At 38.4% G+C, this 576716-nt stretch overlaps 2 protein-coding genes across 3 annotated transcripts; one reads left to right on the top strand and one right to left on the bottom strand.

The window, feature by feature from the left end:
• The first annotated feature begins 98213 nt into the window (after window positions 1–98213).
• On the top strand, window positions 98214–451758 carry SORCS2 (sortilin related VPS10 domain containing receptor 2). The gene is made up of 27 exons (XM_041459356.1): window positions 98214–98249; window positions 223645–223744; window positions 346281–346445; window positions 351306–351379; window positions 361059–361123; window positions 363525–363643; window positions 366812–366901; window positions 376700–376879; window positions 382114–382260; window positions 383612–383714; window positions 392834–392910; window positions 399748–399839; window positions 401344–401451; window positions 414634–414754; window positions 416015–416148; window positions 416731–416859; window positions 418613–418784; window positions 422380–422566; window positions 426448–426581; window positions 427744–427867; window positions 429570–429682; window positions 431311–431436; window positions 435981–436080; window positions 437605–437707; window positions 446262–446419; window positions 448543–448622; window positions 448961–451758. The coding sequence occupies exons 1-27, from the start codon at window positions 98218–98220 to the stop codon at window positions 448982–448984; spliced, it is 3057 nt and encodes a 1018-aa protein (XP_041315290.1). The 5' UTR covers window positions 98214–98217; the 3' UTR covers window positions 448985–451758.
• Window positions 451759–463597: 11839 nt separating this feature from the next.
• Window positions 463598–574657, bottom strand: AFAP1 (actin filament associated protein 1). 2 transcript variants are annotated; one of them, XM_041458432.1, is made up of 17 exons: window positions 574542–574657; window positions 525097–525225; window positions 520030–520127; window positions 507072–507180; window positions 504256–504467; window positions 501106–501285; window positions 491638–491730; window positions 490083–490167; window positions 486690–486839; window positions 483250–483461; window positions 481637–481782; window positions 478111–478228; window positions 474545–474659; window positions 473127–473291; window positions 472362–472552; window positions 471461–471622; window positions 463598–467016 (listed from the first exon to the last, which is right to left on the bottom strand). In XM_041458432.1, exons 2-17 carry the CDS (start codon window positions 525221–525223, stop codon window positions 466990–466992), a joined length of 2190 nt encoding a protein of 729 aa, XP_041314366.1. In that variant the 5' UTR covers window positions 525224–525225; window positions 574542–574657; the 3' UTR covers window positions 463598–466989. The 2 variants fall into 2 exon arrangements, with proteins under 2 accessions (XP_041314366.1, XP_041314357.1); XM_041458423.1 differs by lacking the exon at window positions 574542–574657 and adding an exon at window positions 526027–526092.
• Between the last annotated feature and the right edge of the window lie 2059 nt (window positions 574658–576716).

Raw genomic sequence — 576716 nt, 5'->3', positions numbered from 1 at the left:
TGGATTTAACACAGTAAAGAAGGATTCTGTCTGTTGAGGGGTTTTTTTGATTGTGGGTTTGGGTTTTTTCCCAAAAGAGATGTTTATTTCAGCTGTGGATTTAATCCTTCCTTCAAAGAGAACTGGAGGATAAAGTGAGTGCCAGAGCAGCACTGTGGGTTCCTACTGTACTTTTGTTCTTTGCTACTGAGTGTTAAACAAGTTTCTGTTAATGTGGTGGTGCAGGTGAAAATGCTGGAACTTCATTAATGGTCCTTATGACGAAGTGTGAGCCAGAACAAAATCCAGTTCCTCCTCTGTTCACTGAGTTAGATTTGCAGGATGAGCAGGGGCAGAAAGCAGCATACCCTGCTCGTGTTATTCCACTGAACAGATGAGACTCTACAGGGGCAGTAGAGTAAAAGAAAAATACTAATAAAAATGTGAAATCTTTATGCAGTCACATTTCTGAGTAAAACCAAACATCTGAGACCTTCCGAGTGAGACTTCACAGGCAAATTACAATGGGTCATCTGTGCTGTAGCCAAAATATACTGAGGAAAACGACTGGAGAATGACACATTAACAAGGAAAAGGTAAGGAAATGAACACATCGTTTTACCTTGCAGTCTGTGTAATTCAGCAAAGTGTCAGAGAAGGAGCTCAGGTGCTGACACAGGCATCTGTGCCTGATTTGGTACCTCCTTAACTCTAGCATGCATAAAATGGATGGTCTTGTGGCCAACAACCTCTCTAGGTCTTAGGAGTAAATCTGAATGAATAATAATGATTCTTCTAATTTCCTAGTTAGAATGAATTAAAAACATTGGAAACCAAATAAAATGTTTTAAACCAGTTTAAAGCCATTGATTTTTTTCTTCCTGCCAATTTACTCTCACGTGAGAGTAAATTTAGTGCTACGTATGTACTGTTGGAATGCATGGTTTTAAGAGACAGGCAGGGACAAAGAAAGTCTTGTCCAATTAAAGAAGTAACCAGCTCACTGATGAATTACAGTAGATACTAAAGGAAAACTTGATTTTGTTCTGCTTTTCATAATCTCTCTGTAGAGCTATTTTCTAAACAATATTTTGCATAAACAAATTTAACATGTTAAAGAGTGCCTCAACCTGTTTTTTAAGTGACACGAGGAAATAAAACCTTTTTCAACAATGGGATTGCATCTAACAATTCACTGTTCCTAAGTATCACAATATAGAGGAAAATGAAAAATAGAAAATCATAGTCAGGTGAAGATAGTAACAACAGAAATTCTTTAAAAACCAGTGCTTCTGGTCTCTTGGTAATGCAATCAGTATATTCTCTAAAAGATTTAAGGCAGTAAGAGTTTCTTTAAATAGTAGAGTAGCTTTGAAATTCCCTTTTATACCTGGGTAGAGCAACATTAAATCACAAGGCAGCATCATCAAACTGGCTTTGACTGATGAAAGAAAAGGGGTGTTGGTTTTTTTTTTTTTTTCCTCCAAGAGATCTTGCTAGCTGAAAGTCATTTGTGACAAAAATCAGATTTTGTATCCCTATTACCTTCCTAGGGAGATCTTGGCAGTTTTAACCAGTGCTTTGCCTTTCTCCCTTCAAATCACCAAAATCTTTACTGTTTTTCACTCAGTCATGTATAATGGAGACTTTGCTTATTTCCCAGGGCACACTTCAGATGATGCATAAAACTGAGGTCATGAACACTGGTGGTAATTAAAGATCCGTGGTATGTATGTTCTGGGTTGTTAACTTGGGTATCTGGGCAAAATTCCAGCCTGGGTAATTATGTGCTGTCTCTCTGACTTCTGTCATCAGCTGCCACTGGGCAAGGTATTGCATTCAAGTCCTGTCCTACATGAGTGTGTAATGTTATTGTGTGTTGGTGTATGAGATCCTCAACATGAGCTGTGCACTCACAGCCCAGAAAGCCGAAGCTGTCCTGGGCTGCATCCAAGGCAGTGTGGGCAGCAGGGCCAGGGAGGGGATTCTGCCCCTCTGCTCTGCCCTCCTGAGATCCCACCTGCAGTCAGTGCTGCATCAGCTCTGGGGCCTCCAGCACAGGAGGACATGGACCTGCTGGAGCAAGTCCAGAGGAGGCCACAGGAAGGCTGGAGCATCTCTGCTGTGAAGACAGGCTGAGAGTGTTGGGGTTGTTCTGCCTGGAGAAGAGAAGGAAGTCTCCAGGAAGTCTTCCAGTACCTAAAGGGGGCTACAAGAGAGGTATAGAATGACTTTTGACATGGGCATGTAGTGACAGGACAAGGGCAAATGGCTTTTAGCTGAAAAAGGGCAGGTTTAGGTTAGATATTAGGAAGAAGTTCTTTACAGTGAGGGTGATGAGACACTGGAGCAGGTTGCTTAGAAAAATTGATGGTGCTAAGAGTGTTCAGGGCCAGGCTGGATGGGGCTTTGGGCAACCTGCTGTGCACTGGAAGGTGTCCCTGCCCATGACAGGGGAGCTGGAACTAGATGATCTTAAAGGTCCCTTCCAGCCCAAACTATTCTAGGATTTTGTGATTCTATTCGTTGCTCAGTCTCCTAGGCATGTGTTCTAGGAACAAATTTACTCTTTGAAAAATCACTATTGACTTTGTATGTCTGTCTTGTTGCCTCATAAAAACATCCTCATCACTTACTGAAAGACAAGTCCTTTCAGTATTCCTTGTGAATTTAATCATGTGAAATCACCAGTTATTCTGGAAAAAAATAAGCTTTCATCAGAAATTCACCAGTTTCTGAGCAGGTTTTGTTTCCTCCTTTTTTCCCCCATATATTACCTCCTCTCCCCCCAGTAACATTGAATTTATGAGACTACATGTATCTTAGTGTCAGAGAAGAGTCATGGAGAACTGCAGTTCATGCTGTCTTTATGGAAAAGAAGTCAATTAGTAGAAGAGAATTCTTGTTGCTATTGTCTTAATATATTTGTATATTCATAAATATTGACATTATGTTCCACTGTCTTATCTGAATGTTAGTTGAAAGCTTTTGAATATCTAAATCATTAATGCTGTAATAGATTCTAGTTCAAGGAAAATAATGCCACTTTTTATTTCATCAGATGCTTTGTGAGAACAGTATTTTGTCTTGTTCATGCTCTGCTGGCAATTACTGCTAAGTAGCAAATTCCTGAAGATATTGGAGGTGCAGTTCTAACAGCATCTTACACTGCTTAGAACACAGGGCTAAATATAGCTCTGGTCCTTTTTATTTTTAAATTTGAATTTTATCATAAGAATACACTTCCGTAAAGTATCCCAAGGGACTACTCTGATGAAGTTAATATAGCAGAGATTTTATGTTGTAACATCACCTGCAGCAAACTGTGCTGTCACCAAAAACATTCTGCCATTATGGAAATAACCTCCTTAGGCATAATTTTTTAAATTTTTTTGAATAACAGGAATGGAACTCCAGAATAAAAATTTCCGAAAAAAAAAATCAGAGACTAGGTATTAGTGGGATTTTATATATATAAACACACAGACACAGAGACACACACACACACACACACACACACACACACATATATATATATATATATAATGCCTCAGAGAATAGGATATCTACAGACAGCCTCACCATCTGTAAGTCTGATGCTGGGACTGTTGACTGTTTACAGACTTTCCTTTCTGGTGTTGGAGACAATCACAGCAGTTAGTGTCATGGATTCTGAAATGTCAAAAAAAGCAGATTTTTTTTCCTTTTGTTTTTTTCCTTTTTTTCTGCTGCATTTTTTCCTGTTAAAGAGGAGATAAAAAATGGAGAGGATACAGTATGTCATCGGATGTGATCAGAATCTCTCCTGTTGAGGTGGGACTAGCAGCAGTTCAGGAAAATTCTTGATCCTTTCCTTATGTTCTATAAAGAACAGAAAACTATCATTAGATATTAATATAAACTTTTTCACCATGAAAGCCATTGGTACAGCAGTACAAGAGTTGTCCAGACATGTTGTGGGATCCTCACTGTTTCACTTGGTATAATCCACAACAGCCTGCTCTGACTTGGAAGTTGACCCTGCTTCCTTCAGGGCATTGGATCTTATGACCTCCAGAAATCCTTTCCCTTATATTTTAGGATTCTAAATATGCATCCAGATATTTGGATATGAATTTAGTACTTGTTTTTCTACTAGCTTCACTAAATTATAACTAAAAGATCTGTCCATGTGCCATTACAGCAGGTGGAGATGTTAATTTTAACTTCAGTTGGAATTAGTACATGTTCCAAGTCTCAATAGTCCTGTTCTATTGCCCATTAAATCAGACCTTATGACTCTTACTCATTTCTCTAATTTCTCTAATCCATTTATATATGTGACATCTATAATAGTGTGTGGGAGGCAGTTCCACAGTATTACTGTATGAAAGAAACATTATTTTGTAGCCTAAAAGTTTAGCTACATTTTATTTGCATTCTTTCCCATTGGCTTACCTCTGAGGCTTGATACGAGTTTGTCAGGCCATTTTTATGAAGCAGAAACAGTAAGAAAAACATCTTGAATAAAAAAGCTTAGTACATAACACTGGATTGGGAATTGTCAACCATGACAGAAGATAAAAGTGTTGAAATTTAAATAAGCATCTTGGGCAGTGTATTTCTACCTCATCCTCAACACTAATATGCTGTGGCTGTGATGGTAAGACATTCTGCATGCAGGAGTTTCAGCCTCTGCTCTGAGCAGGACTGGTGTGCAATGGATTATTTCTCAAAATTCGCTGACTAGCAGTGAGGGCTTGGCTGGTTGAAGAGCATCCTTCCACCCAGCTGAGGAGCAGCCTGCTAGTCTTGCTGCTTCTGAGAGGAGCCAGATTTGAGCTTGTGACCTAGAGGTGAAAAGCTCTGTATCCCATTAGCTTTTCTCTGGGGTATGTTCAGTCTTTCCATTTTTAAGTGTTTAAGGTTTGCTGGATTTTCTCTGATGGCTGCATTTGGCAGCAGTGAACTGTTGATAAGAAATGAGATCAGACCTGTTCCCCTGAGGTTTCCTCCCTCACCCTCTGCACTTGTAGCTCAACAGTTTGGATAGTGAAGAAATCAGTTATTTACCTACAATGTATAGTAGTTGAGCAGGAAATTGTCCTCACATCTAAGAGTCTTTAGCTCCAAATCATGCAAGACACTGCTTGAAGTGGCTGGAAATAAGCATGACTGCAGCAAGACAAAAATGGTAATGGCTTTGTAATCAAGTCAAGCTGGGTGTTGGAGCCTTCTTAAACTTGCCTGTAAGGCAATTTGCTGGTGGGAATGGGATCCATCATGTGTGTACCTACTTCCCAGACTGCTCTTTACAGCACCTAGCCAATGGCAGGACCTCCGTGGGAGATGGAAGAGTGTGGTATCTCTGTGTCTATACAAGAAACAATTGAAACAAATAAAAATGTTGGCCATAATAAGAAAATATAGACCATCCCATGATCCTAATTTTTTCTTCCTGGAGGGTTTATAGTACAGGAAATTATTTCAGGCATTTCTGTCTTGAGTGATGTGTGAAAATGAGTGGTCCTACTCGAAAGAACATAAGAAATGAACACTGATATTGATACTTTTTTAACAAACCAGCTGGGTTAAATTTTTCTCAGGTGCTTCTGAGTACAGCCATATTCAGCAGTCTTTTATAAAGAAACCAAGGAAGACATCTCGTGCTATGTATGGAGAATCGATTTGAGCAGATAACTGGAATGTGGGAATCTGCCACTACAGCTGATATGCCACCAGTGAAGCTGGGTGACATTCCTTGTGGAGCCTGACAGAAGGCCTCAGTGCAATGCAGCTCTGCCAGCTGTCTCTCTTCCATGCAGTGTAGCACAGCCCATTTAGATTCAATTTTGTTTTTATTCTTTGATGAGTGTTTAACAACCATTTCCAAATCTCTGCACAGTTGGGAAGTGACGTTGTCAACAACAGGTGCAGTCAGCTGAAACTATGTGGTAATGCTTGTTGTAACAGCCCTGGGAAGATGTAAAGTGGAAAAGTTTTATTTCCATCAGGGCAGAGTTAGCTAAATGGAACTGAGTTATCCCAGGGTAAAATAATTACCCTCTTGCTTTGTCTCACTTTCCATCGTGAGAAGAATGGGATGTGATTTTTGGTTAGGGGTAAAAATTCATACATTCTCATCCCAGCTTTGAGATCAGCTTGCTGGATGACATTTGAAAAATCACATGGATTTTGAATTTATTTTTTTACAACCAGGTGCTTATATAAGCCACCTAGTTTCTTAATGTAAACCACAATTCTGCTTTTCATTCTGGACACCCAACATTCCCAGCACTTGCTATTTCTGTAATTAATTAAGCACTTGTAATTTCTATATATTCTTACAGGCATTCGTGACTGAATGTTTCAGATTTATGTTTGCTGTAGGAACTCTCTGGGTTTCCAGGAAAATTAGTGGATCTTAGTGGAATACAGAAACATGCAGTATCTTCTCAAATATTTTATTTCTTAGTTTTTTCATGGTTAAATTTGAGACAGTAATTCATACATGATTGCATTGTTTTGAGGCTTTTAATCAATTAGAGTTGGGTCCTGCAAGATCCTGAACATCGTTGATGGATATTAATAGCTGATCATGAAGAGCACCTGGTGCAAGAAGGAACCTTAATATTTGCAATTGCTCTGAGATCTTTGCTTTGAGATTTTTTCAAGTGCTCAGGCTTATTTTATTAAGATCTAATCTAATGGTAGGAGCACACTTCTCTGTCAGTGGGGATGAGCTGTTTGTGGCAATGTTCTTTTACTCACTATATGTTTTACTGCTTTTTCTTTGATCTTTTCCATTGACTGTTTCACATAAATGTTTTGGTGAACTCTGTGAGTGCTCAAAAGCCTTCCTTCTTGCAATACTCCACTCTCCTCTTCTGTTTTCTTTTTCAGATACTCCACCTTTTTGCTTTGCTTCTTCAGTGCAGCAAAACAGCAGGCACAGAAATCTCTGTCCTTAAGAGCAAAAGGATTACAGGGGTTAGATGTTGCAGAAGTATACATGGAATGAATAATTCCCATTATAAAATCAGTTTGTTGACTAGGGGAAAGTAGCTGGGGAGGAAGGGAAGAGAAGAAAAAGATTTACTTGAAATTATTGTTCCCTATTAAGTCTTTGTTAGTGTGAACAGCTGAGGTCTGTGGGAACTCTCTAAGCTTCTTGCCTTAACCATGAATCCCCTGTTCATTGCATTAACTCCCTGTTTGCCAATGGAGGGGTTGCCTCAGTAGATGGCAGTCTCTTTCCTCAGTCAGTGCACAGGCCGTGAGCCGGAGCTGCAGGGCGCTCCTGCGGAACCCTCTTTGGGAGAAGACACAAAGACCACTCCCCAGTGACTGGGCTCAGTCAGGACTGTGCACAGATTCCATGGAAATATGTGTGTTCCACCCCAGTGGCCTATAGCTCTCATTAATTACATCTCATCTTTCCAAGTTAACAGCTGCTCTTTTTTTATTGTACCATGAAGTTTGGAAGCAACAGGGACATGAGATCCAAGCTCTGTCTCACTCACAGTAGCTTTGCATGGCTGTTGAGCTTCGGAGCTGCTATTCATTCACACAGTGGAAATGGAAGATGTGTCAATCCCAAACACATTTAGCAATGTGTTTGTCCAAAATTATGAGAAAAAACCCAGGGAGGTAAGTCATATGGGTAAAACCATAAGGACAAATGATGTATGAGGAGGTGTATTGCTCCCAAGCAAAGCTTCTCACACAGAGACAGATTGGAAGAGAAGGTAATTTTTATTTCACTCACATTATGATAGTTGCAGCAAGAACTGCACAGTTTTTAGTATAACACAAAAAATAATTTACTTTGTAATTGTTAGTAATACTTAATTAAATGTTAATATTTTATTACAATATTTTAGGAAGAAATGAAATCTGCTATGCATTCCTTGTTAAAATATTAAAAGCTTTCATTACTAAATTAATGAATTATTTTTAAAAAGTCATTCATGAGACTTAAAAAGAATACAAAATATAACTTAAAGTTGAGAATTTTTGGCTTTTGAGAGATATTCGGCATGATTTTACTTAAATCCAAGAGAAATTGGTGTGATTTTAAACTGTGCTTTTGATTTTCTTTATGTTAGCTTTACAAGGCAAGTCAGCTTCCAGTCCCAGACACCATCATACAATGGCAGAAATCCAATCCTGGAGTTTCCAGCTGAGAATGAACTAATAGGATAGATTTGAAGATAAAAACTCTGGTGGTTTTTTGGTGGTTTTTGTTTTTGTTTTTTTTCATTTTACTCTCATCAGCTAGTGTCCAGAGCACCAACAGCAAATCCATTACTAATTGGGCAGCTGCCTGTTACATCAGCTGGAGTCTGTTAGACCTCTGCAGCTTTCAGTCCCATGCCCTGTGGGCTGCAGCAGTCAGGCTTGGAGGGCACAAATATATAAATGATCCTTGTCTCTCTTCCATTAGTACAGAAGGACATACAGGCCTGAATGGATTAGTTACAGAATTCACTCCAAAGTGTCCTAGCTTATTATAATTTTTGCTCTTTGAGCTTGAAAAATAATTAAAAAACTTTAACTACTAAATAATACTTCTAATTTTGGATCCTCTGAATACATTTTAGTTAAGTATTTTGCACCCTGCATGTTGACATACTGTATGCTGTCATAGTGTTACTACAACACCTGCTTCAAATTCTTCTCCTACCTGTCAGTGCATCATTTCATGCTCCACTAAGTGGTGCAAATAGCAAACCCATCTGTTCATTACTCATGTTGCCATTGTGTGATATATGAATGAAACATCTCATGTCTGAAAGAGTCATTGTCAACTGAGTCCAGCTGGTTTGGCTGTATTCTGCTCAGTCTACAGTCCAGTTGCTTCCTGCAGTTGTGCTTAGTCTCATCTCAGTACTATGCAAGCAGATGTCTAATCTGTTACTCAAAATTCTCAGTTTATTCACCTTCTCCCCTTGAAGTGTACTTTGGGGTTGAGATCCTTGCTAGGACATTAACTGTGGCATGAGGTCATTCTTTGATTTTATCCTTGTAGGCACAGAAAAGTTAATAATGTATGTGTGTATGCTTACAAATGAGGGAAAGAGATGAACTTGTTATGTACTACAGGAAGTTAATGAATGTTTTGAAGAGCCTGTTTTTCCTCCCACACTGTCTTTACTGAAATCAATTCCATTTGCATCAAAAGTTTTCTCGACCAGCTCTAGAGTTCCATTTCCATCAAAGCTATTCGTACTGTTCAGTGGTTTGGCAGAAGGAATTGTTCCTTGGGAAGCCATCATTGTCAGTACTACAGATCAGATGGCAGTGACTTCTAAAATAGCAGGTTAATATCCCTGTCTGACAGGATTAAATGCCTAACAGTGATTCTTGCTTTTACAGCTATCAGGGTAAGTGATGCCATATGCAATGATAAAGATGTGACATTGTTCAGCTTGTCTTTTGGAGAATGATTAAATGACATGCTTAAATCCTTTGTGGCCTCACAGTCTACAGTGCAACAGCTAAACTGTATGTGAGGAACAATGGCTGTTACCTACCTAAAACTTCTTTTAACTTGCAAGTTGCAGGCAGAAGGAACAGCACACACTACTGTCATTTGTGATTTAACAAAGTGAAAATTGTAAAATCTGTCTGGTGCAAAGTTCCCCACACTCCTCATGAAGGCACTCCTCTCTTTGGGGTGGAAAAATTTGGATGACAACACATTCAGTAAAACCTGAGTCTCCATCATCCCTCTAGACCCTAGGGTAAGATTCTGCTTTTGAATTTAAATATCTGAGTTGTCAAGATGTGAAGGAAGCAGGAGGCAAAAATTCTTCTGGCAAGTCAGTAAAGGTCTCATTGTAGTAGTCTAAAGTTATCCAGCCTGTGAAGTAACACAGTCTAGGGCTGTTCAGCATTGTGTGCTGGTTGCTGACATCAGATTTAAAAGCAGTGCTTGGAGTGGTAGTTTGGTCTGCTTCCATATTTTTTTTTGTTTGTTTCTAGCATAGAATTAATCATTCATAGTAAGATATTGCAGAAGATAGTGTTGGGAAAGAGAGAGCTCAAGTGCTAAAATGGTCATCAAAACCCCAAAGTCAGGATTAGCTATGCCAGTATATTTGGAGAAAGCCTTGGAAGGGTAGACCACTGCTGGTAGGTGCTTGGGAGCCTCACCCACCACTGACATGCTGATAGTCCCATTGATGTGGATTCTGTTACAGGTGTTTGAGAAGCTTCTCTTCAAGCTTAAGTTTTTTTCCAGTATGGAGTTAGGAAGAAAGTACTTTAACTTTGGTTTCTTTTGGCTGTTAGTCTGTGGTTCCTTAGTGTTATTCTTTTCAGAATCACATATTATTTCACATATAGAAATTACATAATTAACCAAAAACATTAGGAATTTGAGAATTCTTTGATTAAATTTTAATATAAATTATGTGTTTCTTTTAAAATGGAAGTAACTGTCTGCCATAAACCTTCTTTATCAAGAGCAAAACCTGTGATTCTTCAGTCTCTCTGTTGTCTGGTTTTAAGAAATCCTCCTAATGGTAAATTAACCCTTATATAATCAGGCAGCTAACAATTTACAGTAGGATAAAATATAACCTGCAGGATTGCATCATGTATAGTTTCTAGGCTTGTAGGACATGAGCAGGTTTGGGTCAGCCCTAATGTTAAAAAATGACTCAAAATTCAGAAAGCTGGAAAGCTGATGGTGTTTGCTTTGCTTAATAAAGCAAACTGTAAGTCAAACATTTAATCACAGCACTCTGGTAACAGAGGCCCTGTTTTAATGTAGCTTTTTTATTGGCCTCTTTGTACTTCAGAAATAATAAAGGCGATCCTGACGGATAAGGTGTTTTCAGTGCAAGTCTCATGTGGAACTTTTATTTCCAGACACAGGCCTTGTATAACAATATGAATCACTGATGTGAGAGCTGTTCTGATCTATGGTGGTTTTTCCAGTAGGGAAATAACCTGCTGAGTTTATTAATGTTTGTCTAATTTACATCATTAGAGTAATTTTTTAAATAGCTCTGACTGTTTGCTTTATTGCCGGCACGTGTGTAGGGAGGAAGGATGCCAGAGTGAGAGGCTGCTCATTTCTGAGCAGGGTGGGAAGCTCAGCCTCACATCCTCCTGGGTGCTGCCTGAGCAGGGAAAATCTTTGAGGCTTCAAGCTCTGAAGGCCTGCACACCCCCACAGATGTTCATGTTTCAGTGGGGTTTTCCTGGTTCAACAGACCTTTGAGGCATCAGGAGAAGAGCAGGGGCAGGGGAGGCAGGAGAATGGGGCTTGTGTGCTCAGCAGGGAGACACCCATTTGAGTTTCAAGATTTTAAAGGGGTGTTGGTGACATTCCTCTTACAGATGTTGTACATATCAGCTGGCAAAGGGGGATTTTGGCAGCTCTTTGTGCTGGTGGTTGGCAGTGCCTGCAGACCTCAGCAGGATTGTTCTTGCACTGCTGTGCTGGAATGGGCTCAGCAGTGGCCCTGGGGAATGCTGTGCTGTATCTGAAAGGCTTGCCCAGCTCCCACCCTCTCCTCTCAGAGGTGGATTGCAGGAGACAGTACCATGTCTGTTACTAACACTGCTAGCAGTAATACAGGTGAGACTCTTTAGCTGAAAAGACTTGATTTGCAGCTCAGACTGAAATTCTGCTGGTTTTTTTTCCCCTCCTTGTTCATTCTCATAGGGAAAGAAAAGAAGGAAAAGGAAATAGTACAGTTGGAATCCAGCAGACTGAGTTGTCATTGGCTATTCTTACTAAAAATCTGGAATCTTTGGTTTGATAGTTACTCTGATTTACTACAATGAGATAAGAATTTGATAAAGCTGCTGTAATTTTTGTGAACTGTTTTTAATTGGTATCTGTCTATCTACATATACATAGGCAATATGTGGACAGTTGTCTGTACTTCACTAAAATTGTACTTCATGGTTTAGTGGCAGAACTAATTCAATTCATCATTTCTGTGACTAAATCCTTTTTACCTGAGTGGGAAAACTTCAATGAATTCTCCAGTCTGAGCTGTAATGCCTGTGGAGTTTGCCCCCAAGAAGCAGTGAGGTGCTCTGTCCCATAGTGCATCTAGCCAGGCAGGTAAAGCAGAGGCTGAGAGTTGGAAAACCCCTGATTGTTTCTGTTTCTGAGTTCATATTAAGTTTCTGAGTTAAATTTAACTCTCTCATTCATACAGTGTTATACAGGTTGCTTGAAGATTGTATTTGAATGACTGACTCTCTTTGTGTAAATGCATTGTAGAATTTAAGGTTTTAAGGTTGTTTAGATTTTGGATAAAAAGGAACTCTGAAGGAGCTGTTTAATCAGGTACACTGCCTTTACTTAATTCTGTATTTGTAGACTGTAAGGAAGAAGTTGCAGGCAACATATTTTCTTCTTTTTCCTGGGTAGGAAATCTTTTTCTTCACTTTGTGTGGACAGCTGCTCAGCTGCAGGTAAAAAATGTTATAGTTTATGGGACTGCCAGCTGGAGCCAATTAAAATCTAATGGACCAGAGTTGACACTAAAATATCTTATTCTGCCCTAGCAATGTAGAGGTTTGTTCTGCTGCTTACATGTGATTTAAAAGGTTTACAGTGCTGTTAAGGAACAAATTTGCTTACCATTTTGCAAACCAAAAAATGTTTGAATTTAAAATCTGACACAGAAATATTATCATTTGGGTCCTTTAATGAGGTCATGGTTCTACTGAACATGAAGAGTTGTGATGGAGGGACTGTCCTTCCCTGACGTCCTCTCCTAAATATATGAGATGGAAGCAGAGAGCTGAAAGACTTGCTTTGGTCACACCAAGGGTCTGCCACATACCTAGGAAAAAATGTGGGTCTTAAAATAATCTTAGTTCTGACTGCCTCAAGCAAAAGAAACTTAGGGAAAGATGAGGAGATTGAATTACAGTATTGGAGAGTGAAAATCATTATTATTGAGAGTAACATGGGCAAAGGGAGACACAGATCAGGTGTGCCAGAGGAGCAGAATAGAGAGTTAGAGCTCAGCAAAAAGAATGGAGATTTTAAAATAGAAGTCAGTTCATTTGAACTGGAAAGAGCTGTCTGTTCTTGAGAGGTATGATTTAGACTAGGTTCTTTGTGCAAACATAAACATAAAAAGCATTTTTTGCCTCTTCAAAATCAAATATTTACAAAGATTGAATTGAAACTTTTTCACTTATTTTAGAAGGTGGGGAGAATTTTTTTTTTTCAAAACATACAAAATTCACCAACAGTGTGTGAAAAATGGCTCATATAGGCAATCTTTCCATCTCAGAAACCTTTCCATTTCTTTACTTAGTGGTAGTTAACATTAATTTAATTTTGTGTTTTCAGTGAGAACATTTCATCCAAGGTTTGTGTGATGAGCAGGAACTCAATTGCATGGGATTGTTCCTCCATGTTCTAAAAGATTGCTCAGGGCACAAAAGATACCCTGACAACAAGAACATTGGCAATCCTGCAGATGCATGAAAAAGGAAAGAGATTATTCTTGAGGCCTAATCCTGGAGCATATTGTCCCATGGTTTCTACAAATAAACAGTCTGTGCATTTGAAAGAATGAGAAGTGTGAATAGTGGGCATTTGAAAGTGCCCAATTTCTCTGTTTTGCTATTCATGGGACAGATCTAAGCTACTTTTAAGCATTTAGTCACTCATTGAAAGATTCATGTATGCAAAGACTGGTCAACCATTGCCACTTTTAATCCTGAACTAACCATTTTTAACCCAGAAATGGGTTATTCCATGCCTGTGCTCTTATGTGCTGCAGGGGGACAAGCTGCTGTAGGATTGGGAGGAAAATATAAGAGAAAAGAGGATTGGGGGGAAAATAAAAGAGCATGAGAAAAAATTTAGTTTAGAGATAATTGTGTGGAACAGATTATAAAATGCTTGAAAAACTTCTCTTTAGATGAAGTGCTTCAAAATGTCCAAAGAGAGTCCCAAAACCTAGAGTGCATGGAGTGTAATGGTATCTACAAACAGCGCTGCTTGTCTTGCTTTAACTTGTCACAGTGTTTCACTGCTTTCTGGGTGGCCACTCTGCTTATGGATGAAATACTTTCTGCTCCTGTTGAGATACAGGCAGTTTCTTGATGTCTTGCTGGAATGCCAGCCTTGGATGGGTTTGCATTGAGGAGCATTAATTGTTAGACCACTGTGAGGTAAAGATGTGGAGCTCAGAGAAGACTGTCCTCAGAGGAATGAGACTGGGGCCAGGCCTAATTCAGTCTTAATTTTCATTTTTTTTTCCATAGTTTTCCCTTTTTTTTTCTTTGGGGATTATTTCTATGTATTTTTGAGACAATAAGTTAATTAAAATACAAATAATTTCTTAAGAGCTTTACACAGTTAAAACTAGGTCATTTTCCTCCTTATGATATATTCAGTTCCCCTCAATACTGAAACCAAGGATTCCAGGAGAAGTAGAGATCACACAGCTACACAGTTCTCAGGCACAGGATTGAGACACTGTCACAAAACCATTGAATGGTTTTACTCCACAGATGGCATTACTGTGCCTCTGTCAAAGCCAGAGCACTTCCTTCTCTCACCTTGTCAATGTGTCACTTAAAACAGACATTAGTATTTGAAGAGACACAAAACTTCATAACATTAATAACAGCTTCATAATATTAAAGAGAAATATATAACCTAATTGGAGAATGAATGTAGACTTTTTTGGCTGCTCTTCAGACAGGGATTTATTAGAAATACTGTAGTGTTTTAATTCCTAACTTATCTCTTTTCCCTCAGTTCACAGTAAGGTTAGGTACCATTTTTGTTGTGAACGTTGTTCAAAGGAAAAGGAAGAAGAAACCAATCCAAACCAGAATATGGATGATTCATAGTAAGAACTACTGAGGCTGTAAAATCCTTGGTAGGCATTCTGACGAGTTGGCATATCTCCTTCCACATCGATAAATTTGTCACTGGTGAAGCTGTTTATTCCTTTGCAGTTGTGTGATTTATGCTGGACCTTTTGTACTGCTTATGTAGACCTATAGCTCATCCTCAAACAGTAGAAGATGAACTCTGACTAATAGATCCCAGTGACTGTCCTACAATTTATGCAGGATCAGTGTTTTAAAAGGGTAGTGTGCATGATTTAAGTAGGATTTGAGTATATAGCCATGGTTTGTCCTTTGCTGTCAGCAAAGCCATCCTAAGTTCATTTCTTTAAAGAAGCTCCAGGCCAAATGTCAGAAAAAATTAAATCAAGCAGTGTTGTAGTCCCATAGGGAAAATGTATTTCAATTGTGAGGTATTCATGGGTATAATATGTCATCCTGTAGTCTGTGACTGTTGGGTGCACTTAGAGGCAATGTGGCTTGGTAATTGCTACTTGTTAAGAAATTTGGGTATGACAAAAAATGACCTGCCAGGGAGAGAGACAGTTTTGTTAATTTTATTTATGAGACTTTCGTCAAAATTGGAATGATGTGTGTATGTAGCAGAAAATCCTCTTTGTAACAGCATCTTTTATTAAAGAACATAGTTTTTGTCTTCCAGCAAGGAGATACCATAATCTTTTAGAGCTTTGGTTTCTGCAGTCTGAGAAACAGTTCGGTCACAAGCTCCTTATTTTGCTCAACCAACATTCCGATACACAATTTGCCCTTCCTGAGGGCAAGTGTAAGCAAATTTTCCATCCTCCCAACAGATGTGGGATAAAGCTAGGCTTGTTGGATTAGCTTGAATCCAAACCTGGAAAGATTTAATTCTGTCTTCTGTAGTTTTGTTTTTGTAGAAAGTCTCTTCTTTTTCCTGGCATATTCTAAATAAACCAAGCCAGAGCCTACAGTTCAGGTTATTTTTTATGTGGATACCTGACCTAGGAGCAAGATCACAGTTGGAGGCCTGGTGAGCTGAGATGGAGCCACAAGCTGCCTGTCCATGAGACAGTTCCCTGCCCGTGCAGCTGTATTAGCTCATTCCCAGCTTTTCTGGGGGCATAGGCACTTGCAGTGCTTTGCTAGATCATCTTTAATTGCAGATAGGTAACTCTGTGGTATCAGTAACCATAAGCACTCCTGTGTAGCACAGAAGCATCTATGTCATTCTTAGCCCTGTTATTTGATTACTGTGAAGCATTGCATGTGGAGCACACATATAATTTAGAATCTTTTCAGATGCAAATGGATGTTTAAATCAGAAGAAGCTGATGCACATTTGACAGCAGCATCCTTACAGAATGGAAAGTTTTATCACCTTTTAGATCCTTACAGAACAATAGACCTGATCTCTCCACTGGACAAAATCAGTGTATTGCTTTGGGCTTTGGCAACTCTCTGACATTAATGATCTAACCCAGTATTGCTCCTATATGTGAGGAAAAGGGTGATGAAGCCATATTTCAAGGATTATTTTAAGGATGTGAGAAGTGGAAGAGGCCAAATTCTGCTTCAGCTTGTGTCACCCTAAGTCCAGAAGAGGTGAATTAAAGACCCAAAGTCATTTTAATCAGAGCACTTGTGTCATTCCACAGTAACACTTTCCTAGCCAGCAGCCTAAAACCAATGGCAGAAAATGAATGAATCACATGGATTTCTGAATACTTTCATTGTGCTCTAACACAATGCATGAGATGTTCTGGGTGAGGAAATAAGTTGCACAGTTTTGAATAGGAAAAAACCCTCATGTACTTAACCCTTTAGAGTCTGCTGCAGGCAGGAAAATTAAGGATGGGCTGTCATCAGACAGTTTCATCTGGCCCTTGCATGTCTGGCAAGCCAGTCCTTTTAGGGAACATTTTATTAGTCATGGCCTATTTGAAAGATAGGTCTTTTCATATCCGATTCAGCTTTTTTGAGGTTTTTTTGGTTTGTTTTGTTTTTTTGGGGTTTTTTTGGGGGGTTTTTTTTTTTTTTTTGGTTGTTGTTTTTTGGATTTTGGTTTTTTATTTTTTTGTGTGTGGATTTGTTGAATTAAAATACCCATCTAAAGGAAGACAAAGTTTTTGCTGCATTTTTTAGTATTCATGTGTCTTAGAAGAATCGTGAATTACTCGAGTTCTCTTAGAACTAAAGTATTTCAGGATACAGTTAACCAATGCCCCTTCACTGGAAAGGAACTTGGTTCACAGATCAAAGTGCATCTTTTCCATAATAGTGAGCAAAATATTTTAATCAAGCTGCCCATATGACCATAAGGAGATGATGTCTTTCCCTGAGGAGCCAAGGCTGATTGTGAATTCATTGAATCTTTCCAAAGTGCATTTCATTACAGCGGCTTTCCTTTGTTGTATTGCTGGAATTTGTTGTATTGCTTGGATGTAGGACTTTTTCTCAGGTCGTTTCAGTGTCCAGCCTCAGTGATGCTATGCCACCCACAGACATCTGTTTTAACTGTTTAGGTTTCTAATAAAGATGTTACATAAACCATCGATTATAGGATGGAAACATGTTTGTTGATTAATTTCTTATATAAACACTTTTCTAAACGTTGGTACTGTCTGTTTAGACCAATACCTAATGTTCACAGCTCTTGGGCTGAGTAAGCATTCATTACCATCCTTTCTTCCCCAGGGTCTCCTTTGTTCTGTTTCATAGCAGTTTTCCTGCCTGTGATATTGCTGCTTGCAGTATTTTTCTCCTTTGTTTTGTCTCCTTTCCAGTTATTTCCCCCTTCCTTCACTGGAACCAATATTACTAATTTTTTTCTAGATAATTTATTTTCTCAATTTTTTTTCCTAGTTCCTTCTTTTTATTTTTTTAATATGTTCTCTCTTGTTTTGTTTATGGAGATGTTCTTGCCTCCATCTTAATTATCTTTTATATAGGTAGTTAAAATATATTTCCCCCTTCTGCCTTGATTATATTGGACATGGGATTGTGCTCATAGTAGCTGTTGCCTCTTGTACAGTTGATCAGCAACACCTGCAGGTATTTCCTTCCTTTTTAGATACTCATTCAGTGCCTACTGACCCTGGCTGAGGCTCCTGAGAGATGGAAACTCTCACTGAAGCGATGAGAAAAGGTTTGTTAAGAGGCAGAGAAAGAGTATTCTCTAATTGGTAAATGAAGCAATCTTTGCTGGAGAAGATGGAAGGCAATACAGTTGTTAGTAATTGTGATTCCTAACTGTTCTCCTTTGACAAAGCAATTCATGTAGGTGATTCAAACGATGTTCTAGTGAGGAGAGCACAGCCCAGAGCCCGCCTGTGCTGCAGGTGGCAGTGTGACTGAACCAGCTCCTCTCCCATCAGGGAGACTGAACTATCCAGGCCTGCAGCTTTCTATTTCTTTGCACTTAGCCTTTGGAAAGTGTGGTTAAATTCTTCAGACTCATTTATGTAGTTTAGTGCATAATGATAGATGTGCTTTTTTACAGAAGCCATTTGTAGCACAATGGTTATGTTACACTGTTATTTCTAAAGACTTCAGGGATTCTTTTCGGGCCATATGACTCACAACTTTGAAGTCACTGAGCAAAGGGTCAAGCCCTTCCTCACTCAATAGATGCTTTCAGCTCCAAGTGCTACTAGTACATTCAGGGCTAAAACTCTTGTTATTGAAACAGCTGTAGCTTCAAAATGTCGTGAAGCTGCACAAACGCTTAATTTCCTGCAGTGAATCATTTTACTTACGAAAGTATAAAAGCCAGGGACATTTAGGGGGAAAAGAAAGACAGAAATAGAAAGAAATAAACCTTCTGTGCTCTGAAATGGATCTTTTTTTTCCCCCCATTGGATAAGTTTGTCCTATCACAGCAGTAAAATGCAATGATATGGAATAATTATATGCTCCTAAGCCTTTCCAATTGATCTACTGTTGTGAAAATATATTCAGTAAATTCACCTAAGTGACTTTGGACAGCAAAACACAGGGACATTATGAATAAAAGAAACACTAATTTGTCTGATACAATGGAGTATTGTGACCACAGGAACATCATTGTCAATCTCTATTCTAGATTAGAGTAGGTTTGTTGTCAGAAAAATCAGTGTGTGGTTTAGAAGGTGACCTCTGATTACTTGTGGGCTTCTATATTTATTCCCTCCGTCTACTTTCTGTTCTTAAAATTTCATTTTGATTGGAAAACCAAGCTCACTTATTCCTGTTACTGATAGCAGGAAGGTGATTTTATTAATTAAGTAATGAATTAAATCAATTATTTATTTATGCTTTTGGCAATTTTTGTGGGTGAGGAAACAGGGAAAATAAAGCCTAGATTTTTTCTCCTGACTGGCTTTCTGATACTGCTCATATTTGAAGTATAATTTAGTTTTAAAAATATTCAGATTTAAGGGAGCAGATGAAAAGAAGAACGTGCCATTTTTAGTGATTTGCATCTATCAGTAACTGCATTTTGAAGCAGCACTGTATTAGCACTGTGAACAATGAAAACAGAAAAATGCAATGTCATAGATAAGAAGTATACTCATTACTATTCCCCTGTTTTCCTGGAAGTATTCATCTTCTGCATTTGTCAGCCATACTTTAAAATATGAGGTAAAAATTGTTTAAATGTTTGTCAAATGGGGATGTAGTAGTTAGGAAATGCTGTAATGAGAAGTTATTTCAATACATGAGATAATATATATGCTTTGTAATATACACAGTTTGATATTATTAAGACATTACTGCAGAATTAACAGATTTCAAAGGACACAATGTAACAGCCAATGAATATGATATATTGCAAATAAGGTCATCTTGTTATACAGCTAGAGGTAATAAATTTATAGTGCTTATGATTGTTTTTCTGTATACATTTATCCTTCAGTGGCATTTGAATGTTTTTCTTTGTGTCTTAAAACAGCAGAAGAACTTAGAGTCAAACATCAGAAGCAATGAAAATAGAAGGAAAATTAAGAAAAGAAAGGAGGCAAAGTGCATTTCAGAGGCTAAGTAGTAGAGGAGAATATGTCTTCAAGAATATATGTTTATGTATTTTAATTTCAAGAGTGTAATTTTAATGAGAGACTGTAACTTGCCCAGATACAGAGCTGTTTTAACAAAGAGAAAAGCAACCCTTTCATGCTTTGAGTTATTGTACTATTAAAAGTTTGAAAATTGCAAGAGAAAGTTTTGCATTTTGTGGGTTTATAATTAAGTATTTGAATTTTAAATGCCATTTTCATCTGTCTGCCTCCTACTTTTTGATTTGACTACAAGAAATGAAAGTATCTGGGAAAAGAAGGAAAAATCCCAACCACAGAAAAAAAGAAAATCATAAGTTTTGTCAAAGCAAATAACAAAATCTCCCAACCTCTCTTCCAAAATGTTGGGATTTTGCCCCCTGTTTTTAATATGGAAAAGTCAGTTTTTGTCTACAAACACATACTTTGAGAAGGTAAAACCTGACTAGTTTTATTTGTTAAATTATTATGGTAGAAGTGAGCGTTTAGAAGGTTTTTGAATGGTGTGACAACTATAATTACCCACAGAGGGAATAATTTTTGAGAGTAGAGGGATCTTCAATCCTGTTGTCAAAGATGTGGCAAGAACATTTGGCTGGAAACCAGAGCATGACAAATTCAAGCAGAAGGTAAAAGCACAGGTTTTTAACTTTTGTGTGCATGTGTGTGTTATCTGTATGAACTGCAGAGATAATATTTGGAGTAGCCAAAGAAGTGGGGAGATGGCAGAAGAATTTTGATTACTTTTTCTTGGCTCTGTATCACTTTGAATGCTGTGACAAGAACTAGGGTAATGTTACAGATTTGTAGACTAGGATATGTAGTTCCCATTCACTACATAACACAGATTGTGGCTGTCCAGAGGATGAAGCAAAATAATTTTAGGTTTGCAGCGTAAAGCAGGGAGATGGAGACAACAATATTTGACCAAGACAGGGGCCTGTTTTATGCTATGGTCAGCTGCAGTTGGCTCCAGCTCCTGGTTTGCCCAAATTTGTGCCTGGGTGGTGGAGCAGACAGGGCAACATGCTGTCTGCTGCGTTCCAAGTCCTTCCAAGCACAGGGGAAGGGCTGTTGGGTAGGGCTGAGGCTGTGACTGTGCCTGCTCAGGACTTGCTCTTGGGAGGAGACAGGAGACTGTTTAGTGAATTTTTTGCAATCGTAGTGGATGAGCAGAAAGTAGTATCAGGTTAATTTGCGGGCTCCAAAAGAATTCATGAGTTGAATCGTGATAGATCAGAGAGTTTGTGCAGGATTAGTCAGCATTAGTACTGGGCCATTAGGAGTTAAATTGTTTTCCCAGAGTCTCAGAAAGTAGTGGAATTGGAGCCAGCACTTGAAGCCAGGATTTGAAGCCAGGTCCTGTGGATGGACAATGAAGCTCAGCACTTTTTTCATGGAGTACAGAGCAGCTGGGTAGAAACCTTTGTAATATATGAATTCAGAATATCTCCACAATTAAACTGTAGCATTGATCTTTCAGCAGTTGCATTTGAGACCTCTGTGGACTAAGGAAGTAAGACTTCAGTAGACTTTATATTTTTTAAATTGATATTGTAATCATGTTTTCACTATTTAAATTTTTTCCCCTGAAATATCAACCTTTGAACAACTTCCTCCATCTGTCTCTGTCCAGATTTGAATGGTTTGTGAGGTAAATTTAATCTCTCTGTTGCATCATTAGATTCAACAGCTTCTCAGAATTTCCATCCTGAGCTGTGTTATGGAGGTCTTTGTAACTCATCCGTGTACGAGTGAAATTTGGACTTAAATGACTAAGATGTGAGTGGTTTTCCCCCCTGTTGCTTATGGGTAATTAAAATAAATTGGTATGGAATGTATCTTTAAGTTTGAGGAAGACCTAATATTTAGACAGAGAATTGCTTAGGAGGTTGTTTTCTTGCTGCTTACACTTAGGTAACACCTGCCTCATTAGTGCAGATTGCAATTATTGTTAATTAGTCCATGCAAAACAAACCAAGGAGATTGCCTAATTCTTTTCTAAATCTCACCTTTTTTAAACTGGTTATTCCAGCTTCTATTATAGAATTACTGTAGATTACACCTAATGAGTGCCATGACATCCTGTATAATGCTCTCCAAGTCAAATGTGTTTCTTGTTTGGTAAAACCTGAGCTCTCTGATCTTCAGTTGCACTGAGTAGTATCTCAGGTCAAACAAAGGTAGAGCTCATTCTCCTGTGTACTTGGGACACCTCTGTTTTACTCCAGGCATTTACTGCTGTAAGCACTCTATGCCCAGAGGGTGCAGATTTACACAGCTGTGTGCCCTCTTAGATGCAATTCATTTAAGCTATTTGCTGCACTGACACATCAGGTAAAGTGTTGACCCAGGGCTTGTGGCAGCATGATGCCTGAACTCTGGCTGGCACCTTACTCAAGGTATCCTCACTTGGAATTACTTCCAACTTTTGCTATGATCGACCTTATTTGTCCATCTCATTAGTCTTTTGAAATCTAGGTATGCACAGTGTGTACCTTAAGGACATTAAATGAGCTTTTGAAGTCACAGCTTAGCAATCCTGCCTTGTGTGTTCCATGTTCCTTGGCATTATTAGTCCCTTGCTCTAGCCAACTGAGCTAGTTCACCAGGAATGAGTAGAACAGAGGTAAAGGATACGGAGACAAACAAACAAGTATGGTAGTTTAAAATGTTTTGAAATCAATTGCTCCCTGCATTAGGTATAGCTGGGAGAGATCTGTGGTGTGCTGAGATGGGCAGAACCTGGACACATTGATGCAGACTGCACAGTAACTTGCACTATGCCTCACATCCAGGAGGCAATGAAGGACCATTAGAAATTAAAATCAGAAATTAAAAGTATAAAACTCTTTATATGCTTCCATTCACGATACAGAAGAAAGACACCTAAAGGGAAATCTATTGCTTTTTTACCAGAAGGATTTTAAATGAGAGTAGCAGTAATGAGGACTAAACCCCATCAAACACTTGTGTTGAAGCAGGGGCCAGCCTGTAGCATTTGTGCCATTCTGCTGCAGCCAGTGTCTGCTTCACCACTCTGGAGAGTGCTGCAGGCTCAGGAGGTCGATTGTCAGCAGTCCCATCCTGAAACTGCATTTCTTCAGTTGCTTTGTGCTGCTTGATGTTTGCTTACAAAATAAATCGACATTCAATGTTGGGTGAAATGTTGACTCATCTGAAATCAACGGAGCCAGCACTTGGAGCCAGGTCTTTCCAGTGCCTATGCTTTCTTTTGCTCTGGGAAGGATTAGGGATACTTCCAAGCCTCTGAACAAGAGCTGAAGATGAGCCCTCCCTTTCCACTCCAATTCCATGGGATGGTTATTCAGTAATAGTTCTGATATTGTCAGAAATATTTACTGTATATGCTTTTGAGCTTATGAAAGCATAAATAATATTTTTTTTTTTCACTTGTCAGTCGGTTGCGTGCACACACTGTAATCCAGTACTCAGAGAAGCAGGAAGTCTCCAAAGTGCTTTTGGCTTTTCAAGAATTTTAAGCTTTGCAAATAAAGTAACTTTTGGCAGATGTCTAGTATGAAGGGCATGAGTAGAAAATAACAATCATTATGTATCTACTGTCATTGTTTCTGTGTTTGTTCAGGGCTTGGCAGTAATGTTCTGGTTTGCGGTTTTGGGTGTATATTTTGTTTATGGTACAGGCAAGAGTTGCAAAAGCACTCTTGTTTGTTTCAAATTTCGGAGGAGAAGTAGGAAAGGATACTTATAGCAAATGAGATAAAAAAGGTGTATAGGGTGGGACACAAACCCATTCCTCTTCTTGCTTAGACTGGTCCAGCCACTGCCATGTGGGATTCGTAAGCACATGCACATCTACTGGATCCATGACATTGCACTTGTGTACAAAACTGGGAAAGGGCTGCTACCTTTGGTGGTGGTCTTCCAGATTTGCTGAAGTATTGATAAGTTTGCTTGCCAGAGTCCTTTTATTGAGCTCACTGAATTAATGTGAGAATACAATGGGCTACATAGTTGCTTTGTGCTTGAATTGGCCTGTTTTATGAGGGAATAAAAACTAGGGGCTGAATTAAAGCAACCAAACCTCTGAAGAGCTAATCAGTATCGTCAATTACATTCAGTGGTTTTGTAGTGCAGGCCTGCCTTATGCTGCATATTTTCTCACTCAAATGAGTGGCATCCTTGCACAATATTTAACAGGTAGAGCTGTGTGAAAGAACATGCTTCCTTAAAGCATGAAGCAGAGAAGCAGAAAACTATTGGTGGTGAGGTACCAGTTCAGCTGTGTTCTCTCCCTACAGGCTGAGAAAGTTATTACGTGACCTCCTGGTGAGAGAAGTTATCATTAAAATAGTTAAATTCAATATGGCTCAAATCAAAATAGAGATTTTATGCAGTAGTCACAGAGGATCTTTGCTGCTGCTGCTGCTGTGTTTATGACTAAATAGCTTTAAATTTTAGATAACAACAAATCCAACAGTTTGGGGGGAAAAAAAAAAACCAAAACCAAAACAAAATGGAAATACAAAGCCTATGGATATGATGTATTAAAAGTGACCAATATCTTATATTTAAGTAACTCAACTACAGCTTGTATGTGTATCAGCAGACTGGTGCCAAAAAACCCAAAGCTGCACAAGCTTATCTTGGTTTCTTACTTGTTTTCCTTGTTTAACTTGAAAGCGGATATATTTCTGTCACTGATATCTCTGTATTACCAAAATATTTTAGATAACAAGTTCTAACTCAGTTTGTGGAACTTGACTGTATTTCTTGGTTTTCTTGGTTTTGCCACTTTGTGTGAAGCTTAAACTGCAGATAGGCCAAAAATGAATTAAAGGGTATTAACTGTCCTTTAATATTAACTCTGCATAAGTATATTACTGGCGAGTCCAGTGACAGCTGTGGCTCTAGGGACTTTTAGTGGAATAGAAAATTGAAACCAAGACATTCTGTAATTTGGTTTAGCCTGAGGCAGTAAGCACTAATATTTCTGAGGTCTGCTGGAATGCCGCGGGAAATTGGAACTGGGCTCAGTGCAGCATTGAAGGGAACGGGTTTCAGTGTCCAAATCTTTCTTGTGCTCTTAGGAGAGGTTTGAAAGAACTCAGAGACTTGGTAAAGGACATGCCAATGGGGCAGTGATGGGAAGATGTTGGTTTCTTTCTATGCACTTTTAATTTGTTCGATGTCATTTGTTGGTATCACTATTTTGATATAGTGGATCAACTCTTTGAGCTTTATTCAGCTTTTTCCAGGTATTTTATTTCCAAATGTGTGCTTTCTGTCTGTGACAAATGCCACAAGTTAGGAGCCTAATGGAAGAGGTAGCAGGAAGTGGAGGAGTTAGGTAAAGAAAATACAAGAATTTGTCTTCAGTGCAGAAAGAAAAAGCAATAATTTCTTGATCATTGCATTTTTGGAACTGATTTGACACAGGTCATTGGTGACTGGAGCCTACTAAAGCAATGTGGTCACTTCACATCAATATATAAATGCAAGACATAAGACAGACATGGTTTTCTTGACTACTTCTCTGTTTCTTGACAAGTGCAATGTGTAGTGGTCTGTGAGTGCCCTCTCTGCTATTTTTTCAGTATGCCTGTATGGGTGAGTGATATTGAGGGGTTTCATTCCCCTCCTTACACACTTTTTCTTTCTCATCTATTTTTCTTTTATTAATTCTCCTTTCACTGTTATATGACATCAAGGAATGGCATTCACATTGGAGGTTTCTGGGAATTTGGTTAAATGGTAGGGAGTTTGACATGGGGAATATGCAGACAGAAGATGTGTGTGTGGCAGATGTTTCTTCTGCCAGTGAGTTTGTCTCCTAAACTTTTGTATATATCAGAAATATAAACTCAGATCTGACTTGGCAAAGAGCCCTTAGCTCTTGAGCAGCTGACTTAAAACCTCAGGTCAGAAGTCTTCTTGGTTTCCTATCAGCTATAGCTTTGAAATGTAAATTAGTTCTTATTGATTTTGTGTATTTGTGTGAATGTGTCCATACCTACATACTTCCTTCAATCTCCCTGCTCTCCCCCAGGTATTTTAGAATTCTCTTTTCTGTAATTTTCCTTTCTTTCTGTTTTGTCCAAGGCCACACTACCACTTCAATACAGAGAGGATGCTGTGGAATAAAAATCTCTGTAAAGGTTACACCTTAAACTGGCAGTCAGCCCTTTACCAGCTGTGTTGCAGATGCACAGACCATTTGAAGGCAGTCTAGTTTGAAGAGAAAGCCAGTTTCAGAGGAAAGATAGCGTTTGAGAAATAAAACTCAACTTTCAAGGACTGGGGCACAGGCTGGATACCACTTGGATTTTTCTTCATCTTATCCTTTCTAAAATTTTCCAGTTTTAGGTCAAAACCATGCTTCTTGCAGAAATCCAGCAACTTCAAAGTTATTCTGCTGACAAAAGTTTCACAGCTTGGGCTGAAGTTACTGATATGATGGAAACTGCTGTGGGCTTTGAGACCTCATGGGGTGTTCCAGGCAAAATCTCTTGTTCATTAAAAATTGAAGAGCTAAAAGCAAACCATAGGGAAGAATATGTAATGTTTTTAAAAGACTACAGTTTTAAAATTAATGTATTTCATTCTGTTTTCTCAACGTTAAAAAATGTCATGCAGCATTCAGGACTACCCATTTTACTATTTCTGTAATTAGATTTTTTTATACTGGTGGCATCTACCTGTTCACCATCAGCTAGTACCTTGTCTGTTCCAAATGAACCAAGAAATGTACCAAGAAACCATTTTGGTTGAAAAGATTCACAGTCTAAACATACAAGTATTAGCAGTAGACAAAGGAAACATTAGGATCTTCTTGTGTAAATGGGGTAAATGCATGGGGAAACTCAGTAATTTGGTTTTACAAAATCTGCATCTGCTCAGGACCTGGATCCCTCGAACAGAGCCCACATTTTGCAAAATCTCCGAAGATATGAATCTCTTTTGTATGACTGGGTGTGCCATTGAACAGGCCAGAATTATTAAAGAATCACATAGAAAGTGGCATCAGCAGTGGAAGTCTCCCCACAATGTAATTGAACTGTTGGTTTTCTAAGCCCCATTTCACTGAAAGAGAACTGACAGAGAAGTGAAGCAGGTTTTCTATGGCATTCCCAAAGGCAGATATCCCAAAGAGGAGTTATAAGGCTAATGTAGGATTTTCCTTACTTTCACAGTATTTCACTTGCTTGAGTGATAAGCTGAATCAGTCTTCATTGCTGAATGCCACTGACTAGGTGAAAGGCAGGTATGTGAAAGAGTGCTAATATATGATCAACTAACTATAAAATTCAACCACTACGCTGTATTTAAAAAAAATTTAAAAAAAGAAGTTGTCTCTGTTAGTACTGAGTTCAGACTTTAATGAATTTGAAGTTTGGGTCCTATCTAGCATTTTAATTCTATGTAGAGCTAAACCATATAATATTGTAATATGACAAATGCAACATTATTTTACCTTGTGATTTTCTTTTAATTTACTCTTCTTATCTGCTTTCAAAAATCAATCCTTTTTTTACTGTGAGCTCTGTTAATTGATCATAGATTTTTATATAGTATCTTCTGCTTCCTAATATTTCACTGAGTGCGTTTTGAGCCAAATTAAATTTACCTTTTTGAGAGCAGTTTTCTGTTTTAGTTAATTATCTTTGACTATATAGCAGGAATTGTCTGAATGCTGCTTTTTGCACTAAATGTTTAGTTCATTTAATTTCTTATTATAAAAGCACTTTCTGTAAGAGGATTGGCATTTATTTCAACAGTACAAAAATGTTCTGTATCATTGTCAAAGTAACCACCTGGAGTGCTGTAAGTAATGCACATACATGGAACAAAACTGTGCTTTGTTACAGATTTTCAGATGCAAAGTAGCTGCATGCCCATTTAAAATAACTTTTAATTCAGTAGAGTTTCTCAAGATTTATACATGTGTAATTGAGAACAAAATGCAGCTTCGTGTATACATCTAATAATGGAGCAGCATTGCAGGAGAAGTAAATCTAAACTTTATTGCTGTCTAATAAATTATCTGGTAAGCACTGTAATTAAACTACAAACCAGTTCATTAGTTGCAGGCGACATCACTAAATTGGGTCTAATAGAAGCTATGTAGTTGCAGAATGTGAGTGTCTGATTGTGAATATTATTGCTGTGACAGCAACAGTTAATTCAAATAATGACGGAACTTTAATGAATGAGGTTATGTGACAGAATTAGCAAGAGCAGATTTGCTGAATAATTGGTTCTTTCTTGGTACAGTAAGTCATTGATTTCTAGTCTCTCTCTTTTCCTCCTTCCTCTTACAGTTGTTATCATCAGTCTGGTCATATGTGCACAATGTCCTGAGACCTCAGCTACAGCTGCAGCAACAGTCTGGCACCTATCAGAACAGGGCAGGCCTGGCAGAAGAAATGCCAGAGCAAATCCAGCACCAAGCCTGCAGGCGTGTGGTGCCAGGGGGGCAGGTTGTGAAAGAAAGGGAGGGAAAGCTCTTGGTGGTGAGGAACAACCCCTCTGCTCTGCTCAGCCTGAGCTGGGACAACAGTGGGGATTCTGCTGCAGAGCTCTTCTACCTGTTCCTCATTGTTTTAAGAAATTAAGTTGCAGCCTAATGTAGTGCTTTCCAAGTGTTACGTGATGTGTCTGCACTGCAGAACTGATGTATTTGTTTTCTTTGTTCACTTTTCCTTGATTTGATCTGTTGCTATTTTGCTTACAGATCAAACACATTCTCCTTTTCTCTTACAGTGTGGGTACTCATTCATTTATATATACATGAGCCATGGCAGAGTGTGTGCTTGCATAGGAGCTCAAGAATGTATACATCTATACATAGCACATGCTACAGTGTTTGCAAAGCTATAATGTCAGTAAGTTTCCCAGCAAATGCTTTCTGGGTGTGTAGAATCATCTAATATGTAATCCTGTCTAATATATTTCTTAATAGCACCAGACTGTGACTTGTACTGCCAGATTTAAATTGAAAGTAGTTACTGTAATAGTCATATTAAGGAGAAATGAAAAATGTGAACTAAACCACTGGAGGCAGTTGGTTAAGATGTGGCTTGATAGGCAGATGTCCAAAGATCAGCTGTAGCTCTAGACCTGTATTAGAATAAGTCAATTTTCTTGTACATTTCATCTTTTCTTAACATTTCTCAGAAAGTTTAGATTTGGAGCTATATTTAGTCCCTCAAGGACCCTGCTATGATTTTGTTTTTGCATGCTGCAGGCTTTGATTGGACCTGCGTGTTAACTTGCCATCACTTGAAGGAAGTGTTACCCAGACTCATCAGCACTCATCTTGCCGTGCCCTGACTCCCTGACGTGTTTGCAGCAGGCAGGAGGAATGACAGCTCCCTGCTGCTGATGCCACTGCAGCCTGTGCGCTTCTCTCACACACAGATCCTGGGTTTTAATGCCATATAACTGTGTTTAAGTGTTCAGAAATGTGGGACATCTACTTTGCAAACTCTGACAGTGCTGAAACAAGGCTCCTAAATAATTTGTGAAAATAACATTCTCCATAGGTCTCCACACATTGGAGTGACAGGTACAGGCTGTGCAAACACAGAGAAAGCTGTTCCTTTTCTATGTGCTCTGTGTCATACCTTCACCTCTGTTATATGTTCTGGATTCACAGATGATTCCACATAGATTCTAGAATTCCTCTAATTTGGGTTAGCATTTTGGGTTCTAATTTCATAGCATAATGAAATATTAACCCAACAAGGGGTCACAGAGCTGGAGGAGAGGTAGAAATGATGTAGGTAATACACACATTTTGGTTCCTCTTTTACTAGCACGCAAAATGTTTATTAGATTCTGGAGAGTTGGGAAAGTTGGGCTTTTTAATCTGCTGTCTGTAGGATTCTTGCAGATGCTTTCCAAATACTTTTGTACTCCAAGAACTCTGGACTGATCTTCTGCCAAAATCCAGGAGGTGTTCTCCTGCTTTTTCTGATAGGCAGTCTTGTTTTGGTATCCTGTCAACCGGGATCTAGAGTAGCATAATGAAATATGTGCTGCTGTATTATAATCTTTAGTGATTACATTTTAAATAATTTTCAAATGGCAAACTCAGTTGCCGTTCATCATTATGGCCCCTAAAGATACAGGATTAGGTACAACAGAGTAAAAGCTCAAAACCTTATTTAAATATTATAAAATCTGAAGGCTCTCTACATCTGTAACTTTATGCCTTGATTCTGCAAAGAACTGGGCATATATTATTTATATTGAGTGCAGACTTCTGTCATTTTTCCTTTCCACCTGAGTAAGATTGTTAAATGACAATGATTTTTGTTTTGTAATAATTTGTAATGTACCAAAGACAATCTGACATTTACCCTTTGGCAGCATTAGAATGCTACTAGAGTGCTTCAGCTTTGACTCTGGCCATTTGTGTTGATAAAGCATCAGTTGCTGTTTAAACAGGTGCTCAATAAAAACAGTTTTCATCTACTTCCTTATGGACCTTTTTTTACTAGTGCTCACTGCAGCATCCTGTTGAGGAGCGCTGCCAGGAACCACTGCCACTGTATTTTGATAGTCTGCATACAAGCATTAGACAGTTCTTCCTACCAAATTCTCATGATGTTCCTAGTTTTGCAGCTAATAAAATAAACGAGCAGGTGTTTCCATTTCTTTTGAAGGTCATGGATTTGCCTACATTTTCTCTAAGTTTAGTCTTTTCCTTCTGGAACAATAATATATGTAAATTCACTAACAAGAAGATACCTGAAGAAAGTTGTGGCCAGGTGGGGATTGATCCCTTCTCCCAGCAGCGAGAGGACAAGAGGAAATGGCCTCAAATTGCACAAAGGAGGTTTAGGTTAGATACTAGGAAAAGCTTTTTTACAAAAGGGTTGTCAAGCATTGGGACAGAGAGTTCAAAGAAGTGGTGAAATCAGGGATTTAAAAAATGTGCACAATTGGTGCTTTGGGACATAGTTTAGTGGGGTTTCAGCATCTGGATCAATTGTTGGACTTGATAATATTAAAGGTCTTTTCCAACCTAAATGATTCACTGATTCTATGGAATTGTGGAATGGCATGTTACACACAAACTTTACAGCAATTCATTAATAGGCAGTTTCTGCAGGATATTTAAATTTAATTCAACATTCCCTTGCTAGATTAGCTTTCATCTCCTATATCAATATAATGAAGTTTACCTATAAGTTGTATATAAAATAATATCATATAAAGAATATTGTGTATAGTTGCTGTCTGAATCTTTGATAATTACTATCATTGGTAATCCTTAAAGATCTAAAAAGCTATATGAAACAAGTATTTTAGAGCTCTAAATATAGTCTAAAATTTACTTTATTTAAGAATGAGGAAAAAGACACAGATGTGTTTAAATGGATTCATAGTCTTCCATGCACAACTGTTTATTTCTTAAAAAGCAGTTACATCAGTTTAATTTGCATTTGAATGTTTACTTATGGAAATTAAACCTATCTGAGTCAGATATATTTTTTAAGGGCAACTGCATGGTGTTCAATGATGCAGTTTGAAATTACATTGTATAGGGTACAGGCACAACTGAGCGTGGAATGACTAATTAGAAGTCAAATTGATTCAAACCACCCCTAGGGATGCTTCATATAAGTATCCACACAGAATGGTTGTAAGTGGTAACTTCTTAAGTGGTTGTAACTCCATGACTCTCAGCAACTGCTGATATCTTCAGGAGAAACTTAGGGCTTAGACTTGTAATCAGTTTATTAAAGCTTAATAAATGACCTTGCATCAGCTGAGGTGCAAGAGTGAAAGCCCAACAACATAATCTACCGTAAATCTCAGTGTAAGAGGTTTGAGCTCCATGGGATTACCTGGCTGTGGGCTGAGAGTTGTGGTATATCAGATAAGGACATAAGGATATCAGAGTTGTGGTAATGTGAATTTGAGATGATAATGAAGTGTGCTGGGATAAGTGTTTGTGTTTTTCCTGGTGCATTAAAATACCTCAGTGGATTCCAGCCACCAGTATGTAAATGAAGCATCTTTAGTAAGATTCTTCCAGTGGTACTGCTCAAGGCCTGTAAATTAATTACATAGATATTTATTAGAATTTTCTTTGAAAAATCTAGTAAGCTTGATGTTTAGATGTTTAAATTATATACCTTACTGTTTTTCAAAAATCTTGAGCTTTAAAATCATTGCAAGTTGCTAAAGGTTTTTAAAGCACTTTTAAAAAACCAGCCATGTGTTTAGGCTTTTAATAGAATAGTAGGGCCTGGTTCGAGCACCTTCAGGATATGATCCATAGTCTATTACATTAATAAGAAACCTTCAGTTTATCTTAAAGATACTAACTCAATCTGTAATTGATTCAGATTACTGCATATTTCAAAAATAATTAATTTTAAAGACTGTCTCATTCTGCAAGGATGGATTTGTGGAGTGGTATTCATATACAGTGATCACATCTGTGTAGCTGTATAAAACAAACCAGTGACTTGACAGAAAGAATAGTTCAGGGACTGAAGTCTGTACAATACAGGTCAACAGGTGAAAATGCAGACTCTGTGTAATTGGTAGTGGTTTTGTTATTCACAGGTGTAATGTTTCCTCTGAATTTTTCTAAAAGATAAAATATATTGAAAGCCAATATTTTGTCTTGGATTCCTCTCTGCAAGGTGAAACAATGCTCCAAGCTCACCTGCTTCCCAGCAGTGTCAAAAAGGAGCCTGAAGTATGTTCCTTCAGTGGTGCTTGATATAAAAAAGGAAAAAAAAATTAGGATGTCAGGACTGTGGGCATTGTCCCATTGACTTGAATCCAGTCATTTCAGTAAATACAACCCAAGTTCTTTAGAGTACTGGTATTTTCCCTGTTGGATGAGTGGTGGGAAGTAGCTACTAAGACCTGAGTTTAGTTCTTCTTGCACAAGCTTTTATCTTGCCTTACAAAGATGTGGCCATGATGCTGCACCAACTGCAGGAGCCAAACCCAACCTTGTTCTTTGAACACCCTCCAGGTGAGCTCAGAGGGCTGTGGTTGGGCATGCTGGCATCTGCTTTTTTGATAGCCCAAGGATGGCAGGCTGTCACTCTACCATACTGTCCATCTGCATCTCTGGTGCCCTGACTGTCTGAGTGACTGGGGAAGCAAGTAAGTAGAAATCTAAAGCACTCTTTGAGGCTTCATTAATTTAGGACAACACTCAGGTTTTCTGTTTCTTTGATTAAACTTCTTTCCAAGTTTAAGTACTATGTGTTTTTAAAATTAAGATGTATAAAATCAAGATGAAGTAGTAAGCTGGAATGATATTTTTTAGAAAATTATCCAAGTTAGAATCTTACTGTCAACTAGTACAATATTTTTTATTAATGCATTTAAATTGTCAAGTTGGATATGATCAATTAATGAAATTGTATTTAATGCAAATTTCAATTAATTGTTACTGTAATCACATTCATGTACATTGTAATAACATCTGTGTACTGAGCTAGTTCAAAAGGAACTCTTCCATGGAATGCACTGATGAGCACAGTTGAGAAGAGTCTTGGAATGAGTCAGAATTGTGTATTTAATACTGAAAGATTTCTGTGGTACTGTAGTGATCTGTAAACACTGAGCTTGAAACAGTAGCTCATTACTGAAAACCATGCTGTCTTGTGAACAACAGTATAGATAACAACCCCACACTGGATAAAGGATAGGCTTTGATTTCATTATTTGTTACTTTTCAGATTTCACTTTCTTCCATTAATTATTGAGCAGAAATATTAGACTGAGAAAACTTCATTATTTTCTTCACCTTTTCCAGAGCTGAATACAATCTCAGCAAAAGAAATCCACATAAACAGTATAACATATTTCTTATTCTGAGGTTAACAATTAAGGAAGAGATAACTGAATATTAAAGAACTAGTAGTTTCTTATCAATCCCTTACTCAGTTTTTGTTCTCTTTTCAGTTATAGAAATAATTTTTGCTTGAGGAGCCTCCATATGTATTTCACTTCTAGCTCACATCTTCTCTGGCTTTACTTTAGAAAACAAAAATACGCTTACATTTTCTTTCTGTTGTAACCAGATTTTCTCCTCTTTCAAGGGATATGTTTTATATCAGCATTACAATCTGTAGGAGAAAGGGTCCAAGACACTACATGAAAACACAGGTTTAAGAGTATGTGCTGTAAATGTCATTACGTGACTCTGTTGATAGACAGTGTCTTTGTCATCCTTCCAAAAGACTGATGGGCTTATTTGGATATTATTTGAAACTAAGTTGAGGTAGGAGGAAAAACCCATGTAAGTGTTTGTACTGCAGGAGTAAAGGAACTCTTTCAGGACCCCACCTATGAATAACAGTGTCAGCAATGGAAAGAGAAATAGGACTGCTCCTGATGTGTTTACTTTCACCATTTATTGTCCTAGATTGTCAGCAGCAAACTAAAGGCTTCAGTGGCACTGTACAATGCTGTGGCTCTCCTGATGAGCCTTTCCCAATGTTATCCAGGTATAAGAAAGCCTTTGAACCCTTTCATAGATGTGGCTGAGTGTGACCTTTTCTGGTAATTCTTTTCTGTGTTTTCTTACTCAGAAAGAGGGGCAACTGCCTCTTTTCTAGAAGCCAAGATCTGAAAGTGGGTAGTTTTAGTAGCTGTCTTTCATCATTCTGCTTGGAGGAAGAGGTCAGGCCACTTCACAATGATGGAGACTGATGTATCATGGACAGGGTCAGAAGCAGAATTTGCTTTATTCTCCTAGAATTACATTAACTCTTAAAGAGCTGGATTTTGCTCCAACTTATGTTCTGTAGGCAATAACTTCACTGATTTTTGTGAAACAGTGTACAGATAAAACATCTACTGTTAAGCTGAACAGATCATCTTAGTCACTGCTTATGTAAATCTGGTTTTTCCCACCTATCATCACTTTGTGAACAACTGTCTTGCATTTTCCTGCTTCAGAGCTTTAGTTTTCTCTTCAGTCTGCTTTAGTCACTGAGTTGCATAAAATGTCCTTCTTGTAGCCAAGGTAGGAATTATCATAAAATTCCACTGCATAAAGTTTCCGACATGGCATAATGTGTCCATTTACATTGGCAAATTCAGTTGAGAAAATACTGGCATGGAGTCTGTTCTAAATCTGTCACTGATGGGAGCTTTGTGAACAGGCCCTTCCTGAATCCTCAGCAGAGAGAAGTTGGCAAGGTCAGGATCACATACTGACCATGGTAGACCAAATGCTTGGCTGAACCTGGATTTTTCTAGGAATTATCAAGGTTTCAGAAGATTACTGCCATATGATAGCTAAGCAGTCACCTATCTTACTGCTTCGTTTTTTCAAGTCCTTTGAAGCCAGTGCCTTGAAGAGATGTGTCCTGTAATGCTCATATGCAAGAGCGGGTTGAAACATTGCTGCTCCAAATACAGAAAGGCTGATGTTGCTACAGCTTTCTCTAACAGTGCCATGGCTATTGAGTCATTGTTGGTCTTTAATGTTGTAAATGCATCATGTTTAATAAAAGTAACTACTTCTGCTCTGGTTTAATATCTTGACCCAGATCTGACAATCTTGGAATCATCTATCACATAGGAGTTTCCCTGTTCCTTCTCTTGACAGGTTATGCACTTTTGTTTCAGACAGAGTTGATCTCTCCTCTGATACAAATGCACAGCCACTTTCCAGACAGTATTATCTTGTGAAAAGGATTTATTAATTCCAAAAGTCCCTTTCCTTAGTACTCTCTTAACCAATCTGTACTAGCACGATCTTTCTTATCCATTTCCCTCTGGAAAGGTGCATAAACTAACAGTCCAGTTAAGGGTGAATTGACAATGGATGCATAGAAAGGTGAGTCCATGCAGGCCCAGAAGGTCCTAATAGTAGCACAGTATTCTTGTTGCAAAGATTTTGTTCTTGTTGAAATCCAGTAAATGAAACTTTCAAACTGAATGTGGCTCCTACTTAGAACAGTTTAATCTTTTGTTTCCTCTAATAGGATAATGAGAGTACCGAAAGCTTGCTTGTTATGATCATACTCAGTTCATAATGAACCACAGTCCAGCAAATTTTGGGGGTCCATCTGAGGTAGGAATTTTCATGACTTCCGATCATGTTTTTATTGGAGATGCTCTCCCAGGGATTCAGAAATTGTTCTTAATCCTTATATATGTAGGATTACATTTTCAAATCTGTCAGTATAGTCTGCTCCCATTGGTTGCAGTCAAGAGCAGTTTTATTCTGACTTCAGTGATAGAATTATGTGCCTACTCTACATGCTTTTAACAGTCAAATTCCCTAGTTGTTTTAAATTTGGATGTACTTATCCCTGACAATTGTACTTCGCTTCATAAAATTCCTTCTGGACTTGGCTCTTGACCATATCCCGTGACCAGTATAACCTTGCTAATAAGGAATTATAAACTTGTAGGTGGTTTCATCTGACCCAACTTTCCATGGCAGTGCCTTTATACTCTCACTGTTACTATTTGATAACCATTTTGTCTTCCTTGAGCAAAGACTCTTTGAAACATTTCAAGCCTTACAGGAAATTCAATGGCAAGGGATTTGAAAAAGGTTTCTTCTTGAACATTCCATTATCCAGAGAATACATGAAGGGAATAGTTCTGGTACCATGAGGCTTCATATAAGATTGGAAGGTAGTATTTTAATTTTAGAGATTAGTGCTCTATAAGAGACTTTACTTAAAATCGCCTTGCATTGAATAGACCAGTAGGTGAGATCATCATTTAGGTGGTCACAGAAATGACAGGGAATATCTGTCTGTTTCCTTGTTATTCTCTCCTTCATCCTCTGCCTCTCTTTTCCTCTTGGTCTTCCCATTCAAGTTCACCATGCAGAACAGCTGCCCTGGGCCAGCTCCTGCTGAGACAGGCTGATGGCAGAGCACAGATTTTTGTTGCTTTTCTGTGCTAAGTTGTGGGTGGGTGTTGCACATAATAAACCCAGACAAAAAAGAAAAAAAAGGAAAAAGTACTAAAACTGAAACAGAGCCTGAGTGCTTTTGGAGAGGGTGAGATGGTGTTCTGGGAGAATGCAATTGCTGTGTATTGCATCTGTGCCGGCATCTGAGAGGAACGGTTATTAGAGCAGGACCCAGAGCATCACACCTGCAGTCCAGTCTCTGTGGGATCAGTAATTACATGTTAATTAACAAGTCTGGAGTGAGTGAGAGTTTGCATGTCAGCAGATAATCTGTATAGTGACTAATAAACTGCAGAATGTTTTCAATTAGCAGGCTTGAAAAGGAAATCCCAGTGAGTGTTTTGCTTGGTTGGGAAAGGACTGAATGAATGCACTCTGTTGTTAGTTACCCTCCAAACAGGAAAGTGGCAGATTTAAAAACTACGTCGTAAAGATTAAGATCTGAGAACAGAAATGCTTAAATTACTTGCTACTACTGTGCATTGATGAAATCATACAGAGTAAACTTTAGTGAAATGAAATTTTTCACTTGATTAAATAAGAGCAAACATGGGAAAAGTCCATTCTTGCATAGATTCTTTCAAGATTTAAGGTAAAAATGTATTTTATTGCAAGCTTTTTAATGGACTGAAGTAGGGACAACTCCAGAACTTGTTTGCCAGAGAAACAAATGTTGCATTCTTTCTTTGGCCCGAATTCTGGGCATCATTGACTATACTCCACCTCTCTGGGCTTTTCACTGTGATCTCCAGGTGTTAGATTCCCTCCATTATATGTTTACATAGTAATATAAGGAGAACTTATTTCTTGGTGACCTGGCTTGTCTGTTTTCACATGACTTTATTTCTGTTCTGTCCATGTTTGCACTTAGAGGCAGCATTTGAAAAGGTAATTTCCAAAAGTGTTGGAGCAATTATATAATTTTAAATATTTTTCCCCCCCTAGGATGACAAGAGTAGGCAATTTGGGACCCTCTTTTTAATTAGCTACAAATAAGGAGAGGTTATACAATGGAAGAATGATGAAAAATTTGTTTGAGATTTACAATGTACAGAAGTGAAGTATAAAATTTTTTCATTAAGCACTTCAAGATATATAGTACATAATTTTGAACAACTTTCTAGCACTGCAGATGGATCAGGACCATTCAAATCAACCTGAAGTAATTGTTTTAAAGTTAATTCTTGATAAGTGAGTCAGAAAATGTATATTGTTATGGCCATGATGTGTTTAGAATTACTGTTATGGATATATACTCAAAATATGGATGCTTTTTGGCCTTGTGAATATCCAGAGCTACCTGTCTCTGGCTCTATGTTATGCAGGTGCTTTTAATGTTCTGTCCCAGAGAGGATGCTTTTGGGAAAGAAAAACTCCTACAGATCTGCTTTGTATGCTCTTCAACTGCATGGCTCATCTTCAGCTCCTCCCAAGCAGGGCTGGAGCTGTGTGGAGCCCTGGCTGGGCTGAGCTACAGAAGCAGGATTATAAACTCCACTCCTGTGCTATTGCCACATCATATATCTCTGATAATGAACATTTTGCAGCAAGAGATTTTTTTTTGAAATCTTGGAACAAATGCAGCTTGGATATGAATAATGTCAACAGGTTTTCTTAATAATCATTAGTCTTCAGGTTGACAGTGAACTGTTGGTCTGTCTGAAGTACAGAGCATAGAATCCCCCTTTACATCCTGTGTGGTACATCTTACCCCATTTAACCACTCAGTTGTATTCAAGGCATGAGTTGCTCTTTTTGGACCTTCTGTCAACATCAATTTCCTTCCTTCACCCCTATCCCTCAGATTGTTGCTTCCACTCGAAGTGAAGCAAGGCAAAGGCACATGGAAAGGTGCTAGATCTTTTCCACATGGTGAGATGTAGCAGAGTTGCATCAGTCACTTGAAAAGTCCAGATGCCATGAGAAGTTTTCCCCAGTTTCTCCTTTATGTTTTTCTGCAGATCCCTTCCTGGCTGCTACACTGAACTGATATTGGATGCAAGAGATCTTGACACAATCTAAGGCATCATTTCCTTCATTACCTTTTAATTAATTTGTATGGTTCTCTGTAGCACGTGTTAGAAAATCAAATTGGATTTGGCCAAGCCCCTTCTAAGGCAGGCAGGCAGGTTTTCTGCAATTTCAGATAAACTATGATCCCTGACTTCAAGACTTTTCAGTTCTTACGGGGGCTTATCAGTGCTCACCTCCATCAAGTGCATGGTGGTAGGTTATTCATAATTAAATTAATCTAGTTCATGTTCTTCCCCTCCTCCCTTCCTCCTTCCCTCTCCTTCCCTTCCTGTGTTTCTGAAGGATGCCTGACCTTGCATCTCACTCACATCAGCTTGCAGATTTTTTTGGTTTTTTTTTTTGCTTTCTCGTAGTGTTAAATCCAGGGTTTGTTGGAGCACAAGACATGGGTTATGTTTTTCACTCTGAAGACAGTGTGCATCTAGAATTATGTCCTCACAGGTAATTGAAGTTGCAGCTGTTGTTGTACCAGCAACCTCTTTTCACACTATCAGGGAAAAGAGGTACTGTGGAAGATTACTAGCACTTCAAATCAGCAGTTGGTGCCTCTAACACATGCAGACCTTCACATGTATTAATGTGACATTTGTATTTACAAACACTGAGGTTGAAATTAGAGGTTCCTTTGGATACAAAATGTTATTGTGGTCATCTTGTGTTGATCCCTTGGGTTTTCCACCAGTCTGACAGCTGTCCATAACTTACATGTTTGTAAAGGGATAGCAAGTTATATTTTTCCTCCCTTACATGATTTGTTCCAGACTGAATTGATCTAATTTAATTATTTTTAAATTTAAATTTCTCTCCTAATTTTGGGTACATGTAGAAATTATATACTTACTTGGGACTCCTCTTAGAAGTTAGCACTTTGACAGGTTATACTATACAAAATGCTTAAATAAAAATATCAGTGAAGCAATAACAGCAGGACAGGACTTTTCAATTCCTATGAAATAAAACGACATGGAAGTGGAGTGTAAAGGACTTAGGTTTTCAGATGTTCAGCCAACCTCATGGAAGTCATTTAACCCTCTGTACCTGTTTGTCTCTTGTTTGCCATCACCCATATGATTTACAGTTTCTAGAAATTCCTCTCACAAGTGTCTCTAAAATGCTCTGAGACACCTGGATGCCAAAAACTATAAATATTAGCAACTAGTCATCCATTCATATTGCTGTCTGAGCTAGGGTCACCACCATAGCTTTAAAACCAGGCTTTCAAACCATGCAATCTCAAATTAGAAGTAGTTTTAAAAAGCTGATGCTTTTCCCAAGGTCTATAAAATCAGCTAATCCCAAAGAAAAGCTGATGTCCTTAATTCATCTTGCTTTAATTTCTGCAATGTTAATGCCTCTTGTCCAGGCTGTCAGCGTGGCTCCACGGTGAATCCGTCTGTATCCTGTTTGCAGCGGCTGCTTGAAATGCCGTGGGATTCCTGAGCTGAGGTGCCTGGCCAAAATCCCGTCCTGCTGTCTGCTGTGGGAGAGTGCATTACCCCACCAGGCAGGGGGCCATGCTGAACCTGCTGGGTTTTTAACTAGGCATCATGAGTCAGGCACTTTACTGTTAAAAGTGCAGGGTTTGGGCTATTTAATTATTTGTTAGCTGTAAGAATCTGAGGACTCACGAACTGTCTCTTTTGAGGAATGCAGTGATTTCATCAGATAAATGTTTAAAGCAGGGCTAAGATAGCAGACAACCACAGCAGAAAAATATTTTTTCCTTTGAGATAACCTCTTAAATATATACATATTTAAAACCATTTTATCTTTTCTGTCTGATTCTAAGCACCCCTTCTGTTAGCAGCATACAGAATTAAAAAGGGAAAACCCTCAGTGGATGCCTTTTTTTTTTTTTTTTTTTTTTTGTGAAATGTGTCAGATGATAAGCAAAATGTAACTGGGTATTTATTCTACTTTTCATGTGCCCTGCAAACTGTGGAAGGCAGCAAGAGATAGAGCAGCAACAGCCTGATAAGCCTGGCTTTTCCCTTTTTGCTGGCTTGCTATTTACTTTACTTCCTATGAGGGAACACTGGGCTAGAGACCAAATGTCTTTACTCATCTGGGAGATTTTAAAGCTGCTGGGAATAGACTGGTGCAAAAAGCAACTCCTTGATTACAAGATTTGTAGGTAAATGTTACCCTTGCTATAATCATCATTTCCCCTTCATCTCCTCCACAGCACATTCTGTTCTAGCAGTCCTTAACAAACAATAATAGCAAAAATAAGCCACATTTTTTTTACACTGGTTATTTTCTCACTCCTTACTGAAAAGGACACATAATGGAATGAATCTGGTTTCCCATCTGTTGCTAGGTGCAATTCAAAGTGGCAGTTTTGACCTATAAAGATTTGGCTGTTTTGCGTCATGCGTACCCTAGAGACAGCCTCTCCCCTTTAATTTCTCTGTGTCTCCATTTTCCATCTGTGAAAAATCAGGATAACACTACTTTTCTACTTCACAGGGATTTTACAAGGACACATTTATTAGCAGGCACAAAGCATAGGCTTTGTATTAGACACCATGCAAATATCTATGTCTTGCTGCTACCCGCAGTCCCACAGAACCCGAGTTGATTGACCTTCATTATGTGACAGAAGGTGATTTGTTGGCCTAGACTGCATTATGGATGTCCATCTCTGAATCTTGTAATTTTTAAACACATTCATAATAAGATACTTGCAAGTTATCCAGCTGAGTTTGGTCTTTCCCATTAAATAGTTTGGGGTATCCCAGGGGTAGGAAATTAACCTATCATTAGCCGATCATTAAGTGTGTTTATATGTTGCACTTGTGGGTCCCAAATAAAGAAAGGGCTGGTGGGAACCACAAACTATTGGACTGGAGGAGGTGTGTGTGAGATATTTACCTATTTGGGAATGTTTCCTCAGAGCATGTATCTCCAGAGCTGTGGCTGCCTGTTGTATTAGAAGGGAAGTAGTTCTTCAGTCAGCTCCATAAATCAGTAGTTCTCAGGTGCATTTTTGCAGTCACATGCAGGTCAGGTTTAAGCAGTTCAACATGACTGTTTGAGAGAAGACATCTCCAGGGCATGTTGGTTGATCAAAGTGGTATTTTAGACTTGTACTAAATTATGGACTTTGTACTGCAAGAGTTCAGGGGATGGGTAGGGGCGTTTTGAGGAGCAGTGGCTTTATAGCAGCAATCCTTCAGTGCAGACTCAGGGTATTTCGTACATCTCCTATTTCCAATGAGACTGTTGGGATGACAAAATTCAAGCTCAGCAGTGACAGTAGTTCTGTGACTGAACAGCAGACAGGGCAGCAGCTTTCCTTGTGGATGATTACGAGACATGGCACATCAGCTAGAGGGACTGTCTCGCTCATTTATGAGGGCTCTGTGCCTACCAGCTCTTTATAACCCTTAGTAAAATCTTTGGAGTCTTATTTCCAGGCTGTACTAAGCATGGCTGGTGCATATGATGTTAGCCCCCAGTGGGGATACTGGTAACTATTCCCAGTCTCACAGTGACAGAAAAGATGCAGGCTGTGCCAAAGTAACACATGGGAAACTGTTACAGGGTCTATTAAAGATCATTGCAGTGTTTTAAGTTTTTCACCGTATTACATCCAATATTACTCTATTTTTTCATAATATTATCTTTGTAACAGTAATGAAACTTGACCTTGTTTAATAAGAAACTCTTCTATTAAAACTCCATTGCATTATGTGTGTATGCATACACAGGCTTTGCAGAAGATCCAAAGTCTTCTGCAGAGAGCTGTACCAGCTTCAAAACAAGAAAATTGGAACTGCTACTTTACCTTTCTAACTTCCCTTAATTCTATTATTTGTGGTAGAATTTTGCCTTTTTTAGGTTTAGCTACCTTTTAAGAATCTGGTTGAGAGAATTTAGAATAAATAGATAAAAGGAAACTGCAGCAGAGCTTTCTTCAACCTGTGTTAAGGAACATGTTACCGTAACTGCAAGTAAGTGGTTAATTAAAATTTAGCTTAAAATGTATTCACTTTAGTTCACTAAACAAAACAGAAGCCCCTTCATGTGAACATCAATGATGTGGAAGCTGCAGTTTTGAGGTTTGGCAGTGACACAGCTTTGAGAACTGGAAAGGCATATCAGGGAAAGATAGAGAGAGGGCCTCATCCTGCAAGCCTTTACTGATTTGATAGCTCTTCTTATTTCCTTAGGGCATGTTTGCCTGTAGCACTGCATTCCAGTGGAAAGGCTCTTAATTTTGCTGAAAGGATGGGGTCAGGAGGAGGTGACATCTCCCTGCGTATGAGGGAGCAGGCAGGTCGAGCCGCGCTGAGCCTCCTCCTGCTGAGGCGAGGAGCAGCGCCTGGGCAGGACCATGTGAGCTATCTCACAGCACCTCGTTAGCATGGGATGATGGCTTTATTGGAGGAGCAAGTCATAAAAAAGTTTCCTTTGGTTAAAAATGAGCAGTTTTATTTTCGTGTGATGACAGCCTCATACTGAGGACTGAATTTTTGCGTTGCAGCTAGTTTTGTGTGTGTGCGCGTGCAGGGAAGGGAGCTGTGGACATACATAGCTAAAAAGCAGGGGGTGAAATCCAAAGAAAAAGAATTTGCAGTGATTTTTGTATTTTTATTTTTTAAACTTCTGAGGTTTTCATGGTCCTGTCAACTGAATGAATTTCTTTCTGAGTAGCAAACTGCTTATGTGGAAGTTCTGGCTCTGAATCTCACTTAAAAGAGATCATTTGTAGCTATGGGTGAGATAACTACCAAGGATAAAGGTTTCAGATGTAGGTTTTTTACTGCTAGTTGTAAAGCAAACATTTAATTGAGGCATTGTGCAGTTCTGGATCTTGTCATCATGGAAACACATTCTACAGAAAGATATTCAGTGTTACCTGTTCCAGGGAAAAAAGCTACTGCAGGAAAATGTGTCAAAAAACCTCCCACATAATGTAATACCAGTGTTTAAAAATCCACGCTCACCTTTCATGTGAACATCTCAAAGTGCTTTTCAGATGGAGAAACTGGAACCCAAATTAATGACACGGTACTTCTGGCGCCTTATTAAATATATTGATTTCATTTTTCTTTTGCATGTTGCTACCCTGGAAGGCCAAGCCTGGTTTTTGTTAAGGGTTCACACCAGAGAAGTGCCCTGCCCCTGCCCTGCTCTGGAGTCCCCAGGTGCCACTGCAATGTGAAGAAAGCATGCCAGCAGTCACGGGCTGGGCAGGGGCACAGCCAACACAACCCAGCCTCCAGGGCAAGTTTACATGGACCCTGGACGAGATTGCCTCCCTAGTGCTGGTTTTCATCACTCATATGAAGTCCAAGGAAAAGACCACAGAGAAGAAGCCAAGTATTTGCTGGAAACAGGGTCAGCACGATTGTTACATTCAGAAGGACAGTACATGCATAGCTCACCCCAAAATACACGTGAATATCTGCTGTCTGTCAAGAGCTTATATGACTTTCACTGCATCATCTCAGACATGCACCATGAAGATGACAGAACTGCTTCCACACGAGGAGGACAGGCCTCTCCACCTGCCAGGGCGGCGCGGGCCGCAGGGGCTGGGCAGGGACCCGGCCCAGCCGCCGGCAGCGGCCCGTGCTGCGCGCGCTGGCCGCCAGCAGAGGGCGCCGGCAGACGCCGGTCCCGTTCGGCGCCTTCCCGGAGCCCGAAGGAGCCCGGCCGATCCCAAAGAAGCACCCCCGATCCTAAAGAAGCACCCCCGATCCTATAGAAACACCCCCGATCCCAAAGAAACACCCCCGATCCCAAAGAATCCCGCCCCGATCGTGGGACTCGACGCCAGCCTTGTGCTGCTGTTGCTGGCGCGCTGCTTCACCCAGCGAGCGCTTCGGGCTGCCGGAGCTGCCCGCAGGCAGATTCAGCTCTCAGCACGCTCTGTAGACCTCGTGCTTCAGGTCAGGAGTCCGCATCTCACTCCCCTGGCAAGCACAGCGATGGTGCTTGTGATAGAGGATTTTCTGCTGGAATAGCAAATAATAAATGCAGATAATGAGTTGGGATATGCATGCATCTGTCATTTGGGTATCCATATGTAATATCCATATTTAGAGAGTAGGTGGGGACGGGGAGAAAGTGTTACAGATCTTGTATAGTTCAACCACCTTGACTGGAGATGAACCTAACTGGAAATACTCTATTTCTGCCCTCATTGATTAAGGTTTTAGGTGCAGCTATTCTCTGTGACGCCCCTACTTGCCTGGATGGTGTGATGTACAACTAGCATACAGATACACTACCTGCAAGGGAGGAACTAATTTAAAAAGGAGCTAATTTAAGAGGTGTTTAGTGTTGTGGGCAGATGAGTAAATAAATTGTTCAATTGTATGGACTCAAATTCTCAGGTGAGATGCTGTGACCCCAGGGCTCTTGCCCATTCTCCATTATATATATATTTTTCTCTCTCTTATATATTTAAATATATTTTTTCATGTGATGGTTCTATTTACCTCCCATTCTTTGTAAAATAACCCAGGTTATTATCATGTCATATCATACCCAGAGGCCCTGGGTATTATCATGTCATGAATAACAGTAATGTCCTTTCCACCTTTAAAGCCTGCCCTTACCTCATAATGTTCTTTTATAAATATCGATCTTTTAAATGGTGTTCATTGTTACTCTTCATAAAAACTGAAAGAGGACAATCAGCTTGCCTCAGAGAATACCAAATCCTAGAGCAAACAGATCAGTTTTGACCATTTTGAGATGTTTTGGTGCGTTTGTATTCTTCAGGGTAAAGTGCTATATATTCCTAGTGCTGCTGACCTGATTTTAATCCTAGTTAATGTCTTGCAGCCACTGAATGGAATATATTGAGTAGAATAATGAATTCAGTCTTACAGAATGATGCTATAAGAGCAGTTAAAAAAAGGTCAAAGATGGAATTTATTTTCTCTGTGTTGTTGGAACTCCTGTGTTTGAGTGTTTAGAAACTTGATATGCCTTTCTAGCAAGTGAATAAATCAGAGAGAAGCTAGAGCCTTACATTGGCAGTTCCTGAGTAGCTTCTCCTTGGAGGCAAATCAGTGAGAGGTAAAAGGTGTTGAATGTCTTCAGCTATTTGTGGATATAGAACAGATCAGAGCAGGATAGAATAGAAGCTATCCATGAATTAAGGCACCACAAATGATTTTCAGTCAACACACAGTTTCTGCACATACTATAATAATAAAGAACAGGGGTGGCCGCATCAGAGGTCATAAGGAAAAGCTGAAGTGTGTTAAATGTTCACATCTGTCAATCCTGTTCTTCTTAGTAGCGATGGAAAATAGCTGAAGAAATCATGATGCCTGTCCCAAATTACTCTATGCATGCTATGGGAAGTCTCTAGGGATGGTATTTGATTCTGAACACACTATCTTTTCTCATCAGTCATCAAATTGGCATTGCATGCTGTTATCAATCTATTACTCAGTTTTCTTCTGAAACACACAGAATCTTCTCAACAAGATGACCTCCGGGCACAAATCTCTATAGCTCACAACAAACACTTCTTGAACAAAGCAAAATTCATACTCTGGTTTTCTTCTGATGATGTTCTGAGCCCTGTACATCTAATATACAAATATAGCAGCAGTTGTAATCAAAATGAGAGTAACAGAGAGTCTAAAGACATGAAAATATTTCATGAAACGTACTCATGAAAGTGAGGATTTTGTAGATTGCTCCCTGGAACTGTAAGATCCACTTATATGTGAACACTTGCAATGTGATTCCTGTAAGTTGACATGTGAAGTTTGGGCATGAGAAGCTGTTCTTACAGGAGAAGGGAAAAGTCTTCCTAGAGGATACAGTGCAATTTCTTAAAATGATTATTGGTGATTATAATTAATTTCTGAGAAATGTTTTTGACTGTACAAAAGTACTTAATGATTTGTGGATTTAAACAAAACATGCTGATGACTGAAGATAAGTATTTTTTATTATCTTGGAGAATGGAAAGACTATAGGCTTAATACTGTCTCCCAGATTTCCTTTGACTATGGTGGTATAGGACAAGAAAAGGTTTCTCCGTTTAAGGGGGAAACCACTTTGGCTTTTTCTCTAGTACTTAAGATATTTAACTTACTAGACATACATTTGCTTTTAGGTTTGTAGATGTATATTGTTTATCTTGTACTGTTTTTTGATCCTGTAGTTTTATCTGCTCTTCTCTTGAAGTGAAAGAGGAAGCTTATTTTAAAGATGATATTTTTAATGGAATCTTAAAAAAAGTATCAAAAAAGAAGTATCAGAAATACTTAACTTACACAAATTTTTAGAAAACATTTGTTCTTTATTTTTTAGATGTTATGTCTTCATTCTAAAATTATGGCACTCATCCCTTTTGAATATAGACATAGCCAATATAGGCACAGGGAAACACAGACAAGGAAAATAGAGAAATGATTCCATGTATTCATTAAGTTTTTACACTGAAACATATGATTCTTCTGGTGTTCAGTTTTCTACAGATGGTTTAGAGCATATATTGATGTACAGTGGAGGCACATGTATGTAAGCCCTCAAAATTTGGAAAAAAAATAAACTTGCTTATAATCTGTACAGAGTTATTAGAAAAGGACCAAATTATTTTCCTTGCTGTTCAGTAGAAGTGGCTGTTTGCAACAGGAAAACAGCTTTTCTAGCAGAACTTTGCCAGATATATAGTAAGGACTTTGTTTCAATTTAAGAAGGCTTTAAAAATGGTGTTTCTAATTCTGGATATTTTTATATTCAGTAAATAATGTAAAAGATTCTGGATTAGAATTAATGCCTTTAATAAATGTATTTTAAATTAAATAGGATCAAATTTTTTTTTTTTTTTTTCTGCCTAGCTCCAAGTTGCCCATCAAGGCATATTTTTGGTTAGCTCCAGATTCTTCCCCATGTAAAGTCACAGGGGTCAGCAGAGTTAATATATGCAAATGTTTTTGCCCAATGTAATTTTTGGTAATTTATGCTTAATTGCTCCACATAATTACAAAGAGTACTTTAATGGTAGTTTATGAGAAATAATCTCAATGAACCATTGCTAACACCATGGCTCCACAAATGAAATATTGCATCACAGTCTGCTAGTTCTGGTACCAATTTCTGTGTTCAGTAAATGAAAGGTGACATGAGTGGTTCAGCCTGCAAAAAAGAGTAACTTCCCCCACACCATATGAAGATTTCTTGCTCCTTTTATAATTTCCCTGCCCTGAGTGTAAGGGGATTCTGTATAAGCTGTCTCTACAGTCTGAGAGTACCTGCTCAGTTAGGCTGGTGTATTCCTGCTTGGTATCTCTGGGCTATGGATGGGTTGTAATAATGGCACTGGTGTTACAATTGTACTGGAGAGTCTGCTGCTTACAGGCTGCATTTGTCCAGTGCCTGCTTTGCAGGGGGCTGTGTGTTTTAACTTGGGAAATAGCATCTATTATTCTAATATATTATTTTGGCTTAAGCTGATACTGCAACTCAGAACAATAAGGAGAATGACACCACTAGCAGCTGTGGGGAAACTCATATCTATTTTGTAAGTTATCTAGAAATACATCTGTCTATTAGTACATAAACTTGCAGTAGATATGTATTATCTTTTCTTCAGCTAGTCACAATATTTTCCTTTATTTCTTTGTATGGCATGAAGTTTTCCGAGGTATCCTTCAAGCTATTTCTTTAAATATTTGATTTTATTAGTGTTGTGGAAATACTAGGAATCTGGGGCAACATTCTGGTCTGCTTTCATTTGCCAAGGTGTGGAGGAACTGCTCAGCTGAACTATTTTAGACTTGCGTGGCAATGGGAGGTCACGGTCTGGTCCCTACCAGAAAACGTGAATTGCAGTCTCCCACTTGATTCGTGTACTTTGTTCTCGTTATCCTTAATGGATGTTTTGGACATTTATTAGGGGAATGGGCCCTATTAGGAACTGTCTAAGGAGTGAAATGAAAATGATAATCACTTTATCTTGGATGAAGTATTGTATTTATTCTATGGGATTTTAAAGGCTATTTTAGTGTTTAAATTATCTTGTGCATTATAGAATGGTTTAGATAGGTTTTGGTTAATTGACAGTGGTGGGTATGTTTTAGAAAATTGTTATACACATTGGGACTTCAATTTTCCCGTGAATTATATTATTTTTGGACATGTAAATTGCAGTCTCTCCCAGGAGACAGAAATAATGTGCTGCTTATTTGATTTTTAGCAATAATTAAAATGATGTGTTAAATTAGGTGCAGGTATTGTCATGAAACAGGACAAATCTAGTTGTGTGGGGGAGTTCAGAATCCTTGACAAAGCCATGATTCTTCTGTAGTAAAATAAACAGTGTACCTTGTGGTTTGTATCCTAGAAATCATCCTTCTACATGTATATCATAATGTAAGAAGGCCAAGTAGTCTGGCAGAGAGACAAGGCAACAGAGCTGTTTGCTGAGATGGAGGGTGGATGCACTCCAAATGGGAATTAAACTAATTGAAGTGGACTGGAGCTATTGCCTTGCCTGACACTTAGCTGACACAGAAGACTGTAATTTTGAATGCTGTTGATCCTTTAATTTTCATCCCTTGCTATTCAGATCAGACAAGGCTGTGACTGAAGCATTAAGTACCTTGGTTAAGGGCTTTGAGGGAGGATTCACTGCCAGCTGCACAGTGCAGAGATCTGCAGGTTACATCTCCCTTCTCAGATCACCAGGCTTTGTGGTAGGGCTGTAGGAGGGAGCAAGGTTAAAAGAAAAATCATTTTGTCTCCTTCTTATTTGGACTACATGGCTCCCTACCAGCAGCCCCAATTTAGTTAAGGTTGTTTTTCTCCCCCCAAGAGTAGAGAAATAAGTAACATTTGTTACAGCTGATGGGAAGCAAATTGAGTGCAGTGGAGTGGGTGATCTTTATTGAGAACTAGGTGGCAATGTCACATATCACCCTGTGTGCAGAACCTGCGAGCATAAAGATCCTCTTTCCTTCCTAACCAGAGCAAGGGGCATCACGCTAGATGCATGGAGTGAGTGAGTGTGTGAGGACTTGGAGAGTTCCTTTATGCTGTAATTGAGAAGAATCTTAGATAAACTGGTAATCTCCAAGGGACAGCAAAGAAAGTTTTATCAGGCAGTTGACAGCTTTGTTAAGAGAAAGAAAAAGACTTAAGTGTGAGTACTATCAGTGCAGAGTAAGTTGTTTCTAAATAGGGCTATGTGTGCCTGTGCACATCCTGAAATGCTCTAAGCACAAGGTGTTCTTCTGAAGCACAGAATAGCACTCACATCATTTCCTAAATTTCAGCAAAGCCAAACGTACCATATCAGGGATCTATGGAATTAAGACTTAAATTAGTTTCTGTTGTATAGAATTGTCTGCAGATGCTCTATTTATAGTGAAATGCTTTGCAATTTATCCATGCCATTTCTTAATGAGGTCATCCGGTGCTTTGAGACCACTTAGTATTCAGATACTGGAAGGAGCACCAAGAATGATTCTGAATTTTTTCCCATTTTTGTCGTGGGCCTTAGCACAGAAGGCTTTTATTTAACTTTTATTACAAATCACTTATGTATTCTTTAAGCCTGTAAATGACAATGTGTACTCACAAGTTAGGATGTCACCATTCAGCTGTGCTAGGAACCTACAGTCTCAGGGGTCTCACATTATATTTCTGTGTTTGTGAAGAATGTGGTATTCAAATTTTGTGGAATTAAGGACTATCAACCTAGGCATCTCTCTAAGCAAACTCTGAATGCAACTGTCCACCAAACATGGGAGAATGCAAAACTTGCAGTGTTGCATCAAAAGAACTGTGTGACTCCTGTAGTCTCTACTGCTAGGAAGTACTTGATTTTTCCAAAGACAGGGATAGAAAGTAGCCAGTAATATGTAACTGCCAAATAAATATAAATTTCAGCATTACTGAGCCTTATCATATGCAGACTGAAAAAAGTGAGTAGTATTACATTCCAAACATTATTTATAACGTTTGTGTATTGATTGGATATTCTCTCAACCATTGTTTTTATTGACTTTATGTTCATAGCTGTTCATCATAGTACTTATTCCTTTTCTTGTTCTTCTTCTTTTTCATACTTAAAGGAAAAAGTGTCATTTCATCTCAATAACAATAGGACTTGATGATTTTCACATTCAAAAAAAATAAAAAAGCTGGAGAGGTTCCACAAATCTTCCACATTCTCAATTCGTATTTTTCTCTGTCACTTTTCCCAGCTTCCTGTGCTTTCATCTTGATGACCACTTCCTTGGCAAATCAAAAAGTCTTCTTGCTGTCAGAGAAACTCCTTATTTCTTCTATCCTTTGGAACATTTTTTTCACATCTCTCCAGCTCATCAGTTCACATTATTGACAGTCCTCTGTGCTTCACATTTTATCTAAGAGTGTATCTTTCTGCCTTTTCTCTGTACCTTCATTTCTGTGTCATTCTGCTCTGTCTTGGTATTGCAGTCATTAAGTATATATTTTCAAGGTTAAAAAAAAAAAGAAAAACAAGGGTAAATTTTGTTTGAAATACTCAAAGTAAGAAGAAATTTTATAATATTTCCTCTGTTCTGTCATTTCCTGAGGCTGCTCCCTGCAAAGATGTTCTGTAAATGTTCCCTATCAGTTCCCAGCTCTGTCATGCAAAGTTGCATCTTGATGTTGGTTTATCTTTGTTGTTTATGGCTGTGTAGAAAAAGAGGGTGAGCAGCATTATTTTCCTACTGTTTCTGTTAGACCAAATGAGAATCATTCCTTCTCAAAACCTCAGGCAAATATTATGCAGCCGTTTGCTGTGTAGCACATGTAAAGAAAAGCCATCAAACGAAAATTATCTTGACCATGAAATATTTATACCATTTTTCTAGAGCTGAAACTGTAGGACAGAATCACAGAATAATTTCGTTTGGAAAAGATATCTGAGATCATAGAATCCAACCTTTGACTGATCTCCACCTTGTCAGCTGCGTGCCTCGTCCAGTTGTTTCTTGGACACCCCCAGGGACAGTGGCTCCACCATCTCCCTGGACAGTCCATTCCAATGTTTAGTAATCCTTTCCATGAACAATTTCCTCCCGATGCCCAGTCTGAACATCTCCTGGCATAGCTTGAGGCTATAGCCTCATGTCCTGTCAATAGTTGCCTGGGAGAAGAGACCAGTTCTCACCTGGCTACAGTCTCAGGCAGTTGTAAAGAGCAATGAGGTCTCCCCTGAGCCTCCCTTTCTCCAGACTAAACGACCCCTGCTCCCTCAGCAGAACTTGTGCTCCAGACTCTTCACGAGCTCCACTGCCATTCTCTGGGCTTTGTCCAGCACCTCAGTGTCTTTCTTGCAGTGAGAGGCCCAGAACTGGACACACCACTCGAGGTGTGGCCTCACCACTGCTTAGCACAAGGGTAGAATGTCTTCCCTGGTCCTACTGGGCATATGGTTCCGGATCCAAGCCAGGTGCCATGGGCCTTCTTGGCCACCTGGGCACACACTGGCTCATGTTCAGTCACTGTCAACCAGCACCCCCAGGTCCTTTTCCGCCAGACTGCTTCCCAGCCCCTCTTCCCCATCCTGTAGCACTGCCTGGGGTTGTTGTGACCCAAGCACAGCACCCAGCACTTGGCCTTGTTGAGCTTCCTGCCACTGACCTCAGCCCATGAATCCAGCCTGTCCAGATCCCTCTGCAGAGCCTTCCTGCCCTCCAGCAGATCAACACTCCTGCCCAAGTTGGTGTAGTCCACAAATTTGGTGAGGGTACACTCAAATCCCCTCATCCAGTTCATCAGAACAGAACTGGGCCCAACACTGATCCCTGGGGAGCATGACCTTTAGGATGCTCACTGGGTGTTTTGCCAAAACAGCAGATTTAGAGCTGAAGGGAAATTTGAGCTGGAATAAATCCTGTTGATGATTTTACCATAGTGAGAAGTGTAACAGTAAATGGCCAAAGTGCCAAAGAGACCAGGGTCTGCCCCAGCCACATCTGAGCTTGCTGTGTCTGTTAGCACCCTCATCTGTCCTAACTGCTCTGTAAATAAGGGCATTATCTGTCTGTCATCCTAAATGGCTTTGTGCTAAGGAGCTGTGCTGTCCTGTGGGCAGGCTGCATTTCAGACAGTCCTGGCACAGAGAAGCTGTCTGGTCTTGGGGAGTGATGTTTTCCTCTGCTTTTGAGTGTATCATATGTTTTTCACAACAGAATTTCTCTGTCTGAATGTGATGCCATGGCACGTGGATCAATAGTGTTCCTCTGTGGCAAGGTGTACTGAATGCCAAGTGTCTTTTTCTGGCTGTTATTGTAAGACAAGTTAGCAAAGCCAAGAAGCTTGCACCACCACTTTCATTAGGAGTAATTAACCCTGAGCAGCTGGGATAGGAGCTGGAGCCTGAATGGTAATTAGCTGCCATTGCTAGGAGATGCATTTGCAGGTTTCTGTACCATTTTATTCTCTGTTTAAAGAACAGACAGGGAATTGTGATAAATCTTCAGCCCTTGCTGTTGGAGAAGAACTGCCTGCCTACAGATCAGCTTAAATTAGGATGTTCTTTGCATGCCCATTCATGTGGTCTTGCTGCAGTGAGAAATCATCCTGCACTTGGATGGTTTGGGTCTTTGCAGCAGCATGAACATTTTCCTCTATGTTTTCTCAACAGATGTGCTGCTTTATCAGGTTTTTTAGTGTTGTAGTAAAGTAAACTACTGCAGATCTGTTTCAGTTTTGTCATAGAGGCAGAGATATGTATGCATATCACCTGTGAACAGAATCAACAGACTGGTAGAACCAAACACAAACTTCAGTCCAATATAACAGTGATGTGTCTAAATGTACATTTTCAGTAGAAGTTTTGTGCTAGACTTAAATAGAAGAATAGCTTTTAAAACATTTTCTTCTCCACAACCGTATTTAGTATTATGTTTCGGTATCAGTAAATAGCATTGGAAGAGCTTAACAAGTAGTATGTCCTTCCTGCAATGTCTTTTCATGATATGGAAGAATTTTTAGAGAGATGGGAAAGAATTTGTAAAGCTTTTTTGATGCAGAACAAATCTGCTCAACACTTGATGACCTCTGCTTTGTTCTTTGATAATAACAATAGTCATCCCAATCTACTAATGTTCATCTTCAAAACTTTTTACAAGTGTTAGTTTATGAACTTTTGGAGCACTATTTAACAAATAAAAAGAGGAGGTGCATGATGGAAAGCTGAAGTAAAGATGTTGCATACTTGTAAAGATGATACATACTTGTCCTGTATTGTATTGTATTTCTGTGTGGGCGCCACTTCTTGTTAGACTGGAAAGAAATAAAGCAATTGAAGGATTGTTTCTGTGCTTCACTAAGGACCCCTGAAGAATTGTGTCAGTGAGAGCAAGGATATTCAGCATGACATTGCTAGATGCTGGGTATGGTAGGGTTTCTCCTAAATGTACATTTGTGTTTTCTGGTTGCCAAATTAAATTTTCCAAGACTGTCATTTTTAGTGTACTATGTAGTTATTGATTTCTGTTAACATTGCGTATGAGAGTAGACAATAACAATCTCTGTTTATTACAGATTTTTCCATATACCCTTAGAAATACCTTTTATCCTGCAACTTCAAACGTTTGGGTTAAGGTTTTTCTGCTTTCTGTGGGAAATCTAAGGCCAGGTCTCCTCCAGTTGTTGAATTCCAGTGTACAGTATTTATGACAGTGTTGAGAATCAGTGATGCATTGCATCAGTGGGCGTGGAGAGGACTTCAGCAGAGACTGAAGTGTTTGAGGGGATAGACGCAGGTTTGATTTTTGCTGTATGCCTTGAGGTGTGTTTTTCAACTTTCTGAAAACCTTTGTGGAAGTCTGCTGATCTCTGGAGGGGAGGCTGCGCTTGTCTATCTGTTAATCAGTAGCAGCAGTATTCATTGCCAGGGACATTTCTTCCTTTGATATTTTTGCTCTGCAAACCACAAAGTCCAGCAGTTCATGTTCTGCTGTAAATGTGCTTTGTTAGTGCTGGTATTACTTTGGCTGCTGCCTTTTTATATAGAAAAGAATGTGGTACGAAGGCTTGGTTATAGTGAAGGCTAAAAGAGGAGAGCTCAGAGGATGGAGTAGAGACTCCTGACTTTAAAATAATGATACATTTATGAATAACAAAAGCTCTTCACATACCTTCCCTTGCAGCAAATCTTCTCCCTGTCTTCTTACCTTTTTTTGGCTGGTCTTCGTGTCCAGAAGCTTATTGCTTGTGGGTTCTGTGAAGTTACAAGTTAATAATCGAAATTTCCCTATTGTCGGCTACATATAGCCCCCCTGGTGCCTTGTTAAGTGCTCTGTTACCACTGAATGTTCTTAATTATGTCAGGGAAGATGTGATTCAAGTCACAAGCCATTTACTCAAGGTTTTGGCCCAGCAGGTTAAACATTTTCAAATTAATTTCAGTTACTAAACAGATACAACTTAGATCTCCTGAATGTTGATAACTTGCATTTTCTACTGAATTCTGTGGGAGATTATTTTCTGTACTTTAAAATCAGGCTAATTGCTAGTTAAATGACAGGATAGGCTGGTTGTAGTCTCCCACTTTAGAATATGCTGAGGATGATTTTGCTAGAGGGAGGTGTCTATAAAGTCTCTGATTTGCATATTTAGAAGGGACATTAATTATGTGCTACTGAAAACAGTCACTTATAAAGTTCTAGGAACAACTTCTGATCATAGATGACTAAGAACATAAAGATCTGTTGTTCTTTATCTTTTTTTTTACAGTTTTACATGAAGTAAAACAGTAAAGCTGTCTAAGAATTTGCATCATTCCTTTGTGCATGCAGATATGTACTATAGCAAATGCTCTAAGCATTGTAGATACTAAAGGTATTTGTAGGTGATTTTGTTTTAGAACATTTTGCCTAAGGATGTATCTGTTTTTATGAATCTTCATTTATATGTAATTGTTTTTTCCTTTTGTTGGAAGTCACAGAATCTTTCTAATTTCCTTTATGTCATTATCATCAGCAGCTTTGTCCTCTGTCCTTTTTAATTAATGAATGGCAGCCACTAGAAACTCAGACAAATTGGTACAAGACTGTATGTAGCATGTAGGGCAGGGCTGCACTGATGGTAGACATGGAGCTTTGCAACAGCAGGTTTATATCTGGCCAAAACTAGATGCTGACAAATAATAGAGGAAAGTGTTCCCCTGCCTCCCATACTCAGCTGTAAAATAAATCAATAAATAATGCTAGCAAACAAGTAAACTAAAAGCCTCTGAACAGATATAGATCTTTAGCCAAGCTTAAATAATTTAATGAATTTTTAGTAGAGAAGAGCATCACATGTCCTGCTGACCAAGAAGGGAATGTAGGGATGGAAGTTTATCATGAACACGGCCTCAGTTTATGATGGAAAAATGCAACAATTACGATTATACCTGAATTTCCATAAGCGTAATTTCAACACATTTTCTTAGCAGAAGCATAGCTTATATTAAATGTTGTCATAGGTTTATGTAGCAAACTTCAGCCTGGGCATATTATTATTTTTGTCCCTGGGATTGCGGATTCCTGTACTGTATCTTGAAGTACATGCAGTTTTTCATGTACAGTACATTCACTCTTGTGAATAAAAAGAGTTTTGTTTTTATTCACTCTTGCTGTTGATAACCTGTCCACTTTTGGGAGAACAAACCTGTTCACCTTTGGGAAAGCATGTTAGCTTTTTTAATCTGAGCTAGTAGTGGTGAATATCAATACTTTTTAGTGCTATACTTCAGTTTCCATCTGTGACTTTTTAAGTATAGAACTTCTGACTTCCAGCAAAGTGATCTTAATCATAGGAAGCATTGAGCTCCCAGAAAAATTGTCAGCCATAGAATTTAATTTTATAAATTGCTGTAATGCTATACTTGTTAAGATTACTTTGGGAAAATACCACTTCAACACACATCCGCATCCACCCACAGTAAAAAAGAATATGTTTTTTCTTTTTAGCTAGGTTAAGCCAAAAAATTACTGTCAAATACTATTCAGGTTGTTCTAACTGGGTTTATGAAGTAAAATCTCTCTATATGTAGGTGAATTTATAATAAAAATTTGGATTTTCATTAGTGAATCTTGCTTAAAATATTGTACATGGAGGGCAGGGACGGGAGACATCAGACCCTGTGAAGTGTACAAGAAATAGAGCCCCTGACTGACCTCTCCTGCAAGCAAGTGGGAGAAGTTGAGAGGCATCTGACAGGAAAGCTGTATGTGGATGGAGTGCTTAGTCACTGGGAGGTGGGTGGCTCTAAAAATGGGTTTGTGAGACACACTGCAGTGATCTCAATACACACTGCTTGTGTGCATTGAGATCATACAGGTTGTATGGGTATTTGACAACGGGGTGTTGGTGGAAACTCAGGGGCTGCTATTGGAAGAACACATAAATAGTGGGCATTTGGGCTACTTTGGACAGAAAAACATGTAAGTGCTTAGAAAAAAGGTACTGGGTGCTTAAGGTGTGTAAGGTACAGCTGGATTGGAAGAACATGAGACTGCTAAGTCAGCAGCAGACCCCTGAGCTGGTGGTTGTGCTGCCACAGCCCTGTGGTCTCTGCTGGTAAGTACAAGGCAGCTGGAGGGGAGGTCTCTGGTTGCCCGTTCTCCAGAGGTCGCTGTGGCTTGAAGCTCTGGCTGTGCACTTGCTGTGTTCAGCAGGACTTGAGCTATGGGTCAGAAGTGGTCTCAGGTGTGGTGAGGACTTCTCTTCTGGGAGTAGGCAGTGCATCAGATTTCCCCAAGTGAGTGGGCCAGAAGGACAGGGGTCCTGCTTCAGTACCTGTAGGCACTTGGATATGTGGTTAAAATGAAAAAATAACTCAGTAGAACTGACAGGAAAGGCAAAAGCTGCAGACATTGTGAATGTAGTGGTTAAAACAATTATCAAAGTGGAAACTGATTGGTTGATCCTTATAATAGGGACTTCAGCCTCTTAATTTTTAACATATGGGACACTCTCCTTATTTCCCTTTCCTTTGAGAACAGAGAGATATTGTGTCTCAATCAGGTTCTTCTGCCCTGCCTTCCTCCCAGGTCAATATAGATAAGAACTTCTTTCTTCTTCCCCAGCCACTGCTGAAATCTGTTTTATAAATAATCCCCAATATTTTTTTTCTTCCATCTGAAGTTCTGTTTGCTTTTGAGCAGCCTGTCATAATGGAGTTATTCCTGTGTGCCAGATGCCTTCCTCAGTTTTTTTGTCCCCAAACAATTCCCACTCTTCCCTTTTGCTGGGGATGTGAGGTTGTGCTTCTGCCTTTCTTAAGTGACCTACATCAAAAGGGACAGAGTTGACGAGAGTTATGGTAGTTTTCTCTGCAGCATATTTGTCCAACTTGCCTGCTGATCTACACATGGTTTCCTCTTTTGCCAGTCTTTTTTTAGTCACTTCAATGGGACAATGTCTCCTATAATATTCATACATTGATATCAAAGGGTTTATTGGAATTCAAGAAGCAGCAGTTGCTGCTGTGTATCAGCAGTAATTAACATTCTTTAACTCCTCATCCATAACAATACAACATCAAAGACCTTGAAGATAAAGGAGCAGTAGCATCAAATGGTGCAGAGACTCTTTTCACCAGTTCATATATCTGCATTTTAAAGTAAGCATTTGAAAGCAAAACTACAAGTTCTATTATTTTTATTACTTAACAGGAATCCAAATACTTTAGCCCATCACACATGCAGAAGGTGTGTATATCTGTCCACTTGCATGAGGAAGAGCAAAGAGATCGTGGGTAGATTGCAAAAAGCTTCTTGAAGTCTTCCATGAGTTGAGGCTCTGGGTTCATTCTGCCAGTTCCTCATATCAGACACCCCACTGCTGTGAATGAAACATGCTGGAGAGTTACCATACCTTCCTCCCTGTGTCATGGTTCATCTCCTTTCTTTCAGAGCAACCTAAGGTAGTTTTTGTTGTGGGAACCTCCATGTTTTTAATCACTAATAACAATCTAATTACTTTCCACAGAGCAACACACACGTGGTAGCCATTACCTGAATAATTGGAGATATGAGATCTGCACTGTATCTGCATGGTGCTCTCCCCCAGGAAACCCTCTACTGTTCTTTGGAAACTCCCCTGGACTGGGGTGACCTTCCTGAGAACACAATCCGGCAAAACTGTTAGCTAGATCAGTAGGCTGAGCTGCTATTGAACTATTCCAGGCTCAGCAGCATTGCTTTCCTTGGGTAGATATATTGATGAGCCAACACTAATTCCTCAGGCTGTTTATACTTTATGTTGTCAGAAGACCATCTAATGCTTTTTCACTCTCTTCTGGAGGCTGAGAGAATACTAAACTGCGCTTTTCTTTCCAAGTTAGTATTACACTGAAAGAAATTTATTCAGCTAGTTTCAGCTGCTCTCCTTGTGTTTCAGTCTCCACAGCTGTCCTTACTGATCACTTGCACTAGTTTCCCTTGCTCAGCCTTTATCTTTATCCACCTGGCATCAAAAACTGGTGGAAACAGCAGTCCCAGCTGGAGCTTTTTAGCTTAAAAATGTGCTTCCGGGTTTACTGCAACAATATCCTGGGGGACATGGCTTGATGAGGCTACATGGAAGCACCAAAGGAAGCATTTAATTGCTTAGTAAGCAAGCTAACAAGTCTGAGAATGAAAGGTGACTGCTTTGGAGGGATATCGGATGGGAACACCTTCAACACCACCCAAAAGTAAGTTTGCTCTGTCAGTATGCTGTGAAGTCTTATGATGTGGTCATCAAGGGTGAGCATTATTTTTAGTAGAGCAGTATTAGAAATAGTGTTTTCAAAGTATGTGTGTATATACAGTGAGCAGAGACTTCTCATTCCATTGCAAGTAAGCTTTTCCTTGTTGCAAAGGCTGATGATGAATTATGACTATTCCTTAATTTTTGCATAAGTAAAGGAAAAAAGTCACCATTCATAGTTCAGGAGTTTTATCTCAGGCATAGAATTGTTTCAGGGCCTTGTATCAGACCACAGTGGGCTTCTGCAGCATCTCAGAATGCTCAGCACCTCCATGTGTGTGTACCAGGTACCAGCAGGTATCAGGGCAGCCTCTTGTGTAGGCTGCTGTGCTAATTGCTGCTGGTTGCTCTTCTGCATCAGGCACTTCTCAGTTCCCTGGCACTGCTTGACTCTGCAGTTCAATCTCTGGTGTTTGTTGACTTTATGTTATTGTTACATGTCAGCTGGCTGGGGACTTGCCTTGTAAATGCTCTTTCTCATCTGATCCTTGTGATACCAGTAACTAACTTGCATATGGACCTTTTCAATTTTTTTTATCCACTTCCCTAGCAGTTGTTCCTTGAATTGTTACATCTGGTGTGAAGTAGTTGCCCTGAGGCTAAGAATTAGAGCTGATATCTTTAGGAAAAACCCATATTTGAAATCTACTTTTTAGGTCTGCACATAACATGGTCTGCAGGTTTGTGCAGTGTGTTTGCATTGCTCACCAGTGCATTAGGAAGCTCCCTTAGGAATTGTTTGCAAACTGGCTTTCCACAGATGATGTCTAATGTTTTACATCTGGGCACAGAACTCTGTCTGGGATGCCCTTGCCAGGCCTGGCACAGCTGGCTTCACTTCACTTGAGCTGTCTCTAAAGACAACTGGCACAAGGAAAACTGCATGAATGTATTTGCAGTGCATACAAATAGGCATTCTGAATTACTCCTCCTGTCTGCCTTCTGGCTTGTCCTTCCTTTCAGTGTTTCAGAAAGCCAGTCTTAAATGCCTTCCCTCCTCCCTGGAAGAGCTGTAAGCTTGCACAGCTATCTCTAAGACTCACTGAGAAACCACAAGCAACAGGTTTTGGTATTGCTATTGAAAATTCTAATAGATGCAATGCAGCTTTTTCTTTAACATTTTCATATGAGCAGAAACAACAACTCCAAAATCTAAGTCTAGAGATGCTTGCTTTGATCAATATGATCAGTAAGTTTACTCTCATGAAAATGCTTTTACCATCTGAATCTGTTGGCAACACATGTGATATTATGAAAGATCAGAATTTTTGAATGCAAAAATCTACAATTTCAGACATAGTTAGGATTCAACTACTTGTCATCTACTGTAATAGATAAACACTGTCTTGTTATCCAGCTTTAATGCTAAGAAGCAAATCTGAAAGGTTTTTTTGGCTGGGTAGGTATGGTTTTACCTGACAAATGCAGCTGGCTTGCTGTTCTAGTTCACCCAGAAATGATGCAGCAGATGATACTGGTTATCACAGCCAATACGGCAGGAACAAGGTAAAGAATTTCAGAATGTAAAAGAAATAAGAGGGAAGAATAATAATTTTTATAAAGTATTTTATTAAAAATGTGATCTGTCTGTACTGCAGAGGTGAAAAGGCAAAGGACCAAATCATCCTGGTGCTCGTGGTAGTACAGTTCTGTGGCAGAATAACAGTATTTCCTCATTATACAAAGAGGTCACAGCCCAGTTGCATCCTTATTATACTATGTATAACCATATAGAATTGGAAATGCTGCACTTGAGGTTCAGGAATGAGGAAAATAAATAAGCCAGGAAAGGCAAGGACAGAAATACGTGTGTTGGTGGTAACTGCATCATTAGCAGTAATCCCAGTTGCCCAGGGCACTTCTCATGTCAGGCAGATGAGATGCATAAAGCAGTTTTGTAACAAGAGACACATCACCTTTTACACTCCTAAAAACAAACTAGCCATGGATGGAGTGTTATAGGCTAAAATTGCACCATATGCTTGCGGGTTGTACTGAACCCCAGAGCAGAAAATGGGAAAATCAGAAGGGTTTCTGCACCTCAGCAAAGGCAAAGTAGATGTTGGGAGAGAAGGCTGATGGAGGTAACAAAATCACTGTAATATTCTGTCAGGTACCATCATAATGTGGCTTGGTGCCAAGCCTGAATGAGCTTTCTGGCCCCACATAGCTGTGGCTCCTGCTGCTTCAGGACCCAGCTTGTCTGCACAGCCTGCCAGCATCTCACTGCAGCAGTGGGCAGAGGCTGGCAGGCAGAGGCTTTCCACAGAACAATTTAGCCTTGAAAAGCTTCATCCTGCCTACAGTAGTTCAGCTTTGGAGGGCAGAAGGTCTCTGGTTCAGGATGCATTGCCAGAGCACATGGCCTTGCACTTAGCTGAGCTTCCTGTTTGTGAGGAAAGCATCCTGCAAACCTCATATATTCAGAGAAAATAAAAACCCAAATGTGGGCATGGTTTCAGCAGTGCACATCTTGATGCAATCCCTCTTCTCCTAAGCTCAGAAGCTGGTCCCACTTTGTGGGGTTAGCACTGGGGGAAATGTGGGCAGTAGGAATTAGCAGAGGCCCATACCACACCAATTGCATAGAAACTCTTGATGTAGTTTGCCAACATCTTCCCAAGGGGACCTGGCTGATGTGTTGAGAAAAACACGTTGTTGTCCATACCAAGTGATTTACAGTCTCCTGAAATGTTCTCTTTAAACAGATCATTCATGCAAGCAGAGGCCAGTGACTTGAAGCTGTCACAAGCTATGGGAGCACGGGACAGGGGTCCAAAGAGCCTTTTTCTTTTGTTGGTTGGTTTTGTTTTTTTTTTAACTCATCACATGCTGCAGGTCCTAAATATATTTTTATTCCTTAGAACAATAGACTTAAACCACATTTCTTAGTATTGCAGGGTCTGGAGTTCTTAGATACTTTTACAGAGTAATTAGGCAGTTAAGGCACTTTTAAAGCATGTGTAGAATTGAAAAGATTTTTGTTTTTTATTTTTACTTGTAAGGCTTTATATATGTATACGTGTGTATATATATATGTATATACACACAGAGAAAGAATCACTTAAAATTTCTGATTGCGTTTTATTGATGTGGAACTATAATATTTGCAAGAATTTAGGTGAAATGGGAAGCTTTGGGAGGTTTTTTGGAACTGCTATTCTTTTTCCCTGGTTGGCTGAACACTGTGTTTCCTGCACATGCAAGGAGACCTCCTCGTCCTGTTGGTTTTATTTTGGACACTCAGTGCGCTCAGCCTCTACACGGGGGATGGAGATCTTGACTCCTTTGAATGAGAAATATTGAAACCATACAAACAGCTCGTGCACATTGATAGCTCCTATCATCCCAACTGGCCCAGGAGAGACAGCTTTTCCTGCTGGCCTTCAGTGCTTCTCATTTCAGCTGTGAAGTAAGATGCTCTGATGGGAATATCTTTAATGCAAGTTCCTCTCAGGTTCTTATCAACAGGGATCAAGGTTATTGGCATCCACTTCTTTTGAGATAGAAAACAAATCTCATGATCTGGAACTCAAAGAAAAGGTTTCTTGGTTTTTGCTTGAGAGCACTAATCCCTCTTTTTAATTGGGAGGCAAAACTTTAACAGGAGGATTTTATTAGGCTTCATGTTCCATGAAGTAAAAGAGCAATTTGTACAGCAGCAGCTTTGTATTCTGCTGGTAGTGAAAGAAATATTTGAAATGTGCATAAAGGTTGAATAGAGATCCAGTTCAAATGCGTTAAACATCTTTTATGAAAATGTTTCTGACATGCTGTGTTGTTGGTTTTGTGGGTTTTTTTAGTTTTTTTTTTTTTGGGGTGTGTGTGGTTTTGTTTTTGTTATTGTTTTTTGTTTTGTTTTGAATGTACCTTTTCTGGGGGGGGAAAAAAAAAGACGTATACCAGATATAAGTGTAAGGGCTATTTATTCCCTCTTGCTGGCTTCTTCACGTGTTCACTTAAAGCCATAGAGGTTTCATGTTCTGAGTGTATCTGGAGAAATTGCTGTGCAGATTTTTTTCTTATACAGAGAACCCACACCTCTTGGGGATTTTCATGGGCAAAGTTCAGTTGCTGGAAATGAAAGATAGTCATTACAAGAACAAACCAGAGTAGCTTTGTCATCTTACTGCTGAGGAGAACACTCTGTTTTGGTTTGGGTTAGTCTCAGTCTGCAGGTTGGAAGGGTTGGCATGATCTTTTCAGAGTCCATGCTGTCAGTAAGTATCCTGCTAAGGCTGGCCTTGTTTTTCCTCAATTTCCCTTCTTAATGCAGGTGTAGTGGGTTCTTAACTTTAGAGTTTGCAATCTTTCTGCCTAGCTTGTTGCAAAAGTGGTGAACTTTAGCTGTGAAATTCTGAATGAGGGGTACTGCAGAGTCACAAAACCCTGAGCTAATTTCGCCTCATTTTTCTTCTTCCCCTGAAAAAAAGGGATGAAAGTCTTATCTCCTATTTCTAATGACTTGTCCAGATTCTGCATCTCCCACTACACCTTGCAATACAGAGTAAGCAGCTGGGACTAATTTTACTATTGTAGTACATCTCTGTGTTTCCAGGGGAAAGGAGAATCTTTAATTTACTTAAATTCCTTAGCAGCTCTATGCAAGTAATTCAAGACCTAGCACATCTCCTGTAGATCTGATAGCTGAACCATGTGTCAGAGAAACACAATTAAATGTAATAAAATGTAGATTTTAATCACAGTTTGGCCTGAATGTAACCCTGGAGTATGTACCTTATAGTAATATTTACAATAGATATAAATCATTGCAATTAGTAATAAAACTAATGAGACAGAAGCAAAATAGTAACCTTATTAAAATTCTCATTTCAGTAATGGAATGTGACTCACAGTTGAAGTAAAAATGGATGCACGCTGATTAAATTTGAAAAATATTCTTTGAGTCTTTCTTAAAAAAAAATCTTATTGCTTGATTGGTCACTAAGCTTTGCATTTACTTATAGTGAAAATGCAGAGTTCTGTTAAAGTAAATGGAAGTCATCCCTGGAAATGTTCAAGGTCAGTTTGGATGGGGCTCTGGGCAACCTGTTGTTGTGGAAGGGGAGTTGGAATGAGATGACCTTTGAGGTCCCTTTCAGCCCAAACCAGTCTGTGATTTTGTGATCAGGAGAAAGAATAGCTGGAAGGTCTAATCTTGTAGCAGGCTCCTACTGGAACAGCTTTGATTATCATTTATCTCTCGGGTTAGGTGTCTTGCAAGTTATATACCATTTCCATAACCTAAAGTTCTTAGGGATTAGGAATATTTATGGGAATCCTAAAACATGTGATCATGCTATCAGATTTATTCAGGCATCAGGTGTGGTAAATATGTAGTGATCAAAATGCTGGGTTTTCCGTTACTTATCCTATTTTTATAATCAAACCAGCACATTAAAATTGAAGCACTTAATTTCTTTTTGCTCTTATGAATTTTCTGACAACTCAGACAGTAAAAGGGCAAATCCTTCTCACCACATCTTAGCCAAGAAATGCCTATTTTAAAGTGGATTCTGAATACTTCCTGCAGCTTTGTGTTCTCCTGCCTGGAATCCTGGGTTCTGGATAATGATTATTATCAAGTTGCAGTCATGCTAGTCATAATGATAATAAAAGATACTTGGTGCTCTAAGAAAATACCATAAGCAAGAGTATAGGAAATTATTTCAGTACTGTCTTGGGTTTTGCAAGCTTAACAATGTGACGTGTCTCATGGCTGCAGGTTTTGCAAAAACACCTTTTCTTACAGATTCTTTGCCAGCTTTTGATCTTAGCGTCTTTCTTCTTTTTTTCCCTCTTCATTTCAGACTTTTTAATTGCTACAAAACCTAACTCACAAAAGTCTCATCTGAATGCATCATTCAAAATCTTCTTGGCAGTGGCAGAAATGTCCGCCCTGGTTTTGGGGGTTCTGTTTGTTTGTTTATTTTTAAAGCCTTACTATATTAATTAAAGGCTTCCTTCTGTTAATATTATGAGGGCTGCATACAAAGAAATGAATCAGCTTCTGTCTGTCAGTTGTAAACCTGTCTTTTCTGTTATTAAAAACATTTTCTGTAGCAGGAAATGCTGCTGTTGCTTGACCCTGTCAGCTTTCTACATTTGGTAAGCATGGAGAAGTACAGTTGGCAAAATTCTAGGCAAACTGGGATTTTTTTGAACCACTTCCTTTTGCTCTTTACTATGAAGAATCTCCATTATTGCTTGATTTTGGTGAGATTATCCCCTTAGCTCCCTATTCTGGTGTTTAGAGTCTTAGAGAATTTTTTCTTTTTTTGTTCAGGTTTGCACTTTCTTTGGCTGGTCAAAATTCTAAGAAGGCCTGGTGAATGCTGCTTTTTCATGTCACAGCTGGACTCAATATTTGATTTTGAGATTAGTCTTCTAGAAGGGTGCTTTGTTTTTTTCAGACCATTAGCATGCTGGAGTAATTGCTTATAGAATGAGGAAGAAGCCTGTCATCACACTTTGGGTGCTCCTGTCTCCTTTTGCCAATTGGATCCATAGATGTTTCTTATTTTCCATGTGGATATACAGGTGGTGGCTTCCCTGGGCCTGTGAATGCAGTGAACAAGAGCTGCTGTGCCTTTGGTGCCTTTTTTCTTAGCCAGTATGGAAAGGTTGCCTTGGCATTTCCACAGAAGTTACTGTGTCTGAAAAAGGGCATTTTTTTGACCAAGCAAAGACTGAGTGATTCTAAGTTATTTCTGCATATGTGAAATAAATTTCTTTTCTATGCCACCTCAGTTCATGGGTTAGGCACTCTGGCTCTAGAGTCCTCTAGTATTGGTAAATCTGCTGTATATACACTTTATATGGGCTTATCTAGACTTAGCTTTGGGGTGGGGATCTCTTGGGCTTGGTGTTTGTGCACATCTGGCACTGTGGGTTTTATAAGAGACCTGTTGCAGTATCATCATGAAAGCTAATGGTCTGGTAAAGCTCAGGGGACAGCTTAAACCAGGCTTGTACCAAACTTTAGTAGGTTCACTATCTTCTGAAGAAATATTTGCTTTTGAATAATTCCACTTAAATCAAGACCAGAATATACACAATAACTACAGAGGAGATGCAGGTCTCCATTCTACTTGCCAGACTAACCATGCTGTCTTGCCTGGCATTCCTATTTATTTTTACCTGCTTTCAGAATGCTTTCATCCTGTCTCCCAATTTGAAAATCAGTTATTTCCCCCTTTTTAATTTTTTTTTCTTTTGTCACAACACTTCTGAACTCCCAGTATGTTGTTAGAATCTTGTCATTGTTTTCTTGGATAGGACTTCCATTGCTAACTGGGAATTGACTGACAGGAGAAATTGTATCTTGCCTCTCTTGCCGGTGGTTTGGAAGAGCAATTTCCAACACATTGTGCACAGGGCATACCTGTATATACCTCTGTCACATGAGAAGGGGTGTTTTCCTTGATCCTTAGCGTGGGGAGATTTCTTCAGTCCTTAGTGTTTGGTTTGTCAGTGTCCCAGGAAAGCAGAGTCCCTTGTGCCCAGTCATTCAGGTTGGTGTCCTGTTATTGAGCCCTTTCTACAAGGGCTGAGCGTGCTGCTGGAGCAGAGGGGGTTTTGACCAACTTAGGGGCACTCCAACAGCAAAAGGGAGACCCCTCAGTGGGTCCTCCACCTTATTTGACTGTTGCCCACTGCTGGCAATTACTGATGCCCATGAAGGACTCATACCAACAGCTTATGGAATAACACTTAATAAATATAAAATTGTGGCAGGTTAAGTTTCAAGGATTGCTGGTGATAGTGTCTGAATGTAAAAGCATATTCAAAGTAATACACAGGCAAACTCTAATCCCCATTAAGAGTATTCTGCATCCACACAGTAGGGTTCTTAACCAATAGATGTCTCTATGAGGGAGAGGAGAATTAAGCCCATTGACTGATCCCAGCAGTTATGATGGAGTCTTCCCTGACTTTTCCCCATTCTCAACTTTTGTACTATTTGTTTGTTTAGGTGGAGCTCGAGTGACTCTAGTCACACACACCTTTGTTACTGATTGGTGCAAAGTTCTCTCACTTTGCTCCTATAGTCAATAAATTCAGAGTGCATACTCCATGAGAGGTGGTTTGTACCTTGGAGATGGGTAACTTTGTGATGGACATGTGTGTTAGTATTACAATTAGATTTTAATGAACCAAGTTCATCTGAGGAGAGCAATTTCAACCCTGACTTGCTGGCTCAGCAGCAGGACATCTTTCCCCATCTCCCCTGGCTGAGAGGCACTGTGTGGTTATCAGCTACCGTCGGGTTCCCCTCCCGGCAAGGATTTCAAAAGAGCCTGGCAGTGGTGCTTCTGCTCTGCTCCACCCTGCATTCATCCCCCTTAGCAGGTGCTGTGTTTGCAGGTTCTGCATATGGGGAAGCATCATGGCAGAGGTTTTGAGCTGCCAAATGCATTCCATTCAGGGAGCAGCAGCTGCATTTTATCCTATAATTTCCATAGTGTTGTAACTTTTGTTAGGATGTGAATACAACTTCTCAGTTTCTTCTAATTTTACCCCAAGCCATCTTTCCATACTCTCCCACTGGAGTTCCGTATAAATTTGGTCCTATTACTGCAAGCTTTTGTTGCTTGATAGCTCCTGCCAGTCATTCCCTCATGGGAAATATTTCGGCACTTTAAATTTTATTTACATCTGGATATTGTGCCTGCAAACTTACCAAAGTAAGATGCGGACTGATTAAAAGTAGTCTTTTTGTATTCCTGTTAAAGACTTCACCATCTGTGAACTGTAATCAGACTTCTTACTAATTAGATGTAACAAAACTGCATAATACCAAGTTTGAGGAAAAAATTATTAGAAATACAATGCCATATGACTGATTTGTTTCTTTAAATGCTTAACTGTAAATAAAATGTTCCTTTAATGTCCCAAACATCCAGTTTCCCACCCCTGTAGGCTTTAAAAATTCCTTTCAGCCATTCGTGATACTATGCTGGTTGCTATAGTGATACCAATTTCCTGTCTCAAATTATTGTACTTCAGAGGTACATGAGGCCTTTTAATCTTCTTTACCCATTTCCCCTATTTCACTCTTTGATTTTACAGATGCTCTTGCTCAAGGACTGGAATTCCTATATTGTTGGTCTTTTTTTTCCACTGTGTGATGGAAACCAGAATAAATATATGCCTTTCCCCCATAGGACTAATGAAGATTCCTGCTGCCTTATTGGTACCCTCACTGAACATTGCTCTATCAAAGCCTTACAAAATTTATATTAATTTTTTTTATGGATCACTAAGCTAGAGAAGCACAGGCTCTTCACCTTGATGAAATCAAGAACAGCTGCACTTAACCAAGTGAAATTTAAACACTTAGGAAAAACAGCTTGTCAGCCACGATACTACTGAAAACCAGTGTGCGAAGTCCAGTTGGGCCAGGTCTCCATAAGGTGACTTAATGGGGACTGAACCCTGACTGAGACAGTTTGCTGTTGCTGTGATACATGTAATAGAAAGAAATCCTAAAACAGTGATAGCTGATCAATATTCCCTTTATCTACCTATGACAAAGTTTGTGTGATGGTTGAATTTTCTGTAAGGTTTAGGATCTTTTTGGGGGGTTGTCAGTGTGCTGCTCTATATTGCTTCCCCTTCTCAGTGTACATCCCTGTGAGGGCTGCTCTGATCAGAGATGGGTGTCCATTTGATCTATTACTCTTTTGATGCAGCATTCTTGTTGATTATGATACCTCAGTCCCTCTGAATTTTGTTCTTCCCACAATATACCATGGCCACTGTAACCTTGATCATAAGTTTATGCAGAATTTGGTACATTTTGTGAGATGTGCAGGCCCAAGTAGCCTCAGTTCAAATGTCTCTATTGCTAAATGCCTTTCTGGTCAGGAGTCACTCGTACAGATGAATCATGCTGTTTCTGATATACATCACATCCTGAAAAATCTGTGGGACCGTGTAGACTGCTGGAATTTCTAAGCAGCAGGAAAAAAAGTCATTACTGCATAGATTCCAGATGAGCTTATTGGATATCCAAATGGACAAAAACTGTGTGAGGAAGGTGTGCATAGACAACATTCAGGAAAGTCAGGAAGAGATCCATGTGGGTGGAAAGCAAGTGATGTATTTTTATTTTGGGTGGTAATACATGCTAAAACTGAAGGAGAAACAGGAAATGAAGAAGATGGATGTGTGTGGATCCTAGGATGAATTATGATTTCACAGAATTAAACAGGTTGGCAATAGTGATTGTATAACTGAGAAGGAATGTATAATTAGCTCTTTATGAATGTCTTTCTCATTTGTATATGTGCTATTCTACCCCCTTTTCTTTCTAATTTAGGCTCTCTTCTGATTTTTGTCCCTTGAGTGGCTCTCTAGTGTGGTGGATTTATGCTGTTTGTTCAGCAGCATTCCTACTCTTCTGAATTCTGTCCCATGTGCATTTAAGATAATCTTGGTTTGCATTTCCACTTGCCTGCTTGTTTAGCTTTTTCTCCCAGGCCATTAGTTCTGTTCTGTTTTCTTGCGGGGAAAAAAATTTCTTTCTGTGGTAAAAGTAATTAAGTCTCCTATGCTAAAACCCTCTTCTCCAGGATACTCCAGATTTATTCTATTATGATTCCCTTGAAGTCCATATATAATGTTTTGGATTGGTGATAGAAAAAACTTGGCTTCTCCTGCTCCTTTTCCTTAGGAAGAAAGTTTCTGTGGTTGAGCTTGTTGGCAGCAGGTGGGTCCCAAAGCAGTACCTGCACCACACCATTAACAGTTATTTGCTGTGGCTCCAGAAGCTTAGCCTGTGGTGTTGTCTTCTTTTTATTTGTTCTACAGTTCTCGGTTAGCAGCTGCTTACATTGCTGTCTTTTTCAGCTGCCTGCGTGTGGGCATAAAATCCATACAAGGATCACTGTCCTGTGGTTGTAATAGCAGAAAATAGATGTATTTTAATCTCTCAAAAGATCTTTAGATCTTTTCAAAGAGAAGTGAACTGTGATTGTGCAGGGTGAAAAGGGTCTTGTGCTTTTTAACTTCTATATGATGACACAAGGGACAATTGCATTTCTTTCTTCTTTTTCTGCTCTTTTTATTGATGCTGGGAATTCAAGGCTTGTTTGGCTCAGGGGAACCCGCAGGATTTATCTTTTCTCTCTCTTTTGTACTTATTTGACTTTTTGCCAGTGATTGGTTTAAAAGTATTTCTATTAGCTTTTTAACATTAATTGCATGAGGGTGCTGTTTCTCCACCTCAGCTGCAAGTGTGTACTGTAACCACCTCTCCAAAACTGGAAGAATATTGTAAAACAAAGTAGAAAAAGCAGGTCAACCAGGGTCTGAAAATTTGGAAGCTTTTAATTTTTTCTTGCTTTTAAAGTTTCATCTGGATTAAAAATTATGTAGAATGAGTATTTCCCTAGTTGCAGGAAAGATATTGAGTCAGGTGCAAAGCCAAGGCAGGAGATCCAAGTATGGTCTGGGACCATCAGGGACTGGGATGGGGACCAGGCACAGCCATGACACAGCTCAGGGCAGGACTCTGGCAGGGCTGAAATAAAGATGGGAGGCTCTGCACTAGGAGGTGCATGGGTTGGGCTCCAAGGTGACACTGACCATGGCACATGAAGCCTGGTGGTGCTTCTCACGACTCTGACAAATACAACTTGCTGAAAGCATTTACTGGGAGAATCTTATGGCCAAAGTCACTGTGACAAACTAGAAGTGCCCAGCAGAGCTGAAAGGTGAATGATGCTGGCTGTGTGAGACTGAGACTCGTGTAGAGTGAATGCTGGCTTTCAAGTGGAGCAATTATCAGGAAACATGTAGAGGAGATAATATCCTTGCAACATCAGGCTGGATGCAGCCCCCAGGAACCTGTGATTCCAGTCCATGCTCTTTTGTAACAAGACTTCTTGTACAGTAGAGGAAGAGGGAAGAGGACAACTACAATTCTTAGAACAGATGAAAAAGATTATAATTGTAACTGATTTACTCTGAAAATAATCAGTGGACTTAGATGACACTTGCTACAAAAGCCTATCCTTCAAAAATATTTTTATGCTTTTGATCTGTGGAAAGATCTGCAGGGGATACTCAGGTCATGTTCATATCAAAATACCTGGTTTCAGACAAAAAATCGAGCACTTATAAAATAATTCAGAGTGTGGTAGTATCATTTCTGTAAAAGATATGGATGTAAAAAGAGATGACAGTGGAGAACCAAGGTCAAAAATCAGACTCTTAATATTATCTGACTAATATTTGGTTTCCCAAGGCATTTGTCTTTTAAGTAGAACACTCTTGTGGTAGGGGTATTTTCTACACAATGCACTTGGCCTTCTGCCAACAAATGAGTGCTCCAGATGGATACTAATGAAGGAAATATTAATGCACTGTAGCATGTCAATTATCTTGAAAAGGTCTTCAGCAACCATTTATCACTTAAATTTCACATCTTATAGCTTGGTACCAAATTGTGTTACATGTTAGAATAGTTCTGCCAAATTTGATCCATCATTAACTTTCATTTGTTGATAATTTGAACATGAATTTTTATTTAAGTAATGCATCTTTGTCACCTTGATGGAAACATCCAGAGTCATCATGCTGTCATAGATAAGTGATGCTGTTTCCCAGCATCAGAGAATGCACTGGGATTTGACTGTATTCTGAAAGGACTTTAAGAGTATAACCCCTGGCAAAAATCCTGAGGCCAGGGACTTCTTGTTGTATTTGAGAGGAATGGGGTAGAGAGGGAAGGAAAGAGAAAAACAAGAGACAAGGAGAAAAATAGTTTTATGATTTAAATTGTATTCACAGTTGCTGAATCATGCCCTGAAACTTATGGTTTTGGTTTTGTTTTTTTTTTTTTTTTTTAACCTTATCAGAATGGTTGCTTTCATTTCTAGGGTTACCAGGCTACCAAGCAAGACAGAATAGTTATAAATCACAAGGGTAACAGCACAGTAAACATCATTTATCTAGGTGGGTTTCCTGGATTATGTGACGTATCTCAGGTGCTAGAAAGCCCATGAACCCATTGCAGAGGGTGTAATGCAGTTACAAGTTTAAGCAATAGGGAATATTAACATCAATGGTCTCTGACTTAAGATGAAGGGAAAAACCCAGAAGGTCAACACAGAAGCATTTCTCCCCATTATATTGGGGGCAATCCTTTGGCTGAAGGAGAATGTCTCATATAGCAGTATGAAATGGCTACCCCTACCTTCTAGTGTGAGACAGCACGTGGTAGGCCGTGGCCATTTCTAGCTTTCTGTGCAATATTTCTGTGCAATATGGAGTACTGCAAAGCTCATCAACTTATTTTGCCTATAGCAGGCATGCTTCATCTGCTTACCTTTTGAAAAGCAAACGCTGGGCAGGTTAGATTTGTGCTGTTTTATTAAAGCTCTTAAAATTCTTGGTGGCATGCAGAATTCTGGCCAAGAGAAATCTTGGGAAAGGTTACATGGTAGTTTGTAATCATTGCTTAGTATACTTCTCAGATGTGCTCAGATACTGTTTTTGGGAGTGTTTTTACTGTTTTCAAGCCTCTGTTGAATAAACAGAATGGAAACCAAAGAAAAAGTGCCTAAGCAGCCAATAAATAATTTAACAAGCTTTTAATTTAGATCAGATGATATAAATTAAAATCATCAAGAAAGGGATGACAGAGGGTTAAACAAAGACTGTAGCTGTATGCAGCACCTTGGAAACAGAAGCAAAGCCTTGGCATTGGGAATACACATGTGGTTTTTTTTCTTCCTTCCTGGAACTGCTGTGTCTGATCAGTATTGTTGCCTGTGTCTAAATGGATAATGGAAGTGAATTCTTCATGCAAAGCTCAGGATTGCTACATGCATTGTATTTGTGCCTGTGTTTGATCTAATTTTCTCTTCTGAGAAACTGTAGCACTTTAAAGGCCTCAGGTGGCCTTTCTCATTACTTGGTGTAGTGATCAGATCCTTGCATTGTAAGTCAAAGAGATCATGCTTCTAGTCATTTCTCTATTATCCAGGGTATTGGGAGGTTGGTGTAGGCTTTGGATAATATGTGTTGTCCAGAATAAGCTTGGAGTGCAGTTTACAGACCCTTGAACCACTGTTCTAAGCCCCCAGGATTTTGGAAAGGCTAATTAGCTCAAGTTGTGAACATGAAATACCTCTGCTCTGCTTCTAGACAAAACCTAGGTGAGAAACTGCAAAAATGAATTGTTGCTGCATCTGAGCTAGTAAACTTCAGTTTAGTGTGCTCTGGAGCTGCAACCATAACCCAGGACAGTTAATTGGCAGCTTAAATAGTCTGACCATGGCTGGGCAGAAGTGACAGAGTTGTCAGCAGTTTGCACCTTTGTCATATTGACCTGACTTTACAGTGACCAGCAGCTGGTTGTCACTGTGTGAGTTGTTCTGACCCCTCTGCAGCAGCCCTTGTGGGTAGGGTTGGGTTTTGCTTGAGTGTGTGAAGTCTTGCTGTCTGACAAAAACCATTGTGCAGGGTAGAGAGTGGAGAAGTTACATTTCTCAGGCACTAGAGTGAATGAAAACCTGCCTGTTTTTGGGGGGGGGGGCTTATGGTGGTGTCTCTTTAGGGAATTGTGGTACTCCATGAAGGAGTTCTTTTCTGCTTCCCTCAGCTTCTAAAGCTGAAGGCAGTGTTGTTAGGGCAGGCTGGGTTCAGAGGAGCACTGCTGAGACACGGGGTCAGTTATGGGGCTGTCTCAAATGGACAAATGTCAGGTCCCCTACATTACCTCATGTTAACATCCCCTGAACACTTAATACATCCGATTTTGATTTTATGAAATTCACTCAAGTTTGCTTGTTTTGCAGCGAGTTGAATAGTGCTCTGACAATGAGAATGCTTCTTTATCTAATAGTAGGTCAAAGATATCTGATACATTCTTTCTTAGTGTAAGAAAACTTTCAAATTTTCTTAATAGTTTATTTTCTGGCTTGTATCTACATTTTTCTAGAGCTTATCTTACAATTTTTTAATGTATTTTGTATATATTTGGTACATCTTTCTTGGTCTCTTGATTTTTATAGTTTATTGCTTCTTGGTGTTAGTATCTCATCTGCTTAATCACTTAATCTCATTTACATAATAGTATTTAGAGTTGTGCTTTTTGTTTAGGTTTACTTGGGAAAAAAGCAAACGTGGGCCATAAGAAGAATAATAACACACCAATTCTGGTAAAAACGTTTCTCCCCCTCACTGAAAAAATTAAAAAGAAGAAAAATAAGCATCAACTGTATATTACAGGTCTCAGCAATAGTGTATATTTATAAAGAAGGGAGATGCTCCTTTAGTTCATGTATGTCTCTGAAACAGGGAAGATTTCAGTCTGGCAGTCACAAGAACAATTTTGAGAATTTTTTTTTCTAGTGATGATGCATATATTTCATTTAAAGTAAATAAGTTGGTGAAGTTTATTTCCTTGCTAGCAAAAAACTGTGTAGTCCTAATGTGAAAAACTTCATAGTAGGAGTAAGTCTTTATATTAACAAGCTACTTAGCTCATCAGTGCATTACCTAATGTGGCTTGGTCACCCTCCTCCTTGCTGTACCATGGGAAGCAGGTGGATGCAGAAACTTCTTGTTGGGGGACAAGTCATGGGCAGTCACCTTAGCAGTGAGTTGTAGGGGAATGGTTGTGGAATTGATTTTACTCAAAATATTCTGTAAACAGGAATAACTAAAATTTCAGTTGCTATAAACTTTCTGCTTGTTGCCAATGTTAATAGATTTTTCAATGAAATTGGTCCTCAGGGAAAGCAAGAGTGACAACAATCACAGTTACACCAAACTTTTGCTTCCTATATCCCCTATGGAGGTTCTGCTTTCTCCCATTACACACATTCATGATTCATATAAGTTTGTTATTGATTCAGTGTTGCTTTCCCTGCCTAGGTGACTTTTAGAAAAAAAGAAATTTAAATGTTAGGGATCTTTTTTATCAGCCTATAATACCATTAAGTTGGATTCAGGAATGAGATCCCAGACTGACGGTGTCTCAGTGTTTTCCACGGAATGGGAAATAACCCGGATGGCTTCTGAAATATGCCTGCATTTTGCAGCACTGTGTGACCCAGACTGGTCAGGTCAGAATGACACCTGTACACCTCTGCTCAGCCAAGGATGGCTGGGGAGCAATTCACCCTCATCTGGGGCTGTGCAGCGTGGATCAGTTGCTCTGAGGCTGTTTCTTTGTCCTCATGTCCACTTTAGGTAAGAGAAATCTGACTGCTGGAGTTGCAGAGCAGTGAATGAGCTCTGACAGCCTTCAGATCCCTGTGACTGAGGTTGTCTTGGTGCACAGCTGTGGGGGAAGGTTTTCCTGCGGGCTCTGGGCATGGCTGTGTGTACCCTCTTCCCTCTGGTCCTGGGCTGTGCGATCCCACAGGCAGGAAGGTGCTGGTTCTCATGCTGTTCTTTGGTCCTCCCCAGGAGACTGTTGCTTCTCCCAGGCTGGGGTGAATCAGAAATGAGAGTCCAGCTCCATGATTGCTAATCCCAGGCCAGGTGCTCCTTTATCATCCAGCAGACCAAGTGTGATCTGGAGCACTGCTGTCAAATTAGCCAGGCAGCACAGCGTGAAATCCGTGCTGGCTCAGTGCCTGATGCTGGAAGACAGATGTTACCTGATCCATGGGGGTGATTGGAGTGGTGCAGGCGGATAATACCTCAGCCAACATAAAGCTTGACAATAGCAAATTAACTTTTCAGCATTTGCTTGTCAGATTTGAACTGTCAGGCTGAGTTAATACTGAAGCAGTGCTTTGGTGTTTTTTTTAGGAGCCCGAGGGGTAGCTCTGCAGTAGAGTCAAACAACAGCCTAACTACGATTCAACAGCTATTTATGTAAAGCTGCTGGTGAAATGTTGAAAGAAACTGAGTGGTTGTGTTTCCTCAACTGCTTTGGAAACCTTACTGTGAGAGAGATTTGAACGCAGTGAGCGCTGCAGCTCTTCCTAACCCGCAATCAGATTCTGCTCATCTTAGTTTTAGATGTAAAATGAGCAGTCTGAGCCTGGCTACCCATGTGTTGCCTGGGTGCAATGGCACTAAATGAAACCAAATGCAGATGAAGCACAATCAGGCATAGTGCTGAATGCTTTTTATTTCTTTGCTCTAAGATTTTAAGGATATTTTACTATTATTTTGGGTTCTTCCTGTTTTGTTTTGTTTTTTGTTTTTTTTTTTTTTTTTTTTTTTTTTCCACAGCAGGAGAAGGGGATTAGAGTAAAATGAGTTTTTCCTTCACATTATTAGCAATGTGATTTGCTGTTTTAATGGCCATGTTTGTAGTCTAGCAGTGTGTTATATATATAGGTTTCTATACGTTTCTGTGAAAGAAAGGAATGCTTTGAAATAAGTCTTTCTACCAAAAAAAAACCCCAAAACATAATATACCAATTTATGAGGAAAATCTGATTGTAAATTCATGCAAGTTATTTGTGCAATTTTAAGAGCTGTTTAATAGTTTACAGCTAGTTAGTACTCTCACTTTGAAATCCTGATCAGCTGCCATGAAGCATCGTTCCAGCAGATGATAATTTTGCAGTCGGAGGAAGAAGTTGCTGGAAAGTCTTCTCTGTGAGATTGTTGTTAGCAAGATCTTACTGGTGCAGATAATTTGTGTAAATTTGAAGACTTATTCTTTGCAAAATTAGTTCATTTTCCAGAATAAAACTACACTGACTGTCTTAAGGAAATAAATGGGTTTTAAAGGATTAATAGAGGAGGGCTTCCTTTTCATGGTGCTATTTACTATTGCACCATGACTAAAGTTATGCTAAGGGGAGAATTCTTGCTTTAACATATCTGGCATTGTCCTGTTGGAAACAGGCTATTGTTAATTTTTTCTAATGTGACCTACAGTGCTTTGCAGTTACCAGATGTTACAACAGTAAAATAAATCATATTATTTAAGATTATTTTAAAATGTAATATATAGGTGTCCTGAATGTTGTATTAAATGTTTTGTTTTCAAGTCATCAACATTTTCTGTTTGAAGTGAAATTATTTGATTCAGAAAAAGAAATGCATCTTTAGCAAGGTATAGGGTTTTTTATATATTCATGTATGCTCTAGAGGGACTTTGATGCATCACACTGGACTGTATAAGTGATCACATTCATGTGACAGGAGATATTCATATAACACTGACTGAATATGTTGAGAATGAAAACAATAAGAATCAGGCCAGACAATTCTGATTTTGTGGGAAGAATTTTATCTGAACTGCAAGTTCTTTCACACTGGTACATTCTTGAAAGCAGAATTTCATTGGTCATGAACAGTCATCCTTGTGGCATGAGAGTTAGGTGCTGAAATGAAGTGTTTCGTTTTGTTGTTTTTTATTTAATTATTTTAAAATACAAGCCCACAACACCTCTGATACTTACAGAAACAATATCACAGCTTATCCAATTATATGTTAGTACTATAAATAGATTTGAGATATTGGGGGCTTCCAAGGTGCTACAGGTACACAGAAGATCATCAAAGAAATTCTTGTGTTGTACAAAACAAATCTTACTCCAGCATCAATAGAATGGCACTATTTTTTATCATAATAGAATTCAGTCGCATTCAAAGAATTGACTCTTACAGGAGAAATATCAGAATTTAAAAATAAACTAATAAAATCTCCACTTTTTGCAGTGCATTTTTTTTTTCTTTAATTTTAAATTGCAGCTGATCAATGACATTCTCTATCCCATTGTATGAAAGGAATAAAAATTGGGTTGGAAAAAAATTGCTGCTTTCTAGGTCAGCACCACAGTTGTCCTTTAGAAAATGAGTGTTAGTAAGTTGAGGCCTTATTTGATGAATACATGGTATGTGCCTGGGTGCATTGCTGAATCATGGTTTCTGTGCTGGAATTACAAGCTTCCTCCTAATTGAGTCCCCTTTGGGCTGTCTCAGAGTGTTGGCTGGCAGGGATTTAGATCCTGGGAATCCTGCACGCTTAGAGCTTTTTTAGTTGAGGGAACGTCTTGTGCAGTTGGGGGCTGTGTGAACTTGTCCCTTCTGTGGGACAACTGATATATTAAACTTCCCTTGTTAAATACAAGTCTGTGTTTCCATGTTTCCTAAGGTCAAAATTTCTGTCCCTTTTGAGCACCCGGCACAGGGTGGTGGGGAAGGGTCATTTTAAGTTTATGATGAGTATTTGAGAAAGTCACCATTCAGGCTTGGAAAATATTGCTCACACAACTGAACAAGTCCACGCTTGTTGCAATGAGCTGTGGCCACTTGCTGCAGCTGCACTGCTCTTATGTTTTCTCTTAAGCTATGCATCTTTTTGCTCTGAAAGGTTCTGAGTACTTTTCTGTGTGTTTGTACGCAGTTTAACAATAAAAAGTACTTTTGCAGTGGCCTTTTAATTTTTTTTTAAATTAGCAGCACTGATTAAGACAGCAGTTGACAATTTGGCCATTAGCCTCCATTGTGGTTTTCACAATACACCATTATTTTCTTTCTTCTTCATAGTGGGCTACTAGCCTGGAACCCTTCCAGTTCTGCTGCAGTGACAGGATGGGCTTCACAGAAATCTCTGGGCTAAAAAAAAAGTGACTCGTCTCCCCTTGCTCATCTGCTCATGTACATCTTATTAGAAAGAAGTTTGTGTGATCATTTTGTTACAAATGTCAGGTAGAGATTTAGTCTTCTCTTCGCAGTCTGTTAAATTTTTCACTGAAACAAATGTGTTCAAGGGAGTTAATGCTATCTTAGAGGCAAGTGAGTGCTCAGGGCAGATCCTGCTCACCCACAGCAGCCCTGCTGCCCGGTCCGGCTGCTGCACCTCATTGCAGGAGGAGATGTGAAAGAAATGCTTTGCAGCTACAGCCCTGGTCGCTCTGGGAAACCAGGCACCCTGGCTAAAAATAGGCTCCTCTAAGTTAGCAGCTTTGCTTGTGAATGCACAGCCAAGAGAAGCTGATTTGTGTAATAAGTGATTTCCATGGACTGGGAACCAGGGCTAGTTGGGAAGAGACAGGCAGGAGAAAGAGTTGACAAAATGTAGTAGTTTTAATCCTAGCTTTAGCTATTTATGGAGTGCTTGATATTTCATCCTTTAATTTTGCTAACCACTGTGTATTTCCCTAAGATCTCAGTCAGCGTCAGAGTTTGATCCCACCGAATGCTTTACTTAGAGGAGAAAAAGCATTTGTCTTGGAGACTGCAAAGTTTTAGCAAATTGAGGACTGTGTGAGGAAAACAAAGAATTATTGTCTCTATTCTCTGGTCATGGGGAGTTACGTGAAGGAGGCTTCCTTGTGGCTGAAAATTCACCATCAGAGGAGCTTGATCTGAATTGTCTGTGTTCAGGATGTGTGCCTCCTGAGTAGTTTCCTTCTTCTCCTTATTCCTGTTTGCCTTGGCCTCACCCCTCCCTCTACAAAGCTCTCTGCAACCCCTCTCCCTTTCAGTTGTGCAGGTGAAATGAGCTCGCCCCGCTGCCGGGGGTGATTCCTCTGCTGTGGGGTGAAGCTGTAGGCATCAGTGTTTCATTTGGTACTGTGAATGACTCGTTTTATCCGCTAGGGAAGATTTTCAGCTAGCTAGTTTGTGGTACAAGGAGGAAAACAAAAATGGGGGTTGGGAAATGCAATAGATAAAGTCTTAAGCGGTCACAATTTAAATCTTAAATTGCATGACTGGCTGGAAAAAGGAAATGTGAGCAGAAAAAGAAGGCAGTAAACATGATGATTAAATGGATCTTACTCAGAGTAAATTATAGCATTCCCAAATGAAAGTCTTCTCCTTTACAGAGAAATCATTAAATGTTAAACTCACACTATTATTTGCGTTTCATTGGGTAGACTTGCATGTGCAGAAATATCCATTTTAATTAGTGTTGAAAAGAAGTCTCGTGTACAGAGCACTGCCTGGTAGGTATTTTTATATTCTCTCTCCATGAACTCATTTTATATGATGATGATTTCTTCTAATTTTTAATTAACATGTCTAAGTTAGAGTTGGGGAAAATGATCAGTGTTTCATTAACTGCCTCACACTTGGAGATCTATGCAAACCTAATTGATGTGGTTGCTACAGGGTACTTTGTCAAATGAGCCATCCTGCCACTACTTTTCTCCCCTTGCCTTTCAGTTCTATGGATTTGAGTGAAAGGCATACTGCAACAGCATATAGTTTTACCTCCAAAATGACAACCTATGATGTGACATTATACTTCAGTGCAGTGTTTCACCAAGACTATTTTAAAACATTTTATAGACTGTTTATTGGAAGATCTTTTGTGTATCATTGGTATATAGTGCCCCCCCTTTGCAAAGAGTGTATATAACAGTGTTTTGGAAAAGCAATGAGAGGTTTTCTTGTTCCTTCTCTGGGGAAAATTGTTAGCTGAACTCTGAGCATCACAATTTAAAATATACTTGCTCATGTATAACAAATACCCCTGAATTCATAATGTTTAATATCACAAAATATTAAAGCTTGTTGTTATTTGTTGATTTATTTAGCCATATATATAAATGAGCTATAGTATCTGGAACAGAACATTGAAATGTGTGAAGTCTGCATGGTCTAGTGGTAAAGGAGGTGTCCTTGGCTCTGATGCCAGCTCTGCCACCAACCTGTAAAATGACTGGCACCAAATCAGAGACTCTCAGAAGGAGTAGGTTGGAAGGGGCCCCAGTGGGATCATCTGATCCAACCTCAACTGAGTACAACTATTGGCATATTAGACAAAATAATTTTTGTGGAGGAAGAGATTGTTATGAATAGTACTTGTTAGCGAGTATATTCCTATTTAGTATTTTTCAGTGGGTTTAGGTTATTGTAGCTGTGGTGTTACTGTTGCCATAATGTGATAATGAAAAATGATAGGAAAACAGCAAAGGCAAAGAAGAGCTGAAACCCAGTGATGTACTCGGTACTCTGACCACAAATTATGCCTAGAAACTGAGTTAGACATTGTTAACTGAGTAGCAATCCTATGTCTGAACTTGCTTTATCTAAGAAAATCAATACTTTTTACTGTGTGTTTATCATAGTGATAACAGCTAACTGCAACAGCAGGGAGAAAGTTGGTAAGTTATAAGTTATTCAAAAATTTTTTTATGAAGTCATTATTAAAAGGATAGAAAAAATTGTTTTCTTTACAAAGTGAGGAAAGTGGTTATGATATTAAAATATACTTGGCATCCTGTAAAGTTTTGGACTTAGAAATTTGATCAACAGAACTCTTAAAATATTATATTCACATAATATATTAAGACACAAGAGACTAATTTAAGCCATCAATGCGGCATGGAATTGCAGAGTAATTGAGGTTGGGAGGAACGTCTGGAGGTCATCTGGCCCAGCTCCCTGCTCAAGGTAGGGCTCATATCAAAAGTGAGGTGAAGCTGTTAAGGGTCTGTCTGGTTCAGGTATGATTTGAGAACACCAAGGTTAGAGATTTGTCAGCCTCACTGGGTGACCTACTACCTAACTACTCTCAGGGTGCAATTATTTTTCTTTTTATGTCCCCCTGGAATTTGCCCTCCAGCTTGTGATTTTATTTCTCTTGTTCTCAGACCCTGGGAAGAGTCTGTCTCTCTCTTCTCTTTAGGAAGTGGAAGGTGCTGCCTTAGTGTTCTCTTCACTGGACAAATGGTGCCACCTTACTTTTCCTTTTCTGACATGTGTTTCAGCTCTCTCATCATGGTCCTCTACTGGAGTCACTCCAGGCTCTCAGTCTTTGTTGCAGCAGGGTCCCAAAGATGGACACAGTAATCTGGATTGTGTATGTTGCTGTTGTAGGGAATTACTGAAAGATAAATACCAATGAGAGGATCCCCACACCTACCTGGATGTGAGGGGACGTCATTTATATGCCAGATTTGTTATGAGAAGCTGAGTGGAACCAGGAAGGATGAGTTACTTAGATCTTAGATTGTATTCCATTTCTGAGGGCAAAGACCAACCAAAGCAGATAGGGAAGAAACCCAGTTTGAAAGAAGAGAGTGCTCACTTATAGTGCTAATATTAAGTACAAATTCTAAAGCTTTATTTTCCTGGAGAGGTGACGAAGAAGCGAGTTGCAGAGAGAGGAGTGAGAGTGTCTTTTGGCACATTGCTCACTGAAACACTAGAGCCACTTTAGTGCTAAGCATGATGTAATGCAGGGAACAGTTTCCATTTTTAACTGTTTCCAGTTCTGCAATTAGGAATGTAATGCATTGCGTTATGAGAATGAAATTTATTTTTCCTGGTAGGTTTTTTTAGTGTTGGGTAAATATGACAGTTGAAACACATGGTGTTTCCTTAAAAGCTGTGAATTCAAATGATGGCTTAGTGTTGAAAAAAGGATATTGGGTGTTTACGATCCTCAGCAGGTCTGTTAGTTGCAGAAGTCAGAGCATGTTTTCCACAAGCTGGAATAGTCCATTTGGGGCAAGTGCCAGGAAAGAGGGAAAATCTCCCTTGAGGAAGCAGTGGGGACATAATTCACAATTTTGTTAAAGCGCATTAACTTAGTTTCTAAGCATTCGTTCTGAATCTAGTGCCAGTCAGTATTTCCGTATTTTCAATCACCAATATGGATAGTGACATGAATAGCCTGATAAATTGTATATAGCACAAAAATTGCTAAAATAACGAGATTGTTGCGAACATAATCTGAAATGGTTAATTAGATGAAAATTCAAAAATTCACTTTTATGGAGACAGATGGGGAGCTCTACATGCAAAGATATAAGGCTTTCAGGATGGAAGGCTGCTTTGGGAATTAGCAACCCTGAAGCCAGTGTAAGGTTTTTGGGGATAGCTTCCTCAATGAGTAAATCAACTGAATGGATGGGAAAGAGACCTCAGGAGGTTTGTTATTGATGCTGGTATTCTCCTGTATATGTATTTGTGAACTGAACCTGGAAGATGTTCTTGCTTTCATTTTTTTTTCTCTTTGTCTCCAGCTGCAGACTTTTTCTTGACAAACTTGCTTGCTCTTCTACAGAAAATCAGTTGAATTCTGCTTGCAATTAACCCAGGGAAGCACAGACTAGTTAGAATAATTATTGCTGGAGGTGTAGGTGTAGGTCTACAAAGCCTTAGGCTAAGCAAGAGGAGACAGATTAAAACCAGCTCTTTGGAGTCTGAGAGATGAATTATGTCTGGGCTTAGAATGTTCTTGAAATCTCAGGGAGAACCTGGTGGGCTGGTTGAAAAAATGCTGATTATTTTTGTATGTATATACATTCGTTTAGTCCCTTCTCTGCATGGCCTGATTTTATTAGGCATACTTGCCATGTGAGCTTTCGCTTTTAGGGAAAGAAGAACAACGTGTTTTAAGTTAGTTTTCCAATAGCAGCACTATCCCAGAATCTCTGTTCCTGGAAACCTGTGGTGAGGTTCTTGTAAAGCTGTTTATGGGCTGGCCATAAAGGGTATATCAAGAACAAGTACGAAAATCAACTTGGCTTTGGCTTGGGTAGCTGCTTCTGATCCGATCTGGTATTGTCACCTCAGAAATGTCCTCAATTCTGGAGAATATATTCTGAAGAAAAGGGGTGAGGGGTAGGGATAGGGAGATGACCCAAAAAAATCATCCAGATGTTGAAAAATAAGCTTTATGAGGTGAATTGTAGGGAGGCCAGTCATTAATCTTATCAAAGAGAAAAGGTCAAAAAGCAATGTGATTACTGTGAGTAAGTACTTATTTATGGAAAATATATTTGTCAGAAGAGGTCTTTTAATCTTCTATAAAAGCACATGACAAGATCCTGTAGATAAATATCGAAGGTAGATAAATTTACTCAAGAAATAAGTCATCATTACTTGCTTGGCTGCATAAATAAATGTGGAACTCATTGCTAGAGGAAGAGGTAGGAGCAGTTACATTTTTTTAAAGTGTAGATAGCTGCATTTTGTGCGATGTGCTTTAAGTATGTTTCTGATTTATATGGATTTGGGTCTAGAAGTGTAGGAGAAGAGGAGAATGGACAGAGAGGACCAGGTGATCATTTCTGGCTTTGGATTTAGCATCTGAGATGCCTTCAGTTTTCTTCTTTCACTGGAGGGTTATTTGTATTTATAATGGCTGCAAATCTAAAGCAACAAAATTACCTGACACCACAGAATATCAGTCTACAGGTGGTCACAAAAGATCCCTTTTTCTCCTGAACATGTTCTTGGCTCCAGTTGCAGTCGCACCTGCCCACGTGCACCCCTCAACAAACTGATATTCCTTCAGGGAGCTGAGGACAGCCACAGCCTGGGAGGAGGCAGTGCCTGAGGTAATGCACACAAAGATCTGGATCTCTGGCTTACCACCTCTTTATAAAGGGAGTCTTTTTAGGAAATATAATTCTGTTTTGTGCTTTTTGAGGGCCATTTCCACTGTTCAGAATTGTTCCAGCCTCATTGCTTTGAGAGACCATCTTCACCTTATGCCTGAGTCATGGCAATCTTGACTATGGTCATTTTGTCCCTGTCTTCCCATCCCAGTGTAAGAGCAAAATATGAAATTAATCAGTTGGAATAAATCAGAATGTTTCTGACACATAAACCTTCATTCACCGTATGTAGATTCACCGTATCTTACACAAAATACAGTTTCAGGGTAAGCTGAACTACAGGTACATCTTAGGAGCTAGAAACTGCAGTTTAGAGAATCTAGAAGCTAACCTACAGCATGCCTTACAGCCTCTCTGAGATGCCTGAGTACAGAAGTCCTTCACTTTGTAGTATAAAGGAACCTCTGCCAGGAAGTAAAAATACTGTTTTAGTTCAGGAAAGCATTACTTTCCCTGCCACCCTAGAAACACTTACTTTGTAGCCTTTATCTTCTTGGATTCATTATGAATTTAGCCAGAAAACGTTTGACTTTGTGATGATTATCTGCCATTACCTGCTATGAAGACTGTTACATTTCACTGTATTGAACACTATTGGAATTAAGGTTATAGTTGCAGAAATATCTATTTCTTTTTCTACAGATTTGCAGCTCAATTCTAAGCAGGAAACATTTAACTCCAGGCAGTCATTTAATTTTTTACTTCTGTCTTTTTCCTTTGCTGTTGAAAATAAAATTTTCATAATCTTTGAAACTAAAATAAACAAACTGTCGTGGAAGCTTGCCAGTTCCCACCTTCCCCCTCCTTTTTGCTTTTGTCCATGCTCCTATCTCTCTTCTAGCTGCAGTGGGATGGACCCTTTTCTCTGGTCTATCAGTGTGAAATAACCATGAGAGTCACTGCAGAGTTGAAAGGTAATTAATAATTAAAGACAGATCCAGAGAAATGTATCTATAATGCATTGATTTGTGGGGGGAGGAGTATGTAAGTTGCTTTTTTCTTTTTAAGTAAAAGAAAGAATTAGCAACTAGTCTTCATTTTGGACACAAATCCATTTTGCAAATTCAGATTACACTTACTATCTATCCATAATGCTGTTTCTGGGCCTGGGGAGTTGGGACTGAAGTTTGCAGATCTTTGTATTAGCCAGTCATGCACAGCCACAGACTGTTAGTATTCTTTGCACTGAGAAAATAAAAAAATAAAAAGAAGGGAAGGAGGGACAACCCTAGGTACCAGGATGCTAAAACCAAAACAAAAACTTGCCTGAGCTGTCATCAGAGACCCTGCACGTTTCTCTAAGCTATTTTTTTTAAGGCACTGAGGAGTAAAAATTCTGAGGGACTGACAGATCTCCAAATAGCTTAATTCACTGATAAAATAGGCACCACTTTAGTTAAGATAGAAACCAAGAAACTGAACTGGTGTGTTTGAGTATCTGTTTCCCCCTTCCTGGCTGATGCATTTCTCTGATAGCACATTTACTGCCTGTTTATTTTATTAATGGAGGACTTGCATTATTTCCAGATATTGGATAATTTCTACTTCTTCACTGTAGTCCCCTGACCTTTATGTCCATAAACTGCATCTCTTCTTTCTGTTGGTAATTTTATTTTTGGATCATCATCTATTGGTAACTTAGTTAATAAGCACAGCTGGTTAAAAGGTGTACATATTACGTCTCCTTCCTGAGAAATGCACTTCAGGCTGTTTGTGTTGTGATTTGGGGAAGGGATACATAAGCTGCAAGAAAAAAAAAAAAAAAACAAAAACCCAGGTAAATTGCTGTTAGTTTGTTGTCACAGATTAAAGATTCTTTCACCTTTTCTGGACCGGGGAATATTGAGGGGACTTGATTTCTTTCCCTGCTGATATGGAATCAATGCCCCTGAAATTGCTTCGGTGTCTGTGGGTAGTGCTCTGAGCTGGGCAGTTTGTGAACATGGGTAAAAAATCCCTGGACTGAGCTAAAATCTCCCAGCACTGAACTTTAACATTTGTAATTTCTCTCTTCACATAGCAGTAATAAGGCTGCTGTATTAATTGATGTGATGTGTGATTCTTGCTCATTTTAAGTCACAGAAAGAAAGCCTGAGCCACTTTGCTCTGTATTTTTCATGTATCATGCACAAACATTTTTGTTACCATTCATACAACTGCCTATAAAAAGTCAAATTTTAGCTTAAATGAACTTTTGTTTCCTTATTTTTAACACTGTGTATCCTGAAAAAATGACACTGGTCTTCTATTTGGAAAAAAGACAATTCATTGAAGAATTGGCAGGGAAGAAAAGTTTTTTTGGATTATTTTTTTTTCTCCCTAAAACTTGGTCAGTTCTGACATGCGTCTGTCTTCAGGGGGTGGCTGAGTAGTCTTGAACAGATGTTTTATTCATTTTACTGTGTCTGCAAAATAATCTTCTGCAGCTATTTCTTGGGCTGCATTGAAAGGTACTTTTTTCTTCTATTTGCTTTTGAAAAATACAGGCCTACTGCCTTATCTAAGACAATGATGGGATTGGGAGAGGTTGGAAAATAATTTCTACTGATGAAAAGCTATTTCTTCTTCCAAAGTGGGGAAATGAAAGTAATTGAATATTGTTTTAGACATGTGGGTGATGCATTTTTCCTGTGGCCTCTAATCTTACAAAAATATTGCAAAATACAGTATTAAAAAATAACAACAAATGTAGTTGATCAGGGATTGACAATAGGTCTGAGGTAATTTCCAGTAGTTACTTCTGCTTGCTTTCTCTTGTACATTGTGAGTGAACTTTACTTCAAGAAGTGTTCTTTTCATACATACCTCTGGCAGTGTAAGTTCACACTGTATGATGAAAAAGCTTGCATCTTATAAGTTTAGCTCTAGCTATTCTCTTGCAGTGGTCTCATGTCCATTATAACTTGACATTTAAAATCAGACATTTCTACAATTACGTGCATTTAGTGGAAAATACAATGTGGTTGTTTTTTCCTGTGCACAGAATGTATGAGACTTGCAAATGCAGGTTTCATCAAAACTGGCTCCTTCTCTTCTTGTAAGAAATTTCAAGATCTGATTTATTTTTCCTGTGTTTAGAATGGGCTTAATCCAGATTCTAATTGGTTCAGACTTTGGGTCAGACACTGAGTAAATGCATGGGTATGGAAGGGGGAGGAGGGTGCAAATACGTCCATTTGCTAAACAGCATTGAGCTGAAAAGCTGCCATTGGTTTTGGACTGTAGCTTCCGAGCTCTTGCTATTACTGTCTTTCTGTCATGGCATCAGTGAAACTCCTAACTTGAGGAAAAACGATTTGCAAGAATTTAAAGGTTCAGATTTTCTTCTTTGTTTTGGGATAAGTTAATTTCCATAAGAAAAAGTCTGTTGAGTGGTAAACAGAGAACACTATTTTCTAAGTTTCAGAAATAAAATATAGATAGAGACAGGCATTTGTAATTCAAATATAGAACAAACTCATTAGGAAAAATGATTGGAAAATAAATAGCAGTTCCAGAGAGATTCTCAATATAATAGAGGACAACAGTAAATGTCATGTACACTGTACAGAAGTTTTAGCTGTCTGATAGTATAAAGTTCTGTGTAAAGATCCCTGGAATTAAGAATATCGTGGTCATACCTACCATTTTGAAGAAATGAAATATGGGGTTTTTTAGTAGTTAAAAAATTTAGTCTGCTGCACTTTCTGAGATGATAGATATCATTTTACAAATTTCTTCAACTCTTTCCTTAGTTTTTCTTTTATTCCTTGGTGGAAAAGGAGGTAAGGGGAAAAAAAGAATTACTCCCATATTGAAGACGTTGCCTCTGGCACAGTTTCTGTTGCATGTCAGGACATTGGTGGTACAGAAGCACACAACTGCTGCAGACCTCCTGGCTCCATGTGTGGGTGTGTTGCCGTGTGTTGTGGGTAGGAGTGAAAAGGGAAAGGGCCTTGGGACCCTGAAAGCTTTTGGGAGATGTGGGAGTTGGGTCTGGCAACATCATGGATCAGAAAAGAAGATCCTTAGGGTTAGCATATGGAATTTAGATGTATCTATTGATCCTGCTTCTCAGCTCTGACTTTATATGATGTTTTCTGCTCTGCCTAGACTACTGCAGCTTATTTAGACAGGGATTCACCCAGTCTTTGTGAGAGAGTCAAGCTGGAAGTGTAGGTTCTCCGTATGATAAATCACTAGGAAACAAAGTACTTCCAAAGAACTGTTCACTTCTAGATGGGCAAAATTGATCTCTAGAGGCATCTCTCTCTTTTCCTGTCCTAAAGTTGGGATAAACTAGGGTGACACATCTATCTCCATTCTCAACTGTAAAATAAATATTATGTTAAGAGGACACAAGAAGACTGAAATTACCACATTTCTACAGAAAAGAGCCATGAGAAGGTTGTAAGTGTAGAGGTAACTCTTCTGAAGAGTTCTAGGCATAAATTTAAAATATTTTCCTTCCACTTCTTGTGTTGCTTAACTATTGGATCTATCCTTAAATCCATGAAAACAAAAAAGAGTAGTGCTCATAACATGAAGAAAGAAGTCCTTAGAATATTTCTAAAACAATCTGTGATCACAGGGAGAGACCAACCATGAAAAACATCAGTATTTAAGGGGAAGAATTTCACATTAAGAGTTTGTGACTGAAACTGCTTTGCAGCTCTAGCTACAGACAATTAAATGCTGACATGCAAAAACTGTCTCTAAAGAATCTGTTGAATACCCAAGTCTTCACTGGAGTAAAATAAAGAAATATAGATCTCATTTATCAGGGCCTACAATCATTCCATGCTTGTATCTACTTGATCTGAGGGTCATTTAAAATGTATTAGAGGTTTAAGAGTGGAATGCGAGGCTAATTTGAAACCTGGCTCTAAGATGAGTTATTATGTTATTATACTTCATAGTGGTTAAACTAAAGCACAGTGTCTGTATGACAAGAGGGATCCAAAATGATGTGGTGAAAGAACTGTTCCTTTTCACAGACAATGCTATGTAATTCCACTTAGCTTTTTTATGTCCCCATGGCTCTTAAAGTAATGGACACCTAGGGCAGAGGCTGGGTGAGGAAACACAAAAAGCTGGCAAAAACTCACTGCTCACAGATTGGAAATCTCCTGGTTTGGCTTCAGACTGAATGTGGAGAACTTTCCAGCACTCCCTCAGTCGCTTCCAATGTTTTCTTTGACGTATTTGGCCCCTGACCAATTTTCCCAACTGCTCCCAAGCCCTCTCTAATAGTCTCCTAACCCACTTGGATGTTCCCTCTGCTCCTTTACGCCCTTTCCATTGGCACGGATATGAAGTTCTGCTGCTTCAGGAATAATGCTGAAGATAAATGTGCTTTCATCCTTCTTCTCAAAGGGGTTCATTCCCAGTATTTTACAGTAGCTGAATTCTGTTAATGCCATTTGAGGTGTTCCAAATTTATTGTGAATGGGGCCATGGGGAGCAGGCAGGCTTGGCATTTGAGTGGGAATGGTTCCCTCTCACATTACGCTAGGGGCAGTGTGTTGGTACTTCTGAAATTAATTATTTTAGCAAGGTAAGTAAGATGAAACAGTTAAAATGAAAGGCAGTCCTAGAGAGACCAACTTCCACACAGGAAAAGTGGGTGGTGTTGGGCCCTATGTGAAACTGCAGAGAGTATGGTCCTTGTTTGGAGAGGCACCCAGGCACTCCTCACTGGAAAGGTGATCAAGCTGAGGGACTAGAGGACTTTTGTTAGACAGTATCTGAAGTATCAGCCCCAGATCTGTTTTGGGTTATTCTGCTTTACTAGGCAACCTGATTTTTTATTTTTTTTTCTTCAATCCTCTTCATTCTCTTTTGTGTCATTTTCCAGCCTGATTTTGACTTTGGAATAAGCAGAGTTCAAGTATCCCTGACCATGTCAACGCTGTTTAGCACAACATACATGCTCCACATCACTAAAGGTGTGAAACAAGTTTTCCATCTGCCTCTGGTTTGTTTCTGGTCTTCTGACTGAAATATTAATCAGCATCACTCTGTCACTGTAATAGAACTGCCTTGGTCTTTAGCATGTTTGTCCTGGCAGAACTCCTTTCAGGTAGGAGTGTGCCCATGTTCCACTCTGTAGACCACGTTCCCATGTTTATCTTTCTCATTCATACAGAACAAACTCAGACACCTACAATATTCTGTTAATATAAATTTCAGCCTTTATTCATGATGAAGAAGGATATTAAACAGTGTGGTTCTTTGACTTCTCTTCATGAAGCATCAAAGTCCTTGCTTCCATGTGCAGTGTTTATAAAGCCTTTTTATGATAGACAATTAGGTCTCATTTGAACACCATTAGCCATTTCAGAGATAATTAAATGTTATTTTGAGGTCATTGTAGGTTGATGAAACCTCTGGTAAATATGCTGTTATTTGGTACAATGATACTTAATCCTGTGGTTTTGGTGAAGACAGAGCAGCTGTGAGGGAGAGTAACCAATATGGGCATGTCTGCCAACAACCCTGCGTCAAAGGAATGCTCTGCCCAGCTTGTGGTATCCTCCTCTATAGCTATTTCCATATGTCTTGCATAATAATTGCATTTTTAAAATAAGAGGCATAGTTATTTTTGTATGTAAATGTTTTTCTTTTTTTTTTTTTTTAAAAAGCTCTGGCCTTGAGAAAGCATTTAGTGATGCAGATTACAAGCTCAGTTTCAATTTTTATATTTTACTATTAGGCTGCAACACAACATGAGAGACTGGGAATATTTCACAAACTGCATTTATAATCTGATTTTACTTTTCTGTATAATATCGAGGTAAACAGCTTATTTATAATATTGAATTCCTGAAATATTTGGAAGAGACTAAAGATGCTTTACATATGCCATCTTTCGATGTTAGCGCCGCTTCCTCTTGAATTTTCATGGGAATGAATAAGAATATTCACATAATAAGTTTGGTTCTGCAGGAAGGATTGCTAATTTAATTTAGAATGCATTAATGGGGGAGATAAGTAAAGCTAGTCCATATTTAAAAAAGAATCACAATTAGGGGACTAGAGAGACAGGAAAAAATATTCTTGCTTCATGCTTTAGAAATTTATTCTCTTGGCATGTTTGCAAATGTGGTTTTAAGAACTTATCAAATGCTATGTTAAATATTTAAACCTAAAAATTCCTCTGGTTGTGTAGTAAAAGGCAGTGGCAGAAAACAGGAGATTTTTGTGTCAGAGGTGACATTGTTTGGGGCTGTTTGAAAAAGAACAGGAAGTTTAATTAAACAACTAGTTAAAATGTTAGACAGTTTCCAAAGCTGCAGATTTGATTCTAATAATTCAGACTGACTTCCCTCCCATTTCCTTGAGCAAGCTCTGCATCTACAGCCTGCCCAGAAATCTTGGACCTGCAGTTGATGGTTCTAGAAAGGAGCAGCAATGTGAATATGTGGAAGTAGCAGCAGTCCACATTGGCTGACCGGTTCTGCATAAGCTTCGATTTTTGGGGATCATTAACAGTTACACAACAAGAGTCTCTGTTCTCGTGTGGGTGATTCAGGCAGTACCACTTAGAACCCTGCGCTCATCCAGCAGCCAGCTGCTAACAACTGCAGTAGCAACCCAGCTGCCTGAGTTACAAATTACTGAAGAAAGGAAAACATATTTGGGAAGCATCTTTATTTATATGCCTTCCCCATTCTTATATTTTTTGTACTTTTTTGTTTATTGCTGTTCTAGATGCATCTGTGCTATGGACTTGTGGTATAAACTGGTATGGCTACTTCAGCCATATGGCTATCTACTTCTTTGTTAAACATGATTGAAATCAGTCACTGGATTTAGAATTAAAAAGTAGGGATGAGGAGCCAAACCCATACATACAGTGTCATACATATAAAGTGGCATCACAGAAATGTAATTTTCTTGCATTGAAAATCTGGCATGAGCTGGTAATGGTTGATGGTGATGGTTGAAGACTTCTTGTGTTCTGTGCTTGAGCTGTAGGCTCCTGAGCAGTAAATTGTCTGTGTTCTGTGTTTGTACAGAGCTAACAGAGAATAATCCTGTTCTGTGCTAGACAGTGGATTAAATCTATTTGATATCTTAAAGTTACTTTTCTGTATGAATATTTTCAGGGTCAATGTGTGAAGTACTATGTTTAAAATGATCTTGAATCTGGAAGCAATCACAACCACTGCTTTTAAGACTATGCACTTATTCAGCTCTTGTGGATGGAAATACCTCTTGGAGAACAGGAATTGAGTCATTATTGTGTCTTACTTTGAATTATGAATTAATTCACTGTATGGAATTATTACTAATGTTTAATGCAAGTGCACTGGTATAGTCAGTGACTTCATACACTGTAAGGCCTCTTGTCTCCCAATACAATTTAGTTGGAAGAAATAGAAATCTAATTCTTTAAGTATTTCATATTAAATCATGTATTGCTTTAATGAACTTTATTACCAGAGAGGAGTAGAAGCTTATACAGTGAATTCTTAATAGCTTAAGTAATGGTTTAAATGTTTGCTTTTTTACCTTTTATCATAGTGCTGCAACAGTCAACCTAAGTGCCCTTTTTCTGTTTAGTTTTCCTAGCATAATCAAATTATGATGTAGTTATTAATAGTAGTATGTTAGTCCATATAATAGCCTTGCAGTAATGTACCTTCATATTAATAATTTCCTGAATTTTATTTTTCTCTTAAGAATCTTTTTTTTAAATAAGAGATGTGAAAATTAACATTGCTCTTAGCATGATGATTGAAGAGCCTGCTGCTGCAAAAGTGGAAATGGCTTGAGGGATTGGAGCAGTAGGTGGTTGCCTATAATTTGTTAGGGAGCTTTTGATTATTAGGTGTCAAAAAAGTTTTGGAATTACAGGGAGTGTTAGTGAAAAATTAATAGGATGTGCCTAGAACCTCTTGATCTCCCCAAAATAGTTGTGGTGTACAGTGGAATAGTTAAATAGCTGAAAAGGTGAGTGAGGCTCTGTTCCTGAGCAATACAGCAGCTTATGTTGCAGTCATACAGTGAATTAAGTGGCTCTCATAAACACTTCTTTGGATTTCAGTGGTTTCATTCACATGAATTAAATTAAGCAGATGCTAAAAAGTTTGCAGAAACTTGAATCTGTCTGAGGAGTTTATTTTCCTGGTAGCTCTGGCTGCCCAGAAGTACTTACAGCATGCTCTCACTGTCTAAAAACTTGAGAAAAGACAAAAACTCACAATCATTCTTGTAATTGTGCATTTGCAAGTATGAGATTTTTTTGCTGTTAAACTTCTGAATAGATTAAAAAAACCCCAAAACCTAAAATCACAAATTATCTGTAAGAATCTGCATGTAGATAGAAAAAAAGAGAGATCTTTGTTAAGAATGGTCCATGAAAAAAAACATCATGGAGGGAGCATGGGGAAAAAATAAAATAGTTTTCTGAAAGTTGGTGTTTCTCAAAAAGAGCAGGATCTTAGGAAATCCTCCACAGAAAGCTAAAATATAAACACCAGGAAAGGTGATTGATCTAGAATTCATTCCTTTTTCCCTTCTCAGCCCTCTTAGCTGACATGGTGATGAAAAGAGAGGATTAAAATGGGCTTCTTAAAGCCAAAATTTTATTAGGAAATTATTAAAAGCACATTGTATCTTGTAAAGTGAAGTTGTGCTGTCTTCAGCCCAGCCTTGCTGCAAAGCATTTTCAGAGGAGAGCAACAGGAAAGGAGAGGGGATAAACATAGATCATTCTAACTTTGATTATTCATGGGGATTAATATCTGTGGAATTTTCCATTTGCTGTCCTGGTCTGTCATTCACTGAAAACCCAGTGCTCCCCTGAAGACAGGTCTATATCCAGAAAGGATTTTGGATCGAAACTGCTTCAACTCCTTTGTTTGCAGACCAGTTTTGAGCTGTGACTACTGAGAATTCATACAGACAGGAATGAAGTTATGAGAGCAGGGGAATGATGTGGGGGAATCAAAATTCCAGTGCACCCCACTGTCCCTCTCCCCACCAAAAAAGGAGGGGAAGGATGAGGTAGAGAAATTTCTGAAGGCCTAACACAGAGAAATTGACTGGAGCTAGTTATTTCTTCCATGGAAACTAACTTCTAATGCATATTGCATTTGATTCTTAGAATCCTAAGGGATTTATCTTCCATACCATAGTGCATAGAGAGAAATACTGGCTTTATGGAGAGGCCTTTACCAAAGGCTTTGGTGAAGAAGCAGGTAACAGAGTATCAATTTTGTGATAAAAGCTGAAAGTTTTCACTTTCTTTTTTTCCCTTTCAGTAGTTTTGTTCAGAAGCACCATCAGGTATTCACTGGTCCCTAGCACACAAGAGTAATCACTGTTGTCAGCTCCATCATCATACTCTGGGAGGGAACTCAAAAAATTGTGTGTGAATTTAAGTTTAAATCCTTTAAAATGGATTCACAAGTCTCTGGAAGTCTGGATAGAATGTTTTCTAGATAGTCCTATAAATCCAACTTAAAGTAAAAAATATGATAAATCTAATTCTCCTTCATTGCCTACATTTATTTTACCTGTAAAATAATAACAGCAAAAAGTTAAATTTATTGCAGCTGTCCATGACTGATGGTGGTATGAGCTGGTTAAGAATCATATCTGCCCAGTTGCTGCTGTGCCTCTCCCCAGCCACAGGCCACCCAAGCACTTTCACTAGGAGAGCCATGTGTATGAACCACTGGCTTCAATCCAGCCTGTAAAATGCTCGTAATTATGGAGTCTCATTAAAATGAAATCAGTGAAACAGACTTCTGCTCTTAAAAATGATGGGTAGAATCCAGAGATCCTGAAGACCTTTATGCTTTCATTGTGAAATAATTCCTTCTGTTCTTTGCATCTATCTATTAATTTAGAAAAACTGCCATTATGGTCAGCCTGGATTCTGTTTTCAGGATCACCTGAAAAGATATCCACAGTCTAAAGGACTGTGCTGTAAAATCTCTTAAATAGCTGGCCTCCATTATTCAGATACTGGGATGAAATCCACTGGCAAAGTTGGCATAATGGTCAGCCCCTCAGCAGCTTCATTCTTCTTAAGTTGTGACAGAAATCTGCTAATGTTGTTTGAGAGTTCAAAGATGGCTTCTTATGGCTTTGTTTTTTCCTACAAAGTCATTCTCTCCACTTCCAAAGTGCAAAATAAGCTATTAAAATTTTTACACGAATTTACCAGTCAGATTGGGAAGTACTGACATCTATTTTTCAGAGCTCTGGCTCAGTTTCAGCACCAGTCCTGCAGCATCAAGAAGATGTTTTACTGCCTACGGCTGCTCCCACTGCAGTTTGCAGTTACCTGAAAGCCAGTCAGTTGAAGTGTGCTGAACAGCAGTGGCTTTCTGGCTGGGTGTGTGCATGCCCAGATGAACTGCAGCTAGCCAGCAGTACCACGAGCCTGGCAGTCTTTAACATTCCTGACAGGTGCTGAGTTACAGAAATGGCCTTTCTGGAAGGTTCTTTGTTGGGGCATCCATACAGTTTATGCTCAAAGCAGGTAGACTGAGGGTGACCCAACAGGATTTTCTGTGTGTGGTTTTAAACTGTTTAATTCAGGAATGGAACATTGGGCTTAGCCTGTGGCAGGATAGCTCCAACACATGTTGCTGAAAATTATCTGAATTTTAAAATTTCTAATTCTAGGATGTACAGGGATAAAGAAAGTTGGTTCACCAAGTTCAGGATTCAGCCTCCATTTCTGCATAAATGGAAGGAAAGAAAGTATAATCTCTTGTATTTTTAGGTATTTTCTTTTTTTTTTTTTTTTTTTTCATGTACCAAGTATGCATTCTTGTATCTCTTAAAATAATAAATTCCAGATGAGTTTTTTGTGACTTAAGAGGGATTATACTTGTTTGGAAAGGCATAGTCTGAGACTTTTTTCCTTAATAGTTGGAGCCAATAGATGCTCCCAATAGTGAAGTTACTTTCTTTTTTTTCTTAACTGCAAGCACCAGAAAAAGCTGCAGGTAGGACACTGACGATACAATAAATAGTTGACCTGGTAGAACGTGCTTGGGCTGTAGCCAGGAATCTCATCCACAGATACACTTTCCTTTGGGAAATGGTTCTTTCTCTTAGCTTTGTAAGTCTTGTAGTAACCTATTTTTCTTTTTTTTAAGCCAAACTTTTATTTTTATAAATAATCAAATTCCAAAAAAGTGATCTGGTAGATTGTGACTCTTTTGAGAATAGGAGTGAATAATACTTGTGAATTATGGATTGTTTCTACTTTTGCTTACATCAATATACATTCAGGAATATGTGTTGTGAGTTTATTAGGTTCGGCTAACCCTGAGTGAGACTGGTATTATATCTCAGTTCTGTAAAACACTGCATTATTTCCATATAATAACATCAGTCTGCAATTCTGTTTACTCACAATCTCCAGCATACAAAGAGTGAGGTATAAATGTATCATTGGCATATTTAATTATCTGAATAATCAAAGTGAACACCTACAGTTGCTGTTTGCTGTAGATTTCACTGCAGAGCAGTGCCAGTTAAATAACAGCTTGCCCCAAACTGTTGGAGTCTGGAGTTGACCCCACATTAAAGAAAGCCTCCAGCTGTGCAGGGGACCAGCCTGTTCTGCCTCTCTGGGGTTGCCATGGGCATTGGCTCTAAGAGCCACTGATATGGACTGGCAGCAAGAGGAAGAAACCTGTAAAAGATCCAAACATAAACCATAGCATTGAGCTTGATACGCTGGTTGTGGACTAGTGCTTTACATTATTTGACCAGTGCATTTGCCACATTTTGAGCAGATGGAAAATAGTTCTCACTGACTCTTTTCATAGGATGAAGATGTTTTATGGATAAAATTTGCTTGTGTGTTTTGTTGGCTGTTGCTAATGTAGATGAGTGACTTACTGAGCACAGAGCTGGTTCATGAAGTGGAAAAAGTGATTCTTCAAGAAATGAAAAGTGATAGCTATGAAAGTTGCATTGCTGATTTTGTAAGGAAGGCCAGAGCTCTTTTTTCCCCTGGTTTTTTTTTTCATCTGGGTAATCAAAGTTAATCACCATTGTTTAACACTTTGGATTAAAAAAATTGTGTCTGTAGAGTTGCCTCCTAAATTTAAACTAGCAACCAGGTTGGTTTTCCTAATCAGAAAGTCATAAAGATTGCTTGAAGAATGTCATGTTGTGGTAGTATTTATGTGACAATTCCAACTCCACTGCTTATGTGAAATGGGCAATCTTTCACAGTCACCAGGTTTACAGAAAACTTCAAGTGCTGAAATCACTCTTCCCAGAAAGAGAAATGAAAAAGCCAGGCTAACAAGCAAAACTCTTAAGAGTTAAAAATGAGGTGAAATGCTGTTCAGATTTTTAGAAGCCTCACTTTTATTTTTCCCAAAATCATGCTGCCCATTTCTATTTCTTACATCAGTTTACATATTTAAATCTATTTCTTCTCATTTTCTTTTAGGTGATCCTGATCCTTACGAAGTATTATCATACTGACATGGGGAAAGTTCTGGAGAGCTCTTTGTGGAGGTAAGTCCTCTGCTTTTTCTATAGCCTTCCCTCCTGCTGTTCTTGGAATAGATCCATCCCTTCCTTTTCCATACTGCTGCTGGGTTGTGTTGGTAGCTGACTGATGCTACTGTAGTAAGATTATCCAGATTATCAGCTCCTACTCCTTCTCTTCCTTGAATGCATTTCCTGTTGTTGAATTAGAGTTTGTAATGAATTTTAACAGTAGAAACAAAGAATCATGGAGAATATAAGGTAAATTCTTGATGCTACTTTGCAAGTTGCCGTGTTTTTCGTTTTCCTAGAAATTCTGTATCAAACTTACTAAAAAAGTTTGAAATGCCTACTGTGTTGGGATGTGTCCTTTGGGAATTCTTGCTGCTGGAGTAGTGTACTGAGGTTAGTAAATAATCCTGCTTTGAAAGTAGTTAGGATTGTCTGGATGAAGTATACCAGCAATGTAGGTTATATTGTGTTTTATGACAACTGGGAATAAATAGTAATCCAAATAAATTTCTAAACTGATTCTTATTCCCATAATACTTGTGAATTAAGATACCAATATGCTTGTTGCCTGTGTGTGCACAGATTGCATGAAATTTTCCACAACAAATTTTTGCTAGACCATCATGTACATTTGAAAAGTACAAGTATTTCACTATTATCAACAACTGTGATACTGCACCAGTATTTGCTCTGCTTGTTTTGCTGGTTATCTCTAGCAGTAGAAATAAATGACAGCAGAGTTAAATTCAAATGTAGCTCATAAGATTTGGGTCTAGAAACAAATATTTTTTCTAAAATCTCGTGGCTTAGGTACTTACAAACTTCATGCTGTCCCAAGAGCTTTTATGGGGCTTTCAGCTGAGTGTAAGAACCTTTACAGAGACAATCCAAGAAAAGGACTGGGTAAGGGAATAGGGAGTGGGAAAAGTCTGTTTCCACGATATGCTGCAAAACAGGCTTGTTACTTATTTTGAAAGAGGTGGCGGTTTTTGAACTGTGTGGGTTTTTTCAGTGACAGTGCTTCTGCAATAACTTGTCATACCAGTGTCTGAATAGTGCTCAGTCTGGCCAGGGCCAGTGGTCCACGCAGAATAAGGGTATTTCTAGAAATTTCTATTCATAAGAAGGAGGTATTCAGGAAAGAGAGTAAGATAAATGGAGACTGCTTAGCATTGCCTCGAGATTGTCCTTTTTAGGGTTATGACAGTTTATTTGTAACTATCCTTTAAACTTACAAGACACAAAATTTATTGCACATTTGTTTCTGTTTTAATTTTTGTCCAACATCTTGTGCAAATAAGACAACCAAATGACAGTTTGGATACTCCCAACTGCGTAAGCACACACTGCTTTTCTGTAATTTGTCAGTGGCCCATACAACATATGCAATATATTTAAAGTTTTCCAATTCATACTTCAGAGTATCTATCATAGTCTTTCAAGCATTTTCAGTTGGATTCTTCAAAATAAACTCTTTGGTCTTTTAAAATAAACATAAACCAGGCTTCAGATAATGTTTCTTTCTTTGGAGAGCATAAACACTTAGAACAAGGTCATCCAGACCTTGCTGACAGCTGGTGTAAAGAACTGGTGTGAACTGCATTCAAATAAAATCGATACTAGCGTGCATCATCTGGAAATTGTGCCTTTTTACTTACAAGGAACAGATGTACCAGCTGCTTTGGTACTGGCACAGGTCAGGTCCTGCCCCAATGGTTGGGCATAGATGTCCCCAGGGCTCTCAGTGGTGTCCAGGCTTTGGGGATGTGCTTGGTGCCCATGACTCCACTTTAGTGCAGCAGGGATGGGGCCTTGGGGGACTCTGCTTGGGTATGTCTTGTAATTTCACAGGGCACAGCCCCAGGGTCTGGGCATCAGGGTGCCTTGGGCTGTCCACTTTGTCAAGAGAGTCTCTGGGAGCTCAGTCCTTGATGTGATGATGCCAGAACCTGCTGAGCCAGGGATGGGTGTGGAGGCTGGGGCTTGTTGACCAGACAGGCTGGATGGGTTCTGAGTCACCTGGTCTAGTGGAAGGTTCCCTGCCCATGGCAGTAGTGTTGGAACTAGATGGTCTTTCAGGTCCCTTCCAACCCAAACCAAACCATTCCGTGATTGATTTTCTAAAACCAGGGTGGAAAAGTTGAAAGGAAGTGAGTGCTTAAGATGAGCGCTTGGGCCAGGGGTTACTACCTAGATGATCCATGCCTGGATATGTTCTGGGCTCACCTCCTTCCTCCACCTCTGCCCTCTGTGATGTAGAAGAGACACAGTAGTCAAACTGGAAGAGTTACAAAGTGCTTGGATCTAGACAAGTGCAAATCAGACCAGCTATTGCAGAAGTATCAAATAGTGCCCCTCTCTTTTGAGATGTAACTCACTATTTGTACTAAATAACTAAGGAAGCTGAAGTCCCTTTACAGTCAAGGGACTTCTGTGTTTCTCCCTGTGTAAAATGGTTGGAGCTTCACCAGTTTTCACCCACGTTTGCTGGTGGGGCTGGGGTGTATTCACGTTGGCAGCCTGCCCAGAATGAATAGTGTATATATTTTTCACCTTTTTTGTTTAATTCTCTCTTGCATTCTTCTTACTGTTATCAAACAAATATGATGTAAAACAGGTGTGAAAAATAATACAGGGTTTTTTTTTTTTTGTTAGCAAAGAAATGCCATTAATCTATTTCTGTGCCCTAGTGGTAATAGACCCTCTCCAGTTATTTCCTGAATTGGCCCAATGTTTTCGTTTCTATCTTGCCTGGCTAGATAATACCAGAAATCATATTGTCTAAGTCATTATGTGGCTTGGTCACTGAGTGAAAATAAACTAGTTTTATAAACTGATTAATTCTGACTAGGGTAATTTTTTAATGTTAATATCCCAATTTCTCTTTCTGGTCAGTCAATATTAACCTACCTTGGTGTTTATCAGTTATTTTGTTCCTTGAAACTGCGTCTTTCATCTTCTAAAACATATTTCCACTTCATCTCTTTCCTTTTCTCCCATCACTCAAAATAATTTTTTCCCCTTGTTTAGTGGAACAAAGAATGAGAAAAGATGGTCTAGTGATCCTTGTTTGTTCCTAGTGACCTTGGAGCTGCAGTCAGACTTTTAAGAGTGATGCAAATGGTGGTGAAAAGCACCAGTCAGAGGTACACGTCTAGGTGGGGAAACTCTATATGAAGATGTGTGGGTGGATCTTGATGATGCATTTTTTGTACCTCTGCACAACATTGTCAGTTTGTGTAGGTAACTTATGTCTGCACATGTAAGTCAGGTTATAGGCTTGGGAAACCTAAATTTGAATTACCTTAGAATTATTTTGTTGTTGAATAAATAGGGAAAATAGTGCTGTGTAATGAAATTCTTAACAAGGTTTTTACTTGTAACAGCCATGTCTTGTTGCACTGAAGAGGTGACGAAGACATCCTGATGGTAGTATGCTGTTAAAAGATACCAGACTGTGCTTCTTTAGTCAGCTATTTCTGATGCTTTCCTAATTTGCTTATTAAGTAATTGTCAAGGTGTAAATTGTATAATTATTTTACTCAAAATAAGGTAGGGAAATAAATAGAGATAACATTTGTTGCCTCTTGGATATAAACTAAAATAACTTTTTGAGAAGGAACAGAGGTTTGTTTTCAGGTCTACTTTTAGAGTTTCTAAACTGTGGTACATATTGGGAACACAGGTTGGTTGTCATGTTAGAGCTCATTAGCATAAAGAAAAAACTGAGAATTCAAATACTAAAATTATTGCAACAAGTTGTACATACATAGAAGATACTTTACATACTAGAGCTGTTAATGTTAGAGTTCACACACATTTATCTAGCATATTTACAGTATGAAGGAGTTGAAACCAACTGACCATTTAGGTTGAGTGTGTGTTTTCATATGCTTTGTGGACCCATTTGTGCACAAATATGTAGGTGCACATATTTTACAACCTCAGGTAACTGCTTGCATCTGTTGAATGCCTGCAACTTTAGATATAAATATTAAATTTTACAATCAAATAATTTAACTTTGAATTAGTAACCACTATGAAATTAATGATAATACTTATCTGAGTTAATTATTCCTAATAATATTGGAAATATAGATGATTATTATTATTTAATTTTATACATGGAACAACTGAGATGGTAATATTGCTGAAGGTTATGCAATGGTGACTCAGCACTATATGACCATGGAATTACCTTCCAACCCTGTGCTTAGACTGGCTCAGAGTCCTGTTACTGGTAGAAAGCCTTCACTTTCTTAGCTTGATCTAAGCAATGAATAATAGATGCTGCTGATGATTGCTAATAACGTTTTGATTGCATATTATCAAGCTGTAATGATAGAGTAATGCTAAAGTGGCTTGCTGTGTAATTGCCATTGTTCCCAATGGCATCACCATGTTGTTACTGCTTCACCACAGCAAAACAAACGGCATCACTTGATGTTAACTGCACTGTTGGATCCTCTTAGCTTTGCCTGCTGAATGCTAGGTAGCCCTAGATGTTGGTAGCCCTAGATGAATGCTAGGTAGCCCTGTTTTCTGAGATGTTGGGTTGTTTTGCCCCATGTTATCACTAAAGAAATACTAAATGAACAAACAGACTTCCCCACGTCCTTAAATATTTTTGGATATCCCAGCTGAGCTTTCTGGGACTTTTTACTCCAAAAGCAGACTGAGAGGGAAGAAAAGTCGAAGTGCTGTGGGAGGTTGAAAGTCTGGATCAATGGCTGGGCAGGTAGAGGTGAGAACAGTCTGGAGAGCCTCACAGACAGCATCGTGCTTGCCAAATCCCAAGGAGCCAGGAATATCCTGGCTGTGGTGGCACTGCTCTTCCTGTCTGTACCCGCAACAAGCTACCTATTCAAGGACAAGGCTCACTTGTGCAAGCTTGCTGGCCATCAGGAGCGATTGGGGCACAGTGACTGCAGGGGGCTTTGGGCATTTACAGAGTGCAGACCTATACTAAAGCAAAAATCCAGACTACAAAGAGCTGGAGATTCTTTTAAGGTGATTACAGTGAACAGCATATGGCTCAGGAAAGTAAAATTTCCAGATGGCTCACAGAATGTGTGAAAATGAATATGGACATTTGTTTCCAAAATCTTTGGACTTGTAGGTGAAACTCATTTCAGCTGTTTCCTGAAATTAATTTAAAAAGGAAAACAAAAACCCCCAATATACAGTTCAGTGCCCCAGTGAAATTTTTGGTATGAAGTACTGCTTAATAAATGAGCAACTGTATTCTGCAATAACTTGTTCTTCCAGATGGCCTTATATTGTGGCTCTGCTTTGAAAAGTGACTTTGTAAAAACGGCCCCGAGGGATGGAGTTATTGAGTCTGTGATTTTCATATCAAATTTTCTCCTTCCAAATTAAAAAATAAAAAGAAATGGCTTTCTAATTATTAGCCCAATGAACTCAGCTTGGGGTCTAATGTCTAGCTGTGCTTTCTCTAGCTAATGCATCGTCATGAGTAATGCAAGTTCTGCAATCAAAATAGAGTGTCCTCAATTATACCTGTGCAGCTCTTCTGCGCTCATATCCTTATTTACACCTGTTCCACTGAGCAAAGGTTTTGGGCAGCATTGAAGAGGCTTACAAATAGAATTTTCTTTCTCTTACTGAACAACAGATTTTTTATGCTCTCTTTGATCATATTTCCATATTGATGTAATAGTACTACAAAGACTTTCATTGTCTTTGCTGCAACTTTCATTGTCTTGCTAATACTCAACAGTGTATTATGAGTTGAATTGTGCAGGAAAATCTTTATTTTAAATTTATTTTGGAAATTTAAAATGTGCTGTAAAACCATAGTTAAAAAGTGGATGTAGTGGGTTTCAGCAATTCAGCAATGGTTTATTATGGGTATCAGGAGGAAAAATATGTAGAAGGTAAAGGAAATTAAATAAACATACTTTGACAAACCTTGGAATGTGCAAGATATTGAAGAGGCGATTATTGATGTTTTTAATGGGTAGTGGAATTGATTCAGGAGCACAGAGGGTGCTGCTGGTGCCGTGTGTGCTCTAAGGGACACGTGCCCTACCATTGACTTTCTGAGCCCAAGGTGCACAATGGGTTGGCAGTAACCTCCTTGGTACCTTGGTATTCCACTCATCCTGCCATGTTTTGGCTGGAGCTTTTGGCCATTCAACAGAGGAATGAAATTTGACTGTGGATATTTGGGACTGTTCTCTGAGTTGTCACCTGTAGACTCCTCTGAAGGAGATATCTTTTAAAGGCTTTCCAGTGCATGGGATTTAGCTGAAGCAGGTACTTTTTGGTTTGTGTTGCCATATTAGCATTTAAAGATTGTTTTGATGTCTTAGTATGTATGAAGGTCTGAACAGAAAAAAATATATCCTACAAGCAAGTAAAAGCTACCAAATAAGTCTATCCAAATTCCTTTACTGAATATCTCTTGGTCACAGATGAGAGTGCTGGTCACAACTACTTTTCCATGTCTTCAAGAACGTGGAATAATGATGATGATGATTATTTTGAATGTTAACATGTTTCTGCACTAGCTTGTGATCACATTGAGAATATATCTGATATGCAAATTAAGATCCAGCTAGAAAGCTTTGATTTATCTAGTTAGGAAAGGGCTCTTGCAGTACACTTGTGCTTATTGAAGCTGATTGCAGCATGGCTGCTGAACATGTTAAATACATCTTGGAGCATGAGAATTTTGCTGCTTTACAGGTGGATTTCTTTTCCCCCTTAATCCTCCTTCTGGAAAATGAATTAAGTCATTGCAAGATATAACTCATAATGAGTGAGTCAATTTATTGGGAAAGAATAACCATTTATTTTAAATGGCTTAAGAATCCTTTTCTCTTGTTTGAGTAACTTGAGCCTAAGTAATAGAATTTCTGATTCCTTTAACTAGTGCAGCAGACTTTGTGGGAATTATAGCACAGATTCTTGTTTTAAGTAGACTCTGTTTGGCCAAGACTGATGTAACAGAATTGCTCTTTCCTTCCCCAGACCCATGCAGGCTGGTAGCAGTAGGATGCTTAGGAAAGTTGCTTTGCTGGTGTTTCCTCAGTTTTGTCACAGTATTTTATTGAATAAGCCTCCCTACAATAAACGATCCTCTTTCTTGCCAGCCTCAGCAGACAGGTTTAAGGTGAGAAACAGGAAATGCTGTCTTTCTATGCATTAGTCATCCATAGGGCTTGTGATTTTCTTTTGCCCTCCCTTCCTGCATAAAAGAGGGAAGTTTTGCCCATGATGCATGCTTCTATGTGAGCAATCTGAGAACAACAATCTTGGAGTTTTTATTATGGCATTCTTCCTCTAAGTTCATATGAAAACAGTTGAGCTGTCAAGTTTTTTGGTAATTGGAAGGGCTTTGCTGCATTGTCATTCATTAACTCCCATTGTCAGCAGGCTGGCACAGCAGGGAGGTGCAGGGCCCATAACCTGCGGCAGAGGGAAGGACACCATCTCTTCCTCTCTCTCTGTGTCTTTCTCTATATCTATATATATGTATCAATCTTTCCTTTACCACTCTGCAAAATGAAATAAATGAGAAACCACAATCAAAGCTAGTTTCATTGCTCATTGCATTTTCATGATGATAAATGAGGTATAAAACCTGGGATAGGACATTTTGTAAAATCTGAAAAGGGTGAAGTCATGGTGTCAGGGAATTTGTGATAAGGTACATGTGACATTCCACTCAGCAGCTAGGGATGCTGCTGGTTCCACCAGCCTATTCTGTGGCCTTTTTTGAGAATCTGCCATTACTCTCCTTTCCTCACTTCCTCTTTTGTTTCTTGGAAATATAGGTAATTTGGAGAACTGACTGTGGGATGCCCATCAGTGCTGGGGCTGCATTAATACAAATAATAGGAAGGAGCTGTAATGTTTATGGATGTTTAATGTTTGTGTTCTTAAAGTTTTTGGCTTGAGCTTGAGAAGGACAGGAGTCCATCAGAGAGCACGTACACACCATGGGACTCACCTGAAAATACCCATATTTTCCCTATGAGGCAGCTGAATACACAGTGCCTTTTCATAGCTGATCTTTGAAAATACTGTTTTGCAACCCACTGTTGTATCTCTTAGAGTTGAGCACCTTGTGCACTGATGTGGTGTGTGGAATGTGAGTGGCTTCACTTGCTTCTGCAGTACATGCAGTCTGCTCCAGAGCATCCACTGTGAACTGATTTCAAATTAATTTGGTTATTGGGACTGAATGAATGAACAGCTGCATGGTTAATTATGCAGAATGGTATAGAAAAATGTAGTGTTAATGCTTTATACCCTCATTATCTCTGCAGTGTGGAATATATTTTTCAGTGTGAAAAAAACAAAGGCAATATTTCCCACATAACTTATTTATTAAGATCCTGGTATTGCTAGGCAGCTTTCTCTGCTTTAATTTGGTAAGAATCGGGACAATTAAAAACTCAATACAGGCCAATTTCTAAAATGTAATTATAATCTTACATGCTGAAGAATTTGAGGGTATGGGTAGATGACAAAAATGAAATACATTTTACAGTAAGATTTAAGTGTCTTGATTTTTTTTTTTTTGGCTTTCTGTAATACAGAATGTTAGCTGAGGGCTTTTCCTCCTTGTACCTGCAGCCTCTCATTGGAAAGATGACTGATAATATGTCAATTAGTCAATTGAATCTCTATTCCAGCTAATTTTTAAAAAATTATTTGGAGGAGGTTTATGTGTAATTTGAGTTTGTCCCCTCCTACTTCTGCTCCCCCTATTTATCTGTTGGTATATTTATCTTCTATTGCATGTAGAACAGGGATAGAAAGTTACTATGTTTCAACAAATACCTATTCTTGAGCTAACCTTCAAAAAGGATATTTCACTTTCTCACTGATTTTCTCTCCTAGTGGCCTTTTTTGGCTAGCTGTTACCCTCTCTCTCTCTCACAGAACTGGTTTGTTGCTTCTGGGCCTGATTGCTTCAGTCCAGACCAGAGAAGCTGATTTTTAGGCGAGGTGTGAAGTAAGTTTTGGTATTGGCCTAACACATCAGCTCCAAACCTGGCTTTTTGAGGCTGTTCCAGAGTTGATAACCTTCTGATGGCAGGGCTTTCTCCTCACACTTGCTTTGACAGACTGTAGATATTTCAGTGACCTGTGAATACATTTTATCCCAACTTTCTATCATAGGATCTGTAATTGTCATTTGGGGCAATACTTCTTATCACCTGTTTGTTGAAAAGCATCTGTGTGAGTAAAAAATGGTTTGGTTTTTTTTTGTTTTTTTTTTTTTTTCCCCAAATCTGGTATGTACTTTCTTTACCAAATAGATATAATTTTTCTTGAAGTGTGTGCATGCAGCTCAAATTACACTCCTTGATAAAAAGACATCACAGTATCTGTGAAATACAACCACCCCTGGGCAAAAGCTAGGGAAACAAGTAAAGAGACGTGGTAAAACATGCTTGTTTAATATCAAAAAACCCTTAACAATTGGGTTCAAAAACATCTATGTCATTCAGCCTTTTGGTAGTCTGACTTCCAAGCTTTCCTTTCTGGCAGGAAGGGGATATATGCTTCTGCTTTCTGTATGATTTAGAATACTTTTCTGTAATGTTGATCTTTCCTTAGGATTGTTGGCTGTTCTGAAGACTTCAAAGTAAAATTATTTTAAATTTTAGTCTCCTCCAAGAATTTGGAAACTTATCATTGTTTTATCTTAATTCTTACCATATGCTGTCCAGTTCCTAATTTTGCAATGTCTCTTTGGGATAGAATGGAAAAATCAAGTTGTGCTGTTCTGAAATATGCTGACTACAGTTTGAGATTTCTCTCCTTTCACCCTACTCCTATGCAGCTTCTATGCTAAATACTGGTCTCTCAGGTTTCATTCATTTTTAATTTTCTTCAGCCTGACAGGTAGAATTAGGAAAATAATAGTATTTTACTTTTTATCCCCATTTAAAAATACTTGGAAGCAAAATATACACGTGGTGGAGTTTTGTTATATATGATGATTTCAGGTGCATAATACTTAAACTCTTGGTGCTGTTTTGGTGCAGCTTTCAGTACAATTCAGAATTCTCTGTGCTAGTGGGGGGGATGCACCAGTAAAGATTAAACCTCTGTACTGTGGAAGAGCAGCACATTCTGTCACTGTGTGTAAGCCTAGAGTGAAAACTCCCATGCCTCAGCTTTCCATGTGGCCTCAGAGGAATGTATGAATCTGTTGGTATTCCAGAGTGGAAAGCATCCAAGAATCATCTTTAAATAAAATTGAAGAAGGAAGTAAAGTTAATTATGTAAAGACCAGAAAAGTGTGTTACAAATATGCTTCATAAAACACCATGCCCTATCATAGCATTATCTTAACAGGTGCAGTTAGAGGAGATCTCTTAATGTGCCCAGGTATGTGAAAAGCAGGATTGGAGTTCCAAGGTTTTCAAAATGATAATAGGACTTAGCTTCTCAAAAGGCTTGTAAACATTTGTAAGGTACATCAATAAATGAATATGAGTGAATATTGAAATATAAAATTATATTTGATTTCCATGCTAACTGGAAGTCTTGGTACATCCAAATGCTTGAGTTCTTATGATTTTTTTTTAAATTCCTCTTTGGAATAGATACACAGTGCTGTTATTATAATGAAAATCATTATTTAGTTTTTCTTTAGCATGTTTGTTATGGCTGGGAATAGGACATAAGTTTTCTGATACCCAGTTGGTCACTTATATTGCTGCTTTACTGGCAAATTTCTACTGTATTGCATCCGTGCAGAGAATGGTTTAGTTGTAAGGGAGCACAATGGACATCAAGTACAACCCCTGCTCAAAGCAGAAGTTGCTGCAGAAGTTAATCAGGTCACTCATGGACTCATCCTGCCTAGTTAAGAAAAATGTCCAGGTCAGAAATCTCACAGCTTTGCTGGGCAACGCTTTGCTGCTGTCATTGCAAGGGTTTATGTCAGCTGGCACTTTGCATCTTGCAGTTTGTGCTTGCCATCTATTGCCTTTTCACTGTCTACTCTGACCCGGTCTTATTTAAAACGTCTCTTTAGATGCTGAGTGAAATGAGATTCTCCATTAGCCTCATTTCCTAGAATGACCTAACCCAGCTCCCTCAACCATTCCTTGTGCTTAGTGTGCTCCAATTCCCAGCATCTTAATGACCCTCCATTGGACTGGCTTCACAATGATGAAGTGAATCAATCTCTTTCCTCTGTGAAGCGACACAGATTTTTTTATTATTATTTTTATTTCATTCCATTTGCAGAACTGGGATTATCTGTTTTCTGGAAGTTCCTTTCTGCTGCTCTCACAATATAAAATAGACTGTTCTATGGTGAATTGTTTAGAATAGTTACCTTATTTATCTGAATGCAAAAATCAGTGTGAAATGCTGAAATCATTAGCAGGGTAAATTCAATTCTTTAGAAATTGCTTAGACACCTAAGTCACTTCATTACCTGTACAGAAAGATAACATTGGTCTTGTTTGCACTGAACCGCTCAGTGTAAGAGCAGTGGGGATGCCAGCATTAACTTTTTGTCCTCACTTTTGTTATGCGCTGTGAATTCTTGATAGGTTTTGATTTAGTTGCTGGTACATTATTTATGACATCTCTTGGCTGCAGCTGCTGTAATCCACAAACCAAAGCCAAGCCCATTATTTCTAGTAATAGAATTGTATTTTGTTGTAGAGCAACTCCCAGGTAATTAGGCAGGATGTGCTGTAATTGGTTGTAACATAGGCTCTTCTAAATAAAGCTTTAGTCAGACTGAATGGCAGATTAAAGTGGTTTTTTCCTTTTGATGATTTGTCTACCACAGGTAAACATTAATGTGACCAGAAACGTTAGGTTTTGCCAGGAAAGGAAAGAGAATTTTAGTTTTAATAATCCTTCCCTTGGAAAAGTGTCTTTCAAGTGAGAATTTTGAAAAGTGCAAAGCAGATTTTTTTGAGGGCTTTTGGGATGTAGATAAATCCAAAGTCTTATTCAAAGAGAGGACTTCATACAGCAGTTTTTATTGCTATTGGATTTGGGTTTTGGACAATTTTGAATCATCTTTAGCTTGACCTATACTTTTGTGTATGTATATTTTTAATTGACAGTGCTTCAAGGGTCAGTGTAGACACCTGAAATCTCTGGGGTAAAATCTGCTTTAAAAGGTGATGATAGGCTGAGAAGTAATTGTAAGAGGTGCAGTTTGGTGGATTTCTTGTGTCTTGGCATCTTCCCACCAAAGCTGGATTCTTTTGTGGACTATGTGATGAATTCAAGTTAACTGGAAATAATTCAAAGAAATGGAATGAAATTCAACATTAACTTTGAAAGTCTAAATATATGGTAGCCACCCCAGAACCTTTGAGAAGCTGATGGATTTGCTTCAATTTATGTAGCAAAATAGTGAAACAGTCTTTGTCGTGAGGCCATTCAGAACAGGGGATGGAAAACAAAAGGGAGTCAGGTTGTGCTTGTTCTGTTGAAAGTTGTTCCCTTGAACATGTTGTTTTGCTATAGTGTTTTGTTAGGAGAGAAATGAAAGAACAAAGGGTCAAAACTTCTATGTGTTGTGATTCTGCCTTTTTTTGAATCTATATGTTCCATTTGGCTGCCTAATGGGGAATGGTTTTTATGAAAAGGCTCTAGTCTGTTCTCTTGTGGGTAGTGAAGCAAAGTGAATGACTGTGTTACACATTACAAAGAAAATGTTGGGATGACACTGAGGCAGAGCCTAGACCACACAGGGTTTGTTCCAGTTTTCCTTTCGGAACTCCACATTATGTTATAAATGCACAGTTTAATTTTCCTTTGCACTCTGTCTGTAAAATTCCCATGAGAAGTAGCAGCTGTTGGTGCTGCTGTGCTCACAGTGAGCAGGATTTCCCCTTCAGCAAGTCACAGGCTGATTACTGGAAAACAGCCACTTCAGAAGAAGTGAACTGTGTGGTCTTACCCTTGGGGCCAAGCTAACCTGTGTGGCTCTCCATCTTCTCTCCTGGAAAACAAACTGTGTTTAGGGTACAAATGCATGGGGGACATGAGAATAAAGTGGCTGAATTGGCACAAAGCACTCCAGCACCTTTGGAAGCACTGGGGCTCTATTGATTTGTAGGGGTTAGAAGTCAGGTCCTAAAATTGTACCAATTGTGGATTCTTTAGACTGAACATCTGTGCAATGCATTTCTTACGTTATTTCTTCTGGAAGTAGTAATCATCTGTTCCCTTTCCCTTTTCCCTCTGCTTGGTGAGCTCTGAGGAGGCATTTTTTGGATCACTGGAGTATGTGTTCCACAGATGAAGTCCTGCAGCAGAAAAAGGGTTAAACTCAAGCTCAAGAGCAGGAATTTTCTAATCTTGACAGTTTGCTCAGTATTTTGGTTTTTTGCATCATAAAGAATTTTCAACTAGACAGAAATTGGGTGATTTTCCTTGGGGTGGGAGAAAGGCAATATTGAATATGTATAGGTTAGATTAATCTGAGTAAAAACTGTAGACTTGAAAGGCCTTGGGCTTCCTCTGTGCATCTGACAATGATTACATCAGTTTGGACCTCAAAATGGAGAGAAATGGTGTGTTAGAACTAAGTCTGCTGATCCCCTTATTCTCATCTCCCCAATCTATTTATTCATTGCTCTGTCTCAAGCAAGGATCTTTGCTGACCCTCACACTTTATTACTCATTTTGTCACTTAGTGTAATGGGCAGAAGGAGGCACACTGGAGGCCAAGTGGCTTGAGTAGATTCTTGGCTCCTGGTGTCCTGCATTTGATAGCAAATGGCAAGAGTCCCAGTGTTGAACTGAATCCCTCTCCCCCATTAAGTTAACCAGGCTTAACTCAGTCCTACCTGGACAGCTGAATGGCAGCAGGACAGCCAGCTGCAGAAAGGCAATGGTTTCTTTCAGTTTGCTCAAAACACCTCAGTTTAGCTCCATATTGGAAACAAACAAATGGATCAGTCACACCTCTGCTGAAAGATGTGAATATCCAAATGTAAGTGTAAGAAGACTGATTGCCTCCAGTTGTGTGGGGCCACTGCTCAGAATTTGGTCAGTGGTAGGGTGCACATGGAGTGTGGCTTCCGGTGGTCTCAGTTTATTTTCAAATCAGCCTGTGGCTCACCAAGAGTAATGTAAGACATACCAAAGCTGTTAGCATGCATGTTAAGTTGGTCACTGTCTTTGCTCAAGTGCTAAATAAATTAGCTAAACACTTCCATAAATGACAAGTACATCAGGGCATGTAGAAAAAAGGGGGATGGAGTCATGGGATGTTTTGGAAGCTGGAGACAATGGCCTGATGTGAGGGATGCACAGCCTTCAGATGTTCAGCTTATCAAAAGGAAGTAAAGGGCTGTTTAAATCTAAGGTTCAATTTGCAGGAGAGCTTGCTGTTTGCTCTGCTCAACCCTGGGTGACCCTTGCTGTAGCCAACAGGCTTCAGGGAAGTGATGGTTGTATCTATTAATTTGTTTTCTCTTTCTGATATTCCCCATCTTACCTGGTTTGACTACAAATACCTTTCTGACTTCTTAACCAGATTTCTCTGTAAATTATTTTTTTGTGAGCTTCTTTTAAAAAGAAAGGGAGGTATAACTGCCCAGTTGGATGAGTATGTTCATTCTCCAGTTGTTTTTCTACAGGTCTGGTGAAGGGAAGGTTGGTCAAAGAGTAGTAAGGCAAGTAAGGAAATAAGTAGATGGAAGACGTTATCACAGTTCTTTACAAAAAGCTTTATAACATTCTGACTTGTCAATAATGTTTTTTTAAAAAACATTGACTTAGTTTATAAATTTAATCCCATTTATAAATTTATAGTACATAACACCAACTGTGCATTGGGAAAGTTGTTAATCTCCATCTGATTGCTAACAGCCAAGTTCTTAAAGTGGTCAGAAGCCCCAAGAGAGTCAATGATGATTTATGTTCCAGTAGGGAGCTGCTGTAGAAGGACCAGGAAACTGATACAGATGCAGCTGTGAAATATGCTCTTGTCTTGGGATGTGGATGATTCAGACTGGAGCTTTGGCCATCAACACAGCGTTCAGTTTTATCTTCTTAAATGTTTAGTGTCATAAATGTTAAGTTTGGAAACTTTGAAATGTTGTTAGTCAATTCTTTTAAAGACTGTGTGAAGTTAGAAGGCATCCTTCCCTTTGTGCAATAGAGAGGGAGGGAGGCATCCAGACTCGTGCCTGGGTGTTCACTGAGAGCCTGATTAACTTGAGTGTCTGAGCAAAGTGTGGTGTATACAGACCAGGGCTGTGTGCCTTTGGGTACCTGTGCACTCTCAGGCTTTTGCATTTCCTTCTGAGAGCAGAGGCAAGGACATTATCCCTGTTTTCTTTATACCTCATCCATGTATCCTGTCACTTTGAATGGGAAAGTTTTCCCCAGTGAGCATTAATTAAAAGGAAACAAGGTAGTTCAGATTGAAATGTTATCAGCAAAAGCTGCATGGATGAAAACATTAAATAAGTGAATCTTTTGTGTGTCTTCTGTGTCATTTCTACTTAGAGGAACAATTCTGAAAAAGAGACAAAATACCCAATGACTTAGATTGGTAGCATTTAACAATTAGAAATACTCAAATTACCCATGTACTCATTAGGAAAAGGGGTCAGTACACAGAGGGAGACTTGTTAATTTATAGTGTTACTGAATCATGTAAATGAGGATTTTGTTTAGCTTTAAATGGAGATGTTATGCAACGGTGTCAGACTGCTTGCATGTGGGGTATTTCACTCACTGAAGATTGTATGGTTTTGGTAGATTTTAATGGTCAATTTGCATGGCATCCGTACTGGATAAGCAGTCTTGTATAATTTGAAAAATTATTCAAGTTTTGTTGTGAATTGCTCTATTAAATTCAGATGGATTTAATACTATTATGATTAAAATAAATGGGTAGGAAGACAAAAAATAAATCAAGATGAAATCTCAGTTGGAGAACATGGTTTTGCAAACCCCTCCTATAAATACCTTGTACATGCAGAGGAAGCTGTTTAGGGGGTTATTATTTTAGGGACATATTCCCTTTTTTGCCATTAATTTTTTCCTCCTTTTTTTTCCTCTCAGATGAAGCGTGAGGGAAAGTGACATTAAACTCACTGAGTATGGTAAGAGTCAGGATGATGTAGTGCAAAGCAATATTGAAGTTGTTCTCAGAGACAAATTCATCATTTTCTGCCCCACATTCTTTGGTTTGGGATAAGAAGGTTCTTACAAGTCAATTCTAAGCACCTTTAGAAGGAAGATTAAGAATAAAAATAGATTCTTCAAATAAACATAACTTCCATTTATATCCTGGGGAGGTTATATGAAAAGGAGACTTTCTCCCTGGAAAGCTTTTGCAATGTGAGAATTGAATTTAACAGGCTAAGCTTTCCGTGACAATAATTGCACAGCTAAGGATGATGCAAATTTAATAGCTCTAATCAGATGAGGTGAAAGAAAGCAAATATTAGGTTTATGCTTTAATTTGTGATTTGCTCTACTGTTGATTCTTCCATGCAAGAAGAAAGCTGAGTTCTTTGTGCTGTTCTTTTTTCTTTCCTTTTTTTTTTCTTACCTTTGGAAAATATTAGTTGCATTTTGTAGTCTTCATGAACATAAACTGATTCCATTTTAAAATGATATATTTTATGTGTTTTAAATAATAGTTTCCTGAAAATTATTCAGAAAATGGGAATGACCATAGGTCATAACAGAGTTGTGCAGTCCTTTGTCTTTTCCAGTTGCTCATAGCAAATTGAATTGCCAGAAAAGGACAGAAGTCTGTACTGCAGTTTCACAGAACCACATAATAATTGAGGGTGGAAGGAGTCTCTCAAGATCATGTAGTCCAAGGTCCTTCTAACAGCACTGTCAACCTAGGACTGTGCTCAGCTGGTTTTTGAACAGTTCCAAGGATGTTCTGTGCCAGTGTTTGACCCTGTTCACACTCAAAGGTCTTTTTTTAGGTACTTACATGGATTTCCTGTGTCCCATCATTGGACACCACACAAAAAGGTCTGTCTCAGTTTCTTTAAACCTCCCGATCATGTATTTTTGCATATGAATAAGGGGCCCCTGAGTATTTTCTTCATCAGGATGAGCATTCCCAGCTCTCTGTCTCTCAGTCAGGGATGAAGGAGAGGAAGAGGTGCTTGTAGCTCCCGGGTTCCTGCTTTTATCCTCTCTAGAAGATGGGGGGGACATTCATTCTTACATGAACATTCTCCTTGGCATTTTGAAAAATGTTTGGGCACCTCTTTCACATTTGTCCCCCTACAGCTACAGGTTTTGAGGAAACACCTTCTCCACTTTATCTTGTAAGCTTTAGATTTTGTGGACACTACAGTTTTTGATCCTTGAAGAGGAGTCATTTCACTTTTTTGCTTGACTTTGTTTCTCTTTGGTGGATTTCTTATGCTTCCTTTGTGTCCTTGTTTGAGTTAAGTGCAGCAGTGCTGAACATGTTACAGGTAAAGGCACAGTGAAGGGGGGAATACAGTGCTACAGTGGTGCTTTCTAAACCTTTAGAAAAAACCTGTTACTGTTCTAAATATTTCTGAGGTTGTGTGTTTTGAATCACTCCTGAATGGCAGATTGGTGTTGCCATGGAACCCTCAGGGTTTGTTCAAAAGCCTTCATTTTTTATGTAATGCTAGAACTTCCCTTTTGATTTATGTAGTGTGAATGTGTCATTTTAATGACCAGCCACTCAGCATCATGAGGTTCATCTACAAACTTTCATATTTACTGTCTTACTTGATATTTACTTGTCTTTGTTTTACTCCTTTGAAAGATACAGTGCTATCAGCATACTTTTGTCACCATCTGCCTCATTTCTATAATTATGATAGGTTTAATAGGACTGATGAAGAACCTTGTGGGTCTCCTTTGAGGACTTATCACAATAGCAAAAAATTAAACCAAACCTAATGTTTCCTGATTTTAGGATAATTATTTCTCCAAATGAAGACCTGTCCTCCTATCCTCTAGCAATGCAGCTTCCTGAGCACATTTTGTAGGGGATCTTTCTGAAAGACTTTGAGAAGACAATTTGGTTGAGTTTTAATTTTATGTATTCATTGATTCTGTCAAAAAAAAAGAGGACATTATTGAGTCATGCGTTCCCTTCCCAAAGTAATGTGGACTCTCACTCAGTACCTTTTATTTCTCTGTGTGTCAAATTACAGAGATGGAATAATTTTTACTATTTTGAAGACTTTAGTGCCCTGAAGTACCTCTCTGAATTGCTCTTGGAGACCTTTAAGAAATTGGAACTCATATTGCAATGTTCATTTTTCTAATACAAACATTATTTTAAACGAGAAGACACTCTGCAATTAATGGCTTAGTGATTTCATCCTTGAGTTCCTTTAGAACATTTGGATGAATACCATCTGGTCTGGGCAGATGAGTAGCATTGATTTGTGTAAAATTTCTTTCACTGACACTTTAATAAGTGACATTTCTTAATAAAATGACAGCGAAGAAGAGTTCTGACATGGGAACCTTTCAAAGCAGCTGTGGGATGAACAGAGATGCAAAGCATTAGTTTGCTTTCTCTGCTGTGGCTTTGTCTCTGGATGCTCTTTTCTCACCTTGCTCGTGTATTGGTTCCACAGATTGCTGTGGCAGACTTCGCATCTTTTGGGAGGTTGACAGAAGATTTATTGTTGCAGTGTAAACTTTTGCAAGTTGCGTTTCAAAGGTTTTTATTTTGTCCTATTGCATTACAGGGTTATCCTTCCGAGGATGTTTTTTCCCCATTATCTTCAGCAGGTCAAATTCAGCTCATTAAAATTGTGTCTTTCTTTGAGTCATGTTTCTTTTCACTCCTGCCTTTTGTTATCTTTGGTCCACTTTAGGTGGAATGCACTTGTACTGAAATTCAGTCTTATGCCTTTGGAAAGATGTTTCCAAAATTTTACCTTTTGCATTCATTCTTTTAGTTTTTTTTTTTTGTTTGTTTTGTTTTTGTTTTTGTGGTTTTTTTTTTGTTTTGTTTTTTTTTTTTTTTTTTTTTAACCAAGCTTCCTCCTTTTTGTGCAAGAACCCTTTCCTTGTGGATATTTTGGCTTCCTTACTTATGCACAGATGTTGAATCTACGTCCGTGCTGCTCACAGTTGCAGCGACTCACTGACAGCCCTGCTGAGACCCAGTGAAGAGTTGCTTCCCCTCAGAGTTTCCTGGATAGCTGCTCACGAAGCTGCTCTGAAAATTTGCTCTTGGCACTGTGCCCTGTTATAACATTTAAGAAATCTACATGGGGTCTTGAAATCTGCCATTAGTTCTGTGTTTCCTGACCTGGCGCTCGTTGAGTTTGTGGAGCAAATCTCACAGCTGCCATCAGGCCAGCCCGTGGTGATATGCTAAATGCTGCATGCTGTGCTCCCAGCCCTCTGTGGGATGAACTTCCAGTCCATGGGGACTCCAGGTTACTTCCTACACTTAACTCATTTATTAGATTTAGCTTTCCTATTTTTCTGATGGATAGTACTCTTGCTAGTTATTCTGGGTTTTTTTTCTGTATTCCCCTTTGTTTCTTTAGTAGCTAACATTTATATGCAGAAGGACATTGCTTTATTTATCCTTTGGTATGCTTTTCTACTTTTTTCATGCTTTTTTAAATGGGAGATTTTTTAATCTGACTGCTTACCATGATCTGCAGTTTCAGTTATAACAATCTCTCTTCTAGTCTTCGTTTAACAGTACAGTGTTTGCCTTCCTTCTTCAAAAGTTGCAAAATGTGAGTTCTTCTGTGCCTTTGAATGTTCTTTTCTTACACGTCTTTTCTTAATTTGCTTTCTTATCTTGGCTAGGAACGTTATTGACTTCAAATGTAAGTAAGAAAATAAATGGAATTTTTAGCATTATTATTTCTGTTAAAATAAAATAGAAAGCAAGTGATGCTAAATACCATCACATATATACAACATCTTTGCTATCAATATATATTTTGGGAGTTTTTCTTTTCTTCTTTTCCTATGACTGTGAGTTTACACACTGGAAACGCAAAAAATGAGGCAGAACTGTTTCTTTTTAGGGAAGAGGGTCATTAACTCAAAAGAATTTTTGTCTTTCTCCTTCACTCCAGCGGCTTCCATGGGAAAATTCTCACTAAAGAGCGAGGAAGCCTTTGTCAAATCCGTGGCCATGTGTTTTTTGTACATTTGTCATTGATTTTTTTTTTTTTTTTTTTTTGTTGTACATATTTGTTAGAAAACTAAGTTGAAAGTAACCAGCATGCTTTGACTATGCTTTGACTTTTCTGGTGAATCTTTACAGAGATAGTACACATGAATAAAACAGGCTTTGCATGTCTGCATCAGCTTCCCACACTGCATCCACCAGGCAGTCAACACTTTCAGCTGGCTTTGCAATTAAACCTCAATGCTTGGCCATCATTTGCGTCATTTAAAATAAAACTGCTGTTTAATGCTTCATGGACATTACCTCCAGAACATCGTTATTTGTTCATTTTAGTGGCTAGAAACAGTTCAGTCATCTGGATTGTAGTTTCTCTCACTACTGCCTGTGCCTGTCGTAGATCCTGCCTGTCAGTGATTTGGGCAGTGATGTTTGGGAGTCTCTTCTTTGCTGTCTGTGCCTCTTGCTTATGCCTTGCCCTTTACAGGGAGACATCTGCCACCTGAGGAGAGATCTCTCTTCATCCTCTGCTACCAATTTTCTCAGGGTGTTTTAAAATATAAGCAGAAATGTTAGTAACAGGAGATAGGCATTTCTAAGAAAAATGATCAAGAATTGTATTTATTAAAAATGTCAATTGTGGATCACATTTCCTAGGAATTTCATTAGGTTTCCATGCCCTGCCAAATATGATTTCATATATTTTTAAGATAAGAGCTTTTTATTTTTGTTATTGTTTTTATTTTATTTATTTTTTTTTCACGAGTAAAACTCTGCCTATGACCTTTCTGTGCAACACGGGGTCCTTTCCTTGCTATGGAGCCTGTTACAAGAACAAGTCTTTATATCAGAACTGCCAAGAAAAGAAAAGGAGGGAGCCTTGTCCTCTTGTCCCTGCATTCCTTTTATCTGGTCTATTCTCTGTCTGAGAGGAGAGGATAGCAGGAGGGGAAAACTTGTAAAAAGAAAGAGATGTGAGAGATGTGAAATTCCTAGGAGAGTATAGGAGAGGGTAGTAGGAGGGGAAAACTTGTAAAAAAGAAAGAGATGTGAAATTCCTAGGAGAGTATTTAATACTTTCTTTCTTTGCAGAAAAAACTAATATGCCAATAAATGCTGCATAAAACTATTAATGCTTGTATTAAAAACTATTAATGATTAAAGTATTAGTCGTTATTTTGTCAGCCTGTGTATGTCTACTTGACTATTTAGGGGTATATCATTGCAGTGGAGCCTTAATCCTGGCGAGTTCAAACCTGGAGCTATGTGCTGTATGTTCAAACCTGCAGCTATGTGTAGCAGAGAGAAGGAAGCGGGAATTGAGTGACTCATACCACTCGGATTATGAACATTTATGTCAGTGCTGCCTCTTTGATAAGGTGCTAAATAAAATCATTATCTTTTGTTATTAGCAAAGCAGTATTTATAAAAAGAGAGGACTTAACCCTGTTATCCTGGACACATTTCAATTGCTACATGCACATTTTTGGACTTTGTAGAGGTGCTGCTCTCAGCTAATGGGGATGTGATACTCTCTATTTGTGTGTTCCTGTAGGCACACATGTAGCCCACTGAGGAGAAATCCACTGTTCTCTCTAGCAGAGCAAGTACTGGAGAGCTCTAAACTCTAACAAGAAAAAGACATGAATAAAAGCAATGCCTGGGAATTGAAGCAAGATATATTCAAATTAGAATTCAGACACACATTTTTAATTAGAAGTATAATTGTATACTGAAACAAACCAGGCAAAGTGATAGATTCTGCTAAGGCTGGGTGGCTTTTAGAAAGAAGTGCATTGGTCAGAGGAGTTGCTGTCCTCTCACGTAGTACTTGAGCAACACTTTCTGGCCAGTTTTATTCAGCCCATCAGGTTAGAGGCTCTAATGCTTGTTCCAGATTAACACCAAGTGAATCTATATACTTAGAGTATTGCTGTGAGGCATATGTATTTAAAACTGGAAAACAGCAAACTTAGTAAAATGCAGAGGGGAAAGTGTTTAAGGAAGGCACGTGTTAAATTCCTAGTTTAAATTTCTAATTTCTATCTCTGCATTATGATTTTTCCCCTTCTCATGGGCATGTACTTTACATGTATTGACAAAAAATTTTAATTTTGGAAAACTTTACAAGTTAGGATCTAACTGGATTTCATAATGAACTTTTGTCATTGGTTTAACTGGGATATACTGAGATGCTTTCATTCTCCAATGAAGAGGAAAGAGCAGCAATTTAAAACAGAATTTATTTTCCTTCCTGTTTTTGGCACATTTGACCCTTTTAATATGTAGACATAGGAATAATTTTCTCAGTGTTTTTTCTGCTGTGCTGTGAGGGCTGTATTCTTCCATTTATTATTAGTATGTCAGTTTGAAGTGTGGAGTGAAAAAATGGGACTTTCTATCGAACTCTGTCTATATGGGAGGTATGAAGAGAAGTGGGGTTTGAACAGGCATTTTAAACTGTTTTTCAGTTCCTTCTTGTACCACTCACTATTGTGCCCTGGGAATACTGGCATTCCCTGGAAAGGGAGGAGAAATCCTGCCTTGGTGTTACTTGGATATGATCAACTTTCAGCAGTTGCAGGATCTCAGCCACCCTAAGCTGCTGTTGTCATGCCTCTTCTTAGTTTCAAAAATTTGCTTTTGAGTGCATTTCCTTAAGGCTATAGAAAGACATTATATAGCTCTTACAATAGTGTGCAATAATATATCTCTGCAATAGTATGCAGGATTTTATATATGTGGTATTCTAAGAGACTAAGAAACGTATAGGATTTTTTGGAGAACAACTGTCTTTTTCTGTTTCTTTTTTAATTTTCTTTTTTTTTTTTTTTTTTCCTGTGGTGTGCAAATTAAACAGGAAGTAAAAGTAGTCATTCAGCTGTTTTCCCAAATTTTAAATAGGTTTAGATATTCCAACGAAGTCATCAGTCACCTAAGTTACTACACAGAAATGTATTCCTAAATGGAACAGGTTTCAGATTTCTGGCTGGGTTCCTCTTTGCCTGTGTCAGAGAAGCCCCACAAACTACAGACAGCTGAAGCAAAACAGAAATAATCATTCCCTGGAAGTGCCTTTACTGTGTTTGGCAAGTGGACCACAGTTACTTAAATGCTTTTTAGGTTTGTCTGTGTATTTTTGTCAAGACTGTACACAATATTAAGGAGGTTATAAATTTTAAATTGCCCTTTTTGCTACTTTTCTTACTAATTTGGAGTTGAGGAACTTATTAGTAAGGGCTTGAATCCATTTATTCTGCCAAGCAGAAACTATCTAAAATATTTAGCAGTGCTACTAGAAACAAAGAGGAAAACAAGGAAAATACAGATACTTAAGTTTTAATGGGCAGAATTGTAACTAACTCCATTTCCCTCTTTTCCTTGTAGGTTTTATTTTTTAAAGGAAGATCTAAATTCACCAAGTGACTGTGAGCCCCAGATATTCCCATTAACTTAAATGCCTAAATTAAGCAGGTAGTTGCCTGAGGACATATGTGTTGCTAATGGAGATGAGTATAGGTCTCCAGAGGATGATTGGGAAGATAGGGGTGCTGACCTGACCACGGCAGTTGCCTTTGTCTGTCCACTGACTTCTGTAAGGTGAATGTTAAGTGGGATGAATCTGTATCATAATTCCCAGTAGGTACCAGCTCTCTCCAGATCTCTCTGTTTGGATCTGATATACATTTAGGGGGAAAGAGGGAACAAAAATACAACACAAACAGTTCTGAGTAGGTGGGATTGGTGAAGTTCAGCTTGGTGCCTTGTTGAGCAAGAGCAAGTAATGAAGGTGGGAGGAATGCAGTAGGAGAATGACTGAGTCACAGAGTGAGGAAAACAGGTGCAGATGAAATTGATCTTTTCCAAACACTGTTCAGGTGATGCTTATGTCTGGTTCACTCCTGTCACTCAGTCCATTCAGACAGTTCTGGAGAAGGGAAAGATTGCTGCTTGTATAGTGTATACTCAGAGGTTTTCCTGGGTAGGTGACGATAACCATAGTTTTAATGGTTTGCATGGAATAGAGATGTTGCTGCCATCATTTCCTGCCTTGTTCAGTGAGTTGCTAGACTTTTCCTTCTAAGAAGAAGTGTCCAAGAGAAATGGACACTACAGTCCTCCTCAACTAATTCCTGGCTGGCTTGGTTAAGAGATGGGCAGGGAGATTCTCTTTTCTTATGGAAAGAAACAGCTTAGTGTGGCACCTTCATTTGCTGGTTGAACAGACTGGCAGCAGGGGTATCTGAACTGATTTCAGGAAAAAAAATTAACACACTGGAAAATATAAGTAGGAAGTTAGCATAACATACACTTTAACCCTTACTGAAAAGTGGGATTTAATCAGCAAGAGATGAAAAATTACAGCCTTCCCTTGCATGATTTAAATAATCTTTTATATTTTCATGGCAGGGATATAATTACATTGATTAATTGCATAAGATATTACTGTGGAATATAACTTGACTGATACAGGCATATCAGTATATTTATACTACTGAAAATATGATTAAATACACATCTTTACTTGGAGAAAGCATCCTGATTTGTTCTAAAATGCAACCTTGTGTAAATCAATTAATTATATAAACTCTACATTTTACAAACTTTGTGTTTAGTTTCTGACAATATGATAATTTCCTTGTTATCCTTAGAGTGTAAAATGACTTAATTGCTAATTAAAATGTTAATTCCACCTGAAGAAATCAATTACCTGAGTAGTTCTAGTAAATATGCTCTGTTCTGTACACAGCAGAGCAAAACTTTCAATTTTAAACTGTTGGTCATTTAAGTGTTGCTGCACTTCATCATATGGATTGTGCTTGGAGGAGGAACTTAGGAAATGTGTTTTCCTTTTGTGATTCACTATATAAAATACTCTGAGTGGCATGCTGAGAGCCTTCAGGGCAAAGGGATTTCTTCTGTGTCCCAAAAATGGAGGTGCACATTCAAGGCTTTCCTGAAGTAAACTAGACACCTTAGGAAGGGTAGAGGTGAGCTCTGTCAGCTGGCAAGTTTTCTTGTTGGGGTAACTAAAATAATGTCTTAATGAAGTCCTGATCTGTAACTTTGAAATTTCTTCATTAAAAGGTGCATGTTAACATATTTTTAATTTGTGTGTATATTGCAAGTGTGTTCCTGAAGTTTAACTTTTCGACCTTCAGTATAATGTTATATTCTTGTTGTTTCCCTGCTGTTGTTTTCATCTATAGGGAAAAAAAAATAGAAGGGAAAAATCCTCAAACAAAAAAATCTTCAACTAACCAAAACCTCCTTCTACCTTTTCTTATTTTCTGGGAATATGATTATATACCTTGATATTGATCAATGCATTTATTTAAATGTGATTTTTTGGATGTGTGTTTGCATGTGATTACATAGGGAGGCTGAGAGAGGCATGAATTCTGAGCTGTACATTTCAATAGAAAGAAAACCAAAGTGATACAAGAGCAATTACTGTCAACATCTTCACATGTCTGTGTTTAGAGTCATAGTTCTCCATCTGGATATCATAGTGACTTTTTAATGGGAAAAACAGTGTGACTTAATTCTTTCTGAATTCATTGATTTGCAAGCACTGAGAGTCCGTGGGTTTCAAATGCAAACAATGTATATTAACCACACAGCTGAGGACAGAATGTAATTATTATTATTTTTTTTTTTTTACTAGACAGCTAAATTAAAAAGTAAGTAAAAATAAAACAGTTGAGTGTTTTAGCATTTTGGAAAACACTTGAGGTAGAGGCCAAGCTTGCTTACTAAGTAATAAAAAAATAAAAAATTATTCTTGTAGATACAAATTCAAAATAAACCTTGTGCTTTGCTTTATGTACCTCCTCTTCTAGAGTGGCAGAAAATATACCTAGCATTATGTCATTGCAGCATACAGCATTAATAGTTTGGTATTATTGGAAGTGTTTGGATTTGAAATCACTGATGCTTACTTTTCAATGTATTGCCTACAAGAAGATCTTCCAAAAGCAGTAGGATCTGGGAAGTAATTGGTGTAAACCTGACCAGTTATTCATTTCTTAAGAGCTGTTTATCATTGGGGTTCATTTCTCCAATCTTTGGTAGTTTGTAAAGTGTGGCTGTCAAGAATATGAGTCTAGCATCAGAAGGAATTGCACTTTTCATGAAGTCTCCTACATATGTTTATCTGATATGCATCCTGTTACTCCACTTGAGTTTCTTTCCTTTGAGAGGTGACAGTTTTGTCTTCATTACAATTATTTTCTCTCAGTAAACACACCTTCAATTAAGAGAACATTTCTATCTTAAAAAAAAAATAATAAAAATCAGCCCAAATAGAGTTTGAATAACCATTAGCAGCTGTGCAACATTTCCATTCTGTCCTATTAGAATATGCAGTACATACTCTGGCACTGCAGGCAGGAGACTATAATACATAAATGAACTTTGAATAGCAATAGCAGTCAACCTTTTCAAAGAGAAGTTGATTGTATATTCCCTGATAATGTACCATGACTAAGAACATCAAAACCTGGTATTTGTTGCTGCCTGGACTGGTGGAAAATATTTTAGGAATGGTAAATCTGTGATTGTTAGGTCAATGGGCCTATTAGTGGGGTTTTGTGCCAGCTCCCACTTCAGAGACACAGTCTGTTATTCCTTCCTTAGCCTTGCCTACAGGAAACTTAATTAAAAAAATGAGAGCTTGTTGCATTTCTTCAAGATCTCAAATCCAAAAAGCGGAAAATATCCTCAGAGGGATCTGAAAGGATATGCTGGTATGTCTGCCACAGAAATGTCTGGGTTTGATGTCTTCCCTGAAAAGTAAAATTCATTATTGCGATACCCCTCAGGCTTTTGAACTCTTAAGCCATTCTTCAAGATGAGATTATTTGAACAAATGACCCATATCTCTCTAGGCCCTTCCTACAGGCGTGATAACATTGGAGATTTTTTTCCTTTGTCTTGGATTTGTTTCAAGTTAATATATAGAGCTTTGGTGGTCAAAAAGAGGTTCACTATATTTCATGTGCAATATACCAAGTGCTTTTTGTAAACCCTTCTGAAGGGAAAGATCTAGCCCAAATCAGGACTGCAGCAGGAATTGCCCACTTGCATGGAATCTGATGTCACCTTGGCTGAGCAGGCCAGAGGTAGGGTTCTCACCTTTGGAAATGGAGATTAGAATGAAGCCCGAGCTTGGAGAATGAGAAGTCACCAGAGCGTAACTGTGTTACCTGGCTAAGTTGCAGAACTGATGTATATAGAGGAGTGAAATTTCTGAATTTCTGTCTCTGTTCAATACCAGAACTGCATGTACAATTCTCAAATTTCTCTTCATATTGCTGCCTTTCCTTGGAAAGAATTGTGTCCCTGAAGAAGTATGTTTGAAGCTGTCAGTGTTACATTTTTAGCCTGCCAATCTTTGGCACCTGGACCTCCTACCAGATGAGAGAGAGACTTCTCTGTCCATGTGCCAAGGAGCACAGTGGAGGCAGCAGGGGCCAGGGTGGAGCTGAGCTAAAGGTGTCTCCCTGGCCCAGTGTAGGTAGGAGATGGCATGGCACAGACGTTTTGCATCAAATCAATCTGAATTCCCTTTGTAGGCATTAGAAACAGATTTGTTTGTTTGTGGTCTAGCCTCTGAGGCTTAATTACCCACAGTTTAAAGCTCACAGGGAGGGGTAAGAGAGCTGTAGAAGCAGGATCATGGAATGACAGGTGTGTTGGCTGGAAATGACTATTGGAGATTGTGGTGCAGCCACCTCTGATCTTTGCGTTGGGCAATTTTGCCATCAGCAGCTGTGCAAACTGAGGTGAGGGATTATTGCTAATGCATCTTTGGGCTGTGTATTTACCTTATACATATGCATATGTTCTAACAATTACTTCTTTTGGTCCTGTTTCTTCTCCTCGTGATAAAGGTAACCCTTATGAAGTGTGTATGAGAGGGATCAAACCACTGAGGTGTACTCATATAAGAACCATTGCATGTTTGCATCCTTCCACCTTAGCTGCTTAACCTAAACCAGCTTAGTGCCCTAAACAATAATTTCAGAACTTGGCTCCAAACATTTGACTTTGAATGCAACTGGATTTTGGGAGAGGTTTTTTGTTTTTTTTTTTGGACAATGGCAAAATTTCATCAACACATTGGGTGAAGACAGGCTGGTTTTAGTTTGGCCATATAAGTGCATATATGAAGTGATGAGGGAAATAATGTGGAAGGGCAAATCAGATTTGCATTTTCATGGGCCACTCCAGAATTTATTAATTTCATACACATATATAGCTTACTATTATTTTGAAGAGATATTATAGCTGGGAACTCCATTTTACCATGTTTCAGAAATGTCTTATAGTATCTAAAGGATAAACATTTAAGAAACACCTTGTACTTTTGAAATATGAATCATAGTGTTGGGAAGTAAGGGCCACCTTTTATCTTCAGGTTGGGCTCACTGAAGGTCATGGTAGGAGCTATTTCTCAACTCCATGCTGTGGAAGGTCCCTCTTTAGAGGGTGCAGCCTCTGTGGCTGTTTCCTGTTGAATCACTACCACCTAGTGTGTGATTGACAATTAGTGCTAATTGTGTCCATAGCTTTTGTGAATCTAACTTTTGTAAATCTTTCATATTGCTTTCCTGGATCTTACTGGATTATTTAATAAGACTTATGTAAGAAGACATATGTTGCACTGGTGCCAAATTAGATGGTTTAATATCTCTACCTCGTTGAAAAGTGATGGGTGTGACTTAGGAATACCTGGGTGAAAATTGACACTGACAGCATCTAGGAATAATAATTTGGTTTTCTCATTTTTAGTTGTGGGCTTTTGCACACAGATGAGATACACAGTTATTAATAAGCCCATCTGCTCTTCCAGTATTTGCCCACTAACTAAAATAAGCCAATCTTATATGCCAGTTGAGTCCCTGCCTTTGAAGATGTGCCTGCCTCCATTGGCTCTGATGAGTTTCACTTTAATTTCTGTTTTCTAAGGGTTCATCTAGGCATGATGTATAGGGGGGGGGGGTGTTTGTGGTTTTGTACTTATTGCAATTAGGGACTAGGGCTGAGAAGTTAAAGGACAGAAAACTGAGATCCCAGAGTGTGGGGTGCAGCTGTTAGTCTTCGGATTCTTATAGTTCAAGATTTTTCCTGAGTATTGGAGGGATCCCCGCATTGACAGGAGCACTCAGCTGAGTGCTCTGGGATACTGCCATTTACTAGCTTTCATGTGAGTCTAATCTGCAGAGTAATACTGATTTCTCAAGTAAATGTTTTAAAACTGCAGAATGTTCTCATACTGAAAGAAACCCCAGGGAATCATCTGTTTCCTCTTTCCTGCTACAACAGAGGAGATTATTTCTGCCTCTTTCTTTCCATAGTATTTTTTCCAAGAGTATCTCTTGTCCCAAGCCATGCAGTAACCTAGGTATCTGTCACTGCCAGTCAGAAGTGACCCAGGAACTCAGGGTACAAGCTGTAAGCAGAATGAAATATTTCCTACCCTTGGCAATACAGTACTGGATGGAAAGAAAAATGCTTTGCTTTAGGAAGTTGAACTTTTATAGTCCATAGGTTAAATTGCTGTGTATTCAGAACTTGATATATTCTGGCTTTATGTCCTTTATAGAATGAAGTGTAAAATACTTATTCCATAAAAAGTTATTACAGTAAGAAGTGAATAGCCTGTTTAGTTCATCATTGAGAAAAGGTGTCATAGAAATATAAATACCCATTGGTGTTTATGTATGTACAATTTAAAAATTAATTAAGGAACTATAAAGCCGATGAAGTTTTTTGCTTGAACATGTTTTTCATAGAAGTTCCTGTAGTGCTTGTTCTTTCTGAGTAGTGATCTATCCAAGATGAAGCATTAACCTGGGATCCAAATGCAATTTGTGAGCATCCTTTCTTATTCCTAAAAGTCAGCAACATGATACCATGGCTTTAAAAATGTGGTGTTTAAGAACTGAGGCATGCTCAGAACATGAGCTTGAACCCAGAGAAGTATTCCACTATTGTCAGATTTGACAACCTCTAAAAATGCTGGGGTTTTGCCTGGGTTAAGTCTTCTGTTTCTTAGACTTGAATACTGCTTTTGTGTCGGGGCAAAAGAAAGTTAAAAGAAATTTATTGCTGAAATAAGGGAAGAAAATTAAATTCTGCTGGCTGCCACTAAAGAGTTATGGACAAAGAACACACAGACAATAATTACTTTTAAAGCCTCCCTGGAAAATATGAAATCTCTTGCTATTAGTTAAACTGCCTTTAAAACCAAAGAAGTCATGTGCAGGGCCTGCACAATTTATTTGTGTGTGTCCATGTCTGATTCTTTGAAGCTTTTTCATATCAAGTCCACAGTTGCAATATTCTCTACTTTCCTTTCTTTCCACTAAAGAACTTCTAATGCCTGTTTTGACACACAGAAACCAGAATTCCACTATCTGATTTGTTTATTTTTCACTTGACCATTATGTTTTATTATAAAATTGCATGGATATCTTGGTTAGCTAAATATATGTGTTGATTGATAAATTTACAGTGGGAGCATGTGAATTAATACAAGCAGCTCTTCCTTTGCAGAGGCTTTTCTGGTCGCTTGCGGTCTATTTGTGCTTTCCTTGGTAATTCCCAGAGATGGGATTTGAGGAAGGAAATGGAACAAATCTAGATTCAGACTTTGCTTTTGGATCTCCTCTCTCTAGAGGATCAGAACAAATCAGTGAATTTAATCAGGCACTAAAATGTGATGAAAATTTGGATATTAATGATCAGTGGGAACCTGTGTTCCATGCTCATTAAATAGCAAATTTTGGTGAGTGCTTCCAATTCCCTTATCAGTTACCAGAACTGAATGTATACACCAAGCAATGTCAGGTCATAATGCAAATTTTCTTGGAAGCAGAGCACTGCATATTGTATTAGTTATCAATGAAATCTCAGATTCCACTTTTACTCATGTAACTTTAACATCATAAATATGTAAAATTACTTTATCATATGCAATACAGCATTCTCATAACTTTTGTTAATGGAAGTCTGGTCTATTTAGAAAGACCAGTTGTTAGAGTCAACATGAGAATTAGTTTGAGAATCACATTTCAAGAGTAGGGAATAATAATTCAAGTGGCATTAGAAATAAGTGAAGTCTTCTGACTTACTAGTGAAGTATATATTTTTTAAATTAATTATATTTGCATACAAGAATTGAACACATAAAGCTAAATACTTGAGTTCATAGAGGACTTTAGGCAATGTCAATCCTGTACATTCAGAATTCAGAAACAGGCTTGAGTTACTAAACTTTAAATTTTTTTGCTTATCTTCTGGTGCTTTTTGTCTTTAGGGCTGGTATTTTTAATTTTTTTTTCTACTTTAGTAGTTAACAGAAATTTTCTTTTGCATTGCTTTAAATAAAGGAAAAAAAAAGAGAGCTGGGATTTTTTTTTTTTTTTGTGATTACCTGTCTGAAAAGAAAGGCCACTTAAAGGAAAAAAAAAAATAAAAAAAAAAATCTGAAGTGTCAGGATGATACTCAGATTTGTCATAAGATTTCACAGTATGAATAAAAGATAATTCCCATGGTTAGACCTGAATCTTGCCTGTTCCTAGAACAGGGCTCCCTTCTCTCTAATGCCCCGCAGCTGGGGCTGTCAAGGTGTGTGGAGTTCTGGGGCAGGTGTTTCCTGTGCCAATGGGCTCCTTTGCAGCAGGGCTGTAGGAGAACAACTGCAATCCAGCTACAGCTCGTGCTCCAGCTTGCTTTACCTGCTGCCATCCTCCTTGCTGACTGTCACACAGATGGACACAGCTCTTGCAAGTTTTAAGCCACGAGGGGCTCCCATGGATGGTGGCACCGCGCGCTTCTGTGGGAATGCAGTGTCCAGGTGAGGGCTCTTCCACCAACGCAGGGCGTCAGAGCTTTTCATACTCAGCATGGGCAAGTGGAGCTCCCCTCGAGTTGTTTTAGGTTCACACTATAGGAAGCTGATGGAAAAATGATTCAAGATCCCTGTGTGGCATCAGAAGGAAAAAAAGCGAACCACAAAACAAGAACAGGAGGGATTTTAGGGCAATCAGTGTAGAGCACTTTAGGAGCAGAGCAAATCCTACAGTGAGTTCAAATTGTCTTTCTCAAGCCACTTTAAATATGGAAAAGCAGCAACTATACTAAACCAAAGAAGGTAACTGAAGCTGTATAACATCTGAAATTATTGAGTGCTGAGCTAAAGCTGTATTTTTAGAATACAAATGAATTCACAAATATGTATGTTTTAAAACATGCAAAAAATCCCTAGATTGAGAAGAAGCAGTTGAATTAATGCTGTTTGATTTCCTGAAAACTGTAAGGAACACATGGGTAGGGTTTTGCTCAAGCAGATCTGGAGCAGGATCTTGTTTTCCTTCATTCACCTGGCAAGTCTGATGTTCCAGGCTGAGTACAGAGCACTTCCCTGTGACAGCTGGTGAGTTGCATGCAAATACTACCTGCAGTCCCAAATGCAGAACCCAGAAAAATGATAAACCCCAGTATTTTTAACTGTATATCCATTTACAGTGTAAGTTTAAGTCCATGTTTGTAAAGGTGAATTGTTCCAATTGTTAAAATTGTTCCAAATGTTAAAAAAGTTAAGGTAAAACAGCTTATGCCAGTTTTAATACTTATTCTTTGCTAACTAATATTACTTCAAAACATAATTTATATACATATATTATATGTAAGTTCTTTTTCTATTACTAGAACAAAAATTAAGTTTAAAATTAATTATTTATTTGAAGATGAAATACCATATTTGTACTTAATTATGTATTAGAACATCATGTATTAATACAATGTATGTTATTAATTAGGAATGATGCCTCCGAAGAGATTTTAACTTCTTGTTGTTTGTTACTGATCTTATGCAGTGCACTTGATTATTCTTACTTTCCAGTGCTGAATGGGAAGAGGTGGAATGGAATAACATTCATTCACTAGCGACACTTTCTAAGAGTTTGCATCTTTTGGCTATTTTGATTTAAAAAGCTGTTTTGTTGTAGAAATATTAGCTATATTTTTATGTTTGTGATGGGTGATGAGCAGCTCTCCTTCTGAGACTGGTCTGAGCTTGCAAAACTGTCTAAACGTTCTTATACTAATAAATTTAATATTAGATTTTATACAGTCTGCTTAACAAAATCCAAATGGGAGTAGGCTATTCAAGATATCCTTCTAAATCCTGTTCTCTACTGCAGTTTCCTACTGATCTATGTAATTATTAAATGCAATTACTTGCTCAGTTTGCATTCTTTCCTAAATGCCATCTTTCTGTTTACTTGGTTTGTAGGGAGGGGAGGGCTTGGGGAGACTGTGGCCTTATTTATTCTAACCTTATAATAACAAATTTTAGTTTCCTTGTGTACATCAGCAAATGTATGCTCCATGCATTAAAGGAAAAGATGAAACCTCTTTTTCTAGTGGCATTGTTTTAGTTGAGTCTAGATTTAAAAACTGAGATCATCTGCCCTGTAAACCCATTTGTCTGTAATTTACTCACTACAAAAGGCTGTTATTTTCTTGTCCTTCCTGTCCTGACTGACTGGCTTGAATTTCAAGAGTAAACGAATTTGTGAGCAATGGTTTATTCCATTCTGGCTTTAAGGCTTAATGAGGCTGTAATGCATCCAGGCTGAGGTTTCTGTTTGATCTCATAATAGTAGGAAATGGACAAGTAGATTGCACTAATCATTAGAGATTGCCCATGCATTTGTTCCTCCCTGCCCTGACAGAGTGGCCATTGAAGGCGTGGGCTGGAGTTGGGCACATGGTAAAACCAGAAGGGATCTATTGTCTATTTTATCTAATGTCAATGGCAAAAAATACACAGCTGGTTATGGAGAAGGCTGGGTATCTTTCATGTCTCCTTGTGTAGGAGCTGAAGATGGAAAGGTCAGTGCTGTTTGAAAGAGCAGGATGATTTTATTGCGGACTTCATCCTCCTGAGTCCTGCTCTGCAGGTGTGACAGCTGAACCTAATGCCAGTCAGGGAGTTGGACACCTGCAGTCATCCCCCATGGGAATTAGTAGTCCAGAGCATTGTGATGGAACTGGTGGCAAACTTGTGTTGCAAAAGAGCTCACATTTAGTGTAGTGACTCTGGTGCTCTCTGAATTCATTCCTGAGACTCAGTCCTTTTGTTCTCTGAGGAGTTAGAGTGAATTACCTGTTCTGCAAGAAAAGTCTGAAATTAACTTCCTTTAGGAAAATTGCAAAATTAAATTAAACTTTAAAGAAACCGCAGAATGCCTTTTGAATATTTAACACAAACCTTGACTCTTTTTTTTCTTCCTCTCACTTGGCCTGTCTTGGGACAGAATCAGAAATGAGGGCTGGAAATGCAGAATAGGAGAGTTAGAAGTTGGGTTTTTGAATGGTGGCCCATCTTTGGAGAAAGCCAAACTGGAAAAACTGCTAAGGTGCTAAAGGCTCTGAGCCCACTAAGCTTGAAAAACTGCTGACCTGAAAAGGCAATACAAAATGTGTTGTAAAACTTCTGGATGGTGGAATAACGTAGGCAGTAAAATGAGAAACAATGTTGGCCTTTTCAGAAACATCTGGATATTCTGAGGGTTTTTTGTTGGTTTGTTTTCTTTTTTTTCCTTCATGATAAATTTGACTTAAAGAATCTGCAATATATGGAAGCTGCAAATTCTCACCATGAGTTGCTGCTGAGTATAAGGATACATGGTATGTGCATCGAGTTCTGTTTATTTATTTAGCAAAGTATTGGTGTGAATTGGCTGCTTGCTTTGCTTTTCCTTCTGCCTCAGTTAGTGAAGGCTGTCAGCTTGTGCAGGAGAGATTTTGAAGTCATTGCAGACAACAGCACAATGATCTGGAGATGGACACAGAACCTGCCTGAAACAGAGGTCCTAAACAGAGGCTCCTCCCAGGAGCCTAAAGTTTCCAGCCTAACTTGGCTGCCCAGATTGCATTCCACAGCCCCTGTCAGCAACACTTAACTGTGGTGCTGATAAGTACTGGGAAATGTCAGGGGTGTTGTCTAGACCCAAATCCAGATGGTGGTGCATTAGATTTGATATTGGGAATATACATTCTCTTAGAAACAGTTCTGATATTAAAAATAATCTTTCTTGCAGCAATTGTTTGGCAGCTCTATAGACACTTTACAGTAACAACACAGATAACTTTATTTGCTTTTGGAAGGTTTTGCTCCCTGAGTTGATGCTCCTTCTCTGCCTTTCTCCGCCTGATTTTTTTTTTTTTTCCCCAAAACAGGACTAGATCAAGGTCCAGTGAGTATTACAAGAATTCTTATGTTTTTTGGGGACAAAACAGATGAGGAAGTCAGGTGTCTTTTTCTGCCATACAAACATGTATTGTCTAAAAGAAACTGTGTGAGGTGTATTCAAACACTTGGAGAGAGAAGAATGGCCGTGACAGCTGGGCTGTGTTTTCTAACAGTGATAAAAACATTCTGGTGTGTTTTTGAACCTGAGAAAATTATTTACTTGAGGACAAGAAAGAGACATTCCAGTGTAAACGAAGGAAGCCATATGCATGCTACACTTAAATTCCAGTGCAATCATTTTGGGAAGTTGAGGAGCTGGGGGTGTTTTCCTTGCTGCAGTGTTCCCCAGGGACACATGGAGCAGGGTCTCACAGCCCAGGGAAGCTGTAGTAGGCGTTCGGGGATCCTTATGCCTTGTGATGTCTTTTTTTTAAAGGACTCTCAAGCTTAGGTGATCTGCTTTTCAGGAGTAAGTAGTTAGCAACAGACTACCTCCTTTCTTTGAAACGTTTTGGTGTTTGAAACGCTGGGCTTACTTCATGTTCAGACTGTGTTGTGCAAACCTTGGTGGCATGGTGCAAATATTAGAAGATGCCAGATGGGTGATGTGATACAGTGTACAGATGAGGGACTAATTACTAAGACTTGTGGCCATTCAGTCATACTGGAGACCATCAATAACAGAGGCTGTATAATTTTTTAGTGCAAATGCAATGAATTTCCCTGTATTTCAGATCATTTGCATCCTGTTGAGTAAGCAGATGGTTTTGGAAGCCACTAAATAACAGCATTAGCTACCTGTTGTATATGTGACTCTTGCTCATAATGGTGATTTATTAGTCTTGGAAACAAGGCACAAATTTTCTTTGTTTCTTTTGAAAGATTACTTTGCATGTGATGACTAAGATTTTCTTTTATTTTTTTATTTTTTTTTTTTTTTTGCCTGGAGTTTTCACTGAGGGCTTTTTTTGGTGTGTCACAGGATTGTGTCTAGCCCTGAATAGTGAAGACTAATCAGGTAAGAACAAAATGCAGTCTTTGTGCCATGTATTCTGGAACACAGACTAGATGGACAATCTGGTTGAGGCATAAATACTGGTTTTAGCCCTGCTATGAGGTTCATGTGTCGGGCTCTCAGAGATTTTTCTAGGAGCTTTTTCTAGGCATCTACAGAGCATCTTGGTGACAGGTTTTGTGCATTTAGGAAACATGAGGCTTCAGGGTCAATTGTGGCTGTGGGAATGTGACTCCCTGGGCTGGGTACTCAGCTTCTTTCACTGACAGACACATACACTGTGTTTCTCAAATCCCATGCAAAATGCACACTGCAATCCTATCCTTCTGGAGGTTTATTCTCTGTTTCTAATTCTCATAATCTCAGTGCAATTACAATCTCAACCAGAGCTATTTGTTACCTATTTTCATGTTATATCTTGGCATGATGACAATCACTATGAAAACTGTGAAAGATACAAGCTTTACTTCATAGGGTTTCAGGCCCAAAGGAACCACTAGAGAATTTACTTCTTATTTTCTTCAGAGAAAATAATAGAATTTTTTTAAACTCAAATGCCCCTTTATTTAGATTAAAGCTCTTTTGTCTTTTGGAGACTATTCCAGAGAGCAGGAGAGATGACAAAACCTCCCAGTATGTGATACTCTTGGAATGACAGGGAATTTATTAGGTATGATTACATGAGTTCATCAGGAAAGAAAGTTCATAGCACCATTTTCCTAGTTTCAAGTTTTGATTGTGTTTAATGTCTAATAAAGTAGAATAAGCTAAAGAGAGTCCTTTCTCTTCTGCCTTTGGAGTAAGTCTAGTTAGCTGCCTGAAAGGGAGAAGGTGTTGCTTCTGACCTCAGTGGGTCATTTTGGAAGCCCTAGAATATGGTATTTAAATAAAATCATCTTCTTAATGGAGAAGAGAATTAAATCCGACTCTTTGTGGAGAAAGGAAACTGTGAGTGAAGGCAAGAACCTGTGAAAGAAGATAAATGAGCAGGCAAAGAGTTTGGAGTCTTACTTTTATAGTCTTTCTGACTCTGGAAGTCAAAGCATGATTTTTCCCGTTCAATCCAAAGCATGCTTACTGCAGAGAATTTTTGCAGGGGAAAAAAAAGAGGAGAAATATATTCTAGAAGGATGGCATAATTTTCTTTTAAAGACTTCAAGCAATGCAGAATCCCCTGGTAAAATATTTCAATTTGATTTTCCTGGCTGTGAAAGTAATCAAAAGCTTCTTTCAAGGTTTAACTTGCTAATGAGATCCAGTGACTGGAAGTTAGTTATGCCATTGTCTGCATGATTAACTATTTCCATCCTGTTATCAGTTAGCTTTTACGTGTGAAAATACCTATGTGCTGATGAAGTCAGCTTATAACCTTCTCTTTGATGATCTGAGTATGTTGTACTTCTTAAGTCTCAGATAATAAATCATGTTTTCTAGACTGGAGTAATTTTTGTGGTCCTCCTTTTAATGTTTTCCAGTATTTCCACATGTTTCTTAAATTTTGGATGTTATGCTGGTATTCTGTCAGAGGGCTCACAAATAATGTAAAATGGGGATGATTTCTGTTTGTCTAAGCTTTATATAGTTATTTTTCCCCTCAAGAATGTAATAGATGCTTTTTACTAAGAAAGTATTTCAAGAGGTTTTCCTGAAGTTCTCATTCTTCTTTTTCCTTTGGCTTATTTTTTTTTAATCTCAATTCCACTGAAACTGTTCTCCAGGTTCCCAAAGTGGGTGGTTCTCATGGCAGTGATCAACTGATAACCTTCAGCCATACAACTCTGGATGTGTCTATTTATTTTCTGTAACTCTGTAGGAAGCATAGGCTCTTAATTTTAAAACTTTGAGAAATGTCTACACTAAATTCCTTAGTAGGCAAGTCAAGTACAATTCTGGACTTCCCATTCAGCACATAAAAACTGCATTCTGAATTCTCCTTGCGTTGTCTTGCATTTGGTTCTATTAAAATGAATTTTGTTAGGTTCTCCATGTAGGCAGAGCTTAGTTTATTTCTCAGGCACCTCGTTTTCTTTCCTAACCCTGAAAAGCTGTCTTGCCTACCACTGTGAACAGAGGACATTTTATATTTTTTCTAAAAATGTCAGATGAAGAATGAATTCCTTGTTGTTCCACTACAGCAGGAGTTGTTGGTATCAAGAACATTTTGAGACCTGTGATTATACTACAATTGAATCTAACTGAAGTACACTCTGTTAATTCCACGTCATCATTTTTTAATTGAGTTGTCATGTTGTACTAAGTCAAATGCCATGGAGAAATCAAGTGCACTATAGCATACAATTGCCTTTGTCAAGCAGACCTGTTATCTCATCATGAAAAGACAATAGGTTTGTTTTACAAGACCAGCCTTCCATTAAACTAACTGATTGACATTAATTAGATTTTTAGCCTCTAATTCTTTGTTGATGAAATTTCAAATTAATCACTCCTTTTACTGAATGCTAAATAACTGTTCTAGAGGTCTGTGGCCCATCTCTGTTATCCTTATTTAAATATTAGGTCTCCTTTGGCAGTTCTTTTTCTTTGGAATGTCCCCATTTTTCAAAGGTTTGTTTAAAAATAATATTAGCAATTCAGGGAAGCTCCTCAGCGTGCCCTTTTAGCATTCAGGGGTATGTGTTATCCAGGCTTCTGATTTGAACATTGTTTAATTTTAGCAGGTATTGCTTAACATCCTTCTTTATCACATATGGCAGACTTCCTATTCCATCCACAACTTTGCATGAGGTGAATGTGTCCTCCTGCTTCATTCTGAATACAGAACAGGGAAAAAAATAGAGCATTTCTGTGTACTCTATGCACTTCACATCATCTTTTGCAGTTTTGCCAGTAACTTCTTGCAGGTGTGCTCTATCTTTCTTGCCATTATTATTTTTATGCTCTTTCCCTTACCTTTCTTCAGCCTTATACATCCACGTGGTCACATTTATTCTCATATGTATTTTATATGTTCTAGTTTCTTTTCTGCTTTCATTTCGAATTCCCTGTCTCATTTTAAGCATGATACTTTGATGGCCTGTTTTTTGTCTGAGTAATGATGACTTCTTGAGAATTTAGAAGCTTTTACTTGTACAGACACACTTGTATTTTGTTAAAACTTACAACTTAACATTTTTGTTTGTTTCCAGTTTTAATGCCAACTACTGTTTTAAATTTTGGAGAAATGATTCTTTGGGGTTTTCAAATTTCCTGTGAAATACGTGCTTGAGTTTTAAAATAGAATTTTGTTTTATGAAGATCATTTGCTTAAGGTAAACACAGTGAAGTCATCATCATGAATATTGCAGTCTGATGTTGAGCATATTTTTTAAAAGTGTTTCTTATTCAGATATGTGAAACAGATTGTGGGTGAAGGTTCTGAGGTTCTTATGTGTTGGTTTTGTGAATGTATGAAGTCAAATATTTGTCTTTGCTAGGACTTCCTTTACTTTTCTCAGCAGAGCTGAACAAATCAGCTGGTGCAGAGCCCATGGAAAGCCGAGCTGCTGTGCTAGCACAGAGACTCAGTGCCATCGGCAAATTCCAGCAGCCAGGATCTGCAAATATGACATACTTTTAACAATACTCAGTGGTATTTGCACAGCAGTACAGTGAAAACCTTTCATTCAGGCCCTGTGCTATGTGAGCTGTTCTGCCACGTGCTACATCTCCTGCTTGCTGTCCCTTCTGTGTTACACCTGCAGCAGTATTACTGTGACTCCCTACTCGCCCAGCGTTTGAGGAGGTGTGGTTTGGGGTTTTTTTAAACTGTATTGGCTACCGATGGCATCTTCCATGTGCTGTTCTGGCACCCACTCAAAAACACACTTTCCTGTCCTCAAGGACACTTTCCTGCCCTCAAAAGCGTTTGGTTTTTTTTGGCAGTAAAGAGCTTTGTAACCCCACAGATTTAGATTAACAGTTAGGAAATTCTGCAGAGGGAAAGCAGCCACCCAGAAGTGGTTGGTGCCTGGTGTAAGCCCAAGACAGACTGTGTGGCCATCCTGGAATGAGCTCTGTTCGTGATGGGCTCTGGTGGCTCTTTCCATCTCCTCTATTGTTCAGTGAGCTCAGGGTGCTGCCATGGTGACAAAGGGTTGTGAGGCTGATGAGGAAATCTCTTCAGACAAAAGACATCATCTGAGAGTTTTTTTTTAGGAAGCAGCAGAGAGGAGCATAAGAACAGGGGTTGATAGTTGAAAGTAGAGGGCACAGAGTAGCTCATGTGCACATGAAAGCTCATCTTGCAAATACTCCTGTAACTTCCCAGCAGGGTTTTTTCCAGTATCTGAGTACACATCTTTAATATTGATTTCAATTAGAAGTGTCTCACATATCTGTATGTTGCTGTTAGCCCCAAGAGAGGGATTGGGGATAAAAACTGGAATTTGAAATGCAGAGACTTAAGACACTGCAGAGTTGATGTCCTGAGCATAATTGTATCTTTCAGAATGGGACATGTTTAGCACAGCATTTTCTATACATATCATGCACCTCTTCAGATTTTAACTCTGAGTCCTGTGCTTTATTCCTTTGCTCATTAGTACTCTGCAGATCTCAGAGCATCCACAGCTGCTTTGACTGCTGTGGTAAAGATAACTTTATTATGAATACAATTAAGAATGTTCTTTATGGTTTATTTGACCCTTGTTAATCACTTTAATCACTTTGCTGGCTGCTTTATTTTGTAGCTGCCACTGAATGTATGAAGACTAAATAACCTTGTAGTTCAATCATATCTTCAATGTTTGTGTCTCTAATAGAAAAGTGATTGATCAACTAACTGATAGAACCCAGCTAGGAATTCCCTAAAGTGCTTGTTGGAACCAAAGAGGTGAGGATAAATGGAAAGCTTATTTATTCTAATTAACTCAGTAAAAACAAATCTAGAAAACAATGCCTGCATCAGTGGTGTGGAAACCTACAGACACAGGCAAAACAGCTCTATATAGTGTTTCTTATTTTATTAAGAGTAAGTTTCTGATTTGCCAGAGAGGGTCATTTTTGCTATACAAGTAAGGCAGAAGAAAAAAAATTAAAACTAGATTTCTGGAAGCTTGAATGTAAAATGTACTCACCAGTTGTCTTTGTTCTTGTAGCCCCAAGCACAGAATATCTCCTGTGCTGTTTCATTTCTTGCCTCAATGCATACATTTGAAGTAAGCCTGAGACTCAAAGTCAGTGGTAAAATTCAGCATCTGAGACATGGGAGTACAATGGAAAGAAGCTATGAGACCTCAGCTGCATGATTCTAAATCTGATTTTTATCTCCTTCCTTGTCTGTTAGAGTTCAGGAGAAGCTTTTGCCCCTGCCTCCTGTGTTCTCTGTGAAAATGACAAAAGGGTTGTGTTGGCCTGTAAGTGCTTTGGTGTTGGGGTGCATGCGCATAGATGGATAATTGAGTCACTTTCTACAACTCTTTGTGCAACTCTTAATATGTTGCATTTTATTCCTTGGGTTAAATCTAGTCTTGTGGATAAGCTGTTCTAAAGAAAAGCCCAAAACAAAGCATCACCACTATCACCAAGGAACATAAAGCCCCTTAAATCTAACAACAGCAACAAAGAAACCCAAAACAAATCAAGCTACTCTTTCTTCAGTAATTTCTTTTAGTCATTAGAAGAGCAAACCAGTAACTCTTTGCTTCTCTGGTTTTTAAAGCGTCTCTGCAAGAATAGTCATTAAGGAGTGCAAACATTTATTTCACTGAGATGCCAAAATTAAAAAAAAAATAAATCAAATTATACTTGTGTGGATACCAGCACTTTGAAGTTTAGTTAATTGTTTCATTGCCTAGATTAGGATGTGCAATAATTAACTAAATAATATGCTTGATTTTCCAACGCAGACAGCTTCCTCATGTACCTAAACTTTGCATTAGTCACATTTTCTGTTTTCCCTATAGCCTTTCCTGACAGGATTTATAATGTCCTTCCCCATTTTCAGTGCAAAAGTTTATCCATGTTGCTATTTAAATCTTCAAAGCCATCAAAGTTAATAAAACATTATAAAATAAAATATGGAAGTAAATGCAGACCAAATCATTTTAGTTCACTGTAAAATTTTATTTTTCATTGTGTGCTACAAGACTTTCCCATAAATTGCGGTAAATCCCTGACTCTTATCTTTGAATTGAGGCCTTTTTCCCACAGCAGGTGGTGCTTGCATGCAGGAAGGTGGTTCTCCATGGGCAGGGCAGCAGTGGACACTCACAAACTTGAGCTGTCATTCACTTCTGCCTTAAACAAGATTATTGTTATCTCCCTTTGGCATCTTTAGCAGATGTACTTTATATAACTGAGGGATATATAGACATTTTTTCCCTAAAAATCTTTGATTTCTCCTCTCCTTTATGTAGAGGGCTGCTGCTGGTGCTGCCTGTACTGGATTGAGTGGCAAAGAAGGTTATTCAATACACCTGCTGCCCATTTGAAAATGCTTTAATGGCTCTCTAGTCTGCTTTGCAAATGCCTGGCTTTTGGAAAAACAGGAGAGTTGTACTGCTTTGACTAATCTTTAAGAAAAGGGGAAAGTCTTAATTAAATAAAAAAAAATATTTTTACCAAACTGTTTTGAATTTTCTACAAAAAGCATTACTATATTTTATAGCTATGCTACAAGTATGACACAGGATTAGGTTTAATACAGAAAGACTGTGATCTCTTCAAAGAGTTTGCCACATTATGCTTCTGTGTACCATGAGTTATATATTGTCAAGTGAGTCTATTGTGCTGTGGAATTTACAAGTTCAGGATGCCTTAGCTCAGATTGCTGCAAACTGAATAGTTCTGGTTCAAGGGTCTGATAAGCTCCTCAAGTCTGAATGTTCTAGCTCTAGATATTTATATCCCCTGCCTGTATGAATGTCTGGGTAGTTTGTTTGTTCTGCAAAAAGAACAGCTTGAGAGTGCTTTTCTTCTTTACTGCTTACTCTATAATGTGCTAGTGGTTTTGGGGTTTTTTTTTAATTGATAATTATTTCTCTAGGTTTTTCTTACTTTGTGCACTCACAATACTGTTAAACAAACAAGTCACACATTCATTACTTCAGTAGGGGTGGAAAAAAACATACACAAACATAAAGAAGCCGAAACTAATTAAATATCCAACTCTAATTTGACCCAAGTTGTCTCTGCAGTCAGATAATGTTGCTTTGTAGCATTGACTGCTTAGCATATAATTAAATCTGTAGTAATTCTAAATTAATAGGTGTAAAAAGTTTAGATTGTCAGATACATCATGCATTTGTCACAGGCTTTGAGAGCAATATAAATACTAGTCAGTTTGTGAAATGTTTATATTCTTTAAAGTTATATACTGCAGACTTAGGGCCTTTAAAATGGCATTCATTTCTTACAACTGAAAACCTGTCTGATATGAATATTTAGTGTAGGAAATTATATTTGATGTTTGGCATACATTATGAATAACTGATTATTTTAAGAAGAAAATTTCAAGTGATGCTCAGGTTAACCTTGGAAAGTTGGTGTGATGTGTGGAGAGTCAGGTGAAAGCCAGTCCTCTGGGGGTTGTGAGATAGGAGCTTCTGCCCTGAGTTCAGAGTGTTTGCAGCTCACAGGAGACCTTTAATTCCTGGTGCAGAAATCATTGTCCAAATACAGCACCCAAAGAAAACTTTGGGGTTTTTTTGGAAAGCCCCTAATAAGGCAGCAGTAAAGCTGAAAGAGGAAAATGCTCTTCTGCATGAAAACTTTGCCTCAAGGAAATCCTCATCAAATGCATGTCTCCTACAGCTCAAGAATTTCTGCCTTATTTGGGCATTTTGTGTACCATCATTTACATGTGTTCATGCAATTAAGTTTACTGAACAAAGCTGACATGCTTTCTTTCTCATTAGCTTTCTGATGCTGCTTTCCCTTCTTCCTCCCTATCCCATTAATAAAAAGAAGTTAATGTTCTTGGGATTCAGACCCTAAAGGATGAAGTCAGTGTCATATCCTTGCACATTATCATTATGTATGCCCATATATAGCTATAGATTTTTATTATGACTAAATCTTTCTGATGTCCCAGCGTTGTTACTGAGAGCTTTTGCTTAAAAAGGAAGTAAAAGTAAAGGTGAAAATAGAGAGACAAAAGTTGGGCTTTGTCCTTTGATGTCTTACAAATAGGAAGAATGTATCTGGAAAATGACTGCCTTCTGAGGCCTCCCTCTGATAGAACTAATCTTTTAAAATTGATGCTGATACTTACTTTTGTTCAAATCTGAGAATAAAACCTGTTCTTACAATGACCTGTGATCTGCTTCTGTTTTTCTCGGCTCTTTTCCCTTCGCAGAAAGTCTGCTTATAGTGAAAAAAGGTCACCATTCTATACACAGTTAGTTTTGAAAAAAATGTAGCTATGTAAAAATGAGTTCACTGTGAGCAAACTTGCTTAAAGTTGTGCTATTTCTCCATTAATACCATGCCAGCAACTTAGCTGCAAGTCCTTGTGTTGACGAGGGTCATACATTATTTTTTATCTTAGGTTTATGGCTTGGAAACATATGAATGATCTAGTGAATGCACACATATTATCTGTGACAAAATATGAATTGGACACAGATTAAGTGGAAATTTGTGTATCTGAATTCTAGGCACAATTCTGAAGCGCACACAATTTTGTGCAAAAATTAGCTGCAAGTGGTGGCTGCTATTTATTTTGATTTCTTTGAGGTTTGGCTACATGATTTTACAGCATTTCAGATGACAAAGTTAGTTGGTGTTTAATGTAGCTGATGAAGGGATCAGCAAATATCGTGGCAGACAGACCAAGAACTAAACAATACAAGGCAATATGGCAACCATGCAAGAACTAAAAATACCCTCCAGTATAGTCCACAACCTGCATGAGTGTGCTGGTGATTAATTCCCTTTTACTGGATTAAGTCTAAAAATCTTCTATAAGTAAGCCAAGCATTTAATGGAAAACTTTGCATTTTAATGTGCAGACAAGGCAGAAATGATGTTTTGCATTTAACAGAATTTAACACCACCTATTTATCAAAAATTCTGCTCATTTAACTCTTAGGATGTCATCCCTGTTTCTATTAGAGCAGGGAGTCCTGAAGGAGGCCCGTGAGTAGTGTGAGCATGGTGGCCTTGCAAAGCACATCTGTTGAAGCTTGTGGAGCTGTTTTCCTTTTCCCCCCACTTACAGTTATGAATGCAGCAGCTACGTGAGCAATGCAGAAAGACTCTGCAATTCCTAAATGGATCGGTCTAGGAGACAATACTGAGAGAACTCATGGTCTGTGAAATTCCTTCCTGTGAAGCCAGAGTACAAATGTTGAAGTGGTTGGGTGTCAGTGGCTGGATGTATCCCTGGGAGGGGAAGATGAAATGCTGTGGTGCAGTACGCACATTGAGGTGGGCTCCCACTCCTGGGCTCCCACAGGAAAAAAACAAACCAACCAAACAAAAAAAACTCAAACAAACAAAACCAAACAAACAGAAACAAAAAATGTGTGTTTTGCATAGCTCAGAAGTAGCTGCCTTTGGTAGCAGCTGTTGAAGCAAGCAGAGCATGAGGGAGATGGGAAGATGGTGGCAATGAATTTCAGGAGGAAATTTCCTATGAGTGGATCTGGGCATGTGAGAGCATAGGATCATCTGGGTTGGGAATAGATGCTTTTACATTCCATAGCTTTGCATAAATGATTTTGTTTCAGGAGTACCCATGCATGCTGTCAGCTCTGCAGGGAGGCAGAGTTCAGTTAGAAAATTCAGCCAGATGTTAAGTTGAACAAAGGCAGATGATAACCTTGAACATTTGTTTTTAGATGGATGTTTTGGCTTGTTATTTAGTGTGTTATTTAGGTGAGGTTCCAGATGACTGGAAGCTGGCCAATGTGATGCCCATTCACAAAAAGGTTGGGAAAGAGGATCCTGGCAATTATAAGCCAGTTAGCCTGACCTCAGTACCTGGTAAGGTTACAGAACAGTTTATGTTGAGTGTCATCACACAGAACTTACAGCATGGCCAGGGTATCAGACCCAGCCAGCAGGGGTTTAGGAAGGGTAGGTCATGTTTGATCAACGTGATCTCCTTTTGTGACCACATGACCTGCCTGGTGGATGCAGGAAAGGCTGTGGATGTGTCTGTTTGGACTTCAAACAGACAGCAAGGCCTTTGACACTGTCTCCCACAGCACACTCCTGGAAAAGCTGCAGCCCACGGCTGGGACAGGAGCACCCTGTGCTGGGTAAGGAACTGGCTGGATGGCCGGGCCCAGAGAGTGCTGGTGAGTGGTGCTCCATCCAGCTGGGGCCAGTCACCAGTGGTATCCCTCAGGGCTCTGTGCTGGGGCCAGCTCTGTTCAATGTTTGCATTGATGACATGGATGAAGGGATTGAGTCTTTCATTAGTAAATTTGCAAATGACACTAAGCTGGGAGTGGGTGTTGATTTGTTGGAAGGTAGGAGCACTCTGCAGAGAGACCTGGAATAGTTGGATGGAGTTTAACAAGTCCAAGTGCCGAATCCTGCATTTTGGCCACAGTAACCCCCTACAATTTTATTGGCTGGGGGTGCTGTGGCTGGACAGTGCTCAGGTGGAATGGGACCTAGGGGTACTGGTTGAACAGTACGGCTGAACATGAGCCAGCAGTGTGCCTCATGATACTGTCCCCAACTGGTCATAATACCTAAATGGTATTATATAGCAGAAATTGAGGTGGGTGCAGTTTTGTGTCAGCAGTGTGCAAGAGAATTACAGTCTTTGTTTGAATTGGGCCCATTTTCATAGGAAGTTTATTTTTAGCAAACTAAGACACAACAATTTTAAGTGACTGAAGAAACCTAAATCCTTGTCAAAACTGGAAAATGTTCAGCACACGGGTTTTTGAAGCCTGGTGTCTTCTTACTAGCAAGGAGTGACATGGGATGCTTAGGACTGAGTATGAAAACAAATACAGATTGGAAATTTAGAGGCATCTCCTGCCTTTGTCAGCGTTCAAAGTTTCAGATTCATGGAACCACAGGTTGCATCAGGATTACTGTAGTATTAATGAATTCTTCTTTGCTGATGAAATGCTGAGGAAGATGATCTGCAAAGAGCCAGTAAGGTTGAAGTCTGTTCTATGCACATCCAGGATTACTCACTGGCATAGGAATCTGCTGCCCCTGCTATGAGCATGTCTTTTGGAAAACTGTTCACCTTTTTTTATAACCTACTTTGTTATCATCCTCTTCTCTGCGTACAAATTTTGTTGTACTGCCTCAGTGAAAGTTCATCTTCCAAATCATGTTTTTCAAGAGGATTTATCTTTTTTTTAAAGACAAAGGCTTGGCTCATACAGTTGTATCCCAAGTACTTCATTCCCAACTCTGCCAATTATTTGCTTTGATTTAAGACAAGACTCTTTAGCCATTTTGTGGAAGCTGAGGTAATATTTTTCTCTAGAGAGGAGTTTAAAGTTTTTTAATATTTAAAGATACTGTGCTAGTAGGTCCACACTATATCATAATATTTTATTCATGGGCTGGACAAGTGAATGCAGCTTATAGTATACTGAGAGCATGAGGTATTGCTTGGGAGACAGCTTAGATTTACCTAGTGGTGAAAATTTGGTGCACAACTGAATATCTCTAGCATTTCAGAAATATATAACTGAAATATATTGATTTTCTTCCTTAAACAACACTTCTTTACGTCCTAGTGGTACATGCAAAGAACTTGACTCCTATGGAATAGTGGTTAAATATTCTCTGAATTTTCCTATGAGATGTCAGCCTCCTTTTTTCAGGCTTTTCTCACCATTCTTAAAATGGAAAAAGCCCTTTGGTTCCACCAGCCTTCACTGTCCACATTTGGCTGCTTACCCAACCTGGCATGTCAAAGTCAGTTTGCTGATTTCAGCTCTTCTAGAAATTGGTGAAAGAGCTAAGCTGTATTTTTGCCTCAGAACATATGAGGGATATAGTGATTTATTGCATTTATTTCCAAGCTGAAGTGCAGTGCAACAGGCTTTTTTTTCATCTTGTTTTCTTCTGGTCTAAAGCACAAACTAAAATGCGTGTGTGCTTGCAACACAGAGAGAAAATTATTCCCATTAAGTGGTGTGACTGGCTACTTGCATGTGGGTAAAACTGAGGAAATGCTTCTAAAATTAACTGGTGAAATGTAACAAGGAAAGCCACTGTCATACATGAGGTTCCTGTAGGAATCCATTCTCCCTGATCTGAAATGTGGAAATCGATCTATAACTGGTAATGCTTCTACCTCACAGAGTGTTTCTCTTTTTTCATGAAAGCATTTTTTGAAGATTGTGAAAATATAGAACCAGAAAGGAAGGTCACTTGCTTGTCTGATGCTTTTAAAGGGATATTTTTCCTCTGTTGTGGTGTAAATTAACTGAAAACCAGCTGTGCTATTAATGTACAGACTGCTTTGGTAAATTAGTCAAGAAATGTGTTGTTCTCTATGCATTATTCTAAATGATGTGTTCTATCCTATCCAATCCTGTCCTATTCTAGCCTGTTCTTTTTCTTTTTTTTTTTTAACGGTACTACATTCCTTAAATGATAAGAGTGACTTTAAATGCAGCAAACAATGTTGTCAGGAACAGTGCAAAGCCACTGCTGGGCCAGTTTTTCTGCGCCAGCTCAGGGCTGAACAACTCTGAACTGAATAGCCTCTGTTCTCAAGTTCTCCACGAACAAAACTGATAAATGTTTTAATTGTTGACCCTCAGAGTGAAAAAGCTCATCCATTAACTTATAATGTCTTTTACTATACTGTGTTTATTGATTCACGGGGCTAGAAGTGTGGATAAAAACGAACTGATGTGCTTTAACAGCAAATTACCAGAATAATCATGATTGTTTGATGGCACCCCTTCCCCTTTTCATTCTCTTCTGCAGCACGTCTCATCTTCTATACTACTGCTGCATGGTCAATCATCTGTCCTTCTTTATAGTGTCTATTGCTAAATTTTAATTCCTCATTAGACAATCAAAGAATTTTGTGTGTACCAGGACAAACCAGGTTTTCATAGCGATGTATCTGCAGTTCTTGTCTGGGTCAAGTTCAATAGCAAAACAAAATACCTCCTGGATACCTCATTTTAGAAGTTGCTTTGTATCTTCGAAGTAGAACAAATACTGTTTGTCCAGGAAATGAACAGCTGGTGTGGACTGACTTGTATGTGTCAAGTCTGTCTCTCTTTTATTTACATCTTTGCTCCTGATTTTGGTCTTGGCAAGTTCAGAGCTCTGCAGGGAAAACTTCATAAATGCTCTACAAATCTTCAGTAAATTAGGCGGTAAGGAACATCAAAGTAGCGTTCAATCTCATTATCTAGAAAAGGCATGGCTTGCTGCAGAATTTAATGGTGATTGTTGAATTAGATAATGAGTTTTATGCTGGTTACTATAATCTCTGGTGATGTAGATGGATGAGCTATTATTCAGCATGCAGCTTATAGAGATAGTAGATAGCTCAAACTTGGGTGGGGAAATGCTGAAGATATTGAGGGGGAGAGGAGAAAGAAGCTATTGATCAGTGAATACTTATGTTTGATGCATTTAATCTGTCTCATAATGTACATGGCATTAAATGGATCTGGTAGGTTTTCCTTGTAGGTAAAATGTTTAAAGAGAAGGATGCCCAATTCATTTATGAGGGGTCTAAACTCCCACTAACAGGATGTACTAATGCATGTGAACTAAAACCTTGAACACAAACACAACAGGGAGTGACTGCAGCTGCTGTAGGTGACTAAACCATAGTAGGAAACTGCTATAATTTTTTTTTTTTAAATAATTTCTATTTGTTTTGCCTCTTTACAACTGCTGATCAAACCCAGTTTTAAGGGTATTTTTTCCTGATGTAGACAAATGCTCCTTTATCTGGGTTTGAAGCCAAGGCATTGGAGTGTCCTCCTTATCAATAATATTAAAAAAAAAAAACCTACAAATTTTGCTCTTCATTCCCTGACCTCTACAAAAAAAAAAAAAAAAAAAAAAAAAAAAAAAAAAAAAAAAAAAAAAGAAAAAAGATAAGGCAAAAGGCATCCATAGATGTGATAGGTTAGAGCAGACCTGTAAAGTAATTGAAAAGGTGATTTACTCACACTTTCAAAGAAAATGTGAGTTTCTGTATGTATAGTTTTTTATGCAAAGTTTGATGTGTGGTTTTGAAAACTGAACATTAGTGCCATGATAGCCTAATGAAGAATTTAGACAGTAAAGAATGAATTTGAATTATCAAATTTCTGACTGATTATTCCAGCATTACGCAATAGGTTTCTCTGCAGTGAAGAGAATGAAACCAGCATGTCTTGTTCAAGTATGACTGCTCATTACTTCTGGTGCATGTGGTTGAGGGCAGGCTCTGGAACCTGTAGATGGCCATTGTGTGCCCATGGACATGGATAATCAAGTTATGCAGAGGTGAAATATGTTCCATCACCTGCTGGGTTGTAGTGCAATCTCACCAGCACAATATGGATTGTGTTTCTAGTGCTGTGTGTAACATGATTATGAATTGATTTATCATGCGCCTGTGTCACTTCTTGGTTTCAGTATATCACTCCAGATACAAAGATGGTCTGATATGGCTTCTGGATCAATTTTTTTGCAGTTATTTTATTGGCTTTTGAGTTATGCAGTGTACTGGAGGTGATCTTCATTTTCCATGCATTACTGCAAAGGAAGATAATATTTTAGGACCGCTGCACTACCTGTTGAATTCTTTGATTGAAGATGTGAAGTAGTTTTGCAGACAGCAGAGAAGGAATTTCTACTAATGGAAGTATTCTGATTCCTTCTTTTAAAGACTTATTCGACTAAGGCTGTAATTGTCTGTGCTTGGTCTCTGCCCAAAAGAGTGAGGCTTTTGTTGGTGTGAGGGAGATTTTTATCTACTTTTTAAAAGCAAGCCAAAATGCTTTAGTCATTATACAGAAACATGAGAAAACGTAACGATTCAATTGTCCCTGCTGTCATCATGCAGAATTAGAAGAAAATTAAAAGGCTATATAAAAAAAGGATGAAATCTAGAATTTGGGGTTGAAAAATCCTTTCCTTGGAAGAATAACCATATATTAATTATGTTCAGCAGTGGGAAAATGTTCACTTTTGTATTGACTCACACAGGTGGCTTTAACCTCGCCTCAATGTTCCTCATGAAATCTGGCATGTACACATGCTTGAATGTCATTCTCTGTGAGATATTGTGAGTATTTTGTGATGTACTTACTCTTGGTCATTTTTTTTTTTTTTAAATGCATATAGATGGTGTTTTTCTTAGACCAGGGGAAGAAAAATTAAAATGAAAACTTTTGCTTGGCTGTTTGCCTGAGTACAGGGCAGTCACCTCCTGTGTGTCTAGTTTTCCATGTCTTCTGTTCAGGTGCACTTAGAAATGTTCTCCATGGTCCTATGGCAGCAGGGTTTCATTGGTATAAGGGTGATCCTTGAAGATCAGGGTAGAAGGTGGGCTCTGAAACATCTCTGCTCCTGCAGAGTCTAAAGAAGGGACTGTCTAGGGAGATTTGAATAACCTCTTTAGGACTGGCAGACATTAAGTCTGAAGATGGCCTCTAGTATGGCAGGCTTCTGGAGCTTTTCAGAATGTCCAAAATGTATCAGGTTTTTAGAGTTAGTTCACTAAGGGCAACTAATTTCTGCTTGCCTCAGTAATTTGCCTAATGGACAAAACTGGGATGGAAAAATATCCAAAAGATCAAAATCAAAACAGGCTTTGCATTAGCCCAGTATGTGTTTTCCTAACACAAAGCTTTGATTTTGGTGAAGGTCTGGGATGTTGTTTGCTTTGATTCTGCAGTTTCAGTTCAGTTTGAGAACAGTCTATTTTTGACTAAATGCTTGAGAGAATTTAGACTTAAAGCAACTTAGGAAGCCAAGGGATCATAAATGATAGTAGCCTAGTTTCTTCAGGCTTTTCACAAAACTTTTTTAAAGATGTAATTGAAGTCTTCATTATATTATCCTTGTTCTCAAAATAATAATTTTCATTTTTAGTACTAGTGTACAATTGTTACACTGTACCATTGCGATCTGGCTAGTATTTATGAAATGTTTTTAACAGGAGAAACTTGGAGCATTTCAGGAAGTATTAATAATCCCTGTAACTGCCCTCCTGCAAGGAGTCTTCATAGCCCCATTTTTCATATAAAAGAAGATAAAGACATTGAGTCATTTGCCCTAGGTTACAGACAAGGCAGTGGCAGAGTGAACGTGTAACCTGTGAGTCCTGATCTCTGAGAACTGAAATCAATCAAACACAGGCAAATGTTTTTCACTGCATGAGATTCCTTTATATGAGCAAGGGGAATAGATGGGTAGTTTTTATGAGTTAGTGCTTATGGAATTATGTACTAATTTTTTGACTCTTTCTCATAACTTTTTCTTGCATTTCTTTTCGGAAGAGAAGAAGTCATATTTGCAACAGTGCTAACTAAGAATGCTTGTCTTCAGTATGGTATTACAAAAAACAGGACTGCATGCAGTGCTTTTGTGAGCATTTGTATTGTAGATTAGTTTTTAACTGGTCAGTTGCAATGGTATCAAGCACTACCAAACAGGGCTCACACAAGCGATATGGAAATATAGAACAATGAAATTTTTGCATCTGTGAGGAGATTCAGATCATTAGTCTGTGTAGAATAAAGCATATTTGAACAGGTATCAGCCGTATGAGAATGGACACTTTTGAGTCAAGCTTATTCCTTGAATATAAAAATTCTTTATTTACATAACCAAAATTATGCTACTGTAGTATTTTTTTTCCATGAGGAATTATCTGTATTTAGAGCTATAAAAATATGCAAGTTTAAATTACTGTTACGATTTTGGTAATTAACATTCTGTTGTAAATCAAGTGTATAGCTTAGTCTGATGTCATTATATCAGTATCTTAAATAACAGCTTATAAATTAAGCTTCATATCAGAAGAAAAGAAACTATACTAAAAAGGAAATAGCTATAATGAAGAGATTATGTGTCTGAAGTTTCCTTTTTCATTTAGTACAGGCCATCTTATTCTCAATTTTTACTCAAATAAAAAGATGATTACAATCCTTCCCATGGTCTGTGCTACATTAAAATAATACTGATGGCTTTTTGGATTTTGAAAGATAACCCCACTGATTGTTGGATCTTCTGCCTTTGCTGTTGAAGGAAGGGAGTCTGATGCTGTATTGTTTTCTGACATAAATTGTTCACAAGTTCATGGCATTACATTTTATAGTGATACAGCAGGAAACAAAAACTCTCTTATAGCCCCTGTTGAGAAAATAGCCTATTCTGCTCTTCAGGTCCTCAGACCTGTGCTAGAACTAATCTTTTTTCTGCTGCTAGGGATTTTGGAAAAATTCTATTACTTTGCACTACTGTGTTGCATTGTAAAAGAAAAAAAAAAAAAAAAAAAAAAACAAAACCAAAAAACCCTGAACTTTAAAAAATAAGTGTAATAATGAAAATATTCTTAGTGATGACTTTGGTCTTTTTATGTAGGGTTGGACACCTTACTGAAACAAATCTATTTAACATACCATAAGTGGTTCTGAGCTGAGGAGAAATGAGTTGTTGGTATTACGGTTTCCAAAATCAGTATTCAATCTGCAGTGCTGCATGAAATTTTATAAATTGAATGTAGTGTGAGTAAAGCTGTCAGATCTACTTCAGGAGAAGTAATTAATGCTAGTGGCAAGGCATGCTGTTGTCATGACAAAATCCAAACATTCAGTTGAACACACCTGTCCTCCTGACCGCATAGAGACTGTTGTACATTTGTGTCCCACATGTGAATGGCAGCTGTTCTTTAATGGGAAAAAGAACAAAACATTAAAAAAAAACCAAGCAAAAAAAAACCCAAACCCCAAACTTTTAGAGGTATACCTGGAAAGAAAAGTCAGCTGTTTAAGAGCAACAGATAAAGACTGTGGATAAGCAGAAGAGAATGTGAAAGGGTGAAATTTTCAACAACGCCATTATACTGTCAGGTAAACAAATTACTTTGTGTTGCTGATATAAGAGAATCTGTATGTAGATCTTCAAGCAGCAGATAGTTACTAGGGGACCAGTGATGCAGTTAGTCCAATGTGTAACATCTGAGTACCAAATGGTTAAAGGAAAATGCAGAGCAGGTTGAGAGGTTTCTGTGGTATCTGAACTGGTGGAGACACTGAAGAATTGGGTTCAGTAAGATTTTCAAAATGTGATGGAAAACTTGCCAGTAACTCTAGAAATTCCTATTTCTCTAAATATCATTCCATGAGTTAAATATCATTCTTCTCTACTTGATTTCTTTATGATGTGACAGGGAAATCTATGCATCAGTTGCTCAAAAAAGATTGTTTTGCTTGATCAGGTTTGATACATTCTTTGTATCTTTGAGAATACCTTTGCCATGGTACTGCATTAAATAAAAATGTGTTAGAACGGCCTTCTGTAGGATGTGCTTTCGTTATTCAGTATGCTTATCATGTTTCCTCAAATTTTATCTTTGTAAAATAATCTTTCAGCCTTTTAAGTCACTCTTTTTGAGGAAAAACTGGTATCACTCTATATATTTCCATCCCCAAACCTCTTTTAGATTTTTAATAAATGGATTTAGCCCTTTGGATTAAGCATAAAGCAGACTTATTCAGCTAGAAATGGATTTAGACTTGTACTTTTATGTTTTGCTGAACCTTGGCCTAAAAGAATACATTGGTTAATTCAGAAGTCTTTCTTAATTAAGATCCAGACACTGGTGAATGAATATTAATTCCTTGTTAGCTATTTTTGGATTAGGTTAATAAAATTACTGAGCATTTAATGAAGGACTGTTTTCAATATTTTTACTCTTGTGCACTGCTATATAAGTGTGTGAAGATTTTTTCAGGTCCTAAGTTTTCCTTTGCTCCATAATGGATCTACACCACATTTCAGAAACACATTTGCATTTGCTGTAGAATCCAAATAATACAGTGCTAAATTTTGGCATATAAAGGGTTCACAAGAATAAATCCTCCACTTATCAAAGGCTAGAAAATAAACCTTGAATGACCTTTAACTTTAATGTCATAATCATGACTATATAGCATAGAACACCATATAGAATTTCAGGTGAAATCGCCGAATTTATTTTAAAACAGTTATAGGACATTGGAACAAATCTGTTCCCTTTGATTCCAACAAGCCACATGCTGTAGCAGCTTTGTTAATCTTCCAATATATGTAAGGCACACCACAGTTTAAATCTTTGCGAGGGATAGATACACATACACAAACAATAAAATGATTGTATGAATTAGGTGAAAAAATTTTAAAACATGGATTTGTTAGGATTAACTTCTTTCAAGGCCTGAGCTGTGGGAGTGCAGTGGGAAATGTAATATGGTTTGGCTGATGAGTCTCCTTCTCCCCCCCACCCCCTGCCCTTTTTCTTCTGTTTCCAGCCCGAAACCTGAAGCTTTCCCAAATCCACGTTCAATCCACAGGGACAAGGCGCTGGAAGTCAGTTGCCTTCCAGTGAAATGTGCCTGGGCTGGGCACTGACATCTGTGGCTGTGACCTTCCTGTGAACCCTCTAGCAAGTCTATTGCTGCTTTTCTGCATTTCATACAATATACAGGGCAAAGATTCTAATTGCATTTACTGGGCTATGCTACCTTTAAAACATTGCTTTTACAATGTCCTTTCCCCTCAATCACTGGTGTTTTTTGGCTTTTCTGCAGTATCTGGAAAGGATCAAACTGATAGTTGCAAAGAAAATATGAGATTTTGAAATCTAGATGTTTGGAATATGCTCAGCTTTAATGGTGAGAATAAGTATATTATTGAGAAATGTTGAAGACAACTGGAGTGCTAATGATGTCACACCTGAAAAATTATTATACTATCATTGGAACATTTAATTTCCAAAAATTAAATTATGCATATTTTTCAGATTTGTAATAAAATAATTAGTGCCTGCACTTTCTCATTATTGACTGATTTGCTCCAATTTCTTTGTGTGAAAGGGGCTTTGTCATTGAGTGAGGAGTCATAATATAGTCAAGTTTTATGCATTTTATTGTCTCGACTTCAGCTCCAAGAATTACATGTGTACTTGGGAAATGAATTCACAGAACCACAGAGGCTGGCAAGTTTCCAGATTTTAATTGCTTACCAGTAAGGCTCAGAGTGGGAAAATGAAAAAGAAACAAACCTCAGTTGTACTAAAGAAAATGGAAATTATCTTCTTGAGAAGAGTACTCACTGATATGTGAAAAAAAACCCCGTCAAAGTTGCATATTAAGCTCAGTGGCTGAATTAACAAAATTGGAAAACTAAGGAAAGCTGGAGCTGTCATGGTATTTAGCCAAGTCCTGCTTTTTTTGTAACTAAAATCTTTTAGGCAGACTGAGGTACCTGATAGGAAAAAGAAACTTTAGATCAAAATGCATTGGAAATGTTTACAGGCAGGTGGGCTGAAGATCTGAGTTGTAGCAAACCAAATTACCCTGAGCACATCTGCTATGAAAATGTACTGCATGAGGAGCTCAAGTGATGAGATCCTGGTAGTGAAAGCCAGCAAATTTGGATTCTGATCACTGACTCCACAAGAGGCTCCACTTAAGACATTATTTCTGGTGTGCTCTATCTGGAACAAGGAATAGTTTTTCACCTTTTGCCTAGAGATCTTTCTTTTTCAAAGAAGCATTTCCCATTGTATAGCTTCATGTCATTGCTTTCATATCTCCATCTTGTAAGTGTGCATGCATCACGATGCCAAAAAACTAGTGAGAAAAATGGAGAGAAGGAGTGCTGAAGGGTAAATATCTGAAGTGAAATTTTAACTGTAACAAAATCTTTGCAATTTACAGCCATCAGCTGTCTAGATATTGTCTATAGGCGTTATCTATTTAATACAGCTTCAAAGGTACTTTGAGAAGGAGAATGATGTGTTTCACTTGCTGACACTAGTGCAGCAGCTATATAAAGACTGCAAAATAGGAAAAAGAAGGAAAGAGGATTGGCTCAAGGTAGGATAGGTTGGATAGGCTCAAGCCTGAGCTCTGGTGGGCATATTGATTCTGATGTGAAGTGTTTTGTGTTTGTTACAAAATGGGTAGAGAACTAGTGGAACTTTACTAGGAAGAATCTTTATTGCATTGTGCATGAATAGAAGAAAAATAACATGCTTGAGTTTGGATATGAGCAGCTTGGGATACTGTGGAGGAGGTGAGATGTGGCAGCCAACAGCTGTGGGCGAGCTTGGTGGCTGGATTGGTGTGGCTGTGCAGGTGCTTGTCTCTGCTCCAGTACTGATATTTGGGGTGTGGACAGCCGGGCATCTGATTGCCTTCTATGGGACTTTGAGCCTCCACTTCATTGCTTCTCCTGAGCTTTCCTTTCATAACTATTAATTGGCTTGTACTAAAACTTGAGCAACCTTTTTATTTCTCATTGTTCTTTCCATTGCCAGCCTGGTAAATGACAGGAATGTCAGTTTAGCTGCAGGAAATACATTTCCATGCAGTACAACGTGGACTCTAAAATATATTCACCAAGAAAACTGCTTACATGACTTAAGATCTCTTTATCTGTCAACAATTACATGCTCCAATAGATCTTGTTTAATCTCAAGATACTAATAATATGCATGCTAGGAAGAGTTCTAGTTATATTTGTCAGATCCGGAACTTTTTAAGCCTTGCTATTCATTCACTAATGTTCACACTCACCAATGTTCATGCTTGTTAAATGTAGCACTCATTAAAAATATATAATCCATATTCATAATTTTAGTTATCCATCACTAAATCAGATTAATAGATCACCATGAAATTTTACATTCTTTTTACAACTTAATGGAAATGATCCATTATTCAAATATTGAGCATTGCCCATCTACACTCTTGGTATTTTTTTCCATCCAGCTGAGTCAGCCATTAATGAGTGATAAAATGCAAAAAGTTGACAAATCAATTTTGGATATCTTCAAGTTGTTTTTGCCAAGACCCTTTGTAGGGTTTGGTCAGCTTTCTGAGTCATTACTCTCTGCTTCTGGTTTCTTGTGCATCCTCAGGTGGGGTACTCCTGTTTTGGCAATGACTCTGAAAGATGGCATCTCTGATTGGATTAATGGATTCCCTTATTATGTTTGATGACTTTTCATGTTTCTCATTTTAATCAATTTTTTAAAAATGGACGCATGTCTTGGTAGCTTCTTTCCCATGACAGGAGGTCTGTTTTAATCAGAACATTTATATAAAAGGGATTTTTGGGGTAAATATTGTATTTGTTTTGCCAGTACTGCTATCTAAATACATGCATCATTGTGCATTTTAAAATTCTGTGTGTCTGGGGTAGGCAGGATATTTTGTGCCTTTCTATTCCAGTCTGTGATTTCTAAGTACATTAAGGAGGCAAAAGATAATGACATCATACTTAACTTCAATATTAATCACGACAATAACTAACTACAAGCACATCCCTCACAGATCTGTTTCATCTGGATTTAGCTCAAGCAAAGCCTACACTTTAAGGCATGTCTCCCCCAGGATTTCCCTACCTGTCTCTGTTATTAATTCTAGTTGGTTTTGTCTGGAGCAACAGTTCCAGAGGAGGTGGCTGCTGAAAACCAGTATGTAGCAGTTGGTCCTGAGACTACAGCCTCTGTCTCTCAGACCTGTCACCATGAAGTTTGTGAATAGGGTCTGAAAGCTTCTGAAAGTGTTAGCAGCTTCTCAGCCACCATCACTGCTAAATGATGCAATTGCAGGAGAAACTCTTGGCAATATGTTCTGCTATTCAAAGCCAGCAGTCAGCTAGCAGATACACAGTGTGCCTCAGTTTCTGGACAGTTCATGTCACTCATGTGAGATGAGTGATACTAACCAGGCTTAAGAGTTGCATGAGAGTTGCTAAGGGAGAGGGGTGAAAAAGGGGTGGAGGAGAGGTAAAGCTGGTTTTGGTCATTGCAGAAAAACATTTCTTTCCAGCACCTGTGAAAGATTGTACAGCTCATGATGAGTTTTCTCTCTGTAATGTTTTTTATGTGTGTATATAATTCCTTTGGACAGGGACTGACAGGTAGAACACATTATATATTCTTTTTAAAAAGACAGTTTAGAAAATCCAGCACATTACCTTTTGTCTTCCTTTATCCCCAGTTTTGCCTCAGAGCGAAACTTGCTTGTTGGGGCTGCAGTTGGTAGGAATGCTGGGCAGGTGATGCACTGGGGGAGCAGTAGGAAACATCTTTGGTTTCCGGCCTTCCATGGCTCAGCCAGTGCCCAGGAGTGCTCCCAGAAGCAGTGTGGTGCCCTCTTGAACCTGTTCCTCTCTGGGCTGGTGGCCTTGAAAGGCTGTGCACCGAGGCAGGTCTTTTCTAAACCTGCTGTTTTCCTCCCAGTTTTCCTTTTTCTTTCTTACCTTGTTTGTTCTCTGCTTTTTCTCCCACGCTGCCTCCTGAGGTCTGCTGTTAAGGGGAGTGGGTGCCAGCTGGGCTTGCTCTCTGTGAAGTGTTTTCAGAGAGGAAACTTGTAAGAGGCTGAAAGGTGAGAATTTTTTTTCTTTTCCCCAGTAAACACTTAGAAAAAAAGCCAGCTTTGGCAATGAAATAAGCCTTCAGAAGTGATACTAGAAGTAAAGTGAATTTTTTTCACAGTGTAGAAAACATATAGTGCAATATGTGCTTTAATTACAGGAAAACAATCAAAGAAACCTGCGGAGGCTGCAGTTTTTGTGATTTGATGATAGCAGCTTTTTGAGTTGCTGAGAGAGGTGTTGCCATGCTGTGAAATCATCAGTGTCCCCCATGCTTGCCCTGTATCAGTAAGGCAAAACAAACTCCAGTTTATGTGTTTATCTAAAGCTTACTTGCTGCTGCTGTAAGCTCCTTCACCAGCCAAGACAGGATCTAAATTACTGATCACTCAAGAGATGGGTACTTCAGTAAAAGAAACAAAACAATGGCAGATCCTGTATCAATACTTTGAACAATGCAAAATGTGTTCCATACACATCTTTTCCTAATCATGCATTTCACAGCAGATTTTTTTTTGGTGTACAGGTCCATTTATGCAGGTTTTTTCATGTTGTACAGCAACATTCAATTTCACCTGTGTTTCCAGTGCAGGAAAAGTGACCAGATAACCTGTACAGATAGGATGTGAGCTTTGTCCCACAGCTAAAACATTATGAACCAAGTTGTACTGACCTTTCTAAGTATTTGAATAGGCTTTTAGCTTATGAACATTTTCTTCTAATGTTCAGTGATTTGCTAAGATTAGTATTTGCATTTACTGTTCTCATATCTCTGCCTGCTCTGCCTTTGTATTTTCTTCCCAAATATACTTTTTCTGTGTGTCCTTGTCTTTTTCTTTTTTTCCTGTCCTTTCTAACTTAAATTCCTTTGATATTTTTTTCAGCATCAAATAGCTTCACCCGCATCCTTACCATGACTCTATAAAGCATTTCAGAGCCGTCCTCCACTGAGATCCCATAATGTCAGAAATTAAACAAAGCAACAGAAAAAAGAGCCCAGCTTAATGCATCTTTCTACATTTCAGCATTTCAGTATTTAGCCAAAATGTTTTGTTGGGGCTGTTGTGTGCTATGTTCATACAGTAGAGAAACTTCCTTGGAGAACATAAAGGATGAAAAGAACCGCTGGAGAAAGCAGTTGGTTAAAGGGGTTGCTATCACATGCAAGCACAGCATGTTGGACAAAAAAAAAAAAAACAAAAAAAAACCTACTAAGAAAGAAAGTTTTGGGGGGTTTTTTTTGGGTTTTTTTTTTTTTTTTATAGTATAGTGTAAATGGCAGTAGGGGGTCTTCAGGAGGGATGTGAGCAATGAGAAATCTGAAGATGAATCATTTGCTTAGCAGAGCTTCTCATGTGTAAAAGGGGCATTGGAAGGAGGGGTGGGAAGTTACGCTGTCAGTGGAGGAAAGAGGCAGAGGAGCAACTCTATGAGAGATCAGGACAGTTTCATGGACTTTGTGCTTCTAGTTCAATGGAGCTTCAAACTGGAACAAAGCATTTTGGATGACAATCTGGCCTTTTCAAAAGATGAAGGGGTTGTATCCTCCTTAAATATTTAAATAACACAGGGAGCACTTTTAAAAGACTAAAGTATCAAACTAGGCAATTAAAAGAGAGTAGATTCTGCTGAGACCTTGTTTCTGAAGATGTACTGATGAGGTAAAAAAGCAGTCCAAATGCTTAGTACACAGAAGACAGCAGGCAGTAATTGCTTAAGTAAATGTGTGCTGTAAAAAAGAAAGTGTGCAATGCAAAAAAGGCCGGTGTTCCCAATTTGCTGTTGCGAATCTGAGCAGAGCTGTGCATGTTTGCAGTAGAAATCCACGCTTTTGCATGGGAGTGTAATACCCCTTTGTACTGGAATTAGGAGCCTTCCAGTATCATCCATCTCTGGAAGATTTCAAAGCTAAGTTGGATGGGGCTTTCAGCAGCATGGTGAAGTTTAAGATACCCTTCCCAGGGCAGGGGGTTTGGAACTGGATGCTTTTTAAGGACCCTTCTAACTAATACCATTCTATGAATCTATGTTCCTTCTACTTGGATGAAGTCCTTTCATTCAGCCTCCGTCCATCCTGTAATTGAGAACTGATGGGATATCCCAAGATACAGATGGTTTTGTAGGCATTTAAAAAATAATGGATTTTTCATGGCTGAAAATCTCTCCAGAGGAGTTAATAGTAAGATTTATCAATTAGCAAGAATCCCAGCACCCCCAATCCCTGCTGCCACAAGGAATTTATTAGGGGAATCTTTGATATTACTAGTAGTACCTGTAATGTGATTTAGAGAAGCATAAATGGGAAAGGCATAGGTTGTTCCATAGTGGATATTCACAATTGAAGGAATCCTAGGAAAATAATTGGCTTCAGAAGACTTTTGATTTGTGATTAATTATTCACAACACAATTTCTCTAGCCTGTCTTGATTGTACACTTTAATCTCTTCAATTTATCTGGCTTTCATTGGTTTTATTTGTAAGTTCATTAAAATTAATCTTTCTGAAAAAGAAGTCTGACTTTGAATATAATGTTGCTTGTGCAATGAATGTGGGCATTTTGCTTTGTTACATGCATATGTATTTTATGGAGCTGCATATGAAAGGGTGGTCATGTGGGTTAGATGAATCAGTTGTCTCTGAGCATAATATATTACACAGCCTCTGTTCTAGAGGATAGAGCATCTGCATGGACATGTGCCACACAGCAGCACTGCCTTCACACTGCTGTATGTTTTTTGAAAAAGATGAAAAACACCACTATGAACGCCTGGAAATTATTTTTAAGTGGACAACAGGTGCAAGGCTTAGGGTATTGTGTTTGTGTGCTGGGTTGGGTTTCTTAGTCCACATTATGTCCAACACGTATCTTAAGGCTGGAGTTGCACAGGCAATTTAATGATTATAAACTCTGGTACAGAAAGAGCAGCTCCTTTCCTTCTTATCCCCCAGGCAGAGGCTACCCATCCCCTGTCAGGGGCTGATGTTGGTGTGGCTGCAGGGAGAGAGGGCAGGGCACGGGCTGGCTGACAGCCAGGACAGACAGGAGGAGGTGACAGCCAGGTGTTTTTGCAGCACTTTCTGGCTCTGACTCACTCCTCTTGTCCGAGGTTTTGCTATGAATGGGGGAGCCATGGCCTGTGGCAGGGTAACAGGGCTAGGGACAGCCTGTGCATCTACTGAAGGCATCAGCAAACAGTTATAGAGAAGCGGGACAGCAGGAGGTTTGTCAAAGGTGACTGGAAGGGTGGAGAACAGCAGCGTGTTTGGGACAGCATTAATGCTAACCAAGTTAAGTGCTCATTGAGATTGGTGTGTCATTCACTACAGTGGTATTTTAATGTATAGGTTGACAGAAAAAATAGGTAAAATAATGCTTTAGCAAATTTGATAATCTTATTCCTCCATCATCTCTGCTGTATTTGGCTGGAAAGTGGCGCAGGATCCCCTCTGATTTGGGTCTCTGCTTTATTCAAACTATTTGTTTGAATTTGATGTGCTTTCTTTTGATCTCTTTAAAAGAATTTCTGTACCCCTCAGCAGATACATTCTTGAGCAGGTAATAGTGTTTCATCTGAGCTTTTTTCAAAATTAGAATGATGCTCTGCTAGATTCTATTCCAGAAGGAGTAAGTATCACTTTGCTTTAGTCTTTATGAAATTATTACTTGGATTTTGTCCTCTGTATAGGTTTTAAACAGGCTTCACAGGTCAGCTGAATGCAGTTGAATTTGCTTAGCCCTCTTTTGTGAAAAAATAATAAACCTGAATTAATATTTCTTAATTAGCCCTGCCTAGTCTTTGCTGGTAAAATTCACTTTGAAATGAATCCAGCCAAGGTTGCTGTAGTGCTTGAGATGCTCATTAGGTATTTCTGCCCATAAGACTGTTCCAGATGTTCCCCTGGTTTTACTGTGTCTATTTGGAATGATTGGTAGCAGATGGGAGGAGTTTGGGGAGTAAATCCTCAAAATAGCAGATTTCCAGTTTTGCAATTGGCCAGTTTGGACCAGAAGCCAGTGAAAATAGAGTTTAAGTGGCATTTAAATCTGAGCTGAGCTTTGAGACCTTTTCCCAAAAGAGCTGTTCATTAATTTTTGCTGATAAATATCACTTGGAGCTTTACATATAGAATGTAGCACATACTTTCCTTCTTTTCCTGAAATTAGTGTCAAAGTTTGTAGCACTTAGAGGCCAAGGAAGAAACCCAAACCTTAAACCCTCTAGAATTAGCCCAATATCTAACTCAGTGTTAATTCTTGGTAATTGCAAATACCGCCACAATCACATGGGACACTGGCGGATTATTCCTAGTATTTTGCTCTAGCAAGAGGAGCATTATTACTTTTTCAGAGGTTTGGCTTAACTCTTAACTTTTTAGCTTCCAAAAGCTTAGCTGAGCTTAAGGTTCAGAAAAGAGACATGCAACTATAGGTAGTGAATTAGTTTGTTACAAAATACAGTTATCAGTTCAGCTATTAGCATATTTCAAATGTAGTGTTCAGTGAATATTTAACTTCAGTCATCCTTGCTTTGCCAACTGCCTTCATGGACAAACTTTTAAGCTGGTATATTCAGAATTTCACAAATTTGAGGGGTTTTAATTTTTTTGGGTTTTGTGTGGACGTCTGTCACGTTAGATATTGCTTTAGAAGACCGCAGTAGCCTCTGCACAGCTGAATCTCCTCTGTGTGTGACTATGTTTGCAGCATTTCCTTCTAATGGCATATTTTTAAAAAGATAGATACTGGAAATTCTTGACTATTCAAACATTAATTTTGCTGACTTTGGTCTTTAGGTAGTGGGTAGTAGAGGAATGGGTGTTGTTACTTTTCTGGTCGATGGCTTTGCCTCCACAAACACACTGCATGTGAATTGCCTCTCACCATGTGTCCCAACCAATCCAGCCAATATCATCTCCTTCCAAATGGGCTGAAATTGGGCAGTCAAATGGAAACTCCTATTCACAGTTTGCGATGAAAAAAACTAATGAAATGCTCCATTAATCATTTACTTTGCCCTTCATTCCCACTGCAATGAAGACTGAGAAGCAACATTAGCCCATCTGAAAGGCTTAAGCATTTAAGATTGATCTTGAATAGGATAAGACCATCAGTGATATGATACAGGATTACTAAAGGCTTAAGTAAATAACTCATGTCTTATTGTTGCATTAACATAACAATCAGTCATACACAGTACTTCTAGGTATTGTATTTAAATTTTGTTATTGAAATGCCTCACGGCTGGGAGTTTTGTATGCTTGCTTATTTTGGCTATTCAGGATTTTATTTCACTACTTGTAATGCTGTGAATGTTAACAGGGCTAAGTGAGACAAGAATTATTTTTTAATACCTGTGAAATAATGCTGCTGCTTTGTGAAGAGTTTCCTCAGTCAGTGTTAGCAGCAGTCTTCTCTTTATGCCAGATGATCCCAGATTGAAATCCCCCTTAGATGCATGGAGATCAATTGCCTCAATGTGTGTACATGGGGTCTGGTGTTTTGTGTGAGATGTTGAGCCATATCTGTTCTTGAAGTGCAAATTCTGAAATTACAGGCATGATATGTGGAAATTTTACAGGCATTTTGAGTGTAATTTTTTTTTTCTCTTTTGTTTTACTTATTTTACAACCCTTAGAATTAGGAGAGAGCACCTATGGAAACAAGCATTAGTATTCAAAGGACTTTGCATTATAAGTGTCTCCATTAAGTAAATAAATGTAGGAGCCATAGCAAAGCAGTTTGTTGTTTAGCTGTATAAAACACCAGTGATTTGTGCTTATTGAATTTTAAAACAGCGCAAAAAAGTTAGAGCAAAATTTAGGAAATAGCTATGCAGTTCTTGTTCACTGTTACAAAAAGTTGAGTGACGCATACAAATAGCACTAATTAATTTTTCAGTAGGGAAAACAACACTTTGTGCATACTGATTTTTCCAATGCTGGCATGAAATTGGTTAAACTATTGCTATACTGGGAGCAAGTGGTGCTGCTGCAGGGGATTATGTGTGTAGAAAGGTGTTGTGCGATCAGCACTGCTTGGATCCACGATCTCATTGACTGAAAGCATTACAAGTGGGAGAATGATACATTCTGGTTTTGCCAGTTACTTACTTTGAAAATGTATGAAATTGAAATGCAATTTTCTGATTTTTTACTTTAGGTAAATTAGGCTATGATCAGTCTGTAACAAATGGAAGGATTACCGTGGTGCCTGAGTCAGGGTTGATGGCAAGCTCTAGGCAACGCTAGTCTTTAAATGAGCTGAACTTGTTCCTCATCAAGCAATATTTGTCAGTAGAGCAGGTTTAATGTGAGACTTTTTTTAACAATAAGACTGTGGATTTGTAGAATGTTGTTTAAAGATCTGTGAAGTCTCTTTTGTTTTATTAATGAACAAGGCCAAATATTTTTTTTTCTTTTACCAGGTTGCAATATTCAAGATAATAAGCCTTTAAAAAATTTGAAAATCTGCAGATGTTAACACTATTCCTTTGCATTCAACTTTCTCACATGAAGTGAAAAGAAACATTTGTGAAGTTTCCGTATAGGAGGAAGCTGAATGGAGAGAGTAGGAATAGGGAGAGTAAATTTTCTGGAATGTTTTTACAACAGAAAAATGTGTTAGAATAATAAATGAGTCATGGTAGTTAAAACTTCAGGCCATTGAGGCAATACCTCTGCATATCCATATGGTCTTAGCCTGTTTTCAGCTTTGGATGAAGAAGCAAAGAAGGTGGAAATGCACTGTTAGTGTCAGAGACTATAAACGGTTGGTGCAGGACTTCTCACGGTCACAGTCACTTTGCACTTCCCTTTGATGTGGCTCCTACATACCTTTTCTAGGGCAAAAGTACAGTCTGCAGAATTAACAGATGAGGGTCTTGCCTTGCACCAAAGAAAATATTTCAGTAGCTCTTGTATTGAAAAAACAGAACTAATTTAGAGTGGCTATGTTTGTGGCTTTATGAATTGACCATATCACGCTCAAATCTTTGCAAAATGTCTAAATTACAATCCATGGCTTGGCTGCAGTCTCTGGGATGACTAGTCCAGACCTCAAATAACTAGAAAGTTGTTGTTTTACCCTGCTATGTCAGAGTCCTTTACTCATCAAACTGTAACTCATGTTTCATAGAAAGGGGTGACTTGCTGTTGGTATATAACACAACAGACATTCGGCTCAAAGACTTGAGGATATTGAACATTTCAACCACAGAATGAAACAGCAGCACTATAAAATTTTGGGTACAAGATGATTTTTATAAATTTCACTGACCATTAGAAATTCAGAGCACAATACAATAACAATGTTAACATTTTTTCCAGTCTCTAGAAAAACACTGATTTTAGCTCCCAGACATTCTCTATGTCTTCTTTAGAAAGTTCCCTTAACCAGCTGATACAGAATGCTTTGTAATACTTTGAAAATTTCTTTTGTAATTGTCTCTGGCAAGAGCAATTCATCCTGCCAGGCAAAGGGCTTGAACATTGTCACCAAGCTGATATATTTGGAACATTTGTGAGTGCAGTGCTTCTGTGAAGCTCTGGAAGCCTCAGGGTATTTCATTTCACAGCTCCAGTGCTCTAATGCATATCTGGGGCCATTTTAATAGGGAAAGCCCTTTCTCCAGCTGGAAAATCTGAGCGAATCTGAGGATTATCTAAGTGTTTCTAATGATTTTTCAGCCCTACTTACTTTGTAACAAGACACCCAACTAACAGGCTTACTGGATAATATTACATTTTTTGTTCTGCTCTAGCAAATATTGGGATATGAATATGATTAAATGACTCATTCACTCTTTACTGAGAATGCAAACTACAAACTGCTCTGTGCTGGTGGGGCACTTTCTCCTGATGTAAATAAAGGCTGGGGGAAGAGCAGGCTTCAAGTCCCACCTTGAAGAGACAACAAAACATTATTGTTGCTTTTTGATTGGACTGTTTTAATATTAGAATGATACAAACAGTGTAGTACAATTTTTATCTGAAAGAGGAAAGGGAGAGCATTCCAGAAAACCCAAACAAAAACTCATAGTCAGATGATAAGGATGGGCTAAGGTAACACTGTTGAAAGTGATATTTAATGGGTAATGCTAGAGCCTTAATAGAGGTATTGAACTTAGAGTAATCTCAAGAATTCCTATTTGTTTTATACATACAATTTAATTTTCTCCCAAAGCTTTTGATGAAAATAATTATTAGAGTCAGGTAAAGGGGTGTACTATTTATGAGAGAGAGGCAGGTTTTGTCATTTCTAACTGTACCAGGCATGAAAGTGTGCAGAGCAAAGGATTTATTACAAAAGAAGTGAATGTGGCCTGGTGGTTGCCCAGCTTCCTACCCCTCCCTGATTGAGCTGTATTGGTATTTTTATGCCCCAGTACATTTTCTGATAGTATGTTTTACACCTCCCCCACCTGTGAAATCCTGCTGCTACCTGACAGAATGTTCTATATGCTGCACAGACGAGTCTTTGTATAGCATGAATCCCTCTAATGCCTTTTGTGGCCAGCTTTTCCCCTCCTTTCACAACATGTCTCCTTTTATTGAGGGTGGCACTGATTCAGACTGTCTGATCTGTTCCTTTCAGACTTTTGTCACTTAGATTCTTCTCCCCAGTGTCTTGTGGCAGATGATTACTAAGGTTATTCTTCCTTCTTTTTTTTTTCTTTTCTTTTTAAAATTGTTACCTAGGCTTTGTAGCTTGAATTTCTCTGTGAAGTGTAGTAGAATATCTGAAATACCTGTCTCACCATGTCTCTGTGTTACTAAGCCATTAACAATTTTGTAAATGTTTCTGTTTCTCTTAACTTTAGGTTTATATTATTAGCAATTTTAAAAATATTTTTTAGCTTTCTTCTGATATTGGCGATTTTTAGATTCAAGCTATTACTTCTTTTAGGTGTCTCTGCCCCACTGTAAATAATTCCTTGCCAGCAGGAATTATTCTTTAAAAGCGTACTCTCACCTTTCCTGCCAGGTATAAACAAAGCATTTTCACTCCCTCGCCTCTGGGCTTTATCTTTACAACCCGTTCATTGTTTTGCTTGCCTACTTCAAATTTTCTCTAATTTATTAATGCCCTTTTTGTAATAAGTGTCCAAACTGGCATGCAGTACTTTAAAGCACTGGTACTAAATAATTTATTTTCTATGAATAATTCAGTCTATACTCTGTAATGAACGATCCTGCCTCCACAGAAGCATCATCCATTGTTCATAAGCATGTGCCAAATTGTTTGTGCAAACAAATGTCAGGTGATGTGATCCTGAATAGTTCAGCTGTTTGGTTTTGGTGGTATAAGACTATTAACAGGTCTTGTCTTAGCACAGTCTTCCTTAATTAAACAGGAGCAAAGTGCTTACATCTAAGGAGGACTTAAACCTGCTCTGAATGTTGGTAGTGTTACAGGTTCAGCTCATCAGCTCAATTTTTATCAATGAAATCTATGCTCTTAGTCCATCACAAATATGAGATGAGGTTTTTTGTCTCCCTTTCAGATAGGTTTATTCCAAGGCCCTGAGTACAGCTGTTACTGCTCACAAGTTTTCAGCGTATATATCTGTATTCTTGCTTCTGTGTCTAAACTTAGTTTACCTTCAGTGTGTTCCTACACAGCTGCAGCTAAATTGAAATAAATACATGGCTTAAGCTGAAATGAGAGCAGATGAGAACAAACACCTTGCAGAAGTGCAATGCACTTATTGCACAATGCAATTATGCAATCTGGTCCTGTCCACGTGCCTAGATTCCAAGGGTAAAATTTGTCAGTGTAGGATAATATAATTATAGAGTGCCATTCACTCTATAGAGTTCAAAGAAACCAAGTTAGACCTGCTAAAATGGGCAAATACAGGTTAATACCAGAATCCTTCATCTCTTCCAATACCCATAACAGTAATTGTGTTCAAAGAACTAAACCAGAAGCAACATGTAACAACATAAGCACAGTCTTTTGCAGATTGTCAAGAATGAAATTTGGAGTGGTTTCATTCATGATTATATCATTTTTTAAATCCAAGATTTAAAACTTATGTATCTGAGACCTCATTTGTCAGTGAAGGATAACAATGAAGGATAACAGTGCATTATGCTTTCAGTTATTAATCTGCTTGCCAGAGTCTGTAGGACTCTGGAATTTTGACAGGGGCATTGAATCTTGTTACAAGAATATTCTAGGAAAGTATCACTTAAAATTATTTAACGAGCAATTTGTTATTTTGACTTCATACTCAATAGCATAATTGCCTACACTGTAAGGCGTTGTGTCAAGACCATCATCCTCTTCTCTGCTCTGCTGTCTGCCTCAGGTTGAGAGAGACAGATAATTCAGTGACATAGATGCACAGTCATACTGACATTCCATGTTAGCTTAGTTCTATGTTCATTTGTATTTTTTTAATTCAGGTGCTCTTTATAGATTTAAATATTAAAATATGCATTTAAAACAGTCTCACAGCATGTAAGATATCTGACTTTAGAGCTAAAGAATCTCTAATACTATATTCTGAGGGGGAAAAGCAGCAGACTTTGGTCCTGAATGTTAAATTTCAACTAGGCAAACCACTTGTAATTCCCCTATCTGCAAATTGAAGCGTCACTCCGGTCTTGGTTGCTACCTCTGATTTTAGGATTTCTCAACTAAGGAGCCTATCTTATCATGGATTTCAAAAGTAGTAGAAAAATTCTATCCCATCCCTCATGAACTGTTATAGGAAATGGTATTTCTTTGACTGATGGGCTGATTTTGACTTCTAATAAAAAAATGGATTGCAGCCGTAAGTATGAACTTTCCATTTCCAATTCCCATAAGTGCTCTTCATTGTATATTAAGGACATGAGATCTGAAAGAAGATTTAGGAAGGAGGGCTATAATTCAGAATTAATAGAGTATCTGGAGTTATATCAAAGTATTTGATTGGCTAGTGTACAACATTACTTCTTCAGAGTTCATTTAAAACACATTGCTTCAAAATAACCATATGTCCATCACATTTAATTTCTTTTATGACAGCAATACAGTGAGTACAAATAATTTTTGTGGAATCGATTATCAGCAAAGGTTAAACATCCCAAGAAGTACCTTGTGTCTCAATTATTGTGCCTGAAAGAGGTGTGGATAGCTTAAAACTTTTAAAAAGTGTTGACAAGTGCACAAAAAGTCTGATCTCATGCGTAAAGATGAAAAACCATATCAACAAGAAGAAATGGGATGGAGCATAAAGAGCAATTCACATTTGGAACAAGGAACAGCTAAGAGCTGTTCTACAAATAGTTCCTGGGAAACTTTAGGTGGGTGTAATGAAGAGCAAGCACATCAACACTGAATTTTAGCACAAAAGTGTATCTTGGCTTTATCATTATTTAGCAATTAGAGAAAAATACAGAAAGTTGCACAAGAAAAAAAGGTGACGCTTTAAAGGATTCAGAGATGTCAGAAGTAAAACAGACAGCAACATAAAAACCCCCAAAAAGAACACTTCAAAGATTTGCTTTAGTATATATGTGGTAGCATGCAACTTCCAGCAGACTAGAATTCAGCTTTTTTTATTTTTATTTTTTTTAATTTTTTTTTATTTTTAATTCTTTGTGTTTGGTGATGATAAAAATACTTACTGTTAATTCATAGCTTTGTGAAGAGGATTATTTGGCAAAACTGGTATAAGTAGGTGACAGCAAACTGGCTAATGTACTTATGGCAAAGTTATTTTCTTTTTTTTGCCGTCAGGCCCAATTTTGTAGTCCCTGTGGAGTGTAACTGATTCAGTGTCATTTGGGGAATCTTTCAAGGGCAGTTGAACATGGACTTTTAAATGTGAAATGGCATTAATAGATTTTTCCTCTGATTAGAGAGAGTATTTACCTAATACCCCATGATTATCTTTTAACGGCCTATGAACATAAGGATTATTTTCAGAACAAAATCTTAGAAATTTTGTACCAACTATGTTAATAATGAATTGACAATAACAAATAGTAGCATATTCTGTAGGAAAACACATATACCCTTTTCCCCCCTGAAAAATAATATATTCTAAAAGCTAAGCAAATTGAATCCTCCAGATTAGATGGATGTTAAGAATGCAGCTCAGGAAAGCATTCAGAAGAGCTTAGGCATGATCTCCTTAGTTTTCAGTGTTTTAAAATTCAAGATCAGACAACAAAACCCATTCAATCCTCCTGCCTCCTGAAGGCACCAATGGGCTTTGGTGGCTGTGACCAAGTTCTTTGGGGATCATCATAGCTTGAGCCACACCATGGGTGCAGCTCTCTGCAGCTCTGCTGTCATACCAGGTACGTCTGTCTGGCCATGTGCTCCATGGTCTGGACTCTGACACGAGCCTGATGTGGCTGGAGCTCAGACCTGGCTCATCACCAGGACATTGCCTTACCCTCTGGACTCACAGTTGGACCAGGCCACCGTCTCCAGCCTGCCCAGCTCACTTCCCTTGATGTGCTGCAGTGAAACACTGGTCAGTGAGGTTCTTGCCTTGGTGACCTTGGCCTTTGGAGACCAGTTGCACCTTGACAAATTAAAATTCCATCTATTTTACAGCAGGAAAAATTATCTCTGCATTAATTCAAACAGCACAGGCCAGTGTTTCAGCAGTTGCTTTAGGTTCGTTCCATTATAAATCCTAATGAGGGAGGAAAGGAGACAAAACACACAAACATTGTTCTCTGTTGCCTGCTTCCAAGAAACAATTTAAAGGGAATGTCCTGCTTGAAAAACCACTTTTCTTTGTACTGGTAAAAAAACTTCCTGCTGGGAAAAGTGATGTCCTGTTGGTTTTTGGAACACAAACGTGAGACCAAGGAGAGATCAACCCATCCAGGGAGAGAGAATCAGGGTTGAAGTCTTTCAGAAGATCATAGTCACAGACATATTTTCCAATACTGAAACTGCAGTAAGTACAAAATTGTATCTGTTATGTATACATAATGACAGGGAGAGGTGAAATTTTCTCTTTACAGGGTATTTTGCCTCTAAAAATTTCCTGGGTGGATGAAGGGAGAGCAGTGGATAAGTGTACCTTGACTTCAGCAAGGCTTTTGACTCTTATGAAGTCCTTATAGGCAAACTCAAGAAGTGTGGGTTGGGTCACTGGACAGTGGGATGGTTTGAAAACTGATGAGTGGCAGATCCCAAAGGGTTGTGGTCAGGGCACAGAGTCGAGATGTCCCCCAGGGTTCTCTACTGGGCCCAGTATTTTTAACTTGTTTGTCTATGCTGAAGGGACAGATGTTTCCTCAGCAAGTTTGCTGATGACACAAGGCTGGGAGGAGTAGCCAGCACCCCAGAGGGCTGTGCAGCCTGTTGATGGGACTTTGATAGGCTTCGGAGATGGGCAGAGAGGAACTTTCTCAAATTCAACAAGGGCAAATGCAGGCTTCTGCACCTGTGGAGGAATAACCCCAGGCACAGACTGGGGGCTGACCTGCTGGAAGGCATCTCTGCCAAGCAGGACCTTGGGTTCATGGTGGGTTCATGGTTCATGAGCCAGAAGTACCCTTCTGGCCTAGAAAGCCAATGGAATCTTTGTTTTTACTCTTTATTCTTATATTCTTGATAAAAACCATGGGAAATTTGGCACCCATGACACTGGCACAAGATGTGGCAGAGCTTTTCAGTGAGATGTGGTAACTCTTCCTGGCTGGGTGTAGCTGCTGAACAACCTCGTGGTAGCAGCATAACTTAATCAGTGTCTTCTCTCAGCTGTCTCATTAGTTCTCCATGTGTGCTGCTACAGCCCTAGTAATAACAATCATTGTTGTTTTTCTAATGGAATTGTTTTACAGTTTGACAGACTTTTCTTTTTTAGTCATGAGCTGGGCACACAAACACCTTCTCATGCACAGTACTGCCTGCCATGCAAGGGCAGGAATAAGTGGCTGGGACTGAGGAAGATTAATTAAGCTGCTGTAGTCAGTACTGCTAGTGAGTGTGTAATTGCAGCCTAGCTTCCACAGGTTCAGCCCCTGTCACTTGTGCTTATAGAAATCTCAATTGTTTTGTACAGCCCAGGAGTAATTCCTATTGTACATTTCTGGAGTATTTGATCTGAGTACTTGGCATTTTTAAACTGAAATTCCTGACCTCTCTTTGGTTTACTTATTAAGTGACCCCCTGAGTATACATGGACTTACTTCCTCTACCGTGTGGAGACTGAGATGCATCTGTAATTACTGGCTCACACAAATGTTTTGGAGGATCTGAGCTGTTGTAAACAATTGCATTAGATGAGCACTTTCCCAGCATGTGAAACTATGTGTAGTCACTTATCACAGCCTGCTCTCATTTCTCCACCTTGGAAGAACTGAGTTCTTGCAGATTACTGCTGCCTGACAATTCTCAATCTTCTTTTAGCTCCTTTGTCCCTGCTCCAGAGGGGCATGATCCATAGTGTAAGATTACATTGGCATTCATGAACTGAATATATGAAATGTGTAACCCAAAGTGAAATTGAAAAGAGGAATATAAATTTTGGAAAAGGGGAAAAAGCCTTTCACAGTCATTTAATCTCTTTTGAACTTCATCATTATAAGAGACTACCTAGAAGAATATGTTTCTTTTATTAACCTGAAAACCATATTACTTGAACCTTGTATTAAAAGTCATCCTCTTGCTTTCACTGGGGCTATTTAAGAGAGTAACATGAGGCAGTATAATGTTTAAATATTGCTGTATGTAATGCTTTAAATTGTATTTCCAAGGTGTTTTCTTTTGCATCTGACTTGGGCTGCATTATGAACTTTTTTTTTTCTTTTACGTTAGAAATAAGCATTTAATGTTGTTTTCTGAAGCAGCTATGGAAGCTTGTCATGTGTCTGTGACTGACCCATAAGCATGCTTGAGACCACAGTCTAAAAGCCTATGAGAGTAGGTAAATAACTTTCCATGTTTTGTTCGGAAACTCGAGGTGGGATTGCTTATAGTAAATATCTGAGTATTTTTCTGTGGTTTACTTCATGATCTAAAAAAGTTAAGAAGCAATATCTCAAATATCTTCACCAAAAGAAAAACGCATTTATAGTCTTAAATATTTGAGTTCAGAGTCTGTTTGTTAGTATAGAGCTTTTCCATCACTTGCTTGCTGTCCAGTGTGGGGAGAGGCTCTGTCAGCCAGTAACAATTAGCTCTTGATTTTGTTAATTCAGCGTATTTGTATTTTGAGCTGGATAATGCTTTGGTTCTCCTTTCTGCAATTTCTTTTAATTGTAAAAATGGGATGGAATAAACTTATTCTAGAGATGTCTAGGGTTTAAGGGACCCAGCCAGTTCTTCATTATCACATGCTCTTACATTATACTTAATGCCAATGAAATACATCTGTCAAGGCTTATCTTTCATTCTCTTTTAAATGTACAATTACACTTCAAAGCATAACACAGAGAGTTTCTTGTGAGTCTGACTGGAGTGTGATGGCTCCCTGTTGACTCGTGCAGGAGATGGTAATGGAAATCTTCACACTTTTGTCTTGAGCTTGGGCCAGGGCCTTCAGCCATAGCTGCCACAGACTGAGGAGTGCATACTGCCCAGTTAAACAAGCACTTTAAAACTAAATAAGACTCTTTCCAAGACTTAATAAAGTCTGGACTTGATCCTAAATAAACATTAAAAAATTTGAAAGGGACATAGTCCCAAGATGTACTTTATGTTTATGAGCCACAGATTTCTATAAGGGCCAGAAACAGATTTTGATTAAAGAAATGGCAGCAGTTCAGCTGGTGGTGCTAAGAAATACATTGGTGGCATGTAAGCAAATAAATATGATTAATATGTGGTTTAGTTGCTACACAGTGTCCTTCAAGGCTTTAAATCAGTTATTGACAGAAATGTTTCATGCCTCCAGTATATTTTATCCTTCAGCTGGAAATGTATTTATTTGTGATCTAGTAATTAGGTATGCCGAGGTTGTCACATATATTTTGTCATTTTGAGGGGACATAATGTATGTGTGAAGGAAAACACTTGTTATGTTGTAGTAGAGAGGTAGATGAATTCTTTAACTCATTTCTATAAAAATATTTTATGGGGCTTACAGCTGAAAGCCAGTCTCCACTGCTACTATGGAGTGATAGTTCCTCTGTAATAAACTTATGATGCTGTCACAGGATGAAATAGATGTGGGCACACAGTTGTGTTGTTGATATTTGATTCTGTGTTTTTTCAGAGACTCACAGCTTGAATTGCAGGCTTTGTTGAATTTCTTTGCAGATTGCATGAGAGTAAGTTGATTCCACATTGTACAAAAAACCCCAAAAACACCTTTGGAGGAGAAAAGGGAGTGACTGAATATCAAGCACAGAAAGGCTTATAGCAAACAGTAAAAGGAAGACAAGCAAGAAAAGAAAAAAATTAAGATGGGGAGTTTGTGATAGTCACTCCATCAAACACTGGACCAGACTTGTTCTCTCCAGCATGCTCGCTCAGTCTATGCTGTTTCAGGCTGCTGAATCCTGTACTCTGTCAAACTCCCAAGGTCTTTGGTTCATCTATTCTTTTTTTTTTTTTTTCTCCATTCACAGCAAAGAAATCTTCTCCAGAGGACCATTGTGATAAATGAATTAAAACAGGGACATCCATCTTAGTTATAATTATGACCTTGCAACTTTTAAAGGAGTATTGGAGGGATTTTGTTCCCTAAAATTCCCCAGGTACTGGTTTCTCATAGTAACAGTGTTATAAATGAAACTGGCAATGAACTGTTTATAACACAAGATCAGAGAATCATCTAATACTACTAAGTGTGGAAAAAAGTATTCTCTAATGTAGATGATGTTAGCATTTTACTAGTTTATATTTGTAAACACGGTATTGGATGCCCAATATCCTTTGTGCATTATCATTTAACCTAAATATAAGGGGGGAAAAAAAAAATCTTCCCTCATATTTCTGTCTTTGTATTAGTCATGGTTAATAGTGTCACCCAACACCACAAAGCGGACTAGGGCTGTGCAGTATTGAAAGAGATGCATCCCCTTATAGTGCCTGGGCGTGCAGAAAATTTTGCTTCAGAATTGTGTGATACCGTATCTACAGCAGGAAGCATTTCTGCAGGGAAGTTACATCCTTTGGCTGCTGTGCAGGAGCAGCCAAAGGCCAGCTTTAGGTCCAGCTGCATCACCAGCACACTTCAGCATCTCCAGAGCCTCAGGGGTGCCTCTGAGTGGTGTTTCTGGGAGCTCCTGTTCCAGCGCACGCTCCGGTGTGTATTTATTCCTGTCCAGCCTGGCAGTCCCCTGTGGCCCTGGCACACGTGCAACAGACCTTCCTGTGGTACTTCTTAACTGAACACCAAGTTTATTTGCCAAAAATGTAGCTGAATTTCAATGGTAGAAGGGGTTCAGGCTGTCCATATAGGAAATGGGTAAGGATGATGCGAGCCTGAGAACAGGAATGGCCAGAGCACCTCTAGTGGGACCAGAGGCTTTAATGAAACAGGAACAACAATAACAAAGAAGGAATTGGTCCAGACCTTGGAGTATAGAGGAAATACACAAAGGTTCAAGCTAGGCTATTGCTTTCAGTCTTCTTTTTTTTTTTTTTTTTTTATATTTTCAATATGATGTCTCCTGTGGATAATCACATCCACCATCTTTTTGCCTTTGTAGCGTCTCCCCAGGTGTATTGTCTCCAATAGTTCTTCTCTGTATTCTTCAGTGGAGCTTTCCTTGCTGCCTCTATTATTTGAACTACTTCTGGTCAAATATATTTGTCCAGATAAGGGAATTAATTCATGCCTCAAACCCTAAAGAAATAATAAAAAAGGAGTGCTGGAGAGGGAAATCAATCTTTTCCCTTACTCATCATATCTGCTAACTCTTCTTCAAGTCATCTTTTCTTTGTAGGCATAGTTCTATATTGGAGTAACTGCCAGCAAGAAAAAGAAGGAAAGTAGGTAAAATCCCCTAAATTAAAAAATCCAAGCAGAACAACACACAAAACCTTATTATTACTGATAAAAGCATCTCCAAATACATGGCATGAGTCTGCCTAAACAATACAAAAATAGGTAGTAGCACAAGAGTGAGAAAGCAGAATGTGCTTGCAGCTGTACCTTGCCCTGAAACAACACCAGAGGTCACATCACCTACCTCCCCTACAATGATTCCAATAGCAGTAGGGCTGGCTTGGCTAATCTGGCAGCAATCCGTAAATGTGCAAGGATACAAGAACAGAGAAGAGAAACTTGCTAAGAAAACACATCTCTTAATTGAGCTGGGACTGGAAGTAAAGGAATTTTTATGAAAAAAACTCTTATTATCTCTGCATCAGGTACAAAAAGTGACCTGGAGCACTTTCTGTTAGAAATATTTTCCACTGTTAGCATAAGCAAAGCAAACAACAGCACAGAAGTTGGGCTGCAAATGTGCACTGGCACTATATGCAAATGCTCTAAAAAGAGGTTTCCATTTATTTATATACACATTCCCATTGTGGTGGGAATTGAAACTAATAACATCTCAATTGTTTCATTTTTTTCTAGATAAATGAAAAGCATCAAATGTAGGAACTTGATAATACATACATTAGTGTTTCAGATGGGGTAATTTTGAATTGGTTTTAGGTCTTGTATTCTAGAAGGTGCTTTGCCACTGAAGACACTTGCTCTGTTCTCTGAAGAACTGTCATGCTAAATGAGGCTCTGTTTATTGAGATGTTATAATTTCTGTACTACAATATGGGGTGTTCCTTTTCTAGGTACTTGAAAGCTTTTTCTCTAAGAAAGGGTGTCCATTACTCAGGTTAGCTGTCCCATTTCCAGCAATGTTTTCTTAATCTGAGAACAAGTCTTGAATTTTGAGGACAGAAGAAAAGAAGGATTGATGCAGCTCAAGCAAGACAAGAAGGAATTAAAGCTTGGCTGCTTTGAAAGATGGATGCCTCCCAGCAGGAGCTCAGAGAAGAATTGCCTGTAAGAATAGAAACTGGGGACAGGTTGCTGGGAAACGGATTAATGAGCTGGAAGATAAATTGAGAGGAGAAATTAAACAGCAGATAGACCCTGCTTTTGGTGTCACAAAGACTGATGTCCAGTTCCATGTAAGAGAAGAAGCTGGGAGTAAAACTGCCATGTTAGACCCTCATGCTCTGGTTTCCAGACCAAAATGTTTCTGTGATCCCCTCTGTTGGTGAGGCAAGTTGGGGTCTGTTGCCCTGCACGTGTGTACTCTTGCCCTCTCACAGGGACTTCAAGAGCTGCTGTATTGCTTGGGCAGTGGCTCTGATAGAATTACATGGGAGAAAGGCCAAACTGGGCCCTAAAATGAGAAGGGTTGCCAAGGGTGCTCTGTTAAATCACATTTGTGTGCATGGACCTTACTTCTCTTGAGCAGAGGAGAAACTGTAATGTTTTCTGACATGTTTTTGAGGAGGGAAAAATGCTTTCTTACTTGATTTAATAGTTTGTCTCTAAAAATGAAGAGAAGACCTAAGTGATTGCGTTTGAAAACAGGTTATTAAGGTGCCTGATGTGCATTCATTGGTACAGAATCAATTTATCATCATTTTACAGTCTACACATTTGCATCTAAGGCTGAGTCAGCCTTATATCACTAGGGACACCTTTTACTGTCACAAAAGTCCTTTGTATTTGGTAGAATAATGGTGCTTGTATGTCATTATGAATGAGCCAGTGATGCAGCTTGTAAGCAAGAAGGAACACTTTGGATATGCATGGGAGACCTGCTGCAGATTCTCAGAGAAAAGAAGAACATATCCCCTTTGGAGAGACAGCAGTGGAAAGAGCAGATTATGGAAATGGGTCATGCTCTGCAACAAAATGTAGTGCCTGAGGGAGTATCCAAGAAGCATCTAAGAACTGGAAATGTAATGACAAGGTTATGGATGAAGCAGCTCTGTTCAACCATTGGAGCAGAAAGCAAATACATCACTTTGCCAGAGCAAGTGAAGACAGGTGCAACAAGAACTGAAGGCAATTACAAGTTACACACTGTGTAAGGCTCTCTCTCCTGTGCTAAGACCTTCGTGTTGAGTCCATTTCCCAAACTATAAATTGAATGGAGTTTTTGGGTAAAATCTTAAACGTCTGGATTATGCTTTCAGTTAACCTGACACAAATTTAGCCTCATCCTATTTAGCTTGGTAGAGTAACTTGGAGTTTTTAATAAGACAACTGAAGCAAAGTCTGTCCCCAGTGGATTTTACATATTTGAATACCGGAGAGAGCAGTGGTGTGAAATGAGCTCTTGTTAGAGCCTGAGAACAAGAATGTTAACAGAAAAGATGTTGTCCTTCTAAGTTTATAAAATTACATTAAATTGCATTTTCTAGAATTTTGGCCTTTAAAGCAAGCTAAGAGTAGCATATTTTATATTTCACATCTGAAAATAGGCTGAGATGCCTGTGTACTGAATAATCTCACTGGCTTTTGACATAAATTAGATCACACTGATGTCACTGTTTCAGTGTCTAGCCTATGAGAGGCTGGAGATGGAAATACTATGAAAAGTCTGGGCAACAGTTAAATTGCCAAGTATTTAGGTCATATGAATCTAGTAGCCAAAGACAAAACAAAGAGAGGGAAACAACACCTGAAGTTATAGCATTTTTAGACAACATGAAATATTTTACTGCTCTATTTGCACATCTAGGTGAGAGAAGGAGGGAAAATATGGGGAGTTAATTTTATTTATTGATCCTACAGATACAAAAAGTAATTTTAGGTTTTAGTGATGCTTTGCCACTTGTCAAAATCTGTAGATGAGCCCTCCTTGTTCTCCTTATTCTCATGGTTGATTTGCTACCACAACGGCAGCCAAAGGTGCGTGATGCAAAAAAGTTTGGCTTTGAAAATACAAAGACAAAACCATCTTTGGTATTTCAACTCTCCCAGCCTCCTTCTGGAGTACAACAAAAGACTGGAGATAGCATCAACTTTTACAGGGTGCTTTCAGATTTCTACATTCTCATAATGTCTGCTAAGTTATGACAGTCATATGCCTGGTGAAGCATCTGGTTAATCTTTAATTCTGTAGTGAATAAATTCTCCTGCCTTTAGCACTGATGTGAAATAATGGATCTGACCTTTAATTTCAGACCCTGGTCTTGTGGGATAAAGTGAAACATAAAACTTTTTTCACAGCTCCAGGAGGTTCCCAGTTTAATATTGGAAGATGTATAGTAGGATCTTATGTCTCCTTATCACTGGCCAGTTTTAGGGATTTTAGTAGAAGTATTTAGAGCAAGAGATGCCCTTTGCAGAAACTTGTGTATATAATCCTGATGAAACTTTTCAGCAGAGGCTTCTTACAAAGTGTCTCAAGGTCTATTATTGGGGAGGTATCTGTCTGAAGTCTGGTAACTGCATCACTTTTTCCTCTCTATATCATATGTAAAAGTCCAAAGAGCCCTCCTGCTCTTCAATTGTTTCTGTTTCTATTTTTTAAATTAATAAAATGATTAATAGAATATTCACCTTGGATTAGATGCAAATGAGAAGTTAAGATTAATGTAAATTTACAGACATAATTCAGAGTCCTAAGTTCCCAGATCTCTTATTATGAAGATTAAATTCCCCTAGTGCCATACCAGGAAATAAGGTATTAGGAATAACTTTTCTTGAAGAATATGAGAGAAATGCTCGAAGGAAGTACCACTGTACTAGGATAGTAAGAGGAAACACTATCAAAGGACAAGAAACAGCACCTATAAACTTGCTTTTGAACCTGTAAATATCCTAAGAAGCTTAAAAAATGTGAGGCTTTAAGAAACTTTTTCAAAAACTTCAAAATGCAGAGAATTTAAATATAAACTTGTTATGTCTCCATTGTACTGTCAGGCAAGAAAGCTTTCAGTCCTACTAATCTGTATAGGTAGAATTTAAAAAAAATTTCTCTTCACACTGATTCACATTTTCACATTCCCAGTTACACGTTTTTACTGTTGTGTAGCTTATTACCTGTTAAAAATGCAGTCATTTTCAGTAATGCTGATACTGGTAATGTAAATCTCAAGTGTAGCCTAATGTACTGATAAAATATCTTCATCTCTGCTGTTAAGAAGTCACATTGCAATTATGTCTATACCTTCTAGTGTTTGTGGAGGTTTCTTTTGTTTTCTTAAATCTCTATTAGGCATCAAATTAAAGAGGAACTGACACTGCCCAACCCCAATGGCTCTGTCCTCTGCATTTCAAACAGTGGTTATGGGAAAAGACCACTTTCTTTCACTTGTGCTTTTAGAGATAGCTAAAAGATTAGAGATAGAGATTCCCTTATTTCATGTCACAAAATATAACCTTCAATTAATTGTACTTGTTTGTTTTTTTTTTTTATTAGTTTGCTAGATGTATAAAAATATAACTACCTTATTTTTTTCCTGTACTATTGGAATTTGCTGTAGAAGGTGATCATAACTGCAAAAGTGTCATTGCTTTGAAGGATGCCAAAATATCATGTTTTGAAAGCATATGGGAGCCAACAGAGAAAGTAATCTCAAAATATTTTGCTTCCTTTTCTTCTGTTTTAAATGGCTGCTAAATAGAATTTTCCGTTTCAACTTTAAGAAAATGTGGAAATTTGTGAAGAAAATAAAACCTTAGAGGATTTCTTCCCTGAAAACCTGTTTTAGCATATGTAATTCATGAACACGGGTGGAGGTGTATAATCCCCCAAATGTCCATTATAAATGGAAGTTTAAAGACCACAGTTATAATAATTTAGTAAGAAACATTGATCTTTCCCATTAATTGGAATGTAATTTCAAAAGAATTTCTATCAGTACATAAATTGATAAGGCTTTGATAATTGATTAATTTGTTTTCAATTGCACTTATTCTCATTTATGGATGTTCCCATTTGTTTGACTGCTGAAACTGTGGGAGATGCAGTTTTTATAATGCCTTGAAGTCTGTAATATGTCTGTCTTTTTTAGAAGCCTAAATGAGATTTCTCATTAGTTTCAATAGGAATCAGGTTGACGCAAAAATTAGTTTGCTGTAAGGCTAATTTCTACTTTCTTTTAAGTAGCACATATCGTGAGCTGTACATTTTTTTCATACTTCTCTCTCATTACAAACCTCACATTGTTTGGGGAGAGAAGCTCTAATCATTGTGTGGTTGGAAGACAGGAATTGTGCTTTTCAGCTCTTAGTAAGAAAAATTTCTGCCTGAAGAGACTCATTTGTCACCTGTGATGACATTTCAACTTTGTCACATTCAACAGTTTCAGTTAATATGGTTCATTCTATTGAATTTGTATTTCTTTTCAAGAAAGGAAGGATAACTATGGGATGCATAAAAAGATGAGCTAGAAAGCAAATGAACTGAGAAAACAGCTGTAGAATGTTAGGGGAGGACTGGGGAAGACATTTAGAATTTTGGGTCCTTTTGAAAGTATATAAACAGGTTACTGATTTCTGACTTTATAGTTTCTGAATGGAAAAATGATTGTTCTCTACAGGAGTCTGCTTGCCTTAACCTAATTTGCACATGGGTTTAGAGTCACAACACTCAAATTTCAAATTAATACATAAATGGAACTAAAATCATATCTGTCTTTTAAACAATGAAAATATAAATCACATTCACTCTGCCTTGGAGAGAAGGGAAATGTGCATGAAATGTGGGTGGTCAAAAGTCTGTGCAACAGACAAGAGCTCTAATTTATACAGGGGTCATGATTTTAAGGAATAAATGTTTATAATCCCAGATGAGAAAAGGTTTTAGAGAATAATTTCACAGTCCTGGGATTGTCACTCAGAGAAGAATTACTTTCTTATGTCCATATCTTTAGTTATAATTCAGTTAAATATGTGTATGTACACTAGTAATAATTTAACAAATTCCTTCTGTTGTGTTTCACTATGATGAAGAAAGGCTTTAATTCATCATGAACTCTGTTTTCCCACCTCCATTGGTTCTTCCAGCTGTCTGCTATAGATGCCATAAAATGATAAAAGGATTAAGGTTTTAAGCCATCTGTTGATGTAAGTCTTGCTAGAATTAGAAGTCCTAATTATACATCTCAGTGTAGCACACATATTCAAGGCTCCCTTTATTCCATTATCAATGTCCCACTTTTAAGAAATAGTTTTACTCTTTTCTCCCTTTGAGAGATCAAGCAAGAATTCAATACCTTGGTTATTTGGCAGCCAAATATACAGTATTTTCACTGACATGTCATTACAAATAGTGGAATATTTCTCCTATCCTTTTAGTTTTAGTTGTGAAGCATATTCATTTATTTCATATTTTAGATTCATTAACAGCATTTTAGGTTATCTGCCTTTTTACTAAAACATCTAAGGTTCTGAATTTTTAACTGCACCCTTTTGAGGATCTCAGCATGATTCACTGCAAGGTCTTGAGAGCTTGTGCAATACAGTGTGATGGAAATGAAATGAGAGTTAAGCTTCTTACACTGCACTTTGTACAGTTGCTTTAATAGAAAAAAATGCTCTCAGTATAACTGAATCAGGCAGCTCACAAGTGGCTGGGAATTGTAATTGTAAAATTAACCAGTCCTTCAACATGGATCTTCATTTCAACAGCTTCTGAGAGAAAAAGTGCCTGTGGCTGGACTCTGGAGAGTTTGTGAACATGTACCATGTTCCTACTGCTCACTGTCAACACTCAGGCACAGCTCCCACCTGACTTTCAGAATGGTGAAATATCTCATGAGTTGTGGTGGTGTAGAAAGACATTGTAGACACAGGAAGTTTCTAAACATGAAATGCTCCAAGTTATTCAAGGCCATGTTTTAATTTTTTTTTTCCTCCAGCCAATTAATTTAAATAAGTAGGAATAAGTTGGCAGTATTGGCCAATATCTGCTTCTTTGGCAGAGGTCTATTGCCCTAAGATACCCATTCATAATAGAAGTGGGATTGACTTGCATGAAATTCAACTGCAGCTGGAATTTCTAAAGTTAAGATACATGTTGTGGGTAAAACCCAGACACAGATGAGTTTCTGGAGGACCTTTACAAAAGAAATGGCTGATAGGTTTTCCTTGCTTTACTACAGCTAGTGTACCATGTAATGTCAGTTGCTATATTCTGTACCTTGGCTCCATCTGACTTTTTCTTAAAACTCATAAAGTCGTAACCTGAAGCACCTGAAACCAATCAACAGTGAATTTTCATCCCTTATTTTATAATTCCAGTGAAACCATTATCCTGTTAGTCACATGAAATTCTTCTCACCTTTATTAATGAACGTCAGCCAGGTTTTTGGTTTTGGAAGGCTGACCTTTTCCTACCTAAGTCCTTCTCATCTGTTCAGTATCTTTTTCTACCCTAAGTATTTAAATCAGGAGCCTCTATTTTCATTTTCAGCTTTAGAATATAATTAATTCCAAATTAATGAAAGTGCTGTAATTAGGAAAACAGGGTTTGGGGCTGGGATTTACATGCAGCTCCAGGTGACTGTCAAAAACAATCCATAGGTTTTGAAATCTCTTTCTTTTGGGAAGAGGAAAAAAGTTTCAAGCACCCCTGCTCAACTCTTCAAGGGTAAGTCACTTCAGGAGTTTCTTTAGGCTTACCCACAAAGGAGGGCGTAGACCTGCATAGGGTCTGTTAATAGCAGGAGTTTAATATAACACTGAAATATCAGAAAACATATTATAGAAAGCCATATTGGAAAAATGAATGACTTTTAAATTTGTGCATTTTTCCAGTTTCCAGCTGATTCTGTGCCCTATAATGTTTGTTTCTCAATCTCCCTTTTATAGCTGGGGAATTTGTGTGCATTCATTAGCAGTAACCTGGGATAGGGCTTGGTGTTTGCTTTCTTGGCCTCAAGTTTGCTTTTCTTTCTAATAACTCTACTTTTTAAGGATTTGCACATGATCTGATCTATTTCAGTAATTTGCAAGATCACTAGCAAGGGCACTGGCCATATCCTCTGTCTCCAATAAATCTGGACTTTAACAAACTCTAAGCAGTCTTTCTCTCCAAAATGTGTACTCTTTTTTCTTTGCTCAGGATGTCCTGATTTTGGCCAAGAAAGAACTGCTGCTGTGATCAGGGCAAGGGTCCTGCCAGCCCAGTTTCCTTTTTTCAGGAAAGATCAGGACCTTATGGAGAAATAGAGAAGATGTGACATTGCAAAGAACCTTTAGAATAGATTAATTTGTTGAATTTATTCCGGCTGCTGATCCAACCACTATAATTCTCCCTTAGCAAATAGTACTTTCATATATGAAATGGACTTTTTCATGGTTTTAGCAGCTTTCCACAGTCAATAGCTGTTTTATGTTCAAGTGTAATAGGTATTTACTAATTTTCTTGCTAGACTTACATGCATTTCTGTATGAAATATAAAATTTTTATAAAAATGCAAATATAGCACATACACACTCCTCTGTTCACGGTTTTTAATTTATTAGGCCTGTGTACAATAAATCTTAATCTACTCTGTGTGCTACATACAGAAAATATTCTCCAGCTGTTGAAAACAAGTGTAAATAATGTCAGAGAAAGCAGAAGCTGACATGGATTAAGTGACCTTTCTAATAAAAGGAGCAATAACTGTAAATTAAAGTTTCAATTACCCAACATACCTATGGATCAATATTTACAGATGTGTCTTATGTTGAGGCAATAAATACTGAGGTAAAGGACTTGTATACAAAAATAATTTCTTTTTAAGTATCTTCCTTCAGCCTCTGGGATTTTTTTTTAACCTGTAGCTTCTTGTATAAAATTGTATTTCTGTCCCCCAGACTAGAACTCCTTTACCTTATTTTAATTTCTGTGGATGACAGAAGGTCCTTGGCCTCTCTGGTTTTTATCCCTCCTGCTGCCCTCCCCACTTCTTTTTCCCTGGATCTCTTTGCTGGCAAGACTAATGTCATCCATTTCTATGCTGCTCTCTGACGCTGGTTATATTTCTGATTTTCTCACCTTCAATGTCCTTAGCATGCTCTTCATATTCAATAATTTATTTTTCGTTTGTTTTTTTTTTTTTTCCCCTCCAGTCTGAACTTTGGTCTCTTATTTACACCTGGAAGATTTTCCCCATTCAGAGGGGAAATAAGGTTTCTTCTTCCCTTTTGTGAGAATTCATCTCCTATGTGTGATTGATACTGATAGGTCATACAAATGATTTTAGGTCTTCTTAAAATGATTTACAGTTTAAGATAAAGTTGTCTTCAGCTCTGTGATGTCTTATGTGCCTGTCTTGTGTGTGCTTATAGCTGCCTTGGGGCAGCATTCCTGTCTTCGTTCTTTTGCATGCAGCTCTGAGCATGTTCCTGTCACTAAAGGACTCATGTTATTACTGACTAATAGATGGGGTGTTACACTTCTCTGTTTTCTTAATTTGAACCTTTGTGGAACGTGATTCCCCTTTTTAACCATTTAAAACCTACCTTACAAGAACTTTTATTCTCAATCCAATGGAAACAAACAGGGTGTTTTCTCAGCAGAAGCATCTTAGTAAAATGTACTGTTAGCACAACTCCTAAATCTTGATTTAGAAGATTTTAAAACAGAAATTTTAAATGATTTATAAATGAAATGCATGGACTGATGTGTTGTGTTTGCTTCAGAGATTGACTGACATGTAATCTAAAATTTCTTCACAGTTGTGTAATTACTACTTTTGACTTTAATGGGAAATTCAAGTCTCCTCTATCAATTTGATTAATGGGGTAATACAACTTGTGCCATTACAAAAAGTTAAATGTTGATAAAGATTGGAGTTTCCTAAGAAATTGAAAATATATTCCAGTTGTTGCTGAAGAGTTACAAAGTCTGGCCACTTGAAAATGTTAGCATGAATTTTAATGTTAATGTTTAATGTAACTTTAAATACTTGTCGTCTGAATATTTGTACTGTCCTTCATTCCATAAAACTTCATGTTGAAATCTTAATCTCTGCAGGGATGAAAAATGCTGTTACATAAACTAATTGGTTTTGAAGAAAGGAAAAGAGCATAAATTGACACATGAATAAGTAGAAATGCTACTCTTTGAAATCAACAAAGTAGAGAAATTCTCAAAAAATTACTTCTGCAACATAAACATGCAAAAAAGTGTGTTGGCCTTTTTAACATTTAATTTTATTGTTGTCTAATATTTCAATATGTAGGATTTTGCTTATTTTTGACTAGTGTGGTAAAACAAATTGTTGTCCATTTATAATCAAGCACACCATTTTCTGTACAGGTAAAGTAAGAGAATGCAATTACACAGGGAGAGAATAGTGGCCATATGTAATTAATTAATTAATATTCTTTTGGTTGTGTAGTAGAGTAGAACTATAATCTGAGAAAAATAGTTCTGTTAGCTGTGAAAACAATGTTGGTTCCCACGTGCCAAGTCAATGCCTGTTAGTTAATATTTCTTGGGATACATTGACATGAAATGCTTCTCTCTGGAGACAGAATCCTCTCTGCCAGAGTGTGTAGGTGTGTGCAAGTATTAAGCATGTGTGTGTCTGTGTGCAACTCTGATTTTGTATTCTCATTGGGTTAAGAGGAGTTTTGTTTTGGAAAAAACAAAATTTTACCCCCATTTACAGCTGAAAAGCTGGAGAAGGGAGAAATGAAGAAGTTTGGGACTACAGAACTATGCTCTAGTGACAGAACTAGGACCTGCTGAACCCTGAACTTTCCTCCATAGCAGGAGTGTTATTGCTGTCATTCTTCCAGCTCTCCACTTGTAGAAGACTAAACTTGTCCATGAGACTCACTACAGGGTTATTAAGATTCATATCACAAAATACTTCAGCTTTTAGCAAACACCATTGTCCTCAGTTCTGCCATCTTGCCTCCCATCTCTTCAAGGACTTGATTAATCTAAGCCTGTCTTTAAGATTGGTACTCCTTACAGATTTTGTGGTTTTAATTACCCTTGGTTTAGGGAAGATTGGCTTGTTGTTTCAGTAATCATGTAAATTCTTAATGGAAAATAAGGAGCCTCAAATGGCATAGATTATGTGTTTTATCATCCATTTTCTTCAAATAAATTGACAGTTTCAGACCCTTAAATACTTACAGCCCTACTCTCCATTAAGACTGTGAGCTGGCCTGAAGGGATTGATGACTATTTTTGAATACTAAAATATTGCACAGAATGAATGAAAGCAGCAAATGTAGTAAGCCCTATACTGTTATTAAAATGTTGATGCACCAGAGACATACAAAGTTGTGGCTAAAAAAGGGCTTTGAGAGAAAAGGAGGGTAGCAACAGCTGTGGATAAAGCGTTAAAAGGAGGAAAAGCATGACCTGAAAAGGGAATAGATTTAACATACTTCTTGCAGAATGAAAATTTCATCCCTCCCCTTCTCCCCATTGGTATTTTGCTCACATGTTTTTAGAAATAAGCAGTGACAAGTTATCACTGTAAAGTAATTAACATTTTCTCTATAGAAGACTTAAAAGTTTCTGCATTCTTGAAGAAATCTAAATTGCATGGTAAAATATTAAAATGGTGTTTTTAAAATTCTGTCATCATCTGCTTGTGATAAATGAGAACCCATTTCCTTCTGTATTTTCACTCACTGGCTGTCAGTTCCCAGGCCTGGTAAACTTAGAGGGTTTTGCTGTGATGTTTTGAATATGGACTAGTCATATCAGGCCCTAAATCCAAAATATTTTCCAAGGTTGAAGCAAAGATGTTGCATTCATTTAATTAATATTTTTTTCTGTCTGTAAAATCACAATTCAATGTCCCATGAGATGGATTCCCATCTTCTTGGTCCTGTAAAAGAATTTCTCTGAGACCACTGAGTCTAGAATCTGTCCCCAGACAAAATCCATTCTTCAGAGAAGCTGTCAGTGAACTGACTGATGCCATGTGTATGTTCATTTCCACATGCTCTGTGTACTTCTGCCCTGAAATACAAAAGTTTTCTTCATTATTTAGATAAAATCAGGAACAGAGATATGTGGAAGTATATTGCTTTTCTTGGTGTATATTATTCTAGTATAATGAATATTTATTTTTGAGTTCACTATACTAGCAGCTAGTCATAAAAATGTTGAGCACAAGTATGTTTTAACATAGCAGTGAATGAGGTTTTACTATTGTATCTTTGTATCTAAATGATTTCTTCTTCCTATCTTTGTTCTTGATGTTCTGCATTTTAATGTCCAGATGAACCAGTTTTATGGTTGAGAGGTTATTTTCTAAAGCAAATGATGAATGCTGCTTTACACAAGAATTTTAATGCAACAGATGCATTCACTTATAGAATAACATCAAAGACTCTTTGACAGCAAATGAAAATATATTAGTTTGTCATTAAAGGAATTTTGAATTTCTTGCTAACTTAGATAAATGCAACAAAATATATTTTTGACATCTCATTATTTAAGTTGATTCCAATGGAGTCATACATTGTTAAACATTATAAAACATAACATTAAGACCCTCGACTGGAAAATGCCATACAGAACAAACTGGAATTGATTTGATTTGTGGTTTTTTTTTTCTCTGCACCTTCATTTTACATATGGTCCCCAAGAACCAGGGAATTTGAATGTTGATTTTAAAGAGCTGGTCTGTTAACAAGAATGGTAATACCAAATCTTTGTCTGACAGACAAGAAATAATAAGATAAGCAGATAGAGCACATTTAGCAGAAAAAAAAGAGCAGTGGGAATGACTTGCCTGTCCCAGAACCCACTTATTCACATACTGTGTTTTTGAGTGTATTAATTTGACTAACATTTATTTTACCTTCACCTATTACTGTGTTCTTGAAACAGTTTTACATCTATGCAGACGATTTCAACTTGCACCTTTCCAGTCAGTCCTCTGTCTACCCAGTAGTTTCATCAGAAGGCTCAGAGAAGAATTGGGTCTTCTTGGTGTCTCCTTTCAAAAGCTGTTCAGGGTTTATTCAGAGCCTGTTACATTAAAATATTTCATGCCAATTTGTCTTTGTAAATATAGACGGCAACAGTTTGAACTGTTCTATGTGAATATATTAACATATTGACAATATGTGGCTATTAATATTTTACATTGTAGCTTACTGCCAAAGGTAAACTTAAAATAGATCCAGCTCCAGACAACACTGCTTGACTCCTAAAAACATTCTGTTGCTCATGATCAGATATTCCTAGGTTCTTTTTTGTTTTAAATCACAAGACACCCAATATCTGTTCCTTAATAATTGCTGGTAATGTTGTCCCTTGAACATCTTTTCCCTTATTTATAAAAATTAGTAAGGGAAGAGGTTGGTACATTCTCCCTTTCCTGGGTAGCCCATCCCACTGGACATGATTGCTTGAATACACAGGTTCCTGAAGAGCTGACAGATTGGTGTGTGATGGATGTTATCCCCTGGGAGCTGGCTGTCTTCAGAGACAGCTCAGGGCAATCAAAGTTTAGGACTTCGGGATTACATTGCACAAATGCATCTATACTTTTTATTTTTGGAGAGGGGGATCACTACAGGACATGATGGATGGACAGGATACCTGGCTTCAAACTGGTCAAAATGGATTGGAAACTGCATCTCAGTCCTGGTCATACTGACAGGAAGAATTCCTTGTGTCTGCCTCACATCCCTGACCTGGGGCCTTTGACAGGGCTGCTTCTTGCTTTTCATAAAGCCCTCCCTTTGTGATGCAAGAGCTAAATGTCATTAAGCTGATACTTATCCAGGTCCTTCGTGAGTGTTTCTGTGCTCCCATTCTAGGAGGATTTCCATTTGCTCACTGTGTCTGTGGTAATGCAATGCAAACACCTGAGCCAAGCTGGCTTCCTACAGACAGGTGCATTTGTTATAGGAATGAGTCAAACCTCCCACAGTGTCTGATTATTTGGGGCCTTGCCCTTTTGGGGAGTGTCCCAGTCCCCTTCTTTGCCTTAGATGATAATTGATTCATTGAAAGGGTCTACTATCATGATAAAATAGGGACTCTTTCAGAGGTGATAAAAACAATTACTGCTGCTGGCATTGAATTTTTTTTTCCATTAAAACCTTGAGAGATGTGGAATGTGGGTAAGGAGGAGATTTGTGTGTGTGTACACATTTTTCTTTCATTAAGAATATGTGGGGGACAAATTGCAGAAGATGGTATTAAAATGTTGTTTGATAGGATTCAGTCTTTTCAGTCCAGGCAAGACTGAATGCTGCTCCAAGCACATTGTTGAATCTTCCCAAGATGGCATAATGTTCAGCTAGTCTTCTCATTATGTGTAAAATCAGAAAATGTGCAGAATTACTGAATTGTCCGTTGCTAAAACAGAGTGTAATTCAGGGGCATGAGTAAAATGCAGATCAGTCCAAACTATGTAGAAGTACTAAATTTATTTTTATTCTTGTACAGTTAACCCTCAGTGTACTTAACAATGTGTGCAGGAGCATGGATGCAATTCCCTATAACACAATTCAGTGATTGTATAGCTGATGTTATCCTTTTATATATATATACATATATATATATATATGCTTCTAGAAATAAGAAAAATGAAGAAATTTAAAATGGCTCCGTCAAAAAATTGGCCAAAAAAAAAGAAATGAAGCAGAAATGCATAAGGCTGCAGAAAGACAGGATGGACACCACTATAGCAGTGACAAGTTTATGGCAAGAGAGATAATGAGCAGGAAGAAATGAGGCAGCTAAATGATAAGGTGGGGGAAAGTAGATGTGGAAAGACTGATGCAAAAAAAGTATGCTGTTTGGCAAGAGAGGAATTACATGATGGTCTATGAAATTAGAGAGTAAAGAAAGATAAGATGAAGTGAAATTGGATTTAATGAGGTAGAAGAAAGGTGATTAGGGACAGAAAAAAAATTGAATTTAGTGATGAGAAAATCCTATTAAATTATCCAATAAATCTTCTTTTCACTCAAGCATTTCCCTTTCTCCTCCTTCTCTCCAGGATAATTTCCAGGATGGTTGTATCAATATCTCACCATGGAGTAAATCTCATCTCTCCATAGAACCAGGAAAATTATATAAGTGTGCTCCTGGCAGGTAGTCATAGTCTCCAGGCTTGTAGTCCCCATAATGTGTTAGCTCTTTTCCAAGACCATGGTTAAGAAACTGGTATCGCTTTTTCAAGGGCTCTTTGTTTGGGGTGGACTTTGATGGGCATTATATCCATTCATTATATGGGATAATTTGGAAGCTAGAACCACCTTTACCTTTTTATAATAACCTCCAGTGCATTAGTTAAATCTCTGGAATTTGTGCCATTTGCTTCTTTTTAGTATTGTTTAGTTCTCTATTACAGCTTATTTAAATCCAAGTGTAGCAGATAGGAGCAGCAATACATGGAGCTCATGTGTCATGATTTAACCCAGGCAGCAGCCAAGTACTGCACTGCTGATTTCTCACACCTTCCACCTTCCCCTCCCATGGAAGGATGGGGAGGACAATCAGAGAAAAAACCAAACAAGTAAAATGTGTGGTTTGAGATAAGAATAGCTTTATAATTGAAATAAAATCTAATAATGGTAATTATGATGAAAAGGTGGACAACAAAGAGAGAGAAATAAATCCCATGAAGAACAACTACTGCACACTGCAGCTGCTCACCATCTGCTGCCAACTACCCAGTGAGTCCCTCAGCAGCGACTGGCACCTCCCAGCCAACTCCTTGGTTATTTCCTGAGCATGAAGCTCTATGTGTGGAATATCCCTTTGGACCTCACAGGTTGGGTGTCTGGCTGTGCTCCCTGCTGGCACCCTTCTGGTGCAGCTCCTCACTGGCAGAGCATGAGCCACTGAAGAGTCCTTGACACAGGGTGAGCACTGCTGAGCAGCAGCCAAAACATCAGAGGGTGATCAGCATTTTCTCATCCTAAATCCAAAACACAGTGCTGTGCCATCTTCCAAGGAGAAAATTAACACCACCCCAGCCAAAACCAGGACAGTACAGCAGATAGCTTTCCATTAATTTAACTGGATTATATTCAGAAGGCAAAGTTCACAGGTTGTAGGCAGTTTCCTTGTTTGGTTTTTTTTTTTTGTTTTCTTTTGTTTGGTTTTGTTTTGTTGTTTGTGGGGTGTTTTTTATTTTTATTTTATTTTTAATGGATAAAAAGGAAAATGCAACACTTCGTGCCTCCTAAGGCAATTTGTCAAAGCAACAAATGCCACTATTGCATTCTTAATGTGTCACCTTTCTGCCTTGGTGTCATGTCACTGGGACCTTGTTTGGCAAGAATTTGCCTATAGGTTGAAATTTGATCTGTTTGGACAGTAGGATGGAAATGACAACAGAATTACTTATTTCCCACAAAAAGTGGTTTAACAAAACAACCCAGGACAATTCACAGTTTACTCTTCTGAAAGAGGGTTCTTTTCAAGTCAGTGAGCTAGTAGACATGGAGGACTGTTCTGAAAAAGCAGAACAACTGAACTGCAAAATAATTAAAAAGTACTTTAACTTGCATTTAGAAAGCTTTCCCGTGCAGTTACAGTAGGTCTGATGTTACCAACTAAGCTTCAGTCTTTAAATGGTGTGTTTTACATAGTTGGCAACTGAACAATTCAGTTTTACAGGAAGACAACTGAATTGAGCAGGACTTTCGGAGATCTGATGTTTTAGTGATGACTAGTCACCTGTTATAAAGTTTTTGCTTTTTCCTTTCTTTGAAGAAAATTTTAGAGAAAAAAGAAGAAATCCAGGAACTAAAGTTAATGCAATTGTCATTAAAAGATCCCAAAATTGGTTTAGTCAAATCATAAAACTATGGGAAGTATACTGTTACACATTTCTTACAAACTGGGAATGCGGGGTGGAAAGTCTTCCACCTCTATGTCCTTCATGGGAAAACGTTCTGCAGTTTCAGACTGAGTGCTGCAGTTTCACAAGTCTATTTGTTCAGCTTGAAGTACATTTCAAAACTGTTCTGGTCAGTTAGATAAGCCTGATGGTTGCTCAGCAAAGTTCTTAATTTTTAGTGCTGTGAAGTTGCACAGCAGTTCCCTTAAGTGGTAGTCCCCTTGACATGGGAGGTGCTGAAATCGAACCTGAGCAAGCTGCTTTCCTTTCCTGCAGTCTCTGCCTGATCACCCTGTCTCCATGAATTTGTGTTACTTACCCATTGTCAGCTGAAGCTGCAGCTGGCAGCATTTTAGAATTGTTACCCTCCTTTTAAGAGGAGAAGCAATATCCAAACAAAGCCTGTGTACCAGGGTTTTAGAAATCTGTATGAACATGAAAGTAAGAGCATTCCTAATGACTATGAAAAAGAGAAAAATGCTGAAGTAATCACAAAATGTAACAAGCAAAATAAGTGTGTGCTTTTATCTCTGTGCTGTATCTATTTCTTAAATACTTGTTATAAACAGTAAGGACTCTGCATATTAATCCTAAAACCACTCTTTCTGGGGTGGATGGTGCACACAGCTGGTTTCCACCCATATCAGTACAGTCTGTGTTTTAGTGATGGACCAAACACCCATTCTTTTACTGATGATTCTTGCATCAGGCTCTGAGCAGGTTCCTGCTGTGTGCACCAGACTCAAATTGTTTGTGAAGTGAAATTTGAAAGGAAGACAGCATGAAAGAATTTCATAAGGAATATAAAATAAAACAAGATAGCTGTTGAAAGCTACAGGAAGCTTGAACTGGCAAGAAGAGAGGAAGTATTCTAAATTTATAATGAAAATTAATTATGCATTCATTGCATTTGAAGAGGTCAGACATGATGAATTTAAATAGTACATGAGAATGAAGGCCATCTTTTATATTAAAGGCAGTACAACAGGGTGATGTGAGGAGAGGCAAAGAAATAGAGGAAGCAAATGGGGAAAATTGCAAGACTGAGGCAGTTAGGAACAAGAACATTTAATCAAACAGATCTGCTTTGTGACTAAATTGATTCATGATTTTCAGACAATTCAAAATAATGATAATTTATTATCCATAAAATCATACAGAAAAAAATGCTTAAAGCTATTGGGAAAGTTAATAAAATAAGAAATTTCAAAGTGGATTCTCTCAAGCTTGCAACAACTTTTAAAACTTATACAGAGTGGAGTAATTTTTTCTTAAAATTTTATTCCTTTCTTTCATATAGTTGCTATATATGCTTCTTGTTCTTATGGGGGGAATGCTATTTTTTTTCTATTTTTTTACTAGCTCCTGTAACATCAATCATGTTTCCTCTACCCCATTTCATTTGTGAATGTAGTATCCAAGCAAAGGGATTCAACAGAAGCCTGAGTAAATGCTCTATGGGCTGACTGGGCTGAAGCAGAGGATGTTGCTCCACTTTCTGGGTTACTGGAGCAGAGAGTTATTCTTAGCAGGGATAGACTGTACTGAATAACACAGGCAGAAATGCAGCAGAACCTTCTGCTTAACACTGCTTAATACATGTATTCTGGGATGTATAAAGATACCACATTGCTCAGCCACCTTTCTGTTAGAAACTCATATAATTTGAACCTGGGGACCCTATAATTTTCATATGAACTTGGACAATATTTATATTGATAACTAAACACTGCTGTCAGACCCAATGGTTTAGTTTGAGCAAGGTATTGCTATGGAGCTTGAGCATACATAAATAGTTTGTGTTTTGGAGTGTGACTGGGAAGTCAGAAACTTGCTCTGGTTTCACTGGCAAAGGCATACCTTTAATCATGGAAATTCCAGGTGAAATGAGTCCTTTAAGAATTTAATTTCTATGGCCCTGAGCTAAGCATCATTAATGGCAAATTAAATCAGACAGGCTTGGTGGCTGAGAAGGATGAAAAAAAGTTGGAACAGAAAATAGTAAATTGCCATCTGAGTCTTTTACATAACAAAACAGTAGAGAAGTAAAGAGTTTTTCCCAGGGTGTGGTTTCATGTACCTGGTTGTCCACAAGGGTGCAAGGTTACCAGAGCAGGAAAGTGTGCTGGATAATTCCCTTATGGCAGTTCTTATGATTCACTGGTTTTAATAGTATCCTCAGCTTTACTTGCGGGAATTCTCCAGGCAAGCTCCTAAAGCATTACATGGAACCTAATAGCTTTATTGTTTTTATTTTTTTATCGCAGGCAAATTCTTCATTTACTTATTGTCTGCACTGAAAATGGCACCATAATTCCTCTAGCCACAATTAGATAACTACAGTTAGGTTTAATCAATACTTATTCTTCTGAAGAATATTTTACTGACATGGTGGAGTATATCTCTCTCTGTCCTGACAAATACGATTACCACTGGAACAGCAGCCTCAAATCCCCCTAATTAATGTAATTGGTTATTCCCAATTAAATATTTAACACATGTGTGCTGTCCTCATAATTGAGAATCCTAGAAGTTCAGTGAGATTATCTATTAATGACTAGTTATTGCAGTCTGTTTGGTGAAAATCCTAACAATGTTGGTGGTGTGATTTGAGTGAATAATAGGGTTTTGGACACCTTTTAAGGTTGGGTTTATATGTTGTATTTCCTTTTCCATTGTGTTTTCCTTATTCTTCACCCTAGAAATGAGTGTAGTTGTATGATAGTTTTATGATATTTCTTCCTACCCTCACCAAAGTGCCTGGGGTTACTGTGTATTTGCCCTACAAACAAAGTTCAGGGCACTGAGTAACAAAACTGGAGATAATTCTTCTCTGTGAAACTCACAAGTATTAGATAGTTCTGGGAAAAGCTTGTAGATGAGAAAGACACACTAACAAGAATATGGTGGGCTATCAGCACACCAGATCAAGCAGAAGTTTGTTTCTTAGAGAAGCAATAGATAAAACAGGACCATCATCTCCTGTTTTCAAATTACCATTTTAATGACCTCAAAGGGCTTTATTCAATACCAGTCATGACTTGAATTTTGCATTAAATTTAAAATTAAAATTTTATGCTTTTAAAACTCTTTTTTTGGAGTATTAAAGTGTTTCAACATATTTTCTCCCATTTCACTACCTCTGTCCTGAACCAAAAGTAGATTTTTTTTTTCTTTTAAAAAAGCACAGCAGGGAGAAATCCTTCCCTGCTAGGATCCAGTCAAATTTTCCTCATCAGTTAGGTTGATGGGAGGTTTAGTGCGTTTATTAATTATGATTGCAATTTGTTAGAACAAACAAGATTCCAACCCTTTAGGAGGCCTACCTAGATTATAAATAAATAAAAACCATGGAAAAATTCTTCAAGGTGAGAGCTAAGCAAAGAAAAATAAGGGATACTTTGACACAATTCCACTTAAGTGCAGAGTACCTTCTTTTGAAAAATTTTTCCAGATAAGTTAGCAATATGTTAATGGTCTACAAGTGTCTATATGTGTGTGTGTGTGTGTATATATATATATATATATATATATATTTGCTTGCTAGAGGCCTGTCAAAACAAAATGTGTCATGAACTTAGATTTTCACAAGGAGATTCATATACGTCTTCAGGACTGGCAGCTGTTTTCTCTTCCTTCAGAGTCTGATTTTTCTCTTCCTTCAGAGTCTGATTGTATTTCTGGCTTTGGGGCACCTTGTTTTTTATCTACTACTCAGCAGATAAAATTCTGCAACCACAGTGGTTACTGTGTATTGTGGGTTGGCACATGCTGCTCTTCTTTTTCAAGAGAATGGATGCATGCCAGGTCCTTAAAGGGATCTCCGGAGGTCATCAATCTAGTCAAACTCCCTACTCAAGAAATGCAACCACCTTCTTCAAAATTACCATCCAACAAAATTGACCAGAAGAGAAGGTTAGTTTTCAGACATCATTTTCCATGTGGCATTTGTTACCTAGCAGACTTCTTCTTGAGCAGAACCCAAATACTAATCCTGGGGGTATAGTTGTTGTAAATTACTACAAGAGCTGCTCTTTGTGTGCCAGCAGATACAACAGATTTAGATGATTGTCAGCTGTCATGGTCAACTACTGTATTTAGAAAATCTAAACCATTTTGTGTTAGTGGCAAGCAGTGTGGCAATTTAGTTGGGTAGCACTAAGATTATTGATTTCAGATTTTGAGAGGCTTGTTAAATATATTGTGAAGTATTCATTCATTTATTTTTTTATGAATGGCCATCAACACTGAAACCTCAGAAGTTGAGTGTACAGTAGTGACATGAATAAACCTCATGCTAATGTCTTCAAAAGAAGTAAATAGCTGTATATAACAAGCAAAGTCATATGTCCTGTGCTGACCTGGCTCACGTCTCCCTATTTACCCACACTTATGATTTTCATGATTTTGTTTTCTGTACCTCATCCTGTGAACGTGCTGTAGCCACTCCATTCCTTGGTACAAAAACAGTATTAGCAGTTGTGTCTTTTCTCACTGTCATGAGAGCAATATTTCTGAATTTTCCTCTATGGCAAGGATTTACGTCCAATAGTTTACATGCCTCTACCCATTGTTGTACATTTGTTCATGAGAAGCAGAGAGTAATATAATGCAGGCAAATAATCTGCTCATCACTGGCACTAGAACTTCAGAAATGAAAATGTTTTTCATGACTAACTTGGATGACACTTTTCAAAGAAGTCTAAGAGCTCTTGTGCTGTGAACTAGACTCACCTCTTTGTTACACTGATGATAAAAAGGGTTCTTTGGTTGCGCTTCTGGGGCTGTTCCAGTGAAAATCAGGGACCTAGTCCAGCTAAACACATTGTAAAACAGAGCTGGATTTGAGTCATTAACATGTTTTTCTTCAGATGTAAGATTCGGTTTCACCAATGTGATGCTATAATGGGTAGCTTTTATAACTACATTTGTCTTTCGAGGTTGCAAATATGACAAAGATGTGTTGTCAAGGTATGTCAAACTCACAGAAGTGTATGAAATGAATAGTCAGGAGAAGGATATTGTGGGCTGTGAGAGTGTCTGTGACCCAGAAAGTAGCACAGAAGTGCATTTACTCTGTGTGCTGATGACATACTCACTTTGTTTTTTCAAGAACTCAGTTACTCGTTTTCCCACTCTGTTATTGGAAAAGTGCCACATAGTTCATGATCAGCAGAAAACTGAGGTCACACCATTAACATTTTTTGGCATTCGTAGCTAGACATTTTTCCCCTTTTAGGAGAACACAACTTTGAAATAAATGAATTTAAAAACCTGAAAGCTAATTGTAGTACCTTGTAGATCAATGAGTTGGTTTTCCAAAAAATGGTGCTGCCTGACAATACCTGTTGGCAACTTTTCCATCATTCTGAAAATCAAAGCATTTGATTAGGTATGTCAGTGTAAATACCACTGTCTGACTTAAGTGTTCTGTGTTATTTGGCTGGATCTTTTTCCAAATGTTTAGTTGGCTTGTAGTGTCTTTTCCTTGACAGAGAAGTTAACAGCTAAAGAAAACAGAATTGAAAGAGGCTCAGACATATAATATCTGAACTATTCATCTTTGTACATCTGGGAAGTTGCTGCTTTGATCCAAAGGTCTGTGGGATCAGTTGTAAGGCTGATACTGATGTCACTGTTTTAAAGCCCTAAATGCTTTGTGCAACCACTCCTGATTTTTCAGTAAGGTGTATTCACTTTCTGAATATTTTTATCAAAATTCCTGAAGGACCTGATGGTACAGGATTCACTTGATGATTGACTTTCAGGTTGAACTTGGTCTTTATAATTTGGGATTTTAGTTCTGGTTTAGCTGTCACCATGTATGGCTTTATCCTACAGCAAATTTCTCCCTCTCTGACCTCTTCTTGCTTTCCCAGTGACTTGTACTGACTTGAAGTGGGAAGGAGATTGTTCCACACTTGGGAAGCTTTTATTTGGGGTGTGAGGGCCAGGTGCGACCCTTTCCAGCTACAAATGATTGTTCCCCTCTGTCACCGAGCCCTCGCACAGGCTGTGCTTCAGGATGTGCCTCAGTCTGTACCGGGAGCTGCTCACTTTCATTGCCTTTTCTCTCATTGTGCCTCAAAGCAGAAAAGCATCATTTCAGCTGCTGTCTGCCCCTGGCTTCACACAGTATGGCTCAAGGAAGTTTTCACAGGATTCGTCTGTGCACAGCTGTATTTAATGAATATCTCATGAGGATTTTTGAACAACACTGTATTTAAAATTACCAAAATTCAGTCTTTACAAATGCTTTTGTGAGCATTTCATAGCCATGCCCAAACTGTTCTCCATGTTTTGTGCAGACAAGGAGAAATTATTTCAAAGGAAACATTGTATGCCATTCTGGATGACATCCTGCTGCTCCCCAACCATTTTTTTGTTTGCCTTTTTTTTCCTCTCTGCTCCATCATATATTAATTCCATCTCTTCCTCCTTCAGAGACAGATGGTGAGCTGGTGGTACTAATGAGCTCCCTGCTGCCCAGGGAAGGCGGATTGAAATGCTTTGTGTTCTGAGAACTAACAGGCTGAGCACCCTCACTGAGGATGTAGCACATGTGATGAAAGGTTTGATGCACAAATACTGTAGCAGACTTTTTTTCATGGGCACCTATGAACCGTGTTTCCCTAAGAGAAAAACTTCCCAAAACAGCCTTCCTAATAGTCCAATCCTTACTGTGTTTATTGGAGTATTGCTCTGAATGGTACAATAATCTCTCTCTTTTATGGAGATGGAGAGAGCATTAGGTTGTGGACACATGGCAATTGAATGCCCTGCTTCTCTGGCATGAGCACACTGAGAAATAAAAACAAAAAGCACCTGCTGTTCCTTGGAATGAGTCTTTGAACATTTAAAAAACTTTCTTGGCAGAAAGCCATTCTCTTCTAGGCTGACTTTAAAAGGAATGCAATTAATTACAGGAGCCGCAGACCTCTAAGGTAACAAAATGTAATTATCGAGGGATTCATGATGGATTCTGTTATGTCTTGTTTAAAATGTAACAGGATTGTCAAAAGTGACTTGTACTGAAGATGCAATTAAAGACAGATCCAGTTGGCTGGGAAGTCTAATGGCTGTAGTCATGTGACCAATTCAAGGCTGCCTGCAAATTTTGGAATGGTAGTTGTGTGGATTCAGCATGTTCATGATGAGTATTTAAAAACCTAATGAATTAATATTCTGAGAACTTTTTAAATAAATTCATTAAATGTGCTCTCTCCAGCAGAGACCACAAAGATGGACCCTTTCCCCATACTCAGCAGAAAAACTTCAGTGAGACAGGATTTCTAATTGAGTGAATGTGAAACATTCAGTTTTTTGTATTTAAAGCCCAATAAATACTAATATCAGAGTACCTGTCTTTTTATATATCTCCTTAAGAGAGACCATTTTGCAACTAAAATGGAGAACATTAAAAAAAATCAAGGCTTTCTATTAAATTACTACATAGAGATGGATCACATATGTTTAGGGGATGGACAGTAAATATAGCTCTAACCTGAGCAACTATTATAGCTGTTAAAGAGGTGTGTGACTCTTATCAAAGCAGGTGCTTTGATATCTGTTGATTCAGGATAGTACCCAGTCCACATTTAAGTTAATTACTGTATACTAGCAAGTAACAGATGTGCCACAGATGGCTAGGGTGATTACAATAAAAAAGCTCATAAATTAAGATTTTACAGGTTTGGAAGCTAACAATAAATACACGAGATAAAAAGGACTATATTAAAACTCAAATATTTTAGTAATTGAACTAAAACTATATTCATTTATTTCTTATCAGTCAGTTACTGTGAACAGGATTAAAACAGACTGTTGACTTACACACTCATTCCCATTTGATTTTACTTCTAGTCTGCCAACAGTCACTCTGGGATAAAGTGTGTACTGTCCTCCTGGTTCTGTGCTTTCACCAGCTTTCAGTAAGAGCATAAAATGAGGGTCAGTCTGAAAGTGGCTGGAGGTCTTTTTTTTTTTTTTTTTGAAATGTTCATTTACATTTCTGGAAATAAAGCTTTTTACAGATCTGTACTGGTTTCACCAAGAATCCTTTTACCAAAATTTCTAGTTTGTGGCTGGAAATTCTATGGTGAAGGGAGAGGGGGCCACACATAGACAAACACCTAGCTCAGGAAAAGCAATGTCGGCATTGTCCTGTAGGCAGCACAGGGTCGAGAATTTGAGCCAAGGGTTCCCACAGGACTAGTTGATATATTGATAAAGATCTTTTGTTTTGTTGTTCTTTTACCTTTATTTCCATTCTAAGCCAAACCATAGCAATGTGGAGTCTCAAAAATTTTATGACAAGAAAATGGTTTCCTGTCCAGCTGTGAAGGGAGGAATCATTGCAAGGTGAGAAAGGTTATGAAATATTAGTAGAGGAAATTATACAGTCTCAGTAATACCAGTGTGTATGGATAGACTTACCCAAATTCCAAATTAATAATAAAAATGTGTAACATCACATACATATTTATGGGTGTGTAGATACATATATATGATATTTTATTTGCCAAAAGGTGTTATCTGAGCATTGTTGTGTCATGTGAGAAGATCAGCACAAGATGCACTGCAGATACATTACCTTCTCTCATGCATTAAATTTGTTTCATATTAATGCTTTCTGTTAGTTTGGATTTTTGAATATGGCAGAATATTATTCAAGTATAATGCAATACTGTTCAGACATGTTTTAGATTTGCTTTGTCACAGACACACCCTTAAAGAATTAGACAGGAAGAAATAATGTTGCCTTTACCTGGATTTGCATTATGAAGCACCTGCTAAGAAATCACTTTTAAATTTTGGTTGTGTCATATGAAAAAGTACTTTCCATTTCATTGTGAGACAAGAGACAAATACCCCACCCCTCACTCAGATGTACAGGAGATGTAAGCTAAAGCAGTATTTAGAATTGATTAAACTTTCTCATTTCAGCATGTGCTGCTGGCTCTGGGGAAACCTGGGAAATTCTCTCAAAATTAAAGAGAAGATAAATTAAAGCAAAGATAAATTGAGAGGAAATGTCTTTTCAGTGCTGAATAAACCACCTCTGCTTTAAGTTTGGAGAAACTTGGTTATTTTGCATCCAATGAAACCTAAACATATTGATATTGGAGGCTGTTTCCTTTTGTTAAACAGTTGTCGTACTACACTGGCTGCCATTGTTAAATTTGCTCTGCCAAAATCCTCTGCAACTCATTGTTTCCCAGGCTATATGGATTCAGCTCTTCAGGTCTGTCTTCATATTAGGTTATTCTGTTTTGTTTTAGGATAAATGTTACCTGGTTTTTTAAATTTCTTTTTCAAAATGTCTTGCTATTTATTCTTTTATCCATCCTACAGGCATTGATAGAGACAAATTATTGTGGGTAATTCTTTTGAATATAGTTAGCACAAGAAAAGTGATGTATTTGGAATGTGAGCAGTGGAAGTCTAGCACAAGTATACACTCTGCTGCATCCAGATCATGTTCAAAACTGGCTTCTGAATGTCCAACACTATAATTCTTTTGGCCAGGGACACGAGGCTGTCATGCATATGGGTCTGGATTTCTCTGCAGTTGCAAAACTGAAATCTCCTGACTTTGCACTATAAGAGATTAACTTTGTAACAAATGACAACTCTATAATCCACTATCAGATTTCTTCACCAAACATAGTTCTAGCCACAAGGCCTACTCAAGTTAGTGTCTAAAAGCAATATTTTATCCCATGCTGCTGTAGTTTTAAATTTTTCTTTCTCTGGGTAGCATGCAAAGGACTACAGTAAATTATCTCCTTTGCTGTTGTATACCACATCTCACTTGTAAGTACCAGAATTATGATGTGAATTGTTAATATTCCAATGCTGATCTTGGAAGTTGATGGAAATCTGGCATGTAGGATGATGGGATTATCAGTGTGAGTTCAGTAAAAGGCATGTACATTTTATTGCTTTAATTGGTCACTTTCCGTAAAGTAATTTTAGAGTATCCAGTTCTTTATTTTTGTCCAAAGATTTTGATGGTCTCATGGAAAGCAAACCAGTATCTAGGGGTGAATAACAGAATGAAGCTGCTACAGAGAAGGTGGAGAGGTGGTCTAAAGACTTCTTCACAGTCAGCTTCACTGGAAAAACAGAAAAGTGAGATGAAGGAGGTTCTCTGGACAGCTCTGTGTTGGAGTCAATCAATTTTTATTACTGATCTGGTTGATGGAATAGACAGTGAATATATTTATCTGTATATCTTGGAATCTGAAACGTTTCTAAGTGTTGTTGGAAGACAGAACTGGAATTCAATATGAAGCTGTCAAATTGAGGAAATGATGGGAAAACGAGAGGAGATTAATTAATAGGTCTAAGGGCAAACTTTTACACTTCAGCAGGAATTGACAGCTTCACAGCTACCAATTAAGTGGAAATTTTACAGAAGTAAAGCTTGAGTTTTAAAATTAACCGCAAACTGAAATTCAGTACTGTCTTTGTGATGCAGAAAAGTCAAACCTCACACTGGAATATATGTATGTCTTAACTTATCTATAAAAAACACAGATTAGACCTTCTGGTCAATTTGGTTTTGTAGGGCATCAGGTGGGAGTGAGCCTAAAGAGAATCAGGGGTGAAGGAGGATCTAAGAATTGACCTGTGACAAAGAGCAGAAGAATGTGGGGGTTTTATTTTAAAGAATAGCAGTCAGCAGACCATGTGTTAATCAAATATAATAAAAAATACCAGCAAAGAGAATGGAGACTCTAAATGCATAATGCTAGATGGTGAATATGAGGTTTACGTGTCAGCAAAGAAAACAAACTTAGAAAATAGGAAAAACTTTTTAGTGTTATACTATTTGGATTGTTTGCCTGCGAAAGTTTTAAAATCTTCATTAATGGTGGTTAATTAATGTACAAACATGTGTTAGGGACAAAGTATAATTTACCTGCCTTGGCAGTGATTGAAATTAAGTAGGCATCTTTTGAAGAAACTTGCAGCCTTGATGTCTGGATTTCTCTGTGGGTTTGCTTGTTTGTTTGCTTTGACTCTAATGGAAAATTGGTATTATCAGAAAAGAAATTTTGGGCTTTAGGACTACTTACTGCTTTGTATATTTAAAGCCTGAAAAATTTCACCTACAGGTAATATTGCTTAAATTTACATTATAAAAGTTTCTTAAGTTATGCAGATCAATACTGCTACGTTGATCAATAATTATTTAATGTACCTGTGGTAGGGTAAAATCAGATGTTCTTATCCTTTTGGTATATGGTAAATTGTGTCTTCCTTCTGAAAAGCTTCTTTTATGACCATGCCTAAAATAAACACTTTTATCTGCTCTGACATCTTGGTGGTAAATGAAACATATTGTTAGTATTTTGGCTTTTTAAAAAAGTGTCAGATTTATTCTGATAACTCTTGTGACTTTCTGAAAGTGGTAATTTTGAAAGCATATTAAGAAAGTTAATAGACTCCACTGGCACATTTCACTGTGTGGCGTTAGGGTTTGTTACCCCCTTCCATAGCAATGGTGCAATAAAGCAAAATTTGCCTCCGTTCCTTCGGTTTCATTGTTACTCTATCCTGTTCTACATGTCATGATACTGTCATGTAAAGTGGCATAAACTCAGATTGAAAAGCAGTGAGACGCCTTTATCACAGAGAGGAATAGCCTGCAGCAGGAGCTGTGGGGATTTGAGAGAGGCAAAGGATTCCATTTCTTGTATCCCTGGAATTGCCTTTGCCAAGGCGCAGGTGGGCATGGCAGAGCAGGCAGGGTGCCCTGGCATGTTTGAGGTGGATGGGACACCTGAAGGAATCCTCTCTAGAGGTGAGTGGTTCACCAGTAATCCAACAGTTGGCAGCTGTTCTGCCTGCCCCCAGGATGTTTCATTTTCATAGAGAAAATATGTTTTTAATTCTGAGAGGTGATTGTGTCAATGTGGATTACGGGTATACTGGAAATGTGTGTTTAGATCTTCTGTTCAGTAATGGAAGGGTTGAGCACTGAAACACTTTTGCTGAGTTGAAAGTTATTTTTACAGTACTTGTATACAAACAATTAAAGTTGTATACAAAAATGTAATATTTTTAGGCACTGTGATAAGAAATTGGAATTTGACTGCTAATTATTACTTGTGCTCAAATCAAGAAGGTTCCTTTAGATTTTTCATGCTTTGCATGTGTTCACATTTCTGCCCTAATGCATTTTCAGTTCTCTTTGTTATTTGAAATATCTTTCAGATCTAGAAGAAGGAACAATTTCTATCAGGCTTGTTTGTTCCAAGTTGCAGCATTACCTCGTGGGTTTATGCTGTCAAATACAGAAAACAGCCCTGTTAGCTCTCCTGGATTCTCATGAAAAGTTCATAGAATCATAGAATGGCTTGGGTTAGAAGGGACCTTAAAAATAATCTAGTTCCCAGCCCTGTGCCATGGGCCAGGTTGTAAATGAATTTGCTATTGTGCACAGATGTCAGCTCCATAATAAAGGCAGAACACTGGAAACACATCCCTTTATTGCTAGATTCAAAATCCATTTTTAAAAAAGGAAAATCCATTGATGTCTTTGCTATTAGGAGTAGCCCAATGTTACTAGAGGATGTGAGCAGTGTCCATGGCAATAGCTGCAGGGCCTTAGCTGGAGGTTGGTTTATATGTCTGTTACATGGTACAGCCTTTTCCACCTGCATACATTTTCAGACAAATATGAACACCCAACAAATGTAGGTGAAGAAGAGGAGCTAAGAAATGTTTGTGCTACTGACTGATGATATTTCGACTTTTCCATAATGAAATCAAATCTTTATGAAATCTGAAATATTCCAAAACATATTAACCAAGTAATTCCAAGGTTGATATTGAAAGAGGAATGTTTCCAAGTGGCAAAACACTGCCAGAAAGGAAGAAGTGCACACCAACTAAAGAAGCACTTGTTCTGTGAATATGTTTGTTGGGACAAGTATGGTGATTGTTCTGCATCTCTGTGCAGCAGAGATCACTTTTGTTTTACAGTTCTGTTCAGTCAAATTACCTCTTATACTTCTGTTCAGTCACTGTTAGTTCCAAAGAGAGGAGCAGTGTGTCTGGGGAGTGCTTAGGCAAGAGAGCATTATTGAAGGCATATGCAGTATGAAAAGAATAATTGAGAGACTTGTTCAAGGGTACAAAGTTCTGTTACAAGTGGTTCATGAAGTGAACAAAAAAAAAACCTCTTGAACTGCTCCCCCTGTACACTTGTGTTGAGATGGTCTCAAGTTGGGGAGGAGAAACAGTGATTTTGATTTTGGAAATAACTTTTACTTTGGATTGGAACATGTTCTCAACTGAAATGATTTTTAACCACTTGGATAGGCAGATTTTGATATGAAATCCTGTATTTCTAAATGCTTGTCTGTAGTGAAGAGCAGTAGGAAATTAACATTTGCATTATGAAGGACTCTTTAAAGAATGAATTGTTAAGTTAGAAACTGTTGTTGTTCTGCATCAGCATGGATAGTGGCAGACAAATGGAAGGATAATGCTGGAATATTTAGTTGTCTCTGGATGAGCAAATGGTTTTCCTCGTGAGCACAAGGTGACCAGGAGCTCTGGCTTATGTGAAAAACCTTCACAACTGAGAAGGGCAGCTCTCTTTAGATCTTGCTTTCTGCAAGTTCTTCCAAGCTCCTGGGTACATTTGGGAGTGTGGCATATAAACATAATCAGCCCTGTTAGGAATTGTTACCATGTACTTCATGGCATGTAGACCCAATTCCATTTTTCATATCACTCTTTTTCTATATTGACTTGTGTTCTCTAGGAGCAGACTGGACCCTGTGTGGGTTCTCTGCTTCTGTCTGCAGGTGTTTACTCTGAGGTGAGGAGCTGGCATTGTTTTGTTCTGTGGATGCAATTTGATGGACAGTGTGGTAACATTACTCCCACAGTGAGGATTAACTGACAAGACAACACCATCATGGAATCAGTGAAGGTGCAACCCAGAGAAAGACTGTGGCAGTTAATTTTCCCTCAGAAGTCTTCTCTGTATTTGAGTGTGTTTGCGATTGCAGTAGACTTTGGTTTCAAGCAGGAAGCATATGGTAGCAGGCTGGGGAGTCAAGTCTTGTGCAGGATATCAAAGAAGCCACATGCCTAATTGAAGCTCCTGTTCTGCTTGAATCAAGCAACAGAATATTGTTTTCTGTGAATATTAGCTCATATTTGAGAATTAATTTATTTCAGTCCTGTCTAGACATGTCTTTTGTTCATATTCTACAAATAGACTTCAGCAAATGGCAAAAGGAGTTTCCAAATCAATAGATTTTAACTATGCATTATGGAACTCTTGAGGATGGCAGTCAGAATTTATAGTCACAAATGCTAAAGACAGAACTCTGGTTCTCCAAGTCTCAAGTTGATCAGGCAAAACTAAATTTACCTGACCTCTGACAGGGCATAAGGAAAAATTTCATTTTATACCAAACAAGATACAGGTCAAGAATTACTTTACAAATATTCTGAAGCAACTGTCATTGATACTTTGTAAACAGTAATTTGTCTGAATAACATAATAACAGTGTTCTGTGATATACTGGTGTATTGAGATGAATTTAGTGTTCATATACATAGAAATCACAGAGCTTGATTCCAAGTGATTTACTTAGGTAGATGCCTTATTAAAGGGGGTCTTAAAGGATGAACTGTTTTCTGGCTCCTAGCACATCTTCTCTTCCTGTATACATCTTGCAGAATATTTATCATTTTCAGGAAATGCAAATTGTCTCACCATTCTCAGTTTCACCTTTTCTCAGTTATAATGGAAACTAGGGTGGTGAGAGTGACAAGTGAGGTCTGCAAGCCCATGGGCCAGTGTTCCACAGCTGAGCTGTGGAACTGCATTGCAGGTGTGTTGTTTTCAATTGGCAGTGTATAGTGATATTTGAAATATTCTACAGAGAGCCCCTTATTTAACATTTTTGGAACCAGTTGCCTGCAGACATTTTATCTGATATTTATGGAATTTGTCTTCTCTTTTCTGAGACAGGATAGTAAATTGACACCAAGACTTCTTAGGCTAAAAGAGATGATAATAGAAAATTCCAAGGCAAATGCAAATAGGCCTTCTCGACTTTGTCCAAGGATGCCTGACATTGCTATCAGTACTGTTAGTGATGCTGTACTGGCAATTTAGATTAAATCTGTGTCTAGCATGTTCAGTTTTCAAAGTAAGGACTAATGCATTTCTCTCTCCTTTCTCTGCTACACACTGAGTCTTGTATAATCACTATCAAGAGATAAGAATGAAATGGAAAGAAAAAGTAGCAAAAAACAATGCTGTTGTCATGGGGAAGGCAAAGAAAAGATATGTAGAAAAGAAAGATTGTATGTGCCATTAGTGCTGTGATAATAATTGGAAATGCAGTTACTGAAGGTCAATCAGCTCCAAAGGCAAATTTTCCTGTCCTGCTCATGGACTTTGAAGTGGTGGGGGAGAAGCTTGAGGGAAGTAACAAGTAGGGGTAGGGTGGGCAGCAGAGGATAACAGATCATGTTTCCCTCCTCAGGACCTTAGGTCTTCTAATGATGAAGTCACATCCATCTCTAGTAATTGTATGCCTTTCAGTATTGCTTATTCACTACAAGGCATGGAAGATGACTCTCTCTTCCTATTTCTTTATACTCTGCTTTTTTGTGTCTGCTGCTCAAGGGATTGAGGAACAGCAGAACTAATTCCCTCCCACATTCTTTGCCTTTTACATTTACCAAACATTTACTAAAAAAGACAAGGTATTTTTTCCCCCAAATCTGTACCTAAAGATTTGAAGAGACAACTGTAAAGCATAAAACTAAAGCCTGGAAAATCTACCTACCATATGCATAACCCAATCTGTATTTTCTTTAAGACATTTCATTAAATATCTTACATAAACATTCTTCTTTTCTTTCCTCCTATACTTGACAGTATGTGTGTAAAGATGTGAGAGCCTGAATGTCGTGTTACTTTTGTTGTTATTTAGTAAAGCCACAGAGCTGAAATGAAAAGTAATCCAAACCTCATAATAATAAGTAGGCATGACTCGTGGATTACTTCTCAAGTATTTGTTCCATTAATCCAACTCTACTGTGTGTTTTGAAAGTAATTACATTTTGAATATCAGTGTGAATAACTTAAAGGTTTGGGATCACTTGAAGTTTCTTATCAATCATCAGCTAATACCCCTTACTTATAATTTACATTTTTAACAGAATAAGTGACTCAAAGCTACTTCTTATTTTACTTCTTTTTATAGTTCTTTACAACTTCCTTTGATTGTATAGTAATACCCTTCACATTTACATGCTTTAGTGTCTTAGAGGCTACAAGTATCAGTTCGTTCAATTTTAATGCTTTGTTGAGGCAAATCCAAAAGTTTCTTTGACCTTTTGTAATATTTGAGGGAATATGAAGCATCGGAAGCTCAGTTGTCTTGAATGCATATTTATTTATCTAGGTAAAATATGCAAAATATTAGGAGAGTCTGAGACAGATCCAAAAACTATAACAAAGAAAAAAATTATCAACTTTAAGTGCTAATCAAAATGCTATCCACACATAGCTGCTGATAGCCCATATGTGACCAATGCAAATAGGGACGTGATGTGACTGTTCCTTGTTATGCTAGATTAGTCAGTTCCTGAAGACACAGTACTGATAGGGAGGACAATTTCTGTGGGATTTGATGGGTCATCTGATTAACATATTTTGTATTATTCTTACTAATCTCATGCAGCAGAAGAGATGAATTTCCGAGCAGGTAAATAAAGAGAGTGTAACTATATTCACATGCAGAATATTCTGACTTGGAAGGGAGCCAAAAGGATCATCAAGTTCAACTCTTAAGTGAATGACCCATACAGGGGTCGAAGCCACAACCTTGGCATCATTAGGACTCTGCTCTAAATTGGAGCAAAAGATCACTTTTCCTTCTGAGACACTTATGCTATTGTGCACAATGCAAAAGAAACACAAAAGAAAATTATTGCCATGCGTAATTTTTTAATATAATAATGCTAATGAAGAAAGGAAAGCATTAGCACTTGAAAATATCCTCCATCACAATCCTTTTTGTGACTCTGCAGTGCAGGAATGCTGGCTTCATGTCAGTGACAGGGAAAAATTCAGTTCTATGCATTGTACATCATGATGAAAGAGCAAACCAGCTTTGAGGCTGCTTCTCAAACTTGCCCAGAGCTTGCTCAGTAAGAGGTAAGAAAAAGCTTTTTAGATTCTGTAACTCTTTCTGGAAAGTATTTTGTGTCTTCATCTCATGTAATGTGGCCTATCTTGGTCTCAAAAAAAAATTTTTCCTCTGTCCAAAAACCAAAACTAAGTCAATAAAAAAACCACAGTTTAAGAATGGTTTTATTTATCTTTAACTATAAAATGGAAGGAGGAAAATTTTCTCTCTTTCTTAAAGTACATTACAGATGACCCTACTGTCCAAACTCATTTATTAATATTATAAGATCTTTTCAAACTTGAGATGTGCTGACATCGTGTCTTTAATGCTCTTGTAAATTCTGAAGTAAACAAATTTCAAAGACACTTGACTGTTACTGTGAAGACAAGGTCAAAGACTTGAATGACATGTTCTCCTTGTACAATAAGAATACCTATCAATCAGTTTTACTAGCAAATTCTTAATAAAGAAAAGAGATCAGAACATGACAAAAGTGTATATTGGAAAATACATGTGCATGATGTCCGTTTTGGTATCCTTGGAATAGTAGCTAATGATGAACAACCGTTACATACCACCTGGAAATATGGTTGTCTCCTGTAGGAGACAGTATTCTGCAGTTTATTACTTCTGAAAATTAGAAATAGCAAAAATCTGTTATGTTGAAGTGGTCTGAACTTTTTAAGTAACTAAACTCCAATGTGTACTGAACACATTTAAGTAACTAAAAGAAGCAAGCCCGTTAAATTGAATTTAAGAATTATAATGTTTTAGTGTTGATAATTCATGGATGGTAATTTGCAGGCATTAAAAAATTATTTCAATTATTGCATTCACTGACGATGCATTTGGCAAACACATGCTCAGAAGTTAGGTAATTTTTGTCTTTCAATGTGCTGAAAGATTTTGGCATTTTTTAGCATGCCCTGTAGTGTCACTATCTTTCATTTCCCTGAATTTTCTGTAGCACTTTTTCTACAGGGTTAGGTGTTAGAGATGGGTTAATAAATGGTAATGTTAAATACAGCCAGTCTCCCACTTTAATAGTAGGACACAGTCTAAAGTTAGACAGATGGCTCTGGAAGAAAGAAATTCCCTTTATCTACTAAGTAAATATATAGAAACAACAAAATTGTGACTTGAATATCTCATTGTTATTAGCAAGAATATTAAAAATCAGAAAAAAAAATGTAAAATGCCTGTATGATAAAGCACTTCAGGTGATTCAGCAATCAAGGAAATTATATGTGTCTTTGAGATATATATATGATTATAATGAGAGTTTGTCTCAGTAAAAAGAAAATTCATACCTGGAGGTCCAGTCTGATCCAGTGTGCATTCAAGATACGCTTACATATAAATTTACACATATTTATATTACACATAAATTTATACATATTTTTATATGTAAATGTATCTTGTGTGGTGAATTTGGCAGTGCTGGGTTAATGGTTCATTGGTTGATAATCTTAGAGGTCCTTTCCAACTTAAATGGTTCTATGATTTTATGAGGAGAGTAGATGGCACTCTGTGGTTTTCCATGGGATATTCCACAAATGTAGGGCAGTATGCATTGAGTGACTCCTTCTGACCACCTTACTGGTTTTTTTTCTCAGTGATAGCTGGAATCTGGATTTCTTTGAAAAAAAAACTGTCTTGGAGTGGAAATTATTTGGAAATAAGAACAGTGAATGTATCTTGGTCTCTTCCCAAATGCTGGCATGTTGGGTTTTAATTTACTGGTTTCCAAGTGATGTGTAAAAGGTATTTAATAAAACATGTCTGGTAGGACTAGTGGCTAGAATTTGGAATCTGTGCATTTATTTGTAGAGTAGTTTTGTCATGCTGAACCTTCCCTGTGAACTGGAGGCTCAACCACTTATACTGAAAGGTTTGCCAAAGCTTTCATAAGTTAAATTCCCCAAAGTGGGGTTTTAGAGTGGAACCAACAACAGCAGAAAAGGATAAAAAAAGCTTTTCTTGGGCAAATCTATTTTTTTTTCTTTATTTTATCTTGACTGCTTTGGGCAGTTGAATAAGACTGAGCTATATGACTGCAAAATGACATTTAGATGAAATGCTTTTGTGCCACTTCAAATGTAGAGTTTAGGATACAACTATCATTTCAGACTTCACATCCAAAGATTATGCAAGCTCGGTGTTGTAAGCACTTGTCTTATCAGTAAATGTGAAGGTTTCTTTTGTTGGCTTAATCCACAGTGCAGCCAGTTAGGAACTTCTTTGGAGCAAGCACACTCCAAGCAGAATTCAGTTCTGCTGAACTTAAAGCAAAGTAACAAAGCTTTTGGTTTTAGTTTGTGGAGTTGTGGATTCCCCAGCAAATATGCAGTGAATTGCTTCTATGATTTGGTGATGTTTTAACTGTGTTGGTTGTCTACAGAAAATTACTTTTGTTGCACATAATCTTCAGCAAAGTCAAATTATATAATTTAACTTTCAGTAACTGCAGAATCACAAGTTGAGTGACGTTAGAAGGGAGCTCTTTGACATCATTGAATCCAGCCCCCTTGATCAAAGCACAGTGATCTAGATCTTGTCCAGTTGACATTTGAGTATCTCTAAGGTTGGAGATACCACAAGTTCCCTGGGCAGCCTGTTCATTGTTTAGCCACCCTATGGTTAAAAAAAAAAAAAAAAAAAAAAAAAAAAAAAAGAAAAAAGAAAAAAAAAAGAAAGAAAAATTACTATGTTTAAACAGAGTTTGATGTATTTTAGTTTGTGTCCATTGCCTCTTGGCTTGTCACTGAGCACTGCCAAGAAGTACTGGCTCCATCTTTATACACTCACACCAATTATTTATATACATTGGTAAGATCTCCCCTGAGCCTTCTCCAGGCTGACCAGCCCCACTTCTCTCAGCCTTACCCTTTGTGATAGATGCTCCAGTCTCTTATCATCTCTGTGGCTCTTTTCTGGGTGTACTCCAGCACGTCTGTGCCTCTCATTCGAGGGGCCACGTTACTGCAGCTGTATCTCAGCACTGCTGAGTGGGAAGGATTCACCTCCCTCGGCCTGCTGGGAATGCTCTTCCTGATTCAGCTCAAGACACTGTCGGCTGCTTTTGCTGCAATGGCACTTTGTTGGCTTAGGTTTGATTTCACGTCCACCAGGACCTCTAGGGCTTTTCCTGCCAAGCTGCCTTCCAGCCTGTTGGCCTCCAGTACGTACTGGTGCATGGGGTTGTTTCTTCCCAGGTGTAGTACTTTCTACTTCACTTTGTTGAGCTTTATGAGATTCCCGTTTGCCTGTATCTCCACAAGATGTATTACTGATATATCAGCCACTCCTCACAGTTTTGTATCATCTATAAACTTGCTGCCATGGTCATGGATCTCTTTGCCATCTTCTTGGACACTGTGAAATTTGCTGGCCTCCATCTGCAGCTGTTCTCTTGGTGACCTTCAACCATCACAAGGTTCACGCAAGGAAGGAGCCCAACCCCTGCTGTCCCAGCCTCAGTGAGAAAACCCAGACATCCCAACAGCCTCAGAGCTACATCTGCTGCTGGCACCTCCATCTGAGCATGAGTAGTAGGTGATAGGGGAAGCAGGAGAACAGGTAATAACCTTCATTCTTACAAAAGAACTCCTTTTTAGTCACTGGGTCACTTTTTTCTCTTTCTAGTCTCCTTTAATGTCAGACAAGAATGTGATTGAAGTTTTCAGCTCCTTCAGTGCTTTGAGTTATTTTGAATGCTGAGAACTATTCTTATTCTGTGGGGGTTGTTTTAACTTGCATTTGAAATTACATGCCAGTAATTTACAGTGGACCAGGCTTCTGTTAGGAGCAGTTAGTCATCACCAAGTGAATGGATGTATTAGCGTGTCACCCTGGTATATATCAACCTCCTCTCCCATAAAGCACAGTGGCAGCTGTAAATGCACTCTTAGTGCAGCTTTCTTTTAAGAAAATAGATCCAGCAAGGCATGTATTCAGAAGATCCCTTCTACCAAGGATCATTGCCTTTCTGTTTTATTTTTGGAATGTTCGTTAACGTGGCATGGAAGCACCATAGATCCATGTGGAGGTGTTAATGGCCATAAAATTGGCTGCTTCCTGTACTTGTTGCTATGAAGTGTGATCCTGGTATGGAAACTCCTGTGTAAATGTGTGTATTTGTCTTAGGATTCTGTTTCCTAGCAAACCGTGACACAGTGCAAAATGTGCTGCATTTGCTGTGGCTGGCCCTCTTAACCTGTCAGCATAATTTATGGGAACACTTCCTGACACCTTCTGCTGCTAATGGTCTCTGAGAGTCCTGCAGAAAAGGCTAGTTCTGCCTCCTAATTTTAAGAGCCATGATGGTGGCACTGCTTGTCTCTTTTCTGGATCTATTTTGGATTTATGTCTGGCCAAGGGTTTGAAAGAGCTGCTATTAAAGCAGAAACATCTGCTGGAGCTTTATGTGCTGCTGGCTTGCCAAGTTCAACAGCAGGCCAAACTACAGCTGATGGGCTCAGCCCTCCACAGGTGTCACTGCAGTTATAGGAGAATGACTGTGAGGGAAATTGGTCTGCTGAAAGCTCTAAACAAAATAAATAAATAAAACCCCTTCAGCAACTGTAGAACGCTGTTAGGAGATTATGGTTGGGGTCATTAGCAAATAGCAGAAACAAACCTTGCTGAAGTTGTTGTGAGTACCTGAATTCCCCAGTGTCCCTGGTGGCTGCTGCACCCTGAGATGTGCCTCCTCTCACTCCTACCTGCTTCCCATCGTGTTCTGCATGCTGCCAGCTCAGGCAGCACAGACACAGTGGTTTTAAGCCAGGAAAACCTGATTTTGTTTAACCATCTGAATGTTTTCATGATTCAGACACATCATGGCAACCATTTGTGGGCAGACATGGGTGAGGCAGGTGATTGTTTTGACATGGGCTGTTATTGAAGGAGAGGGATTCAAAACAATGCTTTAAAATTCCTTGTAAAGGTTTTGTTCTGATGCAATTTTAATAACTTGAAATAATCACTCCTTTGACACTGGGAACATGGGAACTCACATCTTGGATGAACTTGAGCTGCATCTGATCACTGACCAGCCTCCATCCCAGATGTGTACTTGCAGTTTCAGAGAAGCATTCCAGAAAACTCACAACAGGCAACGATGGGTCTCTGATACATTTCCGCAGTCTATTTTTCTGTTTTTACTTGTTTAGGATTTTTATTTGTTTTAAAAATGTCCAGTTACTCCCTTAGTTTTGCCAGGCATTTGGTTTCAAGTGGAGAATACCACAGTCAAATTACTGACAAAACATTGCCTTCATTTACCTTTTTATAAAGTACTACACCTGGCCATATAGTTCATTTTCCCTCTCACCTCCCCCACAGCAATCATAAAATGGAGATGAGCACATCAGCAGCAAAAGTGAAAACTGCTACAGTTGGAGTTAAATAAGAGTTGTGCTTACTGAAGAGTGAGTAGAAGACTTATAGTTGGCAGAGCCCATTGCTAGAGGAATAGATAATTGCATGTGAATGTGCATATGCAATTTATTAAATTATTATCAGTTTTTTCTTAATTTAATAAATGTTCCTATTTCAACCAGTTCTATCCAGTGATTACAAGAAAATTTGCTGTTCTGGTCAGAAAGCACAAGGCCAAATTCTCTCATATATCCCAGCATGTTTCTTGCCTTCCAAGAAGCTGCCTGACTGAGAATAAAGTTGTTTCAGAAATATTTCAGCTGTGTTTAGTGGTTTAAATAAAAAGCCTGGACTATGGGAAATGCCTAGCATTTTTCCATGGTGGAAAATTTTAATGTTCCTTGCAAACCTCAAGAAAATATTCTTGAACCATCTCCTTTCCCCAAAGAACACAAGTATGTGAGATAAGAAATAATTCCTTTGTAATTACTCATTTCCCTTCACAACACTCATAAAAGAGAAATCATACTGGAAGTGATATATGTATGTTTCCACTTCTGGCAATATAGTTAGTAAGCATAATTTTGGAAAATTGCATTTTAGCAACAAAGACTTCTTTATCCTGAACTAAAAAAGCCCAAACAAAAAATACCCCACCAAAACTAAACCCAACCTATTTTTTTCCCAAAGATGCTTGTCTAAATAGGTGAAAGGAAGCTAGTACTACGTAGGAAGTATTAATTTGTTTTGTAGGTAATAATTGAATAGTTAATTGAATTGTTAATTAAATAGTTAAGTCTCTCAATAGGAAACCTCTCAAATGCTCCATAATACACTCCATTCCTTGCTAATGCAGCACTGGACTTGCAGCTGCTGAAACTGAATCTACACAGGGCTGTTTCTTATGAGAAATGCCTGCATACTAAATGTTAGTTACACAATATGTTGAATTCAGTGAAGAAAGTGTGGTAAGAAATGGATCTTTCCCTATTTCCCACAATTTCATTTTTGTTTTTTATTGCCTCCATGCCCTGGAACTGTTTGTGGGAAGGAACTGTAAACAGCATTACTGAAATAATCCTAAAGCAAGACTTCAAAACCTTTAATTTGACTGTGAATTGTTTCAATAAGTTAGTTTTTAACAGGAACAAATGACTGGGATTGAATGATTATGGGGGAATTTTTAATTTGCCCCAAAGCAAATTAAAAATTCCCTGTGTCCCTCGAGGGCAGCGTGATCCAGAGCATGCCCCAGCTCTTCCATGCCTACAAAGCTAAGGAAGAAATAACTCAGAGCTTTTACTTTTTGCAAAAGTAAGACATAACCCTGTCTTGCTGGCGGTGTCTTGTCTGCTCTGTCACTGTGACACTGCTTGTTTCATGCTTGAGTGGATGCATCACAAGTATCTGTGTACTGCAGGCGTGGCTACAGGCTGTACCTTCCAAGACGTACTGTCAACAAGTGCTGTGTGTTGGTGATGGAATTAATGCACCAAGGCAGTAGTTTCAGAATAGGTGTCTAACCTAAACTAACACTTTCTAAGAGGACAGGCGATGGCTGCAGCTAATAGAAGCTAATGTGATGTTTTGTCAGCCTGAAGAATATAAAAGCTAATTGTTGCAGCTGTGCAGCCAAGTAATGAGGAGCTTGAAAATGTAACTGATAAGCAGAGTGATCATAGGCTAATGAGCAGGATGTTTGTGGTATATTGAAGGACTAATGAAGGGCTGCAAAAGATAACTGCAATGGTATACAGTGAGATATGCAGAGTAGGAATGTTTAAATACAGCACAGAAAGATATGTAGTAGATATTAAAGACACAGTGCTGCTAACTATTGGAGTTTGAGCCTGTGTGTGCACATTGTGCAGATGAAGCGATTAACCAAAACCAGTACCTGATAAATGCATGACAGAAGATACTAGTAAGGGAAAAAATGATACAGTACATAAGTACATATTGTATAATTCACATATCTCCATCAAGTAACACCCTATCTGTACAATGAGCTCTGTTTATCACCATCCATGTTCTCTCGTAAGAAAACGCGAATGGTTGCTGTATTTGTACGAAGCAGCTCTGAGACAGGGCAGTTCCTGAAAAACATGGACTCAAAACACTTTCTTCAAAGGTAATTGCAACATCAGGGTAGAAGACTGTAGCCTGGCATGCCAGTCTGGGGCCCAGTGAGGCTCAGTACCGTGTGGTGTCAGAGGATCCAGCTGTGTGCCTTGCAAATTAAGGTCATGTCTTATTCCTTGCTCTGACATTAGCAGCCAGAGTTCCTGAGGAGAGATCTGACTCCCTAAAGTCACATGCCATGGTAATCCTAGCTTTTATTGTCGGCTACAGAGGACTGCTTTTCCTTCCACTGTGGCCAGTTGAATTGGGTATGTTTAATGCTTTGAATAAAAGCCCAGTTCTAGAATATGCCATGTTTATGATCCTCCTTGAGTCTTCATTTGATGCAAATGCAGTCTTTTGGGTTTGTTTTTTTTTTCCCTGTGGAATTTTTTAGCTCAGCAATTTACAGTCATTAATACCTGTAATTATTGGAAGGAGTATCTAAAACTGTACAAATGCAAAGTTGCGCTGTGTCCTGTACACAGCAGGGCATTACAGAACAAGTCACTTCAACTAAAAAGGCAGCTCGGATTACCAACAGCTCTTAAAAAATCTATGTTATCAGATATGTGATCAATATATGATATCAATAATTGATAATTGAAAACAGGACATGTTAATATCTAGTGGTTTTGGGAAAAGTAGGTAAACCCTCTATTGCCTAAATGCGAAGTTGCTAAATATTTATATATTACCTCTAGCCTACACCACTGATTCTTTAGTGTAAAACTGGATTAAGGAAGAAGCATTTCTATATTTTTGGTTTTGGGAGGAAAAATGTGTCATTTCCAAAAGGCTCAATTTTCTGGAAAGTAGAGAGAGAGGTATTTTCAAAAAGTACTCCAGCAAAGCTGATAGCTGATCATTAATCTGTTAATTGGATTGCTGGGTGTTAATTGGCTTGCTAGGAGTCCTACTCTTCTACAGTCTTTGAAGAAACTTTCATCCACATGAATTCCTCAATATATGAGTTGGGTGTTGGAATTCAATGTTACAATGTGTTTGTTCTCTGAAGAAAGGCCTTGGGGGTTTTGAGGTTTTTTGTTTTGTTTGAAAGGATTTTATGAGGCTAACCAAAGCCTCTGCAATTTCCACATTGGACGTGTAAAAGTCTTTGAAGGCTTCTGTGCTGTTTAAGTGAAGATGATGAGTTAGTTTTCCACTTCTTTAATGATGTTCCTCTGGTTTCTTCCCTTTCAGTAGGCTTGTCCTGGTATTTGTTGCTGGAACCTCTGATGTATCTGTTTTAGATATTCCATCAGCCAGTTCTTCATTACTCTGCTGTAGTTATCTATTTTCCTTACACACATCTGAGGTATAGTTGACAGTGTTGTCTCTATTATTCAGGTGAGGGACCAGAGCACAAAGGAAACCCTACTGTTAGATGTAAGTATGTCACAGAGAAGGAACCTAAAATAATTTCTCCTGTGTTTTAAAAGTTCAGGCAGTAAATCTTGGACTGTTCTGCTGACTGAAAGGAGGGGAAGGTGGGAAGAAGACATTTGCAATAGAGTCTGGAGAAAATTAAGTGGGAAGCAGTCGAGTGAGTTTTATGTACAGATCCACTCTTCCTTGATTCTCTAATATGCATCTTAATTGAATCTTTTTTTCAACAATTTCCCAATTATGTAAACCAGTAGATCTTTTGTAGTCTTTTCTTTCAAATACTTTTTTTTTTAGTTTCACCAGTTAAGTGGTCCAAAATTCATTTGAAAACTTTCATTGTTGTCTTCCAGGATTTTAAGTTAATGGAGCTTGTACAATACAACTCATTTGACTAGAATGAATCTTGAGTTAGTCTTCAAGAAGAAAAAGTAGAGGAAATCTGATGAACATGTGTGTTAAGTGTTCCAACCATTCTCTTTCTAGTGTGTCTCTTCAATTCATTAAAAAAAAAAAAAAAAGGAAGGAAGCATTATTTTTTTGTAGTTGATGTGTTGAGTATTACATTTGATTTGGGAATGCAACTTTCATCTCTAAGAATCTTCATTACTGTCTTACTATATTGATTTTTAATTTTTCTTATATGTTTTAAATATCTTCTTGTAAATAAAACGTAGAAAAACAACTAACAATGAGCAATGTAGAATCATAGGTGTGAGTCACCAGGGGAGAGCTTTATAATGATAGTGATGTTCAGAAAAGCAAACATTTGGTTCACGTCTCTTTTTGTATCTGCTAAATTTCTTCTTCTTTCTCAAAATTTCTGTTGGAAGATACCCAGATCCAATGTTTAGGTACAGTTCCAAATTATGTTAGACATAGATTTATTTTACCTCAAATCTAAAAAAGTTACATTTTTGAGGATGAGACCTAAATTTGCACAGAGCTTAGGGGCTTTGGGAATTTTATTTCATCAGGGTACATTTCTTTACCGCTTGGACATTTTCCCAACTATTTTTTGAGCTCACAAAATTAAGCTAAAAATACCTAATTATGTCTGTACTGTAATATCATTTTATGATTTTGAAGACTCTTATCCGAACATGATGTTCTTACAGTGAGAACTGTTTCTTTCCATAAAAGGAAAAAAAAAATAAAAAGAAGACTAGCACATATTACAGCAGAAATATGTACTTGACTTCAAAAAAGCCACAAACTGTCTAGCTCAGGTTGTGTGATGTCTGCATCAGTATGTGAGTAATCATGTTGTTCCACCATCCAGTGGTTCTGTCACCTGAGTACTGGAAGATGTGTATCCTGTGGATCCTCCACTGAGTTTTGCTCAGTGAAGAAACATCCTTGTAATCTGTAGCCTGTAGTGCACAGATGGATACACAGCAGCGGGAAGCAGCCTGAGTATAGCTTGCTGTTTCCCCTGCAATGTGTTACATAAAGCAAAAGTTCTAATTAACTGTGTCCAGATCACTTAGAACTGCAGGTCAGACCATTCTTTACAAAAGCAGTCTGTACACGTCTTGCTCTGGTTTATGGAGTTCTGCTGTTGTGCTGCCACTTCAAATAAACCATGGTATAGAAGGAAGTTTTACTCTTCTCATCAGGTACATATGCATCCTCTTTCCATTATAACTTGAAGTATCTTTTCATAATTTTTAGGGAGGAAAGAGAATATGTTTATCCTGATAAAAACAGGTTACTCATGAGGGGTTTTTCCCTCTCCTTAACATTCTTGATGGAACATGAGTTAGGTTCCTAATAGAAAAAAAAAAAAAAATCTCCCAGAGACTGGAAAACCATAAAGGGCCCCTCCTCTCCTTAATTTTGTACAAGTAGAAATATATATTGAAATATATATTGAAATAGGCATGCACTGGGATTGTAGAATTAGTCCTCCCCAACTGTCTGTAGTGCAGTAGTGCAATTAAAGGATATTCTGTTCTAGCTGCATGCTTCAAAATGTTAGTTCTTTATATATGCAGTCAGGAACTTTGAAGTTATATCTTAAGTGAAAAATCAAGGTGATCTGCTTTCTCTGGATTATAGTAGATTTGGAAAACAAATTATTTTGCACAGTGCCTCCTTTGAATGATGTCCTTGTATGATGTCCTCTTGTGCATGTGTCTCAAAGAATAGCTGACATTCCTGGGCTCTTTCAAGTCTGGGCAATTGTAAAAAAGATTTGGCAGTCCATAAATCCACAGATTCATAGATCTTCTTCCAATCATGGTCTTTCTGTTTAGACATGGTATAGTTTTTGGCAGATACAGTTGCCTATTTCTCAGGCTGGAACTGGATTTTTTTTTTTTCCCTTCAGATTGCTAATTTTTACCTGAAAAAAAATTTTTTTGACTGTATAGTTTTATTACATTTGTCTGAAAATACTGTAGTTATCTTAGTGTTCTCATCTTGTTAAAATTTCTTTTTTTTTTTTTTTTTTTTTTTTTTTTTTTTTTGTCATTGCTCTCTATAAGTCATGAGAATTAGAAGGGAAAGTTTTGGACTAGAACTTTTTATCTTGGAACTTACTTATCTTTTTTTGGGCTTCCTGCCTGTACTCTTTTCACACATTGACAGAGTTGCCATGGTGTCCCTCGCATGGTGTCACTCTCCAGTGGTCCCATTGTATTAATCCTGGAACTGCCTCTTCAAAGTAAATTGAATCATCTTTAAGGTTCAGAGAATTATTTCAGGATGTTATTACTGTACTAGCCACCGACCTGATATTCTTCCCTCAAAGAGAATAGACTAGGTTATGTTTCCATTATACATTCTTGTTCTGCATGGTTTCAGTACATCTGTCTGAAGTTGATATTTTAAGTTTTTGCTTTAATTTCTTTCTGTTGAATACCACTGGCAAATTAGGTTTAGTACTGTCCATCCTCTTCCCCTTAGAATTTTGATTAGTTCTGTGCTGAGCACCCAGTTGTACACTGCAGTTGTATGTGTTTGATATCTACATACTTATTTGTCAAAATCGAATTGCTGTGACTCAGTTAATTCTCTATTGCATTGCTGTATAGCTGCAGAGAAAGCAACATTGTGGGGGAAAAATCCCAGACCAAATCTATTCAGATAACACTATAAAATGGTTAAACTCTCAGCTTTAGACTGGAGGATGGCCTGAGTGTCATAGTGTTATGACCAGTTGGGTTTTTTTAACTGGTGGAGAAGGGAAAAAAAGTAAGGTAAACATGAACCTTTCTTGGTATTCCTTAGGACCTGTTCCAGGCATATCACAGTCTGCCCACTATGCTTGGTGATGCCAAAGGCATAGAAAGCTGCTCCATGGCAGCAGCTGAAAGTTCCTGTATCTTGTGGAAAGCTGGATTGGTGAAAGCACAGAAGGTGCTTCATACAACTTGCACTCCAACTTCAGTGACATTCTGGGGGGCACTGGGACGTAGGTGGGATGCTCCTGGTGGCCTTCTGTGGGCACCAACCCTTCAGGGAATCACCTGCCTCACGTGGTTTGGAGGAGACCTCAGGCAGTGGGCTGCTTCTCAATGTGTACACTCTCGGCCAGGGATTTGGTTCTTCACTGTTCTCTCTTGTTGTACTCAGTCATGCTCCCACAAACTTCAGCAGGGACTGCCCTGGGTGAGGAGCATGAGGCAGCAGAACCTGCTGGGGAACAATGAACATGGTAGAAAGGGACTGTAGGGCAGAAATCACTGCACAGGCAGTGCAGTGTCACACTGGGAGGGACAGTCTTGTCTTGGTTCTCTTGGACATGAGAGCTTTTGAATGCTCCCAGTTGTTAGGGCAGGGTACCTTCAGAGCTCTTTGTTATTCCAGGGAAAGAAAAGGGTGTATAGAGTGGAAGTCATCACACCAACTCTCTGTCCTAGGGAGTTCTTGGTGAAGAAGGGACAAGTGCCTTAGATCTGTGTCTGAGTCCCTTTCCAAATGCAAAATGAATAACTGTAAATATGGAAAGGGCATATGGTACAACTTGATCCTAAACAGAACAAGCAAGGTTTCACCCAAAGTGATTTAAATTTGGGTGTGCCTTACTTTGAATTTCTCTAACTTTTCTTCATATTAACATTTTACTTGTCCGTTCTTTTTATAATTGACATTGGCAATACAACTGCAGAGCACGGATGCTGTTTTTCACTGATGGCTTTTCAGAAATATGGAACAAATTCTGCAGAGTGCCCACATTTGAAATACTCATGGAGACATCTGTGAGACATCCTGATGGGCAAATACAGACTTTCCTTCTTTTAATTTCTTTCTTAAAATTCAGTGATCCTCTGAAAAAGAGCTGGATGAGTGGATGAGATACCTTTATCCCATACCAAATCTGATAGAGGTCTAATGAGAATCTTCCAGATCTTGGGCCAAATTCTTCTCTTATGCAACAGCAAGCTGTGAAATCAACTCTTCTTCTTCCGCATAGCTGAGGAGATGCTGTTAGTACTTGCCAATGAGCCTGTGCTCTTCATAGCTCTTTTTTTCCGCCTGGTGGGTGGTGATGAAAAGGTGTACATGTCAGGCTTCTGTCACTGCACAATAAAAAATAAACGAGCACTGCAGAGAACTTCAAAGTACAGACAGAACTAGCCAGTTATTTCAAACCTAGAATTTAGTTTTCTTCATAGTAGTGGATTTCTTTTCGTATTTAATGAACACTGAAAAGAACAAAAGGATGGCAGAGAAGAGTTGAAAAATGGACAGTTGGTGCACAGAGAGGGATTTTCTTTGCAGAGTTTCAATGCTGAAGCCTTTAGAAAAGAACACTTACAGATGTTTGATTTCTTTCAGGTCTTCAGATTTTGGGACATTATACACAAAGTTGAACCTACAGCCCGGGATTGCCACTGTTATTGACAATTTCTACATTTGTTCCACCAACAAAAAGAAGGTATGTGGCAAAAAACCGTTTTTGTAGTGCAGGTGAGATTCTGCGACTATGTAAAGAGTGTTTTACAGGTTTTCACAACAATATAGGAAACTGATTGAAGATCAGCTTTGGTGCATTTCTGACATACAGAAGTGGGATGTTTGTTTTTCCTGAATAGTACAGACAGAAAAAAATTACCTTGATGGATATGGAAACCTTATGAGATCATTGACTCATATGACTCCTGGAAATCAAGCTTTCATAGTGTTTTCCATGCAAATGAAAGAAGAAATTCTGCAGGTTTTCACACATCCCAGTGGATTCTGGGACTTACATTCAAATTCTTCGTCCTTAATGCATGAGGTTCTTTGCATGTTCCTTAATATAAAGTATAGGGATTAGGCAGGCTGTCATTGATAATTATGTTTATCCCATGTAGAATCTTAATTAAATAAATTTTAAAAGCCCCCCTTCTTGAAGATTTCCTAGAAATGTTCCTGCATCATTACTAAGAAAAAAACCACTTTTCCTGGAACCTGGAAAGGTTAAATGGACTTTATAAGTGAAACGGAAATTGACCCACTGAGAGTATTTACAATGGATGTTATATTAGAAGCAACAGGAACAATGATTATGAGAAAAAATCATGGTAACAGCCCTTCTATGTCTTCGAAGTGCCTGTGATTTAAAACGGCAAGAATTGTGAAGTACAATGTGAAACATAAGCACAGTGGGTCTTTCATGAAATAACAGTTTTCTTTTGATAAGGGCCTTTTAAACCCAGTGTAACACAGAAACATTGATTTCAGGTAGAGGCCTCTGATTGGAAGAACAATGTTTGTTGTGTTTGTCTGTCTGTTTTGCTTAATCAAAAATCAGTGGAACTCTGTAAGGCTGCCTCGATGATTAAGTACATATTGTATTTCCCTTGAAATTGTCACTGGAATTTTGTGCCCAAGCTGTGCTATTTCTGAGATTGGTAATGTATTTTTAATCTGCTGCAAAGCCAGAAAGTATTATTTTGTTTCTTGAGGTGGAACCGCCAACAAGCACAAAGTTTCTCCAGATTGTTTATCTCAGATATACAATCTACTGGTGGTTTCAAGTACAAAAGAATAAAAACCAAAAAATCTTTACCCATCTCAGTTTCTGGAATAAAAGCTAGAAGGATGAGATGGATGAGAACACCATGGAGGAACTTTCCCAGCTCACTCAGCTACAATATCAAAGCCTGCTCAAGCACAAGGGTTCAGTGACAATATTATTGTGCCAGTTATGTGAAAAAATAAACAGCAGTAAGATCACTGCTTTATTCCAAGCCTGAAAGACACACCAGTGTTCACAAGAACCCTCATGTTAATCCTGTCTAAGAAAAACCTATATTCTCCTGAATTTCACAAGTTGAATTTCTTAGAGATACAAACCCCACTTAGTAAACTAATATGATATTGAAAACCAGCTGATTCAGAAAGTCCCTTTGAGTCAGTAGAAATATGCTATTTTTATGTGAATATTTGCTTCTATGAAGGTGTTGTTTACTAGTATACAAACAACAAAGACAGCAGAGCAGAAAGGATTTTTAGGGGCTTTAAATGATGCCAGAGGGAGATATATTAATGCATGGAAATATACATACATGCATATGTGGTACAAAAATTATGAAAGCAGTAGGGTTGCATGTTTTAGCCAATGGCTTCAGACTGTTCTTGGAGGTTTCACAGTCACCTGTGGAAGGTAAGAGGGAGTCTTCATGTTGTAAGTCTGTTGTAATGAGAAATTTTAGGTGCTGGACCTTTGATTAGGGCATTAAGAGCAAGACTAAGTTGATCTCACACAAGTTATTTGGGATGATGGAGGAACATATCTCCCTGTCTACCTATTTCTGCACAGTTGCACTGGGATGGAATAGAATATTTAGAACTCTGACTCGCTTTTCTGAGCTGAGCAGACACCTCAGGGTTTTACTTGTTCTTGATGTTACTTCAGATCATTATGGTGTGGGTTTTCTTCAACTAGTTCACATCTTTTAAAATGTGTTGAAAATGGAAACTGGATTGCTGACTGCATATACTGGAACTGAGCATGCACTTTAAATTTAAAGCATAAGTAGTCCCATGCTACCACTTAGCATTTAGTGACTGGGAAAATACATGAAAGCAAAGATAAAATACATTTATGGGGATTTTTAATACTTCACATAGTAAAACGTGTTCTATGATTTCATTTCATTTAGCCATTGTTGTCCTCATCTGTGGAAGAACAGATTCTGCACATTTAAAGCTCATCATTCCTACCTCAGTGTCATCAGAGCATTAACCACACCTGATTTAAGTTCTTTAGAATTAGATATCTATTCAACCTCTCTCCCTCTACAATCAAAAAAAAAAACAAAAAAACAAAAAACAACCAAAAAACAAAAAACCAAAAAAACCCAAACCAAACAAAAAACCCCCAAAAAAACAACCAAACAAAGGAGAAATATGGGTATCTCCAGGCAGTTCATACTGTTAAAATCATAGTTCTTTGTGAGAATTCTATGACAATAAGGTTGAATTATCTCGTGGAAGTCTCTGTAACTGACTTTGTGACTGTTGTGGGTTTGAACAGAATCAAACTGTGGCTTCCTACAAAGACATACAAAGCTATGGGTCATGGGTTAACCCCAGCTGGCACCACACTGCTGTTGGCTCACTTAATCTGCCAGTTCCCTCAGGGCCTGTGGATTCCTCTCATCAAGTCCCATGGACTTGTGCACCTTCAGGTTCCTTACAAGGTCTCAAACCTGTTCTCCTCCTATCATGGCAAGTTCTTCATTCTCCCAGTCCCAGCCTTTGCCATCTTTGATTTGGGCCGTGTGACTAAAGGTCTCATGAGCCAAGAAACAAACAGATTATTTGATTGTTTGTTTTGAAGTGCAATTAAATGAAATATCTGCTAGAAGGCTCCAGTCGAGTTCTTGGGCTGACATAATTTTTACAGTTCATAGCTTCCAGTCTACCAGCTCCTGAAGTGGCTTAGAATTTCACTCAACTTGCCTCTACTCTGTGAGCTGCAATCATACCAGACAGACCAGTGGACTTCTATGTGAGCTTTATATAGAAAATATGAAATTGTTCTGGGAATTTTCTGTGAATTACTCTACTTTTCATTTTCGTAAGAATGTATTGAAAATAATGCAGTTGATGAAGAAGTGCATTAGCAAAAAGTACAACAGCATCCTTTTCACATAGTACTATATGGAAAAAGGATTGTATAAAAACCCCCATAAGGTAAAATAAAGGAATGTTGTTGACTGAATAAGCTGGAGGAAGTATGGAAATCATCTATAAACCCCACTACATTCATTCAAAAAGTGACACATTCCATTTAGCTTTTAGCCTTCTATGAACAAGTTGTGGTGAGTACTGTTCATAGGCCAAAGTTAAGAATCGGGAAGGAGTTGTACCAAGGTCATGTCTACACAATCTTTTGACAGCTGAGGTAAATTCATTCACTCTGTGTCTTTTTCTGGCTGAAGGCAGCAGAACTCAAATGCAGAAATTGTGTTTCTTCAAATACCAGAGGACTCAAGCTATGAAACCCAGTTTTGATGGCAAATCTCTGAGGGTAGAGCTTTAGAGGGCTTTGTTTGTTGCTCTGAATGGACCTTTCTGATGAAATAATGGGATGGAGGTGTGAACTGTGGCTGTACTCTCTGTGAGGCAGAGTTGAATTGCAGTCAGCAGCTGCACAAGTAGAAAACATTTTGACCTACCTGCAAATGACCAAGTAGGATCATAGATCATCACCCTAAGTGCTAGTGAAACAGCAGAGAAATAGGCAAGGTCACACTCTAATGAAGAGTTTATGCTTCCTAAGGATGCATTAATATTTGGTTTGCATTCTGGCTGAATTTAGAGTAGTATAAACCAGCAGCTGAAGACACTGATAGTGTTTTGGAAAGCTGTGGACTAGAGAAAGGGAGTTCTGCTATGTAAGCTCTCTGATGCCAACTTCTCCATTTGAAGCACTTTTTCATTCATCTCTGTTATAAAATAACCTTTCCCTATGCAGTCTTGAAAGGTTGTGCAGTGATAAGGAATGTCCCTCCACTTTAAACTACAGAATTTATGTAATTATCTTGTTTTCAGTAATTAGCACATGCTGATAGCATCAAATGGTGCAGGAAATCCATCATGTACCATGTGCAGGAAATAATTTGCTTTGTGTTCTTTGTTTTCTAAACCAACATTTTAATTGTGACTTGAAAGTGTGATGTACGTGGTTTATAGAGTATGGGATTAAGGCTTCCATAGCGTCAATCTGGAATCAGGTGAACAAAGTAAATTCTTTCTACAGAATAAAAAAGTTAGCAGAATTTAGTTTCACTAAGCTAAATTATCAATAAAATATTTAAAAATTTTTGGGGCATATATGCTATTGGATGAAAAATTACATATTTGCTTTTATGTAGGCTTGCTGGGGATGAGTTGAATGAACACACGGATTTTTTTCTTCACATTCAGTGCATATTTTAATTTTAATTCATGCTAATGCAATTGGTGCATCCATCCTTCTGTTTATAAGCTTTTGGAAAACATGCAGCTAAGCAGTTTATATTCAGGCTTTTGATATTAAGAGAAAATAAGTATTGATTGTGATACACTAACTTATTAGTTAAATGAGTTGAACACTTACATTTCCCGGCTGTCACAATAACCAATAGCTGCATGTTTCTTCCAAACTGAAAGGCAAAGTGACAAGCATGTATTCTTGCTTGCCAAACAAGTATCTTATTACTTAAGATAGCAATAAGGATATAGGCTTTTTATACACTATTTTAACTGCTGATAATTTAAATAGTCTGAATTACTTTGCAGAAGAGTATTTGCCAGAACTATAAAAGCACTTCCCAAGATACAATTGTTTTGAGCAATGCTTGTAAGCACTTACAGGTAAATACAGTTCTACATAATTTTGACATTTGTCTTTCAGAGCAGAACAATTGGTTGTGGAATTTGTCAAAATGCAGTATGACTACATTCACTTGTAAGGAATAATTCTACTCAAGTATCAGTTTCCTTAGAGACCATGCCAGAACATCTGCAAATATAGAGAGCAGAATTCTCTTACACTTCTACTAGTAGTCAGGAAAGGGATATTCCTTTCAATAAGATGAGTAGTTACTTGAGGAACATTTCCCTGTGAAATTACAGAATATGAGTTTGTATGTTGAGATCTCTACCATGATGTGTTCTTGCCTTATAAGCAGTGTCACCATTCTTTTTATTCCAGGGATGCACCATCAGAGCACTAATGTGACCTGACTGCATCATTTTGCTTAAAGCTTAAGTCTATGACTGTTCAGTTTGTCTTCAGGTATTCTAGATACAACCAGAAATATGCCCAATAATTAACTTTTTTTTTTTTTTTTTTCCCCCACCCATACTTTGCTAGTTGGTAGATTGCTGTGAGAGGCAGTCCTGGGCAGAAATCCCATATTTTATTCACACACAATTGATGAGCAGTTGCTTTGTTGACAACCAGGAAGCTGCTAAATGCAAGTGGAACTCAATAGGTTAAAACAGTCAGAGCTTTCATTGAGCTGTTAGCTGAAGTCACAGTCCACAGCAGAGGTTCATTCAGCACTACCAAGCCCATGACATATATGGGGAGGATTTGATGGATGCTGTTTGATGGGGTGTGACTATGTATATGTGGAAAAAATAGGATAAAGCTTTGAGAAACAGAGTGGAACTGTTGAAAATTAAAGCTGTGGATGAAACAATGGCTTGGGATCTGGCTATTAAAGAAGTATTTGAGTTATTTACTGGCTAAATGGAGGGCAGGAGCCATAGCTTTCCAGCTGGACTGATTTCTGCTACGGTTGAGAAACCAGGGCTTTTTCACAATTTCTATGTAAACAGGGCTGCATAAAAAATGTGTAATTCCCATGTCATTGTCATATCCTAACTCCTTGTAACCCTTTCAATAAGTGGAAGGTAGGTGCAGTGTTACTGCTCTATTTGAGAATACCCTTTCTCCTAACCAGTCAATTATGAATGTGTTTTCCTACATGGTGTGACAGAGAGAGGTTTAGTTTAGTTTTGTTTCCATCAAAACTCTTTCTGTGCATTTCTCCATCCTGTTCTTGTATGTGCAGAGCTAGAAAGAATCCCCAGCTCTTGTTGATCATGGTTTGATCTTGTTGATCATCACAGGTTTGTCTTTGAATACCCTTTTGAATGCATGTCTACTAAAATATGGAACCATGCAAGCTGAAGGTGCCTCTGAAATTTTTGTGTCAATTCTACTCCCTTGGAACCAATAAATATTCTACAGTCCAGTACCTGAAGTACACTGTCTTTGAAGGCTGCAATTGATATTAAAAAAAAAGAAAGAAAACAACCCACAAAAATCAGCCAAGCCAACAAACCTGACTAACAATGCAAGTGAACAGCAGAATACCATGACCAGCATGTGGGTTTCCCACAGTATATAGGTATGTAGGATAATTGCTCATCAAGGTAGAAGGTGTGTAAGCTAAATGGCTGCATGCTTGAACATTCTGTGTTTTATTCTATTCTAGAATTCATTTGATGCTTAGAGATCTCAATTTAAGTTTTTGAGACTGACCTTCCACTGTGATTTTGTAGCCTAATGTGCAACTTTTGCATTCTTTTGTGCTCAGGCATACAATTATTCTGAGGAAAAATAGCCCTGTCTTTACGGTATGCTCATTATAGATGCTTTTGTTCTGTTTTTATGAATATCCTGTCTAAAAGTCATTAGTCATAAAAGCACACCAACGACTACCAAAAAGACGTAATGTTAAATTAAGTTTACTGTAGTGAAGCCAAAAATAAAATGACTAGTTGGTGGGAGTACAACATAAAAAAGATTTATGTGAAAATGGAAAAGACCTCCAAGCAACTGTTAAGAGACCATTGTGCATATGATTCTGCACTTGAGAGACATCTATTTCCCTCCCAGTAATTCTGGAAAGAGAAGGATTCCAAGCATCGTATTTTCAGCAAGGTTTTATTTGCTATTATGATGAGCAGGGGTCATTGCTTGGAGAAATAGGAACAGTCAATCAAGAGCATGCAGCAGAAAGCAGGTCTCAAGCTGCCCTCAGCACCTGGGGGAGGGTGAGCTGCCGAGGGGTGGCTGGTCAGAGGGAATGGGAATGCACAATATTCCATGCCAGGGGCGGTTTAAGATCTGGGATTTTGATTTGCTGTGTCTAAAAATAAGGGTAATTTTGCAAAATTTAGACCAGGTTGTTACTTGAAGCTCATTATTTTAAAATGTAGATTCTTAGGCCCTAATCTAAATTTTAGCCATATGCCAGAGAAAAATATAGATGGGGTAGGAGGTGTGGATTTGCTGTGCAGGACACCAGGCAAGTTGTGTGTTTCCCTTGTCCAGCCTGCCCATGTGCTCATTGACCTGAAAGTACTTTTGAAATCCTTCTCTGCTTGAGATAACAACTAAGGGAAAAAACAAACTCAAATAATCAACCACAACTATGTGCAGTAGATCTCTAGACCTCAGTGAGACCTGAATGAGGCTTTTCTCCATCATGGCAGAGAATTTAATGTGTCCTAGCAAAAGCTACAAAAGTCTTCTAATCAATAATTATGAGGATCAAGCACATATTTTTTTTTTAAGGCTATACCTTTCCAGGCAAATATCATCCTGGAGGATTTTCTGATGCAATATGGAACTTGCAGAATTAAATGTAACAAGGAGGCAAATCATAATATATGGAATAGTGTCCAAAGGAGAAGGTGTCCATATGAAGAGTGAATAGAAAGTTACTCAATCTGCATGAATTCTGTCACAGGTAAAACAAAAAAGGGAGATGTGCTGCATTAGTGATGCTGAATCTTAGCAAGACAAAACAGGAGAAAAGAGAGAAAAGATAACTAAAAAGAGGAAATGGTAAAGGATTGGTAACAAGTCTCTTACTGTACTCAATAAGTATTTAGTTGGTCACCAAATCTGCTTAGATGAAATAGGTACAGGTAAGTCTATAGAACAGAGTCAGGTTTCTGTTGAACTGGCATAAGCAAGATGAGGGTTTTTTGTCACTGATTTAGATTATTTATATAAATTTCAATAATCTTGTGTGTTGAGATTACTTTTGTCCAATTATTTACTGAACATCCCAACATGCCAAGAGGCTGTATCATGTTCCCCATGTTGCGGAAGGGAGGAAATTTGGAACTCCTTCATCTTAACTCAGTCTAACAGCAGGAACCAGGAGGTCTGTGCTAAGGAGATGATGTGAAAACTGCTAAACTGTATTTGACAAGACATGAGTACCATTCAGGGTGTCTGCAAGGACTGTGAGCAGTAGGTGTATTCCCCAGACAGCCCCAAGAAAACAATGGTGTAGAGTGCTTGAAACATATTCTTCATGCTTGCTGATGGATCGCCTGCATCTCCTGGAGCCCTGTGAGTTTCCTTCTCATTTCCCCAGAGATGGAGCAGTGAATGAGTCCCAGCTTCATGCTGTGTGAGGTGTGGTGTGTGTTGTCATCGTCCTATCTGAATAACGTGCTAAGAATCACCTTTTAGCCTGTAAATCCTGAAACATAAAACCTTCCCTTAATATTGCCTGTTTGGTTTTGAGGAGGGATTTTCTGCAATTTTGTTTAAGCTTGTGACTAGCAGGTATTTCTCTCCTCACTGTTATTTTGGTGTTTTTTGGGGTTTTTTTTTTTGTAACCTTTCATTATCTCTTTCTGCTTTTCCATTTCCTCATCTCTTTCCCACACCTTTTCTACTTTTCTTTCTTCCATTTTTGAGCATTACTTCTTCCCACAGCTCACACATAGATTGTGGACCAAATTAAAGCTTTTTCTTCCATGGTTACAATTACTAAAGAAAAATATTATTTAGAAGAATGTAGGTAATGGTCTATGTTTCTATTCAAAAATCACAGTATTCTTGGGATAATAATAATAATAATAATAAATCTGCTGACACATCCTTAACTATCATTCATAAAACAAATCTCTTCAACAGTAGAGGTAGGGTGATTCAGTCAGGGAGCTGTTAGCCAGGAGACCTGACATCAGTTTCTATGACCTTGAGCAAGCCTGAGCCTCCTTGAAGCCTAACTTCCTCTTGCCTCATACCTTGTAATTGCATTTGCCTGGTGTAAAACTACTGTGACATGACACGATTTGACACCCTACCTTGAGATCAGATTGCTGGGTAAGGTTTTGCACAAAGTACAGAATTAGTCTGGCTTAATTTTTTTATTTATAAACTTAAGACCATAATACTGAAGTCTCTAGATCACCTATGATTCCTAAATAAGTGCTAAGTATTTTTATAAATGCATTTCAAGACAAATGCACATTAATCAGGTATTTTTTGTTTCGCACTTCAGCAGTATTCAACAGCATTTTAAGATTTGCAGCATGCTGAAAATAATTGTTATAAATATGTTCCTGTATTTTTTAAGATTGTTCAGCTTTTATCAGTCATGGCTGGTTCAGTTCATAGGTAATAATTTGAATATGATACTTTTATTCTCACTGAAATGAGAAAAGTCAGCTCTTTGCCCCAAATAGAACAGGATTAATTTTTGCTCCTATCGCTGGATCTACAATTTACAGATATATTATTTTATTCTCAGTCCTCTAAACAAAATTAGCAGTCTGGGTCTTGAATTGACTTTCAGATTTGACTAAGATGCTCTCATTCTTTTCTAGAAGGCATGAATCTGTGCGGGGAGGGTGTGGGATGGAAGTGTGTCAGGTAGCACTGGGGGATTGTGGGTGTTTATCTTGTAAAAATCAGTGCCAAAAATGGACGACTGCAAGTTGCATAAAAGCTGTGCTTTCAGTGTAACTATGACTACAGGAATCAGCCTGGGATCCGTGGGAATAATCAAGCATCTCATACCAATTTAAGATAGCAAATGCACTAGAGTAGTTTTTTAGCGCTAATATAGGCCCTGATTTTTTTATTTTGCCATACCCATGAACAAATTTTTTTACAGATTGCATCACTCTATGTTTAAATGCTTTTACAGTTTGTTTCGGGCATAAATTAGTGGGGCTTAAATTAGTGGGGCCTGGCTAAAGGTTCCATTCTGTCCACGAGAATTGCAGTGTCTCATACTTTGTTCTTTCTGTGGGCTCCAGGAAAGGCCATGGTTCTCTTACCTGCTGCTGCTGAGGATTTCAGAAATGTTTCTGTCCTCTGCAAAGTGCTGTAGCACAGGAGCAGGAAGTCTGGGTCTGGGTCTATATTGTTCTTTTTACATATTTGCTATGTAAGTCTCAGGGGTGCAGGACTTGTGCTGGGCTTTGGGACTGCAAAGAAAAGGCTCCTCAGAAACTCTTACATGCTGTATATTATTGCAAGGCCCAGCTGTAACTTTTCACTTGACTTAGGCTGACAAAGTCTATAAAAGTGTCCATTCTGGACTAAAATTCCATTCAGGAGGTACTAATGTATCGCTTGGTATATTGCAAGACCGTATTAAAACCACTTGTGCACTGTACTCTGCCATAAGATCTCAGAATTTTATGTGCATGTGGATGACTTGGCGTCTCCTGTTAATAACTTCGGGAATTCCGCAGAGGTTATAAGATTTCCCTTTTACAGATGTGGAAACAGAAAGATGTAAATTACTTGCATGGGAAAGAAATTAGAGAAATTTAATAATATGCCACACATCTAAGCCAGTCTCTCAGCTTGAAGACTAGTCTTGAAAACTAGTCTTTTCCATCACAACAAAATAGTAGATTAATTAAATAATATACATTATTGCCAGTTTACAGGGGAATTTGGCCTTGTGGAAGGTCTATCAATACCATAAATATTAGTAGTCAAATATATATTAAAAAAGAAAGTATATTTTGATGACCAAAAAAAAAAAAAACCAAAACAGAACAGAAAAGTTGTTATTTCCACAATCAAATACTAAAATTTAGGAAATATTTTCAATTGTAAGGTCATAATTAGCTTTAAGAGGGATCAAGTAGAGTTTTACACTTTGTGTGTGGTTTTTTTTTTTAAGATTAAATAGGTGATTATACATAATTCAATAAAATATTCATCTATCTGTTATCTAAGAGAAAATATTTCTAAGACAAAACATGTGACTTCTGATCCAAATTTCATAACTTTGTAGAAAGCTATTCTGTGAAGATAATGAAAGTTTTAAAGCTTTTGTAAAGTGTTTGAGGCAATTTGAACTACATTCTAAAAAAGTGATACTCAGAAATGAAGAAGAAAGTTGAATTCGCACCTAGGACCTTAATTCCAGGTACTCGGTTGGAAAACATTGCCCCTGTGTTTCTGCACAGTTCACAGAATTCAATTTTTATTAACACTTGTTTTCTATAAACTATTTACCATGTCAACTACCATTACCACATTGCTGTATTAGGATAAGATCAGAAATTTTTACCAAGACTTTGAAAATTTCTGAAAAAAAAAATAAATCTTGACTTCCAAATTAAAATAAAATGCTTGGGAAAGTGTTGATGAAGCTAAGATAAAGAAAACCAATGAGATAAAGTGGAATATTTTGTTTAGGTTGTCACCCTTTTAAATGTAGTGCTTTAAAATTATGTCAAGGTTTGCTTATAAAAATAATAAATTCTCATAATTAAAATTAGCATTAGCATGGGAAACTAGTCAGAATTAAAACATGCATTGTAAACATTGCTGTTGCTACTTCAGCATTTTCTGGCCAAAATTTATTTTTTTCTGAAAGTGCCCTGACATTTTAATAGCCTGCTAAGTGCCAGAACCTTACACATATTTTACTCTGACAGCTGGTAAATTTTTGACTTACATAATATTTATAACTCTGAGTTTACTTCCAAGCTATAAGGGATACTGCTTTGCTTATGTATTTTTCTTTTTTTTTTTTTATTCATTAGTAAGGGCATTATCCTCTTCCCTCCTGTTTTTTTTAAACTGAGATCTTAAGAGGCAAATTCATTAGGCTGATGCTTGCAGCCTACAGGTGACACTGCTCTGGTTTTCTCTCTTGTGTTCAGTGGTCCATGATTTCGGTAATTGTCTGTTATTTATCTCTTTTGAACATTTTGATAGCATGCAGTGTTTTGCTTGTGGTGGTTTTTTACCATTTCTCTTGTCTGCTCTCTGACTAAAGAAAATACTGCAGCTTGTCAGTGTTTGAGGTTGGACGCTTTGCTGTTCCTTAACACTGCTCTGTCACCTGCCACAGCATTTAAGCCATGCTCAGAATATCACCCAGAGAAAAAAGAGACAAAGTCTAAGTCTCTAAGTGTTCATGATAGCAAATAAGTTTATTTAAAAATTAGCAAATGTTGTAGTGACAGAATCCCAGAGTCCCCCTTCCTGCTTTCTGCAGCTTTGGCTAACAAAATTACCCCAGACAACATTGGAGCTGTAAACTGGCAGGGACATCTACTGTGGCTTTTACCAGAAATCTCCAAAAACGGTCTCTTCTCAAGGCTGTAGGCATTTTTGGTAGATCTTAGGAGAATTAAGAATACTGTAAGAATGCACAGTAAATTTTCAGTTTACTTTTAAATCCAGTAAATATATGTTGATTGCTGCACACTAAGATACTTGAAGTTTCCAGCTTATTTTCATTACTTAAGGAATCATAAACATCAGGAGGAAACCTTCAATTTAGGCTTGCCCAGCTCTGTGGTAGTATGTTATATGGTAATCAGATGTGCTTCAGTTTGATGACCTTTCATCTAGGGTTGTTGTTTAGCAGTGCACAGTACTGCAGCCTTTTGTGTGTTTTGAGTATTGATTTTTCAGATAGCAAGAACTGAAATAGTAACCTGGGGAGGTCTGGCATCACTCTGACCTGGTTTGCTTTTATTCCTTGTGACTCTAGTCAGCTTCTGGGAGCGGTGGGCCAATGGAAATGGCACATCTCTCCCCATTTCGCTTTTGTGAAAGCTCCAAAAAAAGTGTTTCCCTAGTGTCTCTTCCTCAGTCTTTCCATTCCAGCTAATTTTCATTCCAATTCTCTTTTTGTCCTCCCACCCTTCCAGTTGCAGCTTGACTTGGAGGGGGCTTTTCCTGGCATGCTCACACCAGGAGCAGCAGCAGCATTCAGCTCAGCCTGTATGGCTGGGCAGCCTTGCATGGACACTGCTAAGTATTGCAGCACTGAAAGTTGAGGGGGTTGTACCTGAGATGAAAATTTGAACATCAGATACAGTTTTAGTCAAGAATCATCTCAAACTGGTGCTCTGCTTTTGGAGTGTCTTATTTCTTTTCTTTGGACAAAGAAATGTCCTGACATTATTTTGTTCAAACCTCTATGTACACTCCTTCCCTTTCTAAAGCTCCAGGGTATGAAACCCCAGTTCACACTGGGGTACCATAAAATCACAGAAGTATTTGTATTGGAAAAGACCTTTAAGATTATCGAGACCAGCTGTAAGCCTAACGCTGCCAGTGCCACCACTAACCCATGTCCCTAAGTGACAGGGACATGACTCCCGTGAAGGGCAGGACCTGGCACTTTCACCTTGTTAAACCTCATAGAGTTACCTCAGCCCATCATTACTTGTCCAGATTACTCTGCAGAGCCTTCCAGCCCTCCAGCAGATCAACATTCCAGCCCAACTTGGTGATATCTGTGAACTTACTGAAAGTGCAGTCTTTTGCCAAGACTAATTGGATCAGATGATTCTAGAGGTCCTGTCCAACCTGCTTTTCTATGATTCTGTGATCCCCCATCCAGATCACTGATGAAGATGTTAATGATCTGGATGAAGGGAATGAGTGCACCATGGTGATGGGTGGCTTCCAAACTAAATAAGTGTGATGATGCTTGCTCTGAGACTAGTTCTGTGTGAAGAACCCATTATCTGGATGAAATGCTCTTCATGTCTAGGGAATGAGAGTATGAGCAATAGTGCCACAAGGGGTTGAGCTGGTGACTGCTGTCAGCGCTTGGAGTTTCTAAAACAATGTCACCGGATCTCTTTGTAATCTTGGATATACTTGTTTAATCTAAAAATCTCTTCCTAAATGGAGTTTTATGGGAATGAGGTTGCTTACTGACCATTTCAGAATACAGTCTATTGTCAATGTTTGTTCATCACATGTAATGGTGGGTATGCAATATTTATAATCTTTCCATAAGGATTGCTGTTGGGAATAGCAGAGTCACAACTGATTACCTCAGCTGCTGCTTACGAAAGGCAGCTGACTTATCATACCTTGGTTGGAATAATCTAGCCCTGTGTTAGAAGTATATTACCCAGTAAACACAAGGCAGTTAGTGTCTTTTTGCAGAGACCCCACTCATTTCAAAAGTCTCAGGAGACAAAATCATTTCTGCATCTGATTCGCTGAACAAAAGAGAAGCTGTTTATTATCTGAAGTAACAGGACAGCATATGTTTCACTGCAGTGCGGCTGGCAGCCTAGAGCCTTGAAAAATATGTTCTTGTCTTCAGGGGACTGCAGACATCAACTTTGTGCATCTCAAGAGGTGTTAAAGCATCATCTGATGAGTCAAGTTGCAATCAAATGAACCTTGCTAGGGAAGAGTGGGCAACATAGTCAAGGTTTTGGCAACTGCCATTTTGTCTTTGCCTTTATAAGATAAGAGAAAATCTACTGTGATTTCTTACTAATTTTCTTGAGCTTTACAATAAAGAAAGATGTCTTGAGCTATTCACTCTGTCACCCTAATTTCAACTATATTGAAATTTTAACCTCAGAAGTGAAAACAAACTTTAAATACAGTTTGTATTTTAGCTTCTATTTCCATTTGTATTTTAGCTTCTATTCCCTTACCTATTAAAAATTATTGAATCCGTCATCCTAGACTTCCTGAGTTAGTCACCTGTGGAAACTGTCTTTATTCTGGAAGAATAAATTGCAAATTTTCATTTTGTAATTTTTGAAAACACTTTGACTGCCAAACGATTATTTTGAAATGTCAATTCTGCAGATTTATGTAATCCTCAATTTGTTGTGTTTGTGTTCAGACATACCATTCCATCTGCCTTCATGATTATAATATAGGCAGCCACTTGGGCACTTTAAAGTTTGCATTTTTTGGTAGAAGACACCAATGATGCCCACATTTTTAGCACACTCACACTAGTAAACAAGGAAACTGTGGTAATCATAAAGGCTTTTTGCACCCAAGAGCTTGAAACATAGTCCTTGTACAAGATAAAGATGAAAGGTGTGTGAAAAGGTTTTCAAAGTCTGTATGTTTCTAGAAGGTCAGGCAAAGAGGAGAGATTTCATTTGCTGCTGCTGAAAACAGCCCAAACAAAAGAGGTAACAGTCAAGTCTGTGGAATAGTTACATGCTTTGGTTGGATCTGTAATTCCATTATGCTGAGTAAAAGGAGTTTCTCAGAAGAGCTTGAAGCACTGATTCTTCTCTGAAAGAACAGAGAAAGGGAAACCATATTCTGCCCAGATTTGTCTGGCTGAAGTTGGAAGCACAGGGTCATTCCACAACATCTAGCTATGGATGATGCACTCAAAGAACCTCACTGGTAGCATGACACATAAATTAACAGAGGAATCCGTGACCATATCCAAGGCTCAAACTGTTCTGATCTCCTAGCGTAATTAACAGCTTCATCGCTTCACCTTGTCCAGCTAGTACAGTTGTAAACCAACCAATCCTTACCACGGTGCCATGCATGGCACATCCACCTAGGAGCAATTGCAGAAAAAGGGTAGATAACTTGGAGACTTGATCTTTACATTTTGCTTGTTCTCAGTCAAAACTGTTGTGCCTAGTTTCCTACCCTATCCTTTGCATTAATTTCAAATTACTGGTTCTATTTGCTGAACAGGCTGGTAGCAAATGGGGAGACATGCCTTGGGTGTAAGGTCTCTCATTTCTGTTTATTTTTTACCTCCAAATTCCTCTTTCCTTACAGAAATTGTGTTTATAATGGAAATTAGGAAGGATCTAAGTAAATCCTTTCATCTTCTCTCTGCTTGCCGTGTTAAGGAATTATCACCAAAAGTAGAAACACTGACCTTCTTCTTATTCAGAAATAATAGAGAAAATGAATTCAACCAGTAAAGATTATTTCAGTACATGTAGGAAAAAACTACTTGGTTGTGCTATACCTATTACATCCTAGGGGAATTGTTACATTAGGATGGCTAATAATTGCCTTGCTGAATGATCTTTTATTTTGTTGGCAAACCTCATGCTGTTGCATGTTTATTGCAAGGTAACAGAGACATTAATTCACATGACATTGAATTCTTTTGCCTTCTTTGTATTCATGTTCTCAGAACCTGTGGTTTGACTGGTTCATGGGTGATAGTGATTAGTAGATAAAACAGCATAAACAAATCTTTTCAATATTTTTACTTCTTTATTTTTGATTTCTCCATGGCTGTGAGCAACATGGAAGCCCATCACAGGTAGTGTGTTGCTCCCAGTGGTGCTACAGGATCTAACCTAAATTTGATAAAATGTAAATTAGCTGAGTTTACTCTTGAGGATGTAAGTGAAGGGGCATTTATCAAAATATTGTACAAAACTTCTGCTATGTTTCTTGTGCCACCTCATTTGTCATCAACCTTCTTGGAGCATCAACCTTTAGTCTGGCGTTAGAACTAGAGTGTTGAAAATAGTTTCTTAATTGTTGTATGCACTATGACTTTATTTATTAGCAGATTATATTCTTATAACACAGGTTATAGTTGGAGGTACATGATATACAATATAAATATAGTAAGAAGTGTCACTAAAGCTCATCCTTGATTAAGATTTTATTTTATTCTCCTCTTAACTAGGATTGACTGGATCACAGGCCATTTCATTTAAGAGGCTGTATGTGAGAGCTTTGTTGATTTTTAATTTTCCTCCATTGATTTTCAGCATCCAGAGAGCACTTGTTCTCTAATGGCTCTCTGTGTTGGTGTTCACTTGCAAATTGAAGTAAAAGATAAATGGCTTTCAGGGTAATACCTCTCCAAGGGCTTCCACTTGAGGGCTGGTGGCTGTTAGCAGAGCTGCATCATGTTTAGAAAAGTTCTGTGCTCCAACAAAAGCATTCTTGAGCCTCTTAAGTGTGGTAAAATTGTTTTAAGTCTGGTGTGACAACAGCCTCCAGCTGATCTATAAATCTTTGCAAGGAATACCCCATTTGTCCACATTTTTCTAAGTAAAATTCTCTGCACTTTTTTTTTTTTTTAATAGGAATTTAAACATGTTCCTTGTTCATGTTTTTCCCACAGCAAACTATTGATTTTTCAGTAAAAGAGAGGAATAATTGTTGCTGGTATTCGCTTGGTTTTTAACAAGTATTTGTGCTAAAATGCAGTGCTAAGTTGAAAGTTTTGGCCTGCCTATTGAGCAACAATATTTTTGAAATGGCTATCAATTGACTTTTCAATATCTTTGCTTGCTTAGGAATGGTAACCTTATCAATAGCATAAGTTGCTTTATACTTGTATATTTCAAGCCTTCTTGTACACTGTTGCTGTGATATATCATTACATTGAATTATAATGTTCTGTCTTATAACCACTGCTAATGAAAGGTTCCTACTTAACACCCCTTGCCTATTGCCTCCTCAGACCAAGCTTTATTATTTAGAAAAGACATATCCTTATTCTCGGCTTGTGTTAGAATGCCATGGAAAAAGAATTGTGAGGCTTTAGGAGCTCCAGGGAGATGATCCAATGGCCGTATTTCTTCCCATCATTTTCACTAGAAATGGCTGCTATTTATTGCCTCAGAAAGTCCTGTTTTGGTGTCAGGTACCTTAGCAGTATGTGTTGTCATGCAAATTTAAAAATTGGGCTAATAAAAATTTTTAAGAGAGTTTAGTTTTTAAACATATACTGCTTATATAGAATCCATGCATGTCTTTTTAATTAGGATTTCAGCTTTTCAAGTGTCCTGTAAAATCAGTAAGGACTTGGCTTAAGGGACCTGTAATACATATTTGTTACTCTGTGTTTTTTGTGCTACTTGTCAAGCTTAATTCAAGCAGCTTCAGCAACAATCTAAAGTAAGATTCGTATTCAAATGTCTTGATCAGGACTGAAACAGCTTAACAAACTACCCCATTAGTATATGGGTCTGAGTAATTAAAGACAGTCTGAAACAGAGAAACTACAAATCCTGGGCTCTTTTCCCTGTTCTGCTGCTGTGTTATTTTGTATCTCCAAGATGAACATTAGAACAGCCTCAGCAGTCCCCTCGCCCTGCAGAACATTGGTCACGGTTTAATCTAAACCCTGGATTTCAGGTTGGTTTCTGTGTTCTGCTGCAGCTGGAGTTTAATCTGGTCATGTTTAGCACTAAGCAAGTGGATGATGCTATTGACTTCAGTGCAGTGCTTAAGGTTAAGCATTTGCACAATTGCATTTGGGAACTGGGGAATAAGATGGAATGTGCAAAAATTAGTCTTTAGTAGAGGAGTGGGACAGGAGCCTCTCCATATCTTAATTTATAAATGAGAAGAGTAGCTTTTTTTTCCAAGCAAATCAAGTCTCTGTTTTACAGCAAAATGCAATTTATCTGAAGCCTTCTCTTGGCTCTTTTTTTTAAAGTTATAAATTGCTGATGGCTGTGTGTGTCACAGGGCACACAGAAATCTTTTGCTGGAGGCTTTGTTTCAAGCTTGTGGGGCTTTTCCTTCTCAGTAGTCAGACACATTACATCAGACGTGCTTTTGTTTCATTTCTTCAATGCAGCTTTCAGGGTGACCTCTGCTGAGATAAAAGGACTAAAACCACTGTGGTTTTTCCTGAAGCAACACCTTCTGCAGTTCATTGCCTTGACAGCAATTGCACACTTCCAAAAAGAAGCCAAACCAGACCAGAGCAGGCCTGGCAGAGCCACTGCCTTTCTGTTCCCTCCCTTATTGCTTGTGAATCAGAGCAGTGTTAAGTCTTGAAATACAGTAGTATATGTAATGACCATAGTGATGACTGAGAAAAAGCACTGTCATGTTATTTCTTGAGGAATTAAAGGAGTGTCACATTGCTGCTACGTTCCTGGTCAGCTGTTCATTGGAGGCTCCTCTGGAAGAGCTTGAAATTTGGGCTATATCTTCACTGCATGGTTCAGTGCTGTTTAAACTCAGGCAAATGTAGTGTGAAGGGGTTTGAAATTCTGCCAATAGTAAGACTTGGATTTAAGCTACTGTTATGGAAAGCACCACCAAAACAGGGAAGACATCCAGGTTTAGATCGTGCAGAGGTGACACAGCAGCTGGTTTGTATTGCAGGGATACATATGTGCTGGGGATCTGTCCCAGAGCCTGGCTTCCCAATGAGTGAGTTTAAATATGATTTTAGGCCAGCAGAGAGCTCTTAGAGACAGATCTCCCTCTCCCTCCCTCCTAAGAAGGGAGTGCAGCAGGAGCTCTACTTCAAGGAGCTCTACTTACAGAGACAAAGTTATAACCCCCAAATGATTGAAGGGAAAAGACAGCCAAGGGATTTAAGTGAAATGAGTCCTGATGTTTTTTCTGTTTGTCTTTCAAATAGAATCTGATGCAGCAGCCTTCCTGCAGGAGAGGCTTGTCACCCAGGATGCTGTGGAGGAGGCTGGCTGCTCTGCTCATGCTCTAGGAGCTCCTGCTCTGTGGGGATGTAGCAGATTTGGTGAGAGTGTAGGGTTGGGTGTGTTTACCTTTCTGGAGCTGTGAATGGCTAATTTGAAAGTCAGGGAGTAGAGAAATGGAACCTCCATCACTTGTGGAAGTGGCAAATAATCTCTGTTGTGAAGGTGACTCAGTTTACTCTCATTGCAATAGAAAGTAGGAGATTTTGTAAGTGGTATTAGGCCATATCACAATCCATAAATCAATCCATGTTCTTTGAAATGGAGTGTGGGATGTGAGGTGTGTGCATGTGTGTGCTAATCAGCAACGGACCCCTAGAGCATTTCATGGGAAACAGCTAAAAGTGATATCAGGGAATAGTTCTGGAATAAGGCTCAAATGAATAAAACTGAATATTTTTCATGATACTTGTTTTTAATCAGATGCCTAGCAAGGGAGTTGAAGGAGGGCACTGGAGTGGTTTGAAGCTGAAAATCAAGCATTTTTATGGAAATAGGCTAATTAAAACTGCCTGTTATAGAAGGCAATTGTTTTTCTGTGAACATGATATTTGTTCAATAATTGAAATATGTTCCTAAAAAGGAGCTATTTTATCAGTTTTCTTTTTTTTTTTTCTTTTTTTTTTCTTTTTTTTTTTCTTTTTGATTATGTGATTAATGAATGCCATTTATAAGTAGATTCGATACCTTGCCATGGAATACCTTGAACATATCTACCTGCTTTTTACTGATCTGGTAATGTAACCAACCCAAGCTGCAAAATAAAGGTTTATTTCATTACCTATACATAAATTACTAATTTGAATCAGTAAGTAACCATTTGGTTCTACATCACTGCATGCATTGTCTGATGTTGATGAAGTAAACCCAAGTAGCTTGAAGTTATTTCCATTATTTAAAATACTTTCTATGATCTAGTACCTTTTTTTACAATATATTTAAAAAATATTTTTAAAGCAGTTCTTTCACCTTGTGTTATACCTGAAAAAATAAATCTTGTTACTGCATTTGCATACAAGTTTAAGGAAGCTATTTGATTACTTATCATAGTTATACTCTTATTTTTTAACCTTCCTATTAATTCAAATATTCTAGAGTGCTATTTAGTTTTTATTTTCACTACACAGAGTGACAGCCCTGGATTAAAGAAGTCTATTCAGTTTATTCCAGCTTCAGTATTTGATGTCAGAGGGTGCAAGGCAGCTGCTCCCTGTGGGATGGGGAGCTCAGAGCCAAGGGGAATCCCGTGGTCAGTGAGGCAGAGATTGCCAGGCACATGGTGATGGCGAGGCTGCAGCCAGGTAGAGGGGGTCAGCCTTGACTCTGGCTTCCCCACAGGGTGTCTGTGAGCCTCTTCTTCCTTCCCACTCCAAGATTTTTCACAAGTATTTTCAACCCAAGTTAGCTGTTGTACTAACTTCATGATTCAGCCCCCAGGCTGGTCAGCTTGAGCAGGGGTCTGACCTGGAGGCCTCCTGAGATCTGCTGGATTTCTGAGGTATCTGAGTGCCCCACACATTCAGAATTCAGTTTCATGGGTCTTCCAGTCAGAGTGTGATTTAATTAATGTGTATTTGTTTTAAAGTTGTTTCACTTAAATTCAAAACAACACAAGAGTCTTTTTCATACAAGATGAGTGGTGTGAGTCAGCCCATTTATGTATATAATCTGGCTTTATATGGCAGAGTCAAAGACACCACGAGAAAGGAAAATGCTGTGCAACCTGCAGTATAAATCCTTAAAATAGATCCTCTGAGTCTTGAAGTCACCAGTGTCACACAGCTCACTGTAGAAAAATGTGTTGGTTCAATCCTCCAGTTGGCCAGAATATCCATTTTAAAAATTTATTTATAATTTCCTTGACATTCTTTCCCTTTAGTAGGTATCTGAACTAGACCTTTCAAGGTTGTAGCATTTCCTCCCCCCCTCCTTCTCTGATGGGACAAAAAGATTGCTCTTGTTGTGGCCCTGGAGCCCAAGTGATACAAGAATCAGTGCCTTGTTAGGCTGAGAGCATCCCAATTACTCCAGAGATGGAAAGCCATGCTGTTGTAAGCAAGATGACCCAAGTTCACTTGGTTTGGTTGCATGATGTATATTGATATTGGTTCTTTTGACACTTGGCTGACTTTTTACTTAACAACCTTCCTGTTTTGAAGTCTAGCAGCACGCTGAACCTGAGAGGCACTGGTGATCTTCTGTGTGGGAGTTAAGGGTGCCTGAAGCTGTGGCTTGAATTCAGTAAATGCTGTGGCAGATGCCTTTAGTTATGGTTTCCCTTTAGGCAAAAGGTTCGCCAGCTCCTTTTGTAGCAAGTTCACTGGTGAAAGAGAAACACACAGTGTGCATAGGGAGTGTTCACCCCCCTCCAGAGCCACCCACTCTTCTGCAGATTTTTTTTTCTTTTTCTATACATTGCATTATTTGGTGTTTATTGATGGGGATTTTTTCACCTTTTCAATCTAATTTTGTTTACAATGTGTCTGTGTAGGTAAACTGCTTTATACCTTTCACTTCAAGAGAAATTAGACAAATTTGTGTAACTCATGGCAAAATTGCATGTGGGGTGCTGGTATGTAATTTTTAATGGAAAAAGATACATAGAAAGCTAGACACCACTGAGGTGGGTCACACTTCGTGTGTGACAGCATCAGGGATTGCTTGCAGAGTGCTGCTTGCCAGCCAATTAGCTGGCAGTGTTGTCAATGTGTAGTTTCTTCTATATGACTGTATATCCTCACTGTTAGTGTGTGAGCTTTGGGGGTTTGGCTGAGCACACAGGGTATCCATGGTAGAATTTTATAGGAATTTTTTTTTGTGAAGTCTTTTTAAAACAGACAATCTGTGAGAATCTGCACCATGCTTATAGACAAAGTCTGTTCTGTACAGAACATATAGTGACCCCTTTCAGCTCTCCCCATAAACTGTAGAACACCTATTGGTGGCCTTTATGTTGGCATTTTCATCAGGTTTCTGAAGAGGCAACATTGCTGACTTGATCAATACAACTCAGATTTACTGATGACACAATTCTCTTTTCCCGAGACAAACAGCTGTAATTGCTCAGCTTTCTTTATTTTCTAGCAGCTATATCCAGCCACACCTGTCAGTTTGCATGTGTCACAGGAAAGGATTCAGATCACTTCAGATCTCTCTTGTCACAACATTGGGGGCAATGTTGTGAGCTGGTGGACTTTCTCTGGCAGAAAAGGAGAAACATGTTTTTTAGGATCTGAGTCTGTCACTGCAGACTTCAGAGCAGTGACCATAATGTGAAACAAATGTTTTGAGATTTTCAGAGGGCACATTCTTAAAGCTGAGTATGCTGCTTTAAAAAAGAGAACTGTCTCAACATAGCATAACAAAACTACAAATCAATAACAAATGAAGTCATTATAGTGTGTCTGACCTAAGATCACTGATTTTAGTTTTATTTCTGAATGCAAACATAATTTTTGTTGTTTCCAAGACTATGCTTGGAGCTGTGAGTTCCGTTATGTGTTATTACCTCTATAAATGTGTACCTGCTCTTTTCTTGTACATTGACAGACATGTCAATCTCAAGTGTTGGGAATTTTAAGTCTCCAGTGCATGTTAAAACTCTAGGCTCAGTGTGAGTGTTGGGCCTCTTGAGTAAACTATATGCCAGTCAAGAGAAAGCAGTAGTTAATCAAGCCTGTGTGGATGTCTGCAAACCTCTGTGCTCCATGTTGATGGGCAAGTTTCTCAAAATGCCTTTTTCTCCCTGGGTTTGGTAAAGCAGTTATTTTTCTCTTTGAAAATGCAGGTCTTCTACTACTTGGGAAATATGTGCTAAATAACACAAAATAGTTAAATGAGACCTACCATTCCTATAATCACATTTTCCCCAGGCTTGCTCTTGCTTTTTAGTAATCTGTTTACTGCTGTAAGAAAGCTGCAATTACTGGACCCAGGTGTACTTGCTGAAAGACTTTCTAAGTAGCTCTGTTAGAGATATGTTATTCTCCAATTTGGTTTCCTGCTAAGGAATTACAACCATTCCCTCCCTGTTTCTTTTCTTCTGCTACAAGATTCTCTACTGACAAGAACAATGTTTCATTGATAACAACACTTGACTTTGAGCCCTTTTTCCTCTACAGCCTCTCCCATACTTAAGTGATATTGCTATAAGAAACTCTTCTCATGACCTTGCATAATTTGTTATGGTAAATATAATGGCTTGACCATCCCTCTTGCTGGGGGTGCAAGCCTGATATACATGGAAAATCCATACAAAAAGAAAGGAAGGATTCAGTGAGGGTGAACAGATGGAATTGACTTCGCCTGTCTTTTTTTTCTAAAGAATTTTGATACTCAGGGGCTTGAGTGTCTGTTGTCCTGAAACCTATTTACTGACTTAAAACTGTGTAGAGAAGCTACAAGTGCGTGACTGTGGCCATGCAAAATGGAGGCAGCAGGGAAAATAGGGCTGGTTTTACACTGCAAGCAGAAAGGATTTGAAGAACCTAATACAAGGGTTAATAAATACTCTTGAGGGTAGGAGCAGCCTGAGTTTCCTAATGAGTATTTTATTGTATTTCAGGCAACCATTTCACCAAAATTATCATCTTTGTTTTCTTTGAAAACAGACTGACCTGCAGCTGAACTGTGATGAGAAGTTTTAACAGAATTATACCAGCTATTAATAGTTAGCAAAACCCTGTGATAGACTCACAGCTGGTATAAATAGATGCAATTACATTGTGTTCAGGGGACCTCTGCTTGTCACATCAACCTGAGGGTCTGCTGTTCAGGGTATTTCTGAGGCTGATGGGCAGCATGTGACTGCTGTTTTTCCTACATGCTGTGCTGTTTTGCTTACTGTGAGTTGGGGAAAATATCTGGGTTTAGTCTTAGAGGTTCCTTGCTCAGACTTTTGAATAGACCTTTTACCAACTCGGATGCTTCCCAGCTCTCAAAGAGTGTACCCTGCCAAGGTTTTCCTAACTGGGATCAGCCATCACTGTTATGGAACCTCCCTAATGTAGGCAAAAATACGTGTGAGACTTTATTTCACAGCACAGTGCAAAAGTGCTTAAAGGAGGTCCAATTTTCAAGGAGAAACTGAATTGTTGAAGGTATTCCCATGTGAGCAGTATCTGCATTGCAGTCTTAGCCACTGGTTTGCAAACAGGTGGAAGTAAGGGGATGAAATTAGTAAGTAAGATGGGCTCATCTTTTCCTGGTTGTCTGCTCCTTAGGAAAACTAAGGGCAACTCTAACTAAAGCTTTGTCCTTTGTACAGATTCATCTCCAGTAGAAGTTGGTTGGTTTGTTTTCAATATCAGATAAAAGTTTTAATTAATCGCTTAATCTCTTAATCTCTTTCAGTAGTTCTTTTGTAGTGCTCTTGAATTACAAAATTCCTAGGAGATGGGTGCTATTAAAATCCAGAGGAACCCAAAAGAATGCTAAACTGGTTTTGTGCAGAGCTGAATAATCTGGTAATTGTTTACAGTAATGCAATGTCTGTGATGAGGTTTTTCCCTTGTAATTTTGACACCATGACATAATAGCTCTATAATATAGGTGCTGTTTAGTAGCTCTTACTTGCTCCTATGTCTCCAAAACAAGTAAAGGTGAATAAATATATGGTGAAGACATTTTAAACATTTTTACTTTTTTTGATGTTTAAACAGAGACTTTTTTTTCAGATGATTACTGCTTGCCATTTTCCAAAGCAAGGGATTGTCTTCAAGTGAATGTGCTGGGATGAGATATCAAATCCACTGTGTCTTTGCTCCCTAGGTAGCCTGATACAGCTAGAGGGAAGGGCAGCCAAATGTTAAATTAAATGTCTCAGGCCATAGATACTAATTTCAGAGACAGCATTAAAACAGTGAAAACAATTAGCACCCTTGCTTGGGCTCATAGCTTTCAATGGGGGAAAATAACCACCCCTCAAAAATCCCCCACTGTCCTCCCCCCATTGTAATGCTTTTATTTTTTTTCTCTTGTACCTCCTTTAAATTCATAATGGCCTAAGTTAATTCTCTCTCCCTCTCTAAAGTATTTCTTATGGCCAAAGGGAGCTATTCATTATGTGCAAGATGTGTGGATATGAATTTCTAGCCTATTTTAATGTGGTTTAGCCTATTTTTTTATGGTTTAGGTGGAAGAGGGAGCAGAATTTCTTTCAGGTGGGCAGGTACTCCTCGGTGTAGCAGCAGCAGGTGAACTGCTGGCCCCTAGTGGTAAATGGGAAGTAATTGGAGAGTCCGAGTATCCCTTGCTCAAAGGTGATGTTTTCTGATGTTATGTCACGGAAGATACACCAGGATTTGATGTATAACTGAGACCATGTCTGTGATTTAATTTCAGTTACATAAATTATTTAGTATGATTCAGATAATCTTGAAATTGAATACTTTTCATTTTAACTAAATGAAAGAAAGCTCAAGCTGTGTATGAGCACTGGAAGAATAAGATTCGTGTATTAAGGGCCAAGGGTAGAGTCATTTTATGGGAACAAGCAGTCTGTTTTATAATTTCTGTAAGGAGGAAAAGTTTCTGTCAGGCTGGTTGTGAAAGACAAATAGATTTCATTGTAAAACATAATCATCTGAAGGTACTTATATATTTTCCAAGTGAATCCATAAAGAGATACAGCTTTCCCTGGGATATATGGGCAGCTTAATGAGGAAAATAATATAAAGAACCAGTTTGGTGGCCTACAGGTAAGTGCTGTGTTACAGGGCTGATCTCTGCCCACCTGGGACAACAGAGCCACAGAGGAGACAAGATGCAACATTCTCATTTTTAATGCATTACTGAACTGTTCTTCAGTCCAGCAAGTATTGCAGTGCTGCTTGTGTGATGAAATTTAGTAGTTGTCACATGGAAGTCACAGCCAAAACATGCTGAATCTATCCAGAAGTCTCCAGGAGAAATGTTCATTATGGCAATACCTTAGAGGGATTCAAAGAAGGGAGGAAAATGCAAACCTTTCAGGACTTCTGAGAGGAGAAAAGCCTCCTTTATCAACCCAAGAAACAATTACTGTGAGAAGTGAGACATTTAGTCTTACTAATTTGTGTGTTGCCAGATGCTTTTACATTGCTTTCTTTTCTTTGATTAATGTGTCTGAATTAAAACCTACCCGTTGCTCAACTTGTATTTATACTAGACATAGTTACTCTCAGCTAAGTGCAGCCTTTTTTTTAAAGGCCAAAAATAATGGCTCTGAGTCCTAATCACAGAAACTGGTGTAATTCAAAGGTTGAAGCAAAAGACCTGTGCCAAGATAAAACGAGAATGGAATTTGATTTCCTTGCTCTGAATGGGGAGAGACTTTGGCATTGAGGTTCAGCTACTGTTTTCTGGTTAGCCCAGACTAACTGCCACTTCTGCACAGATATTCCCTTCTGTAAGACGTCCTTCATCCTCACCCCTTTTTCCTCTGAAGTGACAGAAAGGATCTGCTTACGCTTATGTGCACCTCAATAACCGTATTTCCCAAATGTTCCCTGGCAGGACATTTTGTAGTGACTAATAGTTTCTCTTTGTGTATCTGTTTGCTCCCTTTCCCCCTGCCCTGTCCCCCCTTCCCTCCCCAGGACCGAGGCTGTACAGCCCAGCTTCTTCCTGCCTGACTGCAGGCTGGCTGGTGGTATTGGGGTTGTTAGGACCTGAATGAAAAAAGTGGCAAAAGGAAATTTAAAAAGCCATAAATTGCAAGAAGCAAAGCAGCCAGGTGTTGTTTACACAATACAGCCTCCATGAAGCTTTTAGCACTGTAGAGATTTTCCTGTTTGTCTCTGAAAGTGTCAATATTTCAGCAGTTCTGGAGTCTTTTGGAGCTTTTCTCTGAGTGTCCCCACCTTGGAAGAATGTATTGCTTTACTGTAACTGCAGGAAGTCAGGCTTTGTGTTTGGTTCTTAGTACTGTTCCACTCATTCACAGGGAGCACTGGCTTGGAAGAAAAGACTGATGCCCCTTCTGGCATTCGTAATAGGATTTCCTTCCATTTACAGGGCCTTAACATTACTTACTCAGCTGTGCAGGGGTTGATGTCAGTGAATAGCTGCCTGAGTCATTTTTGAGTTATTTAGCATGTTGAAAATAAGCCTGAAGCTGTCAGACAAGTAACATCTACATAGGCTTTTTCTCACTGCAGCCACTCTCAATTTCTGTGCTATATTAGAGCCAAGCTAATAATAGTACTCTGGGTGATAGTTTGATGGGGAGCTTTGTTAATGCACTTGTGAGGACTAAAGAGACCAGTTAAGTCAGTGCTAGAAGTGTGAGAGAGGCAATGAAGCTAAACTGGAGATTGAGGGGATAGATGGAGCAGCTAGTTTTGCTAAAGCAGACAAAATATATGCTCAGGCCTTTGCAGCACATTAACCAGAGAGTAGGTACAACAGTTACATTGTCATAGTTAGAACTTTTCTTTAAGCAGAAATTGTTAAAAGTGAGGCTAATTTTATAAATATGAGTACAGGTATCCAGTTCCTTGTTACATATTAGTAGTCATTCCCGCACTAAATATTTTTTTCTGCCCTAGCCTGTAATTTAGCCCAAGTTAATTAGGAAGAAGGTGAGTGGTAAATCTTTTTTGAGTGGTCAGCAGGTGATGTACCCAGGCCTGCAGTACCCAGGTCTGCAGTACCATGCAGCAAAGTAAAGTGGGGCAATATGCAAGATCATTTGGTGACTGGAAGGTCAAGAGAAGAGCAGTGGCAATAAGAGCTGCATCTGAGGAGAGCAGGGAATGTTGGTGAGGATGCTGTTGTGGCAGTTTTGTATCAAATGCATCTGTGTCTGGTGGGCCAGACCCTGTTTGGTGGCATTGATGGAATCAGTGGAGCTTGTTGACTTGCTGCCTTTGAAATTTTTCTCTCAAGTGACACTTCCATGGCTGTAGAGGTGTGGATTAACTGACATCCACCAGTGTCTTATCTAAGTAAGACATCCTGGTTAGGAAAGTAAGATTAAAATATCTAATAATAAACACAATAGTCACTGCAAGACTGTAACCTTGTAGAAATCATGGATTTTTTCCATTTAACTTCAGTTCAGAAAAACATATGCTTTCTTAAAATTAATGGTTTTATAATTGTATCAATAAGGTGGTAATAACTACAGTATAATAGATGTTTACTTCAGTGTCTGTGTTTCCTTCTGTGTGGGAGGAGTTGTAGGGTGAGATCTAAGCATATCCTGCCAGAGTTATTTTGTTTACTTCCTTGGATTCCCTTACCCTTTTCTCTTTCCCTGTGGAATAACTGTAATGTGTTAGATACATTCTGTTCGTTCTATAAAATTGTATAGATAAGCTTGAAAACTATTCTAAAAAAATACTAAATTCTGTGGATTGGGTTTTATTTCCTTTGTTCATACTGAATAAGGCTATAGAGGAAGAATGATATGGTATTGTTTGGTGTTATTAATAGGCAGAAGACAGCTTTATCTATTTGAGTACAATTTCCTTATCTAAGTCTGTGAAAGCATCAAGGGCAGCACAAAGGAACAGGACAGAGTAAGAGTAGGAAACATGCTGCAAAAGATGGTGAAACATGAAAATACATTGGTATAAAGACACTAAGCTTGGGACAGCCTCTTGTTGCTTTCTCCATAAATGCTCACCTTTAAGGGGTAAGCCAGCATGTGAAGTCCTGTGGCAGGAAAACCACTGCACATGCACTTGTTGCTGATTGTCACTGTCAGCTTGTCTTTGTTACTTCCCAGCAGAGAATTTTGGTACAACTTTCAAACATTGTATAGAGAAACTGCCAGCCAGGTATAGCAGGCTCATTTGGGGCTGTCCAGGGATGCAAGGCTGTTGCAGAACACAGCCCATGAGAGGCTTTCTTCTGTCTTCTCCTGCACAGCTCGGTGTGGCAGCTTTGTGAGGGACCCACGGCACGTTTGACTTTCAGCTGCATGGGTTCTTTTGATTGCAGAAAGCTGGTCAGTATAGGGTCACAAAAATTCCTGCAAATTACCTCCATGGAGAGTTGTGGAGGCCACCAATGCATGTTACACTGTGGGAGAAACTGTCTGTAATCTATATATAATATACAAAGGGAACAGAGCCAGATCTTCCCATCTAGGCGTGGCAATTTTCTCTCCAGATTGAACCCTGTTTTAGATGTGAGGAAGATGATGGGGTCAATGCTCCATATTTTATGTATCCCCCTTTTATCCAAGTGTGCAGCTTGCTAACAGCATATGTCAGCAAATGTGCTCCTTTCCCTTTGTTATTTCTTGGCATGCTTTGCTTTTCTCCCCTCTTGTCCTACGTGGACCAAGTGATAAACCTTGAAAGCAAACATGCAAGAATAAACAGATTGTCTACTCCTTGCATCCCTTACAGACAGTGCAGACTTTGAAATGCTTTTTGTTTCGGGAAGAAATGTCAAAATAATCAGAGGCTGGAAAGCTACTGCTTTGCATTAAGGGAGAATGTTGACACCATTTTCACTAGCATCAAGCCCCTTAATGAGCAACTGTTAAGGAAGAGAGGACAATACAATACAAGTAATTGTATTTCTCTTTGGGATTACCGTGTCAGCTACAGTTCTTTTCAGAAAAGCAGAATAGTATTTTTATGCTAATTAGAAATGTAATATATATTGAGGGCTGAGACCCTCTTTCTACACCTGGAATATGAAGCTTCCAATCCTGCAAAATTGAATAACCATTTCTGCCACTGTGTGTTGAGAGCACACTTGCAGATGTGATGTGGGGCTGTTAATGAGTCAATGGTAGATCATTGTCCTAACCTTGTCTTGGTTTCTGAGTCGTTTATAGAAAAAGTGTGAATATCTTTGGATGGCATAATTGGATAGAGTGCCTCTTCCTGAGATTTCTAAAACTCACTTGGTTTCTTGCTTGGTACAGATATGCTTGCAGGGACAATGTAACAGGGACATTTTTAGCAGTTAAAGCATTGAGGAATGGAAACTAAGGGAAGTAGTCCTGCTTTGTGGGATTTGAGCATGCAAAGGCTATTAATACCAATGGTGCTAATGCTTTTAAATTCTGCTAGTATTAAAATGTAAAAAAAAAATGCAAGTTATGTAAAATATGCATCTTATTTTAACCAGGATTGTCTGAAAACTGACATACTGCTGTTCTAGCTTTTACTGAAATTGCTTTTGCTTTTATGAAGAAATAAAATCACAAGCTTTATTAAATGGAGGTCATCACTCACTGGTTTCTGTACTGTGTAGCTGTGATGCTTCATGCTTTCTCTGGTGACTCCACTGTCACTGTTCAAGGTACAAAAGCTGTTCATGTGGGATCTGTAAACAAAGTGAAGCATTATTTTTTTTTTATACAAAGACCTTTATAAGATAGTTCTGTGTAAGAATTGGTTTAATACTAGGCCAAAATCAAAAGAGAATGCCAAATTTTTTTTTTTTTTTTTCAATGTTAGTATAGAAGCAGTCTTTTGTGTTCAACCAGTGCTGATATTTTAAGCAACACACATAAAATGTCAAGGGGCTGAATTAAAAAACTCAAACATTACTTTCTCTGTGTTCTCTCATTACTCTTCATCTACTTCCTAAGTGATACTTCCTACTAATACAGTGATTTTAAAGAACTAACAACTTGTTTAAATGTGCAAAATTCATTTGCTTATACACACCTGAAATATTTTCTTCTTTTTTTTGGTTAAAGATTTTGAATTTATTTTGACTTGTGATGATATTATTGCTGAGGGCCTAATTCTAACAGCTATCATTTTAACTGGGTTTATATTTACATTGGAGCCTCACTAATAAAAGTTAGATTTAAACCTCATATCAGTAATAAGGACTGGCTTGTTTGCTCCTGAATGCTTTGATTTTATGTCCTCATGTCTAGAAGGTCACAAGTTCTGGCTGTCCCTCAGTTTTCAAACAAAATGAGATCCTTTAGATGCATTTTGTGTTGCAGCTTAACAAATAATATTTGGTTATGTACTTAATGAAAAAGATTGCTGGTGGATGCTCTTGTGCTACTTATAGTTGTTATCTGTGCCCATTGATCCATGGCAGCAGTTTAATTACACGAAAAATGAATGTCGATGGATGGAGAAAGAAATAAATCTTTTAAATCTGTGCAGCATAGTTCACTGAAATGACTGAGCTTACTGCACTTCCTCAGACTACCTTTAAGGAAGTTTGAAGTGGAGCTATAATGTACTGTGTGTCTGCATCCTTCAGCACCATGTTTAACCTGTCTCTCACTGCTTTTAAAATGTAGGCCTGGAACAATAAGCTGATTTATAGAGGACAGCTTTGTAGATCAGACAACTCAGTTGATCTGTCTTTATGTGATATCTCATGTTTATATTGGGTTCATTTGCTGTGGATTTATTTTAGCCACACTTAGAATGGCAAAAATTAACTATGAAAGGGTAGAAAGCAGGCTTAACTCTTACCCAGATAGCATATCAAAAAGAGCTATTGTCTGAGCTTAGCTTTGTCTCTTAGCTGTCTAACTGGCAACATTTTAGTTGAGTGGAAAATACTGTTCATTCTGTTTTGCTGCAAGGAAATGTGTGCTGGAGAATTTTTTGAATATAACATATTGTTCAGCCATCATGAGCTGTGTTTTCCATATTGTGGGATTCAAGACATTCATATGTCTGTGAGGCAGAAGAGTAATTGGTCTTTAGGTCAGTATCTGTTAATGCTCTCTGAAAATAACACAGCAGTTGTATGAACTGATTGTTTCTAATCTCTGTTCCCAGTCTAAAAATTGTTTAAGATATTTGGCTGCATTTTCTAGCAGTCTACTGAATTGCTGGTTGAAAATACAGTAATTTAGAACAATTCAAATTTTTAAACTCTGCTTTGTAAGTGAATTTCCCAAAGGGTTTGATAAAGCTTTTAATTACAGAGTAGCCATGGAATAAATATCCATGGGACAATGCAGGTACCATTTAAAGCTCAGCTACATCACCTTTATAGCAATCCTGCTTAATGTCAACTAATGAGCATGGAGCTCATGAGAGAGTAGATATTGGCAGGGTAACACACACGGTGCTGCAACTACAAAAGGTCATTGGATTTTTAAGCTTTCAGTTAGCAAACAGCTGCTTAAATGGGCAGGAACCAGGACCAATATTTCAGTCATGGTCACAGTAAAGTGACTTAAATACAAGCAGTGAAAATCTGGCAGCTTTCACCTCCATGGCAGTAGGAAGACCTGACCTTGGTGGCTCTTACCTACCTTCCCTGCACTGAGTGCAAGGCAAGCACTCCGAGTGGTTCATGTTTGTCCCCAACCCATGCACAACCCATTGACTTCAGACATTCAGTCTATGAAGGGATAGAGTCAACTATCCCTTCATTTCAAACAAAACCCCAAACTTTTCTTTTAAGGAGTAATCAAAAAATTTAGAGACTTTTTTTTTTTTCCTGTCTGCCTCTCTCTTAATGTTATGGTCCTCAGTTTTGAAACTGAGACTGACTGAAGTGATTTCCCTGAAATCACACAGAGGCTACAATGTGGAAAAAGAAATTATAATTTGAGTCTCCTGGCATTGGTTTGATATTTTGTCCCTTGGGATATGTATTTTATATGAGTGGTGTGTGGCCAGTGTTTCCAGCTTGCTCCTCTATTTGATTTTATAGTCACAGTAATGAATATTGCTCATCTTGGTTCCTGCTAGACCATTTATTGTATTAAAATCTGCATTCTGTGTTATCCTCAAGTTGAACTCAAGGGTTGGTATATAACAATCCAGTGTTTATGGCTCATTTAATATCGCAGTTTTTAAACAGTTTTTCATACTCCTTTGTCCTTTATTCAGAATTGCTACAAGGACTGAGTGTCCTGAGCAAGTGTATTGCATAAAGAAGTAGCTTGCAAAATATTAAAGAAAAGATGAATGTGGAAAAAGGAAAAGCTGTTTGTTAAACTGTACCTCTGGTTCCTCATGATTTAGGAAAAGGAGAAATTCTTCAACTGTGTATAATTTCTCTTTTAAAGAATGGCCTTTTCCCCCTCATAATTCTTCAGTCCTGTGACTTGTAAAAAGAAAACATAAAAGGACTGCTGCTGTAGTTCTGTAGTCTTGTACAGTGTTGGCCAGACCCAGAAATTATACAAATGTTGGTAATAATTACTAGTAATCTAGTAGGGAGAAAGGTCTCACTTCCTTTCCCTGTGGCAATCTAAAAACATAGACATTTAGTACATTTTAGTTGTCAAATTAATAAAAAGCCAATGACATCTCACCATGAAAGTAATAAAATTGAGGTGAGAGATTAAATATATCATTGATTGGCTATAACAAGATTTGTATAGAGAATGGAGGAAATGTACACTGAGAGGCAGATTTTTAGAAATATCCAGTGAAGATTTAGAATTTGGCCTTTCATTGTCATTATTGACTTCCTCTTTGTGTGTGTTTGCTGTTAAAACCTTAAGCATCTAATCTTGTGTTAAGTTTGCATTTCTAAATCAATACTGGAAAAGGAAACTTTTGTTTGACGAGTTTTTTCTATCTCTGACACAACAAATGAAAACTATTAATGAGGAAATCCTAATTTCCATCTGCATTTCTACCATGCATTATAAAATAACTTGAAACTATAGATAGATGTTATTGGTTGCTCAGTTGTTCATGTCTTCTGGTATGAATTGCTGTTATCATTACTCTTAAGACTGTGTTAGATGGGTGACTGGGGTCTGTTGCTGTTGATACTTCTCTTTGCACCAAGGGGATTGTTGAGCGCTTCCCAAAGCAATAAGATGTGACTTCTGAACCTGTGGAACTGTGATGCAGACTGTAAATTGGTGACATGAGAATGTAGCAGTACAGAAAAATAGGTGAACTAGGGGGGTCCTTTCTGCAAGATCACAGGATGCCTGGAGATGAACACAGTGAGCTGGGGATATATTTTCTAACTTTGAGTTTGTTAATAGCTGATCTCCTTACAATCCAGATCTTTTGTCTTTGGAAAGACTATGTTCTTTCTCAATTGTGTGTGCACTGTTAACCTGCTGGAAGACATTAAATTCAGAATAATATATGACAGAATTGAGCTCCATCTCTGCTGAAGTGTCTTTTCGGTCCTACTAATACTAACTTGGTTGGGGTTATTTTGGAAAATGTAGTAGAAAATACTCAGCTAGGTGTGGGACATAATTTGAGATAGTCTTCAATGTCTGTAGCCATTTCCTGTTGCTTACTTGGGCATAAAAGTGTTTGCTGTGTGTTGCCTCAGATGGCTCAACTGAAGTACAATAGGTGTCCTTTTCAAGACAACAGCTGTATTAATATTAGGCAGGTTTCCCTGCAGACATGGGAAACAGGGGACAATAATAGTTTTGTGTCTAATGTAACTCAAATAGAGATGCTAAAAAGGAATAGGCAGGGTGTCTTCTGATAAAGGCAACTCTGTATCTGTAGATCAAAACCACTTGCAGGTCATTTTGAGCTAGCAATCTGTGGTGGGCATTGTTTTAGTAGGGTATAATGAGAAAGGTGGTAGTTCTGACAGGAAACTAGGATCTGTAAGGTATGATTGAAGTAACTGAATTCCTTTTAGAATTAGCCCTGAATGAAAGTTGCAGTGTGATTAATAAAGAAAGGCAGTATTTATGAAGTTATATTTTAATATTATTAATGCATAGGATGTACTGAAAGTTATTAATGTCTTTGTAGAACTTGAGCATCTCCCTCAGTTGCATGCCAATACATGCTTTCTGAAATGTATAATCAGTGAACTATTTCAGTGTGGTAACACTCAGATTTGGCAGCAGGTGTGAATATCATCTCCCTTCTGAAGCAAGTTAATTGCCATTTGTTCAATTTAACACACGTATTTTCTGCTGAAGGGGAAATATCAGTGTGCTACCTGCTTGATGAGGATATTTCGATTCCATGACTCTTTTAGTAAAGGTGGACGTTTTTTGCATTCATTGAGAATGTGACCTGCTGGATTCTGTAATTGTTAGGCATGTTCTTTAGCTATCCACTGTCACTCTGTTGTAGAAGCTTCATTGGCTCTATATGTGATGTAGAAGACTTCTGGGGTGAGCAGAACTGCTGTGTTAAAGTATTACTAATAAAAATATAAACAGCAAAAGACACATTATCCAGGGAAACTCAGATCTGCAGAATGTGCAGATCTACAGGGTGAACCTTTGTGAGAACCAGCGACAATAGAAATTTGGGTATAGAGACAAGCAATGTGGGCTTTTGACTCTTAAAAGTGTCACAGATGGCAGGAGGGCAAATTAACAATTCTTTGAGAAAACATTTGTGTGTGTTACCAGGCTTTTGACAGATGGGTTTCTGCAGTAAGGCCTGCAAGCTCTAGTTTCCACTGCTGCTGTTGACTTATGAATTCAGGGGAGTTAGCGTTGGATCAATAGGGATTTCTGAAGCCTTCAAGGCTTGTACAGGGAGGTGAGTGAGTGAGTGATATCCTTGGATATTCAAGAGGTTACTTGGTAATGAGTCAGGCAAAGATATGAGTTTCTGCAACAGTGACATGAAAGAATGAACTTTTTAACTTGAAAGATATTAATTTTTCTCTACTCAAGAAATGTGCACGTGATTGATATTCAAGTTTGGTAAATGGATCAGCACTTTCCATGGTGGAGCCTGATTACTGGACATGCTGATTACAAAAGCATAGTTCTGTTATTCCTCCCGAGAGCCTCAAATAACATCCCTTTGTTTCAGTTTTCCTTGAGGTGACTGAGCCTACCAGTGATGCCCCTCTGGATCTGTAGGAGCAGCATCTGATGGATCTGCCCTGTATCCACTCTGTGACACGAATTTTGAACCACTTGAGCTTCTGGACTGGGGAAGGAGTGAAGGCCTTAAGAAGACACAAATTGCTACTGATTGGTTACAAAATAAATCAGAAGGGACCTAAATCTAAATATTTGATAAAAACTAGAGAGTCAGACCAGGGCAGGGCTGTTGTGTACACTGATATTATAATGTCTTAAGCTTATTTTCTCAGATGTCTTCAAATATCTTCTAAAAGGAGAAAAAAAAAAAAGAAAAAAAAGGCTTGATTAAACTGACCTCAGATGTGCTACACAAAGTCATATTTAAGACAGAGGAAAAGTAGGTATTAAAGAGAATTAAGAGTGTTTATCTGGATGGTTTAGAAATTCTTGTCATTTTGGATAAGAGCCAACATGAAGAAATGAAGAATTAGGGAGCAAGGAAAAGACCTGGTGTAAATAGGCTTCGCCCAGAGGGTTGCTGGGCACTGGAACCGGCTCCTCAGAGCACAAGCACCAAGGCTGACAGAGTTCAAGAAGTCTTTGGACAATACTTTTGGGCACATTGAGTGACTTTTGGGTACATGGAGTGACTTTTGGGCACATTGAGGGACTCTTGTGCAGGGCCAGGAGCTGGACTTAATGATCCTTGTGGGTCTCTTCCAACTCAGGATAGTCTATTATTTTACAAGAAAAAATCACTAGGATTTATTGGCATCAGAGATTTCGGTAAAAGGCATGTGTCACTTCAGGAGGCATGGAGAGGTACCCATGGCGGGGTATTTGGTGGGCATTTCCTGTAGGATTTGAAGTAGTAGAGCCAGTACAAGCCACCTGATAGGAGTTTCAATATGAAGGAAAAAAAAAAAATTAAAAATCCTTTTGCTGAGGCAACGAGAGCAAATGGGGGCACAGCAAAGTGGTCAGTGTGCCACCCTAGCTGTCCATGGTCTGCAGCAGGTACCACTATATCCCTGTTCTGGATTGCCTGTAAGGGGCCAGAACCTCTCACTTACCAAATAAGTAATTCAGCATTACCCTTTGAAAAATCACTGTCTAACTCTCAGTAGCACAAGATGGGAAGGCAGATCTATTGGACAGCAGTGATTTTGTGCATTAGTGCATGACTGTGTTGGATTTGGGAGTCCCCAATGTCAAATTTTAACTGAACCCTAATTGCATCTGGACCACTGAATTGCATCTGGAGCAGATATAAATCTGCTCCAAAATAGAAATGCATTAATTCTAATCTTAATAAAAGCAGCAGCTGCAGATGGCATTAAGATCTTCAGGAAAAAAGCTTAAAAAAATCACTGTAGGTGAATTTTCATATTTTAAAATTATTGAATTTTTAAGTAAGTTTCAAAAGATTTGTAATCTTCTTATTGCACTAGATCATTCAGCAGAATGTTTAATGCCAGGGAAGTAATGCTTCTGACAGGCTAAAGGAGAGAGGAGAAACTTAGAATTCCTTCAGACTAAGAAGAAAGACAATCCATTGCTGATAGTACTTCAGGAAATGTTAGGAAGAGCCTGTCAGGTGCATGGGTGAGAGCATCTTCTGGGCATACTGACAGGCAAGGCTAATAAATCCAGGGCTCAAGAACAAGAAAGAAGGAAGCTATAAGCAAAAAATTCATCTCTGTATTTAAAAATGAGTGGAACTACAATTGACAGGAGGTGGATAAAAGCAAGGCTAGATGTGTAAAGACCAGAATCAGAGTACTGATGCTATTTGCACATGAAACCGAGGCTTGTGAGCTGCAGTAAGATTCTGTCCCAGTTACTAAATCTCACGTGAACATGGACAAGACAAAACCATCAACTTAAAAACTGGTTTGTTTTCACTGCTACAACATCAGGTCTTCTTATTTCAGTTTTCAGCTGTCATATCCTAACATACATACAGCATTGAAATTGAGCATTTCTCTTTCATTGCATCTTTTCCTTGTTTAGGTAAGAACAGTTTGCTCTTGCTGAACAGATTGAGCTTGGAGGCCTTACATGGTAAAGCTGGCTTTTCAGCTCTTAGAGCATTTCTATGACTTATTTTTTCCTTACAGATTTGTACTTTTATAAAATTTTACATTTGAGAAAATGTATTTGCTAACTGTACTCTGCCCTACCTACCTAATATTCTGTATTGATTTTTTCTCTATGATCATTGATGGTGACAAATTTCTGGGAGATAAGAAACCCTGAATGCTGCTTCCCTTATATAAGCTCTAATTGGAACAGCTGGCTACTTGTGTTTCTTACAAAATATGTAGCTGTAATTGTGGGTGAGGTTGGCTAGTCGAAGGCTGTTTTGCTGGCTTCCTGCTGGAGATCATAGCATACTTCACTTAGCCTGTGGGAGCAAAGCTAGGCAGTGAGAGCTTTAGAAAGTCCCACCCTACAATTACAACCAAAAATAATTTTCTAGCAAGTGGTTGTCACTACTTCCTTTTATTTTAAAGCTGAGCCACCTGCTGGGAGTTTGATTCTCTAGGACTCTGAAGATGATTTGAAGGCGGGGGAATTCAACCTAAAAATTATTTAGAGGAGCTCTTCAGTGCCTCAACAAAGACACAGTTGTAGGCCTGTCATTTCTGGGCCTTCAGGACTAAGAAATAAGTGTTGGATGCTTTGGAAAGGGAGTATTTGCATCTAAACATGTGCCTGTGTTCTTGGTACATGTTCATAGAAAGTCAGAAACTGTCAATTTTTGGCCTCCTTGGGTTGATTTAGAAGTGTGTATTGAAGAATCTGGATTACTCTCTTTTCATCATCCTTATAACCTTATTTTTAAAGATGTAGCACCCAAAGGACTACGACTCTTTAAGACTATGGTTAGCTAAATTGTTAAAAATCTTTCAGTTACAGTTGATTAAACAGTGAGACTGTTGGTATTAGCAAATGAATTGCTTTCAGCAGAACTGCAGAAAAGCTGGGTTTTCAGAAGAAATCTGAGGTGCTGCTTTGTAAATAGAGCAGCAGATGTTGTGCTCAGCACTTACGCCAGAGTCAATCCCGATCAACTCCTCTAAAGTTACCAAATCCATGCTAACATAATGGTGGGAGCAGAATATAAACTGTGGTGTCTCCTGGCTTGCTTTACTCCTGGGTGAATTACCAAGGTTCAGCTCTCAGGCAGTTGCTGACTTGTGACCCCCAGCAGTGCATCTCCCCCTTGGTGTGCCCTGGCTGCAGCATTGCAGGCAGCTGATGAAAATGTCAGTTGGGAACGAGGTACCCGAGTTTCTGTGTGTAAAAAACAATGGATTTTTTTCCTCCTAGGAGACTGAATTTGTTGGTTGCTTTCACTTTTCCGAGTCTATCTGAAAGTGTGCAGAAAAAGTTTTCTTCTGTATTTTATGTAAACAATTTGGGAATACAGTATTTTGGCTTTTCAGGGTGGGTGTTGTTTGTCCTGCAATGCAAATGGGTGGGGATGTCTGCTAATGCTCTGCTGGAAAAGTAAATTGAAAACCAGAAACACTGCTGATCCTTTTTAAGCTCTTCCACAATAACTTAGTATTCCCTCATTTGTTCTGAAGTGTGATTTTTGCATTTATTTTACTTTGAGCCTCCAGTGACGCCCATCAAGCCTGATTATACAAAGGGTTTGCAGTTAGACGCTACTCAAGAAGAAGGAAGGATATAAACATTACTGCTTGCTTCATAAAGAAACATATTAATCTCACTCTGCCAGGCCTTTGTGAACCTTTGCAGTGGATAAATGATACTACAGTTCTTCAAGCATGTAGGAAAGGCAAAGCTGGTTACTTAACTTGTGCTGTCAGCTATCATTGGAAACATAAAATCTGTGTTTCTACAACTGCTGACAGTTTGTAGAAGTAGCAAATAAAAATATGCATTCTTAGTCAAATTGTGCTGCCTAACCAGAATATGCCGTTAGCCTGATATCCTATTTTTGGGTGAAAGGTAATATATTTGATTGAATAATTCCATTGTGAGTTTAGTATTTTCAAGGCTATAAATAAATTCATGAGATCATTTTCACATTATCTTACAATAAATATCTATTGTAATTCATGGATAAGAGATAATAATTAATTGGTAATTTTGATCAATCTATACTTACATTCATTGTTTTAGTATTTTAGTCACCTTATTAAAAACTTACAGTTGTAGTCTTAAGACTATAATTTCAAGAAATGTCCTTTCTGGTAGTCAGTGTTAAGTGGTGCTTTGAAAGGTAGATTAAAAAAAAAATATTGTTTTCTTGAGGTCATAAATAGAATCATAAATAAAACACAATAAAGCAAACTCTAATTCATATTTCTGTGTAATTATAGAAAACACAAGTAGTTATTTGTCCTCTGTAATTTTCTGGCTGCATTTTCTGTAAATGCCAGCTCCACCATTTTTTCTATATATTTTAATTTTGTTAGCTGAAGGAAAATGTCATTTCCCAGTAGACAGAATCAGAATCCTCTGTAAATAAAGTAAAATCAGAAATGTAAAATGTCAGCAACTGTTTTCATTTAAAGAAGGCCGTTTTCTTTGTGTGTTTGCATGCAGTGAATAGGGAAAAGTAGTTGTTTTTTTTTTTTTTCACCAGTATTGCCAATAAAGATGATATTTCAAGCAGCATTTTTAATTTGTTCTTCTCCAGAGGCTGATAATGAATTATTAACAGTTTTTAAGAGCGATGCTGCCAGTTCACAGTGTGTCTGTAATCCAAGGTTGAGTCCTGTCCTCCTTGAAGGAACAATACTTTGTTCTGTGAATTCAGTGCAGTTTCAGCTGGGGTCACATGGCCTTCAAGAAATACCTGTAGTGGGCTGAGATGGTATCATCCCTTAATTGCTCGACCCTTGCATTGGAAGTTTTGCCAGAAGACAGCTGAGGTAGCAGAACAAATCATCCAAGTGCTTTTCAGCATCTGTTGTGCAAAATAATGATCTTTTTTTTTTAATAAAGGCTCAGTAGCTATCCAAGTGAAGCCACCCAAGTCTGTGCTGAGGAAGAGGAATCCTTATACAATCAATTCCTCAGTCAGCAGCAGGAGGGGTGGACTTCAGCCAAAGAATTAGCCAACAGCTCATACACCTTTTAGAAACATGGAGCCATTGGAGCTGCCAGGTTTCAGGTTTTTCTTGGTTTATTTTAATAATGAAGAAAGTAGTTTGGGAGGATGAGATTAATACATTGGGCTCCAGCTCCAGCTTAATTCCAAACTTGCATAGCTATCTTTGATTTACCTTCCTAACCTCAGTCTTAGTCTTTCCTTATTGTGGGTGTGGCCTTTGGAGGGTGCATTTCCTTCCATCTAGGATGTGAATAGGCCAGGGTGAGCCTTCACTCACTGTAGAAGGGTGAAAAACCATGGCATGCACATAGGTGAAGTATTACCCTGGGATGTCTACAGTTGGGAGAGGCGATTTTGGTGCTAATGCCTCAAACGCACAATCACGTATCATGTCTGACAAAGCATGTAAGTTATCTTTAACACTGTGTATTGAGATGTCGTGCATTATTTTGTGTTTATTGTGGTCTAAGACTGTATATACTGATGGTTGCCATGGGCCAGGTAATATTTTTTAGGTGAATAAGCTATAATAACTGGATTTGGAATCTAATCCCTGGCTGATGTGTGCATGCACTATTATTATGGAACTTTATTAGAGTATTTGTGTGTTAAGAAACCAACAATAATAGATGGGAATCTAAGGCAGATAGACGTGATCTGCTTAGTTTAATATCCTGTCTCAAAGAGAAATTTGTTTAGGATAACAGTATCTCATAACAAGGAGTGAAGAGGAAAGAGTTAATGTTTCCTTTTTTTAAAGTATACCACTAGTCACTTTTGTGGAATGACTCTTCTGTCATGAGACAGAGAGCTAAAGTTCCCTCTCAATATAACTCATTATTTTTGATACATTAATTATGAATCTTCTTGTTTATTTCCCTTCTGGGATAAACACTATCAATGTTTTCAAATCCAACTTCAAAGAAAGAAGCTCTGTTTACAAAGAATTCCTAAAAATATGGTTAATCTTAAAAGAGTGTTCCAAATACAAAGTCTTTGTTATCATAGTAAATTATATTTATTAAAGCAGCATAGAAAAGGATGGAGTCAGAAAATAATGCCCTCTCTGTCCATTGGCCTGACATTATTACCTTTACACTGAAGATAGCTGGAGTTAGAATGAGAAAAACTGTCTTGTTCTGTTTTGGAGGATAAGGACAGTACAATATATTTCTTATAAAATCTGCAGATGGTGTATTTGAGATTTTGAATGAAAGAGTTGCCCAATTCCACAGCAGTGACTTAGAAATGGGTAACAAAGGGAATCATAAACTAGGCAGTGCAGTCACTGGAGAAACAAAGATAATCTACATATTTATGTGAATAAATAAGAACAACTACTACTTTTTGTTGTCTCAGTTGCTTCTTCCAATTATAGCATCCCTTTTTATTTGTCTTAATGGCTTTCTTAACTAATACTGGTTAAGAAAAAAATCATACTAATCTCTGTTGTCTAGACATTTTTTATATGTAAACATATTAATTATTAAAAAATTTATGTTTCTTATGACCCCCAGCATAGTCTGCACTGTATGGCCTGAATACCTCTAGTATCATTTGCCTGAGGCTGTATTTTGTGTACTGAAGACCTGTAAGGTGGATATGGGTTCAGGCATTGGAATGAACTGCCCAGAGAGATGGTGGCATTTAGGAAACTTCCCTATCCAACCATCCAGGAGCCATTCTGACAGTCACACCCACACCACCTGAGCTGGGACGAGGCCACCCCACAGCTACACCCTCCACACTCACCCAGCCAGACCAGGATTCCCATAGCACAGTCTCAGATGTCTCAATTGTTAAAATAATTTAGTCTTGGTGCAATAACAAAATAATCTCTCCAGCTGGTGCCTCCAAGGAGGGACCTCGAACAAAGACCTCTCACAGTCTAAGCACAAAATGTCTGTGAGTCCTTGGCTTCTGCTCTAGGTGTCCAGTTCCCTGGCTGGTGCCACAGGCTTTGCAAAGGGTAGCATTTCATGTCCTTTTGCCTGGGGCTCAACCTGCAGCTCGCCCTACAGCTGCTCACCGAGCTACCTGCACTGAATGAGTTCCTCAGCAGTGGAATTACCATCACTGGAGCTGCTCAAGGATGTGACACGTAGTGCCATGGCCTAGTGGACAAGGTGCTGATCAGTCAAAGGTTGTACTCAATGGTCTTGGAGGTCTTTTCCCACCTTAATGGTTCTGTGGTAATGTGAATTGGAGGCTGGAGTTAGAGCCTAAGTTTTCTATGTAACGAGCAGTGGGAGCTGTGTGACCTTGACTGTAGATGCAGGGGTGTGTGTATGTGTGTGTGTGTGTATATATATATATATATATATATAAACCTAGAACACAAATGTGTTTCCTCTGTAAAAACCTCAGACTTTTTCACATCTCAAAGCTTTAACATTTCAATTAAAAGTTGCTTATGCCAATGGCAGCCTTTCAGATGAGTTTTTTTATTTCCTTTAGCACTGGCTCTCAATTTATTATTGCAGATGACAAAGAACATTCAGGAGCATTAAAATGCATGTCAGGATGTTCTTCTAACCAAGAGATTTGTTTAGTTTGCCATTGCACAGGCACAATGATATTATGAAAGGACCAAGATATTAGAGTAATTTGAAATTAGGTTTTAGAGATTCATATATTTCTTACATAGTGACAGATGACTTGTTTTACAATACAAAAAAGGTATTTGGAATTAGTTGAGGGGTATAAAGGTAAATATAAACTTGCTGACTCCTTGCAGAATTGTAGTCTAACAATTATTACATCCTGAAAAGTGATTAGATGTAAGTACATCTCAAAGCTTGTTTTTTAGTTTTGGGAGATAGATCTGAGCTGTCTGAGTACTTGATGAAGCATACTTTATATAAAAACTGAAAAAACAGATTTGATGGGATCAGGTTTTCTTCCATGTATCAGCATTCATTAAAAATAAAAAAAGGCTTTCTGATTGTCAATTTCTGTGTAATGAAGTCCAAATGTGGTAGCTATTATGAAAAGACAGCTCAGAAAGAGGCAACTCATGCCTAGCCCAGGGGTAAGTCAAAAGTTGTTAGTACCTCTGTCTATATATTACTTAATTGTTGTTTTTCAAGGAGGTGGAAGATGCTGTGAGGGGGATGTTAATAGCTGATGTTTCTGCTGCCATCCCATAACTTCATGCAGCAGAGACTGCACATACCTTGTCAGAGGAGTCATTATGTAGTAAGGAGAGCAAAGGATTCAATTTTTACTGTGCTTTTAAGTATAAACTCCCACCTTAATGAGCAATGTGCTGCTACAGCAGAATAACAATAGATGTTGCTGGAATTTTTTATTAGGTCAGGAAAATTCTGATTAAATGGGTGCAAATTAGACCCTGTTCAGACTTATGTTCTGTAAATACAATTCAACCTTTAATATGCATTTTTTAGGCCTTTCATCATGGTTATATTTATTAATATTTTCTTGCTGAAAGAAAATAATTCTTGAAGGATTACTAGAGGGCTTTCTTGTCTGTCAGGGTAAATAAAAACATATTCAAAATAAGTTTGATGTGAAAGTAGAAAATAAGTGTTCTTCATTTTATATATAAGGGCTGAATAACTGCCAATTTTGCATGTACCCAAATTAATTTCAATTAAAAAAATATTCATTTACTAAATCATGCACTTCCTTGCTTATTGATATTGTGAATAGGTTGTGAAATATGTATTTTATTCACTACACAAAATTGTACAAATAATTTAATCCATGGCAGTCTGACCCCATATTGGTTCACATGTTTGGGCCCAGGATTTGGGATGACAGAGGTGATGTCGGGATGCCATTTAAATTGAAGGATTGGTGTCGCATTTTGCCATTTGAATATGAACAATAATTGCTACTAAGATCCGAAGGTCAATAAAAACAGCTTTTCAAGGTTTCTAGCTCCTGCTAGTGTTGAGGAAATAATTTCAGCTCCAAAGGTTTCCCTGGAGTGTCTGAGATTTTGTAACAGTTCTCTCAGTTGCTCATTTACCTAAAGAGTCTAAAGCTGTGTAGAAATACTTATTAAGTAACACTGATAGTAGGATAATTCAGTTTTAAGTTTTTTAATAAAGAATGTATTTGACATACTTCAGTATGATAGTAGTTAAGATATCTAAGGATGTAATTCTCAAAATTTTTTTTTAATATTCTCCTAAGGCTTCTCCACTCTTAACCAGCAGCTACAAGAATTGAAACCTTGGTAATAATTTTTGTAATTTTCATACAGGGAGAAAACAGAGGGGTTTTTTGTTTGTTTGTTTGTTTAAGAAAAAGAAGAAAGGCAACAGTGATTAGTTCAGCTTAGAGCAGTTTTCTCCACAGCCAGGCAATTTTAAAGTGTCTGAATCAGTTTCTTTTAGTAAAGACCAGGTGAAGAGATACCAGATCAACAGTGCAATCTGAGTATGCAAAGCCTAAACCTGGTTTAAGCAGACAGTACTTGTTAATCCCACAACAAGTTGCTGTTTTCTGTTACTCTACTCACATATTTCCTGTGTATATGAAGTATTGATTCCTTCATCAAAATTCTCTGTAAGAAGAGCAAATGCCTTTAAATCTTGGTAATATTTGGCTACTTTTGTTTCCCCGTTCTGGTTTTTTTAACATACAATTAGATCCTGCTTAGACTTATGTTCTGTAAATACAATTCAACCTTTAATATGCATTTTTTAGGCCTTTCATCATGGTTATATTTATTAATATTGTCTTGTCTTCCATTGTGGTTGCATTAGCTTGTACTTAGGATAAGGCACTTGAAGGCTTTCTTTTTGCTGAACTTCGTCAACAAGATATTTGATATTTGCAGTAGATGTTTGTTGCATTTGAGTGCATTTTGCTGACCATATTTTCCTGTTTATTCTACTCTAGAAGTAAATGCAGGCATGGTTGCCTGAAATCACTCTTTGGCAGCCAGGGCTAGTGACAAGACCAACCTCCCAACCGAGTCTTCTGAGCATCTCCTTGCTGATGGCTGATGCAGACCTGCGAGTTAGACAAGAGCTGTGTGTGTTGTGAGAAGTGTTTGACTGAAGGGTGGCTTTTAGAGCTGGGAGCTTGAAGGGGCAGTGTGCTGCCTGCTGCTTTCACATATCCAGAGGTGTTATATCGCAGACCGTAAATGTGACCGTTGACTGTACATCATGATTATGTCATGTAACTGCAGCTGGAAGAACATTTTTCTGCCATTAAACCAAGCAGCTCAGCTCTTTCAGACAGCAGCACACACATAACAGTTTCAGATCGTTCATCCATCTAGGTTTTGATATACTGTGAAAGGAAATGCCAGAATTTATGCACATGGCCACGCTGCTGACAGATTCCTCAGGATACTTTGAAGAAATCTGACAGCTCCAATTTAAGTTTGCTAATGTGATAAAGTGTTTTTTAAAGGATATAAACATTTTATATGGGAAGCTGCAGTCTTGCCAGTGAAAGTGTTTGGCTTTACAAAAGCATAAAGAAAACAAATGCCCCTCCATAAAATAACACGGCTTTACGGTAATATTGTTAGTGAAATTTATATAGTTAAATCTGCAGAAGGAAGCAAAGGATTCCATAGGTCATTGGATTTCTGGGGAAAAATCTTGAGAGATCATAAATGTTTTAACAGAAGTAAAGTTAAATTGTCAGATTAAAAACCCAAACCAAAATAACTTCTGATTTTCTTTATTTTTTTAAATTTATTTTAAATTTGATCTTCTAAATTGGACTTCATTCTTTATGGAAAGACCTTTATGAAAGTAAAATTAAGTTGTTTCATCTTTTTAAATAATACTCCTTCACTGATATGAAAGTTTGACCAATTTCCTTAATGCTTTTAACCTAGCATGGATGAAAATGATTTTGAACTTGAGCTTGTGAAAAACTTAATTGCTGTTCAGGATAATTACTTGTTTTCTGCCATACTGTACTGCATAATGTTCTTTTTGCAGTAAAATCACATCTTAGAGTGAGAACACTTAAACAGCAATTACTCTGACTTTATAGCCATCAAAGGAAGGTAAGCGCCTTGTTGTTCCTCACTTCAGAGTTGCACAGTGAAGATAATCAATTGGTTTGATTGTGTCTGGTGTAAATTTGAAACAGTAATGTCAGTGGAATAAATTTCTACTGTATGCATTGAGTCAAGGGTTCCTCCTACCATCACTCTTGTTCACAGGGAACATCTGAATTGACAGTAGAGGAGATATTAAAATGTATTGCCAGAGGCTGTTGGTAATTACCCAGGAGGGAAAAGGAATTTAGGGATGAAATAGTTCTGCTTTGTACCAGTTGCTGAAAACTGATGTGCCACCAGAGCACTAGAAAGTGTGCAATATACCTCAAAATTGGAGGGGGAGGAGAGGGAAGATGTGTGATCTGTGGATCTACCCAGTAAGCCCAAGTTTCATAACTAGTCATTAGAAACAATTTTAAACAATAAAAATAATAAATCAAATGTATACTGAGGGGTTTCTGAACATCAGAGATATGTCAGAGATGTTTTTGAGGAACCAGCTAATATTTGAAAGAGAAGTATTTGTTTGATAGTCTATCTGGGTTTTCTGGTGGTCCTACTTTCCTTCAAAAGCTGCCACTTGTGTTTTGAAAAGTACTGAACTCTGAATCAGTGGAACATCACAGTGTAGAAAAACTATAGGACAAAAAGTGTGGAGCAGAGATTTACTTTTCTATAGTAATTTTTCTCAGAATTTATTCTTCTCCGGTCATGGGGAAAAGACATTGATGTGAACCCTCTGTCACCACTAGAGTGGTTAATCAGATGAATATCTGAAGAGCATAAAATTGCAAAAGCCCTGTTAAGCATCTGCATCTTCCTCTGGCTAGTGCTTCCTGTGACTATATTATTTTTTAAAAGTATTAAATGCAAAATTCACCCAGTATACTTTAAAGTTTAATTTTGTTCTCTGAATCGGTTACTATTGAATATTTGCTCTTCTATAACTGAATATTCTTCATTTAAAACTTATTCAGTAGTATGATGTGTACCACACAGTAAATGATCCTGTTCAGAACGAGATGTACAAGAATATATCTGGATGCCCCTGGAATGATTCAATGTACTCTTTCTCAACCTTCAAATGGAATTCCCTTATAGCTGTTTCATGTGATGTTTGCTGTATATTGTCTTTGTTAAGTGATGGATTCAATGGATGAACATGATATTGCGTGCTAAACTTTCTCATCACTTTCTAAATCTTCCCATTTCTTTCAGCAGATAGGTGTGGACCCACTCTTCTCTGTGACTGTGACACCCCTCTCTCCCAGCTACTCATTCCTTTGTTGCCTCTTACAGCACACTCATCATTTTCGCTTAAGCCTATCTCAAAATTTAGCATCTAAGTACAATTTTGGTGGAATCAAAGTGCAGGAGAACAAACCTGAGAATGTCACTGAGTCAGCTGCAAACGCTGGAGGTCCAGCTCTTTTCACTAGTGGAGTTAAGGTGCCTTTTGCTGCCATGAGAGTCTAGAGGTGGCTCAGGCTCAGCTGAGCTGGATGTCCTGGCTCATGCCTGGTGCCAGAGGCTGTGTGGATCATGCAGCTGCACTCACTGCTCAACCTCCCAAGCAAATACTGTAGCAGGGGTACTTAGCACATGTCTAACATGTACTGACAGTGCTGCAAAGCTGTGGCTGCTATAGTTGTTACAATGGGGGTTACTCCTGTGTACCTGTGGGTAAGTGATAAGAACATCTTTCCAGGCAGTGTAATACCAGGATCACAGGACTGCTTTAACTAGAGGGAATCCAAACAAGAGCTTGTGATTTTCAGAGAAATCTCCATTCCCCTAGGAGAGTTTCTACTTTCTACTCAGTGATCAGTAGATATAAGGTACTTGTGAACCAAATTCAGGATTTTGCCTTCCCAGATGATTCATGGAACAGGGGATGTAGAGATGGGTCTCATCACTGCCCCTTCTTGCCTCTCTAAATCTCTTCTTGGTGACCTAATGAACAAGTATTAGTGTATGTCCTTGTCCAGTTTGACTTTAAGCTGGTAGGTGTCATGCTCTTTAACCTAGTGTCATATAGTGCAGCAAATAACAATTCCCACACTCCTTCCTCCAGCTTAAAAACCCCTAATACCACCTGTGTCACTTATGTCCATACAAAGTGGAATACTTAATTTGAGAGGAAGCTGACAATTCCAGTCTTCTTTCAGTATCAAGCTTTTGCTTTTGCTCAGTGTACAATCTCTAGGAGGAGGTGGTATTTTTCACCATTTTATGTCATTTACATTAGGTGCACTCTTGATCCTCTGCCCTTTTCAGTGTACCAACAGGAGTTGAATTCCACTCTATACGCCTCAGTCTTTACATTCAGAATAGGGAGTGGATTAAAAAAAATGAAGTTTTTATAACAATAATTTAAAAGTACCAAAAATTTACCACAGACCCAAGGGAAACCAAATATATGTAAGTTTACCTCTGCAATCAATATGTCTGTGCTGGCATGATAGGCAAGAGTGTCTTTTCATCATTCTGCTTACAGGCTTGGCTCAGGGAGCCCTGTCAGGGCAGTTGGTTAGACAAACTTTTATGCATCTAAAAAGAGGGTTGTTTATTCTGCTTTGGCAAGTAGGTGTTTTGACTTCCCTTGTGGATGTGACCAGAGGAGTGTGTTGATAATTATGCTGAAATTCAATACAGGTTTTCATCCCCTTCTGCATTTCTAGCCTTTTCTCTTCTGCATTCCCAAGCCTTTTCTATAAGGAAACTAAATTCAGCTGTGGAAGTTTTAGAAGTAATTACATTGAAAATGCCATGTAGTGGGAAGATGATTTGAAAACATGGTTCAATATTTTGTTTTAAATGGATTTATAATTACATATGGGAATTTTTTGCTTCCCCAGTCCTGAATGGGACAGGAGGAGAAGAATGACAGCGTGCGTGGGAGTATTGATTTTAAATAACTAGACTATTAAATGATAGCAAAAAATGTATCACTCAGTAGATACCTCTAAGGATGAAATCACTCTCATCTGTCACTGTGGAAGGGAAATAAGTTTTAGACTTTAGCTTTTGATATAGATTTTATGGACTTTTTTGCCTGTATAATTGGATTAGAATTGCTGCACTTGTAACCTTTTTAGTGACTACTCATTCAAGTATTGACACACGTATGTGTTTTATCAGTATTGCTCTTGTGGCTCAAAGACTTGGTCTACAAATGAGTATCTGTCTCTCAAGATATGTCTCTCAATTACTGCATACTTCTAGAAAACATCTAATTTATAATAACATTGATTTTCATTTTTTTTTCCCTGACTTGAATGTAGCAACATCTCTTCAGGCTGACAGTGCTGGCTGTAGCAAAAACCCTTTATCTGAGTTCAGGTGGAACCATAGTTCAAAGAGTCTCCCTGGATGATACTTTAATCATGTTAATCTCTCTGCAAAGTGTTTTATGACTGTTAGTAGAGTTGAGAGGCATTAAGTTGCCTGTAATAGCTGTATCCAGTGAAAAATGCAGAAATTTGCTTAATAAAGCTACTTTCAAATTTATGTTGAATTAATATCATTAATACATAAGAGGTTGAAAAAAGTGGCTATGATATTGTAAGTTATTGGCTTTTTATATTTAAATTGACCTTTAATGAGAAAGTGGGAAAATGCATTGGGGAAGTGATTTTATTAAGAACAGTTTCTAATCCTTTTTTTTTCCTTAAATGTTTGAAAATAAACTTGTCTTAGAACCTTTTTGTTCATCAACTTCTAAATCTCTCTAATTTAGAGGTTCAGTAATTCGTTATTAGGAATAGCATCACATAGATACAAAGCCCATTGGAACTGGAGAGCAGTCACAATATTTCATCTGGAAACATGATGAGAGATAGTCTGAATTTTCATGTGGATGCAGTATGTATTTGAGTTGGTAAACAAGCAGTTTCCAAAAGCAAATGCAAACCTTTTACCTCAAACGCTTAACTGATATTAGAGTGATGTTGATCCAAAGGTAGCCTTCATGATCTCAGAGTAATTTCTCTATGCACAACATGTGATAATCTCTATTTTTTTTCTTTTTCTTTTTTTCTTTTTCTTTTTTTTTTTGTGTGCAGAAAACCATATAGCTGTCCTGTATTACAAGCATCAGAACTTAGATTATGTACAATGCCAACAATATGAAAATGTTAACTTAAAGAACAATTTTTATTCTGAATTTTTATTCTAATTTTATTAGAATTTTATTCTGATTTTATTTTAATTTTAAATCAAACTTGCTTCCCGGCCATATGGGTTTTTTTAAGTTTTCCTGAAAATACCTGAGCTCAGCTGGAGAAACCATATCCATATGAATAGTCCTGTTAACATCAACATTTGGGGCTAATTATGATACAGAGTAATTGAACAGTGGTACAGACTCGTTCTCAGGAGGTTCTTTAGGGGTGGGAAGCACTCTTTGACTTTCCCCTCTTCACTCCATCCTCTGCTGTTTTCAGTAGCTTTTGATGGTTGGTTCGGTTGGTTTGGTTTGGCGTGGGGTGGAGATGGTTTTCAGCCTTCCATTAAGCTCTAAATATGTTTTCTTTTTGTAAAAATGGAGCTTTACACACATGAATAATCTTTTTTAATTCAGTGGGGACTAACTGTAATTTTAAACTGCAGATCACCCTCATTCTCTGGGGCAGGGATTACCTCTCATGAAGTGCAGAGCATATTGTCAGCACTCAAAACAGATAAAATGTGAGGGTTAGATTGATGAGTGTGCAGAAAAGTACAGAATTTCTTTTTTTAATGACAGATAGCACTGCTTTCTCTGTTATGCTTGAATACTCAAAACAGGCTAAGTAAACCTGTCTTAAACTTTCCAAAGTATTTTCTTTTGGACGGAAGACCAGGCAGGATAAAGATCTTACCAGATGTATGCTTTGAGGGCGTATATGTGATGGAAAAGCCCAGTTAGAAGTAAAAGAGATGCTATTCCAACTTGATCTTTAACATCCATCCCCAGATGATGCTCTGTGAACAGCTCTAGTGGGTTTCACTTTAAAAATCTTGGTTTCCCCTGTTACCTGGCATGTCAAGGCTCTCTGCAGTCCACATTCTCCTTCTGGCTGATACATTTCTATAAAACAGGCTTTGGATAAACATACACTGTCAGGAATTCTGGCGGTGGTGCTGGCGATCTGTATTTGCAATGGGAGAGTCAGGCTGTGCTTTTCTAGTGGAGGGCAGAGGTCATTCACCTGAGAAATGTGGATGAAGTGTGGCTGCATTTGTCCTTTTTGTCTGTTTATCAGCATGTCTAAGGTGTGTGTCTCTCCCACAGGAATGAATCCATGCTGCACACAAACCAGAAATTAGCTCTCACTGAATCAAAGGCAGACTATCTCCAGAATAGTCACAATCTTTATACCCTAAAAATGTTATTTTGAAACAAGTCAGGTAGGCAATAAACAGATGTTTTCTGTATCCTGATTGTTGTTCAGGTGAAGGTTTAGTGCCATGAACTTTCAGCTGCTGCTCTGGGACCTTGTGGATATAAACTTGCTTGGATTTCTTACAGCACGTGGTGATGGTGGGAACAAGCACCACCGTCCTCTCTTTTCCTCTCCTTCCTGGTAGCATTCCTAGATTATACACAACTGCAAACTTGGCAGTATTGGCTGAAGAAACTCAAGTTAATCATGTAGGACATTAATGGGATTTTTTTTTAATCTTCCTCTTAAATTTGTTTTCAGGTTACAGAAGGTTGCAGCAAGAGGCAGATTGGGAGTTCAGCAGCAGATGATGCCTGCTGCAAAGGCGGCTGAGGACGTTAAATGTGAATAAAGAGAAAAATAAGCTGCAAGTCCCTTTTGAAAGCTTTTGAAGCCATAATCCATCTGTACTGTAGGTTTTTGTGGTCTTTAGAAACCCATGTCAAGGCAGCTTTTTTGGCTTCAGATACTGGTGATGGCATAAGGCTAAATTAAAAAAAGTGTGAAGTTGTAGTAACTCTAGTAGCAGAAAAAGTTGAAGCCACGGGGGGTGAACAACAGCTAACATATCAAAGTGTAAAGTATGTTTTATCTCAGTTCTCAGTCCTTTTGTAAGATATTAATGGTTTATTTGAAATGCAAATGAGAAAGGATGAAATTTTGTTGCAATACCATATTCCACATCAAACTTTGATGTCTCATTATACAGAAAGCGCTTCTAAATTTTTTCATAGTTTTTAAATCATCTCAACATATTGTTAAAGGGCCTGCATTTAAGATAAAAGATTTGGTAAGCAAACAGCAGTTGCTGTTTTAAGTGCACATTCCTATTCTCCAAAGCATCAAGCAGGGAAATCATTAAGTCTCCTTTGTTTAAATCGAGTTGAAGGAGAGGGCGGAAGGTGAGTAAAGACATTGTGGTAATTTTCTCAGAGACTATTTTATACAGCCCTTTTGTACCACCTGACTGGGAATCAATAGTACTTTATTGGAAAACAAGCAAGCAAAATGAAAACCCAGGACAGCTCTTGAGCACAGCTGCTGTCATTGCCATTAGGAAACAAAATCTTCCTCTAGCTTTCAACATTTGCACAAAACGACAATGATGCTGTTGGAGTTTTACTTTAAATTTGAGTTCTTTTCAGGACCTTTCCAAGATGTTGTTTTGGGTTTTTGTTGTGGTTGTTTTTTTTTGTTTTTGTGGGGATTTTTTTTTTTTTTTTTTTTTTTTTTTTTTTTTTTTTTTTTTTTTTTTTTTTTTTTTTTGGTTGGTTTTTTTTTTTTTTTTTTTTTTTTTTTTTTTACAGAAAGCATTGAGTGCTGCTTTTGTGGAACATAAATCCTGTATTCTTGTATATGCTGTACCAAGAATAACTTCTACAGGGAAAGATTGAACTTTTTTTTTTTTTTTTTTAAGTCAGCTCCATGTTTTGCTTTCTTCCCTCTTTTCTTTCTCTGCTTCCATCCCCAACTTGACTTCTCTACAATGACATAAATAGGAATGAAATTTCAAGCAAGTGGAGAAGGGAATTCTTGACTGAAATTGTTTCAGAGAAACTCCATCAATTTGGGTTGCACATTGAGTGTCTTACTTGGGTGCCCTCCTGAAATCTGACCATCATCAACTCAACCAAGTTGAACCAACTCAACAAAGTATCAGAGAATCCAACTCTGTAATTCAAGCTGGAAGTTGTCAGATGAAATGGAAGTTTTTGCCTAAGAAAAGAAAGAAAAAATTGTTTGACAATTCTCCAGAAAAATGTGACAAAGCTGTGAGAATTATGAATGGAACAACATTGATTTTTAAATATTTTCTTCAAGACAAACATTGTTGACCCATTCTGGTAGTCCTCTGTTTCTTTGATTTGGTAAGGATCACTTCACAAAACTGGCTTCAGGCCTGGGAAGAAAATGTCCTAAAATTATTGTTGGTTTGATTTTTTTTTTCCCTTTCTTAGGCTTTTTTGTTACCTTTTTTTTCCTTTTCTTTTCTTATTTTCACATATTCAAAAATACGAATGGATGGAATTGTAAAATTAAAGATGGTTAATTAGGTAGGATTCCTCAGGCCTAAGGTGTAGATATCAATATCTCAGTTAATTGTAATTGGTGGAAGAAACTGTATTTTTAGGATGTAGTTCAATTCATAGAATGCATGTCTGAATTTGTGCCTTAAAGTGCCTATTTCTCTTCATTACATAGAGAAGCTTGGGTAACTATTTCAGGTACAGATATTCATGCAGATGTTTAAATTTAGAAATTAATTTTATGCACTGACTTGACAACATCCAGTCAAAAATAGATCTCGGTGTCAGTGTAGACAGCTACATTCAGGCTTCTATGTGCAACAGCTGCCAAGGGATGAAAAAATGCTCAAAAGCTGTGACAGTGAGGGTGGGAGAAATGCTGAAGACACTATGACTATGATTTTATTAAAAATCCAGGAAAAAAAATCAGTGCTTTGCCCTTACCTGAGATTCTGTGTTTGGTTCCAATTGCCGCATTAGAAAGACACTGGAGAGAGACAGAGAGGGGGTGAGAGGGAAGAGGAGGAGTAGGTGTTTATGGAGAAAATTTATCATATGAAGAGCCTGAAACGCCTTAGACTATTTAAGGAGAGATGAATAAGAGGGAAACAGTAAAATTAGCCAAAGTAGTGATTACAGTAAAGAAAATCAGGATGTGAATTTGAATTTTATTTTTAAGGCTTTAATAGAAGAACAAGGAAACACTGATTGAAACTGGAAGGGGGAAATAAAAAAAAAGATGGAAGAAAATATTTATTCACACATTATATAATTAACCCATGCAGTCATTTCCTTAAGATGGTATTGAGGCTAGTGTTTTACCAGCCTTGGAAAAAATAACTGGAAATATATATATGGGAACAAGTGAAGCATCTACAGATATGATAATGTGCAACATCCCTCCTCAAAAATGAGAGTAGTTTTGAGTATTTTCAAAGTAATTTCATAACTCCTGGACCAGTATGGCTTTGGGATGATTTCAGATTTCACCACTTTTGAGCCAAGTATAAAGCAAATGGTTTTGAGGAACTTTTCTTCAAAAGTTAATTTGTTTATGCAAAATAGATGTACTGTTTGAAACCGTGAGATTGGATCTTGCTTGGTTATCATCTGCTCTCATTTATTCAACTTTATGCAAAATCCATTGTGGCCCTCTGTCAGAATGAAGGCGTATTTTTGTTTGTGATATATTAAGAGCAAAATAGCAGTGATATTTCAAAAAGAGTGGGCTAAATCAGTTTCAGTATATTGTCTGACTGGGAGATGAGCTCAAAGGAATCTCAAAGCAATTCATGCAGGTTGCAGCCTTTAAATGCTAATTGGGTTTGTCTGCAATGTTATTGATAGAGCCTCTAAGGAAGAGAATGAGAATTCATTATTCTTATACGAATATCCAAAGGAAGAGGAAGTGAATTAAAGGGAGATGTACTTTTTCTTCCTGAATTCAAGATCTATCAAACCAATTTCACTCACTTCAATCTTGTGTCTAGTAGCCACTGTAATGTTTTAGATTTAGTTCTGTTCATAGGTTATTAAATATCTGTTGCAAATATCAGTGAGGTGTTTTTTTTTACTTAAGCAGCTAGCAAATATGAGAGCTCCTGTTATTGCTCCAGCTCTGGGATGAAATGTAGCCATGCAGTCTGCTTCTGTGTCAGCTTTGTATGTTACACAGGGTTTAGAATAGATATTAGGGGGAAAAATCATGGAAAGGGTTATAAAGCATTGGAACAGACTGCCCAGGGGAAGTGCTGGAGTCATGATTCCTGAAAGTGCTAATGAAGCATGTGGCTATGCCACTTGATAATCTGTTTAATGGTGAATGGTGGTGCTGCGATGTTGATGCCTGGACTTGATGATCTGAAAGGTCTTTTCCAATCTTAACAATTCTATGATTCTCTGATTGTATGAAGTCATATTTCTCTGAGTTAAAAACTCAAAAAGTTTTCTGAAAGCCCAAGGATTGTTTCAACAAGGACATGCAGTTGAGGGGTTCCCTGAACCCTTTCAAGTTCCTCTATGTTTATTTTTTTTGACCAAGGAGATCTGGAATTGCTGTCCTTGCCTCATTGCCCCCTCCCCTTGGTGGCATTGCATTCTGCTGTGTGACTCCCTGATTCTCACTCAAGCTGGGGTAGGGTTTGGGCTGCAGAGGATTGGTGTGAAGAGAGAGCAGGGCAGCTTTCTGCATTCATTTGTGGTTCATGGGGATAAAGAATGTGGAGACTATTGCCGGATGGGTATGACAAATATGTATGAGGTACAGCTCTGATTAGAGGAGGTGGGAAGCAGCAAGAAAGGAACTGCCTGGAACTAAACCATGGGGTTTTTTTGCTTCCTAATCAGGAATGACATTCTGGCTGTGTGCATGTCTCTCCCCTACCTCAGAACAGTTTACTGTGGTCCAATCCTTACCATTGTTGCCAACTGAAAATTTCCAAGAAGCTGCTTCTGCTATGAGTGTCAGATTGGGTTAGAACAGGACTTAGAATGAGCAAGAGGAGTTTAAGGCTGGGAGCCATGGGCCATATTCATTAGTGCATACCAGCTGCTCTGTTTTGATGTGAAGGGTATAAAAACATCATCAAATCAGGAGATTAAACTGTTTATGGCTGCATTTTCTTACTTTCAAAGAGACTGCCATACTGGTGAATCCCTGTAATTTTGAGACTGGTTTGAAAAAAGGCCATTCATCATTTAGATTTATTTTATTAAACCCTGGGAAAATGGATGTCCTTGAGAGAACTATTATTTTTCACAGACTTGCAGTAAAATCTGGAGAGCACCTGTAAAGTCTGTGTTGGATACTGTATATGTGTACCATGGGTAATCATGCCCCCAAGCATCTTAGGAACCATTTTTTGAAATTAATTTTGTCCCCCCTCCCCCTAATTAAAGTAATGATATTTCTAGTCACTTTTTTTTTAATAAAATAGATTTAAAACAGAGATTTTATTTATCAGATACTCACTGATGAAGTGTGTTAATTGTTTTAGCTTTCTTTTTTTTTTTTTTTTGCTATGTCATTGGATTAAGCAATATAATTCTGCTGTCCTAAACCAACTCAAAGAGGATTTTCTTGTGGTCTGGACCAAATTTAGTGACTTTCTCCAGGGCACTGTGGACCAGAGCCCATATGCATTTCTTGGCATACTCTCTTAAACTTAAATTTAAAGCAGAAGAAGTAGAACAAAACTTATAGTAGTATAGATTTTTTTTTTGCCTGAAATGATTCTGGGTTCCTCCTTGTCACAGCCCCTCCCAGCTGCTTTTCTGGGGTCTCTCCAGCAATTCTGTGCATATTTCTTTCTTGTATGTTTTCATACTGTTGATAAAAGGTATAATGGTGCCTTCCATTGAAAATCCATCCACCACAATAGCTCTTTATCTCTTTGCATTACAAACCTGTCATTTGGGGCCTTGAGTTAAATTCCTTAAATTCTTTTGTGGGGTGGATGCACAGCAAATAAAGCCTGGATTTGCAAGGGTCCTGAAGAGGTCTGGTTTCTGAGGACTTCCATGGGTTGTATTGCTGGTTATCTCCCCTGAAAATCAGTCCTTGTCTTTCCAGGCCATAATGCATATGTGTTAAACTTAGTGAAAATTTCTACTTGACGTTTTTTAACCTTCTTGCTACCAGATGCATATTTTCTAAGGTGGAAATAGTAATAATAATAATAATAAATAATAATAATAAATAATAATAATTTCTTAACTTTTCAATTCTCACAGCAATATGTATTTAATGTACTTTTGTCTATTATGCTCCATTGTTAAGTACTAAAACTATTTCATTATTAAATGAAGAATGATAAGTTAACAAAATGCAAAAAAAAGTAATTTTGCATTCACATCCCAAGTGATGGATATTTAAATATAATTGCTATATGAGATGTGATATTTCTTTTGTAGCTGACAAATGAAAGAAGAGTGGATAGATATTTAAACTGAACTTGGTTTGTGCAAGCATTGAGCACAAACAACCAGGTTCATTGCAGCTCTTCCTGTTACAGTTTCTGAGGAGAAAGTGTGTGGAGATAAAGGAGGAGAGGGTTATAGGGTAGGGTTACAACTCTGTATGAAACCAAACTCTCTAACTAAAGAGAATACTGGACCAGGCTTTTCCTGTACTAAAGTGTAGGCACATATTAATAGTGGATCAATTCTGTCAAACAGGCAATCAGAAATCGTCTATAATCACTGTGTGAGTGTGTTTGTATGTATACAAATCTATAAAATACTTAAAATTTACCTCTGTAGCAGAAGTGTTCCAGAATGAAGATTGAGGAACTCTATATTTCTAAATGAAAGCTGAGTTGAAGTGAAATTGAAAAAATGATCCAGTGTAATAACCTGTGCTTTGCCATAGGTGTGCTGGGAGGAAAATGTGCTGTGGCAAATGATAAGAATTAGGAGATGCTGAGCAGCCTGCTTATCTTCAGTTGTTAGTGCTCCTCTTTGTATCACAGTGACTGGCAGGCCCTGGGGCAGGGCTGCCTGGGCTGTACAGCCAGCAGAGCATCTACCTCTCTCTTTTCAAATTCTTGTTACTAATTGCTGTAGAACTGAACCCTGGCACAGAGTTTTTCAGAGGGTTTTTCGGGCCACTTAATTTTGAAGCTTTTGGATGCTATCTGGATGTGTTTTAGTGTTCCTTTGCTCCAGTTCACCAGCCACTGGACTTACAGAGCACACAAAATTATATATTTTTTTCTTTTTGATGCTATTTTAAAATGTAAGTGTTATTAATGAAGTTTCAAAGAGAAAGCAGAACATTACTGTATCTTCTTAGTGCCCGGTATGCCAAGACGTGCAAACTGAATGCAAGTCTCTTTTAATGTGAACTTAAGGTAAAATGAAACATACTTCTGCTGTCAGCAGTGGAGTACCAGTGATTGTAGCTCTAAATTTGTATTAATTTCCTTTAAAAAATAACAACAACAGTATTATTTAAAAAATACTTCATCTTGGGAAAGTATCATAAAAAACCTTTGCTTTCTTTAATAGTTAAGTCTCAAGAATCAGCAGAAATAATTATAGATATGTTCATGGTGGCATTAATAAAAATTTCAAAACTATTTGTTTACTCTCTTTGAAGACAAAAGCTTTTCTTTACCACCTTTGGCTTTATCTGCAAGGAAGAGAATTTTTTTTCATTGCTTTCCAAAGGGAGACATCACAAACTGGCAACATTAGGAGAGAGGTTCATTAAATGAGAATATGATGGTGTTTCAAGGCATTCAGAATTAGCTGTGCACACATAAAGTGACTATCTGCTCTCTGTTATGAACCATATACTGCAATTAATTGTGTGGCCTTTGAGAATATTTTCAGCCTTTTCAGCCATCTGGATGTCTACTAAATGGTAAAAGAGCTTTATATCTTCAGGTAAAAAAAAAAAAAGGTAAACTTGATCTTAATATCAATTAGGGCTTTAACATCTGTTTCTAGAACTAATAGTCCACAAACATTGGAATTCTCAATGTCAGATGTTAAAGGCTGGAACATTTCTGGGATGTTTTTAGCAGTATAAATATGCATCCTGTCCTAAAATAAATGTCTAAGATGACTGGTAAAAGTTGCCCTTTCAAGGTGTCTGCCTCTGTGCCACAACATTAGAGAGAAACAAGGGTTTTTTGTCTTTCTGGATTGCTGGGGTAAAATCAGATTAATTCCAATGTAACTACCAAATTTCAGTTTATTAAAAAAAAAAAAAAAAAGAAAAGAAAAGAAATAAAAGGTAATGTGAAGTGGCAATGGATATCTTCTAGCAGGTATAAGTCAAGCAGGAATCTTTTAAATCATCCGGACTTTGGAATTACTGCTGCACAGGGAAGGGGCAGAGGACCAGGTGTTTGGAAGTAGTTAAATTAGACAAACAGTTATAACTGGAATACATTCTTGGGTATGTTTGGATTCTTTCACTTGCTCCATTTAGGTCTGGACCCCAGTGAGCCATGCAGTAGGGACTTTCTTGGCTGTGTAAATTGAACCAGTTTTTAGGCTGATTTTTTACAGCTCCTCAAGCGTGGATGCTGATGATTCTGTGCTGCAGGGATAATTACCATTTTCTCACCTTAAGAGAACTTTCTCTAAATAAATTAGAACACTTTTATATCCATGCTTCTTTCTCAGTGATCTACCATATCCCCAGGGTATTTGAATTGTTTATTAACCAGATGCTACCTAGATTAGAAAGGAAAAGGTAATCTACCATACACCATGACCCAATATTGGCTTAAAAATGAACTAAATTTGTTCCAAACCATGGCAAACAACATAGGCTTGTCCCTTGGGCTTTGCATGGAAAATTTCACACACAGCTTATAAATATCATCTCTCTGTCCCTGTGCAGTTTGTACACATGCTGGTTTGTATAATGAGGTGTCCTGTCAATCTTGGACGAAGTTGAGATAATGTTGTAGGGACAAACTGCAGCAATTTCCTTCCCTTTTTTTTTTTTTTTTCCCTTATCATAGCATTAATGAGGAATCAAATAAATAGTTCAGTAGAAATTCTGGAATAAGATCTGGCTTCCTTCTACATAGATCTCTTATGTGTTTAAGATTTCATGAAGCTTTAAGGTCACGTGAATAAAACTGCAGACCCTGATTAAGGTTTATAAAGAAGTTAAGGGACCAGAGGAAGCAGGCAGACTTCTTGTAGAATTTGCATAAATGTTTAAACAACTTGGTGATTAAAACCAAAGTTTAGCTAAATGATTATGGGCACTGCTGGAGCTCATTTTAAGCACATATTTGTATTTGAGTGCTTTCAGTACCTTCATGAATCTGACTACAAGAGCTAAAACCTGCAATAAATGTATAATTTTGGGGATTTTAAAATAAAATTATTTTCATTTACAGTCCACAGGTGCATGCAAACCACTGGAAATGCTTAGGAAAGAATGATTGCTAGGTCAGGAACCAAGACTCACATGTTCACTTGCGTTAGAATTTTTAATTCCTATGGTACCAAATGAAGTATTTCAACTTTATGCCACATAAGCTACAGGAAAAGACCCAGTCCCCACCTGAGTACTACACAACATGTCCGAAAAATGCTAATGAAATATAGCTACTATAGGTTTTGTGTGATGACAGTACTAATAATAACATAGTAGTAACATAGTACAGACCCAAGATACTCTCTTGGAATTTGTGTGCCATTTAAAAAAAAATTGTATGTACCCTTTGTGCCCGTGTTGTTGTTAAACCTAGCTACAAGCACCGAACTTAATTTTTGTTCTTATTGCCCAGTGTTACTCCTAATATTTAAGATATTTCCTTTGATCTTTCCTCTGCTCTCTTACAAAGCAAGTAAGATGTTGCTGTGTTCAGCATCAAACCAACACAATGGAGAGGGTTCAAATTTGGTGAAGAGCATTCACTTGCTCTCAACAAAGATAAAAAATCGGATGATAGTTATTATTTTTGAAACTGCTGTATGCATATATCAGAAAGGCTGAACTATTCTGTGATTTTTTGAATATTAAGTATTATAAAGCAATGCTTTTCTTCCTGGTGAAGTTCTTGTCAACATGCTTTTGTGATGTTACAAGCTTGTGTTTTTTTCTGTGGAAAAAACAGATGGGTTTCTTTTCAATTTTTTTTATTCACAAAGGTGTTCTATAATTTATATGCTACTTTGCTTCCCTTCATAAAGCTACTCAATGAACAGATTGTGAAGGCTTTTGAATTTGTGGAACAGAATTCTGTTCAGTTTTTCTGTTCTTTTATCTTAAGCCTCTCTCCACTCATCTGTCCCTACTACTGCTGCTTTTCCTGTGTGGTGCTCACACCTTTCTGACCATCATTTTCTGTCCTCTGCTCTTTCTCCTCTTTTTTTTTTTTTACAAAATTTATTCTAATCTTCCACAGCCTAATCATAGTTTTCACATTTTATTTTAATTCATAACTTTTTTAAAAATTGGCAAATTTTCACCCACAGAAATGGAGAGAGGTAGAAGTAAAATTCTTGTTCTCCATAAAACATAATTCCAGATATTCATTCCCTCTTGACCCCTGTGCTTAGTAGCTGGACATTCAGTTGTATTCTCTCTTTAGAACTGGTGTTTCTTTGCTGATGGTAGTTTTAAGCAAAGTTTCTCTGTCCTGTTGGCAGAAATTTGCAGCATGAAAGACTTCAATTCATACATTTCTGTATTATTTATTTTCTTTCTGCAGTTTGACAAACTAACTCTTGACAATATCCATTGAAGAAATTAAATGTCTTAGAAGGCTCTGCTGACCTCAAAATTAATGAAGTAAAACCATTGATTTTACTGGGGATAGTGCCATGCCAATTAACAAATAAATTACTTTGATATACAGATAATCTGAGGATGGTGAGATGATCTGAAAGAAAAACACCAGTTGGTAATTTCTTTCTCAAATCTGGGTGTATTCCACTACCCACTAATCAGCACATGAAATTTTTCTCCTACTGCAGTACATTGATGCAGACACTATGTTGAGATATTTATAAATGTGACTTAATTTTTTGTTAAAATATGATCATCAGGAAGGTTCTATTTGTGGCTATGTAGAATTTATATTATATTGATATTTAGAATCTATTTGATTCTAAAATGTACACACTCACTAATGAGAATTCCCTTTTAAATGTGTTAAACACACATGAGGCTCTCTATCTGAGAGTGTGAGAGATAATTTCAATAAGGTGCCATTGATATTCTGTTGGGTTTTATTAGTGATCTTTAGAAAAGGTTCGCAGCAACATCACGCATTAGCATATTGGTTTGCTTTGGTTTTCCTTGTATTGAGATCTAAATACAAAAGTAGTAGTTTAGTTTTAGTTTGATCTAAAACCCATAAATTATTGACAAGTTGTCACTGTTCTTATAAGAGTAAATTAATCAAGACTAATCTTTTCAGACCAGTGTTACTGGTTAGAATATTTTCTGAGTGTGATGGTTTGTGGGTTTTTTCCCCCAAAGACATTTGCAAAATAAGATTGGCTAGTTGGAACTGGGAGCAGATTTCTCAGCAGTCACAGAATGGTGAAAGTTGAGCTAAAGGTAGGAAAAAGGAATCTACAATAATGGTTTGGCAATGTAATGTATTGAACAGAATTGAATAATGTGAGAGGGGAGTCATGACATAACAGTGCCTACAAAATGCAGGTGCAGGATAGAAAGGTGCCCTAGAGGAAAGGTGAGTGTGAACCAGGATAAACCAATGCCATCTTCTAGTCCAGAAGCTCTAAAATTGCTGACTTGAAATTTTATTTAATGAGATAAATGTTTTACTAAATAAGCCTGTTACTTAAGTGAGAGTTTAGTTGGATTAAGCATGTATACAGTGGAGATTTATAACAAATTAATGAGATCAATTTGAAATTGATTCAAGTTAAACCAGTTCAATTTCTCCTGACGATTGAATTTCAGATGGGTCAACTTCTGGAACAAGGGATTAGGACAGAGTTTTTAGACAAAGAGTATTTCCAGATAGTTGGCAGTTAGGAAAATCAAGCTTCATATTGGTGGTTAAATCAAAGGTACAAGCTTTGTTCTCTTTTTCTCTCTTCGTCTTAGTGACTTGCCCAGGGTCATTCTGTGAGTCAATGTCTGAGCTGGAAATAAAACTGAAGAATTATTGCTCCCAGTCACAGGCACTAACCACAAGACAATCCTTCTCCTCATTTCCCTTTTAATGGACTACACTTGCATTGAGCATTCCACACCAGTCAACAGGGGAAAATTATTGGCTATAGTTAGACAAGCGTACTAAAGAGTACCTTGGAGTTTATGGATGAAAACAACTATAAAAATGCTCAGTTTTATTATTATTATTTATTGTTTGCAAACATTGAGATTCAATAAAAGTTTACAGATAAAGGAGGCCCAGTGCAGGACTTAAGTTTCCCATTATTTCTCTTTTGTTCTGAAAGCAATATGCATTAAATATTTAGTTGAAAGGGGTTGTTGCCAAGATTTTTATTACAATTATTTTTGAAAAAAATATTAAAATATGGAAGAAATCATTATGAAAAATGATCTTAAATTTTCCTGTTTCCATTCTTACCTTCTCTTCTTCACCTAGTAATTGTTACATGGTTCTCTGCTAAGAATATAAAACAGGACCTATTAGTGAAATTAAGAGTACCTGTAGGCTTGAATAATCTGTGAAGGGTTTTCTTACATTGCCAGATCATTTTCTTTTGTCTGAATGCCAGCTCAGTTCTCCACACTGAGGTTAGTTCCCCAGTTTTTTAGCTGATTTGCCTTCCTGTTGTTGCAAATCAGTAGGAATGACTGGTCCAAATCAGCTGTATTATCAAGTACCGCTCAAAATGGGCAACTCATAAAAACTAATGGCCATGTTTTTCTTTTTGGGCATTCCATTAATTTAAATGTGAATCATATTTGACAGCAAACATTTACACTGTGAGTTGAAATTATTGGGAATGGAGATGAAAAGTTAAGGTTACTAGATTATGATCTTCAGGGTCTTACTGCACAAGGTCAGCAAGGATGTCAGAGCATGGCCAGCACACTGGGCACACACAGAGCGGGTGAGACAGAAGAAAAGAACCATTTGTTTGGAGACATAGTTACAAAATAAATGGATCTGTATACCTGGAGGAACCTGGCACACTTTGTAGGGCTGCAGCAAATGCAGCTGAACATGAGGCTGCAGTGTTTTGTTTGCATATCAGCTGCCAGTCCTGTAAAGGAGCTGCAGGGATGTGCCGAGAGGAGAGGAGAATAACGGAGAATAACCTTCAGGAGGTGTGTGATAATGGGGCTTGAGGGCTGCTCATCATGCTCAGGAATTGCAAAAGAGTTCCATGAGGAGGGGAACTCTAGCAATGCATTCAGGGTGCTAGAAGAGCACAGAAGTTATTAGAGAAGTGACAGGGAGCATCTATTGAGTTGCAAAACAAGGTGGCAGTGGTATAAAATACTTCTTGATGCTCCCAAAGGACACATGTCCCTGCAGAAGCCAGTGTGTATCTTTTAGTTCAAAATCTCAGTACCTTTGTGGAAGCATCTATGAGTGAGCCCAGGGTGGTGAAAAGGGGAATTAGTGCTGATAATAGATAAGGTGCTGGTGCTGCTAAGAAGAGGTAAATAAATCAGAATGAGCATGCAGTCCAGCAGTGCCACTGCAAAAATGAGACAGGTACTGCTGAATGCTCCATTATGCTGTTCCTGCAAAATAGGGCCAAAATTGCACTTTTGTGAACTGTACAAGTGTGTTTCTTGCCTGGAACTATGTGGAACTTCTTGTCTTCCATCATGTCCACACATTGTTTTTTCAACTTAAAGGATTGTCTTCTCTTTCTGTTTGCTTATTTATTTATTACAAAAGGATTAAGAGTATAATTGAGCTCAGTTGGCCAATTCCAACAGGAATTTTAAAACCTTCTACTCTTGGGTCATTAGTGTGACTCATATACTTAAGTTTTGTTTATTCTTGAATGCTAAATCCCAGTAGAATGAGGAAAAAAGCAAGTCTCAGAACCTAACACAGACTACAGACAACAAGTAGCAGAATCCAATAGCAAATTTCAGGCTTCGCTTGTCTTGACTACAAATTAATTCTGCATTCTAACTGTGCTCTCTGGTTCATTAACATTCCAGTTTCTTTTGTGATTTTTGAGCATTGCATTTAACTCTAACACATCCCTGTTTCTTTCTGCATAACCTCATTCCACCACAACATTCCAGTGGCAGGCACCAGACTTAGAGAACTGCAGGTTTTTTCCTCCCTTCTATTGCCTATCTTCCAATATATTTCTCATCAAAGGAGCAAGGGAGTTTTGTCATCAGCTTCCATAAGGCAGTATTTCACCAATCCTGCATTAAAAATAAGGATAAAGAATATAAGTACATCAGTAAAAATAGCTTCCCCCCCATTCAATTTTTTAAAATTTAATTTTATTTGCAAGCCATTTGATTATTTCTCTTAAAAGTCATTAATACATGTTATGGTTCTCTCTAGTCTCAGTTAAGAGACTTAACCTATTAAATAGACAAAAGGGGTGAGGAGAATCCTTTAGGATAGCAGAAAAACCAAGCTTGTTTTGCAAGATTCACTCTTTTCACCACTTAGAAAGGCTTAATTCATAACAAGCAATCTGAAAATAACATGAATAATATTTTTAATGTGAAAATGAGTATAGTAAAATTTATTGAATGCGAAACCATCATGCACACTTTAAATATAAAGTACAAATTATGTAAAATGTTGAGCTTTGGTTTTGCAAGCTGATCAGCTGGAGTTACAGAAATCTCCTAATCTCCAGGTGCATGAGGTTTTATGCATCCCTCTAAAGCATTAGATCACAGCTGGAAACAGATGAGGATGATCTGTGGCACTTTGTATAGCAATTGCAAGAAAAAAAATAATTTAACATTTACAGCTATGAGATGAGTACATTTATTTAATCGATTTCTGTTTTTTCCTTGGACACATGGTGTTCCACAAATGAAATGTTTGTCTGATTGCAATACAAAGTGTGATTCAGGTTTTGTGTGTGGAGAGGGTTTTTTGGTTATCCTTTAATAAAAGGTAAGGGCTGCAGTGTAATTCTTCCACTCTGTTCTCCTGCATGCAACTCAGTCACAAATGTGTAACAGGAATGTGGTGTCTCCTTTGCCTGCTGCTCCATTGCCACGTGTCAGGGGACCCAGACCTGACTTCAGAGCCCTGCTCTGGGCATTTTCTGTTTTCATTGGGTGGCTGTAAAATGTACAATGCATAAAGTAAACGCGGTGCTTAACCCAGTTTCTCCCACTTCCCACTGAGTACTGTGAGTACGAGGCCCCAGAAAAAGCTCACTCTGCCTGTAAATGCTCTGCTCTAATGTGCAGCCATGAAACACATCTTCACCAGACTCTCCTGTAGGCTGTGGACAGGCACTCTGACTTGTACTCCTTCCAGTAAATTCTAGATGCTTAATTGAAATGCCCTGAGGTGTTCAGGATCTTACCTCAATAATGAATGGAAAGAGAGAAGCAGTTGTTCACTGTTGTAATTAGTCAGCCAAGACTCCACTTTCTTCACGCAGAAAAGCCAAATCTTTATTGTATAGGTCATATTTTATAGGAGTATCAGAAGGCACTGTGTCAGATCTTATTTTTTGACAATATACTCACACTTAGTTCATTGATCAGTACGTGGTATTTTGTATATAAACTTTTGCATTTTTAGTTAGTTTACATACTTTTTCTTCTGATTCTCATGAGACAGGTCCCTTATTATTACAGATTTTATTACTAGGTTGTTGTGTTAATGAACGTAGTTTGTTGTGTTAATGAACTCTCAAGATTGCTTTGCCTGGGAACTTGCAAGCTGTTGTTAGCTTAGCTGAAGTAGCAGGGCCTAATCCATATTTTATAAGACTTTTCTTTTATAACATCTTTTACCTGTCTGCAACAGTTCACCAAACATATTTACAGATAATTTGCCCATGGGATGTAAGCACCCATCTATTCTCTCTCAACCTGGAGAGATATGCAGTGAATTCTCTCCAAATTTAGGAAAACACTTGGAATTAGATGGAAGAAGACTTGCCTCTCTGAGGTGCCTGACAGGTTGAGTTTTCTTCTACCCAAGGAAAGATTCTGACCTCACCTTTTCCATTCCTGGCTATATGTGTTAACCTGCAGGGCACAGCGTAAGTTGTTCTTGTCACCCACAGTTGGACGTGGCTTTTAGGTACAAGTCCTGCCTCTGGCACCTGGATCTCAAGTGGAGGAAGCCACAAAGCCCCTAGTCAAATGCCTTAGCTTCAGAATATGGCAGGAATTTCTAGGCAACTCTCTTCTCATGCTATAGGTTTCTCCTTGTTAACTTTGGAGCTTCCTAGGTAGTTCTTTGATTCATCTTTTAATGCTGGTATTTTTAATTATTTATTTTTAGGTGGGGATACAGAGATCTTGGTTATCAGAAAAACAAGTGTATGTTACTGCCTCTGTCTCTGAACTGCCTTATGTCACGGCCTTTGCTGGATTGGGCAGGTTTCTGACACATCCCAGACCCCTCCAGGTCTTTGGCTCTGTTAAAGCTGTGCTCTCTCCTACTCTACAGGATAATGGGTAATACTCTTTTCACTCCTCCTTCCTGTTTTGGATGAAGGGAGTGTGAGCAGGGCTGATTGTACCCACAGGAGATTACTAAGCACTTCTGGCAGCTTGGTATTAATATAACCATCACAGCATCAAATCCTCGTGCTGTGAAAAGGAAATGCATCTTCCTAAAGCGCTTAGCTGGGAAAACACAATTTAGTTGGAATAGGGATATTTCTGCTAAAAATATAATCTCCTTTGCCTGGTTTTACACTGAAGATAGTCACCTATCAGCTTTTATTTGCAGTTGTAAGTCGGTAGTAAACTGTGTGACTTAAGCATGTTATGTATCAATTCAATACGTAAGTCATGGTCAATAGGAAATAATCCAGATCTTTGCATATATAAAAGTGTTCCTCAAGTGAACAGAAAGATCATGTCTTCATGGTCTTTTTTTTCTCACAGTGTAGGCATTGAAGACTAAGGGAAATGCCAGCTGAGGATAAGCAGTTATACCATTTAATAGTGTTAAAATTTTCAGGGTCAGTCTAATTGAGCTGGTTCTCCAGATTTTTTTTTTATTTTTTTTTTTTCACCTGAAGATGTGATGGGATTGTAATAGGAAAAGAAGTTGCAGCAGGATTTTGGTCAATGTAGTATGATTGCAGTAAATTGTGGTAGAGTGTGTTAAACATTCTCTGTAAAACAGGCAGTCAGGGCTTGCTGAACAAGGAGATCCTAAGGTAGGAAATTCACAACCGTCTGTTCCTTCTCATGATGTCCCTAATGGTAAGGAATGATGTAAGGAATGGGTGTTTTGCTTTGTTTTTAAGTAATTTGGAAGAAGTGACATGCCTCACCACTTTTTATAGTAACAAAATTCTACTGACATCAGTTTAGCACATTCCATTTGGAAATCTTTTAAACAAAGCAAGGTGAGCACTGTCTCTCTCTTAAGGGTTACAGCTAATGCAAAACATCACCTGAGCTGCTTCTTACCTCTGTTCAAAGTCATGGTGTGATAACAGCTCTTGGGACTCCTGTAGGGCAGAAAATATTCCTGCACTCCCTGATGTTTTGTATTAGGGCTTCAAAGACTGTCCTGAGTTTTGCAAAAACTACAATAATATAAAACTCAGTAAAATCAATCCATTAATGAATTAAAAAATTATTTGCTACAGCATGCTGAAGCCTGTGTCACTGAACACTGGGTAGGTTTTTGACTGTTATGTTTGTATTATGTTTAAATAAGTGAAATATTTGAATAAGGTCATTTTCTCCCAACTCTTGAAATGTCACAACTGTATTTCTAAGAAGAAAATATTATGATATTAGGAAGCATAGGTATTTTAGGTTGCATGAAATTTGAATCAAATGAGCTTCTTAAAGTGTTATTTATTTTAAATTAGTAGCTTATATATCCATTCTACTCAGAACTTCAGCTATTCAGTGAGGTTTTTTACATGCTTTACTTCAATTACTGGAAAAATACTGGAAGAAGTCACTCAAGGTACCTGTAAGCACCTAGAAAAATAAAAGAGATAAAGGATGGTAAACATACATTTGCCAAGAGCAAAATGTGTCAAACCAATTTGATGTTCATCTTGTGTAGAATAACAGGTCTTGTGGGTAAAGGACAGGCAGTAGGTGTCATATTTTGACTTGAACAGAAGAAATTATTGTAGTTGGATAAAAAAGTGTTGAAAAAGCTATAATAGGGGAATGTTATTAACATTTCACTGTCAAAAAAAGCCTTTGTGTCAAGAATGTGCTTATTAAATCTATAGATGACACCAACCTGAGGAATATTGTAAGCACTTGGGAAATAGTGAAGCAGAAGATCCGGAAAAAAGCTTATAATGTGATTAAACAGGGAGAGGTACCTGGAAAATGTAATGATGTTGCAATTAGTGAGGAATGTCTCAGTTTTGCTAAAGTTTAAAATTAATTGTAGTTGAGTACATAGCATGGTATTTGCTATTTTTCTTGATGATTGCAATTGAAAAAGATTTCATTTTCTACATCCATTTTATCCCCTGAGGTGTGATATTTCCATCTAATGTAGTGGGTGAAAGAGTCCATGCAAATGAAAGGGGACATAATATTTGTTTCAGAAAATTGCAGATTTTTGTAGGAAACTCCAAAGCTATTTAATATCACAGCTGCCTAAAACTTACATTTCAGGATTGCAACTGCTGTACCCAGCCATAAGTCTTTTCTTGTACTAACTGATGTTTTATCATTTAATTGGGAATACTAGAATTTGTTTGATCATTTGGAAATATCAGAATAAAAATGCTGTGATGAGCCAACTTTTACCTCGAGACGAGGTAAAATGAGAAAAAATATTCTTGGTAATATTAATTTAGAATCATAATTGAATATTGTTGTTAAAAGGATTTTGTCCCTTTTGGTTACTTTCTTTTTATAACCTATATTGCTTCTGATAGAAGTATTTTAACATCCGTATATATCTCCTAATACACTACCTTGACATACATCCCTACATGCAGCTTAATGTCACTTGAGGGCCTTACATTTTTCAGAATATTTTCCTTAAACCTTCTTTTAGAAAGATACAATTAGTTAAGAAAATAATTTACTTACATTCACAAAATAAATACAAGACTGGAACTCAAATCCCTGTTCCCTTAATAACGTAGTGTTAACTTCATTAAAGAAATTGTGCACTCTGGGGTTAAGCAAAGCTTGCCAAACAATTCATTTATACCATATCAAAATTATTGGTCCTAAGTGATCATGTGTCAGAAAAATAAATGCTTTCAAAGTTAGTTTAACTTAAAAATAACTGTGGAGAATATTTTTAATAGTGTAGTTATCATGTTAGCATTTCATTTGTGGTGTTTCTAGACAATATGTTTTTAAGATTAATCCCATTAATAAGTTTTAACATCTATTTCTTATTTTATCTTACTGAAATCATTACATTTTCTTTAATAAGATGAACATTTAATGTGCTCTTGGCATGAATTAATTTTTAATAAGCCATTAATAAGTCAGATCTGTATGGATTTCTTTCCCCTGAAAAATCAAGCCTCTTCTAGCAAGGAGTTTTTAATAGATTCTGACATTTGAATTTATTGTAGTGTTTTCAACATTATTCATAATAAGAAGAAAGGAAAATTTTTGGTTAGTCAGACTGTAGATGCTACATTTTTTTTCCCATTTTATGCACTTATTAGTGTAAAAATTCTGTTGCTAGGGAAGCTGGGATATCATACCATGTGTCCTAATTTCCTAGCAGAAATTAGTGAATTGAACATTTCACCTATTTACCTACCTGTCAAAATGTTTGTGTCCTACTCAATTTGTTCTTTAACTGATTGATGAGTCTTGGTGATAGTTTTTGCAGTGATGCTTCAAAGATCTGAGTTGCAGAGCTGACATGGTCCGAGTATGGAATCAGGAATTCCAGTTAGAACTTGAAAACTTACCTTGGTGAACCACAGCCTTAGGCTTCTGTGTGCTTTCCAAGACTTACAAAGGAGGCAAATATACTGGCAGTTGATCAATGTTTTGTTGCACTGACCATAAAGCTGTGAAAAGTTGGGCAAGCTTTTGGACTGTTGTCTTCCAAACAGAACTGGGTAAACTTGAAAGGCAATGGTTATCCAATATTTAGTTATGTTGATGCCAGTTGTACCATTTGGGAGAAGATCGTCTGGTACTTGTGGATGGACCGGAAAAGGTTCAGATGTTCTGTCCAAGGAGGAGGTAAAGACTACAGGAATGTAAACTATCCTTTCCAAAGAAAGGTACTTCTATGCTAAATTCAGGAAATCTGTCAGTGAGTTGTATCTGCTGACAAGTACTCAACACTGGTGCCAGAGACATTTACTTGTTGTCTAGTGGATTACTGCCCCTACCTGAAGTCAGTGACTTTCTCCATTCAATGGAAGTTGGGGTTGTAGCTCTGTAACCTCTTGCATGTAGTCTGCTGTTTCTCCTCCTTTCTGAGTGGAGAACATAAAGTCCTTGAGTGGAAGGCTTCTCTTGGATCTTTTTGTGCAGTTGGGGCTCTGTTTCAACATGAATTTGATGCAAATCTTATTGGTGTTTGCTTAAAACTTACAGAAAAATCAGTTTGCTTTGAATATTAGATTCTGATGAGTTTTAGTCTGTTAGGAGACAAGTGGTATAAAGCTAGTTGGTTGAGATCTGCCTTAAGGAAAGAGCTGCCATTGGTTCTGCTTGTACACAATTAATTTGAATGGTATTTGTGGAGCACTAAGATTTCTCAGGCACAGCATTGAGTCATCAGCTGGACTCCAGCTGTGCTCCCAGGTCCCATGAGTTGGCTGGGGCCACTGCCAGCATTCCACCTGGAGCCCTGAGTGTGCCCCACAGCATCAGGTATCCATAAACAAGGATTTATCTACTTTTCTATTCCCAAGATCTCTTATTTTTCCCACAAATAACTGTGTGTTATTAATGAAAGGGTGGTGAACCTGACATAACTTCAGCATTTTAAAAACACTTCAGTATTTTAGGGGAACTGCATTTCTGTTTTTTGCAAAACAGATGTGGTCATTTTTTCTTCCATTAAATTATGGAGATGTTTTTCTTAGTTTTAGGCCTTTTCCTGTGATCAGAGGTGTTGCTCTCTGCCTGAGTTTCAGAACAGGACATGTTCCCATGCTGTTGTTCATTTTAGTTGTGTTTTCGAGGTGTTCTCAGCCTAATCCATTGATTTAAGAGGAAACTATTTTTGTTGAATAGGAGCTAAAAGTTCTTAGAATAGACTTCCATGAGGAATGGATGAAACAGCCTAAATACCATATAATTGTCCTGGATTTATAAACTGTGTAGCTTTTTATATGTTGTGATTACTTTCAGAAAACTTGTCAGCTTTTTGCTTCAAGGGTTTACAGTTTAAATAAGCCTGCAAACATGCAAATGTTAGCAAGATAAGCTCTTGCTAACATTAAAGACCAATTGATCAGCTGGAATGACAAAGGAGGCCATGCAGGGCTAAACCAAAGTCTGGAGAGGATTCTTATTGCTTTATTTGTATTCATTTTCTTTGCTGCTAAATCCCACATGCATAAGAGGAACACCCACAGGCATTCCCATGCTATGTGGTTCTATAATAACAATGATCATCTCTTTTGCAAGCATCTTTTCTAAGCTTTGTACCTTATAATAAAGCAGTTTCTATTACTTTCTAACTTAGCTGCAGTACATTTCTGTTTCTGTTGCCTATTTTCCTTGCTCTACCTGTATTATTTCTGTCCATCCTAAATTAAGGAATAATGAATAGCTTCCATATACTTTTGTTTTGATAAGTGTAATCTCCTACTTTTGGTTGTAGTGTTTGTTTGTTTGGGGGTTTTTGTTTCTTTGGTTAGTTTTTTGTTTGTTTGTTTTTTCTTTTAACATTTAAGGCAATCCAACATAAAGGATAATTATGGTTATCAGAAATTTGTGTTATGCTAAATGTAGTGGGTTTTTTGTTTTTTTGTTTGTTTGTTTTTTCTTTTAACATTTAAGGCAATCCAGCCTAGAGGATAATTATGGTTATCAGAATTTGTGTTATGCTAAATGTAGTGGGTTTTTTGTCACTCTAAGGAAGCAAATTAAAAGTATGATCAAAAGACACCATTAAAAGATATTTTTGTTGGGGGGAGGGATTATGTGCTTTTTTGACATTTAACTGCTTCTCAGGCTATGCTTTCTGAATGTGATCAGTGCTTACTATACATGGGTGCATTGAGATAGGTATTTTGATGTATTAAGAAATTAATATAGTATTTTTCTTATAGCAAATATAAGGAGTGAGTAAGCATTCTTGCAGTGATGTTTTCAGGCACACAGACTGTGGCAGTACTTCTAAGTGCATGGCCTCAATCAGTGTTTTTCTAGCGAGGTGAGTTCAGTTTTGCTGATGTAAATAAATTCAATACACTGGGGTGAAGCAGAAAATACTGTTCTCAAGGGATTTGCTAAATATTAGGACTGACTTTTAGAATATCTGTGCACAATGATTGATGTTTTTAAATATTGTCAATTATAGTAATTTGGATAGACACATAATGTGTGGAACCTTATTAGGTACACTCTAGGAAGATGGCAGTAGTCTTCCAGCTGTAGTTTGGAGGGGACTTCTGAAGATATTAATATCTTCAGTGGAATATTTGCTTAGGAGGTGAAAGAGACTGGTTCAGTGCTGTCATCAGCATGATGGGCTCTGACTCTCCTGTCCAGCTGAAACTGTCCCCTTGTGCCCTGTAAGGCACAAGAAGTGAGAAAAGAAGAATACAGAGGGGTGATGCAGATCCTTGTGACTCTGCTTCTGCACTAAGCAAGGACTATTTGCTATAAAATACAGGAGGGGTTTTCTAAGAATGGCTGCAAGGCTTCATAATCCCTGTTCCTCCCTGCTGCTCCCTCCCAAGAGGTAATTTCGTCTCTAGAGTGGTTTTGATAGGAGACATGGATTTGAATCCTTCAGGCAGAGGAAAACTTTGGACTTCAAACTTCTGCTCTGTAACTGCTGCATTTTGTGCAGGTCTTTATGCTGGTGGTAAATGTTACTCTTACTTTGAGAACCCCTACCAGACTGTGGCTCCATAGGCATATAGGCAAGAAATACTCCAGGGTTTTTTTGAAACTGGCTGGCCTTCAGTGGCATGATCGTTTTTAAGCAAAATCTGGTTGAAAAGGGCAAACATAATGCCATCCATGAAAGAAGGGAAGGAGGAAGAATCTTGGCATTACAAGATTGTCAATTTAACTAATTTTTAGAAAAGCATTGGAAGAAATAAATTATTTTATTGTAAGCAACTGGAAGATTATAATTATGCATAATAACTGTAATCAAGAAACCAAGGTTAATCAAGAAAAGAAAAAAGTGTTGTAAATTCACTTCTTTATTCTGACAGCTTAACAGTTTTGATAGATAGGAGAGAAGCTGTAGATGTCTTTATAGTTATGCATTAGAATATCTGTCAGAATGGACAGATATATCAAATGGGACTTTTCAGGAGCCCAATTGGTATTCTATATTTTCATTAAATACTTCAAATGAAGGACAGAGACTGCTTATTCCGTCTTCAGGTCATGACAAAACCATTATAAAACATACAAGGATGTTTAGAAGACAAAGTCTGAGTTCTGTGAATATAAAATCATTTTAGCCATTCTGTTACTGAAACACTATGGGAAAAATAAAATAAGCTTAGCTATATAGAAAGGACAGATTTAAGCTTCTATATTTAGATCAGAATAATTAACTGTACAAGCAGAGGGTGGGTAATGATTCCTTAGGAATCAGCCATACAAGAAGAAGTATGCTCTAATAGTCAATTTAAACTTGAACTTAGGTAAACAATCTCTTGTCAGTGGTGTCAAACACCATCTGGAGCGTGTGACAGGTACACAGGAATATTGTGTTAAACATCAAAGGAATTCTTTAGTCCTTGATTCTCCTAAGGTCAAAAAGGATATGGACAAATTTAGGAGAGCTCAGCAAAAAACCAAGAGGCCTCAGAAGTCTGTTAAGAAAAACAAAACCCTAATAAGAAAAATGTTGAAGGAATTGGATTTTTTATGTATATATATTTTTAGTACAGAGAAGGTAGGATTGAGGTGTTATGGTATGGCTTTCAAATGTATAAAAGGTTGTTACAAAGAGGTAGAGAATGCATTCATGGTCTTTTACAGGGAGATCAGTGAGAAAAAGGCTTGAATTGCAGCAAGGAAGATTTAGGTTATACATCAGAAAAAAACTTCTAACAATAAGGTGGGTGAAGCCTTGAAACAGGTAGCCTAAAGTGAGGCTTCCACTGTTTGAGATTTCAAGAACAAGTACTTGGTATTGGGGAAATACAGAGGGAGCAGGGAGAGCTCTTTGACCTAAGGCAATAGATGCATATGATGCATTTAGTAACATCTATTTCTTTATGTTGGATTCTTGGAAACAACATATTTGTATTTGAACAGTTGTTGTGTGTTACTGGTACATGAAAATATGAGGATGTAATGTAGTTAAACATGCACTGAACTTGGAAGAAGAGCAAACTTAGTCCCTGGGTCTCTCATCCTTATGTGCAAAAGCATTTCTACATTCTAGTCTTTTGAAGGTGAAATAGAGAACAAATGTTCTTCCAGATTATTATCCTACTAAAATGCTGTTTCAGCACTCAGCAGCTCAGAGCACAGCACTACCACTGGAGAGTTGTAGTTCAGTCATAACCCAGTCCTAATGTCCCTGCTGGGCTCCTGCTTCTTGGCCAGGGCTTGTTACTGACTTTGATTTTGCAGGACCTGACAGCAAAGGTCCTGCAAATTTTGGCCTTGTTATTATCTTGTTTCTATGTCTCATAATTTCTTCAGTAGCATTTTTCTTAAACTTCTTTTAATTTTTTTTTTTATTTTTCTTTTCCCCCTCTTGCTAATGTAACCCTGGTTGGGATGGTGTCAGATGCTGGTCTTAAACATCAGGAAGCCATCTCTGCTTTGTTCTGCTTTTGTTGGGAAAGAGATCTTTTCTGGTTTTGTTTTTAAGCAGCAAAGGACTTTACTTCAGGTCAGACTGTTTATCTGAAAGGCACTTCACAGATAAAAAGAAGAATTGCTGTATTTATCTTGCAGTAATAGCAACATTCAGAAAATAATGCTGCCATCTCCCTTGGCGCTGATGCCTGGGACACAAACAAACCCTGTATAGAAAGCAGCCCATGTTGCTGTAGACTCTCAATGCAAGCACTGTCTATTAAAGAACTTCTGCATGTCCAAATTCTTCTGGTTTTTCTCCCTGAGGAGAAAAAAAGGCCCAGCTGTTTTTCAGTGAAAAAGGTTCTCAATCCCAACAGATGGAAGAGCTGCCACCTCTCTTCTCCTGAAGTGGAAAAAGGACATTCATCAGCTCTTGGAACTGGGTGCAAAAATCAATAGTTCCTATGTTGTTAAAGCCATTCAAAGCTGTAGTTTCAGCATATTTGTAAAACAGCTTAAAGCAGTGACTAAAAAAAGAAAAAGGCATCGCAGTAGGAAAACCTCACTAATTTCAGTATTAGCCAGAATATTTGCTATTAGCTTACTTAAATATTAGTATAGAACCAAACTCTCACGGTTTTTTTCTTCTAATCCAAAACAGACTTAATTTTGAATATTAGTATAGAACCAAACTCTCACGGTTTTTTTTTTTTTCTAATCCAAAACAGACTTAATTTTAAAACCCAGAAAGAACTTCTCACATTTCTTATCTTCTAAATACATGCTTACTTCAAAATTCAATTTGTCACCAGCTTAGCTAGTGCTGTGTGCATCATAAGCTGTGAAGGAATTGCTGGTACAACCCAAGTTGTTCAGAAGTGGCTCAAAGGCAAGAAAGAGCTGAATGGGTGCTGCTTCACTGACTTCCTGATTTTGAATGGATCTGTAGTATGTAGTTGAGCCTCTCCTGCAGTATCCTCCAGTGGTGACATTTCAAGGTACTGGAATTAGTCTAGGATAAATACACCGAGACTTTGGCAAATACAAACTTTCGTTGCTCAGGCAAGGTGAGAGCACCTGCTCACACTCAGCAAGAAGGTGTTTCCTGATGTTAGAGGAAACCTCCTGTGTCTCAGTGTGTGCTCACTGCCTCTGGTTATGTCACTGTAAATATCCTGGCTCCATTGTCTTTGCACCCTCCACTGGTAAGATCTCCCTGAGTCTTCTTTCCTCCAGGCTAATGTGTCCCATTTACAGCATCACTCTATCACACTAGATTTTACTATTTCGTGAAAACTCATTTATGTTTCTGTTTATATGTCAGTCAGATTATTTACAGACCTGAAAGGAGTTGCACTTCTAAAAGTCCATTGAAAGCAGGTGGTTTGGCATCTTAGTAAAGTCAGGGTTGAGTACTGTGTTTGAATAAATATAAAATTATTTAATAAATGACACTCTATTTCTGGTTGTGACAAACTTCTGAGCAGTTCAGCTTGACTTTGATCTCCCATATGGAGTAAAGGACCAGTAAATAGCTGTGAAAATTCTCGGAAGGAGAATGTCATCTACTATGACATTTTACAATCATATTTATAATGCAAATTTCACTAAATTTGTGTACTTCAGGATTAGCAGGGATGATCTTTCTTTGTTCAGACAGATTTATCCTATGCTACAGGGAAATCCCTTTATCTTATCACAGGCCTTCTTCTGTGGTAACAAGGTATTATCAGTCTCATTACAGTGACATCAGATTTTGTTTTCTACTGGAGAAAAAATGCAGTTGCAGTAGCAGATCTCATTCAGTGCATTGTTTCAAGGCAAAGCCTTGAGATACCCTCTTTGTAATGAGAAACCTGGAATGCTTAGATCTCATAATTGCTTAGGTTTAGTGGAAGTTGTGTTAAAATTCAATTATGTTAATAAAAATGGTCAATTGGTTAAAGAATTCACTCTTGTAGCTACAACATCTCAAGAATTGCACCTTTTTCTTGTGACTTTAAAGATTAAAGGTGACTTGTTAGAAGTCAATTTCACAAAAAGCTTTGAAGAAAATCCTGGTCCACTATTCAAAGAAGACACAAAGCTGTAATTCTTTCTGTGATGAAGTCCACCACTGTGAGATTTGACACTCAAATCCCCATTGTATTTTGTACATGCAGGATGGATTTCTGATAGTATGTGCTGATTTCTCATCTGGCTCTCTGTGTGTTTACATGTGAGTATTTTAGAGAACATCTCTATCCATCCTTCTCAGTGTTCTCAGGATAAATAAGGGAAGGTCTTCTAAAAGTTTTATTGTATAAATTAAATTCTAGAGAAAATATTATTTTTGTGGCTTTTTACTTGAGGAAAATGTTTTGTTTTTTTTTTTAACTGGCAATAGTACTATTTAGAAATATGCATCCATAGTCTTCTCAGAATTTTATAAAATTTTCCTCAATGTAGATTTTCATCTCTTCTGTATTATTTTTTAATAAACACGCAGAATTCAGCTTTGAGTACTTGATATGTGGTGATTAAACATAAAAAATAACTGAATGTAGCTTAGTTAGATTCTTTATAAGGTCATTAAGAATCTTTTTCTGCAGAGTGGAAAAAATCTGATAATGCCTATCATGACTTTGCCTTACATGAGCAATGTTACTGGTGAGAATCCATCTCTTCAACTGAAGAATTTTTTACTGTGACTTCTGCATCTAGTTCCATTTAAAAAATGAAGAAGTAAGTTTAAAAAAGCAGTTCTCTGAGACCAGTGTGTTAAATGATCCTTTTGTGGCATGTGCTTAAAATTGCCAGACTGCGGTCTTGTGCTTATGGCTTATATTAATGTTTTCTTCTTTCAGACATATTGACAGGTATTTTATTTCTTCTCCTCTCTTAACAACTCTTTCCTACTGGCAGAAGGTCCAGCTTTAATTAAAAGGAGTGTGTTGGAGAGAAGTCAAAGGAGTTACAATTCCTTTTGGGCATGAGAATAACACAGCTTGTGTGACATCACATCTGCAAAAGATGTGCAGGAATTTAGATGCTATGTGATTTTATTTCTTGGAGTCTGGATCCATGATGATAGGTTAATACATCAGGATATTATCCCGATATTAACCCTTGTATCTTCAGCTGGATTCAAGACATATCATACTGAGCATCGACCATTTTTACAGATGGATTAGAAGAATGGAAAAATGTATCACAGTGCTGGAGAGATATCTTTACACTTGGCTGTTGATAGCTTTTCTGTTGGGCATTTGATAAGAGAAGAGAGGTGAGAGAAGGTGAGAGAAGACAGATGGGAACGGCAGGAAGAGTCAGAACCTGAGCATAGCTAAGTCATTTATCAGGAAAATAAGAACGGAATGGGAAACTGGGTGGTAGGTGTGTGACAGCTGCAGCTCCGAGGCTGTGGGAGCTGCAGAGAGGAGGAAAGGTGCTAGAGATGTGCCATGTGTGTGCTTGGAATGTCCAACACCAGTTAAGAAGGCAGTTGAGGATGAAGTGCTTCAGTCTTGTCAGGTTAACAATCTCCCCTGTATTTTCAAGTGGATTGTGTGAGTTATTGGAATTTCTAAGCATGTGCCCTCATTCACAGATGCAGTGATCCATCCTGGTGATGGCTTCTCAACAAATAGCAGTGCTTTAAACCTTATTTAATGCCAGCAATTAAGGGTTGTACCTAATATGCCCTTCTCCTCAAACCAAATCAACTGGTTTTTTTTTTTTTCTTTCACACCCAGGAGAGATTTTCGTATCTTTGTTTCCTTTGACTAAGACAGTCAGATAAGAGAGGTACCTGGACTGAATGCCAGCATTTTTTCTTTAACTGTAGAGCTAGTCCTCTCAAATGAATAAAAATCACTATTAATCTCCAGTAGTATTTAATGGATTTGTCATTTAAATGACAGTTTTCAGCTACCTGTGGTTCACCTTGCAGCTCATGAGTACATGCAGGGCTGGATCCTTCTGCAGCATAGTAAAGAAATCCAAATTGTGAAAAATTAGGTGACTCTTTTGCTGAAAGCTGCATATTTCGGGGATGTTTGCATGTATATGTTTCAGAGAATTTTAGGTAGTTAATTTGTTTTTCAAAAGAAATACTAAGATATCATGTGACTGTGGTGTGACTATAATTTATGTATATGGTAAGAGGAGGTATTTTTCCAGAAATGCTCAGCCAGGCAATTTAAACTTCATACTGCATGCAAATTTTAATAGGCTGTGACTTTCACCTCTTGAGGCACCTGGTTTGAAGCTATTGATTTATTCTGTAATGTGGAAAATACTGTCGAGAAACACTAGCTGAACTTGTGAATAGTGAGTGGTGTCACGTAGTCCTAACTGTGCTGATTCCAGGCTAGGAGTGGTGATGATCCTTTCCATTAGAAATCTGTGAATCAGTGATTCCCCAAGTAATAAAAAAAGCTCTGGGAAAACTAAGTTAATACTGATGTCTCAAATTCTTATTAAAATTAAATTGGCAAAGTTAGAGCAAAAAAATGACAGTAAACTTTGTTAGCAGAATGAAATACTCTTTCAGTAGATGTGGAAAAATAGAGAACTTTAAAATCATAAACTTTTCTTGATGTCTTGGCTGTTACATCTGGCTTGCCCTATGTTTTGCATCTGAAGCTGAATAAGCAGTTGGAACATGGTCTTTGTTACAGTCTTTGAAGCCGTCTGTGTCACCATTATTGGATATTTTCCCAAACTTCTTGTCCAGCTCTTTAGAACTGACTGAACATTGTGTTTTCAGGTTCAGTTTTCTAGTTCTAATGGTAGAACCATCTTCTCCCTTACTCTTCATCTTTTTTCCCAGATTTTACCAACTCTGGCTTAAATAGATGGCTGAAAATTTGTCTGAATTACCACTTCTAGAAAGTTTCTTCTTCTGGATCTTTTCTGAGGGAAGGATAATGTTAAGACTTGATCGTGTAATAGCATGGCTGTCACTCTCACCCCTAGATGTTGGACCTCATCTACTCCTCTGGGCTTAACTTTACTTTTTCTTTCCTTATTCTAGAATAGGCCTGTCAATCCATTAAGTTTTGATAATTTTCTGCTATTCATTTGTGTTTCTTCAAATTGATCACTCAAAGCAGGGATATTTCTCCTGAATACTGTTGTAATACTGTTGTGATTTTTTAGTCACCTGCTAATTTGTGAATGGTTTTGAACACCAGTCTTTACTGTCAACCCAATCTAATGCTTTTCATACTGCTGGGAGAATCTTTTCATTTGTAAAGGTTAAGAAAAATGATATTAAGTGAATGGTAAGAGCAGAATATCCCTGGAGATAACAGACATAAAGGAAATTTAATAAGAGAATGCTTGTGTCTAAGAGAAAAAGCTATCCAAGGAATGAAATTAAGTGACATAAAGAGAAGGGGAGGAGGGTTGCCTACCATTTTCATGCTGCGTATTAAAAAAATAATAATACCTTTATGAAGTGTGACAGTTTGGTTTTTGTTTTTTTGTTTTTTTTTTTTTTTTTTTTTTTTTTTGTTTTTTTTTTTGTTTTGTTTTGTTTTGTTTTGTTTTGTTTTTTAGAAAGACAGCTTTTGACCAATAGAATTCATCAAGTTATCAAATCACACTCAAACCATTTTGGAGTAAAGGCATTTACTTATGGTTAGTGAAGAGTAAGAGACCTAGAATCACAGATTAAAGAATCATTAGGGTTTGAAAAGACCTCTAAAATCATCCATAAACCATCCATAAACTTACCTTTATCCAGCTATAGACCTACCACTAAACCATGTCCCTAAGCACCACATCTACCCATTCAAACACTTCCAGGGACAGCGATTCCCCCACTTCCCTGGTCTACCTGTTCCACTGCTTGATAACCCTTTCAGTGAAGAAAGTTTTCATAATATCTGATCTAGACCTTCCCTGGTGCATTTTGAGGCCATGTCCTCTTGTTCTGTCCCTCGTTACCTGGGGGAAGAGACTGATGATCACTGCCCTGGTGCTGCAAGCCACATACTGCTGATCCAGGCCAGGTGCCATTGGCCGTCTTGGCCACCTGGGCACAGCTGGCTCCTGTTCAGCTGCTGTCACCAGCACCCCCAGGTCCTCTTCTGCTGGGCCCTTTCCAGCCGCTCTGCCCCAGCCTGTAGCAGTGCCTGGGGTTGTTGTGATCCAAGGGCAGGAGCCAACGCTTGGCCTTGTTGAACCTCCTAAAATTGGCCTTGGCCCATCAGTCCAGATCCCTCAAACTTGAAACAGTTTGGAGTAAGCTGTAACTGCTGTTGTGCTGCTTGGTAAGGGAAGTGCATAAATTAATAAATCTTAGGCCTGAATGTCCCTTCAACTTCTTTGTAGAATACAGATCACAGACTGTGATCAGTGTGATGAGCTGAAGAGAGCTTGTCTGGAGTCTGTAGGTAAAACAGACTGTTTGCAAGATGCTTTGAGTATTATTAATATAATAGATTATTAAATCAGAAAATTCTTACAAAAATGTTCTGATTTATGAGGCATACAATATCTAAAGTGTAAAAGTACTTTGGATAGTACATACAAGGACAAGACATCTGCTATAGCATGAAACAATAATAATAGGATCTATTTTTCAGAAAGGGACATTTCCTGCTCATTGCAGGCATTTTGTATAGGTTTCAAAAGAACTTATTTTAGTGTTTAAATATAATTTTATTATAGAGATTTCTGTAACTCAGCATATCTATAATTTTACTGGAAGAAAATAAGTCAGTAATAACCAAATAAGGAAGTACTTATTAAAGTGATTTCATGGTACTGCTAGGCTGTTGGTTCTGGAAATTGTCTATTTTGGGACAAAATCAAGTACCAAGCTATACATCTGTACCAAGGCATTTTGTGTTTTGTTTGTTTGCTTTTTGAATTCATACCAAATCTGTGCTGCTCCCTCTCAGTGCCTGACAACTTCTCATTTTTTCTTTTTCTCCTTCGTTATTGCAATGCACAGTATTGACACTCCTTTAGAGAAAAAGGATGCAACCTGTAACTTTATCCAAAAGCTTTCTTTCCAGCTGCTTGTCACTCTTGACAAGGCTGAGGAGTCTATTTCTACCTAATTGTGGTTGGTTTTAGACATAGTCTCCATCATTTTTGTTAGCAAAATCTACAACAGTAGAACTCACAATACCTTCATGTTGTGGATTATCTTTGTAAATTAAGACAAGCAGGCGAATTGAGAAGGTGTGTTGCTGTGTATTTGTCAGTGAGATACTCTAAAATACAACTCAGAAACAATCCCTTTGCAACTCTCTTGTGCTTCAAGGGGAAATATTTATATGGGAAACACTGTCAAGATGTTTGCTGAAGTATATAATTCCTGATTCTTAAGTTCTTATTTTCAGCTGGGCTCAGGGTTTTATTCATTGTGACTCACTTGGGAGGTTTAAATAATCATGGGCTCATCTCCCTTTCCTCCCCACCTGTCCTGTCTGGCTCTTTCCTCCTAATAATCAGTGACTCAGATGTTTTTATTTCCTTGAATTTTGTCATCATGATGACTCCTCTGGAGACAGTGCTGAGTTCAGATAATCCATTTCAATTCTGAGCTCCAGACAAATGCAGAGGAAGACAGCAGCAAGTGATAGAAAATGGCATATGGAGGAATGGAAAATAAGCAATAAATTTTTAAAACCCAAATGATGAAGAAGTGGGGAACACACAGGAAAAGAAATAGCAGCAAAAATATTTCCAGAAGTAAGACACCTTTTCAAGTCCTGGACTGAGAAACAGTGGGTCATATTATGATGTCCTAAATTCTTGCAATGTCTCTGCACCTTTCAGAGACACTGCACATATGGCTTCAAAAAAGGCACTGCATTGTTAGGTGGGTAAATTTTTGATTAGAGTGATTTCTTCTTGATAAGCAAATATCCATTGCTACCACATTAGTGATGTTTCACTGGTAAGCTCATGAATTCAGTACAATCAAAGCTGCAAACTAGGATACTGTACTCAGCTTATTAGTGCACCATAGTTTGCACTAATTGAAATTTTCACAGTGATTTCTAAGTTCAGAATGTAAGTTTAAAGAAATATAGTGATTTAGCCAGCTGGCACTTCTGACGTCTCAAGATTGCACTTGTATCTTCTAGCAATGTGCAGTATACATAATTTATAAAATCAAAATTTCAGCAATGTGTGCAGACCTGTAGTAGGATGGTGTTGCAAGGTGAGCTCAGATGACATGTCACCTCCAATTTTCTTCAAGATCTGAGATAGTTTTACACAGTTGTGGGTGGTGTTTTGGGTTTTGTTTGTTTATTTTTGTTGGTCTTTGTTGTTGTTTTTTTTGTTTGGGTGTGGGGGTTTTTGCGGGGGGGCGGGGAATAAAGCTTGGCAGTTTTGTTGGCTTTTTTTTTTTCTTCTCCAGATTAATTGCATGAATCACAAGGAAAAGTTTTCTAAGGTCACCCAGAAAAGTTCATAGTTCAGTGTCTAATTTTCCCTAAGCTTTTTAGTGTCTGGTTTAAGTACCTGATTGCAGGTACCTGATTGCATGATGGCAAGAACATGTAGAAATCCCAAGAAAAAACTGCTGCAATTTGGAAAGTTACAGTGACCAATTGGTAACTTTTAACATTAAACAGAGGTGCAGGCACTTTCCAACACTTTTATTTCAGGAGGATGTAACTGGTAATAGGGAAAAGATTTCTCAGTACTCAAAGTGATAAAAGCAGTTGTAAGACACAGCGAAGTGTCTTTCAAACAGTTACATAGTGGAGGATCTCTGAAATGCAGGCTCTGCCTCCTCTTGGATTACCACTACAGCAGTGCCTTGAAGAAAAGAAAAATTTATTATGTTGTTTTGATTTTAAACTGAAGTTACTTAGTGGTAGAGTACATTAACAGTGCTTAATACATAAACACAGTGGGCATATTCAAATACTTCCAACCATTAAAAACTCAGCTATGAGTATACAAGGCTTTGTACTCAAACCTTCAGAAGCATGAAAATAATTAAGAGTAAAGGTCATCTTTTGGTAATCAAGGTGATAGGACCCATCATGGTTTTGGGTGTTTCATGTATTTGTGAACATGGAAATATCATATATTTCCTTCCAGATTCATTTTTGGCACAGAGACCCAACTCCTTTTTGAAGCTGGTTTCTTCTGTATTGAGAAGGGCAAAAATTTGTGTGTGTGTTTGAGAGCCTGATCAGTCACTGTTGAGGTCAATATCAAATTGCTTGTTCAAAGAAACTGTTGTCATTACAGTTCTTCCTATTGAGTGCCGTAAGTTCTGGACCAGCCCAGTGAAAATGGGAGCAGGTCCCTAGCAAAAGAAAAGCAAAAAGAGCAGAAAAGCAATTTTCATTTTAACTTAAACAAGTCTTGAATGCCCTAAAAGGGCAGTGAGGCATCCTCACCCTCATATCTACAAAGCCTTTTGAGGGAATTAAGCCTTTTGAGGGTAGGAGCCTTTTGTATCACCCAGCAGGTCTGAAGGTGACCTGGGAGAGGATTTACAACACTGCTGAATATCATCAGTTGTTCTTTGAATATCCAGCTCCAGGAATGGAGCCCACAATCCCGCCTTCCAGCACATGCTCTTTATAAAACAGATGAGGACTGTCAGGTGTGCAAGATGTGAAGTGTGCTGGACTGTCTGGCCAGCTCAAAGCAGGAGCCAGTTTCCTGGGACTGCAGGACGTTATACAAAGGTGTAGCAGCAGCTGCAGACTGTCAGCAGTGTCATGAGGAAGTAAGGGAAGAGAGTGAGATGCCTGAAGAAACATGGTTTGGGGGAAGAGAAAGAAAGAGATCTTCAACCATCTGCAGCTTGAATAGCTGTGATCCTGGTCCCTCAGAGCCAGCTCTCCCAAATCAGGCAGATCCCAGTACCTCCATCGTGCTGTTAGCCTTTCACACAGAAGCCCCTGCAGCCACTGCTGCCCTTGAAATGCTGATAACCTGCTCCTGCCCCTTCTGCAGTTCCCAGCCATTGGTGGTGCCACTACAAAACTGAATTGTGCTTAATGCTGTTGAAGCCTGGAAATGCCTTTGAGCTATTTGTCAGGAAAATGTGAACAAAGACAGCATGCAAAAATGTGTCTGTGGCCTGCCTGCAGTGTTCTTGGGATAGGCATTTGTCTGTCAAGAGAAAGCACAGCTCAGAATCATGCTGCAGCTTCTGACTGACTGCTTTATGCTTTTTATATTCCTATTCTTCTGCAATAATAAATAAGTCGTTTTCAGGTGAAGATGTAGTATCGGGTCTTGCACTTCCCAGGCAGAATGCTCAGCCATTGCATGCTATTACGAAAATGTGGGCATTGCTGTTGTCTTCTGCTCTTAGTTTTCCACTTTTTTCAGTTTCTTGCTGTCCATGCTTGTGGGCATGGGCTGAGTGCATCTCCCAGATTAGTAGACCCAAATTTTAGACCCATAGATGCCTGACGGTGAGATGCATTTACAGATAGAGCTGAAGAAAGTTGTTAAGTGTACAACAGCCAACTCAAAACATCCAAGGAAGTTTTTGTTTGGTTGGGCTTTTTTGTTGTTGTTGTTGTTGTTGTTTGTTTTGTTTTGTTTTGTTTTTCCCAGGAGAAAGCAGAAGATCTCAGGGACCATGAAATATGGGAGGTGTTACAGTGAAAATTACTTTGTAGCTCTCGTGTTTGGACTCTGCTTAAATTTTGTCTGATTTCAGTTTTGGATGCCTGAGTGCTTTTTTACCTCCCTAAATATGGACAGATGAAATAGTTCTGTGAAAACCTGAGGAACACATCATTAGTTCTTTTACATTGTGATAGAATGTTTTATGTTAGAAATTCCTTCTCATATCTACAAATGGATTGGGTTTTTTACTTTTGATTTCATTAATGGTGTATTAGGATCCAAAGGAGTTAATGATCTAAAGATGTAAGGGACCCTGAATTTTGAAAATTAGTGAATATACAAATTCAATTTTTTAAGAAAGAAAAGATAATACAACTCAAAATGTATTCTAGTTCTTTATTTCACAAATGTAGATTACTATTGAATTAAAGGCTTCCTAGACTACTAATAAATATTATTTGATAAATTTAAATAATGCTGGAGATTCGTATGGTAACGTACAATTACAAATACAATAAATTGGAAATCTCATTATGTTGGTCTTTAGAAATCCTTTCGAAGAAGAAAGTAGGTGGTGATTATAATGCAAATTGTGGTGTGCAAACTAAATATTATCTAGTAAAGGTGCTACTCTGTTTAGATTTTATGATTCTTGTTTTCTCAAATAGGTAAGTCTGCTGAATTAATTTTAAAATAAATAGTGTTATTGAGTGCCTATTGTAGATTAGGTTAAAGAGCTAAGACTTTTGTTTCTTTGTTTTTAATTTGTTGTTTACTATGATATCATTTATATGTGGAAATGCAGGAGAGTGCTCTCCTGCACTCTTTCCTCCTGCTTTGAAATTTTTATTTTCTGCAGTGATTGCTTACTCTGGAGAAGTGGGAGGAAAGGTGATTTGAACTGGTATGACGTGGCGTTCTGGGTTCCCTGGCACCTCTTGTGGCCTTCATTTTATTAGATTAGTCATGAGTGTCCTCCTGAGCTGTCGTCCCATCTCTTGCCAAGGTGCTGATGCTCACAACTGCTCTGACAGCCCTTCGTGACAGCGCAGTTTCAGAAGCGTGACTTGTCCTTGGCACATGCAGCCAGAAGGGAACTGTCTTCATGTCCAGGGTGGATCCCCATGGCAACAGCAATGTGCTTGTGGGAAGGTTAATTACAGCCATGTTGGTAAATGAAGAGCTCCAGGAGCTGTGGTAACTAATGCCATCTACCTGTGCCTGTCAATGAGGAGGTGCTTAGTTTGGGAGAGAATATAATTCCCCACGGTTTTGAATTATGCAGCCCATGAAGCAACACTTTTTGCAACACTCAGGGCAGAGGAAATGTTATCAGTGTTATTTCAATCAGATTTGGACTAAGGCCACACTACAGGATGCTGCCCCACTGACCTCTGATGTCCTTGAAGCACCTCACAGGATATTTTCCTTGGCCAGCTTGGGAACCTGACAGCAAAAGTTCTTCAATTCTCACTCGATATTTATTGTGAAGGTTTCCTCTGATTTCATTAGTGCAGTAATGTAATGTCAAAATTTATAACTATTCTCAAAAATAGATAAACTGGGAGGTAACAGCCCAAGGTTTATGAACAGCCAATGTGTTATCCCTTCCTCATTGGCTGACCCCATCACAAGGAGACTGTAAGGAACTGGGACACAGATTGAAAAGTTTCAGACCAAATCCTTACAGACTTACTAGAATCCATGTTATTAGTATCTGACAACAGATATGAGAAAGTGTAATCTTTGTTTTAGCCCTGCAAAAGTATCAGTGCATGATGAACATATTGAGAGAAAACTCTGAAACCTCTTGGAGGGAAATCTACAGCTGTCATCTTCAAGCTGTAACTAAACTTTTCAAGGACAAAAGGGATTGAACTGTCAGGTGAATTTTAATAAATGCATCTTTCAGTTAGTTACTTTTTCCATTTTTACTTGTTGAGTCTCAGATGATGTCTCTAGTTGAAATGGACCCATAAGGATTGTCAAGTTCAATTCCCTACTCCTTGCAGGACTACCTGTGTCCAAAGTGTTTGTTACACTGCTCACCATTGTGAATTTCTACAGTTCTTTTGTGGAAACACAAACAATTTCAGTGATTTTTTTAGTTTTATAGTGTAAAGTGTAGGTAAAATCCTTAGCCATGTAGGAAATAAAACAGAAGGGTTTTTGAGGCAGGAGGCAGCGTGGGAATGTATTCAGATAAGGCCCTGTGATACTGTTCCACCATTTAGTCCCAGCATGGATGATGCCAGAGAGGAGTGTATATTGCAGGGTTTGTACACATTGCTGCCCACCGCTTTTCAGGCTATGACTTTATTTACAAAGAAATGTGGAAAGCAAAGCAAATAGAGTTGAGACAACAAAATGTGTACTGAGCTTAGGAATGCTTTTATCCATTCTCTTTTTATTTCTTTACCTACTTTGATTTTATGCCTTTCAGAATAGAATCCATCTGTCTGCAGGAAGTGCATGACTGTTTTTCTGACACTGTGCAAGTGATAGATACTAACAATATTTCCCCTGACCTGCAATGAGAGTCAGGAACATTTAGAGAAATGTACTTAGCAAAGCAGAAAAGGCCTCATATGATGATTGGAATTTTAGCCTTTGGAAGACTGTAATCACAATTTGCAAATGCATTTGCAAATTTCTTTGTGAAATAATTAGAGAAGATGCAGAATGTTAAATTGGATGTTCAGAAATGTTTGGTTTTTCCTTTTTGGTTTCTGTTTTTGGTTTCAGTTTTTTTGGTTTGGTTTATTTTTACAAGGAAGTCTGTTTTATAAAGATCTTCTTTAAAATATATCTAGTATTAAATGAGATGTCACGGTGGTTATTTCTTAGTCCAAGCTTAGATCATTCCAGTGATGGATGCAGAATAATTAGATATCCTATTTCTTGTGTGATGGAGCCTTGTGAGATGGGATAGCTGTTCATCAGCAGGGATAGCCTGTAAAATGTTTGAAGGACATGACAGAGGTCACTTTCTAAAAAATCTGTCTACATTCTGTCAATGTTTTTGTGTATCCACTTGGTTTATACTTCAGCATTTGAGTTTGCTTAGTCTAAAAAAAATTAAAAGAAAGGAAAAAAAAGTAATATAATTAATAAGAGGTAGATATAAGGGGTTTTTCCTGATTTAATTTTATTTTCCCAATACCGTGTAGAAGACCACAGAAATATCCATGAGCTGGGTGGGCAGTCACTATTATCAGTAATTGTTACTGCAAAAATCTACATTAGTCTTATTGCAGATAAGCATCTTGGCAGGGTGCTCTCAACCCTTGAGAATAGAGCCAGTCTGATCTTTGAGGGGACAAGGGGGTGAACAGTAATAAATGCAGCATCTGCATGTGAATAAAACCTGTTAATGAAATAATACCCTTCCCCAGCTTCAGTCTGGTATCTGGAGAACAAATGTAAACTCCGTGTTGAAACAACCTGGGCAGGGCACACCATGGGTTACTGCTTTTTGTGGATAATGTAGATGCAGTGTTGAAATAATACTTTTGGACAGCTAAACCAGTATGTAAAAAAATTGTGTATGCTCTGTCTAACAGTAATTTTATTTCCAAAAGCCTTGAAAGTTTCCTTGGGGGGACAGGAAATATCCAGTGGGGAAAAAAGCACTATAGCTGTATGCTGTTATGATAATAGGGAGTGACTTCAAAGGCAGGGACCCTTGTCAGTAGGTTTTGACCCAAAGCTCCATTTGCCCTTAGTAAGGTTTAGTCTCCAGACTCATATATAAAGGCTAGAAAAGCACATATGTTTATGCAAAAGACATGAACATTGGCTGCTAAGTAAGTGTCTGGCCTGCTGCCATCTTTGGGAAATCTACTACAATAGCGTATGTTGGCGAGAAAACATGTTTATGTAAATGACCAATTTGTCGACAAGGAATGCTGAGTGGGATTTGTCTCTCTGAGCATGCCTGAGGTTAGAAGACTGGAAGATTAGCCTCGTCAATAGTAATTACCCTGTCTTCTTCCAGCCCTTGCAGGGAAAGAATGATACCCCAAGCTCTTCGCTGCTCACTACCTGCTGCCATGTGATAATTGCTTTGGCTCAATCAAAACTTAATTAAAATGTTATTGATAATTTGTCTGGAAAAGCAACACTTGCTCACATTTCTTAATGGGAGGTCAAATCGTGTCATCCTTTACCTTAATCAGCTAAAAGTTCAACAGAAATGAATTAAAATTTGTTATGGTTTTTTGCTTTCCTGTGGAGGTGTTGGTCAATAACAAAGGGTACAGGACAATATGCAAGGACATGCAGGGATGGCATGGAGAAAAGCTATGTATGTATACAGATAACACTTACAAGTAGAATAACATAACATTTGCTTAGCAGCTGTAATCAGCTAGCTCAGTGATTTTAGTTCTTCTAAATCGCTTTCATGATTACTCTTAGTTTTTGGTTCTGAGATGTAACAATTAACTATGTAGTTTTCCAGTAGGAAAAGAAACCCTATAGATCCGTATAGTAAAACTCAAAACTGCTGAACTTACCTGAGTTTGCACAAAATACATATTTCAAGGGATTTTAAAGAAAAATCACTGAGGTTGACTTCATTCAGGTTGCTTCATGAACAAAGGTTTTCTAAATTAACATGTTTCTAATGTGTCATCCTCTGTTTGGACCTTACAATGTGTAGAGTTGATTAAATAATGTGTTTCAGGTTCATTTGATTTGCTGAAAATTGTAGATAAATTTTGTGTTGGCAAAGTAGGTAAATTTCATATGATTTCTAATTTGGTTGCCATTGGCATGTTTTTAAATCACTAGTAGATGCATGTAGATGTTATAGATGCAACTACCAGTAGAAATCCTGCTGCTTTCCTCCCTGGCATCTCTGAGTCCCATGTTGGAGAACATCACCTTTTGGGTCAGGTCTATACCTGAAGGGAACATACCTTGGCAAAAAGATCAGTGTGTGCAATGGTGCCAGTGTCAAACAAGGGTTTTGTAGTAGCTATTATTATGGTATACATTTTTTTTTTGATTTCTGGTTGGAAAAACCCTTTGGAGAAAATCTGTCATTGGCAATGCCCAAAGTCTATCTTCTGTGAAATCTTTCAACAAATGCATCATCAACTGTCTTTGCTGGATATATTTTGGTAAACTGTGACTAGTTTTTGCCCAGCATGTCCAGGTCTTGGAATAAGTATCTCCCAAGTTTCTAGGACATTGTCTGCACCTGCCTTTTCTGTGGGTGTTCACATTAGATGATAGCTAATTTGTGGATTTCTGTATTGTGGTATTTTTGTTCTGAGACTGAAAACAAACTTATGTTTTTTTAATAACCAAGAAAAAGCAGTAGCTTCATTATGGGCTCGATGGAACTGGTGGGTTTGGTTCTGTAAAAAGTGGTGATGTAGTACCTGACTAGCAAAGATATTGACGCCACAAGAAAATATTATAAGCATACTCTTAAATTTCTTCTAACTTGTATATGAAGGACTGATTCAGTTAACCACAGTGGTTCACAGGTACATCCTTATGTGTGATGTGTTTTTTTTTTTTTTTTTTTAAAGGGCAAACTAACACATTAACTTCAAATTAAATTTATTCAGAACATATAAGCACTTTCAAAAGCTTAATGATTGTGCCCAGGAAAAGCATTGGCTAGGTTCTGGTCTGAGACACCATTATCAATCATTCATTCTCTATTGATTATAGAACTTTTTCCAGCTGTTATTTTAGAAGGCACTTTTTTTTTTTTTTTTTTTTTTAATTTGTAGAGTGATTTTCATCTTAAGCCTCCATCTTCACATCAAAGTCTTAACATTCTGCTTGGTTTCATGATTGAGGCAAATCTCTCTGGGAAATTTATCCCAGTATATATCTATCAGATAGGGTGGGGATTTTCTTTGCTCTCATAAGTAGATTATGTAAAAGGCCTAAATTGAGTCTCATTAGTGATGGGTATTGAAAGGCCAGTTTCCTCATTCTCTCTGCACCACTAATTAGCAAAAAATATTACTGCAAGCTCCAATATTCTTTTGTGGTCTATTTTTTGTAGCTGACATAACTGAAATTCACTTTACACTTAAATGTTGCTCCCCATTATATCAGTATGTTCTATAAGTCATTTACAGCCCTTATCATTCCACTATATTTTTGTGATTTGAAAGGTATTATCACCATCATCATCATCTTTACAGAAAAGTGCAATAGACAGGAAAGTGAAGAGGCTTCTTCATTGTGATTCCCTGGCAGAGTCAGCCCCAGATAATGACAGCTCCTGGAGCAGGATGGGTGGTCACTGGGGTGCAGTTTGTACTGCTGAAATGTGCTGCCTTGCTGGGAAGAGAGGGAAGAAAGGGTTTAATAGGAATTGTTCAGTGGCCAGAGGCAGCTGCTTTAGGAAATGGGGCAGTATTTACTGCTAGATGCATATAGCTGTTGTGTTTTCTTGCCAAGGAAATGAAAGCATAAACATTCGGCCAGATTTCTATTTATTTGTATGCAGTTAAGGGGACTATGCAATCTGTTTGGGGCTAAATCTCTGTGAACAGTGGCCATTTTTAGTTGCAAGACTACTGCTTTCTCCATCATATTTTTGTAATTCCTCATTGCACTAGGCCTACTTTCCTGCATTGAATCCACCTAGTAGGTGACCAGTTTCCAGACATATTTTTTTTAAGTGGTTTTGTTTCAGCTATAGTGAGACCCACTTTTTAAGTAAGAAATCTGTTTGCATGTTAAACATATTTTGTGACCCCAGTGAAATCCTGCTTCTGCATTTCTTCCAATATTCACTGCAATATTGTCACTGATATTTGAAGAAATAGAGAAGTGAGCACTAATGGTATATCAAAGTCAGACACTAGAAGCTGATTTAAAAATTAAACATTTGTTTTTATCCCTTCCTGTAATCTTCATTTTGGATATAGTGCGTTTTTCTTTTTAATGAGTAACTTTTATAATCTCACTAATATAAAACAATTACTCCTCTTTGAAAGCAGCACTATTCCATCTTCTCCTTAACTCTTCTGAGGACTTCAGCCTTAGTAGCTCATGCTCATTTGCTCTCTTGTCTGTTGTATTGTCTGTTTTCAGACTTAAGCCCACTTAATGCCATCTAACCAGTTTGAAAAAGTTTTTTCTCATTAGTTGTATGATGTAAACTATTTAACATTTGAAATGTGAAGCACATGTAGTGTGCCTTGGGCTCATCTGGTGTAATTTGTATTTCTTTGTGATCTTCTTTTTCCAGCTAAAACCAGATGAGGAGAAAACCTCAATGTCATGTGTGTCATTGAACAGGAAAGTGAAAATGGAATCCAGAACTGATGTCCTGTTTTAGCTTAAGCACAGATCAAGACCAGGCTAAGACAAAAATGACCAATCCTAAAGGGTTGGGGGGATTACCAGTCACATAGTATCCTATTTTATATCAACTACATTAGTTATAAGGAAAAAATATATTCTGTAAATGATAGCTTAGCATAAATGCTTTCCATTTAGCCTGTTACTTTGAGATTCTGTATTATTAAAAGTCGGACGCTTTTGTGTCTCATCACAGTTTGACCAATGTGACATAAAAGTGTTGGCAAATTTCTTGAAGCTGTATAATGTGTTTTTCTGTAAAAGATAAGCCTCTCAAGTGTGTACCATATTAATAGAGAAGATCTGAAGGAGAATATAAAGCTGCGCATGGTGTTTTGGATTCTAGTAGATGAAAAGTCCTAAGCACTTTGTATAGTGAAATTTTATCATCAAAAAAGTTATCCAGCTGAAATTCTTCACAATGCCCATATACCATGTAGCTGTAGCTGTCAGATAATGCAACAACCATCTAGTTCACTCCTTGACAAGCTTGGATGCTTGAAAAAAGTCAAAATATAGTGAATTAAATCAAGTGGAACCTCCTACCCTGGGAGGTTCTATAATTCTGTAGTTTAAAGTCAAAACTGTTGCCTAAATTTGCAATCCTGTGTTTGTGCCAGGACAGCTTCTCACACTGTGAGTCAAGGTCATCCCATCTGCCAAAGTTCTGTTACAGTCAAATTAATAATTTTCTTCCTGACAGTATAAAATCTTAAACCACGATTTTCAGGGGGACATCAATCTATTTATTCAAGTACTAATCATATTTGTTTTTACCAGCTGCTCAGGGTTGGAAGTTGCCTTTATTGATATTTGTGACACAGTGTTTGGCTTGCAGATGATGTATATAAGTTTTTCAATAATTCCTGTTATACATTATAGTCAGCTTTTTTGTGCTCCTTCTAACAGGCACATCCTTTCCAATGAGTAAGAAATACAGCTCTTCCAACAGAAGGATTTTTTACTGCAGTGTTCTCCTGCCTAAGCCCCTTACCTGTTGTACAACTGTCTACTGAAGAAATTTCAAAATTTCCCAAAACAGTCATTGCTGAACAAGAAGGGAATGAAAAATTGTTGAAATAAAAGAGAGTAGTAGAAAGAATGTGCAGAAACAGACAAGCTTTTCTTTTGCTCTTCTTGCAAAGGTGTTTTATGTTCCTCCAAATATTTGTTTCTTTTTCAAACCTGGCCTCTATTTGAAAGTTTGTTTTTCATAATTTATTTTTTAGCAGGGAAACCCTAGATAATGTGGCTTATATTTGTGAGAGGACTCTGTTTGATAGTAAGTTCTGCTATAACACTTTAAAGCATTTCAGCTACCAGGCAGCTGGAAGAGTTTTCAAGAGAACCCTTTTTTTTTTTGAACCTGGACTCAGGTTCTCCCAGTCTCGTTATTATGGTTCATGAATTCTGAAAAAAGTACACAAGGGACAATACTACTTTGTTTAATGCATATACTAATTGAAGTTTTCCTTCTTCTGTGTACTAAGATTTAAAGGAAAGAGTCCCAGTGGTCCATTTCAGAATGGGTTGGGTCCTTCATGATTTTTGAAGTTTGTGGCAGTTGTTTGGTCATTTGGGAAATAAATGCTGAATTTACAAACTGAACCTGAAGAATTTAACTATGTATGGCATCAAGTGATATGCCTTAGTAAGCAGAATAATGTTATATCTTTGTGCCCTTAAGAAAAGGCTGTAGTTTAACTGGGTTTTTAATTTAAGTTTTTAATTTTAAGTTAAGGATTTCTGACACTGGTTATTTACAAAAAACCCCAAATGCAATCCCAAAATCTCAGCGACAAATATCTCAGCAATATAAGAAGGTTTCTGAAATTTTTATCATAGAATTATAGAATGGTTTGGGTTAGAAGGGACCCTTCAGATCATCTAATTTCAACCCCTCTACCAGAGGCAGGGACACCTTCCAGTAGACCAGGTGGCTCAAAGACCCATTCAAACCTGCTTTAAACACTTTGAGTTATGTTATTCCTTTTATAAGTAATTAACTTATCATAGCTATAAAGAAAAAGGCTTTATGGATTAATTAATTTAAATATTAAGTTCATTTTGAGTTTTGAAAACTTCATTAAGTAATCACAGTAGAAATCACAGAATCACATTTTTTGATTTTTCTATTACACATAATTAACCATAGATAGGATAATTTTTAAGGTGACTAAAGTACTTACAAGAATATGTATCAATGGAAAAGGTATACTTAGACACCTTAGAAAAATTATATTACTGTACTCTGTGACAATCATAAACATTAAAAATGCATAGGCTAAAACATGCTGCAATCAAAGCAAGTACCCTGGTCCATTCAGTAATGATTTAGATAACATCTTCGTTTCTCAGAGCATAAGCATTGCTTTAAAAATATTAAAAATGGTTAGATGATACCACAAGTTCATGAAACTTGAACATTTTGTCCTCTCTGTCAGATTTGCTGTAACACTCTGGCTGTTGTAAGCAGAACCAGAAGTAACAGGAATGTTTTAAACAGCCAGAGGAGTTGGAACATCCGTAAATAATCGAGAGGATGAAACTGACCTTGACTGAAGTTTGGGTTGTTATGTAGTCTTAAGTTAAACAGAATCTTATGTTTTGCTTCACTTATATGCGAGCCTGATTCAAAGCTGAATCTTCCCATATCCTCCAGTGGGATTTGAATAGGTTTCAGATGAATCTCCCTTGGCTCTTATGAAGGTTAATAAGTTAATGTTTGTACAGTGCATAGAAAATGTGAGGTAATCCCTACCTGGTGAATGTATTGAATTTAGACACAGCTGTAGTCCCAAGTGTAGATGGACAGAAGGCAGGGTGAAAGGTTGAGGCAAGTTACATATCTACACGATGATGACCATGTCATATGAAGCACAAATATGTACTGCTGTGTCTAGTGGTAACTGAGAAGCAATGGCCTCCTTAATCTTCCTCATCCAATAAATCTATCTCGTCTGAAATAAGCCTTCCAAAAAATTTAATGAGCAGCACCCTCTAAGTAGACAACTGTTTCATGCTCCTGGTACTACATGAGTATGGCCTTCAATTCTTTAATAAGAATGAGCTGCATCTTTGGTGAAGAAGTAACTCTCTTTGAAAAAGCATATAGGTAAGACATTGTTGGATTATGCTAAATATTAGGCATCAAGGTGAATGCTTCCATTTTGGGGTTTCTTTTTTTTATCTGCATCTAGGCTAATGATGCTAGCATGTGGATTTTGTCTTACCTAAGGTATTCTAGACTTGCAAACATTTTATTATTTGTCAAAAGACTAGCTGTATGACTAAGGTCACATCAGGGAATGAGATACCTTTGGGTAAGTTCTTTGAAAAGGCAGTTTATTTCCTAATTCAAATAAAAGCATCTCGATTGCATTTGGGTTGCTTTTATTTAAATTAGGAAATAATTCAGCTGTAATATGCTGCCTTTGTATCTGAAGGATTCCCTTCAGGGGAGGAAGACAAGAAGGAAGGATGGTGAAGATGGGAGAGGGCTGGGCTTAGAGAATATTCAGAGGAAACTTGTGCTTTCACAAGCTGATTTTGTGTTTAGAATAGTGAAACCTGTTAGTATTCTTGGCTGATAGAACAGTCCCTATGGGTATGTTGAAAGAGGAAAAAAGCATCACATTAATTTTCACTTAGTGAGTACCTTTAAAGACATTTGGCTTCTTGCTTTCTCTGACCCCTCCATGTAGAGAGTGCCTTAAGAATTTGTAGCATCATAAAAATTCGTCATTTGAACAAATTATTAATATGCTTTTGCCTGGAAGCAGGCATACTGTTAAATTTTGCACTAAGCCATGAAGTTCTTCATTTTTGTTGTGAATTTTTTAAAAAGAGAATGTTGTTTCCAAAAGCTCGTTGCCTTGTTTTATAATCTGACATTTCCTTGCCTCAGTTTTTCAGTGAAGTTACAATTGAGATCAAGGAGGGTAGTGAACTTTAGAAGTAAAAATCAGGGACAGCTGCAAGGTATGCTTTACAGCCAAAAAGGATCACTCATCATCTCTGCTTCTAAAAGCCATGGGGCAGCTTCTGTCCTATACATGTCTTTGAAGAAAAATGTAAAGATAGCCAAAGATGCTGAGAAGCAGTCTTTTAATCCTGCCTCTTCCACCAGCTATTGAACAGAAGAGCTTAGGGAATGTACTGAAGTGCTGCAATAAATAAACATATTTGGCAGTGGATAAAGTTGACTGGACACATCTCCCTCCAGAGATGAGTAATACAGCCCTGTGTGCAGCCAAGGGGGGAAGTTAAGAAGGACCTGAGCTGTTGGAGCCCCTGGAAGATATTAACAATTGCATTTAATGCTTTTGTAGCACTTTCCCAATATTTAACTGGATTACTGGAGGCTTGTAACTTAAAGGCTTCTGGTGACTTAAAACACAAGAATAGCTGAAATCCATTGAAATAAAAAATGTCCACAAAGTAGCACAGTGCTCCCTGCCTCAGCCTCCAGCTCTGCATCAAGAACATGATAAAGAACAAATAGAACCAGAGGGCAGAAAGCTCCTCCTCCCTTTGGACTCATCTTAGGGCAAGAGCACTCAAACAGGAGTAAAAGAAGAAATAGGTCTTCTCAACCTTCATCTTCACCAAATGTGAGGTTGTTACATACAGAGTGTCCAGCAGGTCATATACTAAGCAATCAAAACAAAAAAAAAACAACCCAGAGGTGACATCATATTGATAACAATGATATAGAACTTTTTAAACATGATAATAAATTAAACTCAAGTTCTTCTTATTGAAAATGCAATCTGACCCTAACATATTTGTAAAAAGGGCCAATAGGGAAGACATGAAATGAGGCTGAAATAAAGCCAGTCAATGTGAAAGGAGAAATATGTCATAGTCTGTAAAGCTGGGAAGAGCAGACAAAAATTTACGTTTCTGTTAAGTGGAAGTGAAGAAGTTGATAAAGGATTTTGGTGGTACAAAGTAAGAATCCTCTCCCTGGGTTCCCTGCACACTGATGGAGCTAAGAATTGTATAGTTCAAAACACTGAGCAACAGATCCTAAATAAACCTCCTGCTAACATGGGGTACAGACAAGCTAGCAGGGGTTTGAAGCAAATCATATCAGACACCTTTCATAACACATTAATAGCAATACATTATTGCCAGCAGATCCCATGGCAATAGAAAATAAAATGCACAGATAGCAAAACTATGGGATTGTACTGCATGTGCTGTCAAAGGGATGATCCAAGTACTTCTGATTGTCATTAAAGTTCCCTAGTATTTCCTAATGCAGGACTTTTCAGTTGCTTATAATTCTGGCTGGCTTTAGGTAAAGTTTGCACTGAATTTTTATTTTCTGTATCTGCTACTTGGTTGTTTTAATATTACGTAGTAAATGGTCTTTGAAGGTTAGATATCAATCTTTTGCCGGGGAGTGAAGAAGGTATGTGGGTCTATATGCAAGAACAAATGCTCAAAGACTAATTTGTGATGAATACCTGAGATGCTGAGCCAAGGCTGCAGAAGAAACTTCAGTGGAAGTTTTGGCAATTACAGCTCCAGCATTTCTGGTCCATATCTCTGGGACAGGAGTGCTGGGATATTAGGAGCTGAATACACACATTTGTGAAAACAAATGGGATTTTACTGTGAATAAACAACGTGTTGGAGCCCAGTTTCAGTGACTTTACTTGTTGTGTACATTAGCATCTAGATGCAGGAGTAAACCTACTGGATTCATTGGATCCACTCATCCAGCAAGAGGTCTCACTGTGAGTGGATGTAGAGAAGGGATTCTCTAGCACTAGACCAGACAGAAGATCTGGCAATAAGAAAAATTAATGTTTTCATGATTTCTTTCTTATTTTCAGTTCTAGAAAGTTCTGCTAAAAATAGCAGGAAATCATAGAAATATGGAGGGAATAAATACTGAGGTAGCACGTCAAGATTTGGTTTCTTTTGGTAATGTAAAAAAGATGTATTGTGATGCTAAGAGCACACTGCAAATACAGCCACACATAAACCATGTGAGCAGGTATGTGCATTGCTGACCAAACAAATAGGATTGTGTTCAGTCAATCTAATTAAATGGTGACACTTCATGTGTTTCTTTCCAGCAAGGTATGATGTGTGGTTTCATCATACACGTGGAATGTGTTATATGGATTGGCAGTCAACATAGAAATGCTTTTGGTGGAGGAAATCAAGATGTTCTGTTGTAAATATTAAGGAAAATGTATTGTATCTGTATTTCTTCTTGATATTTGTGCATCTGTTTTTCTGTCAGATGAAATATATTACATTTTATAAACATAAAATCGGTATCCAATCAAATGTGCGTTGAAATTTTATCTTAATCTTAGGCTTTTCTATTCTATGTAACTTGATTTCTTAGCGTTTCTTCCAAACACAAAGCCAGAAGGTTATGCTTTGTTTCCAGCAACAGTCTGGAGTGGCTTCATTCATATGTTTGGAACATGTGTATATAAAAGTGTATAGATATCTGTAAGCACAAAAATTCTAACCTGTGCCCATAGTGATGATGAAAATTCAGTTGTTGCTTCAGTAAATGTGCATGAGATGCAGTCTCATGTTTGCATCTACTTGCATGTGTAATTATGCATGCAACTTCTTAAAAATTAAGTCATTCATTATGCTTACTCTGTCACTGACAAAATGGTCATTCATCTTAATGCTCCAAGAGCCTGCTTGACAGTATGTCCATTAGTATAATAGAGTTAGCAAGTTTATGATTACAGAAACTCTTCAATCCCCAGATAGTTGGGAGAGCTGATAAACTGTAGATAATGCAGGCAACACTGGAAGCATGAGCACCTCAGTTTTTCTGAGCTGAATTCAACGGCTGGAAGCTTATCTGTCTTTTGGAGAACTGTCATTTGCTTAGTTTTGGGGTTTGGAGGTTTTTTTACATGAAAAAAGTGCAGAAAAATAACATTTCCATGCCATAGTCCATAATCAAACTGAGGAAAAAGGTTAGAATACTCTTGGATTTTCTTTATAACTAGAGGAGTTTTATTAAAAGGCTTAAAGTAACCAATGTTTTTGAAGAGTCTTTTAATACTGAAAAACTTTCCTAAACTGGTTCAAACATCACACAGAGATATTTTCACACTGCTGAGAGAGACTTGAAATATTTTGGATTTGAATCATACTATACATTCAAAATGCAAATATTCTTCTTTTTTAATATGTAGGGTACTGAATCAATGTTGAAGTTCCTCATATTGAAAATATTCATAATAGTGTTATGATTGAGTCTTACTGTCAGGTATCTTAGTTGCTTCTCTGTATTGCTGCTGTGTATCAGGATAATAGACTGCAGATTATCTTTTCAGTGATTTTTCAGTCTGTTTATGGATATGCTGCTATTCAGTCCAATTGTTTTCTTCTGAACAAATTATTATACAAATCCAATGTGAAGTTCCTATCTGCAAGATTTTTGAATTTATGCTATTTCTCAACTTGTTTGGTGTTAGATATGTTACTGAGTACGGTCTTTGAAGAAAACTATTTTACAACATAATTAGAAATTGAAATAAGAAACAAAAAGTGCACAAATGCTCAGTGACTTGGTAGAGGGTGTGCCAAAATTATACTTTTTGCGACTTTTTCTAGTAAAAGTTTCTATTCCATGGTGGAATCTCCTAGCAGATCTCACTGGGAAGAGGTTGTTGTCTTAATTTTCATCATCCACACAAGTCCTTCATATTGTACCATGAGTCTGAGGGGTTATCCTGTCCATTGCCAATTCCTTTTTCCCTTGCTACTCTAAAATAGTGTTAAAATTAAGGATGATCTCAGTGGATTGCAGATTGATCTCAAGTCCTATGTGGAGCTTATCAGATGATTAATTTTTCTTTGGAATTTTGGTGGAAAAAAATTGGTTTAAAAGTTTCAAATCTGTTTCAGAAACAAGCTTCAGGCAAACGTCATGCTTCTCTTCCATCCTTCTAATACCTGATGAGATGGAACCTTATTTTTATTTCTTCAGTGTGTCTTTTTCTGCAACTTTGATTAAAATTATGAAGTAGCAATGAATTCTTTCCGAATGTATCTGCACAATGTTTGGTAGTAATCATGTAATCTGTCTGATTCCACAGGCTGATTACAAAAGCAGGTGCTCTGACTGATTACATGAAACAGCTTCCCTTCTGCAAATAACTGTCATTAAGGAGCAAATTGTGCAAATTGTGCTCCATGATAGTTTAATTCCAAAGTCATTCCATTAAAATTAATGGAACATTTTTGGATTTCAACCCAGATAAGTTGTTTAGTGAACAGTTCAGATGGAAAACTGACAGACATACATATTTGTGATCTTAATGTATTTTTTTTTTCCTCCAGCTGTTGTCCTAAAGCCAGAGAGAATATTTTGGTTGCACAGAGTTCATTTTCTGAGACACAGACTAAAGAAAGGAGCTATGTAAAGTGGAAATTTTTTTGTTTGTTTTAAAGAGTGGGTATTTCAATCCTGGTATAAACAAAGTATTTCACATTGTTGATGTCATTGATGGCACTGGAAAATTGCTTGAAAATAGGCTTTGGGCAAGAAATACAGTCCATGAGTATTTTGTGAGGCAAATTTATTTGCTACCACTGCCTCTGCAATTCCTAAAGTTGTTAATGCTCCTCCTTGACAGATGATGACCTTTCTTCAGCTGAAGTATGATTCCATTAATGTGTAGAGATAAATGGAGGCTACTTGGATATTAATGGTGTCCCAATATCTTGTGATAAAACTTGAAGTATTCATACACACACCCCCCCACCATGGTGGATTTATTTGATATGATGTTGAGTAGGATGGTGTTAGAATGACTCCCACCAGTCCCTCTTGATCTTTGGACTGTTCTGCTTTTTGTCATGATCTACATTTTACTGCAAAAGGGGACGTGCAGTGAACCCTATACAGGAAATAAAGTTGCCCCATTTTGAAGGTTTAGATCATAGTGTTTTTAATATTGCAAGTATAGGCAGCATAATATTAAAGAGGTAATTAAATCTGGGGAAAATCCACAACCCAGAAAAATTATGCCAGTGTGAAAATGATGCTAGAAATTTACATTACTATCACATGCATTTTCAGCAGTGTTCCTCCCATGAGAGACTGTTGTAGTGGCCTTTTCTAGACTTAAAAGGTATGAAACTGTGAGGCTTTTATAGTTAGGAAAAATACAGCAATTGCTCTACCTTGTTATTGTAAATGAGTGCCTAAAATTGTTTGGTGTCAATAGTTTAATGCATAACTGATTCAGCTGTTTACATGTGTGTTGCAGGCTGCCTTTTAGATCAATTCCTCCAACAAATGAAAGCCTCATAATATCTGTATTTGAGCACTATCAGGTGCTCAGAGTTAATATTAAGACACGCAGCAAAACTTTCCATAATTTTTATAGGGTTTTATTGTCTTTTTTATGTCACAGAGAGATAAAATGTTTTTCAGTTACCTGGCCTTCTGAAGCATGCCCTGCATTTGAACAGGAGCACAGCTTAATGCTGTCACATCCCCAGTTCACTGCACTGAGACCAACACTGTCATGCTTTGAGCACAGCTGAGTGTGTTCTGTTGTCTAATCTGTAAGTTCACAACCGGCTGTACAAGTGATGGCTTATCAAAACTTGATTAAGAGGTAGGAGCTGGGGAGGCAGGATAGGAATCGCAAATGTTACAGCTTTTGAGCTCCCCTGAAACCCCTGGTGGCAAATATCTGATAGCAGAGGGTTGCTATCACAAAGCCTTGGACAGGTCCCTAAAGGGCAGTGGTGCACATCTGTGTCAGCTGTGTACCAGTACTGATACCTGCCTCAATTAAACTTATCTCTGAAGTTTCATAGGTGCACACCACCTTCATAAAGCTCACTAAGCTAGAATGTGCCATGCACAGAGCTCAGTAAAAAGTTGACTGTCTTGCATCATGCTGTGTTGGAAAGTTACTGATGGAGGATCTGTGAAGGTGGGGGTGTGAAGAGAAGAGAAAAACACTTTAATAAATCTGCTTGACTCTAATGAATGTTGATTGACTGTGTAACTTTTAGGTGGGTTTGAGTTGGAGTAAATGTCAAATATAATTCAGTTCACACAGCAGTGTGGAAAGAACTGTTACTTTCCTTGGAGAAAACCTGACAGCCCAACTTTCTTAAAGGGCTTTTCTGTCTTGCTCATTCATTCTCTCTTTTTAATGAAGCATTTCACAGTTGACACTTCACTAACAAAAGGTAACACAGGTCATTCTATTAAACAGAATATTCTTCCATCAGCAACATCACAGCTGTAATCTGAGATCAGAAACTGTTACTTCTTTTTTATCTGATAGAAAGGATGAGTTGTTAGTCATAAGATTAGTGTGGTGTTCTGATGTCTCTATGCTACAGATGCTTGGTATTATTGACATGTTGAGAACAGGCATTTAGCTGCCATAAAATATATACATATATGAAACTAAGAAAGATGTATTCTTGTATTGAGTATCAAGTTTATGTATTAAGTTCTTGAGTGAAACAGAAAATGCCCTGCATTAATACCCAGCTCTGCAACAGACTTCACAGTTATAGAATCCTTTTGGGAACAGATTTGGAGGGTGGTAGGCAAGGACAGAAAGGATCAAAATTGCTTACTGCCTAAGATTAAGACCAGATTTTTAAGGGCTTAGAGTAACAAGTTTTGACATAATTGGAAAATTCATGGTGTCACAAAAGAAATTGCTTTATTCTCAGTGTTTTTCCATGTCTTTGTTTACTGTAGTAAGAAGTTTTTTAAAGCAGATCTTTCTTTTTCTCCACCAGTTCACAAAATGGAGAGTAATGGTAATATTTTTCCTTTGTCGTTCAGTCTGTTTGCTTTTCTACAGCTGAAATGATAGAATCTCTGCTTCTCTGTGTTCACATTTCTGAGATGCTGTGGTTTGTAAAGAGTTATAGAAGTATTCAGAAGTCCTTCAGATACAACTGCTGTATTTTAGCCTTCTGAGACAGGATCACAGAATCACAGGATGGGTCAGGCTGGAAGGGACCACACTGGGACATCTGCTCCACCCTCCCAAGCAGGGCCATCCCAGAGCACATGGCACAGGATTGTGTTCAGACAATTCTTAAATATCTCCAGTGAAGGAGACTCCACACGCTCTCTGGACAACCTGTTCCAGTGTTTGGTCACCCACACAGTAAAGAAGTTCTTCCCGTCATTCAGGTGGAATTTCTTGTGCATCAGTTTCTCCCACTGTCTCTTGACCTAGTGGTTGGCACCACTGAGCAGAGTCTGGCTCCATCCTCTTGACACCTTCCCTTCAAATGCTTATATACAGGATCACACTGCTTTTAATTGTGGCTGTTTCTGAGCAGACAGCTGATATGTTTGACAATCAAAGTTAGAAGGAGCAGGAGTGTCAGTTTGTACTAACAGGGAAGAACCAAGTTAAGTGGGATTGAAAAAAGACGAGTATCCCTTCAGGGGAAATCAGGACTGGTGCAAGAGCAGGGAGAGAAAGGGAGAGCAGCAGCAGAAAGTTGTAGGAACTGGAGATTGCTTTTGACAAGGAAGACTTTTTGATTCAGGAAGCAATGTCATGTCAATAATTCAGATGTGTTGGATCAAGGCACCTGAAATGCTGCTCCTTGTTGAATGCTGGGATATGTGTTAATTCAGCACTGTAATGAGAATAAAGAAATAAATGTGTCTGGATAGCAGGGAGATGAGTTGAATTACTAAGAGCCACTACTACTGAAATGTAAAATGGTTTGTCCCTGTAAAATGTAGCAAGTTCTGCTGTAGATGTAATTAAATAATCAAGACTGAGAGTAAAGAGATGATGAGCAAGAAAAAATGTACCTGTATTGTTCTCACGTAAGACCGACTGTATCTATAATTATTACTGAAAGCAAGGCAAATAGAGGTCCAATTTGGTGAAAATGGAGTTGTTTATGTATAGAATATGAATTGTGAAGAAAAATTTTGTGTATTAATGACATAGTCTTTTTTATGCATCTCTTGAGGTGATAAAAAATAATTTTGGTAGCCCAGTAAGATACATTTTCACATTTTCCAATCATTCCTTAATTAGAGCTGTTTGTGACTGAGGAGTAGCTAGTGTGGTGTGAGTAATGCTGGTGTTCCCAGTGATTATTCAGAAGGCAGCATGACTTTTAAGATTTCCTGCAGTTTTTGTCTGCGTGAATTGTACAAATGCCACATTTTAATGGCTTTTTAATATTTTTCAAGCAGCTAAATACTGTTCTTCAAAGGTTCTTAAAATTACTCTAGTAAATGCATTTGCTCTGTAAATAGAAAGAAAATAATTTAAATCTTAGAATTATTTGACATGTTTCTCTGCAGTGGTATATATTCACTCTTGTAATGGAACACACTAGAACTGCTTTGATGTAAGACTTATACTTGATTTTCACTCATTTTGTCCATTTGTCTTTTTACAAGATTAAAATTTCAGGTAGCAATCTGTGTTACATACTTATTGTTTTCCAAACTGCTATTCAGAATTTAAAGCATATTGGGAAGAAAAAAAATTCTGATCATTCAGCAATAGTTGTAAATTCTCTATTTATTTATTTATTTCCAGTGGGGCTCCATGAGTATTGTAGTTCTCCTTTCCTTTTACTCCCTAACTCAGTGAGGAAGGCTGTCCTTGCAGAATACAAACCTTTCTTGGGGTTGGGTCTAAGGGAATGCTAACAACTGCCAACAACCTCCAAGCCTTCTCTGCCATCTGCCACAGGCACTCATGGTCATGTATTCTTTTATTTTAATAAAACATCAGATCAAGACTGTGCACAAATGTTTCTTTGAAAAATATTTTTAAGAAACTTTCTGTGATCAGACTGTATCTAGTCTGTATTCCATTAATTCCAATAAACTGACACAGAACTCAGCACCCAGAAGCACAGGTAGCTCTCAATGCTGATGGAGTGACCTTAACTTTTGATTCCTTTTTATTGAGTAGTTCAAGTGCAGTCCATTCATATGTTTTATATAATGGTGAGTGCTGTGATTCAGGTCTTTCTTTGGAGTGGTGAGAATCTGAAGAGTGGTAATTACTAGAACTAAAAATAGGTGTATTGGCTAACTTTCAGGTCAGAATAGGTAGGGTGGGGGAAATGCAGTGCTAGTACAAGTGTTAACTTCTCACACTGAATTGAGTAGTTCTTGACAATATGAAAGACACTGAGTGCTGGTATGCTATGGAGGATAAACCAGCTCAAAGGCCTGAATTCTTACACCTCTGAAAAACAAGATGCTCATCACAAATTTTTTAAATTCAACAGATGATCACGGCAGACCTGATTCTGCAGCCTTGCCTTGCATAAGGAATGATTAGTTATTTCTCTAGAGTACCTCCTATATTAAAGTGAAGAAGGACTGTACAGACCTCCAACGCTGTTTTTTTGAAAGGTCAAAATACATCTGGACTTCATTGTTTTAGACACAATTTTTACACTGGCAAATGTGATTAAAACAGATATTATAGCAAGAAATTTTATTTCTCAGGGAAAAGATCTGCATCTGTCAAACTGAGCTTCAGCAGGTCTTCATATTTGCCTCTGTCATTTCTACAGGGAGCTATGAAGTTGCATGAGTAGAAGATTCACTTACTTTATGGAAAATCTGCTTTTGAGACTCATTTTAACAGTACAGATGTCTATTTTTCTTCACAATACTTTTTGTTTTCTTATTCAGTGGTTGCTATTTTGTCTACACTATGCCCATTGCAACAAAAGTTTTACATTAAATGGTCAAAATGCCAGCACAGAAAATGAGAAGAAACCCACCGAGGATGAAACCTGTGTAGCTGTTTTTTTGGAGAAATATAAGTAGGGGTATTCTGGAGTATTTGTAGCAAAGGTCAGTTCAATATTAAGGCATATTTTTATTCCGTCACATTAATCCTTCAATGTACATGAGCATTTGCCTACATTATGTTGATGGGTATTGTAAAGCACAGAGAGGTGAGGTAAACACTCCCCCAAGTCTTACACTGAATTGCTGAGAGAATATCAAATACAGCCTGGGCTCTCTAATGCTTTTTTTGCTGCCTGTCCATCACAGCACATCTTTGTTGGGCTCCAAGAATCATAACCTGGTGAATCCTGTTTAAGCTGCCAATAAAGGAATTTATCATAATATTCTGGTCTATGACCAGGGCAGGGCTTTTTACTGCTCCTTTTCAAGAGTGTAGCCTTCAGCAGAGAGGTTGCAGAGACATCTCAACATACAGTAGAGCTGGCATAGATTTAGAGTCTTGTGTTGAGAGGGAAGGCTTTGTGAGCATGTAATTTTATTAAGATCTTTTGTTGAGGAAAAGCTGTGTGGTTTTTGCTGCTGTGATGTGTGTTTGCAGAGTGCAGTGTGCTTTGGGAAACAGTTATTGTACCTTGTCAGCTTCCATTATGTTACACCATCCACAACAAATTTTTTTTTACTATAACTACATTGCAAAAAGTACCCAGAAACTTTTGAAGGTGTTTTTTCCCCCTTATATTTAGCATAGTGGGATGGATTAGCAAAGGTCACAGTTGACTGTTTTGATTAAAAATAGCAGAGGATTTGGGAATAGATTAAAATAAATCTTAAGTCATTCCTAAATTCTGAAGACAAGTGTAGGCAGACTATTGACATAAAGCCAAACGATTTTTCATGGGAAGTTATAGTATCACAAGATCACCCATTGCTATCGAGCTACATAATGGGAACTACAGACAATCAATGCTTCCCTGGGAGGCCCAGATATGCTAAAGATACAGGGCAGCAAGAAATCACTTTAACTGCAACTTTTGATGGAGATGCATATTTAAATTACCTATAACCTACACTGCTCCTTATCCTTCTTATTCTCCTTCTCCTTCAGTAATAGTTTGTCAACTTCAGTTTCACTTAGACATGAATAATGGAGAGAAATCAAAAGATGTACCTGGGGGTTGGAGGAGCAAAATATATAAATTCCCAGCCTAAGCATGGTAAATCTTGAACACTAATGACAATACAAACTTGAAATCATGATATCTGTATCTCATTAATGTTTCCAAAGCTCTGCAGACATGTAAAGACTGTTCATTTTAGTGGTAGAAACCAACTTCTGGTTAATAAGTTAGAGTGTGAACATAGAGGTAGGCTGCAGAATTTAGCTTTTGCCTGTTTCTGAAAAGTGTCTCAATATAAGACAGACTTTTTTTTTTTTTCACTGGGAAGTTGCTTTATTCTAGAACAAGTCTTAGTTGGAAACCAAATTTGCACTATGTTGAACCTTATGGTCCCAGTTCCCTGCAAAGTGTCTTTCTGCAGTAGATGTCGGTTCCATGCTCTGTAAGAAGCTATGGCCTAAATCTGAATTCACAAATTGAGTTCTCAGGACTGAAAGACTAAATATATGCACTCAATGTAAATTTGAATGTGGATAAGAAAGAAGTAAACAATTGTTTTGTACTAGAAAAATATTGACATCATGCTGTAGCTACCCCACCTGGCTGGATTTCTGTAGAATCTTGTGCCCTGCTCAGCAGAGGGACCTGACAGTCCCTCAGTGTCACTGAGAGAGAGAGATGGGAACCAGATGAACACATCTTACCTGAGGTTTGACAGGTTGGGTATGTTGTTGTTGAGAGTTTGCAAGAATTTAGCATTCTGCAGAAATTATATAGGACACTCCAAAAACATAATTTCAGCTTCTTGTTTCATCCTGTTTCAACTAGCTGTTGGCAACCTGACATTTCTCTGTCACAGCATGTTTTCCAGGGGAACAGTTCAGCTTCTCAATTGCTTGAAGTGATTATTGTCTGTTAGCATGGTGCCACTTCAGGTTCTTGGGGCATGAACCTGTGTTGTTCTCTTTTGCTCTCTTTCTGCTTGTCTGCAGCTGCTCTAACAGCCCAGATCACAGCGAGCCTTGCATTAATACCCGCAGCCATGGTTGTTTGTAAAGTCACATTTGTAGCTCGGGGATACTGAAAACTCTTCCTCGTGATAAACCTTGGAAAAGATGCTCAGAATAGGAGGCTAAGCAGACACAGGCTTCTCTGTGGGCATAGATTTAAATCTCTAAAAATTGTGGAAAGCATAAACGATGCTGCAGTTGGGAATTTCTGATGCTGAGCAGTTTGCAAATCACACAACTAGTGTATCAGCAGTAGTACAGTGAATGAAATTAGTGGAGCTGCTTTCTGAATATGACAGAGGAAATGAGGACAGTGTGTAGCTCATTTGAATTAATTTGTCATAAATAATTATTGTTTCTTTAAAAATCACCAAGTTCTCATTTGGGGTTAAAAAATAAAAAATTGCTTCAAAAAACACTCAGCTGCCCTTAGCACTGGGTGTGACCAGTCTGCTTTTTGCAGCTGTGTTTGTTTACTTTTACCATTATTGCACCTACAGGCGAAGGTATGATTGAGCTCGGCACTGTCCAGATGGGAAACAAGGCGAGAGTCTTGCCCTGGGCAACTTGTAATCAGGCTGACAGAAAAATGGATGTGCTGAAGCCCTTTGAAAACCTAGCTGGGACTACAGGCATGCTGAGCACATTTTAGATGGTGGGGTCTTCTTACTGCTTTGTTTATGAATGCTAGCATCGGTGTTATTCCTGCATGCCAAATCATCACCTGGATTTATACAGTTAAAACTCAGAAATTTTGGTTATTCTTCCTGAAACATTTTTATTAGGATCCTTTGCATAAGCATACAATATATTGTTTAGTCATCCAAGGTAAATTATTTCACAGATCACGAAGGTCTGTTCAGAGGCAATTTGGAAGAACTAGCCATCCCCCTGGGCAATCTTGTTTCTTGAATGAGGCTTATCTTTTCTCTTGGTTTTCAGGGGAGGTTGGTTGGGTGAGATTTTTTTTTTTCATTTTGGAGGGGATGGGGGTGAGTTGAGGGTTTTTTTGTGGGGGTGTAAATATGTCATCTTTGGTACCTTTTGAGTTCTATAACCCTTTTATTTTCAGTAACAATAAATAAGTTGTAGTCTATTTCTCTACAAACTTTTTCTTGTCCACTTATTAATTCTCTCAAAGAAATGCCTAGGAACAAGCTGGTGAAGCGAGATAGATTTGAGTGTGAGACACTGTCAGGCAAGAGAATAAACAAGTTTTTTTTCCCCCTTTTTTCTCTGGCATGTCACTGAACTATTTAACTTGCAATAAATTATCAAGAACTGTTAGTAAATTAGCATGCCCCCTGGGACAGGCTGTTGATTATTTTGTGATTTCTATTTACTTTTCTGGAATGGACTGCAGTCTCAGATGAGTGCTTCTTTCAGGAAACTCACTTGAAGAAATGACAAAAGGCCATTTTTTTCTGGATATAGATTATACTGGGAGTTTTTAATTAACTTTTAATTATGTGGAAGAGGCTCTTTATATATCCCAGTGTTTCATTTTTTAAGTCTCATCCTTTTTGGCTTGCTCACACTGGCCTCCACCCAGTTAGTTGTGTTGTATTATGGTGATTTGATGGTGCTTACAAGTTTTTAGGAGCAATTATCTCAAATGTAATCAATAAAAAGTCTGCAAGCATTCTTATATTTTTTGTCAATGTCTAGCTGTGGTCCCAGGCTGCAGTGGCTTAAAGCATAAGAGGTGAATAACAAGATGTGTTGGACACTTATACTGGCAAGGATTTTATAAAAATAAGAAAGTACAGTGTCATTTACAGGGCTAATGCCAACAGGAACAAAAAAAAACAAAACATGCAAGAAAAGCTACCTATTTTTTTTTTTTTAATGGCATTAGGCAGATTAAATTCTAGCTGGGCTTTGGCCCTTCCAGTTTTCTCCCTTCTTAACCTCATGATGACCTTCTTCCAAATGTCATAAAATGCTTCTCCAAGAACAGCAAACTTATAATTTTGTGATCAAAGCAGTCTCCCTGTTCCTAAACAGGAGGTCCAGCAGGGAATGTTCCCTAGTTGTGTCCCTCATCTGCTGTTTTGGGAAGTTATCTTCCACACTGCAGGCACCCATCTTTTAACGCCACTTGAAGGACACTTATTTTTATTCCCATCTTGTTGGTATTGATGGGAAATGTAGAGAGATTGTGATAAATGTGAAGTCTCATAAGACATTTGTGTTACAGCCTCAAGAACCACTGCAAAATCTTGTAAGGGCAAAAGCAGTGATAAGGCTGATGTTTTGTTTGGATTCTGTTTTAGATGGCTCAGTCCCAGGGTCTGCAAAACGGTCAGTTTGCAGAGTTCTATCTGACTGGGATCAGAATTGTAACTCCAGGACTAACCTTGGTCTCATGCTTTTAGAACTCTCTGTAGCTGCTTGTCTTAGAAAGGAAATAATATTTCCTGGATTTTCTTTTTCCATATCAGCTATAATTTGTAGCTAAATCTCTAGCAATGTTCTTGGCAGGAGGGAAAGCTCCTGAAATCTTTCTAGCAGTTTTCTGTCTCTAAACACACTGCTAGGAGCCAAGCTCCTGAACTTTCCATTTCCAGTAAAATATTATGTTAAAACCAAACAAAATAACAAGCAAACAAATGCCTGCTTTATTACAAGCTTTTAAGGAGGATTAAATGTTAGTAAAAGGAGAAAAGGGTATTAGTAGAAATGTTTGTTCATTAATTTATTAATGTCTGTATTCACTTTTAAACTACTCATTAAAATGTAGTGTAAAAGAGTCAAAATAACCTTCTTAGGAACAAAGATAGAAACAATAACACTTGCCCCTAAATTTTTCCAATGTAGCAAATGAGCAAGAGCATGTTGTTTCTGTTTCTGAGCTGGTTTGGGTGATGTGCAACCTTTTCTCTCTCATATGTGTGAGAATATGTACAGAATTGCCTAAGGTTTCGTAATCACAGCATTCAACTGGGATGAGGCCAGGACTTGTTCCTGCAATCACATGTATGAATGCTCTAACAACTAATGAACAAAGACAGTATCTCTGCCCCAACAAATATTTTCTAACCATGTACATAAGGTGGAGCATCCCCAGAGGGAGCTGTTCTCTCCCCCTAAGTTTCTCATGGGCCCTAGGAACCATGCTCGTAAATCTGATGTAAGTTTTCAGCAATACATTTCAGTTATGGAAAAAAATATGCTTTTCAATAGAAAAAATATTTTAAACATCCTCTTCCAAAAGCACCAGTCAACACCACTCCCAAGTATACCCAGAGAAAACTAGGACAACAGCTACCAGGTATGTGTATTTGCTGAAATCCTACCTCAATATCAAATGGGTAATTTACAACTGCAAAAAATCTAAGCCCCAGTGGAGAAAGGTTTATTATCTGCCGTGCTGCTACAATCAGGCACAGCAGTATTGTATGCTTCTGAATATAAAAGCTCTATTCTTCAGTGAAGTCCTTTTACTATTAATGAGATTCACCCTAATAGGACCAAAAATTACTTTAAAAGACATTTTATTTCTGCTTTTCAAGGGGTTTTTTCCAGTCCATTTGGACTGGATATAAAAGATAAGGGGAAATATTTCAATAGCAAGAGCTTTTATAATTAAGCTTTGTAGCCTACATAATGGAGATATGGCCAAATTCAAGTGAAAAATAATTACTGTTTTTCTAGCACTTGCCTCTGCTGCTCTCCATTTTTTCTGTCTCCCATTTTCTCCTTCAAATCCACATAATCTGTTGTGACTTAAGTATGAAAGACTTGCTCAGAGCAGCTCTTTCCCCCAGGTTTGTTTTTTCCCTGGTGGTCTAGGGGAGAACCTGTTCAATCTTTAACTATGCCCAAACCTTCTTTCAGGCAAGTGCCTACACTTTTCAAAAGGAATCAGATGCTTCCTGAAGGGTAAGGATTTTAACAGCTCATTTCCTAGTGCCTGCTGCCCCTTTAGGTATGGAAATGGGCAAAAGCAAAATGCATGTGAGACGCATCTGAAGCACTTTGTAGATGATGCTAAGACAGGCATGATGTTTATTATTTTCCAATCTTCAGGAACTCCCAGTCACTGAGCCTTTCAAAGCTCTCAGTGATTATTCAGCAGCTTCAGCAGCTTTGGAGGTGGCCCATCTGATTGCTTGACATTGTGTTTGCAAATGTGTATATTCACACACATACACGTTTCTTATCTACAAGTTTGGAAAATGCTACTTATTCTTTGTAACTTGTGGCAGAGTCATTAAATACTTTGATCTCCATAAGAAGTGCTCTATAAAGCTGGGAGAGAGAGGAATAGGCGTGCTTGAAGCTGATGCCTCAGCTGGTGTAGGGATGTCTTGGGTGCACTATGGGAAGACCTTTGCCTGTGAAAACACCTGATGAGTATTTGGGATTGGAGGGGGAAAACTGTGCAAAGTGAGATTCCCCAGAGCAATGTTTTGAGAGCTCATTTTTGTAGTCTTCCCAGAAAATTCTTATACAGCCTTATAACAGGCTGAGATTCATAGTAAAGGACCAAAAGGCATACCTTTAGTATTTTTAAGACAGAAAATTGTTTATCTGTTAGAGAAGATGATGAGGTCCTAAGCAATCCTATATGAGTAATAATTTTAGCCACCACAACTGCTTTTTTTCCTTCATGTTTTATCCCTATCACTAATTACCATACAAGTAATTTCTCTTTGAGCTTAGTGCAGATTTTGGTGTTGACAAATTAATGGCTGGTGGCTAGGAACTGTTTGAGCTGTTTCTTCATTAATTTAGATCAAATCACATGCTGCAGTCATTTGTTGTGCATTCATTATCTTGTTTGGAAAGCATTGTTTTATATTTTTGCTCTGTGATGTGTTGAGGCAGAAAATATTTGCAGTTTAGTTGGAGGTCTACAAAATAACTCCTTGAATTAGATTAATCTGTGAATGCCTAAGCTAAAAAGATCAGTGTGTGCCTGTTTTTTCTGGTAAATACTTATGTTTGTGGAAATATTGGTGGAAAAGAATGAAACTTGCCCATTTCTGCTTTTACTACTACTTTTTTTTTTTCTTTCCCTCTGAGGCACATAAAATGTACTTTTTTTTTCTTTTTTCATGGACAATATAAAACCAGCTTAGGGAACATTCCCCTGGTGTGACAAGAATTGGTGCTATGCCTTCCCCAGTGTTATTCCCCTCTCAAACCACTTATTAGAGCATACTGGAAAGGACCATCTGTTTTAGTTCTTGGTACACTGGAGTGCATCAATTTAAACCCAAACTTTTGAATATCTGAACAAACCAAAATGGGGACCACCCCTCAAAGCATCTCAACATTAAGTTTTGCCCTCTTTGGATGTAGGAATCTACAAGGGGTACATCAAATGATCACTTTTGCTGAAGAATTAGCAATAGCCAGGCTAACATTAGACTTTGCAAGAAGATCAAAGGACTCTTCTGTTTTTACTGTGACTGTCACCTTTGGCATATTCATGCCTTTCTCAGTACATTGCAGAAATTCCTAATTTGCTTAATGTATGCCAGTTTTTTTGAATTCTCAGGCAGCATGAGGTACTGCTCTGAAATGCTTTTGAAGGGAGCATTTCTCAAGAAAATTTGCGCTGTCATGGTAGTCAAGTGGCAATGATGTTTTGGTTCTAGCAGGTTATAGATGCATGAGGTTTGTTCCTGTGGAGGAATTGGGATCAGCTTGTGTATCCCTACCCTTCTCCAAGTAAAGAGACTGATGAATTGAGTTGTAATTGGTATCCCTTAGAGACTTGGCATCATCAGCCCCTTTGAAGTGTTTGGTTCAAAAGATCTGGCTGATTTAGGTAGATTCAGGTTGCCAACAGGGCAGAATTGTCAGTCTGTTCATCAACACCAGTCAGAACATCCATAATTGTTTCCCTGCAGGCATTCATTATTATGATGTGTAATTGACCTTAAACTTGATTTCAGTATGGTGAATGCCCTAAGGGAAAGCCAACTATTTCAAAATTATTTTCTTTTATGATATGATTATATTATTTCAGGCTTGTCTAGGTGCAGTGTAAGCCAACTGTGCTCTGTCCAGTTACTCTGAACACATTTTTCTGTTAAGGTTCTAACTCTGATGTTCACTCCCTCTTCAGTATGTCATATATTACCAACTGCTCCAGTTGCTAACCAGCTTATTTTAAGATCCTGACCTCTAAATATTCATTGCACATCCTGAAGTGCCTAATATGTTGCTGATACTAGATAAAATATTGCACCTTCTGTTGTGATATTCCAAATGATTAATGAGCTGACCACAACCCAGGGGAGAAGAAACTGTGATACATGCTTTCTATTAGCCCCACCAGGATTGCTTCAGATGGCCTTTGGTTGTGTCCTGAGATTATATGATTAGTGTAGCAAATAATTATTAGAAATCATCCTTAATATTCCCATTTTCCCTTCCCCTATGGTGTTTCTCCTAGAGACTAGTTGCTGTTTTGAAGTGCTTCTGTGTGACAGCTTAAAAGGGACTCATCAAGAGAAAGTAACAATTCTTGAGAAAGCTGTGAATGCTTAACATAAAAAGTAAAATACTGTTCTGGGGTGTATGTAAATTCCTTTCTATACGTATTCCACCAATTCAGTTGGACACAGAGGCAGACTTATTAGGTCCACTTCTAACTTAACATTTGTGAGGAGTGATTTTGTAATGCATCTTCCAGGGAAAATCTTCAAGATCAAACTGCTATCTGGGAGACATTTTATTTTACTCTGCTTGGAATGACCTTGGGTTGATTTTTTAGGTATTGTTTTTCATCACTCTGAGAGTAAAGGGACTATATTTCACTCTCATTTAGCCACTCTTGAGTTATCAGGTCTCTCATACCATCCAAAATAAAAATCATAACCCTTTGCAGTCCACTTTGTGTGTTTTATGAATGCTGCCTGAGAAGCAACATCTCATTTACAAGTGGGACCAGGAGCTTTAGTAATCTCTCTCTCAGCCAAGTGTATCTAATAACACATGAATAACATCAATTGTAAACCCAAGACAAACAGATGAGTTAATTAGTCTTAAAACTGTTGAGGGTGTGACTGCAATGCTGTGAAGCTCTGTGAATACTGCCCTGAGACTGGCAGTACTGGCACAAAGGCCATTTCCCATCAGGACTGTGTAGGCACAGAGGTTTCTGTGATGGTGTCACCAGGTGATGCCCTGTGCTCAGCAGCCTTGTCTCCAGTTTAGCTGAGCACCTTCATCTAGGCATTAGCACTGCATGTTCTTCATGGCTTTGAGGTGAAGGAGAGCAGATTTAGATTGGGTATTAGGAAGAAGTTCTTTACTGTGAGGGTGATGAGATGCTGGACAGATGTTGTTCAGAGTAATGGTTGATGACTCCTCCTGGAAGTGTTCTATGAAATTATTTGACCTCGGTGGGGATGGCTTATATGTTCACATCATTAAGGGTTTTTTCCCTGGAGTGGTCCAGCATTCTTTAGGATTGTATCCCCAGAGATGAATCCTCTATGTTCAGTGGGAGTTCAGCCTACTGGGGGTGCTGAGAAAGGAGAGGTTCTTCCTGGCCATGCTTGGCTTCTCAGTGCATGTCTGCTGTCTGCTTAAATGAAGAGTCTCTGTATTTTTTTCATTTCTTATTCTGCCCGAAGGAGGTTTCTTCCTCCAGGGTCAGCATAGAGTGCTGAGGAGTGTCTTGATTTCTGCACTTATGGAGGATTATAGAGTTAAAAAATAGTGTCTCATGTTTCACCACTTTCTGCAGAAGTCTCCTATAGCAAGTCAGATGCTGTGAGTGTAAAAATTTATTAATCATGGGCATTTTTACTTTTTATTTTTTTCCTTTATAATACTAGGGAAATAGAAAGGAAAATAAAAGCTACAATTAAAATTAAGATCAGTTGCTGCAGTTGAAAGAGACAGCACAATTGTAATATGTTAGAGAATTGCCTTGTTTTAGAGAAAGTGCTGATTAAGATCAAATTTGTCTTGAGTTTAAATTTTGATTGGACCTAAACTGAGGGGAGGGGGGTTATATTTCAGACACAGTGCAAATGATGCATGTTAATATCCTCTGTTTATTGCCACTTGAAATTGCAGCATAGCTTTGAATTGCTGCCAAATCTACAGTTAAGACTCCCGAGTAATCACTATGATTATTCCAAATCTTCATGGTAGCAGTGAAAGAAAAAGTCTGATATGCAGAGAACTGTAGCCTAAGCCATCAGAATCTTTTCATTCTTTGGGGCTCAGATTGTGATTCCACTCATAGCAGGAATGGTTAGACATGCATATTGGCCAATCAGTCTTGAAAGAGAGATTAAACAAATGGATTTAATTATGTTATTTTCAGATTTATTTAACTTTTCTGTTAACTCCTGCCTCGCTGACTTTTCCTGAAATGAGGAAAAGCATGGCTTTTCTTTAGTTTTGGAATGGTTTAATTCCTATATTGGCATGGTGTGGTATTTTTCTTTATTTTTGGATTTTTTTTCCTTTTCCCTTTGTTCATGTATAACAGATACTATTTCTACTCTTTTTTTCTTTACAATCCATAGGGGTGCTTATCTCCTTGAAATATTTTTTTTTACTTCTGTGTAGCTACTGGCAGTTGTAGACTTACATAAGTCTTGAATGTATACATATGTTTTTGTGGTTTATTTAGTTGGATGGAGATTAAGTACTGATGTCTGAGATAAACAACATAATATCAAGTTACAATTAAAAAATATTAGAAGAATCTCACAGGAGTGAGAAATGATATGTAAAATGTTTATAAGGAGCTCAAATTTATCTGTGCTTAAAATCTGTTCTGCTTTTTAAATACACAGTTATTCAAGGAAGTTGTTTATTTTGAGTTAAAGCCATCACTGCTAGTTGGCTCTCCAGACAGTATGTCCTAGTTGCATCCCTTCATCTGTTGCTTGCAGGAGGCTTTTGCTACTTTTTCCACTTACAAAGTAAATAAAACTTGTTGTGGAAAGCGTCTAATGTGGATACAATATTTACTCTGGACCATTTTCCTAAATAACTAGTGTTAGCCAGCAGGCAAGTTTGAGCACCCGGTGTGTTAGCTGTGGGAGGAAATCTGTATGTCTGACACATAATGATCAGTTTAAACTATTGAAATATAAATCACAACACTGAGTGAAATTCAAAAATATTTATTTAAATGAATTATGGTGTGTGCATGTGACTGAAAGAATAGTTAGCAACCCTGCCATATATGCTTGCAAGTCTACAATCTTTAGGCTATTTTTTAAAATAGTTTTAACTCCAAAAGATACATAGTATTTTTGAAAGACAGCATTAGTAAATATCACAATGTGTTTGCATTACATTTTAACAAGCATTTTTCTTATGATTTCAGTGCTGTTGAGTCCACATTATGAAACTCAGCCATGCCTCTATTTAAGCCTCATTAACAGTGAAAACCACTCCCTATTTTATGAATCTCATTCCTTTATTATTTTGAAGCCATAATTTTGATATTTTTGGAAGTGTAAGATTTATAGGGTCAGGGAAAGAAAAAAAAAAAAAGCAGCAAGACAGCATTTCTGTAGTCAGAGATTCCTGTTGTGTACAAGTGCAGTTCATACCTTTTCTGGGGACCAGGTCCTTCTCTCTGTGTTCTGGTCACAAACCAACAGGAAAGACAATTCCTGTTGCTCAGCAGGAAAATAGTTTGAATTTATTTATTTCCAAGAGAAAATAGATATTTTAAGCCAAAGTCACAGACAGGAGTCTGGCAAGAAAGTGCAAATGTCTGTGTTTGGCATAAACACATTTCTTCACTCCCCCCTGAGATGCAGGCACAGGGACAGGGCAGCACATGGCACCACATTCAGTTTCAGGTTCATGCCATGCTTGCTGCAGAAAACCTAATAAATGAGTGTGTCACAAGAATCTCTGAATGCTGTATCTAGGCCACCAGCAGCTACTGGTGGAGTGTAGATAGTAATGAATTAAACAGACACTGTTTGAAGGGACAAAAAGCCCAAGAGACAGAAAGCCATTGGGTACAGTAGAAATAAGAGAAGGCATTTGTGAAGGTGTCATTTATAGAGGCTTTCCAATAAAAATGTCATTTATATAATTAAAAAATACAAGATTATAACAGTGTAATAGGCTATTATTTTCCTCTTCTTACTGACCTAGTCATGCAGCTAATGGAATAGATTTGCCTTGATGTATGCTTTAGTGTGGGATTTCAGCACTGGACCATGAACCCTGAAGTATCTGCAGTTGTCTCTCATGTTCAACAATGTACTTCAATAAGTGCCCCATTTGAGGTATATGAAAGCCCTTGAAATTAGTGCCACTGTGTATGTGCTTCAAGGAAAAGTGCACATGCTTAAGTTACTTGTCAAATTGGAGCATCTGTAAATGTTGAATTTATAGTTTTCCCCCCAAGACCAATTGCAGTAAAAGCTCAGCCCAGCTGTCATATCTGTATAATTCATTAGAAGTTTCCAAATTTTAACTTCAGCTCTGCTCTAAAAAAGTGACTACATAAAAATGGTGCTGTTTTTTTAATCTCTTTTCATTCTCTGTATTCACATTATTGTGATTCTGTTTGCATAACTCATTGCCATGTATCTCTATAAGCAATTTACAGTCACTGTATCACAGTGATCAGTATTCTGTGGTGTTTTCTGCACCATTTGCTGAATATTCTAAATCCATTTTGAATTAAGGAATTTTTTTAATTGTTTTTTGAAGTATGAGCTAGAGAGAGCCCAGCTGGACTTTGAAAATCTAGTTTGTTTGCAGGCTATCAGTTGTTAAAGGCTGATTTTTGAATGCCAACTGGACCCTTTTGATCTGGAAAAACAACCAAAATGGACTCACATTGTCAGTTTTAGAACCATGATGTTATAGCAAAAGGTGAAGGAGTTGAAATGAGTGAAATTCTAACTAAATTATGTGGGGAGAATTTGTTGCTTAAAGCTTAATATAAAGATCTCACTAGGAAACAGCTCAAGATATTATCTTGAGTCAAGGCATTGTTTGGACCTGAGAAAGAAATTCAGATAATATATTGGCATATTCTTCTGCATCAAAGTGAATTGCCTTTTTATTCAAAATATGTCAGGAAGAGGAAAATGGTAAAACAATTGAGAGATATTATAAAGAAGTTCTTTCTCCTCTGTCATTCTTCTGCTATGGCAATGATTGTTTTTACATTTACTAGCCTCACTGGATAAAGAGATGTATTTATATGGATGTGTTAAAATAAGTCATTACTAGTAGCATTTTTTTTTTCACATTAGTCTAGAGATTTTATCATGTGGCCTCATGAGCCTTGTACAAGCACCAAAACCCAAGGCAGTCATTCTGAGCAGAGATGAGGAGGATAATCAGTTTGGTGTGGATTCCAAGAGAAGTTATAGAATGTAACATTCACAGGTTTGGTCGGGGAAGATTAATAAAATCTTTCAATCCTTATCTCTTAGGATTTGAGTTTCTTGTCTGCAGAATTTTGATATGTAGGTAAGGTGTGTACAAAATCTGACATTAACACAAAAAAAATAAGGATGTGTTGTCTGTTGTAGAGAAATCGGGCTTCTGAAGGTTTCTTGTTTTTGTCTTTTAGATAATTCTTGTAAGCTCTTCCCATAATGACCGTGACCAAAGCCTTTTCATAAGCACAGATGAAGGAGCCACTTTCCAGAAACAACCCATTGCTTTCTTTGTGGAAACGCTGCTTTTTCATCCAAAAGAAGAAGATAAAGTACTTGCTTATACCAAGGAAGGCAAGGTAAGGCTTGAAGATACAGCATTTCTTTGAAATTTAGGAATTGCTCTATTAAATAAAGTAATTCTGACATGCTGATTAGTGTTGGGTTTTATGAAATAACAATTACCAATTACCCATAAGGGAATAATATCATGGTTTTGAGACTTATTTAAATATTTATTTTATTGACGTCCAAATCTTTGTGGTTATGGTAGTTTCAATCCTGGCATTTTCAGTGGATATGGATATTGGGAATATTTATCCTTCTGCATAATGCAGTTAAATAATAACAAAACATGCTCCTCCCTAGAATGTGACCATAAACAATTTATAGTACAGTAGGAAGTTAATGAAGTTGAAATATTGCCTCCAAAGGCTGTTCACAGGATATAAAATAAACTCATACAAAACAAACTGCACACTCATACAGCAGAATAGGATTTGTGGAATCAGTGACTCCATAGACATGTACAATAATTATCTCCCTTATAGTGGCTTTTTACCACTTTCAGATTCAGGAGCAGTTCATGTTTGTTAATTTTTACCCTCTTTCAGATTTCTTGTGGTTAAACTGTGAAGTCAGTTTTCTGGGTGTGCTGGGCTAAGCACTGATGATTGTGCACACCATCTCTAAGTGTGTAGCTCATCTCTTTTTCACAGTGTCAAAACTGCAGCTGCAAACTCCCTGTCATTCTTGTCCTGGTAGCAGCCTTGACTCACCTCTACCATTACTCCTGTTTTAAACTTAAATTGGTAAATTCCAGTCCATTTTACCCTCATCATACCTCACAGAAAATGTCTATTTAGGTGGTGAGATTAGTCAGAGAAGTTGCACATACTGCAGCCAAACACTGATCACTGATTCCAGTGATGTTCTATCAAGTCACCCTTTTGGACATGCTTTTGAATATATAAGTTAACAGCTGATCCCAAGTCAATTCATGTTTACAGGTGTTTGCAAATAAGGGTACAACTAGAATAAAAAACATAGCAAATCAAAACTAAGTCACAAATTCCACTAAATATTTTACTTAGTTTTGGTTTGAAATCCTAGCACAATTACAAACAATTTGAATGCATTTTATGTAAATAAAATACATCAGGGAAGCCTGAAGTAATGAAAAGGCTTTGTTATGAAAATATAAATGAAAAGCCTTTGTTATGAAAATATTTGTTTCCGGTTTGACTTTTGTTCCTGTCAGTAGATATAATTACTGAATTTTTTATAGTTACAGAGTGGCAGAATCATGAAGTGTAAGAGCCCAAAGTGTATGAACATGTTGTCCAGCCCACAAGTGGGTAGAAGTATTTGTCAGAAGAGAGCAGGAGGTAGAAGTACAAAGTGAAGGAATTGGCTTGTGTTTTGATGAATTAAGCATGTTAGGAAGATTTTCAGGCATTTTATAATTGGATTATCTCCCAAAAGGAGTGGTGCTACTATTTGCCACACTTAAAATGTGACTGGACAAAGAAAAAAAAGAACTATAAAAAAGTATTCAGTAAGGAATAATTCTGCAGGAATGGCTGTAAGGGTGAGGTAATCTGATGGACTTTGCTCAGGCTTTCAATGACACTAAAAAGAGTCAGCCATAAAGAGTTCCTTGGCAAGTCCTACATCTTTACCTTTAGTGTGTAGGAATGAACGATGCATTTGACTATAACTGGGTCAGTAACCTGCTTATGTTTTGTATGAAATCTGATATATTTGGTCTAGAAGGGAAAGGAAGATAAAGTGATGCTTGCAGAGAAGGAGTTGAAAATCAAAATTGCATCTTGACACAAGAAAAGGTCACTGTACTCAAATCAATGGTCTTGAGAGAGTGTTGATCTGAAATTGCCCTGAGGAGTCAGTACACTCTAGGTTTTTGAGTTAAGTAACTTTACCTTCCCTAAAAAATGTAGTATCAGAATGAAATACAATCTAAAACTCTAAAATGGAGAAACCATTAGCTTCTGTTACTCAAATAATTTCTTACAAAGACACTTTGTAAGAGACTGCAAGGACACTGCAAAGGAATGCAAGGAATCAGATCCTTCATAAACAGCAGTCAGCAAGGCTTCTTTGTCTACTGGAGCATCTTGGCCTTTTCCACAACTTTTGATTCGATTTAGGGCTTATTTCATATTGCAAAATATGTGTTGTTCTTTCATTCAGAACCCTAGATTCTGTTTAAATAAATCTCTAGCCTCTAGCTGACACCATAAATGAATGCAAATCCAGTCAATGTAGTTGGATTAATCCATTTACTGCCTCAAATCTATACACTCTTTTTCTGGCAACCCCTCAGTTATAATGAATAACAATCATCTATTTGCTGAGCCTACATAAATGCTTCTAGATGTTTTTCAAAAATTGTCAAGGATGCAATAGATTTTAATTTTTCATTTGGAAGCAGAAAGGATGAAATAATGGCAAAACATAAAAATATTTTCAATATTTTTTAAAAAGCTTTTCCACACATTTATTGCACAAGTGAGCATAGGCAAAATTATAAGACCTATTAGATCTGTTTGCTTCAGCCAGAGATTTTAGCTGTCTACTAAAATAACTGTTTTCACATTCTATCTAATCTCATTTAATAGTTTTATCATATGTGCCTGTTGAAAAACAAAATACCTATGGATCACTTGGGTTTTTTTCTTACAGAAAGTTCAATGTGTATGTAAGTTGATTACATGTCATTTTGTGTCTATTTCATATACTGTGTCAGTTAAAATTTCATTTGAGTTTTAATATGCCTTATTAATCCTACTTCACTTTCTCTAACAGTTGCAGGGATTGCAGGGGCTTCTTCCCTCTGCAGAAAGCCAAACTGTTCTCTCATAAGCTCCCAGACTTTGATTTTAAATGTGCATGTGAGCAGGTAGTTTGGATTTGGGGGAGAGGGTTGGATTTGGTTTAGCCTTTGGCTTCTCTTGTACAGGTGTCTCAGTTCAAAGGGTGAGAATCTTTCATTTTCTTCTGAATTCATTGATGACAAAAATAAATTCCCTTGTTGACGTGCCAGTGTTGTCTCTTATCCTAAACAGTTCTCTTCCCTCTTGCCGGGAACTTCTGAATTCTTGGCTTTCTTTGCAGCTTAGACAACAGGGTTAGGATAGTGCATAAAATTATCATCTCTCCCAGGTTTAAGCAGTCTACTGAGGGAGGTTACTCAGTGACCAGGGACTGTTTAGAAAAACAGTTAACCCAGTGGTTATCCTCTCTGCAATGCCTGTGGTGACAGGTGTTTGAAGAAGTAAGCAGCTTAGGTTCTTCACCCTGCTCCGTCCAGTCCATTCACAGCCACATCCATCCCCCCAAGGAGGTTGCTCAGAGCAGGGTGTTATAAAACACCCTGGATGCAGCAAATCCTAAGCCACATAAAATTAATAGAAGAAATTTAGCAGGCAAATCAGGAGCCTGGCTCTGCAGCCCCATCATTTAGCTCTGAAGATGAAGAATTTTTGATCCCAAATAATTTCTCTCTGTGCATTGACTGGGTCAATAGGCAGTCTGAGTCCTCATTGTAGTTTCCAGCCCTGTGGTCTATCTACTTTAATCAAATGTGCAATGGAAGGGAGACCAGTTATTGTGAAGTGCAGAGTAGCTGAGAAATTCTCTTCTATCTCTAATTCAAACTTCAGTAAATTTACCCATAGTGTTGATTGTACATTTGTTCTACCTCAGCCTTTATCTTTACATATTAATATTGCTGTTTACCTGTAATAGAACATAATACATAACTGTGGGGGCTTTTTATCTTTTGTCATTGAACCTGTAATTTTAAAACATAAACATTCCTGACTACTTCTTATAAGATACTTTCCCCCAGAACACTCAGTTACTGAACTGGTGAATTCTACATCAGAGAAGAACAGTTTTACTTGCCTTTTTATCCCCCTTATTAGAGATATCAAGAGAAAACCCATCTTATGTAAATTGGATCAAATAAGAAATGCATGCAGACAGCAGGGGGCTTTAAATCTGTCTTTTAGAAGTCTGATAGAAACTTCCTATTTTAACCAGAGGAAACACATTTTGAAGGCAAATGATGAAGGAAGAAGATTTGTTAAGAGCTGTTCTAGATCCCACATTATTCTGGGGGAGACCATTTTCCATCTGCACTTTTGATATCCATCCATATAATTAGCATTTGTTGTTTTGCCAGAGGGGAGCTGTTCATAGAGAAGGTGGGGCTGGAATCCTTCTCCTCCAGGCCATCTTGTGTCTCTGTGCTGAAGGACCACTTCTCGTGGGTTACAAATTAGTGTCTGTAGAGCAAGCACATAAGTCCATCTCTCATCAAATCTCTTAAGCATGTCTGTAATATATTTTGGTCCTATTTTAGCAGAGTTTTAAATCCATTGACTTCCTGGCTTAAGTAGTTTTGATGGCATTAAGGTTTGAAGCATAAGGAAACATTTGTGCTTCTTTGGTCAATTAATTCGAAGAAGTACCCTTTATTGGCTTCCTGGCTTAAGTAGTTTTGATGGCATTAAGGTTTGAAGCGTAAGGAAATTTGTGCTTCTTTGGTCAATTAATGGGAAGAAGAAGTACCCTACTACCATCCCTCTTGTGTAACCATGCTGAGGTAAAAAACAATCTGACCCCAAATGAATTGTGTTTTTACAGTAAACAAAAAGTAATTGTTGCAGAATTTTGTTTATTATAGATAATATTTTAAAATAATTTCTCTATAAAAGGCTGGAAAACAAGGTACTGAGCTCCTGGTAATGTGTTTTTGGGAGTTTTTTTAGGTTTTTTTTTGTTTGTTTGTTTTTTTTCCTTTAGTTTTTGTACAATCTGTCTTTCTAATCGTGATATAGGGCCTGTCTTTGAAGATGTACAGTATTATCAGCTTCCTATAATCTAATTTTTCATCTTTTCTCCTTTTCTAGATTTATGTATCTATTGACTTGGGGAAAAAATGGAACCTTCTGCAGGAAGGAGTTTCTAAAGATCATTTTTTTTGGTAAGAAGTCTGTTATTTTTGAAATAATAAAATGAGCAGTGAAAATATTTCATTCTAATCCAAGAAGATATTTATGGAAGTATGGATGGAGACTGTGTGAGCCTTGGCATCCTTTGCAGGTGATGGCAATGTTTCTGTATCCTCTGTTGCAAAGTCATACTCATGCCAGGGATCTTACTGAGTATCAGCACATGGGAAGGTTATAGGTCTGGATCTATGGAGCCCAAGATTTAAAGAAAGCTGCAATGCTGAATGAAATTGTTCTCCATTTTACTGGTGAAATTCGTCTTTAGGAAAGAGAGGAGTCTTTTTGCAGAGAAAGATCTATAATTTTTTTTAAAGAGGCTGGATGATACCTACTAACTGGAGTCACATATACACTTGCACTACTATGGAAACTAGGGAAAAATATTACTTTATTGACGACATATATATCTAATTATTTCATTTTCAGCTCAAGAATTGTGCAGGTATCTCACATTGTGTATGTGTCTCACAAAGTATTTAATTGATTTAAACAGGTTGACAAAATGTTTGAAAAGTAAGGTATTGTCCTTATTTTAACAAATAAAATTGTTTTGAAAATGGTATAGCTTCTTTAAAACCAAAATTAAACTTTTGATAGTGTTTTAATTAATTTTATTTTTTAAATTGGTCAGTTTCACACTCACTTCCACCTTTCACATTTAATTTCAGTGTGTAAGTAGGTATTTTTTTATTACAGGTCTAAGTCATACTGCACTAGGCACTTGTGTTCCCTAAATGGCTTTTAACTTCTAAGTGGACTCTGATCCTTGTCAGTTGTGCAAAGTATAATTTTCCATATGTCTATGGAAACATATCTGCTTTCAGTGGTAATTTTTTTGGTTTGCTGGGGGTGGTGCCAGTGTTGCAATAGATGCCTGATTTTGGTTTGTCTGTGACCCTCCCAGTTTTTCACGTAGTTATTTCACTCTTGTGTTGAAATAAATACTCATCCTGGCCAAACTTGGGGTAAAATAAAGCAACAGAACAAAACCTGCACAAACTGATTACAAAGCACACAGAGGTGTTATGGTGCCTACAGACACATTGGCCACTGCCAAAGCATAATTTGGTGAGTCCAAGGGCATGATGCACATGTGCTGCTGCTGCTGCTGCTGAAGCCAGGCAGGGGGAATGTTGAGTCTGGAGCAGAGACACAGGGGCAGTTCAAACCCTGTCTCAAAGAGCTGGGAGCACAAGACCTAACCTGACCTGCTGCCCTGTTGGTCTCATTAGCCCTGGACACAACACACAAGCTTTTTCACACTTCCAAGTGCCTCATTTTCTATCTGCAACCTACTTAGTGCCATAATTTTAGAAAAGTAGCCTATGGTTGGGTTGTAAAACATTCATCTGATTTATTCCAGTTTGCCTCAACTTTATCTGCTGAAACAGTTGAGTTGAGCAAACACTTTCTGGTAACTTGCTCCTGCAAAGAATAGCTTTGAACAGCTATTGAACAGTTTATTTCTGCACAGCAGATGGAGTTTCATAGGCCATACACTTTGCAGGTCTTTTAAGTACCCCGTGGAAAGGTATGATTGTTTTTAAGTAGCACTGTGTGTCAGAAATGTCATATCTGCCTTACAACCAATTCTTCCCCAGCGAGATTATATGGGATGTAAATCATGAGGGCATGTGGTTATGTCTTTAATGAAAGTATTTTAAAATGCATGAAGTCTGGAAACCATCTAAGTCACTAACAGGTAAGAAATAAGAGTGGGAGCCTCTCTCACAGACTTTTTTTTATAGGAGTTTTTGCTTATCTGACACTTAGCACACTTAAGTTATGAAAAATACAGAGAGCCACTGAAATGTCTCAGTTTTGCTACAACCCAAATTATTTGTCACTGTTTTCTGTATGTAAGGAATAAAGCCTATGAGGGCATGTTTAATATTAAGTCTGTATTTTGCTGTGTTTCAGAATCCTTATGTTTCCTTATATCATTTGATAGGAATAACTCCAATGTAGTACTTCAAAGTCATGATTGTTCACAAATGTCACATTCCTCACAAATAAGAATTTTAAATTTGAAGAGTCTGTACATTTATAACCGGTAGAAATATTTTCTAGGGGGTTGTTTTCCTCTTTTCTATATATAGACCAGAGTGATTTCTCTCAAAAACTACATCAGCCAGCAACAGCAAGGGTTTGGAAGCAGATGTTTAGTGCATCACTACCAAATTACCCTTCACATAAACTTACATAGAATAAAGATCTATATTTTACTTCTAGCTCATATGGAAATCTGCAATATATAAAGAGTGAGCTGTGAGTGGAGAGTTGGACATGATGGCTTTCCAGTGGGAGTTTGTCTGTCATGTGAAAATTTCCAGTATTTTATGGCCTTTGTCACCCAAATTATCTGAGTGATAGATAGAAACAAGTGTTTGTGTCATTTTCAACAGATGTAAAAATTGGACTTTGTAAGAGTTTGACTGCAAGGACAAGTCTAGTGTTGTTCTCCTGTCAGTGTACATCTGATGTGTTAAAAATATTGTGCCAACCTAATTGTACATCTCATGATAAATGAGGGCATGTCTCTTGCTGATCATGGCTGGTTGTGCCAAGAACATTTCACTGGGCAGATCTTTAGCAGATGTTTCCTCTTTGATTTCAATTTGATCTTTGCCACTGAGGTTAATAATATAGCCTAAGATTTTTATTTCAGTCTGGTAACTACAAATATTATCTGTCATAATATTTTCCTGTGCTTTGTAGAAACCATTTTTTCTGTGCCTCCAGAAGTAGCCAGATCTTCATGCATTTCCCAAATAAGATTTCTTTTTGTTTTAAAAAAGAAATTAGAATCTAAATACAATCAATTTGATAGAATGTGTTATGTATTTATATTAAGGGAAGATCAGTAGAGACTGAAAATTCTAAATATTTTCAGATGTGTATTATAGATTTATAATCAATATATTAATATCATCTTCAAGGGTTTATTTGCTTTCCAAGAGTTCTTGATCCTTCCTTAAATATCCCTTTAGATTTTATGTGTGGAATTTGATCTTTCATTATATTGGAACTAATGAAAATATTATTGGCATCAGTGAGAAGTGTATACAACCATCTCTAATTTAGGAGCACAGAATATTTTATTTCTTCTGTGATACTGTGTGATCTTTTCTTACATCATTCTAGGTGATTTTCCTATTTGTTTCATTTAATCTTTTGGAAGAGAAATCTGGCTAAGCCTCCATAAGAACTTGTGTTCTCCTAGCATTTTAGGAGGCAAAAGAGGTTTCCCAGAGAGTTGGCTGATGCCCCAGGCCTTCAGTGTTTAATAGGCATTTAGGCAATGCCATCAACCACTTGCTTTAAATTTTGGTCAGTAATAAATAGGTCAGGCAGTGGGACTGTAGGGTTGTTGTTGGTACCTTCCAGCTGAAATAGTTAATTCTACCCTAATCTAAAACCAAAAGAGCTATAAAGCAAAAGCATGAAAGGCAGATTTGAAACTAACAAAAAATACTAAGTCACACTGTAATTTAAAAAAAAAATCAATATATAGAAGATAAATATTAAATTTGTGTATAAATATTAATTATCCTTTAAAAAAAATTTAACAACTTCTTTTTCTGTAAAATTAAGAAACTTTGCTTGCTGTGACCAGTTTTATTTCTGCCTATGTACTGCAAATGCCCCAGTGTGATGATGTCTGTTTAGGAGATGTTATAGCACCCATCCTTTTTAAGTGCTTTTTTCAGTTCTTGGTGCATTTGTAGCCTGGAATGCAAAGATATGAGCTATCCCAGCAAAACATCAAACACCCACCCATTAGATGGGATGTAACTGCTTTTGTATATGAAGCCCGTTTTTAAAAGTGCTGTATTATGTGGTAATCCTTGAGAAGAAGAAAGAGTAGCGGAGCTTGGGATTCTTCTAGGTCTGCTGCTATTCTTCTCAGTCCCCAAGGCTTATGCAGCATTGAAAAATCCTTTTGATTTCTCAAAATAGGTCTTAGTAATACATTAGCAAAGAATAGATTGTGAATCAGCTGTCTACACCAGCACAAATATACCCTGGGACAGTAAGAAATGAATTGGTAATTACCAGAGAATTAGGCTCAACACATTTCTTTTATAACTATCTAGAGCCTTAGGAATTCTTTATCCTTGACTCACTCGGATATTTGGATCCTATGCTATGGGGCTCTGTTGCTTTTATTTTTAGCTACAGGTCTTCCATTTTCTTGAGAGGTAAGAACATAAAAATAACAAATGAGGAGTTTATTTTGATGAAGCAGTTGTTCTCAGGGGACAAAGTTCTGTTCTCATAATGAAATTCCATACAGATACTCAGTCACAGCTGTACCCATTTATGTCAAATGTAGTGGGTGCTTGGCTATTCGAGTGTCAGGTGAAAGAGAGGATTTCAGCCATGTTATGTCCTGAAGGAGAGAAATGCAAAGGGAATTTCACTGAGCCTTTGTTAATGAATTTTTTATTCTTTCACTTAATCACTTGAAAAAGGTTTTGTTTCTGTGTGATAATGTGTGTGACTGGTTCGTGTGGCAAGGTTTGGTAGCAGGAGTGCTCAGGGCTTCTGTGGGATGAGATCAGGAGCTGCCCTGGCGTCAGACAGAGCCAGCTCCAGCTGGAAAATCCTCTACTGGCCAAACTGAGCCTGTGGGTGACGCTGGTGGTGCCTCTGTGATAAGAGATTAAAGAAAGGATAAAAAGCACAACAACTGTGAGGGAAGGGGGTGAGAACATGTGAGAGGAACAGCCCAAGGCCAGTGCAGAAGGACGGGGAAGAGGCGCCAGGGCAGAGACACCCCTGCAGCCTGTGGTGAAGGCCATGGTGAGGCATTATCCTACCCTGTTATTCATTAGCAATAAATTAAATTACTCTTCCCCAAGTCAAGTCTGTTTCACCTGTGACAGTAATTTGTGAGTGAGTTCCCTGTCTTTATCTCCAATCTTGAGCTTTTCATTATAGTTTCTCTCTCTGTCCTGCTAAGATGGGGCAGTGAGAGAGCAGCTTGTGAGCACCTTGTGCCAGCCAAGGTGAACCCAAGGCAGGGACAAACCACTGCACCTCTTCTGTTTGGACAAACGTGGCAGGAAAAACATTGTTAAAGAGCATTTAGGCATAGGAAATTAACAATAGCAGAACGTGCTGGCTGTGTAAGGCATTGACCGAATCATTAAAGGCGTGTCTTTTGAAGTGGATGTGAAGGCTGCAAGGCCTGAAACACAAATCAGTCATAAGCAGATGTATTTTCAGGTTGTATGAATGAAATCATAGTTTGTCTTCCTGAGTAACCAGCTTGCCAAGAGTCAGTGCCATTTTAAACTACTTAGTGCAAACATTTATATACTTGTGATCTGCTTTCTAAGCATGGCAGTGCCCTTAAGCCAATTGTTAGAAATCAGTCAGTATCAGTGGGGAACGTGTTACTTTTTGGATAAACTTTATATTCCGAGGTTATGAGAGGGGCAGATTAAGGAACCCAGCAAGTTGTTATATGGCCTTTGGTTGGAGGTTCCTGCAAATCAGCAAGAATGTTTGTCTGGATTTGTTTTTGTTTTCAGATGTCCTGTTTGAAGTTGTCTCTTCATTAATATTCACCCAAATGAACTGCATCAAATGTTTAACAGTGAAGGGATCCGCTGGAGGTAGGGAAGACATATATCCAGAGCAGACTGTACTTGATCAGTGTTTGCAGACCATTGCTCCTCTACAAAATGAAACAAAAGGTTTTCTGCTTCAAGTAAAATTGAATCATAATTATCATAGAAGGGACTGATGCTTATGATTCACATTTTGATATGTGTACTGTTACATGCCAGTGGTGATTAACTGAATCATGGTATTCATGGTGATAATAATGAATATTGCATAATTGTGAAATTTCAGGTGACTATTGGTGTTTTCCTAATGCTGCACTGAACTAGGGGAAGAAAATTTTGGGGCATTTAGGGAAAAAGAGAGGTAGCTATATAAAATATTTTATTAAAATAATACCAAAAGGCTCTCATAACACTTTTAACAGAAAATTCTAAATTCTTAGAATTTCAGTATGGTTATTTAAAACTACAAAATATCTAATGGTTGCACCATGAAATCTACATTTAGACAACTACTAAGACAAATGCAAAGAGCTTTGCAATCACTTCCTTTGCACCATTTTCATGCTGATATAATGTGTTCAGGTCAGTGAAATTACCTGGTGAAGCACTAATGCAAAAATTATGAAGAACTCGGTCATACAATAGCTAATCTTTCAGGAGAACTTATGTAAAGTGTAAAAACACATATGCATGAAATCTAATCCCTCAAAAAAATTCTAAAATTACATTTTGCAGAACTATTTTTCCCAAGAGGCTCAACATGGTGTCAGACAAGCACAAGGGAGATAATGGGAGTTTATGTTCACAGGAAAGGGAAGAGGCATATTGAGGCTGCTTTTATTTACACCACCCTGCAGTCAAGTTGGAATATTTTAATTCTGAAGTGTTGTAACCACCCTGTTATGTGATCTGAAGTGCTGGGGTGTTGCACTTTTTTTATCCAGCATGGTACACTTGGTCAAGAAATGTTTCTTTTCCTAGGAGAAGACATGTCTCATTAGAAAGTTAGTCTGAATTTCACTGGAAAACTCAACAGTTGAATGTAAAACATTAAAACGTTGACCAGAAATCCCTGAGTTTACCTAAATAAAGCTACTTAACCAACAAGTGGTCCCAGACTGCTGAGGGGAGAACATTTTAATTACAAAGTAGTCTGAGAAGAGTGGGGGAGTTTTAACCAAACCAAAAGTAACCTCTACTGAAATTGAGAAAAACAGTTCATGAGAAAACGCTCGTTCTATTTGGGGGGGAAAAATTACTAGAATTTATTATGAAATGTCAACCAAAAAGGAAGAAGCTGTCAGATTATCAGAGTCCATTGCATCTGTGCTCTATGAGACAGAAGAGTTCCTATCCTAAAGCCAGCTGGGGAACAGTAAACTGTCCTTGTGAATGGATGTGTGGACACAGAGCTCACACTGGTACAATGCACTTATGTTATCGTAGTGGTAAGTTTGTAAATGAAATTGCAAAAAAACCCTGACTTTGTCTTACATTTCTCCCTCAATATGAAAAAGTATGCAACTGAGCTTTCCTTTTCAGAGGACCACATAAGGTTTGTGTTCCTGTATGCACCTTGTTTACCTGCTATTTTCAGAAGCTCTGCCGAGGGCCCTCTCTGTGCTTAGCCTACAGAGTATCACACGACTTTTCCGCTGGTTCATGATTTAAGCACAAGTGAAATAACAGTATTATCTTTTAAGTACTGTTGGCAGAAGAGTCCACTGAAATGAGATTAGTTTATTCTTCAGGGATATAGCTTCAAATTCTCTATATTAGTTATACTCTCTTCTGGAGATTTTCTTAGCAGCTGTAAGAGATTTGGTCTTTTTTCAATAAAAGAAGAAAGGACTATTCTAAGTGTTCATAAAGCTGGGTAAAGGGACTTTGGAGTTCAGAAACTCTGGCCTGTATCTGACATTCAAAAGTAGACTTTGAGGGTGCAGCATCTTCATTGAGTAAATAGTGTCTGCTGCTCGAGTTCATCAGTACAATTAGAGTAATGATAAACACAAATAATATTTTTGAAATATTGTACAATTTATAATTAAAATATTATAATTATTAAAAGTCTAATGGAGAAAAGTAGTCTGGGTAGGAAAGTTTCATTCTGCAGTGTTCATTAAAACAGATCAGTTACATTTTCTTTCACTGAAAAATTACACTGGAAACAAGATTCCAGTCTACATGTGTCAGCTGCCACTGTTAGGAGGAGCATGATAGAAGTGAGATCATTGGAATTCTGAGATGTTGAAATAAAGATGAGAAGGTAAAGATATTGACAAATAACTCAAACTGTGCTTATGAAATCATGTGTGATAAATTATAGACACAAGAAATACTTTCAGAAGTACCCAAAAACATTCTTTGCATTATTGATGTTTATTAGCATGTCAGGCTCAGGCTCAGAAAATTCAACACAAAAGTTTCTTTGGTTCAGCTGCCTGAGGTCCAACACTAAAAGTAAAATATTCAGCAAACATTTTCTTTCTCAAATTGCTGACTACAGTTATAACAGGTTTGATTTTGTATTGTGGCTATCTGGAAACACAGATTACAGCATACACAGCACAAAAGTTCACAGATCCCTTCCCTCTGCTCATATATATTTTCATCAGACCTCAGTGGATCTAAAATCTTATCTAACCTAACGTATTGCCTCCAAAATGCTAAAATAATTTGTGTTTGAGAGATCAAATTCTTAATAAATACAAGATTTTTCCATGCATTTGCTAAAAAAAAAAATCCCACTATAAGTTTCTCTGACATCTTATGGCTTGGAGGGGGCTCATCTCTCCCCCTCCCTTTCCTCCTTTGGACTGATCGTTTATCTTATTAGGGGAAAACAGCATATGTGATTATTTCTGGTTGTTATGCAGCAGTGGAAATCATCCAGTTTCTTCCCCCTGGCCTGTGCTCCTGAGGAGTCACCAATTACTGAGTCGGAGCTTTAACCACTCCTCATAAATCACTGCTACTAAAATCATTAAACAATGATGTAATTCCAGTCCAAAGTATAGCTTTATTGCATTTGATTGTTAATAATTGTATCAAAATGATAATTTTCTCTTAAGCATCTTAATGGACCTTTTTAATATCTGCATCCAGCTGCACTTTATCACTCAATGTATCTCCTTTGCACGTCTTCAGCTCACATTTTCTGACTCGATGATTCTTGCCCTGCCATCAAAGGCCCTTGAGGAAAGTGATGCGTCTGTGGGAGTGGGGCTGGATTCTGCTTCACGTTGTGACAGCCCAACTGCCAGCTCAAAGCTGTCTCTGCAGAATCTGCCTGACTAATGACAATAGAAGGGCCAGAAAAAAGCACAGTTGGGGCTGCCATTCCCAAGCTGGGGTGGAAGCCCTGAGGGCAGAAAACTCATCTTTTGGCTGAGCCTATTTGACATGAGAGATATTGGGAGGAAATCATCCTGTATTCCCATTACACCTTTACAAAGTTAAACTGTACCTTGATCACCTCTGACTGAATGACCTTCTCAGGATATTTTTCTCAAAATTATTCTTCACTTTCTTTGTCAAAGCAGAATGTACTCTTCTCTTGAATATGCTAACCAAAGACATATCAATTTGTTATGGAAACCATGTGCCAAGTTTAAGATATTTCTAATAAGAAAGGAATCTAACTCTTTTTTTAGCATTAAATCTGCTTTGTAGTCTCAAATGTTAAACATAATTGTAAAAAGATGCTAGAGAGCTTGCCAGTGCATGTGAGTGTCTGCATATTCTGTGTGTGTGTATATATCAATTTATGATTATGAAGGTCTTTTCCTAATTTCATGCATCTTTCTATTCTTTTTTTTTTCAATTGATTCTATTTGTATGCATTTTTTTAGTAGAAGAGATTCTAAAGAAATTTAAGAAAACCATAATGTAAAGTAGAAAAAAAATAATTTCTTTATAGATGTTAGTAATAGGACATTATAAATGGGGTTTATTTTATTACCAGCTAGAATTCTAAAGCTGGTTAGTATGAAATCCTCTCTTTTCTTCCATCTACATGATTATTATTCTGTAGCTGGCTCTACATAACTTGATTATATTATGTTCTCAGGGCTGTTGCTGGAGTTGACGGGGACCTTGATTTAGTTCATATGGAAATCCAGGACCCCAGTGGAGGTATGCAAATGAAAATGTTATCAATTGATACACTAGTATATAGTTATTTCTCTTTGGTTTAGAGGTACTTTTTGGACTGTTTTTAAAAGTAGTCAGAAGAGAAAATGTGCAAGTCAGATTCTTTCTCTGTTTATTTGTGGTCAGCGAAACTGTCCTGTTATATAAAAATATAGTGTAATTTAAAATCTACTTGTTTTTCACTTTAAGAGGAATTGATGTCAAGATGCTAAGCTCTATTGATAATGTCCATTAATAGTGCAATTTATCCTGGCATTTGAACATTGAACAGTTTTTCCTGATTTGCAAATAAAACTGGCAATGGAGTGTTAGTGCTGGGTAAGTGTCTGTTAATGTGAATCATTGCACGTGTCAGGTCTAGAGTAACAGCCACCATCTCTCAGAATTTCCTCATGTTATAGTATCCAGTGCACTTTGAAACTTCAAAAGGAAAATAAATGGAAAAGCAGATTAGTAGTCAGAATGTGCTTAAAGAGTCACCATGATTCGAAAAGCTTGTATAGTTTCTTGTTACATATCATACTCATGAAAGATAATTTAATTCCTTGAATCAGATAATCTAAGTTCCTGTGCAGCCTAAAAGTGAGTGCATTTAAGAATGCACAGTTTAACTTGCTCCGTTCCCATAGCTTTTCTTAATGATAGCCTTATTAAAAAAATCAAAGTTACCATGTTAAAATCTGAATTAAAAAAGTCTAAATCTTTTAGCAGTGAGATTTATGAGACATGGTGACAGCTCCGTCAGGTGTTTTCTTTAGAGACAATGTAAGATGAATGGAAAGGGGTTTTTGATTGGTGGTGGATTTTGGGTGTTTGTTTGTTTTTTTCTCATTTGGTTAGTTTTGGTTTAGGGTAGCTTTTTTGGAGGGGAGTGTGGTTGGTTGGTTGGTTGGTTTATTGGTTGGTTTCTGGGGTTTTTTTGGCTGGTTGCTTGCTTCCTTTTTTGTTTATTTGTTTCAGTTTTGGTGGGGTTTTGTTTTGGTGTTTTTGATTTGTCTTTTTTTTGTTGTTGTTGTGGGGTTTTTAATTTTATTTTTATTATTTAACAGAAATAGCAGAGAAGGAAAAACTCTCATTAACTAGCTCCTGGCTTGATTCTCAACAAACTGACTTTATGCAATTAGGGTCAATACAAGCATAGCCAGTGATTTTAGTGGAAACAGCATCTTTGCGCTACCTGTATGACAAAGAAATGTAATTTTTGTGTTGTGAACTGTGAACACCTGCAAGACTTTAGATGGTCCATTGCTGCACCAAATATCCTCATGGTGATGATTTGGACATAAGCAGGAGAACTTGGATTGACTCTAACTGCCTCTTAAACAGATCCAGATTTTAAAACAAATAATTGCATCCAGTATACTGGTTTATCCTTCTCTAATGAAAAGTCATTAAATGTGGGATGCATTTGCCCTCACACTGCAAAAGTAGTGAAGTTCATGGGGATACATTATTTGCTCTCTCACACTGTACCTGGAGCATGGGTAGCATTGGTAATCTGGGCACAAGATTGTGTAAATAACATTTTCCTCACTATGCTTGGGCAAGTCACTCAACTACTTTGTGCTCAGAAGCTTGTGACAAAGGATGAGCTGTACAAGAGCTTAGGGAAGGTCTTTAAGAGTCCCAGGGAAGGTCTTTAAGTCACAGCTGGTATAAGACAGTGATTGTTGGCTCTGCTGTCTCTGATAAGAGCAGATTGTATCAAAGATGCAGTGGTGCTGTTCTAAGAATCCAGGGAGAGAAGACAGTCCCTGCTAACTGGAGAGGAAGAGAAAGGCCATAGCCTTCTCTGATTATAAATCAGTCTAAGCTTTTTCAGCAAGGTATTAACTCTGAATATAGAAATCCTGCCCCAACAGACCCATTCCAATAGTGTGCTAATAGTGTGTCTGAACATTCTTACAGAGCTTTGAAAATAGGCTTTAAAATTCTGCACGCTGTCTATTAAATGGAGCCTGATTCTTTTCTCATTCATCACAATTTTATACTGGGGTTGATCTATTGATTTCAGTTATGTTGTGTCAGGCTGCCATATCTCCAAGTGAATAATTCGCCTCTGTGCATAGGTTAAGTGAGAAAAGAGGCTCCTTCTATTATCCCCACCCATGAATGGCTCATTCATCTAACCCCTAATCTCTCTGGACCAGCAAAATTTGGATAATAACAGGCTGCCTCCAGGGAACGATCTGAACTGTAAGCAGTTAATACATTCTCAGTACGCTGGAGATTGAAAAAGTCTTGTATGAGAGTTTAATATAATAATTCTACAACTAACTCACCTAGCAAAGGCAGCCTTTTTCCTACATGAATAGCATTTAATACTGCTTGCTTCTTTTTCCCTTGATAGCCCTGTCATATGTTTCTGTCTCTCTTCCCTCAGGTTATCGCTACATCACTTGCCAGATTCAAAATTGTTCTGATAAGACAATGACAGTCCCATTTGCTGGCAGCACTGATCGGGATTCCCTGACTGTGCAGGATGACTACATATTTCTTCAGGTATATATGTACTTCATATTTCTCTGCCATTTTTGGGAGAGACAGCTCATTTTGGAATTCAAAAATAAAGTTCTAAACAGTGCAGCAACACTGTAAGGAGCAGGGAGGAATGAATGAATGATGATTTATTAATTTTTACATGGAAAAAAGCATTTCTTTATCAGTCCAAACAAAAAATAAATTTAAAAAGAAAGCATCTTTAGTTTGTGCAACAAGTTGCCTTTTAACTGTACGAAAATTTTCAAGTAGATTGTGTTACTTCTTATAAATACTCTTGTGTGTTAGGTGAAATGCAAACCTTGTGTTCCTGTGATTACAAACTCTTCTAGGTCCTTTCCAGGGCAAAACACAAAAATGTTCCCTGGGAAGAACATCCAAGGACAACCACTGACAGAGTAGTTGCACAGCTTCTTCATAAGGATTCTCTTCTGAAGAGGTTTTGCCAGGAAAGAACTGCTAACATGGCTGTGCTTAGGAAGCAAAATTGCCATAGCTGGGGAGCTTGGAGCAAATTAACATGGAATCATAGGATGATTTAGTTTGGAAAAGACCCTTAAAATCGAGTCCAGCCACAAACCTAACACTGCCAAGTCCATCACCAAGCCATGTCCCCAAGCGCCACGTCTACAACTCATGGTGGTCCGAATTACATTGTGGTTGTTTCATTCCCAAATTACAAGACCTGCCTGCAGAAATATGGGCTGGAACTTTGTCAGCCATGTGGCACCAGTACAGCTCAGGCACACTTGTAAGTATTGTTTTAAGTGCTTGGCACTGGTTGTGGTTTGAATCTCTCTGAGCTGCAAACTTCTCAAGGAGCAGTTATGTCCTTTTTGTTTTATTAGATTTTACTAGGGAAGTTGCTTGTGCTTTCCTTAGTGCTCAGCTATCATTTTTCTCTTACTTTGATGAGATTTGTTTGTTGCAAGTCTTATTTATTTACTGAGTTTTGCAGGAAAGCTCTTTTGTGGCAATGGATACACCTCCCCACCAGTGCCTCAGTGTGCATCAGATTGGCTCCTTTCCAACTTTCCCTCCTTGAGCCTGTTTCTTCCACAAGAACCTGTAAATTAGTAGGATCTGTTCTCATGTTTGGTGTAGTGGTTTCAAGGACCTGCATGGTTTAGAAGAATTAACATTAAAGAAAATAAAACAAACAAAAACCCCAAGCAAAAAAAAAGAAAACAAACCCACAAGAAGCCACACACCAACGAAAAGAAAAAAAAAGCCAAACACAACAACAACAAAACCCCAAAACTAAAACCCAAACAATGGCATTGGGGAAGAACTTTTGGATTAAAGTAGGCATTTGTCAGATAAGATCTAGCACTCATGACACGCATTTTGCTCAGAGCTGTTATCATCTGTGGGCTCCCCCAGGCACAGTCTAAAAATCCATTTCATAGTGTGTAGATGCTGAGAACTGCTTCTCACCATGCAAACTTCCAGATTGCTGTGCTCAGCAAAACAGTGGCTGCTTCCTCATCGAGCATTTTGCTTTGCTGGATGCCGTGTACAACTGCATCCCGAGCTGTTACTCCCTTTCATGACAGACATGAGCAGACGCAAAATGGAAGTGCAAGGTGGAAATGTACACATAGGTAATGGACAGTTGCTCCTCAGTGATGCCTTTCTAGATCTGAGACATGTCAGTGGCAGTAGATGAGATACTCTTGTGTTCCACATAAAGGGGAATCATCTCTAGTGTTTTTCCTTTGGACTTTTCTGCAGTAAACCACAGTATGTAATGTATATTTTATTGCTAAATTGGTTTGCAGTTAGCCACATCTGTATTACTGGAGGATAGAAGGTGACTCTGGGATCGTGTAGTCACATCTGAAGCACAGCACCCCAGAGGTGTGAGGCAGGACAGCATTTACCTGTTCCAGTGAAAGCACACATCAGCTCCACATCTGAGAGACAGCATACATTTGAAACCCTGTGGAAATTCTTTTACCACTACACTAAAGTACAGTTATATCAGTTATAATCAGACCAGGGATGACTCATGATATCACAGCAATGCCTGTCAGAAAGAGGATGGGACAGAATCCTCTGTGCAAAAAGATAGGAAAGTTTGAGACTGTCTCCCTGCCCCTGGCATTGTTCATATTCCCTGAGCTGTGCAGATGTGAATCACAGTGTTGCAGTCTGCACCGGCCCAAATCTATTTTGGAGATTGTTACCATCTTAGAGGAAGATCTCAGCCACATTTCTTTAGTATGCCTATATCCACAATAATCAGAAACTTTCTAATGCTCTTTTTTTTTTTTTTTTTTTTTCCCAATTTGCACTGACAGTCAGACAGTTTCAGAGGTGATTTTAGTAGGATTAAAGTTTCAATGCTGTTCTTAAGCAGACCAGCCTTTAATACCAGTGAGGCTTGACATGACCATGTGCTTCAAGTCCAATTTTCCTCTGACTTGCATCATCTCCAGTCATTTAAATGAATGATGTTAAAACATGCATTTAAAAAAAGCCTGTGAACAAATGGGTAAGACTGCCATTTAGCACTAGTTAAGCAAATGATGAGGTTTTTAGTTTGATCCATCATGATTTAACAAATCACATTCCAAAAGGACATTATATTATTATATTCTTTATACCACAAAAAAATGCATACAATATTAAATACTTTGTTACCTTTAAAATATTCAGACATATAGACCTGCTGTCATATATCAACTTTATTTTTACAAAGCCAAATCAAGTTTTCATGTTTCAGGATAGACTGTCTTTCAAATCATGTTCCTTTTTAAACACAAAAATTTAGGAGAAAAATAGTGAGATTAGGGTAGGAGTTTAAATGGATTTCCCAAGTCAAAGAAAGAAGATGAATATTAATGTGAAAAAAAAGTGAAATGTTGCCAAAGGCTGACTTTTATTTACTGATATCATCTGGTGGTGCTCAAAGGTTTAGTTGGAATTATGCCAATTTATATACCAGCACGTTGGTGTTACATTTCTGATTAGAAAGTCCAGGAGAGGTGGCGAGGTGACAATTTTCACTGATGTTTATTTGGAATATTCCTTTTGGTACTTTGAAACATTGCATTAAAAGTAATGACTACATATTTCAGTTACAGCTTAAATGCAAAACAGTCTTCCAGCTCAGGTTCTTTAGATTTAACATAAGCTGTCACAGAGTTCTGTTTCTCCTTTCTATAGACAACATCAGCAAACAGGACCAAGTATTACGTGTCGTACCGTCGAAATGGCTTTGTTCAGATGAAGTTGCCAAAATATGCATTGCCAAAAGTAAGTGTGCATGCTTTTCTTTCTCTTGTTGCATTTGTCATCTTCTCTTTCTACTTAAACTAGTTTTGTTCTGCTCTTTTTCAAACCTCATTATTCTGAGTTCACGATATCTCCTTGGAGGATTTTTGAATCCTTATTTTTATTTAGAATACTACTTTTATTTTTATTCCATTAATGTACTACTCATAAACCGTAAACTCATAAACATACAACAGCTTATTTGTCATCAGTTACTGCAAGAGTTTTTGAGCTTTGCTTCCATGAGGCAATGCTATACACTCAATGGCAATAGAGAGATACAGAGCAAGTGTTCTTTCAAGAATCAATTACGTTTTAATTCCATATGGTGTTGTCTGGTATAAGCACGAATAATAATAGAAGAGAATTGTGGTACTTGGTGTTTCTCTATTTCATTAAAGAATCCCAGTATGGACTTTTACTGCTCCATGAAATTGCAAGACTTGATGAGAGGTTCTTCAGTCCCATATCTTCCTAGTGATAGGGTTTCTGTATTTCCATAGTAAATCAGCAATTAAACACAGAAATTTAAACATGGTCTAACTGATGCCGTTGAATATTTTGTGCTGCACACAGTGTATTTCCTGACTTTACAGTTAGAAGGCTTCTGCAGTCCTGAAGAAAAATAAGTGGGAAGTTTGAAAGATCCAGCTGGATAAAACCCTGAGTAACAAGCTCTGACCTTACAGTTCACCCTGCTCCCAGCAGGAAGCTGATCTGGAGGTCTCATGAGGTTCCTGCTTTTTCATGTGATTCTCTGTGATTCTACCACGCTCTTAGCAGAGAACTTGTTTTCTTTGCATGCCTTGAATTGTATTAGTTTAATTAATTGCTCATCTAAGGAAGGACATTAGAGTACAATTTATTTCCTTTTACTGTTATTGTTATAAAGCAAACATTCTAATATCAGATTATTTTAATCTTAGATTTTTTTATGCCAATATAAATGGTAGTCTGAAGTAATTTTAAATGTACAACATATTACCAGAATCTCAGATCAAATCCTCGGGTATTAGTTGAACAAGGATCTGAAACTTGAATATGCTCCTAGTAGCACTACAGAAATATCTATATCTCTCTATATCTCTATCTTATCAAGAAATATATAGTCAAAGACAGGTATATAGACCAACAGTAACACAAAGTTATTTCTGTGTTTTTCAGGCCTTCAAGGCTGCCTTTTTGCTTTCTTGGGGGAAATTGTAGTCAGGAAAATATCAGCAGAGTATCCAGGTTTTGAAGGTTAAAATATGCCAAACATGGTCACCTCAAGGGACTGCAGCCCATTGAACCCTGCACTGGGACACAAATAAGCAATTAAGGAGCAAGGCAGGGAAGCAGAGTGTAAACAAGGAGCTTCTGACACATTCATAAAGTGTCAGTCGCAATTCCCTGGCATTTCTGTCATATGGAGTCTGGATTGTTTGAAATAGTGCTGCATGCTCAATTCTTTTCCTTGGAAAATATGGCTTTTGTTTATTTTATATTTTTTTTTCTTGCTAAGTGGATTACCCCAGGCCTGACTGAATAAATAAATTAGAAGTTAATGGTTTCATTTTGGATAGAGTCTATAGCTACCTAGGAACAGGTTGACTATGTCATTTTGAAAAAGATGTTTTTGTGCTCTTCCTAATTCAGGCAATACCCAACAAGAGGAATAAAGTAAATATTTTCTCTTCAGCATTTTGACAATGCTTCCAGGAGATGTTTCTTTGGTATCTGCACAAAACAGAGTTGAAAATTTCAGGAAGCCAGACATACATTTAGATTAGTGGTGAATATGAAAGATTTTAACCTTTTCTGAGAAACACCTTTTTTTTTAAGTGATTTGGTACCTTCACATTACAACAGAAATTTTACATACTAAAGTAAATAAGAGCACAGCTGTGAAATTTTTCACAGTGCTATACTTCAGTGAGAATCATCCAAGTGCAGTAGAATTGGATCATGGAACTTTGCAAAGACACAGGATATCAGCAAAGACACTGGCACATTAAATGTAGATTTAGAACATGTGACTTTGAAGCTACTTATTTTATGGTGGTAGGAGATAAACAGAATGGATGAATTTACAAAGGATGTTTTTTAAGATTGATTAAAACCAATAGCTTTTGAAGGATCTGAGTTTCAGAGAGTTTTAAATATTAGATTTTGCCTAACCAGGAGATGAAGCATGACTATAACAGGCTATATTTCATTTTTCTCAACAGCATGAAATGAGGCGTCAAAAAAATCTCTTTCCAAGTGGTCTCTGTACAGAATTTTTGAGCAATGATTGCATACAGGGAAGGAAAACTGTAGCCAAGTCAGAAGATGCTGTAGAGTCAAGCCTGTGTCTAACAACATCAGGAGAGCTGTGCCAAAATGCAACCTGTAGCCTTAGGGAACTGGCCTGGGTTCTTCAGATGTTATTATTTTGCTGCATACTTTCCTTTCGTGATGATTTTGCATATACAGATAGAATTAGCAGTTTCAGACTGAATAGTTAGAAAATGTTTTTGATGTCTCATTTTCCTTTCAATATGAAAAGGTTGGAAATCTGCAAAGAATTAATTCTCTTTTTTTAATATTTTTTGCATTTGTGTTTGTGTTTGTCCGAATGCATCGCCAAAGAGAAACCTAGAAAATAATAGTGTGTCTTTGGACATATCTACAGTCCTCCTCACTTGTGAGTGAAAGGCTGCTAAAAGCAGCTTCCAGCCAAGCTTTACTTCTGTTAAGTTTCTGGGCTCCAGCTCCAGAGTGCCACTGAGATCACCTTTTTGTAACACATCATAGCTCTGTGTGTGTACAGACAGCAGAGCCATTGGGGGCCATCAGGATTCAGATAATTTTGTTAACCTTTCTTCTGTGCTGTTGAGAGATCTTTTTATTTTTTTAACACTGTGTTTGATACTGACATTGCATGGAATCCCACAGCTGTCTCCTGCATTTGACAAGTGCTGGCTGCTGCCAGGAAAGGTGGTAGCAAAGGCTGATGAGACCATATCAAAGGTTGCTTGTATGCTCCCCAGAACAGAAGAGGAATTTTCAAACTACTGTTTTCAAGCTGTTGTTTTAAAATTGAACTGTTTTTTATACTGTATTCCATTTTAACAAAATTGCTTGTTCTGTGCTGCTAAAACTAGATCAGAAGTTAGGAGCCCATAGGAAGTGAATACCAAAATCAAGCCAAGAGCAGCAGGACAGCATTTGTGTGTCAGCTTGACTGGTTAGGCATGCAGGAGTGTCCCAGGGGATCCAGCAATTCTCCTTGGGTTGTGCTCAGCCTGGAGCAGAGGTTCAGCTGCCACTGCTGGGAGGGCAAGTCTACCCAGGGGCACAGGCTAAAGCCCCATCCAGACTGTCAGTGCACTTGTATTGCACAAGTTCCTGCAGCTCTAATTGCCCTTGCCTTGAGAAGTGCAATTTGAAGAGGGAGAGAGGGAGCAGTGCATTGGGTCTGGTCCTTGTTCAGGTACTTGAGTCATGCTCTGATGTGGGTAACAATAAAACTGGGAACTAGCTCATTCTGAGAGTTTAAGCAAAAAACATTGTTAACAAAATTTTTGACCAAGGCAAGGAAACTGCTATAAATTGTGGCAATTTTGCTATTGCAATTTGGAATAATTTAATTATTCTGAGTCCTCTTCCCATCTCTCTTAAATAAATGCCATTGATAATGATCTCCCTTTAAGAAATGATAGAAGGCATTGATTGATTCTGCATTCATTCATGCCTCCTACAAAATCTTAATGATACAAGAGATCCATTGTTTGTTGTATCCTGCTGCAATTCAAAAAGTTTAGTTCTGAAAATAGATGGTGTGGAAAAAGCTTCTTTCATAATTTTCAATTTCTGTATCTATTTTCAATCTTGTGAAATAGGTAATAATGTAAAATTTTTCAGGTAACCAAGATAAATGGAAGTATAGGGTAAGAGTGAACAAAAACAAAAGAAGAAAAAATCCAATTGCTTTAGAAATGGGTTGAAGTCTGTACTTTATTCATGACAATATGAATCTCCTATAGGTGCCTTTTATCAGATCCATGTATTCTTTTTGTTTGACCATCACCTAGTTGCCTCAAAACATGCCCACCTCTTCCTTGCCTCAGTCTGAATGCACATCACTGTTTTAACCATAGACTTACTTCTGAAATTGTCTGTATCATTCAATAGTAGATCTAAGACAATCCTTAAATGGGTCCATCCATTAACAGCAGAAATGGTAGAAGATTCCTGCAACCCTTTTGTGTGATGTTCTCTAAGGATTTGGCTGCCTCATGGTTGGATTGCAAACTCCTGAGTCTATGACAGCTCATTTAGCAAGGCTCTTAGTCTCCCAATAATTTTTGTTCCACTTGGGAAGCCCCTTCACCACCTCTGCCACTCACCACCCTGGCAGACTTTGGCTGAGGTTTTTCCCCTGTACCAGGCAGAAGAGCAGTTTTTAGTGGCAGCTCCATTCTTCTGAAGGTCCACTGGAACGGCTGTTGAGCAAAGAACAAGGGAGAAGAAAGTAGAAATGCAGGTGTCAGTGGCATTTGCTGCAGGGAAAGTATTCCAGGCAGTGTCACCACAGCAGCCAGGGAACCTGAGCTATAGAAGCTGTCTGACTTGCTGGGTGTACAAATCCATCTGAAGAGGATTCAAGGAACTGTTCTTTTCTTCACTGTGCAACTTATTGATTTCTCTCCATGAACTTTTTTGCTCGGCCATGCAAGGAAGATTAGGAGGATTATCTTTGGGATGTGTGCCATCCAGTTACCTTGATTGTGCTTGAGAGATTACAGGAGTATAAATGTGGTACATCTAGAGGTCAAGACTGAGACTACAGAGCCTTGAGTCCTTACATCTGTTCCACTACTGATATATTTACTCCTCACCATTTTCTGTTTAATACATTTCTTATTTCATGTTAACATTTTGCTCAACCACAGCATCAAAAGATTGCAAAGGGGCAGAATTCTGACATCTGACCAAAAATTGTAAGACTTAAAATCCAATAATTTTGAATGATATTTTCTATGTCATCAGCACACTGTAGAGAAAGGAGCACTGGCGGGTTGTACAATCTTTGTCATCTTCTATAGCCTTCTGTCTTCAGGCTGTAATTGTACTTATTTGTGTCATAGAGTTTCTTATCACAGTCAGTAATATGGTAAACCATACCGAGCATTTCTTGAATAGAAAATTCTGTAAAGTATTTGCAGACTTATAGGCTGGTCAGTTACTGAATGTAGATGGTATGTGTCTGTATACAATGAAAACAACTCATTTATCTTCCCTTCCTCATTTAAACCTCTCTCCTTCTTTCCTGCTATCCACAACTCCCCCATATCCCAACTTGTTTAATAGCTTTAGGCTTTTTGGACCAACTTTTGATTGGGTGTTCATTCAGCTTTATGTGATAACAGACTTGACTACATTAAAAGCAGATAATTAATTATGGAAAGACTGATCATGTTGGTATCTCTGTGTTAGAAGTAAAGAAATAATTTTCAAGCAGTGTTTTCTGGAAGAAATATTTGATTGTGTCTGTATACTTGTTGGAAGAGTTCTTGGATGCCTGTGCTCCAGGTCATGGCTGAACATGCACAGTTCTTTCAAGGCCTTGTGTACACCCTCAGACTCATTTATTTAACAGACTGTGTCTGTTCCATGTGATATGGAGTTTCTTTGAAGTGGTGCTCATCTTTTGGCATAAGTTGGCCTTCTGTAAATGCCTAATTATTTTGGGTATCACTTTGAAACTCTCTTTGTGTTATTTGTTTGTTAATTATGTTCTCTGCTATTGATGTAGCACAAACATAGCAGCTTACAAGTCCCTGAGAGAGCAGGAGTGACATGACCTGCCACTGGATGCCTAACTTAATCATGCCAAATTTTAATATGAAGTCTTTGATCAGGATTCATTTAGCATTTTTTGTAGAAAAATAATTCTGATTCAACAGATATCCAGCTATCCTTAATTCTAATTCCATGGGCTGGTTCACTGCTTTGGACCTGTGAGTAGTTTCACAGATTTTTAGTGATAAATATACAGAATTCTGTGCTTAGCGTGGTCTAACATGTCCCAGTGAAGAGGGAAAAATGAAGGAAAAATTGTGACAAAGGAATTTGCAAAATAAAGTGTACAAGAAGCACCTTAGTAAACAAAACAGTGCAATCTCATGGGGCCTTAGAGGTTTAAAAAAAAAAAAAAAAACAAAACCAACAAGTTTTGGACAAGCTTAGAGGTTTAAAAAAAAAACAAAAACAAAAACAACAAGTTTTGGACAATGCAGCTCATAAAACCTCAGAACTGTGCAAAAACTTACAACCTAAGAAGACATAAAGGTAGAATACTGGTATTTGGGAATTGCAGTCTAGAGGTGATACCAAGTGACATTGGTGAGCTTTGCAAAAACAAAGAGAGAAAGAAGAAAGTGAAAATGGCAAGTGCACAGGTACTTGGGTCAGTAAGAGCTAGAGCAGGGGGGGCATGGCAGACTTGAGAGGGCAAAAGTAAAGTAGCAGAGATAAGGGAAAGGATGCCCATGGGGAAATGAACATACCACAGAGGAAACAGCATGGTTGCTGTGGTAAACTGGGCAGAAGGTTCTGCCTTGGGACCTCTGGAAGGGCATGGGCTCTCATTTCAGCATGGAAGTGAAAGAAAACCACAAGATCTTATGTACTGAATGTGTATGAAAATGCAGCCTGGAGATACCAAAAATCTGAATAGAGACAATAAGGAATGTTCCAAACTCTGAAGATCTCTAACATCAGTAAAGAAGGTCTTTGTAAATGAATTTGAATAAATTGTGTGTGAATAGCATAATTACTGAAAGATGAGATGATCAGTGGCACTTTGAGTAGCTTGCAGAATGTAGAGAGAGAAAGCAGCAGGTCCAGCAAAAGGCAATTGCTGTAGTCCAAGCGTGAAATCATAAAAGAATAAATGCTTTCCTTAGAGGATGGGCTGAGGTTACATTAATTAGATAAAGCAGTAAAAACATGCATTCTCTCCATCAAGATTGTTTTTTCCTTCAGACATCCTTTCTAGTTAACTCTTAGGTGACAGACAGTAGGTACTGCCTAGCAATATTTGCTGATGTCCCCTCTCCATGTGCTTCTCACCTCTTGAGCAGTGAGGGGTAGCTGGGATGAAGGAATGGAACCTATCCCCTGTATTTGCCAAACAATTTCTTCTTTTTAAATTTGCCTTTCAGTATAGGAATAGTAGAAGAGTGATGTAACCATTTACCTTTGTTTTAACTAGATTTTCAGCAGTTTGTGTTACCCAGGATTTTTAAAGATAAGTTGAAGAACTCACCATGAAGTTTGCAGTTTTCCTCATGTTGTCAATGACTTTTCCCAGAAGATTGTGCCAGCAAGCACTGGGCAGGGAATGCTGCACAGGACTGTTGCAAGGTGGTATAACTGAAGGACTGCTTTGTTTCTTGAGGGAAAAGAAATCACTGTGAAAGGAAAATAGCTGTAAGGCTGAACTGGAAATCTGAAAGCATAAATTCTGAAAGGAAGGAGTAAAGTTCAAGGCAGTGCAAGGGTAATTTCACTTGCTAAGACCAGGATCTGTTAAACTCTTGCCTCAGCAAAGTTGCCAACCAGCAGCCTGAGAGGACAAACATCTTTATTAGTAACAGCCACTGCCAAGAGAAAAGTGAACTCTGATTTGCTGAGTAAACTTCTGCATCCAACCTCTCTTTCCCTCACGTGACCCCCACAGTCTGCCCAAAATTAATCTCCCTGTCCTTGTGCACTGAACATTTTGGCTCTTTGCATGTTGTTTCTGATGGCTCAGCTGTTCCTCCTCCAGCCTGGGATGGGAGACCCAGAGCTGAGCCTGTTCCCCAGCTCTTACCTCTGCCACCAAGGACCCCCCGAGCAACCACTGCCACCTCACCAGGGAAAGCAGGGAGTGGGACAGCATTGGAGCAGGGAAAGTGCCTTGCCTACATTCCCTTGCATTTGTCTTTGGCACTGTATAAATGTTTCACTGGAATACTGTAGTCGTTAATTTTGCAGAAAGCTCCTGGATTCATGGAAGATTAAGGGTTTTCTAGAGGTTTTCACATTAAAAAAATTGTTTCTTTATTCTTTTTGACTCCGCTTCATTTCCATTATCAGATAGTCATGGGAACTTTCCATGTAGTATAATGTGGGCTACCAATCCTCACGTTGCCCTGGTTTAAGGCAGGAAATGAAGCATTCTATACATTAAAGAGACTTTTAAAAGAACCTGTTGTGATCAGTTGCTGTGTTTTGCTGGCATTTCTGGCAAACTCTCTGCTTTTGGAGTAAAAAAAAAAAAAAAAAAAAAAAAAACCACAAAAAAAACTATTCCTGGGATGCTAAATGAAAAAAATCTACTTTACTACAGAGTTAAAATAAGAGTCTTTGGACATAATGTCTCATAAGACATTGAGCTGTCATTGATAGGAAACTTCATTTAGATTCTTTTGTGTTGAGATGTGTCACATAGGCAAAAATACTTTAACTAAACTATTAGTATTTAATAACCCTCCTCTGTTCATATTAAAAATCTTTCCTTTGCATTATTTTACTTCTATACATGACTTTTTTTAATCTAAGTGCTTCCTTCAGTCACTGAAGTGCAGATTGCCTACAGTGTGACTGCCATGCTTTGCTGAGTACTCAGTGTTCCTCTGTTACTCACTTTCTTCAGTCTTAACTGGATTGTTATGAATTTGGTTTGTCTCCTTGAGTTCTACAAAGTTGTTTTCTTAATTTTTTTTTTCTTTGAGCCAATTCATCCTAAATTCATATTGACTTGACATTCTGGTATCTTTATTTAATATTCACTCCATTGCCTTAGAACTTTTCCAGTAATAAGGTGACCAGAACTGAATGCAGTATCCCAGCTAAGTTCCAAGGTCATGAAGAGTTTACAAGCTTCCAGTATCTGTGACTTGATGTCATTTCTTACATGTGCCAACATGTGCCTTTGTGCTGCCATATTGTGTTGCCAACTCATGTCCCTTTATTCTCTTTTCTGAGCTTAGTTCAGTGTTGCTACTTCATGATTTATTTCTTCTGTTTAATATTAGTGTTAAATTATTTTCCCCAGCTGTACATTTTTTTTTGTCTGAGACATTTGGAGTGAAGAAGCTGGGAACACTGAAAGCAAGCTGTAGCAATATCCATGCCTGAAATTCTTGGAAAATGAATGCAGAATGTTGACTCTCCTGTTATTGCTGTTGTATATTTAAGTGGTTGTGTAGACATAGATAGACAAATTAATGTAATCTCTTATAATGCACATGAGCTGTGTGCATGATAAGTACTATATCCTATGTGAACTGCTGTACATTGTATCTGATCCTCTTTGTGCTATACAATTTTTTTACCTAATTTTCATTTCTCTATGACTTGAAGATTATTTTTTTAGATTAGCTTTGTTAATGTTGTTTCATTTTTCTATTGACTCTTATCGAGATCTTAGAAATCAGTCACTTGTTTTCTTTTTTTTTTTTCTTTTCCTATTTTTCCTTTCAAGAAATCATGTCATGCTGGAGTCAAAGCAAATTACAGATATTGCGCATTCATGATTTTTTTCTTCACTAAGGCAGTTTGCACTGCAGTCAGAAGGCTGTGAGGAACCACCTTGGATCACTGGGATAGGCATGCTGATTAGTATTATTTTGGGATGGTATTGTTTTTAAACATTCAGATGTTTTCCCTCCCCCCAGTATTAAACTCTCCTAACCAATTCACTGTTTGTAAAATAGAAATTATGTTAAAAAAATCATCATTATGTATCTTATTTTCCTACAGGACTTACAGATAATCAGTACAGATGAAAACCAGGTGTTTGTGGCTGTACAGGAGTGGTACCAGACAGACACATACAACCTGTACCAGTCTGACCCACAAGGTGTTTACTACTCCATCTTGCTGGAAAATGTCCGGAGCACGAAGCAGCCAGAAGAGAATGTCCTGATAGATATTCTGGAGGTGGATCTTTATATTTTCCATTATGTGTTGTCTGTGTGGAGGATTTTTTTTTTTTATTATTATTATGAGTAGAATTAATTTCAAGTAATGTATTTTCACAGTTATATTTAAATAGAAAGTCTAGGATATCTGTCTTATTTGTGGCACATTGTTACTACTTACATGTTTCCCTCTTGCCCTACTAATGTGTTGTGTACTCTAACTAAATTCTTGGGATGGGGTTCTATGGATATGCAAATCCAAAACTTGCTAAGTTTTTTTAAAGATACTGAAAAGTGAATCTGGCAGCACAATTTATTATTGAAGTAAGAAGCTATGCAGCTGTCTATGTACAGCTTTTTTCTTCTAGATGACTCAGTGCTGCTTTTCCTCACTTAAGAGCAGGACATCTTTTAGACAGTAGGGTTTTAAGTAGTAATCCTGCAAGCCTTGTGCTAGGTTGTGTCAGCTCTGAAAGGCTGAGAGCCAACAAAATTAGATATTGGACAGGAAATTCACTTGCTTTCAGTACATGTCTTGTGCCAACAGCATTTTCTATGAGACCAACTCAGCTGTAAACAAATCTATCTTGTATTTTAACATCAGTGCACTTGGCAAAATAAAAGACTATAGTGTTTTGGAAGAGTATCACAGGTTGTTATCAATTCCATTCCTGTTTAGGGAATGGAATTTCAGTGTAATGAATTTCAATATAATATAGTGTACATTTGCTCTGGTTCTGTTCTTTCTGGCCATTATCAGAACATTAAACTGGCTTTGGTCTGATTCAGTTTGTCCCATTACATGTAATTTGACTGGTTTTAATTAAAAAAAAAAAAAAAACAACAACAACAACAACAAAAAAACCCCAAAACCTTACGTACTAACCAGATTTCTTTGGTAAAGGTTTGTAGTAATTCTGGATACAAGGCACGCACTGACAGAACTGTTAAATGGCTGTAATTAGACTCCTCTTGGTGGGGGAAAATAATAGTGTTTTCTTCCTCCTTATCTCCTCCATCTTTCTTTAGCTTTTTCTTTCTAAATGGCTGTGGTAAAACAAAAAGGTCTCTCATTACCAGTGATTATTTTCTAGACTCTACCTTTTTAGAAATGAGGCTTCCTAATGAGTGAAGCTACACATTGTGTGTAGCCACGTTCCCACAGGGTGATTTATTGACAGCATTAGTTTGCAGCATTTTACTCTCAGTCGCCCCTGTGACCAAGCAAAGCTAAAAGGCAGTCAGGTGCAATCTCTACTCCTTGCATCACCTGTAGCATGTAATTTCAGATAAGTTGTACAGAGATGCTACCCCTGGCTATCCTTTTGTCTACAAGAATTATTAACTTAATTCAGTTACACTGATTGTTTCATAATTTCCCAATGTTTCCGAGGGCATATTAGATAATGAAATTGTAGTTTATTGTGTGCTGGATCAATTTGTAGGGTTACATTAAAGAGGAAACATACACATGATAAGGACAATACACATGGAGCTGTACAATTCCATTTTTTAAAGCTATTTTTGAAATTGAATTGCTTTATAGAAGAGCACTGATGGCTTCTAGATAGCTTGCATGATAAATAATTAGTGCTCATCTTGTTTACTAGAATGGGATCAAGTGCTCATAATGTGTGGGTTGTTTACTCAGTATAAAATTGCTAATAAATAAAACACATATTGCAGCCCTTGAGGATGGGATTTTTTGTTTTAATCTAATCTGGGTTTTCTTTTTTGGGCAAGTATCCCATCTTGGGAAGAGGAACTTCCAGTGCAGCACAGAGACAGTCCTTAGTGGTGGAAAATTTCTCTTTCTGCCAGTGTGTAATTCTCCTTAAAATTTGTACTGTTCATCTTTGCTATCTTCTGACTGCACTTAATCTTTTACTTGTACATCTGCTATAAAAGTTTTAATAGGTATCTGCCTGTATTAATTTTTTTTATATGCTTTATCTTTTTTTTTGCACCGTATTTCTTCTCACGTTGCACATGTAAAAGGGAACAATTTATGAATACTTGTTTAAAGAAGAGAAGAAAAAAAAAAAACTTACGTACTAAATGGCTGTCCAAAAGGAGCATGCCCTTGAATAATGTGACTTTATACAAGGAGCATGTCCTTGAAATTGTGACTCCTTCACACTGGCAGCACTTGATACAAATTTGACATAGGCATATGTGCAGAATGTAGAGAGATATTACTAATGTAATATCTCCACATTGGTTCCTGCTGTGACTCCTTATGTAGATAAGAGCTACATGAGTTGCAGTACGCTTTTTTTCCCAAACAACAAATTGCATATATTTAAATTTTAGCCACAAACATATATTATATAGCAGTAATTTCTGCATTTCAGTAACTGCCACTAATAAACACTGTGGGACCATATGAACTGTGCTTCTTGCTACCAACTAAACAGAATATTGTTGAGATGGAATATCAGAAATGCAACAAGGAGGAATTAATAAGTCACAGCAGAAAGTCTCAGAAAATAATTTTATAAGGTACAACGAGCTTTTCTAAGAGTACTGGGCAACAACTATCCCCTGAACTGTTTAAGAAATTAGGTACTCTGACAACTAAGCTCAAAGTTAAAAAAAATCAGCAGAAAAGTGCTTTGAATTTCCTCAAGTTCATCTGTCTTGAGTGGCTCCTGGACTGTTCATCAGAGGAACTAAGCACTGCAATGCTGAAATGTCTTCTTTTCCATAGCAACTTACTATTAATGTGAATCTTTTCCTTTCTTGATAGAAAGATACTTATCTTACAGTTTTAGATTAGGGAACAAAGTTAAGGAATAGAATGTACAGAAGAATTTGGGTGCCTTGGCATCACAGTCTAAGCCAGGAGATAGATTAGACACACTTCATTTCCAGTATTTACAGAGTCAGGTGTGTATTTGTACAGGCCACAGGATAAATGAGATGGAAAATGCTACAGCAGGGGTGGGCTGTTTTAAAGATGCCATTTTTTACACACCATAATTTTGTGTTAGTTATTGAGTTTTAGGCTAATGCACCACTCTGAACATGATATTTCTGAACTTGCTCTGAAGATAGATGCCTGAAACCTATTTATTATTTCAAGCAGGGTTTATGCCTTTCATTCAAAGTGCAACTGCTGTGAAGTGCTGGTTGGCTTTTATCTTTTAAGGCAGCAGTGAGAGAAGTTAACTGAGACACTGGAAGAAATGTTTTCATAACCTTTCAATGTATGATAGATTCAAACACTTATGTCCCATATTCTAGAAGTTACCCTAGAGCTTGGTTAGATTAGAGACGGGAGTGGCAATGGAGAAAAATTTTAGCTTGACTCCCATTTGATGATTATATGGAATTATTAAATATTCATTAAGTGAGGGGGTGGGGAGGGGAAAGAAAGGAGAAACAAAAATAATCATGATGCAGCACTGGTTTTGCCATCCACAGATGAAGAGGGAAACCTCAGTTGCAGTCCCTGACCTAATTATTGTTTAAATATTTAATATTGTGTTCACTGGAAGGAAGACATGCACAGAAATTTTACCCCAAGTCTGTCTTCCCACGTAAATATTTGAACTGTCAGGCTTTTCCTGGCTGAGCTGTCTCTCGAACGTAGACTATGTAAAACATCCCCAGCAAGATTAAAATGCTTTGAACGTAAAGAAAGTAGGTTCATAATTTCTTCTCTTCCTCTCCTTTTCTCACCTGCACTGCAATTAGTTGACTTTTATGGTATGTTTGACTTGGAGGTAGTTCTGAACTTTCAGCATCCTGGATAAGTACCCCAACCACATACGCATAGAATTTAAGAAAGAAGGAGTTTGTGAGAGAGCAGAGTATTTAAATGTTTATACAGATTTTTTTTTTCATATATAAACTTAAATATATTTCCAAATTCTAGTCTGTTTCTATAACCAGCAGAACATTCTTATTCTCTGTAGATTTGGATAAGTTCCTTCCTGTGTTTAATAACAGTGAGTATCAAATCTGTAGCCTGCTGGTAGAGATGCCTTCTTTTCACCTTCAATGCAGACTTCTGCTAAATGAATGTTAAATGGAGTCAATAACTGGCAGTTGGGAAAAGAAAGGAACAGTAAATATTTCAAATGAAAAAGTTCAGAAGTGCATCATGTTATCAGGAGGCAAATATTCCAGATCATTTGAAGAGCTGGCTGTCTTGTGCATTTATTTGTAATGAATGATTCAGTTTTGTTAAGAGTCAGCACCCAAGGAGATGAGCAGGCTGTACTGTCCTGGAAATGTGTATCAGTTTATGTATGTTGTCCAGAATTTTTCAAAAATTCAGGAAGTCTCATAAATAATGGCAAGGGAACCAAGAGCACTCTTAAGGAAACCTTCACTTTTAATAGAAGACCTTATCTCATGCCCAAGGGTGGAATATACATTAATATGTTAATAATATAAATGTTAGGGCTAGAACTAAACATATTACATTATAATTACTGTCAGGTTGCTTCTAAAATTATACCCATTAACTTTGGCACTTTGAGTTGTAATAATTTTCTAATACAGGTTGTTTGAAATAAAATAACAGCCCAAGAGAAGAAGGTCTTTTTTTTGTTATTAGTTTTTCTCCAGAGGTTAAACTGGTGAAGGGTGGCTAACTGGAGTGTGGAAGGATTTCAGATGCTTGAGAGGGTGAAACAGCCCTCAATATGTCTTCCTCAGATGACCTGCCTGTATTTATTTTCTGCAAAGGACAAGAGTGCTTCCCAAATCAGTGTTATTTTAAAGGATATAATACTGTGTTGTATTATTGAAAGCTGTTTGTGTGATATGGGCACAGAAATTAAGGTTAGAAGTTAGATGATTGTTAAAAATTGCTTACATCATTTGTAGAATAGCATTTTAAAGATGTCCATATTTAAAGAAAATGCAGAGGGGAAATTATATTGGTGAGGCCATGCTATCATAATTTTTATATTTTGCTATATAAACCATTGTGTTTTTCTATATTAAACATGTAGTTTAATTAGCCTTCTGACATGGAGAGAACTGCAGATGCTTTTTAAATACATTTAGAAATAAAAATCAGTTTGTAATTGTCCTTGCCTTCCCCCTTCCTCTCTTTCCTCTTATATTTTTGCCTTCCTCATATTTTTTTTAAGGTATCATCTGCTTTCCTTTCAGTTTCCAGGAGAAACTACCTGAGGTACACAGTTCAGAGCCACAAAAGAGCAGCTAATCAGGGATAATCCTTGTTGAAAAAAACCTGTATGTGCTGGATATTAGCTTTTCTTCTCTATGCTTCAGGTCAGAGGTGTAAAAGGAGTCTTTTTGGCCAACCAGAAAATTGATGGGAAAGTTACGACCCTGATAACCTACAACAAAGGCCGTGACTGGGATTTTCTAAACCCTCCAGACATCGATATGAACGGCAAGCCCACCAACTGCAAACCTGTAAGTGGCTCTTTTGGTGTATCCTCCCTCTAAAGTGTGCAAGAATTATCTGCATGGTAGGATGTGCAGTAGTTCCAGCAGCCCAAGAGCTTTGTGCTGAGTTTAGCAGCCAAACTAGCAGGCAAATGTGCTTGCACTGCATGGGCTGTGCTTCCACAGGCTCTTAGTCCAGTCATCGTGTAGAGTGAGGAGTCAGGGCTTTCTGGTGCACTGCATTTCTTATTTGAGAACACTCTGACACAGAGTGTCATTTCTTGTATGTCAACCACACAATCCAGTTCAGAATAATCATGGCAGTCATTTGTGTCTGGATAAATGGGGCACATCATGTATCAAACAGAGATTACCAATAATTTTTCTCATTCCATCTCTCCATATTTTTGTTTCATAATAAACCAAGGTTTCCTGTTAAAGGGAACTCCTGAAAGTTGCTTGAAAATAAATACCATAGTAACTTGCATATAGTATTCCTTTCTTTTTGTAAGATATTATTTCTGTTTGTTTTGATGTCCCAAGTGCCCATAGTATTTTATTATTTGCAAGGCTGTACTGAAAACCTTATATTTTTCCCGCTGACTCTCTGCTCCTGGGGACTCAAAGCTCTGCATTGGTGGGCAAAATAAATGCTTCTAGTCCTGCCACTGCCAGAGCTTTACTCCCCATGGCAGAAGTGGAGGGCTGGAGCTGCTGGTTCCCTTTTGGAGAGTTCAGGGCTATGCTGCAAGGCTCCAGCCTGTGGGGTCTGGTGCAGCTCAATCTCAGATGAGTGGGACAATGGCAGTGGCAGCAGCTCCCAGGCAGAGCTGGCAGCTGGATTTTGGTAAAGCTCCTGGTCACATTGCTGTGAATAAAATGACCTTTGAGTGCACTGCACAAAGGGCAAGAAGCAGTAAGTTGCTTAGCAAAGAGACATGATGTGTCCTAAAGTCATTATGCTATTTTTCATACACTTTTTTACTAAAAAAAGGCATTTCAGCCCAAACAGTTATTTTTAATAATAATTTTACCATTTACCTGGGACGAGCAAACATGCAATACTTGTTGCTGTTAGTTAACATTTTAAGCAATTATTCTGTCAGAAGGGGTTTATATAATAATGCTGACTTCCTCGGGTCTGGAAATATTTTTGTTGAGACAGTGGCACACTATGCAGACATCACCAGAAACTCTTGATATAAAGTGAAGACTGATACTTCAGACTGGAATTGGGCTCTGTGGGAATCAGCCATTCTTTTTCTTTATGAAGACATACATTGCTGAAGCTGCTCCCTGTCTGGGCTTTCATTTAATCTAGGAGCATAACTGGTAGCAGTGATTTTTAAAACCTGTTCTCTGCTTCTTCCCCCACAAGCCTGATTGTTACCTCCACCTCCATCTGCGGTGGGCAGACAATCCCTATGTGTCAGGCACTGTGCACACCAAGGACACTGCACCAGGGCTCATCATGGGGGCAGGTAAGTGCCTGGCATTGCTTTTTAAGACCTGAAATGTGGCAGGAATTCTTTGTAGATCTAGTCTTTGTAAGAATACCATGCTAAAAACATTGCCAAAATAAGGCTTTCCTGCAGAATAATCCTTTATGATCAAACAATTCAATATATAAGTTAATGGAAGGCCCAGAGTTGTGTCTTAGACAGATCTGTATCAGTCATCTGGGTGCATTATGCTCTGCTCTGCTGTGCAGTACCTCCTTCCCCATTAATGTGGAGGTGTGGCGGTGGCTGAAGGACATGTCCTGCATTCTTTTACTCTGCAGACCCTCCAGCATCATGAATAACCCAGAAAAACTGATGGAAACAGTGGTCAATCCTTTGTTCTTTAAACCTGGATACAGAAAATTTGTCTTGTAATTTTTCTTAATTCCTTTCTGCCTAAAGAGAGAGGAATTGAAAGAGGCTGTGTTGGGAACAATGCTGGTTGTGGCTTCTCCATTATAACTTACATGTGGAGTCATGTCAATATGAAGTGGAATTTAATAAAGGAAATTCCATTACAGTGTTGAGCACTCATCAAGAAAAATACTCACATAACTCAGTTTTGCTTTGTATCTTTGTAATCTATCTATTCATTTTATTTAATCTTCTGTTTCTTTGTTTCAAAATTGTCTAAATGTTAATGATACTAAAAGATTTTTAAAATTGTATTATTTTATTCTTATGAATAAGAATTTATGGATTTAGGTGAAATGCACACATGTAGGCTTCTCTTTTCATAAAAGTGCATCTGTTTTTAATGAATAATGGCTTCTGCTTTATCTTACACTAGTCTCTGACAAACAGCTTACTAAGTTGAAAGTTTCCTCAGAATGTCAAGGTGAGAATAATTGGTGTTTAAAGAGAATGACAACTGCCAGTACTGGTAATTTTCAATATAACTGAAGACTTCAAGGTTTTTTGTAGAGAGAGTTTAAAGTATTTTACTGGAGACAGATCTACCTGGTGAAATGCTGCTCTGTTTTTGTTGGTACAAATCAGACTAAGAATTTATGCAATGCCCTTGTAGATAGATTCCTGATATGTATTCAGGTCAAACTTTATGAATTCAAATGTTTCAAAAAATATCTTCCATTTCAAATGTCTTCTTTTTTCATGAAAGCACTCAAAATGTGGGTTCTTAATTTTAGCCTCATTATATCATGTTTAAATGCCTTCCAGTAGTAAATTAATCACTGAGATTTAATTAGTCCATGATTCCTATTTAATTTTTCTTTTTCTTTGCACTGTAATCTGATGTGTTGAACAGATATTTGCAGAGATGTCAGGTTGTTTCCTTTTGTTTAGGGTTTGTAGATTTTTTTAAGTGCACTGTTCTCTGAGACTACATTAGGGAGGGCAGGTTGTAGAAGAGCATTTTGCCCTTAATGCCCCTCTAGAATGAGGTGACATTTTATCACTGTGACGTTGTCTGTGTGTCACTGTGACATACTCTGCCAGGTAGAGAACTTGTCAACAGCTTTCCTCAATGTGATCAGGAGGGAGTGGTTTTGATAACATCCATGAAGAACTGAACTAATATGTTAAATTTGACTTGCCTGTGGAGCAACCAGTAATATATTGGGAATGGTAGAAGGCACCCTTGCTCAGTTGCAAGCCACTTTGTTGTGAGCTACCTAAAAAGCTGGGAGAGGTTGTGTGAAAGTGGGAAAAATTTGAGTGCAAGAGAGTGCAGTGTGTCCATTTTCTGGTAGAAGAAAAACTTCTGTAGCTGAAAACAAAGCAAAGGCATCTATTTTGGAGCCTTAAAAATACTGTAAAGCAACTGCATCCCCTTGCCAAAAGATGACCTGAATCAACTCTCATTTTGACTTGCATTTACATTATTTGGATGCCCAGGTCATCTGGATTCAGTGCATGTGTTCAGTCTTATCTGGCAAACCTGATACCCTTGTAAACTTACACTTCTTATCAGAAATGCTTTGCATAGAGTGAGCTTGAATTTCCTTTGGCCTGATCCTTGAAACTGATAATCCTATATGAACCAACATAAGTATTAGGTTCTTGGTAGATCCAGGAATCAGATTATTTGGGCCACATCACACACTATTGGAATTTTACTGTTAGATTTAGGGAGAGCACATCTTCTGGAAATGACTGAAGATTATAAGACCCGTGAATGTCAGTTGATCACAGCATGTCTAGGAATCATCAGTGCCTTGTGCTGTAAAAAGCAAAATTATTCTTGGTGTGAAATAGGTAAATAATTGCCAACAGAGAGAGGGAATTATTAATACTCTGGCAAAATACTGTACAGTGACATTATTAATATGACTGTGTACAATTCTGATAATCAATTTTCAGGACCAGTGAGCAGGTGCTAAGAAGGTCTCTTTGGCAGTTGATGAAAATAGAGAATATTTACAAGAAACCCCCCCCATTAGATGAAAAACTAAAGGGCAATAAAGAATATGATTTTTTTTTCCCCTGGAAGTGTAACCATGGGGTAGAAACAAGTGATGCAAACAAGTGGATAAGAACTGGAAGTATGGTTCCAAAGCATAAGAACCCTATCGATAAAAAAAAAAAAAAAATCCCTTTAAAAAGTGGATTTTAGCTTCTTTCTGGGAAGCTTATACAACACAGCTGCTTTTGGTAATGGAAAAGCTATTCTGTGACTTAAGTACAGTTTTGATATGGAAAATGCTGGAAAAATCAGAGATCAGAGACTACTGAATATTGTTTTAATTTCAAAAAAGGAATTATTAACTGGTGAACTGCATTAACACCTAGAAAATTGGGAAAATGTAACATCTTTAATAAAATGATAAAATTGTATCCTTTTAAACTCATGTTTACAAATAAAATCCCCACTCTGTTAAACTTGCATAAATAGTTCTCAGGAACTCATATTTTTAGCTTATGTCTATATAAAAATTGTTCAGACAGAATATTAAATTTTGTAGCTCCATATGAAAGTGGTATTTTAAATAACTGCTTTGCTCTCTTTAAGAAATGCAATAGGATTTTGCATTTACATTTGATTTTTGTGCATTTTAATCTTGGCAACCACTTCTATTTCTCACAGCATCAGCTATGAAATGTGTGTCAATTGATGTGTAAATTTTTACTATAAACTTGCTAAGGACTTTTCTATGAAAAATGTTTAGAGAAGTGTAGCTTTTTCAGGTGCTAGTTTACAATAATTGCCTGCTTAGCTTCCAAGCCAGATGGCAAATCAAGCAAGCAGTAAATTCTGCACATTCACACAAATTGAGGAAGCGCTGGAGAAGTTCTGTTTACTTTTTCTCATATCAGGGCCAAATATAATTGCATACATTGTGGTGAATTTCCATCATTTTTCACAGAACACACTAGGATGCCTCTATCAAAAAAGGATAAGGGAACAGGGAGATGATTGAGCATTTTCCAGTACATTTTGGAGTGAACATCCTGAAATTCCTTTAAATTTTTTTGTTACATTCCTCAATTCTGATTCCCCACTCCCTCATCTGAACACACCTTCAACTTGCCAGGCAAAACTGTGTGTCTGGGAGATTTAAATACAAATTGGCTGTATGTTTGTTCTATACTGTGACTACAAGATTGCAAACCATGAAATTTTAACTTAGTGTGCATGGCCCAAGGGCATGTCACAACTGTATTAATTACCAGTAATCCAGGCAAAGCACATCTCTGTTTTTGGAGCAGGTGTCTGCCTGTATGCTAAATTTAAGTGATCGGAAAAGATTTTCCATATTAGAAGGATTATCTAAGCGTTGCATATGGGGATTACTTCTTCTTACTGTAAACATGTCCAAAGTCACATATAAAAATATGGGTAAACACAGCAATAACTAGCACGTAAAATATGTAAATTGACGGTATATTTTAAATGAAGTAATCTTCCATGTTTTTTGTGATCCAGTAAGAACCTGCCAAAATTTCTCTCTTGAAATCTGTATTGAGAGCTGTGTTTCCCACAGCTATACCACCTTTCCAGAGAACTTTGCTGGCCACCAGACATCACTGAAAAACATTGTTTTCTTTCACATCCCTCTGCTACCAGCTGCTAAACTGTCTTGTGCAGAGTTACAGAAAGCTTGGGGAAAAAGCTATGTTGAACAGTAGTTAGTCTGTATTCTAGTTTTTGGTACTGCCACCCTGCAAGGATGGAACACATGATTTTATGCAGTTACCTTAAATCAGCCTTTAGTCAGCACAAGTGAAAAAACAAAAGAAGATTTCATGTATACCAAAACACAGTTTGAAAAGGTTTCCAAGAATGCAAGTAACGGAAATGAAAAATTACTGTTGTTAATAAAACTGAAAAAGGCAGGCCAAAATGTTTCCCTTTGCTTCCTGAATAGAAGCAGTGTCAGAACATAACAGCAGAGAAAAACTGACTTAGGCTGATTCCATCTAGCAGAGTGTCCTGGCTGTGTTGGTGGCAAAAGCCTTTGTGAGAGTGTTTAAGGATAATTCAGGTGTGTATCATCCCCCAGGCATTAGAGAAGACACACAAATGAGTAATTTAGTAACAAAAAGAATACAAAATATTGTAAGTCAAATTTGAGAAATTTCTGTATTACAAACAAACTTGCTGAAACTCGATGGCAAACACTCTGTGTCGTGTCAGTGGAGTTTTCAGGGCACTCAGATCAGAAGTCATGTTAGAATGGTTCCATTTGTAGCTGTGGCTAATAAAGCCTTGGCATGGTTTAAGTCCAGCCAGCAACTACACATCACACAGCTCCTTGCTCACTTCCCCTCCAGGAGGGTGGGGGAAGGGGAATTGAGAGGGTAAAAGTGAGGAAACTCATGGATTGAGATAAGAGCAGCTTAAATAACTGAAATAAATAATAATAAATTGAAATGAAAAGAAAAATGAGAGAGAGAAACTAAATCCAAGAAAGAGAAGTAATGTAAATAAAAACAGTTGCTCACCTCCAACCACCTGGAGCCCAGCCTGTCCCTGAGCAATGCCCCTGCACCAACCTCTTCCCCAGTTTATTGCTGAACATGCTGACACATGGCCTGGAATATCCCCAGGTCAGCTGGGGTCACTTGTCCTAGCTGTGCCCATTTCCAGTTTCTTGTGCACCCTCTGCCTCCTCACTGGTGGAGTGGGTTGAGGAGCAGAAAAGGCCTTGACTCTGTGTAAGCACTGCAGTACTGGAAACATCTTTGTGTTGTCATCAACACCCTTCTCAGTACAGGTCTGAAACACAGCCCTGTACCAGGTGCTGTGAAGAAAATAAACTCTACCCCAGCCCAAACCAGCACATGCCTGCAGCTGATTCCCCATTCCAGTTGCAGTTACTTTTTCAGTATGAACTTGAGTTGCCTTCAGTGTATTAGATTACATTTACTTGCTCTCCCAGATGGATTTTGAGATCTAACACAGACCCGTTAACATGATAGAAAAGTTTTTGTGCTGTAGTGGCATGGCTGAGGAGTTACTGCAGATATTTACAGCTGCAATAAGAAGCACTGATTTTGGTGTGGCCCACCAGGCAAAGTAGCACACTGATATTTGGGGGGTGAGGTACAGTGCAAACACTTCAGGACTTGGTGGGAATGGTAATTAAACATTGTTGTCTTCCAGTCTTGGGCTGGGCATAATTGCTTCTTTCTCACCTTCTCTTGTCACTTGGTCACAGAGTCAGTTGTGCTCACATGGTATTGGCTGCCACACTTACACAAATATGTTTTGTAATTCTCCTCAGATATATCATGGAAAGGTTTAGAATTTCTCAGTTCTACTTAGACTGCTGTGGCTTTGCAGTTGTTTGTTTGCAGTGTTATTAATGTCAGGATTTTTTTGCATTTCATTTGATGTGAATTGGAGCTGTTGTAAAGGGGTTTATAGGGTGCCGTTACATGCACTGTGTTAAGTTAGCTGGTTTATCAGTAACACAACACTCTGCAAGGTAGCTAGAGCCTAAAATTATGCACTTTATTTTAAATCTCAAAAAGAACAAAATGCTCCAAATCTTTGAAGTTATTTTTATTAGCGTATTGAAAAATAAAGTTTAAAAATGTAACTTTTTAGCTAGAGAAAACTTATAGCTCTTGTGTCACACATGTTAAATAGAAAGGTTTGCTAATAAAAGTGGGGTAAGTTCTCTTGGATCTTTGAAGGACTTGGTTTTATTCCAGTTCTACATTTTCAGGCTAAGAGCTTTCAGAGTGGCTTTTCTGTGGCTTATAAAACTTATGCATCACTATGTGTTCCTGTGGAAGTTTCCTTCTGTCTGTCACATGTCAGATTTGGCTGCATGGGTGCTTCCCTCTTCACTTTGCAGGAGCCTGCCTGTCTCCTCTGGTGCTGCAGCTTTCCTTCTTTTGGCCTTGCCTGCTTTTTCTTTCTGAATTCACTGATGCTCTTTTTCAGCAGGCCATGGTCTGTGGTAACCACAGAACAAACTCCAACTGCACTGAGAAGTTTTATCCTTCCTTACAGAAAAGTGTAAGGCTTTTTTACCTAAAGCTTTTTTACATAAAGCTTTATGGCTTTTTTTTTTTTTTTGTTTTTTTTTTTTTTTTGTTTTTTTTTCCCTGCTTGAAGACTTCATTCTACAAAGTTTACAAAATTATGTCATATAATTGTGTGTCCCAAAAAATCTGGAAGTAGTGAAAGTTACAGCCTTCATTAATGCCACAATTAAACATTGTGTCAACAATCAGCAGGTCCTGCATGTACCACTTCTGGGCTTCCACCCTTGGCCCATGGATGGACTTTTTTCAAAGGTCAAACATCACTGAAGTCCTTTTTCCCAAAGCAGTGTCCCAGATTCTGTTCCTGTTGGCAGCAGTTGTGGTTTAGGCAGAATGAAAAGTCTGTGGAATTATAACTGAGCCCACCAACTCCTTTTGCTCTTTTACCAAGGAAAGGCAGTAAAGATAAAATCAGAACTAGGAGAACTCATGTCTTTCTTTTAGCAGAGGTGCAAGTACAATGCTGTTGCTAATGTCATTACTAAGTCAGCTGGATACAAAAAAGGCTTTTTAATGAAGCTGAGTAGATGCTGTTTTGTTTACAGAGTAATTTTCCATTAGCAAGGCAATTTACCACTGAGTTCTTTAAAGTGCAGATCCCTAGCAATACTCAAAATAAAGACCCGCTCATCCAAGTAGAATTCAGTAAGTGGTGAAAAGAGGTAGAATAAACAGCATTTATTCAGGAGCAAAACTAACACTGCATTCATTAAAATTATCTGTGTAAAGAAGAGTGTAGACTGACAGCAGTATGTTAGATTCTAGCAAGCAAATAAATATTTCTGTTTTCAGCTGTCCTATAGAAAACATTTTGTGATTAACTTCAGTAGCACAAGAATATGTCCATTTGCAGGTGATACAGCAGTGAAAAGTATAACAGAGTAAAGTAAGAATAGCAAAAGAAATTTATTTTGTATATGCAGTTTATCAAATCTTCCTTCCCTTCCTTCAGCCCTAAGAAGGTGATTTCTTATTCCTTTCTCCTTTTAGTGATCAGATTAATCTCAAAGTGGTTTTTGGGGAGAAAATATAACTGAATTAATGTGTGAAGCCTTCCTTTTGGAAGTATTTCATTTGGTTATATTCATGGGAGGTCTAGGTTAGATATCAGGAAAAGGTTCTTCACCCAGAAGGTGACTGAGCTTTAGAACAGCTCCCCAGGAAAGGGTCACAGCATTAAGCCTGCATGAGTTCAAGAAGCATTTGGACAATGCTCTCAGGCACATGGTCTGATTCTTGAGGTGTCCTGTGCAGGGCCAGGAGTTGGATTCAATGATCTTGGTGGGTCCCTTCCCACTCAACATATTCTATGATTCTATAACCAAGTAAATCTTTGCTGAATTATGTGATAAATGAGAGAATGTGCAGTGTCTTGGAAAGGTGAAAAACCCAAGAAAAGCCCAAGAATGGGAAGTGGCATCTTCTGAACTGTTAGATGTAATTTAAAGGAATTAACTGACTCCTATAAATTCCCTGTTTCAATATAAATGTTGCAGTCCTGTCTAGGATGTATTTAGGGGTAAATGATGTAGAGTTATCCTATTAGTGAGTGGAGCACATGCACCTTTGATGGTCTAAATAGTGTGTATTTTGGGCAGCGTGTATTTTGGGCAGTGGGTGCTGTCGTTCCTCTTGAGAACCTTTCAGCGCCAGTAAGCACACTCTGTATAAACAGATCTGGTTTAGTGGTTAAAGGACAGTTATTTATATAACACACAAGTGAAATTTCATAGTGCTGTTCTAATCTCAAGTGTTTTCTTTCATCATCTCTTCTGCTTAAGAGGATTTGATAATTTTCATCTTATTTCTACTGTGACAACATGCAAGCCATATATTTAAGTCTAAGTCCCCAGGAGGATATTGTTTAGAAGGAATATTGTGCCATTAATGATTCTCCCCTAGAACATTAAGCTGCCTGATGGTTTAATAATTTGCTATTTGAAGAACTGCATGTTAAAAGATGGAGATCTATTTGGGACTGCATCTGCTCCCCAAGTTTAACACTTCTGTTAACTTTGAATTCAGTTAAATGAATTCTCCTCAGTTCTATTTGTCAATATATTAAGTAATTTTCTGCTTAATATTTAGGTAAATCAAATAATTCTTCTTTCAATTATTTTGTATTTACTCTTTTTCAAAAGCCCTGTCCCATCTTTTTGTGTTGCATATTACACCGGATTCTAGTCTAGCTACCTCTTCATCAAGTTTTAAAGACAAAGTATTTCATTTTAACAGTTTGAGTTCAATGTGAATAACTTTACCGAATGTTATTAATGTTTAAGCTTCTGAGTTTACGGGTGTTTCATTCTTACATCTTAAATACTTGTTGTTTCATAATAAATTTTCAGCATGCAGCAACAAAACTAAAATGTTGCTCTGATTTCTGCCTTTTGGTATTAGAATCAAGCCTCATTGCTTCCACCTCTGGACAACCTAGCAATGGAAAGGAAGACTTTGAGATTGTACATATGTGTTTTTAAAGGATTTTGCTGGTTCTACCAGAAATGAAGTAAGCCTGTTCAACTATGTTTAGTTCTTGCTCTGACCTGGAAACTTGTTACACAGACTGGCATCAGGACTACATCCAATCTCTCTTGCTCATGTGGATGCAATCCTTGTTTTCTCCTCTTTTGTGGCAGGTAACCTGGGGTCCCAGTTGGTTGAGTATAAAGAAGAGATGTACATAACATCTGACTGTGGGAACACGTGGCGTCAGGTAGGAGGCATAAATCATCAAAGGAAACTGGAAATAATTGTAATGTACCAAATGTGATGAATTATGTAATGCTTAACTAATCTTTAGATACTCACTCTTTTGAAGGAGGAGGTATTATTATCTCCGGTTTGCTTGGAAACTAAGAGATTAAGAAGGTGATTTTCTAAGACTCAAATTGATCAAGCTGTCAGGTTCTGCTGAAGTTCAAATATTTTGGTCTCTTTAAGGATCCTATAAGTATCTTATGCAAAAAAACATAGTGTCTGTTTAGGTTTTTAATAATGTAAGTAATCTTCCTATGCTAATGATGAAGTGGACTTGTACTAGATCCTGCAGTAAAAACATTCTGAGCTATAAGACATAGCTCAGGTACAAGGGCAAAAATTCTTCTGCTTCATAGTCTGAAATCTGTTACTAAAGCATAAACTTTTTCTTCATTGAAACTGAGACAGTGAGAAGATATTTTCAAAAAATAATAAAAATTTTGAAGTCTTTTGGCATGATTTAATAAATTCATGGACTACAAATACCAAAGTGTTAAAAAGAGAACAGTGAGATCATAATTCTCCTTGAATTCTGAATGGATTTTCTTCCACTGACTAGTGTCAGTTCAAGCATTTCACCTTTCTCGTGTGTTGTTTCCTGAGCTGCTCTGTCTCAGTGTGGTGGGTTTGCCACAGGTGCCCACCAATCTCTCTCTGTCACTGCTCTCCTCAGCTGGACAGGGGAGGGAGAATATAATGAAAAGCTCATGGGTTGAGATAACAAGGGGGAGGTTGGTCACCAATTGCCATCACAGGCAAAACAGACCTGACTTGGGGGGTACTTATTTGATTGCCAATTACTAGCAGAGTAGGATAGTGAGAAATAAACCCAAATATTGCAACAGCATCTCCCTACCTCTCCCTTCATCATGGGCTCAACTTTTCTCATTCATTCTCTACCTCCCCACCCTGAGCCACACAGGGGGATGTGGAAGGGGGCTGTGGTCAGTTCAACACACGTATCTTTGCTGCTCTTTCCTCCTCACAGGGAGGACTCCTCACACTTCCCCTGCTCCAGTGTGGGGTCCCTCCCACAGGAGACAGCTTTCAATGAACTTCTCCAACATGAGTTCTTTCCATGGGCTGTAGTTCCCCATGAGTTCTCCAGAGTGGCTGCAGCGCCTCAGGAACAGGCTGCTCCAGCATGGGTCCCTTGTGGGATCATAAGTTCTACCAGCAAACCGGCTCCAACATCAGCTTCCTATGGAGTCACAGCCTCCTTAGGCATCCACCTGCTCCAGTGTGGGGTCCTCCATGGGCTGCAGGTGGATCTCTGCTCCATCCTGGACCTCCATGGGCTGCTGGGGCACAGCTGCCTCACCATGGGCTGCTCCAGGGGCTGCAGGGGAACCTCTGCTCTGGCACTTGGAGCACCTCCTTCCCCTCCTTCTGCACTGACCTTGGTGTCTGCAGGGCTGCTCCCCTCTCATATCCTCAGCTCTTCACTCCTGCTGTAGTTGCTGTTGTGCACTTAAATACATAATTCCAAAGGCGCTACTGCTGTCACTGATTGACTCAGCCTTGGGTTGTTGAGTCAATGGACCAGTGGCATGTCCATCTTGAAGCTGGCTGGTGTTGGCTGTAGGATGTGGGAAAGCTTCTCTAGAAGTGTCTAAAAGAAGCCACCCCAGTGGACTAAACTGCTACCAAAACCTTGTGTGCAAACCCAATGCACTCAGTATAGGGATATTTTCTTTCTCTATATATGTATATAGCAATAATACACAATATCATATAGATTCTACTTATAATATATATCCAGGATTAAAAAAAGCAGCCTCAAAGGACCAAAGTGTTTTGAAAAAATAATTTAATTTCAGTTAAAATAGTGTTGTAGTGTTCAGCTGAAATGAAATTTATTTTATGAAATGAAATTTTTTTAATGTTATTTTCTTAGAACCATTAAGTGTGAAAATGTTCTCAGTAGTGTTACTGACTGAGCTTGGGGAATTTGAGGTTCAAAGAGAAAAATACAGACAGTTTCTTATATTGATATTGTAGGGTTCCATTAGTACTCCACAGAGTACTTTAAAAAGAATTGGGTTATTTTTGTAATGATAATATCCTTTGATGTTTAAAAGATAAAATTTTATACCAAATTCAGTCTTGAAATCTAGCATACAATAAATAGGTGTTTAAATGCAAAAGCCTTTCAGGATTTACAGAGGGTACTGTGTAGAGGCCTCTCATAATTTCTTGTCAGCATTTGCCAAAGTTTGCCATAGTTTTTCTGGGGTAAAAAATAAGAAGAAAAGAGGAATGAGATCAAATTCATGTTTTCACTGCTTTTTATTTGTAGAGACACACGGGTAAATGAAATGTGCTACAATTTGACCCTAAGGTGCCTAATTATGCTGTAAAATAACCACAAACTGATCCCTCATTATGACAGTCAAAATGGCAAACAGCATTGCTAGCTTTATTTTAGTTGAAACTCCCATGAAGCCCTTGAAAGAGCTTACTCAATTCTAATATTTGTGATCAGAATGAAAATGTAGATTATTTTATGTATTTCATCGCCTCACTGTGCACAATTAAACAATTCTTCCAGAGGACAGCAGCACATTTCCTTTCTCTGCTGGAGTTCTTAGAACAAAAGTGAAGGCTTCAGTCAGGTGATACAGGAATTTAGATAATTCAGTAAATTGCAGGTCTTGTGAGCTGGTGAAATCCTGTGCTTTGGCACGACACTTTGTCTAAGTCTCTACCTTGGAGACTTTGTAGTTGTCATGAGTGAGGGTCTGGCACCTTTCTCACAAGCTCACATGATGTTGCTGAGCTGTGTACAGAGGAGAAGAGGAGCAGTCTGTGCTTGTGTATGGAGACAGAGAATGAAGAAAAGCAAACATAAGAGACTTAGGGGAAAATGTAGTGCAAGGAATTAATTAAACCTTTCTTGTAATAATAGCAGTATTGGTTCATAGGACTGTGGATTATAGGACTGTGGGGAAGGTCAAAGATCCTGTAATTCAACAGTGTGCTCTGAGACAGCATCAAACCTTCCATAGCCTGCATTTGATGTGGTCATATAAGGGTTCAGGAAGACTTACCTATAAACACAGCCAGAGTTCATAGACAGAAATGAATGCCTAAATAAGAGGTTTTGAAATTAAGTAAATTCTAGTGATAAATGGAAATGTTTGGGAAAAAAATCAGAAGGTTGGTGAGAAGAACTGTAAAAACGGTCAAGTGATGTGCAGTTGAGGTGTCAAAACCCACATATATCATACTATTAATTTTTTTGTACCTCTGTGTTGGACAAGTCAAACATCTGTGTTTAGATAACATAGGCCTGTGACAAAGGCACAGTATCAAACATGGCTGAGATCCCTGCCCTGCTGCAGCAAAGACCAAAGCAGAGTGGTAAATTACAACAGTGCAAACCCCTACAATACGGGGGACTGGGTGATCCTCTGGCATGGATTCAGCTCTGCAGTGTCTGCATCCCCACTGGTATGTCTCTGACCAGGTGCTGCTTCAGGGCTCCCTTGCTTGACCAGATAATGAGGATAAATTTATTATTGCATTTCATCTGTGGTTTTGTGGTTGTTCCTGCATCCTACCTGTGTCAGCTCAAACAAGAAGCACAACCAAGAATTGTTGTTATAAATAATCACAATACCACTTGTGCTGGTTCCAGTTGTTCTTCTACCTTTCTGTTGCGTAGCTGAGCTGCTTGTTGGTATATCTCGAAACCATCACTCTTTGAGGAAAACTGAAAATTGTGGCTATGTACTGTACAACATTGCTCTGTAAATAACAGCAGTGCTTTAGGAGCTGATTGGAAAGCAGCTTAAACATCCATGCCATGAACTGGACTGTAGAAGAAAAGAATCTCACCTTGGCATTATCATGAAATATGTGGGCTTAGAATCACAGAATCATTAAAGTTAGAAAAGACACTTAAGTTCACTAAGTCCAACCATTAACTTAAGTGCCAAGTGGACCAGGAAGATATAGGCTAAGATGAACTCGTTTATTTGAAAGGTTTTTCTGTCTATTATACCAGGAAAACAATATAATAAATGTGTTAATGAACATGAAATGTTAGGGTACTCTGTTAAGTGCTAAGGATTACCTTATGTATACGTATGAGTGTTTTTATTTTAATACTAATTTCTGTTCACAAGTCTGATTGTTGTTGTTATTTCAACAGCATCTGTTACAATACTGTACTTGAAATATAGCAAAGTATTTATGCAGCAAAGAGTAAGAGGAAGGTCTGGATTTCAAAGAAAATGGTATAAATAAAAGGAAAAAGTCAGCAGTAATAAACCTTTCACATTTGATCTGCTACCAGAGTAGCTCTTGCAGCAACAAAATGTTCAGCAAAGATAATGAGGTTACACAGAAAGCCTTTTGGATGTCTAGAAGCTAAATCTAGATCTCTGGAGCTTTAGTCTGGTGGTTTTTTGTTGGAATATTATTTATCTGTGTCAAATCCTTGTGTATCAAAGCAACTTGAAAAACCTTCAGTTAAGTGAGAATACATGTTTTCCTGCAGGCATCTTAGGAGATAGATGGTAACACTCCTAAGCACAACAAAAAAGGATGTAATTCCAGCCTTTCAACCCTGGGAATGTCCAACTGGCTCATTCTGTGTAGAAAAGCTTCTGTTTCCAGATTTAAATTTAGTAATGGATATCACCTGATGAAATAAAAACGTAATCTCAGGAGTTTTTGTTTATTCTTGCAACGTCTGTATTGCAAAGTAAAATTGTGTGGCATATATTTCTCTAGAACCACTTAAATATGCTCTCACTGATTTCATGGAGCTATCCCAATTTCTTCCAACAGATATTCTGGCCTGAAATAGCTGCTGAAGTGTTGGGACAGATGTAGGAAGAAAAGCATTTAGAGCAGAAGGAAGAGGATAGAATAGAAGTTGATATTGTGATTATAAAGCACAAAACGTGCACAAAAAAAATTACAGAAATAGGTTATAAAAATCTTTTTCTGTAGTGGCTGGCTCGTAGTAAAGATCAGAATAGATTTATTGCCTGCCTTAGTGGAGAGATGTATATCAGAATTTGTAGCCTGCTGTGAACTCACATATCTCATATCTTCATAGGTCTGAACTTCATCTCTCACACTGGGACCACCTTTGCCTCGATCCTTTGCAAACTGTTTGTCTTGGGGTTTTTTACCAGAAAGTAGAGATAAATGTTTACTTTTGTGATAAACAGGCATGAAACTGTTCATTCTTTTCAATGTATTGAAGATGAATAATTGTTTTCATAAGGCTTTCATACATTTTGTTTATAAAAAGTTTGAAGTGAGTGTGTGCAAGAAGAGCATGAAATAACAACTTCATTAATATGCCTGTAATGTGTGCTCTGTGCTTTATAGTGTGCTAAAGCAGGGTTATTAAAATGCTATGTGAAGACCTACCCTGGTGCTTTTCTAGGGAAGGCTGATTTGCATTAAGTGGTGCAGGTATCAGCTTCCTTTATCTTTGGTGCTGAAGCTATGGGAGACTTGGTGTCCCAGCACATCCTGTTGCATTTTGGTTTGAGGGAAAGTTCAAACAAAGTTTAGAGGAGGATCAAAACTCTGCTTGCTTATCTGACTCCAGCTGATCTCATCCTTTTGAAGTGCATCTAAAATTCATGTCTGTCCTTTACTGAATTCTCTTCTAAAATATGCAGCTGGGGGAATGAGTAGGTTTGACTATCAATGCCTCTTATCAGGGTTTTGCCTGTAAACTGGCAACACTGAAAAACTGATCAGACACTTGAAGCCCTAGGATTCCCATAAAATATGTTCTTACTAGATCAGAGGAAGACTGAGTTCTCAACCCAAATTAAATGCTTCCTATTTTTGAAGTAATTGTGAGTGTGCTGTAAGATATTTTCACCCCAGCTCCAGCTCAGTCTTTCTGAGAAATACTCTAAATGTAGCATTTCATTTTGCCAAAAGAAGAAAATAATTTAGTATTGTCAGTATTTTTTCATTTACAAGGCAAAGTAAAGCTAACCTTTATTGTTTTCACCTTTGCTTTGTCAAAGCATACGGAAGACTGCATGAAGGCTAAGTGTGTATAATTCTCACATATCACTTGGTTTTGTGTTTAATGAAGTACAGAGGTTAATAACAAAAGTAAATACTGTCTTAAAAAGATTTTAGATGGAAAACAGGAAAGGTGCTTTTATTTTAGCACTGCTGATAACCTCTAGAAAAGGAATTAAAATAATTTATGATGTTTTTAATCCTTTACACCATTAAATAAATATTATATGTATCTTGGTTCCAAACTCACAGTGGTCTCCATGGGACATCACATAATATTTGAAATTAAACTCACTGACACTGGAAATGCAGAAAACATGCTTGCACCAATTATTTCACATTCTGTAGGTTCTGGGGAATATGTGAGATAGTCACTGACAGCAGTACTTTTCCTTTTTTTCTTAGAATTAGACTACAAAGCATTTTATTCTGCAGGATACACAGACTATGGCAAACACTGAAGTAAGGTGATGGGTCACTTGGTGATATATAACAGGAAGGAATGCAGAATGCATACTATGGGAAATATAAGCTTGGGCTAAAATCACTTTAGGCAGTTTAATCTGACTGTGATTTGAACCTGAACATTTTCTGATTCACCTGCTTAGCTTTCTTTTCTTTTATAGCTGGGAGAAATATAAGACTTAACCTGACTTTTATGTTCTTTCCAGTTTGAAGTGTGGACATTATAAAACATAAGTCCCTTAATTCTTGTTTGCTTGTTCATTTTATTTCAGCTGTTTTGTACATTTGCTTAGCTGGCCTTTCTTTGTCTGACTTGTAGGTCTTTGAAGAAGAGCACCACATCTTGTACTTGGACCATGGTGGAGTTATTGTGGCTATCAAAGACACCTCTATCCCTCTGAAAATACTCAAGTAATTCTCCAGTCAATTAGAGTAGAGCTGTTGTGTACTCAGGACCTCAGGCAAAGTTCAGAGTTTAAGATAAGCATTTCATTGTGATCATGTACGAAGCACAGGTGGAGTCAACTTAATTTAACATTCATTGAGTCAACAAAAATGCAGTTGGATGTTTACTTAAGATTACTTCATGCTGCTGAAGACCATGGCATCATGCATAATAAAATTTTCTTGCATAAGTGTAGGCATTTTTTGCTTAAAAGATGTTCTGGAACTCTGCAGTAGAAGCCATGTTCAGAATAATTGTTTATCTGCTACTGGTAGCACCAGCAGTACATGTCAGGGGCGCTCAGCCTGTGCTGCATATGTGGCTTAGGCGTGCAGTCAGGAGAGTTCATTGATACTGTAAAGTCTCTGTCCCCTCGAAGGGCCATAGGGAACTTGGAGAATAGCCCTGAGTTTCTCTGGCAAGAGCAATTTAATGCAGAGCTTGGGAGCCAACAGGTGAAGGACTTAGTTGTGCTTGTGTGCTGTGTAATTTGGTGTGGCAGAATCACAGCTCATCTGAGATATTCATGCAAAAATAACTGCAGTGTGCATAGATCTTCTCATAGGTGACAGTGCAGAAAATGGCCTTCTCAGCCTGTTTGGCAGGAAAGGTTTGTTGCAAAGCAATTTGGTATAAAATATCAAGTTTTAGACTGTATGATAGTGCAGCAAAACATGGTAACCTTGTGTAATGGTTACACAAGGTTACACACAGAACTATAATTTTCAGCATAAAAATACATCCTTAAAAAAGACATTAAAAAGCATAAAAAGACATCTTTATCACTTGTGAATTGGCTTATTTTTGCAGAACTGTGTTATATACATGAATAGGAACTAGGCTCCGTACCTGGCTATCTGGACTGAAAGCCATCATTAACCTGTCCAAAAGACCTGAAGGAAATGTACAGAAAAAAAGACTTTGACTTATAAGTTTTGGCATGCACATTTGAAATATGTTTTGAAATATGTTTTGCCGATTCGTTAGTATCTTTTTCAAATGTTTAAGTGGATGGCCATGTTTAAGTGGATGGCAATGTTTAAGTAGCAGCCATGAAGGGCCACCCTCATACTGGTTCCTGGAGTTAGTGCACTTCCCATGTTTTAGCAGTTGGCCTCTCATGTTTCACTGGCCTCTGCTTAACAGGTCTATGGCTCAGAGACTAGAAAGAATGAAATGTGAATTAATTTGCTTTTGAATCTTCAAGGTAGCAAGATAATTTGTTGACAGAGCTCAGTTTTTAATCAACCTGAGGAATTTTATTTTTGTGGAAAATTTATTACACCTTCTCATAAAAATGTGAATCCCTGGATAAGTTGCAGAGGAGATCACATTAATATCATGCACTGTCTAGGCACACTCTATTTTATGATTGAAAATCCTGAGCTTTAGTAGTGAGGGGATTTTTGAAGTGCATTCTGCTTTGTATACCAATAGTTGTAAATGAAAATGTTTTCTGCTTTTTTACAGATTCAGCATAGATGAAGGGCAGACCTGGAGCACACATAATTTCACCAGCACTTCTGTCTTTGTAGATGGACTGCTTAGTGAACCTGGAGATGAGACACTGGTCATGACGTAAGGTTTTGGTTTCACCTCTGTTTTCAGGGCTCTCTCTGTGCATGCATTTGCATAGATTTTCAGCTGTACATGTTTGAGATGGTCCTTGAGTCAGTGGCTTTTGCTTCCCACAGTCACACAGACACTTACAGTAATGTCTGAACCTTCCTGGTATGTAACCTGTCTTTGAAATCATCTGACTGCAGTATTTCAGATGTTAAAGATTATGTTCAAATGAAATCTTGCAAAGTTACCACTGGGGAGAGAGGAATACTAGGACTGCTTTACAAATCTGAAAGATGCAGGGGAAAAAATAACTATTTCCTCTTGGGGTTTTTTTTTGTTTGTTTGGGGTTTTTTTTGGGTTTTTTTGGTTTTTTTTTTTCCTACAGATTTTTAGTCAGACATCAAAAATGTTAAACATCTATTGTCTTCACTGTGTAAATAACTATAGTGTTGTCTTAGTAAATAGCACTGCGGTACTTGATGTAAGCAAGCACTGTGCTATCAAATATTTGTTTTATTCTGTGCAGTGACAGAGGCAGATGCTGTGAATAGAGTTAAAAATAACAAAATTCTGCAGCTCAGAATTGTTTATCCTGTTTATCTGTCTTTTTCCAAAGGATCAGGGACATCTGGATCTGAGCTGCACATTTTGCTCCATCTCTAAGATAAAAGCTAGTATTTTAGAAGTGTCTGAGAGTAAAAAACACCTGTCCAGTAAGGGAGAAAGGCACATGCTGCCTGCAGCCAGAGAGGGGAGTGCACCGAGGGCAATGCACACAGGTTGTTGTGTGTGCTCCTATTGCAACAGTTTGGGTGATTCTTTATATGGAGCTCAGTGTGCTCGTGACAGGCTTTTTCTCCCAGGAGTTACAAACAGAGCTGCCTTTGACATGTATCAGTAGCATATTCCCCAGGGAAAAATAAATTAATAGCCCAGTGTATAAAGGACCCTCAGCAAAGCAGAAATCCTACCCAATGTAGTTCAAAGGGCTGTGCCAAGTTCATAGCGCTGTGCAGAGGTGGGATTTGGTCTGTTGCTTGTTTCTCTCTTTCTTCACTGCCCCATTTATCCTCCATTATACATCTACAGCCTGAGAAGAACAGTATTATCCCATCATCTTTCTCTTCTCTCAAATACAGGTTTATTTATGATATAATATATGCCACATGGAGACACTTATGCCTCTGAATGAGGGATTTCCATTGATTTCAGTAAAAGTAGATAGATCAAAAGCTTATCCCAAACTGTACTTACTGGCGGATAAAATGATGTGTGGTGACTGTATGCTCTGGGCTTGGGTTTTTTTCCTTATTTAGTATCATTAAAAACTCATTCTGTGAAGATGTGCTTAAATATCTGGCTGAATGGGCTAAAGAGCTCTTGTAAAACATGATGCCTTTCTAAAATCATTTATCTATCTAAAATACATGGAGCTGCCGCTAGATTTGGTACGAGCCCAAATTGACAACAAAAGCATCATGTCACTTGTATATTTCTAAAGTCACAGCAAGAGTCTGACTAGTGTGTGAAGCCAGGCTTGTAGAATCTCACTTTTTAGCTAGTTTTACTGAGCATGGAGGGCCTCAAACCTTTAATAGCACAGACTGGCCCTGAAGATATGTGCAAATTTCCTACCAGATTCTAAAGACAATGAGAAGAATAAACCTGCAGTATGTGTTTCATTGTTGCCATTGTATCAACTTCCTTGTCTCTCCCACTGCTTTTGACTGTTTTACCTTCAGGGTGATGTTGTCAGCTCAGTGGTGCTCTGTCTGACTTTGTGTCAAGACCTTTTGTCATTCTGTCTGGCTTAGTTAATTTTTTCCTGAAAACTTATTCTCGTACTAAGTTATGGTGCTTGACTTAATCTACAGTGATTTGTTGCTTTTGAGAAATACACATTCCCTGGAAAAAAACCCCAAAATCAACTATGCCATCTTTTCATTTTGTTAGATAGAATTTTCTTCCAAGTAGAACATGGTAATATGAACTTGTGAATGGTAATGGAAATAAATTGTGTCTTTCACCTTAAAGAATCCCCAAATCCACTGCCAAGGACCTAGTTTGATTTATTTTCCTAGTACAAGAATTTGATTTTCTCCCTTTGGTATGGAATGTGTTTGAATAAGGATTTTGAATAAAGAGTATGATGTCAAAATCTGCATAAATTAGGAGCAATAGCATAATTCTGAAGTGGAAAGGTAATAACTGAAAAAATGTGTAGCAAAATTAAGGAATAGACAGTATTTCATTTAAAGCTTCTAGAATAAACTCACAAGAGAGTCAAAGAATATTTTACGTGTCCTGAAATTGACTGTTAAGGTAAAATCCTGGTTCCACTGAAGTCAGTCTGTGCATAAGAGATTTCTCATTCTCCAGCATCGTGTCTAGGATATTGACTGGACTTGTAAGTGGCTTCCATTTGAATTCCAGTTCTGTCCTAATTTATCCAGAATCATAAATGGTTTGGGTTGGAAAGGACCTTTGAAACCATTTAGTTCCACCCCTCCTCTCATGGGCAGGGACACCTACTAGAATAACTTGCTCAAAGCCCCATCCAGCCTGGCCTTGCAAACTTCCAGGAATGGAGTATCCACAGCTTCCCTGGACATGGTCCAACACCTCCACATCCTTCTTGTGTTGGGGACCCCAGAGCTGGATGCAGCACTATGGGTGGGCTCTCATGAGAGTGGACAGAGTGGCAGAATCCTCTCTCTTGCCCTGAGGCCCACAGTGCTTTGGGTGAAGCCCAGGATCAAATTTGGCTTTCTGGGCTGTGAGCACACGCTGCTGGCTCATGTTGAACTTCTTGTCAATCAACAGCCCCCACTCCTTCTCATCAGGGCTGTTTTTAACTCATTCTTCCACCCAGCCTGTGTTTGTGCTTGGGATTGACCCAAACCAGGTGCAGGACCTTGAATTTGGCCTTGTTGAACTTCATGAAGTTCACACAGGCCCACCTCTCAAGCCTTCAAGGTCCCTCTGGATGGCATCCCTTCCCTCCAGTGTGCCAGCCACACCACACAGTTTGGTGTCACTGACAAACTTGCTGAGGGAGCACTTGATCGCACTGTCCATGTTCCAGCAAAGGTGTTAAACAGCACTAGTCCCAATACTGATCCCTCAGGAGTGTCACTCATGACTGTTTTCCATTCCAAAGTGAAGTGGTCTAGTAAGCTTTACTGCAGAAACAGGAAAACATGAACCTGGTTGTCTCAAGTCTTCATTTCAGAAAGTTTTGTGTTATCTCCAAAACAGAGAGGAAAGCCAAACGTTGACTTGTCAAAAGTTTTCATAAAACTCAGTTGTCATCTGTCAGTCAACATTAATCTAAATCATTCATCTAAATCCCCTGCAGTATTCAAGATACGTACATACAAATGCTAAGGATGTGCTCTACAAAAGATCTAGTTAAGATTTTTAGGTGTTTTAGTGGTAAAGTATTCAAAACCTTTAGGAAACTAATTCTGTTTTCAATCTGTCTAGATTTCCATTTCTAAAGAGACCTAGTTAGGAGTTTAGGAAAGATAAGCAATAAAGTATTCATAAATTTTAGGAAACTTGATCTGTGTAAAAATCAACTTCTAAATGAGGAGCTCAAATCCAGTATTTATTGCTAAATGAATAAGTAAGGTTTGCTAAGAAATTTTCTCAACTAGTATGTTTTTATCAAAATAGTGCATGGACTAGTAGGTTTTACTTTGTTCTAAATTTGTGACAACGAAAGTTACTGCAACCCCATTGAACAATACTGAGCAATATTTTATAGTTGGGAAAAATTGCTTGCTAATACTGGATTGAGTAATGGCCTAACTCTGTACAAAAGGAAGAATTTTTTTTTGTCTGAAATATTGATGTTCCTCTCCAGAGGAAATAGTTAATGTAATGAAAGTTTCAAACCTGTTGAAAATGCTTCTAAATCACATCTCAGCTTCTGGGAGTGTTTCCCAAACCAGGTTATTTAGATTGCAGTGTAACCCCAGTAGGCACAATAACCATGGTACCACAGACCATAGCCCCCTTTAAAAGGCCAATAAGAGGTTACATAAAAGAACTGCTTTTCTTTATGTCAGGTAGAATCAAAATCTTCCTTGTGGGTAATTGTATTTTTTCCACAAGGCTATTTTTTTTTGTATTGTCTCATAGAATAACAACTTTGGATGCTGCTGGGAACTTTATTACATCTCTGAACTCCTGCATACATATTTTGCTGTCCTGAATGCCCGTTGTGCTCCTTTTGGGTTCCTGGGTGATCATGGAAACAGGGAGATAGCCTAATTTTAACTTAATCAAAACCAGGTTAATATCAATAGGTGTTAGATATTTTGTAGAGCCGTCTGGGTTTTTTTAACTTTTGATTCTGCTAGGAATGTCAACCTCACCATTAACAACATCAACAGCAGTCAACATTACATGTACTTTGTGGAGCATATTATCACACATGGCAGGATGTTCCTTTTCCTGTTCTCTTTGAGTATCTTACTAGGTGAAGGTACTTCTCTGTGTTTTGAATTCTTTTCTATTGACTTCCTCACACTGCAACACTTATAAAAGGTAGATAAAAGGTAGATAAAGCCTCATTATGATGGAAAATAGCTGATTTCTGAAGGCAAATTCTAGGCTTTGTTTTCAGCTGGTTAATGTCTTGAATGAAAATCATTGCTCAGTTAGGAAATGGTCGTTCTGCTCTCTGCATAAGAAGGAACATACCTGAGAGTAGATAGAGGAAACATGGTGAAAAAAGCATTGGAAAAGCAAACTGCTTCTTCTATTCCAATCTAATCTAGATATCAGCTAATGCAGATGTACAGATCTCTCTTTAACAGCAAGCCTAATGCTTTTGCTGTCACCTCTGTGGACACAGATGTTAGCAGAGCAAGTCAAAGTGTTTCAGTGTCACTGCCAACTTGTGACCTTGGAGTCAAGACCTGGTACTGCCCCAGTCTCTCCCTCTGCTCAAATAAAATTTAGCGGGTAAAGTTTGTTTTTTCAATTTCTTTCCTTGCAGTTTCATAGTGTAGTCAGAAGCATAGGAACAGGATGCTTTCAGTGTCATTTAAAGCCCATATTTTATACATTTTTAGGACAGATCTGTTAATATATTTGAGAAAGAGGAACTGAAAAGTTAGGAATCCTTGTTCTGTAAGAATGTTATCACCTTGTCCCTATTTACAGGAAGAGAGCACAGAAAAGGGTGATGTGACTTTTTCATTCAGAATAGGCTTTGTGTAATTTTAAACCCTTGTCACAGAGAGAGCACCTGAAGCTTTGATCCTCTAACTATGCTTCCCTTTTAGTTTCTATTTCAAATAAATAACCATTACAAACTTAGACAACAACTAAATTTTTTAACACTTTATTTACTTTTGGTTGGGGGCCTTGAATATTTTTTTTTGCTCTCATAATGAAGGAACCACAATTTAGATGACTGTCGTCTACGAACTCTAGCTCTGCTAGGTGAAGTCTGAATTAAGAATTTCTAATTGTGATGACACTTGCTTTTTAAATATATGAGCAGGAAAGAGAGTACTAGCTAAAGAATTATAACATTTTGCAAGTATCCCAGATTAATTTGATCCTTAAGATGAAAACAAAGACTTGAATTATGTAAAAGCTATCCTAGACAGTGTCATATGTTTCTCTTTATACAATTTTGTTCACTGTCCACCTTGTATTTACTTCTGCATAAGACATTAGGCACTAAATCTGCAATGTTTTCCAAACAGCATGTGTGTTAAAAGGTTGTTCTTGGACAGGAACTTATGAAATAGATGGGAAAAAATGTTGGATGTAATTCACAAATATCATGGAGCCGCTGAACTCCTGGATGAAGAGGAAACACCCTCATGCTGCTTCTCCCCAGCCCTTCTCAGAACCTAAGAATTCATTTCCGTTCCTTTTCCCCAAAAGAGCTAAAACCAAGATGTTTTGGCATTAAAGAATGAATGGCAATTATTAGCTTATGGGAACAGGAAACAATGAAAAAACATATTTTGGTTCAATTTCAACTAAATTGTTTCCTCCCTTCATTTTTCACTTTGGCAGCCAAACCAGCCCAACCAAGAAACCCTACTCTTCTCTTTAGTGTATTAAGTATATGCATGTGTTTGTAGTTTAAGGCATTTAAATCATAAATGTCTCAGCATATTTGCACATGATCTCTTGTATACACAAGCACTTTTTATGTGCAGTTGCTTTATGTAGGCAGGTGTCTACTTTTGCACATGGAAGCATTCATCATTTCTGTATTTGCAATTTAGGAAGGCCACTGAAATGTGACCTCTGTTATGTTCTTTTGGAGAATTAGAAAAATATGCTGAATTATAATCTTGATGTGTAACAGACTGAAGCTTGAATCTCACATTACTTTCATCCATTTTACCAGAAGGAACCCTCTGACTTATCTAGGATTTTGTTGATTTTACAATGGTGTAATGGAAGCAAAGACAACTGTTGGAAGGAAAGCTCATCTAATAAAGATTCACTTGTCATTTTCTCCTTTGAAAATAGTAGGCTTTAAATATCACTGTAGGACATATTCATGGCTGTCTCTACCAACCCATATCCCCTTGGAAAATCTTTCAATATTATTCCTGTGAGTTGAGGACAGTGCTGCCTGTTGGCAGTGGCTACACTAAAGTACATCCTTCCCTGCCACCATCTCATCAATTTACTCCTCAGCTAGGTAATTTCTACACAGATTTTGGCACGTCTTGCTATATGTTCAAAGACACTGTAATAATATGAACCACAACAGGCAGAACAAAAAGAAAATTGTCACATTTATTTGCTTTTTCAGGGATATTGTCATCATTTGTAACAAAGGTCTATGTGAGGCAAAGGACTCAGCTCTTTGAACTCACCATAAATTGACAAGAGACTTCTAACTAATCTTTTTATGTAGAAGATAACTGAGAAAGATGCTGGTTTTTTAATGTAAATGGTCTTTGATATCTAGTGAACTGTAAGGTAGATTGAATATTTAATCTGAAATTGCAATATTCTTATCAAAATTAGCAGAGAGGTCTGAGAGTTAAAAAATATACAAAACAATAAGTTCACTGACCATTCTATTTCCTTCTCATATGATTTACTGCTGGAAGGGAGACCTTGTATTCAGAAAAAGGAACAAATATAATTTTTTGACAAAGCTCTGTGACTGCTTCCATTTAAAAGGAGACAGAAAGAATTGTTAAAACAATTAACTAGCGTCTCTCATAGTGTGGTTTCCTTTCCCAGCTTGATCATATACTCACTGTTAGCTACTTAGAGGTTTAGATCTGTAAAGAATTTTGGGTACATGCTTGGACAGCTCTGATTAGGTGCTCTCCAGAGGCATTTAGACATATTATCCAAGAGAGAGCCCTTGAGATTGCCAATATCACCTGTATGTGGGGCTCTCAACTGTCTGATTCCAATCCTAGGTTTTACTGTCAGTAGCTCTGTACTTTTGAAGTCTCTTTCAAAAAAACCAGAGGCCCTGCTCCACCCCCAAGTGGCATATGAAGTTAGCAGAGTGCTGCCAACAGGGCAGCTCAGCACTGTGCAGACACTGCTGCAGTGTCCTGCGCTGAACATCACAGTTGATGGCAAACTCATACAGAGGAGAGCAAAAGCCACTGCAGCACTTGGAGATTAAGGCAGTGAGTCTAGAATGAAAGAGGCTTCTGATTTCAAACAAAAGTGACCGTGCGTCACACAATTGTCATCGCTAGTCCTCAGTACAACTGCAAAACTTGCACAGTTGCTACATTAAACATCTGAATAAATTCCCCATGTCACCTTTGTGACCTTGGTGGGAAAATCCTGCAGGGTCACTCCCACCACTCTGAGGTCTTTGAGTGTTCTCAGGTATTCATGAGTAAAGCAAAACACACAGGCAGGAGATGACACAGCTACTACTGCTCACCTGAACAAGGAGTCTCTATTGAATAGGTCTTGTCTATTGAACAGAATTTACTGGAAAAGATTTTCATTGCATATAATTTCTGTTAAATTAACTCTGCCTGATTATGAGCTTTATCAGGAACAGAAATAACCAGCAATCCTCCAGTAAATAGTTTAAATGAGTTAGCTTAAAAACTGCATTAAACTGTCTTATCTATCAAATGATGCAATCAAATTAAAAAATTATGTGCTCATAAATGAACTAGGAACAAATGTACAAAGTTGTTATGGCAACTGAAACACTGAAGTTAAAATTATGGATCCTAAATTCTTACAAATAAAAGTAAATTAATTTCCAAGGTAATTGGAATTTCTTCCAAAAATTATTTATTGCAGCATCATCTTTTATAGTTTCAACAGAATTGATTTGATGACTTTCTAATGAAATATAGTTAATCAAGAGGAAGGTTTTAGTAGCTTATGAATTGCTATCATCTTGATATATAACTTCTAGTCATCAGTTACACTTGCTGCACCATTCCAGTTTTTTTTCATTCATATGATTTTATTCATCATATATATTATATATTTTGCACCTGAGCAATTATATTGTGATTGCTGTTATGTATTGTTTCATTGTAGCTCATATTTTTGTCTAATCCATTGAATCCTACTTAATACCTGCCTTAGTTACTTTGAAAAATACTTCTTTTTTATTCTAGTTATCTTTAGCAGTACATTTAAATGTGCTCATGTGAGCTGTCTGCAACACATGCTACTGCAGCAACAACATTAATAATAATTAAGACTTTTTTTTCAAACAGTTTGCTAAAATGGATGTGTGGAAAATGCTACATTCCTTGGAAAATTTACCCTAGGAATTACAAAGCTGTGTGTCTGCATTTTTAATGGAGTTTGTGACTGTACTGGGACACTTCCTTAAATCTTTGGGATTTTATTTAAGCCAGAGAATGTTGGGAACACTGGTATCATTACTGTGCTCTGTGAGAACATGGTCTTCAGTCTGTAGAATCAGAACAGCCATAATGGAAATTAATTTTTGGGATTTTTTGTTGGTTTCCTTTTTTTTTTTTTTTTTTCCCAAGAGGCTGTATCAACATGCAGAAATGTCATTTCAGTCTTCTGCTAAAAATCCACGGAAGAGAATGTTGTAGCTCTCCCCGTGAAACAGTGACTTTGCTTTTTGCACATATGGTTTGTACATAGCTGCCATATTATCCCAGTAGATTTTGCATAATTTACAGAATATTTTCTATAGTTTTTCTGTCATCATAGGGTGTGGAACTGGGCAATATTTATCTAACCTCTGTCTATAATTCTGATATTTTCTAATTTCTCACTCTAGTGGAGCAGAATGAACTTCAACATCTTGAATCATTACTTCTACAGAATTCTAGAATCATAAAATCGTAGAGGTCGAAGGTGACCTCTGGAGATGATCTGGTCAAACCCCTTTGCTCATGCACACCCACCCAGAGCCAATCACACAGAGCTATTCCCAGATGGCTCCTGAATGTCTCCGAGGGTGGAGACTCACAACCTCTGTGGGCCCCTGTAACAGTGCGCCCTCACAGCAGAAATGCTGATTCCTGATGTTCGGAGAGGATTTCCTGTGTTTCATTTGGAGTCTGTTGCCTCTGGTCCTGTCACTGGGCACCACTAAAGACCTGGTTCCAGTCCTAGCAAAGAATCTTCTTTGTACCTTCCCTCCAGGTATTTATAGACAGTTTTTTACAGTTTCCTGAGAGCCTTCGTCTTATTTGGGCTGAACAGTCCCACTTCTCTCAACCTCCCCTCTTACGAGAGCTGCTCCAGCTCCTTCATCCCCTTCACAGCCTTTTGTGGGACTGCCTCCAGTCATTCCATCTCTCTCTCTACAGGGGAGCCCAGAACTGGACCCAGTTCTTCACATGTAAACTCACCAATACTGAGGAGAAGGAATTAGAGAATAATGTGGCAGTATTTTTTAAGTTTATCCTTGTCCTTCGTCTTTCTTGCCCTTCCTCCCGGTCTCTTTGAGGACAGCTCTTTACTCTGTAACAAGACTCTGCAAACATTTTGTTGTACTTCTCAGCTTCATCTATTCCAGTGAAAAACCCAATTCTTTCAATCATTCTTCATTGGTTACATTTTCTAAGCAGCTTATGAGTCATTTTGCCCCTCTTCAAATTCATTTTTAGTGGGTCTGTAAATATGCATATAAAATCCAAAATTAGACACAGTATTCTTCCAGAGGCCTTACCAGTGCCAAGTTTATCAAAATAATTACCTCCATGTCTTCTGTTTTTGAGTTCTGAATACAAACTAGAATTAGTCTTTCTTATTTTGCAGCAACACTGCATTCTTGTTTTAATTCCACAGAATTCCCAAAGTCTTTATTTGATATTTGAAAGTTATTTTCCCTTTTGGTTTCCACCTTTGATATGGGTTTGGGTTTCTTTTTTCCCAAGGAGTACTTTCTGCTTGGTTTTGGAGTATGTCATCTTATTGATTTCTGAACATTGCTTCCATCAATTTCCACTCCCTTCTTTGTGTGTTACCTGCAAAATTTTTTTGTATTTCTTTTTTGACCATAATTATTAATGAAAATATTGACTGTGGACTCATCATATCTTTGTGATACATATCTCAAAATATTCTTTATTTGATAACTACCTTTTGAAAGTGGATTCCTCTAATTCAATATGTATTTCCATTCCTGTTCACAGTGATTTTATCTACACTATTTTCTTTTTTACTTTGAGACAATGTCAGGTAGAAATGTGTAGCAGTTTAAACAAAGGTCAAAATATACTACATTTTTTTTCTTTCCTTTATCCACTAAGCCAGTTGCCCTGTAAAAGGAGAAAATTACATTAGTTTGACATGATTTGGTTTTGATAAATCCGTAGTAGCTGTTTGTTATCATTTTAATTATCTCCAAGGTGCTTAGAAGTGGATAGCTCAATAATTTGTTTGGTATCTCTGTGGATATCAAAATTAATTCTCTAACTCTCTGAGCTCTGTTTTGCTCTTTTCTATCTCTGGTTCTATATACACACATAAATGTGTATGTGTGGTTGTGTGTGCATATTTATATATATATATATAAGCAACATGTTTCCCTTGCCACAGTTATTTGGAATCACCCTCCTGATATTTCAAAGATTATTAATAATAGTTCAGAGATTATGTTTTCAGGAGAATGTCATTATTCTGTTCTGCCTTGAACTCAAAACACCATCTCCTTTCTTCCTCTTTCCTTGACTAATCTGCCTGAGATAGCTAACACAAATGGAGAAAATTTCATTTGTTCTGTAGAAAACACTTTTCTTGAGGCAGGAGTGAAGCTTCAACAGGACTTGGCTACTTGCACTTGAATGTATATTTTTATGAATGAGTTAATAAAAGAAATGTAGTAAATTTGTGAAGTTTTGTGATGTCTGGAGCAGCAATCACTGAGGTAGGTAGTTGCATTAACACGTGGTGAAATCTGCCTTATCTTAGTACCTTGTATGGAAAAACAAAGATTTTAGAAAAAAGGTACAGGTATTTTGCATACAAAAGACACTCTATGTCTGTCAGCAAACCCAGTCATATTGAAACAGGCATTGTGGAAAAAGCAAGAGACCACCTAAGTAGACACTTTATTGAGTATGTAACTACCAGTGAATAAGATTATATTGTGACAGCAGCTCTCAGGATCCAGCTGAACCAGGAAAAAGAACCAAACCCTTAGGCTCAATGGGAGAAGTGGGACCACACACCTATGTGCACATTTTTTAGTTTGTGTGTGTTGCTTCTACTTCTGAGCCATAAATTCATTTTGAAGGAAAGGAATTAGATGATCCAAGTCCTTTAATCTCAGAGCATTACAAGAAAAGAGTGAGACATACAAACTAAATGGATATGTTTGTGTTTAATTAACTGCACTGCTTGTGGCGTGGTTTCCTCTGAGCATGGGTTGTCCACTCATTATAATGTGAGCAGTGTGAGCAATAACCTATTGGTATCTACATCTCTCTGCTCTGGTGGAAAAGCAAAGGCACCAGAAAGGAAAGGGGGAAATCACTGTACATCTTTAGTCTCTATGAACTATTTTTCAGCCTTTTTGGCTGATTTCAGAGTTGTAAGCCATTTAGCAGGCAGCATGCTTTGTGTATTGCCTCTGTGTTGTAGAAAATCAATCACTTCTAGTCTACTCCAGTTCCAATCTGAACCTGGAATTCAGGACAAGAGAAATTACTGGGCACTGCAGAATGCTTTTAGTAAAACTGTGTCATTCCTGCTGTGCCTGGATTTGGACAAAACTGAGGGCAAAACAAAAGGAATTAATTACTTTGGACAATGATACTAAAGCTTGGAATATGAACTCTGTGTGGTATGAACTGCACAGAAATTGTAGGCTTCAGAATTAACCTTGAATTCTTTGGCAAGTAAGTCTCATAAGCCTGATACAAACCACAAATACATTTTTCTTTTGCCCAAAAAGAGTCTTTATCCTTTCTAATTTGTTGTTGGATGTCATATGTACCCATTTTGTTTTGGAAATAAAGACTCTGACTTAAAAAATGTTGTCTGCTTTGAAAGTGCAGAAAGTGCAGCTTGTTTTTTAAAGCAATGAGATTTCCTTTTTTTTTTCTCCCCCCCCCCCCCCCAAAAAAAAAAAAAAAACTGTACAGTTTGTGGCTGGTTTTTGTTATACATTGAACTATCTAAAATGAAGTAGAGGCTCTGAGTTCTCCAGCACAATGTGAAGATGTAGTGTATTCCTTAGAAATTAATAAAATATGATAATGCTGTGAGTTTAATAGCATATTGCCATCTGAAGACTGTAGAAATTAGCATAATATCCCACAACAAAAACAACTGAAGAAATTGCAAATCATAAGGAATGAGTGACAGAGCTGGAAACTGACTCTGGTGATCTGGGATTCTGCTCCCTGATCTGAGCTTTCTGTCAAAATCAGAGCTATGTCTGTTTTACATAGCAAGACAATAGAAAAAAATTTTTATTCCAAATTTGAACATATTATTCCCTATTAAAATGCTGGGTAGTTTGCTAGGAAAAAAACCCTTTCATATATGAGTTATAGCTCTTCATTGTAAAGTTTCATACAACTGACAAATGTTTTCTAACTAGACTCATTGTACATAGAAGAGGAATAAAAGTGGAAGAAAAATTATCCTGGGACCTTTTAGCAGAGAACTATGACTGTGGATATGAAAAGACAGGACTGAAATTTTGAATCTCAGCTGTATGGTATTTCTTTGCAGTAAGAATTTACTTTTGGTCTTTTGTTCAGAGTCTTTGGACATATCAGCTACCGTTCAGATTGGGAACTGGTGAAGGTGGACTTCAGACCATCCTTCCCCAGAGAATGCACTGATGAAGACTATGAGTCTTGGGAGCTTACAAATCTGCAGGTATTCATGGTTTTATGTTAACTGACAAAACTTTTCCATAGCTTTCAGATTCGTATAGAGTTGTGTGCTGAGAAAATGTTTCCAAATTGAATTTGGATGCTAAACCCCCAGCTCAGTCTCCTTATGCTGATTTCACTGGAGTTTAAAGTCAGAGAGGATTTTGTGTTCCCTTTGGTTGTGTGATCTGTGTCCCAAAAAAGGCAGAAGTATATCTGGGGGGCTGCCATAATAATAGGTGGTCCTGCTGAGTGGAGAAGTAAAGTGAAGTGTGTAATATTGATTGAAACAATTTCAACATGCAGTCGTGTTCTGCCAACTTCCTGACCACATACCATACTCATATATAAATTGCCATAAGTAAAGTCCATTCCAGAAGTAATTTAGGATCTCAGTGGACCAATCACATAACAGTGTCCAGTTGTTTTGGGCAATACCCTTTCTGCAGTAATGCACTAAGGCTGTGCTAATCACGATGCTCTGGCCAAATCCATTTTTCGGAAGCAAAATTCTCTGTGCAGTGTACTGATTAAAGAGACCAATATGTGGCGGGATTTTTTATGAAATGGAACACATTTATTCATAATAATTCTGATTTTTATGTTTATTTCTTCCACCAGGGTTGGTTTATTTTTTGCATACTACTCAGTGTTACTCCAGCTCTCATTTTCTAGTTCTCATGCCTAATTTTACACGTCTTCTTTGGGACTGCTGTGTGTATGCAAAGAATGTTACACAGATCTGAGCCTAAAGAGTAACAGTATCTTGGGTGTTGGCATTGAAATATCTTTCAGAAATTAGAAACTACTAAAATTACTTTAACAGAGTACTTGCAGCTGCCCACTTACCAGTGGAGTGTGTATGGAGAGAGTTTATTCTGTGTCCTCATGGCTGGTGCTTCAAATGGACAGCCAACATGAGATACGGTGATTTAGAGAAATTCAGCTATCTGCAGCCTGATGAAATTTTTAAATGGCCATTCTGAGCTTTGCACACAGGTTGGGCGCTCATGAAACATAAATTGCACTTGCATTTTCATGTGCATCTTCAGATTTGTGTCCTGAAAATACAGCCTATGTTACAACTCTGTAATGACTTGTTAGTGGACAGCAGTGGATATGAGGGCTTTCTGTACCTACATATCTGAGGATCAGAGGGTTGATAAGGTTTATAATCTTGGCAGCAAGACCAGCCTTTCTGAGGACAACACAAGGTCTTTTTGTGGAGGTTCTGTTGCAGTAAGTGCAGTGCTTTGATATTCAGGGTGATCGTTGCATCATGGGCCAGCAGAGAAGCTTTCGGAAGAGGAAGATTTCATCATGGTGCATTAAAGGGAAAAGTTTCACATCAGCTCTCACATCCAAAGTTTGTGAATGTGTGAACACTGATTTCTTGTGGTGAGTCTGCATGTGGGCCTTTTGACTTATTTCTAACAAATATTTATGTAGAGTTTGGGTTTATTTTCCTCCTTTTGCCCCTGTTCCCATAGTAATGTATAAGCAAATGAAAAACCTGTTATTGAATAACAGGTTTCTTTTACGTTTGCATTTGTTTAAAAATGTTGCCATGTTTAAGTATTTGTTTCACCTGACTGAACAAATCCTGATGTTTTTCTCTATTGATAAAGACTTGGAAAATGACCATTGAATTAATTTTAAAGGCAAGCTTAAAAAAAAAAAAAAAAAAAAAAAGAAATTAAATGGCTGGTCTGAGTGTCAAAGGAAACCTTTAAAAAATCTTTTTTTACCAAGGGAGGTAATTTTCCAGAACTGACAAAGTAATTGCAACCAGTTTTTCCCCCAAGTGTACACAATTCCCACTGAAATTAGAACAGAATTGGCTTCATCAACTTGTATGTTCATCTAGTAGAATACCACTGGAAAAATATATGGACTTTGAAAAATGTAGTTTCATTCACCCGAAGCTGGATTGCAGGGTGAAGTGGCAATAGTAACATGTTTGGTGTTGGTGTTTTTCAGTGATTATGGGTTTGAGCGCTCTGCACCTCTGAAGCTGGAGTCCAGCAAATGCTTTGCTGACTTTTGGTTTAATCCAGAAGCACCTCCTGAAGACTGTGTGTTGGGGCAGGCATACACCAGCAGCACTGGGTAAGCTGATTTTGCATTTCATGGGCTTGATGAGGCTTCCAGAGAGGGGTAGAGGCTGCAACCAGCAACCCCAAATGTGGTTTGAAAGAAATTCACATTTAAATACTTAGATGGAGTCTACAAAAGATCTGGAGAGGGACTTTACACAAGGACACGTAGTGATAGGATGAGGGGTAATGGAGTTAAACTGAAGGAATGAAGGTTTAGCTTAGATAACAGGAAAAAATTCTTTGTTGTAAGAATGGTGAGACCCTGGCACATGTTGCCCAGAGAAGCTGTGGATTCCTCATCTTTAGAAGTGCTGGAAGTGTTGCAGGCCAGGTTAGATGGGGCTTTGAGAAGCCTAATCTAGTGGAAGGTGTCCCTGTCCATGACAGGGGGGTTGGAAAGAAAAAATCTTTAAGGTCTCTTCCAACCCAAAGCAGTCTATGATTCTATGAAATGTAAATAAGGCAAACTGTAAAAAGTGGCAAATGGAAAAGTTCTGATTCTGATATAGAGCATGAGCAGAAGCTTCCTACAGACTAATGAAAGGAAAATATTGTCTTGTGTGTTCACAGTGGTTTAAAAACTAATCCGTTTGAGAAGAGGGGGAGCTGTCTTTTAAAAATTTTAAATTTTTTTGGTAATATTTTGTATCATTACACTTCTGATAGGAATGTTCATTCATAGCCTTTTCTTTTAGCTTGTTTCTTGGGTTCAGAATAATTTTCAGTTTGGATCCAATGAATTACTCTGAGGAACTGACAACATCTCACAGAATTTCCAAGTTTCTCACTTCCATAAGGGTAAGGAGTTCTGTGGAGAATAGATTCTTTTCCTGACCATATGGGACACTCAGAATCAAAGGAAAGCTTTAGTAACTATAAACAATACTGCATAGAATATACACTACAATGTAGTCTGACGTCTGTGCTGAGAATAACTTGCAGCTGGCATCTATTCTGGCTTATCATAACACCATCACAGTCGGTTGTGGAGATGAGAACCAAATGCTGAAATGTCCAATCTGGCAATAGAATCACAGTCTCTGTGTATATTTACCTTACAGAGGAAAATGCTGCCTTTTGGGTTGTGGCTGACAGCTGGGATATACAGAGTGGGAAATCAAAAGAATGAAATATAACTCTGATTGTAAAGGATGTTTAAAAATAAGATACCTGTGTGAAAGTGATCTGTAAATAATTACTGTACACATCCGACTATTACATTATTAGCACTTTAAAAGTGTGAGTCCTTTCACTATTTTATACAGTTACATTAAACAAATGCTTTAAGTGTTTTAAGAAACGAATAGATTTGGAAGCAGCAGTTAAGCAATTAGTTCTGGGTTAATGTAGAAGCTGTTTGGTCTAATTCCTTCCCGATCTTTGGGATTTGAACCAAGACCTCTAGAGCATTGAAGACTTGGATGCTAGAAAAGGGGATGACAGAGAGGACAGCAGACTGTCTAGGTCCCTGAGGGCTAGTCAGGCATGTTTCTAAGTTGGAAAACACAGACTCTTCCAATGCATGCAAATGAAATTCTCATCCATTCTCTACACTCTCTTTCTTCAGCAGGTTTCCCCTAGTCAAGGCAATGTCCCCAGTGAAAGTACTTGCATTGTTAGTTGGCTTTGATCATTTGCAATCTTGTCTATTTGTGAACCCAAGGAAAATGCAGTGGCCTCAATCACACATGCATTTGGTGCCTTTGCTGGCATGCTTTTGCTTACCTCCAATTCACTGTGCCCACTGTTTACTGTTTTTGCAGGTACAGGAAAGTTGTTTCTAATGTGTGTGAAGGTGGAGTAGACCTGCAGCAGAACTTAGCACACCATATGTGTCCATTGATTGCTCCCAAGGGACTTCAGATCAGCATCAGAGAAGAAAGCCTGGCTGTTAGGCCTGGGGAAGACATCACCTTCATTGTCCAACAAGAGCAGGTAGTAATAAACATTGGCTACATGGAAGTCGAATTGCTGATTTTAGGGTTAATTTCATTCCTACCTGTTGTGTTGCTGAATGAAGATTAATTTATGCTTGAGACAAAGATTAACAGTTTTCTAAACACTGAAACTTGATTTCAAGTGAGTAAGATAAGCCATTAAACTCAGTGAACCTCCAGATTCTACCCACAGAACAGGATTTGTCTCCTCAGCAGAAAAGGCACTGGTTTCTTGGAAAATCAGAGTAACTGTATTACCAAAGTCTTCTTGGACTGAAAATTTCAAGTGCTGTATCAGAGAAGAACTAAAATGGAGAGAACATTTAATACTAGGGTTTAGGTATTTTTGAGAATCAGCCTTTCAGAAAGGAATGAGGCAAAGCCTTACAGAAATCAGCAAATAGCTCAGCATAAGAATATTTTTTCTATATTAGTTGTGTTGCCAAAGATATGGGTTTTTTTTCTGTTTATTGAGAGACAATTCCCTAAGGCCCTGACCAACAGCAGTGAGTAACTTTTGGATGAATTGTTTGCCATGGGTTTGTTTTCTCATGCTTGTTTTTTAGCATTAAGCTATAACTGCTCTGCTCAGGTTACCAGTGTATTGTAATCCTGGCTAACCCCACTGGTTTGCAAGAACTTGAAGAAAGTTCACACATTTTGGCAAACCTGTGCTGTATAAATCGAGCACTTGGGATTTATTTCTGTAATAGAATCAAGAAGGTTACGTGCAGAACACTGGGCTGCTTAATGCTTCGCAGGCTCTGTCCCAGTGCATGCAGTGCCCCAACAGTTTGTGTGGCAAGTCCTGCTGCCTTCTCTTTTCAGAGTTTGTTTGGAAATGTTTATTGTAAGCCTAGAGCATTTGGTTACAATTTGGACTCTAATGATTTTGATTGGCAGTTTGACTTTTTTCCTACTGAAGCTTTCATGAATCTCTGTGGCAATATGAAAAACATTTAAAATTATTCACAAATCTTCAGTAATAAGGGATCTTGAAGAGAATCCCTTGCTGTGCCTTTTGGTGAAGTCTTTGCTCCATACATCAAAGAGGAAGACAGATTTAGAAGAAATATAGCAGTTTGGTGCCCTCTATGGCTAAGAATAATATCTAAACTCAAATGTTCTGAGCACTGCTTAGGACTTAATCTGTATGACAAAATCTAATGAGAATTCAAAACAATTACTGAGTTTAAGAATCGGCTCTTCTTCAACAAACCAAAACATACTACTTTCTCTGGTGAACAAAATTAATTTGCTAGTTTCTGTGAATGCATGTTATTAGGTGCAGGAATAGCAGACATCAGAGAGGAAAGGAAGCAGGCTTCTGGTACATTTGGGCAGTTTGCAACTGTCCTTAGAAATAATAATAACAAATAAATGCGCCATAATGGTCATAATTTTTCCCAAATTTTATTGGCTGAATATATGAATAAATAATGTCATGACAATCTCCTATTTTTTATGGAAGTGGATGTCCCAATTCCTTATAGATTTATCTGCCTTTTCCCTTTGTTGCTGTTTTGCTATCTCTCCATTCTCTGTCTTTACTGGTCAGCAAATAGAAATACCTTGGTGTTTTGAAAAAAGCACCCTCATCTTTACACTAGGGAAGTTATTAGATGTTAAGAGAACCTTCCTCTACTGTCTTTCAATGCTGGTTTCTGTCTCACCGGGAAAAAATATGTGTGTACACTTGTTAGCATTAGACACAGTGAACAAGAATTGTATGCAAGCTAATGTCATCTAAAGAGATTCCACTTACTAACACATTGCTGGCAAGGAGATATCTCTTCTGCTTTAAACTTTAATAACATATTATCTCCTCTGCAAAATTCTACTCTTCTGTTGTCAAAAGAAAGATGTTATTTGGGAAAAAACTATTCACAATGAAGAGGCTTTCACAGTCCTTTATATGTCTTGAAATACGGTGCTTAGGTATTTGATAATCCTACAGGTTCCTTATTATGGGAATTTTTTACATGATAAGCAATGTTGTTTCATGTGATAAAACATAGAAGAAAATTGTCCACACTGCAAGATAATAAAAGGAGGAATGTACCTTTTATAATGTATGTACCTTTTATAATGGCAGGGTATATAGGTTCTAGGCATGATATCTCCTTTGATTTTCAAAGAATCCTAGAAATATAGGCTGACAGGTTGGAAGGGACCTCAAGGATCATCTGGTCCAACCTCTATTGGAAAAAGCATAGGATAAGATGCCTGGCACCTCTCCTGCTAAATCTTAGAATTGTCCAACTCTGGGTAATTCACCTGTTTCCTGGGGAGATTTTTGCAATCACTGATTGTTGTCATCATGAAAAGAATTACATTAGTGTCTTTTAGGATTAAATTTTGAAATAAAGCAATTTCAGAGAGTAGCTTTTGGAGAAATTAAGTGATTTTTGAATACTTTAATGTCAATCCTTTTCTGCTTTGATGGCCTTTCATGTCACTTGACCAGCGTATGGGTGTATATATACATTCCTTTCCTAGAGGCAAAGAAGTTTTTGAAGTCAATACTTGTGTTTCCACAACAAAGAGGCTTTTCTATGAAACCTGGCCCTGCAGCCTGCCATGATCTCTGGGAAGCAAGCAGGAACATCCACACTGCTGGAGGTCAAGGACTCAGGGCCCCTTGCTCAGGCACTGCTGCCGGTAGTATTGAGAAACTGTTGCTGCTCACAACTAAAACGAACTTTCCTTTGACTGCAACCAAATGACCAGTCCATGTGGCACAGGCCTGATTTCTCTCTTGAGCAGCCCATGACAACATGGGTGATGGCAATCTTTGTCCTCTGACAGTGGTATCAGCCTTGTGGTACTTTAGGCCTGAGTTTAGGAACACAGTGTCACTTAAAGGAGCACTTAGCAGAAGTATTATGAATTATAAATTCCATGAGCTATTTGACGTGACAGAATTATTTGACTGGACTTTTAAACCATTTTCCAAACTTAGCTCAGTGATCTGCTTTATTAAGGATGCATCTAATTTTGCACTAGAGCATGTTAGTTCTTGGCATGCTGGTAGCTCAGTGTAACACTCTACAACTCTGTGTGAAGATCCCAGCTTAGGTCTTAAAGGCTGGTTGACACTAAGAAGGGGTGGTTGGAAAGTGCTGTGAAGAACATCTAAACCAGTTAATTTTACTTTATAACTGCAAGGGCTAGAAGCTTGTGTGATGAGTAGGAAATTGCTAAAATAGCAATTTCCGGTTGCTTACAATCACATGAGCATCGCTTTTAAACCTGGGGCTGCCCTGTGCCATTATGTTACATAATGTCCAGCTGCATTAAGAGAAGAGTGTTGGTTTCTGTGCCGTACAACTCGGTTAGTGGTCTGGGGAATATAATTTTGAGGTAGCACCTTGCTCTGTAAACATGGTAATTTCTCTGTTAGTGCACACAGCATCTGTTGCGCTAATGGAATTGCCATGGCAGTAGTGATTTTACTGCAGCCGTTGCAATTGGGTCACAATGTCTGGCTGGGGCTGAAAACGCTGTTGTGATTCCATAAAAGGTTATGAACATGTGTCCTGTCTATTTTGGTTGCGGCCATTGAAGATATCTTTGATGTGTTTTCCTTTTAGGGTGATGTATTGAGTACCAAATACCAGGTAGATCTTGGAGACGGCTTTAAGGCGATATACGTGAACCTGACGATGACTGGCGAGCCCATCCGTCACCGCTACGAGAATCCCGGGATTTACCGCGTGTCCGTGAAGGCTGAGAACGTGGCTGGGCATGACGAGGCTGTGGTGTTCGTCCAAGTCAACTGTAAATTAGCTCTTTGGTTTTCTTACTTTGGCCATTGTGTACAAACCTCACGCCAGCTATGAAGTAGGAAAGAAAATTGCTAGTCGCAATTAGGAAAGACCGTATTTTTTCAATATCCTCATGCAATCTTGCAGTGTTGTGTGTTGTTAATGCTGAGGCTTATCAACCTAATCCAGTAGGAGGTTAGAATTAGTATTGTTTGGATTTGGCAGAAGAATGGTTTATTAATCTTTTAAATAACAAGCATGCTTCATATAAATTTCAGGCTTGATCCATCTTCCTGATTCAACACCCCTTGTCAGTCTTAGCAGCTAAAATGTAATACTTTGAGCTATGTCTTTGTAGAGCTTCCAGGTGCAATGTAAAGCAAGTTAACAAATGTGTTGGGAAACATGAGTTCTTGTATGAGTTTAAAAATAGTCAAAATCTCAGTGGATCTAAATCTAAATTTTAGGTAGTTAATTCTCAGAGTTTTAAATGGTGCTTGGATATAACTTCGTGTTTGCAGGCAGTATTACTTGACTTGTTCTTCTCTTCCTCTCCTTAACTAAGACTGAAAAAACCCAATCAAACAGATATAAAATAAAGAATAGCACAGCCCAGGGAATATCATGCACCATTGCAAGCTTAATGTACCTCAGTCATCTCATAACTGAAATGAAGAAGGGAACTCAAAAGTGGAACTGATTTCTCCTCTTCCTTTGAGATTCAAGACAGCTATTGCCTGTTTTCAGATGTGTCAAAAAAATTCAGAAACGAGTAACATCAAAGGAAAAGATACTCATCTTGCATTCTCCAGGTGTCAGTTTCCCTCTGTTGTGAGTGGTGTGTCTTCCATCCTACTTCCAAAGCAATGGAAATCACTGGAGCCATATACCAGGTGGTGCACACAGCCATCTGCTTTATGTCAGCTTGTCTAGTGGCTGCTGAGCTGATATTTTTGTGTTTTGCTAGTCAGTGTCCTTGAGTTCAGAATTTCCAGTTCTTCTTTGAGTAGCAGACAAAGCCAAACACATTCATGCTAAAGACCAGTCTCCTGCAGATAATATCCTGCAGATAATATCAAGCAGAAAGAATCAGAATCAAACTTTACAACTCAGTTTCATTATCTGTTTCTTCGTTGTGTTTGTTTTTTAAATCATTTGACAACCCCAGAGAGCTCAGATAAATTACTTAGGGCTTCACTGTTCCTTTTGAGAAGCTTCTAGGTGCTGAGAAGGGGAGTAGGCAAGGAAGTAGTAGATCTATGCAATAAACAGGAAAAAATTGTGTGACATTCTTCTCTCCAAGAATAACTTCTAACTCTTCAGAGAATGACAAGCAGCAGCAAGTCCTGATGGAAAGCAGAAGACTTTCTCAAAGTGTGCTTTTAATATGGTCTTTGTTAGAATAAACAGTAAAACTAAAAGACATTGATTCTCTTTTATGCAGCAGATTTTAAAATTGCAGAAAGCAGAGTTGTTTCACACAAGTAAATGACTGGTGCATTGTGGGGCTTTGGTGCTGAAGTGCAGAGGCAGCAGGGCACTGAAGCAGATGTGATCCCTTCCTGAGCCTGCCCCTGGGTGCTGCACAGGGACTGGCAGACTCATGGCAGTGTGTTACACAGCCTGCTTGAGTAAATGCTTTCCATGTGATTTGATCTGTTTAATTTTTTTAGGTAAATCACAATATTTGAGGAAATTAGTTGGCACTAATTAAACTGCAATTTCTACGTTCTAGTGAAACACTGATAGCCATTAAGGGACATTTTTCACTGTAGAATACCATGAAAGCAGGGGTCTCTGTAGAATTCTTCTTTCAAGAGTCAGCAGTCTCCAACTGACGTATTATTCCCAGGGAATTTTTCCAGAGGCAAATGGTAGAGGAAGTCTTTTCACTTCTGCCACATTGCTATGGGACACTCTGTAATGAAGGACAATTATAAGAATTTTGGCCTGTCATCCAAATCGTACTTTCTGATCCAGATTAAATAATCTACAACTTTCTAATGAACTGCAAGAGAAATTAGGAATTAGAATTAGCACAAATGTGAGTAGGCAAGTGGAGAGGCCCAAGAAATCAGAATAAAAAGAACTAAAGAAGAACTGCATTCATACATTAATACATATGCTGCATGCATTTTATTTTTCATGGAACCATGACCTGTATAGTGTGGAACTTTGGAAACTACTGAAATTTTAACTTAGTTAAATAGAAATCACGTAACTTCAGTCTTAATTGTACACACTTAAGGGTGCTATGAAGTTTGTTCAAATGCACTATAGAATTGTGTAACAGAGACAAGCAGAAGGATTTGCAGAAATTATTCTTAGCTATTCAATATGTAGAAGCTGCAAACTTGAAATTACAGTCATCATTCAAGTAACAAACAACTTGGCCTCTAAAAATCTTGGAAAAGAAAGTAATCTTCTTCACGAACAAAACCATATCTCAAAGTAATCAGTTTCCTCTGTGAAAACACAAATTTACGGCAAAAGCAAAAAAGTTCGTCAGATTCTTCCAGGAGGAAAATTTATTTCTAGGAGGAGCAAATTTAATGCAATTCCTAACATTTCTGAATTTTCTTCAAGACACCATCACCGGAGAAGCATTTTTACTCCTCTGGAAGCTACTAAATAGATAATTTGTTAAAGCACCCAACATTTCTTGAATTCATGTAGGTGGTTAAAGACTTATTGGAGAAAATGCAGAGTAAAATAGAGCCTTACATTCGGATGAAGCACCACACAGACTAGGTGAAGTGAGGTGGAAAAGGACTTTGGACAACTTGCTCTCAGCAGTTCAGTCAGTCTAGTCGAAGTGAAATTAGAAATGAACCAGCAATGACTCAGTGTCTGATACAAAATAAGAGAAATGCTTTAGACCAGTGTTAATTGCCATTAAGTTTGCACTGAGATGAAAAACCTTTGAATGAGTTAAAAGATATTTAGAATGGAACAGAAATGGATTGGTTAGTATTCATTCTGTATAATGAATGAATGTTGAGCTGTACAGTGGTTTCATATCCCAGGTACTTGGTGCAGGTGAACAAGTTAAAAAATTCTAGTTACCACCTTGTACTGTTAAAAAGCTGTTACCTTCAGACATTCTGATAAAGATATACTGGGAAACCTCTGAGGGAAAGATTTTCTTTCAACACAGTTATTGTACTGTGAAACAGCACAAGACTAATAAACATAACACAAGCAGATAAAACCATTGTAATGATGCATTTCTTTTAAACAAATAATAATGTTTATGTTTTTAGTAGTTCAGAAAGGAATAAACTTACTCTAAGGCACATTTTGGAGTCCAGAGGTTATCTATTTTGATTTGCAAATAAATGCTCCCCTGATGTACAGATCTATTTTAAAGCATGAATTAATGAGATTTTTTGTGTGAGCCTAACAGCTGATATTTTATGATGAAAATGAGTAGTCAGCAGCAGTCTTTTTCAGTTTTCTGATTTTCCCTTAGCAATTTGAGATTTGTTAGATTTCTATTCATTTGAACTTTTGTTACTGAGTTTAAAAAAAGAAAAAAAAAAGCTGAGATTGAAAAAAGATTTCAGTTTTTATCTGGAGTATTTGCTTATGTGTTCTCAAACTGGACTTGAATGAAAAGAATGGGCATGAGAGAAGCCCATTTTGTTGATCTGTCTTATTGCTTTAAGATTTGGTTTGAGGGGTTTTGGGGTCATCTGGGGGATGTTTTGTAGTTGAAATGAAGTCTTTCCAGTTATGTCCATAGCTTTCAACATGAATGTAAAAGAGGAAGGGAAGGAGGGAGGGAAAAATAAATTCAGGACTTTATGGTGAACAGGTGGGAGGCTTTTGGGGAAGGAGGTGTTAATAAACAGATGAATTCTTGTTCAGTGATATTTTTGGAACTTTGTTCAGCTCCACTCCAGGCTTTAAATTTAGAAGTGGTTCCAGTCATTGGGAGAAACCAGGAGGTGAACCTGACAGCCATCATACTGCCTAAGAATCCTAATTTGACAGTTTTCTACTGGTGGATAGGAAACAATCTTCAGGTACACAAATGGTTTTGATTATTTCAAGAGATTATTTCAATCTCTTTCCAATAAAGATTGTCCCTTTCTTTCAATTTCCAAACTGTTTGCATTGTGGGGGAGAAACAACAATTTCTTCTACTTCATTACTTGTGGGAAAAAAAAACCCAACTTCTAGAGGGGAATGCATTTGGGATCATAACTGGTGAATGATGAAACTTAGATTTATGCACTTCCAAGCTAATAACATGAGTGATGTAAATTGAAGTGCTGAACAAATATATATATATATAGGTTGTTTAGTTTTTTTCATTGTATAGATAAATGTTCTCTGTGAGTCTAAAATAACAGTCTTATCAAAAATAAATGTGTTATCTTAAAGGACATCAAATCATTGAGAGCACTCAAACAATCTAGCATTATTCATTTGGGGATCAAAGTCTATATAAACATGTCCTAGAGCATTAAATATCCAAGTATTTCTGCTGGGGAATATTTATTGTATGGCTGGCTTAATTTCTTTTAAGGTAATTTTTTCAATAACAGAAAAGTACAATCTTTTCTTCATGAGGGAGACTAAGTGTGACAGAGGAATGCTTCAAATAAGTGCAGTGAACTTTCTTCTTGTGAATGTGCTGTCTACCCTAATCCCAGCCTGTATCTGTTCATCATTATTGACTTTTCCATTGCAAGAAGAAGCACTGAGGCTCTTGTGAAGGGTTTTGTCATTCTTAAGGATGTGGTAAAGGAACAGAGTATCTCAACTCCACCTTAGAGGTGACTGTGGGCTGGTGCTCTAAGCTGACAGCCTTAATCCTTTTGACCCTGACATACCCTACATTTTTTGAGGCAAATGGGTTTCTTCATATAATCTTGTAGAGATTGTTGAGTCTCCCTCAGACTCCATTAATTTTAGTGAGATCTGACTGAAAACCCAATACTTGACTGATTACTCTAAAAGAAATATTTTCCTTATCTGGCTGCTATTCTGATTATGTAGGATCCTTTATGGAAAGACAAATTCTATATTGAAAATTGTTATTGATCAATTTGATAAAATACTGAAAAATTTAAATTTTATGTGCAATTTTTTTGGTGATATTTTTAACAACAGTCTCTTCCAGCACTCTTCTCATGGTTCTTGCTGAAATTCTGTTTTCAATTATTCTTTGCTTTTTTAAAGCCACTGCTTACATTGGAGAGTTTTCTGGTGACAAAGTTTGCTGAGACAGGTGATGTCAGAGTTACAGTGCAAGTTTCCTGTGGGAGCTCTATGCTTCAGGACTCAAAAGTTGTCCATGTTTTTGGTGAGACATTAGTCTTTTTCCTTTTTCTGTTTCATATGTATTTTACTGGACCTCTAAAACCAGCCCTACCACAAGTGAACCTATTGTAAAATTAAATCTAATGCCAGATTTAATTGTTAAAATTAGAGGCATGAACAGTCACTAAATAACTCCACAAAGCTGAACAGTGGGATTCTATGAGAGGTTTAATCTCTAACATTTTGTTTCCTTTGCTTATTTTAAATGTTACTGTGGTTCCCAGATGCAATATGTGTTTAAGTAGTATTTTGACCTGTGACTAGAAAGTTTCCCAGAATTTGTAAGTAAAGTAGTCTAAATACCTCTGAAAAAAAAAGGCTCTCAGCATTGAAAACCATGTCAAATCATTGCCTTTCATCAAAATATGTCACTGTTACCTTGATGTTTATCTGAGATTTTGGATCAAATATAGCTCTGCTGTAATTATTAAATAACCCTTCAGCTCTTGTTCCATACTGTGTTCTCGTGTGGCTTTTTGTGTTTTATTATGTGGTGACAAGGCAGAATATACTGTGGAAAATGCAGTGCTGGGAAATTATTTACATTTGTATTTGTGCTGTCACGTGTGGGAATTGTGATAAGCATAAAAGCTTTTATTTTAATGCAGAGCTAAAAGCCTTCAGATATCATGCAATACAAGATGTGATACATCTCTATTGTCTGAAGAAGATTCTGTTATTTTTGCTTTTAGTATACTTACTAATTTGAAATAATGGCAAAACCCCCACTTATGCTAAATGGAGCTTTTATGAACCTTCTCATTTTCAAAGATAAATGGATACAATATTTATGTTACTACTTATAAATGCATCAGCTTTTTAAGAAATCTTTAGAAGTGTAACCTTCTTAGTGTGATTACATCAATGGTTTTATCATTCCAGTTCTTCTTTTGCCAATCCTGATATCAAGAGCATGAAAGTACTGGCCATCAGGAAAATAAACTTTTGAAAAAGAAAGCCAAGTTAAAATAAAATTCCGTTGGAAATACTGAGTGGAAGCATGTTTGACTTGTGCATTCCAGAGGTTCTCTATCCCTGCTTTGCATTAAGATCCCTAGGTTTTCATCCAAGGATCCTGTAGGGAGAAAGGGAAGATTTTAGAGACTATTTTCTGAGGATCATCCCATTTCTAGTATTTCAGATATTTTTAACATTATCCAGAGAAATATTACGGGTGTACCTTTGTTTTATCTTTTCTTCAAAGAGGGAAGTATTTAGTCTTTGTCATATAATTTTTGTTCTTATTTTCATATCTAATTTATGGAGTAACGTATTGATTTTATACAGAAAACAGAAATGTGTAGTGGAAAAACCCCCACATGCTTATGATTCGGTGAGAATAAAATCCATTTGTACATTATCATTTCAAATAATAGAAAGCAATGACTTTTTTTTAATGCTCCCTTATTTAGCTAGGGCAAAATTATTGGGAGCATTATGACCCCAGAGCATTTATATAAATCTGCTTTGTTTCCTTTTCTTCCTCCTTTCTTTAGTCTTTGGGCACAATTTTGATGGTGTTGATGAAAATACAGAAAGAAATGGAATGCCTGACAACAGAGAGCAGCAGGGGTCCTAGATACTGCGGTGCTGCACAGCAAAAAGTGCTAAATAGAGACTTTTAGTTCTATCAAACCCCTTTTGCAATCTAGTTTATTTCTTGCTATTTCTTTTTGTTTTTCTAGATTATTTTCATGTTCTTCCTCTGAAGTTTACTAAGGACCTGGACAAGTACAACCCTGACATACCAGAGTGGAGGGAAGACATTGGGCGGGTGGTGACACGACTTCTTGCAAAGGTGCTCGTTCAGATTGGTCATAAAATGTTCCCTCGCCAGTAGTAAAGCTTGAAGGTTAAATTAATCCCTTCTCATTTAGAAGGTTTTTTTGAAATGGAGGCTGAGCAGAATAATAAAGTGAACCTCATGAGCCACATTTCATGCAAGTTTGCGCCTAGTGTCACTTTTAAGTGCAAGCTGTCGACAGTGATATTGTAACACAGACAGTTTAGGTCTAACACAGCCTAATTGGCAATTAATGATAAATATTGCTCTCTGGGATTAGGGATAGACATATTAGCCAACACTGCTGACTCCAAAGCCGGAAGAGTTAAGTAGTTTAAATGTGATAGATTTAGAAGCTAAGCAATGTGTAATGTAAAAGACATCATCTTTGTGTAAAAACAAAGCAGAAAGAAAGAATTTCCTATGCTTGTTCTGTAACTTTGAAAATTATGTATAATATATAGGCACACAGTTTGTAAAGTTGTTTTTCAGAGCATGTTCACAAAAGAAATGTGGATTTGGAACAGCTGAATCCCGTAGGTTAAATCAAATACAAACTATGCAGTAGTGCTGTGGCATTAGATCACCTCAAGGAAACCTTTGGGCTCGAGAGCTCTGCAGGCACACACCCTGCCAGCAACTGAGGGGGTGCACACACTGGCTTTCATGAGGGCAGTAGCACTGAGGTACAGCTTGATATTGTTTATAAAATATTGGAATTTTAAATAATTTCACTCTGCCTGGATTTGCAGTCGTGCAAATCAGGTTCTAAACTTTTTGACTTTATACTTTCCTGCTTTCTTTTTTTTTTCTTTTTTGAGATTCTTATCAAATGTTGAATTAATTTCTTGCTTTTATCAACTTAAACTCATTCCATAATGAGTTTCACTAATGTCAGTCAAAAAATAGTTTACTCCCCTATAAAATAACTCCTGCATTTTAATAATTACTGAAACATTTGCCAAAGTATACAAACAATTTAATGGAGTTTCAGAATCTGTTTGAGGAAGGCCAAGGAAAGTGGCCATGGTATGGTCACTAGAATTGTGTGGCTGCATTGTACAAACATTGAGAAATTTGGGACTAAAAGCCAAATTTACACAAACTATTTTACTAAGAGATGCACTTGACTTTCAGCAGGGGAATGAAGGTATTCATTACAATTTCAGGAGCTGAACCTGAGTGTTCTTAGTCGTACATTGAAGGACTTCTCTCTGTCCATTAAGCACCTTCCTAAGCAACTTTCAAAAGCTAAAGCTAGCTGTAATGAATATGCACTTCTAAGTCTACACTGTGTCTGAATGGCCCACAAAGGATCCTAAACCACTTAGGATTGTTTTTGTATGTTACCTCAGAAGTGCTCGGCCATTGCAGAGTTTTTCTAAGACCTGAAAACCTCTTCATTTTGCTTCTTTTCTTGATGCCACTGAATTACTTTAATGTGATAACAACACTTAGGCCTTCCAATATTCAAAGAGCAACTCACATTTCAGTACATTTATGTTTGGCCTTGTTCATGTTTCAGCTTCTAGCGGAATTCTCTTTAAATATTAAGGATCTGAACAATGAAGTCTAAAAGCCATTTTTGGAGTTACTTATGTGTTTTATATAAAACACAAAGTGTGTCTTTGTTGTCTTCACAGGAGACCAGTATACCTGAAGAAACGCTCATGACAGTTGTGAAACCTGGTCTGCCCACAGCTGCTGACTTGCATGTGCTACTACCAGCAAATCAACCAAAAAAGAAGAGAAGCATAACAAGTGATAAGGTAACCAGAGCAATGCACATCTGCCTAGGACAGCCTTCATCCTGTTGTGCAATAAGTGGCTGTAGTCTCATTGTCTTTATATGAAATTAAGAGGTGATCTCTGCCTATGTAAAGATCTCACTCCCATCTGACAAGGTATATGTGAATGCTACAGCAGCTATGTCTGCTGTGTTTGACAGTGTCCAGAGCAGCATTCTGCTTCTTTCTGGTATTAGTGTGTTTCTCAAGAATATTTAATATTGGTCTATCTTTTAAACAGAAACAGTAGTGATGCATGCCATTAAGTGAAGCGAAGAGTAGAGCAAAGAGTCTCTGCACTGTCTTCAGAAGGAAATTAGATTTCAGGTCCAAACAAACCCAGAACCTTAGTCATTGACCCATAATGTAAAAAGCATCAAGTAAGTATTTTCTGCCCTTGTAAGAAAATGTCATTTTCAATTGGTAAAAAACAAATTTAGTGAATACAGGATTGAAAATCAGATATTAGCTTCTCCCTAGTTGTTTTCAAACAGTTTCCTCCATAGTAAAAGACTTCATGCCAGCTGAAAACTAGAAGACTGTTTGACACTTACAATTTATTGTATTTGTCCTTTTGCTGTGATAGAGAAGAAACAGATGCTAGCTTGTGCCTGTACCTTGCAGTTCTTTTCCTGTCAGTTACAAAGAATCAGTGTAAGGTATCCTTAACTTTGAAGAGCATTTTACAGCTTTTTAAGACAAGGTCATGGTCTCCGAAGAGCTGGAGAAGTAGGTAAGACAAAGCTCTTCATATTAACATAAACCAAATAGATTGTGTTTGGAGTTCATGAGATATGCTCTGGAAGGTCCAAAGGAGTATGTTGAAGTTGTCCAAGTACTTGAACAGCTGTCTGTCATTAAAATGTGTGAGTGCACAAAGCTTTCTACTTTTTTGGCAGACACCGTTACTGTTCTCCCATGTAATCACAGTGAGAATTCCTGGGAGTCTGATTCCTGATTATGTTGCAGGAAATAGTTAATTTTAGTAGTTATTTCTTTTTTTAGAGACCCATTCATGAACTAAGGCTTTCAGCCAGAGGAATATTACCGCTTCAAAATTATTTGAAAATTCACATTTCTTGAGGAAGCAAGGTGAAGCCTCTAAAGGAAATTCCTTATTCTGAGCCTGTGGGGAATGGACATGTTCAATAATTTAAGGAAACTAATGGTGATAGATTATTTTGGTTGTACAAACATTTTACTTCAGTGCAAAGTTTTATGCATATTAGTTCCCTTTAAATCTCAAATTCTATATTAGTGCTGTGCTTCAAGGCAGCTTAAAGAGTATCAGTTGAAATCAATGCTGTCTCAAGATTTTTCTCATGTTTGTGTATGAAACATCATGTGAGTTATTTTAGAGCATAAAGAGGAGCAATCCCATGCTGCAAACGATTTGTAAAAGCTTCCATTCTGTGGGGCCATAGGGATGTTTCAGTAGTGTAGCAGGACACAGATTTGTAATTAATTCTCCAGTAAGACCTTGCAAAGGTTTTCTGGGACTAGAGGAGCAGGGGAAGGGAACAGTAATTGTATAATCTGGAGAATCTGTGTACATTTCTGTCATTGTTAGGATGAACGAGGTCAGAGCCATGGCTGGAGCAGGAACAAGGGAGACAGAAGCAATTTCAGCAGCCTGTGCTGTGCTGTGGTAATAAGTCAGGTACACCAGCCTCACATCCCAACACCGACTGTTTTGTAGAGCACAGTGCTGTAGAGATGTACAGCCAGTCTTGTGACAGCTGCCTACGTTTCTGGTGTTATATTATTGCTAATGGACATTGTTTTAGCTATTGATATGTGCAGATAAATTTGTTGTTTTAGACTTCAATGGCAAAAATTTTGATAAAATATATCAGAATCAATTGTGACTTGAGAAAACTCCTGAAAATATACCCTATATAAATAAACTTAGAAACAATAGCTTCTGCTAACTCAACAGGAAAATATTCATGTTGTCATAAATTTAAAGATTCCTTACATTCCCTTCTGTTACTAGAAGAGAATTCTGAAGATTTTTATCATGAAACAGTGGAAATATGTGCTTTGTCATGCTGCTCATCCCAGTTCTCAAAGTCAGAGTTGTGACACTTTTGTGAGGACTCAGCAATGCAGAATTTTTTCTGCACATTTGGAGGAGGTGTCTCTGATACCCTTAACTTAGACATAGTTATAAAATGTCATTTCTTAAAGAGAACCTCTTTGTTCTTGGCTGAAAACCTTTTAGATTTGGGATTACATTATTTCAGAAATTTTAAAGGCAATAATTTCTTGTTCAGGCAGGTAACAGTTGCTTGCTGGAGTTTTTATTGGTGCTTTACATGGAGTGTTGGGATGTGATACTATTTATTAGGTTAGTCGTGTAGAATATGAATCATTACTGACAAAAGTAGCCATCAATAACAAAGGTGGTAAGTAAGCTGTCAGTGCAGGAGGAGGAGCCCCTTGGAAATTGTGAAATTTTATTCCACTCTGACAAGAGCCCTTTTTGTTTCAAATATATGCAGGGAGAAATAAAAGCTGACAGTGATTTAACCTGCTTTCAAGAACAGAGAAATTTCAAAAGTATTCCATTCTGTTTATAGACTCCAGAGAAGACTCGGTTGCTTAATTTATGCATGTCTAATATCAGGTGGGATGAGTCCAGTTGAAAGACTCAATTAAAATGTAATTAAACTATAATCTGGAAGGCAGGGGCTCTGAGGAAGATTTCTATCCAGACAAACTACTTCACAAAAATTCCAAGTGAGTTGCTTTGGCAAAAAGCAAAAGTCAGAACCAAAGATGTAGAAGTGGGTAAGAGTTTGAACAGTGTCATTATTTTTCATTCTTTTACATTCTTATAATGCAGGAGCCATCGTGTTCACATGTTCAAATATTGTCATTGTAAAGGATGTAGAAAAAGCAGATGGAAAATTCAAATGCTGGTATATGAACCTGAAACTTAAGTCTAGAGAGGAGCTCAATAAATACCTTGGGGCAGAAAAAAAAACCCCATGAGCACTGAAAAAAACATCAGTCTGTCAGTGAAATAAGCAAGCCAGAACCTTTGGCTGGATTCACAGGAGATTCCAGCTTTTGACCTGAGGACGTTGTTCATATAGATTTAGGTACAAATCCAGCAGTGGAGAGTTAAATAACACACAAGTCTTAATCACTTAAGCAAAAACCACACCAAATGTTGGGCTCCTTATGAACCTGCCAGGAAAATATGAGGAATCAAAAGTTATGGAGCTCAGAAATTTCATTTACTGGCTGTAAGTCGGTTACGCTGAAGTAGTTGTCTCTCTGGCACTATACACCATGAACTCATGAATGAACCTGGATTGATACAAAGGAGCTTTATTCATTGATAGCAGCATCACTTTAAAACCTTCTAATCCTAAGGAGGAGCTACTCCTAACTCCTAAGTGGAGTTGTCATCTCCATTTTCTTTTCAGGCTTTAGGCAACAAGATAAATACTTAGGAGCTGTCTGCTGTAATTGTCTTGTGAAATAACTGAAGCTATGCTCACCATTACGTTGAGTCATTCCCACATAAAAAAAAAAAAAATAATAAAGTCAGTAGAATAGCTTCAGAAATTAGATATTCCTCAAAAAGAATGATGATATTTGAACTTTTGTATAGTGTCTGTCCATAATATGAGAGGGACTACAGGGACTTTTATCCCTTATACTTCAAAAGCATGTCAAAGGTGAGCACCATAATTGATAATATAGTAACAGGAGTTACTTGTGAAGGTTTCATGGATATAAAGCAAATTTCTAATTTGGCATCCTCTGGGAAGTCGTGTCTCAAATTATAAGGCAGAGAGTATAAAACTAGCTTTGCTCTTTTAGAGAATTGACCATGTTGAAGACACAAGCAAGTAGAAAGTATAATTCAGACAATTTGTCATCTGGGGTTAGGATGTGAGGGTATATTTAATGGTTCTGCTCCATAAAAATATGAGAGACCATATTTCACTATGCTCTATCCACTGGAAGAAAATGGGAGGAATACTGATTTTTTTTCCACATGAATGAATGCATATATTTCTATGGAGTATTGTTAAAAATTAGCTATAAATGGAATTCATTCATTGTAGGTAAGGAGGTAAGGTAAGTGCAGTTCATTATTAAGTAGTAGTTAATTTTCATGGCAAAAAATCCAAAGTTACATCACAGGTTTTCTTCTGATAGGTTAGAAGAATGGGGCTTTTAATATGGGTTATGCATTGTGTGAGTTATGACCCAGGTAAACCCAATAGCACATGCAAATTGCTTGCTGTCTGTCTCATAGTGGGTAAACGTAAAGACTTGGGTAATCAAGAAGAAAGATTTGGCTATAAAATTGTGATGTTTTCAGCTTTTATGTTTTCTGGAGTTTTGCTTGATTTTTAAATATTGAATTTCTTTTAGATTTCAGCTCATCATTGACAAGTACTTTCACCATTTAAAGAATCAGAGGTTTTCCTTTTCAGAACATTGAGTGTCTCAAAGTGGAACAGAGCACAAAACATCTGACATTCTCTCTGTTGTATTTTCAGAGAATAGCAGCTATAAAGCAGGCCCTGAACGCACACAACATCAGTTTCTTTCTGAGGGGAGGATACTGGGTCTTAGTGACTTTAGCTGACTCCGATTCAGGTAAATATATAAAAAAAGCTATCAATAGACTAACTTTTGGATTCCTGTTCAAGTTCTAATAATTTAAGGAGAAAATCTTTATATCTTTATATATGTGTATGTGTACATATAATACATATGTGTATATTTACTTGTTACATATAAATAAACACATATACATTATGATTTTTTATATATATATAAAAATGCTTTCTATTTTTTAAATGGGTCCTCTGTTCTTCATTAACAAGCCACCAACTAATTCTGTGCATTTGGTCATTATTAACTATCACAACCAAATGATTTTTTTTTAATGTTTCCATTTTGTCATACCCCACAATTTGTATCACATGCTTCTTGCTTTTTCTGTGTAACCACAACATAAAGTAAATACCTCCATTGTACAAAATAGTGCCCTGAAGGAAGAGCCAGCTAGGATTCAAAAACTCATCTGGTGATCTGAAATCACTTTAGATCTGGCTGCTAAGAGAGCAGAACTTCTTTGCCCTTATATCAGCCATTAACTCTGTGGCTGTTACTACTGGCTCTAACACAAGGCTTGCTGTATCTCTGATCTTCTGATCAACTAATGGGAAGGTTGCTGTAGGGTCTCCACACTGCTAATCCTGTCCTGAGATAAATTGTGGTTTTTCTCTGTTTAAAACAAATGGAGATGGGGTGGGGGCAAGGGGAAGTTGTGTGCATTTCCTGTCTCCCTGGATTGACTGTTGATGGAAACTGCTTGAAGAGAGTATATGTGCATATCTGTGTGTATTTTAAACAGAGAGACATTAAAATGATGTTTCAACCATAAAGTCCAGCTTTGACTTGAATCTTTTATGAGAATGTCCTGTAATTCTTGTTTGTGCGTTATCTCCCATAATATATCCTCTATTAATTTCAGTGTGTTGTGGGAGAACAGCTTTAGCCAGCCACTACCAATATTTTGTAAATTATGGTGTGATATTTTATCTGTCATCTCTCTGTAGAAAACAAAGCTCTTTTATCTAGTTTCTAATGTACAATTGTGCTACAGTCTCACTGTGGTACCTTGTCTGGTGTAAAGGGTTGACATTTGTTTGCCAACACAAAAGGGATGGAAAGAAGTCCATGTTCATTCCAGCCTTTATCAATGCATGATCTTGATGAGTTCATTTGTTGTTCAGAGCCTTTCTCCATCTGTGAGATTAATACAGCCCTGCTTTTGCAAAGCAAGTACGTAGGGTGTGTGATCATTTACTATGATAACTTCAGATTCCCTGAAAAAACTCAAACAATCACTGAGTATGCAAATAATTAAATATTCAGGATATTGGGTTTTGCTGTTTGTTGCTTTCTATTTTTTAAATGGGTCCTCTGTTCTTCATTAACAAGCCACCAACTAATTCTGTGGTTTTGCCTTTCTGAAGAAGCCAGATGGAGTGAAGAGGCTGCAAAAACAACAACTTGTGGTTTTGACCTGACAATTAAATAGAAAAGAATGCTCAAGAATGTGAATGATGTGGAAGGGGACATGCAAAACTGTTCCTTTATTTTGTGTTTCAGACTCTCAGAGGATTGGAGGAGGCAGTGGCTACTGGGCTATTGTGGTTCTCTTTGTTGTTTGTCTAGTTGCAGTCGGGGCTTTCATCCTCTACAAGTTCAAAAGGCAAGTTAACCTTAATCAATAGATGCATTTTAATAATTAGATTTATCCATAGATTAGCAAGACAGAGTTTGTTATTTATAAAGAAGATTTCTTGAAGAATTTCAAGAAGTACAATACTTTGAAAGTAATATTTTTCTGAACTTTTCAGATATCAAGGGACTGCACTTATGTTTGCTTCACTTGCTGTGATCCAAGATAAATATCAGCAATGTGGGAACTATGGAGAGTTTGTTCAATTTGTCTAAATAATACCATCAAGAATCAGAGCTGAACTAAAATATTATTCCTGATTAATTCCCTTCTCATTACTCCTAACAGTTATGAATAAGCTAAAACTATTGGGACAGGGAGTGTATCTGCAATGCTGATTTGCTTAAAAAAGAAGTTTTATCGAAGCATGTAATGCTGTGGGGCTTCTTTTTGCACACATTACATTTTAATTGCTGAGGCAATGCCATGGAGAATGACTGACAGAAAGAAATTAGCTTTAACTTGGCACTAGAGTGTGTGGAGGGAAGAAATATTTCTGCAAGATATATTTCTTATGTGGAGGATATTCTTAAAACTGAGCAATGCCAGCCTTGGACAGTCTGATATATCTTTAGTCTGCAATTAATTTTAATCCGAGCTGCTGTGCAATTTAAATAATTTGTTCTTGTTCATGGGACCTTGTTATCATTGTCCATCCTACTGTCCATTTCTGTATCTCTGGGGCATTCAGAAGCTCTTGGGTTTGAGCATACTGGAAATAAGCCGCCATCATCATCATCATCATCATCATCATCATCATCATCATCATCATCTCCTGTTGTCCTTCCTCAGTGAGGATTCATACTGATTTGCCTCATTTATTAAGGGGTGATTTTTATTTAAAATAAATATGTTTATAGAACTACGAGCAGCATTAAGTTTGTGACAGCAGTAAATGAAGTTAACATTAAGTAAGAGTTTGTTTAGCTAAAGTATTTTTATGTCAATAGAGAAAAACTCCTTTTTCTTCAAGAACCTAAGCTTTTTAGAGTTCATAGTGACTGATTGCTTTAAAGGACAAAGCGCAGAATACTGTATCAGCCTCTCTAAAATGGAATAAAAATCCATTTTGCTCTTTTAGGTGCCTGAAGCAAGGAAAAAACATACAAATGTTTGATGTGATGTAATTATATTATTTCAATAGCAATACAATGGAGGATTTTCTGTTTGTGTTTTGATCATAAAACTTCCTTGTGATATCTTGTAAAAGCTATCTGATTTATATCTTTTATTAGCTCTTAAATGAGAGTACTTAAATAACAGTCAAAATTACTGCATGGTAGAAGAAGTATAAAATATTCAAGAAAGGAATAGAAAAATATTCTTCCTTGAGTTCTTAATGCTCTATGAACCATTGCTTTATAAGTAGAGCTTTTATTAAGGAGGAAAATACAGTGCAATTTCCAAATTGTGCATCTCTTGCACTTCTGTATATAATTTGTAAAAATCATTTGCATTTACATTTGGGGGCTGGGGGTAATTTAGATGGAAGTGAGGACTATTGTGAGATATAGTCAAAAGTTTTCAGTAGCCTAAAAACAGCTGTTGGCATTGATGAATGACCATGCAGTAGTGTTCAATTTTAGTCTGTATCTTATCTGTTTCTGAGATATTTGAAAGAATCCTTTTTAAATAATACTGCTAAGCTTTTCAAAATTGACAATTTTCTTGGTTGCATACTTCATTGCAATCATACTTCATTTCTTGGTTGCAATTTCTTCTTCAAAGAATATTGGCACCTAATCAGTGCTGTGTTTCAAAAATTGCTTTTTCCTCATGGGCTCCCTGTGAACTCCTGTCCCACCAAAATCTTTAATCCCTTTAAAAGAGTCTTTCCTGTGTTTATGGAGATGGTTGGTGCATTGCTGGATCCACGTGGAGTACTTGTTGGGAGTACAGTCCCTTTAAAGTCAGTACAGTGAGTACGTAAGTTTACAAACTGGTCCACAGAGACTGAGGCTATGAAATGAGTGTCCTTTATAGATATAAAAGTTGAAAGTTATAATACATTAAGGAGACTTTTCGCTATTATATGCCTGGGTATTAAAAATTAATTTGCTGAAAGAATGCCATAGGCAATAAAAAATGTTCCATTTTAGGTGATAATTTTAGAATTACTGTGGCTTATGGTAACTGAGATAACTTGGGGAAATAAAAATATTATTTAATTCCACAGAGAAATTACAGATGTGTAAAGTGTTGAAATGATAATACTGTCCATAATTATGGTGTGTGATTTACAAACCTAAGGAGGACATGGAAAACATTTGGTGGTGCCTTCCCTTCATTCATGTAGATTAATAGAAGGGTTAAAACTCCTTTTTCCCTACCCTGGTGAAATTTTTTTGGATTCTAGTTTTATCACTACACTGAATGGGTCTACAGGTCCTGCAGCTAGCATCAGAGCACATGCAAAGCAGATGGTTTGCAGGAGACTGCATGAACATATCTTGGGCTGCTTTCTCTCTCTTTGCTGGCTCAAAGTGAAATTTGATACCTGCAGAGATGCAAGATGGAAAAACTGGCTTGCAAAATAAGATGGTAACTGGATTGGCGGGGAGGTTACAGCTTCATACACGAGAGTATGTCAGCTATTTGCAATGACAGAGTTCAGGACTTGTGAAGAAAAAAGCAGAGAAGATAGCAGGCTTGTGTAGACCTACAGCTTTGATAGAAAATGGCAAAACATTCCCAAACTGCCCCATGGTTTCTGAGTGCTGAAAGATCTTGTCCCCAAGCATGGTCTCCTGCCCAAAATATTCCTGAAGTCTGTAATTTTATGATCTGCTGGATAACCAGAGCTGTTACGGCTGTCTAGCTAATGATTGGATGACTGTAGGTCACGTTTTATATTCCCTAATCCCAAATACTTAGGCATTGACTAGGAAGACTGCTGCACTCTGTTTTTACATGCTGTAAAATTGAAAGTGTTTATTCTTTCATGTCCCCATTCCTGAAATTCATGCACCCCCCACTTTATCTGATGGTTTCTTTGTGCAACCCGCCACTTCCAGAAAAACTTGTGCTAGAGTCCACAGAGTTTTGGAACTGACTCCTGACAATCCCAAGCATGGTTCATTGCTTTAAACCAAGGAAAAAAAAAAAAAAAAAAAAAAAAAAGGAAGAATCCAAAATGTTTTGAGAAACACAGGGGTGATCAGAGTAGATAAGGAGTTCAGATTGGGGCTGCTTTTACTCCGTATATGGCAAGTAAATTTTAAATGATAAATGTGATGGGTTTTTAAAAACTAATGGTAATGGTGTTCAACAAATGAGCTGTTTGGTTTATCTGAACTATTGGTTTAGTTAATTTAGGGGAGGAATTTTGAGCGTGGCAGCAAGGAGCAAGGGGTCATTCCTTGCAGGTGAACCAACCTTGCCTGTGCAGGTGGAGCAGAGCTGTTAGCAGGTGTGGGTGGTGGGCAAGCCACGAGTGAAGCACCTTTGCCCTGCTCTGCTCTGCTCTCACTTCCTGGGTATGGGAAGCACCACAGAGCGGGTGCCTCAAGCAAACAACGTGTTGCAATACTCACTGGTATGCTCCAGTTGTTTAAGCATCCAGGTAAAATGGACTGCAGCTGCTTCTTTTGCCCACAACAATATGAAGCAGCTGGAAAATAATTTTGAAAAATCCAGGGCTATATCTTAATGCGGATCTGGGATCTGCGTATATTTTTTTTATAGCATGCCATCTTTACTAGGTTTTTTGATTCAGTAAAAACACATTTCTTCCATTCCCTTTGAAACAATGTTTGTATTTTTTTGTGGTTTTCAAGCTGCCATCCAGAAAAGATTTCTTCATCCTCTCAGAAGAAGCTTTATGGTGTGGGATCATGGGCAGCAGTATAGAGAAGGGAAATAGCACTGTCTGCACCAGGCAAAGTGGAGGAAAGGAAAATGATATTTTAGCCACATCAAAGCTGCCATGTAATCATCATGCTACTAGCAGAAGATCTGAAATCATCATTTTCTCATTTTTCATTTCTGTATAATAGCACGATATTAGAGTGGCCAAACCAGAGCAAATAGCTGGCTTTTGTGCTTATGTATTTTACCTGGCTAATTGCAGCAAACTCAATTCTCTGAAAGAGTATGAAAATATTAATATTTTAATTTGTATGCAAACTACTACTTAAAGCTGCATGCATTGTTTTCACAAATCACTATGAATCATCTTCACCCAGATTCATACCATTTTGTGTGTATTCCTTTTTTGCCTGTTACTATCAAGTACCAATTTTGGTAAATGAACCCCCTCTTGGGTCATTTCCACAATCTGGAGCAGAACTGTGTTATCTTTCTGCCTCATTGACTTACTATCTCATTTTCAGTCTCTGAAGAAAAGCTATCTTTTTTCCCCACCTTGCTTATACTACTTTTATGTTCCATGAGAGCAAGCTTAGTCCCAATCCATGCCTTTTAGTAATAAAAAAAAACAGGCACTAATTTAATGTTCCATAATATTTTGTAAAAACATCCTCAGAAATCAAAGTAATAGCATGCAGAAAAGATTTCAGAAATGAAAGAGGGGAGTATATCAGGAGTGCCTCAAAGCACAAAGAAGTCAGTCATCTGAACATTTATCCAAACATAATAAAGTCAACACCACAATAAAGTATTCTATTTAATGGATTATTATTGTCATTATTTTTATCTAAGTTCCAAGAGAATGCTACATTATTCCATATTCTTTGCCATGTGAGTATGTTCATATGTTTTATACTAAACTGAATTTTAATCAAGCCTCTGGAAAATAAATGAAGTTTTATAAAGGCAAATGAATATTTTTTTCCACAAAGAAGGAATTGAAAGCCAAATAAACTGGAGCTTAAATGAGCAGGAATCAATATCGCATCCACCTCCTGCTGTTCCTTCCTGCTGAACATTTTTAAGTGCTAACAGTTTGGGGTATGAATTGATTAGAATTTGTGAATAAAGGAAGGAAAACAAAGTCCTTCCTGGAATATCTTCTAAAAGGTGTGGGACCTGGAGAGCTCGATGAAAAGAATGTGTGGTGGTGTTCTTTAGTAGTGGTGTGCAGAATTACATCTCTAGCTCATATTTTTATGGTCCTCAAGGCAGGGAAAATATTTCTTCTTTTTCATGATTGAAATAAAATGCTACAGGAAAAACAAAAGGAACTAAAATGTAAACCATGGAGTGCTGCTCAGTAGAGGTAATTGTCTCCAGTGATGGATGTGAAGCACATGCATTTTGCAGATGAGTTAAGCCCCCAAAGAAACTATTGCATAATCTTCTTGTCTGTTCTTCTAAATGTGCTTTCAATTTTCATACTGCTGATACAAATCTCTTGGGTCAAATTTTGTGTCTTGTCATGTTTTCACAGTAGTCTTTTATGTAGACCCAAGAATTTGAGCTCTGCCTGCTTCAAACAGTTACATTGGACTCAAAGTTAACTGCTTCTTGAAGAAGAGAAAGCACATCAGGGTACACTAGAGTTTTATTCTGTGCAAGTAGGGGTGGCAGCCTCCTTCCTGCATGTCTGAGCAGTAAGAAGCAAAATTTCCAGAATCAGGCCCATCTTTAGTGAGGGTCCAGTATCCACATCCTATTTCATTCCACAGTGTGGTCGTCCCTTATAAACAGAATATCTGGCACATGTGTTAAAAATGCCTCTTGAAAAGGCTTGGACTGTCATTTTTTTCAGGGTGGTTGAGTGTGTTCCTTGTAAAACTGAACCATTATGAAACACAGAAAGATCTCTGTAGTGTATAAAAGGTTTAATGCTTACAGTACATGTCTTCTCAAGGCCTGTGATAGTCTCCTTCCTCCAATCCATTCAATGTTAGTCTTTTCCATGTCAGTGTGAGAAGCAAAGGGAAGTGTGCAAGTACTGAGTACCTCAGCTTTATACCTTCCCCAAAGGACCTGCACTTAGCAGAATTGGGCAGGATAAGGCGAGTGAGAAATAACATCTCTCTTTTTTTTTTTTCCCTCCTTTTATTCCTAAACCATAAGGAAGTTGTCTTAGCAGCAATACATTTAATGGTTATTTGTGAATTTCAGAGGTCTCTTCATTCTTCCTGAATATCTTTACTAGTATGTGTTCTGCTCATGGTTGTCTCTAGGTAGTAAGTAATGTAGGAGCCGTGAGTTGAAGCCTCAGGATTTACACCAAAGGACACACTTTGCTAACCTGGTTTCATAGGCAGTAGTCACACTAGCAGCCCTTCTCCCTCTACTTAACTGCAAAGGTCTGAGTGCCATATGGCTTTGAGATGTTTAACATTTTATTATGTCAAAATTGTTTTGATAATGCCATTGATGCTTCTCCAATCTGTCAGAAATAGTTCAGAGAAGGTTATTATAATTATTGTAGAAACATATGTGCTAATTCTGCAGATGCGTTACAGAGACATTCTTCTGGGTTTTGTCTCCCTTAGGCTTTTGGTGGTGGACTGAAAGTGAGCAGTTTGACAGGTTTGATGCAGGTCTGATTGAGAGGATAGTTTTCCACATGACCAGTTTCATTACCAGACACATTAAAAACAGTCTGGAGTTACTGGCCCTAGAGAAAAAAAAAAAAATCAAAATTAATTACATAATGTATTTGTTTTGGTTATGAGGAATGTCCTTCCCTCTTGCAAAATGTTGTTTTGTGGTTTTTTTTTTTTTTTTTTTATTCAATATTTTAAAAGATATGGGATAATGTATTTGTTTTGGTTATGAGGAATGTCCTTCCCTCTTGCAAAATGTTGTTTTGTGGTTTTTTTTTTTTTTTTTTTTAATCCATATAATGAAAGGAAAGTGATGCAGGGCTTAGCTGTATGTTTTTGTTGCAGGAGCCCTCAGACCTGTTGAAGTGATCATAATAACAGTATTTTGTCATCAGACCTTCTTTCCATCCTTGTCCTTTTCCTTTTGGTTTTGTACTGCTTATAAATAATGGGATAAAATACCTAATTTTTATTTGGAGATATAATTGTGTGTGTGTGTACATGTATACACACACCTATACAGATATGTGTGTTTGTGTAGATATATAGGACTCAATTTATCTTTTGGATTGTTCAGATTAAAGGGAAGATATTATCTTCAGTCATCTTTAATTTTTTAGTAAGTTCAATTTATTTTCATTATTTTGATGCAATGGAAGTTGTTTTTCAGAATAGTTTGTTGCAGTTTCTTTTTTAAAAATTGTACCCCTTGCTAAAGACACCTTGTGAAATGGCATTTAAGACATATCTTCTTCAAAAGCCTAGAGAAAATAGAATAATCTGTATATTTATCCAGCTTTTAAACTGCTGCTGTAATAGGGAGCAGGAGATGGTTGCTTTTAGAGAGATGCCTAAAAATTAGTGTCACTTTTTCTATTCTCTCTCTGTCTAAAGGGCCTCAACAGAAACCACAGCTGTTCAATCCTGTTTTTTCTCTTCTCATTGTTTTTCTTTTCTGCCCATTGTAATAATCTGGCTTTAAGCAGAGACTCTTTCAGCCATGATCTGCTGTCATGCTGCTCAAGCTGTCAAGCAGCTTCTGGCACTGTAGGAAATGGAGCTTAGAGCCTGCAGTTCCTTAATCTGAAGTGTCTGCTTGGTGCTTGGGAAAGGATGTCCCCATGTGCCTAAGCAGACGGCAGGTGAGCACAGCTACAGCACAAAGGGTATGGTTCTTGAGGAATGTTTAAACCATAAAATCTGTTGCAAAGCTAGCAGTCCCTGATTTTTCCCTTTGAGTTGACAAAGTCTAATTTAAATTAATCTAGTTAAGAGCCCCTTATCAAATCATAAGCCTCCCAGTCTCAGCCAGAGTGATAATTTAATAGGATGCTTTTTGTTTCTCTAGATTCCAGTTAGACTGAGTGAATTATTGTCTCTTGTGGAGTTTGTCTAATTAATCAGTTCCCAGTCCAAATTTTTTACTCTGTCTCCTTCAGTGCTGCCTGCTAAACTTAACCAACCTCCCCTGTCTTGTGCTCTTATTGATGCCTGTTTATGTTCTTGCTCCTTCCCCCTTGGTCCTGGCCTCCTGGCTTCTCAGTCTCTGCTGCTTTCCATTCCCTGTCTCCTGGACTTCTCCTGACTTTTTCTCCCTGATCCTGATTGACTATGAGTGCCATCTGATGCTATCACACTTCAATGTCAGCCCACATGCTCAGGGAGATGTGATGATGATTGCAGCCCAGCTTAATGTATGTGACAACACCTGGAACCGAGAATGAACAGCACCCACTGGGCTCTTTTATTGCTTGAATTCTTAAAATAGGTTTTCTGTGGCTTTAGTAATTTTTTTTCCAACATTCCTCATTGTGTGTTAATCTTAGAAATGGATGCTTAAATATTATGTTAGTCTGAAGATCCTGATAAGGCAGTTAGATAAAACTGTCACAGAGAACAAAGAGTTGGTAAGTGTAGGTTATAATCACAAAATTAAGGTAGGATGGGATTGGTGATGATTTTTTGTTCTGGAACAACTTTGCCCTGCTGGAGTTCTGCTCTGATGCCAGTGTGTGTGTGACATAAAAGAATTCCATCCCAAAATTTTTTCTTCTTGTCCCATTTAGGAAACTGCCAGGCAGAAATGTCTACGCCCAGATGCACAATGAAAAAGAGCAGGAGATGACAAGCCCTGTTAATCACAGTGAGGACACCCAGAACATCATCCAGGGTGAGGAGTTTATTGATGATGATCTGGACTCTCAAACACTAGGTAACGCAAGAGGTAATTTCGTTTTTAGCTTATAAATTTTCATAAGTAGCTGCTTTTAAATTGATGTTTGTTTTCATTTTAGTTCTTTTTCATTTTCTGTTCAGTCTCAAAAATATGCAAATGGTAACACCAGTAACAAGGGATTATCTCAATCACCTTTTGGCTTGCTTGAGATACAGGCTAATGTATGGATGACTTGCTATATAGAGCATGAGCACAGACATAGTAGTTTAATGTCAGGAGACTGACTTGGACAATTTTAGAGATAAATTATATTTGGTAGAATGGGATATAATCTGCAACAGTTGAATTCACTCAATAATCCCCTGAATTAGTGGAAAATTTAGTTCAGGCCAGAAGGATTTGTAGAGTCAATGCCTCTGTGATTTCAGATGGATTGTATGGAGATCCATTGCATTATTTGCCTTCATATTCCAATGGCATTTAAAGTTTTTTGTTATTAGAAACATTAAATTTATTCATGTATTAAAAGTATCATAAATCTTCCTTAATTTAGCTGTTGATTTTCTAGTATTCATGAGGTGGTTATAAAGAATCCATGAGGGAAACTTTCTGTGAGTATCTCAGTGCAAATGATTTCAGTGTCAGGTGGAAGTGTATATCCTGGCACCTTGTGGTTAGTTTTAATGCAACATGGACTTCTGATCTATAATACATTGTCTTCAGACTGCTTTCAGGTCACAGTCTGAAAACTGTAGGACAAAGTAAACAACACCCAGTTCCATTTCTGAAAATTTGTGAAAATAAATCAGATGATCCAAAGCTTTTGGGATTTGTAGCGGTAGATTGATGGTGTGAAAGGCAGTTGTAATGTCTTTGTGAACCCCAAGGAAGATGTGTTTTAGCTGCACCCAAGGTAGCCTGGGCAAGACAGAACGTGGTCTGATGAGAGATTTCTTTATCTTGAGTTTCACCTTTTTTTTGTTGTCGATGTCTTTATTTTCATTTGCAGAACTGTGTACTGCTTCTAGGTTCTTGGAGGTGTTAGCTTTGAACACAAGGGAAGAATCCAACCTCTTGCTTTGCTTTGTGTATTTCTATCTCTTCTCTGACAACCTTGTGTATGAGTATCACTGCTTTCATTCTAATTTTGCAAGACGACCTTTTTTGCTCTCCTGACTTTACCGGAGTTAGTTCCAAAAACAAACCTGGAAAAACAAAGTCTATGTTAAATTTGTTTGGTCATCTCGTCTCCAGGGTCTTTAGAGGAGAAGCTGAATGCTAACAAGGTCCTTGCAGACATGCTTATTGAAGTGGAGCATTCAACCACCTCTAGTAATGTACAGAGGCATAACTTCTTTTAATGGCAGAAAATCCCTCATGGCTTATTTAAAAAAAAGGAGCTTGGGATGCTCTAATAAAGAAATGCTACCCTGATTTGTAACACATTTAGAATTAATCTCTGCTTGCCCTGCACTTGTGAAGGAAACAAAAATCTTCTATCTGAGCAGAGCATTATTTTTGGGTTAAAGAGTACAAGATCATGATGTTTTCATGACATAAGAATGTGAATGTGATTTTGAGGTGATTTGTGCTTCAGCCAGACTGTCTGCAGCAGCAGTCTTTCCAGGAGAGTGTAAAAATCTCATTTTTGTGGATCATAATCATTTGTATTTGTCAGCTGTTGTACAGCATTTAGACAGAAGATGTTATTTAATACACAAAACTACACTCCTGCTCGCTCTACTGTTTTGTTATTTGCAATACTTTCCACTAGCTCCGGTATTGCTCAGTACTGCCAAGAAAATATTCCTGTTAATGATACTCTATTTTATCTGGTTTAGACTATGAAACACGTTATAATCCCTGCTTTATATTAAATTCTGGTTTACTACATTATTTGCAGAAGTTCCTATGCTATGGAGATCCCTTCTAGTTCTGGTGAGCTTTCTCCCTCCCTCTTGGGAGATGTCAGTAGCCGCCTCCGCTCCGTGCGCAGCAGGGAGTTACAGGCCTGGGTTTCTGTTTGTTCTCTCTCTTCTCATAACTTTTGAATTTCCACAGTACAGTATTTCCAGACTCACCCATCCACTTTTTTTGTTTTCTATATATTTTATGTTGCCTACTTTATCGCAACCCCCACCTTGGGACTCCTCAACACCATTACCTTGCAGTGACTCCTTCTGGGAGAAGTGGCAACTTGAACAGCTACAGAGTTCCCTTATTGCTGATGCCGGTCAGTGTCCAGTCCCAGGTCAGTGGCATGTCGAATGGACGCCTCAGGTTCCATTCTCCTCCCTCACCTGCACCCCTCGAGACAACTACACCTTTATAAGCCACAAAGAGAACCAACTTATGCTGTCACTGGGATAGAAACCCTAGGAATTCACCACAAATCCACCACCATGAGCAAAAGCTTTGTGCAAAAGTGTGCTGTAGGTACATGGAGCTGTTGCACCAACCTTCACCTGACCTGTTGTTTGATAAAGACACTGTCTTATGCAATTTATTTGTCTCTGCAATAAAAGGGGGATTTATTGTGGAGTACCTGAAATGAACTAATGTTGGCCTTTTGTTTCTGTATTTTCCTAGGCAATCACTCAGGCGTGGTTTTGAGCATCAACTCCAGAGAGATGCACAGTTACCTGGTTAGCTGATATTTGCAGCTGAACACAAAAACCGAAAGACTCTTCACTGTACCATTTTATTTTTCCCTGGTGATGTTCCAAAATTGCAAACATGGCTGTAAATGCTGATGGAGAGGAGGTTTCTTATCAGTCCTGTGGAAAAAAGCATCCATCATCAGTTACCAAGGGCGAAGGATAACATGTCTTGTGTTCACTCTATGGCCTAGAAACTCATTTCGACTGAAACTCAAATTATGGTAGCAAATTTGTAGCCCTAGGCACCTTCAATGCCACCTTGTTTCTTTTCTGTATATGCTCTATTTCTTTATGTTTATTTTTAGAATGATTGACTGTAACTTTTTAATTTTATTTTTAATTGAGGTATTCAGTGGAAGGCTGGGAGTCTTCAGCCTGAAAAGGTGATTTTTACACAAGTGACTAGACCAGAAAAGATGGTTGATCACAATGACAAATTTTTTTGTAGGCCAAGTGTTTCTGTACTGGGAAAGGACTGAGAGACAAATGCACTCCTAGTTGAGACCAGCTCTTAACTTAAACATGTGTGAGACAATCTAATAAATTTAGGCTTAGACCCTTCTGAGGATTAAAGGAAGTAAAATGTTAATTAGGATATCTCGTAATATACAATAATGCTCTTGTAATTGTAGCAAGTCCTGACAAACTATCAGCACCAGTATCTTTCCCCATCCCATCACATGTGAAAGAAAAAACACCAGCTTGATGCTACTTCCAGACCAGGTGCCTTCACTTGTGGACAGTCATTTTAGTTGCTCTTTTTTTTTTCCTGAGCGAGCCCCTCTAGGATGATGGAAGCTGCCAGATGAGTTCTCCTGTTAAACCCTAGGCTGGTGGCCTGTCTCTTTTTAAATTTCCAGAGAGTGTAAATACCTCTTTTACACAGTTTTCTTTGTATGGTTATTTTTTTTAAACTTCCTATGAGGGCAGCTGTGCCGGCTGGGTCAGAGTTCTGCTCTGGGAAGAGCTGGGTGGGGAGCACTGCCATCTCCTTCCCACAGCATCCCTGTTTGGGATTTCCCCTGGCATTTGCCCTTGCTGGTGGGAGTAGGCAAACCTCAACCTGACCTTTTCCATTTGGGTTGGTTTGACAATCCAAAAGGTCATGGGGAAGATGGGAAGGGATTTAGGGCTTCCTGTTTCCTTCCCATCACCACGGGGTGTCTCTCAGTCCCTACCACCAGTGGCCCCTTTTTCTGCAGGGATGACAGGGGAAGGGCTTCTGGAGGGGCTGCCTGCAGAAAGGCTTGTGAGTCAGGTCCTTGTTTCCTCATCCCAGTTTTGTCAGAGTTTCCTAGTCTTGACCTCCGCATCCCTAGGGAATGGCGATGCAGTGAATCCACACTCCTCTTTTCTTTTCTCTGTGGTTTATTTTAGCCATGTAGGAAAACAAGTGGGGTGTAGTGTGGTGAGTTTAAATGTCTGACATCCTGTGTGTCACAGCTGCCTGGGACTAGGATGCTTCTCTAAGAAAACTATATAGTGTCTTCACTTTTTGCCTTTGATAGAGAATAACTAACTCTGTACTCACTGAATGTCATACTGATGCTAGTGACAGGCTTGCACATCACCTTGTTTAAGAAGGATACAGATAACTCATTGTCCAGAATATGCAAACAGAAAATAATGAATGCTAGTCAAATAGAAAAGGACTGTCTTAAAATCAGTGTATGCATTGGAATCATTCTTCAATGTAGCTGTGAATATAGAACATATTATCATCAAATGCAGCAGATTGGGATGTAGTAATTCAGTGTAGTACTGTAGGCTCTCACAAACCCCACAGGATGTATGAGTAAAGCACAAGAAAATCTAGATTATAAATTTACTGTAAGGAACTAGATGGAAAAGTTAAAGATTCTGAAAAGCACTTGCAAACCGCTCAGGAAAACAATTACAAAAATTATTCTAAGATTTCTGCCTATTTAGTTGTATAGTGCCATGTAAACTTATTGACAGAGAAGCAATGCCCTGGGTGACTGTTGTGTGCCAGACTGTGGAAATCCAAGGTCTTAAATGTATCTGAGTCTGGGTTTCTTGAAGAAAAGTGCATATACAAAACATGCTGTGAATTGGAAACTCTTGGGATCATTGCACCAGGGGCTTTCTCTCCTCACCAGCTTTTCTTGCTTTTTCTAGTGGAAATGAGCTGGAGCAGAGAATAAAATAACATTGCAACCATCTTACTTGTTCCTGTGAAATAAATCTGAAATAGGTTGTTTGTATAGGGCAGGTGAGTGGCAAACCAGCTTCACAGACAAGGAATGGGATGGAAGCTCCAGCCTGGGGTTGTTCTCACATGGTTAAGGATTGGCAAAGGACTCTGTTGGAACTAGGTCACACATCTAATTTATGCTTTAACAGCTACTTTTATACATTTAATTCAGGGTGATTTGTGTCTGATCACAGGAGTCTTTTGGAACATGGTAGAATATTTAACTGCTTGGTACTCTAATTAACACTTAGCACAGTGTAGTGCCTGTAATAATTTTTTCCAGTACTTATTAATTTGATTCATACAGTACTCCTGTGAGGTTGGTTTGTCATGTCTTAAAAACACTGTTTTCTAAAGACATATTGGTATTACCATAACTGTATTAATAATACCCAGCAGATAATAAAGGAAGCCTTTGATTTCCTCATAAGAATAATTTTTAAATGAATTATTTTAAAATGCAGAAAGCATTATTGCCATTTTCTCATTCATGGTGTCTTGGTTTATCTGTAAATTAAGACTCACTAGTGCTAGTTCTCAAATATCTTGAACTACATCCATGATATCTTTTTTATCCTTTATATGTATCTAAAATCCTGATGAGTATTCAGAAACACAGAGCTGCTTCTATGCACAAGTGCTAGTCACACATGTGTGCATGCACACATGCAGTATTTGTACATATTTTAGTTATGTTTTTTAATGTGGAAGGGTGATGTGGTGGCTAAGAAACAGAAGATGACTGTCAGATACCTGGTTTCTGTACCCAGGCTTTGAGCAAATTACTTCCCTTGTATGTGCTCTGGTTTCCCCACCTGTAAAATGGGGCTGATAGTAATTACCTACCTCACAGGGGTATTGTGAGGTTAAATTAATTACTGTTTATTCAGGATCATCAGAGCAAAAGAATTTTGTGAGCATAAATTATTAATGGTTTAACTTTCTTTGTTTCACTTGTAATTATCATTGTTCTTAAAAGTTCTCTACTGAAACCAGCTGCAATTATGTATAAATGTAAAAAACACATAATTCAAAAAAGGTGCATCACTGGTAAAAAAGAATAAAAAAGGTAATTTTATTTAAACACTGCTATTGAAACATACTGTTATGTGGTAGCACTGCAACATTGGCTGTGAATTTGCTCTTGCACACTAGTATTGTGAACTCACTTCTCTGCATTGTTATTTGATCAAAAACCTTATAAAAATGGGTACAGTGAGTGATATTTATCAGCACTGATATTGAACTATACTGAATCTAAAAAAAACTGGCAGTGTACTGGCCTCATTGGCCTCTTTTGGCCTTCTTAAAATCTGATGTATTTGCAATTTCAATTACACTCTACTTTTCAGAGTGCTCCAAGCAGTATGATCTGAAGCATTCTAACAGAGCCATCAAGATTTACAGCTGTTATCTTTGTTTTATATGGCTTTGGAACAGCCTGTCCATATAAAATACTCAGAAATGCTCAGAGGACATTAAGGGAAAATGCACACAGTGTTAATTAATTTTTCAGTAATATAAGCAATATAAACCAGTGTATATTTTTATACTCTGTTGAAAAGGGTGGTGGAAATGGCTGAAATGGAAGAAATAGAAGGCCTGAGGCAAGATGTTGTTGTTATCCACAATTCACATCCAATTTCTTGGAACTCTTTTATGATACTCTCATTGAATTAAATCCTTCTTCATATATTTTCTTCTTCCAATGACTGGTGTAATGAGGAGTAAGCTGTTTATTCATATAAAGTAGATGATTTGTTAAGTAACTGTCCTGTAGACAAAGACAAATCAGTGCTTTGCCATTAGTTGTTCCTAGTGCAAAGCAGGTTTCATCTGAAAACCATGATTATCATGGTTAGCTGTGTTTTTAGTCCAATGAGACCTCTTAGTGGGAAGACTCCACTACTGTTACGCTGTCATTTTAATAGAGGTCAATAGAATGGAACTGCAGTAATTTCCATCCTCCTTACACAGATACATGCTCAAAGACATGTGTGGGATACAGAAAATCTTTACAAGAAATTAAATGCATTACTTGGTTGCAGTAGCTTTTTGATGATGAACCAGAGGTTCTGATTAGTTTTGAATTTCTAGTGTTATTTCAAGTCAATGTTTCTAAGTAGTTAGAATCGATGACAGTTTCAGTCATAGATTTTTCCTGTTTCCTATTAAAAAAAAGTTTTGTAATTTTTACATTAATGAGACTTCAGGGGAAAAGAGAGACTTAACATTTTATTTCATTGCACAGTCCCTGCCAGTTGGAGTTATTGTAGTTGTTTTATTGTATATTGATTAATACCACTATATTGTTTCCATATTCATTTTTATGTCAGCATTTTAGATGAAAGTAAGTGCCCATTTCTCTCAAAATATTGGATTTTCACCAGGACAAAATTTATAAGCATTTACCCCTATAATTTGAGATGCCAAATTTTGTTTTGTCTTTTAAGTCCATCCAAAAAGCTGCTTCCTGGCTCATTTTCTCTGTTTTAGTCCCAGTTGTACATTGCTTCTACAACTTTCTTCAAAAGACTGGCACATAGCCAGTAGTAGTCTGAGAAAACCTAAAACTTTCATTAGAATGGCATTTAATTGACTATAAGTAAGGTCTGCTCAGATAATTATCTTAACGTTAAGTTTGTATTTTCATGTTCTGTATTTCATTTCAGCATCTTAGCATTTGCCCTCTCTGTGCCATTTAAATGCATTTTTATTCTCGTAATGTTTTTGACTTATTTTTAGACTATAATAATCAAAGTGACAAATAACTCAGACCCCTGGTTAGCTTTTGCAATTAATAGCCTAACCCTGCAGTCTTTGGGAAATGTCAAGCTGTGCCCTCTCAAATTTGTAACCTTCTGTCCCGAGGCAGCCCTTGTCCCAGCTGATCACCTCAGCAGCACTGCCCCCAGCTGTCTGTGCATGCTCGCGCTGGAGGGGATGCAGAAGGGTTGCTCCATGCTGAGACAGCCTAGAACAGCCCATTTCCCAAATCTGGATGGGAATGTCATGCAGAAAAAAAGTTCTTATTTGTTCCTTCTTTCCAAGTGTGTTGCATAAGCAGAGAGGGTGCACGTTACTGGGGAAAGAACAGCCTGTAATGGTACTTCAGGCTGCTCTGGAGGGTAAAGAATGCATCCTCTTGGAATATTTTTCCATTGAAATTGATATGTAGAGCAAGTTAGTTTCATGATTTTTAATATGAGATCTCATTTCTGTAAGTCTTCAGTCTCAGCTTTTTTCCTCCTGTTAAATGGAGTAGCAAATTACTTAAACTATGAATTGTGGAGCCATGTATGACTTCCATTCTTTTCATCCCTTTTTTTTCCATATGTGAAGCTTGTCAGCATTACTGTTTCCAGCTAGTTTATATGCTGGTAGCTGAGATGATCTTCTGTAAGACAGTATCTAACATAAGAATTACTGGAAGGCTTAGAAATATGTACTCTGAAATACAACAACATAGCTGTGTGAAAAAATCCTTATCAAAGAGCTGTTATGATTTGCATTAAATACTTTTTAGTAGCATCTCTAAGAATACGTACTCTTAATTGCAAACTCTTTGCCTCTCTCTCCTTCCAGATTGATTTTCTTTCAGAAGAACATTTACTAGCCCTGACAGAGAGTGCATTCTTTCCCTTACACAAGTAATTTTGCTTTATATTTTTTCTTTGCAACACTTGTATTTCACACAAACTTTGTCTGTTTTGATCAGCCTTGATTTCTGAGTTTCTCTAGAATTTGCATCTTTACACTGATTACTTGCAATACAGTGGACATAAAGCCCTGTTAAGTAGCAATAATACAAGCAGCAGTACCTGGCACTGCTTAAATAATATGCCTTTTTTGCACGTATTTTTAATGGTATAATAAGTATATTAATCACCAGGAAGGCCAGGCATTCCAAATAACTTTCTTAACATGTCTTAATATTTCTATGTTATTTGTTGCTAATTTTAGCCAGTTTTTGATACTTATATTTAGTTCTTACTGACAGTGTCTGCTCTTGCAGATCAAAGCAAATGAATTGGCTTATTCGCTTTTTAGAAAAAGTATTAATTCACACTGCTTATTGATTAAAAGAGTTTAAAAATTAAATCTTTCTGAAATGGTGAAAGAGATACTTTTAATGAGGACAGCTCATACAGAAAAACAGCAGGTTTATATCCATGTGGCTTTTGAGATATTCTTGCTATGGATTTTGAATAGAAAGGAGTGTGCAGACATCAGTAACAGGCACATAGGCAGTTAGCAAACAGTAAAACTAGTCCAAAGGAGAATATTGTAATACACCACCTCTGTGTTTCAGGCTCACATTAGGGCCTTTAAATAGTTAAAATGATAGAATATCTTCACAAAAAAACTGCCCAGCAAATTGCCAAATTCATTGGCCCCATTTACTTGTGAATACAGTCCTCTCTTTGGGGTTAATCTTCTGAGATGCTGAAGTAGCAAAGTAACTGTTCATGAAGTCACCTGCATTGTTTAGTGCTTCCAAATCTTTGCCAAGTAGCTTCTGAAACTAGAAAAAAGAAAAAAAAAAAAAGCCGAATTTTCACTCTTTTCTGTTTCTCCTCCTTTCCCCCCACCCCTGTTTTGTAGTCCTTTTGTTCTCTTTCATTATTGCTGCTGTTTGTGGCTCTGCCTTGCTGGCTCCTCCAGATGACAGCTGTCTACAGTCTGCTTTTTCTTCCTTGCTTTTTGTTCTGCTTTATGTTACTGTCTGTGTTTCTATTTGGATGTGCACCCTACTGTGTCCCAACTGATAGCAAGAAGAATCACAGTCTTCCCCATCCCTGCCTCTCCTCTAAGCTCTGCTGTATTATCTGAGTCCATGAGGTTCCCTGTGCTTTGTGTCACTGCACTCCATCCTTCATATTTTTTCCCCACTTTAGTATCTTTTAATCCTTTGAGTTTTAATTTTGGCTCTCATTTTTGCTAAACCTTTCTATAATTCTTATCTTTTACTTTCAAGAACTTCCCTCAGATGTTCATCCCAGAGAGCACATGCTTCTACTTTGAGATGTGGATGAGTATTATACTCCCTGAAAGAATAAAAACCAGCATTTCCTCTCTCACCAGTGTATATATTGATTTTGCCATTGGTCTGTAGTAAAATTTTGTATTTAATTGGCAAAGATGGTTATCTGTTACCTCCCAGATATCTTCCTCTGTCTCCTTTTGGGTTACAGACTGAGGCATGGTGTTCCCATGAGTTTCCTGGAGCCCAGCAAGGGCTGGCTTGCTTTGCCAGCCTCACAGTCTGGCAGGTACAGAATTGCAGCAGGGGTAGAGACAACTTGCCAGACCACTGAGCTGCATTTGTATTTCACTATGGGAAATGCTGAGACCCAAGCTGAGACACAGCCTTTTAGAGTAATTGTTACAACCCAAAGCTGAAGAATAGATGCAGTAAAGAGAATTTTTTGTTAATAGAGGGTCGGGAGCAATTTGACTTGATAGTTTTATGGAATGGGTCTGTATGAAACATTTCCTAGAGGGTGGGGAAAATGGCTTGGACTCAAGTTCCATCAGATACAAATTTAAGCAAAGTCACCAGATATATTTGGCAGAATCATCATGCTGGAGGAGCTTGGAGAATGCACTGGGAGTAAGATCATTGAAAAGCCCAGCGGCATCTTGGAAAGGTACAGCCTGTCTTAGGGAGTGTAAGTGAGAGAGATGTGGGAGGGAGGGGAGCACAGGACTAAACAGGACAAGGAAAAGCAGGGAGAAACTCAGTGTTACCAGTGTGTATGGTTTTACCACGTCGTTGATTTTGTTTTGATTATGTCTTGAAGCTTACTTTGATTTGTAATGGCAACTATTTTATTTTGTTGGTTGCATGCAGAGACTTTAAACCATGAGTCTAAATTAAATCAGCACGAGGAACATGCAAAATTATCACCATCTCTGCCTATAATTTAAGACAGATCTGACTTGCAGCAACATCCCACCTGAGGTGCATGGAAAAGATGTTGCTTTCAGAGTCGAGATGCCTGTATGTGTGCTCCAGATGATTGGGGGTCATTTGCTAATGGTGTTCCTCCCTGGCACAGCACCGAGCTAGGAGACAAGGGAAAAGAATTATTTTATAGAGTCTGTCTCTTGCATTTCTACTGCTGAAATCTAATTTGCTAGAATGCCTGTATGAGCTGTAATTTTATAATGTTTAAAGAAGATGAATGGAGCTGGTGTAGTATTCCTGAGGGTAAACACCAGTGACTGGAGTTTACTGAACATGTGACTAGAAATTTTAATTTTAGGAACAGAGAGTTCCTCCATTTCATATACACACCAGGCCTTTGAGTAAAGATCCTTTTTTTCATTTGTCACTGACAGGCTGTGATTTATTTCCTCATGGGTGTGAAGTCATGGGTTGTGCTTGCTGCAGTGCAGAAGGCTCTGGAGAGAAAACATAATCAAATGGAGAAGTATACTTGAATTCTCCTCTCTTGATCCCAGTCTTCTCTGAGTTGTTTTTCTCTGATTGTCATTCTGTCAATAAACTGGGTTGATGTTAAAAGGTGATTAACTATTTTTCATCCTCTTCCGTGTGGCTGAGGAAAAATAAATACAAAAAGTATGCAGAGGAAAAGCAGATTGGAAGAGGGTGGGGAACTGGCAGAGTGCTTTGGGAAGCTTCCACTTTTTTGTTTTACTTACCATTTATTTTTACAAATATGTACAGCACCTGTGATTTACCTTTCCATTAAACTTTGATAGGTTTCTTTGTAGAATGTGGTTTTACAGAATACCACCTTAGTGCATTTGAAGTGTGAGTTTAGGAGGCATCAGGTATTGCCCTTCCTCACCTAAATGAAGTTAATTTGGTGTATTAATTTGTTATATTTATGAATCAGCACTAGGAATATTGCTTCATCCTAGATTGGAAGAATATTTGGAGAGGTGAGAGTTGGAATGGGAGAATTTTCCGTTTTAAGAGCAAAGGATGAAAGCCAGCTTATTTACAGTGCATGTGTGGCTGTTCCAGCACAGGTGGGTGCAAAGTCTCTTAATCCAGATACAGACAGATAAATATAGATTTTGCTGGCATTACCCATGAAAACAAAAGGGAAAAAATGGTAATTAAACCTAGCCTAAATTAAACCTAAGCCTAAATAATATTTAGTGGCTAATTAGTGCTGCAGCTCTTGGTAAGTATATGAAAACCTATAAAATAAAAACTAGACATATGTCTTGTGAAGATTCACAAAGCATGTCTCGCTACCCTGTCGTTGATGCGGAACATCATTTATTTGGCATTGCAGGGCCAAATTTCCACCCTAATGTCTGTGGAACTGCATGGCCCAATGGCATTGCAGGGCCATGCAGTTCCACAGACATTATCAGTTCAGCTTTGTGTTACAGAAGAATTTCATCCACGGTGAATTTGTAAAACAATTGCAGGTTAAAATCAGTCCTCTCAAAGCACCTGTTACTCACAGGTTACTCACTGATTTTCACCATAATTTTTATTCCCATTGCTAGCATGAGAGTTCTTTGGATAGGTGGAAGCTAATTACAGCCAAGGTAGAAGTGAATTTTTTAACTGTTTATGACTGCTTGGTCAGAAAATGCTTAATTTTTGACCAGGGGGTTATTCCACTCCATGTGAAGGTTCTTGGAAGTCATCAGTATGCTATAACCCCTACCTTTAACATACATGGCTACACAGCCCTCTCCTTCTGCCTTTGCACATTCTAGTATTTGTGAAAACAGAACATGCCTTCTCCTAATTTTGTTTCAGGTGACTTGACTTTAAGCAGGTTTCTTTGTATACAGTAACAGGGCTCAAGTGAAGAATGAAATAAATCCATAACTGGTGCATTGTCAAAAATGGGGAAAAGTGTTATTTGTATATTTTTGTAAATATGTAACATTTAATGGCAGTTTTGTAGTGACGTGCTGTTTTTGAGAAAAGGAAACAAATATATGTTTGAATATGCTTGACGTAACACTTAACTGTGATTCAATTGCACAAGTAATCGCTTAATCAAAAAGTCTTGTGCAATATGTAGTGCACACACATAACCAAGTATCTGTTAGCGATCCACAAGCAAATTTTTGGCAACTTTTAACAATGGTGATGAACTGTGCAGTACAGATTATCACAGTCTCTTTCAGCTTCCAAACATGTAGCAGGCAAACTACTGTATACGTACCTGTGTACTCCACTGCATCCAAAGGTATGCATTTGTCCTGAGAACCTGCACTCCAGGTTTTTCTTTAATAAAATTTGGTTCTAAACTGTTGATTGCTTTGTTTTTCTTTTGAAGCTTCTCATGGGGTTTGTGGAGGGGAAACTGTTTAACCAGTCCCCAGAGTTTGTGTGTCTGTATTTAGCAGCAAACGACTCAACTCCGCAACACTGAGCTCAAAGGCTGCAGCAAACCTTCATTCTCCTCCTCTTTAGCCACTCCACTTCATCCTCCTACACTGCAGCTCGACTCCATTCCTAGGGAAAGAGGGGAAAGTCCTTTTTCCTGTTCCCTGGGAGGTGTTGCAGTGGAGCTGGTGGAGGGTGACATCCTGTGGTGAGACAGAAGCCGTGCAGCTGCTGGTCTGTAAGTCACTGATCAGAGGCTATTTCTGTCTTGCTGAAGAATTCTGTAGGTCTCAGCCGTGATCTCTCTATGATAGAGCGCCATCAACAGAACAAAGATATGTGTGTTCTGCCCTTCCCATGCCTTTATTCCAATCTCTTCTTTTCATTAATTGCCCTTCCTTTATCCCACTCTTTTCCTAAGGAGTTGCCTGTGCTGTAGAAGCTGCATTCTCTTTGCAAAATTGAGGGGTCTGCAAGTCAAACTTAGCCTTTAAGCTAAGTTTGTAGCTAAGATGTAGCTGTAAGAATTAGGCCCTGACTCAAAATAAAACGAAGCTACGAACTATATTCAATCATATACAAAGTCAGCAAAACCAAAATCATCAGAATTATGCCCCTTGGACATGCTCAGCTACTACATATGATATTTATTTCACTCTGCCTACAGTCCCTGGAAATGAAATGCAAAATTATAGTGTGTTTTTATAAAGCCTTGGCCTTAATGTCCTAAAACTTTTCTCCTACTGGTCCTGGCAAGTGCTCTCTGTCTTTGCAAAGGTCACTGAATTGCTAAAGTCAGAAAATGCCTTGCATCCCTACAGACTGGCCATTCCTGCTTCAAAGTTTAGAGATGAGCTGCTTTTGGTGTAGCTCATATTTCCAGGCTGGAATAGAGTTTATGGCTTGCTGAGAGGTGGTTGCTGCTGTGTAGCTCGGTGCCTTCCCAAGGAAAGTGACACTGGCAGAATAAACACTTGATGGTTCTTTTCACTGCCTGTTGCCCACAACAGGGAAGAACAGAGGTGTTGCTAATTATTGTGGTTGTGGATGTACAATGTGAAGTCTTATTAAACCTCATACTGGGCTAAAGCAGCAACATGAATTATTATCTACTGATTTTTTAATTAGCCATACAAATTTTATAGATTGCAATGAAGTTTTAATAGGAACACAAATGGATTATTTATTCACAGAGTGGATATATTTTGAGGATCTAAAGATGGATAATTAAAAAGAAAAATAATTCAGACAAGATGAAACTGAATTTCCTCAGTCTGCCCTAGTTCAGCACTTTCCCAGGGTGCCTGCTGAAGGAGCTGGCAGCTGGAGGAGGCTGTGCTGTGGGCAGTCTGACCCTGCCCTGTGGCACACCACGCTAAATGTGAGGCTGGATGCAGGAATGAAGCTTCAGGCTTCCCCTGCTTGTGTAGCTCAGCTAGGAAACACTGCAATTTGTCATTTTAGGTTCTCTAATTCTATACTGTGGCTAGCTGAGACTTCTTTAACTGCAGTTCATCTCTACAAAAGCAGATTGTTGAATCTCAAATGACATCTCATTTTCCAAATTTGGTGCTCTGATATAAATAAAAGCAAAACTCAAAGAAATTCTAAAATTATTTTTAATGATGTTCAAATAGTTCTTTCCAAGGAAAGCTCCTGATTTGGAAGGTCAGGAGTGAGAACAGACACAGCCAAGCTGTTCCCATAAATGAGACACTAAATAAAATTTGCTAATACTTAACCTGAAGGGCTACTTTACTTCAGAAACTGATTTCCATGGAAAGACAAGAATAATTGCTTCACCTCTGTTTCCTTTGCTATCATCATCAAAGTCATATTAATAGCTATACTATTTTGAGGTTTAACTGGTTTCAACATCATCATAAGTCATGTCTCTATAATAAAACTTCTGAGGCATAAACAACAGGCAGTATTTTTTCCTGTTTTCCATTAAGACACTGATTTTTTTTTTTTTTTTTTTTTTTTTTGTGATTTATGCCTTTAAAGATGTTTTGCTTTCGAATGGATCCAGCTGCTGGGGAGAAAATTTACTGTACTCATGGTTTCCAAAAGCTGAAACAAAATAGTGCAAATGCTGCACAGTGTATTTTGAAAGAGATAAAAGAATCCATTCCTGCCACTACATTATCATACCAAAAGCTGATTTCAAAAAAAAGGTCAAAATCAGCAGTACATGCCAAAAACAGGCTAAATGAGTAAAAATTCTAAGGAATAATTCAGTGAGAGCAATTAACAGTCTATTTAAAAATTAGTAATTAAACCAGAAATTAAGCTTATGTTCCGCTCAGGACCATGTAACTGCAACTCTACTGGTTCTACAAAATCTCATAGGAAAATTATTCCCTTGTAATCAGATTACTGATGAGCAACGCCCTTGACAAGATTTAATTTTTTTGTTATCTAATAAATTGTGAAGGAATAATTTTGCATTACCTTGATCTTAAAAGATTCTTGCTTTAGAAGTCAAGTTGAAAAGAATATGATACATGACTTTAGAGAAGAGAACGTTTTTGTAACTGCTAGTGTGAAAAAAAGAGTATTATTTTTTTGCAAAAGAAAACAGCTTCATTTATCAGTAGTAATGTGTCAGGAGAGCAGGGGCAAGCACACGAGGACACTTAAACAGAACACACTTCCAGCCTCCAGCCTCCCTGGAGCTGGACTTTTCTGTTTTGAAGCAGACAGTTTTGTGCTTGATAGTTTTAAGTAATTACTTTCTGCCACAACTTTTCTTTGTTTATGGACCCATATAAACTTTTAGCATCAATAAAATTCTGTGACAAGTTCTGTAGCTGAATTGGGCAGTTGTTTTGAACCTGATCATTGATTTTGATACCCTCAGTGTTGGTACTGTTAGTGGCAGGGACTTCCCCATTTTTATAACCTGTTAACACAGTCCTCTCCTCAAGATTTTTTTTTTCTCCCACACTGTAATGACCTTTTCTTTGTTTCTTCCTTAAACTTCATTGCAATATGAATAGGATTTTTCCTTGTCAGGAGGGATTGCTGTGCCCCTTGTACCATGTCTCATAGAGTTTATTTATGGCAGTCAGAGCCCAGACTTTGGATAATGGACAGGTCCAAAGGCAGATGATTGTGACACCAGCAATGCAGGTGGTTTTCTTTTTTTTGCGATTTGCTTCTGCAAGTCTTATGTATCTCAGAGAGAGACTGGAGATGCTTGCTGCATTTTAGACCACAGGATTATGGCAGGTTTATTTTTTTTCCCTGAGGTTTTTTTAGGTTACTTTTTGTTTATTTTCTTTTTTTTTTTTGTCTTTAATTGTTATTATGCAGTACATGGACCTAGCTATTAAAACTCCATTATGATCTTGGAGGCTGTAACTACAGAAAAAAACCCTAATTAACTACTTTAGAATGTTGCATCTCTCAGTTTGGGAAAATGAAATGTATATTCTACTTAAGCTTTCCACTTTATAAATTTGGGAATAATTGTGGTGTAACAAGAACCAGAGAAAAATCTAAGAAAAGCAGCAAGGAGTAATTACAGCTTAACACTTCTCAATCTCATCTGTCAGTCATCTATAAGAAATTGCTACATTCATCTTTAAGTAGACTGGTAATCAGCTCAGTTTAATTTTAATCCACTTTCATTTCTTAGAGGTAATTTTTAATGTTTTACATATTGCATAATTTATTAGTGAAGTTGATCTAAGCAAACTGGTGCAGATGAAACAGGCAAGCAGGACGTGCTGCTAGGAGCTCTAAATACATCAAATTCCACATTTCCATTGCCAAGAGAGTCCTTGGGCTGCATTCAAGTTGCAGGAGGTCACTGCTCAGTTAAATGGGGATACAACTGACACCAAAAAATACTCATGACAATGTCCAGACATTCTTCAACTGACTGGCACGGGAGAATGGTTCTCAGCTGAGTCTCTATTGTAGGAGAGCTGCTAAGGTGCCATCCCAGCACCTGAAGGTGCTTCTGGAACTGACAAACACCAAGAAACAACAATGCAAATCCTTCTTTTGACAGGTAACTTTATTAATAATGGTCTGGGATCTGTCGCACCTACCAGGTGCCAGTCTGTTTTCACACTTTACAAGACTTTCTGAAGAATAAACTAGAAAGGCATAAAGTTAGTTGAAGCTACTGAGACACACATTTGAAGGTGGGTTTATTTTGGACATTTGTTGGGGTTTTTTTTTTATTAACAGAAGTGTCCATGAATGTGTGTCAAAAAGAACTTAAATACACTGAGAAATACAGTAGAAAGGCTATATTTACAGTCAGTTATAATGGGCACTGCCAACATATCCAATAACAAAAATAAAACAAAACCTTTTTTTTCATGTTTCTATCATGCTTTTTTTCACAGAGATTTTTTTTTAAATATGATTTTGTTTTTTAAAAAATACAATAAGGAAATAATTACATTCTTAATATGAGAACATTATCATACAACATACACCCTTGGCCAATTAATTTGAAAGTGTCTAACAAAACTTGATACTAAATTAATATTCTCCATTTGAAAAATCAAATTGCCACAATCATCTCATTAAAAAAACGCCCTTTATCCCCCAAAGTTACAGTGGGTTTTTTATAAAAAAAGCATCAACCATTGAAAAAAACCAAACAAAACAAACAATTTAAAAAAAGCACCTGGTACAGTAACAGGCATTTGGTGAGGAAGCATAAGTGTTACATTTTCTTAGAAGACATAGAAATGGTTCAAAATACAAGAGTTTTCCTTTAAAACAAAAGTCATGCTGCTCTATGGCTGAGTTTGCCTGGTGATCCTGGAATCTAAAGATGGTGAAAAATACAAGTTCTGTTGCTCTTTATAAAAAATTGTGCAGCAATAATGCTATTCAAGGCGACAGAGTACATTTCACAGCACTGAGAGTGGTCTATAGAGAGGTTATTTCCCAAGCTTTTTGGTTTTCCTCCTTTCAGAACATTGGCTGTTACACAGAATAGACTAACGTGGTAGTGGCTTTGTGGAGCCTTTGCTGGAGGAAGAGGGAAAGATGTTTAATTTAGGGGGCAGCCCCTGTGCAACAGGCATTAAAGGAAGGCTGCACCACACAATTTCCATTTGCCTGAGCAGAGACTGACACACATCCACCTCAGGCTCAGATTAAAACCTGTCCTTACCAAGGAATTTTTCTTTTTTTCCTTTTTTTTTTTTTTTTTTTTTTTTTTTTACCATGGGATAAGGGGGTGGAAAGAGACAATGCCAATATTGGGTAAACAAGAAAAGTGATCTGGCTTTTGACTACTCTGCATTCCTTGATGCGGGACCACTTCTTAATGACAACTGTTACATCACTGCTAACGTTGACTAGAAGCCTAATTTGCATTATAAATATGTACAGATATAAATTAAATATTTATTGAAATATACAAATAAATAACTTAATTTGAAATAAAAAGCCTAAATGAACTTACTTTTGCCTCAAATTTGTTTCTGCTATTATTTATGGGTATTTGACGCTGTTTAGTCCATAGTCACACAGTACAGAATGTGCCCCCAAGTTAGAGAGTTAATAAGTGACCTAAACCAATATTAAAAAATTGTGTTTTCAATGAAAACCACACTGACACTTGCTTTCCTACTGTATCTGCCTTCCTGTGGCCCTTTGTACCAAGTACAGCCACAAGAAGCAAAGAGCCTTTTCTCCTGCTGGGCCCATTCCTACACTGCTCAGGTCAGCCGGGTCCCTGGCCCTAAATGCATCTGGGAACGGGACACAGCCCCATCTCCTGCCAGCTGTCAGGTCTTTCTGACAGATCTGTGCCTTCAAATCCCACAAGCTCCTGCAGGAAGTCCTCTGGCATCCAGCTCAGCTGAGAATCCCAGTGAGAATCCCTCCAGGAGTTGCACCCATTCCTAAAGGTAAGAGATAATCTGCAGGCTTGGCCAGAAAGGGGCGGGATCCTTGATAACTGCTATCGTGCCAACTTCTGTGATTTTAACTGCAGTCTTAACTAATTATCAAGACTCCAACCCTAACATCTGTGATTAAAATACTACTTATATTTTGAGATAATTTTTAAAATTAATTTTCTATTCCTCACAGTTGAGGAGGAAAAAAATATTGAGAGTATGATTGAAAGCTCTCCAAAGGCCTAAAAAAACACAGAAGAGAAAAACTTAAAATAAGCCATCTTATACATTCTCCCCCTAATCCCCTTCTGAGTTTTTAAAACCAATCTTGAGATTTTGAAGGGCTTCAGTGGCAATTTACTGCATGTAATTTCTCAGGAATGACATGGATGGAGACAAAGAAAAACAGATTTTTATAATTTTACAGACTAAAATGCAAGATGCTGTTTCCCAGTAATCAGAAATGGACTCCTGTTTGAGAAAATCCCCAATTATTTGTTAAACTGTTAATAAAAGAGTCTGAAAATTATTACCTTTTCAGTCCATCTTCCTCAAAAATAATAGCTGAGGTCTGAAAACAGACAAAGGAAACTAAGTACAGCAGTGTTCTATACCTCAAGTTTAACAATACTATATTATAAAAAACAAAACAAGACTGACTGCATAAGTTATTCTGAGTTGCCATTTTCTGTTGAGGACTAAGTTCAATTGTTTTCTTTTTCTTCTTTAAAATGTATAGAAAAGAAGCAGTATCTAAAAATACCTGTTTGCCTTTTAAAAAAATCAGGAACAAGTCATAGCTCAAGAACATGACCTTTGAAAATGACCGGTGCTTCAGAACAGCAATAAAGAGAACGTACAAAAACGCATCTGTCTCGAAGTTTGGCAGCTTTTTATCTCCCAATGACAAAAGCATCTGTCTAGAAAGTGTCCGCAGAACGCTTCACCAAGGAGTGGCTGTCGTGCCACGGAGGGCGGTGGCCCTGCAGAGCTGCTGGGCTGAGCAGGCACTGCTGCTTCTGCCACCACATTTCCTCACGTTTGTCTGGCCACGCGAGCAGCCACCAGCAAAGCCTCTGCTGGTGAGTTAGACCTGCCCTGTGACAGAGTTCCAAAGGCAGTTTTAACCTGCAGGAGTCAGGATTTCACACCAGTCTTCAGCAGTGTTCCAGCCGTCTGATGCACTATAATTAACATTGCTGGTTCTTTGCTGGTTCAGCAAAGTAAACTTTCAACTGTGACTTTATGCTCCTTTTTAGTTCCTATGGTTGGGTTTTTTTGGTTTTCATTTTCTCTACCGGTGAAGTTGCAAACAAGGAGTTACAGCTAATAAAAAGGGGCACACGTAGTTACACAGCAATACAGTAGAGGGAATACAGGCAAATTAGCTCCAAGCTACCATTAACTTAACAGAGTTATAAAACTTCTTATGTTTTATCACTTGATGTGACCTTCCAGGTGAGTCCTTTGCAGCCTATGTCTTGGTCTGTAGTAGGTAAGGCCTTTATGGAAAGTGAGTGGCTTTGTTATGTTTATGTTCCATTTTTCATCTCCCATTCCTGGAAAGGGGGGAAAAAAGATACAGAAAACGTTAAAAGAAATCAGCATATTTCGCTGATGTCATTTTATCTGCTAAGCCACAACTCAATGTCAATAACAGTTGTTCCATTAACTTTGCTGGATTCAGCCCAAAAATTAGGGAATGCTAGCAAGTATGTTCTGATAGTCCGTGCACAGCATCCACCCTTCCACAGCTATTCCAGCAACCTATTTTCTAGTGCAGTGCAAATAAGCCATGTTTGTATTCTGCAGAGGGGACTTCTGGAGCAATTCACACCCCACAGCTGGTGTAAAGCACTCAGCTCTCCCTGAGTAAGGGAGAGGCTGATTTAAGCACACAAGGCTCTCTAAATGACTCATGGGAGCCAGCAGGAAGCCCTCAATATCTCTCAGAGCTGACAACAAGTGATTGCTTTACTGCTCTTCAATTTTTTTATTATAAGACTCATGGCAAACACATAAATCTATGACTAAAAAGAGCTACTTAGCAGAGAGACTAACAGGCAGGGTTAAGAGAAACAAGTCAGTTTGCACTGCATTTGTTTCCCTTATAGATAATCCAAATTGAGCTACTGCCCGGCAAGTTAAAGAAATTGCTTTGACTTTCTGTGCCTCAGTTTCCTCACCTGTTAGCTGAGGACAAGGACACCATCCACAGCAAGAAATGTAATCTATAATGCTTTTGGTCATATGTCTCAAGCAAGGTATTGCCATTTCTTCTGCCACGTAAGTGAAAATCATGAGATTGCTACAGCTGAGCCCCCAGGTCAGTAAAACCTGCAGCTATCCAATGTCACCTGCAGCATCTCCTAACAGCACACAGGAGCAGAAGGGCTGAAGCAGGATGGGCTCACCTTAGGACATCCACCCTGTACCCCTCCCTGAATGACACCTTACAGCCATCAGGAACTACTGGAGATCCTCAGAAGGTGGCCTCTGGCTCCAGCAATCCCCTTGGAGCAGTCGCCCAGCTGCCCTCACCAGGCACTGGGGGCTGCAGATTCCTCTCTGACCCACCAGAGAGAGGCACTCTGCAGGCAGCCTGCTGACTTGGCTTCCAACCTGAATTCCTGAATTTAACACTCATTCCACAACATTTAAGAGCTCTGACTGAAATCCATCAGTTATGCACGTAAATAGCTTCTCCTGCTGCTGAAAGCAGTAAGAGCATTAGTCTGGCTGAACAGCTGTATGGCCATGACACCTCTTCAGCTGTTGTAAAATAACAGTAAAGGTCACAGTTGGTGGCTGCTTTAGCAATGTAAGAAAAAAAAAATCCTTTGGTTTTGAAATTAGACATTAATTTACTTTGTTTCTAAACTTGTGTTGGCTTTTTTTAAAATTTAAATAGTGCTTTTACTAAAATTCAGTGTATTTTAAATATTCAGTTTTACTCTTCAAATTATGGTAATTCTAAAGTTAAAACACAGTACTGGTAGAAATTAGATTACTTTAAAAACTCTATTAAATCTGTGTTCTCTATAGATATGCTATCAAAGCTATAAAGGAAGTCCTTGGCTAAGCAACTGGGAGGAGATTTCTTTGAAGTGTTAAATAAGCATTGAAAGCAGAAGCTTCTTTAGCAGGTGCAAAAGGAACCTTTTGTTTCTTTCCACTGTTCCTGCAGGTTCACACCAAGGAAAGAATGTCTAAGTCAACACTGACAGCCTGACTGGGAGCTGGGAAACTGGGACAGCTCCTTTTCTTCTCCAGTATTTGAACACAAGCAAGATGTAAGATGCTGACATTCACCAGCCCACAAGTTTAAAAAACAAATCAGGAATACTAATTGCAGTTTTCTTGCTGCACATAACAATTTGATTTTAGAAACTAATTTGATATTTAAATTAATATGTGAAATGCTTAAATAATTGCTGTACAGCAAGGATATTTGAATCTTTTTACTTCTCTAGGACTACTGATGCAGACTATTATTTTCCGTATTTTAACTGGAGTCTCCATTTCTAGCCAAGTACAGATTAGACAAAATTGCAATTCAAATGCCTTCTGGCTTCTTAAAAATATGCATAATTACTTTCTAAAAAAAGTTTAAAGATGCTTGCAAAAAGAAAAGCTAAAAGATTTGAATGTATGTATGCATGTGTATGTGTATGTACAATGTGAGTCCTGAACAACCAATCCCCAAATCGCTGCTCTTTCTTACACTGGATTTGTCTTGCTGCTTCTCTCTGTATTTCCTTCTAACGTTAGTGATCTGAGAGAAAGCTTTTTGTGGCAGAGCTTCCAAAGCTGCTGTCCCAGGTGCCTGCTGTCCCAGCTTGCAGGGCACAGCAGCAGCAGCTGCCCCAGCACAGGCGCAGCGCTGTGGGGTGAGTACGGCTGTGACACGAGGCTGGCAGGTGACAGGCTCAGCATCCTCCGTGCAAGGGAAAGGCCAAGAAGGGAGGCATTCCGTGCATTCGAATACACACCAAGGGGAAAAACCATATTCTGACATTTTGAACGTTTGCACAACTCCCTCAGAGCTGGGAGGTGTGCCAGCTGCTGGAGATGCAAGCGCAAGCACAGACGTGGGATCTGCTTCGCTCCCACAAACCGCACTGACATCCAAGCATGGAGAGCCAAATCCTGCTCTGGGACACTCACGTGTGACGCCCTTTCCTGAGCCACATCTACAAGGCCTGAGCTCACTTGCAACTGCAAAAGGCCAAAAGAATTGAGAGCCAAATTCCACCCCCGCACATGTACAGCGACCCCCGAGCGTGGGGGTGCTGCAGATGTGCACCTGATGGCAGCTGTGGCTGCCAGTGGGCTGGGAACAGATTGGGTTGCACTATCTAATTCAGCAAAATTTCACTCTTAATATTTAGTGCCTGAGGTTTTAGGGAAAAAGCTGTTAAAGCTGAATTGGATACTTTGAGTTGTTTTTCCCAGCATGGGAAAAATATGCTTAGTTGCTCCATATCCTTTTTGATTAGTCTAATCCTCTAATCCTATATCCAAGATTCCTCTGCCAACTTGACCAACTTCTTGTGCCATCCAACGCACACTGACACCAAGCAACACAGCAGGGCTTTTCCTCTATGGTATGTGCTGAGCATAAAAAATGTACTACAGGAAGGTATTCTTTACACCAAAAACATTTAGGTTTTTATAAAGCTCTGGTTTCTCCAGCTGTAACGATTAGATGCCTGGATTTAATGTGCCTGTCCAGCACAAATCCATGCTCCCATTTGCAAGCACTGTGCTCTGCTAGACCACACTCCCTGAGCACTGCTGAGCTAACATCCACATCTAAGACAAAGTGTCCAGTTAGAGATGATATCGTTATGGCACAAATTAGGTTATAATTGGAATACACAGATAAGCTTTAGAGCACATAAATCCTTCCTCAGGTTTGAAACACAGGCTGCAGACTTCTAAGTTGATTAGAACTGAAACCTATTATGCTGAGTGTAATTATTCTTAGTTGGATTTAAATGAATCAGGCTAACTGGCAGGAAAAAGCAGTTGACGTCCATGCAAAGGGGGTAGAAGAAGGCTGAGAAAGCTGTCTCAAATAGGGTATCAGAAAAAAATAATTCTATTACGATAATTTAATAATAAAATAATTTTTGACATGATTTTTCAGTATCTATACATTTAGGTTCCAGGCTTATGCTCAGACACTAGAAATGTATATAATCAATGAATACATGTAACAATAGTTACTTGAAGAAATCCCAGTAGAGAAGACATCAATGAAAAAAGGAAATAGCCTTCATGAACAAGTGTTTATGATTATTGCTGTTTATAATTACAACTAGCAGTGAACAAAATAAAATACTAATAATAAATATTACTAATAAATACTAAATAAACAAAAGCTTGGGCCCAACACTATTAACTGTCACACTTGGTTATGTGTGGCCCACATGTTTATGTTGCCAGCAAATTCAGCCCGGAAGAATGGTCACACAAATCCCATTTAAACTAAACCACAAAAATTAGAAAAGAGGACAGCGAATTTCAGCCTGGTACTTGCAAGACAAAATTGAAGTAATTCAACTTTTACTTTAAATGTACATTGAGCAGATACTTGCACAACACACTGTCATTAATTATAATGTACATCTATTCTGTTCTTGCAGTGGCAGGAAAAGAACAGACCCACTCTTGTGCCATTTCTGATCACTGTAACAGTGCTCTTTTAACCACTTCTCTGCTACACAGAGTAGTGGACACATGGACTGTCTACACCACAGACTACTTACTTTGCAAATTAAATCTATAAAGCAACAGAGAAAAACACGGAATCAGAGTAGAGGCAAATCTGTATCCCAAACTTACTCACCAATTCTTCTGCAGAAGGTTCCCCAAACCAGCAGTATTTATATTGTAATATGAATAATTCAGATATTCTCTTCTTAAGGCTAAATAAGACTTTGTAAAAAAAGTATGAAAAAGCTCAGAAGAAGACAATTAAGACATCAGTGCTCTCACCTTTGCTTTTCGAAGGACATGGCCTCGACATGGAGAATTGTTTGATGAGGGAGGTCGCTTCAGAGCTGCTGCACTGTTCACAGGGATGGAGCACTCAGTATCACTGGTATCACAGCTGGAGATCGGAGAGTTTTCCAAAGTTCGGTGCTTGAAAATTGGAGACTAATAAAGAGTGAAAAGCCTATATTAAGTTTCCTCCAAGTAGTCACCAAGTAGTCACATGTGCAATATGTTCTACTTTAGATTCAGAACTGCAGAACTCTTTTTTAAAGAAACTATATTCATAATAATGATGAATAAATGAAAAGGAGATTAGAAGAAACAAAATAATGTGCATGCATGTTCTGGGATGAAAATTGAAGTTTCTTTTCTGTTAAACAACTATGGGTCTCTGATTAAACAATCATGGATAATCCAGGGTAACTGATGTATCCCTCTCTATCTTTCTGTGATGGCTGCTTCAGACACAGATCTATAGCACAAGCTGGGACTGCCAAGCTCCACCCTGAAGGTGTGAGATGCAGCCCTTGCAGAGTGTGACAGAACTGACAGGGGACCAGCACAAGCAGGTCTTCATCACTGCATGATGACTTTGTGCATTTAAATCTTCCTGGGCTGGAGCAATGTCTTGGTTCCTGCACTTATGCAACCACTGAGGACAAGGTGCTGGCTTTTTGCACATTATCCTAACATATCCTGCCTGTGATTCCTATGTCTACCTGCTTCCTGCTGCTGCAGGAAATACAAATAACACGGAAAGGCATTTAATTCTGCTCTCATTTCTTGGGCTTAATAAACCATTATACAAATCTCAGTTCCTACTCATTTTTTGCTGGAGCTGGGAAGGCTGAGCACTCCCAGCCATGGTACTGGGATTTGCATGTTCAATGGCTTTGCATACCTGTGGGCTTGATGTTCCTGATTTGGGCTCAATAGCCAAGCCCAGTGTGATGCCACCAGCCAAGGCTTTCTTAAGGCTCTCCTTCACCTCAGTCAGTTCCAGCTCCAGATTGACACGCTCAGCCTCCTTCTGCTTACACTCCTCTTCCAGCTTCTTTAACTTGTCCTCAAGAATCACTTGGGTCTTCCTGCCTGTCATTCACAGCAATTTTATTATTTCAATAATAATATGTTAAATTGACACTTAGAGAAATTATTATCTTTCTAAAAAGTAAGGAAACAAGTTTTCTACATATCAGTGACAAGAAAAAAAAATTAGGTACTTTACATAAAACACTTTTTTCATGTAAAAAGTTTAGTAGCGTAAATCAAATGCCTTCTATCAAGTGACATTCCTAGATATCTAGCCTGGTTTCAAATCAGTATTGTTTTCTTTATTTTTCTATATCATAAAAATATAATTAGCCAGTGACAAAAAAATTATTCCCATGTTCTGCTTACCTGAAGTTCTCACCAGTGTAATTCCTTAGGCATGGGTATACATAGACATGCATTTATAAAACAAGTACATACACTTACTCATATGTATTTTTATCTTATACATTTTGTATCTATACAGAAAGCAAATATAGATGTTACAGAGTATTGCTCAGCATCGGAACCTAACCTTGTTTAGGGTGACACGTCTTCAGCACAGAATACAAAGCTGTTTAGATAACTAAGCCTAATTCTCAGGTGAGACTTCAGCACAAAAAGCACCTCCTACCAGCATTGACTTCAATGGCAGCACGCAGATCTTTTCTTTCTTTCCGGAGCTGGGCCAGCCTGTTCCGGAGGGCTTCTTTTTTCTTCAGGAGCTCCTCCTCTTTGCTTTGTAATCTCTTTGCATCTGCCTCCACACGATTCTTGCCATATTTGTACTGCTCTGCATCTGCAAGTATCAGACTGTAGTTAATCAGGGTTTAAACTAACAGCACAACCCTGACTTAGTCCCTGAGATTAAACATGACACGAAGCATGTCATGGCTTGGGTGTTGCAACTGGATGATCTTCAAGGCTCCCTGCCAACCCAAACTATTCTATAATTCTATGGTTTGAGGAAAATGTTTGGCCTTCCTCTTCCACTGGCTCTTTCTCAAGGTCCATGATTTCTGCCAAGTTCTGCAGCACTGCTACAACAAATATATGGGATAGAGTATGGGATAGAGTATGTTCTTTATATTTACATGAGGAAAATGAGAAATACCAGTTACTTTATAGCACACTGGTTTTGAAAAATGGCCTTGCCTTTCTCTGTAGTTCAGAAGATGGAAAGGAGGCTCCTCTCTAGCTATGAACCCTTCGTTTCTAATTGGAAGGGTCAGAAGAAAAACCACCTGCTTGGCCTTTTGCCTGGCTTTCATTCCTACTTCAAGTGCACATCTTTTCTCACCTTACAAAAGAGAATACAAAGATGTTCACACTTCTTTGATACTTGGCAGCTTTCTTCTTCTTTTTTTAATTTCCCACACAAATGCTTTCATTTCATGGCTCACATACATTTGTGGTCTAATTCCTATCACAGCCCCCTCTATAGCTCTGCTCCAGTTGCAGACTCAAAGAAGATAGGTCAGCTAAGAGATCACTTTGTCTGTCACATGTCTGAAGGCACACTCTATGATATGAAATCATTCCTGATTACAACAAAGAGCTGTTGAGCCAGTTTTAGTCAGTTAGAAGCTATTTACTTTTGTCCTAAAGTCTAACACCAATTTCTCTTGTTGCCATTAAATCCATGGCTTCTTAAATAAGACTTCATTAGTAAGTCCACTTTTGAGCAACACAGTGTTCTTGCTTCTACAGCAGCTCCTCACCCTCCTTTTCCAACAGGAATATAGAATTCCTCTCTGCTCCAAATGAAGAATCATCATCCTTCTTTTTTCCCTGCTGTCCTCATGACTTTGCAGCAGCCACAGGTCCACATTTCATATTCATCATTCCCCCATATGACAGACACCCTTTTCTCGCGTGGTGTGGCTGGAGTCAAGTCACCAAGGTATCTCCTGTTCAGTCTTGGCATCTCCACCTCGGCCTCCAGCTCACAAAAACCACACTGGTTCTGCACCTTGCCTGCCAAGACAAGAGCTCTTTCGGGCACCCTCCTGTCCCCACTCCCCACGGGCAGCAGCGAGGACAGACACTTACTGGATGCAGTGCGCTTCACACAGGAAACCGCCTCAGATTTCTTCGGCTGGCTGTTTAAAGTTCTCGCTTTTCCGGTGATGCCATTAGTAGTCACAGGAGGCTTCTTGCCTTTAAACTGTTTGAAAACAAAAGTACAAATGGGCTCCAGCTATTCCCGTGCCACTGGCATTACTTTCACCCTTTCATCAAGGGCAGGGCTTGATAGAAAGCTGCTTGCTACATCAGAGAGCCTTAATAGAGCTCATTGATTGAGCTGGAGACGGCGCTTCCTCCAGAGATGCCTCTGGGAGCTGCCTGCTCAGCAGGAGCCGTGCCAGCAATCACAGGATAACAAGGGGAAAACTCCTTGTTTCTGGCGGCATCATGGTTTCCAAGGTGTTTAGAACCCTGGATTTTACAATATTAAGAAAACTATTGCAAGGCAGGAAAAAATGTACCTTTGAAAAAATTTTTACAGTAAAGACTCTTGAAACACAAGTTTTTCAGAGTTAATTTCACACAGTGAAACCTACAGGGTTTGCCACACAAAAATTCAACATGATTTCTTATTTACTATATGACCTTGCCATCCTTGTGGGTATTTTTTTTTAAACAATATGATTATTACATGTTTTTAAAATCCAGGAGTTAACACATCGTTTTTCCCTTATACAACTTCTAGATACTACTTGAAAGCTTTTCTTACTTAAAAAAACCCTCTCATAATGGCCAGACAGGCTCACAAGATTACCAGGAACAGAGCATCTCATGTTCAAGGGGTTTCCATTTAGAGGACTGAACCCTGGAAAGATAACCCTGTCCTGACTGCTCATAGTGTCTCCATAGAGGATGCTCCAGCCAAGCACAGGGCAAATGTGTGCCAGGCTCTGTTCTCCTGCTTCCAAAGGTTTGTGAGGACTGAACTGGGAGCGCACCGAGAAGCTTGCTGCTGCAGTAATTTATTGCTCACATCCACCTCCAATTCTGCAACTGCACTGAATTCCAATACTCCAATATGAAGTTTTTGTAAGGGTTAAATGAGTTAACACACAGTGTGATAGGTACCTTATACAAGGGAATAATTTATCTTAACTGTTCCATGTCAGATGAGATTGAAAACCACGCATCACTGTGATATATTCACACTGTGATACATTGGCTTAAGCCAATGACCACCTTTCAGAGACCAGCTAAGGGCTCTGAGAAGGTTCCTGGCATGGCTGCAAGCAAGGCTTGCTCTGTTTCCCTACTGGGCTGTGCCCATCTGCTACAATGCTGAGCTCACAGCACTTCGTCTGCTCTGTAGGTTCATGACTGAGGTACAAAAGCCTGCAGCCACCCTCAGAAAGCAGCACAGAAATAGCCTTATTTTTTTTATGGGAAGAAAATAACAGGCAGTAATATAAAGATGGCATATATGAACATATACAACATAATTTACTAAATATATAACATCAAGTTATGATATATATGCATATTCACAAAACATATAACCAAAGTATACATGATATATAGATTAGTACAATTCTAAAGAGCCAAATTTGCTGTTACAGTCAGGTCACAAATCACCTATCTTTTCTGGGTTTTTTCCTAACACATCTCTGCCTGAGGAGCCAAAAGGCAGCATGCATTCAGGTGAAGTGTGGAAGGTCACATTTATTTTTTTCTTATTATTCACCATCTGTAAATCATCAAGAACACGTTGGCAATACCTTTCCCAAGTACCACTACTTCCACATTGGGATTTATAACTTTGCAAACCTGCTTCATTTTCAGTGGGCTCACAACTAAACTCCAGGCACTTCAGTGCTAACACTAAGGTACTCTAAGAGTCCCTTCAGATAACAACCAGACAAACAGAACAAATAAAAAGCTTTGTTAAGTATTAAACAGTACAGTACCTGCGAGGCAGATCCCCTCCCCACAGCAGAGGTATTAGTGACAGACTGAGCAGAAGACAGATTGGATGAGACAGGGTACTTGTAATGGTTAGAGGAGGGTTTGTCAGTAGATAACCTATTGGGTTTCCTGTCAGCTGGCGGATAGCGCGCAAAGATTTTTGGAGACGGCAAGTTATCGTACAGGCCTGCGTTATCATAAAGCATTTCTTCTCCAATGTTCCTGCTACGAGAAGAAGGAAAGCCATCTTCTGGTTCCCACTGCAACACACACACCTGGGCAGTTAGTCAACAATGCACCATGCAGAACCTCCCAAGTGAAATTAAAACATTAGTGATGCTTTGGACTCCAGCAAGCCCTCAGTGCAGAGTGAGCATACACTTACTACTTTTTGGAAAGAGGGGGGAGGACACTGTGTGGAAAACAAGCACTGCATTCCATGGCTCACAGCCTCAGCCCTGAGTACAAGCAAACCTAACACCCTGACTGCACCTTCAGCTGGTAGCTGGAGCACCAAGGGCCAGAGGCAGACTGTGTTAGCAGGGGGATCCTCACAGTTTACACAGATGAATCCGTGGGATTACATCTGGTACATGAGTTGCTAAAAGTAATACAGCCTAGCAGTTATCAGGAGCCAAGTTTTTTCTAGCTTGTTTTTTCAATTTGTTCAGGATACATGTCTTTCCCATGAATATCAGTTGCTGGTATGCTAGCACATTTTATTTGATGGAGATTTCTTATTCTGAGCTAGAATTAAAATAGCTCTTTTTTTTTTTAATTTTTAGAAAAATGGAAAGCTCAACAATAGTACTCCAGTGGTTCATCTGACTAACCTTAAAAGAAACCAACCTGACTGCTAAATATCTTTCCTTAACCCATCCTGGTCATGGCAGTACATACTCAAACAAAGGCATGAGCACATACAAGAACTACACAAAGACTGCTCTTCACACAAGTAATCATGCACTGTTCCCAAGAGGAGATTTCTAATACCTTTTGGACATTACAGACGTATTTGCATGGACTGAATGTCCAGTCCATTTCACACTTTGAAACTATTAATTTCTCTTGAGTTCACCCTTAGTGGGGTCTTTACACAATAGCCCAAATTAAGAGCTGACATAGGCTGTAGCTCCCCTGTAAACCTTCCTGAGGACCCCCTATTGCTTTTGGTTAGCATCCACTAGATGTTAAATCCTATTACACATCTGCCTATGATCAGCTCTCAATTTATGAAAATGGAAGTGACCACTGTGGTTCTCCTCTGGGACAAGCAGCACCTGCAATCCTCAGGAACACAGCCACAGGGACTGAGAAGTGTTTGGATTTTGGTGTTTTTTCAACGGACATCAAAAAGTGCCTGGTGTAACTGAGTCTTTAATTTTGCCCTTTCCAGTGTGATCCAAAAAAATACCTTCTCAAGTGAGTATTATATTCAAGGACTTGGCAACAAATCATCAACAGGCAACTGCTTTTTAAATGCACATTGGCTCACATGCAGGTTAATGTAAACAATATGTCCCATGCCCTTATATTCTATAGGTGTGAGAGGAGTTTGCAACCACCAATCAAAAAAATATGAGTTCATCTGGAAACTGCCCAGTGAGGATCTTTACATAATACAATTTTCAGACGTCCACGCATTCAACACATGCAAGCCATTTGTTCAGTGCAAATTCAGCTCTCACCGATCCGTTGATGCAGGGAACATCATCGTAATGAAGTGCCATTCCACTCGGACAGGCGTAGCCGTTGGCAGCGCTGCCCCGGTACGGATTTGTAGATATAACCCGCCTGTTCATGAAACTGAAAAACGCGAGGTAAAAAGAATAAAAACCAGCACTTAAACCTAAGCCTTAATGATGAAACAGCAGTATATTCCTGTGCCTGATTATGGAGCCTGGAAGCACAGAGCTTCTCACTTTCTGCAGGGCAGTTTTTCTTTCTTTGCTACTCACACATTGCTGCTACAGCCAGCAACACAACATATGTTCCTGTTCTCCATTCTTACAGGGGGGATATGATTGTGTGAGGGCCAGCAGGGCAACAGCTGTAATTGCTCAGTTCCAATAGGAACCTGCTGGTCTCTGTTACACACCAGCCTGACAGGGTCCCAAAAACGTTCCCTTGTTGTCTGCACGGGGGACAGGCAGGTGTTTCTGTGTGAATGCATGCTCAAGGGGCTGCAAACTTAGGAAATGAGAGAACCAATAATAAAATCCAGCAAAAATTTTTTAAAAACCCACATAATTTCAGTGAAATCAAAGTTAACAAATCTATAAAACTTTCCTGAATAATTACTTCCTCAAAACCTGGGAATTCTTCTTTTCTGTATCAGGGCTTTTGGCTGGCTATGGCACTATGCTTCCCAACTCTCTGTGGGTAATTGTACATGCAAATACTCTATATACTCATTCTCGCTCTGTTACACATGGAGGACCTGAGCCCTCTGGAAACTTCAAAAGGGATATACATATATATAATATATTTTAATTTCTTCCCCCTTATCCTGTTCCAATCAACACTGTTGCTTAACAATGACCCCAAGGGTGAGTCTTCCTTTGTAGCAACTGCTGGAATTGAATAAGGTATAGAGTGAGATCCAAAATAATTCCATTCCTACAGTTTCAGGTGTACATAGATGGGAAAACAATGTTTTCCATCCCAAACAATGGAACTATTCAGAGTCTGTGCTGACATTCATAAAATATGATAAAGCACTGCTAAAGCAGAGAGGGTCTTCTGTAGTGCTGGCAGGAGCTCAGGAATGCTGTGGTTTCAACAGTTGCTTTCTTTTGGCTTTGGAATAACACGGAGTCCATTGAGTTTCTCATTCAGAGGGGCTCACCTGAGCCACGGGAAACCTGGGCTCACAGGAGGGATGAACCTGCCCAGCTCATTGTGAGCCCTTCAGGGCAGTGTGGGGATGGAAAAAACATTAGGCAGAAGCTTTTCTTACTTCAAGTAAACTAACAGCAAAAAGCCCAGGAAAATGCCATGATAAAAATGTTTTTACCTTTATCTTAACTTGTCAGACATTACTAGAGGGCTGCATTTATTTCTGTTCTTGAAGAAGAGCATTACACAAATATTTCTGGTTGGTCTGAAGAACTGAGTTTGGAGTTGCTGCTCTATTTCTTTTTAGTTAAGAGGCTCTAATTACAGCAATATACAATAACCATGTCTGAAAACTGGGATATTCATTAGTGGAATCTGATGCACCTGTAGTAACTATTTCCACCACCAAAGGAAGGCAGGATTTATCTCAGTGGTTGCAAACAATTCATAGTCATTATTTCAATAATCCTCATTAATCATGTTTGCAGGTGCATCCATGCAAGTTAATTGTATTCAGAAACTGCTGGAAGGAAAATGGAGAAACTTGCCTGGAAGCACTTTTTCCTTAAAAATTATTTTAATCATAATCATACCTACTGATTTAGGTGAAGGAAATTGATGGGACTGTTAATGAGGAGCTGATAGTTTTGCAAAGCATCAGTCTTAATAAGTGAATAACCAATAATCTAAAGTGACTGAGCAATAAACTAAGCTTTAATCATAACTGCAAATGATTTGGAATACTGATATTCATTCTATAAAGCGCAAATGTAGTAGTTCATTAACACTTAAGTACCATTGTAATTTCTCCTCATTTTCTAGCAGTAGCTGAAGATCAGCAGACAGCTCCTCTATTGCTTATCAGCAAGCCCTCACAGGCTCTTAAAGACACCCAATGAATTTTAATTAATTCTTAACAGGGAAATTCTGCTATTTTGCAAGTTGCTTGACATTGCTATCTAACACGTGGTCTAGTTGCATATGTTTTTTCACTTGGCTCCAATTAGTACCACATTTATGCAGAAAAGGAAAGCCATGCAGAATTCAGGGGGAAAAGGTTACCATTCCATTTCTCTTAAACGTGGCTATTGCTAGATGCTGACTGAAGCAAAAATACATGTCAACACAGGATAAACTTTTTTAGCCCTATTAACTTCTAAACAAATATTAATTTTAAGTCTGAATGCTAAGCGCATTTTAATTCTATCAAAATTATTTGGTTTTCACAAAACTGGGCTTGTGTTAACACTGAGTCACTTTGATTTCCATCAGAAGCCATTCAAACTGGACTTTGATTGAAGCTGGGCATTTTGCCTTGCTATCTTCTCTTGGAAGCTTGCTAATGGCAATAGGATCTTCTTTTGGAAAACTCCAAAACTTTTTTCTTTATTTTTTTCCTCCTTCATTTTCTATCTGTTTAAAGTCATGATGGGCAGATGGAGTGTGATTCTCTAATCTATTAAGCCACACAAATTCCAAATTAGTCTAGGGAGTGTCATCTTCCAGCAGGATGAGGGATGATGCCTTTGCCAGCTGTCTTCTCAGGCCACCCACTCCCTGACCACAGGGAACAACTGCAGCAGGGCATCCCCCTGTCCCAACTGTTTCTTCACTCCTGTTTATAAAAACCTCAACCAGCCAAGAAAAAATGATTTTTTTTCCCCACCAAGGACTGCTTTAGTGCCTCAAATGATTTGAACATGTAAATCACTGTATCTGCTAAGTATGCATTTCTCCTTTTAGCAAAGGATCAGTAATGGGAAATTCACTCTATTGATCTGCAATTTAAACAGTTTCCATGCTGCACCCTATAGGCGCTTTCTCAATTTCCACCTCTAATATTAAATCCCAGAAATTAATTGAACTGGGCTGGGTTTGATAAAGTTTTTAATTAATCAGAAAGTACCTGAGAAGAAAACACTGATTATGTGACTGTCCAAGATGTAAATTTGCTATACACTGTGAGTGTGCAGCATGTAATGATCAATAATATGCTGTATATTTCCCTCTATGTACAGTAAATATAGCCAATAAATGTCAATTACGATTTCAGAATATTTCTTTTCTTCTAGGAATAGCCCTAAGACTTTAGGTAAAATAGAAGATTAAAATATAGCATTTGATAAGGGGACTTACTGAAAATAATCAGTAAAGATTTGAGTAAAGTTGCATAGTGCCTTGCATCTTTTAAAGAACTTAGCCGGATTCCAACACAATAATCATAAACACATCTAACATGCTGCAATGCTGAAACACTTCAGGAGTTCAGTGTCTGGCAAAGGGGGAGGTGGATTTTGATAAGCAGTGCTGGCAGTGGAGCTAACACACGGCTGTACATTCCCAGAGCACTGGAGCAGGCGTGCAGAAAGCTCTCACCAGAAGGTCTGCTTCGCAGCCTGGATGACGCTCGCCGTCATTTCCACGTCGATGTAGTCGTAGTGCAGAGCTCCAGGGTCTGTTGAAGACCCCGTTTCTGCCAGCAAAATTCCAATCCATCTGCCCATGTCTTCTGAGGAGGAGGCCTGTGAGGAGAGGGCAAGAACGTAGGTCAGGTCTTTGCTCTGCCACTGGGCTGAGCGTTATTGCAAAATGCGCATTCTTCTTGGTTGACAAATTGCTACCACATGGTATGAGAGGCTCTGGTTTCATTCTGCTGAACTCTTAAAAACCCCAGGATTTCACATTAAATCTGCTTTGCTAGAAAGAGGGCACTTTAACTAAGCTATGTGCTCATCAGCTATGATGTAACACAAAGTGGGCAATCCACTAAAAAGACTAAAAAATAATCATTTAAGGCCACTGGATTTAGATTCAAGTAATGCTTATTTTAGACTTCAGAATATTGAAAGCTTTAACATAATTATTTTCTTATGTTAGGCTGGAGGATTTTTGGATTGCATGACTCCTGAGAAGAAAGTGTTACTGTTAAACAGAAACAAGAGGGAAGAGGGAACAAAATAGTAAAGAGATTTTAACATTACTTTTAGAAAAATTTTACTACATTTGTCTAAATGATGGCATTCATCCTCCTGATAATAAGTTAAAGCATTAATACTATTAAAATAATTGAAGTTTTTTTCAATTTTCTTCAATATTTTGCTTCAAGTCACCAATTCAGAAGTTAAACAGTAGCAAAACAAATATTGGATTGAAGTAGTGGGAAGAAGGCAACAATCTGTCATTAACAAATAGAGTGTTTTCTAAATTTCTTATTTTTATGTATTTTATTGCTGTTCACAGTTCCTTGAGCTGTCCTCCAGATTTTCAAGTTCTCTGAACTGCTGTCATATAACAGGCCTGGTTGCAAGGAGAGCAGACTTGACGTGTAGTCAGAAACCCAAAGCAGTCCAAGTGCCTGTCCTGCCACTGAAAGTAGGTTGCCTCCTGCTCATAATGCTTGGCTTTAAGTGTCTTCTCATTTCAGGTTTTACAAGATGATGAATAAAGCCCCTATAGAAAGCCTGACCCACCTAACACAGACAAAGGTGTGTGCACGTGAGGAGAGTCAAGAGACACACCAGGCTGCTGGCACGCTGCATTTTCTGAAATGCATAATTAATGTATTAATACAGACAGAGACTGAGAAAAAGGAGTTCCCATAAACAGCAGACAAATGAAAGTGAGGAGTTTTAGAGCTCTCATCAACAGTGATCCATTATTTAATTATTGCTAAGTTATTTACCCAAAGTAATTATATCTGTGATACAAAAGTGTGCCTAGAGAAGGAGCAGGGATATTCTAGTACGAGGCCAAGGGGAGGTCAGTGCAGAGAGAAGTATTTTACTGAGAAGATTTCTAAACTACATTTAATCTCAGCTCTTTCTTTGTCTACAACATTTACTACTTCTTTCCTCCTTCCAATATTTATTGTTCAGCTCTGCAATAATATTATTCCAAGGGGTTTTTTTTTGAATGGACAGACACAGGTTGTATGGAAGTGCTTCTCTAATCCACCTTGTGGGAGCTGCTAAAAGCCACAGCCATTGTACCTCGAGCACAGCGACCTCCTGCCCGTTCCGGAGCAGGCGGAAGGTCAGGGGATGCTTCGAATCCAGCCCCAGGATGACTTCACAGCCACGGAGTGGGATAGAAACAATGTGTGTCTTCAGATCTGTCCTGTCCTTGTGGAAAATGAGTTTATTGTCCTTCACTCTGCACCAGCGCTCACGCCAGCGGTTATTAGAGAGCACGTTGAGATATCCTGCAATAAAATGAAATGTGAGATGCTTTACTCTTCACTTTTTCTGAAAAGGAAGTAAAAAAGAAACTCACTTCTCAATGTAATGCTAGCCTTTAAATAACTTGTTCCTCTTCTAATAGAAAGTCCAGATGGATTTTAGGAAGACAAGTAAATGACCCTGCCCCACTTCTTTTAATGAAAACTTTCACTGTGCCAATAACCAAGAAAAAGCATATAAACATGGGATGCAGCTCATGTGCAAATGGCTGTTCTGTGTCAGTCCCTGCAGCAGCTGCACATGTAGGAGCACACAGGCCCCAGGACTTCAGTAAGAATGGGAGAGGGACACTGATGAAAACAGTTCCACACACAGCCCATGTGCTCACTCTGCCTCTCTGTGGGCAATGACTTTGGTAACTGTGGCTGACCAGCTTTTTCTGGGAAAATCACAGCTCACATTGTGTATGTATGTATTGAGCTACCTTGTGTAACATCTAAAAGCACTGTTTAAATGACCTAGGAAGTGTTGATGCTCTCTGTTCTAATTACATTTAGAAAGAAGAATGCACATCTGGTTTGCAGCACTTGCAAACCAGAACTTAAAAGATTGTTAACTTTGCAAATATAAATAAAATTCATACTGATTTAAAATTCAGGAAGTAATTAAGATACCGTATCCTTACATATTAAAATGTCATTAAAAATGTTCTTTTAAAACCACCCACTTTTCTTACCATGCTCCGTATCAATACAGTGTCTAGGCATATAATATCATTAAACAGGCAGAGTTTTGTGGTTTTCCTTCTCTATGCCATAGCAACAATCATTCCAGACTCAAATATTACATTCAAAGCAATGCCTTTTTTTCCTGCCTTAGTACAGTTTGGAAATAGAAGGAAAAAAAAAAAAAAAAACCAAACCAAAACCTTTTACTTTTGCTTCCACATTACAAATGGTACATGAATTCAGCATGTTGCTGCTTCCAAACAGGCTATGAGGAGGGAAATAAATGGTATCTTGCAAAAGCCAGAAGTGAGGTTAAAAAGTTGTCTTCTGTCTCAGACATGATTTTCATTTAATGCTGTTGGAGAGCTCTCTCTTTGGTTTTCATTAAAACTATGACTTATTATTCATTTTTCTAGGTTTTCCTTCCAACACTATGGTTCCAGTGTCAAAGTGTGATCCAACAGGATATAGCAGATCAGAATTGTGCACATCTTGGAAGGTGCTATAAAAAATGAGGATGTGCTTAATCCTCTGGTTTTGGCTCCTTGTGATAATCACACTCTTCAGCTCTCCTCCCTCCTCCTGTAACAAACCCCTGTATGACTGTGCATTGCATTACAATCCCCAGAAATGAAAAAAGCCTTCCTGTACAAGCCAGATACTTGTTTTGGAGTGAGAGTTCTTTTTTTCAGACAGTTTTTCCCCTCTGCTCCCAGTGCACCTCTCAGAAAAGCTCTTGCAAAACTTCCTGCTACAGAGTTGAACTACACAGGATCCCACTTTTCCCCTCCACATCTCTGCTTAAACCTTCACAAGCTGACATGAGCAAAATGCCTCCAGTGTGCTCCCCTTTGGGGCACTTCAGCTTAGTGCAGGCAGTCCAGGAGCAGTGATGCTGTAGGCAAGAGCTTTGACATGACTGCAACGGCAGGTGCGTTTTAGTTTCTACGCTAGCTGGGTGACACCTGCAGCCCTGCCGGGATTTTCCCTTTCTTCATGGGAGGTAGAGCCTTCTAAAGTGTAAAAACCTTCAACTATGGAGCAGCCTCCCAGAGGGCACTGAACTGAGCCAAACTGCTGGTGGTGAGAAACTCCTTCTAGCCAAGACTTCCTGCAATGACCAAAGCCTAGACATTTATATATTTTCCTTTAAAATCTGCAAGTGGTGTTGAGTAGAGCCAAATGCAGGCACATAGTAAGGGCTGAATCTGTATTTATGTCCATATCCAAACTAATGATAGAAATATGAGGAATTAGATTGTACAACAGTGGTTAACTTCTCACATAATGCAGAATAATCAAGAGTATGAGAGCCCGGAAGTTTGAGCCCTTATGGAGGCCAGATGCTTTGGACAATGCATCTGGCTGGACACAGCTTTTCCCAGCTGTTCTTTTGGTCAATAAATCACATCTGTACTTAGCTGATGTATAGACACATATACACACACTTAGTTAATCAAAGTTTGCTTATGTGAATGATGCCCAAAGTGTGGCTTGAAAGCCACCTGTAATCCATGAATTCTCTCTGGTGGTCCATGGACCTGCTTCCATCACCTTGGGCAGGCATCTAACACACTTCATGCCCCAGTGACTTCTGTCAACTGCTCCCTAATCACACACTTCTGGGTCTCCCTAAACTTTTCTAGTCAATTAAAGGGTAAAATCCATACTCAGAATCTGGTGCAACTGCTTCAAAGCTTTCCAAGGAAATTTGTCTTTTGAAGGGATTGGGTGAACGGTGAGTTCAATCTTATTCATGTGTAAGTGTTACCTAATACTGGAGCACCAAAAGATAAACTGGAGAATGTAAGTACATTGCACTGTTTTAAAATAGCAGAGCTGTGAGGACATCAGGTAAGTGCATTGCACAATGTTTTAAACTGCGAGCAAATCTTAACAGATACGATACAAACACAAGTATTTTCTGCATGCCTTTTTATACACTTCCTTGTGCATTACAGCTGTCATAGGGAATGGCCAAAATTAAGAGTTAAAACAGCTTACTAGAAATTTGTTACTTCATTTTGTCCAATATGTACCACTTTGTGAACCCATAATTAAATGCAAATCATTTTGGTTGAGGCCAGTTGACTGCTGTCTGCTATTCCATAAAACCTTAACCACAATATACTATGAAAGACCTGATCACTTTCCAAGAACCTTCTTCTACTTTGTAGCCTCAATCTGTTTCATAGTTCAGCCTATATTCATTTTATAACCATCTGTTTGAGAACAGCACTTGTTTCTTTATGCTTCTTGTTCACATTTCTCTTCTTTTTCTCACTTCTGCAAAGAGCAGTGATATCTGAGCCTGTGTTATTCTTTTAATTAAAAAGTCAAATTATTTTAGTCTCTTTGCAAATGACAAACTCTTGATTACTCCTCTTGCAGTCTGGGTGCATCCTTCCAATGCTGGGGAAGAATTACTGCAGTAAAAGCAATTTTAGAAAAATTCCTAGGCTAGAATGCTATAAAATTTTAACAGCAACGTGCATTTAAGACTCAAGAAGAAAAACCACTTACCACATGTTGGAACATCTTCTTCAGCTGATGAGGTCTGTTCATCTGTTGATGGCTTTTTCTTTCCTAAACCAATGATCTTTGTTATTTTTTTCCCTGTTACTTTAGTCACAGTGCCCTTGGCTTCCGTTTTCGAACTTTTTTTCCTCTTCACTATTAAGAAAGCAGAAGTGTGTATTTAGTAGTGTGCGTACACCAACCAATAGAGAGAACCTAAATAAAAAAAGAAGTTCAGACAAAAATATCCGATGCAAGACACAAGGAAGAGCAAAGACAAACAATTGTACAAAATTTACAGATTTCAATGAGACAAATACAATATTCCCTAATAACCTCTGTGTTCTTATAAAAATCATGGCATCATGGATAATACAAACAAAAATCAATTTTGCAACTTTATTTAATCTAATCAAGCTTGAAGTCTCTTTCCACAGCAGTCATCATCTAATTTAGGAGTATGAGTAAAGTACCTATATATAAATTTAGCTCATATACACAGAACAAAAATCCAGTCAGACACTTCTTCAGTGTTTTCTTCAGTGTTCCTAAACGTTTTTCTCAAAATACTTCAATAATTAAGTAGACAAAAAAGACAGAATATGCTTGCTTAGCAAAATTACTTCTGTGCACAATTAGGTTAAGAAGGTTAAGACATCTTATCACAATGGACATTTTAGAAAGACAAGACTTATGAATTAACTACTAAGAAATTAGTGGGATCAGTATGAATATTCAATAAGTTGGCCATTTTTGTGACCATTGGAAAGAAAAAGCTCTGCTGAAAAGAGGTATTTTGTTAACACCCAGTCTATGCTTCCACTAACTTCATTTGATACTAGGAATATTACCACTCTGAGAACTGAAGCAGGTTCAGCTGCTGAATGCAATATGGCAAGGACTATGGATATGGTGTTTAGAAGTGCCTACCTGATTAAAACCCTAATACTTTTTTTTTTTTTTTAAGAACAGTTTCTAAGAATAAACAGATTTAGAAAAAAACAAGCTTTTATTTGCAAAAACAGAACAAACAAATGTCAAAAACTGCATTCAGTGGCCTAAACTGTTGCCTGAACTAGCAGCAGAGCAGAAGTCTGCTAACTGACAGGGCATCAAAAATTCCATCAACTTGCCCTGATATGTGATTTAATGAACAATTAATTTAAAATAGTTACTAACTGAGCTGCTCTCTCTTTATCCCCAACATAACAATTCCTTTTGCAAAAGGGAACACTTAGTGGTTATAGACTTGCACAAACTGAGGGAAAAATTGGACAAAATGTTCACATGAGAAATGACTGTGTGAACTGATGAGCTGGGAAGAAGAATGCACAGCAAATAGAGAAGCAGCTTGGGACTCACCATGGGATAATTTATCATTTAGTTTAATTGTTAGCAATCATGGACCATTATTTAGAAATTTTATCTGTAGCCAAGACTATACAAATCTGCCAGTGCTGAGTGGGAAAGGCAGCCCTGGAAGTGCTGCCCCCAGCCATCTCCAACACATCCAGGTCTAATTATCTTTTTCAAGGGAAGGGTACTCACAACGTGCACTGTGCTCTCTAAACATGTAGCAGGCTCCCTTGTTGGAGGGAGGAAGGCCACCCATCCAACCAGGTGATGAGCCCCTGCCTGGGGCACAGCCCCTGCCCTCAGACAGGTTTCCATCAGACAGGTTTCCATCCCACACAGCAGCAGCCAAAGGCTGACTGTGGCTATTGAGAGGCAGACAAAAAGCACTGAAAAAAGCCAGAGACAGAAAAGCTCATTTCTCTGAGACAGAAGCCAAAAGGAATCATTCTCACAATCATGAACAGACAGTGGAATAAGCCCACTGTAGTGTTTGTTTTTCTGTCCTGTCTTCCCTTTAAATTGCTGGGTTTTTTCCCTGCTGAACTTAGACACAGCAGAATAAGGCTTTCATGACTTAATCTTTTTGAGTCTAAAGAATACACTAATTGCCCAATTGCCAGCGATTTTTTTCACAAAAGCCTTTTATTCTCATTTCCTTCCCCACAGCAAAGCAAGCAGCTGGTTTAGAGCAGAGCAGAGGCTGGTGGTTGGTGCCAGCTGGAGAAGATCATTCGCTGAAGCCTCCCTTCCCATGTAGTCCATTAAACACTTCCTATCCATTTCAAAAACACATAGCACAACTTTATCAAGGACACCTCAGTCTTCTTGCAGTCATTAATGCCCATAATTTCTCCTATGCATTGGAAGTCAATTTTCAAAAGCCACTGGTATTTTCAATGACCCTAAGCTGGGCTGCTTTTCCAGCTGCATCATCACACCTTCTGCAGGGTACCTGAGCCACCAGGTATTTCTGGACACCGTGGACAACACAGATTTTGGGTCACAGATGATTCTCCACAGGTTTCAGAGTTTTATGAAAGCTTAATAGAAGATTTTTTAAATGTGAAAAAAAAAAAAAGTAAAAATGTACCATGACTTTCAGAAAACCACAAACCATGACACTGTCCCATACTGTTCAGAGATCTGAATGGCCAGGAAATGCTGGAAAATGACCCAGAGAAGAGATAAGAGACAAGATCAAAAGGTGAGACAGTGCTGGCACCAAGGCCAGTATTGACACTGTGCTCTCTGCAGCTCATGTTACCCTTCACTTAACAGCAGCAGGAAAATGTTTCATCTAACAGCAAGTTAAGGAAGCCACAGAATTTCTTCTGCTTTGCAGAGGAGGGAAGGGGATGGGGAAGAGATCATAAGGGTTGAGTGCCTTAGAAATAACTTGGCCAGAACTCCCTCTGGATTTGGGATTTGCCTTTGTTAGATATAAGGACTGCAGAAAACACACGGCTCCAAAGTAGCATATGCAAAATTATACACTTATGTACTCAAAAACTCACACAAATTGCGCCACTATATGTATTTTTAATATAAATAATCATATGTAACATGACAGTTTATATATGAAGGTGTCTGTGCACACAGACACATATATATTTTATATATATATAAATATGCATGGTTTTCTCCTTCTAGTATTTAATGACAGCTTTTTTGCTTAGAAGCTTTACACCACTATATTGTGTAAAGCTTCTAAGCAAAAAATATTTATATTGTCACTATACAGTTACTAAAAAACCTGTTATTTGCCTCTAGTGGCCGCCCAGGGTCTGAAAACCTGTACTTTTGAACACAGAATAGGCCAAATCCAAACTTCTATATTCTGTTTCCTAATACTAATTATATTGATTTTACCTGCACAATAACATCAAATGTTGCTGCCAGAATTGAAGGAATCCTTCTTGACATAGCTCAGCTCTCAAGTTAAACTGAATCCTAATAAAACCATTCCAAAACTTTACATTTTTGGAAAGATAAAAGCAAGGTATTTCCCTTTTTCTCAGCACACATTACTTACACCAGACATACCTTGTTCTTTACCATTGCACACAGCAGTGATGCCATTTTCCACAGCACCTTCCCCATCTGAGCTTGGCCTCTCAAACGACAGCTTCTGCAGGGGCAAAGAGATCAGCTGACATACAATGTTTGCACCTTCATAAAATCAAATGTCATGAGTCCCTTCAAAAATAGATTTACTATGAAATAAAACACACTTTCAAGCTCTCATCCACTTGGAAGAAAATTAGGAGATAGTAAAAATGTCAGTTTTAGAGGCTTTAGAAAATCACAGAAACAATAAAATAGTACATCTTTGAAAGTGTATTAAAAATCAGTGAAATATTCCTAATTCACCATATATTTTAATGTATTTATAGACTCTAAATGTTGCAATAAAAAATTACATGTACCAGATATGAGTAGGGTAAAAGGCCATATCTTTAAAAATGCTCCATACATGCATTTGCAATTACAACTCATCAGAAAATAGTGTATTCCTACAAGGTCCTCCAGTACTTTCAATATGTGCAAAAAAGGCTTTTGAAATAATTTTTTAGCACTGATTATTCTGTAATTGTTACGCATGAGGTCTGGGTTCAAGTAGATCGAGCTTATGACAGCACAGTTTTGATGACCACATTACTCAGAAGTGGTGAAGCCACGAAGCAGAGGTGCAGATTATCACAAAAAAGAATGGATGACCAGACAAACTACCCCTTTCCATGACATGCATTTTAGAAAAAAACCCTATTTTCCAACACTTTAAGTTGCTTTGTCAATACTGTGCAGGTGTGTGCAAACACAACAGCTTCTGCCTGTGGAACCAGGAGGTCTGGGCTCTCCTGGAAAAGTTCCCAGGACCAAAGCAACAACACCACAGGCTGTGGTGCACTGCCACCAGAGGGGTGGCACTTGCCTTTAGGCACTGGGTGATGAAGCCTCTGTCAGTGGGATTTTTAAGCAGGGGCTGCAGAGAGATTTGCTCATATGGATGCCTTACCAGAGCACGGGCTTAAACTGGTGCTGGTAATGCACCAATCATTCACTGCAAAGCTGCTCACTTCCCTAATTCCTGCTCTCACATCCTGCTGAGTCAAGGCAGTGGAGTAGCCAAGTACCATGTGTGAGTAGCCAAGTTTCTCTACTGAGACACGAATGCTTGGAAGAGTCTGCCAAAACAGTGACCTCAGCATGCCCAGGGAGCCCTTCAAGGACTCAATTCCCCAAAATAAGAGACTTTCCCTTAAAACCCTGGTATAATCTTCCTCAAGAGTGACACCCCTGCTTGCTGTTTGCATTTGTTGCAGCCCATCTCTGCGTCTCAGCACATGTACCCACCCTGCTATGGCTGAGGAGAAGCTGGACCCAAGCCAGCCTGCTGCTTGCTCATGGCCCAACAAAGTGACAGGGGAGAAACCTCATCTCTGCAGGATGTGTGCACACAGCCAAACAGACCGACACAACACAGGCACTGTGTGCCTGGAACAGCAACACAAGGCAGCAAGGATTTACACCCAGTGTCTACCAGTGTCTCTTTGAGTAATCATAAGAAATCTTGCATTCATAATTTTGGTAGCTTTACCTTTTCCAGCTCCACTTTGTGTACTGGAGAACTAGACAATGGCCCATCAGAGTCTACAGCTCCCGTGCAGCTGCTGCACACATCTTTGATAACCTTAGGAGACAAGGCACAACTTATTAATTATTCATAAATACACATCAGAGTGATTAGAAATTATATACGGATGTGAAAGGAGATAGGAAGGAGAATCACACAGACATTTACTAGGCTGGCAGGTGTCAGGCAGGCTGACACTACAACTTCTCCATGCTTCCTCCCTAAGTCTTTTCATGTATGACCTGAAGGAGACATACAGTCTAGAGGTGGAAGGTTTCAGTTTCTAAGCAGACTAAGCTCCAAGGCTCTCCTAAGTGAAGAAACCAGTAGCACTGCTGATTTCCACGAGCTAATTTTGCAATATAAACTCAGCTGACACCACCAAACTAATTTCATTACAATTATGAGAAAATGGGATCCAAGGTACCTCAAGCCAATAGACAAGAGTTTTGTTAGACACTGCACAGATACTCTTTTTTTGCTATCAGAGAACTAATGAAGTGCTGGTTAGCTTAGAGTTAATACTGCACAGTGGTATTTTGGGGCATTTTCGTATTATAACTACACATTAACTTAAGAGTTAAAGGTGAAAGTAATTGTAAATATGTTTGTAGCAAACAGAAATGGCATTTTCTGTTCTAAAAAGTCAAAGAAAAATCTTGAACTGGGAATTTGCCGGTATTTTGATGGAATTCAAAGAACTTAAAAACCTGAAATTACATAAATGTAAAAATACACAATAAGTAAAGATGTTTGATGATTCCCCATGGCCATAGCTACTGGTTTAAGGGTTTTTAAGGGTGAATTACCACCAGCTCATCATCATCTTGAAACTGCTTGTGTTGATGAGAACAGGCTCTCGATCCCAGCTCATGCTGAGTTTCAAACTGAACAATTTTGATGTGGAAACTACTAAAAAGCAAAAGATGGCACTAAACATCCTTTTCCTTTCCCAGCACTTAAGCTCCCTTTAAAGGTGAAGCTAAATCAAATCAAACATTTATAGGCTTGCAAAGACCCTTATGCTACTCAGGAGCACATCATAAATTACAGGCATTATACACCATAAAGAAAGGAAGAGCACCAGCCCCATTTTACAGAGAGAGAACCCAGGAACAAAAGAATGATGAAATCATTCACTCAGTGACACACAAAAAAAACCTAAGCAAAGCTGGCAGATAAACCTACACTTTTATTTCTGAGCTAGAATCTCAAAACACTTCAGCATCCTTTCCTGTCTGACCTACCCTATATTTTGTTCCAGAAACAAGACCAACATTTCATGGCACTTGCTGTCCTTGTAACAGAAAATGTTGATGTATCTGTAGCAGAGCACCTCAGAATTAAGAAAAGCCCTGAACTCCCCAAAATCATGAGATTTTTTCATGTGTCTGGATTTTTTTTTCAATCACTGGTCCTCAGTATGGTGTAAATACACTGCTGTTTTCCTCCTAGGGAAATGTGACTGTACAGTTTCTGGGAACATTAATTTCTGTCTCCTGCATGACCCTGGTTCAATAGCTTATGTTTTCAGCATCTGCTCACACCACACAGTTAGTTAATTTTGGCAAAGGCAGATTGGAATGGGAGTTACAGGCAGAACAGAGGGAAATGATTTGGCAGCACTAACTCAGGAGTATGTGCTAAGTCATGCACTCAAGTAAATCCGGCTCTTATCATACCCCACATATTTAAGGAGAAGTTGAAGTGCTTAATTGGGTTGTAATTAAATTTCGATTTAAAAAGTGACACACTGTCAAAAGGGAGTTGGTGGCAGGATCTAAAGTAAATGCATATTCAAGGGTTCAACACCTCATTTGGTTCAAAAGGTTCACTGGCAAAGACTTGCTCATCACCTTCCACGTGCACTATAATTGTGTTCAATGCACAGCACAGAACTCATTCTCCTCCACCTCACCAGGATGAAATGTCTTTAATATATAATGGTTGCCTGGATGCACTCTCTATAATTACGTTTGCAGACAGCTGCCATTAAAAATCTGGTTTTCACATGCATATAGCTTTAGCTCAAAATTTTAAGGATAAAACATTCCACCAGTATTGCCAACTTGCATCATTTCAATCACAAGACTCAGAAGTTCTTGTCAGTTTTTTCTATGTTCCATCTTCCGAAGCCATATGAAAACAAAAGATTACTATTTTCATTAGAAAGTAATTGTGAGTGAGAGTGAGGAATGGAGTTCAGCAAGCTTTTAACCATTGCAATGAAATGCCTAAAAATATGAATAAATGTATCTCTGTAGCTCCAACAAAAAGGGGAAAAAAAAGGAATCCCCAAAAGTGTTATTTTTAATAAAATGGCATCAAAGGGAAGGGTGCACTGAGAATACCTTGTAATGGCAAATATTCCATTGTTAGCTTAAGTTTTCTCACACATTAGGGAAAGGAAATAATTATCTTTTTCTCACCCCAAATGCCTTGGTACATTACATGTACACACACACAATGTGATCTGCCAGGAAAATCAAACTGAGATCATAAACAGATTATCTATTCAAAGAATAGAAGACCCTGTATTGCTTTGGACAGCCTCAAAGCCAAATGCATTTAAAATAATCTTTTGCTATTCCATAGCAAGAATCTGAAGTACCACAATTACCATTACAACGTCACGATTAGCAGACTTCAGAATTGCCACTTTCAAATGCAGACCTGGAAAAAGCTTCTGTAACCTGAACTGTATTGTTATTCCTTATTTACAGAATTATAGAATCATTTAGCTGGAAAAAAGTCCCAAGATAAGAGTCCAACTGTTAACCCAGCAGTACCAAATGCACCACTAAACCATGTCCCTAAGTGCCACATCTACACAGTATTTTAAATATCTCCAGGGACTGACTCCACCACTTTCCTTGGCAGCCTGTTCCTTTCAGTGGAGAAATTTTTCCTAATATCCAATCTAAACCTCCTCGGGTGAGACCTGAGATAGTTTTCTCTTTTCCTGTCACATGTTACCTGGGAGAAGAGAGCAATCCCCACCTGGCTACAGATTGGTTCTCTCCTTTCAGGGAGCTGCAGAGAACACAAAGGTCCCCCCTGAACCTCCTTTCCTCCAGGTTAAACAGCCCCAGCTCCCTTAGCTTTAGACGTGGGCTTTAGACCTTGAATCCCCAGGTGGATCAGGATATAAATCAGAGTACTGCATTGACTGCAGGGACAGAAGGCATAGTGGAGAAATATTTGTAGGTAGGGAGCTGGAAAGATTCCCTGTCCTGAGCCTCGTGGGCTTTAGACCTTGAATCCCCAGATGGATCAGGATATAAATCAGAGTACGGCATTGACTGCAGGGACAGAAGGCACAGTGGAGAAATATTTGTAGGTAGGAAGCTGGAAAGATTCCCTGTCCTGAGCCATGGGTGAAGTCAGTGGAATTTCAGCCACATGGTGTGTCTGGAATTTTTCTTTCTTTAAAACTATCTTACTACAGAAGCACTAATATTTACTATAAAAAACTTACCTGCATACACCTACAAATTTCTATAATTCTTGTATATCTTATTTTAAAAGACACACCAGGACTGGAGGCAAAATACTTGCCCAACACTTATTCCACATGTGAAGTCAGAAAAAGTAAATTAGATTCTTCTGGCTACTTTAAAGTTCCAAGCTCCCGATAAAAAGCACTGGCTCTGTAGTAAAACCAGCTGCTTGCCAGCCAGTCCCCGCCACACAGAAACCAAACAAATTAAAAAAGTACATTTGTAAAAGTAGTTCATGTAAACATCTATCAAGGAATACGCTGATCTCTTTGGGACCTGTTAAGGAACAAGACTATAAGTTGTCCTGTGCCCGAGGAGCTTGCAGACCTCTCTCCTGGTGGATACCACGGATGAGCTCAAACTACAGCCTCCCTGCCACAGGGCTGTGATGACAGCATTTTGTATCATCTTGTGTTCTCATGGAACTCCCATGAGGAGCTCACACTTCTTAATACAATAGAGTTCAAGACAGAAAGCCCACAGCCTGAGTGCACATTTGCTTTGCTTTATGTAATCCGGCCAGAAATCCAGCCAGCCACACACCCGCTTGTCCCGTTCTGCTCACAATTTTCACAAATACTGGAATTGCTAGGAATGGGATGGACTGTATCCCTTGGCTCTGCCACTTAACTCTGGAATCAGGAATATGGCAAGGCTGAAATCTGCTTAAGTACAACACAGCACAGGGAAAAGGGTTTGGCTCCAGCTGTAAGTCAGTATTTCCCATTCCTGAAACACTCCGTTTTCACTTCTGGAAGAGTACTGACTTTCTGGGACTCTGTCATTTTGGCATGACTAAATCCTCATTTTCTCTTTCTTGTGGACTGTTCCATATGTTAGTGTCAATAACCTCCTCCTCAGGAGAGCAGCAAAACTCCTCTTAGTGTTTTGCAGAGAAGAAATGCCCTGAGGAGTTCACCTAGAGGAAAATCTTAGGCAGGAAAGGCAGAAATTATTCCCATCATAGCCTGCGCTGTAAGTCTCAAAAAGAAACCCCCTTTACCTTCTGTACTGGAGAACATTATTCTCAGGTATCCCTTAGCCTGGAAAGATTAATCTTTCTGCCTTACTGCCATTTGTCTGAGCAAAGTGAGGATGAGATTCTGGCAGAGTAGCAGTCAGTAAGCCTTTCCTTAGTGCCTGTGCATCTCCTTAGGAATACTTTTCTGACTTACTCAACCAAGACAAGCCCTGTATCATTTCTCCTGCATTATTGCCATGAAGTCCATTGCCGTATATGGCTGCTGGATCAGGCAGAGCCCAGGGAGGAGGCACTCCCCAGAGGCTGGGGAGGGAGGCAGGAGGCACTGCTGCTCCAAGGGCAGAGGTGCCCTGTACCAGGGGAGCTGCATCCCCAGCCTGGGTGCTGCAGGGATGCACGTGGCACTTTGGGCTGTGAGTCTGAGCTAGGTGTGATTTAAATGATTTTCAGTCCAAAGCTGTGAGTAGGAGAGAGGAGGAATCGTATCTAATGGTGAAAGTCCCAGCCCTCCTGGGTTCTGCTCCGACTGCGACAGCTCGCGTTTGTGATTTTAGCCAGGAAACCCAAAGAAAAATTATCACTGAGAAAACAAGTAAATAGGATGTTTGTGGTTCTGTATTTGTGGGTGGTTTGGTTGGGTTTTTAAAATTTACATATACATCTGGTTCTTTTAAATAATGTATTGTTTTCCATGGTACTGGTCACACACAAACACACACTGACTCTGGCTCACAGCTAAGCTGGGATCCTCTGGCTCTACCCACTGGCAGAGTTCTGCAGACTGGTCAAAACTCCCACGTGCAGTTTGGGGAGTTCCCTCTGCAGGTGAGGCCCTAAACAGCTATTATGCAAACTCACTGACCTTGCTGTGACTTGAACTGAGGTATTTTAAACCATCTGATTGCACAACAGGGGTGTAATTCCTGGGAGGTTTCATTTAGTTTGCACAGCCTTTGCTGCTGGTGATGATGGGCAGTGGAGAAAGAACCTGGCCCAAATGCCCTGGGTGATAGTACATTCTAAAAGCTTCTTACAAATTAACAAACGCTGCATGGAAATTACTAGCACCAAGTATACATCCCAAAAACAACTTTTTTTAGTCAGTTTTAAGGCTTGACCATTCAGCACTTGATTCTACTCAACTACAAAATGGACATAATAACCTCTTTGGGGAGCATTACATAAGCCAAGAAAGAAATGCTTGAAGTGTAGAAGATCTCTAGCTGGAAATTCCCATAGAAAGCAAAAGCAGCCACACACAGTTTACAGTTACAAGCTCAATTTCATGCTCATATAAACTGGCTAAAGAACAGCTCTGTCAGTAGTTTACTCTTCAGTAAAACTGTCCACATAAAGACTGGAGGCCAGAAGTTACTTGATTACCTTCACTAAACTCAGGACAGTGAAAAAAAGGAGATGTTTTCATAGACTTTCATGAGAGACAACATGCAGTTAATCAGAGAGAAAAACTAGGTAGGTGAACCAGCTAAACAGCCCTACAAGGAATGTTGCAGAGCCTTTGGATGACTGGATACAGTCCCAACCATGGTTTTATTCTCTCTTCAGGGAAAAATATCCTCCTTATTATGACAAGTTCAGAACTGGCTGAGCACTGTCAACCTGACACATGAAGCAATGTCTCCTTATGGCTGGAAGATTCACTGCTCAATTACAGACCCTCAGCTGGGGAGACTGCTGAACAGCAGCAGAGCACCATAAAATGCAGAGAAGTTAACTAAGGGTGCCTAATGCTGGGGCAAAATGAAAATCAAGGCCAGTACTCCAGAACGATAGATTGCATCTCATGCATGATAAATCAGAAATACATTTTTGCAAGAGGAATGTCAGGAGGAAGAGAAGGCCTTGGCACCAGTCACTGTGACCATTTCCTTCTACACCGTGACCAGTCTTCTACAACAAGTTACCTCAACTTAATTTCTTTGGCATCCATGTATTTTTAATATTGAGTGCAGTTTTCTGTGGCCTGGTCTGAGGGTTCTGCACACAGACTACATTCATCCATACAAACAAAGCCACTGAACAAGCATCCTCTTGTAAGGTCATGGTCTTACCAGTCCTTTTATTTTTAATGCAGTATTTCCCAGGGATGCTGACAAATAAGTGCAGTTTTACCAGTCTGTTGGATGTGCTGAGACAAACAGGAAAATTTCAGACCTTACTTGACCACAAAAGGGTGCGCAGATGCACATATACTCAAGCACGCATGGAAAAAGATCATTTTTGGGTTAGAGTGTGTAACTGCACATATTTTTTTCATGTACATTTTTGTGGGAACATTTTAGGACTCAATTCTGGAAAATTCCACCACTTTTTGTTGCCCACCATATTACTGAGATGATCTCAGCTCTAGCCTGAATTTATACTAGCTTTGCTCCTTCCTCTGAAATCCTGACAGGCTCTTTGGTGACATCAGCTATCTGTTTTCATCAAGCGTTTGTTAGCTGGTAAATCTGAAACTCCCTTTGTGGTTTCCAGTCTAGACTTCAATTTGCACTATGTTTATCAGTTGGGGCTTTTTTGGTGTCATCTTTACAAAAAAAAAAAGGTCTAAAGTATTCTACATTGATTTAGAATTTTCTTCCAATAGATACTTTAAAATTATTTACTTAATAAATATATTCTGAACTGATTATATACATGAATTGGAAAAAAAAAAAAAAAAAGATTGGTTTGGCTTTCAAAGGACAATCTGGTCTCCAAAAACATTTTGAGCTTTTTAGGATGAAGTGTAAAGCTTTAATGTGACACTTAACGTTTGAATTAATGAGAACCCATTGCTCCTGGGTGATAAACAGCTGCAAGTGGCACACACTGGTGCAGTATCTTTGACCAAGAAGGCTCTAAAAATGTGGTTGCAGAGTCCTTTCTCACTGGCAGTCTCTGGATGTGTCCATGTTATTAACTACAGAAATCACATGTAAGGGACAGAGCACTGGGAAGGACCCTGGCCCTCTGACTGACAGGCTGGGAAAGCTAAAAGCTCCCAAGAAGCAGTGACCTCTTTCATAGTCTAAGAATGTCTTACACAAAGCCACACATGATTTTCAGAAGCTAATTTTGAGTAAAATTTGAATGATCCAAATATAACTGCTTATATAATAATAAAAAAAGTCCTTAAATTTTGGTGTATATTAAAAAATACAGAAAGCAATGCTTATGGTATTTCTCAAAGGCCATACTTCTTTTGGAAAACACTGGAGCTGCGCAGATCATTTCTGGCTAGTTGTGGGAAAGGCAGTTTGCACTGCAGAAGCAAAGGGCTGAAGCAGCACTGAGCACTTGGAAGTTGAGTACAGTAACAGTGCCATGTACTTGAAAGATTTCATGAATAGAGAGCTTTGCAGCATGAAGGAGCTAAATAAAGTGCTGTCAGACTGTCTCCAAATGCTTTGCAGACACACAGAATACACAACTGTGTGAACATGCAACTGCACAAAATCCCTCTTTTTCTTCTCATTTTGAAGCAGCAGGAATGCATCTGGGATATGGAAAAATCTAGTACTGCTCTGTCTGCCTGTGTGGGGATGCTTTATATACAATTTAAAAAAACAGAACAATTTTTATGAAAGAACGTCTGATAGATGCCAGTGAGCTCAGTATTACTAAACCCGAATTTAGAACAACACAGGAAATAAGGGTGCAGTTTCTATGATCTAATTACAGCGGAATTCCCTTGGAAGGGAACATGACTTATGAACTTCTCTTCATTCCAATCAGTGGTTTTGAACTGCTAGCTGAACTAGTGGGACACTTGCATGATTTTAAAACTTAGGACAAGATACTGATGTTAGAAGAAGGCTAACAAATACATGGCTGGGATTAGTTGCCATTAAAATGACAATAGAGAATTTTCTAAGCCAGGATACAAAGTCAGAGTCAAAAACCAAACACACATAAACCTCAAACCCCCAAAAGGTATATTCAAATATTGCAAAATAGGAAATTACAGATTAATTTTCCATTTAGTACATTAGCCCACAGCAGAATTTATACCGCTTAAGCTGCATTTTATGTCTCCCTCTTCTGCAGAAAAACTATCTGCCATCAGGAAATTCCTATGTGTTTAATTCAATTGTATTTGGGGAAATACAATTTATTCTTAGAAAAATAAGTACCATATAAGGTTACATCAGAGCACAGCATGGAGAATGCCTGATGAGTCTGATGCATTCAGACTAATACATGTATTTAAAAGGCTGGATTTCAAGGTCTTAAAACAGTTGCTACTGCAACTTCAGTGATAGTTTCCCACACTACTTCACTGACCTCCACCTTTGAGACTGGCAAAGTCCAATATAAATACTAGTAATCTGGTTAGGATCTGTAACTGCAGCCCTTGCCTTGGGATTTTTCCATGTTTGCAGACACTGAACAGAGAGGAATGGAAGATGACAAAATCCCATTTTCTCCGAAGTCTACATTCGCAGGACAAACCATAACAGATGATACGCTGCTAAACCAGAATTAGGAACTTGAATGGCCTTCAGGAAGCTGAAGGATTTTTCTCCATTCAAAGCCATTCAAATAATCTTTTTTAAAAGGTGACACCATGCCAAAAATAGTATTGGTGCCAGCTGCCTCCACCTGAGGGAATTTGAACCTTCCACTCACCGTGACTGTGCCTTAACCACCAAATCTTTCTGGAAAATGAACTGGAGATGGAAGGGAATTTGCCACCTCTCCTCTTTGTGCCAGATTATTGTGCTATTAGTAGTGAAAACCATCACAGCAGCAGCACTGGGTTAACCCTGAGGAACTGCTTCGAGGCCTGAACTTAAAAGTCTGTATTTCTGCAGTCCCAAATTAGATGGGATTTAAGTTGTCTGGATTTGGGTGGAAGTTGCTGTCTGTGTCTCAGTTTGTAACAGCAACTGAGCAATGTGAACACTTCATGGGTAGAAAAACTCCTGGTGAGAAATCCCCCCTTACCTTTAGCCACTGTTCTGCCTGCTCTTTGCTCTGCACTGCCAGAACCAGGGCATCTGCTCCTTGGTGAGAGATTTTCAGCTCATGCTTCTTCTTTTTGCTGTCTTTGGGAATATAGGTGATACTGCAGTCATTCAGGAACAGCTCCATCTGGGGCTGCTGGTCCTTGGAGCTTTTGTAACACTAAATAAACATAAGGGAAGTTCCAGAGTAAGATACTATATTTCTGAACCGTGGGGGAAAGCTGTTATTACATAGAAATGCTATATTTTTAATTCATAAAATTTCAAATATATTTTACACATCCCTTTACCACATACCACAGACTTCAGCCAGAGCAAACTCATCCACTCTGTAAAGCAAAATTACTTCCAGACTGACAATAATAGATGTCTTTTATTGCAGGACAGGTAAAACATATGAAGAGCATTAAGTGTCTCTGCATTATCCTTATGACTCAACCTTGACCTTGATCAGGTAGGAAGAGGGTGATTTAGGATATCTGTTCACATGTAGCAGCAGAATAAACTTGCAACTTAACAACTTTAAAGTCCAGACGTTTACCTTGCTCTTCAGCATATAAAGGCAAATTTGCATCAGTGCCTACACGCTGCAACTGCAAAGACACTGGCACATGCCTTACTCACCTGTTCATTTTCTTGAGATAAGTAAAAAAAGCTTCATGGAAAGTGGGTAAAATCAAACTTTTTCAGTTAATACAGTCTAATAGTCCCTGCACAAATTTCTATGACTTCATTTTGTAAGCTCCTGGCTACAATGATGTACTTACATTTCTTCCCTCATCAGTAAACGCTGTCAATGAGCAGCCATTTCCTGCTGGGTCACTGATGACCTGTTCTCTGCTGGAACTGCTGATCTGAAGACAGAGGGCTCCCTCTTTACATCACTCATCCTACAGACTCCAGTCTCCATTCCCACCTTCCAACCCAGCACTACAGCTGAGGCTCCCAAAGAACAATGTTTAACTCTCCATACAAATGTCCAGTTACTTTATATACTTATGTAAATTGGGCTTTCACTCATACAAATAAGCACTAAGGCCAAAAAGACATCTGATAATAAAGGGGTCTCTGATAATCAGTAAGATTAACTAGTATCTGCATACAAAGAATAGCTGAGCATTTATGTAAACAGAGAAAAGCACATGAACTTCTGCACGTCTGCAGCAGTATTCACGCCAGGATGCAACTGACTGGAAGACAATTGATAAAAGTATGTTATAAACACTAAAAGTTAGGCTGAGCAAATACAGCCAATTTTAAACCAGCCTCTGCAGATCACTGACAAGCCTTCCCTCTCCAAAGCCCATTACACCAAAGTTTCTCCAATTTGGTCACAGATTTTTAATTAGCAATATTTTAAAAAATACTAAGTTTTCAAGCTATGAAATCTGGAATATATACAACATTATTCACTTTAAGAACCAATAAACAGCTTGTAATTCCTTTTATATTAATCTAAATATTTTATTTAAAATTATACATTGCTAAAACTGAAGTATGTATGTATTAAAAGACTTTAAGTGAAAAATGAGTCCCTAACGGACTTTAAGTGAAAAGTTATTCCCTACTAAAAGTTATGTCTAATGTCTAATTCTGATTAAAATATTTTTGTTTTATGATGACAGCTGCATTTATGACACAAGCAATTACTAATCCCTAAGAACACATATTTGTTTTACTTGCATATCTCATAAGTTAACTGTCCAAGTCCTCCTTCAAACAATAAACCAATCTTGTGTAACTTGGTTGTTAGACTCCTATTGTGACTTTTATTTTCTTAATCCCATTATAGAATATGAAAGACGATCCCTATAAGGGGAAAAAAAAGCTTTTCGGACCACACATGTGGGTAAAGGAAATGAAAATATAAAAAAATAACATATTTTTATATGGAACAGTAAATGTAATTGTAGAACAAATGCTGTATGACTTCAGGGAAAAATCTCTTTCTCTGTCTCTTTCCTTTCTTCAAGCTGCTATCAGATGGTGCTGAAATCTGATATGATACTGATATATGGTGATAAAAATGTGCATCAAGGATAATGGCATTATAAGAATATAATAAAAGCTGAATCAGAATGAACTTTTTTTTTAACATTTAAATACAGGAGGGTACAAAAATTAAAGCCACTGCAAACTAGTAAATTCATTCCAAGTGTATTTTCAGAAATCTCTTACCTCCATGTCTTATCCTGCTATTTTCTATACTGCCATAAGCACAAATGTACTTGGAAAGCGAACACACCTAAACTACATTGTACCACCTAGAACAGAGAGGTTCTACAGAAAATGTTCTATGACCTGTTAACCAGCTTTTAACACTGGGGACAGCGCAGGAATTGTTATGTAATTAGGCTGGAAGCACCACATCAGAAGGCAGGAGCACCGAGGACCCCAACTTATTGATTAATATAAGTATTAGTTTGCTCATAACGACACACAGTAAATGCTTCCCTCAATTAAGGTCTCTTTTCAGAAAACAAAAATGCATCTGTGAGCAGATAATTCATGGAATCTTTCACTGGTGCCTCCAATGAGAAAGAAGCCTAACAGATTTGCTTAAGGAATAAATGCATCCACTTGTTTCTGTCCCTTTTATAATGCAGCTGTGCATCATGTGAATACTGCATCATAATTACTGCAGAACAGATGGCAAAGGTTTAGTTTAAAGTGTGTACATTACCACAGCATATGCTGCCAAGTGAATTCTCAGTCCAACAAGGGACTTTTCTCTCCAGCAGTCTGATCCAACAGTTCACACACAGAGCTCCCTATGAGATTTTTTTGTCCGCAGGGAATGAAAGACTGGATTTACAGTTTCAGCAACTATTTTTTTCCAAATTAAATATTTTAGAAGATAATGGGCCAGATGTTCGTTCCAATATCAGAGAACTGCTGGGGTTCAAGCTTAAATGAAATAAAAATCAAAAGTTCTAAGTGGTGAAATGATACACTTATAATTTCAGTGCTTTTCTGCTTCTTGGGTAAATCATGACCAAACTCTTTGGTAAGGTTACTGCAGACTTGGCCACTGTTTGCAGAACATGTTCCAAAAATCAGATTCCTGTGAAAATAAATACATCATCTAAAAGGTACAAAGAAAATATAGCTAGCTGAAAATAAGAATTACCAGTAGTTTGTTTTCTTTGATAACACACAGTAGTTTGGTCCATTGCCCAAATCGTTTTTTTCTAAGAAGGAAGGCACAGATTTTGGCATCCTTCACCAGATCCATAGAGGCTTCCTCAGAAGGCCACTGATGTCTCATTTTCTTCCCCTTTCCATCCTCCTCTTCTTCATCATAGGATTCATAAGAGCTGCTCATGGCATCTGAGTCATAATCTTTAATAAAAGTGTAAAAGTGTTAGGTTAAAACACTTAACCATGAAAGCACACTGAAATTACTGAAAACCTCAAGAAGGTTCATTTTAAGCAAAAGCTTTTGAAAGTCAGCCATGAACAACTTACTGTTTCAGTGCTCAGTAATATCAATGCATTACTTTAATTAAACATAAGATACTTTGCCAAGACCCATACAGACACCTTGTGAATATTAATGGAACAATAAGCTGGGAATACATAGCTAGAATTTTAGGTAGTGTTTCATCAGCTTCAAAATATTATTTGACAGATAGCTTCACTTTCTGTAATTCTTTCACACAGAAACATCTTCATCTTGCTTTAGTACATCACAACGAGAAACAAACACCCCATATGGCAAAGGCCGTAAGAACACATTATGGGGCAGGATCTACCCACCATAACATTTCATATAATTCCCAAACACAAGTAAGTCATACACACTCTTCTTTTCATCTACATGCAAGCACTTATTTACAAACCAATTACAGGGACTTGGGAAAGTTACAGTTATTTCATTTTCATGACTATGTTCTGCAATTTTCTTCAGTGCTTGTTTACTTTTACAGGTAAGACACATGGTATGTAAGTCTCCTTGCTATTAATGACATTACAAAAATATTCCATGGGAATGTTTACTTAACATAATTATATCTATCCCAATAGATGCATTCTTGCACTTCTTCTACTTCAAGCACTTTTTTCTGTTGTCTTCTCCATCTCAAATACTCCAAACAGCTAAGGTTACATCTTTTAATGTACTTTGGTAGTTGATTTTAATTACCACACAACTGGATTTAGTGGACATATTGCATGAGTAAAGATGTATTACTAATTGCACAATCGAATTTAAATACAAATTCATTACCAGTGAAGACAGGAATTCTTTTAACACAATTTTTAAGATATGACAAAGTTCAGAACATAAGAAGATATAACAAAATCTCAGCAAGTGAGATGCTAAGTCACACTAACAGAGCTTTAAATGTCTGGAGATTTATATATACACTATATATATGTGTGGGTGTATATATATATATGTATATATATACACACACACACATACACTTAAATTATGGAATTATTAATGAACTTTTAAGGCTGATATCCTAAATATTTTTATGCATTTAAATTGTTAAGTACAATAAGAAATCAGCTTCATATTTTGTCTTGTTTTTCCCTAGGTGATTTTTTAGCAGTGCTATTAATATTTGCACAATTAATATTTTTCTGCCTGAGCATGGCTCTTGTTTAACACCAAAACCCAAGTCAGAAGCTCACTGGGTTACAGGGTGTAGCAGGACCACCCTGCAGCATTTCAAGGGAGGAAATAAAGAGAAGAGTAATTCTGCTGCTCTTCTAAGTCCATATGTTCTTTCATTTGCTTTCCAGCACATGAAATTCTTTCTTACCTTGAATTTCGTAGGTTAATTAAAAGCTGCTAGATAACATCAGTTTGTGCAGTATACAGATAAATAGTATTTTAGTTTTAAGGTGACTCTTATGCATGTTTTAAGAACAGAGAGATAATTTAAAATAATTAAAATGGCTATAAAATAGGGGAAGATATGCCTTTAATCTTTGGACCATAGAAAATACAGATTAGTGATAAATCAGCCCTACACAAGTAATAAATTACTCCAGCCAATAAAAAGCAGCAAAAAGATGGTACATAAATGACCCTGTGTAAAGGTCACAGCAGTCATTGCAGTGATTCATCAGGGTGCTCTCAGCACAGCTCCACTGGAGAGCACAGATCTTTGGGGAAGTATTTGGGTGTGACAAAGAACATTTGGGTGCTGCAGAAGGACATTCTGGTAGACAGCCAGAGGCAGCCTCTGCGTACTGCCCTGAATGAGTGGTCACAAAACTATTGCCACGGCCATCACACATGGCTTGTGGGAGCTGCTGTGACAATGCGTCAGCAGAAATGCTGCAAATCACATCTTTCCAACAGTTCCTTTTTTTTTTTTCCTTTTTATTTGTCTATTTTAGCAAGCAATTCAGTGTAATAGAGTTAGACAGCAGGCAGATGTGCAGGTCAGTACCAGTTTCTGAGACCTCCACATTCACAGTGTGATCAGTTTAGAGGGTTTACTCTGGGCAATATTTAACTCTGGACTCCTGGTTCAGTGCCCCCATTGTCTGTGGTTTAAAGCAGTCTGAAATGTTAATGGCTAATTTGGACCCTCTGTCTGCAATAGCTGCTGAAACCTGTTTATGTGGTCCTCACTTGAGTACTAAGTTTAGTTGTCTCTAAAAGGAGCCTGGTTTGAGCACACCGAAACAGTTCTGCAGACCAATCCAATGCACACCAACAGTTCTGCAAACTATTTCAATGCACACCAAAACAGTTCTGCAGACCAATCCAGTGCACACCAAAACAGTTCTGCAAACCCATCCAATGCATGGCCAGCAAGGATAACCAGAACTGGCCCAAACTGTTAAAAGTAACTCTTATGACACATCACCACAGCACCAACAGAGATGGAGTATTTGAGACTGGAGAGATCTCAAATACTAAAAAAGCTGAAGGACACTGGAGTTACCAGCTGCTGAGAAACTGCCTGGAAATATCTTACTCACTGGAAGTGATGTACTCAGGAGCCTTCCCAGGACTAAGTGGCACTGCCTCTTCGTAATAGCCTTCAGGAAGGGAGGATGTTGGCAGTGGTGGAGGCCCATTATCTGGTGGCTAAATGAAAGAAAAAAAAAAGAAAAAGTGATTACAGACCAACAAGGTGTTAAATTAAACACGGACAGAACATCTGCTCATGATCATTGCCAATGCAACCAGCTTCATAAACCCAGCTCTTGTGACTGTTCCTTACATTAACTATCTCTAAAGGCAAGGTTCTGGAGGGCTCATTTAGATGCTCTGCAAGGTGGCATCTATTAGATGAGAAGCAAGCCCAAATCTCAAGTTCCTCATATGCTGTTATAATTAAACAATAATAAGTAAAGGTTGAGACTTGAAGCAGTAAAGCAACTTAATTATGCTTCATAATTATGCTGATACATTTTTAAATATATCATTATTGTCCAGACCTTTACCTCTAGTCATGATAAGGAAACAAAACCTTTTTGCATGTCCTCCAAGTGAGTCCTTTTATAAACACTGTAGAATCCTACTTGTCATTGCTGAGGATGGCAAGATCAATGTAACAGCTACATTAAAATATTTTTTCTCTACAACAGCATTAAGTGGTAAAAATGTTGAAAAGATACAGTTCTCCATTTAAATCTAATAGGTCTATGTAGGAAAGAGATTTCTATGCACTCTATTTCTATCTAGAGATTTCTAGACCACTTTACAGTGTTAAGGCTAATTCATTAGCATTTTACACATAAAATAAATTATTTTACACATAAAATAATTCACATTAGAGCAGCAAACAGCAGTTTGGTTGGACACTGTAGAAAAGTTAAATAGCCTGGGCTGGCAGAGACTAAGGATAGAAAATTAAGCCATATTTTCACGATAGGTGTTTCTTCAATGGCAAATCAATTCTTAATATATATATTAATGTTTATAATGCTATTTCTACATAGTGAAAAGTGATCTACAAACAAGGAAAAGTTTGAAAAATCAAGAAACTATTACATGATAAAATAAACATGTCAAATAATAGGTCAAATTCTAAAATGCTTCTTTTAAATATAAACCTGTTTTTAATTTAAAACTGACCAACTGGTGGTATGTTGATATAATAAACATTTTTTATAATGTTGATAAAATAAACAATTTATAAAAGTAAATTTAGTACTCTGTGACTTCTTCCATACGACTTTACTGTTCTATTTCCTTAACAAGTACCCAAACAACTGTATTTTATGGAACTCATTCATATTTGCCCCAGGTTTTTAGTTTCGTATTTATGTGTAACAGAAAATACTAAAGCCTTTTTTTCAGCAGCAGTAGTTTATTTCATGATTGCAAAAAATTAACTTGCAAGCAGAATTGCATTTCTGCAGTATCAGTTTTTCAAATTTTTTTTTTTTTAATGGAGTGACAGAGATGCATTGGTGTTTGTCTGCACTGGACTGATCCAGTGTAAACTAAGGGAATAAAGGGAGATACTGAGTGAGAACCTGGTCAGATGAAGACACTTTTGGGCTGTACCTCAGGGGGCTGACCAGTCTAGCAGAGCTTCTTCCACATCACACAGATGAGGCCACAGGGACTGTGCTCCTCTTTTGCTTCAGACCTGAAGTTACCTGGGAGGAGCCTGAGCTTTAATAACATGTGCCATTACCTGTACTGAAATTACTTCTGTGGGCACTTTCAGGGCTGGATTCATCTTTGAATATTTCAAAGCCAGACATCTCCAAATCTCATTGGTAATTACACACCTACACCAGTCACCCAATTCTTGACACCATCACCAAAGGAGTCCCACCCTTAGAGTGCTCTGTAGTCAAACTGCTATGAAGTAGGGTATTCCACCTTGCAGGTGAGTGCTTGTGCATTCCCAGAGTGCAGGAAGGCAAGGAGCTGGTGACTAACCCTGCCCTTCAGCTCATCCAGCATGGACTTACCTTGCACACCAAGTAAAATGAGAAACTTTTTCATGAACAAGAACTGATTCACGACTGAACACAGAAATTCCTGGTCAGACTGAAATTTACACTAATATTACTTCTATTAGCAAATGGTACAGTCAACTTCTTATGTCACAATCCATTACAAATTACAGCTGGCAATTACTGTTAACTATAATGTGAGCCAAATGGGATTTCCTCACAGACCAGATTTGCTAGAGAAATTATCTGTCAAAGATGCAAAATAAAGAAAAAATATTACTTTTAGTGTAGTGATCCCATAATTTTGCTGAAAAAAAATCAAATTGACAACCTGCACATCACGACAAAATAAATGAGTTTTTCAAGGTTAGCTGCTGCTGTACAACAGCCACAAGGGACATTAAAAATTATTACATGTTCATTGCTGTCAGAAAATTGACAGCAATTATGAATTGCTGTACACATATCACCTCTGTGTAGCCTGAAGTGCAGACACAAGGGGCAGAACTGCCTCCAAAGAGTTGATTTTCCCCCTTCACACAAGTGGGCAGAACCTTGTTCTTGTTAGCTGGGGTCACAGTTTGTTCCTGGGGCAGTATAGATTCATACCACCCTTTTCATTAGACAAATTAATTTCTTGGTCTAGCCTTAAACCATTTTTTCCATCAGGTGCATACAATATATGAAATTCCTATCATTATTGAACCTCATTCACCCAGGAAATATGTGTTCTGAGTCATTCCAATTTTGACTTTACACAGCACCGAAGTTTCAAAGCTGTATTTTATCCTGGGACAAATGAGAAGCTCCAATAAAGATCAGGAGAAAAAAACAAAAATCCTTGTTTTTAGATGAAATGTTATTCAGAAAGAAAGAAAAAAGGAAATGAAACACAAATGGTGCTTGTCTGATTTCGACCCTGCTGGAGCACCAGTTACTTCATACAGCTGGGGCGGGCTGGGCTGTGCAGCCAAGGTCAACACAGATGGAATCCATTGCTGAATTAACTGGGCCCTCCTCTCTGAAATGCATTTTGCAGTGCTTGCCATAACAAAGTTGAAAACAATTATAATTTTTTTTTTTAAAGGGAGAAAGAGAAAAGAGAAACATCCAACATTATAAGACTTCTGATAAAAGTGGGGCTGCTTTAATATTAAAAAAAAACATAACTGATTAAACACAAAATAAAATCTCACTCAAATCTGTACCATGAACAACAATATCTTTTGGCAGCTATGGAGTTTATGAGTTTGACCACCAAGACACGTAAAAACATATATGTGTGCATTCTGGTATCAGTTACTAATGTTTATGGTTCTTTAATGTTTTTACTATTGCTAGTTGTATTGTTTCATTCTTTCCACTCAGCAATTTTTAGTGGAAGAATTTTGATGAAGTTATGAATTAAGTATTTATTCAATAATTTGTCTATAGTTTACCTGAAAATATAAAAAGGCCATAAACCCCACAAAATTATTTACATATTCTGTAAAGAGATTAAATAAAAAAAAGACCAGAACATGTGTAGCTTGAGTGGTATCAGGAGGAAAGACTTGGCAACCTGCAAAGAAGGCATCAGGATGTCTTTTCTCCTTTTTATTTGTTTTGTTCTGCTTTAATGAGAGGCAACAGAGAAAAAAACCTAGAGAATGTTGCCACTCAAGATAAACCACTTCTCTCAGTCACAGGAATAAGAACTGAGAAAAGAAATTGACATTACTTTTATCTCCTTGGAGGAAAAGGGACAAAGCTGTAATATATTGTCCAGAATAATAACAGCAATAACGAATCAGTACTGATGAAAACATTTGTCAGGTCCTGGGTTTGAGACCAACTGAGAGCTGCTTTAATTGAAACCAAGAAGCAGATGAGGTGATCATTACACTGCAGAGTTGAGATCTCTGATGAAATTAGAGACTAGATTGTGCACGGGATGCCCAATTCCAGCTGACAGGATTGATTGTTAAGAGAAAGAAACAAAATGGTAAAATTTGTTATCGTACTGGACTCTGAAATAGACTTGTATGGACATTTTAATTTAATGGTATATTATGATCTTCCCCTCCACCTGCCCACCTGTATTCCACAGACCACAAATAAAATCTTTCTTACTTTATCCTAAGAGATACTCTACTTTATTTCCCCCCTTCTGTTCAAGGGTACTGAGCAAGATGGGCAGTAACTTTTATTTTACAGATAGTCTATCTGATAATCTGGTAACAATATGGAAAGCAGTCTGAAAGACAAAAGAAAATGTATAGAGGCCTGAGGATATAAAATCACTTCATACCCCAATGAAGACTTACACTCAGTAGAAAACAGAAAGAAATACCTTCCTTTATGCAGTGATTTAGGATGTGGAGATTCCAGTGCAAAGCAGTGAGTTTAGCAGAGCTTGTCAGTAACCTGTGCTGCAGGCAAACACTTACAGCTGTGTTACTGCATCAAGCACCAGTCTGGATCCAGATCATACACAGCCCCTCAGTGCTGAAGGCAGCAACAGGAGAACAGAAAAGGGGTCACACGCTGGGCATGTCCAAGAAAGCTGCTCAGGAGCCAGCAGGCAAATTTGGGCTGTCAAGAACAAACTTTGAGACAGGCAGATGTCATTTACTCTGCAGCAAGCTTAGACCTGACCTCTGCACAACCCCACTGCATCTTCAGCCTGGAGGCAGGGGGAAGAGTATGCACACATCTATGATCCCTAACTCCACATGTGCAGAAATGGAAACTCCACAAAGCAAGATGAACCAACAAACTGGGTAAAATGCAATTCACAAAACTACTGAGCATACATTTCAATCAGGCTTTTTTTTTTTTTTTTAAGACTGTAAGGGTTGGAAGCTGGGCAGTAGTACTTGCCATGCACTTGGTATGACAGCTCTTAAATAAATTCAAAATTCTGCTAAAGAGAATTCACTATTTACTTCCAGCAGTTGAGGAGCTGGATGGACCTTGGATTTATTCAGGACAAAAGTGCTGACTTTGTGGGACATTAAGATCATTTTAAGCTGTGCAATATTAGCCTGAGGGTACACAAGGAAAAGCTGAGAAATATTCTTCATTTGACCTCTGCTTCTTATTCTAAGTTTATTATTTCTGAGCTTGTCAGTTGGAGACCACAAAACTGGGAGCCAAGTAACGTGAACGAACTCTAGCAACTTATCTTCCCAGCTTCTGAGCACAAAAGGCAGCAAAACCAGATAGAGAGCCACAAAGCTCAACTTTTTTAATGGAGTAATCCTGCCAGCCCCACCAGAAGGGGGTAACAGGGCCATTTGATGGGCTGCTGGTGTAGTCCCACCTGACCATCTCTGCACATGCAGTTATTGCACACACCTCTACAATGCCAGTGCTACCAGGGAAAAACCCCAGAAGGAACTCCCTGGAAAACCAACAACCAGAGTTTGACATGATGGGATGTCCAGCAATATGAATCCCATGAATAGCAGAACTGGTCACCCACCAGTGCTGAACAGATGAGGGCAAGGGGGAAAGAAGTGGAAGTGATCATCAGGCAGAGGATGAGTATAAGCTCAAGTGGAGCTTTTCCTTAGGAGGTGATCCTGAACAGGGATTTAAGCAGGTTTAAAATTAAGAACAGCAGGCACACATGGCACCCTGTCCTCCAGGGAGTGGAGGAACATCTGACACAGCCTGAGAGCGTGTCTGCTGACTCGGGGGTGAATGCATAATTAAAGGTATCACTGGAGAAGTGCTTAGTATGTACAGTGACTACAAACAGATCACAGCCTCAGAGAGCACAGCCTGATGATGGGAAACAGATCTGAACAGGCTTGCTGGTATTAAAGAATGAATCAGGGCGTCCTATGGCTCCACGGTTTGATCTGAAGATTGTCTGGAGAGCATTTACACCTGTACCTCACCAGGAGCTGAGTTACTGTTTCACAAGGTGCAACTCATCTGCTCAGATACTTGAATAACCACTTCACCTAAGAAACAGGAAGGCAAAGATGGCCATGAAGAGGACCAAGGGGACACAGTAACAGAACAACACAGTACATTGACCGAGTAGAAAACCCAGTTGGTTCCTGCACCTCTGATGGCACTGTCAGTCTGCGTCCAGACACACATTGTCTCAGTTCTTGATGCTGTATGTAATTACATACATATTATTTGAGATAGTAAATAAAACCAAAAAGACTGGACCATGGAATGCACCACTGAAAGGACAGGGAGCTGGAAAGAGTTACACCCAAACTCTGTGGAAGACTGGAGTGAAAATAAACTCCTGACTCAATGGAAGGAACAGAAGGTCTAACAAAATAATTAAAAGTGAAAGCGAATGAGCCAGAAACAAAGACAAGGTATTTCTGTATCATTCATAATTTATAATAAAAGATTATTACACAGCCAGTTGGAAGCATCACTCAGACAAAACAATATACTTGACTCATGTCAAGCAAAGGGTCTGTGTGCACCAAGAAATTAAATGGGCTTTAATTAATGCTAGGGAACACTTTCATACATATTACATGAGAAAGATTAATCTGAATTTTAAGCAGCATGGGGCTCTCAGTCAGAGCTGTTTATTCCGAATGTGTTCAAAGAAGTGTCTGTACTCCCCAGAAAAGACAAAATCACCTTTCTCTTCCAGAAGTTAATAAACTCATCCAAGTGTGTGACATGACAGTGAGGACAAGGCAGTACAGTGATAAAAGTGTAGGCAATGCCATTTCCTCTGGAACTATATTGTCTAAGGGCCTGAGCACTGCATCCAATTAAAACAAGAGGAGACTTGGTCCTTACGGGCCTAATTCCTTCCCCATGTACTTGTGCACAGAACATAAATGAGCGTGATCAGGAAAGCAAAAAAATGTGGTCCCTAACTATCAACACAGGGATGGGGTTTTATGGACAGGTATAGCACAGAAAGAAGAAATTAAAATCTGAGGTCAGAAGTGTGAGCATTCTACAATAAATGCTGGGACAATATCTTATGAAATTTGTGGCATTAGTAATTTAATACTTTTCTTGTAAAAAGGTCAAAGATCATCAGTATCTAGGTAAAAAAAAAGACAAAAGGTAAAATAGCTTCATAATGATCATAAAAATAATTTGGTAAAGGAGTTCAATTCTACGGTAACTCATCCAGTTTAAATGTAAATCCCAACTAAAGGCAGCTGAGAACAGCTCATTTTGGCAGCTTAGAGGAAAGTTTTGAAATATGGTGTTGTGTATTGCTATAAAGGTATACTATAAATTAACTGAGAAGGTAATTGCTTAAACTAAAACTTTTCTGTGGTACCATTTGCAAATGTGAAATAAATCATCAACAATAATTCACCAGTCTCAGCCACGGAAAACTGAATTGGCAACTAGAGCATTCTGCAAGACATTGCTAACACAAAAAAGAGGTGGTATACATTTCTTCATCCTTATTCCTTATGCAATGCCATATATTGTCCACAATCCCAGTGTGCCCAGGTGGCCAAGAAGGCCAATGGCACCTGGCCTGGATCAGCAATAGTGTGGCCAGCAGGACCAGGACAGGAATTGTCACCCTGTACTCGGCACTGGTGAGGTCACACCTCAAAGCCTTTTGGGCCCCTCACAACTAGAAAGACACTGAGAAGGGCAACAGAGCTGGGAAAGGGTCTGAAACACAAATCTTACAGGCTGAGGGAGCCAGGGGTATTTAGCCTGGAGAAAAGGAGGCTCAGGAGAGACCCAATTCCTCACCTGAAAGGAGGCTGTAGCCAGGTGGGGTCGGTCTCTTCTCCCAAGTACAAAGGACAAAATGTCACAGTCTCCAGTCATGCCGGGGGAGATTCAGGTATTAGGAGAAATGTATCCACCAGAAGGGTGGTCCAGCACTGAACAGGCTGCCCAGGGAAGCAGTGAAGTCCCCACCACCGGAGCTATTTAAAGTCATGTGGATGTGGCATGTGGGGACACAGTTTAGTGTAGCTTTAGGCAAACAGCTGGACTCAATGATCTTAAGGGTCTTTTCCAACCTAAATGAACATTCTATGTTCATTCTATGTTCAGACTGCTGTTCTGGTCACCTATGATCCAAGTACATGATCCTTATAGCAGGCACTTGGGAGAAATACTGCTACCATTCCCTAGCATTAAACCATAGCTCAGAATGAAACTGATAGAGCCTTCTTATACACAGTGGAATGAAATGAAACCTGAGGGGAATATGATTGGGATTACAAAGGATATCTGAAGAACAAATACCATGGTGAGGGGAAAAGAACTATTTAAACAAGCAAAGACTGGCAACGAACACTAGGATGGTGGAACAACTTTAAAATTGAAATAGTGGGTTAAAGAAACCTAAATCTAGTGAATAGATTTTAGTTGGCTTCTGAAAGGGTTAATATTTTATCATGGTCTGCAGTAAGAGTAACTCCACTGATAATTTAAAAAGGCCTCTTTACTTGTTTCTTTATTATGGGAAAACTTGCTCAGACCTGTTCGAGCTGAAGATATAGCCAGCTCTGAATGAAACAAATGAGTATTTGCTAAATTTATTTTTGTGGCTTTCAACTCTTCTTTTGACTCTGCTCCAGGAAGGAGAGAACCTGAAAATTAATACTGTCTTAAGATCATCTTTAAAGAGAAGCAGAGAATAAAGAAAACAGAGAAAAACAACTGGTTTTCAATGTTAGAAAAAAAAGGTAGATGAAACAGAGATTCCCACATGACACATGGACCCCTTGCTTCTGTTATGGCCCTTTTCTCAAGGCATACTTTAGAAAAAGCTCAAAAACTGGCTTTTTTTTTTTTTTTTTTTTTGCAATGCAAAGAATGATTAGCATAATTAGTTATATATCACCTCAAGAATCCTTTCGATTTCCAGATGATTTTTCTTCTTCTCCAAGGACACTGTCTCATTTCAGCATTTTCTAATAAACATCTAAGAGTTTACCTGACAGGCAGCCAGATAAAGGGAGGCTGTAAAATGATTTCTCCACAACAGGAAACCCATTTATATGAAGCACTCCTACAGAGTGGATGTGTATTGTGCAGGAGTGGGTTGGAGGAAGATGACCTGTTCTTTTGATTCATATCTGCAGGGTTCTGGAATTTTGCTGAACATTTGTTGCGGTTAAATAATTATTAAATTGTAAATATTCCAAGAAAAACAAAATATACAGTCAATTTCACTGTGAAAATCATGCAAAACAGCTAAGTGTGCTGTTTGTGTTTGATTTTGTTGGACAGCACAGTGCAGTGAAATCACCAACTGTCAGATGTAATATGACAACCAAATGCTTGGAGGCTAGAAGTATTCTGTCACTGTCATGCTGTGGGTAATTTATGCCAGTAATCCTCCGGCACATCAGAGCAGCGGGACGCACTGGATATTATCCCACTGCCTCTGTGGGAAATGTACTGCAAGGCAGCTCGGTGGTGGGGCAGCGATGGGATCCCAGGTGTTAAACACCAGCAGCACTTTGAAGCATGCACAGAGCCTGGCTCTGTTGTTCCTCCAAACGCACCCTCGAGCACTGCTCCGTGCCCGTGAAGAGCAGGGCAAAGCCACAAAAGCAGCTGCTGATGTGGAGGGGCGTGAGGCAGGCTGAAGACAAGCCCTGGCAGTGAGAAAGTTCAGGAAGGAAGAACAGATCGGGTCCATTTCAAGCACAGTGACCTCCTGCTCTGCAGCTGACCCAAACTAAGCTTCAGAGCTGGCACTGAATTCCTGCTGGCAAGCTCGGAGCAATGCACCCAGACAAGTGCCAGCCATCCAAAGGAGCTGCACACAAGACTAAAGCAAGAGGGGATTTGGGTGTTCCATGCCTGACAGAAAGTCTGCTAGACCAGATGCAGCCAAGGAAAAGAGAATTTCTAAGAGACTGCGAGCTTAGTAATTTTCTTAATTCAAGTATAGCTAAGGCCCAACTTTGTCCCTTCAAAGCCCACTGAGTCCAGGAAAACTCTCCAGGCTCTAATGTGTTTTAATAACTGGAGACTTAATTTAAACTATTAACAGTATGTCTCAATAAAATGAATTTTATACTCTTTGTTCATGGGCTGATGAATAACAAAACTGATAAAAGATTTGGCCTGAGCAAATATGCAGGTCTATTTACAGATTTACAAAGGAAACCTCGCACAGCACCTGCCCACACATAATTCTGGCTCCTGGCACTACTTGAAGGAGTATTGAATTCCTTCCCACCCACACATCTTTACATAAGTAGAAACTTAAAACACCAATTCAGACTAAACATTTTTGAATGCAGAAATCCTTGAGTGACATAAAGAGAAACAGTGGTGTAAATGAACCTTTAATTTTCATCACAGTCAATAACTGATGGGCTAAACCCAGAGATTTTTAAACAGTGTACAGTTTATTTGAAGTTATTGATTCCCACCTCCAGTAAATTCCTATGCTCCATCAGCACAATGTGTTTTCATTGGAGGCTGAGACCATCACTAGATGTTACTTAGCAAGTGGAAAAAAACTTTCTGTCCTGAATAGCTGTCAAAAAGAGGTGCCACAGAGAATGACTTCCAACTTGCCATGTGAAGAACGGCAACCAGCAGATGATATTCCAGCCTCTGGTGGGCCCAAGGAATTTTTTCCACCTAGCTATGAAAACTCAGTCTGTGAAAAGTAGCTAGGAAAGGTAGCTCAGTATTTATATCACTGTAATTGTGTACAGCTTTCACAGAGACTGGCATCAGCTACAAATTTTTAGGAGTCCATTGACTCAGGGTGCATTGAAAGTCACCATGCAAGAGCAGTAATGGATGAGAGAATTGGATCTTGGCCACTGTCACTAATGTCCTGTGTATGAAAAGAATGATGACAGTCTCTGAACATATCAATAATAACAAGGGTTTAATAAAGAGACACCTAATAGTGAAAGGTTTCCAAGAAATGATCAATTATATAATCAATTCCATTATATCAATGTGACTTCAGGAGAAGAATTCAAAGCAAGGTTGGGGTCTGAGCTTACTATAGTGTTCAAAGGACAAAAAGCTGATGGTTTTGTCTTTCCCTTCTGATTCCTCCTGGTCTTCTGCAAAACAGCAGCAGCCTGTGATCTTTTTCACAAATTACAATGTGCTACCATATTAAAATATCACCACTTGTAACCTGTATTTGGGTATTGCAAGACAATGAGAGGCTTGGGACACCTCCTGGCTCATCTCATAGTGGCACTGAAAGCGAGGTGAAATCCACCACTGCCTGACAGCAGCAACAGAACTGCAGAAACACTGGCAAAAATCAGCTTCTAACACTATGGAAAAACTTGAATTCACTGAGGTGAAAACATCCACAGTGTTACAGGCAGATCACAAGGGAGGGCCATGTTCAAACTCCACTTTGCCAGGCTCAACATGGGAAGACCACACTGCAGACCAGGCAGCTCTAACTGTGTCAACTTCCATGGTAATTCCCACAGTATCTCAGAGAAATATTTTCGTTATTAAAAATCCAAAATTAACTACTGCAAAAACCAGCGCTGACCTCCTGGACCCAGTTCATACTTCACACCATTTAACTTGCTGCAGCTGTACCAACTTTAGGGGAATTTACACATTAGTGTATGAGAAAGGAAAAGGAGATGGGTTGTTCTAAGAAAAACAACTTGAACCTTCAGAGCCAAACTGAACCCACACAAAAATAAAAGAATGAGGATCTTAGTTGGTTTCAGTTTATAAAACCTGAAGTACCTGAAGTCTACATTTCAAAGGCATGTTCATTTTGCATAATTTTCCTACCTCTTCTGAACCTTTCCCTTGTAATTTATGCACAGTATATATTTTGCATTAAAAAAAAACATCAGTTTCTGGCACTGTTAACTGTGAAATGGATTCTCTAAGTTTCACTGAATATTAATAACACTTCTTCTGCATCCATTCAATATATGCATAATTAATCTACTGTCACAAACCTAAAGCTAGCATTACTTAGGAAGAAAGTAAGATTAAGGTATTCTATACAATACATGTTTTGTTGTGGGTTTGTTTTTGTTTTTTTTTTGTTTTTTTTTCCTGCAGTCCATAGCATTTTACAAACGGCTGGCCAGGGGCTCCATTTCATACATTAGTTCTTATGTTCATAAGATGCTACTGGCTTATATATCCCTCAGGCCCAGGCACAAAGGTGGTAACAAAACACCACACTGAAATGAGGCAGAACATCAGCCATCCAGCTGCTCTGGCCCTGTAAGCTCCATCTGTGCTTCCATGAACCTGGGTCTCCATGGATGGTCCTTATCATTGTGCACACAATTTTCCACCCAAGAATAAGGAGATGGATACTATCATTATCAGTTCAACCTTTCACAGGCTAAACCACAATATAGTTACACTTCTCCAAAAAAATGTTGAAAATGTTTTCTTCATCATATCTACTGTAAAGTCACTATGAGAGAAGCACTGAAACTTGTTTACTTATTTTTTTCTATAACAAGACAGCTGCTCCCAATTGGAGGATTGAATTACAGATTTCAATCAGTATCTTTGCTATAAACACCTCCAAGAATCAGTGCATCTGCTTGATCTGAAGGGAATTTCCTACCCAGAGACCGAGCAGAAAAGGCACTAAAGATTTTATTCAAAAAAAAAAAGGAAGTATTCTTCCTTTATTTTAAAACTCTGCACCTTAATTTTTCAGCTACTGAAAGGAGTCTTCTTGTTAGGCTTGCTCCAGGAAACATTAAATAAAAATGTAAGAAACTGTCTGGACCTGTGAGCTTGGCTAGGCCAACCTCCAACACAGGACAGGTCAACCCTTGAAATTAAGACTATGTTGCTCAGAGTTCTGTCTGAATTCTGAAAATCTCCAAGGATTGCCATTCCACAGCCTTTGCAGGTGACCTCTTCTCAGGCTTGTATCACCACAGGGAATTTTTTGATGTCTTTTCTGCAGGCTGAATCAAATTCCCTCAACCGAACCAGAGGTGAGAGGAATAATTATTTCCCTGGACCTGCAGGCTCTTCTCCCTTGTAACCATTTCTTTTAGGACTTACCATAAATACATTCTCTCTTGTATACATTTATATAATTAAATATAACACTCACCAGCCACTGCTGAGGTATTTCTGGCAGAGGCATTTGAGGAGGCGCCGGCAAACTGTTGGCAACTTCTTGTTTCTGGACATGTTCTTTTATTTCTAAACCTGTGGAAGAGCAACAAACACCACTTAATACCTTGGTAGATGCAAATGGGGTATTTTTTCCACATGTGGCTCCCATGTCTGACTGTCACACACTGAAATCTGGCATGCAGTTCTGATCACAGCCCACCTCCCAAGTGCAGTTACTGAGGCAGGACTGGAAGAATGCTGGGAATTCAGGAATTTAATCAAGCAGAACAAACACATACTTGCTCTACAGGATAATGACATATATGCTGTTTGGATCAACAAATACCAGACATTGAAAAAAATTACAGGAAATCATTCTGAACTGCCCATCCATCTCAAACTCAAAGACTTGAACATTCAAACATGCTGCCAGGTGCCTGCCAGACAAAAATGTATTTATTGGGGGAACATGCCACATCTGAAAACATCCCAGTGGCACCATACAGTGAATAAAACATAGCCTGTGGGCAGTACATGACCAGCTGCCTTTTTTCAATGGAAATGATCAACAGTGGCTCCCGTGGCACATTTTGGATGGGCAAGGCCATCATGGAGAAACAAGCCCCAAACCATCTTTCATGGCAAAAGAATGGAGAAAAGGGAGAAGAAGAGTCCCCACCTGCCTGCTTTTCTTGGAAGTGATGGGGACAGCTCTTTGTCCAAGCCCACAGTGCCCATGTTCCCTGGGACCCTCTGCCACCACCACCTCTGATGATGGAGCTGTGGTGTGAGTCTAAGTCCTGGGGAGCAGGATGCTGTGACACCCCAGCCTGGAGCACTGCTGAGGGACACTGCCCTAAGCAATTTACCATTAACAGAAATACACAATGAGCATAATTTCCCACCACTTTTTTCTTACTGATTTTTTGTTTTAATAACCTCGTAGTTTTCCAGGTGAATTTGATAAGGGAAAAGAATGAATGTAAAAGCTGCTTTGAGGGTCCTTTGTGTCATTGTTGCATCTCCCTCACAGTAGAAAAGAGGAAGGACCAACTCACTCTGTGATTTTGGCACAATAATTTAAATCGCAGTTGAATTCCCTTCATATAAACAGGATATTGTTTATTCTTCTAAATATCAAAAGAAGATTATGGTGCATCTCCTCAATGCTCTGGCAAAAATTTAGTCCTTGGATTGTACCCTGCTTAACCCTAGATGGAATTTAGTTCCTCGTGTTTAGTTGCATTTTTAAAATATATATTTACAAAGTCAAATGGATGCCTTTCGGTCAAGATCATGTAATTCTCAAAAATGCAATCAATGATGAAACGTTTCTTGTCATAATATCCCAGTCCCACTGGCTGCGAAGTCATGGGTTGAAAAACAACACTGATATATTAAACTGTCTCTAAAGACTACAGATTCTTCTTTCTCCCTACAAATCAAGTGAGTGATTAGTCTTGGGAAACATTCCTTTTTTCTTTTTTTCCAGTGTAACTTTCACTCATTGCTCTTTACATAGGATGAGTGATCAGTCCTCATTATGACTGCTATCCATATCCAAGTGTCCCATGCCTTCCATAACAACCAGAAGTCATATATGAAGGGAATTTTACCGAAAAAACCCCAAACTATTCCAAGTAAATACTATTGACTCTATAAAACTATTTTTGCCAGTCTTCATCTATATGTATGTTAACAAGAACCCGCTCTAACATTTAATAACTCCTACCAACTTATACTGCAAAAGGAGTACAACAGGTTTAGGGCATCAGGTCCTGTTAAGGAAAATAGGCAGTGCTGACAGTCATACAAAATGATTAAATCCAGCAACAGTTCTTACTCCAAAATAAACTCTTAGTGTCTTTGTTTTTTTAGAATAAAGTCTGAGTTTTAGAATGAAATGCCAAGTGTTTTCTTCAGACCTACACTCCACTGGGCATGCCAAGGCTCAGGAAGAAAAATAAGGTTTATAGTTTTGCCAGCTATTCAGAGTAACCACTAGTTTGGATGCAGGGCAGGTTGAGGCCAAGCAGCTACAACTTGAAGAACACATCTGCCTGGCCCAGTTCTCTCTGCTTGACAGACGAGATGAAGAAAAGGGTGTGCATTTAGGGGAGATGGAACAAAACAAGGCAAACTATTTCTAAAGAATTCCCCAAGTAGGCACTCACTCAGTTTGAAGTGTTTTACTGAAGCCCAACCTGCCCATAACTATAACTTCCACACCTTTAAGAAGAAAAACATAATTGTTCATTTCCAGACGTTCTAACAAAGCCAGCCAGTTCCCAGTTTCTCAGATCCATCATTACCATTCCCCATTGATCTTACATGGTTTTCTCCAGCAATCAAAAAATCCTGTTGGATTCACCCTGTTGATTTTTGCAAATGCAACTAAAGAGCTTGAACTCAGCATAGCCCTCAAGCCTCTCAAACTGTGCCAGCAACCCAAGGGCTCTCGTGGAGTTGTGTGGGTGGAGTAAAACAACAATTTGAAAAACAGACTCCAAATGATAGTTCATCTCAGTTACAGAGTACTGTGGGTTTATGCATCTTTTATTGCTTTTAATTTTAATGAAGAGATGAATAGTTTCAAAGGGATGGGAGTACTGAATGTTATGACTGATAAAAAAAGCAGCAGGGTCGGCTCCAGTAAAGTACACGACTCCCTGGGTAGTTCCACACACACTCAAGGCCAGGATGTGATGGCAGAGCTCCCAAGGAGGCAGTTCCTCTCCTTCCCTGCCTTGTTCCTGTCCCTGCACCAACCTCTCCTTTGAGCCAGCATAAGCATGTGTGTGGCCTTAGGCTGAACCAGACCAGGGAAGTGACACTGGTTAGGACTAAACCAGCAAAAAAAAGCAAATAATGTTTGTGCCAGCAGAAAGGAAGAGGCAATACATGAGTAGCCTGGGGAGAGAAACTGGATGCTTCTTTAGAGGCCATGCTGGCTTAAATTCCACTCAATTACATAAACTAAAGTTTATAGATATATAAAGCATAGTCCTATGATCTCTTATTTAACTGAACTAAGGGGTTTCCTTAACTCTAGTTTGAACTAGAGCATATCTTTCAGCAAAATATTCCATCTTGATAATATGCCAGCAATGGCATGCAGAACTTGCTAAGTTCTTCCATTAATTCATAGCTTCAGTGCTCAAAATGTGCTTTATTTCCACTTTGAAACAAGCACTCAGCCATTGCATTTACTCTTGTGTAAGTCTAGGAGCTTGTTCTCAGTCACTCCATTTCTACATAAAGATTAATTTTGACACCTCATTTTGGTTAATTTGAAGGCATATTTCTGGATCCTTTAATCACTTTTACAACTTTTCTTTGAAATGTCTACATTTGATCTCCTTGAACAAAGGCACTAGAGGTGAGTAAAATGTTCCAGTAACAACTGCACTGAGCAAAGCACTACCACTTAGTACATGGATTTCATGGGGACCTTGGTGATGGATGGATCCTGGAATTGGATGAAATGGATCTTGTTACAAAGCCTGCAATAGGCTTTAAAACCTAGATGGTAGGTGCTGAATAGTGGAAAGCTATTGTTCTGGGCTCTTCTTATCTTTGCCTGAGCTAACTCCCACATCATGCCTAGGAACTGGTGGAGGACACAAGTCTGCTCAGGCCAAACCAATACAAGCATCACTCCACAATTTAACAGCACAAATAATTGAGCTCTAGAGTACAGAAACATACTCAGCACTGTGAAATTGAGGTTTTTTTGTCCTGGAACACCATCTACAATTCCAAAAGAAAGAACGTGACAATCTTTCCCCATGTTTTCAAAGCTGGCAACAGAATGACACCTGGCTTCTAGAAAAAGTCAAATGTTTTTCTTAACAAATCTAGCTGTAAAGATTGCAAGAAGAACAGGCAGTGTCAGCTCAGCATTGCTGAGGTTATTTTGAATGCCATAAAACACAGCTGTTTCTAAACATAAATTTCAGGTTCACCCCTACAGATTTTTGGGGAGTTTGGTGTATTTTGAAGAGCTTTTGGAGCATGAAGACTCTTTCCACAATATGAGAAATTGGTATCTACCTTGTTCTCTCAGTATAAGGTAGAAATAGTGGTGGCTCTTTAAGAATGTTCCAATAGAAAAGAGGACAATCATTACTTTAAAGATCTCCTTGGACTTGAATCCCACAGCAAAAGCTATTTCTTTAATAAATGGGGGCAACACTGCATCAAACAAGACCACATTTTTCTAGCACCAGAGAAGAAACAAATCAAGAGAAATACAGCTGCTCACAATGTGCCATTTTTCTTCAACAAACTCTGGTATTTTTCAAAAATCTAAACTGGGGGTTTACACTGGCAGTACTTCTGTCAGATGTAGTGAAGACAGAGGTCTTAGGGCCCAGATGTCACTGCATACAGAAAAGTGTGGTAAAAAATATAAGGGTACTGTTAGAAAAAATGGTGAGGAATGTTCTTCACTAAAGCTCTGTGGAAAGGTTCCTGTACACAGTGAATCACTTATGTTGCACTCAGTTCCATAATCTTGATGGAGACAAGAAGTTGTGCAATAAAAATGGTTTTTAGATAGGAAGAAAACAAGAAAGTGAGTCTAATTGCAAAATGCAATCCAAACATTCTGACAACCATTTCCTATCTCTGGCTTGGCACTCCTGTATCAGTTATGCACCAGACTCCACCTCAGTATCAGGCCTTTTGATGGATTTGGGTCATTTCACACAGATGAAATGGTGCTGTGGCCAGCACTCCCTGGCATCACAACTCACAAACAGCATTACTGGCACAAATTAAATGAAGTAGCCACTCTACCAGCAGAAGTGAAAACATTCTACCTAGGCAATAATTCTGTGGCTGGGTTCACCCACGTGCACCCAGCATACTTCTAAGTGCCTTTTGCTGTACTTTACTGCTGGACACAAAGGAAAGCATTCAGGAAAGTTACACTTTGGCTTCACCCTGTCTTTCTGTCTTGCTTCAATTTAGGGCTTGTCTTCAGCTTTTAAAGTTATTTCACTGAACACAGACTTATTCTGTGCATTCTGCAAGCGAGAAAACACACCCCAGCACTGACCTTTTGATGACTGTATCCTCAGGAGAATGTTAGTTATTACTGCCTTCTTCTCCCGGACAGTGGAAGTTAGATATTCATGGTCCAGAAGTTCAAGAAACAGGCGCAGCTCAACTATTAACTCTTCCATGGCTGAAAGACAAAAGGATAGAATTACCTTTTCTGAAAAGTCCCATTGGAAAAAAAAAAAAAAAGATAAGAGTTAATTCTCATTTATCCACATTCATAGTTATTTTCTATAATTTCTTAAAAATTATAAAAATTTTAAGACAAAATTAAGTCCTCCCTGATGAAAAGAGACCTTAACATTATTACACATTAACAGAACCAACAGAATAATCCATTAGTGAGCACTGCTGGCATTTATAACATTTATTTCCAAACTGAAAGACGTATCTTTTCCCATGCCACATGATGAAGCCAGCACCAGACAAGTTATGTGCAGGAATGGTGGCCCCCAGTTTTTCTATTTCTGCCACTCTGGTTGCACTCCCATTAACAAACTGCAAAATTTCTAACAGCAGAACAAATTTAAGGCTTGGTAAAGCTTCCAGACACCACTGGCATTTTAATGAATCTTTCTTTAATCTTTTTTCTTCTGTTTGCTGTGGTAAGAAAGAGCAGGTACTCTTGTCTTTGTAGTGATTTTTCTTTTTTATGATCTCCAAAGACAAGCTCCCAATCTCTCACATGTTTTCTTATCACTCCCCAGATTCCACGTGATGCATTTCACATCATCCTATTCTCTTATTCCAGATCTCAAAGCCTTCCAACTCTAGAAAAAATTACATTCCTTCTCTCTATTCCCAGTGCTTCTCAATTTTTTTACCAATGAATTTCATAAGCACAGTTCTAATTTTTCCTTTCAAGTTACCCCTAAAATCTTGCCTGACCCTTAAGAACTGCAGTAGCTCAGACCATACATACAAACACCTCTGTTAGCTTGATCATATGATCTCTTCAGCAGGTTTCTGAGGAAACCCATGATATTGAACCACATTTTCATGCTTCAGTTCTCTCATAATTCTGAGATTCTCTGGTCCCTTTGGTTAAGGGGATGTACTATTTATAGTTTTGTATCCTCATTCTGAAATGCCTCCACTTAAATTTTTCTCTACTTAATCACATTTGTTTTTATAGTCTTTTCCAGGCCTAACTGGGCAACTGCTGCTAAGCCCCTTCAGACCTCTAAAAGGTACACTCTTTGCTGCTTACTCCCTTACCAGCTCTTCCCTACTCCTAAAACCTTTCTGATACAATTGTTTACCCAAGTGAACCTGGAATGCTTCCTTCCATTTCTGAGAATGTGTCAGGATGTTTAAACAAACCTTGTTTGAGATGCATTTGCTTTATCCCACAGATGTCAGCTACACTCCTGCAAGAGACTCCTGGCCTATTTTTGTCTCCAAGAAATGCAGATTTTCCCATGCATTTGGAGACTGTACCTACGCTCTGACTGCTCTGGCCAAGCCAACAAACTCCTGGCAAGCACAGAAGATGCGCCAGTCAGCAACACCAGGGCACAAAAACACCTTAACAAAGAAATCCCTGAAGAAGTATGCTTGGCCAAGAATTTTCATGGAATCATTTAGGCTGTAAAAGACTGTTAAGATCATAAAGTCCAACCACAGCACTGTCAAGTGCAGCACTAAACCATGTGTCTAAGCACCACATCCACGTGTTTATCAAGGACAGTGACTTCAGCACTTTCCTGGGAAGCCTGTTCCAATGTTTGACCATCTTTTCACAGATGATATTTTTCATAATATCCAACCTAAACATCCCCTGGTGCAAATTGAAGGCATTTCCTCTTGCCCTGGGGTAAAACACTGGCACCCACCTCCCTACAACCTCCTTTCAGGTAGACAATGATCTCCCTGAATCCCATTTTCTCCCGTCCAAACAATCTCAGCTCCCTTAGATACTGCTCCTTAAGACTTGTGCTCCAGACCCTTAACCCTTAATTTTCTCAAAGACACTATTCATTTGTACATATAATTCCATCCTGCCCAAGTTGTTCTTGCCGAGGATATTCTTTTATTGAACTGAGCAGTAGTACTGCCATTACATAAACTGTCCACATTTTCAGGAACTATGTTTTCCAAAGATTTTCACAATATATTGGCAGAAAGAGGGTTTTTAAAATTACAGGAAAACTGTCTGTGTTACTTCACAATGTAGCTCATGAAAAACATCCCATGGTTACAATGGTAATTTTTTTTGCCATCATATTTGTAGCTGTCTAAGCTCTCTAGAAATCTGTCAGAAATCCAAAGTATTTCACAACAACCCTATTGCTTCTGCAGTTGTTCAAATTATGAAACAACATATATACAGCATACAGCTTTCTGAAGCACAAAGGCATAGGTTCAGATTTGCAAAGTGGTAAGTGATCACGACACTCTAGGAGAAATAAAAAGTCCATATGCCAAAAAAAAAAAAAAAGTAATACCCAAAATAATCAGCTCTTATCTTTTTCTCAAATTATAAACTTTAGAGATAAGGTGTATATTCCGTTCTGTGTATAGCAGACTCCAGCTTTTAAGTATGCTTTGAATATAAAATGCATTATTATTGTTCATTTTAGTTTCAGAATATATGAATATTTTAACAGTTACTTGATATGATATATGCTTTCAAAAGCTATCACTATCATACAATCTAAGCAACCACTGTGAAACCTAATCAGTATGCAGCAAAAGAAATGTATATTTTTCATAGTTCTACAGCCATATTTACTGTTAGTAATTGCAATTACTATTAGTAATTGCATATATTACTGCACTAATATTTCTTTGCAATGTCATGTTTCTTTAAGGCAAGGGACTGTAAATAGGCTGAAAGGGAGCTCTGCCTTCACCTCTTCACCAAAGAATCTGTATGCCACCATCACCTCATTTCTTTGCTGAGAACCTTCACTTCTAGGAGGGGAAAAAGGATGAAAGCATCAGATACCTTTGATATGCAAAGTGTACACAACTGTGTTAAGTTATTAAAAATTATCAGATCCTTCTTCTCAGGATCTTATAATCTAATATAAACAGATGGATTGCACAATGAGAAACGAAAACAGCAAGAGGGAGTTACCAGGGAAGGAGACAGGGAAGCAAGAGGACAAGAGATAGGAAACCACAACTGGAGACACTTCTGGGAGCTGGCACCAGCCCAATCCCTCCTGACTGTACCATAGGTGATACCAAATACGTGGCTTTTCTCTATGGCTTTGGAGGAAATCTGCATTGCAGTCCCTGGCGACCCCTTCCCAGCGACCTACAGTGACCAGCCCACCAAAGGTGTGGGAAATAATAAAGGTAAGAAGACTTTCAGCAATTTAACTGCCCCAGCAGAGGATTTAAAAAACAAAGCTTTGGTTAAGATGGGTAAGAGGATAGGAAGATGAACCTGATACCAGTGAGGCAGAAAACACAGCAAAGCACTGCCTTAGCAGCACGCTGACACTCGGGGCACGTGGCCCGGGCCAGCTCAGGGGCTCAGAGCCCCAGCAGTGCCTCAGCCAGGAACACAGAGCCGGGCAAGACCGCTGCTCTGCCTCGCCGAGCTCACAGGTGTGTGACACTGACTCCAGGCAGGCAGCCAAAAATGCTAATTCACAATTCCAGTGCGACAACAGAACGAAATTGTTAGCAGCTGCTAAAAAATGCTAGATGTGAACGCTTAGACATTGTTTCTACCAGGACTAAATGAGGGATGTGTTTTCTTTTGTGGGAGTTAATAGCATCATAAATAGCGAAGTGTGAAGGAAGAAAGTTCTGAATTTCACTTCATATATGCACTGATGTCAAACATCCAAAAGGAAAGAAGGGAAACACTGTTCCCAGCTAGCAAGGAACACTCTTTCCACATATCCTAAAGCATACTTTCCTCTGTTAGTACTTTTGCTTAAGGAAAGAGCAGAAATACTGCCATGGAGTGTACTGAAATAGAGTACTGAAAGCTCCTTTTTCCAAGAGGGCAACAAACTTGTACATTCAGAGGAAGAAACAAGTTTCCTTGCTGTCAACCCTTGGCTGATTTTCTGGATTAAAAAATTCTTATTTCCTCCTTTCTAGAAATGTGGAGATGTGCTCCCAAAAAAAAAAAGGAACTGAGTAACAGAAAATCTACATATTTTCAGTAAGCAATCATTATTTCTTAAATGAAGACTCAAAAAGAGTGGGTGATGCAAGCACCAAAGAAAAACATACACCTCCAGTGAGAGATTACCCTTGGAATTCTGACATCACCACAAAGAAAGAATAATAATCAGAAGAAGGCTCTCAAAAAAGGGCCAATTTATTTGACAGGCTGTATTCTCATTGCCAAAGGAACTGCTGGTAAGTGGCAGGTGGTGAAAGGCAGGGTGGAGCCCAGGGATGGTAATCACAACAGTAAGCTGATTTTAGCTTGACTGAGGAACAAAATCACATTCCATATTAAATGATGAGAAGTCCATTCTATGCTCAATAGGAATTATAGGCCCCTAATGGGCTGCTGTAATTGCCATGCACAAATAAAAAAACAATGATAAATCCAGAAGGGTTTCCAAGACCAGCTCTCAAGAGTTTTAAAGTTTTTCAAATGGCAGCACATAAAAACTATATACACAAGCCAGCAAGAGAATACACCAAGGCAAAGATAATCAGAAGGCAATTACATCACACTGCAGATTTTGTTCCAAACCAGAACTAAAACCAAATGGGAATAAAAATGCATAATGATTCAATTATTCCAAATCTATGTTTACAGATACTAGCTTATAACCATTTTTTAAAAGAATATAGTTTTCACTTCCAGTTGATGTGAAAAAAATTGTAGGGACAGTTCTGTATCACACACATGATTTCAAGGTTGCTTAAACCAGAAGAAATGACAAGAATGAGCTCATTAGAAAAATGGTCAGATTGTTTTTGGTCAGACCTAGCAATTACAGTATTTCTTAACCTTGCCATAGTACAAATGACTGAAAGTCTTTTTCAGCTGACTAATATACACTAGTGAACTTTTAAAGAAAAAGAAATGCAAGTCCAGGAAGGAGGACAGGAAATATGTTTATTAATTATTGTCTTGTCCATACAGCAGAAACCTCCCACACAGAGTAACTTCACTTCCATGCTTGCACGCCTGTTATAAATGCATTTATGAAAATACATAAGTATACAAATCTATCACAGCAACATGAATTTTAATTGAGCTTCAGTTTTCTAGACGATCCTATTGATCAGTTCCTTGAACATTGCTGAATCAAATTTCTCTGTGCTTACACTTCCTGTTCTCCGTTTAGTTTGTCATTTGCAGAAGCTGAAGGCTAGAACAGAGACCCACTACAAGAAATCACCTAATCTAACTTTGTATACAATACAGGCCAGAGACTTTCACTTGCTACCTGTCTGTGGAGAGATGTGTATTTATGTGAAGTATTCTTCCAGGAAAGCAAAAAATCTATGTCAGCATCTTGAACCCTGCTTTCATGGGGGGTGATCCCACTTGACCTCCCCAAACAAATTTGACTGGATTAATGGGTAATATTGAGGCCATTCTTCAACGTATATTTTAAAACTTCTTGAAACATAGAGACTCTCCCAATCCTTAAAAAAAACCTCATTAGTATTTGGGTATGTAAGCAACACTGTAGAAACCAGACATATGTTCTCATTTAAAATATAAAGCAGAATGTGAACTTCAGGCTTGTATCCATTTCTCTTGAAATAGTGTCACTATCCTCAGTCTTGGATGCTGTAATTTGCAATTTTATTAAAAAGCTCATAACAGACTACTACTGAGGAAACCATGGCTGTTTTTTATAAAGCTATAAATATCAGGGACACTACAATGAATGCAGAGCCACAAGGAGACGAAAATCTTTATGACGAAAAATACAAAATCACTTTGACACACTTCCACTCAATCCTGTAATGCAGTTTCTAGTATCCTGTGTCTAGGATATTAGAAATAAAAAATTAATTAAAAAACTCCTTTTATTACTATTTTATCATTATCCAGGAAAATATTTCCACACAGAAGCACACAAAATCTGAAAGCAGGCAGTGAGAGCATATTTAGCAGAAGGAAAAGTTTTTTAAATTTTTCAATATGCCACCAGAAACTAGCTGACATTTTGAAAATTGTATTGGAATCCCATCCCAAGAAAAAAAAAGTCTTGCTGCTTGAGGAACACCCTGTGAGGAGACAAGATTTCTCACTTGATGAGTTTTCTCTTGGTTGCACTCACCCTTCTCTGCTGCCCTGAAAACCACAATGTACAAGGTGTGATGGATTCTACCTGATAAATATGCTAGACCCTGCTTCAGGAAGTGAAGATGATCAGCTTGAGGATACATGGCATTAGAGTAAAGAATGGCAGTGTGTTAAAAAGGGGTGAACCCTGAACAGTAAATGAAGCCCTAGAGATGAAGGGTTGGTACAACATATATAAGGATTTCCATTAGAGTGTTTTAGCATAAAAATAATTACACCCCTCTAAACTGGCAAAAAACCATATTTTGTTTAAAATTTGGCGCTCCCCGGCCTGTCACAAAGATTCTCTCCAGACAGCTTGGGGGCAAGAGAGGCAAAACAAATCTACTAAAAACTCCTCCTGTCTCATGCATATTTATGATTATCCTCAATGAATGTCAGGGGATCACTTCACCCACAACCCACATGTATTCCTCTTTCTCCTTCTTTTCTCTGCTTCAGCTCTCAAGGAATTGGCTTTTACAACACCAGCTTTCCAAAAACGCTATCAGAGCTCCACATGCTACTGTTACAATACCTGGGTGATAAAACAAGACGTGGGAAGGCACGAAGGAATGTTTGGACAAGAAACGAGCTGCCAAAAATCCCGCTCCATCACTGAATCCTACAGCCATGCAATGAGTGACAACAATGCTGGGGTGTAATTCATTAGCATAGGGTGGATGGATAAAGCATTTATTTTTTAAAGCGCAGACCAGTGTTTAAGCAACATCACACTTTGGACAGGAACGTCTGCTTTTAAGCAAATTCACAGACTCATAGAAAAAGCAAAAAACCTAAAAATATAACAGAAGGAAAATGAAAAAAGGAGAAATAAAAAAGAGAAAAAAGAAATAAGAAACAAAAGACAAACCAAAAAAGAAGAAAAAAACCCTTAGTGTTCAAGGCATTTATTTTTATTTACGTACCAATTATCTACATGGAACTCATAATATGCTAGCCAAAAAGAGAAAAAAAAGCTGAAAACTAACTTAATAAACTTACAGTGGACTTTTACAAAGTTGTTCAAGACTTTATCTAAAAGTATGTTTTTCATATGAGATTTCTTTTATTCCCAAAAGAAATGTAACAAACTTTGTAAAGCACGTGAACATGGGTTTCACCCTCACTGGATGCCCAGCAGGCTGAGAAGGTCTCACCCTCCTCCTCTGTGCTCTCTGTGGGCACGCAGGTTCAGTTTTCTTTTTAGACTCCCTCCCATTCACCTTCTGCAGCAGGAACCTGGAATTTCTTGCATTTCCAGGAAACTGGAATTTCTTGCATTTAACCGTCTCTGAAAGTATCAGCTGACACCGTCCCACCAGGACAAGACACTGCAGGTCCTCTCTGCTGGCTCCTGCATTATCTCACCTCCTCCCTCTCTCCAAACCACCAAAGATAAGCAGCCACTACAGAATTAATCAACGGGCTCCAAATCCACAGAAGCAAAGCAGTTCCCTCTGATGATGAGGACAGAAAATCTGTGGTAGGAGGTGAAAGTCTGTGCCTGTCTCCAAATCCCAGGGGAAATGGGGCTCAGATAAGGCTGAGACACACAGAAACAAGTGACCTGTGGCAGCAAAAACAAAGAGAAGCACTGCAGCACCACTTGGGAGCTCTTCACTTGTGTCCCCAGCTGAACACAGATCTCTTCTTAGGGTAGAATTTCTTTCAAAGTTACGAAAAATTATATATTCAGAAGAAATGTGAGACAGTAAATTAAGGAAGTCAATGGAATGGAGAAACAGAACAGCAAAACAACGACAAAGAAATACAAATATGGCAGTGGTAGGAATTGCACATTATAATTTGGTATTTCTGTATTGAGCAACACAATTTTATTATTCATGTCAAATAGCAAATTTAAAAATTGTTCAAGTCCAGAGTCTCATCATGTCACCCATATGAGCATTGCAAAAGAAGAACAGTTTTCACTTTGTGAATCTGGAGCTCCAGACTAAATTAGAGCCAGGAATGAGATTACATTGCATTTTGTAAGAACAGATCCATAAGCTCTCGCATTTGGATGTGAAGATGGAAAAGAATCCCTTTTTTTGTGTCCTACAACAGTTTTTATATGACAGATCTCACTGCTGGGCTCATTATGCAGTAACTTCTGCCATACATTGATTATTGTCTGATGCTCTCCCCAAGGAGAGAAGCATGTTCTGCTTTTTCTGTCAGGCTTTTGAAAATTTCTATTAATAGATGTACACATTGATACAGATGACACACATGATCCATAAATGCATGAAATATATTCTCTATTGAAAACAGCAATATATGCCTTTCAACAGTGGATTCAGCTAGCTGTGATAAAGTAGGAGAGCTGTAATTCTAAAATGGGGAATTTCAATTCCCTCTACCCCTCAGGTTAATTATCTGAAATACACCAATGTCTCTCTGATTTTTCCTCCTTCTGGTTCCCCTTCAAGGTTACTAGGAAGACAGGAAAATTAAATAAACTTTTAATTCTATAGTTTCTGAAAATAGATAAAAAAATAAATTAAAAACAAAAAAATTGAGCTCTGCCAGCCTGAGGCAAATTACTCCTTTCAGTTCCTGCCCTCAGCACATCTCTGCAGCATGAAAATGAGACAGACCAAGGCTGCCTGTGGAACCCTGCCATGGCCAGCATGGAGAGCGCTGGGAGCCTGGATTTGATCCAGGGGCCTGTGGGCTTGGACAAGGCTGCTCAAGGGAGGGCAACAGCAAACACCCTGAGCACAGGGAAGGATCAGCCAGGACTGGGATCCACACCTGCTAATGGAGCTCCAGGAGCAACCTTCCAGGCCCCTTCTCTGTCTCCTTTATTACTGTGTCATCAAAGGTTACACTTTCTCTCTTAAAGAAGATGAACTCATAAAGTGCATTTCAGAAAACTATGAAAACCTAAGTCCCTGAAACTAATTTATATTTTCTTACAACAGGAGAATCAGAACTCAAACAAGTGCACTTTCACATATTTGTTAGAAAAGAAGAGGTGCCAAAGAACAGACTAATAATAAGTTGGTCCAGTAAGTTAACTGAAATGTTGCCACTTGAGGGACTGTACTGGAATTCAAAATTTTGTCACAAAATTTCGTTTTCCCACCTTTAAAATATACAGAAACCTCATCATTTAAATATTCTAGCGTGGAATGCTGGAAGTGACTGTGGGAGTTTTAAGTAATGGCAGCAGCACAGGAGAGGCTCATTGCCCTGGCAATACCACTGTGATGGGACCTGAAACTGAGCATGCTGAAGAGAGCAGCACAAACACCCTGGCACAATTTTTGTGACTAGATTTAGACCCCACAAATCTCATGTAAGAAGCTGTCACCGTGTCACCAATGTGCCATGTGAAATATACTAACTGGAAAGCTGAATTATTTTCAATATCCATAGTACTAATAGATGGGGATTTTCATCTGCCGTATTGATCAGCCAGAAAACAAGACATATTCAAAAAACAAAAAAAACCCAAATAACAAACAAACAAAAAACCACCAAAAGACCAAAATAAAAAAAAAAATTCTCACAACAAAAAATGAAAGAAAAAAAACCCTTTATTCAAAACTTTGAGTCTTTATCTGGCATACTTCATTCAGTTTCACTAAAGCCCAACTAATTCATTGCAACCTTGGACATGCAGCAAATACTTGTACTTTACAGACATTTCATTTTAATTATGGCTGTGTTCTAAATTTGTCATGAAACCAGAAAACATATGTTTAAGAAACAGTAATAAACTGCTGTCAACACCTTTCTCTCAGGCTGCTCCAGCCACCTTTTCTCTTCTATTCAATCAGCCTTGCACCTCTTTGGAATACAGACTGCTAGACAGACTCACCTATAAGATCCCAGGGAAAATTTACCTCCATGACTTGCACTCCCCTTGCATCATTTTCTGTTTTCTGGACATTATCTGGTTTTTTTTTACATCTGGTCACACTGCCCCATACGTTTGGAATAGCCTCCCTTCTGCCTGCCAGGCAGCCTCCCTCTCTCCCATGAAATCCCTCTTTCTTTCAGCATTCCCTTCAGCAGTGATCCTCACATTCCCCCTTGACCAACAGTTGCACCACGTCTCTCTCGTCATGCAGCTGGGTTTTTTATCTACCTTTGGGTCAGACCCTGCAAATGTTTTCCCATGGTAAAAAAAACCTCTCAATCCTTCTGATCGGTTTCACTAACCAAAACAGCAGGATGGGTTCAGAGAGAGAGGGAAGAAAAGTGTTTTAGTTATTAACATCTAAAAGGCACTAACTTCATTGCAATGCAAAAGGAGCAAAGCAGACAAACAGTCAGAAGTCTGTTCCTGCTGCCAGCAGTGGGAGAATGCAGCTCTGAGGATGGGAGAGCAGAGCAGCTGCCAGAACATATCCTGGCACCAGCCAGGGCACTGCCTGGCCAGCTGTGCCAGCTCCATCCTCCCCCTCACACCTGGCCCTCTCCAACAGAGAGGTGGTACTTACAAAAAATAATATTATTATTCCATGTTCCAAGAATATTTCTATGCTCTGAGGACATATGTCCAAAATGTTTCCAGAGGCTCTCAGTCACTCTGAGTCTGGCTGTGTTTCTTCAGGTCAAGGAGATAATTTATTGTTTGTACAAAGTTCTGGGACTGAACAGGACAAGCAACATCAGCTCCTCACTGTTACAGCATTTAAAAACTGCCTATCAGGCCACAGGGGAGAAGAAGAAAAACACTTTACCTACATCTTTAGCATATTTTCTCTGTGATTGCCCACTTGTGTCAGCCATGAAGATGAAAATGCACCACTGGGTTAATAACACAACCCTATATTCAAACTACACAGCAAGCACAAATTACCTCAGAGCACACTTCAGCAGTATCACTTGGGCAGGGAAGTCAGATTTTATGACTAAGAGGTTCACTGCATGTCCATTTGTCACAGCTGACGGAATGTCCTGATCAACATGAGCTCCACCAAGGGCTGGGTGTGCCATCAATCCAATGCCTTGTTTGTCTGGATGAGATCCTGGATGGTTTGCTTAGCCACATTTGCCAAAAGGTGTTCCCCAGCTTTTCCCATATTCCTGAGTAACAAAGAAGATGCACTGCCAAATGTCCTCCCCCTGAGATCTCTGAGGCAAAACCCCAGCACCATCCCTCAACAAAAAAAGCAAAAGAGCAACAATCAGAATTTATAGCAAGTTTGCACATTTTCCTGAGTTTATGTGCTTTGTTTTTCCCAGACTCATAACCTAACTAGGAAACCACAGCCTGATGCATCTGTTGGTCTCGGTTATTATCAAAAATTTGCTGACTCTGTATAAAGTGATCCCATTGCATGACAGCACAAAGAACCAGGGTCAGGCTGGTTGGTGTCTGGCACTGAGCCCCGTGAGGATCCCTCCCAGCCAGGCTGGCACTGACCAGCTGGGCTGCCCAGGCAGTGGCCAAGCCCTGCCCCTGCACAAACACAAAAGATGTCCATGGCAAGCATTTGCATCCTTGCCTCATCTCACCATCTGCTGCTGCTGCTGCTCACTTGAAAATTAATACAGTGGCTGCTGGAACCAGAAGCTAATGCTGCATCCATCCTCCTTAGATCATTATTAGACCACACACGCAACCCTCTTTGCAACTCAAATGGGGTGACAGTGGCCTCTGATCTCACAGCATCTGTCCTCCATCAAGAGAGACCGAATTGCAGACCCTGAAACAAACTGAATCTTCCTCCTAGTCTGTGCTCTTTTCCTTTCCCCTTCTCCTTCCCCCATATATTTTCATCACAGTTAAAAAGTGAATTAATGAAGTGTACATCTCTTTCAAAGAACATAAGAAGGTCTTTCCCAAGCACAGGTACAGAAAACTCAGGACTGGTCTTGCTTGTATAAATTACATCTCCCTGTCCAATTTCTAGGGGCTGTTCATGGCTGTTAAGGAAACAAGTGAAACTGCATTTTATCATCTTGATGATTTATTCCTAATAGTTTCCTATTTGCATCTGATTTGCACTGCATGAAAAAAAAGCAAAATGTGAGAAAAATCAAGCATATTATTGAGGTTACAATTCTCATATAAATCTTAGTTCTATGGCCTTTAATCCAGAAAAAGTCTGAGAGAGACAATCCCTATATATAAATTGGAACATACTGATTTTAGAGAAGAACTAATTTCACAGGCTTCAGGGGCAATAATCTGAGACAGCAGTCTACTCTCTTCTTTTCCATGGAAGATACACTAGAAACTTCTTCCAAGAACATCATCAAATTGAGCATTTTTAAAAGCCTCCTAGTGAAATGTATTTTATCCTACATTCATTTTTCATCATTGAATTTAGACATTATTTACAATAAGAAAGCGAGCAGTCAAATCCACTTTAGCAGCTCTTAGGGGAATTCTAGCAAAATGTATGTATGTACAAAAAACAAAAGCACAAACCATTTCTCTTCTGTTTAAAGCACTTTGAAAATGAAGTGAAGAAACTGCTAAGATGAATGTTTGTAACCATTTTTTTAAGCTACAGTTTGAGAACCATGGCTATAGCTAATAAAGTTCTAAAACTAAAAAGAAAAAACAAAAACCCAAAAACCCAAACAACATTAGAAAGGATAAAATGTTCCATCATGTCCTAGTTCCTTTCTAGATCTGTCCCCACACTGGTAGGGGCTCAGGATGGATACATACATTAGCACTAAAACAATGCTAGGTGACCTTGTTCACCTCCTAGAAGCATGAAATGGACAGACAATTGGTAAAAGGCAGAAAAGACCAGGAGAAAAATATAAACTATTTAAATAAGCCCTTGTTTTGGAGCATTTGAGAATGGCAGAAAAGTGCTTCAAAAAGGCCAGGTGGTCCTGATGAAGTGGAAGGAACATGAGAAGAAAAACAAGAGGAAGATGGGTCATTCACAATCCATGAACCTTCACAGCATTCTTTGAAGCAAACCAGAAAGGTTTATCTCAGTTAAATAGCTTGTTTATAGGAGAGATGCAAATGTGTGCTTGGGGTAAGGCTTTTTGTCTTCTTTGCTTATTTAATCTGTTTTCTCATGGTTAGACTTTTTTTTACCTTTTTTTTTTACAATTTTCCTTAAGAGAAATATGAAGAAAGGCAGAATCAGCTTACACTTCCTTTTCATTCCAGATGGCAAAGCGATGAAAACTGACTAATAGCTAAATCAAGAAATCATTATGATGAAGGCATGGATTCTAAAAAAAGCCCTTGCAATTTTTCAAGTCAGAGAAACAGGAGAGCAAATATCTCCTAACTTTTAGAAAGCAATGCTCATTCTCATGGCACTGGAGACTACTCCATTTTCCTACCATCCTTCTGGATTACAAAGCAGCATTCTGTGGTTTACAGATGGGAAACTGAGGCAGGCTTAGTACCACAAAGACTGTCACAGAGCAGAACTTGGCACTGCCACCAAAAGAAGCAGCTCTGGGCGCCTTTCCCAAACCACAGCTTTTCCCAAACCCAGGCTGTCATTTCTGCCCCTTCTCTGGGCTGGCATGTGTGCTTGTGCAGCCACAGGATGGACTGAAGCAGGGCTCTGATGAAGTTTTTAAGAGCAATACCCAGCCATGCTGGACTAACTTGATGGTGGAACACAACCATAGACGTACTTGTACCTACATTAATGCTCCATGAAGCTCGTAGGGCTGTAGTCACAAACTCAGGCTGTTTTGAAATTCCTTTTATCCTAGGAACACACTATGCTGGGGTAATGAAAGAATCATGTTCTCCTCTGTGTCCTGTTTCCTGACATATCACAAGGAGTGACAGGACACACAGGGCTGGTGTCCCAACCACACTGCATGCTAGGGCAGTTCTGTGCACACTCTGGTATTTCCCTCATGGGGAGACCAGTGAAAAATGGGAAAAATTTTGTGTTCTGTAGTTCTCCACAAATTTGGTGTCAGTCTAACTGCTGTGCTGTAATACCAAATTAGCCCTACAGACCAAATATATACATGTTGAATGTGTACATACACTGAATGTTTGAGATGGAAGCTCAGATCTAAAAAGCCTTCTCTAATGATCCCCATTCATGGTAAAGTTCTCCCAGTGTCAACGGCTGCTGAGATAATCTAACTCAGCACATCTGAAAACCCAAATCAAGCTGTGGCCCTCTCCAGATAATGTGACTAATTTTATCCTTTTTTAACAGTGTTGTTTATTTTTGTCTTTGGCTTTGTAATGAAAATGTAGATCTAAATAATGTGACCTGAATGCAGTGGAAAGCTCTTACTGAAGAAGAAAAATGTTTTGTTAATCCTAAAAAAGCCCAAACTCCTCTACAGTAAATCATTAAATATTTGCATTAGAAAACTGTTAAATAAATTGTCAAAACCATGTAGAATTTACTATTACATCAACTTTTATAACATCAAATTTTATTAAGAAGTTTCAACACAACTGTGCAGGTTTCCCTGACTTTGTAGGACTGTCCCAGCCCTGTGAATGGAGGTAGATCCCACTGGCAGGAGCTGCCTCTGCACAAGCCACGGCATGGCCTGACCAGATGTACAGATGTTAATAAATAATAATAACCACGATGATGATGATGGCAGAACCATGTAAGCATTCATGACTTTCTAGTTTCCAGCCTCTCCTCGATCTACAATGCCAAACTTGCTCCGATGGCTGGCCAGAAGTCAGGGGCTGACAGCCATCCTGGCAGCGCTCTCGGCCCCCGGGGCCCCTCACCTCATTATCCTGACACGGAGCTGAAGGATGCTGAGCCACTGCCAAGAAGGAGGTGCAGGCTCAGAGGGACACCCAGTCTCCCCAGTCCAAGAAGTCTGGCCTGGAAGGACAATCACAGGTCACCCTGGGCCCCAGACTCACATTCCTGCCTTGCACTAGCCTGCAGGCAAATGGATTACCTAGGTCCAGGAGTAGGGAGGAAGAGGACTGGATTGCAAGCCAAGCCAGAGATTATCTGCAGCATGGATTAATTAGAACTACTTGGATTCCTTTTTTAACCTCTCATACTGAGAAAGAATAAATGCTTCAGAATAAAAGAATAAATGCTTCAGAATAAAAATACTCAACCATGCCAACACATCACCCCCACTGGTGGCGGCAGATGCCAGGGCACAGTCTGTGGCTTGTGTCACCCTCTGACACAATTACATTAGCAAAAAATTATATCACAAACTACAGTGAAACTGTATCCCACTATAACAGCTCATCCTAAATGCCTGAAACAACTAGATGGAGAAATAAAACGATAGGTGAAAATTATCATCATATGCAAGCAAACCACATGCACAACTCTGAAATGTTCATTATTAAATTCCAATGGTCTCCGTTCCACAGCCCTGCGAGACTATATATTGAAATAATGAAAGAGCAAGGGTGGAAGGGGGCTTAGAATACAAGTCAGCAGGTGTAATTATTATTTGGAAAATTCTTAGGCACTTACTCTTCAGAGCACTGAATGAATATTCATTAAGCCTCCCAGCTTAGGAGGCTGCAGGTTTGAGTGTTGGGATCTTCCCTTTATGGATAAAAAAAAACAAGGCATAAAAGCCCAGTCTCAAACATCTATGTGGAACTGGAGGATTAGTCTTTCTCCATAGTCTCATCAAGTCTTTTACCAATTATCTTTCTCTAAGGTTAAAAGACCAACAACTAAGTGACTGTGGAGAAAAGCAATTGCCCACGACCACTACAAAAATAAATGGCAAAAACAGAGGTGAATTCAGCACTCTGAAAACTCAGTCCAGTACCCTGCTCCTTTGGGAGCACTACTTAAGTGTAGCAAATCGTGAGCTAATAATATCACTCTTTCGAGCTCTGGTAACAGTTTCCCAAAGCTTGCTCTGTGAGGCCACAGCTCAGTGATCCATGGAGCAGATCAATGGAGCAGGGCTGTCAGCAGGGCTTCAAATTAAAAGCTAGAAGAAAAGGGTTCATTGAGCCCTTGACATAAATTTTAGGTTCAGCAGTAGTGCCTTAAAAACACTGTTCTTTGGCAATCATCACAGTCAGATGGCATTTTTCAGAATATATATCAACTTTGGAAAACATTTTGTCAGGGAGTGTCTTGCAAGCCCTGTATGTTCAGATTTGCAGAATTTGCAGCTGAGAACCACCACAGCACGAAAGTTAGAGACAGGCACCTATGCAGGGCTAAGCCAGAGAAGCCTCAGCCACACACCAGGGCAACAATTTTGCCTCAAGAAGCTTCAATACCATCTCAGAAACCTATGTGGAGAATAAACAATCCTGGCTACAAAGCCTGCATGGAAAGCCTAGGAAGCAGACAGAGCTGTGCCCCAACACCTCTGCTCCTCCAGAATGAGAGGGCTGGAAAAAAAATACCAGAGGACTAAGCAGATAATGCTTCTGTTTCTTCATGGACCCATGAGATGCACTGAAGCAAACAATACCTCCTCTGGGGCTTTTTATCACCTTGTCATTGGAGATCAAAATAATATTGTTTATGTCTTTTATAACACATATATGAAAGCAACATAAGAATTCCTGTGTATGCCATCCAACTGTTAAGTGGTTTCTCAGCTACAGAAATCTGAAAGCATGACAAGAAGCAAAATGTAAGCAGAGTATGATCCCAAAGGTCTGCCAGCAAGCAATCCAACCCTTCTAATTCGTTCAGTCATTTTTAACTTTCCCTGCAAAAGACAATAAGGAATTGTTACTTATCCTTACTTATAATATATTCCTTTGAGTACAGGACACAGGACAGGTCATTGGTTCTTTGACAGGGTTTAATCTTCTAGGTGGTCTAAGTAATGATGAAGCTTTTCCAAATGAACAAATAAACATGTATCTTCTAGTCTTTCCCACTTAAACAATAGGAAGCTAAATAACATAAGAAGTTTAAAGAGAGTAAACACAATTCAAAGAAAACAACTGATGTAATACGAATGGTAGAAACTTAAAAAATACAATTGAAAAGCATAAATATAAAATAACAGCAAAGATGCAAAGAATGTATCTTTCGCTAATAATTCTCTCCACAGGGTAGGAAACACACCAGACAGGGTTATCTGTTTCTCAGGGTTGAATAAGAAACTTCCCAGAAGTCTGGTAATGTCAAAGTGACCAAAATTATGGGATGGAGCACGCTGTCTTTGTGCATTTGTTAGCAAGCTGGATCTCTGGCAACAGGGCACGCAGACATGGACAGACAGGAGAAAAGGGCTGCATCTGCTTTGGCAGGATCTCAGTAATATTTGATTCCATCATCACAAATGGTCCCTGTTTCTGCCCCTACACTGTCTTGGTGCCAGTGAATCAGCAGAAAAGTCAAGGGCAAAGCTGAGTGCAAGGAATAGTCTGGGTCATAGTTTATTTGCTTATTATTCTGGGTTTCATTTAATTGCATGAAATTCTTTTCTAATTTACACATGTTTTCCAAGGGCATTGAATCTTAATGTTTTCTTATGGTTCAGCACCTCATAATGAGCCTCTCTGCTGCCTTTCAGCTTTGGACAGGCTGCACCCTTATCTGTCTCTTCAAAATTGTATTTATTCTCTTTGCAAAATCTTATTTATTGTTGGACACTAGTGTTGAGATCAGCCTCCTTAGAATACAAGTGTGTATACACAGCCCAAACCACTGAGTTTAGAGTCCAAACATTCACTCAGCAGAAAATCCTCATTAGCTCTGTTTCATCCCTGTCTCCTACCTGCTATTTATTTTGGCATTGTACAATATGCTGAATTCCCGAAAACAGAAGTCCCATTTATAGCAGGATTTAGGTATATTAAAACAGGTAAAGTATAATTTTGATGAACATTAATGTAATAGTCTGGTGAGAATACATCTGTCCAGCTGTGCTTTTCACAAAAAGATGATGAACAGTGTGCCAGAGCCACCAGCTTCACCATGGCAGCCAAGAGAGGTGGAAGCAAAGGAGCTCCCCCATGCCAGAATTTTGACGTTTCCCTGTTTGTAACATCACATTGCTGTTAAGTGAGCAGTTGTGAGAGCCTCCAGAAGAAGGAAGTTTATGGAACACACAGATCACTGCCAAGGGTCAGCTCTGCTGGCATTACGTCCTGCTGTACTCTCACTAGAAGGAGGAGGCAGTGAAGGGTTAAATGGCCATTTCCTCAGCAAGGACCAAATGCTGTGATGAAGATCCAGTGCTCTTCTGCATCTCCTCAACCACTGTTCTCTCTTCTCCTCAAGACCATGAGAAACTGTCACACCAGGAGGTGAGATTTGCAATATGCCAAACACAAACACCATGTGGGGTAGTGAGAGATCCCCTCTGAGAACCAAGGACCTCCACAGAAGTCTTCTTTCAAGAAAAAATATAAACCTCCCATCAACCTGAGGTACTGAGATAAGGTCCTCTCATTTATAGCCAGGGCTTCAGAGCCATTTTTTAATGCTTTAAAAGCACAAGAACATTTTATTACACCTCAGAATAACACAGTGTTATATGTTAGAAAAAGATGCTCTGGAAACTTACCATGAAAATTACCGGCAAATATCCACTTCTTGGCAGCCTTGTGTATTTGGAGAGGTCTTTTATTTAGTTTAAAAAAAAATAAATTACTAAATAAACATTCACGTTATTACTCACATCCAGGAGGAAGTGTGACTTTTCAGGAAAAATGAACTTTCTGCTCAGGCAGTTTCCAATAAGAGCTCAGAAGAATGAGTATAATACAAGTCAGATTTATTAGAAGTAAATTAAAATCATCTGTAATAGGAAACTTTTTTTTTCTCCTCTAAACTTTTGTTCTGAAGCAGAAATAAATTACAATTCTATTCAAAATGAGATAAATAATAGCTTTTGTAACTTGCACTGTCTTCTCAATTGTAGTATTTATGATGAACACAAGATATTTATTTTTGGAAAGAAAAAATGAACATTCTGTTATTATTTTAGTCTATTCTGTGCCTTTTTAACAGCCATGTATTTAATTCTTTTCAAATACCTATTAATTTTTGGCATTAGAATTCCTTAAAGTGATTTTGTTAATAGAAGGACACTTAAGTCTTTGTCTTTACATCATTATTTTACATACTTTCCTACACATGAATTTTGTTGATTCATTTCTAAAATCCCCAAAATCTCACATTTTTCAGCACTTTTGAGAGAACTGGCCCATATTATCAGTTAAAATATCATTATATATTAACCTGCTTGGAAACCAGAGCCTCTTCACTTAATCATAAACACTACAGCTAAAATCTGACCTAAGTAATCTGCCAAATGCTGTGCAGGAGCTGGTGCCAGTTACGATGACAATCTAATTCTCTCTTTTTCCAGAGCTGGATTTTATCCAGGGGACAATTTTTTTCTTTGAGTTATATTGTTTCAAAGCTAATTTGGGGCATTTTGCCTTTGGCTTGGAACATTTTTTAAATAATACAAAAACATCAATTTGGACACAGTGTCAATGCCATAATGTACTACTTTTATATAGTTTCTTATGAAAAACAATCCCTGCTACATCACAGACAATTGTAGTAAAAGAAAGAGTCCTAAAAAACTCTTTCATGCTTTCAGGCATGTGGGAAATATCACTCTGAACAGACCTGCAGAACCTATAGCAAACACAAAAGTTAACTAGGATCCTTTTCCTCTGGCACATCTGGCTAGAAAATGCAATTCCTTGCCCCTGCCCCAGTGTGATTGTTGGTTGTTGGGAAAGGCTGGAGCTGCTCTGTCCCCACTTTCTGCTGTGGTTTCTGGCTTTTCCCCCCATCAAGGACTGGACTCAGCAGCACAGTGCACCTCCACTGAGAGCAAAAGGAAGGATTCCTTTTCCTTGAGTAAGAGCCATCTCACCCTGTAGCTGCACAACTGCCAGATCTGGTGCATTCATCATGAACCCAACCAAGTCCCTGGTAAAACAATCCAGTCAGGTGCTGTCGTCCGTAGGGCTGCTGACTTTAATTTTAAAATGACTCTGAAGCAACTCAGTTTCCAACTGCTCTTTGTTCTTCTTGCTACTGCCTTACTCTGAGCTTGAAAAAGCAATCTTTCAATAGTCAGGTTTAATCACAAAATCCATTTATACGTTCAAAAAGTCACTCTAATTTCAAGAGAATGCTTTGCTAACATTAAGACTGTGAAAACTCAGAGCTGTCTCCATAGAAGTGACTTCTAGATTTTCAATAATACTTCCTGCTAGTGCTTTTATATCAGGCCACTGTCTCTTGGCACTGCAGACCTGATGATGGCACAAGTTGCATTACCTGAGGCACAAAAAACTCTGCTGGAAGCTGAGCCTCTCTCCTACAGACCCTTCTGAGCACTTCATGCACAAAGACACAGCCATGCCTTGGAACCACCCTTTGAGCTGCAGGGCCAGTGCTTGCTTTTTATTGTCAGTGATGAAGTGGCTAAGGAAAAAAAAGGGAAGGAAAAAAAAAAGATTTCTCAAAGTGAAAAGCATCGTATCAAAACAGTAATAGAATTAGATCTGAGAGTTTTTGGGGAAGACTTGGTGCAGGGTAGATGACACCTGGGGAACCTTCATCCTCATCAGCTATTAAGGTTTGCTCCTACAAGATATTAAGCAAAATACACCAGTCACAGTCATAATAATCTGAATTTATGTGACTAGTCACTTTTTTCAGAACATGCTCCTCCTGGTCCCAGCTACTGAAGAGATTCAGACCTTCTTTGGGGTCCTCAGAAGGCTGGTACATGTTTGGCAGGAAGGTGTTCTTTCATCCAAACACAGCAGGACACATACTGACAGATTCATTCCCATTCTTTTCTGTAATCACCCAGTCAGCTCCTGCTCACTCAAGGAGGCAGAGCTTGACGTTCTGCATGAAGGTTTTCCCCATCTCCTTTAGTCATAGTGGGTGAAAAGCGACGTGAGACTCTCACATCCTTCTGTCACAGAATTATAGAATGGTTGGGGTGGGAAGAGACCTGTGGAGATCATATAGCCCAACTCAAGCAGCTTCACCCAGAGCAGGTTGCTCAGGATTGCATCCAGGCAGGTTGTGCCCATCTCCAGAGAAGGAGACCACAACCTGTTTCAGTCCCCTTTCAGCCTCAACATAAAGAAGATTTCCCACATATTCAGATGGAATTTCCTGTGGTCAGTCTGTGCTTGCTGCCCCTACCCTGTCTCTGGGCACCACTGAAAAGAGCTGACCCCACCATCATGACACCTGCCCTTAAGATATTTGTATGTACCTTTAAGATTCCCCCCAGCATCCTCAAGGCTCAACAGGCCCAGCTCCCTCAGTCCTTCCCCAAAAGGGAAATACTCCATGCTCCAGGGATCTATGGCTGTGACACATCCCAGCCTGTTAAAAGACTTATACTTCTAAAGACATTTAATTCTACTTTTTTTTTTGCATCTACAATGACAAATGTGCGGGGTGTTTTTAAGTTTAATACAATTAAGTTCATTTATCTGAATTATAAACTGAGAACTTTCTGCAGAAGGCCCATGTCTGCAGAACAGTCTTTTGATCACAGTTACAACATATTGACAATGCTTTTACTATTTTGATTATACTGATACTCCAGAAGATTGCAAAACAGTGTGAAATGAACTGAGGATTTACTATAGCTACAAAGACAGTACCACTACTTGCAGGACTAGATGCTCAGGTTGGTTTTTCCACATTTAATCTCATCTGCCTCTAGTATTTTCTTAATGTTGGGAGAGACACAGTTCTTACATCCCTTCCATTCTGGATCAAAGCTACATTCATCTCAAGGTTTCATCCACACACAGACATTGTAATTATACTGAAGGTTATTCTACCATGTCTGAAATACATATCAGTCATGAAAACTGAAATCTTATTTCCAAAAGCCCAGCAGGCATAGCAGGATAATTTAAGGGAAAAGTCCAAAAGATACTCTCCACCAGACAACCTCAAACAATGATACAGACAACTTTTTTCCTAGGTAAAAAAACTTTTTTACATCCTAGGAATGCAAAATTTGTTATTTATATACTTAATTATGCCCACTATATATATCTATTTTCTGCATCAGTTGCAGCAAAAGCATTTTATTATAGATGCCTATCCATAGTTAGATAAGACTTCCAGCTCATTTCACACTAGCTAGAAACAGCCTCAGTCATGTTAATGACTTTGAGGTTGGCCACATTTCAACTAATAACTTAAAGATTAACAGACCTACATATCCAATTACTATGGCCCTTCAAATGAACACTAACAGAATACTTATCTTTGTATTTAGAGAGGAAAAGGGGAAAAAAATAGCCAGGTTGGCAGAAACTATTTGGCGTCTGTCTGAACTAGTAGATTTATTAGTTTAAAGAATAGTCTAAAAATTAGAATTGCCATGAAGTCAAACACCCATAAACTTGTAATCCAATTCCAAATTTCTACTATTATCTTTGAAATTGCATGCATGACTCAACTGTCAAATTTTACAAGTCCAGGAAAGGCTTGGTGGCCAATCAAAAAGATATTTAGTAAAAGCAAACTGTTATACAGCATAATAATCCTAAAAAATGCCAGTAGTGACTGTGTGGCCCAAATTTCCTTTCTTTTTCTTCAGCATCTACTGAAAAAGTACACAGGCTATTTCACATTCTGTATTGAAACAGGTAAATAATTTATGAGTAAACAGCTTTTAAGAGAAAAAAAAGTATTTGGTAAACATGAGCTGCAACAATGAAAAATCTGCAAAGATTGTTAATGATGTGACTGCTAATTAAAATAACTGCTGATTTCATGGCACCAAAAATGGAGAAATCAAACCTAAAAATACAACAAAAAATTATTATGATCTACTAATATATATATTTTAAATGAAAAATCTTGAATGAAATACAGCTTTGTTCAAACACTAATAGATAGTCTAAGATTGTTTGCTCTTCTGTTTTCCCTAACTTAATTTGTTTCCAATTCATGAAAGTCTTGATATTACCAGATATATATCCTTCCTAATGCTCCAGTGAGAAACAAGCTACCTATCCTATGTGAAGATATAAAAGAGTACAAAATGGTGAATAATTAATAATTTATCATCATAACTGGACCGAAGGCATTAACAATTTATGAGAAAATACGAATATGCTGAGCAAACATTGCTTTTCCCTAGAGTTCTGTAAATTTATAAAAACACAAATGAGAAACAACATCTGTGCATTGCATAATTGTGCCCATACACGTTCACTGCTCATGAAACCCAGGTCCCTGCTGCCTCTGCTGTCCCTGGCAGATGGGACACCTGCTCACAGACCAGTGCTACAAGTGTATTTTTATCCCAGTAGCACATGGGAAGGTATATTAAACCCCAAAGGCACCCCGTCTGTGTCCCAGTGGCACACACATCAGATACCACTTAACAAGAAAATCAAAATCTCAAGGTCTTTGTTCAGTCTCAAGGTCTAAGAGAGGCAAAGAAGGATCATTTCTCTGCTGGTAGCCAAGGACTGACCCTCAGTGACAAGAGCTCAGTGTAACTGCAGCTCTGTAGGGCGATCCAAAGATGGGATAACCCTGCTGAGTTCCTGGTGGTTTTCAAGCTTCATTCCTCTCTAAGTCAGGAACCAGTGCCCTCAGTGATCAGATAGGGGAAACTGGAAATTTAGATTGCAACATTTTACTCTCAGGTTCTTCACGTTCCTCCAGTACAGCCTACATTGACTTTATTTAAGGTCTCTCACAACTGTGACACACTGACACCTTCTTTTCACAAGAGTTGCAATATGGTGAAGTCCTCTGATTACTGAGGGAAGCGGTCAGACTCCCAAGGTGCTTCTTCTAACCATCACATCACACACTGAACACAGCCCGATGCTCAGGAAGGACTCCAGAGCCAAACCACTGACAACGTAACTTCTGCACAAACAAAATGATCCAACAAGTCTATCTGTATAAATAGGCCCTCATGTGCCATGTTAGCTGACATAATGGAGTAAATACACCAACACTCTGAAGACCCTGATTTTAATCACGCAGTATTCTCATTTACAAGAAGATCCAGCTGTATTCCTAAAATACTTAACACAAAGAAACCAGATCCTTAACCCTTTGCACTTACGCCTCATCATTTCCAGTCCTTCTGGAAAAGTGCAGCATTAGTGACAAGATTCTGTTTGTTAAGAATTGTTACTGCTTACTGCCAAAAAACACACACATATTTTGCTAGGCAGCAAACTTAACAGAAAAAACATCAAGTTATTTATGCCAGAATCATGTTGCCCACATTAAACATTTTGACATGGTGGTTCATTGACGTTTAAAAATTTAAGAAAGAGGAGTGAGATTTTTTTGATGTTATTACACTCTCATAATTTCCAGGGAGCACTAGGCACCTTCTTGGTCCTTATGTTAAACACAAAAACTCTATCCTACATTGTCCTTCTGTTAGTTCCCTGAAAAACTAAGCTTGATATTAGAAAACCAGTATGTATTTATAACTGGTTTTTGTAATTGTATAAGGAAAGAGACCACAAATTTTTGCAATTATTTCTAAACAAGTTAATCTAAACAAAGCTATTAACAAAACAGGGCAGTCCATTTCTTCCTATCAAATCAAACCATCCATCTCCAAGCAAACACAGAAAAAAGTCAGAAGGTTCCCCATGGATGACTCCTTCCTTACAGAGAATCTATCATCTGAAAGACAAAACTATAGGAATTTCCTAGAGTGAATATCCTCTAGCTATTCAAATAAAAATTAGAATCCTACTTTTTGCAACAAAGAAAAATTTACTACTTTTGCCTCATTATTACTAAGACATTAGTATGGCTTTTTCAAAACATTCCAGTGGCCTTCCAAACTGCAAAACCTGCCAAATTCCTTGACTCAGTTGCCATAAAACATTTCTAAATTGCTGGAACCAGATCCAAATTTTGTTTTATAAAAGTATAAAAAGGATATGAGTAAAACCGTGAGTTGATTCATTGTGAATGTAACATATGTTAAAGGGTTTCCGGGTCCTGTTACTCATTAAGAGAAAATAGCGATCCAGATACGCAGATACATTATGGTGGCTCCACAGATTTAGTCTCATCCTATTGTTTTTGGTGGTTTTCCCTTTCATCTAATCATCTGCATCTGGATTTTCCCTAAGTAAACCCATGTATTCCAAAACCAAGTAAATGAAAGCAGTTCCATCAATAAAAGTGTGTACTTTGTCTAGTAATATTAACCACACGCTTTTCTCTTTGTTAATGGAGCAAATTGGACCACAGAGAAAACAAACCTTTGGAATTCTCAACAATTCAACTATATTACTATGAAATTTGGAGTATTTTTATAATTTGAGAAGACAATAATGTAACTTACAATTTAATTTATACCTAGGTTGTACAAAGAGCTAGAAAATATTCTCAAGGGTTTTTTTACTATTATCCAGAATATTTCAGTTTCCTGTGACTTTTACAGCTTAGCAAAAATTTACAGGCTGTTCAGTAGTTAATACCTTCCATATAATCAACCAAGCAACCACCACAATACTCATACTTAAATATTTGATAAAACATGTCTTTTGCTACAGGAACATTTGCAGCACTGCTCAGTGGACTAGCCCAGTTCAGGCATGGGATTTCTATCATAAGATTACTCCTGCCTTTCCATATGGGCTTTACAAGAACTTCTGGGAGCATATATCCACAGGTTCACTGTCTGCCTTCAGGCACACGTAGGAAATTTTGGGAATGCACAGGTAGAGTAACAACTCCTCTGTAGCTCAGCCCCATCCTTGCTGGGAAGCAGCCAGAACAGCAGCCCCCATCCATGACCCCACTCAGCTCCTCCCTTATCTGCTCATGTTGAGCTCCTTGCCTACCATGAGAGCAGCTCCAAGAGGGTTTTGGGAAGTGTGTTTGTGAATTGAACTAGACAATACCTGGGCAGGTGTAGGAGTGAAGCCTGCAAAAGGACCAGCAGCAAATTCACATTCATCTGCCCTTCCTGGAGTCTCAGCAGTCCCAGAGCCGCAGTTTAATGGAAGGTAACACAAGGCTAAATATTCCTTTGCCACAGTTGGTTTTTCTTGGGTTTTTTGGGGTTGGTGGGATTTTTTTTGTTTTGTTTTGTTTTTTGGGTTTTTTTGTTTTTTTAACTAAAGGCTGGAATTACAGACAAGTATGAAACAAGCTGAATTCTTATTACAGTTTCTGATGTTCATGCAAAGTGCAACTGCATTTTCTGAATCTCAGGAAGAGCCCTGCAGAGAGTTCAAGTTTGGGTAGTGCTGGGGGACTGAAAGCTGTTTTGACATCATTTGTACAGAACAACATTTCCATGCCTTTACTGTCAGTTTTCAGAAAAGCACGGGGCGGTTCTTTGTTGTTTCGGTTGGAGTTTTTTGTTTGGTTTTTTGGTTTTTTTGGTTTTGGGTTGGAAACAAAGCCAAAAGTGATCTATTGCTTTGGAGCACCGTGTGGGAGGGAGGTATTGCTAAAAAATATCCCAAGATCCTCCTCAAAATAAACCCTGCAATCTCTTCTGCCCCACCACTTGTGGGTTTGTTTTTGCCAGCACACTGACTTTTTTAAAATGTTTTTTTTTAGTTTCTTTTGTTCCTATTTGACTAATGTAGAACAAATATTTACTCTCAAACAGAAACATAAAGCCAATGCATTCTTTGAATTGTTTTGCTGACTCTGCTCCTTCCACAACATAGTTTGGTTTTTAATGCTCACCACCCATATCAAGCTGCTTTCAGGCAGCAGCACAAAAAACTTCAGGATTTCACTTAATATTCAGTATTCTTCTCCTTAAGGAATGGTCCTGTCATATTTCAGCTTTTGCTTTGTATTTCCCATTGTCATGCGTTGTCTCTGGTGGTTAAGACACAACTTAGGCAGAATATATTTCTGTGGGGCTCAGAGCAGCAAAAATGTGCTTTTAGCAAATAGAAAGAGGATGACAACAGGGGAAAATGAATGGAAGAACGAAAAAGGGAAAAATATTAGCAAGTGGGGTGTAATTGTCACTCCAAATTCTCATTTTCAGTCTAAAATGTTTATAAAAAGTGGAATCTTAGCAATTATATCTGGGTGTTTTTGTTTTTGTAGCTAAGTGATTATATTTGACACAGCTTGAAGCCAGTTATGTTTATACAAGTGCGTGGGTTTAAGAAGGAGAACCGAAGTTTGCCAAAAGCAATTGAACCGTAAAAGTCATTGCAAGTTTTAATATTACACCAGAAGAGGAGAAACACAGATACTGATGCTCTAACTGGATAGCTGAGAAAGAGAGCTGGGATTTTGCTGGTCATACTTTCTTAGAAATGGCATTTCCACAATACTTCAAAGAAACCCCTTTTTGTACTAAAGCCACTTCTAAAGCAGCAGCCATCAGAGGAAGCAGGATGAGACACCAGAAGCAGGCGGAGGAAGGACTGACCGCAGTGCCAGAAGATGTCTGCTCTGTCAGAGCCTCTCCAACATTCCCTCCTTTAAACACTCAGCTGGAGATTTTGCTCCTGAAGACTTTAATAAGACAGAGCTGTACACCACTCTGCCTTCTGCAAGCCGTGTCCCTCCGGGCTGGCTCTCAGGAGGCCGAGCGTGGAGCTGACTCAGGACAGCCATGTGCTCTCACCAGGGAGCAAAGAGCGCCAGCAACTAAAAACTGAAAGGAAACAGAAAGCACATCCCAGCCTGACAGCAGATGGTTTTCAAATTCTGGCCATTTGAGAGGCAAAGGGGAGGGAGAGAAAGGGAAGGTATTGCTGCTGAGAAGAGGTGACAAAGCAGCCAATCCTGCAGCTGCTTCCAAGGGTGAAGAGGTGAAGGACATGTCAATTTTGCTATAACTGTAGAACTGAATTTTAGCACAATAAAAGAAGACGAGAAAAAGAACAGAGTAATTCCAAATATAAAGTTCTATGGATGAGCAGCTTTGGGTGAACCTGAAACTGATTTGAGAAGAACTATGATATGCTAAGTGAAGCAATGGTATTTTAGCACTTAAAGCTTCCAAGAGGTCAAAACTATTTTTCATTAGTTATTTACTGTATGACCATCATACTGTATTTTAGATGGGGGAAACAAGCTGTCAGGTCATTGAAGAGAGCAGCCAGGAAATCCAAGGTACCCTCAACGAAAAATGTCCTTTACTGTTTTTTAAATTTACTTTGTTTAGACATCATTAAGCATTAGCATGAGGAAAGATAAATCAAAAATGTCTCAACGAAAAATGTCCTTTACTATTTTTTAAGTTTACTTTGTTTAGACATCATTAAGCATTAGCATGAGGAAAGATCAATCTTTTGCATGGGAAAGGGTTAAGAAAACCAGGAGAATGCACACAACATAAACAGTTTGTGTTCATTCAAAGAATATGGCTGAAAGCAACACTGAGGAAGTGATGCTGTTTATCATTCTCATCCTAAGTGAGACCAACTATCTCATTCCTCAGGGAAATCAGTCCAACCTTTTACCTGACAATCAAACCCAACCTTCAAACTATTAACCTAAGAAAGAGTGGTTCTAACATGCATTATCAATCTTCTTTTTTGAGTCTTAAGCCCATTTGCTCTTGTTCTACCCACAGAATATATGGAGAACATGCTGTTTTTATTGCAGCCTTACCATACCTGAGGACTATTATGATGTCTCTTCTCATTTTTCTCTCTGCTAAAGAACTGAAATCCCTACCCCAACCTCTCGCAAGCTGCATCCTCAGAACTTTTGAATATTCCTTTTGCTTCTGTACTGAAATCTCTTTTATGGCCCAAATTATCCCTCAAGTACAGGGCCCCACACTGCTCTAGATGAGGCCCTCTCAAGGTTATTTGGGCCCTGAGGATTATTTGACATCTCTTGCAGACAACATTCTCAGTAAAGTGTTTGCCCGTTACCCTGGCAAAGGCTTGCCATCAGTCCTTCAGCCTTGGCCAAGACGTGGCCATCACATCTCACACCTTGGAGTACATACAGTTATTTGATTATTGTATACAGTTGTTTGATTACTGCTGTAGGTAACACAACAACGTGAAAGGTAACACTTTTACCTTTAATTACTTCTGTTACTTAAACATGGGTAAGGGAGGCCAGGGATGACACTTTATAATTTTACTGGCCTTCAGCCTCTGCATAAGCACCATTAAAAAACTTCTCAGGGTTTCATCACCAAATTTATCATACCACAGATGAAAAGCAAGTGGGGAACACTCGCCCTAATTGCCTAGAATAATAAACCTTTCTGTCATCTGGGCATGAGACAAGATGACAAAAAAGCTGCAAACATCCCAGCTGGTGGCAGTCTGAAGAAATTGCTTTGCTGCAGGTTGAGAGACCCCTTCCCACATGCCAAGATACTGCAGAAGGCTTGCCAGCTCTCCCTCATGTTCTAGCAGTCAGTTTTATGAAAAGCAGAATGATGGAAAGGGAAGGATTTGCAAGCAGATGATACAAATGATGTGCTTAGGAGTCCAGGAACTACCTTCAGCCTGGATTTGCTATGCTTCTGCCCAAGCACTGTTTGAGTAATAGGGAAAAACACGACATAATCCAACACCTCCTGCTATTACTGCACATCACTTTAATCAGAGAAACAGCTCTGTGTCTGCCTGAAGAATTAGCCGTGACAATATATATATATATATATATATATAGTTCAGCTGACCTTATCCTTTCATGATTAAAAAAAGTTGTGATGAGGAAACCCAGCTCTGCTAATATGAAAAACTAGGAGGTTGTAAAGAAGTGGCCACGACAAAGCCTAATTATGGAGCAGCAATAAGGGGTTATTGGCTCCATTCTATCAGTCCTGAAATGTTACGTAAGTTCAGGCAGGAGAAAGAAACACAGAGGGAAGAGACCCTATGGAGGCCCTTCACAATCAGCCCATCTCCACAGAATGACATGGATCTCTTAGGGTTTGGATATACCTTGGCACAGCTGCCAAGGATATCCCTCTCCCTCCTCCCCCTGCATGGGAGCTGAACCAGTCTTATTTCATCTGCTGAGCCATTGTGCCTGGAAGAGTCATGTTAATGCAAAAGATCCCTGTTTCTGGTTAGTATTTGAATGCCAAGCAGTTCAGCAGCTGAATCCTAAGTAGCTCAGCCATGCATGGGTAGAATTAACTTCAGCTGGCCAAGAAGGGTACACCAGAGCTCTTAACCAAGGATTTGACAGACTTAGCAATAAAGAAGTCTGTGCAGCGCTTGTCCTAAAATCCTCCTTTTTCTTTCTTCTTACTCTTCACAGAAAATGTGATACAATTATACAATTTTCAATACAAACAAAACACAATTTTCACAGGAAATTAGTGATTCTCATTAAAGATTTATATTTAATTATGTTGAGTTCTATTTAAGTGGAAAAAAATCAAATTCTTAAGGAATCTCTTTGATGCATGTCAAGGAGTAGCAGTTTAATTTACAGTAGCTGTAACATACCATCCAAATAATAAGAAACCTGGAAAAGTCAGGACAAAATGCAATTCTGACATTGTTAAGAGTTCAAATTTCAAAGGTATTCTTCCGACTTCTCTGTTTAGACTGGCACGAGATAAAATCATATATTCATTCATCTTGTCTGTGAGAGGACAAGATGAATGTGCAATTGAATGTAAATAAAAAACTCCAGCTGATGCCCTCTCTACTTCCCCCCTTCCAAGATGCTTGCAGGGTGCTTTCATCTTAACTATTTCCTGATTAGAGAACTTGCCATCCCTTAGGCCAGGCTGGATGTTCTCCTTGAAACGAGTCACCAACACTGAGAAAACAATAACTGGAGAGTCACTTTCTGAGATATGGAGATGACTTTCAGTGCAGTCTGTACAAGTGAAAGAAGCACACTCAAGTGTGCAAGTAGGTATTACAAATCAGATGGTTATTTCTGGTTTGTTTTTTTTTTTCATCCCTGTCTTTCCTGAAAGCTGTGGTTTTACAAAAAGTTGAAGTTAACCAAGGCTGCTGCTGAGAGAGCCTGATGTCATCCCTGATCCCTCATTTCCATTACTTCCTTTGGGCCAAAATTAGCATTTCTGGGTGATGAGTGAGCCAGAGGAGGGCATGGAGCCAGCTCACCAGGTGCCAGTGAGAGCTCCTGTTGGTGTCTCTGCAGGGCAAGAGCAAGGAAGGGAGAATGAGCTGGATCATATCTTGTAATGGCAGCCTACATTTAGACTTAAAGTCACTGTGAAACAGCAGTCTCTGGTGTAGATGTCCCACAATGGTGACACTGCACATGGTCTAGTCCTACATATATGTGTGTATAAAGATGCACATATATATATATATATATATTTATATATCTCCACACAGCTATACATGTACATAGGATACTATCCCCATGTTGCTGTGGGTGGAAGCTTGACAGCTACCAGAGGACAAGTGGTGGAAGAAAACATCTCTGTCTCCTGGGTCAGGCACTCAGGGTATGGCAGGAAGGATGCAGCTCCTTCCCAGCTCCTCAGAGAACAGCCCCTATTCCTGAGGGGTTTCCCTTGTTTATCTGATGGACTCCATAGCCATGTGGGAGCAGAAACAAGGCTGGTTTTATTATCATGGAGCATGCATGTTTTAGAGAAATTTGGGGCTGCATAGGACCACCTAAAGGAAAAACACCTGAAGGAAAAAATGGTAATTATTAAAAACATACGCAAAATACTTCTGTGTATTACACGTGAAGCAGACTCAGACACTCTAACCTGCTGGAATTATCAGAGGCAATGTCACCAATAGCCTAAATGTCATAATTATTTTCAAATGAAAGCAAAAGCTGCAAGCAGGCTCACCTTTAGCTTTCTCCTCCCTGGGGCAGTGCATTCCTAGCAGGGGTGTTATCCTGCAGCTCTGTGGAAAACATTATCTCCTCTGGTAACAATGCAGCACTGTGCTTTTAAAGACTACAAGGCAACCATGCAAAGAGTGGGAAAGTTCATTCTGAATAATTCTGCAAGAATTAAGCAGTCCTGTAGTCTTTCATGTGTCACATTAGGGACATTGTTTATTTTGTCTTCTGAAATTTGGTTTAAGGTCAATAAATACAACATCAGCAGAGACTATATTTTCTTACATAAATAATGATCCAATGGGCTATCATAACTACCATTTCCTTTTTATATTTTTTTTAGTTGTGCTCCTACCTGGTAATTAAATAGAAGAAAGTGCAACCGGATAAGCAAAAGTTGTAACAGAGGAATGCACACAGTTATTCACATCTCACATTCCAAGGGGAATGATTTAATTTTTGATGTATTTTAACCCTCAGGACATTGTTCTCCAGGTGAAATTGAATACATTACAATTCCTACTACAGCCTGCTAGAAGTAAGATTCAAGTGTATTATTCAACCCTTACAGAAGCAGACTACATACATACACTCACACTGTAAGATTAATTAAATTAAGATATTTACTGGAAAAATAGTTGGCAAGTATTTTGATTTGTGCTGACGTGTGACAACCAAGACGAGTGACCAATTTTAAAAATACCTTCTGGCAAGGTTTTGAAATCCACGTGCAGCATGGCAAATGAAAGCATTAAACGACAAACAAAACAAAACCAAACCCCCACCATCACCACAAAAAACCCCAAACAGTAAACCCCAACACTCAAAGAGAAAGAACCCATACTCTTTAAGGATGGAGTATGGAAAGGTAGTTGGTGTTTCCAGTTTATGAGAAAAATGGAAATGCAGCTGAAGCAATAGGGAGAAATCCCCCCTGCAGGCTTTTACAATTCCCCTGCAGTGGGTTAATGTATTCTGTTTCTATATATTGTATATATAATACATGTATAAATGCATGTATTGTATGGTATGTATGACCTGCTGTCCATAACACAGTTTAAGCTCCTGTATCTTTACCCCACAACTCACACTCAGCTAAACCAATTCAGCAACTGGAAGCACTACCAAGTTTACTTAGTGCTTGTGTTTCTACACCAAAATCCAACAGCTCAGGAAAAGCTGAAAATCCTCACCAGGGCTCAAGAAAAGTGGGCAAGCTTCCCTAAATTAAGCAGAGAAGCCTCAGGTCCCCTGATGAGACCCAGGAGTATGTGTCACACAGAAATCTCAGTGCCAGGGGTGAGGCAGTACAGGGAGACATAGATTTTAAGTGTCCTTTCACAGCATGGCTTCTCTCAAACATCCTCCACTGACCCAAGAAGAACAACTAGTACATACTTTTATGTATATATATATATATATATATGTGTACATATTATATATATATGTATGTATGTATATATGCATAGTGAGATAGATAAATACAAGCATATTCTGCAGAATACCACAATAGCAACAAAAGGAGTGATCACCAGCTAGCCATCTTTAAAGAAGCTGGGGTCAATTCTCCCCACATCCATTTGTGATCAGCAAACGAGGTTGCTTGAATCAAAAAATTTAGAAGTTTCCACCATTTTGCAACTGAGAGACTCCCTCAATTGTAGGCTTGTTGAACAACATGTGGTTTTATTCCACAACTACACTTGCAATACATTTCACTGTATTAGGTCAGACCTCACGACTTTGCAGGGGAGAAGATTAGTTACAAATTCATTTTAAGTCAAGAAATCCTACCCAATGTTGTATTTGTTAATATCCCAGTGAAGTGAAGAGGTGAAAGCACCTATGTGCTATATGGTTGCTAGTAGAAATCAATTTCTTCTAAATCGAGGTCAATAGCGCAAGGGAAGCATCTCCAGAGGGCTGCTCCTTGCACTTAAAGTCCTTAATCCCTGCCCAGTCCTTTATATTTTGTTGCATTTAAGGTCTTTAATTGTCAAAAAAATCAGCAATTTTCTGGACAGGAAGGTAAGGAGAGGTGTGTAAATATATCTACAACTGATCTCTTCCTACCAGCACCTGCAGCACCCTGTGGTATTTTGCTAGGGATCTTGGATACAATTTTGAAGAAAGCACAGACATATTTACCAAGGCTCTCACTTAGTTCCACCTTGCCTCTCTGGTTAATATAAAAAGCTAACATAAACTCCAGCTGCTCAATGTATCACAAGCCCTTGTAAAGAACACATAAATGAACACTTGCCTAAATTAAACAGCAACCACGTGGTGGTCTGCACTGAGTGAATGTGATGTGTTTATGAACAGCACTTTCTAAAATACACTCTACCTCTCCGCTTTTAATAATATTTAACTTATCTCTTTCTTTCAACAAAAACTATTTAGGTAAAACAATACAGGAATAATCATCCTGTTCCAAACACTAATGAATCTTTCTGGGAGGTCACCTACCATACAAGCAACACGTAGCCACACAACAATTATTCAGCCTGCAGCAGTGATGAAGAACTACATTCCTTACAAAAATAGTTTAAGCTTATTATTAAGTCTTTGAACTATTTTTAAGACTTAAAGAGCAACAAGAAGTCAGACAAAGGCTGATACCAGTAAACAAATATCAACAAGAAATTGAGAACATGGGTTGTGTGCACTGTCTGCCTTAGGGGTAAATGAAGGAACTTCACAAGGTGCTCTGCATCTTCAGGGGTCTGCAGTTCCACTGGGACTTTTGGCATGGAAATAGACATACGTAAGTCTCTGAACTTTTCCACTGGATTCAATGCAAGCACACGTGTGTACAAACTCTGCCTGACTGCATCTCATGGGCAAACCTATTTTTATAGGTGTTCATTTCCCACTGGAGTCATTTGAGTGCTGTTGCAGGTTTACAGTTTCCAGTCATCTCTATTTAAATTTCCTCTACATTCTATGGAAATTATTGCTCTATTACACTACCTCAGAATGATAAATATAGAAAATGTATTCAACATGTAATATGATAGAGTATATAATAAAAAACCAAAACAACTGAGTTTGATTAAAAAGCAGCCTTTAAGGAGATCACCTTGCAATACAATATTTCATATAGAGATTTCTGCTGAAGGAAGTAGTATTTCTCAATTATCTATATTTCCTGGTCAAACCTGAAATATACTTACAAAAGAATCAGGTTTTGGAAACAAATCTAAGCCACTGGTCCTCCCTGGGCTTCCTGTCAAAATCCCAAATTCCTGATATTGTTTAAATGTAAGATTCACCTTTAAACAGATTAGTAAATTGTCAGTTAAACCCTGACACTTCAACCTCCCAGAAATTACAATCTCTAGCATGTACCTTTTTCAAAGACACAAGGAAAAAAAATTTTCCCAAATTCTCTGTAGTTTCCCATGTGATGGCTTCCAAGCCACTACACAATCAGTTTCTTTTCCTGTCTTCAGAACATTTTATTTTGATGGCATTTTTATTTGTTGTTTTAAAATTTTAAACAGTGGCAATAAAACTAATTATTTTTAGTTTATTGAAGATTAAGAACCTCAGTAACTCAAATGCACAACATCTTAATTAGTCAGGCATGGAGAGCAGCAGCCTAAATGAAAATCTCACAGCTGAATGAACTCCCATTCGGTATGACAAATAATTTTTCTATGTGACCAACACGGCAAACTACTCATAAATCAGAAAATAAAAATTATACAGCAATGCCCAGAAGAACACCACTAAGAATTTTATATCATAAACCTCATTTACTGATAATTTGTCTCTGTCATCCTTCTTTCATTTCCAGACTTTTTCCAAAGATGTTTTCCCTGAATGCCATAAGCCATGAAAGCTCTGAAACAGCCACGCAAAGATGTTGTAACAGACCATTTTTTAAGCACTAACTAAACCCAAAGTAGGAGTACACTACATGCAAATGCAAAGAATGATTATCTTGTTTTAAGCCTCCAGAATAAATTCCTTTAATTCAGAAGAATTACTCATTTTATAGGGTTGACAGGTGAGGCAGGCCATTTGAGCTTTAGCAGCGACGCTGCTCTGACCAAATGCCAGAGCTTACAAAGCAGTCATCTGTATCTCAGCTAGCTGCCCTAAGCTCAATGCACAGTCAATGGAGAAATTCCTAAAATAGATGTCTAGAACAGATCAGATTAATCACATCCTAAAGAAGCCAATTTGCATCCCCTGATTGTACAGAAGGTCTGCTGGGAAGGAGCTCAGCTGCAGACCTGCTCTGCCATGTGTGACTCAAGTCAGGCAGAATGCATCCCACTCTAAGTGCCTATCAGCTTTCACATGCCTTTCATTTGGAAATCTGATCCCATGTTTACTCAAATGAAAGTGAAAAAGAGCTTTCTCATTACAATAACATATTTAAATATAGTCAGAAAGTTGTTTAGTGATATGTTATACTCACATATATTTACTTGTGCTATTATTATTTATTATTTTCATGCCAGCTTTTAACAGTGCTTAACAAGTTTTGCTGAGAACAGAAGTGAAAGAAATATCTAGACTTGCATTTTCTGAGGAACCTATTAACTGGCACCACAGAGAGCCACAGTGGAGATCCCATAGAGCCTCCTCAGTTTCAGACTCACTCAGCATTCACATGAGACTGCTCTGGAAGCACCAGGGACAGGCAGGATTTGTGAACATACAATGACAGTTTCATATTCCCATTTTCTCAACAGATGGTCTGAGTGAGTGCTTCTCTTAGTGCCTTGCAAGTACCAATAGTTGAGTCCTAATTTAGATGTGAATAGATTAAAACAAACTGTTTATCCTCAGCTAAGAAGCGCATTTCCAAATGCTAATCTTCAAAATTGGAAAATGTAACATAACTTCATAAAAATACATTCTCATTTCACTTTAACTTTGGCTTCCTCTTGTCACAGACTCATCATAGTCTTTTTCTCCATGCCTCAAAACATGAAAAACATAACAGATGTGATGTATAAAAAAAAGATTTCATCCCACTGTCCTAAGAAAAGGAAGGATGGAAAGAAAGCACTTTTGGCTCATAGCTGACACTCATCTACCAAAAACAGAGAATGTGACAGGCCACCACAAACATAGTGAAAATGGTTTTAACAAACAGCAAGCCTATTCCCACAAGTCCCACAGATAAGCAGGGCTTGCACTCCACTCAGTACCTTTGCTTTTCCTAACCTACCAACACCAGTTCAGCTGTAGGAATTTAGTTCCAGCCCCAGAGTATACTCAATAACGCAGTTAAATATCCCTTTAGTACCCCTCTGGATCTCACTACTGCTCTTCTACACCTGATTTAGATAAGCATCTTATTTCACAAGTCTTATTACTATTTGCAATCATTCATATCTTTAATCAATGTCCAAGTTGGTTGCCTTCTGTTTCACTTCGCCTTTGATTGCACGTGTCAAGTTGCATTCTGTCCTTGAAGGACAGAGATTGGAAGCAATCTGAAATCCCCTACATAATTTCTACCCATGGTCTTCAGATAAGAAAGGAGACCCAAACAAGCTCCCATCGGCAACAATGTGTATTGAGGGACTGAAAATCTCCATGATGGAGCACCTTGGTCTCATTTCTTATAATGGGGATACTTGCTCACCACTTGTCTTCTAAAGCAATTTGTCAGGATGCTGACCCTATCCGAAACTCATCACAAATGAAAATTAACAACAGACACAGGTACTCAATCAAAGAGTAAGGCAAGGCTAAAAAAAAGGATGCCATAAATCATATACAGAGGATAGGGTAACATTCAGACATGGATCCAAAGTATCTCCAGTGTGAGGAGATGCTTTTGTTTGTTCTGCTTAAGAACAAACAAAAGCATAAACAACAACTAATATGGTTGTTTTGGGGTGGGATATTTTCAAGTGAAGTGTACAGACAAACCACTTTAATGTTTTTCAAGTCCAGCAGATATATTGTCATCTTTGGACTTGCAGCTAGATTAAGGTCATTCTATGTTGCTAAGTGCCCTGTAAGAGTAGATGCTGATAGATGATCATTTGGAAAAGCAGCTGTCAGTCACAATCAATACATCATTCTAAATCTTCCCTTCACAAGTGACTATTTTTAGTCTGGAAAATGACACCAATCTGACCTAACAAGTAAAAATCCTGTAATAACTATATGGCAAAAGAGCAGTGGCACATTTTTTATCCAGAATACACAGTTCTTGCTTTGAAAGATTCTGAAAATGGATGCATGTATGAAGAAGGTAGAAAAAAACCCTCTGGGAAGATAAAGAACCTAGGGCAACAGGAAACTACCCAAATGAATCCACTTGCTAGTCTTAATACACATTTTACAGTTGTTTTGCTAGCTTAATAATGCTATTTCTTAGCCCTCACACTGAACAGAAGGGACGCAGCTCTCTGATCCTTAAATTAGAAACCATGCAACTTTATGCTGACAAAATGTTTAATCATCCAGGATGCAAAATCTACCACTGTCAGAATTTTAATTCAGCGACATAATTCCATGGTGTGATCAGATAAAGAAAGGAAAATAATGGGATTTTCAAAAGCCCAGATTCTAGTAATCTTTTTTACCAGTAACAAGCTGGCAGACAAGCAGAATGTAAAACAAGATAATGGCAGCAGACAATGAAAATTCTCAATTCTCTCCACTCAAATGCCTCTCTGCTGGTGTTCAGTGTTTCCCAGCAGTCCTAGTATTAGGGTCCCAAGTCCCTGATCTTTCTGGTATTAGTCAATGACAAAAATTCACTTGCCTACAGGCAGACAAAGAGTTATTGTAGACAAGAATGCTAATTCTTAAGGACAGGAAGGACGAGGCATCAGCTGGTTATAATGCCAAATTAAAAACTGAATAAAATTATTTAATTCTGTACTGGGTTTACTACAGTATAAATAATAATTCCAGAAGAAAATGCACTTTACATGCAAAATCAGCAACCAATGAACATTTATTTTTCCAGGTGGCCTTTATTAATTCTGTACTTAACAGTTTGAAATGGTATTTTCCCCTTCTGCTTTGAACAACTTCCACTGGTGTATGTGCAGTTCTCCTTACAAAAATCTCACTAGGAAGAAATTCTCACTTTAATAAAGAAACAGTGGCAAAAGGAGTTAAATATTTTCATAGGTAGGCTTACTTCAGATGGTCCAACAACATAATTCTCCAATTTTGGAGAATTATGCCTCTAATAACAATTTCTTCAATCCAAGAAGGAACCTTCTTGCCATGCCTTTTGTCTGCTTTTATGTAGTTACACCCTGGCAACTCTCATCACAAGGTGCAGTTGCTCAATACTACTTTTATATTACTGAATTATACAAAAATGCTCTTTATTACTGATTATAATAGAACAACTCTGTGAAGTGCTATGGTACACACAGAGCCATGCCTCATTGCACCCCTCCTAGAGCTGGGTAAGAGCCCTCTGGAATTATACACATACTTTTTGTTGCTTCAGTGCACTGCATGCAGCTGAAGTGAATAGGGGCAGGATTATCTTGGCATGAAGTGAACTGATCCAGGATGGTCAGCTCTCACAGCTGACCCTGGTGAAGGCACTCAAAGAGAAGTGCAGGTACGTGTGGAGGGTCTCAGCACGTCCCACAGCAGTGAGAAAACCTGCACAGCTTTTGTAATTTCACTAGCAAACAGCAGAGCACTGAGTGGCACCACTCATGCAAGCAGGTGAGATGTTTGCTGCAGGCTGCTTGGCGCAGGGGGCAGGTGAGGTAACCCCTGCAAACCACAGTTCAAAGGTGCTGTGGCCAAAGGTCTTAGGGATGTAACACCTGGCATTATGTCAGAAAGGTTTCCAGGTAAAGTAGATAAAAGCTTGTTTATCCCAGAATTTAGGGAGTGTTCCTAAACTCATTAGCATTGCAAGAGTTAAAAAGAAAGCTTAAAAAGCAAGGGTGGCAACACAAATAAATGGAAAAGATGCTAAAGGATTCTTACGGGCTTCTCTCCCTTCCTTGCACTTCATTAGAGAAGATTGTGGGTTTGTACTGAAACCTCAGGAGTGCTGAGGCACTAGCAGGGCTGATGAGAGAGGTGAACAGTGTACCAAAATCCTTACAACTTTATTATGCATTTCTTTCAAGCATTCAGGCAGCCTGTGGGTTCTCTCCTTCCCTTTGCAACCTAAACATCTGCCATTTCCAGTTCCTACTGCTTGTCCAATTTCAAGAAGTCATTAGATTTTAATGAGTTATTAACATATAAAGAGCTGCTCTAAGGTACCAAGTGCTTTATAAGTCACTGATGACAACTTGCTAGAAGGGCTGTGCTTCTTTTGCTCCCTATACATAGCTCCAACTACAGCTTGGGAAAGGGCACATTCCTGCTGTTCTGTCTCCTTTGGTCCTGGCTGAGGATGGGCCATCCAAGAGATGCCTCCTGGCCAAGAGCTGCTTCACAATCACAGCTTGGAAAGCAGCATCGTTTCATGTATCTTTATTTTCACATTATTTACATGTAGGTCTTGCTCTGGGTTGTTCAGATCCTATCTCACAGAGGGAAACACTCAGACCTTAGCAGGAAACAGCCCTTCCCTCCAGCAATGTGCAGGGAAAGGCCTGGACTCGTTCACAAATACTGCTTCCAAGTTACCCCCCTGAAGCAGAAGAACTTAACTGGTGTCAATGCAAAGACTGAGACACAAAGCACACTCAAACCAAGCTAAGGTTTGATCCCTATTTGCCAGAGTACTTTTTCTTTATTTGGCTGTTTTACTTTAAAGCTGGTAGAAAACCCCAGAACAGCTGGGTTTTTTGTATGGGTTGTATGTCAGGAAAACTAGCCCAAATGACCCCAAGTCTTGAAGATGGATTTCAGCCTTTGCTCCCATAAAGTACAATAAACTTCAGGGCAATCTGAGTTTGCACTTATATCCTGGAGCCTGTGGGTGTGCTGACCATAAACCAGACCAGAATTCCAAGGGCAAGAACAGCAGAGCTAGTTCCATAATGTTTTAAAAGATGTTACTGTGGTAGAAAAAAAATTTTTTTGAAGGATTTAGAAATGGTTGAGGAAGCCTAGAAATCCCAAAACATCATACCTCTTCAGGGCAACTTTTGCTTTCCTTTGACTCTGATCAGTATTTTAGTTGTTTCTTTAGGACAGTCAGTCATTTGGGCCATCAACACACATATCTACTTACCCTTGGGTTGTGGAGAGAGCTGCTGTTTACAGACAAGCCTTCACTACAACTTATTTTTTACACTCAGACCACTTTTAAAAGTTACATAGTTGGACTATAAGCAAGAAGACAGAAAAATGAGAGATCTGAAAAGAATGAGGTCAAAGGGGGGACAGCTCTCAGCAAGATTTTCCACATATGCAAAATCTAGACTCAGTGTTTTGCAAACAACAATAAAGAGGAAGATCCAAAGGGATGTGAAGGAAATTGCTGTGCTGAGAGGCTGTGAGGCTCAGTCACTGCAGACAGACAGGAACAGTAGTCAACTGGAGACTAATGGAAACTTGAGTCAGACTAAAATTAACTGCTGCATTTTTGGGGCTTGTGGAATACAGTTTGCTCCAGATTAGCCCTGGAATAATGCTCAGGATGTGGCTGTCACAAGGGGAAAGGTGTCTTGATGGCCACAAGCTGCAGAGGTGGAGGCCAGTGCATGCTGAGGTGCACCCAATCCCACTGCCCTGGTCACTGACAAAAAGTTAAACAAGACTGGTCCCAAAACCAAGCCCTGAGGAACAGCACTCATCATTCATTTACTTAAAGTCTAGTGCTTGCATAAACACTTTTCTAGGCTCCAGGGAAAGAAGACCAAGAATATGAAAAAAGCAAACCAAGGACAGCAGAAAGTCCCAGAGAGGATGAAAAGTTCACAAGCCACAGGAACAGACAAATTTTCCCAGAGAGGGAACAACTCTTCCTTTCCCCAGAGGACACTTGTTTTGTTTATCTGAGGTTTTTGGTGTGTGCTTTCAGCTGTCTGCATGTTTGGGGGCTTGTTTTCATTAATTTCTGAAGTGAGAGACTTCGATTTTTTGATTTGGGTTTGTTTTTTTAAGGTCCTCAACTGTTTTTTTTTCCTTTTAAATGAAACCTTACTTGTTAAATACCCCCTTTTTCAGCAGAAATAGCTAACCTTGGAAATAGGATTGTTTTTGTAACCAGGTGGGGTCCCACCCATCTGCACTCAGCATTATTCATACTGGCCCTCATCCAGAATTTTCCCCAAGACTCTTCAGGGTGGATTTCATTCCTGTTAAGCTCAAAACAAAATGCTGTGGCCTGACCTAGCCCTTTGTCTCCTCTCAGCTCTCCTGGTTCTTCCTGAAGGACCCACCATGCACCCATCATTCCCCCTATAAGGAGACCTGCAGCTTTTCATGGTGCTAATGACAAACACATGGTGCAGACAGAGGGCTCAGGCAAGGAGAACAGTTCTGTGCATTCTCAGAAGCCATTCACTCTGAAAATTTTTCTGGTTTCCAAGAACCAGATCTTTTCATTTCCCAACAGATATTCTTTTGATAATGCTGTGTATTAACAGAGCTTAGAATCACTGAGCTTCCTAGAACTTTCAGATATTTACTTTCCTTAGCCTGATCTCTTACAGCCAGTGACAAATCCAGTATTTCAGTCTATTCCCTAGCATGGACTGCATTACACAAATAAATCCCACTCTCCAAGGGGCAGTTTCTTTCTGGTTGATCTGTGCTAAGATGCAGCAGCAGAACAGCATCAGAGTGGCCCCTGTGCTGCTCAGCTCCCAGCCACTGCCCTGGTGACACTGGGCAGCCCTGCTCCTTCACTCATCCCTCTGCCTTTTGCATTATCTCTCTTATTTTCAATCCTGCCATTTTATCACTTCCTCATTGCCACCCACCTTGTTTTCAGGGCTGAAACCACGTATTTTTGTTTGGTCTGACCTGCAGCAGGCAGCCAGCTGGTTTGCTGCATCCTCCTGAAGCAGGAGCCCCCAAACCATGACACAGGACTCAGCATCCCAGACCAATTCCAGCAGGCAGCCTTCCCTCTCCTCCTCATCCTGCTGCTGAAATGGGGCTGCTCTTGGCTTTGGCTTCTTAAACCTCTCTACCAAGTGTTTGTGCATGGTGCCTGGCTGCTGGAAGCAGAAGATGGAGAAGAGGCAGTGCAGTTTTGGGCAGGCTCCCTGCCCCTCAGGTTTGCTGTCTGTGGGGCAGGGACCAAGCACTGCAGCCACTGCCCAGCCAGTGCCAGTGCAGCAGGGGGGCTAAAAAGCCTGTCAAGCACACACTGAGGAAAAACACAAAAATAATTATTTCCATAACCAGCTAGCCAGCTCACATGATTTCTTTTTTCCTGATAGAACAGATAACCTTTTGCTAAATGTATTTCATATTTGATGTGGATTTTCCTTGCACCTGCTCATTTCATATGGCATTTCAAACTTCCTTGCCCAGATCTGGTACCAAGATGGCCTTGCCAAGAACTGGCTGGTTAAAAACCACAGAAATTACAGATCACACCCTGCTGTTGGCTATCAACATTAGCAGCTAGAAGCTCAAGGCCTTAATCTTTTACTCAGAAGTATAACAGTACATTTATTTATCTATTAGCCATTTTTCTCAAAAAAAAACTGCGTGACAAAGGCAGCTCTAACATACTTCCTACACATATACACACTATTTATCTATATACATCTACATCTTCATTTGTATATATCACCATAAAGGCAGCTAGAATTACACACACACTAGCAGTTCTGCCTGTCCCCATTGCTTCTTGCTCTCCCATCTACCTGTCAGCAAGGACTGTGCCTGCAAGCAAGTCAGGCACAAGGTGACAACCTGTCAGACTGTCACTGTACTGAGCCCAGGAAAGGAAAGCAAGAAAGTTTTATCCGTTGCAGATAGCAAGAAAAGGAGAGCAAAGGAATTTGAAAATGGCAATGAACTTGGTGTAACAATGAAAAAATGTAAGAACACAAAATGTTTTAAACTTTAGTAAAACTCCATAATAAGACCAAGGTAAATAGGGAAAACAAACCAGCCACTTACAGGGTGTTAATAATGGTTTGCATGCTGAAAAAGGAGATGTTGCAGCTGATCAGCTGACCTTGGCTGCTACATTATGAACTTGCCTCTGGAAGAGACATAGAGTAGCCTGAAAAGGCTACTGACATGTGATCCCCAAAAAAAAAAAAAAAAAAAAAAAAACAAACAACCAAAAAAAACCCCACAAACACAAAAAACAAAAAACAAACAAAACAAACAAAACAAAACAAAAAAAAAACCAAAAAAACAAACAACCACTTAATCTGAGAAAGCTATGTTATTTCATATAAGAATCAGAGAAGTCTGGAAACACTTATTTATTCTATAACATTTACCTGTGTAGAAAAAACCTGAATTAATCTAACTGCATAAATTCCTCTGGAAAAATAATTCAAATATTTGTGAATGAGTTACAGTGCCATTGAAATGTAGTAATGTCTCTTCCACTGCTTCACAACCATCATCTTTTATTAATCAGCTCAACAGCACACGGCAAAACCAGAAATCTGCCTACAAAGCTGGCACATATGGGAAAAGCTCACTCCTGGTTGTTTTATTTTAAACAAACCCTACAGTAGCTCCCATTGTTTGTTTGTTTTTCCCCCCAGACTAGACAGCATGTGGCTTATGAGCCACACTGATAGATGTGATAAAGCTCCTGCCAGATCTGATTGATGATGGCACTAGGAAGTGCTGTGAAGGTCACAGTGTAATTCTCCCTTTGCAGCTGCTCCTGACAAAAAATGGTACAGGAAAATAAAATCTGGATCCACTAATTGCTAATAACAGGGAAATTCTGTCCTTACCTTGCCTTCTCCTCTCTTCCAGATTCTAACAGGAATGCCATAAGCATGTGTAACTGATGAGAGACCAGATAAGTTTCAAAGAAACACTTAAACATCCTTTAATAGACCAAAAAAAAAAAAATATCTACAGCAACTGGCCAAATATTGATCCTTTATACTTTGAAGACAGTGCAGAGTAGTTTAGCATGAAAGCTGCACATGAAAGAGCTTTTACTATTTGCTCTTCTGCAAAACTGAGATAACATACCACTACATATTCCCTGTGAAGGAGTGCTATCTCTGATGATGTGAATATATGAACTAAGCTCCTTTCCCAAAGTCTATTCATTTTAAATGAACAAGGCAAGCATGCTCACTAGAAGTGGCTACTGGCAAGCCAGAGCATCAGTCAGTCAAGTGGGACACCAAAATCCTCTTTTCCATAGATGTTGAGATGCCATGAGGACACTGATAAGAGACTTTGGGGAATTCACAAGCATGATATAATGACAGTCCCCTAATGAATAATATATATTCACCATAACTCATAGCAATTACCTCACATACAGTGTTGTATTTCTTGGGGGTAAGATGTTGTTATCTTTGAGACATCAGCTACATTACAGATTAAACTTGAAACCACTTGTGTACTCTTTTCTGGCACTCACTATTAATGGATGGAAATATTTTTATACAGCATTTTGTACTCACAAAGATTTTGGCACACTAAGGCCATTACCAACATCTGTCTTAGAGAAAGATAGTCTTTATCACTCAGCTCAAAACTACATAATGGCGGAGAGATCTTGGCAGCAGGAATCCCCCAGATAGTTAAAAAATCCCACCACTATGTCACCATAAAAGGAATAATACATTGATATTTTTTTTCCCTTTTCCAGTTTAGGAAAGAGATTTGGAAAAGACAGGTCTATCAGTTTGCTCCTTTTACTGCCAAACATACACCATCAATTTTTAAAATACCAATACATGTAAAGAGCAGCATTTATACAAGATCCAACTGATAAAAAAATCCTCTTAGGAGTTCCTTTCCTAGATTTCTTGATGAACACTGACAAAATATAAAAGAGATATTGATTTATCCTTTTCACAGCCTCCTGTATTCTCCAAGGCATACTCTAAGAGAGGCAACTACCAGCAGCTCATTTGGGCATTGCTGTGTTAAGGGCACTCAGCACCTTTGGCAGTCAAACCTTACTATGCACACTGAGTCATGGCTGACTTTTTGCTAGGATGGCCAAGGGGAAACCGATGGCAGTTTTGCCATTCACGTTTTAATTACTTGCCATATCTCTGGAAAATAGAGATTATGTCCCAAAAGACTGTTACGTGCCATGAGATATCCCCCACTGCACAAACCCAAGTTATGTTCCTGCAATACTATCCATCACCACTACCCACAGCAGCATGTCTTCCATGACCTGGAGAGTCAAGAGTTAAATTCTGATCACAGAGGATCACAGAAATTCAGAGGGACCTTAAAGATCATCTAGGAGAGTAAGAGCAATTGAATCTACACACAATGTTTTAGAGCACTGATGCACTACAAAAGGCATGTGTGCATGTGTGCATGGACAGGTTGGTGCAGTGAGGCAGCTGTGCTGGTGTAACCCCTGCACTCTGAGCTCAGGGTCACCCCTGTGCCACTGCAGCTACATGCCTTCCTACCTGCTCATTCTGTGCTGACAGACTGCTCTCGGTATGGCTTCATGCAGACACTCCCCAAAAAGACATCTGGTATGCTCTTGAAAACTTAAATTGCTCTAAGGTCAGCTTGGGATGCTTCACAGTAAGAAAACTAATTCCTAAAACTAATTCCTCCTAAACAACCCTTACAGATGGAGGAGTACATTTAAGATCTGGCTTTCTGAGTCCTTCAATAAAAGCTCAGAGTTCACAGTACCTGCAGTCCTCAGGCTGACTTCCACATTTCTATTGATATTGTTGGATTTGAATTTTAGGAGTTTAACTGTGAGCCTAAGAACACTTTACATTAGAAGTATATTGATCTGGAATAATACATACTGAGTGTGTAACACAGTCACCTGCCCAGCCCAGACAGAGTTTCTATACTAGATGAAACACTATTTGTCAATGGAGTCATGAGTCAGGGAAGTCAGAACCATACCAGTAGCTAGGTGTCATTCACACCTAAAACCAGTTGAACTGCACAGCTGGAAGGGATGCATAATTTTTTTGAAAAATTGCCACAGTATGCTTTACTGTGACTAACCCATAACAGCACAGAGTAGACTAAGCTGTACAGGAGTTTGGACATGCAAGTCCTTGCATCCCACCCTCCCACCGCAGCAGGAGATCTGAAAATGAATATAAAGTACATCCCTTCCTCCTCCTCCTCCTCTTCCTCAGGAAACAAAGAGCACAGCTTTGAACAAAGCGCTTAACCAGGCAGGCTCCTGGATACCACACTCCCCCTGACTGACCTATCAGACACAAAACTTTTGAAAATGCATGGAAATTAAATCAGTTGACTCCAGATAGCATCAACCAGGCCTGAACCGCTGGCTCTTTGTCCTGAGGCAGTGTCACAAGGGAGACTGCAGCAAGCAGCAGGGCAATACAATTCCTGGTCTTACAGCAAGTTGTCTTTGCACCACTGAAAGGAATAGCACAATTTGTCATACATGTACCGAATACAGCCTGTCCCACTGAGACTTCAATATTTGCTTTTGGGTTTTATGTCTCAGACAGTATCTCCTCAGCTCTGAGAACTTCAGGAGAGAAAAAGGAAAATCATCCTTCACTAAGACTGTAAAATTTTAAAATAGTGTGAGTGGTTGATCTATTGAAGTCTTGCATTTTACCCTGTCCTCGTTGGCACTGCTTCAATACTTCAGTTTCAACCCCACAGACCTTCCAAATCCCTGCATCTAAAAATCTATCCAAGCCACAGGAACACAACATAACACTTTGACTTTTGATGACAAATTTCCTAGGAAACACAAACAGTGCCACATATCACCAAAGGCAGTGAGTATCTGCTCATTGTTCTGTTTGCCGGCTTGTCACTGCAATCACTGGCTGACACACAAAGAAAACTGTAGATCCTTCTTTTTTAAATCCATTTCAAATTCTTCTTAAACCCATGTGGGACCACTATAGCCCCAGAAAGACAGGATGCTCTCCCTCTGGCTCTAATGTAGCATTTGCTCTTCTTTTACACCAGTTCTAAAAGGAAAAATGGTTTGTTCAAAACAAGAAAGTAATTGTGCAGTTCTTCCCATGGAAACCACCAGGAGGCATAAGGGATGACGGAAGGGCACCAAGTGCCCACATCCGAGAGCACTGATGGATAGATCCATCTGGCTGCCAAGCTGCCCCCCCGTGCCCCTGCACCGAACATTCTCAGAAAGGCACACAAAAAAAGGTTGACAATACTATTATTTTCATGAACGGAAAAGAGTGGCCCTGTAACACTTTGAGCAAACAGTAGCAGAGCACCTGCAAGGGCGAGACACTAGTTATGGAATAATCATTAATTGTTATGGATACCTCTGAGAACTGAACCAAGCCACGCCGTGACATTTTTTTCCCTATGGAACAAAACAAAGAACAGCAGAATCTGTCGCCTTAAGAAGCCCTAGACCTGAAGTGCATTATTTAATTGGATCTCTGTGGTTTTGAGATTTATCATTTCATAGTTGGACCTCAGCCGCAAACTTCAGTAATACAATAAACAGAACAGGCACAGGCACACCAAGTGTTTGCATCAAAACGATCATAAAGGATCCAGAGAGGAAATGAGCCAAACACTTCTCTCCCTCTCACATGTGCCTTGTCTTGCCTTTCAGAGTGTGCATTTTCTCAGCTGCACTATCCTTTAGGGCAGGTGAATGCCTGGGCTGCCGAGGGGTGCCTGCCTGAATTCACTCACCTCCGGCCACTCCAGAGCTTTTAGCATATGGAGCGACTCCTGGTTTTGGCCGTTCATCTGGCTCTTTTGCCGCCCATTATTTTCCTACCGCCTAAATCTTTGGCAAGTTTCCTCTAAACCCTCCACACAAGACACATACCGCGCGTAGGACCGACAAACTCGAGTTTCCAAAAAACCTCCCCGTGGAAGCAATCGAACCACGTCGCTGGGACCGGTCCCCCCAGCCTCCAATGGCAAGCTGCTCCAGCTCGAACCTCCGCTCAACAGGAAATACAGGAGGGGGTCGGCCCGGGAAGCCGACGGGATGGATCTGGAAAGATGGTTCTGTTCGCCTTTGCCCTGACTGACTGCAGGACTGTAACATGATGCAATCCCCCGGCTGTGATGAAACACATCAAATGGCCAAGCCTGCGGGGAGACCACCTCTGCCCACCCCACAGGCAGAAAACAAGGAAGCTCGCAGCGGTACAAAGCAGCAGCGCGACTGCCGGGCCGGTGCCTTTCCCGGGAAGGGATGCGAGTTTCGGGATGGCGGACAGAGGGCTGCGCTCCGGAGGATCTCGGCCGGATTCCTGCCCTTCCACAGCCCGGGCAGGGGCCGCCACCGCCCGATAACCGGGTTCCCTCCAGCTCTTTCCATGTGCTGCTCCAGGCCAAGAAAACGAGCGAGACTTTTTTTTTTCTAATTTTTTCAGCATTTTTTTCCACCAGTAAACCCACATCTTTCCTAGCACAGGCTGCCTGGAGCAGCAGCGGAGCAGCGGCTGAAAAAAAGCCTGTTTCTGAATCCAGCCCTTCTCCTCCCTCTTCCTCCCTCCTGCGCTCCCTCTCCGCCCGCAGGGCTCGGCAGGGATGCTGCCCGGGGCGGGCGGGGAGCGAGCGGGGCCGGAGCCCTCCTACCTTTGCGGCCGTCCTGCGGCGGCTGCCGGCACAAAGCGGCCGAGCGCGGCTCCTCCCGCGGCTCCTCCCGCAGCCCCGCTCTGCCGCGGAGCGCAGCCAGCGCCGCGCCGGCAGGGACGGCGGGGAGGGGACAAGCGGGGCGGGAGCAGCCGCCCGCTCCCACCGCCCCCGGGCCCGGCCCGCCCCGCGGGGAGGGGACAGCGCCGAGGCGGAGCCAGCGGAACAAAGGCGGGGGGAGCGCAGCGCTGCAGCGCCGGGTGCGAGGCAGGATGGGGCAGGTGAGCCCAAGCGTTCCTTGCGAGGCAGCTGCTGGCAGATCAAACCTGGGCTTCTTGCCCCAGAGTAAAGCCTCCCGGGAGCCGGAGGCTTATTCCCTGAGTAAAGCCTGGAATACTGCCATATCACAGCGGGAGGCTCAGTGCAGCCCATGCCCTCCCCATTCCTGCCCAGGAGATGCTGTGACCTGGGCGCTGAGCACTGGAGGAATAACATGGGTTTGGGCCATAACGAGCGTGTCTGCATTTATCTAAAATTTAAGCTCTTTTGTTGAAATGGTGTAAAGTCATGCACAAACCCAACACGGATTTAACACCTGGTTCCATCATCTTCGTTTAGCTTGATACAAACCTGATCTAAATCAAGGTGAGACTAAGGTTTATATTGATTTAACCTGCAGGCTTCAGTTTGTAACAGAATTGCTGAACCTGGCCAAACTTACATAGGGGCAACCTGGGTAAACATGTTTGAACTTTGAGAAATCCATTTATTTTCCTCCCTGTCCATACAGGAACTGAAAATCTGAGGTCAAAGAATGTCACTAAAAGAAGAACATTAGTTATAGCAACTTTTGTCTTTAGTCCAGCTGGGTGTCAGAACTCCTTTAACTTCAGCTGGATGCCCAAGTGTGCTCTTGTGAGAAATATTTGGGGAACATTGGACATGCAAGTGCATAATTCTGTACAAGCTTGTAGCTTACTTTATACCATAGAGTATGCAACTTGTTAAGCACCTTAAATCTTGATTAATAAAATTTGGTTTGTCTGGCCAGGTTTAATGTGCTCTTCTGTCCTGTTTCATCATCCTCAGTCATTCCAAGAAGGTCACACCAAAGGTAACAGGTTTGACCAGGGAAAACTATTTAGTCAGCATGTGCATTGTGTGGCCACTTAGGATATGCATTAGATCTCTGTAGCCCAAAACAGGGGAGCTGAATTCACAGCCCAACCTTTTCAAGAAGTATTACTTAGCCTAAAATCTCACTTTCAGCTGTTCTCTTTCTTGTATGCCTTTGGGTATGGGCAGGGAAGGGCTTGCCTACTGGATGAGCTATTTCAGCAGCAGCCTGCTCCTACCTGCCTTTTTGTATTCTGCTTGTTGAGAGCTGGTGGGGGGAGCCTTGGAGTACTTAGAAGTAGTGATTTTTCAGGCAATAGTAAAGTGCTTAGCTGGTCTTGAAAAAATTAAGCTACAGCTCCTCTTCTCCATGGTTCAATTGCTTGCAGCTATTGCTCTCTTTGAGCTATTTAATTTGTATCATGACCTGTAAAATATGATCTCTAGGGAGAACAATCCAATACTTGGCTGTAAAAGCACAGCCCTTGGCAGCTGTGGCACATGCTGTACCACTGATTTGTATGCTTGCAGTGAGCACTTCCACTATTTGTTGGCTTTACTGACTCTAGTTTTATTGTTGTTTTGTTTTGTTTGTTTTTTAATTTTAATGCACACATCACATTAAGTAACACTCAGCCTCTGCCTGCCTTAAGACACTCGGTGGTCTGTAAACTGGGCACTTGGTTCTAGCAACACTTCAGAGTATTTCTTCCACAGAAATGTCCTGAAGAAGTTAGGAAGCTGATCAGCAGAGAAACACAGATGAGAAAGAGTCATCATGAGACCATCAAGAAAATAAGCACTTTGTGCCCTCTGTCAGATATGAAAGTGAGATAACTTAGGGGTTTGTCCTTAGGCTGTTGGAGAGATGGGTAAAGACTTCATGTCTTGTGGTGGTAACTCCATAAGGACTAAATAATGGGCCATCTATCATAAAGACAATCATCAGACAGCACAAGCTGCTCCTCATGGACAAGCTCTCTCTCAGACTGAAGGGCCTCAAAAGGACTTTTTTTTTAATTTGAATTTTTACTTTTCACAATGCTACACTTCAAAATGGCA

This window comes from Pyrgilauda ruficollis, unplaced genomic scaffold (assembly GCF_017590135.1).
Source record: "Pyrgilauda ruficollis isolate IOZ18807 unplaced genomic scaffold, ASM1759013v1 scaffold1, whole genome shotgun sequence".
NCBI lineage: Eukaryota > Metazoa > Chordata > Aves > Passeriformes > Passeridae > Pyrgilauda > Pyrgilauda ruficollis.
This window is presented reverse-complemented; position numbering and strand designations above follow the sequence as displayed.

What these genes read in the sequence shown, in the direction of transcription:
- SORCS2 (XM_041459356.1), top strand. Translation starts at nt 98,218, where the DNA reads ATGGGGAAAGTTCTGGAGAGCTCTTTGTGGAG. An exon ending in ATCCCTCTGAAAATACTCAA is followed by an intron (nt 399,840 to 401,343) that starts GTAATTCTCCAG and finishes GCTTTTTTACAG; the next exon opens with ATTCAGCATAGATGAAGGGC. An exon ending in TCATTGTCCAACAAGAGCAG is followed by an intron (nt 418,785 to 422,379) that starts GTAGTAATAAAC and finishes TTTTCCTTTTAG; the next exon opens with GGTGATGTATTGAGTACCAA.
- AFAP1 (XM_041458423.1), bottom strand. Translation starts at nt 526,078, where the DNA reads ATGGGTTTCCTCAGAAACCTGCTGAAGAGATCATATGATCAAGCTAAC. An exon ending in AGAAGATGTTCCAACATGTG is followed by an intron (nt 483,462 to 486,689) that starts GTAAGTGGTTTT and finishes ATTTTATTGCAG; the next exon opens with GATATCTCAACGTGCTCTCT. An exon ending in TTCCCTGCATCAACGGATCG is followed by an intron (nt 474,660 to 478,110) that starts GTGAGAGCTGAA and finishes GTTTTCAAACAG; the next exon opens with TTTAAAGGCAAGAAGCCTCC.